Here is a 545580-nt window from a genome sequence, read left to right as displayed (position 1 = left end):
CTCCATTTCTAGTATAGTATTAACTAAACTTTTAGAGTTTCCTGCTTTCTTCTTATCTAACAACCCTTCATAATAAGTTTTAAAAAATTTAAACACACGCTGTTCTCACTAATAAGTGGAGCTGTAATTTCTTGTACTCTTGCTCCTAATGCCATCTTTCTGGTTTCTGGAAATAAAAGTCATTCTATTCTCATTTTATAAGCAGTCCTCTGGCGTCCTTTACTGTTTCCTTCTCTGATTTTGCCGTATTAATGATGCATAGTTCAATTGTGAAAACTTTAATAAAGCAACTTAAATTACATGAATTTCTTGCTCTAGGAATTCCATATTTATCTATGCACCCCTTCAAAACAACCCATTTTCAGGTTGGTTTCTTATGAAGTTATTATGACAGTATAGCATTTTGAAAAAAATTATATCTTAATTATGAACATATTTCTCTTGAAATTATTCATCAAAAATAATAGTTCTAATATGATTTCACATCTAACCTATAGCAATATAACATTAAAGACTACATTAAGGAGAAAATGATCATCAGGCTAACTCAACCATGTTCACAATAATATCTTTCTCAAGGCTGGAATTGTCACTGAAATCCATTTTTCATCTTTACTAATTCATTGGTAGACTAACAGTGGAACAAATGTCATCTCTAGCTATGGCACAGCATTCAGCATTTAATGCTTTTTAAGAAAGTAGAAATTATTAGCAGAAACAAAAATGTATGCTACATCAGTGGAGATGGCAGTAAACATGCTTTGTCATTTCAAAGAAGATTGCTGGCATTGCAAGTATACTTGCTATTTATTCCATTTGTGGTCTAGGTTAGAATAGTGCCAGTTATTAAGACAGGAGCAGCAGTATAAGAATAATCTTATCAGGTCTTGGTAATTCTTTATTATGTGGTTGCACTTGACACTCAAATTAGTGAAACAAAGGGCCAACTTGATGAATCATTGAGAGCAAATTATCTGCGGCTCTCCAAGGCTTCCTGCAAAAAACTACAAAAGGCAGCTCATGCATTTTACAGTGCTGTTTCTCAACCATCAGCAAGCAGGTTGCTGGTAACTGACAAAGCTCCTCTAATATATTTTGCCATGCCCAACTGAAGCATCTTATTTATGATGATTTAGGTTCATGGCTGTATGTTAGACATCTGTGACAGAGTATGCTGACCAAATTCATTAAACTTATCGTTCGGGATAGTAGCTGGGCTGGTAGCTGACTATATTGATAAAAGTAGCCAGGCTAAATTTTCTAATTTAATGCTGAGTTGGCCTTGAATATTGTCCAGTTTTCTGATTCTTAGATATTTAATTAGATTGCCATCCAGGTCATAAACACTAATCTTGGCAGTCAAATGAGCAGCGACACAAATAGTGTAGTGTAAAGTAAATTCTGCAGTAGTTTTTATGTGTAAGCATGGTTTGTCCAGGGAAAATTATAAATCAACTGGAAAACTGCCCAGATACTTAATTTAATTTTAAGTTCCCATAAATTAATCGTTTTAGCTTTGTGGGGTTTTATATTTAAGAGCATGTATTTGTGTCTACATAAATGCATAGATATATAGTTATATGCACACACACATTAAATTTAATAATTAGGCTAGCAAGAAGTAGAAGAATATGAGCTGAGTTCATAAACACTTAATCAACTTGGAATAAAACATTTTAAAGTTAATCTGACTCGCCTGATTCAATATCAAGTGAATCATCTGGTCATAATTTCTTTTTTAAATTAAAGGGATACTGAAATGGATTTCTGATTATTCTGAATTCTGCCACAGTCCCCTGTTTACACCAAGCATTACAGGAACTGTGTTTTATCAATCAACAATTTTGTTTGCTGCTTTCAGCGGGCATGTTTCACCATGGTTGGGTCAGTAATGCTCAGTCTGAAGTGCTAGACCAGTGTCACACATACCACTTGTCATCACCCTGGACATGTCTCTTTCTATTTCTGTACTTATATGATCCCCATCACTCTGAGATCAAGGGGTTAATGTAGATTGAAACAGAAGAGGGTGCTCTCCCCACACTACAAGAAAGAGGGAGGGCAAATGCTGCTCAGTCAGGCCTGGGAGAGGAAGGGGAGCTTTCCCCACCCCTCACCACACACCCCCTCTTTACTTTAAATCTTGGTATTATCTGTGAGCTGAGTTAGAAGTTGCATGATGTCCTGACCTGCATGTAGTGGTTACAAGCCAGGCAGAAAAGGAAAATGGCACATGAAAACAGACAGACTGAGAAACACGTGTAGGTAGCAGAGACACAGACAAGCAAACTTCTAAAAACCAGTAACAGACTTGGAAATGCCAGAGATTTCTCACTGACAGCTAAAAAAACTCTGCTCATATTGTAACCTTTACTTAGCTTTTTAGACGAATGCATTAACTATTGCCTATACATTTGTTACACAGCAAATGCCACATTATGGTTGCCCTGGGGTGGGTGCTGTCGAGGGAGAACCTCTTTTCCTTCCTCCCCCAAGAACACCCCAGTAGGAGACATCCAAAATGCCAATGTTCACACATGCACCTTGAGTGCAAGCTGGGGGGTACGACAATGGCTAGCATTGCTGCTGGTGCCCAAAAGGATGCCTCATGGACTGAGGCCATGGCATTGCCAGTATGCACGCTGCCTAGTATCTGGAGGCCAGCACTGGCAAGGGCACCTGCTACTCCCATTGTGTAGCTATAGCAAATGCCACTTCTGATCATGCAGCTCCTCCATCCCTCTCACAATACCCTGGAGGCATTCTGTCTGTGTCTGCCCTCTGTAAGGAGAATGCCTCCAAGCCATTGCCACACAGCTGCTCCAGCTGCTCACATGTGCCTCAATCTCATCAAAGCCAGAACCTAGCCTTAAATCTTTAATTATTTTGTGGCTCTCTGCAATGTTCTTTTGATGCCAGTGTGGGTTTTTTGCTGTAAAAGAGTAAGTGTTATGATGAAGTAGTAATTTTGCTTGCTGTGCGCCCAGTTTAAGGGGCAGTAAGAAAATAAAGTTCTTGTTTGTCTAGCATCATGTGCAAAGGAGAGAAAGGGAATGAGAGAGAGAGAGAATACATCATCAGTGGGAAAGCTCTAGGGGAGCTCTGCAGGTCATCCAAAATGGATGCTGAAAACACCTTTATACCACACCATCATGCATTCTGTAAGTGCCATGTATTCTACAGAAAAATGAGTCACAAAAATGATTTAGATACAAAACCAGTCCCAATAGTTTTAAAAAATTGTATCTTTATGCCCCTAAAGCCAGGTACCTTAGTCCTAAATTCCCATATGGTGCTGAGAATAAGAGAAAATTTTTTGCTCAACATGCAAAATGCCTTTAAAAATTACCTAAAATTGTGTTTTCTTTAAAGTTTCATATTTTGGTTCTATGAAAGCTGGGATTTTTCCCTCTACAGGGATAAAATCCTGGCCCCTTTGAAGTCAATGGTAAAACTCCCATTCACTTCATTAAGGGCAGCATTTCACCCAAAGAGAGTAAAACTCCTATATCCAGTTCTGCAGGCTCTTGAGATATCATGTTTTAAAGAGCTTGTCACTGGTGCAGGACAGAATATTGCCTGCCCTGGACATCAGGCCAGTGTGATTTGGGGGGATGATTGGGAATTCCACATTTCGGGGGGAAGAAGAAAATCTTTTTCTGATGAGTTGATTAAATATTATGGCTGTATGAAGGTGTTCTGAGTGTTGGAAGTTGGTGGGAGAAGTGGATTAATGAGCACAGGGGTAGTCAAAGATGCATGATAAATGTAATCCATCACATTGATTTCACCTCCCATATGTTTTATTATGTATGTATATATTAGTTTTTAACATTTTTCCCCATAGAGAAAAAGAGCCTGGTGAAACCAGTTTTGCATTGCAAACACTACCAATGGAAAACACTCAACAGCCAACATGGTAATGAGCTCATGATATAGATTTTTCAAACTGCCCAGTGAGTCATGAAATGCTTTTCAAAATTGGAGATGTGCATCAAGGATTGGTCAAAACAAAACAAAACAAAAAAGGTAGAAACAATATTATGGATCAGTCAATACTATCTCCTTTTATGAAATCAGGCTGCCTTTGAACTTCTGACAGAAGCAAACAGTGACAGATGCATACAAAATGAAATATTGCATGGAAATAGAAGTGCATACGAAAACAAGGGAAAAATACTGAGGTAAGATCTGCTGAGTCTGCTGTTTTATTCATATCTATTTCTTGGTTCTCTCCCCAATCTGGGAAGCATAAATAAAGGTAATGGATATTTCAGAACCAATCTTTCTAGCACTACAAAAGCTACTTACTGGTCATAAGGCCATATATGAAATACTGTGCTTAGTTCTGATCACCTTTGAAAAAAAAATAAAAATGTAGAAATAGACAAGGCTTAACAAATAGACAAGAATGAACAAAAAATGATATAGGAACATGACATAGCTTCAAGTATACGTCTGTTAGTAGATAAGGTGCCACAGGACTTTGTCGCTTATGACAGAGCTTATACATGTACATTGTTAGAGGTTGATATTCTTCTTATATTCTTTAGACATGACGAAATTAAGAGGGGAAATCACTAGTATACAGTATACCAGCGGTGGCAGAGAATAGACACTCCAAGGCTTGGACACCCCAAGGTCTTTTTGAGCTACTGTCTGCTACAAAAGCAAGAGAAGGGAGAAATACGTAATTTTCTATACACAGCACAAATTTTAACATATGGAATAAAGTAATTGGGGGAATTAGTTTCATTACTAGAGTTTTGTAAGAGATTGGATAAATCTTTACTGAATATTGTGGGTGTGCTTTTTGATCTAATAGAGAAGTGGCAATATCAATAAGATTTTTAGCCTTCTTCCGGTAGATTGTGACATCCAATGTTTGTATATTTTGTCTTCCTTTGCTTAGAACCAGTGCACAGAACTCTCTGTACCAGTATGAAGGCTAAGCATTAAGCTGGGAGGAAATATTAAACTTTTTTTTTTAAATTGCCAGTTAAAAAAATAAGATGCCCTAACGCATAACCAGGAATGAAGCATTAATAAAGAATGCAAAAGGACTCATCATGGTCTGGTTTTCAGTGCATCGTGTATTATTAGACAGTCAGCTAGGAACCCTCCTGCTGTTACTTACAAAAACACAAACGGTACTTATGATGACAGGCTGAACAACAACTATGACAAGTGGATCTGTTACTATGAAATTGAAACAGGGACATGTCAGTGAATTGACAGAAGTCCTTGAATTTTGGATTTCTCTGTCTTGTGTTTTGGCAGAACACTAGTATTCTTAACTAAGGGTTTATCCAAGCTGTCCTTAGTATTCGTAGATAATAGCCTTAGTATAACTTACGTCCCTGCTATGTTTGTTTGTTTGCCTAGAGCTGAAGAACAGCCCTGTGTAAGCTCTAAAGCTTGTCTCTTTCACCAACAGAAGTTGGTCCAATAAAAGATATTACCTCAGCCACCTTGTCTCTCTGGTTAAAGACAGTACTGCTGTGAGTCTAGGCTACGCTGTAATTTAATGTTTCATATTTCAGCTTTATAAGATAAAGTAGACAATACATTTAATTCAGAGTGTTAGGCTGAAATTATTTAGTGGTCTTTTCCATATGTTCATAAATCTCAAATGGTATTTCCCCAGCATACACCAAATACAGTTATCCCAATGGATGCGGCTGTACTTGGGGATATTGTCTTGATCCTGCAAGGTGCTGAGCACCGGGGTTCAGGGGGGTCAACAGGAGTTGACGGTACTCAGCACCTTTTCAGGATTGGGCTTTTTATGCATTAAAACAGGGTGCTCGTTAGAGATACAGTGTTGGGTGCCACAGTCCAGAGCTAATCACCAGGGTAGCTTTGTCCTAAGAAACATTATAGGGAAATGAGCGATGTAGTGTGATAGTACAAAGATATAGAGAAGGAAGCCGGTTTTATATATTTTTATTTGACCCACATTTGGGAGTAGATTGTGGCCTTAAGAATGTCATGTTAGAGGGGTTACAGAATCACATTAACACCTTACCACTTTCCTTCTTCCTGGCCTGATTCTGTAAACCCTAACTTCTTACTCACCTGACCAGATCTATGAAGACATTAACACTAGTTAGATGAGTAAGGATCAGGCCCCACACTGGTAGAAGAGTTTCTTCTTTGCAATGCAAATCTAAGCAAACCCCCTCAAACCAGCTATCAAGGTAGATGGATTGTCTTCTTTCTGTGTAGTATAATTCTTTTGTCAATTACCATGAGCCTATTGAATCATTTCTGCCAGATTATTGTTATTCATCACTTTCAAATCAACATGCAATTAGATAGCCTCCTCTGCCTGATGTGGAATGTGTATCACCGGGCACCTTTCTTTCTTTGAACTGCAGTTGTCCTATTTGGCGTCTCTGCCCTCATCCCCTTTTCCCCCCAGCCATGCTTTTCATTCAGCTATGGGAACCTTTTCAAAATCCTGGTCTTTTTCCTGTTCACTGTTAAATACTTTATTCAAGTTGACCATTACTTATCTATTGTATGCATAGTACAACAGAAGCATTTTGCCTGGAATGCACCAACACTAATTTTGCTACAGAATTTGCATTTCCTTCTGATAATCTCCTTTGTGAGAATTCGCTTTGTCCCTTTGCTTGGAGAGTCATAATCTCTCCTCAGTCTAAAGTAGTCATGTCTATGTAATTGTTTTATTTTGTCCTCTTTGCTTATGGTTGTTTGTTTCAGTTTAGAAGGGCCAGTTTGGAAGTCTTTGTTTTCTCTGGAATATTTTACATTTGTGTTGTAATCTATGCCTTATTTACCAGGAGTCACAAACAAAGTTCTGTGGAGCCTGTTCAATTTTTCTTTGATTAGTACTTGAAGTAGGACAGTATAAACTCAAATGAATGGGGTCCCAGACCACACATTCAGATGAGAGAGAAATGATGCTAGTGTGACAACTTGTTGCTCGTTTTATATGTTTCCTTTGCTCAGTCTCCCACTGAGTCATCTCTGTTACAACCCCAAATCACACTGGACCAACCCTCACATGTATATGTTGGATTTTGATTGGTTTCAGTTTTTGTCTGCTTGTAAACGAGCGCTCCTCTGAAGCCTGGTTATGTCAGTTTGAGAGAGTGTAGAGCTTGGAGTCTGAGTGACTGGCTGGTTAACAAGAGGTTGCTGGTGTGATGTGGGGCTAGAAGCACATATTTGAAGGATTTACAAACACTGGGAAAGGAATAAGGGCTGGCCAGGAGAGTGAGGTTTCCAGCATTTAAACTAGCCTTTAACCTTGTCATGAAGCATTAGTATAAAATGGCTTCTGAGTCACGCAATGTTTGATCAGCCACTGAGCTTGTTCTGAAGATATCATATTTATAACTTGCTATCTGGCCAGTGGGAGGGTGTTTTCTCCTCAAGCAGGGAGATGGAACCAGCTGCCACCCCTGTTTGTGTGTCTTAATCAATCTCACTTAATCAAAGAAACCGCTATATTTTCTAATTTGCCTTAAGACTCTTAAATAATTTTACTCCAAAGACTTGTAATCTTCAAAGTCTTGTCTAAACATTAACTAATCCTCACAGCACCCCTGTGAGAGAAGTTGTGTGTTTTGATCCCAACTTTACAGAGTGGAAACTTGGGCAGAGAAGGTAAGGCCCACATTTTCAGAAAACCCTGCTCACTCACAACTCTAGCTGACATCTCTTAGGCTTTGTCTACACTGGAACTTTGGCAGCAAACCTTTTGTCATTCAGGGGTGTTAAAAAATACCCCCCCCCCCGAACAACAAAAGTTTTACAGACAAAAAGTGCCAGTGTGAACAGCTGACAAATCTGCTGCCACTCGTTGGGGGTGGAAGTTTTTTGTTGGCAGGAGAGCTCTCTCCTGCTGACAAACAGCAGCTACACTGCACATATTTTAGTGGCACGGCTGTAGCAGCAGAGCTGTGTCGCTAACAGGTGTGTAGTGTAGACAAAGCCTTCGAGCTGTGACCACTTAGTAACTCTGACAATCAAGCCCTCAGAGACTAAAGCTGGGACCCCAAAACAAGAGACCTGGTTTGAAAATCAGGCCCCAACTCACTTTTAGAGAAGGAGTTACTGGCTCTCAGTCCTGTGTTCAGCCTGATAGACTAGAGGCAGAAAACCTTTCGAGTTAAATTAGAGCTTCAATGAATGGGCAATGAAACACTACCTCTTACAACTAGAGCAGCATCAGATATCCCAATAAGCTCCAGGGCAAATATTTTTGTAACAGCTGCACATTTTCAGGTACAATGAGTCTCAAAACTTCCCAGCCTCTACTGACTTACCATCAAATCCCGCTGAACACAGCCAAATGCATTTGAGACCAAGAGGCCACCAGAAGAAAATATTTGGGGCCCTCATCTCCATCCCCACCAAACACACAACACAGAGCCAATTAGTGGGAAAGTTTGTCAGCTGCTGCAAGAATCTCCTACCTCTTTGCTAGCTCCACTGTCTCCTCCTCAATTCTCCATCTCCATATACCACCTACCACTTCAGGTTCATTTTCTCATGGAATTCATCTCCTTTGCCAGAGCCAGGTGGGAAGCGGGCTTGCACAACCTCAGCTGCTACCCCTAACATTGCTATAATGCTCCCCATACAGTTTTGCTACAGCAGTTGCTTTTACTGATCCCCAGTAACACATTGTGCTATCCAAAACAACTGGCTTCTCAAATACATTTACACAATCCACCAGCCATGGGAGAGTCAGCGTAGAGCTATCCTTTTCCTACCCTTATAGGCCATGGTTCTTAAGCCATCTATGACTTGAAAGGCTGTTTCATTTCCCCTTGTTATTGTTCACTCCCTGCAATTGCTCAGGGAAAGATTAAGTAGGACCACTGCCTTATTTCTGACCCTTCAGATACTTCCATCCTGAGCAAGCTGTCATGCTAAATCGGCATATGTAATACTCTGTGTGTGTGTCTGTATATGCATGCGAGTGAGATTGCAAGGCTCCTGGATTAATAGGAAATGTAGCACCAGAAGTTCTACTTCCACAGCCAGGGTATTAGTCACTGAAGAAGAAAGAGTGCCCCCATTTGTGCTTCTCTATTTTAGGATGGGATAGCAAAGGAAAGGATTAGGAGATGGAGAGAGCATGTGAAGCAAGTGAGGATATACCACATGATGATAAGCACTTTGAGGGGTATGCCAGGGATAAACAAGGTCTTAGACATCATCACAGAGGGCCACGAGGCCAAAAATGGTATTTATAAAAGTATTACGTCTGAGTTGCACAATTTCACTCCGGCAGGCAGAAAAGAAAAGCTCTGGGGTCTAAAGCCTGCCCGGGGTTGCTGAAATCTCAAACCAGCTAATAGGGACTTAGTAAGAAAGTAGAGGGCTGCATGCAGAGAAGCCCTGGTATCCTGTGCACACTCACTGACAGTACTGGGGGTGGGAAATTCTGGGACCAGCAGGAATATCACATCTACAACTTTAAAAATATAGATAGTTTAAAGGGAGATGACTTGGTGCCCTGCAACCTAGCTTGGAGTCCAGGGGCCCACAGACCCACAAGATGGAGACTAAAGAGTCAAACCTTGGTGCCTAAATTTCTGTCCCTAAATACATAGTTAGGATTAATCACTAAATATAAGTGATTTAATTCTCAAAGTTACTGAGCACTCACACCTCCTACTGACTTCAAGGAAATTCAGATTTGGATCCAAAATGTGTCTTGGACCTACTTCTAATTTTAGACGAAGCAGATAACTCTTTTTTCAATGTGTGGGCTGGCCTTCCCCTGTTCCAGGCTATTGCCATTGAGCTGTTCATAAATCTTACAAGCCTTAGGCAAGCCTTGTCCTCCCAGTTCAAAAAGGGAACATCATTTTTGCAAGCTAATGTTTGCTGTTTTCATGCCTTTGTGTCACTAAATTATGCAAACGAAGTGCGGACCAACGGATATTTTCCAAACCACATTGTGCTGATTGTAGCAACACTGAAACTAGACCAATGTGTATAGGAATGTGGGTCATATAGATCTATTTTGTTCCTAAATGTAGGTATTAACAAATTGCCAAAGTTATTGGCCAATTGACTCAAAGCACAAGCATTAAAATAATTCATCCTGAACGTGTGGTTTTATTTTATGTTTAGTACAGTAGGTTCACCTGCACGAATTTGCTGTGCTTATTTAATATCCTCTTTAAGATGAAAAATGATGCCAGTCCTGTAGTAATAGCATCTTTTGACACTGAGAAAGCATTTCACTGGATTGAATGGCAGTTTCTCTTTACTATGATGGAAATTTTAAAATTTACCATGAATGTATTTAATCAGTTACAGTGTTCTGAGCAAGGATACATGCTAATGTCACAATATTATCTTCATTTTGACTTTGGAGGGGGACTAGTCAAGGATGCCCCCTTTCAGTCCTATTTGCGTAATTGTAAGCAAGCCAATTCTTAAAAGAATAAGTGGGGGAGGCTACAGCAGTATGTGTTAGAGCTGAGAGCTCATGTTCTCACAGCTGTCCTTACACAGTGTGAAATAATATTTTATTATAGATTATTAATCCTTTGGAGTGTCTAAACCAAATCCTGGAGATAATGGTTGGTTTGAGGCAACTCTCTAGATTTAAGATGAATTACTGCTCAAAGATCTTTGAGCAGGAAAGAAGAGACTGGTGGAGCTATTCTGAGGGTTTCACTGACTCCTACACAGTACAGCTCATGATTCTCAGCACCCCCAGCCTCTCCAATACACAATCTTGTTACTGTAACCCTTTTCTTTCTCACCCCATCCCTGCCTATTTGCTGTTACTTGCCCAGGCTGGGTAGGCAGGCTATGTTCTGGAGAGCTCCCTGGGGCTGTGGGCAGGGATCCTTCTGTCCCTAGGTCACTCTCAGCAGCAAAATACTCTGTGACTTCTAGGCAGCTTCCATATTGAAATAGCCTCTCCAGGATTGGAAAGTTGGGAGTAATCCCACCAGAAACAGATTAGAGGGCAGAGCACAGATGGAATAGTGAAAGATGTATGATTAAACAAACAAACCACTGAGTCCACAGTTTGTCACATGGGTCCACAATTTAGCACATGGTCCAACAATTTAGCATATTCATATCACCACAACATACATGGAAGATTGTCTATGTCATACGGCATTTCCACCACCATCGAAACACAGCCACTTTTGGGGTGAAACACAACAGCTCTTTAACAGTTACAATCAGTGATGAGCTGCCAAAATCTTAACAACCGGTTCCCTATAAAAAGTTCTGATTTAAGGGGGGGGGGAGGGGCCGGGGAGACATACTCGTGGGGCAGGGGGCCCCTGCAGGGCCTGGGGCAAATTGCCCCACTTGCCTTTCCCCTCCCTGCGGCCCCGGAGCTCGCAGCCCCCCGCCCCCTTACCTTGCCGGCAGCCCAGAACTCAGCTGAGCTGCCCAGCTGCTGGCCATGCTGCGGCTCTGCGGGGTGGGGGAAACAGGGGAGAGCCCAGGGGAGACATCCTCATGGGGCCGGGGGCCCCTGCAGGGCCTGGGCCAATTGCCCCACTTGCCCCCTCCCCTCCCCTCTGGCCAGCCCTGGAGCATGCCGCAATCCCCTCCCACCTAGCCAGGCCACTCAAAAAGCGGCAGCAGGATGACTCCCAAGCTCAGCTGAGCTGCCCAGCTGGTGCCGGCGGCTGGCCATGCTGCAGCTGAGGGAAAGCAGGGGAGGGGTTCGGGGAGCCTCAGCCTCCCCAGCTGGGAATCCTGGGAGCAACAGGATGGTCTGGCCCGCAGACCAGAGTTCTTTGCCCACCTCCTGGCCCTTTAACAACCGGTTCTCCATGGAGATCTAATTTTAGCAACCGGTTCTTGAGAACCTGTGGGAACCGGCTCCAGCTCACCACTGGTTACCATGTTATTTGTCATTATTCTCTTTAATACATTGCAACTGAGTAGTGGTTTCCAAGACAAAAAGCCTCAACACTGGAATTTGGAGAAAAATTCAAGGGGAAATTTCCAAAGCCCAAAGGGCAGTTACATACCTCTCTTCTATTGAAAGTCAATGGGCTCCTAACTGCCATTTGTGCCTGTAGAAATCTTACCCCTAATTAAACATTTCAGAGATATGATAAACTAAGGTGGGCATGGGGGAGGAAAAACAAACATTGTAAAACCAGCCCTTTTAAAGATCTGGGGTGGGATCCACGAAGGGACTTAGGCATTGCAACACTGCACATCAAAGCACCTAACTTGTAGATGTCTAGAAAAATCACAGGAACAAAAAACTGTGATCCACAAATCCAAGTTAGGCACCTAAATGCCCCATACAGTGAATAGGTAGAGAAAAGCTCCTAAGAATGCAATCCACAAAAGCCAGCACACTAGGTGTGGAGCCACCTAAGTTAGCCAATGGGAGATGTCAAAAAAAGGGGTGTGTCCTAAGCCCTACCTCTCTCCCAGAGATAGATGCCTAAGCCCAGAATGTAGGAAGGCATCTATCTCTGCTAGAGATCCATGAATGGGAACCAGCCACTTGGAGACAGGTGGCTCAGGGCCCTAAAGTGTTTCTTGAGATAATGAGCTAGGCGCCTGGCTCACTCCACACAAAACCTCATTGACATCACTAGTAGTCCCCACCTTTATAACGTTTAGCCTAGTGGTTAGAGCACTCACCTGGGATGTGCAAGACCCAGGTTCAATTCCCCCCTTTCTACCAACAAAGGTTAGGAAGGATTTCCATAGGGGGGGTCTCCCACCACCGATGTGGATTCCCTCAATCTCTCCTGTTGAAACTGGTCCACTGTAGATAAATAGAAAAAAAGTGATTGAAGCAGGGGGACAGGTCCTGGGGTTGTCCACCTCCCAGGTAGGTGCCCTAACCACTGAACTACATGGTCATTCCCATTCTCTCTCTCTCTCTGGCCCAATGACTATTCCACTGTGGATAAATATTAAAAATAGTCACTCCTGTTAATTTGTTGGCATTCATGGTCTCATAACAGGTTCTAGCTCTATTCTGATGTAATTTAAATGTACATTATTTGAAATGCTTGGAAATAAAGCCCTCTAGTTAGGAAAATCATGTTTTCACTAAGTGCTTAGACGTTAAATACAAAACCACTAAATAAAGTTTAACAAGGGTAAACTGAAAAGGCAAGATGAACTTACTCTGATGTGTTAATGTAATTCCCTTATGTAATGCTAGTTTTCCTGCAATAATTAATTTTAAACACTAAGTCAGTATGTCTGGTTTTTGATAATTATAAAAATGTATTCATCCATGTCACTGCAAATTATTAATATTTATTATAAGGAATATTCTGTAGACATTAAGAATCAAGGGAGATAGAGTTTGGAGTCATTTCAATCACAGGTTCACCAAAATAGCACTCGGGTTTTATCTGAGTTTCTCTGACTCCAAATCAAATACAATTATAGGGTCAAATCCTCATTCCTTTTCTTGGTTCTTCCTCACGTCCATTCACGCAAAACGCTCACTGACTTCAAAAATCAAGTAAGGATTTGAGGATTGCAACAGTCTGTGATACTGCCAAGAATCCTGTGTGCTCACTCCATTACGGTTCCATTCCTGGATGCCAAGAGTTCTGAGTGTTATAAAGGGATGATGCTATAATGATGTTATAAAAAGATTATGAGGGCCCCTGTAGTTCTGCACCACTTCAGGGATAACGTTAGTGATAAGAAAGCTGCATCCAGACATGGTTGAGTTACTTCTTTGACATTTCTCCAATACTGATAATCAGCAGTTCTGTTCAAAGATATTTTTAAGCCTCTCAGCATTCTTGGACATAAAGCTTCACACTTGTAGGAGCTGAAACCCATCATACTATGCAGGAAAGCTCCCATTAAGTCTGTTGAAGTCAATGCGGGGGGAGAGGGGGGTTGCTTGCATAGGGATTGTAGGCTCAGATGCATAGACTGTCATTATATATAGACTTTCTGGTTGTGATAAAATAAGAACTTGTGTGGAAAATTGGAGCCAAACCTGAAGCAAAGCATTTTTCTGGTTCAAAAAAAGTTTGGTTCCCACTCGAAAACTATTTTTAATTTTCATGCATCTCTGTGTTTTCCACACTAGAATTCGGCATGAAATAGTGTGACAGTGTTTTCAAAGTATTTCTGGGACAATCAGAAGCAGGAAGCAGTAGCAATCGCATGGGAAAGCTGCTTCTTGCACACTATTGCTGCCTCAACGAGTTCAGATCCCATCTTTTGGGATGCTTATCTTCAGTGAGCAATGCAGACTCAGGCACAGTGGTGGGGGAAATGCAACGGCCGTGCCCAACAGTAATCCAGCCATCCCCACCAAAATTATAGACATCAATTAATTTATGTTTTGGGGAGTTGGCAAAAAGCCAGTTGAAGTTCTCGAATTCTGGGCCCAACTGGGGAGATATGGGGTCTTTGCAGTGAACTGAAGAAAGGAGCCAGGTGTCCAGGAGAATAACTGGCCAGAGTGTTTATTTTATTTCATTTTGCTGGTGCAGAGAAGGGAAGTTCAGACGACGACAGGTATGGGAAAAGAGCAAAGCAGCAGCAGGTGAGCGAGGTAAAAAGGGGAGGAGGAGAGTACACTACCTCCTACCACAAAGTAGTAGTAGCCTTCTCTGAAACTACAGGGGGGCAGAGCCACAGTATGAGCAGATGCTCCATTATTTCCTCTATCCAGCGATGGAAGCAGCAACCTGAGCTCGTACACCAGTTAAGGGCTTCACTCTGGGCATGTCCTTAGGGTTTGCCATTGTTCCATATAATGATCCAAGGATCTAAATCCTTCAGTTTACATCAGATGCTAAACATTGCTACAGACTGGGCAAACAATGACGTACTGGAGGTATTTAAGATAACAGACATTTTGTTTAAAAGAGAGAGCTGCTAGCAGGGACTTCAGGCCAAAGGCAGGGGTGAGCTGGAGCCGGTTCGCACCGGTTCGCATGAACCCGTTGTTAAATTTAGAAGCGGTTTTAGAACCGCTTGTTAACTAGCTTCCCTGCGAGGGAAGCTTTGATGGGCTCTGCCTGGGAAGCCTGTAATTCCTCCTCCCGGCCGCCGGGGGGCGCTGCGCTGTGCTGTGAGAGCCATGTGAGCTGCCTCCTGGCCCTGTTGCTGCTCCTGCTCTTTGGACCTCTGGCCCTGGGGCTCCTGCTGCTGCTGCCCCGTGAGTCCCCGGCTGCGTCCTGCTGCTCCCAGCCCCTCCCCCCCCCGCGTGAGTATCTGCGCCCCTCCCCCGCCTTCCCTGCCCCCAGCCACCCCCTGCCCCCAGCCACCCACAGCCACCCCCTGCCCCCAGCCAGCCCCTGCCCCCAGCCAGCCCCAGCCCCTGCCCCCAGCCAGCCCCAGCCACCCCCTGCCCCAGCCACCCACTGCCCCCAGCCAGCCCCTGCCCCCAGCCCCAGCCCCCAGCCAGCCCCAGCCACCCCCTGCCCCCAGCCAGCCCCCAGCCACCCCCTGCCCCACCCCCTGCCCCAGCCAGCCCCTGCCCCCAGCCAGCCCCAGCCACCCCCTGCCCCAGCCAGCCCCTGCCCCCAGCCAGCCCCAGCCAGCCCCAGCCACCCCCTGCCCCAGCCAGCCCCAGCCACCCCCTGCCCCCAGCCAGCCCCAGCCACCCCCTGCCCCCAGCCCCAGCCACCCCCTGTCTCCAGCCCCAGCCAGCCCCTGCCCCCAGCCAGCCCCAGCCACCCCCTGCCCCCAGCCCGCCCCTGCCCCCAGCCCCAGCCACCCACTGCCCCCAGCCAGCCCCTGCCACCCCCTGCCCCCAGCCCCAGCCACCCCCAGCCCACAGCCGCCCCCTGCCCCACCCCCTGCCCACAGCTACCCGCAGCCAGCCCCTGCCCACAGCTGCCCCCTGCCCGCAGCCAGCCCCTGCCCCCAGCCACCCACAGCCAGCCCCCTGCCCGCAGCCTGCCCCCTGCCAGCCCCTGCCCCCTGCCAGCCCCCTGCCCGCAGCCAGCCCCCTGCCCCACCCCCTGCCCACAGCCGCCCTCTGCCCGCAGCCAGCCCCTGCCCCCAGCCACCCTCTGCCCGCAGCCAGCCTCTGCCTGCAGCCCCTGCCACAGCCACCCCCTGCCCACAGCCACCCGCAGCCCACCCGTCTGCATCACCTGCCCACAGCCAGCCCGTGTCACTCCCTGCCTCCAGCTAGCCCTGCCCCACGCCCCTATCTGCAGCCAGCCCCACATCCACTGGTGCCCTGCAGTTCCCAGGGCAGTAACCTTGCACACGTGCTTTAATGAGGGGGGGGGGGGCAGGGAGCAGCTGGGACCCACACATGTGCACACCCTAGAGTGACCAGACAGCAAGTGTGAAAAATCGGGACGGGGGTGAGGGGTAATAGGAGCCTATATAAGAAAAAGACCCCAAAATTGAGACTGTCCCTGATCACCACCCACACATGTGAAACGGAGCTCATTTCTAGTTCAGCCCCATCTTTTTAAAAAAGAACTTTAGGTAGGGTTAAAATACATCTGTATTTTCCTGGACATGTCAGGCTTTTCGGTTCTTAATCACCTCCTGGGAAAATATGGACGTATGGTAACCCTATTAGTACAAAAAATACATGCTGTCGCACATCCCTTAAATCAGAACTTTTTATAGGGAACCCGTTGTTAAATCAGAACTTTTTATAGGGAACCCGTTGTTAAGATTTTGGCAGCTCATCACTGGCCAAAGGGTCACTAACTCTGAAACCCACTTTCCCCTCTTGATCTGACAGAGTCTAGATCTGTTGACCTTTATGGCATGCTGTTGATAAATGCAAAGTAAATGCACATTGGAAAACATAATCCCAACTGTACATATAAAATGATGGGCTCTAAATTAGCTGTTACCACTCAAGAAAGAGATCTTGGAGTCATTGGGGATAGTTCTCTGAAAACATCCACTGAATGTGCAGTGGCAGTCCAAAAAGAAAACAGAATGCTGGGAGTCATTAAGAAAGGAATAGATAATAAGACAGAAAATATCATATTGCCTCTATATAAATCCATGGTATGCCCACATCTTGAATACTGCGTGCAGATGTGGTCACCGCCTCTCAAAAAAGATATATTAGAATTGGAAAAAGTTCAGAAAAAGGCAACAAAAATGATTAGGGGTATAGAACGGCTGCCATATGAGGAAAGATTTAATAAGATGGGGACTTTTCAGCTTAGAAAAAAGATGACTAACGGGGGATATGACAGAGGTCTATAAAATCATGACTGGTGTGGAGAAAATAAATAAGGACGTGTTATTTACTACTTCTCATAACACAAGAACTAGAGGGCACCAAATGAAATTAATAGGCAGCGGGTTTAAAACAAAGAAAAGGGAGTATTTCTTTACACAACACACAGTCAACCTGTGGAACTCTTTGCCAGAGGAAGTTGTGAAGGCCAAGACTACAACAGGGTTCAAAAAAGAACTAGATAAATTAATGGACGATAGGTCCATCAATGGCTATTAGTCAGAATGGGCAGGGATGGTGTCCCTAGCCTCTGTTTGTCAGAAGCTGGGAATGAGCGACAGGGTATGGATCACTTGATGATTACCTGTTCATTCCCTCTGGGGCACCTGGCATTAGCCACTGTCAGAAGACAGGATACTAGACTAGGTGACCTTTGGTCTGACCCAGTATGGCCATTCTTATCTTATCATGAATTTGTTCTGGGAGAGGAGGAGTGAAGGGTTTTTGAGTGAATGATTGTGAGTCACTATTTTTATGTCAACTTGGTTATTTATGCTGCTGATGGTTTATGTTGTGAAGCAGATTAGTGTGGTTAAAAACTTTTCTGCTAAGGGTATTATCTATCCTATGTTGTACTTTTGATCATTTTACAGGCACTTTAGAACTTGGAAAGGTGCCTATGATAACCCAAAATAAAATAAACTCCAGTAGGAACTGCAGAGCTCATGCTGCTGTTGCAGAAGGACAGAGTGGGCTAATTAATAGTTATTGCATCAAGTTGAGGCTGCAGTTGCAGTAATGACACTGATGATATTGATGGCATTGGAGACTGGGTTTAGTTTAGAATGGAAATGAGCAGAAGATTCATCTATCAACTGCATATTGCTGTAGGCAGTGGGAGACAGCACAGCTTTTTGTTTTGCTGTTCTCTTGTTCAGCTGGTTTGTTTCAGTGGTTCAGTACTAAGAGATTAATATATCCATTTACACAAGACAAACCATGGTCATTTCAGAGGAGCTCCATGGCTGACACCGGACCATATCTCTGGAACAAGCTATTATTTGTTTTTATTCCTGCTGTTTGACTTTCAGTAACAGCCGCATGTGGGTGGGTGCGTGGGTTGAACCCCTTGGCAGACATCATCCTCATATCAAGGGATAGCCGAAGAAAAAGAGAAGATCTTTTATAAAACCATGTGTGTGTTGGGAGTAGGGGATGTCAACTCCTGGATCCTGCGATAAGATTTTGTTCTCATCACTATCTGGTTTCAATTCAGCCATCTCTTTTGACATCTCTCTCCTCTCTTTCATTCTATTAATATATTTATTTGGCTTATGTCAGAGAGAGCAAATGAGCTCATCACAAAATCTTGCAATCACAAAGCTGTCTCATATATGCTGGTGATGTCACCATCAGACTCCAGTATCAAGCAATCTACCAACTCACCACATTGTCTGTTCTGTGCCAGAATCATTGTGTTAATTTTCACAAAAGTTCCACTTACTGTGAACTGACAGCACCTAGGATTGGAACAGAAGTAGTTGAACAGGACCCAACACCAGTGTGTGTGTGTGTGTGTGTGTGTGTGTGTGTGTGTGTGTGTGTGTGTGTGTGTGTGTGTGTGTGTGTGTGTGTGTGTGTGTGTGTGTGTAGGTAGCCTGGAATACACATGAGGGAAGGCAATAATATAATTGCTACCCAGAATGTTGATCCTTTGCACGTCACTTCACTTCTGAAAGCATCATGTTATATAACTAAGATCAGGATGATTGAAGGTAGAAGAAGACACTGGTGGAGACTGTGGCTCACCCTTCTATACAATGGGTGAAATCCTGACCCCACTGAAGTCAATGACTTCAGCCGAGGCATGTCATGTACTGTGTCCAAATCTGTTCTGGTTTGTGCTGCTCCTGTAGTACAAAGCAGCTGTAAAGCTGGCTTAGCGGGTTCCCTGCAGGTCCTCCTATGTAAGGGCAATCCTCAGGTGGCAAAGTCTAAGACCTGGCATAACAGCACTGCACTACCCTCTCCAAACCCCCAGGAGGCGCGGTATTTTCCAGAAAAAGGGGATGTGACCAGAACATTCTTGTCTGCAAGAATGACCTTTGGGGCTGTGGCCAGCAGGCTGTAACTTTGAAGACCCTGGGTTCTGTATGTTGGACCAGGCTAGGAGCAGCAGAATGCTAATGTTGTTTATAGCTCAATTCCTCACTCCCCAAGCTGCCCTGAGCTATCTAATTATTGCTTCAGGGGTGGGGACTTTGCTTCCTTCTGCTTTGCTTTCCCAAAGTATCAACACAGTGAGCCAGTAATGAATGCTCTCTACGCTCCCATATTCCCCCATCTAAACACCTGCTCATCCACATATAAAAACTGACTGCGTGTGTGTGAAGGTGGAAATACATACCTCCAGTTTTTGCTATTAATTTGCATTGCTCCCATTTACAAAATGACTGCAGGTGTCACTAATTCCTGTCCAACTCATGAAATCCAGTTATCCAAAGCTCTTGTTATACATCTTCATTTTCCTTAATGCCACCCATCACACAACCTTCACAAGCTTTTAGTCCAGAGCTCTCAATAACCCAGCTAACTGCTCCATTTCACCAGGTGTACATGCAATAGACCCTGTAAATTCATCTTGGCTAGGACATTCCTCTGGATTTTATCATGAAGGATTTTTCATGCATTTGCAAGGAATGCCCAATCGTTTATACAGGAGAGAAAAGCAGATAAGACTGATGCAGAAAACACAACCTATTGTGTTTTCTGTCATTTCCAAACAACCATGATTTCCATGGTCTCTTGGCTTGTAACCTTCATCAAGCCTTCCAAATTACTAACTACAGAAGAACCTTTTGGCCAGATTCTCAGATGCTGTAAATCAGCATAGCTTCACTGATTTCAGTAGGGCTACACTGATTTACACCAGCTGGCAATCTGACTCTCTGGCTTCCAAGAAACACCACTTATTTTTTTATTAACTTTCCCTCTCAGCTCCTCACTGTAGTGCATAGTTTGTCATAAGTTCGTACATCAGTCTGAAGTAGTTTGTAAACTCATTGGGTTAGGGATGATGAGCCAGGCTCGGGTCTGAATTCCATCAGTGCCAATCCTGAAATACTCACTGACTTTAGTGTAGTTACCCTGAATTTGTACAGTTGCAGCTGAAATCAGAAACTGGTTGCAGGTATGTTAATCATCTGTGTAAAGAGCCATAAACTAACTAATAGCGATGATAATACTATACCATTTACACACTTTGGGCCCAATTTTCAAACACTGGCACCTAAGCCAAGCTGGGAAGAAGGATAGTTTAATGGAGAGGCTGCTGAACCGGGATTTGAGAAACTTTGCTGTATGACCTTGGGCAAATCACGTAATCTACCCGTGTAAAACAGGGACAATACTTCCATTCCTTCCAGGGATCTTGTGAGGATAAAATCCATTAATGACAGAGATATTGGTAACGAGGGCCATATAAGGACCTAGGGTAGATAAAGCTAGACCTTTTAGAGCCTCATCCTACAGTTGACTCTGGCGCCTTTGCACACTCAGCTGTTCTCTGCATGGAGAAACTCCATTGAGATTTGGACTTGTTCTGCACAGAGGCACAAATCTTACACCCCTGCACTCCCATGAAGTGATGTGAGGGAGTCTCATGAGTGCTCCTCCCCAGGATCACCTATTGTGGGTTCCTCTGCAGGAGGGTGAGGTTCCCCCCTCCCTTTTTTTCCACTATACAGCCACACCATGCATCCAGACCCATTCTTTTAGTTGATTACCAACTGCTTTACCTTAAACCTTTATATAAAGCCCCTCTCTGCCCTTGCCTACAGTCATTTTCTAATCTTTTAGTCAGTATTTACTTCCTATTACTATTCTTTTAAAGTATCTGTACCAACTCAGGCTATCTTGCTTTCTATCTAAATAGCCCTGCTTCACTGATTTTTTTTAACCTCTCCACGGACGATAGTATGTTTGTATTTAGTGAAAGCTTCATGGGTGAATCGTGGCCTTTAAAAACATTTTTTTCTGTCTTGAGCTCTCACATGGACGGTAGTTATCCCAGCTGGGCAAATGAAAGAGCCAAGATTGCCAGCTAGCAATGTGTGTTTCATTTGGCATCACTGCAAATGGTGAGATGGCAGGCAGCGTGTGTGTTAACTGGCCACGTTAAGAGGATCAAAAGGTTGCCTTTGAAAAGTGAGGAAGAAAAAGAATACCCCAAAGTCAAATGCTTGATAAACCATATCAGCATTAATAGGAAATGGCAGCTCCAGGCTCCACACACATCTCTTTATGCCACTGTCAAGCACAAAAGCACAGAAATGTGTAGTCTACGATTAGCAAGGGGGCAAACCAGATCTGCCAAGATATTTGAGCACCCTGCCAAACAATTGCCAATCAATCAGAAAAGGGAGACTACATAGACATTGACTTTGGCCTTGCAATCTTTGACAGTAGAGATCTGCCCTGGTAACTATATGGCAAAGGAGAACTATAATTTGCTTTAGCAAGGTCTAATAAGGAGCATCCAATTCTTGTCAACACTTGAAATCAAATCTCTCTCTTCTTTCATCTGCCCCTTTCCTCCCCCAGTACTGCTCTGAGATTTTAAAAAAGTGATTTTATGTTTCTCCTTCCTACCAAACTAGTAGCACGCTCCTCTGTTACCAGTCATCAGCAATATTCTGTGCACTGGAGTGCATGACCTGCTTTAATGAGCTTTGGCAGAACATCAGATCATTCCCCCGCCCTTGTCTAATTATAGTATGCCATTTGTGCCACTATGGTTCAGGGCCTATCAGCAGCTCCATTAGAAATACCTATTTCTAGGGATTTATAACTAAGCATTAACAACGTGCTTAAAAAATGATTGAAGATGGCCATGCAGATGCAGAATTTTTGTGTGTTTTTAATCTGTTGCCCAGTTTGTTTCAGATGCTTTTTGAGCTCCTACAGCTCTGTTTAAAACAGAAAAGTTTCCTGCAATTAGCATATGCTGTGAGTTAATTGCTCTTGGTACTTAAAGGTGGATTGCAAAGCTCTTGTAAAACAATTACATAATAAAAAAAACTGCTGATGCTCCAAAATTATTAATGGAATGTATGGGCAGACTTAGGACCTGTTCCTCTGCCTTAGGCCTGGTGAGCCATTTACACCTCTGCTGAGAGAGGAAAATGTTACCATTCTGATTATTTAGTATTTTATCAGGTGACTGCATAAACTGCAAGGGAGTGGGGATTCTTGTCCTTAGAAAGCAAACATTAAAAAAAAACAACCTAGAAAACTGTGAACTTAATGTTGTATGCTCACACTTTTGCACATACAATTTTAACAGCCAAGAACTTGGATGTCCAGAAGTTGTTTTGTGAAAATGTGCATGTCCAACATCTTCAAAGTCATCTTCAAAATGTCATCCACGGTTTGCAAGGTCAGGGACTTAAAGACTAATGTACAAGCTTAATTTTACACACGTGACCAGCCCCATTTCCATCCATGGAGCTACTTGTCTTCATAAAGTTACACACATGTAAATTTTATAGGACTAGAATCCTAGTGAAAAGGTTGAATCCCCTTTTAATAATTTGGCCAAGAAATATAAATACATTTACAATAAAGCAAAATATTTGGAAATCAGTTTTTCTTTACTTATTTGCCAAACCCTGAATTCTCAGGACACAGGTCTTGGCAAAGAAATAAAGGATAAAAAATGAACCTATTCTAGTTAAGGACATCATAAATAATTAACAATGCAGGCTGTATAATTTTAGGAGGTTTAAGACAAAATCCTACTATCCTAATGTAGTCAGCACCACATAGGCAAGCAAACTGGATTTTTTCAGAGTAAAATCTTTGTAAGGGCTGCAGACATTAGCCCCTTAAAGACTTGACTTTGAACTTTCTTCATTTTGTGAGTAAGGGCATGTTTACACTATAATAACTACAGCAGCATGTGATGGGGTATGACTTCCCACAATGGCGCCCTCTGCTGGCTGTCTTGGGGATTAGTTCCGCAGGACAGTATGCCCTCTGCCACTGGTGCCTGGCTCATAGTCACGTTTGCTCTTGGACTCACATCACTCCAAGGACCGTGGTGTCCTCTTTGTGACATAGCCCTCCAGCCATATCACCATCTGTGCCTCCCCCACTTCCAGTGATAGTACTGCAGTCCAACTATGCAGCCACTTCCCCAATGCGAGTGGGGTGGGGGACCCAGACCCACCTACTTACTGCTTGGGGTCCGGCCCAGGGACCCTCTGAACTGTAGTCACTTACCGCATTCCTTTGCCTTGACTACCACTGCATTTCCCTGGGCCACTTCCCTGCAGCCACAGTGCTCTACTCAGTCTCAGCAGCCTGTCTGGAGTGTCTGCTCTACTCCCCAGGTCCCTGCCTGCACTGCTCTGTCCAAGGTGCTACACGGTTGCAGCCTACTCAGGACACAGTCTTCTCTCCTCAAGCTTCCAGCAGTGACTGACTGACTCTAGCCCTGCAGCTCCTTCTATGTGAGCCCACTGGGCCCTGATTGGCTGCTCCTTGCAGCCTCTGTCCTGTTGGCTGCTTCCTCTGCAGCCTCCCTAGGGCTCTATTAACCCCTTACCTGACAGTATGGTGTGAACACCCCATCACACAGCACAGCTATGACACTGGAGCTGTGCTGCTCTAGTGGAGACATTTCCTACATCAATGGAAGGGGTTTTTCTGTCAATGTAGTTAATCCACCTCTCTGAGAGCTGGTAGCTAGGTCAATGGGAGAATTCTTCTGTCAACCTAGCTGCATCTACACCAGGGGTTAGGTTGACCTAACTTTTGTGCTTAGGGCTTGGCATTTTTCACAGCCCTAAGCAACACAGCTCTGTTGATCTAATTTTTAAGTGTAGACGAGGCCTTAGTAACTTATTGTAAAAGTATTTGGGGGTTGTAAAAAATGTCCTATTCTTCTGAGCTACCAATGGATCTTCAGCAGTTTCAGAATGTGATCTAAGGCAAAGTGAGAAAGTCCTCTTTCTTGTACTCCAGCACCCCAGAGATGTTCAGGGTTGTAAAGGCATCATTTTATACCTTGATCAGATATTGTAATATTTCTTGCCTTTTCTGCATGATTGTCATGGTGTCCATTTCAGCAGGTTAGCAAAATAAAGGCAAATTGCAACCGAGTAACACAATTCTACTGCAATGCAGCCATGAGTCATTTGTTGTGCTCACTCTGGCTAGAGCTCCCCTAGTTGAATTTCCCTACAAATCACTGTCCCATCTCCACCTAGTGACTAAGCAAGCAATTGCAGGGCATTATTTATTAAGAATGCCTACGGGCCAAATTTTCCCTGCCATTTCTCCAAACAGAGCACAAATCTGTGGCTCCCAGCAGGGGTGATGTGAAAGGAAGGAGAGCCAGCTCTGCAGCATGATGATCACTCTCTACAGGCTTCGTGGAAGCTGTTCACTGGGTGATCTGCGGAGTTCAGGGTCTCCAGATCTACAAGGGGCACATTAAAGGCAGAAGTGGGGACAGCATCTCTCCCCAGCATCAATCCCTGTTCCCCAAATTCATAGCCCAACCTGGTGTAGGTTAATGCTCTATCAAAAAAACATTTACTTGCACAGGTTCTCCTTCTACTGTGCTGAATTGCCTCAGGGTGGGGTGTGCATGCCAAAAAGCCATGATCAGAATGGGTGGTCAAGGCAGCATGCTGCCAGGGAGCCAGAGGGATAAGGGACTAGGAGCAGTGTGAAAGCACAGGGTCTCCACAGGAGTGGATCTGCAGGTTTTGGGAGCCAAACCCCTGACACTTTCCCAGAGGGGGCAAACCACACACCAGGAGGAGGAGGGAGGAATTCCATGAATCCAAACTCACTGGGTTTCCCAGCTCCTGGACTGAAGTAACCTGCATAGGGCTCTATGGCATCCTTCATAAGCTACATTCAGTGTCTGGAACTGGGTCACCTCATGGCTCTACATCCCACCACCATTCGAATGTGAAACGGAGTGGGCCCTGCAAGCAGGCACTCTACATCACCAAAGAAAGTTAATATAACAAATACCATTACAAGTATGCTTCAAGTTTAACCTTAACAGCGATTCTGAATATACAATATACAAAGAATCACTTCCCATCTCCAGGCACATGATGTGTCTGTGACTGAAAAGACCTAACATGAGGTAGTGAAAAGCCGTTTGCTTATTGTACTATTATCAGTCTACTTTCTAATGCCTAGCACAACGACATTCCGATCAATGACAGGGACTTCTACGTGCTACTCTAATACAAATAATAAATAAATTAATTAATTAATGTCAGAGCTTCTTCTATGTGCGAACAAGAACATATAATACAGATATTTCTCTCTCTCTTACACACTCACACACATAGACTGTCATCAGTTGCCTGCTAAAGTGACACAATCTGGGGAAGGAGGAGGTGATTTTACGGGATCACAAACTCTCAGCACTATTGAATGTTGCAAATACACCTCCCATCTCTCTGTCTGGTTCTTTAACGTGCTCTTTCCCTTTGTTGTCTTCCCCAACTGTCTGATTGTATTTTCCATCCTCAGCTTTGTTCTCTGAACACTGGATGTCATGGCTTATGAACCGAATTTGTCAGCTTTTGCTCACTGTCTTCCTATCTACATAGCCTCTCTGGCTGAATTATCTGCAACATGTTTCTCAAGAGGCTGGTTTAAAAAGGGGATGACAGGAGTACTACAGTGTCTGTTTCCCTCCTCCATCCCCGCCACATAGAGCACTATAAATCCTCCTAGGCATTTGTTCAGTCTTTTTTTCTTATGTTTAAAAATCTTCATAGTTCCCCCCACCCCTTATTTACATTTTTATCGCTTAATGTGAAACTTCCATAAATCAAAGGGCGGAAGGGACTTTTTCAAGGTTGACAGGCTCAAAAATTGGCTCCTCTCTTAAAAAGGATGTTTTCTGTTTGAAAATATTCCTTTATAATAAAAACATTGCATCATGAGGGCTGTGACAGCGCTAAAATCCCAGCGCCGAGCAGCATTAAGTTTGCTGGGCCTGCAGACACACACCTGTGCATCCCACTTCCTTCTCTGTCCTCTGTCTTCTTGTGAATCTCCAGGGCACTAAAACAAGAACTTTGCTCTCTGAAGTTTGCTCAGTTGCTCACCCACACGGCTACAGTCCCTACAGACTCCTGAGATTAGCATGTGGGATTGTTACACTACTATAGCCCTTCTCTTGCAGAGCTGATGGATGTTCCTTTAAAGGGGCCATATGGGTGGAATTTTCACAATAAAGGTGGGCAGAGGAGATGCACGTTGAGCCTGTCAACTTTGACAGTTGTCTTTCAATTTTCAGTTTTGTTCTGACAGTTATAAGAAGCAGTGGGGGAGAAGCACGGGCAAGAGCTGACACACTCACTTCACAAGTGAGTCTGCCGTACACAGTAGTAACAAATCCGATTCTGTCTCCATGGAGTTGGGACTCTGAACGGTTTGGAAGTAAAGTCAGACGTGTTCAGGAAGATGACAGTTGCAGAGGAAGGACAGTGGCTTAGGTGCTAGCCTAGGACTCAAAAGCCCCACATTTGATTCCCTGCTCTGCCATAGACTTCCTGTATGACCTTGGGCAAGTCACTTAGTCTCACTGTGCCTCAATTTCCCATCTGTAAAATGTGGATAATAGCACTTCCCTGCCTCACTGGGATAAATCCACTAAAGGTTGTGAGGAACTCAGATACTACAGTGATGGGCACCATATAAATGTATAAGAAAGATAGGTGGAATTCACAATACTGACGCAGGCTGCAGTGACCAAATGCATATGACACAATAGGAACTGTACATACAAGAGCTCTAACTAGCCCAAAATCTTGTGGGGGGTGACAGATACAAATATAAACATGAACCCCCAGTTCTCCACTCAGGCCAGGTGCTGCTCATTGCAGAAACAGAGTGGGAGGTGTGAAGGTGGGTTTGCAGTTCCCCTACTCTGGGGGCAGCCAGAGACTATTTCCTCGGGTTGCTCTAACTTGAACCCAATTACCTATGTCCCCATAGGGCTGGGCAGCCAGGCAGGGCCAGCTCCAGGTTTTTTGCCGCCCCAAGCAAAAAAAAAACGGGGCCAGAGTGCTGCTGCCGAAGCAAAAAAAAAAACAACCAACCAACCAACCAAACAGAATGCCACCCCTTGAAAAGTGCCGCCCCAAGCACATGCTTGGAACGCTAGTGCCTAGAGCCGGCCCTGCAGCCAGGAATACCTGCAGTGCATTTAGAAATCTGTCACTGAGGGACTCCCTCTATGTAGAGGGGAATTCCTGTAGGGCTGGTTCCGCCAGGATTATGGGCCCTTTGTACTGGCACCGTGGCACAAATGAGGAATTGAGCTCATGGAGCTTAACTTTGAATCAAAAAATTAAATTCTGTAGAGGACAATTTAATGAGCTAGAAAGTATGGATTTCAGTCAAAGAAAGGTCATCCCAGAGCTAATTTTCGTTACTTGTGAACAACTGATTAAGAATAATAGGCGCGCTCTCTGGTAGCAGCCTGGAGTACTTTGAAGAATGCTACACCATGAGGTCATAAAACACCAGTATTGGAATTCAAGGATGCTAATCTGAGGGGTTATGAAACTCAGATAGCTGGGTTCTATGGCAGGAGGTATTAAAATCCATGAGTTATGGAAGAAGCCTGGAGAATTTTGAAAGACGCCAGAATTAAGATACAACCAACTGTAATTTTGCTGAAAATGGAAAAAAAAGTGCCAAGGAAAAGAAGCAAACAATTTAGCTTCCCAAGTGATTGCTCAAAGATTGAAAGCAAAAATAATATGTTCTGGAAATGGAGACGAGAATACCAAATAGAAATGTGCAGAGTGCAGAAAAGATAAGGGCCACCAAAAAGTGAAATACATTAATTCTAGTCAAAGAAATTAGGGGAATAATAAGAATGATCACAAATATCTTAAGAGAAAGAGATACACTAATGAGAAACTAGACCTGCTAATAAATGAGAAAGGATATTAACTTACTAATGACTCAAAAATGGTTGAGTTACCTGCATTTTTTTTAATCTAGTTGTAACAAGAGAAAAAAAGACAAGTGATATGGACAGTTAAATAGTAATGAAGACTGTCAAATACGTCTGCTGATAAAATAAAGAGAAGGGAAGTCTTTAAAACCTTATTAAATACTAGTCAGTCAGTCCAGATGTTATTAATTTTAGGATCTTCTGGGAGAAAGCTGATGAACTGACTGAACGCTGACAATTATTTTTGAAAAGATACAGAGAACTGGAGAGGCTCCAGACGACAAAGAGCAAACAAATCTGACCAGTCGTTTGTGTTTATTTTTTGTTTCAAAAACCAGGAAAAATCTTGGCAAATACTATCCAACTTCAGTCCCTTGTGAAATATTGGGACAAATTTTAAGGAAAAAAAATCTATGAACATATCAGGGATAAAAGAACTCTGAGTAACTAACACACACTCTGGATTTAAGAGAGGAAGGATGGATTTTGGATTAAAGCAATAGGCTGGCACTTTGGATTAAGCTGGGTCCCAGCTCTGAATTAAGTTGCTTGTGTGACCGCAGGCAAATCACTTCATCTTGCCCAGCTCCTCGGAGATATTTAGGCACTTCACTCCCACATAAATCAGTGGGAGTTAGGCATATAAATACCTTTGAGAAGCTGGGCCTCTGTGCTTCAGTTCTCCATCTGTGAAACGGAGGTGGTAATGATACTATCCTATGTATCTTACTATCCTATGTATCCTATCTTTAGGGCACGTGTCTGTAGAGCACAAGGGGGCTCTGATGTCAGTGGGGGTCTAGGCACTAGTGTAATACAGGTAAAATAATAAGAGAGAAGGGTTAATATGTCAGACAAATTTAATAATTTTTATTGATTCAATTCTAAAAGTAGCAGCTGATGGGAATGCAGTACATCATAGATATATTAGCTGGGCAAAGCATCTCTTACAACCAAGTCAAAAAAATCTTACTTGAAAAATTAATGCAAATTAGCTTACATATGAGCACTTCCACTGAGACTGGAAACTGGTTGAAGGACAATAAACAATAAATGGCAATGTATCACGTTGGGGGAGTTGTCCAGGCCCAGTTCTATCTACATTTTTAATCATCTGAAAGAAGAACTAAACAGCACAACAATTGGCACTTATTTGGGAGGTGCTGCAAGCTCCAGGGATGGACAGAGAAAACAAAGGACTCTACATTGAGGTTCAAAATAAAAGCAAGCGGTAACAAAATGCAATTCTTCCTTGAAAATCAAATTAATAGGAATTTAGAATCGTAGAAATGTAGGGCTGGAAGGCAACTCAGGAGGTCCTCTAGTTCAGCCCCCTATGCTGAGGCAGGATAAACCCTCCCTGACAGGTGTTTGTCTTACCTGTTCTTAAAAACCTCCAATGTCAGGGATTCTACAACCTCCCTTGGAAGCCTATTCCAGTGCTTAACTTTCCTCATAGTTAGAAAGGTATTCCCAATATCTAGTCTAAACCTCCCTTGCTACAGATTAAGCCCATTGTCTTCTTGTCCTACCTTCAGTGGACATGCAGAACAGTTGATCACTGTCCTTTTTACAACATATTTGAAAACTCGTCAGGTCTCCCTTCAATCTTCTCTCAAAAATTTGTCTCCTGCCCTCTTTGAATCTAGTGTAAAGCCCTCCTCATCAGATTGGCAAATTGGAGTCCAAAGATGCTCAGGTGGACCCAATCTCTCCCCAGCATTCCTCCTTCCCAGAATGGCATCCCACTGTCGAGGAAGCCAAAGCCCTCCCATTGATACCAACTATGCAGCCATGCATTCATCTCCAGGATATGTGCCTCTTCCTGGGCTCTGATCCTCAACAGAGAGGATGGATGAGAACCCCATTTGTGCCCCTGACTCCTTCATCCTCACTGTCAGAGCCACTGATGATCTATCTGCTCAGGGTCATATCTGGCAATATCATTAGTGTCCAGGAGGATAACCAGCATGGGGTAATGGTCAGAGGGCTGGAACAGCCTCCGTGATGTTTGGGATGTGGCCTCTGGCAGCCAGCACACCTCCTGGGATGCCACATCAGGTTGGCAGATGGATGCTTCCATCTCCCTCAAAAGGGAGGCGCCCTGACCACCACTACCCTACATCTGTTTCTCTTGGGTGTGGTGCTGTGAGCCTCTCAGTCACGGGGGCAGGTAGCTCCTCCTTCCTCAGTCCTTAGGGTTTGCTCTTCTCCTCCTTGTTGCCAGTACCACATACTAGTTCTTGACCTTCAGGGACGACAGACCTGGGTGTCAGGGGGTGGAGCATTGTCGACTGCCCCAGGTGGCCAGCAGCCAGTCTCCTCAGAGAGCAGCCAGTTCTCCTTCCTCCTCTGGGGTCGATGTACTCTGTTTAACTGGCTAGCATCCTCCATCCCAGACATCCTTGTACCCCTCTATGCTATTTAGATGAGCCACCTCCTCCTGCAGCTCTCTTACCTGTTTTCTGAGGGACTCCACCAGCAGACACCTCTCATATGAGGTGGTGCCCCCTTGCCTGGCTTTCTTGGCAGGGACATGCAGGCCTCATTTTCAGCATGTCAAGACAAGGACCTGAATAGATGCATTCAGGGTCAGGATGCCTGTTGGGCCAGGGCCCCCATAGATGCAGGCAGAGGAAGAGCTAGCAGTGATGTTGGTGACATGCCATTTTCCTCCCATTGTGTGTTCTTCTTTGTAGAGTACCTGCGAGTTAAGGAAATAAACCCCGCTTTCCTGCCTTCCTCTACTGGCTAACTCCCTAAGTCTTCTAGCTGCTTTCATCTCACCAACCACGTGTCTACTAAGTCATGCTACATTATAATTTGAAACACAGCTATTCAAGAGGAAGGAGATATTGAATATGTCAATAAACTCATAGCAAGCTAGGGACAGTAGATTAGAGTTTACAGTAAAGAGCTATTGCAGTCAAAATAGCTAGTGTGATATGGAAACACTGACCACAGAAGTGTTAGTTCTTCTCCATATGGCTCTGGTGATACTGCACCTAAAATACTGCATTCAGCTTTGGGCATTGCAATACCAGAAAGATATCAACAAATCAAAGGTAAATCAGAGAAAAGCATAAAAATAACAAATGGATTAGAGGTGTGATTTATGAGGAAGGATTAAAATAGCTAAATATATCTAGATTGGGTAAGGAGGGATTTTATAACCATCTACAAATATTTGATTCATGGAAGAATCAAAATTGTTTAGAATTATACAATGGTTTATAACTAGTGATAATAGAACAAAAGTAAGAAAAGGAAAATGTAATCAGGCCATCAGGGGAAGTTTCCTAGCTTTGCGGTCAAGGTTAGACTTTAGAAAATGTTTCCTGGGAACTAATGAAAGCCCTTTTGTCAGCATCGGCCCTAGACACACAATTGCTTGGGTACCCCTGTGGGAGCCAGGAAGTGGAAGTGTTTCATGAACTTTTGGAAGGTGTTAGAAGTTTCTATATGGCTTTCAACTAGTCCTGCCAATTGCTTATCATATTTAAAACTAGGCACGGGACCTCAACTAGAGTCTGGTAGAATGGGGTCTCCCAGTAGATCTAAAGGAGGTCCAGGGAGGCAGTGAAAGGTGGATAAGGTGACCTTAAGAGCACCCCAATGGCAGAGGGCAAGGGGCTCCCGGATATGCAGCTGTGAGTCTCAGCTGGCCTGATCAACTCAGTGCCCCACCCCCACGCCCTTGTCATGATATTTATTTAAAAGGTATCTTGTAAAGTAACATTGGAAAACTAGTAACTCTCTGATGATTAATAGCCCGGTGTGAAGTATATATAGTTAACATGCAAAAAACAATACAGATGTGCTGAAAATACGGGACTAAAATGAGTTTAAGCCAGGGAGGTCAGAAAAAGTTGATAAAAGGGGTTGGGGGTAGACAAAATTTATCTTGAGAGCCATGGACAATGGGGATCTATCAGCAGTGAACAAAGCAATTAGCTCAGAGGCAGGGGAGAAGACTTCATTTGCATTGTAAAATTAGAGCAAGAAACATCACATGTATCAGAGGGGTAGCCGTGTTAGTCTGGTTCTGTAGAAGCAGCAAAGAATCCTGTGGCACCTTATAGACTAACAGACGTTTTGCAGCATGAGCTTTCGTGGGTGAATACCCACTTCTTCGGATGCAATACCCACTTGCATCCGAAGAAGTGGGTATTCACCCACGAAAGCTCATGCTGCAAAACGTCTGTTAGTCTATAAGGTGCCACAAACATCACATGGGAACTCAGCAGGAGGGGACACTTTGATCAAGATAGCATCACTCCCCTGGAGGAGACAGGAGACTGAATCCCCCAGCAGACCTCCCTGGCTCTTGACACCAGGACAATGAACTTGGGGAAATGTACTGAATTGGAAAAGTGTTTTGGGTTGTCCTTTATCCTTCACCTGAGGAGACAAAGAAACCAACCATGTGGGGCTCCATGTTGGATTCTGAATAAAGACTGGCCAGGCATGCTGGAAGAGTGACAGTGGTGAGAAAAGACTCTGGTTCTGATGTTAGATTTTAGTATTAGAAGTGCACATTTACTTTTGTCTGTAACCATTCCTATCCCTTTTCCCTCGCTGTGATGTCACTTAAATCTAGGTTCTGTGAATAAACTTGTCTCACTTTACAAAACCATCTCAGGGCTGTCTATTAAAGTAAAGGGGTAAAATCCTCAGCTAATCTAGCAGGCTGGTGTGTACATGGTCTCTTTGGAGGCAGCAAACTCCACTCCTGTGATAGAGGGACTGGACAGTGCAGGGGACGTGGTTTGGCGGAAGCTCGGAACTGGAAGGGCTGTTGGTGTCACCCAGCAAGGAATAAGCAGGCTGGTGGAAGCCAGGATGAGGTCATCATGCCAGAGAGCAGGCTGCTGGTGTCAGGGCTCTGAGCCAAAGCTGCACAGCACAGAAGCACTCAGGGTTACAGGGTAGGTGGGACACAACCCCTTACTGGTCTGGGTGAATCCCCGAAGTGTCACACTAGGCTTTTGTAAAGGTGACTTCTGAGCTAAACAATAGCAAGGAATAATAATACGGTAAGCAATAAATGAGACATTACTTTCACTCTTGGATGAACAGCTGATTGGCAAGGGAAGGAGTTATTAAGACACAGATGCACGGCTAGTGTCCTGAGCAGAGAGTAGGTAGGTAGATTAGACATATAATAGATTAGAGAACTGGGAATTCTGGGAATCCCAAGCTCCTTCACCTGATAGGTGCCCCCCAGGCTGGGTCCAGAGTATTGCTTGGTTCTCACTGACAGCAGCCCTGTTAGAGTCAACATATTACTAAAAAATAGACTGTAGAAAGCAACCCTGCCCTGTCTGGAAGATGCCACAGACGTTAGTGATGAAAAAGGCCAATTAGTCTATGAATCTACAATTTGTACCTCACTAAACGGCACCCCGTGTTAACAGAAATTAAAACCACATGGACTTTCACATATAATATTATACAGTTTGCACTCAAAACATTCACTTGAACTGAAAGCTGCAATTGGTACATTTCAGCTGAAGCAAAATAAACAATAGGGTTCTCATTCCAGACAATTCCAGTGTGACTGTTGGCCATCCCAGGGCCATGCTGGTACCAAGGAAGTTTGCTACTGCTACAGCTTGAAATAAATAAAAGGAAAACCTCATAGAAATAAGCAAGCCAGTTTTGAGGCTATGCCCTGCTTCCTCTCCCCATCCTTAAAATGATTCATTCTTATTATTATTGGGCTAGATCCTCGGCTGGGGTAAGGCTATGCTTCTCCATTGATGTCCAGTATGCTTTAAATTATTTTCAGCATATAGTGCCCAAAGTGTGTTAGGGCCTTTACAAACAAGTAAGGAGACAAGCCCTGAAGAACTGACAATCCAAATAAGTTACAAGTGTTAACAAGACCCCTGGTGAAACAGCCTGTGGTGCTAACACTAAGTTAATGGGAAGAGAAGTGATGCAGCTAATGTAATACTGCAGAGCCAATTCAGCCCAGTTCCTGCTCCAATAACAGTGTAGGCAGGAGGAGAAATGCTGTAAATGAACGTATTTGGTATTAACATGTTTTTGCTAATGGTGGCACTGGTACAACTTCTTCTCACCAGCCTCAATTCTAATGGATTGAGCATTTGTAGTTCCCACGGAAATCACGGGACTTGCAGATGTACAGCACCTCTGAAGATTTGGCCCGTAACTAGTGAATGAACCAATCACTGAAGAAACTGAGGGAGCACTCAGAAACTGAGGTTCAGAGAGCATGTGTGCAACGGAACACAAAACATACGCCAAATTAGCAATAGAAGAAGGTCATCTAGCCCAACATCCCTGCCGTGTTTCAAATGTATCTTAACCCCACTTTCCTGCTTTTTCCCAGTGCACCTGAAGTCTCCCTTCTACAAAAATTCTAATAATTTTCTGTGGAAAGTTTTCCATATCTTCTTTACTGTATTCCCTTTTTACTGTGCCATTTAGAGACAGTAATTCTGCCTGAATCCACTTTTAGCCTCCAATTAGGAAAGTACTAAACGGAGCCTATATTTTGTAATTTTTAGAAGAGATTCCCTAGATTTTTTTTTAACCACCTTTATCCAACTCTAGTTCTATGGAAGTTCACATACCACGGTGATGGACAACTTTATAAAAGCCTAGATAGAGAGAAAAATTAAATATATTTTAGTTCATGGACTTAGTCAATCACTGCAAAGATATAAAAGAGCTGAGAAGATCAGAGATACAGAATAGGAATTGTATATTTGGCAGACAGATTAGCTTTGCCTTGTATACTATTACTATTATTTATATAGTGCCATTGAGATAGACACAGAGCATCAAGAAATCTTTAAAAGATGTAATTTAAAGACATTTAATCTGTTTAAGAGATTTCATTCAGTTATACTACATTGGCAATGTCAAAAGCCAGAGAATGCTACCTATCTCTGACTACGCTATCAAAATCAGATGAAAGAATGGTGTGCAAACACTTGTTAGGCAGGAAACCTGGCCAGGTTTTCTGCCATACTTGCTGATGAAATACACGATATAGCTTGTAGAGAACAATGAATATTTTCCTGTGTTATGCCAATAATAGCTTTCCCTGTAGAGAAGTGTCTATTGCTTCCAGCAAGCAGAAAAGCTAGATACCCAAAATCTGACAAATGGACTGTGCTCAACGCTGGCTAATTGGAATCCCAGTTATGTGGAGATGACTTGTGTAGCTCAAACATGTGAAAGTTCATCTGTTCTCAGCAGTAATGTAAATGGAAACAAGAGACTATTGTTTTGTCATCCACATACTAGATACAAGATATTATCAATACCTTGGAAATTGAGTTATTGTGGACATAAGTTCTATCCTTTCCCAAAGATTGGAATTGTATTTAAAATGGTCTCTCAAACATATGCATTTATTACATTACTGCAGACTCATAATAGGGTTCTTAAATTTTTAAAGAAAGTTTGGGCTGAATCCACTTCTTGAGGTTTCAAGCTTATACTTCACTAGGGGGGCTTATCAGAGGTGTGCAATAATTGAAACCTAGCTTGCACTCTTAAAATAAATATCAGCATGTGAACTTGGATACAGAGGCAGATCTGGAGGACCTCACAGTTAACTATTGAATTCAATAATATATTTCCCTCTAAATATTCAACCAACTCTTGTCAGTAACTGATTAATAATTTATTTCTGACACTAGTTTCAGAGATTGGATGTACTTTCACTCCTTTATCTGGTCTCACATATAAACATTTAGAATTGATAAGTAGGGTGACCAGATGTCCCGATTTTATAGGGACAGTCCCAATATTTGGGGGTTTTTCTTATATAAGGTCCTATTACCCTCCACCCACAGTCCCGATTTTTCACACTTGCTGTCTGGTCACCCTATTGGTAAGTGACTTAGCAGACAGACATGCTGCTCACATACCTAGTGATAGCCATTATAAAATGACAAAGGACATTATTTAGCTTTTGGCAAACATGTGCCCCCATATTCTTCTGGAGCAAGACTCATGAACCCTGAAGAATCAGTGGGCTTTATTCTGCTCCCCCTAAGTACCCAATTCAGCAAGATACTTAAGCGGTGCCTATTTTAAGCATGTGAGTAATGCCATTGAAGGGAATGGGACTACTCAAGTGCATTTAAATCTGGGCCTTACAGCAGTGTTTGGCTTCCATCCTCCAAACACTTAGGCACATGCTTAACTTCAAGCATGCAGGTAGCCCTAGTGACTTTAAGCATTTTACTGAACAGCAATGAACTGCTGGATTAGGGCCTATGTGCATAAGTTATTTCAGTATCAGGATTAACTCCACTGACATCCAAGGAGTTAAACCAATGTACGTGAAAATGTTATCAGTTATTTTTGATCTGTAACTGACAAGTGATTTTTCTAACAAGACCTGGATATCAAGAGGAGCCATTAAAACTACAGCTGATTAGAAAAGGGGAAAAAATGTCTACATTTCATTTAATCTAAGTTTTCCAGTGAGCTCTAGTTAATATTCTGATAATAAAATCTAGCAATTTTACCAAACTTCTGGAAGAAAAACTGATATAATCCTGGCAAGAAACTTCACTGTCTACCCAAATTGAATACCCACAGAACAGCAGTCCTTACAAAACCTTTCCATCAGTGACAAATCTAACCAACACTATGCAAGTCATTGCTGAGTGTAATTAACAATTCCAGCAACTACTTATGCACAGAAGTGCTTTTTCATATGAGTCATCACCATCAAAACATCTTAAAAATGAAAGAGAATAAAACACTGAGTTAACTAGTAATTCACAACATTCAGCTGGAAGTTTTTAAAAAGTGGCCTACATGGTGAAATGGATGAATTTTCCATCATCTAAAACAAAAACCCATCAGCAACTTCTATAAAGAGCTGCTCCAAAATGAAAAGAGGGGGGAAAAAACTGTCTTGAGAAGATGCTCTTATTCTTATAACAGCTTTAAATGCTGTAAGATAACTTTTTGAAACAAAGAGAAAAGTGAATGAGTTCCACTGAAACACTCCAACTAGTCACGCATTAGAGTTCTCATGTTCTCTGTAGTACAGCAGATTAAAAATAAATTAATATTTAATTTACTTAGGTAAAATCTAAAAGTATTTTGACAAACAGATCACATTTTGTATTTCGTATAGTATTTATGAGTATTTTGGCAAACAGTGATTGGACAAAATAGCCCTATTCCATTCAATCTTTCCTGATTGCTAGACAGCACTTTCAACTATGGGGAGCATGGATCAGCGTTCACATCACACTCCCCGTCAGTACCTGGCCCAAGCCAGGGAAGCTAGTGATCCAACCAGCAGGTCAAATTCAGTGATGAATCCTGATCATGTGCCACCTGAGGCACATTGCGCATATGCTAAGAAGAAGACGACTTCAACTATATCATCAGCCATTTCTTATGTAGAAATAGTTAAAATAAATAAAAGAGGTGGGATCACACCAATATTTTCTTGCTGTTTTCCTAGCACAAGGCAAGGCAGATAAACATTGCCTGTGCAGGGCTCATTTTTTGATTAGTAAACCAAATGTTTGCTACACCTCCAGCTTAGACAAGACCACAGTAAATTAAAACTAAGGGCTTGATTCAGCCTTAGGACAGGTTAGCTTCTATCAGCATCTCTCAGGGTACTTTTCTTGGCGGGGTGTGTGTGGAAAGTCTACCTGGAGTGTGCTCTCCAGCTAATGCTCTGGTGGGGTAGGGGAGGAGGAAGAGTCAATCAGCATCACTCCAAAAGTGCATGGTGCTGGTTGTTGAGTGGACCTGGCAAAGGTGGATATGCATCTGCTGTGCAGTCCCGTAGCCAGGATTCCTATAGAACCATGGTATTGATTAAAGCTGCCCCCTTCATAGACCCACGGAGGGCAGTGGTCTGGGGTATGCATATCATTCAAGTCCTTAAACCTATGTCCATAGAAAGTACAAGTTTTATATATATATTCTCCACTGCCTTGCCGTTTACGTAGTCATTTATATCTGCAGTGCTGCCAACTCATGCTATTTAAGACCTAAAACTTCATATAAATTACAAGAAATGGGCCGGGTTCTCATTTACACTAAACCACTTTACACTGCTCTGACAGTGGGAATAAGGGGTGTAAATTATATTTATACCCAGTTTAAAGCCTCTTTACTCTGCCGGACTGCTGTCAAGGGGCCTCAGTATAAATGAGAATCGGGCCCAATAATAATAATGGATGGAGATTAATATCAGATCATTTTAATTCAGAAACAGAATGCCACCACACATTTTGATGTAAGAATTCTGGTGTTTTGAATGCATGCAAACATACAAAGAGGATACATGTTGATAAAACAACGAAAACAGCCCAGAAGTCTTTTAAACATGCAAATGTTATAAGATAGTTGCCATTTGGTATCACAGAAAGCCAAATCTGTAGGTTATTTTTGTAGTCTGAGAGAAAACATTAAATACAAAGATTTTGCTTTGCTTTTCAAGAAGTACCGATTCAGGCAGATTTCTTATGGAATGAGGAAAATAACAGAAAATAAAGGCTATTTATTATGATGTGAACCTGCAAACACTCACAAGTAGTTCTTACTTACACAAATAGTTCAACTGACCTCAGTGAAAATACTCACATGCTCAGAACCATTCCATAATAGTTTGTAGGCTCAAGCACTTAGTTAACATATTATCAACAAAACCTATCTATTTTCCTTAAAGAGAACTCTGTGTAGCTTGAAAGCTTGTCTCTTTTACCAACAGAACATAGTCCAATAAAACATATTATCTCACCTATCTTGTCTCTCTGTTTTGCTTCAGTTAGTGAAATTGTACTATGGTTGAATTTGGCAACTGGTTACAAATTATAAGCTATAAACATAATATAAATTAAAAGGAGCTAATTCTCCTTTCCAACTAGTTTTACATTGGAGTAACTCGTTGATTGCAAAGGATCTTCTCTTAATTTACACACAGAGATGAAAATACAATGTTTTCATTAAATTAAAAACTGCTAATATGCAAAAAGAAGTCGGTTTTAGAACAATAAGAACCAGTATGTTCATGTAACATGTAACTACAGTGTTTTGATGAATCAGGTGAAAAACAAATGCTTGTATTTGGAAAGAATGGGGTGCTGCAGGTTTGTATTTAAAATTTTTCCATTCTGATTGGGAAGTTCATGATGCAAACAACTATTTCTTTTCTAAGGTCTTGCTTCCTAAAGTTGCATCTTTCCCTCAGAAGCACCATCTCACTGAAAAACACAGACCTGTGTGCATAACTCACAGCACTTTGGTTGTTTTTTCTCTAGCTAATATTAACACAACAACTTTTTAGCTTTCAGTGAAGAATCACATTTAGGTGCCTTCACCAAATGTCAAGAACTGTTAGGTTAACATGACTGATTTTTAGTTGCCTGCTTTTATTCTCCTATGTGTAGCTCTCACCACCCGTTTTCTTTCACTTGATCATAACACCAGTAATAAAACTTCACTTCACCTTAATAAAACAGAGTCAAGGAAGCTCATTCCATCTATTCTTCTATTGCTTTAAACAGACACTGATAACTGATCTGAAAACATGCCATCCCTTACTACTGTACCTTTTCGCTTCATTTTTTTCTCTTTCCTTTACATCCATTGCTGATTGTGATGGAATTATACTAGCAAAACAATAAGATCCTAGCCTTGAAAAGAAATCTCTTCTGGGTCAAGCAATTTGCCGTAATGAAAATTGCAAAAAGAAAATAAGTGCACTCAGCAAACGTCAGGAACACTGGCCTTTCTCCTCTGTGCCTCACACTAACAGATTGGCCTTGCCAACTTCCATCACAAAAACATTTTCCTCTCTAGAAGATCTTATAATTCTTGTTTTGAATGATTGCTTTTAGATGACATGTAGCAATAAACACGAACTTGATTTTATTAGTGACTACTGCTTCTGAAAGAGTGCAAGCCAAGTAGAGCAACTGAATATTGAATACCTAAAACTGCTATTAAAGGAGGTTAAGGCTGTGTCATAAACCATCTAAAACCTTATTCTTATTTCAAGCTTAAGCTGATACATTGGTGCACTGTGGGGAGAAAAAAAAGGATACAATAGCAGCAGTGAAAGCACATTCACAGTCAGAAAAGTCACTGTAGTGACAGTGGTGTGACTTCAATACAAACAGGCACACACCCACGGTGGGGTTATATATTCTACTCCACTGATACCAGATCAAAGTCATTCAGTTTACAAGCCACAAGAGGATTTTTTTTCCTCTGACAGACTTGAAAACACAGGGACCAATCTTTCTCCCACTGAACACAGTGGAAACAGGACCCATAAATAGTTAAGCTGTGTTCTTTCCGTCTCTTCCATCATCCTCATCTCCACCACCACTAATGAAGATTTTGCAACTGGAACGTAGTAGAGAGTGTTGCTGCATTTTCAGGACAGAATCTATCCTATTGTTCCATTGCTGGATTGGCTCTGCAGTGTTGACAAGCCAAAGCGTATTTTTGACAGTGAACAAATAACTAACACTTAGACAGGGAATAGATTATATGTTGAAGGAAGTGAATGCAGGGAGAGCATACCAGCTGCTACACCCTTCATCTTTCACGGCCATAGCCCTGCCTTCTCCTGGTCCTTCCTCGTCCCTTTTAGATTGGCTAGTACATTAGCCAGGAACAGTCCATGCTCTCAGAAAAGCATAAAGACTGTCAGCCTCTCTGTAGGGGGCATGAAGGAAAAGGCTTGTTGTATACACAGAAGTCCCCAGCCACCTGCACAGAGGCCAGCCACAATAAAACCCTTACATAGTCACTTTTCTAGCACATGTCCAGGGTACTGATATTTCAACCCATGTATTTAGGGCTTGATCCTGCAACATGCTGAGCAAAGTGCTTAAGCTTGTGCTTAACTTTAAGCTTAGGAGTGGTGCCATTCCCTTCAGCAGAATGTGCTTAAGTGCTTTGCTGGATCAGGATTAGACTAGTCACCACTTTACAGGAGTGAGCCCTTCATTATGAACAGCATGTTAAAAAACATTGTAAAAGCCCAGCTACGCTTTCCAGATTATGCTGGAAGTAAAAATTAAAATTAAAAAAATAGCATCTTACTCAGAGCATCTTGCCGTCTCTAGTAAAAGCATATAATTTAATATATTGCATAGAGATTTTTATAAAGGGACAACCTTACTACCCAGTAGACTGTACAGTATACCCCTTTCTGCTGCATTGCCAGTCTGATCACATGGGAAATTTGTTAACCCTTAGAATACTAGCAAGTGTTAACTGCTTCAGGACTAGACAGTTTCTTGGAGCTAGAGGAAGTCTGTAGTGAGCATTATGCCAGGCCGGTTTGTTTACCTGCCCTGTCTGCAGGTTTGGCCAATCGCGACTCCCACTGGCAGCGGTTTGCTGCTCCAGGCCAATGGGAGCTGCTGGAAGCGGCATGGGCCGAGGGACGTACTGGCCGCCACATCCCGCAGCTCCCATTGGCGTGGAGCAGCAAACTGCGGCCAGTGGGAGCCACAATCGGACGGACCTGCGGACGTGGCAGGTAAACAACCGGCCCGGCCCACCAGGGGCTTTCTCTACACAAGCAGTGGCCCTCAGTTTGGGAAACACTGAGCTAGAGGAAAGAGGGGCCAAGCTGTGACTTTTATGTAGAGAGACAAGGTGAGTGAGGTAATATCTTGTACTGGACCAACTTCTGTTGGTAAGAGAGACAAGCTTTCGAGACATGAAGACAACATTGTTTAAGCTTATCTCTCTCACCAACAGAAGCTGATCCAGTACAAGATATTACCTCATCCACCTTATCTCTCTAATATCCTGAGACCAACACAGCTACAACATTACTGCATACTTTAGAGCCAGTCCAAGCTAGATCCACCTTTCTTGACCAGGAACCGCCCTACCCTCACCTTTATTGTTTCCTGCTTTGTCCCACCTTCCTCTGATTTCTGGCCCATCCCTCACCTCTTGCAAGAAAGTAACCAGGGTGGCTTAGAAAACTGTTCTGTGGCTTGGACATGGTGCAACAAACCTGTGAAAATAGTCTTCATGCTCAGAGGCCTGCTGGCAAGGTGGATGAAGAACAACAGGCTCTCTAACCACTTGATGACAGTTGTTTTTCAAGGGAGTTAAATCTTGGTAAGGATGTGAGAGTGCTGAGTCCGACCCAGGTGAGGAGCACAGCATGGAAATCCTAATGTGGCGGGTGTTGGCAACAGGGGGACAAAAATGTGCTGTAGGCTTCAATTCTAAAGTAGGTACCTATATAAATAATCCAGGACACAGGTGAGTAGTGCCTTATGGTACTGCACATTTGTGAGCAGTAAGGTTTGCCAGATGTTTGGGTTTCAACTGGAAAGTCCAGTCGAAAAGGGGACCTGACAGTGTCCAGTCAGATCTACTGACTGAACACCCAAAATCCAGTTACTACAGGGAGGGGGTGCCGGGCCATCACTTGCACCAGCCCCTAATGAGCTGAGGTTGCCTCCTACATGAGTCAGGTGGTTGCAGCTCCCTGCCCTAACTCCGCAGGTGAATCCTTCCTGACCTAGGCAGGGGAGAGGGGAAAAGAACTGAGTGATGGGGAAAGAGGGAAAGAGGAGTGAATGGGGGAGCGGGGCCTCGGGGGAAGGGGCAGGGCAGGATCGGGGGCTCAAAGGGAAGAGGCGAGGCAGGGACGAGGCCGGGGCGGGGAGAGGAGAGGTGGGGCAGGGAAGGTTCCAACACTCCTGCTGGAGCATCTGGTTTTTAAACATTACAAAGTTGGCAACGCTAGTGAGCAGCAAGATATTGTTTATGGGGAAACCAATGAAGCTCCCTCAAAACAGGATATATGTTAACTTTTTAGCCCCAGAGAAAACCTCATGAGCATCTCCGTGTTGTGTGTGGGCCAGGAATGGCCAAGTGTGAGTCAAATAAGCAACTAGGGCAGAGGTTCTCATTCTTTTATGGCCCATCTTACAACAGAAAAAAAAATGTTGGGACCTCCTCTCCTTATCCCCTCCCATCTCGCCATAAAGAAAGACAGTGTGGTTGCAACCCTCCCTGGACCTTTTTGTGACCCAGGTCTCATAAAAGTCAGGGAGAACATGGAGAAAGCTGAAAACCCCTGTGTAAACTGCAGGAAGACCAGAGGGAGGTTACTGCAGTAATACAATTGAGAGGTAATGAGCACAAGTGTATGACAGAGCATAGGATGCAATCAGAGACACTGCTACAAGAGTTGTTTCACATACCAGGGGCTGGATAATAACATGAAAGGACTTCAGGGTTATAAAACTAACCTGGCTTTTTATCAAGAGAACTATTTACAGAGGGGCTGTAACTGCATCTGGCAGTCTAGCCATATGCATACACTACAGACTGACTTCCGGGTGCCACCTTCACACTCTTCCCCCTCTGCAACAAATGTGCTTTTCCCTCCAAGTTCCATGTTGGTTGCTACAATTGCAATGCAGTTAAACCTGCACTCAGGGACACCTCCAGTATGCAGCCTCCAATCCTCAATGACAACTTGAGAGTGATATTAAGTTTTCCAGAACAATTCTGTTTGCCCTGTAAAGACTCTCTTTTCTAGGTGAACAATATCTGTGGTCCTTTGGGTGGTGACTTATGAATATTTTATAATATATATCTATTGTATGTACTTTAGAAGGAAGAACTGAGTCAAATACAAGTCTGCAGTTGTAAGTCCTAAGTGCAAATGGGACAGGGAGGGGACTGTTCCTAGTCACAACCTAGAAACAAAATCTCAGTTATCTGAATTTCAGATTATTTGAAATTCATACATGTCCCCTGGATCTGATATGTATAAAAAGAAATTTCATTTGTCCAAACCAACGTCACTTATCCAAATTCTGCTCTAAACATTAAGATAATCAATGCATTTGTTACTGCTGCATTCCCCTTGGAAAGAGACAGACGTTTAATGTCTATACCTTGAAATGCTCTTAGTTATGACAGCATAGTGAACAACTTGTCATCTGAATTAAGGTCCTGACCCTGAAGCCCTCATTCACATGGGCTACTTATCTGAGAAAAGGCTGCAAGATGAATAACCAAAATAAATAGAAGTCTGAAAACATGATATTCCCTGTACTGTAATTTTGCCTGATCTTTCTTTCTTCTGTTAACCCTTATTTGGCAAATTTTGGGTTAAAAGACAGAAGCATAAAATTCACACCTGTTTACCACCTGGCTGAGCACCACTTAACCACTTGATACTAATCAAATGTGTCCCCACTGCATGGAATTGGTGGTAACCGCCCCAGTTAAGCAGCAGTCACAACTCACTATCATTAGGTTAAACAGGTTCCGAGGGAGACTTCCCAATAAAACAGCCATCTCAATTTAGTGGCATAAGCTATATTTTGTATTTATGGGTATTGATGTCCCTTTTAAATCCTTCAGCTACTTTGTGTCCAGTCATTGGGTTAAAAACAAGGGCTTTTTTTAACATATAAAACAGCACAGAAAATGAGTAAAGTTATCTCAGTGACTACTGCCCCAGTGTGATTCTGTGATCTACCAAGTCAACTATCTCACCTAGCTTACGGAACAGGTTTCCTACTGAATCTAACACTTGGCATTCTGCAGAGAAACAAAATTGTGTAATTATCTTTGGAGAGGCTGCTTTTTGTAAGGAAACACTTGTTTCTGGAGTGGTTCACAGCAGTTCTGCTGTATCTCATCCAAAGCCTTAGAAAGCTAATGGAAGACATAAAGGCTTTTAAGTGGGTTAGATTCTTCTCTTCCTTTACAATCCAGATATAACCACCAAAAGTTAAACCAGGAGTTTAATCTATAGGATCAAAGTAAAATGTCTCTATCACGGGGGAGGGGAAAGGAATAAAGCACATTGTGATTGTGTGTGATTCGAATGTCTTCCGAGCAGTTACAAGATAGATTTGACCTCCTAGAAACGCTTCTTTCTTGGCTTTCAGCTGAGACAGTACGTTAACACCTGGATCTTCTTTCTTTTCTCCCCACTCAGCAGAGTCCTCCTTATATAAAGTTCTAAGATTTTCTTAATGCCTAAGCTCTTCTATATTTTATAGCACTTAGCAGTCCTGCGATGAGAGTCTAATAAAAATATTGCAGTAAGGAAGTGGGGGGAAGGTTTAAGTAACACACCCTTTACTGAGGAGCAAAGGAAGGACATGCTCTGTCCTCTAGGAAATCTTTCAGTAAGTAATGACATTCAAGAGGCTTGGTGTAACAGCTTCCCAGAATCCTTGTTACTGTAGCCAAAAATCAGGGATTTGACAAGGGCTTGCTGTCTTTTGTACGTAATAAATATTTTATGTGGGCATGCCCTCACTTTCCTTCTCACTGGAACAGGAGCTGACTAGAAATGGAACTGCAAATGTATTGTTCCCATTAGCTCATTCATTAGACTCTATATTGAAGGCATACAACAGTGTTAGGATCATATTTATCATTCTTTCACTAAGTCCAAATAATAATAATAATAATCAGAGCTGAGTGAATGGGGAGGATGGGGAAGGAGAAATGTTCCATATATACTTGCTTGAATGGGGAAACAAATATTTTCTTTAACATTTTTTTCCTTATTTTAAATTACTTATTAACAGTAATTGCCCCACGCCCACTTTACATATAACTCTATTATATAGGCAATGGTATTAATCAGGTAAGCAAAATACAACATGGGCTCAATCTGTGGTTTTATCGAGGAATGCACAGCACAACTCAGGAGTGGGTTAGGTACAAAAGTGATTTTAAACCTGCTTTGTGTCCCCCCAGTCCTGAGCTGGCTTTGTGCCAGGCCAGTGCCCTAGCATAATTTAGAGCAGCTTTATGATTGCTCTAATTTACACTTTTCAATAATGGCCCCAAGGGAGAAGGGACTAATCTGACTTTATGCCACAAGAATATTCCCCCCAAACTAGGCTTTCTATACTTGTTTGGTACTGCTATAGAGCAGTAGGGTAGTGCAAAGCAGCTGGAATGCAGCCAAGGATTGGGGCCACTATCTCTAAGCATGTTGCATAAAGTCTTTGAATCTTAATATATGGGGCCTGGTAGGAATTTTACCACCGAGTTCACTGAGCTTTGAATCAAGCCCATAACCACCTTCTCTCTTTTTTCTATACTGCTACATGTAACACATTTTCAGTCTTGTTCACCTAGGGCTGCAGTTGTCATCCTTATAATTAAATTTATCCAAATATTATTTACACATTTAAATAATTTTAAAAAATTGTGCAAGTGCTTTGCTTTTGCTTCAGCAAAGTGTTTTCTCTATTATATACCCAAATTGAAACCACATCTAATATTGTTTTATCTTCTGTTGTCCTAGTGCCTTTATTTGACAAGTCTTTTTTCCCATGACTACACTCTCTCAGGTCTTATTGTACCACGCTATGAAGAGAAGTTTTTTTTAGTTTAGCTTTGGTTTTTTAATGCCAATAGCAGACTAACAAAATTTTGGCCACCACTAGAAGGAAATTAATTATTGACAGTGAATTTTGATTCAGTCGTGTTTGCAATAGAGCTGTGGAAATAACTGTTTTGGTTCAGTTGAACCAAAAATGATTTGATTTGATTTTTTTTGCAATTTTCAGTGAATCAAAAATCAAAAATTATTTTGGGGCAAATGAAACAGTTTGTTCAACACACAACTAAATTTTTTGTTCCATTTTAGAGCACTTTAATGTTCTTAATTTTTTTATAATAAATTTAAAGGATATTTCAAAACAAAGTAATTTTGAATGAAAACTCAAAATGTTTCATTTGGAAAATGTCAAAACAAAAAGTTTCAATTTTTTCAGAATATTTGGGTTTTTTTGTTTTTTTACAAAAAAAATTGGCAAAACCCACATGAATTCACAAAATGTTTCACCGAATCTGCATTTTTTTATTAAAATAGTTTCAGCAGAAAAAATTTGCTCGCCTTTAGTGTGCAAACATTTCCTGCTCACTTTCTCAAATGTTCAGGTGCTCAATTTTTACTGGTGCAAATACTGCCCCAAATGAGATTTTTAGCTAAAACTAACGAATATTTGCTATGGGCTTGATCCAAAGCCCAGTAGATGGGAAGACTTCCATTGACTGCATTAAGTTTAGAGTGAAACCCTAAAGCATCTTTTGTTTTTTAAAAATTGTAAAATTAACCACTCTCCATTAATGCTATATTGATTAATCACATAACTAGACTGGATGATTTCTGTAACCAATGTACTGTGAATTCCAAATGGCAGATATTACAACTGAGCTTCAAATCTGAGCTCTGTTTGTTAGTTAATTATTTGACTAATAGAATGACTCGTGCATTGTATGCGAATAGTATATCTTATTGTGAAATTTGCAATGCACAACTGGATTGATCTGCAGACTGACAATTATTCAGTAAAAAAATTTGGGACAGATTTTGAATAAAGAATCATTTTGAGCATTTTGCAGTCTGTTTATGGCGAATCTTAAAAGAAGGTGAAATTCACTATGTGAGTTATTGCTAATTATTTTCTTGATACTAATAATAATCACTTTGTAAATGGGAAAGGACTCTTCCAACTATATATTTATTGTGGGGGTTTTCCCCCTCTGCATTTGGGTGTGTGTGAATTTAGTGAATATGAAACGTGCTGGATTAACAGCCCTGCAAAATGTAAACCAGGCACTGGAAATCTGCCCACACTATCCCATCAACAATTCAACAATTTCCACCCCACCATCAACCTCAGCCTGGACCAGTCCACCCAAGAGATCCACTTCCTGGACATTACAGTGCAAATAAGCAATGGTCACATAAACACCCACCCTATACCGGAAATCTACTGACTGCTATACTTACCTCCAGCTTTCATGCAGACCACATCACACGATCCATTGTCTACAGCCAAGCTTTACGATACAACTGCATTTACTCCAATCCCTCAGAGAGAGACAAACACCTCCCGGATCTCTATCAAGCATTCTTATAACTACAATACCCACCTGCTGAAGTGAAGAAACAGATTGACAGAGCCAAAAGGTTACCCAGAAGTCACCTACTACAGGACAGGCCCAACAAAGAAAATAACAGAATGCCACTAGCTGTCACCTTCAGCCCCCAACTAAAACCTCCCCGGCGCATAATCAAGGATCTACAACCTATCCTGAAGGACGATCCCTTACTCTCACAGACCTTGGGAGACAGGCCAGTCCTTGCTTACAGACAGCCCCCCAACTTGAAGCAAATACTCACCAGCAACTACACACCACACAACAAAAACATTAACCTAGGAACCTATCCCTGCAACAAACCCTGTTGCCAACTCTGTCCACATATCTATTCAAGGGACACCATCATAGGACCTAATCACATCAGCCATGCCATCAGGTGCTCATTCACCTGCACATCTACCAATGTGATATATGCCATCATGTGCCAGCAATGCCCCTCTGCCATGTACATTGGCCAAATGGGACAGTCTCTACTCAAAAGAATAAATGGACACAAATCAGATGTCAAGAATTATAACATTCAAAAACTAGTCGGAGAACACTTCAACCTCCCTGGACACTCAATAACAGACTTCAACAATTAAAAAAAACCTTCAAAAACAGATTCCAACAAGAAACTGCAGAACTGGAATTAATTTGCAAACTGGACACCATCAAATTAGGCCTGAATAAAGATTGGAACTGGATGGGTCACTACAAGAACTAAAAAAACCTAATTTCCCCCTACTGTTACTCACACCTTCTTGTCAACGGTTTGAAATGAGCCACCCTGATTATTACTACAAAAGTGATTTTCCATCCTGTTGATAATAGCGCACTTGAACTGATTTGTCTCGACCCCCACTGTGTAAGGCAACTCCCATCTTTTCATGCACTGCTATATATATCTTCCTACTGTATTTTCCACTCTATGCATCTGATGAAGTGGGTTTTAGCCCATGAAAGCTTATGCCCAAATAAATTTGTTAGTCTATAAGGTGCCACTAGGGCCGGCTCCAGGCACCAGCTAAAGAAGCAGATGCTTGGGGTGGCCAATACCAAGGGGCGGCCCTCCGGACACTATCAGGGTAGCACGTCAGGATTTTCAGCGGCGGGTCCCTCAGTCCCTCTCGGAGCGAAGGACCTGCCGCTGAATTGCTGCCAAAGAGTGGACCAGCACGATCGCGCTGACACGGCTTTTTTTTTTTTTTTTGGTTGCTTGGGGCAGCAGAAAACCTGGAGCCGGCCCTGGATGCCACAAGGACTCCTCGTTGTTTTCGCTGATACAGACTAACATGGCTACCACTCTGAAACCCATCCCATCTACATGTCTCTATCTTGAACTGAAGGATCTACCTCTAGCGGGCAATGGAACACGTAGTCCTTGAAATGATTCCTAAAACTACCATCGGGGCACCAATTGAAGCCAAATGTTGCAGTCATTTCTAAGAGATAGACACCTGTGCTTTGGAAACAGGACTGAGACCAGCAAATTCATTTTATACAGTTAACCAAAGGAAAAACAGTAATAACCATCTGCTTTCTACTGACCAGGAGTTGAACTTGTGACCTAGTGGTGAAAGGCTACCCAGACTCCTCTTGTTTTCTATAGAAAGACAATCAGCACAGTGCAACAACTAGGAAACCAATTTTTCTATACCTGAGCCTTCCTCTTTCCAGTTCTGTCTTTTCTATGTATTTTATATGTGAAGCAACTTGGACCTCAGAAAATAAATTTATTATAATTTGTTTAAAACATATTTTAACAAAAAAAGATTTATTTTCTGCAAATCAAATTGCTTCCCTACCACTAGATCATATACATTGTTGTCCCATTTTATTGTCTTTGTCATTACGCATGATATAGAAAATATTAAATGCTGATTCATTATTTTTAAAGTGTGATCTGCAAGGCTAGTTTAACTACTCAAATATTTATAACATAAGGAGGACATGAATTTAACTGTTGCATATAAAAATCTTAAGTGATATAAATTTCAAATGTAGTTTTAATCTAACATTTATAGCAAATCGGGGAACCTAAGTAATAGGAATTAAATCCTGTAAATCAGAATTTTAAAATGACATGAAGCTACACACCAAACTTATAAAAGGGTTAGATGACCTCCCAAGGAAAGTTATTGAGCCAGCGGTTCCATCTATACTAGGAATGAGCTCTGTGTTGATAATGCTTGATAGCAATGATTCTCCAGCACCTCATCACAATCTCTTATCTGGTGTTGAAACTGATTTTAAGTGCTAATGTAGATAGGCCAAACCCAATTTTAGTGTCATTACAGCAAAAATAATTGAGACCAGGTAGAACAAGCAGACTGTAGATCTGGAGTCTCTTATGAAACAAGAAGATGTGGTAATGACTATAAACAAAGTGATAATCCTAGGGGCCTCTATTCATTTTAATAAAAATATTTACATTATATTTATGTTCAAATAAACTATTTTAAAATCTACAATCTTCAGTAACACCAGAAAAGGAAAATCCTGGCATATTTATTTAACTTTTTTAGAACTGTCAAATAACAAAGTATGGGGCATTTAATGGATAATTGTATTACCATCACTGTAACTAACACCCAGGCTAGACTTCTTTTACAACAAGGAAAAAGCCCTCCAAATTTAACATGACAAAAGATAAATCACAGTCCTCGAAAAGGCATTAAGCCATAAGTGTTAATTTCTTTAGTTAAATCTTTGCTCTATCACCTTGTTATATATGAATCATTACATAAAAGTGAGAAAGTGGTGCTCTAGAAATATTAAAGTTACAGCTTTATGTCTTCCTGAATAAGTCAGGTTCTTAAGCTTTCAGCAAAAGCTACCTAAATGCAGCTGCTATCTTTGGAGGGCTAAAAAAGGGAGACACACGTAGGGGGCTGGAGAGATTGTGTGGAAATCAAAAATACAGACATATTTCAAATGAATCTCATTGACTTTTAGAAACACTTTGAACAACAGCCATGCCACTGGGGTGCCGTAATGATCTACCCCATTATATAATGTAACACTAAGTAAATGTAGGAGTGGAAATTTCACAATTGGACGTTTAATGGCTGCAATTATGGCAAAAGAATAATGAACCTATTAGACAGGAGAACTGGCAATTACTCTAAGGCTTATTGCAATACAGCTGTGAAAAAGTAATACAGAAGCATACTTAAAAATGGTTATTAAAGGGGGATAATGCATTCTGTTTACCCTGACAGAAGCGATTTTTCTTCTGAAATGAAATGGGGCTTTCTGGTTATCAGACATGGGAGCTCAGATGTGATGGATCCTACTATTTAAAGGTAATGTATTTTCAGATATGCCTTTCTAACTATAAATGATGCCTACACTAAGACTATAAGAACTAGATTTACAAGCATACACACAGACAGCCAAAGGAAGATGTCTAAGCAGAGACATAAATGCAAAACAAATAGCATGAAGAAATTTAAGGTAACTTCCAAATGGTCCAAGTGGCTGCTCATTGCAAATGGAAATTAGTGTTAGTTGTCTCAGAACAGGAAAAATTAGCTTCCAGAACCATTACACAGCCTACAAAATCTCGACAGTAGGAATCCAAATACGATTTATTTGGCCTACTAAATTTTTCAGATGTACATATCCAAATGAGGTTTTAAGAGACTGGATGAAGTGAAACACGAGACATCTACAGCAAGGACAGCTAGAAAAGAAAGCCACCGTGTACTCTAAAGAAAGTATCATACATGGCTACACTATTTCCCATGGATAAACAGTCAATCCCCCAGGGTGCAAAGTCCAGGAAAAAGTTAGTGCATGATGAACAATGTGTCCATTGTCCACAGGGATGTACAGAATATAATTAGCAAATAAAGGGAAGATTAAGAAAATCCATTGGTCTCAACCATGCTCAGCTCTAGGATCTGAATCTTTGCCTAGGTTAAACACCATGCCACAATATAATTGCAGTATTACTAAAATGTATGCCATTAGCCTTGTCACGCTGTCTGGAGTGGCTCACGACCTCAGGGCAGTCTGTCAAAAACAGGGCAGACACCCCAAACTGGTGATATGTTCTATAATTCTATAATTAGATTTCACCAACACAGTCACAAATGTGAACTCCTGGATCACTATAACAGTCTTACCATGGACAGTTCCCATAGGCTCTCCAGTCTATATTGCCACCTAGGCAAGCTGGACATAGTGAAAATTGGTCACCTATATCAAAGATCACGAAATATTCAGGATACTTCCAGTCCCAAGGGACCAGTCACATACCTCAGATCAATTTGTATCTCAGCTCTCATACCAAAGACAACATTTGTAGCCAATCCTGTAATAAACTACTTAAATATTTATTAACTAGAAAAGAAACAACAGAGAGTTATTTACAGGTTAAAGAAGCATATACACACAAATAAGTTATCATCTCTTGTTCCTAAAAATGCTAGAGATGTAGTAATCTGTCAATTCAAAATGTCTTTCAGGATGGACCCAGGGACAACCCCTGAGGATCTCTGCTTTAGTTTAGTGTCTCTGCCCTGTCAGAGTTCAAACAGAAAAGAGATGAAAAAGTTTTCTTGTGACCCTGTTTTATCTTTTACATTCAGTCTTCCAGTCCGTGAGATGAGCTCCCTTGCATGCAGCATTTCCAAGGTGTGATAGGGCCATCCACCAATCCTTTGTATTGTAATGTTCCTTAGAGGCCCTGAATGGGCCAGGGGGTTGGGGAGATGAATCCCATGCCTAGGTTCACAAGTTCAGAGCTAACATTTTCAAAGTTATGAAGCAAAACTTACATATTTCCCTACAGCATGGAATACAGATAGTACAAGTGAAATTAATGCATGTAGCAATTTATAGGCATTTAATGGAGTCTAAACACTAAATACATTCTTATAAGACTAATACCTATTTTGAACACAACTAACATACAGGTGACCTGGTTTGATTTCCAGCGATGAGTTTATCAGTTCTTATCTAATGCCTATGGCCTTGTCCAGCACTGGCACTTGGTTTACCAGCATCACAAGCCTCACTAATAATCAACGTGCCTAGGCCTTCCAGTTCAGTTACTGTTTCATAAGAGACATATTAGACAACTCATAGTTGCAACTCATTAGTGCAAGAAAGAGGATTCAACTATTAACCCTGATCTCAATGAGGATGGCAGAGCAGCCAGTGGAGAGGGCCCTCAGACTGCATTCCTCATTGATGCAATTCATCCTGATGCTTCCCATAAAAAGAGCAAATCTCAGGAGTTATGGGCGATACCAAACAGAGCCAAGATTTATAGAGGCCAGAAACCAGAGTAATTAAGAGGTTGTTATGCAGCAGCAAACTCCTCAATCATCAAGGCCTGACTCTGATCTTACCTAAACAGTAAAACCAGTATGTCCTTCAATGGAGTCACTCCTGACTTACTTTGGCCTAAATGAGAACAATATCGGGTGCATTAGGATCAGTCCTTGGCCTCATTCCAACTTTAGCTTCACAAAGCGGTCAGAAAACTGCAGTCAATGAGTCCCCCTAACAGAGGAGACAGGTTGTAAGTTGCTCTAAGTTACCCTGTGGGCCAGTCTGGCGCTTGGCCCAGGAAGAGAGGTGCAGAAAGGCTTACGGCTACATTCTGCTCTCCTTAGCGGGGCGGAGTACACATTTTCTCCTGCTGAGGATTTGGCTCATTAACTTAGTTATTCCTGTTTCACACCAACATCAGATCAGAATCAGGCTCTCCATAATATTTAACAGAGGGGCCACTACACGTAAGTCTTTATTGCCATATATCTACTTTGTTTGTGCTGTGTAAATACAATTGTATAATTATTCCACCGAAAAGGATAGACTTTTTTCCACTCACTACTTTAATTTGGAGACTGAGGTTAGTGATGCTTATACCACCATTGCTTTAGTATGACTGCCAAAAAGGGAGGACAGGATTCTTACTAAAAAAACTGCCTCTTTCTCTGCCTGTACTCCACCACTGACTACAAGGACCAGCTGTGGGGATTTAGACTACAGTTACAACAACAAAAAATTACACCAGCATGCAAATTGCACTTACATCTCACTTGCACTATTTTGCGTGCACCTAGATCATTATACCGTTCTTTGCATTGCCAATGAATCCAGTTCTTTTGGTTTTTCTGGCTGGATACAGGACCTTATTATACACTCAGCCCAGAGAGGCCTGTTTGAAAATGTAACCCTACGTGTTCTTTAGAGGCATAACCTGTTTGATTAGTAATGATGCGTGCAATAGAAACTAGTAACAAACAGAAAATCCAAAAAGGTGAATAATAAGGCAATGTGAAAAGACGCTATGCCATGAAAAATTGCAGTTAAGGCAAGATGTTATCCTCAGTTGTCATCATCTGGGAATATATTTGTTCTCAAAGCAGTAAATAAACATACCCTCAGGTTTTCTGCTTTGAAATGATGTCTACAAAAAAGTGCATCACTACTATAATCAGATTTAGGCTATCTTCTGGTTTATGGCTAATAGAAGGCATTAGTTAAATATCACTTGAAGGAAGGATTCATAGCATTAGGGAGAAAGACACTATTTTGAAGACTTCCCTTCAAACTCCCTGGCTTACCTGAGTTGAAGCACATTACATGAGACTGGAAAAGAATAGGATGTATCTTTAAGCAGAATTAGCATGCCACACCATCTTTTAAATGTTTTAATTGCTGGGATTCAGCTTTTGTATGAGTAAGACACTCTGTTTATATCTAAATCTCCCTTCCTTGTTAACTTCCTTGTTCTTTAGAAATCTCTGAGGGGTCTGTAACTTTCTTTCTATAAACTGTGCAATATGATCAGGGTGTCTATGCTCAGGCTCTTTTAAATACACTGACAGAAATCACTTATGCTCTCCCTATGTTGGTAGAATATGTATGCTTTGTACAGTGTTGGCATCTTTCATTCTTTGCTGAAAACTAATTTAAAAGTACTTGTGTGGCATTAGTTACAGGGATGAGTGAAGGTGTCTTGTGTAATTCTGAACCTCCTTGATCACTATGATGTAATGGTAGATTTCCTGAACCTTAGAATTTGCCACTCAGGCAGAAAGTAGCTTAGTGTCACACTCCCAATTCAACTATCATCCAGTAAGAAATGACCCTTCTTTTGTTCAAGATTTTGTTTCATGACTGTTTTTCATCAAACCTTTTCCAACGACCTCTAGGTTGTCCTTCTTCATTTAACTGCATGTGCCTGTTTCAAATAAGATTTTATGGCTTGTTACGTTGCTTACAAGTTTCTTCCCTCTACAGTAACCTGTTAAACTAAATATTTTGGCAGAATTTGAGTGTTTGCTAAGCAAGGATTTACTCTGGTTTCCTTTACTGTTTCCATTCAGGAGGAAAATATTCTCTTCCCCTTGACAATCTGGAAAAGTTCTGCTTTCCTTCTTTACAAAACCCCTGGGGGTGAAATCTAGGCCCCAACTAAGTCAATGGCAAAATTCCTATTAACATCGATGAGGCCAGAATTGCTCCCTTAGCCAAGAACATATGAACCTACATCCAAAATATAGTTTTCCCCTCTATGACAGCAGAGAAACTATCTGCTTTCCAAAGCTAGCTGTGAATATGCTTCTTCAACTACATTCCCTGCAGAATTCGCACTCAGGTCCTCACTCTTCCTCAGCCAATAACCAATAAGGGTACAGCTTATCATTAAGTTAATCAGTCAAATGATGATACCCTTGTGACATGACTTGTCTGAGAGGACATAAACTGAGTCTGGAGATCCAGGATACTCAATGCTTCCCCCTACTTAAATCCTAAACCCAAATATAAATCATTATGGAAATTAACTTTCATCTCTAGTACATTCAAAAGTTTGGCACAGGTGTTACTGGGCACATGTTCCACTTAGGAAAGACTGAAATAAGGTGCATATAGGAGGGTATAAGAAAAAATTACCATAAAAAATTAAGTGGAAAATGGATGAGGGGGAAATAAAAAATGCTAATAAAATACAAATATATATACCAGCCTTGTTCAAATCTGCTTGCCCAGTGTGAGTAGTTTTCATCTGTTTTACATACTGGATGGGTGAGAAAAATATAATTAGTTTGCCTTATTGGAAATGGCCAGTGGGTAGACTCTGTCTGGGCTGGAAGATTTTCATGCCAATGCTACAAGGCTGCTATATATTGCTATGTAACATCCACCTGTGCTAGCCTAGCTTTTGAGGAATGTTTTTCTATCCCAGCACAGGCTTTCCTTTAGCTAGAAAAGTCACATTTTTAACAACCCCTCCCTAATAATTATTGGGGGAAACGAATTCCCTGAAGATTGATGAACTTGAACTAAATTTGCAAGTTTGCATTGAAAGAGTTCAAGTTTGTATAAGCTCAAATGTCATTAGATCTTTATTAGAAGGTATGAGTCACTCAATTGCCATTGAATGGTGATAAATGAAGGCAGGTGTTGTAGTCTGCATGTTTGGTTAAGAGTGACAGGTGTGCCTGATAATTGTTTTAGTGTAACAAGCTTGGAGAATACACGGTGCTGATAGGTACAGTACGTCTCTTCCCTTCCTTTACCTCAGCTTATTTCTCTGCTGTGGCGCAAACCAGTCTGTTCAGGATGTTATGTACACACACACACACACTTTATATTATATATTATAGGAGAGTGACAAAATCTCTAGGAAAACATTTACTAAATATCTGTATATATATATTCCTATATTAGAGAGACAAGGTGGGTAAGGTAATATCTTTTATTGGAGCAACTCTATAGGGTACGTCAGATCCTTAAAGTGTGGGAAACAGGTGATAGTCCCACAATCTCCTTCAGACTCCCCTGAGGTCTTTGCAAAGACAGTCTGCAATGTGCATAGCCTGCAACAAATTTCAGTCCTCTTCTTCTTCTACAGTGGGAAGAGGGAGCCTGCCTTCTAATCCAACAAAACTGGCAAAGTCCCTGGAACACAATCCTTATAGCAGATCCTTGCACTGCTGCTCTGCAGCTGAATTCTCCCCAGTCTGCCTCCCACTCCTATTTATAAACTCCTCCCCCTCCCCTGGAGTTTCCATGGGTTCCAATCTCAGAGAGTGACTTGGGGTTTGTACTGTCAAAGCTGCCTGTCTACAGTTGAAATCACCCTAGGAGCTTCAAATAGCTAATAAGCGTGGGTAGTGCCGCCGCACCTAATTTCTGGATGATTCTGGCCAATCCAACAGAGTCAGTCTATGGCAAATATGCAGGGACACAGTGTCTCCCAAAACAAACACAAGAACTATATATCCTTCCACTGTTTCTTCCCTTATTTATAACACAAAATAGGGGGTCATGGACAGGGGCGGCTCTAGCTTTTTTGCTGCCCCAAGCACGGCAGGCAGGCTGCCTTTCGGTGGCTTGCCTGTGGGAGATCCGCCAGTCTCACAGCTTTGGTGTACCTGCCACCGAATTGCCTCTGAAACTGCGGGACTGGCGGACCTCCCGCAGGCAAACCGCCGAAGGCTGCCTGACTGCTGCCCTCGCAGGGACCGGCAGGGCGCCCCCCCGCAGCTTGCCGCCCCAGGCACGTGCTTGGAGCGCTGGTGCCTGGAGCCGCCGCTGGTCATGGATCAGCATTCATGTCACACTCCCTGTCAGTACTTGGCTCAGGCCGGGAGACCTACATGATCCCACCAGTGGATCAAATTCCGTGAAGAATCCTGGTCATGTGCCACCCGAGGCACGTTGCACATACGCTAAGACCACCACAAAATACTACACTGCAAGCATGTGGGTTGCACTAGCACCTCTTGTTTGGGCAAGTGTGGATCTGAAACTGGGTCTCCAGCGGTCAGGAGGGGAAATGCGTTAGCTGTGTTAGGCAGTACATTATGAGAGGAGAAGAAAGATGGTTTCTGGGATATAAAAGGTGAGCCAGCACAAATAGCTGATGCAAGGAGAGGAAGAATATGGGAAGATCAGAGAGAAAGTTTGTAGTGAGGGAAAAAAAATCACTTTTTTTCATTCTGCCGGATGTCCTCATTTTAAGGATTCAACATGATCCTTGAAGTGATCTCCACTGTCATTATGTTCTTCCATCCTAGTGCAGGCTGTCATATTGCCTGACAGTTGCATATTTCTATCTAGTTTATACAGCTTGAAAATACCTTTTTAAGCTCCGCTATGTTATAAAAAAGTAAAGCACTAAATAGCCAGCATTGCGCCATCCCCTGCGTTAAAAGTAGAATTTTTAACTCTGTCTCCTTTAAACGGTCATTCTGATAGGACTTTTTTATTGTATATCTTCAAGGTAATTAATTAATGTAATTGGATATATTACTTCTTAACTATCATTTCCTATATTGTACAGTTGCAGGTGCTAAAAGAGAGGATTGAAAAATCCATATCAGCCAACATATTTACCAAGCCCAGATAAGAATTCAGCTCCATGTTTCTCTATCTCAGTTCAGCTCAAGCAAGAAATAAATAGCATGATGCTAGGCAGAGGTTTATACACACAGTGTAGTTACAAGACGTACTAAAAGTGTACTATATTTACTATGTGTGGTTCTCCATCTATCACCAAATAAGTGACCTAGTACCAATGGCATTGCTGGCAGCTATGCCAGGTTTCCACATTACGGCTTTCTGATACTGTTGCATCACTAATGCAGAAAGTAGTGTGAGAGACGAGCTGGGAATTATAATAAACAACATGACAATGCCTTGTACATTTGGAAGTGGCATGATGTTAAGATACCTGTCTAGCTCAGACATTTCTGATGTACCCTTTGTGACCAATCGGCGGATATGTCTCTATTAGATTGTGAATTCCATTTTGTTTTGTCAATGCCATGTTGTACTGCTGCCTCCACTTTGGGATTAGAACATCCCTTTTGTGCTGGGAGTGGACAACTAGCTCAATGACTGTAAATGAGAGAGCCATCAAGGCCTCAATTGGACAACTAGCTCAATGACTGTAAATGAGAGAGCCATCAAGGCCTCAATTCTGAATGGCTCTTCTCTACTGAAACAATGGGTTGCTGCCAGTAAAGGTCATTGACTTTGAATGAACTTTCTATACAGAAACCTGTCTGGAAGGGGAGGGCTGGAATCCTCCAGCCTAAACACATGGTTGGGAGAGGGGCAGTTTCTCCAACTGACCACTTGACTATTGAGGAAAGACTTTATTTAAGGCAGTGACTGTCTGCGAGGGAGGGGCCATTCTGTTGTGGCTGGCAAGCAGAACTTGTTGGAGAAAGTGACGGCAGCAGAGACTCTACATCACAAGGATACTGACCAGAGCCAGGACTCACAGGTGGGGTGAGATCTGTCAGATGCATTCGGGAGTTTGTTGTTTTCCTGAGAAATGTAACTCTCTAGTTCAGGGGTCGGCAACCGGTGGCTCGTGGCTCGCCAGGGTAAGCACCCTGGCGGGCCAGCCAGGTTTGTTTATCTGCCGCGTCGGCAAGTTCGGCCGATCGCGGCTCCCACTGGCCGCGGTTCGCGGTCCCAGGCAATGCGGGAGGCAGGAAGCCGTGGCCAGAACATCCCTTGGCTCGCGCTGCTTCCTGCCTCCCGCATTGGCCTGGGACCGCGAACCGCAGCCAGTGGGAGCCGCGATCGGCCGAACTTGCCGACACGGCAGATAAACAAACCGGGCCGGCCCGCCAGGGTGCTTACCCTGGCGAGCCGCGAGCCACCGGTTGCCGACCCCTGCTCTAGTTCTTTCAAGAATAAAAGTATCTGTAGGTAAGAAATTCATTTACTAAGCCTGTGTTCCTGGCTTTACTGACACTCTGCCTCTGAAGGATTTAACTAGACACCAGAGCTCCCACAGCCAAGTGGTTTATGGGGGTACATATCTAAGCAACTGAGGCTCAGGGGGACTAAGGCACTGGTTCCGGATCTAGGCAGCTGGACTGTGAGGTCCCATTGCCAAGAAAGGTTTTAGACATGGGGGTCTATACTTGGGAATGTGTCTGAGAGACCCAGAGCAAGGAGCAGTGACTAGTCACTGAGAAGCATGGAGGATTCAGCAGTTGGATCCACTCATAACAGACTGGAGTCTGTCCACAGAGCAGGACCAGGCCTTGTTGTAACACCCATTACCATAGTATCTGAGTGTATTGTCTCCTCCCCATGTGGCTTCCGTACTCTCCTGCACTTGGGGAATGTAATCAGACTAGTACACCTCTACCCCGATATAACACAACCCGATATAGCACGAATTCGGATATAACATAATAAAGCAGCACTCCAGGGGACGGGGCTGCATGCTCCGGCGGATCAAAGCAAGTTCAATATAACGCAGTATCACATATAATGCGGTAAGATGTTTTGGCTCCAGAGGACAGCGTTATATCAGGGTAGAGGTGTACTTATTGCAATCTGCTACATATTAAAACTCAATCCACTGGATTATAATCATACTAAGATTTATTATATTTGTTACCAATCCTTAATAATTCATGCTGTGTTCAAAAACACAAGCAGTACCTCACAACAACCTGTTTTACAGATGGGGAAACTGAGGCAGATAGCCCAATTCTCTTCCCCCTTACACCATTGTTATACTGATGTAACTTCATTGACATGGATGAATTTGCTCCTGATTAACACCAGCAGGAGACAAGAACAGCCCTTCAATGATCTGGCCAAAACTGCAGATGGGGTTGCTGTCTGTACTAGGTTTATGACTCAGGCGTCTGTGGCCCCCAGTTCTGAGCTCAGATCACTAAACCATGGACCAGATTCTCAGCTGAGCTGAAGGAGTGTCACATGTAGCTGAGAAGAGGGGTGCAAAAGAACCCGTAGTGACCCACTGATCCTGGAGCCATTTCTGCTGTGACATAGTCTCTGGTGTAGTATAGACTAAATTCAGGGCTGCTCTAAGCTACATCAGCTGCCTATATCGCTCCAAGGGCCATATTCTGCAGCTGGGGATTGTCTTGATGTCATGCATCCTAGATGTCATACATTGCCCGGATTTCATACCTCTCAGGTGTGACGTGTCATTCCATATTCTTTATGAAAATATGCTTATGATATGAACATGACATAACTGAGAAGTACTTTATGCAAGATGGCGCATGTGAGATATCATTGGAAAGGTTATGATTTGCTGAATGCAATTATCCAATTTGTATGCCTCTATCATTTCTGTATCTGGAGTTAGGAATATTGACTATGTATCTGTATTTCAACTATGCTATTTTGGGTGACGTCCACCGCTAACACTTCAGGTACAACAATGGAAAAGGCAGACAGGGCGGATGGCCCATAAGCAAGGACAATAGACTGTGAAAAGCTCGGCCTTCCTGTGGACGCTCCATACTGCCATTGACTTATGGATGCTGTGATACTTCAGGGTCAGGTGGTCTTGTCACCTGATACTAAAATGTTACCTGGGACTTCTTGTAATTTTCCACTGTAAGGGAAGGAGGGTCAAGTTTGGGAAACAAAGGATTCCCACCTTATGTAAATCCTATTTAAGGGTGAGGAGGAAGGCAAACAGGACTCCTCCTCTCCATGGTCTGTCTGCCCAAGAAGAACGACTGCAAAAGGGAAGGCAAGAGGGGAGTCCAGACAGAGACAGGAGTCCAGTCTGAAAAGGAATATAACTGGAACTGTGAACCACAGAAACTTTGCAAACTGCCTGCAACAATATCTAGGGTGAGAAATACTATTTGTAACCAATTTCTTTAGTGAAACGAGCTTAGTTTGCATGTTTGATTTCATTTGCTTATTAATCTGATTTGTTCTGTTTGTTACCCCTTTTACCACTTAAAATCTGCCTTTTATTGTTAATAAAATTTGTTTTGTTTATTATTAAACCCAGTTTCTGTAATTTCTAATGGGGGGGGGGGGGAAGAAGTGTGCACACCTCTCTCCACATTGAGGGAGGGGGCAAATTTCATAATATATCTTTGGGTCTGTACTCCAAGGGAGGTGGACATCTGAGTGCTGGAGCAATCTCTTAAACTGAGTCTTCCCAGAGCTGATCTGCAGCTGGGTATGGCCCTGCTGTGTGTGTGTGTGTGTGTGTGTGTGTGTGTTAGAGGAGGTTTAAAGAGCCTGGCTCAGCAAGACAGGTAAAAGGGGGCCCAGGCTGAGACAACAGGTAGACTCAGTGGTATCTCAGCACATCAGGTGGCTTCCCGAGGGATCCAACCCGTCACATCAGGCATGCCCATATGCTGGAGGCCAGGGTGGACAGTGGAAATGGAGCCATTATGATAGCCATACACTGCTGGAGAAGAGCTGCTCAAAGTTTTTCAAAGTAATTTTTTTACCATCAAAAATTATCTTTTTTAAAAAATTAATTCATTATATATTTTTGCTAAATAATTTCAGCAAAATTGAAAAAACGTAAAGCCTGGCCTCTTAAAGTCCCCCCCTCTTTTATATACGCTTTCACCTCCTTTTTCAGCAATGAACTGGAAAAAGGACAAAAGGGAGGGGAAGAAAACTGATCCCCCCCTCCAAAAACTAAGAAAACCAAATATTTGAAAACAAATGAAAAACAACCCATTCCTTTTCAAAACCTGCAGAAGGAAAATTACTTCAACATTTTCCATATCTAGCTCTGTGCTGTAGTATTTGCTGACTCAGGGGGATCCACCACCAGCTGGATCTGCCAGGTTTAAATCTGCTTTGCACTGGGAGACCAGCACAAAACAGACTTAACAGGCCCATATGCCTCCTTATACAGGCTCTTCTTGCTTCTCAGTTACCCAGTTAACATGCTAACAAAAGAAATTCAGCATCGTTTAAGTGTAGCCTAGCAAATTACAGCAGACTACATGTAAAATAGCAGACAAGCTGTTATGGTTATGAAATCCAGAGCATGTGTCTAGACCCTGTGATGTTTTCCCAGTCCTGGAATGTGTTAAGGGGCATTGAATGGTTTCTCTGACCCTTGCTAGTCTTTCAGACAACCATGTAAGTGGCACTCCCCAAAGTTCACCAATGGCACATTTGCCAATGTAAACGGCAGCTGCTGCTGCAGCAGCAGCATTGTTTGCAAAACAAACATCGCTGCAAATTAAGATCAGCCTACAAAATAATATGGAAGGAATGAGAATTCGTATCAAACAACAAAGTCCTATCCATCAGCATTCAGCTTGTCTGCTCCTTTTCTTTATTTTGAATTTTAATAATGGTCTCACCATCGCAAACACAGATAAGCGGAAGTTATTACATCCATCTCTAGAGGATCAGCGGCACTTAAGAAATAAACCACATAAGGAGACTAGACTTGACCTCAGGTCCCCAGTTGTGTGCTGGGCGACCTATCTTCTGTACAGGAAATGTTCCTCTAGCCACAGTTGAACAAAAATCAATCCTGACACTTGTTGCTGGCGGCTAGAATATTCTGAAGGTTTCTAGTTTAGTGCTGCGGAGATGCAGACTTCTTTACCTTGAATACGTTAAGCTAATGCACTACATGAATGTAATCAGCTGATCATAGCACTTCCTGCTATCCGTGATTTGCTTTAACGATAATCTTTGCAGAGACCATGGTTTTGCAGTTGTGTTGTCCACCATAATCACAAGCTTCTTGCCATGTAACTTAACATGCATTCACTACTGCCTTGCAATCCCAGCTTTCACAGCAAAAGATGGTGGCTCTGAGAAAATTCTAACCTGCTGAGTACAAAATAAAAGTCAGTTTTGACAGGAAATGTTGTAAATGCCACACATTCATGTAGCGATTTATACCCTTTATGTACAGGGGTTGTTTCACCCATCATTGAACCTTAATGTATTCTGGGGTGGAAACGTGGCTGTTTTCAATGCCAGATAGGGTGACCAGATGTTAAGGAGAAAATATTGGAATCGCCACGCGCGGAGGGGGGGCGGGGATTTGTATACTCACCCATCCGGGAGTTCGGCGGCAATTTGGCGGAGAGCCCTTCAGTCGCAGACGGTCTTTGGCAGTATTTTGGCGGGGGGTAATAAACCTTGCCACCAAAGACAGAAGCACCCGCCACCGAAATACTGCCAAAGACTGTCCGTGACTGAAGGACTCTCCGTTGAATTGCCACCAAAGACAAGGAAACAAAATATCGGGACAAATGGTGTCCCGACCGTACCCTGGTCGGGATGCAGGACAAACTCCTCAAAATCGGGACAGAGATTTAGGTTACTTACCCAGAACTGAATTTCACCAGGATATTAGGGTTAACATCTCTATACTTATTTTCCCAAAACTAGCCATGAGATCACTTATGAACTTAGAGGTCAAGAGCCCCAGTTTGCTATCTCACCTAGAAGACAGAATAGCTCCAACAGAGCTATTATCATGGGTCATTGGTTAAATACTGCCACACGGGCAAGAGTGCCACCAACAGTATTCGGCCACCCTCAACACTTCTTAAAGCATGTGGGTTTTGTTTCGACATCACCTGTGCAGTAGATGCTACAACAATACAAATGGTAAATAAATAAATAGTCTGCTTGAATTCTGAAATCTAATGATCTTACAAGATGGTTACTCTGGAGGTCCTTCCCAATCCTATGATTCTATGATACATTGATATTTTTATACATAACATTTTTTACTCATATATCAGCCTCTGTCCTGTATTTTATGAAATTATACTTCAGTGAAGGGAGAAGCTAATGAAACATTTCAATAGCTGATTTGTGTAGCAGAGAAACAACTACAAAGCCATGGGGAATAATTAATATCATGAAAGAAATGCACCTCCCAGCACTGAGGATACCACAGAACAAACTATTGCCTCCATCATCAATGGTATTTTTCTTAAATAAAATAGTGTGACTGAAAAAGCTATTTGCAAATATCATGCTGTAAACAAATTTGAATATAAAAGCCAGGTAGAGTTTGTTATTCTTCAAATTTGTATAAAGAATTTGTCATTCTCTGAAATGACAATCCGTTCAAAGTACAAAGGAAAATGTGCTGAATACGCCGGTGCGATTTAGCTAATACTGGGAAAATGGAGCCATACAGTTGAGTTTCATTTTTATAGACTATCATATTCAAGGTATCCCAAAGTGCTTTATCACTAAGGAGTAAAATGGCAGTGCTACCACTGCATAGAGATATGGAACAACCATTGTGCACTCATTAATAGACAATACACAGCACTGGACATCAGACTTTTATTGAGAGAGGATTATTACCTCTCTTTTATATAAAATGTGCATAGATATCTAACTAGATATCTAACTTCTACTTGAATAGAGAGTCAGGAAGAAGGAATCTGGATTTATCATCTCCTTTACCTCTAACAATGCAGCACTAACACTGAACATGAGCTTAACTTCAGGTCAGGGTCTTGAACCCAGGGTCTGGTGCCCATTGGTTATAACACCATAGGTGTATATACACAATGCTTTTCAGTACATAAATGCCAAACAAAATATACCATCTTTGTCTTAAAGAATTTAGGTTCCACAGTATAACCATAAAAGGGAACCAGCTACAACTTGGTAAAAAGCAGACAAAACTTATACCTGTCCTAGTGTCTGGTCTAACACCTTGGACAATCCAGAATCTAGCCCACTTACAGGACTAAATCTCATTTACATGATAACATTTAACTGAGTTGTAACTTAGTCTTTTGTCTCAGATATAGTGTGGACTGCTCCAAAGGCACAGCAATGGATCCAGGGAAGTACAATGCCATATACAGCAGATACAACGCAAACACAGAGTGGCATGTAGTCCTAACAACAAGAAGACTTCATGGAACAGGTAGGCTGTCTTGAGCTTATGAAAATAGGAGAGTGAGAGAACTGGGTGTATGTTCATCTGGAGGCTGTTCCAGGCATAAGAAATGGAACAAAATTGGGAGAGAGCAAAGGAGACAATGGGAGAAATCAGTAGAGAGGATCAAGGGAGCTGGAGGATGAGGAGGAGGCAGAGTGCTACTGAATGAGCTATACTGACACTAATTTGAACGTAGAAATGCTGCCTACATTTCTAAAAGGAGTTCAAAATGTTTTAAGAGAGCTCAGGATTAATCAAAGGCATATTTATGCAATGCAGGGTTGTACATAGGATCTGGTATTTGTATGTGTGTGTGTCTGTTTTTCACTGGCTTTTTAATGCCTCAGGAAACCAATTAAAGAGTCAAAATAATCGGCAATCTGGACATGACCACCAGACTGTATGATTTTGGCCCACAAATGGCTCCCTGCGACATTCAAAAGGCTAGTGAAAACAAAAAACAACAACTCCGAGAGCTTCAGTTTTATTTGAAGTTACCCAAAGAAAAAATGTGGGGGCTTTATTTGGGTTCCCTTGGGACTTAGGGCACAGGAAAATAAAGTGCCATGTGTGCCACCTGGCTCTTTCCAAATGATCCCTGTGGAGATCCATCTCACAGCCAGTCAGCGCCAATCAGAATAACTCCAATGAAGACAATAGAACTACATCACTTAACACCTGCTGAGAATCCGGAGGTTGTAGAATTGCCATAATTGAAAACATTCAAGCCCATCATCTCTTAGGGATGACTTAGGGATAATAAAACCTTCTCCTGTTAGGAGGTGGGGGAGGAACTAGAAATCCTTGAAGGATTATTTTTAACTAGATGTAGTGAACAGCGGAAATATTTTCCCTGAGCCTGCCATTGAATTGGGTTCAGCTGTGTTCCCGCATGACTATTAGTTTTCTGCAAGCATGTGCAAGTGAGGGTTCATTCACACACATGTTCAGGGAGGGAGCACTCCTGTTGGTAAGAATACATGTAAGTGCATCCATGCACTTATGTCAGAAAGGCTCTCGTATCTATCTGAGATGCTCTCTGTGGGTTTGGGAGTGAGGGAGTAGGAGGCCGTGTGAAGTTGAGGAGAGAAAGTGAGTGGTTGTCTAAAAATTCTTAAATACAATGGTGCAATGCCATGCAGCAATGAGGGGGAGAGGATCTAGACTGGGTGCTGCAAATATTTTTATATCTGACATGTAGGCGCACACAGGCAGAATATAATGCTCTTGTGGGAGCAAGGAAATAAAACGGGTTTACATTTCCTAATGTTCTTTAGGCCTGCACATCTCTTGCTACCGTGCCCTTAACATGCCCTCACTCTCTCCTTGAGACAATCAAAGCCTTAGCAACTCGGTCAGGCACATCTCCTGTTTATAAATATTATGGACATCCAGTCAATTAACAGAAATAATACCATGAGCCTTAGGCACCCACCCACTCACACAGCTCGAGTATGAAATAGTCACAGCAAAAAGTTCATGAGCAACCCATAGGCAAATTTGTTACATTGGTGATGTATTTGTAGCTGGTGTGTGAACACCGCCCCCCCACCAAAAAAAGGGTTAAATTCAACAAATCATTGTTCCCTATAAAGTATTTTCCCCATTTCATGTCCCACCCAAATGAGGGTGATAAAACGATCAGTTCAAAACCCCGGCCCATCAGATCAGCACAGACTTTGGTGTGAATTATTAGCCACTCAAAGCTGAGTTTACTGAAATCAAGAGAGGAAAACACACTGCCTGAAAATCCTGCCACTAACAGAGTCTCACAAATTAAACCCAACAAGAAAACTAACATAATGATCATAATAAAAGGATTCCAATCTTTTGTTCTTTCTCCCTCAGTTGCCACTTAACCTCCAGGCAGCTAACTAGAGCCAATTGACAGAGACATATTGCTCACATACCACTCTTCTCCTGAAGTCCTCATCACCATACATGAACAAAAAGGCTCCCCTTCCTTTAGCAGTTAAATGATTTATGAAGGCGCCTTTAAAAATGGTTTAGAGTTTTCTGTCTAATATCATAGACACAGTGTCTATAGCCTCATAGACCCTTAGTCAAAGACAAAAGTTACAAAATGCTGGGAGTTCATGGAAAGCATAAGTAGCAGCTTCTAGAATGAGATAACTTATTAACGGTTCAATCCTGTTCCTACTGAAGGCGATGGTCAGTAAGCATAGAAGGATCTGATTCTGATTTAAACTAAGGTCACATTTGAACCACTTAGTGTAAAAGAGCCTTAGTTTAAATGAGACTCAGGCCCAAGTGCCTAATAGGGTGACCAGATAGCAAGTATGAGTAATTGGGACACGTTTTTTTTGGCGGTGGAGGGGTGGGGGAGGGGAGAGAAGGGGCAAATAGTTGCATTTATAAGACAAAGCCCCTAATATTGGGATAGTCCCCATAACATCAGGACATCTGGTCACCCTAGTGCCTAAGGTGAAAGATCTCCTTATGACAAATCCACGCCAAGCACTTCTGAAGCACTAGGCCTCCCTAAAACATACACTGGGATTCCCAGTTCAGTTGGGAACATTTTAAAAATGTTTCTGGGGTGGGTTAAATAAGCTGAGGGTGTAGTAGAGAGTAAATATAAGACTGACTCTTAGTACTAATGTCAATGACCAGAGCCTCATAAATGTTTTTTTTTTAAACCTAAGAAGGTGCCATGTCACAAGACTCCATAATGCTCTGTCTCCAAACAGCCCTTCTTCCTTGATAGGCTCCCTAGACCTTAAATTGTCTTGAAGATAGGCCCAGTGGCCTGCTGACCCCCTCCAGTATCTTCAGGAGAAGATGGCAGGTCTGTTTTGCCTTCCAGTGTCTTCAGAGAGATCAGGGGTTGGGGAAAGGGAGCTCAGGGGTAGGGGAAGTGGGGCTGCTTCTTTTGTAAGAGTGAGGTCTCGGAGCTTCTTCCATGGGCTCGTTCTGCAAGAAGAGATACCATAGCTCTAACCATAATCTTTTTGTTTGTCTCTCCCCCCTACCGCCACCCAAAAAACCTCTTCTCCTGCAGTCCCTTCCAAAAAATACCTTTGCCTATCTAAGTCATGAAGCAAAATAGTATGGGATGCTCTTTCCCTGGGTATTTTCAGTATATTCATAACTATATGGGCTCACACTATAGTTCTGTTGAATCCTATCTAGATATTACTTGTATTCAGACCCTAACATGAAAATAGCCTGTAATTAGTTTCTGTGAATATTTGTTGAAAAAAGGAGCCAAATCTGAGGTGATAATATTTAGATTCTAATGAGGGACAGAGGCCTAATAAGCAACCAACCAACCTGCAGGCAGCAAGAAGGTTTAAGTCTGGGTAAGAAATTAGCCAGCCTCCCTGCAGGACTTTGAACATTTTTGGCTAGATCCTCAGCTTCTACTTGACCACAATGGAGCAATGGTAATTTACACCCACAAAGCATCTGTCCTTCTGCTGTGCCGTGTAGCTACACCCAAATCTTTTTTTAATAGGGCTGTCTCCTCTCTAATTTAAAGCTCCTTTATATTGAAGCAAAATTTTTCACTTGACAAATGTGTATTTAAAAGCTATACAGTTCAACACAATGGGCTCTGCCTCAGCCTCTAGGCTTAACAGTTTTTGTTTTAGTCTCCTCAGCCCATTGGAGTGTGCAAACTTGAGAACCTTCACTACCCACTGCTTTTCCAGTGTGTCTCCCACACACATATATTCTCTGGGCTCCCCTGTAGAGATGAAGATACTAACATTTCACAGGGCAAGGGCGCAATATCATACTCTATATTACTGAGTTTTAGTTTCACTGCAGAGCTTTTCCCCTAGAGATATAACCAGCACCCAAAAAATGTAATTTCCTAACTTTTTTCTTCAAGTGTCAGGTATTTAACTGCTAGATAAATGCTCTGTCATTTGGATCTCTGCGGAGCATTGGTGATATTTTGTAGAAGATTAGACAAATCGCAGAACTATATCCCTCTTGGATTTTCCTGGGGCATTATCCCAAGCTAGCCCTCTCCTATGTAACAGCAGTAGTTCAAAATAAGAACAAGTATTTATATGCTACTTTGTCTTTTCACAACATCTCCAGTTTCCTTCTGGTTTATTGTCTGATGTTTTGAAGTAATAGATACAAGTGGCAGTCAGAAAATAGCATTCAGTACCGTATTTTAGTGTGTGTGTGTCCATAGGGAGCCTTCATTTACTATAAGATGAATCTCTAAAGGGACTTCTAGACATTTTATGGCACTCCTTCTACCCCATTACTTACAGTATTTTATTAGCATCTACACTGAGCTCTTACATACATAATAAGATTTTGACAGGAAAAGTATTTGTGTGAGAGGATTGCCTTTCATTAGAACCCACTTTCAGATCATATATTCTTCATTAACTTTTAAACATTTTAGTAATTACATTTAACTTTGTAAAATGGACACTAACTAGAATGGCTTTTATCCTGGTTCCAACTCAATAACAAATTATTGGATTGTGGGGCAGCAAATTTTAACTGAATATTCTGTAGCAGCATAATCCTGACAGTCCCTTTTCTTCTGTAGCCTTTTCCAAGAGCAGGGGATACCATTATTGCCTCACTCCTCATGCCTATTGCCAGCAGTATGGGCAGCAATGGAAGATTAGGCCACAGTCTGCTCACCTTTTCCAGGCCTTTGGCCTTTGTTATGCAGGAGATCAGACAAGCTGATCACAATGTTCACTTTGGCATTGGAATCTATGATGGTCCAGCCCCAGCAGTCCAGATCCAGCCCCTCCAATTTTCTCTGGTTGGCGTTTGTAACCGGGATTCACTCACCATTCTGGTGCCTCCTTCTGGCAGCCTTGGTAATTAGCTCTGTGTACTAGTGTGCCCTCTTTGGGTGGCACCTCACCGTCATCACTCCTACTCTGGGACCCACATTTCTCCAATGATCACGGCATCCTCTTCAGTGACACAGCCCTTCAGCCATACCACACAGTGTGCCCCCCCCCCCCTCCCCTCCCCTCCCCTCCAGGGGACCTGCAGTCTGCTGTTCTGCCACTTCCCTTAGTGGCTACTGCAGCAAATTGTCTGGCCACGTCCTCATGGCACCTGCATCCTCTTTGTCCTTGCTTCAGGCCCTCAGCCTGCAAACCCCAGCAGCCAGCCAGGACTCTCCCAGTCCCTGCTAGCAGCACTGCTATGTCAAGAGTGCTGGTAGTTCTCTCAGCCCTTCAGAGACACAGTCCTGGGCTCCTAGCAGAGAACTGCCTTCCTCTGCCCTGCAGCTCCATTTTTATATGGGCCTGCTTGGCCTTGATTGGCTGCTTCCTTCAGACCTTCGCTGATTGGCTGCCTCCTGTGCAGCCTCCCCAGGGCTCTATTAACCCCGTAGAGCCCAGTGTGGGGCATGCGTCCCATCACAGGGTTCCATCATTGATCTTCTCTTTTCTCCCATTCACACCTATTATTTATTTATGTTTTTACTACTCTGCAGTAAAAGAGCTCTGGCCCAGACTCTGGGCACCCTAGTTAATCTGTTAAAGAAGACACTATTAAAATAAGATGACTCTGCCTGCTACTCCCAGATCAGATACTAAGACGCCAACATCACAGAACAAAATTTAATGTAAGCTCCCAACAGACTCTCCCTCACACTGCTTTCCAGCCCATCTTCTTATGGGCTAGGGAAAAAGAAAAGGTTAACCAACATGTGGTATTATGGACCAGGGTAAGGTTGACAATATCTACTTAAAAAATAAGGAACTATTTTCTTAGCACCCCCAATCCACTCCTCCTCCCAATACTATTATCATTATCATTAATAATAAAATAAAATAACAATAATACTAAGCCTCAGTACTCACCTACATTTGCCAGGGGTATTTCTTGCCCCTTTTTGCAACATTCCCGATCTTATTATACAAAGATGAAAAAATAAGGGACATTCCTTGTAATAAGGGACTGTTGGCTACAAACAAACCAAAATAAAAATAGGCTTCTAAGACTAAAACTTAACTTCAGTAAGTTATAATCTTTACCTAAGCAGGTTTTTCCTATATTCAGTTCCCAGGGACTTCAACCCCTGTGGCTGAAGGATCCACTTTTTTAAAGATATACAAGGGCCCTGGCCTCTTGTATCTGCCCAGGAATGGATAACTATGGGGATCTCTCTCTCTTCCCGCCCCACCTTCCCCCCAGTAAACCTTTGAAATGTATTCTTTGAAAAGTAAGCCCAGACAAGGTTTGTTTTCCCTGCTGACTGCCAGGCTGGAGTCCATGCTGTCTTCTCCCCTAATGGTGATTTTGACAAGACAAATGAGCTCTTCATGCTACCTCTGATACAAAGAGTAGCCCGTTGAATTTGGCCACACCTATTTAGAGGTGTTAGGTTCTTTCCTTTGTCTGGAGGAAATGCATTTATCAACTTTCCCAACATGCCTAGTTTATATACATTTTAGTTACATCTCCAGCATATACCTATAAAGTCCTTGGTGGTTTTATTGTACATACATCACACAAGAATAATAGTGATCAGTGAGTTAATAGTGTTCCAATTATATATGATGTGGCACCTTTCAGGTAAATATGATTACAAGAGTGTGCCAGCTGGCATTAGGGATCTCTTGGGTTCACACTCTCAGGCTATTTAGGGTGTTGTAGGTCAAAGTCAACAATTTAAAATCAACCTAGAAGCCTATGGCAACATTGGCTTAATAGATAAGAGGCAATGAACAACCCTAGATTTTATTGATGTCAATAGGAATTGCAAATGCTCAGCACCTTTGAAAATTTGGCAACATCTAGTTAATTTATTGTAACTAACAATAATATATATTGTATGCAGGTGTTAACAGAATTAGGGAGGCAGTAATAAGCAATAGTCACCACTGAAGTCTTTATTAAGTTGCCTTTGCAAGTACCATTGGTAACCTCCTCCTAGTGCTGGCCAAGGTGGCCATCCACCATACTAGGAGGTGGAAGCTGGACTGGTGGGGTGTCAGGAGGGGGTGCGCTCTGTGACTATGCGGTCTATTTCCAATCCCTCCTGAAGTTATGTCTCTGGGCAGAGCTCCTCTGGGCTGTGTCCGTTACCTCCCTCGATGCCTTTGAGGAGCTGTGGGTGCTGTCCAGGGTTCTCTGCTCTGTGTCCCCCTGTAGATGCCTGATTTTATTCCTGTAAACTTCACTTATTCCTGTAAACATTCCTGTCCCTGTTTTTTCATTTGTTGTCCCCTGAAATTAATTGATGCTTGGATCCTGTGTCCGCTCCTGTTAAGCTGAGGGGGGTTCCTTTAGTAGTAGGCAGGCCCACACCCGCCTATCCCCCACTGCTTCAACAGGTACAGCGGTATTCACACCATTCCCTTTGCTAGTGTGAGGCATTCCCAGAGGACCCTGCAGGGGTCCCAGTAACAATACTCACCACCAAAAGGCATTTGGGTATATTTTAATAGGAACCACTGTGTAGAATCAGCCTGAGATGGACAGCAATATCCTTATTAACTCAACCATTTTCTTATTAAGCGATTTGAGGACTATTGTTAATAGTAATAGCGTGCAAGAAAAGATCTTCTTAAAATGAAGTTTAGTAGCTGAAAGAGGAATACTCCGGAGGTGTAGATTATCATGGGGTTAATAGATTGCTGCACAGGACACACACTAGTGTGACTATGCAAGCCTTGAAAAAGTTACCTTAACAACAGCAACAACATTCACCTTGCAGTTCAATGAAGAAAAAGTCCTTAGGCTTAGACATCTATATAAAATGCCACTTCATCCCAGGGTTCAGATGTGAACAGATCCATCTGTATCACAAGCCATACCTGTGTGGGTGCATTGCCATTATGTAATTTACTGTATGTACACCAGGGCTTTGGGAAAGCAAAATACATGTCAAACTTATTCCCTGCTTGTTTGAATGAGGTTTGTGCACTTTAATTTCATGGAGACAGGAAGGAGTGGAATAAATACAGGGAAAGATTTGGGATGCTCACGTGTTAATCTACCTGTTGGAATGCATCTTTCCCTATGTTTTCAAAGAACAAGGAGCAAAGGTGTGCAAGTACACATTTGAGCACCAAAGTGACCAGTCAGTAAGACAAGCTTAATCTTTCTTGATGCTTCCCTATGTTTTCCCACGAGTATTAAGCCTTTAATGTCTTAAGAGAATGTATATTCAGCCAAATGCACAATGGGGCTGCATGCCGTGTATTCAGTTGTCTTTTGAGCCTGTGCTGGTAATACTTTTATAAAACATGACTCTAGGCAGACAGAGATGTAGCACTGGATGGATTAAACTGTTTCTTTCATGTCTTCATAGCTAATATCTGATCACCAGATAAAAGATATTAGCTATTAGCCAGAATGAGAAAGTTTTATTATTGGGTGAGGTGTCACTCTGGAGCCTTCGACTGTTTGGAATAGGAGTAGGCTATTTTTAGACAGTTGCTGCTGTTTAATTATGGATTTTTGTTTTGTGATGCATATAATCAGTCACCATATTCACAAATTCAAGATTTCCCCATGGCAAAAGTCTTAAAGATTGGACTTTTATTGCTTTCATCCCTTATCAAAATGGAAGCAAGCAGCACATGGAGTCAGCAACAAATATCCTGGGAAACATACTTAGGGCCTGATCCTACTGGTTTCTTAAATCTTAGGATTTACTGTTGCATGTAGGAAATATTTCAAGCACTCTGTTTAGCCCAAGACTATTGTGCACCTTAGACAGGATGGAGGAGGGCTGTGGGGCTGCTCTAAATGTGCAGTCCTACCAGGGGTGAAAGGAAGGTAAAATACTGACCAGTATGGGGCCCCGGCTCTGGGGCCCCGGAAGGGGCGGGGCCTCAGGAGGAAGGGGCAGGGCTGGGAGTCAGCCTCTCCCAGCCAGCCCTTCCACGCTGCCTGGCCCGTGCTGCCCAGGGCTCCAGCGGCGATTTAAAGGCCCCGGAGTTCCAGCCACTGCCGTGGTCGCAGTGGCTGAGAGCCCTGGGCCCTTTTAAATCGCCAGACCCCAGGGCAGCTTCCCCTTTTGCCCCCCCCCCCCCATTGGTGGCCTTAACATGGGCTGTGTACGGGCTGGTACCGCCGGCCACTTCTTACCGGTACGCTGTACCGGCCCATACTGGCCTACTTTCACCTCTGAGTCCTACATATGGGATACTACAATCCAAAGGCTGAGCTAGTCCCAAGGGTATAGCACACATGCAAAAGGTTTTACCCCAAAACATGAGAGTTTTAGTTTCTTTGATTTAGCTGATATAGTCAGGACATTTTCCTTAATATTTGATTAATAATTTTTACCAAGTGCAGGAAAAGTGATCAGTAACCAGTGTGACAAAATCAGACCTCATAGCTATAAGAGAATAGTGGAAGACAGGTATATCAGCCCTAGAATTGTGAAGGCCCTTTTCCCTCTGAACTGAAAAGAGGTTACCTCAAGTTAATTAGAGACCCCTGAGCCCAATTAAGGACTGCTGGTGACCTTTAAAACCCCCCTTTGCCGGTGAGAGAGTGAGGAGAGATGAGAAACAAGTTGCAGCAGGGTTAGGGGCAATAAGGAGAAAAGGCGTCTCCTATATGGAAGGTTGATCTCCTTGCTATAGGGGAAACAATTGAGTTCACTTCTGTTTGGGGAAGGGCTGGCAACCAGATGCCAGCATAAGTCAATGGCCCAGCGAGGGGACACGAACATTTATTTCTTTTGTGTTGTGAGTTTATTGAGAGAACTACCACACCTACCTTGCAAATATTGAAAAAAATAAATCAAAGCAAAGAATTAAAAACCTCTGGAGTGGGACTGATTTTCTCCAGGCCTCCCACTGTCAGAGGGAGAAAAGCTGAGGCTGCCGAGGGGAAGGAGGCACCTTGCCACACGACTAGAACCAAAGAAAACTTGTTTCCAGTTGGGAGGTGCCTTCAGTTTTGCAGCTTGGCTTGCATCTGCATATACAAGTACATTGCACCTCCCATCAGAACTAAATGCAGGCATACAAAATGACTGCATGTTTAACACGAAAGCCAACCGACTGGGGAGTTATCACACCTCTCTTTGTCTCCACCATACCTTTTCTGTTCTGCAGGAAATAGCAAATAGATGGTGTGCAGCCCAGTGCCACATGCAGCCACTACTATAACAAGTGGCCTGCTTTCTCACCACAAATGGTGCATGAGTAGGCTGCTACAGGAGATGTATTTGGAGTACTTTCTGTGGAGCCCTGTGTAGGATCTGGCCTTCTGATTTATTGCAGACAAACGCATGACATTCAGAAATAGGCTGTCCATGGGAACAGGGAGCAACCCACTGTTGGGGCACCTCATTGTATCAAGACATGCCTAAACCCAGATTTTGCCACTCATGCATGCCCTCTCTCATTTGACCCATTAGCCCTCTGGCCAGGCCACATACTGTCATTCCCTTTTTGGGGTATCAGAGTCCCACATCCAAAATAGATAAAATCAAGATCTACAGTCACACTATCTTGGGCTCTCCTTCCTGGGCCCCTTGGAGCTTCTCCTGGGTCCCCACACCATAAGCTACCCCATCAAAACTAACTCTATTTCCCACCTTAGCTAACCCTCCACCAAAATCCTGTTCTAGTCTCTTTGTCCCTTAGAGGGTCCTGTGTCAGGCTCCCCACAGTAAAAGTGGCACAGTTCCTTGGTAGCGCTCTGTCTCGGCCCAAGGTCTCTGTTCTCCTCTCTGAAGCTCTGCAGACTTCCCACCCTGCCTCTCTCGGCCTTCCTTTTAAGTCAGGAGCTTCTACCACCCAGGCCTCTCTGCTTATGGCCATAGCAAGAGCCTCCTCGTTACTCTGAAGTTTTCTTCTTTATAGGCCTGCCCACACCTCTCTCCCAGGTTAATCACAGTAATCTCAGTTAACACCAGATACACTCCCTTTCCCAGGTGTTGAAAGACTGTCCCAATTAAGACCCTCTCAGTTTCATTAACTCTTTCCTGGGTCCCATTGCTTCTTACCTAAGGTTCCCTGGGGAAGGGGGCGTATTACTCTTTCAGGCACAGGGCCCTGAACCAGCTCTGTGACATACATCCAAACAAAACTTCTGAAGCCAAACATTTGTGAAGCCTTAGAGAGAATGTCTGTATGTTTGTATTTGAAATCTGGATAAAAATCCTGTCTGGCCCCTGTGTAACAATAGCCAAAACCAAACCTGAGATCCTTAAACTCACACATTCAAAGGTGTATGGTTTCAAAATACAGATCCAAATTTGCACCTTGTGTCCATCTCCAATTCAAAATATATGAGGCATACAAGATAAACCAGTTTTGTTTATGCACCAAATCAAAACGTGTGTGTGTGTGTGTGTGTGTGTGTATGTGTGTGAAGTGACCATGTCAGATTCTGTTTAGTATTGACATTGTTATTTACCTGTATTCTAGTACTTCCCAGTCAAGATTAAACATCATCATTCCAGGTGCTGAATGAACCCATAGCGAGACTTGCTCCTGGCCTGAGGATTTGACAACGCCATACAAGTTTGATAGGAATAACTTAGAATTCATGCAATTCTTTTGAATAAGAACTCTATTCAGAAACCTGTCTATTAAAACTGAATGAAAGGTCAAGTCTCCATTTTGGCAATTATGTTGTTGTTTTCATTCATGACCAGAGTAGCACTATGGTAACAGCTATTATGGATTTCTATCTGCCACCATATGGTGCTTTATAGTAACAAATAGAAATTATATGTTAAAGAAGCAATTTGTTGATAAGCAATTCTAAAGACTCTTATGAGAAGTGTTTTCCTCAGTAGTTTGCATGGGAATTGTGACAAAGTTCCTCCTCTACCTTGGTGGGTCCTGCGCTTATTGGCAGATTTGCTCACCTCAGAGATCTTCCCCTCTGGTGGAACCCACAGTCTGGGTCAACTCCTCCTGTGTTGGATCAGGAATTGGGAGGTTTGGGGGGGAACACAGGCCCACCCTCTACTCCGAGTTCCAGCCCAGGGCCCTGTGGATTGCAGCTGTCTAGAGTGCCTCCTGTAACAGCTGCATGACAGCTACCACTCCCTGGGCTACTTCCCCATGGCCTCCTCCAAACACTTTCTTTATCCTCACCACAGGACCTTCCTCCTGGTGTCTGATAACGCTTGTACCCCTCAGTCCTCCAGCAGCACAGCCACAGCCTCTCAACTCCTTGCGCCTCTTGCTCCCAGCTCCTCACACGCCCACCACAAACTGAAGTGAGCCCCTTTTTAAACCCAGGTGCCCTGATTAGCCTGCCTTGATTGGCTGCAGGTGTTCTAATCAGCCTGTCTGCCTTAATTGGTTCTAGCAGGTTCCTGATTACTCAAGTGCAGCCCCTGCTCTGGTCACTCAGGGAACCGAAAACTACTCGTCCAGTGACCAGTATATTTTCCCTCTACTAGACTCCTGTACCCCACTGGCCTGGGTCTGTCACAGAATCCTATGAGATGTTTTTGTTTATTTGCCTACTACATCTTTAAAATTGATATTTGTGAATATAAAGAGTGCAAGGCTATCAGCTCCTAGAGACTGAACTCTTCCTTTTGCCTCTTATTATTTTAAGTTCTTTATATCCATATTTGTCTAAAAAGTGCATCATACAAACTAAGGCCAAAATTGTCAGACTTGAATTGGCATAATTTAGGCTTCCAAACCTATATATATGCACCTAAATATAAGGGGTGAAATCCTGGCCCCACTGAAATCAATAGCTAAACTCTCATTGACTTCAGTCAGGATTTCACGCCAGCAGTATTATCAACTCTAAACATTTGGAAGTGATGAGTCAGGCTCAAAAAAAATCCAGGAGATTGTCTTAAAAATATTTTGGAGCCTTTTTTTCTTTGCCCTCTGGCTTTTGAGCCTCTAGAGTACACTCAAATTATAAAGTTTTTCTCTATAACCATAAGAGCTAGAAATGAACTTTTTAAAAAAAGTCAAGTTGTGATTGGCATATAATCACAAGAATCTAGGAACTGGGGCTTGGAGAAGGACGCCATGTAGTACAAGAATTGCACTGATATAATGAGAGTTGGGAATGCTGCACAAGTAGCCTGTTTTCAAAGGTGCTGAGCACCCACAAGACCCATTGAAGCTTTGGAGAGCTGTCCGTGTTCAGCACCTTTGAAAATATGATTTAAAATCTTAATTTAGGCACTCAGGTTTGAAAATTGTGGCCTACAAACAGCAATATTTACAGAAGAGGTACAGTGCCAGCTTCCCCACACAGTTCTTTCCGGGTCTGCCCCAAAACTCTAATATGAAGAAAAACTGTCTCCAAGAGTAAGAGGAAATTTTTTTGTTTTGCTTGTTCAGACCGTGGCACTTCTCTTGAATCAGTCAACTCTAGATGCCAGTCAGTGGCAATTGTGAGTGGGCATTCTCTTTGTTGTTGTTAACAGGGGAACTCAGTGTTCTAAAACATAACACTTTGATTATTTAAATTGCATTAGATATTCTTGCCTCTGAGATACTTGTTTTAAAATAAGAACCAAGGTGAAATGATTGAGAGAGATGGAAACTTCATAAAAATAAAACAAATACAGATGTTTAAAAGAAAACTGTAAGAATAATTACAGTAAATAATGCTCTATCTATCTCACCTTATCATTCCAATTACATTCTACTGATCTACAAAATTGAAAGGTAATGAGCAGTATTTCCTTAAAACACATTAAACTGTCAAAATGCAAATTTATTCATTAAGTATAAATGAATATGTTAAATATTCATGAATTGTTGCTCACATGTATAATTAATCCCATGGTCTGTGTGTCCAAAAGCATTTAGAAGATAAAGAGTAGAGAAAATGCTGCTGTAGAATGATAACATTCTAAAACATGTTTTTAAAAGCAAAAGGTCTTGAGCCCATTGGATCCTAAACTATTACAAATGTTTATAATTTCATGATAACACTTCTCCGGTATAGACACACGTTTTCATGATTCAAGGTTGGTATCCTCAATCCTTGCTGTCTAATAATCTGTTCAAGGAAAGAAACACTTCAGAGTGAAAAGAGCTATTAAAGCATCCTATCTGCTAGCTATAGACTCAAATTAAGGCTTTAGTATCCACATTTTTAAACTCCCAAGGATGTCTGAGGCAGTTTGACTTTCTTGCCCTCTGTCTTTTCTTAGAAGTGAAGTCTTACACCCACTTGGCCTGCTGGTGGGGTAATTTACCATTTCAAGCACCCTGAGAGGTAAAAAAAAATTCCCCTACATCGTCAATAGAAAGTGGTTCGATTTTGTTTCTTGCTTCTTTTTGTGCTCCACTGCCATTAGCTCATATGAAGCTGCAAACCCCCTTGTTCCATATTAAGCCACAAGTAGACATCCCCATTGATTTCAATGAGAAGTTCAACTTATAATAGATGGAATGATATGGCCCAATGTCCTTAAATATTTACTCTCTTTGCATTTCTCCAATTCCCATATCTCCTGCAGAGTAATTCAGACTTTGCTTTCAATATTTCTTATCTCAGTAGTGCTCATTGGTTTATGGTTGTTTGAATTAATCTTTGACACAATTTATTCCTAGTAGTGAGAAAATACTGATTAAGATAAAAATAAGAATTACATATTAACCCCAAAAAACTCCCTGTAGTGCTCACTCTAATTCCCTCCAATGTATTTTGATTGTCTAGTTTACTTACTGTATCTATATCTACCTGTCATTAACTATGTAACTGTTAACTATACAATCTTATCTCACCTAATAGTCCTCTATCAGAACAAAATGACAGCCACGTGCTCTGATCCTGGGCAATATATTCACTAAAAGAGTGTGGAATGTAGGCTTTGCCATACGGCCCTGGTGAGTCTGCTGGTTTTGTGTGTATATTAATCTTCCAGACAACATGATTCACAGTCCCAAAGTACTCCAGACCTATTGTCCGCAGTAGCTGCAGACGCTTAGAAATTAGAAACTTGAAAAATCTATCAATACTATATCATCTATTTTTTTTATGGCTCTTGGACAGCCTGGTCAATCAAGACTCTGAAAATCATCAGCTCCTGTAGTTAGCAACAGAAGTGCCCCTCTGCAGATGGACTGGCAATGGTTTCTGTAGCCAGTCTGAAAATCCAGAGCCTTTATATGCATTAGGAGCCTAACATCAAGCATATAAACTGAGATTTTCAAAGGAGCTGTGGGGAGTTGGGTGCCCCAATCTGACTGAATGGAAATTGAGTATGTGACTTGACTCAGCTCCTCTGAATCTCTCAGCACCCAGTTTGAAGTTGGGGACTTTGCTTCTCTTTTTAAAATGGAAGGTTAGATTGTGGAGCACTGGGAGAAGCATAGAGTCATAGTCTGGATTGGCCTTTGCAAGTTTTAGATGTTTTCAGATACCAGACACTTGTTGGTACTCCTGTAATTTAACACAAGATTAAAAAATCATACAGAAATCATAGAAATGTGGGATTAGAGGGAATCTCAAGAAGTAACCTCACCGAGCTGAAGCAGGATTAAGTATACCTAGACCAGCCCTGACAAGTGTTTGTCCAACCTATTCTTAAAACCCTCCAACAATGGGGATTCTACAACCAGCCTAGGTAACCTGGTCCACTGTTTAACTATGTTTATAGTTAGAAATATTTTCATAATATCTACCATAAATCTCCCTTGCTGCAAACTAAGCCAAAATGACTAACTTGAACTAAAATAATCAGCATAAAAAATAAAACATATAGATATTTTTTTCTTTATCAAAGCACTTTCAAATATTAACAAGTTGGTCTAATGAGAGATTTGGATTTTTTTTTTTTAAAATAGACCTTCCTGTAGATAAATCAATATTTAAATCTCTGGCTTCAATCCTGCAAAGCTGCAGGCAGACTCCTGTCAATGGGACTGTGTCAGAGTACAAGGGTCTGCTTGCATGAAGCACAGATGTGCTCAGAAATGGCCCAAAGTGTCTGTTTTAATATGTGAACGAACCACTGTGCATGCATCAAGGCTCTTGTTTTTATCATTACATTAAAACATTTCAATAATTAGATTTTATTACATAACCACATGCGGATCCACAATGCATAATTGAATGAATTCGCATTCATACACTATGCCACAGCCGTTGAGTGTGAACACAGATCAAAAATAACCCACAACATTAATGGAGCTGTATGGACAAAGGGGATTAAATGAATCCATATTTCATCATGTTATTAGTATGCATATGCAGCTCACACTCTAATGGCTCTGAAGGGAACATTAATGTGTATCCAGTGAGTATGTTTGAAAAATAACACACAAATTCTTAACAAGTCCCTTGGCAGGATACACCTGTATCAAGTTTGAAAGACCCTCAGAGCTCAGCCTGGGAATGCCATTTCTTTCCTATATTTAATTGTCATTTTACCACAGAAATCCCACTCTTCTGTCTTCTTCTTGACACCAGAGTCAGCATGCCACAGCAAGGGATAGGAAACATGTCCTTTTATCCAGCATTCCTGTTTTCCACAGGTCAGATCAGGTACCAGAATCTGGGCCTAAATTAGCTGATATAAAGGCTGTATTATTTACCACAGCCTTGCCCTACACACCTGAAATCTGGAATCTTCTCACAAGCCCAGTTGGTCTATATGTGCTTAGCTAATGGACAAGTCATGTCAAGTGAAATTGTGTATACTGAAGCATGTTGGACATCAATGACTCTACTAGTTGTGTAATAAAAGAAGCAAATACTCACCTGTTTTCATTAAACATGAGCTTTCAAACAACCCTCTATGTTTGGAGTGCTCTCTCTCTTTCTGAGTGCTGAACACCCTCTCTTACCTCCTTCATATCCACTCACTTCTTAAGTGACTTCACTCTGTGGGAGAGTGGATGGGAGCTATGCACTCGTTACTGGAGGGAACTAATGTGCTTATTTAGGTCCCAATACTGCAAACACTTACACAGCTGCTTAATTTTACTCCCAAAAGTAGACCCATTGAAGTGAATAGTACTGCCCACATACTTAAAGTTAAGCACATGTGAGTGTTTGCAGGATCAGAGCCGTATTTATGTAATGTCATCAGATACCAATGTCTTCTAATATCAATAACAGCAATAATTCAAGCACAGTTCATGTATCACTTGTCCGAAGCAAATAGTAAACTTTTTGTGGGGCAGGGACTTCGGGGTTTTGTGTGTGTTCTGTGAACTATCATGTACATTTGCAGCTGTGTATAAATAAATAATATTTGTCTGGCACAAAGATGTGCACAAATGATGTAACATAAAAATATTCTCTAACAGAGATTGGAAATTGTACACATTTATTGTTCAGACTTTAAAATATCCCAGGCACAATTTTGCAAATACAGAGAAAGCACATAAAAATAATCCAAATGGGAGTGAAAAGTAAGTAGCACACAGTAGGAAAACTGACAAAACGCAAAATATCTCAAATAAATTTTAACAGTACAAAAGACTCTTAAATCTAGTACTAAAAAAAGCAAATAAGAAAGAAATGTAATAATATATGAAACTTCTAATTAAATTCATTTTAGTAATATGTAATAGCAACTTCATAAAAACAGGAGAACGCTTGTATATCATGTATACACACCCACCCACACCCACATATTTACAGGGACCTATGGGTATTCAAGGAGAAGAACAAAAATTGCCCCTGTAAAAAGATGAACAGGAAGATGTGAATTATATACTATATTAAAACAATGGACGCATTAGCAGAGCAATATTAGTAACAAGTCTGTACACAATAAAATGCCTATTTTGAGTAAATGAAATGAAAATTAATCTGATCAAGACAGGCACTTTCCATATTGCGCACATGCTGGATTATACTCTACTGCATCACATTTCTAACTTGTGGAGCAAATTTAGGGCATGGTCCTGTTAGGTGCTGAGACCCCTCAGCTCATATTACCTAAGAGGGTTCAGATCTGAAAAGGGCAGAGTTATGAAAGGAATGAGCCTAGGCCAAGAAGTATGGAGGAAAGACCCAGCACTGGAGCTTCTGTTTAGCCAAAAGATTGTCTTGCTAAATGGGGTGAACAGAAGTTATTCTTCCCGGTATTGTAGAACATTCTAGTAGGTCATTTTGAGAATGTACCAGGACTTTAGTGAACATAAAGCAACAAACAGTTCTGCATTTACTAGTTCTCGCTATAAGAAATATTGGTTTTCCTCATTCTGATTTGGTAATACCTGGAAAAATGCTTCTTGTGCTATCAACTGCATATGCATGTGCTGAGGAGGGGACAGATGAGAGGCCCTGACAGCAGTCAGCATAGGAAAAATTTTCCCCAGCCTCAGAAATGTTAGTGTCAGGAATTTCAACACGAACAGACTGTGCAGCTACTACATTCATCCTGTCACGTACAGAAATCATGCAAAAACTAAGGTACTTGCACGGGAGTCAAACATTTGTAAAATGTTGCCCTAACAATGTAATGTATTTGACACAGCCTGTGTCAAGAAAGTCATTCCTGAGGTTATACCCAAATGTGGGCTTTCCTTATAGCAGGGCACAGAAATGATAGCTGAGCCCCAGGGTAGGTTCACAAAAACATGTTTAACTATGTCTCATATTCAAGTGAAAAATGTCAAGTTTAGTAAACGTTTCCTGACTGGCTTCACTAGTTTATATGCCACAGTCTGCTAATGGCACTGCTATAGGTTTGAAGCAAAGCACTACAACTCAACGTCATACAATATTAAAGAGAAAGAGCTACTATTGCTTACAATATGCACATAACTTCCATTATCTATTACGGTATGAAAATAAAATAATACATAACATGCTATCATGCATACTACATGGTAAGAACATGCATTAGTTCAAGTTACAATTTCTTTAGAGCCGGTAAATCAGAATGGTACTAGATCATATTAACATACTAACACCCTCATTTCTACAGGACTTATTATAATAGCAGCCAGAGATACATTCAAAATCAAATGTTGGAAGGGTCCATGAACTCACTACCCTTTGCAAGTGAGTTAAGCTTAAAACATACTGACAGTAACATAACTCAATGGCATTTCAGCTGAACTGCCCCCTCCTCCAAGACCTGGACACTCACACCACTCATACCTGGGGCTAGATTATGACACTATATCTCCAAGTGCTAAAGGGGATGAGGGTTCCTCTTCCCAAGAGTCCTCAAATGATGCTCTGTGGGAACAGGTTCTGTGGGGGAGGGGAAATAATTTGGCAGGCTACAAGCAGGTCATGAACTGCCCTGTTTTGGGTGGAGGATGCATATAATCTAATGGAGTGGTGGGAGCAGGGCAGTTTTGGGGCCAAAGCTGGCAGTGAGGGCTGGGACACCAAGCAGATGGCCCTGACCTCCTGGGAATCCCTATTTTGGACAGATCTTATGGGGAAGGATTTCATTCCTCCCCCCATTAGTCTCCTCTTGCAGGTTTCACCATGGGAGCACCAATCCAGTCCATGGACATGAATAGTCTGTGGGTTATGTAATACGGCGTAAACAAACAACATGTTGTTTCCTGAAGCTTTGCACAGAAACACATCAGTACTCAAGAAGCTACATTTGGATTTTGGCTATTTATTCACCAAGGCATCCTTCACCTCTGCATGTTTAAGTCACATTTCTCTGTATCCTCCAAAGAATAAAGGAACAGAAAGAGACACATCTGCTGAAAATTGAACACGTTCTGCTCAAAAGAGCTAACCATGCCAAGTCAGGAAACAACAACAAAACCCACGACTATTTGTTGTACTCGATATGTACCATTGCCCAAGGACAGCTCTAAGCTGATGCTTTGGAAACTGACATGGAATTTTACTCTTGTGGTTACTCTAAGGTTCATCAAAAACAAGTACTAGACTAGCTCGAGCATCACTAGAGGCATATGCTATTTCTGAAATACAGTCAGAGATGATTTGCAACCAAACCCAAGCACGAATGTGTAAAGTGCCTCTGTTTTTCCATCTTCTCAGGGCAATAAACATTTATAATTCATGTTGAATGTTCTTTGCTTTATTTGACATATTTTCTGGGTAAGCATCTGTGCTCTGACCTCAGCTGTCCTGAGACGGGTTCTGGCATTGTACCTCTGATGATAGAGCATTGGTTGGGACAGCCCCAACAGCGCTGAACTTGCTCTCCCTTGACATTACTATTACTATTTATATAATGCAATAGTGCACCTGGTGCTTGCTACACAAGACTGCTTACCTCAGTTCATCTGACTGCCAAGATTTTATAGTGATGGGTGATCTGTGGCTGATTCAAAGCCCACTGGAGTAATTGGAGATACTTCCATTGACGTCAGTGGGCCTTGGATTGGGCCCTCAGTGACTACCCAGGGCCTATACCATAGCAATGAGCACTCTGTGAATATTGAAGTGGTAGCTAAAATGACCTCTCCTGAATACAGTCTGCTCCTGCTCAAACTCCTTCAGTCTGTTATGACTTTTCAGAGTTTCATAAGTTTCGAAGAGTTGAAGGCCAGAAGGGACCATTAGATCATCTAGTCTGACCTCCTGTATAACACAGGCCATTACATTTCATGCAAATTCCCTATGCTGAGCCCACTGGCGTCAGTTAAATTAAAGCATTTTAGTCCTCAGGAGAATAAACTGTTTTGCGTCTCAGACAGAGAACATGAGAGACTGAGGTGTCACCAGTGCCCAAGGTCCCTGCAATGGCCATGAACTCATTAGGTGAGACATGCCCAGATAATCCCAGCAGGTGATCCACACCCTACCTGGGGGGAAATTCCTTTCCAACCCCAAATCTGGAAATCAGTTAGATCCTGAACATATGAACAAGACACACAAGCCAGGCACTTAGACAAAGAACCTGGACCACCCCCTTTGGTTCTGTCTGCATATGGAGCCCTCTGTGTGCATATATCCTCATCCTACCTGGGAGAGGGGCTCAGCTGCCTCTACAGAACCAACTCCTCTGCAAGTGGCGGAGTTGGAGCCTTCGCAGGTGGGAGGGGAGGAGTGAGCAGGTCAGGGCCAATTTCCAGAGACTGACTGGAAAACATTATTCAACTTGACACACAACATCATATGCAATTACAACATCGTCTAAATGTATCAAAGTTACATACCTGTAGCTATGTAACACGCAACTAGAGATGGATAAAAATGGAAAACATTTTCTGACAATATCTGCCTCAATTTTTTCCAAGACAATGTCAACATTTTTGAAAACTGTTAACCAGCTCTACAGGTCACACAGAAAGTAAGCAAAATAAATGGGCCCTATATTAACCTTTTATCTAAGTTAGGACTATAGCTGGTCAGACAATGAATGCAAATTTACTTATTTGACACGAATAAAAAATATTCACAAATAATACATTTGACAAATATTTAACTATCTAACAGCTGACTGAATTAAGATACAAATATTTGTGTTTCACTTATTTAATGACAGATGGCAAAAACTTTGCCAAATTATTTGTGAATATCATTCTACCAAATATAACTAGGAGAACTATTTGAAGTCTACAGGTCAACTGCTTACTTTCTTTACTCACACAAGCAAATGATTAAAATAGGGGTCCTCAAATAAAGCAAGCAAATAGTGTCTAATTAAGGTCAGGTAATTTGTGGTAGTCCTTAATTAAAAGAATAAATGTTTCTGAACTGCTGTCCTAACTGCTCTCAGAAGATAAATAATCAAGGTCTCTTAACACAGTCACACAACAAAATTCTTTCTTCCATACTGCAGTGCTGATTTCTAACACAATCATCTTTAACACAGTGGTCACAGTTCCTTACCCATATAATAAAAATAATGAAAAATTGCACTTAGTTTATGCTAAAGACAGGCTAATTTAAATAAAGGAAGTGATGTTCATTTACTCTGGTGAGCATGAAGCTTGATGCAATGTTTCTAATGTGGTTTCAATGTGGTTTTTCTCAACCTGCAAATTCAAGGATCCTACTACAAACAGGTAGCAACACTTCCGAGTTTGCTTTGTGACAACTGCAATCTAATAAGGTTTGTAATTCTGCTACACATTTAGCTGCTGCTAGAGATGTATTTATCTAACTGGGCATTGCACATGATAAAGTCTGATGAGCCATTCCATACAGCATGTAAATATTCCATAAAGAGCTACAATAGATTCCATTAACTTTAGAATAATTTCCTCTTCAGAAAAGTTTTTTTTTAAAATACAGATTGTGGTGTATTTTCCAATGATAGCAGAGAAACTAGTAATAATTTTTAGGGAGAAACTGATTGGTAGCATAGGCTCTCCAAACTCCCCCATTTAGGCCCCAATGTAGCAGTTCATTCCTAATGAGCAAAGCACATGCATGACTTCAGTGGGACAGAAGCTTGTTTTTAACTCTATCCCTATTCAGCAATGCACCTAAGAACACACTGAAATGCTTTGTCTTAGTTCCCATTCGTACAGGAATAGGGGAATGTCAGTGAACATTTCCATAGAAACTCTATAGTCAGTAAAGAAATAATACCACCTAGTTCTTACATGGCACTTGTCATCAGTAGATCTCAAATTGCTGTATAAAGGTCAGTATCATGATCCTCCTTTTCCATATGGGGAAACTGAGGCATAGACTGGTGACTAGCCTAAGGTCATACATCCAGCCAATAGCACAGCAGCGATTAGACCCTCTCTCTCCTATGTCCCAATCCAGTGCCGTATCCACTAAGCCATGCTGCACATTTTTCCCATATAATATACTGTAAATGCTGAACGGAATGCGAAATCAGAACTGAATACATACAAAAGATTGGCCTTCTGTAGCAGAATGTGTGTTAACCGCTATCTGTAAACACACACTGCAAATTTTAAACCAGTTTAGGTCTCCCGTTTTTTACATTAACGCAAAACACCATTTGTGGATTTGTGAGTGGGATGTTCTAATTACTCTTGGAGGATGTTGTATAATTGTATTAAATATTTGCATTGGCCCTGTTTATTTTTAAGAATAAGGCTTCATACACTTTACAACAGATTTATGTTGATCTGAACGAGTTCCAATTATCTTAAAACTATCTTGCCTTTATGCTGGAATGATATTGAAATACTGTCCTTTCCACATGTGGATAAAGGATCACCCAGGTCTTTATTCTGTCCTTATTGTGGGAAATCAACGAATGGCTTCGCAGATGGTGTCGGAGAGAAGGGTTTGGATTCTTTGACCATGGGATGGTCTTCCAAGAAGAAGGATTGCTAGGCAGAGACGGGCTCCACCTCACGAAGAGAGGGAAGAGCATCTTTGCAAGCAGGCTGGCTAACCTAGTGAGGAGGGCTTTAAACTAGGTTCACCGGGGGAAGGAGACCAAAGCCCCGAGGTAAGTGGGGAAGTGGGATTCCGGGAGGAAGCACAAGCAGGAGACTGCAAGAGGGGAGGACTCCTGTCTCAGACCGAGAAAGCGGGACAATCAGCGAGTTATCTTAAGTGCCTATACACAAATGCAAGAAGCCTGGGGAACAAGCAGGGAGAACTAGAAGTCCTGGCACAGTCAAGGAATTATGATGTAATTGGAATAACAGAGACTTGGTGGGATAACTCACATGATTGGAATACTGTCATGGATGGATATAAACTGTTCAGGAAGGACAGGCAGGGCAGAAAAGGTGGGGGAGTTGCGTTGTATGTGAGAGAGCAGTATGACTGCTCAGAGCTCCAGTATGAAACTGCAGAAAAACCTGAGAGTCTCTGGATTAAATTTAGAAGTATGAACAACAAGGGTGATGTCGTGGTGGGAGTCTGCTACAGACCACAGGACCAGGGGGATGAGGTGGACGAGGCTTTCTTCCAGCAACTAACAGAAGTTACTAGATCGCAGGCCCTGGTTCTCATGGGTGACTTTAATCACCCCGATATCTGCTGGGAGAGCAATACAGCGGTGCACAGGCAATCCAGGAAGTTTCTGGAAAATGTAGGGGACAATTTCCTGGTGCAAGTGCTGGAGGAACCAACTAGGGGAAAAGCTCTTCTTGACCTGCTGCTCACAAACAGGGAAGAAATAGTAGAGGAAGCAATAGTGGATGGGAACCTGGGAGGCAGTGACCATGAGATGGTCGAGTTCAGGATCCTGACACAAGGAAGAAAGGAGAGCAGTAGAACAGAGACCCTGGACTTCAGAAAAGCAGACTTCGATTCCCTCAGGGAACTGATGGGCAAGGTCCCCTGGGAGAATAACATGACGGGGAAAGGAGTCGAGGGAAGCTGGCTGTATTCTAAAGAAACCTTATTGAGGTTGCAGGAACAAACCATCCCGATGTGTAGGAAGAAAAGTAAATATGGCAGGCGACCAGCTTCGCTTAACAGTGAAATCTTTGCTCGTCTTAAACACAAAAAAAACAGCTTACAAGAAGTGGAAGATTGGCCAAATAACCAGGGAGGAGTATAAAAGTATTGCTCAGGCATGCAGGAGTGAAATTAGGAAGGCCAAATCACGCTTGGAGTTGCAGCTAGCCGGAGATGTTAGGAGTAACAAGAAGGGTTTCTTCAGATATGTTAGCAACAAGAAGAAAGTCAAGGAAAGTGTGGGCCCCTTGCTGAATGAGGGAGGGAACCTAGTGACAGAGGATGTGGAGAAAGCTAGTGTACTCAATGCTTTTTTTGCCTCTGTCTTCACAGACAAGGTCAGCTCCCAGACAGCTGCACTCTGCAGCACGGTATGGGGAGGAGGTGACCAGCTCTCTGTGGGGAAAGAAGTAGTTCGGGACTATTTAGAAAAGCTGGACGAGCACAAGTCCATGGGGCCGGATGCGCTGCATCTGAGGGTGCTAAAGGAGTTGGCCGATGAGATTGCAGAGCCATTGGCCATTATCTTTGAAAAATCATGGCGATCGGGGAAGGTCCCGGATGACTGGAAAAAGGCTAATGTAGTGCCCATCTTTAAAAAAGGGAAGAAGGAAGATCCAGGGAACTACAGGCCAGTCAGTCTCACCTCAGTCCCTGGAAAAATCATGGAACAGGTCCTCAAGGAATCAATTCTGAACCACTTAAAGGAGGGGAAAGTGATCAGGAACAGTCAGCATGGATTCACCAAGGGCAAGTCATGCCTGACTAACCTAATTGTCTTCTATGATGAGATAACCGGCTCTGTGGATGAGGGGAAAGCAGTGGATGTGCTATTTCTGGACTTTAGCAAAGCTTTTGATACAGTCTCCCACAGTATTCTTGCCAGCAAGTTAAAGAAGTATGGGCTGGATGAATGGACGGTAAGGTGGATAGAAAACTGGCTAGATGGTCGGGCTCAACGTGTAGTGATCAATGGTTCCATGTCTAGTTGGCAGCCGGTATCAAGTGGGGTGCCCCAAGGGTCGGTGCTGGGGCCGGTTTTATTCAATATCTTCATTAACGATCTGGAGGATGGTGTGGACTGCACCCTTAGCAAGTTTGCAGATGACACTAAACTGGGAGGAGTGGTTGATATGCTGGAGGGTAGGGATAGGATACAGAGGGACCTAGAGAAATTAGAGGATTGGGCCAAAAGAAATATGATGAGGTTCAACAAGGACAAGAGCAGAGTCCTGCACTTAGGACGGAAGAATCCTATGCACTGCTACAGACTAGGGACCAAATGGCTGGGCAGCAGTTCTGCAGAAAAGGACCTAGGGGTTACGGTGGACGAAAAGCTGAATATGAGTCAACAGTGTGCCCTTGTTGTCAAGAAGGCTAATGGCATTTTGGGTTGTATAAGTAGGGGCATTTCCAGCAGATCGAGGGATGTGATCATTCCCCTCTATTCAGCACTGGTGAGGCCTCATCTGGAGTACTGTGTCCAGTTTTGGGCCCCACACTACAAGAAGGATGTGGATAAATTGGAGAGAGTCCAGCGGAGGGCAAGAAAAATGATTAGGGGGCTGGAACACATGACTTATGAGGAGAGGCTGAGGGATTGTTTAGCCTGCAGAAGAGAAGAATGAGGGGGGATTTGATAGCTGTTTTCAACTACCTGAAAGGGGGTTCCAAAGAGGATGGATCTAGACTGTTCTCAGTGGTAGAAGATGACAGAACAAGGAGTCTCAAGTTGCAGGGGGGAGGTTTAGGTTGGATATTAGGAAAAACTTTTTCACTAGTAGGGTGGTGAAGAACTGGAATGGGTTACCTAGGGAGGTGGTGGAATCTCCTTCCTTAGAGGTTTTTAAGGTCAGGCTTGACAAAGCCCTGGCTGGGATGATTTAGTTGGGTTTGGTCCTGCTTTGAGCAGGGGGTTGGACTAGATGACCTCCTGAGGTCCCTTCCAACCCTGAGATTCTATGATTCTATGATTCTATGAAAAAAATTGATATTTTTGAGAGAGGGGATGGAAGGCATTTTGCCAAAGTGTATATTGGAGAAGAATTGTAGGCTACTGATCTGAGGAATCTACGACCTATCATGCAAGATTTCTCTCATATGAAGACTCCTCTCACCCACATGCACAATTACTGCCCATATCTCATCACTAGTCACCCCTTCTTCCCCATTAACCCTTTTAATTCTGCCACTTTGTCTCACCTGATGTTCACCCTTTGGGTTCCTTTCCCCACAAGTGACTTCATACATTTCCCCATGTTGCCCTTGTACCGTATGCAGAGAACATCCCTCATAGCGCAGTGTGCCCAGCATCCCTTGTTCTTCCTTTAAATCCCTCATTGCAGCTCCTTTTATTAACTTTCTATTTATCCATTCAAATTGACAAGATATGTCTGCACATAGCAAATCTAGCTCATGGGCTCACCGCTGCAACCTTCATCCTTACATTACCCTTTCCCCATCCTTGCTTTCTTTCAGCCCTTGCTGTACTGGTCTATAATAGATTTTAAACTCTTGGGAGAGGAGGCATTTTAATCATTATTTTGATTATTTGTATATTATGTAAGTGCCTACAGGCCCCAATTGAGACTGTGGCCCCATTGTGCAAGGCGCTGTACAGGCACATTGGGGCATGACAGTATCTGGCTTGACAAGCTTTCAGTCAAAGAAAAAGACAAAGTACGGGGTAAGGAAATGTGATAATTCTCATTCTGAAAAAGGGGACCTGAGGCAGAGAGAGATCAAGTGACCTGTGACAGAGCCAGGCACTGCACCTAAATCACCCAAGGCTTAGTCCAGTGCCTTAACCAAAATCCCATCAGGGTTGTGCCTGCCACGAACCAGGCACACCTACGGCACACAATAGGTATTAAGAGGAGAAAGCTCATGTATTTTAAAAACCATCAGGAAGATGCTGCAATGGAAAAAGCCAGTGGCATAGTCCAAGAGAAACAAAGAAGAAGCATGGACATCACTCTCAACAACAAAGGGGAATGGTGTTTCCTCTTCATTACAGAAGGGTGGCACTTAATGATGTTGAAGAAGAATATATATGCTCTGGACATATCAAATATAGATTTACATATACAAATATACATTAGGCAATTCAGTCAGTATACAAATACTTACATGTAAAAATAGAGAGACAAGAAAGGTGAGGTAATTGTCTCTCTCATATCCTGGGACCAGCACAGCTATAACAACACTGCAACATGTAAAAATAGGTTTTTCCTATCCCCTTTTCCTGATTTATAAAAGCATACAAAGTTTCCCGTTTAATAGTGTGAGTGCACCACACACGCTTCTTTCAAGTTTCACAGTATTGGTTATTACAGTGTTGAAGCTGACATTCCAGGTGCTAAAATGTTCTTAGGAAATGTTTCAAACTGAAAGAGACTTAAACATTAATTGAAATACAGTAAAAAAAGATCACGTGTAGTTGAATTATTTTCAAATTAAAAATGGTTCTGCTGCAGTTGAAATAGGTGATGGTTCACTTTGAACAGTGTATTTGAATTAGAGTCGGGTAAGTATAAAAACTCAAGAGCTACCCTGTTGCTGCGATAAACCCTCATCTCTAACTGAAAGTGGAGGGAACTCAGCATTAGGAAGAACACCCAGTATAAAAAGAGGGGCACAGCATCTTGCAGGATCAGACCCTGACATGGCTGCCACTTTCCTCACATACATTCTTGTAGGTTGGCTATGCCAAGTGCCATTGGTGAGGCCATAATAATAAATGCTTATGTACCATTTTCCACCTTCAAAACACTTCATGGACATTCATTAATCCTCACAAGACCTTTGTGAGGTCGATAAGTATTATCCCCATTTTTAAAGGTGGAAAAACTGAGGCAGAAAGGTGAAATAAATTGTCTGAGGCTGCAAGGGATTCGGTGTTAAAACTGGGATCAGAACTCAGGAGTTTTGTACTCCAAGTCCTGTTCTCGTATCCCTAGGCGTCCTCCACCATCCTGTTTTTACACCATTTGTAGAGCTATTGTTTCAAAAAACCAGGTACAATTTAGGGTGATGTCCCAAAAAGTGAACTAATGTTGGTGGATGCTGGAAAGTCATCCTCCAAAAATACTACTATTTGAGACGATGTCCAGATGAATTACATCATTCAAGATGATGGAGGCCAACCGATATGGAAGTAAGTAGGTAACCAGAGCTTCTGTGTTACCTATGGGCCTTCGAGCTATGAATATTTTTGCACATGGGAGTTATCTATAGTTCAGGAATCAGTATTTACCCCATCTCTAATTTTAGCACACCCAGTGAGTGTGGATGCATGTGAAAGTATATACAAACTGCCACATTGGTGGACCTTAAAATTTATCCAGTTGTATGTAAGACAAATAAATACAGTTACCTCAGAATCTATCATCTTCCCTTATATTTGCCTGTAGGAAGTTACATTTAGTACTGCAAATCTTGAGGTTAACTAACTGCAAATAGTCATTTTAATTACCTAAGGCAACTGGAAAGTTTCTAAGGGCCACCACTCCGTGGGCATGCTTGTATATAACATGAAATCACTGCTATCTGGAAATGGCTGTTGTCTTTAATTAAAATGCAGTCAAAATGTAAAGTGCATTATGTAGTATATAACCCTTAGTGATAAAATAAGCAACTCATCTGCCTTCCACAAATTGGTAAGTTTTGCTTAACAGCTGATCCATCAACTTCTCTATCATCGAGTTTTAGTTTAGTTTATCTAGTGTGAGAAAGTCTGTCAGATGTAAGCAAGATCATTGTAAACAGACATTTTTGTAACATTATGCTACTAAAGAAGAACCAACATCAAGACAGTGTCCAGTTGGGGTGTGTAAATATTATTGTGTGCTTCTTGGCCCATTTAGCAAATACTTTCTTTTCTGTGATAAACCTATGACCTCCATAGGGAGCATTTTCATGCAGAAAGTACTCATCACATTCATCTCTTCCTGGCTCATAATAATGGTAAGGGACCTTTCGAAAGGCTTCGGACCTGGGAAAGAAAACAAAACACAGATACATGTTAACACATTTTCCAGGAAATCCATTATATACATTGTAACTGTATTCACTGGAATCCCATCCATGTGTCTTGTATCTGGACTGCATTAAAAGCTATCGTGTAAGAAATCTTTCCATTATAGTATATGCACAGTATGGTTTGTGTGCATTTTAATAGATCAAATAAATAAATACAAGTCCTTAAGGTACACCGGCCTTACTAGTTTGTATAGGATTATGGTCAGGGCCTAGAGGACACTCCCCTGGGTTGTCCTACTGCAAAAGTTACCCAATGTGTCAGTTTCTCTAAATGAAAGACTCTCATTGTGTAGTCCTACTGCCCACAACAGGCCCTTGGGTTGTCTGACTAGGGCACAGGGCAGCTGATATTAGCAAGCAAAAGAGGAGGGGGATCTTTCTTGCTCTGCTGTTCTTAGAAAGTGATTAAGCTAAAACAAACAAAATAACTTCTAATCAGGCAATGCAGCCAGAACTGCAGCTATAGGGAAACCCCCATCCCACCCTATCAGGGACACGGTGAAATGTTACTGTGCTGTTTACTGATTCTATGCCAGGGCTGTGTAGCAAGGAGTCCTGGTTGAGCTCTATGGGGACAACTTTGTTTCGAGTGGAAGTGAAGGCAGCTATAAGAAATAATAAAAACATAATATATAACAAATAGAAGAAAGGGGAAGTTGATAGTAATATAAATATAAATCAGAAGTTACGACATATAGAAAATTGATAAGGGAAGTAAAGTGACACAAGGAGAACTCTATGGCCAGCAGAGTTAAGGCCAGGTTTGTTTTAAACCTGCTGCCCATTAAAGGTAATAGCGTTGATGTAATATAAGTCAGTATGTTGGCATTTGACATGGTACCACACAACATTCTGATTAAAAACTAGAATGATATAAAATTAACATGGCACACATTAAATGGACTCAAAACTGGGCTAACGTATAAGTCTCAAAATGTAACAGTAAATGGGGAATTGTTATTGAGTGGGTCTGTGTTCAACGGGGTGCTGCAGTGATCAGTTCTGGGCCCTACGCGCTAACATTTTTATCAATGAATCAATGACCTAGAAGAAAACAAAATCATCACTGATAAAGTTTTCAGATGATACAAAAATTGGTGGAGTGGTAAATAATGAAGAGGACAGGGCACAGATACAGGGCAATCTGGATCTCTTGGTAAACTGGGTGCAAACAAATAATATGCATTTTTTATGGCTAAATGTAAATACATTCAGCTAGAAACAAAGAATGTAGGCCATACTTACAGGATGGGGGATTCTATCCTAGGAATCAGTCACTCTGAAAAAGATTTGGGGGTCCTGGTGAATATTTAGCTGAACATGAGCTCCCAATGTGACGCTGTGGCCAAAAGACCTAATGTGACCTGCAGATGCATAAACAGGGGAGTCTTCAATAGGAGTACAGAGGTTATTTGACCTCTGTATTTGACAGAAGTGTGACTACACTGGAATATTGTGCTGGTGTCCACAATTGAAGAAGGATGTTGATAAATTGGAAAGGGTTCAGCGAAGAGCCACAAGAATGATTAAAGGATTAGAAAATATGCCTTATAGTGATAGGCTCAAAGAGTTCAATCTATTTAGCTTAAAAGAGAGATGGTTAAGGGGGTGACTTAATTACAGTCTATAAGTATCTACATGGGGAACAAATATAAATAATGGGCTTTCTAATCTAGCAAAGAAAGGTATAACATGATCCAATGGCTGGAAGTTGAAGCTAGACAAATTGAGACTGGAACTAAGGTGGAAATGTGAGGGTATTGAACCACTGGAACAATTTACCAAGAATTGTGGTGGATTCTCCATCACTGACAATTTTAAAATCAAGACTGTAAATTTTTCTAAAATATCTGCTCTAGGAATTATTTTGAGGAAGTTCTATGGCCTGTGCTGTACAAGAAGTCCAACTAGATGATCACAATGGTGCCTTTGGCCTTGGAATCTATGAAAAACTTGAGCTATGTCTCTCCTTTTCTCATGGCCTTTGTAATGTTTTCCAAAGAACACCACACCTCCTTTCAGTCTGGATGACTGTGATATGATGTCTACCACATAGCTGAATGAAGGTTAACAGGAATCTGACAGCCAATTAGCTCACTTTGCTGCATCTGAATGATGTGTCAGGCTTGATTTGTTATTAGCTCCAGCTGGGAAGGAGCTGGGTCTTCTTCATAAAAGGAGGAAGTGAGGTCTTGCTGAGGGACTCAAGGGAGAGAAGATAGGGAGTTTTCTCTCTCTAGGAAGGGCCTCAGGCAGACAGAAGAAGGGCTTGGGGACAGCATTAATTGCTGTGGTGAGCCTTGGAAAGGGGGAAAGGTACCAAGAGGGAGTCCTGAGGGGTCAGTGTTCCAGCAGAGGAAAAAAGAAGCTGGAAGAACTTAGGGAGAAGTCAGAGGCCTGAGAGACTGTGTTAAGCACAGGCTACATGGAAGCAGTGCAAGGGGCTCAGAGGTAGGAAGTGACCCAGGAAAACAGCAGTATGTATGAAAGAGCAGACCTAGTTGCTTAATACAGGGTCCCAGGGCTGGAACCTAGAGCAGAGGGTGAGCCTGCATTTCCCTGCCAGCCCTAAGGAAGGGGTGTTCAAAGCCAAGGTAAGGACTACTAAGTCCAAGGTTGGTCTGAGAGCAAGACAGCTTCAAGGATGGGCTGAGTAATAGCCCAAGAGGGGGCAGAAGGATCTTTTGTGTTGGGATGTTTCTGGACTTTTAGTTGTACCTTCTGTTACTCCGGAGGGGAGAGATTTTAAAGTGATCTGGCCAGAGGCTTGAGTTACAAGAAGAGGTGAACCACTGCAGAACCAGATCGACCTTTGGCAGGGGATGCTAGATGGGAAAGAGCTGCTATGCCATGCCCAGCCCTGAGGGGGCTTGCCGGCTGAGAGTGCAACCTTCCACGATGTTGTTTAGGTCATTTACCAGGAGCTGAGAGTTCTGAAAATCATCCTCTTATGTAGGTGCCTAACTTTAAAGAGCCAAGTATGGAGCATTAACTCCTTTCTCCATGTCCTGGTGTCAATGAGCATTGAGCTGTCCAATACGGAGCAGAGAGAATGGCAAGGGTGTGGGCACAGGTAGAAGTTGTACACCCAATCAAATGGTTACAGAGGCTCCAGGTTTGCTTGAACTAGCCCTGCTAACATAAAACGTGGCTTGCTTTATTACTTTACATCACTTGACTGAATTTCCTGCTTTTGTGAATAAGCAGCGTGTCTATTATACATTCCATTCTCTTTATGCTATAGATTAAAAATATCTTATCTGGATTTTTAAGATGGTGGTTGAACTTATGATAATAGAATATGATGTATGACAATGCTAGATCACCAACTATTGTTGGTAGGAATTTATGTCACGCTACCCTGATAAAGCTCAGAGGACTTGTTTTGTTTTCCAATGAGAAACCCCCAGCTACTCAAGCAGACCATATATATACCTAGAAATAAAGTTCAGATAGGTTGCTCATTTAGTGATGTAATATAGTTTCAGGTAACCATCCTGAGATAATCAGTTCCTCATTTCCAAGAGCATTTGGTATTCTGTGAGCTAATAGATTAATATTTCTTGTATAGACATGTTCGAGCAGTGAAAACAAGTACACTTTGTCAAAAGAGCAAAAATGTTCTCCATTTCCCAGCTAACTCCAAGACTGCAGAAAGTCTTTGATTAAAAAAGTTCCCTATGACATTTGACATTAAAGTTTAATAAATGTTTTTTTATTTTATCATATCAGAACTAAATACACTGACAATATAGCATCACATCAATGCAAAACACTGGGAAATAGATACCTAATCCATTTCTCAGATTTATGATATTAAAATGAATTGTGAATTTTTGGACAAGATATCAGAATTGTAGATGCATGAAAATAATTTCCTGTGATCTTACTTGCAGTAGGTGTCATTTATCATCCCATAGACATGAATTCTATAGCAGGCATCCATAGCCAGAATTAAGGTAAACCACCCAGTGCTGAGATATGAACCTGACTGGACTCTGTAAAAATACAACACCAAACACAACAAATTGCAATGAGAAATTACTAACACTTTATCAAAGAAATATCACTGTTACCTGAGCCAAAAGGCATTAAGCAACTTGACAATCTGTCAAAAATATACAATTATTTTGAATTGTTATAGGTGTTCTCTCGTTCTTTCCAGGTTGGGGCCTCAGGCTAGAGCCTAGAGAAGAAAAACCATATGCTAAATATCTGAAGTCAAACAACTCATGTCCCGTAAGGTGGAAAGTAATTTATATGTACGTTTGAAAGCCAAATTAATGTAGCATAATAGATGACAGATAACAATCACTGCCAGAAGTCAAATTAAAAGAGATGTGTACCCACTTATATACACACACACATCTTCATGTACACAATAACTATCACTGCAATGTCATGAATGTTACATGAATATTGTAAGTTTACACACAAAATGCAACTTTTAAGGTTGTGTTGACAATCACCTGGTAGAATCAATAAAACTCTGTGTCATTCACTGAGATGACATACTTATATCAGGGAGGGAAATGTAAGGGAATATGGTCTGGTTTGGCAACCTTTACTCATGCAACTAGTTCCACTGAAAGCAATAGGACCACTTGCATGAATGAGAACTAATAACATAAATAAGGATCTGACGCACAATTTCCAAATGGCTCCTATTTGAGAAAATATATATTCTCTAATAAAGGTCAAACCCTGTTCACATTATTCACACAAGCAGCACTATTGGGAGTCAACAGAACTTCCCACGTGAGCAGAGCAAGCAAGAGATGTTGCTTTAATATCTCGAATAAAAAGGAATATGCTAGGCACTAAGGGTGGGATTCACAAACATACTTAGGTGCCTAGCTCCCATTTAAATACCTTTGTGAATTCTACCCTGCATACAAACTGGTTAATGTCCAGCTTTTCTTAGAGAATGTATGTGCCTTTCAGTTCTAGTGAGATTAACTAAATATTAATAATAAAAAATCCATGTGGTAAATGTTTACATCAAGTCACAAAGCTAGCTAAATGTAGCCCTAAGACTGAGCTCAGTTCAGGAAGATGTGGAGTGAGGGGAAGGAGAGGGGGAAAGATGGCTGTATACCACCTTTGTAGCCCCTAGATTCTGGGCACAGCCAGTGACCTGTCTGTTCTCCATCACAAGCTAAAGCAGTCTAAGGGTTGCTCTAAATTAAGTTTGGGTGCAAAGGCCCTCCCAAAGGGACTTGCTGTGGCAAGAGATGCTTTGGCTACACCACCTCTTCTCCTGGAACTCCCCAAATTATCTGTATGTTGGGGGAGGTGTAGAGTTCTGCCAACTTTACACCACATAGAAAATTCTCTTTTATCTGATTCAGCTGCCTTTGTGTACCAAAGAGACCACCAGGGAAGCCAGAATCAGTGTTATAATATTATAAGTTAGTGCTGAAGAATGTATCCATGTGCAAATAAGGGAGGGTGACAAGTGAAACTATCAATCGTTCACCAGCCTGGCTCTGAATAGTGTTGTACTTTGGTAACTGATGTAGTTATAATCAGAAACTGCTTAATTTTACTTGCTCTTCTCTCAGAGGAATGGTGCTATCAGTGCTGTCGTTAAATAGGCTTACAGACATATAATTTAAAATATGACCTTTCAGCCAGTGTATTAACAATGAAATGTAAGCTATGAACCACTTATATTCCTTTTCAAAGCATATTATTCCTTTTGGTTTTCTACAGTCCTATTTCTTTTTACACTTCGAAATGCAGCTACATGCTGAAACTGCCACAGGTAAATTGCTTCTAGTAGTTTGTGCATTTTCTTAGTGCTTTATTACCAGCTTTGGATGTTGGCTCATTTTTCCACTCTCTCTAAATCTCTTTATCTATCTTCCCCCACTCCAAGTTTCTCCAGTTATTCTAGGCAGAATTTTTTCCTATATAGAGAAATATGCAACCTTTCCATAATTCCCAACCAAATCATGAGGAACTGAAGTGGGTATTCAAAAGCAGTTAATACAGAGTAGCATCGGCCATGTTGAGCTGTACTGCTTCTAATAAGCTTCCTGCTCTCGCAGCAGAAGCACACTAACCTTGGGCTAACCATTTAAGATCATAATAACCATTTATCAGAGCACTATGAAGATCAGGACCTTTCCGATAACGGAGGCTTATTGGACAGAACTATATTGACAGCAGCATCTGAAATCTGCTATGCTCAGGAGTAAAAAGGAATTTTAAAAAGAATTAATCAATATTTCATGTCTTGTTTTAACACCACTGGACTTTAGTCCTCTCATCAATATACTACACTGACAGGATAAATAAAAATAGCAGAGTAAATTCCCAGATACCTTCCCTGGGAGATGGAGTACGTAACAGAATACAGATTATGTTCTTCAAAACAAAACATTTCTTTTCTTTTTTCTTCCTGAATATATGTGGCTAATGAAGGAACACAGTTAAAAATAATGGGAGTTCTGGATAAAATGTAACAGCTTGGAATTCTATTGATACTGTAAACATATTTTGACGAATTAATGAAAGCAATACAGAAAATGTGAAAACAAGGCAATGGTCAGCAAAAGTTATTTGCTCTATTTCTCTTGGAATAGAAAAGCTTATTTTGCCCAATCTCCTAGGATTAGGGCTTCGGAGAAATGTTAGTTATTGGGATTTAATTCACGCTCCTAACTAAGGCCCTGATTCAGCAAGGTATTTAAGCATGTGCTTAACTTTAAGCACAAGTTGTTCAAATGGAGCCAATAGGACTTAACATGCTTAAAGCTGGACATGTGCTTTACGTATCTTGCTTAACTGGGGCCTCGGATGTGACTGTATCTGTTTAAAATATCACTCACTTCAATTTTTTTTAAAAGGAATGAATTTAAGTTATTTGCAAATTTCAAGTTTCAAAACACTGAGGTTTTATGTTTATGGGAGTTTTCTATAACTGAGCTAGAAAGGATTGATGATAGTTCCATACAAAATGTAGAGAACTAATAATTTGTTAAGAATTTGCACCTCAATGGCAAATTAGGTATCTGGAAAAAAGCTTAGATAACATATAAACAGAAATCTGGATTGCCATTTCAAATAACATAAGAGAAAATGCACATGTTCTTAACCTCTGATTTCCATATGGTTCTTTTTGCTCAAAGGGATTTTTTCCTTTATTAAAAAATACTCTTTGCCTCAAAACCTCATCAAGAAACACTAATCTGAACATTTAGCTCAAACTGAGCACAGATTCAAGTGGTATGCAATCAATGGCTCAGCTTACACAGACATCAACAGAGCAGGATCAGGTCTAGAGAGTGCTTTCCATCTGTAGATCTTAACATGCTTTTCACACAGGTGAGTAAATATTAGAAGCGATCAACACACAGAAAAACAATTTTGAAAAAAAATTAAAAGTGTCTAAGTTCTTGTTCCTCAGGGTTCAAAATAGAACAATTTTTCATTTAAAAAGTTTTTGCAAATTACTTTTTTGGAAAACATCAAATTTTCATTTTTCTCCCTGGTCCTCTTTTTGCCACCAAGTCCAATGAAATGAAAAACCTCCAGGGGGTCCTCAAGCCCCCCTCACTCCCACTTTTTCCCTTTTCCTCTTCTACTTTGAAAAGCTTTGAAAAGTTACAAAATCCCAAAAGAAAAACATGAAACTGCCAGTATATAACTTTTCTGAAGTTGAAGAAATTTTAAAGAGTTAATGGGAAAGGGAAAAGAAAAAACATTTTGCATCATCTGTTTCATTGTATTCTGTGTCACAAAGAAAAGAGGAGATGGAGAGAACTTTTCATTTAAAATTAAATTAAAAAATAGGCTTTTGAAAATCAAAAAAATTAAAATTTCAATTTGAAATTAAACTTTTTTTACATTCCCTATTTGAAAAGTTGAAAATGATATTTTTCTGTGGAAAATGTCACTTTTGATGAAACTCCATTTTTCCATGGAAAAATTTTTCTGTCAAAATATTTTGACCAGTTTTTGTAAATACCATTTTATGGAAAAACTGAGGCACAAAAAGATGAAGTGACTTGGCCCAGGTTACACACATGATAAAGGTATGAAAAGAACCAAGCTATTTTGCTGACCAGCCCAGTGTTCTACACACTAGATCGTGCCAAATCCTATCTTTGCAGATTTTCTTCTTTTAAACATGTTCATATTTTAGCGCGCACACACACAAAAACACCTTACGTTGTGCATGCTATTACATACCAGTGCGTAAATGGTATGAGTGGAAGGTGCCCAGAGCCTCTCAGGATACAGACTTTAAATATTTTACATTTGAAAATTAAAATCCTTGGAGTGATTTCATTTAGAAAGCTAACAGTCTGAATGCTCAGTAAGTGTCTACTCCAGCTTTTTCATACTTTATAGGGTGGGATTTTCCAGAGTGCTCAGGTGATGTTAATTGGAGCAGAGTTAGACAGACACCGAACAATTTTGAAAATCCCACCCTTAATGAGTGCATTGATCACATGGATCAGCGTTCACGTTGAACTCCCCATCACTGTCCGTCCCAAGCCGGAGGAGCTTATGATCCAACCAACAGACCAAATTTGGTGATGAATCCTGGTCACGTGCCACCTGAGGCACGTTGCACACACGCTAAGAAGAATGGAGGCTCCGGAGGGACAATGGGAATCCCAACGACTGAACAATTGATGTTTAAAAATGCTCCTGCAGGCTGAAAATGTGAACTCACCATGGTTCTGCAAAAGAACAATGGATTGAGAGGTGACAGGAGGCTCTGATAAAAACTGAGCTCAAAGAAACACAGCAGCTCTTGCCTGGGACTAAGACGAAGGGGCAGACAGTGAGGAAGTGAAGGTGGTAAATTTTCAGAATGGAGAGGGGTAACGAGTGGTGTTCCCCAAGAGTCAGTCCTAGGACCAATCCTATTCAACTTATTCATAAATGATCTGGAGAAAGGGGTAAACAGTGAGGTGGCAAAGTTTGCAGATGATACTAAACTACTCAAGATAGTTAAGACCAAAGCACACTGTGAAGAATTTCAAAAAGATCTCACAAAATGAAGTGACTGGGCAACAAAATGGCAAATGAAATTTAATGTGGATAAATGTAAAGTAATGCACATTGGAAAAAATAACCTCAACTATACATACAATATGCTGGGGGCTAATTTAGCTACAACTAATCAAGAAAGAGATCTTGCAATCATCATGGATAGTTCTCTGAAGATGTCCATGCAGTGTGCAGCGGCAGTCAAAAAAGCAAACAGGATGTTAGGAATCATTAAAAAAGGGATAGAGAATAAGATGGAGAATATATTATTGCCCTTATATAAATCCATGGTAGGCCCACATCTTGAATACTGCATACAGATGTGGTCTCATCTCAAAAAAGATATACTGGCATTAGAAAAGGTTCAGAGAAGGGCAACTAAAATGATTAGGGGTTTGGAACGGGTCCCATATGAGGAGAGATTAAAGAGGCTAGGACTCTTCAGCTTGGAAAAGAGGCGACTAAGGGAGGATATGTTAGAGGCATATAAAGTCATGAGTGGTGTGGAGAAAGTGAATAAGAAAAGTTATTTACTTGTTCCCATAAGAACTAGGGGCCACTAAATGAAACTAATGGGCAGCAGGTTTAAAGCAATTAAAAGGAAGTTTTTCACACAGCACAGTCAACGTGTGGAACTCCTTGCCTGAGGAGGTTGTAAAGGCTGGGACTATAACAAGGTTTAAAAGAGAACTAGATAAATTCATGGAGGTTAAGTCCATTAATGGCTATTAGTCAGGATGGGTATGGAATGGTGTCCCTAGCCTCTGTTTGTCAGAGGGTGGAGATGGATGGCAGGAGAGAGATCACTTGATCGTTACCTGTTAGGTTCACTCCCTCTGGGACACCTGGCATTGGTCACTGTCAGTAGACAGGATACTGGGCTGGATGGACCTTTGGTCTGACCCAGTATGGCCATTCTTATGTCCTTATGTTCCTATAGCAGCATGGCTCAAGGGAGCTCTGGCACTGGTCAGTCAGAATGCTGCCTTACCCTTGGTTTTTCTATGCTAACCTAAGGACTTCTCACTGCTGTGGTCCAGTTGACTAATAAACCCTGCTCTCTTTTGAAAAGGCTGTGTGGAGTCACTGCAGATACTTGCAGAAGTGCATTGACCCCTGAAGAGGGTAAAGGTCTCTGAACAGGAGTATGCCTCAGTTGGATTCACTGGGCGGAGTGCACGGGGAGAAACAAGAGTGTTGAGGCTGCATGACCTGCCCTGTTGGAAGAGTGTGACCCCTGGGGTCTGGCATACAGTTAGGGTCCTTGGGAGTCTGGCACATTGAAAGGGTCCTTCCAAGGGACTGCTTAAAGGTCGGGACATAGCACAGATCCTGTAAATCACACACTGTAGGACTGGAAGGGACCCCTCAAAAGGTAATCTAGTCCAATCCCCTGCTCTGCGACAGGACTACATATGATCTAGAGTATCCCTGACAGGGGTTTGTCTAACCTATTCTTAAAACCTACAATGACAGAGATTCCACAACCTCCCTAGGTAATTTGTTCCAGTGCTTAACAGTTAGGAAAATTTTCCTAATGTCTAACCTAAATCTCTCTTGCTTCAATGCAAGCCCCTTACTTCTTGTCCTGTCCTCAGAGGTTAAAAAGAACAATTTCTCATCATCTTCTTTATAACAACCTTTTCATGTTCTTGAAGACTATCATGCCCTGCCTCAGTCTTCTCTTCTCCAGACTAAACAAACCCAATTTTTTCAATCTTTCCTCAGGTCATGTTTTCTAGACCTTTAATCATTTTTGTTGCTCTTCTCTAGACTTTCCCCAATTTGTCCACATCTTTACTGAAATGTGGCACCCAGAATTGGACACAATAGTCCGTCTGAGGCCTAATCAGCGCTGAGTAGAGTGGAAGAATTACTTCTCTTATCTTGCTTACATCCCAGAATGATGTTTGCTTTTTTTCAATAGTATTACATTGACTCATATTTAATTTGTGATCCACTATAATCCCAGATCCTTTTCTGCAGTACCCCTTCCTAGTAAGTCACTTCCCATTTTGTATTTGTGCAATTGATTATTCCTTCCTAAAGGTAGTACTTTGCATTTGTCCTTATTTAATTTCATCCTTTTTAATTCAGACCATTTCTCCAGTTTGTCAAGATCATTTCGAGTTCTAATGCTGTCTGCCAAAGTTCTTTCCACCCTTCCCAGCTTTGTATTGTCTGCAACCTTTATAAGTGTACTCTCATGATATTATCTAAATCATTTACGATGATATTGAATAGAACTGGACACAGGAGTAAGTCCTGAGGGACCCCACTTGATATGCCCTTCCAGCTCGATTGTGAACCATTGATAACTATTCTGTGAGTATGGTTTTCCAGCCAGTTGTGCACTCACTTTATAGTCAGTTCATCTAGGCTATATTTCTCCAGTTTGATTATAAGAAGGTCATGTGAGACAGAATGAAAAGCCTTACTAAAGTTGAGATATATCATATTTACTGCTTCCCCCTATCCGTGAGGCTTGTTACCTGTGACAGCACACTACTCCAGCTTTGGGGAGGTGCTGTTTCTTTACAAAGCTGCCTTTTAAAAAAATCACTCTCCAGCTCTTAAGGGTATAATGTCATGGACTCCACTGCTGGGGCAGGCATGGGATGTGGTTGCTTTGCAAGCACTACATATCCCTCACTGAGGGGACAGTGGCTTGTTCAAGATCTGCTTAAGCCTGCACAGACAGGGACAAGAGTTAGCCCTTAGACTTCCACTTTCCGGCAGTTTTATGAGTAGTTAAATATACCTTACCATATTTGGCTTTGTCCAATAATGGCATGTCTCTGCTGCTACTGCAATATGTGATACATAAAACATTGTTTTATATTTTAAGATAATCAAATACAATCAGACAGATGTCTTTTCCTCGCGCTTCATAGTATGCTACAAAGCTGTTTAAAAGGTGGGAAAACTTATGAAACTCGGTAAAGAAAAAAGTAGTATGTTTCATGCTGGTCTAGAAAACAAAAAACAATCTTCGACACCTATTAATATGTTCTGATGTAGGCTAAACAAAGGAAAAATTGGATTTCTCTCTAATCAGGGGAAAACAGAAGGCATCACATCTTTTTTTTTAAAGATTAAGGCTGAGTGCATTCAAATCAGGTAAAAGTTCTATCATCATCAAAGTTCTGTTTCTAATAGAAAAATCCCAGGAAGCTCTTTTCTTTGTTCAAGCACAAATTCAATTGTTTCATAATTTTACAGACACTTTTAAACCTAGCTCTTCTATGTTTAAATATGTGGATAATCCCATGGTTGGGTGAACGATCCTTTCCAATGGGCAATTCTGCAGTGAATATTTAACTTTTTTTTTTTAAAACAACCCTTGACGTGCCAGTTTCTGATTCCTGGATGAGATAACGAGCATGACAAATTAAGCTATCAAGCTAAGTCAGGACAACTATTTTTTCTCCCCTTGTTTTAATTCCTAACTTGGAGAAATCAATGGGTGGGGTAAAGGTGCTGGAAGTAGGGGTGCTACTGCACCCCCTGACTTGAAGTGGATTCCATTATATGCAACGTTTACAGTTTGGTTCAATGGCTCTCAGCACCCCCACTATACAAATTGTTCCAGCATTTAGGCTTGCACTGGATACTAGTACAGAGAGTATTTGACCAATATAACTAACCAGATACCCATTTTTTGCTTCATTTAAAAAAATATATATTTGTAAAACAATTGAACAAACTCAACATTGACAGCTTAAAATACTAGGACTTCCTGGGGCCCAGGCAGGAGGGGCAGATGAAAAACGTAATACATTTGTTTTTGTAGGCGCTCTTTCTCATTTCATCCTGACACTGCAGCACTGAAATCAGCAGGCATTTTCCCATTGACTGCTACTGGAGCAGGACTGATCCCTTGATAAATTAAGTAAATGTACTTAAGTCTATTGGCTTAAATGAATTCCCAGCTATGATCCGTGAAGCAGGACGTTTCATATTGTCTAGGGTCCTTCCAACATGATCAGTTTTCTGTGAGCTGTTCAATATCTGAGACCAGACTGTGCTTTTAAAGCTTGGGTCTGTGTTAGGGTCAGCATGGAGCAGTGAGCTCTGCGAGGTATTTTGTCTTAAAGAGGCCCTGGAACACCTCAGAACTCAGTGTCTGTGTCTACACTGCATCTTCTCCCAGGGAGGGTGCCGCATGTTCTCATCAGGTGTTGGGCCAACTCTCCTGGACAGTGGGGAGGCCCTGCTTCTTCTCTTCCTCTCCCTCTTTGGGGTGACTTTTGCCCCAGCAGAAGAACTCATGAGCTCCACCGTCTTGCCCCTGAGCGGGAAATGGAACCAGGGAAGAATCCTTGCGCCTTCCCCAAATGCGTTTGCACAAGGACCAGGAAAATCTGGCCTGCAGAGCCTTGTTGAGCCTGCTGCTCAGCCCAGGTGCGGAGAATTCTTGGCTGCTGCAAAAAGACTTTCAAAGGCCAGATTTGTCCACATATGAAAAGCATATTTCATAAGCTACATCCAGTTGTCCTCATAGGGTATGTGATGTTCCCTGGTTTGAGATAATGGATTTTGTTTGTCTCCAACAAACCAGGCTTTGGTTTATTGTTAAATATCCATAAGTTTAGTATCTGTATCCTACTAAAAATACTTGCCACTCTCTCAAAACTCAGTTGCTCAGACAGATGTCCCAGTGGTTATTTCTGCGCTCACCAGATTAATGCAACAATTCTCAGGTTGTCTGGACAAAGAGCTCTTTCTTGCTGGGGTAGCACCTTCCAATGATAGGCACATCAATTACACATCACCTTTGTCATCCAGAGTAAACAGCAAGGTTCCCCGCCAGGCAGCTATGGGCCAAATCCTTCTCTTCTTGTGGTAGGTAGAACCCCTCCCCTTTGGACAATGAAAAAATCTACTTTGTGTGCCTGTCTCATGGGAGGGGAGCATTTGGGTCTGAACTCAGCAAGTTGTTGGCTTGGCAGGAATTAGAGAAGGCAGTCTGGCTCAGGAGAAGGACTCCAAAGGGCTAAAGAGCATTGACTAGTTCAGGTTTGATTTTGTTCTCCGTAAATCAAAGGCTACTGTTGTTATTCAATTATAATTCTACGGTTTGTTGCTAATAGTTTTTATGTTACTGCATGCTTTCTGCAGAGAAAGAAGTGGCATAAGAAGGGCCGTGAACAAGGCACAAACAGAGAATTGATTTTGCTTGGTGAAAAAGGTTTATATTTTTCTTTTGTACAGGGATACCTGTTAGGGAGTTGTTTACCATAATTATTCACTCATTTGTGTGTGCATGCATGCACGGAACCACTGTATGCTCTGTAACAATATAGAACATCTAATAATAACCAGCCCTTGTCCCTCAAGCAGCAAGCAGACTGTTTCACACATTCAAAACCCCACATGGTGCTGCAGGTCATTCTGTAAAGTGAAACATTTATGTATTGACAGATGTTTTGTTATCCATTGTGTATGGTTTCATGCAAAGATTAAGCAAGTGGAATGTGTTACGAGCAATGTGGACCAAATTCTGGATTCAGGCTGTGAGTATGCCTGAATAGATGTACCCAAGAGGGGACTAGTAAGGCATATTTTGTGCTCAAATGATGGATTCCCCCCAAAACCACTGCGTTTTCATTAAACAGATTTTCCACACACTGAACCATGAAGCCACATTCAAAACAGCAATCATATTGCACAGTCCACACATTTAGGCATATACCACCCAGTCTTCCTGCAGAGCACCTGGGCATCCAGTCTTATTATGACTCACTGTCCTGTTATAGTATTTTTATTATTTACCATTTGTTTTACAGTAGCACCTACAGGCCAGAATCAGGATTGGGCCCCATTTGTGTTGGCTGCTGTAGCACATAGCAAAAGACAGTCCCACCCCTAAAGACCATCTCATTGAAGACAAGAAGCAACAACTGTACGGGGCTCTGAATAATGTGTGTGTGAGCACCCTAGAGGAGACACATGCTCCTAGGCTGACCAAAATAAAGAATGCTGATGTTGCATTAATTTGTGCCTGTCTGCTGTTTTCTAAAAATAAACACGAAGATCTGACCTAATATCTGTAATTTTTTGCAACAAATGTAAAAATAAAATTTAAAATAACTAAGAGCAAATCACTGCATTTACTGGAATCCGCAGCATGTCTTTGTATATATAAATTCATTTGTACAATCTTTTCTTCATGTGCTATTACACGTGAAAACCCTGAGGAGAGAGGAGGTGGGGGGTGGGGGGGGAAGAACCAGCTTCTCCTACCCATGGTTTTGTGGTTTCCTCATTTCTGGTTCCTTGACCTGACTTTGATGCATTCCTGCTCAGCTGTGAACTCAAGTGACAAGAGAAGGAAGTTATTTCATCCAAGCACAGTGGGCTGCTTGAAAGGACTGTGCTGCCGGGCTCAGAGGAGAGAAAGAGCAATCTTGCTTATCAAGAGCAATCATGCAGACCTGGCTCACTGCAAAGCACAAGCAGGAGAACCAAACTAAAGGGATAATTACAATCGTAAACACTGCCACAGACAATATTGTTTTAAGGTTGACTTTTGTACAGGAAAATTCATGGTACTTAATCTTTTCATGTCAGAGGGTAACCCCTATAGAGATAGGGAGTTTCTGACTTCTATAGCTTCTTACAGCTGCATGGCCTTTGCAGTTTACACTGCCTGTTCAGATATGAACAGTATCTCAGATATGCTCACTATGGAAGACTATATTCCAAGATACAAAAGAATATTAGATTTTGGGCGAGAACAAGAAAAGTCCTACATAACTCCACCTCCCCCTTTTTCCATTTTTCATTCTAACTTCACCCTCTCCAGAAACACACATGTTTTTGGTTTCTTTTGAATCCCTTGCTATCAGTTCTGTGTCCCAGGTGCAAATCCTGGTCCCAGAGGACCCTGAGAACACTGTTTACTCAGTTCATAAATAGAACAATGTTTTTGCCAAGTTCCCATCTTGCAAATTTCACCTGAGATCTAAAAGTCATGCTGCTTATGCATGATTACCAATAACCCTGACCCAATGGAGGTGTATTATACAGTAGATGACATTGACATCTGCAGTTCTTTAGTGCACATACATTAGTAAAGATTTGGCATTTGGAACTTGCTTAACATTTCTGTGGATGCACTAATCAATAAAAAATCTCCCACAGCTGTCTAGACTCTGCAGTGCTAAGAGTGGTAAAAAAATTGTAGATTGGGAACATTTTTTTCCTATTCTTTCTAGGTTTATATACTACACCTGTCACAATAGCTACTGTGTCAGAACAGCTGAGGCAGAAGAGCCCCTAAATGCACACACGGAATAGATTTGAGGGATAAGAAGGCACCATTTTTAGTGTAATTTTTTTCTGATCATAAAGCACCTGTGTGAAAGTCACTTCATGCACATAAAGGGCCATATTTTCAGCTGGTGGAACTATGCTGAGTTACACCAGTTTAGGATCTGGCCCAAAATGTGAATAATTGGGCTCTAAGGAGCTCTAAGGAGTTGAAGTGAACAAAAGGTGGTGTGAAATTTGCTCCATCCCTCCCAGGATCCTGCTCAAGCCTGTGCTGGCTAGGTCAATGACCCACTCGAGGTACACCAGGAGAACAAAGTATACACACCCCTGTTTCCCTGGTAGCACCTGCAGCTGTGTAGCAAGGCTTACATGATGCAGAGCACATTGTGCATGCCTTCCACACGAGGGGCAAATCGCACCATTTAATAGATGCCATGTATGAATGTGATCTAAGAAAGAATATATCATTTATACCTTGAACAAATCCGATCCGTTTACGGACCCCACTAATTTACGTTGTATATACGTATAGCAACTTTCATTCAAGGATCTCGCATCTGTCTATGTACTTGTACCACACATTATTGTACCCTCCGAGTGCAGATCATTTACAAATTCTGCCTGTGAGGATCACTCATTATTTCAAAGTGCTTCACAAAGCTTCCCAGTGAAGTTGGTAAGTATTGTTTCCCCCATTTTACAGGGCATAATTTGAAGCATCAGGAAGTTGCTTCTAAAATAAGTGATTTAAGTGACTCAAATATACAGCAGCTGCAAATGGCCCCTGGAAGCAACCAATTGGGGTGGTCACAAAGGGCCATGCCCTCTTTGTTTTGGCTATGCCCACTTTCCCCTGCTTTACCAGCAGTGAGGAGAGAGAGAGTAATGTAAGAGCCTCTGGGCCAGCAAAGGATCCACTTGTACATGGATTAAGCCAGCTCTGCAGCTGCAGCACTCACTGTCTGGCTCAAAGCAGCTGCACTGAACCTGGCCTAAAGTTCACAACATAATTCTGGAGGGAACGGCATGTTCTAGGGAATTATCTTCACATCTTCTAGGATTGTTTCAAACTGAAAAGCTTCTGAACTGATGCGGGGAAAAACTAATACAAGTTATTTCAGGGATAGATTTTGCCCTCCCTCTAATCACCTTCCTCCCATCCCCAAAAAGAGAAAAAATTCTGGGAAGTATCCTGATTTAGTGAAATTAACAAAGAACTTGTTTAGAAATCTTGTGACTGGCTAAAGTGGTGTAAAATAATTGGAACAAACCCACTGATTAATATTGGTATAAGAAAAACCTCTATTGTCTCAACTCTGTACCATTCCCTTCTCTCGAATGTCTGACACTCTCTCCTTTTATACTTTTGTAAGAAAATTACATTTGTTGTACCTTCAACAACTGTTGTCTACACTGAAGATTTAGTTTGAAATTCTGTGCTGCATCTCTAAGAAGTGCAGCCCAGGGAAGGTGGGGGACAAGGTGACTTTAACTCACCTTTGCACCCTCCCAATCCTGGGCTGCTCAGGATGTTGAAGAGGTCCCTGGCATAACTTAGACAGTGTTTGTCATTTTCTTCTGTACCAGATGTGGACTGGCTACAGAGCTTGCTTATGCACACCAGATGTGTTCATCATGAGATCCTTGAATGCTCTGCCAGGTTTGTTTAAATATGGTGTTTTGTACACAGTGCCAGATAGCAACTGAACAGTATAATACAATTTAGCATTCCATTCCATCTTCTCCTTTGAGTTCTACATTCCTAACTTTTACAATACTTACACTATCATGCTGTCTTTGAGGTTCAGTACATATCTGTCTGTTAAGCATCTCTGAATCATACTGGTTTTCTGATTATACAACCTGAATGCATACAATTTGGTCATCCGGCTGGCCGTTAGTTGTAACAACAGGCTATGGTCAGTTTGGAATCCTTGAGTCTTCTTCTTGTTCTGCATCTGCCGAGTTTGCTCTGTTGATCGTTCTTTCTGAGGAACAAGCTGTAGATGTGGATGGTTTCTGTTGAAATGTTTACTGTTGGTCTCGATCACATGCATATTCAGATCATTTTGGGTGCTGATTTCTTTTTCTTTACCATAGCTGTAGTTGTCCATCCGTTTTCTCCATCCAACTGGACATGAACATGGTCATCAGATTCTAGACCTGGCAGTTCTCTGAGTGACATCTGTTCACAAGCTCTTTTAGCCCTTTTATTTGATTTGACTAATCACTTCAAGGCCGGCCTCTTTGGAAATAGGTTCTTTTCCAAAGCGGGAACAGTAGTTCTGAGTTGTCTTCCCATCAGGAGTTGCGCTGAACTATCCCCAGATGCTGCTACTGGTGTTGATCTGTAAGTCAGAAGAGCAAGGAATGGATCTTTCTGCTGTAGGATTTTCTTGGCTATCAGAACAGCCCTCTCAGCCTCTCCATTTGCTTGTGGATAATGTGGGCTGTTAGTAATATGGTCAAAATCATATTTCATTCAGAATGATTTAAATTCTGCTGCAGTGTTCTGGAATACCAAAGTGAACAAAAGTACACTTCACTTTCTGAATAACACTGCAATATGGTATGTCTTTTCAAGTACATTATTTCTATATATCTGGAAAAATAGTCCACAATGATCAGGTAATGATGTCCTGTGAATCTGCATAAATCTGCAGCTAGTCTCTTCCAAGGTCCCTCTCGTTGGAATATTTGTACACTATATGGTTTAGCGTTGTCTCTTAAGTTGATTTGTATTAAATCTCCTTTCAAAAGTCCAGTATCATCAAATCCTCCATTAAGTTCTTCCTCCTTTCTCATTACCCCCATCATGGCTCCTGAACTGCAGCTGAGAATGTTGTTGGTCTTTAATCCTTTGGTCACATACCTCCAGGGCTAGTCAGAGATTTATCAGGTGACTTCAGCTCTGGGAGGGGTGGGGTTGAATGTGATTGTAAGTTCCTTTTGAGATGACTGTGACATCAGCTTCCGAGTCAATTTTAAAGTCAATAATAGTCTTGTCATGAATATTCAATTTCACTCTCCAGGCAGGCTCTATGTCATCACAAGTGATAGATCCCAGGAACAATGGCTCTTGATTTTCTGTACAATGAGTCAACTTGCTGACTTCTTGGTATCGCACACAGCTGCAAAATGTCCATATTCTGTGCATGTATTACATTATCTGCCTCTGATTAAACATGCATCATCTCTTGGGATATGACTTTTTCCACACCTTGTGGATGATGTAGGCTGGAATTTGTCCCTCTTAGCCCCCCTGGGAGTTCTCTCTCCTTGCATCAGGAGTTTTATGATAATGACTTTTAACACTCAAGTGTCTGTTTCTCCACTAGTTTCAGGTTTTTCAAGCTTGTCAAATTGTTATAGGTTTTGCTATCTCATCAGCTCAGATTGCTTTGCTCTCTGTGTAGCTGTGGCTAAGGTCAAATCCCTCTTCAATTTTAGCTGCTGTGAAAGGTTTTTACCCGTTAACCCAATAACCAGCTTGTCTCAAATATTTTCATATTTTGCATTCCCCAAATCAATTTTAGCCAATGTATGCAGAGCTCTTATAAAACATTCAACATTTTCTCCTGGCTCCAGAATTCGCTGGTGAAAACATGCTTTTTAATAAATCACACTTCTCTGAGGTATAAAGTATGCAACAAGCATAACCAGAACGCTTTCATAGTAATCTCTATGACTGTCTTCAGTAAAATGAAAGGATTTAAACATATGCTCTGACTGCTTCCCCACAGCATAAATTAAAGAAGATACCTGTATATCAACAGCTTCCTGGTAGAGCTTGGCAACAATCTTGACAAATATTGCTTTCAAGATGTTGTTTCCACTCTGTCCATTCCTAGGGTGACCAGACGTCCCGATAAAATCGGGACTGTCCCGATATTTAGGCGTTTGTCCCGCGTCCTGACCGATGTTTGGTTGGGACGCAATTTGTCCCGATATTTCGCATTCCGGTGTTTTTGCTCCGCTGGTGGCACTTCCCCCCTTCTCTTTTTTGCTCCGCTGGCGACACTCCGTATGCGACACTCCGATATTTTCTTCCTCTCATCTGGTCACCCTAGTTCATTCCAAAGGTTTTGTCAAAGCTGAAGTTCTCTAGGGCATTGAAGAGTGGCGTGTTGAGGAGATCCTGCAACCCTTAGTGCTTTGTCTCTTCTGTTTCTTTTTGTAGTTTACTTCTGACACCACATCACGGTCCTGTACCAGAGATGGACTAGCAACAGAGCTTTATATTCACCAGATGTGTTCATCATAAGATCCTTTAATACTCTGGCAGGTATGGCTGGTGTGCTTGGGGAAGCGGTGGGAGTGACTTGCAGATGCCCCTGCCTCCCCACCTCCTGCAGGCACCCAGCACTCATTCCCTGCATTTCCCAGACACCCAGCACCCCCTACTGTCTGCACAATCCACCTGACTCTCATAGGCACACACTATCTTCAAACCCCAGACAGCCAGCACCCATCAGCTCTCCTCAGCCCTTTACAGAGCTCCTGGCACCGCCCCCTTAGTACCCATAATTCCCTGGCTGGGCCTCTTGCATAATGCCTCAGTCTTTCCATTAGATGCAACTTCAAGTACTCATTGCTGGAATTCTGTGACGTCACCACTAAAAATAAGAACTTGCAGGCAGAAGCAAAATCAAATACAAATTCAAAAAAGACTTAAGAGGTGATACGATGCGCAAAGTTTGCAAACATTTACCTTAGGACAAGGTAAGAAAAGTGACAAAATAATATAAAAATATACAGTTTCTTTCTTATTTTTGTGTAAAACGGATCTCTAAAACATATTAGTAATACTTTGCTATTGTCGATGCTGGGGATCCTTTTGGTTGGTGGGGAGTGGTGGGAGTGGCGAGTGGCTAGTTTTTCTGAATCTTGAAGGTGGTAATCCTAAGCTGCTCAGGTATGTCTATGCATGCTGCAGACACATCTTTGATTGCAGTGTAGACATACCCTAAGTTATGGCAGCCTCCTTAGTCTGCCCTATGTGCTGCAGCCCTGCCTGGAATCTCTTGCAGTGCTCTGCGCTGTGCCCTGACCCCCCCCCCGCCCCCTAAAATGCTTCTCTTGCCCCCAGCCCTGCCCCTGACATGCCCCCTTCACCAGGGCTTGTGCAAGGGTCCTTGGAAGGCACCTTATGGCTGTCATTTGCCGTTTCTGCCCCAGGGGATTTGTGGGTTTCTTTACTTTGCTCAGGCCCTTTCACATGGCATGAAGGGGCTGGAACAGGGTTGAGGCTCTCCCCTTTCATAACTAAAAAAAGAACCTAAGCTCAGAAATGTGCGCAGTTGAAAAAGAATAGTGTGCTGATACAAATAAAATACTTCTCTTAAAATACACTGAACTCACACACCTGACATTTTTATGCTGCACATTTTTTCTCCAAGGAAGATGTAAAATAAACAGAGCTCCAGTTAATCCAGCATCCCCAGAGTGAATTAATTTGATAGGCTTTCCCACCCTTTTCTTTCAGTATTAGGATACTTAGTACTCCTAGCTGCATGCTTTAGAGAAATCTATTGTAGGTGAACACAAGAGAAATTCCCCGATTAGCTCTCACCTTGTCAAGACAAGATACTGAAAAGCATTTATCTACCCTTGGCTGAAAGTAACTTGTATTTCCCACAAACCATTTTATTTAAAAACAAAACAAAAAACAAAACCAGAAAAAGTGAATAGGAGACAAATTCCAAAAGGGACACAGCATGTGTTTGTGGCTTGGCAATGGAGACTACTATTTTGTAATTTTCTACATTGAATATGGGAGAATGGCTAGATTGAAACTGTACTCTGATCTTGATCGATCAAGTTAGGGGAAGGGAGACTCAAGCCTTTGGGTCAGATCCTCAGGGATGGAGCTACACTGATTTACACCAGCTGAGGACATTGCTCTCTGTTTACTTTTTAGATTTGTGGGTTCTGTATCAATTTAATTACTCCATTCTGTACTGTCAGATGGGGATAGACGGGCATTGTGTTTTTCTCTCCCTGTATAGTATTTAACTGAGCATGCTGCCTTTTCCAGTGAGTGATGATCATCCAGAGAAGTCTTACAAGGGACCAGCCATGTCATTAACAGGGGAACTTCATTTCTCACAAGCAAATGAAGGCTGAACAGAGGAATTTTTTTTTAAATATACCACTGGTGCCTTGACACGTACTCCGTATCCTTGTACCAATATCTTGTCTCACTTCCCCTGCATGTCTCCTGTATAACAGTCTTTACAGGAACGTTTCCATAAATATCCAAATCTATAATCAAAACACCTAACTTCCAGTTGAATTTTAGCATCAGAGTTCAGTGCTGCAAAAATATTATTTTGTTTATTATTTATATGACGGTAGCACTTAGGGTCTGTCTACATTGCAGCTGGTAGTGAGCCTCCCAGCCTGGGTACAAAGACACACACACTAGCTTTCCTCAAGCTAGCATGCTAAAAATTGCTGTGTAGATGTCGTGGCTCAGGCTGAAGTCTGGGCTGTCAAACCCAGAGGGGTGGGATGGGCTCGAGAGTCTGTCCACCTGGGTTAGGAGGCTCTTTCCCAGCTGCAGCATAGATATAGCCCGAGAGGCCCCAAGTTTGGGGCCCCATTGGGCTGTGCGCTGTACATACACAAAGAGCTTACAATCTAAATAGATGAGACAGACAAAGGGTTAGGAGAAAAGAAATAACAGCAGGATATTAGTTCCTATACTTAGACTGGGAAGTAATGGAGTTATGTGAGGGGCTACACAAATCCCACGCTGGTTATGAAAGGATTAACAAGCTGCTATGGGCTCTATTACTGCCAACCCTCTACCCCTGTAGTAGGGTCAGGCTTGGAGGCAGGGGTTAAAAGGGGGAGAGCTCAGCTCAGTTGGGGCTGACGTCAGCTCCATCCTTCACTTTGTGAGAGAAGGCTGGCTGGCTAGGCCCTGACTAGAGACTCCTGCCTGCCAGAGCCTCCCTGAGGGAAGAGAGGCTTAACCCAGGCACCCTACCGGGACCCCCCCAGCCCCGCTCCTTTTGCCTAAGTCCCCATCCCTTCCGGGGGCCCGGAGCCAGGCCCTGGTACAGGCAAGAATTTAATATTACGTTCACCCTGGTGATATGGTATGAAGATTTTATTAGCATGCGTTGGGATGATGACACTGCTCACAAATGTCAAGGCCATGAAGAATGCAGGTCAACCTAAACGAGGGCCAATAAATCCTTTATACCTCCACATACCATGATCTATTGCATCTATACTTATGTATTCTCTATAGAGAGATAAATATACATTGTAATGTGTCTGTATAGAAAAGGAGTATCTTTATATACTGACTAATGTCCATGTTGAGTGTTTTTAATTTTCTGTACTAGATAGTGCCTGTTTCTCCTTAACACTGTAACTCCTTATCCCACACCTGCAGCCGTGCCACCTTGCATTATCATCTCATCTGCTCTTGCAAGCTAAGAAGTGTCAGTTCTGGTCAATACTTGGATAAGAGACCTTTAAGGAAAATCCAGGATGCTTTAGGAAATGGTTCAGTAGGAGAATTCTCCTCTCTCTGTTGACGCTGAACCACTGTCCCCGTATGATGTTGGAGGGGCTCAACTGAGATCAGTATTCTTCACTTCCCCTATGCTGCCACACCTTGTTGTTATTGTGCTGCCAAACAGCTTCCACATTCCACCCCTGAAGTGGCTGCATTTCCATAGCATGTGAAAGGATTCCTGTACCTGTGTAGTTTGTAAAGCAATTTGATGAAAGGTGCTACATAAACAAAGACATCTGGCCATGCTGATGCTGGGATTTACTGGATCTGCACTATCTGCAACTCAGTGGGGTGTGTTCAAACGTGGTTTAAATTAGTGGCTCGCAACCTTTCCAGACTACTGTGCCCCTTCTGGGTGTCTGATTGTCTTGAATACCCCAAGTTTCACCTCACTTAAAAACTACTTGCTTACAAAATCAGACATAAAAATACAAAAGCATCACAGCGCACTGAAAAATTGCTCACTTTCTCATTTTTACCATGTAATTATAAAATAAATCAATTGGAATATAAATATTGTACTTACATTTCAGTGTAAAGTATATACAGCAGTGTAAACGAGTCATTGTCTGTATGAAATTTTAGTTTGTACTGACTTCGCTAGTGTTTCCCTAGCCTGTTGTAAAACTCGGCAAATATCTAGATGAACTGATGAACCCCTTGGAAGACCTCTCCGTACCCCTGGTTGAGAACCACTGGTCTAAATCACTTTTATGCATTCCTAATCCTGGCCTTTCTCAGCACTAGGTCAGTCACCAAGCACAATTTAGGGACTTTGAGCAAAAGCTTTTCTGGCAGCTGGGGACAGGGGGAATCCAGTCTAGCCACAAACTCTTTTCTTTGGCTACAGCCCTTCTTCCAGGGGCAGGAGAAAGGCCATCATAGAGCCCCCAGGCTTGCTGTATACCACCCAAAGATCCTCTTACTCCAGGGGAATGTTGATGGGGCCAGGTCAGCCAGCTTTCCAGCTGCTGAGTGCAGTGAGAAAGGAAAGACCATGGCCATTTTGATTATGTCTTAGGGGCTGAGCCAATCACAGTATTGCCATGACTTCAGTGAGAGCAGGACTGAGGCATTGTTATGGTTTAATTTATTACTCTGTCTGCTTTTGCTGAAAGTCAGCTGATGTAACATCTACTGTTCTGAACGAATAAGGCAAAATGGCAAAATCCTATCATACTGTGTGGACAGCTGCGTCTACTGTATTCCCTGTGGCAACTGTGATACATTTCTATTGGGAAAAGCAGAAATCCCACCAACTATCAGGACACAACAGTATTAGATAGGAATCACAGGAGGGGCAGCAAGCTCCCAGATAACCATAAATGTTATCACATAACATTAGTACAAAATGAACCCAGAGGCTGTCAAACCGACAGCCAAAAAAAATAGGAAATTCAAAAGTCAAATTAAAGAGATGCTTTATACTTGCGTGAAAATAGAAGTCTTACCAAGTGAATAGCTTTCACTCCTGTATAATGTCTCACTGCAATGAAAAAAATTGAGCTAGTCGATGAGGGGAAAATTACATGGAATAAATGAAAAAGAAGTGAAACACTTTCCCCAGCTGAATTGACAGAAATGAGTCTTAAGGCGACAGACAAAACCATATCTAACACAACATCTAATCACAATTAATTTTCCTCCCTTTGCTCAGTCAGCATTCTTTGCTACACTGAGAAGACAACCACACAATAGCCCCACACTTTGGATCAAAACACAATGTGGGAAAATTCTAGAGTAATATATACATATACTAGAAATGGGCCTGAACCACAAAATTTGGATGCAGATTTGAACTTGCCACACATTTGGGGTTGCCTGTAATGTGGGGTTTTGAGATGGCTGAGTTCAGGATCCTGACAAAAGGAAGAAAGGAGAGTAGTAAAATACAGATCCTGAGCTTCAGAAAATCAGACTTAGACTCCCTTAGGGAACTGATGGGCAGGATCTCCTGGGAGCTAATATGAGGGGGCAAGGAGTCCAGGATTGCTGGCTGTATTTTAAAGAAGCCTTATTAAGGCACAGGAACAACCATCCCGATGTGCAGAAAGAATAGCAAATATAGCAGGCGACCAGCTTGGCTTAACAATGAAATCTTTGGTGAGCTTAAACTCAAAAAGAAAGCTTGCAAGAAGTGGAAATTTGGACAGATGACCAGGGAGGAGTATAAAAATATTGCTAGAGCATGCAGGGGTGTAAACAGGAAGGTTAAGGCACAATTGGAGTTGCACCTAGCAAGGGATGTTAAGGGTAACAAGAAGGGTTTCTACAGGTATGTTAGCAACAAGAAGGTGGTCAGGGAAAATGTGGGACCCTTACTGAACGGGAGAGGCAACATAGTGACAGAGGATGTGGAAAAAGCTGAAGTACTCAATGCTTTTTTTGCCTCAGTCCTCACAGACAAAGTCAGCTCCCAGACTGCTGCACTGGGCAACACAGTATGGGGAGGAGGTGAGCAGCCCTCAGTGATGAAAGAACAGGTTAAGGACTATTTAGAAAAGCTGGACATGCATAAGTCCATGGGTCCACATCTAATGCATCTAAGGGTGCGGAGGGAGTTTGCTGATGAGATTGCAGAGCCATTGGCCATTATCTTTGAAAATTCATGGCGATTGGGGGAGATCCCGGATGATTGGAAAAAGGCAAATATAGTGCCTGTACTTAACAAGGGGAAGAAAAAGAACCCGGGGAACTACGGACTGGTCAGCCTCACTTCACCCCCTGCAAAATCATGAAGCAGGTCCTCAAGGAATCCATTTTGAAGAACTTGGAGGAGAGGAAGGTGATCAGAAACAGTCAACATGGATTCACCAAGGGAAAGTCATGCCTGACCAACTTGATTGCCTTCTATGATGAGATAACTGGCTCGGTGGATATTGGGAAAGTGATGGATGTGATACATCTGGACTTTAGCAAAGCTTTTGATACGATCTCCCACAGTATTCTTGCCAGCAAGTTAAAAAAGTAGGGATTGGATGAATGGACTATAAGGTGGATAGAAAGCTGTCTAGATTGTCGGGCTCAATGGGTAGTGATCAACTACTCGATGTCTAGTTGGCAGCCAGTATCAAGCGGAGTGCCCCAAGGGTCAGTCCTGGGGCCGGTTTTGTTCAACATCTTTATTAATGATCTGAATGATGGGGTGAATTGCACCCTCAGCAATTTGCAGATGACACTAAGTTATGGAGAGAGGTAGATATGCTGGAGGGTAGGGATAGGGTCCAGAGTGACCTAGACAAATTGGGCCAAAAGAAATTTGAAGAGGTTCAACAAGGACAAGTGCAGAGTCCTAGGGAGGTGGTGGAATCTCCATCCTTTGAGGTTTTTAAAGGCCTGGCTTGCAAAGCCCTGGCTGGGATGATTTAGTTGGTGTTGGTCCTGCTTTGAGCAGGGGGTTGGACTAGATAACCTCCTGAGATCTCTTCCAACCCTAATATTCTATGATTCTATGATTAGGCCCATGTCCAATACATACATGAATGGATATATTCACCCATGTTTTTTTGTTTTTACTTTCTGCTCACACCAATGGTGAAGTAGGTCCATTCACTATCAGTTTTGAGATTTACTACATATGCTGTGTCAAAATATGGATGTAAGTGTTTAGAAGTACTTCACATTAATACATTTCTTTGCAGCAAACAGTAACTTTACAGTTGTAGGTGTCATGTTTATTCATAAATCTTTTGTCTTTATATATAAAGCTGGGTAGGCAGTCTGATTACTGACCAAGCTCATCTATACTTCTGTAATAAGGAAATGAATTTTCCCTTTATTACTGTTTTATCTTTCTGTTTAGAAAGGAAATTGTTTTCCTAAACATTCTGGACATTTTGCAATATGCAGTATCTCACTATGTAGGGTGACCAGAGGTCCCGTTTTTAAAGGGACAGTCCCGTTTTTGGGGACTTTTTCTTATATAGGTGCCTATTACCCCTACTCTCTGTCCCGTTTTTTCACAGTTGCTATTTGGTCACCCTATCACTATGCCTATATAATTCCTCACCCTGGCAACAAATTAGGATGTTCATTGCCAGAACTTCTAAAGAACTGACAAGTTAGCAGTGTTTAATTTGTAATGAAAGAGGTGCCGGGGCTCAAGCAATATTTTTACATTCATAACAGATGCAACAAGCCCAGACATACTCAGGCTATGAACTGCCAAGCCTGGAGGTGCCAGGGCTCAGCCTTGCAAACCCTGGCACAGATTAAGCACCGCAAGTTAGCCTGTGACTTTAAATTCAGGTTTACATAAGGAATTCAGATTTATACAAGCTTGGAGTGGTTTTTATTAATACCAAACATATCTGAATTTGTCTGTCTTTGTACCTGAGCAGGATTTCACTTTTTCTTACATAACATTCGTCACAGTTTTAATTTTTCCTCAAAATGGATCTCTTTTATGTCTGCTATTTACTATCCTTGTCAGAGACACTGAGCACAAGAAATACAGTATCTACAGGATACAGAAACTATTTTTTTGCAATAGGTAACCAGATGGTTTTAAGAAAGGATCTATATTCTGTGCTTTATCTATTCATGTGTAGGATTTTGATTTCATTTGAAAGGAAAGGCGTAAACCCCAGGTCTGAAAACTAATAGAATTTCTGCATTTACCTGCTAATCCATAGCCTTTAGGTTAGATTCTATGTCAGCCAGCAGTCAGCTTGTTGAAGGAAGCAATACTTTAAAACTAAAATGAAAAGATTTCTGTTATATGCAGACCAACACCCGATATGGAGGCAGATTATGGAGGTGGATTATTATTAGAAATATTTTTCACTATGTCTGATAAGTGAGACTGAACAAGCCACAGGAAGTAGACCTAATCAGATAATGCTGACTTGCAGATCGAAAAGAAATATGGAAATGTGGTTTACCTAAGTGATGTGCCCTCTCTTGACAAGACTGAAGACTATTTAAAAGCCAAGCGGTTAGCATAGTGGTAAATGGTATTATATAGATACACCAACTCAGTTTCTTAGATTCAGAAAGTTGAGGTTGTGTCTAACCTGGCAACTGCCATTGTCTGTCTGCATTACACGGATTTTCAGAAGGGCTAATATTCTGTAGTGATATTGTGCTCAAAGGCAGTGGAGCTCCAGAGACTGGGGATAATAACAAGGCCTGAGAGGGCACTACGCAGTCGCTGCATCAGATAAGCTGTTTGTGCCTAGGTACATCTAAATATTTCTTTTGTGTCTTCCATGGGAACTTGGGCTGTGTAAGGACTTCAGGACTAGCCCATGTTGACAGGCATTTGGGACCCAACCTTGTAAGGTGCTGTGGGTTTCCCAACAGGTGTTGAATGCTGAATCCTGTTCCTTCAAGTTCTTATGCCAAACCCATCACTCCTGACATCTGAGCACTCATAGGAGTTGAGGATGTTCAGTACCTGACAGGAGACACTTGTTGCTGTGCACAATTGGGTGAGCCTCAGAGGAGGAGGGTATAAGAGAGGCGGTTAGAATTAATTCAGAAGTAGCCAAAACAGGGAGATGCCTGAGTCATTTCTATCAGAAATTAGATAATGTTATAAAATGAATCACTACACTGAATTGCCATGCATGTCAAATGTTTAACTTATTGCTTTTCATTTTTTCATCTCTTCAGAATGGATGTAGACTGTAGATTAGATAAAATGAGGACATGGTAAAGAGAACCTTAATACTGCAAGAAAAACAGCTATATGCAGACTTCTATTATAGTCTAGGTATATTTTATGAATTATCACTGGAAAAAACTCTTGGCTGCAAGACCTCATTGGGGAGCAGAGCAGATCTTAGCTTTGGACCTTAGAAGTGTCTGCTTAGGGGGCAAATGAACTGAATTGTGCAACTATATGTGTGTAATGGAACACACTTGCTCTGTACTTATTTTCCCAGATAACCATTGTAATGTTTATAGTTTAATCCGGATTTCTTGTGTGTATATACATACACAAATGTGGACTAAGCCTATAGTCTAGATCTTCCACTTTTTTAACTATATATTTGGGGCACAAAATGAAGGATTATTTTTTTAAGGGGAAATCAATAGAACATTACAGTTGTCCCATGCTTTGTAGAACTCATTGTAATTCATATAATGTCTTCGTTGGCAAGTGGTTATCAGACAAATAGCATTAAGAGGCAAAGAAAAAGCTTCATAAAGAATGGTGCTGTTTTATAAAGCTAATTGTGATGCTATCTCCAATATTCCATGCAACTGAACTGTTAATTTTTAATCTGGTATCCCTTATAGCAGTGTAGCTATTCATGCTTACCTGGGGTTCTCTGCAGCAAGAGGATAATTTTTTGGCACAGTTAGCATTTTTGAATATTACAGTTTGCCTGAGCCTAAAAAGATGTTTAAAAGATATTTCATAGTCTTATTTCATTGTCGTATTTCAAAGACAAACTGCCCACAAACAATTTTTTTTAAATGCCTGCGTTTTTTAATTTGCATAAAGGAATTTAAAACAAATCAGATAGAAATCAGTTATTGTAACTTTGATGTCCAAAACAGCTCCGCTTCCTCTGACAAGTGTACAATTGTGTATCAGGTATATGGGTCATGCCTTCTAAAGAGCTATTTACATAAGGACTTTCATGACAACAAATCCAAACCATGTCTAGCTTAGTTTGAGAATTACTGAAGAGATAATGTCAGTGAAAGGAATATAACATGTAGAGGGGAAATTGGGGCATTTATTTTTGAAGTGAAAGACCATTCTCCTGTTACAACAGAATAATGTAATCACTTTGTTTCATTTGAAATGTCAAACCATTTAAACTAAATGAATCCTTCGCTATATTGGCTTACACTGACAGTGTACAGTCTAGATGATTAGACTGATAATTCTTGAACTTCCTATTATCAAAACCAGGGATTCTAACTGCCTCAAAAATGCACTGATTCTGTATTTCAATCAATGGCAGTCAAGCCATAAAAATACACTTATAGAAAACTTTACTACTGTTCTCATGAGCTGTTAAGAACTACATCCAGATTTTCTCCAAGGTCCCAGTTGTAAGAGATTCTCCTCTGGATTCATATACCTCATCTGAACAGGAAATAGCTCGACGTTGGCTATAGTGGGAGGCATAGTGCTGTGCTCCTGTAGAGAAGCCACAATGACTCTGAGTACCTCCTGCCATCAGTTCCTCCCTGGGATCACTATGTGCCTCTCAGTTGTTTGCTGCAGCACATGTTCCCTCAGTGCCTGCTCAATGAACTTTTGAATGAAAAAGCTGTGTTTCCTTGCCATGTCCATCTTAGTACCTCTTCTGTCAAATAAGCAATAGAGTAGCCACCTCCAGGATAGATGCTTGCACACATGGCTGTAAGTACCTGGTGTTCAGGAAAAAGAAACGTAAGGCCCTATTGAGTAACTGTGGCTGAAGATGAAAGCTAACGCCACTGGTCCCAAAACTTTGAAAGACACTGCTTATTCCAGAAGTCCTTTGATGCAGTGCTCTACATCTTTCTTCCACAGAGGAAGACACCAACCAAAAGGCCAGTGTATCCCTCTAGGCCTGCTCATAACAGACAGGATTTGAGCATTCAGCTCCCTTTCCTGAACACAGAGGGTCCATTTGGGAGCATTGTGCACAAACAGAAAAACCTCTGGGGCTTTAAAAGGTTACGAAGATATAGCCAGGAGTCAGCTGCTGTCCACCTTGGTTGTACGATCTCTCTGTGGGAAGGAGACCAGGGCCCTTTTATCAGCGTTGACGCTGGTCACTTCAGAGGGTTATGGAGTTCTGGTTTAGAGAAATGTCATGTTTGTATACTCGAGCATTATTGAAGAGAAAATCCAGTCTCTCCTGGATGTCAAAGAATGCTATTGAACCTGCACTATATGGTAAAAGGAGGAAGGATTTTTATTCAGGGTACAGCCCAAATCTCCAAAAGACTTTTAAATTAATCTCCCGCATCTGCTGAGTCCTGTTGGTGGGAGTGGGGCAGTCAGTGAAAAGGGAGCAGAAGCTAAGTCAATGACTGGTAGGGCTATCCTCCCAAAAAGGTGGAGTTGGGGGAGGCAAGGAGAAGTGGAACTAGTTAGGATGCTAAGGGTGTTTGCCTCCTTCCACGTACAGAAAATTTGAGGGAGCTGTTTTAGGGAGTAGTGGTTGTGTGGAGCTATTTGGGTGGAATGTGTCCTACTCAGTATAGAGCAAGAGACCCACTGATGGTAACCCTTAGAGATAGCTTTGTGATCCCAGCAACGATCCTAAATGTGGCTGGCATATAATTAAAAATTATAAAGGTAGGCAGCAGAAATATTTTGGATTTTATTTGATGGAGAAAGTTAACCTGGGGAAGTTACAATAGCAGGAAAGAAGGCAACTTCTAAGTTAATTGCATCAGACGTTCCTCCTGTAAGAGTAAATGATGGCTTACTTTACAGCCCTTTGTTTTCAAATAAAAATTCAGACTCGCACAAGCTGTAAATAGGGTTGCGTGTGTGGGGGTGTGGGTGCGAACACGCGGGTAGGGGTGGGGAGAAGTTAGGGAATTACTAACTAGAGAAATTAGAGTATTAAAAGGGTTTCATATTGCTTTTCCACTCTAAATACGGTCAATGCACTGCTTTGAAGAGATCTTAAATTAAAGCTTAAATACATGGTTTTAAAAAAGGGGGGGAAATCTGTACCTCGATTCCCCACCTGTTAAATGAGGATAACAACTGATACTGTGGTGTCACTTGGGGACATGCTGAATTTTTAAATGGCAACACTGTAGTAATGTCTTGCTTCAGTTTGGTAGCTAAACAGATTTAAGAAATTTACCAGGGAGAAGATGAGATGCAAATGGAACAATTTTAAGAGAATCATTGTTTAAAACGACAAATCAACAAATTCCAGCAACTGTTGGGGGCCTCAAAAGTAACTGATGCCAGCTAAATTTAGAGGTGGCTTTTTTCAATCAAGATAGTAAGACTGATGGTTAGGTTCATCATCGACTTTTAACATGAACAGCCAGATAGCTGCACTCTAAACAGAGAACTGTTCCTACTCCTCTAGGCCTGGCAATGGGGTTGTGAAAAAATAGCATACACAAAGGAGGAGTTTGAAATGTCATTTATTTTCTCTCACTTGGGAATGACTTCCAGTTGTTGCAATGCACAAACTACTTATTCAAAGCCAATGGAGTTTTAACTGGCTGCTGGAAGCTGGAGTAAAAGTGTTTGGTACAGACCACTGGCTTAGACGATGCCAGAGGTCAACTCACTAGGTCCCCAACCACTGTGGAGAAGGATCAGGTAAGACTCAGAAGATGTGTGTGAAGCTCTCCCCTTCTTCCCAGGAAGGATTTTTACTTACCTTCCTAGGAAAAGAGATCATAAATACAAAATGTTTCCACTTTCCTGTTAAACAGCTTATTTCACTAGGAAAAGCATCAGTTTGTGTATGTGAAAATTCACGAAGTTAAAATGGGATCTTGCTCAGCGTTCTATGGGCCGAAGTTGGGACATCCTTTGCTGAAATACCTCCTTCTCAGCAGCTGACAAACACTGATTGAACAACCCTCCTAAGGCCACATAAGGCCATTATTGCCAATTAACACATAGGAAAACAGAGACAGAGAAGGGTAAGGTAGTTACCCAAGGCCACACACAGGGAATCAGTTGCAAAGCCAGGCTTATAGCTATTCAGTGCTGGGTTTTGGTTCCATTCTATCCCTGGCTCAGTGGGATAGGTTAATATATTGCAGCTCAGACAGGATGCCTTAAAAGGCATTATTTCTTCAAATGGCAGAAAACTCTCTTCAAGTGGCTGCTTCCTGAAATTTTCTATATATATGGTAAATTGGGGATGTGAGTGAGTCTGGGAAAGGAAGGCAGAAAGTTGGCTATTTTAATTATGCATATCTGAGCCTGTCCTAATTGGTCCTCTCTGAAACTTAGAGGGACCAAATCATTTTGCAAGTTTGGGTTCCGCATACTTGCTACCATGGTGCAAGTCACTGTAATCTACTTTACAATACCAGCTAGGGTGACCAGATGTCCTGATTTTATAAGGACAGTCCCGATATTTGGGGCTTTTTCTTATATAGGCTCCTATTACTCCCCACCTTCTGTCCCGATTTTTCACCTTTGCTGTCTGGTCACCCTAAGACCAGCATACTAGACGTCTCTCCCAGAAGCACAAGTAGCAGGTAGGGAATGATCAGCTGCATAAGGATGTTATATAGTTCACCCATCCATAGCTTATATGTGTAAGCATATTCATCTTAAAAAGAACTTTGTCTAGGATATCCCATGAGGCAAATACTGTACAACACAATGGAGCACAATGGCCAACACAAGAGAAAGCTCCTAACAAGGAACCATTCCTCCCTAAGAAAAAAATGGTGATAGCTTTTCAGTACTTTTCCTGAGCCATTTAACCTTGCTCAAAGTCAATAGTGGGATGAGGATGGAAAGATATCTGGCACCACAGTTAATAGGAGGTTAATATTACTATAGATGTCTGCTCTGCTGCAGGAGGCTGATAATGGATGCACTTCTCGAGATGGTCTTTTAGAAAGTGAACCATTGTTTTCATTAAATTTTACAGTTTCCAGAATGCCAGACAAAATTAATGGCTGAGAAGATTTATTTTATATATCCTCCTAAGCAACCCAATTTGGGTTGGTATTAAATTAGTACCATTATATATACATGACTGTATGACCGGATGAATAGATGCCCACAGCCTCCAAAGTTTCAAGTGCTGTCTACTTTGAGTCGTGCTGAATTGTTTTAAGTTACTTTCATTGTTTTTTAATGCTCTAAAATGAATAGTAATCTTCACTTTCCTGTCACACCTTCCATCCAAGCTTCTTAAAGTGCTTTCTGAACTCAAATCAATACACAACACAGGAGTGGCGGAAGGTCCCTAAAAGTGTGTGTGTGGGGGCACAGATATCCAAACCGTGGCCCACCCCCATGCCACACCTTTCCTCAGGTCCAACCCGTGCATCACCCCTTCCCCCAAGGCCCCACTCCTATGCTGCCCCTTCTCCCCAAGGCCCTGCCCTCGTGCTGCCCCTTCTCCCGAGACTCTGCCCCCACACCAACTCTTCCCCCCCCAAAACTCCCCATCCCGCTGTTGCTCACCCTTATGGCTGGGAAAAAGTGGGAGTGCATAGCCCCCTGTTCCAGAGCCCCTGACACAACACATCTGTCAACTAACTAGGTATTATTACCCATTTCACAGATGAGAAAACTGAAGCAAAGAGAAGCTTGTCCATAAATCCTGCCCTGCTGCTGTTGAAATCAACAGTAACACTCTTATTGACTTCTGTGGCACAGAATTAGACCTAAAGTGGTTGACAAAACAGAAGTTATACTCCTGACTCAGGAGATCCATTGTATTAACTACAAGACCATCCATTTGCCAATGTACATCATACTAAAGTAGTTTGTCTGCAGTGTAAAATATAATATCTACAGTATGAGAGTGAAATGCAGTTTGCAAATGCACTTTATCAAGTTCCATAGTACAATAGGCAACACAGAGACCCCTGAAACATCAAAGTTGGTAAATGTGATGGTTCTCTAATGGGAAAAATACAGTTCATGGTTTGTCACAGACTTGCAGATTAACAGTTAAAATGGATATTAATCTGTGCAAATAATTTACAGAATTTAAACAATGGTTAACACATTGTCTGAAGAGGAACAACTATGTTCAAACATATGAGATAGGGGTTGCTAATTCTTTGGGTGCAGTGAAAAACCTTCTCCTTCTCCTGAATGTACTGTAAAGCTTTCAAAGTAAAGAATTTCAAACAAGATTAAATAAAGGTACATCCTCTTTCATTGTGCTTCACTGTGATCTACCCAGCTGGTTTCCCAAAGAGACCCAGCTCTCAGCTTCAACTGAATGAGGGTTTGAAACATGGGGAAGATGATCGCTCAGAATAGTATGCTTCATTGACACAATTCTATAGAGGCCTATTTTCTCAGCCAGGCATGTGTTTAGCTCCCACTGATGTTATATGTGTGTGTCTATTAAAAAACAGACTTCAAAAGCCAGGGTTGTCAGATGTCACAGAATCACAGAACTATGAGATGGAAAAGACCTATTAGATCTTCCACTCCCTCCTGCAAGCCAATGAAACATTTACTACAATAAATCTATAGCATATTCCCCAGCGTGTTGTCCAGTCAGTACTTCACGTCCTCTATCTTTTCTGAAATTTCACTTTCAATGAAGAATGAAATTCAGAGCTAGTCAAAGCAACTGCTGTAAGAAGGTAAAGTGATCACATTTCAAGGTCCAAAGGAAAATTACATTTTTCATTATATGATTTATAGATGGGATTATATCTATGAAATGGTAATCTTATAATTTTGGCCAACATGACATGAATTAACGAGCCATGATTACTTCAAGCTTAGCTGTCTTACATGAAGCTCCATTGAAAGAACCAGGTTCATACACTCATATTCCAGCTCCACTAAAACATAAGACTTAGTACTGAGTGAAGAACTGGTTAATCTAATATTGCTAATATTACTTTGGCATCAAGCAGAAATTCTTTTACAGCTTCACTGTTGATACTTTTGAAACTCTTTTTTTTTTCAAGCTAGAGCTCTACAGAAGCACTATAGCTATTTGTATAGGGCAGCACCACCTGGAGTGCCCTGCAGTGGCAGACTGCAGCAGAACAGACATGTCTGCCTGTTTTCCTCCTTCAGAGTCCCCACTAACACTATATCAGGCTCTTCTGCCTTGAGGCCAGTTTATTACAAAACATAGTGCAAAGCAGTCCCCAAAGTCCCAAAATATAGTCCATTTATCAAGCCTGGTGCATGTAACCCCTTAAAACCTCACAACATCTAGTCACCTCTATGCCCGTGATGAATGTGGGAATTTTAGTAATATTTTTATTAATCCTACGTGTGCCTCAGTTTCCCTCTGGGCTTTCTGTTACTATGCACTGAGTGTAAAGGGAAGGGATGAGGTATTTGACTCAGTAGCACCCTGGGTGGAGACTACGGTCATTAACAAACTAAATAAAGTCTACATATGAGAATGGAGGAGCCAGAAGAGACAATGGAAATCCCAACGCCTGGGACATTCATACCTAGCTACCAAGGCCTGGTCTACATTACGAGATTAATCTCAAATTTAGCAGCATTAAATCAAATTAACCCTGCACCTGTCCACACAACGAAGCCCTTTACTTCAATATAAAGGGCTCTTAAAATCGATTTCTGTACTCCACAATTTGACGGTATTGGCCTCCGGGAGCTATCCCACAGTGCACCATTGTGACCGCTCTGGACAGCAATCTGAACTCAGATGCACTGGCCAGGTAGACAGGAAAAGCCATGCAAACTTTTGAATTTTATTTCCTGTTTGCCCAGCGTGGAGAGCTGATCAGCACAGGTGACCATGCAGTCTCAGAATCAAAAAAGAGCTCCAGGGAGATACTGAACCTGATCTCTATATGGGGAGATGAATCTGTTCTATCAGAACTCCCTTGCAAAAGATGAAATGCCAAAACATTTGAAAAAATCTCCAAAGCCATGATGGACAGAGGCCACAACAGGGGCTCAACACAGTGCTGCGTGAAACTTAAGGAGCTGAGACAAGCGTACCAGAAAGCCAAAGAATCAAATGGACGCTCACGGAGGGAGGGGCGACTGATGACTGTAGCTATCCCACAATTCCCGCACTCTCCGAAAACCATTTGAATTCTTGGCTGAGCTCCCAAAGCCTGAAGGGTCAAAAACATTGTCGCCGGTGGTTCAGGGTATATGTCATCAGCCCCCCCGTGAAAGCAAAGGGAAAAAAATCATTTCTTGCCTTTTTTCAATGTCACCATATGTCTACTGGATGCTGCTGGCAGACGCGGTGCTGCAGCGCTACACAGCAGCATCCCCTTGCCTTGCCTTGCGGACGGCAGATGGTACAGTATGACTGATATCCGTCCTCGTTGTCCCGTGGGTGCTCCTGGCTAGCCTCAGTGAGGTCGGCCAGGGGCGCCTGGGCAAAAATGGGAATGACTCCAGGTCATTCTCTTCTTTAAGTTTTGTCTAATGGAGATTCAGTCCTGCCTGGAATATCATGCCAGCTGGAGGCTTCTGCCTCAGGCTGCTCTGCCAGTCAGCAGCACTACGCGGTTGCACCTACCCCAGCCTACTCCTTGCTACCAGGGCTCACAATCAGATACTTAGACCTCTACATTTTGCTGCAAATAAAAAAATTAAGCTGCCATTTAGAAATGTCCCCCAACATACATATCCTGGGACATTTTATATTTTACCAGCGTCAACCAAAAGCCCACACACAAATGGAGATTCAGTCCTGCCTGTGCTTCTATCCTAGTGCTTGTCACAGATTCCCATTGTCAGCTATAGGCTGAGCAAGTGCAGAATGGTGGTTCACTCTACTTCACTGTAAGCCAACCGCTCTCCCCTCCCCCCTTTGATCTCTGCTTGCAGAGGCAATAAAATCAGTGTTGTTTCTTATTCATGCATTCTTTATTACTTCATCACACAAATGGGGGGATAATTGCCACTGTAGCCCAGGAGCGGTGGGGGAGGAGGGAAGCAACAGGTGGGGTTGTTGCAGGGGCACCTCCTAGAATGGCATGCAGCTCATCATTTCTGCGGGATGTCTGAGGCTCTGACTCAGAGTGGCCGTTTGCCTTTCTGGTTCTTTAGTAGGCTTGCCTGATATTCTAGGCAGGACTGATTCTCCATTAGACAAAACTTAAAGAAGAGAATGACCTGGGGAGTCATTCCCATTTTTGTCCAGGCGCCCCTGACCGACCTCACCGAGGCCGGCCAGGAGCACCCATGACCCAGCAGCAGACGGTACAGTATGACTGGTAACCGTCATTGCCAACTTGCAAAGCAGCATACGGTACAGTAGGGCTGGTAACCATCTTTGCTAACTTGCAAAAGGCAAGGGGATGCTGCTGTGTAGCGCTGCACTACCGCGTCTGTCAGCAGCATCCAGTAGACATATGGTGACAGTGAAAAAAGGCTGAACAGGCTCCATGGTTGTTGTGCTATGGCGTCTGCCTGGGCAATCCAGGGAAAAGGGTGTGAAATGATTGTCCGTTGTTGCTTTCATGGAGGGAGGATTGACTGACGACATTTACCCATAACCACCTGTGACAAATTTTTGGCCCCATCAGGCATTGAGATCCCAAAATTCCAATGGGCGGGGTAGACTGCCTGAACTATGGGATAGCTACCAACAGTGCAACGCTCCGGAAGTCGACACTAGCCTCGGTACGTGGATGCACACCGCTGAATTAATGTGCTTAGTGTGGCCGCGTGCACTCAACTATATATAATCTGTTTCCAAAAATCTATTTCTGTAAAATCGGAATAATCCCGTAGTGTAGACATACCCCAAGAGACAAGAGGAAGGAGATTTCCCCCACTGCTCTGCAGGATGCACAGAATAGGCCCCAAGCTGGAGAACCAATGGGAGAGGAGTCTGGTGGCTGTATTAAGAACTGAGCTCTCAGAGACAAGGGGCTCTGAACTGGGACTAAGACAAAGGAGACAGAGAAAGAGAGACAAGATGGAATCTACAGCAGGTTGGCTGAGTGAAGCCCTGGCATTGGCCCATCTGAATTCTGTCTTAAGCCTCACTTCTTTCTCTGCGCTAACCTAAGGATTTTTAGATTCTGTATGCCAGGTGGCTAATAAATGGTTACCTTGTTTTGGAAAGGCTGCCTGGTGTTACTGCAACTGCTTACTGAGAGCACTGCACCCAGGAGGAGTCAAAACAAGTTTCCTGCAGGAATTTGGCTTGGCTGGGCTGGCTGCAGGGAGCCATGGAAAGAGACAGGAATCTCTGGTGCCTGAAGGCCCAGTTCTGGAGTCAAGGAGGCCACAGGCCTGCCCCCGTGGAACGCTGAGGATCCTTGTGGACTGGCATTCTAACAGGGTCACTCCCACGGGATCAGTTCCAGGCTGGGGCATAGCCCAGACCCTGTGAATCCATGACATCCCCACATACCACACTCTAGCATTGTCCATCCACCTGGGCTCTTCTTCAGTCCTCTTCTATCCTTTTACCAGGACAGCCCCAGCCACTCCAGCTGGAGTTGCAAGCCTGCTCTTCCCAGCAGAAATCCCCATGGCCACTCTTCTGGGAGATTATTTTCGCCAGTGGAGCATCGCTCAGTCCCCCGGCCCTCTCACTGTTTCTCTGTCTCCAGCAATCCAGTGTGGAGATGCCCCTCTGCTATTCTCTGGCCTACAGCCCTGGCTCTCTAGCTTGGGGAAGTCACTCAGCAAACCCCTCTACTGATTTCCTGCCTTCAACCTTCCCCCAGGAACCACCCACAGCTTCTCCCCGGGGCTTTCTGGTTTCCGACGGCCCTCACCTGCTGATCTCTCATTCTCAGGCAGTGCTTCCCTGACTGACTCTCCCTTTTGTCAGGATCTCCTGTGTCTGTGGCTCAGATGCTCTCTCTTAAAACCCAACTGGGAAGTAGCTGATGAGTCACAGGTGCACTGGCCTCTTCCCTCTTAATGGGCCAGTGGCACCCTGTGATACCATTTCCCTATAGACAGGACAGAGAGGCAAACTGTACTAGGGCAAGCTTTAAAGAAGAAAGCTAGGAAAAGTTTCTAAATTTTGATACACTACAATATTATTCATTTGTTTCTTGTTGCAATAGATTATACCAGAGTTACTGAGAAAAGAGAATGAAAAAATAATTAGTAGAGAAGAAGGAATGTAATAGCTAGGTTTCAGAGTAGCTGCCGTGTTAGTCTATCCGCGTGGAATTTGCTGAGCCATTTTACATCTTTTGTGACATCTGCCAAAAAAAGGTCAGTTGAACTAATCCGTGCATACACCTTGGCATTTCCCTTGTAACGTATCACCTCCACGCTGGAGTTATTGCCAGCTGCCTACAACAAAGTCTAAGAAATCAGCTGGAGCTGGTTCTGAGTGCTGGCATGACTGATATGTCTTTTATAAGCCAAAGAAATCTGTACATTGGGAGTCCCAGGAGACTAATATTTCAATTTCTCAGAGCCCGACGCTGCCAGATACTGTAACTGCAGAAAGGAAACTAAACCACCAATTAGAGATTAGCATAAAAAATTAACTTTGCAGCACATAATCCAAAAGAAACTTACATTTCCCCATCTCTATTCAGCTGCCTGAGAACACAGCGTTCATGAGATGACAGCTATGACTTTATCTCCTTCTCTATGGTTTCTCACCAGGGTTTCAGTGATTGGTATGATGGACACATCCCACAACTAATGCCAGGCTATCACTACATGAATTGGGGATCCTAAAGTCTTACGCTGAATGTCTGAAAGCAAAAACAAACCAAACAACAGACGCAACAAAATAAACCAACTGACATTGATTTTTTTTCCAAACCGCATATGGAGACCGGTTGCCAAATAGCTGATAACTCCATTCTCTCTGTCCATGCTTGAAATACCTCGGAAAAGAATGTTCCATTTATCATTATTTACTGGTTCTGCTACCTCAGGTCTCAGTGCTTGGCCTAACTAGCCACCCACTCCATAGTTACAGAATCTATCCTTTTCTCATACCTTCTGTTCCTTGTCCCAGGCTAATGATGATGTATAGGCTGATAAGTTTGTTTTGAATGCTGCTTCTAATATTTTACTCTAGATTTCATCTAGAATTGAAGCTGTAAGGTTATGTGTACTGCTTCCTGACAAATGTAGCAAGGAGCCAACGGGAAGTTTTAGGTGGAAGCTCTGCAGTGAAGCGGAGAGAGATAAACTTTAAGGACAATATTGCTTCTTGTTCTACTAAAATACCTTGTATAATGTTAGCAAAGAGTCACCTGACAGGGTGAGTGAAGTTCTATGGCCTGCAATGTTCAAGAGGTCAGACTAGATGATCATGATGGTCCCTTCAGGATTTGAAGTCTATGAGTCTATTTGTTGAGATCTTTTCCTGATATTTCAGTAGATATTAATGGAACAGGAAGAAAATATTCATGTGTTTTAAAATAAATTTTCTTCTGTATCTCACCCTCTGTTTATATGGAGGTGGGGGAGGCTGATAACACTACAAGTTAGGAAAGATAAAAGTGAAAACTTATTTTTTAAAATATTTTCCTGTTTTACTTCAGCTGAAACATGCGGATAATATGTTAAAGGCTGCTAACGGGAAAGTTTAGCCGTTGCATATTCTATATCATATATAAGATGGCATCATAAGAGAGCTGATAACATACAGTATTAAAATCTGGGATAAACTTCAGACTTTGTAAAAAAGTTAACTATGAATCCCCAAAAACATGACCACAGTAGAATGTCAGTTTTGCAGCAATTGATAATATACCTGAGGGAACTCTGACTTGCTGTCTGCCCAGCATGTAGAATGGTAAGGAACTTTGGCAAATTATATGTAGCAAACTACACAAGTCTTTCTACTCGCAAACAAAGTTTGACAGCATTTCTGCTCACAGGAAAAAGCAGCTTGGTTTGCATTTATATGGTAAATAAATGTTTCCACTCCTCCGCTGGTTTGGAATACAGGTTAATAGAGGTGAAGCATTCAACCCAGATGTCTAACAAAACACATTTTTGTGTCAGAAAGAGTTCTCCGGTTTTTATCCTTAGTTCAGGATTTTATCATCATAGATGTAAGATCTGTACAGTGCAAAAAAAAGGAGTTGCCATATTTAAAACTGACTTTCAGAGCAAAACAGCATTGCACATTTATGATTTTGGTCAGAAAAAAGTGAATACAAACATTTAACTGAATAGACAAAAACAAGTGTCATAACCTCTCTCTTTATTAGGGTCAAGTTAGGCTTTGTAGGTCTCATCCACTGCAAGTTGGTATTTCAGACCTATCCAGGTTGGTAAGATTGAATCCAACCAATGGTAACATTTAAGTGGATTCTATTTCTGTTCTGTTTGAATTGTATGAAAGATTCATGACTTACATTGTTCAAAGCTCTGAACAAATCTGTATTAACTTTGGTAGTTCATTTTTATAGGGCGGATGCAGTTTGTCTAACAGTTTTAACCAGAACTTTCAGTGATTTGAGCTGTTTTGATATGCATGGGACACAACAATCATTTATACTTGAAGAGAAAACTGAGTATTAGAGCCTGATTTCCCCAATTTTCCATACATCAAATACAAGCATATACTCTTGTGGCTTAAAAATCTTTGATGCTAATAGTATGAGTGATAAAATATGGGTCTAATCAAATGACTCAGTATTGAACATAAAATTCTGCAGTACCCAATTACTCAATGCTGTTTCTGGTGAGAAATGTGATATTCAAAGGTATAACCTAAACTGCCATAATAAATTGTGTGTGTGTATATCTATCGATCTATCGATAGACAGAGAGAGTAAAAAGAACAAGGCTACTAAATGCTGTCCTTTTATTGTGATCTCAGGTCTAGATCCATCTAAGGAGTAGTTACTCGGTATAGTTTTATTTAAAAGTAATCAGGTTTGCAGACTCAGCCAGCAGTATTCATAAAATGGTTGTGCTTGTCAGAAGCAACATTAACGAAGCTGGATTTGGTAAAGAGAAGGCTTTTTTTTTTAAGAGCATTAACATGTTTTTGTTTTGAACTTGTCATTTTGATTTGCCTGGGAGCCTTCTCAATTTATCTTGAATAGTTTACCAGGGACAAACAGAGAGACTTTTTGGGATGTTTTGTCATCTAACAAGGTTTTATCTTACTGTCCACTCAGTTTGCTAAATAAGCGACCTGTCATACTTCTATTAATTCACTCATACCAAGGCTGAAATTCTTTTTGAAGCTCATATTTCAGCATTTTTCTCCTTGAATGTATTGAGCTTGTTGTGTACAAACACAACACAGTCTGTCACGGAAGAGGGAAACAACTTGAAAAATAAAGAGAAGAAAAACCGTCACACACTTTGGGTTGTCATCCGCCCCTCGCTTCTGTTCAAACCAGTGTCTATTTTGTGCAGCAGAGATTGGTACGGTGCCTCATCCATTTCAAAAGACAGACTGGCTTTATAAACTCATGGAAAACTTATTTTATACAGCAACTTGTAGATATGATCCTCTGACAAGCAGTACTCATTAAAAGAGCATCAGTGGGCTCAAGCAGTAGTCTTGGTTGCTATTGAAGTCAGCCAGCCCCTTGGGGGGTTTTAACACCATTTGTTCTACAAACACTGTCTTGCTCTGTCCAGCTGTAAAACAAAATCCAATTTAAAAATAAATCTTTTGTAATGGGCTCAAGGAAATATTTGGTACAGGAGGATTGAGCAGTTATCTATTATACAGGCATTCTATTCACATCCAAGATGATTCTGCCTTGATAAACGAACAGTGACACAATTGGCAAACCTGGGATTTGAAGTAATGGTTCATTAATGCAACTGCACACTAAGTAATGTACTTCTGTGTCAGTGTTCTGCTGGGTTTCCTAACCTCATTGTAATGCTCTTTTTCCTCCTGTACACGTTTAAAAAATCCCAGTGCTCTTATTAATATATTACGTTGAAAAATCTCAGTGTGGGCTAGGAACAGCTGCATGCGTGTGTAGCTGTGCATTGATATATGCATAGGCATGATGCACTCTGGTGATGCGAGTTCGGTCTCCCGCAGAGATTCCAAATTATGATGCGATTGCAGTGAGTTTATGGCCAACTCATGCTGGGATGGAGATAGTCTGAGGAACTAAATACACAAAATAGAGCAACGAACTCATACTACATGGTCTGAATAGCTCTTCCAACTGCACACAGTGCTCATCTTACTTTTCTTTAGAGGAACGTGGAGAATTGCTTTGGTTGGGGTGAAGGAGTGGGTTATTCAGCCATCCCTCCTCCCCTCATTCCACCAAGGGCCCTTGTGCTCCCATAAAAGCTTCAACCACTCTCACCACTTCCATCCTCCTCTTATTTTTTGGGAGGGGAAAAAAAAGGATTCCATTGTCACTACTCCCAGCACCTTAGCTGCCCAGGGCAAGAGGGTGTCACATTTAACTGTGTGGGTCATACAACCCTAGGACCAGTCTTGACAGTACATGTTTATAGGGATATGAACATATTTTAATATGTCATTTAAATGGTTTTAAAATCTTTTTAGAAAGTCCATTGAAAGAGTGTACTGTAGTGGCTGTTAAGGCAAAGTTGTAAAGTGCATACAGATTAAGAGGATATATATACTACCTAAAGGAATTAGCTTCTAAAGAGAGAGAGACTCAGTAATTCCTTTTCATCCACCTGTAGACAGCACAAGGCACCAGGAGGACTTAATTTTGTTTGCTCAACATGGCTGATTAAGCAGTCTTTGTGGTATCAAAGGGGGAAAATAGGTTTTCATATAATTATGTAGCATCATATTTAAATATCACATCTGTCAGCAAGAATTGCTGCTAGGTGGACAGATTATATAACTTTATTGTGTAAAGACCTCAAAATGTGTGTAATTGTTCCCCATGTGTTTTATTAGATTTTAATGTGTAGGATAATGTGGCTGGTGCAGTATAAGGTGATCTCTCACTTTCTGGCTCAGGACATCTTTGGAAATGAGATGTTTCATCTGGCTGGGATTCACACAGTAAAATATTTTCAATTTCTAAGTGCTGGTTCTTCCCTCTGCTTCAGTCCATCTATCTTTTTTCACCTCTCCTTATATACATGTCAACAAACAGTATATATGGCTCCTTTATCTATGTAGTTTACTGTATCGTACCTGGAAAAATCACAATGGCAATTATGTTTGGGTTAAAAGCTGTAAAGAGCTGTCCGATGCATTCTGTCTAGAGCTGCATGAAATGTTTGCAGTAGAACTTGAAGTTATGTGAAAACTTACCTAATTTGGGGTTTAGCTACAAACACAAAAAACTCCAATCAGATTTATTTAATGCTTTGCAGAGGTTCCCATTCCTCCTCTGCCACCTATAGACATTCCCAGCATTCAGCAGAGCTACTGTGTGCGCTTCAGATTGGATTTCTCCCTGACACCAAGACTGCATGGTCAAGAAATATCTACTGCAGTCAATGGGCCAACTTCTCCTCTCAGTTATACCCAGACAGCTCCAAGCAACCACTAATGGATGTAATAATTGTAACCGAGGCCAAAATTTGGTGCCATCCCTAATCTATCTCAATTGCTTAAGTATTTATAGGGCACCAATTGCCAAGCATCTATGCATGAAAAGGAAAAAGAATGCTTTGAACCAGTGAACGCAGCATTGTTGTAGCTGTGATGGTTCCAAGATATTACAGAGACAAGGTGGGTGAGGCAATATATTTTATTGGATCAACTTTTGTTGGGGAGAGAGACGTTTTCACGTGTCTCTCTCTCACCAACAGAAGTTGGGACAATAAAACAGCGCACCTCGCCCACCTTGTCTCTTGAACCAGTGAAGAATGGCTACTACCGTAAAACTTGTAAAAATGCGCTCCTAATTTACATCATCGGGTTAAGATCAGTCTGTATATTTGACAATAAGCATAGCCTTCCCAGCTTACCCTGAGGCGCCTCTACTACAGCAGTTCGGCTTTTTGATGTGCAGTACTTACAGATTCAAACTATTTACTGATTTGCAAACATGATGGGGAAGCTTGAGAACCTCTTGTTCCAAGCCCAGAGTTCTGTTATCGAACTTGCCTGTTGGCATATTCCAAGCAAGAGCAATTTAGAAACAAAACTGAACATACTATTATTGATCTGATTTTATCTATTGTTCAAGGTGCAGTTTGTTTCCCCCCCTTATATACACAGCTCACATGCCTGGCTTTAGATTGAAGGCTGCTGAACTAGAGAACAAATTGATTGATTTCCTCGTCATAGCCAACAGCACTGTTGGTCATAGTATATTATTTAGTGGCATTTGTTAAATATTTAATGAAATTCTCAAAAAAAGCCTGTCTATAATGTAAACACACTGTTTGGCTGCATGGGAGGGTCACATCTTGATTAAGCAGAATGTCAGGAGTATTGATAGTTTCTTCTCAGTATTCTGGGGAGATGTCATCAATAAACCCCTAACACACACACAGAGGCTTCCACGCTCTTTTTATTAATCTTGAAAATGTATTTATGGTTAGAACTGATGTGCATCATACAGAAGCATCAGCCCTTTCTTCTCACATCCGAGATACAGTCTCCTTTCATTTTGTAGGATTTGAAGTCTAAAATGGCAGTCAGTTCACATGAATCTTCCTGTTGGAAACAGTTATTGCTACCAGAAATCTTCAAGGAAAATCAAAACAAAGCTCCCAGGCAAATCAAATTGACAAGTTCAAAACAAAAGCATATTAATGCTTAAAGGGGGAAAAAAAGCTTTATTTCCTCTGCCAAATCCAACTTTATTAAGTTGCTTCTGACAAGCACAACCATGTTATGATTACTGCTGTCTGAATCCACATTCCTGATTGTTTTATATTAAATTGTGCCAAGTAGATGGATCTAAATGGGAGAAAACTCCAATTCATTTCTGTTTTTAAAATCAAATGCAGAAAGGCAGCACGTTGGCTTATCCTCATTTAAGGCAAAATTCTCCTCTGATCTGCACTAGAGGTCATCCGTACATATTGTACTTGCAGACACTGTGCAGAATATGGAAGAGAGATGCTCTATGGACAAAGTCTAGTTCTGCAGGGCAGGTCGGGAGAAGTTTTTGTCTTGCAGATCAGTATTCTGCAGTGCAGGTCACAAAAGAGGGTTTTTGCATATCTTCATCAAGACCTTTGAGATGCATAGATACAACACCAGTAAGAATACTTTCCCCCTCTATTAGGAGGAATGTTTTCTGACACTTCATTCCAGTCACAGGACTTGTTGCCTATTCTATAAATTGTTTTTCTAATCCCACACGGTGCTGAGCCAATGACATGTAGAGGGCCAGCCTCAACTCCCACTGAAGGCACTCAGCTCCTCTTGGAAGACTTTCAGCACTTCTCAGGATCAGGACCTTACTGCCTGGAGGCAAAAGATGACACAGAATATGAGAGGGTCCTGTGCGTAAAAGCAGGAAGCTTTCTGAACATGCGCTGCAGAGAGTGAGCAACAAGTGAAAAACAAAGTCCCTACCTAATTAGGAAAAGAGTCACAAAAACTCCCCTCTTTCCAACTCTGTTACCTGTGTAAATCCCAGGGCAAATATTTTTGCTTGCTTAGTCCTCACACTTAATTGGCTTTTCTTTTTTGCAAGCAGAAGTCATAGGAAGATGCACATCTGGTTTCATACCTTGGTTCTAACCGAAGAAGCTTAATGTTCAAAGAGGCACTTTATCTGGCAAATATAGGCCACAAAGGTGGAGATTAATTACCAGCTACATGAACTGTTGCTGTTTTTCTGTGTTGGTTAGGTCCTGGTTAATCGAGAACCCCTGAGAGTTTTTTTGTATCTTTTATCTCTGTATTTTGCATGAAGAAAGAAACTAAAGGTGATTCTAAGCATTCTTCATCCACTTGCAGAATTAGGTTCTCAATTCATTACATGCCATTGAAAGAACAGAAGTTTAATGTTTTAATCAATTTTTATTATATGATTTCAACCCAACAGACCAAGACATTGTTATTCATTGTTATTAATGATTAATGCCAATATTTATGCACAGGTACTTTTTGAAGTAATTTCTTGGTGCTTTATGTTTATATCCTTGCAATTCTTGCCTCAGATTTACTAAGACAGGGCTGCACGGTACCTGTCAAAAATGGGCTGTAGCAATAATGTTATCAAGAAGAAGAAGTAATTTTTATATTATAGACTTCCCATCCTGGCTACAATTACCGTGTAGAGTATTTGCCACTGTGTGTCTGTTTTGTACTATGTCTCCATCAAAAAGTATATTATATATCTATCTATATATATATATGTGTGTGTGTGTATACATAAAGGCTGAATATCACAGAAAAGACAGAAAATGGTTGCTATAAAACAGCAATATATCAGCCAGTGCTCTACAACCAGCAGCATCTCACTACTGCCTTTAGCACTTTAGGAATGACAAGATTCCCAGTTTGCTCCACAACATTTAGAAAGCGTCTGTTGTTACAAATGAATTCATTAACTAAACCCAGGTATTGTTGTTAGCCAACATCTGCATAGAATTCTCCACAGGAGACTAGATGAAGAAAAAATGTGATGAATTCATGACTAAAAATTGCCATTAAGGTGCACAGATATATGAGAGAATGAAACACGGGTGTGGCGGAAATATTGATATAGCAAAGGGACAGGTAGCAAGGTCACAGCTGTTTGTTTTGCACTCTAAGGAAGGCCTGATCCAAATCCCACTTGGAGTCCAGGGGAGTTTTTTTTACTGACATCAATGGGCACTGGATCAAGCCCTTAATGAGGACACAGAAAAGGCAACTATATCACCTGATACACATTAGAGCTGAGCCAAGCAGCCATCAGCTCTTTCTACAAACATGCATGTTCACATTTCCTTTACGCTAAAACAATAAATACAAATAATTACTACAGATTTCATCAATGGCCCTGAAAGCACTTTGCAAAAGTGAGCCAGCTTTTTCATCCCCATTTTACAGATGTGGAAACTGAGTGCAGAGAGGTTAAGTGACTTGCCCAAGATCGTACAGTGAGGCAGCTAGCAGAGCCAGGAAGAGAATCCAGTTTGATGTAGTATCCTAACTACTGCACCATACATTTAAATATTTATTGATCATCTATGTTTATTACGGTAGGGCCTAGGGTCCAAACAAAAGTGAATCCCCATTGTGCTAGGCGCTGTACGAACACAGAGTAGTCGATGGTCCCTGCCTGAAGAATTACAATGTCACTAGACTAGACTAAGTGAGGGTGAGGAAAGGGATCTAACACCCAGCATGAACCATGTGATGGTGGCAGACGGCATGCTACTTCTGTGATGTTTTATTTTGTTTGGGTGGGTTTAATTAAGAAGGGACAGGGGCCTGCACAAGGAGGGGGGGCAAGCAGGGGCACAGTCCCCTCAACAATCAGCGGGGGCACAGAATTCCTCTGGCCTGGGGCTGCAGCAGGGAGAGTGAACTGGAAAATTCATAATTGTGATTTTACATTAAGCTTAATGGAAGTGAAGCATAAAGCCACAAACACTGCACCTTGGTATCAAGGCCAGGTTTTCACTTAGGCATATGCAATTATTTTCATGCAAATACCAAATGTGTGTGTTTAAGTCAGGTATTTCAGCACATACATGGACAATAACATACCTGCCTGGCACGTGCATGTGTAAATACCTTAACAGCATGTGCACATTGGGTATTTTGGCATCTAGGCCAGCACAGTTATTTGAAAACCTGTGTCGGAAATGAGGAGGCAGATTATTACGGCAAGAAGCTTCTATTTCTTAAACATATCTTGATAATCAGCAAAAAAAGTGACAATTTTATTGGAACTGCAATTTGAAAAGTTTGCTGAACTGTAACAGTGGGTTCCTGAAAGCTGTTAAGTGGGTCACTTTCTCGCTTTCCTTAGTACTACATTAATTAGCCAGCTGTGACTCCTGGGTATCTATTTTGAAATAATGACTTGCATAAACCTCCAAAGACAAGAACTTGCCACTGGTGTACCACACATTACTGCAGCTGCAAAGTTACTATTCCCAACGGAAATTAAAGTTTGCAGGAAAATCATGCAAGTTCTTATGAAAAACAGGATGTTAACCCTTGCCACACCACTGTGTATTTCTTGTAGTGCTCAGCCCCACGTCTGATAGAAAGCTTCAAGAAATTACATCTCTGTGGTCTTGATACTATAGCAGAATATTGAAAGTAACATTTAAAGTTCCAGTAAGATGCCTATGCTCTAGCTAGAGCTACCACTCATGTATAGGCAAAAGCTTTGGAAATATTGCTGTGAGCAATGGCTTGTAAATTTGTCCCAAGGCCCATAAAAATACATTACACACATCCATACATGGATACTTATAACTCAGTGAAGGTAAGCAGGACTGTTTTGTCATTTTCAGATTGTTTTTGTATTCTCATGCTTATATTACCATGGAGCTTGCAGCTCTCTTTCATTCTAAGCAGATGCACTGAAGTAGGTTTTACTACCTGCAGGTTTCAGATAAGAGTTTTTTCCTTTTCCAGCTCAGGTTTGGATTCCCTGAATTCATGTAAAATTTCCATCTGCAGTCATGGTAAAGACAAAATGCAGGATGAAAGCAATAACTGCCTGCAATATAGTGCCAGCTAACTGCATTCTAAAGGATATTCTGACTGGCTGGGACAGCATTTGGTATTCAGCTGTCATTTGTAAATGTGTATTTTAACAAAGTGATAATCGATACAACTGCTATATCTCTAAGGGAGAGATATGCTGCAGTCCAGGGCTGACTTGTACTGCAATGGTAGCTGAATTACTGACACTGTGCAGTGGGTTTGTTGCTAGGAATACAATTATTTATGAGCTTTAAAACATGCCAATAGTTATTTGATAGGCCCAAAGATCAACAGATAATTATGGTGGGCAATTATTTTGCATAGGCAGTTCATGTATTTGTGGTTATTACTTATGGTATTTTTAATTATTGCAGAGATCCTAGCATGAAAATGAATGAATAAATTATCTATTGTAATAAATCCAGTTAAGGGATATTTGTAAGTTATTGTATATCTAGAGTAGAATAACCCCTTTCTATTTATTATATAAAATGCTTGTGGGCTATTGGACGGCCCCTGATCATTGTTCATTTGCCAGCTGCAACAGCACATTTATATTCCACATTGTGCATATATGCCTATACCAGAATCTGAAGAAACAGTCTAGTTCTTCAGTTGAAATAGGTGACATCAAATGCTATCGTTTTAGCTTTGTTCTAGCCTCCTGTTAATGGATTCTCACATTCTTGTAAGTGAGTCCATCTTCTCAATTATGCAAACTTCATTCTTTGATATAGAGCTCATTATGTGATACAAGAAAATGTGAATAACCTCATTATTATACATTTTTTGTATGGTGCATAAGAATTGAAAACCGGAAGTTAAATGACCTTCTCAGTGGCCTTTTTTAGTTAGGCTAAAAAACACAGTTGTTAGGTTTGAATTAGAAATATGATAGCTTTTGCCATACAGCATCCCTACTGATATCATGTGAGCAAACATAGTAAGGAGCATTGCATTAGTACCTTGCTATTGAGCTCTGCTGATGAATTTCGTATGAATTTCAGTGTGATGTTCTCCAATTCATTACAATGCCCTGGGTAGCTACTTGCTCAGAAAACTTCAAAAACTAAAATGTCACACATATTTGCATTCAGGAGGTTACAGTGTATATTTCACACGTCTCATGCTGTACTGTATAAACAAAAGACTGTTTTCTGCTGTCAGTCTAACGGCTCAGCTACTAATGCTATCCCAGTCAGGCTGGACAAGCTGTGTTTGGGAGGCATAATAGACAATAGACAATAGAGAGTGGGAGTTTGGAGCATGAAGCTGCAGCATTTAGTCCCCAGCAGAGGGATAAAAGGTGCTTGGTGGGCTCAGTCTGTATCTCACAAGATCCCCTCCTAGAAGTTGTAGGATATGCACATCTGTGTAACTACAAGCAAGGGGAGAAGACAAAGAGAAACAGGGGTGCGAGGTTGGAATTCATGTGGATAAAGAGTGGTTTTGAACTGATGAAAGCTGAAATGAAAAATCAGGGATCTGCTATAGCTCAGACTCATCCAATATGTCTACAAAGATGTGAGATCATCTTTGGCTTGGACCCTTAGAATAAAAACATTCCCGTTAGTAACTCACCCTGAAAAGAATGTTTCATCCTGCTGCTTTATTAATTACATTCAGTGTGGAAAGATTCGTACAACAACAGCTGCTACATAGTGGAAAACCTAAGATATCTATGAATTAAAATGAAAGCTGATTTTTGCTATTTTAAATAACATTTAGATATATTAAAATTTGGGGAAACCTTCAAGGCAAAACAAAGACCCTAACTCCATCCTTGAGTTACTGCCCCAATTTGAACAGAACTCACAACAGAGCAGTCTGATTTTATAGGATATGGTCGATGTTATGTATAAAAAAAACCAACCAAACAAAAAAACAAGCATTGGCCAGTAGAATGCTATAGCCAAGATTTTCAAAACTGGGGGCCTCAAATTCTGGCTCCTAAATAGTTACATTCAGTGTGGAAAGATTCGTACTACAACAGCTGCTATATAGTGGAAAACCTGAGCTATCTATGAATTAAAATGAAAGCTGATTTTTGCTATTTTAAATAACAAGGGCCAGCTGTGGGTTTTTAACAGCAGTGTAGACATACCCTAAATGGCCTAGTTTTCCGTAAGTGATGAGTACCCATAATCGTCCAATAGAAGCTGTTGGATCTTAGCACTTTTGAAATTCAGGCCATTTATTAAGGGAGAGCTTTTCAAAGGCACAATTAGTAGTTTGTCATCGAATTTGCAGCCACTTCCAATGGGATTTTGGCGTCTAACTGCTAATTGAACCTTTAAAAGTCTTCGTTTAAATGCCTAACTATGGAGTTAGCCGCTTAATTTTAGATACCCATGTTTGTAAATCTTGGCCTACATTTCTAGTGAATAAGCTACACTGTTGCTGGAAACTGTTTAGTAATATTTAATTTATGATGACATTTGGCAAAACTGTTGGGTAATATTTGACTCCAGAGCTTCTAATCCAAGATTTAGCACGTCTTCAATGTAGATGAGATCTCTGTGCCTTCCTATATGCGTTCGGTAGCCCTTCCTGAGTGTAAAAAGAACAGGAGTACTTGTGGCACCATAGAGACTAACAAATTTATTTGAGCATAAGCTTTCGTGGGCTACAGACCACTTCATCGGATGCATGCAGTGGAAAATACAGTAGGAAGATTATATATATATATATATACACACACACACACACAGAGAACATGAAACAATAGGTGTTACCATACACACTCTAACGAGAGTGATCAGTTAAGGTGAGCTATTACCAGCAGGAGAGAAAAAAAACTTTTTGTAGTGGTAATCAAAATGGGCCATTTGCAGCAGTTGACAAGAAGTTGTGAGGAACAGTGGGTGGGCAGGAAATAGTTTTATTTTGTGTAATGACCCATCCACTCCCAGTCTTTATTCAAGCCTAATTTAATGGTGTCCACTTTGCAAATTAATTCCAATTCAGCAGTCTCTCGTTGGAGTCTGTTTTTGAAGTTTTTTGGTTGTAATATTGCGACTTTTAGGTCTGTAATCGAGTGACCAGGGAGACTGAAGTGTTCTCCAACTGGTTTTTGAATGTTATAATTCTTGATGTCTGATTTATGTCCATTTATTCTTTTACGTAGAGACTGTCCGGTTTGGCACAGCCCATGACAAAATCTTTTAATAAAATGGACCTTTTTAAAAATAAAAACCCAATTAATTCTTCTAAAATAATCTCTTTTGTGACTTCTGTGTAGAGCCATGTGTGGAAGAATCCCATCATGTCTTAATGCACCCTGCTGAATTCCTCAGCTATTGGGAGATAATAGATGTTCTTAGAATCCTTTGTGTGAAACGCCAACATATTTATGTTGAAATGCAGGGTCTGAGGTTGAAGCATTACAATAGCAACAAAGTAACAACAAGTTCTAAACGCAATTGTCTGTGAAACAGAAGTACATTCTGTTCCACGTTTATATCCAATGATCTTTACATGCTGAATGCAATGCCATTATCACATCTATTTGAATTCTTTCTCTGCCAAGGCACAAAAGAAACAGTTCTTAATCACAAAGCCAACTTAGACTTGGCAGCCACCAGGAGACCAACGTTTCCTTCCAAGCTGAAAAGGCTGCATTGTGAGAGATGAGGAGGTGAGCGCCATTGGCGGAAGTATTGTTTAGCTGCAGGACAGATACTATAGTCTGCACATTGCAGGTTGGCACATTGCCCAGTGCTGGGCCGGTTTGCTTACACTATCAGTTCAATACAGCTTTAACCTGGGAGAATAAGTCTCAGTTTCCAAAGAAACTCCTCATTAAGACTATAGCCAATATTTAGCACATTGCCAATTGCATTATATATGTTAGTATAGTGGGGGTTCGGTTTGGGGCTATATCAAATGAATGACTGCATGACATTAAATGGCTCACTTTATCAAATCCTTCAGAATCCCTCACCCCAAGACAAGTGAGGAGAAAGATTCCATCTGGTTTCAGTGGGGGCAAAACAAACCTTCTACAGGCATGTAACCAGAAGAATCACATCCATTTATGCAAGTGGAGGTGCACAGGTGGAAAACCACTGGGGAGTGTGGAAGAGGGAAAATGTAACCTATGCATTATTGTTCCCTTAACTTTGGGATCCGTAGAGGCTTCTCCATGGAACTTAAAGGTGGGAAGGAACACAGAAGACAACCCTCTACTCTCAGTGCTCTCTTTCTTGAGGATGTGTCTGGAAATCCGATAGGGAGTTAGACCTTGTGGGGTTTGACCCCACAGACCCTCTGAGGCTGTTGCTGGACGCAGGATTAGGAGGGAGGGACAGCTGTCCATACAGGATTGTTCTAAACTCTGTAGATCTAGGAGCTCCTTTCTCCAAGATCCATGGGATTAGGAAGTGTCAATTCTATTCAGGCTACCATTCACCTTCAGCTCCTTAGAATCTGTGCTAAATGCTGCTCATTCATTGGTCCTATGGGGATGCTGTCTGTCCTCACCCCAGGAGTTACTCCATGGCAGAAAGTACTGTAGCCCAGTGTTTGCCTGAATCTTTTTTACTCTGTGGAATGGGCAATAGGCTTGGTAGTCTCTCAGTCTCTGAATCCTGGTGCAATAGTTCGCATCTGTGATCAAAACCTCTTTGATCAATCCATTCTTTGTTTTTGCCTTACACAAAGTTGTCTTCTGCAGATGACTCAGATGGTGTTTCTAAAGCTTGCCTTACTGTTCATTACAAGTCAGGAAAGTTTTACTTCAGTTCAGCACTCCAGAGTACAAGGTTCTTTTGTCTAATGGTGTTTCTTTCCAAACCTGCACCTGTTTTTCCAGATTATGATTGAGGGGCAAATTCACTGCAGGAATCTAGGAGTGAAACCCCACAGTCTGTGTAAATGTACCCTCTTATATTAATGGTGAGTTCTGCCCCAAGACTGGAATTAACATGCAGAGTTTCTGCTAGAACATACATTTTTTTAATCACTACTATTAATGAAATGCATCATCATAAACAATACAGTTTAATTAGTAACTAAAGTGTCTATAGCAATTAAATATGAAGGAAGTGTTCTGGAACACAGCAGGAGGGATTATACTTATGAGTAATTTAAATCGCAAATGAATTTTTAAGATGTTATTGATGGAACTTTGGGGGAAAGCAGCTTATTTTGAAAAGTAGGGATGTTTTTAAAAATGAAGTGGTGATTCTATGACACTTCCAGCCAAATGAATGGCTTGTAGAAACCTGAAACCGGTAACTGTTGCCGCTTGTGAAATCACAGATGGAACTAATGGGAGCTGCTACTAATTTCTACTGTGCTGAGCCAATGTAAGAAAATTCAACTTAAAAGAATCTAGAGTAATGACACGACTCATTAGCATTAGGCCAATATACCACTTCAAATTAGAGACTTCATCTTCAATTATATGTCAAGGAAAAAGTTATTAATGTATTTCATGCCTGAGTATTTGGAACTGAACACAGCTGCTCACTATCATGTTGCAACACTACCTGACATTGTAAGCACCTAAGATTCAGAGCCCAGGTCCTATTTCAAGACAATTCGTGCATAACTTAAGTGGACAAGTGTTGGAACATTGTCCACATGTTTCAGTTCATTGTTCATTCACCTGAATTATTCATCGTACAACAGGAAATGTGGATGGTCTACAAGAAGAGACTAGGCAAGACTGAAACATAAAGAGTAAGAAAAATGCTCGGAGGCTATGGCCTAAGGCCAAATACTTCCCTTGTAGGGAAAGGTGAAGAAAGCACTCAAATCCCCAAATATTTATTACAGAATTGAGCTTCGTAAGTGAACGCATATCCTGCCAGTGAGTCACAAGAAATTGTTTTTGCAGTTGCCAACAGAAGGTGTGGCTAGAGAGAAAGTGTGAGGGCTGATGGGGAAAATGCATATTATTACAATAGTAAACAAACAATATGTATTAGGGGTCCTGGTGTACAGAAATGTGCAACGATCCTTTCTAAGGCTCACTCCATCCCTTCCTATGGTAAAGCCTATGGGAGAGGGCTCTGAGGAGGGAATCTCAGCAAGGAGTCCCTTGTGGAGTTTGTTCCCAACTGATTCAACAGGAAAGCAGGCTTTGTCTCTCTGTGAACAGGCTGTAGGGTCTGCTGGTGACTCCAAAAATTTAAAGGTGGCCAGGGTCAGCTTCACAGAGACCTGCATCTATGCACCAACTTTGGACCCAGGTGCCTCTCCACAGGGTCTGTCCCCAGCCACAGGTGCCTCTGGAACCTGCATGGTGGGGATATTGAGGCTGTAGAAAGGTTTCTGAATAAGTTCCCAATGACTTGGGGAGGGGAAGGGGAAGGGGAAGGGAGGAGAGCAATATGCATCTCCTCCCCTAGATTGTCCACTCTTCCCCACCCCACCCCCTTGCCAAATCTCCTCTTCCCTCCTTCTGCCCCACAAGGCTATAAACCCATAGAGTTTCCTCTACAGGATCTGGAGGAAGGAAGGAAACAGTGCTGCAGAGAAGAAGGATCTGCTTGTGTGAAAGGTTCCCCTTATGGAAAGATCTAGCAGGGACAATACAGGCTCATGCTGTTTGCCTAAATACTCTGAGATGAAACCTGTATATACCCTTAATTTGTACTGGTCGAAATACACAGCCTCCAAAAGCAATGTAAAACCTTTCCTTCTGCCAGACCTCCCTTCCCCAAATGTCAAAAATAGTGTATTGTTTGCTTATATAAAGGATAAGTTGCTGCTCCATTTTTAATGTGTCTTTGAGGTATTTCTCACATTTCCAGACCATCCATCTGTGCTATGGTGCATATACCAACAAACCAGAATAGCAGCATTGTACATCCTCTTTGCACAGAGGTTTGTGACGATACAAGGTGAAAGGCAGTGGAGAAACAAACCCATTACATTTCTTTTCATTCAGAGTCCTGCCTTCCATTGACTGGAAGACAGTGAAATTGCTATGGTATGCACTTTTTAACTTGGCAAGAAAAAGCTTTCTTATTTTCCACCCCATTTGGTCTTTCAGCATCTTCAGTTGATTTGTGTATTCTGTCTCATTTTAGGTCTGTTAGTTTCCAATAGAAATTACACTCCCCCCAAGACCCACATCTCTTAACAGTGGAAAACTTAGCATGACAGTGGACAGTTTCTGCATACAGAATTTTTGTCTATAGACCTGTTTATATATCACTGAACTTACTATTTTATTCAATCTTCATGAATTTTGCAGGATCTCTTTCTTCCCATGAAAGATGTCTCCATAACCCTAAGAAAGGGAGCTGAGTATTGTAAATTTCTCTGTCTTCTAGAGCATTTGCTTAATCTTTGTGGTTCTCCTTAATTGACTATTGACCTTTTGCTCCAGAGTCATTCATTAAATCTGTACATTACTGTGAGAGGATGACTTACTCAAAGACCCTATATAGGAATACATGGCTCTTTTGTTGAGTTGCCCAACCCCTGCAGAAAATTCAAGATGATTACTGCTGGGTCATGATCACAGGTAGGTCCAATTAGCTTTGACTAAAGGGGGTGAGGAAGAGTCTCTTTGGGCCCAAAGACAGCATTGCTTCTAGAACCCTAGGAACAGCCAGGCTGAAGGAGGTTTATGCTATATTATTGGTTTTGAGTTACCAATAAGGGCAAACCTGGGAAGGATGAGGTAGGAAATTAGATTTTTTTGTGATGCTCTCCTTTAGATAATACTAAGATTTTAAAATCCCTTGTAAAATATTGGGTCTTTCGTCTTTGGATTCTCATCTAAAAGACTTTCCATGAATTTAAGGTGTTTTACTTTTCATACATATCTAATCTTCCAGCACAACTGTTCTCAGTTAAAATTGTCCTCCATACTCAAGTTTTTCCCCTGCTCATTCTGTCAACCCAAGTGAAATTTAACAGGCCAAATTCTGTTGTTAGGCCCTACATTAGAGGTTTGCCCGGTTTATTAGAAACTCTACAGCTGAGTCAACTTGTCCCTTAATGTCACTGAAAGAGCTGGGCAAATACAGAAAAATACATTTGTGAATATTTGTTGTGAATAAGACTAGCTGATTCCCTTCCTTTTTGTTTGCATAGTCAAACACATTCTGCTGACAAAGGATGAGATTTTCAGAAGCATTCAGTGTTGGCGTACTCTGCTCTGCTCCCATCGTAGTCAATGGTAAAACTCCCTCTGACATCAGTGGGAGCAGAGCTAGGCCTTTTGAAAATCCCACTTGAGTTTTCTTCACAAGAATGTTTTCAGAAAGTTAAAGCATCACAAGGAGCCCTTATTTTAGTCATGGGATGATGTCTGCTGTGCAGAAATGGAATCTCCCTGAAGAAACTGCTACTGCCTGTGGAACCAGAGAACAGAGATTTCATCTCTACTGCATGACCTTCATTTCCGAGTTATTCAGAAAGATAACAAATCACGGCCTTCCTTGCCCCTTGATCTTTGAAGAAAATGTTACCACTACTTAACTTCTGTTATTAGGTACAATAGGTAGAGTGAATACCCACATAGACTTCAGATAATGCATCTGGCTCTCTACGGCCTTGCACACTACTTATTTGCACCTGTTGCAATGTGAACACAAATGAGAGCAAGTCAAAAGCAAACAAAAACCAAAAGCTGTTATTCAAAGAGTTGAGCTCTTTGCTTTATACTCTCCTATTGTCTCTGAAAAGACACGACAATAGATCTTTTTAACTGTGTATGTACAGTCTGAGCTTGCAAGGTGCTGAGTTCCTCCTGCCGGGTGCTGTGCACCCCCACCTCCTGTTGTTTTTGGATATGAACGCATTTGGAAGCTCAGAGGAGGCACTCAGCTTGTTGCAGGATTGAACTCAATGTATACATATATTTATTTATTTATTTAACTATCATTCCCTGACGGAAAAAAATGAGGCTCACGATGAGATGAGAACAGACATTGAGACTGTATTGCTAACCTCTACAGTGGCCACAGAGTTGAGTTATGCAGCACTGCTAACCAAATTAGATTGCATATGCAAATGTCTGCATGCTAAATGGCTGAGAGTTCAGTTTTATCTGAACTCAAGTTGCAGCCAAATCACATGACATATGGAAATCGCTGCTTCTGGATTGGCTCATGGGAGGTCAATAATAGTCTCTCCTGGACCTCTGACTTCATCTACCATTTTAAATGTGAGGATTTAAAAAAGTTTTAAGATGTTATATGATAAAAAAATCATGTTTATAATGGACAGATTGTCAGCTATTTCTAATGAAAGCATTCTGAATATTTGTAACAATAAACAATGTCATTTTTCTGTGAACATGAAAATGTCGTAGATATGGTGGTGGATTTTGATGTTCACCTTACTAGAAGTCAGTATGTGCTTATTTATTTTAGGGGTATAAATAATTTGAACCAAGAAACAGACTGAATTTTTTCAAAGAGCCCTTATCTTTAAAATGGACCAAATGTAAATCCGGGCTCTGAAAATCCTCAAACTTTGAAGTGTTTTGTTAAAACCTGGAATCAGCTTGGAGTTTTGCTTCTTGAGCCATACAGCTGGTTTTAATCCTCCTGTTCTCCAGTCCCTGTGGCAGCATTATGACAGTATAGCTAATAGGGAGGAAAGGTTGCCTTATAGTTAAGCCACTAGATGCAGTGAGGAGACACGAGTGCTGTTTCTCACTGTCATCAACTTTCTGTGTGAACTTGGGCCTGGTCTACACTACGAGTTTATCTCGAATTTAGCAGAGTTAAACAGAATTAACCCTGCACCCGTCCACACAACGAAGCCCTTTACTTCAATATAAAGGGCTCTTAATATCGATATCAGTACTTCTCCCCGACAAGGGGAGTAGCGCTGAAATCGGTATTGCCATTTCAAATTAGGGTTAGTGTCAGGGCCGGCTCTAGACCCCAGCGCGCCAAGCGCGCGCTTGGGGTGGCATGCCGCGGGGGGCGCTCTGCATGTCGCCGTGAGGGCGGCAGGCGGCTCCGGTGGACCTCCCGCAGGCATGCCTGCGGAGGGTCCGCTGGTCCCGCGGGTCTGGTGGAGCATCCGCAGACGTGCCTGCGGGAGGTCCACCCGAGCCGTGGGACCGGCGACCGCCAGAGCGCCCCCCATGGCGTGCCGCCGTGCTTGGGGCTGTGAAATTCCTAGAGCCGCCCCTGGTTAGTGTGGCTGCAATTCGACGGTATTGGCCTCCGGGAGCTATCCCACAGTGAACCATTGTGACCACTCGGGACAGCAATCTGAACTCGGATGCACTGGCCAGGTAGACAGGAAAAGCCCCGCGAACTTTTGAATTTCATTTCCTGTTTGCCCAGTGTGGAGAGCTGATCAGCATAGGTGAACATGCAGTCCCAGAATCAAAAAAGAGTTCCAGCCTGGACTGTATGGGAGATACTGAATCTGATCTCTGTATGGGGAGATGAATCTGTTCTAGCAGAACTCCCTTCCAATAGACGAAATGCCAAAACATTTGAAAAAATCTCCAAGGCTATGATGGACAGAGGCCAGAACAGGGACTCAACACAGTGCTGCGTGAAACTTAAGGAGCTGAGACAAGCGTACCAGAAAGCCAAAGAATCAAATGGACGCTCAAGGAGGGAGGGGCGACTGACGACTGTAGCTATCCCACAGTTCCCACACTCTCCGAAAACCATTTGAATTCTTGGCTGAGCTCCCAAAGCCTGAAGGGTCAAAAACATTGTCGCCGGTGGTTCAGGGTATATGTCATCAGCCCCCTCATGAAAGCAAAAGGAAAAAAATCGTTTGTCGCCTTTTTTCAATGTCACCATATGTCTACTGGATGCTGCTGGCAGACGCGGTGCTGCAGCGCTACACAGCAGCATCCTCTTGCCTTGCCTTGCCTTGCCTTGCGGACGGCAGACGGTACAATAGGACTGGTATCCATCATCATCATCCCATGGGTGCTCCTGGCTGGCCTCGGTGAGTTCAGCCAGGGGCGCCTGGGCAAAAATGGGAATGACTCCAGGTCATTCGCTTCTTTAAGTTTTGTCTAATGGAGATTCAGTCCTGCCTGGAATATCATGCCAGCTGGAGGCTTCTGCCTCAGGCTGCTCTCCCAGTCAGCAGCACTGCGCGGTCGCACCTACCCCAGCCTACTCCTTGCTACCAGGGCTCACAATCAGATACTTAGACCTCTACATTTTGCTGCAAATAAAAAAATTAAGCTGCCGTTTAGAAATGTCCCCCAACATACATATCCTGGGACATTTTATATTTTACCAGCGTCAACCAAAGGCCCACACACAAATGGAGATTCAGTCCTGCCTGTGCTTCTATCATAGTGCTTGTCACAGATTCCCATTGTCAACTATAGGCTGAGCAAGTGCAGAATGGTGGTTCACTCTACTTTGCTGTAAGCCAACCGCCCTCCACTCCCCCCTTTGATCTCTGCTTGCAGAGGCAATAAAATCAGTGTTATTTCTTATTCATGCATTCTTTATTACTTCATCACACAAATGGGGGGACACTGCCACGGTAGCCCAGGAGCGGTGGGGGAGGAGGGAAGCAACGGGTGGCATTGTTGCAGGGGCACCCCCTAGAATGGCATGTAGCTCATCATTTCTGCGGGATGTCTGGGGCTCTGACCCATAGCGGCCGTTTGCCTTTCTGGTTCTTTAGTAGGCTTGTCTGATATTCTAGGCAGGACTGACTCTCCATTAGACAAAACTTAAAGAAGAGAATGACCTGGGGAGTCATTCCCATTTTTGTCCAGGCTCCCCCGACCGACCTCACCGAGGCCGGCCAGGAGCACCCATGACAGCAGCAGATGGTACAGTATGACTGGTAACCGTCATTGCCAACTTGCAAAGCAGCAGATGGTACAGTAGACCTGGTAACCGTCTTTGCTAACTTGCAAAGGCAAGGGGATGCTGCTGTGTAGCACTGCAGTGCCGTGTCTGTTAGCAGCATCCAGTAGACATAAGGTGACAGTGAAAAAAGGCTGAACGGGCTCCATGGTTGCCGTGCAATGGCGTCTGCCCGGGCAATCCGGGGAAAAGGGCGCAAAATGATTGTCTGCCGTTGCTTTCACGGAGGGAGGATTGACTGATGACATTTACCCATAACCACCCGCGACAAATTTTTGGCCCCATCAGGCATTGGGATCTCAACCCAGAATTCCAATGGGCGGGGGAAACTGCCTTTGCAAGTTAGCAAAGACGGTTACCAGGTCTACTGTACCATCTGCTGCTTTGCAAGTTGGCAATGATGGTTACCAGTCATACTGTACCATCTGCTGCTGTCATGGGTGCTCCTGGCCGGCCTCGGTGGGAACTATGGGATAGCTATGAGATAGCTACCCACAGTGCAACGCTCCAGAAGTCGACGCTAGCCTTGGTACATGGACGCACGCCGCCGAATTAATGTGCTTAGTGTGGCCGCGTGCACTCGACTTTATACAATCTGTTTCCAAAAATCGGTTTCTGTAAAATCGGAATAATCCCGTCGTGTAGACATACCCTTGGACAAGTCAATGTCAGTGTCTCAGTTCCTTCATTTACAAAGTGGGATAATACACCTCACAGGGGAATAGTGAGGCCAAAGTCATGAATGTTTATAAAGCACTGCAATTGTGCACTGAAAGACACTATACAGTGCAATGTAAGAGGGGTGGGGAGGGTTTATCATCACTAATGGTACCCCTTTGCAAAAGGTCCAATCCTGCTTCCAATGAAGTCAATGGCAAAATTCTCACAGTTAAGTTAAATAAAGGGAAGGTAAACTGCCATTCCTCAGCTGCTGTTTGTTGCAACACAGAATACGAAGAGAGGTGCTGACATCTGCACTAGGCATTATACTAAAAGGCTGCTTTCCACACAGTAATACTATCCTGTATGTAGCATACCTAGTTTAAAATGTGTTTTATGATTTTTAAAGCATCATAAAGGTGAAAGTTTAATAACTGTAGCACATAATTCCGTCTACCTTTAGCTCTACTTCCAGCGTTATTAACTTTTCCACAGTCTAGACATAATATGCACTGCAGCAGTTTGAGCAGTGCTCTGCCAAGCTGACAGGATCAGCTTTTCAAGGGATGTAAGGGTAATTCCGCCTCCAAGTTGTATTGAATCCTCTTTGGAGCAAAACCTGCTAGTTGAGCCAAAGCTGCCATAATATATTGTGCTCTACACTATGTACAAGATTTGACGTCAGGGTTAACACTTCTAATTTCATCTGCCTCGTTAGGGGCAAAAGGAAGCTATATTTCTGAAAATGAATGGGATAATTCCACACCATCTAAATAAATAACAGGCTTAACTAATGTTACAATATTTGTGAAATTAAAGGGCCTGGTTCCTTCCTTGCGTTCACTGAAGGCAGTGGGAGTTTTGCCAGCATATTCAATGGGAGCAGGAGCAGACCCTTAATTTCTTGGTTGGGTACAGCCCCTCGATTGCTCAAGGAAGTAGAGCCTGCTCTCAAATCCCTTGTGCCTAGGAATGCACATCCTCAAAATAAATCATGACATAGGGCCACCCCCTGCTGGCCAAGCATGACACTGCAGGCACTCCCTATCTCAATTTCCCCTACTCTCTCGCCCAGGGGTTCATGTGGCTCAGCTCTCTAGCTCGGTCGCTCTAAGAGTTCAATCCTCTTCTGGTGTAACAAAAGCCCCAAACAAACAAAATGTTCTTCTGCCCTGCTTGGGCGACTCTGCAGCCCAGGCTCAGTTCCCAGTCCCTTCTGGGACAGAGCCCTGATTCCTAGGTTCCTTCCCTGCAGTCCTTCACAGTCGCAGCCTCTCTGACTTACCTTTCAGTCTTCCCTGCTCTGGGATAGAGCATTGACCTCATGGGACATCTACATAGCAGCTGGGAGTGTGCTTCCCAGTGCAGATAGATAGACATCTACAAGTGAGGCTGAGCAGCTGCACGTGCTGCTGCGGCCACACTGCTATTTTTAGCTTGTTAGTTCAAGCACAGCTAGTGCAGGTCTGTCTACCCATGCTGGGAAGCACACTTCGATCTGCATGTAGACATATCAGCCTGCAGAGGAGGAACTCAACTCCTTGCAAGCACAGACTGTATATAAGCAGTTAAAAAGATCTACTGCTGTGTCTTTTCAGAGACAATAGGAGAGCATAAAACAAAAAGCTCAAGTCTTTGAATATCTTCAGGCTGCTTTCCTGGAGTCCTTCCATTTTCTGCTTCAGGGTCCACCACAGGAGCCAAGCTTGCTTTCTGTGGTTCCTCTCCCCAACTGGGCTTTCTCAGTCCTTTTATGAGGTCCAGGTGTTTCAGGCTGTCACCTTACCCCACCCCTTAGGCTGTGAAGCAGGTTTTTATGGCTCAGGCAGGGCTGATTGAACAGGGATGGCTAACCCAGGTCTCCAGATTCTTAAATGGGCAGGCCACCATGTCACACATATTACAATTCATCTAGAAATTCATGATAAATAATTTATTCAATAAATTTAGCCTTTTGTCTGTTTGTGGATTACCTCAAATATCTTCATTATAGGCCTGATCCAAACCCCACTACAGTTAATGGAAAGAACCCTGTTGACTTCTATGGTCTTTAGATAAAGTCGTATTTGAGTTTATTTGATTAATACCTTTTCTAGTTTTTCTGTTCTATGGTATGATCAGGGATATTTGATCACCAAAATTTCAGCTGTGCTGCTAGCTGTGATTAATCACATGGATCCACAACTGGATGAGCATTTCCGCCATGACTACATGCAGATTCAAATTTAAAATTCAGTTCCTGAGAATACTCATGTATACAACTTTGACAATCACTTTCTGCAGATATTTGTACCTGATTTGATTGCCCAAATCTTCGCAGAGAATGGACACGGGATTCTGAAGCAAATTCATTTTAAAATGAAAAATTATTAATGGGAGTATTTATTTTGTAGTTTTCATCTAGCTCTGTTCAACATGGAGGCCAAAGAATGAATGTGCATGGAGATGGCCCTCTAAAGATGGTCCCCTTAAATTAGTGTTGAGGCCCATCGTCAGGTTACCGTGAGGAGCCTGCCCCACTGCGGCATATGATGTACCTTGTCCGTAGAAGAGTTACCTTTCCAGTGCTGAGTTTTGCAACTTTTAATAATAGCAACATTTTTAAAAGAAATAAACAATATTGATTTCATTTTGCTCCTCCTAGGGTCACAGTGTGGAAAGCAATGTGGCACAGGCTTGATGGAAAAAAAAATGTAGTGCAGATAATCTCTCTTCTTTTGCTTGAGTCTGTCATCAGTATTAGCATTAATGCAGCGACACCATGAAACAGACATATGGAAGTGTATTTGTTTCTCGTTTACCAACCAGATAAGAATATGGAAATAGTTTCAGTCCATTTGTTTGATGAGCTTCCTAAGCCAGTAATAAACAAATCAATACAATTAGTTTTGGCTCATCATCATTTAGAAACCTTCACTACTGGGACACAATTTAATTATACCTCTTGTTCCAAAGCAACAGAAAACCTTTGGAAATGGGCTACTTTGCCAACTATTGAACCGGAGGGGAGGAACAGAAGGACGGATCAGAAATGGAGGGGTTATCGTCTAACCAAGATGTGCAAGATATAAAGCATATTGTGAGACACAATTTCCCTGATTGCAATTCTAAAATATTTCTGCCATTAAGTCCTTATGAGCAACCCAATGTGAGACCCAGCTGTACAATGACTGTGTATATGACATGCTTCATACGACTGTTGCAATTAATATGGCATGCATCAATCACTCTTGGAATTGATTACAGAGTGCACTAATCTTAACTGATTATTTAAGCTGCGAAGTGACGTATAGGACTATAGGTAAAAAAACCTCATCATTTGTGTGCTAATGCCCTCCCCAAATACATTTTCACTGTAGAGATTAGTGCTGTTACACTCTTCATTCTCCATTGAGCTAGCTTCTAACAAGTGGGGATGCATAGAAGGTGGGGTACCTCCTAAATTACAGGCTCTTTATCATGCACACAATAGAACAGCTAATTGCAACAATTAAAATAAGGCAGAACAAGACTCCAGATCCAAGCACTCCAGACATATTTTTGGGGAAGAGAAGAGTAAAATCTGACCCTGAATTTAGCACAATTCACTTTCAGTTGCAACTGTGTAAATTTCAGAGCAATCCGATCACCAGATTCACACCAGAGTAGCAGAAAATAGAATTTTGAACCTAAACTGGAGATCTAAACACACTCAAGTTTGGAAGTGTTCAAAATGGAGGTCTGATTTTAGGAGATGGGACATTGTGCTCATGCATGTCCAACAAGAAACGTGACTCTTGAAAGCTAGCAAACATATTAAATTTTAAGGAAGTTAAGGGGCCAGATCTTTGAGGGCAGCCACTTTGTGCCATAAACCCCAACCCAATTTAGTCATAAACCCTAACTGAGTGGGATCACCCCAGGGCAAGAGTGATCTTGCCAAGGAGCAGAGTAAGTATATGGAAGGTGCACCCAGCTAGCACTGTCAGGAAGAAGTCCCTGCATGGTAGCAGAGAGAGAGAGAGTGCAGCTGTGATTGATCCTTGCAGAGATGAGAGAAGGCTATTAGTGCCTTCCACCCTTTCCACCTCACCCACCCATGCAAGAGCCAGGCATCTCAGATTTTTAGGTTTAAAATTGCAGACTTGCCATGGATTTACTCCTTGAGGTCTAGCGCCTTTGAGATATCTGAAGTCATTTGATTTAGAAATAGCAAACCTGTGAGTATTTGAAAAATCACATACTCTGCATATCCAGTGCACGGCACTATTATATTTAAAACAATGTATCTAGTCCTGGACATCTTGCATTCAAATCAGTTTGCAGGAAGGTTCTGCACAAACAAAATGAGTTCTCAAAATTAATTGCCTAGATATTTAAAGCACATTTCTGTTAATTGCCTAGTGGGGAACTGGTGATCAATATTTTCTATTGTATCATTAGCTTCATCATAGTTTAATTTTTGAATAGCATAAAAAGAAAAAAATATAGTGGCCAAGTTTAACAACAACAAGGAGCTGCTTGTTGCCCAGCACTTTGGAAAAATCAGACCACTTATTTAAGACCCTACATATGGATTTAGGAACCTAACTTCAGGCATCCATTTTTACACCTTGGCCTTGATGTACAATGATACAAACACAAAGGTATTAATAGCATTACAAGTACATGGCATGATTGGGAGGTTCGATTGCAGACATGGCAGGAGCAGGTATGTTTGCTCCCTCTCAGAAGTCTGCTTTCAAATTATCTAAAGGTGGAGGCAGGCTGAGGATTAGACACCAATGTCACCAGTAAGGATTTTGAAATGCCAATTTACAATGGCATCAATGAGCAAGAGTTCCCCCAAGCTACGTTACTAATGCCAAAGTGACACTGCCAACTGAGTATCTCAGCAAGACTATCACAAAGGGAGCATCTGAAGATTGTCAGGAAGTAATAGGATTTTTTAAAAGCCTCTTATACAGGCCTTTACATTTCACTCAGCAGTCTGTGAAAAATAATGAGGTGTGTTTCATGTTTGTTTATGGTTATTTTCCCTGGCAGGGTGTCAGTGCCGTCTAGTGTAGTTTCGAATGCGTACACCTGCATATATATGGTACTCTAAGGTTTAACATTCTTGTTTCTCTGTCGTCAGTTGTCTGGATCATAATCCAACAGAGACAGTCTAACAGCGCTTAAATCATCGTCTGAGGACAAAGCCATTAAATATGGCAGAATTGATAAAAGCAATAGGCTACTAGTGGTGAAATGTACTGTTGGCTGAGCTCTGTTAATAAAGTCATCAATTGCTACTGTCCCTGGTAACTGGTGTGGGCAGGGGAGGGAGAATGGTGCTGCTAGAGTTATTAAAAGAACATTTTTGGAGGATGTTCGCACTGTTCAGACTGAAGTGCTTTGCTTTTCTATATTGCCTTTGAAACCCCTTCCTCAGACACACAAGAAGTGACGCTGGCTGCATGCCACAAGAAAATAGTCCAAGAGGCTACAGTTGAAATGTGGGGAATGCCAGCTTTGGAGCGTGAAGAGTTCTGAAGAAATCAAGTTTATTAGCAAAATCACATCTGGAGGTTGTGGGGAGCTGAACACTGAACTGATCCCTGAAGAACCCAACCTCTGACCCATTTCAGCTTCTCCTCTCTTGGGAATTCCTAGAACTGGCAAAAGAAACCCTAACGCATCTGCCTCCTTTGACTCCCAACCCAAAAATAGCATGAGAGCCAGACAAAACATTCTTAATCAACACTGGGAGTTTGATGTCAAAAAACTGAGGTACATTTTCCAGGTTTTTCGATGCTGTATAGTATAGGAAAGCCCTCTATAATACTACCACAAAATGATAGGATAGCTCTGCCTCCACACTCACTCACTAACTTTACTGCAGTATGACTTCACTTACTGCTTGCTGGCCTCATCCAAAGTCCTTTGACGTCAATGGCAAAACTCCAGTGTTGTCAACGCTCATGATTTTATTGTGAGTTTTGCAATGTTTGGTGTTATTCTTAAAGCCCCAGCTCCTGCAGTCATCTGATTACCTGAGGACCTCAGCTTTCATTAAAACAAAATAAATTTTCTAGCCCTCATGCTTTCATAGAAAAAGTGGAAAATATCAACCCTAAAGGCTCAAAAACCAGAAGGCAAATTAAAAGACCCCAAATGTAGTATTTTAAAATCTCATATTTACTCCTATCTTATGAATTTGGGGGAGGGGGGCTGACTCTTGGTTTTTGAATGCTTGGGGTTGGTAAAACCAACACCTTCCATTGACAGCTCAATCATCAGGCCCTGAATGCATGTTGGATTCCGAGTAGCCGCTCCCTGGTATGTATCAGTGGAGACTTGATGATAAGGGCATTTGCCAGTTCTGAGTAGACACTCTCCTGTAGCATCTGATGTTTGCTGGCTGTATTATCTCAAACAGCCCACATCCAACCACACCACCACACTTCGGGACTAGGTGAATTCATCTGGAGAATGGTGGGAGAAAGTAAAAGGCCTGTGGTTTTGAAACAAACTCCCCCACTTTAATGTAACAGGGGGTGAGCATGCTATCTTTAGAGCACGCTGCAAAGCCCATCTATTTATATATGATTTTTTCCCAAGGGGATGGGTTGAGTGGGATAGGTTGGGGGGCGGGGAGGGGAGAGGATGTGGCAGACATGAGTTGAGAAGGTTGAAAGTTTCTGGATTCAGAGGGTTTTGTTGGTGACATGGGGTCGGCTTGTATTTTTGTAAGTAATTAACCGTGTATATGCCTAGTGCACTGGATTAGCGTGCTTTTATAAACTGAAATAAATAACACTTGAAAGTGAGCCATCTTTGGCATATGTACACTTGCTGTATGACCTACAACTTTATAGGCAATTGAAGTCTCAACTATAATATTGCATCAACAGTTTCTTGCATTTAATATAAGATTAATTCAATTTGTCATTTGAAAATAATTTTAGATGATAAATTTAGATAAAGTAAGCAATATGTAAGAATCCCACCTAATCTAAAGACCCAGTAAGAAGAGATAACTCTAGCATTATAGTCTTGCTTCAGAGAAGAAAGTCTTTCATATAATCACTCCAAAATCTAATTTCTCTGTATAGAATAAAATTCCAAATGGTTCGCAAGAATACTAACTCTTATGCAAACCTCTTTCAGTTCAGTTGCTGAGCATTAATTCATACAATAATGAAAAGCAAATCTTCAAAGTCTCTTGCTCCCTCGGGATTTAATACAAATTGATGACACAGCATGACCGTATCACATCATCTTTCTTCACAGATTATTCTCTTAGTTAGTTTCACACATTTAATCAATGATATGAAGATACTGCTGCCTTTTTCAATTTCTGAAAACCGACAGTCTCCCCCTTATCTTTCAGTCAGTATATATGTTAGTACTGATTGAATGTGTATCGATTTTGTAGTAATAGTTTATGTGAATTGGCATATAATATTTAAGTTTAGTACCCTAACTTAAGCAGAGAGGGTTTTGTGTGCGCATATCTCAGTGGGCACTATAATGAATGTGTCTACTGCTATCACTGATAAACAACTTGCTGAGCTTGATAGAACATTTCCTATTTTGTATATACTGTCTCCTAATTGTGTGGTTGACATTTGTAATAGAGCAAATGGATCTTGGATCTTTCTATTTTTTATTTTTGGCAAAGTGATCTTTACAATATTCCTCTCTCGCTCTCGATATATAAAAGGCTTAACTGGAGCTTTCAAATAATCTCCACACAGACAGAGCATTCATCAACAGCCAGCCAGCCTCTTTCTTACTTCTCCATTCCCAGAGCTTACAAGAAATGGCGCTGATAATAATTCAGTAGGTGGCACTCTACCATCTGGGTCAGAATCCCAGCACTGGGACCCTGTGCTATTAGAGGTTCTGTGGCTGAATCTACCCTCACTTCATTAACCTGGTATAAGTCAGCAGTAACTTGAATGAAATCAATCAGGTTACATAAGCATAACACTGGTGTAAGTTACAAAAGAATCAGGCCTGCTGTCTTTTGGAGGTATCTCCTGTAAAATCTAGATTTCGCCATCTTGGGGCCATTAAAGAAGTCAGGGGCTTCTTGCAAGAGTAGAGATGTTAGTCCCAGTTTGCTAACCCAGTTCAAGTTTGAGTAATTACTAGAGATGGCCCCCCCAAAAAAACTGGAAAATTTTCAGTAAAAAACAGGGACTAACTTTCCATAAAAAAGTTCATGAAAAAAATCCCCATTTTTCAACCAGCTGTTTAACTAGACCCTTCAGCTCTATGCTTTCCCTGCAGTTTCAATAATACGATTTTTCTTTCACTTTCATTCTTAAATACTTGTGTGCTGTTAAACAGCTTCATTGTTTCATTGCAGAGGTGGCTGCATTTGATTGTGGGTTCATAGTAACGTTAAATCTTGCATCTAAATTTCATTTAAAAGAAAAAAAAAGCCCATCAAGATTAAGACAACTCATTAAGATTTGTTATAAACAAATGCAGTGAATGATATCAAGTAATGCCATCTAATTTCCCAGCAGATTTCCCAGCCCTTCTCTTCCATAAAATCAGATTCATCTTTCTTGTAGAAAGAGGGCAAATATGTATTAGTTCCACTAGGATTATGTCATTGGGTCAAGAGTTACTAGTCATGATGTCACATTCTGGGGTGCAGTCTAGACCAGAGAGAGGTTGTGTTACTGTCTGCCCCACAACCTTGGGTGCCTCAAAATGCTTTGCTGTTTTAGCTCCCAACCAGAGCCATGTGCAAACAGCCTAACAGCCTGCAGGTCAAACCCTGAGTGTTTGTGTATAGCTATAGCCCTGGTCCAGCAACTCTACCCCAGCAGCCTGTCAATAATACTCCAGTCGCACTCTGCCTTCCAGCAGCCTTGGTTACTACCTGCAGGGTGACCCCAACACACTCCCAGTCCCGAATTTTCCCCAAATGTCTGTGCTGCGCTATCCAGCCTTCTCCTGTTCAGTTCACATATTAAAAGGTCTGTTGCCCCTGTAAAGGATCAATATTCAACAGTCTTCTATTTTAACTGGAGTGACCACAGTTCAGTTTAAACTCAACACTGGATTCATTTAGATTAAAAATAAAAAGTTTATTTAACTACAAGAGATAGGTTTTAAGTGAGTACAAGTTTAAGGTACTGAAGTCAGAAATATAAAGAAAGATAAAATGCTTCCTAGCAGCTAAAACTTTAAAAGCTAGTCTTGGTCCAAGGTCAAATCCTTACCACATGTTCCCAGCACCAGGGATGATCGAATTATCAGATCAGAAACCCTTCCAAAGTCAAAAGGCTGGCTCCTTTGTCGTCTTAAGTGACCAAGAGAGAAAGAGAGACAACCTGGGGTGTTTTTGCCCCTCACTTTCATAGCAGTCATCCTCTGAAATGCATTTTCCTGAAGATTACCCCTACATAAAGTTCATTCCAGTGGTGAGGACGGAGACATGGAGTCTCATGGTAAAAGGTTCCATGTTGTTATTTGCTAAAATGCAGATCCACCTGCTTCTGCCTCCACTTTGTTGCCAAAGAACGGCCACTTGACAGGTGATTGCTAAGGCTGCGTGTCTGTCATGGAGGTCATGGATTCCATGACTTCTGCAGCAGGCTGGTGCAGCTGACCTGAAGACCGCTCGGGCAGTCCCTGGGCCAGCCATACCTGCCGCTGCTGGGGCAGTCTCGGGCCACTGTGTCCCTCCCCACAGGAGCAGCGGGGGTCCCGGGCCACACGCCACTGCCCGGCCTCCTCCCGGCCCCAGAGCATCCCCTCGGCGACCTCAGGCTGCCCTCTGCCCCAAAGCACCGAAGATTTAGTCGGGGTATATAGTACAAGTCATGGACAGGTGAATTTTTGTTTACTGCTCATGACCTGTACATGACTTTTACTAAAAATATCTGTGACATAAACGTAGCCTTAGTGATTGTGCATCAACTTTGATGACACCTGGCTAGAGGTGTCAGCTTGTCCTTTGTCTTTGGGAAACCGGTGTACCCCCTCCCCAGACTTGTCTGGTAAACACGTATTGGTCATAATTTCAGCTTATCCTCATAATGCTTAATATTCATTTTGTACATACATTACACAAGAATATTAATAATCAGTGTGTTAGTTTTTAAACATTATCTCACAAGGCATATTTTGCACAGGGATTATAACAATAGTGCATCAGGTGTGAATACAGAGGTGCTTTTGATCACACACCTACAATAAATACAGACATAAAAGTGATTTGGAGATGACAACACGTTATTCTGGGCCTGTTCAAAAGACATCTGGTGTCCCAGATCAATAAGAGCAAGGCAGAAACATATTCCCTTCTCTCTGCTCTGTGAAAATGCATTCCCCACATAATCAGGAAGAATCCTATTTTTACTGACAAAAGAAAAAAAAGTACAGATCGACACAACTTTCTGGGTATCCTATATCAGCATTTCTGGCCATGCATATAGTGTGCGTCTTTACACAAAATATAGTTGGACTTAAATTTCTTTAGACAGCAGCCAGATCTATGAGGCCATGGCAGTCTCTGTGGAAAAGACCAATGAACACACAATTCCAAATCTCTGCATTTAGAGAATCTGCCTCTGACTCCAGCTATTCTACCATAAAGCAGTTTGGCAAGAAGGCTATAATGTTTCAGAGAAGTAAGAGAGAGACTCTACTCCTCATCCTCAAAGCCAGCTGGAACAAATTAATTATTATAAAGGTTAATTTAAAGCAATGTTTCCTCCACTCAGAGAAGAACTAGCAAAATGTTCTGACCCAGATCCTGAGCTGCTGCTGAGGAATGCTCAGTTCTGCTCAGGTGGGGAGGTGCACCTGTGTGCTCCTCTAGTCTGGGGTAGATCTGAGCTCAGTGTCGCTCTGGCTGCCTGTGGACTCGAGGCCATTCTGGCAGCCTGAGAATGCCAGGGGGACCTAGCCACGTCCCCATTCTCTTGCACTCGCACCCTGCACAGTCTCCAGGCACCACACCATAGTGGCTGAGACACCCATGAATATCCATATGCTGGAATGATCCTCCAGGTGCCAGGTAAATCATCTTTAGAGCCGCTTTGCCTAGCTGTAGCAGCACAAAGCTGCTTTATTGGATCGGAGTGTGTGATCCTATGAGTTCAGTTGTGGCACAACGCCACTGTGAGCTTCCACAGGAACAGGGGAAGTGCCCGTGAAGCTGCACTGTTGGCTGGTAATGGAGGGGAGAGCAGGATCATGATTCAAGCACCCGCTGCACCTCTGAGGTACCCTTAGGGTGCTAACATAATGCTCTACTTGGGGGACTGCAGGGTCTGTGCTCAGCTGCTGCATGGGGAACAATGTAGTGAGCTTTCCAGTGCTAGTTGCATTCAAACTACAGTCTGAATGTAATACATAACACGTAACACATAACATAACACATCTCTAGCTGAGTCACTGCAGACTCTTAACCTCAGCAAATTGGCATCGTTTGCTATGGCATAAGGGGACAGCTGACCTCCCAGACCTCAGTTTACCCCCCAACTTCCATAGGTCTATATGCTCCACTCTCCCCACCCCACCAACTTTGAAGGATATAATGTTATCACATATAATGCTCTATATACTGACACAGCTTTGCCCACCCATCCAAATGTTTCTGTATCAATACTCTAGCTTAACCTGCTGGGGTTCTGTAGGTTCAGCAGACAGCATTTCCAAGAACAGAACCAACAGCATTGAAAGAAAGGTTCAGCCCGGTCTAGCTCCTCTCAGTTGCTGAACAGCTGATCTTATAGCATAACAAGAGTGAACATTAGTTTGATTTTTCAAGTGAGCAACACACACATCTGAGGGCACAGGAATATTAGTCAACACCACTAGCTGAAAAGAAAAAACATTCCTAGAAACAAACACACAGCACCACCACACCTCCCAGTAGCCCCACAACTGCCACCAGTGAGAGCTCAGTGAAAGAGCTGGGCCTTGCATCTGGTCCTAAAAAGCTGACCAAGTCAGGTGCTATCAGACCAGTGTGGGGGAAGTCAATTCTAGAGTTGTGAGTTGAATGCTCAGCCAGCAGTGGCTATATGTTTAAAAATCAGGAGTGTTAGCTAGAACGCCAGGTGACCTCATCTGCCACACATATAGTGAAATGCAGTTTCATCCATTTCTCAACAAAATTTCTTATACCATATCTGTCCCAATGTGCCCTAATAATCTCACTATACCATGTCAAAAGCTTTTTCTAGACCCTGGTAACCAATTACTGAACTTTAGTAACCTTAGACATCACATTTGTGGGAATTTTGTATAAACATTAAAAAAAAACCCTCTTGATATTATTCACTGTGATTAATTCCATGGAGGTTCACATGTAATCATCACCATAATGGGAACAAATTTGGGCCATTTGGGCAAACTTCTACGGGATGATATTCCTATTTTGTACAGCACTTTCTTTACATTATTTTCTCCACTGGTGTAGTGTGCCATTCAGTTGAAAATCCAGTTTTATATCATTGCAAGTCACCAAAAATTATTCATCCACAAGAGTCAATGGCTGACCAGACAAGGGCTAACATGGCATAATAGAAGAACGTACTCATGTTCTAGTAGTATGAAAAATAATGCCTCTCCGACACACAATTGGCAAAGAAACTTGGGTTATATACAATAATATGCTAAACAATGACACACAAACCGGCCAGAAACTACGATTTGCAGTGGCCAGCCAGTAGGTAATAAGTGGCCAATTTAAGTTGCTATGGCAGCCTAAATTAAGAATGGATTTGCACTGGTGGTTTTATGTCTCGACCTTGATGTTATTTTAATGTAGTTTTCTCTGAGTGTATCTATATTTTATATTTAAAATAAGATACTATGCTACCCTAGTCACTTAACCACGTTTAATTCAAGCCCTGGGTACTCAGTGGGTTTGGAGCTCTTGCTTTCAAGAGCTAATGCATTTTGCATTAGTGCTCTGTGTCAAGAAACCACAACCTATGACATCAACGGGCTAATATTTTTATGCCTGTGTTGTGTAGCACTAATATCAAAGCAACCACACCAATGCTACAGATTGTACAATGTTTCATTCAGAGTTGTTCACCATTAAAAACTCCATGTCTTATGGTCTATGTTGCATTTATACACTTTGTCAGTGGTTTAAACATTGATGGCTATGAGTATGCAGTCATTGTAATAGCAATGGCAGTTCATTGAGATATTCCTGCCCAAATGTCTCTCGTGAGTAAAAGATGGTTTATAACAGTGAATCTAACAAAGCAGTTGTTATAGATCCAACCAGTCCTTTAGTTATAGCAGAAGTCTTATATAAAGCTGAAGCTTAATGTTCTGGCCACTAAAAATGGTAAAAAATTGTTTCTCTGAGGCCAGTCTTTTTATAATTCATAACCAGAAAAATATTTGATTGGTTGCAATTTTTATATATCATCCTTTATACAAAGGATCATAAAAATGCTTTGCACTGATGTATAAGCTAATGGCCCCTGTAGAATTCTGAGTTTTTCAATGTTTACTTAAATTGCAATGAAAAATAAGTTGTTCTGTTTCCCATCAGATAACAGCTGATTTTCCATCAATCACATTAGAGAGCACAAACTTAGACTGCTACAACAAATTTGTACCATTATGATTTACCCTCTTCTGCTGTTTTCAGAAACAAGCCAGGGAAATGGGAACATTTTATTCATTGCATGGAATTCCTAAGGAAAGTCTACTGGCCATGCAAATTTGCATGTAACTTGTGAGAAAGATTTAACTGAAAAAAGACTAAACATTTGCTCTAAGCCTGCAACCTCTAGACCTGTTCAGTGCTAGACTGATATGACTTTTTAAATTGTGAAGCTGTAAGACAATTTGAAGTAAAATTGTATTGAAAACAGCAAATGCTCCCCCAGGAACTAGAAGAATCAATGATTGCATATTAAACACTTCAGATATTACTTTCATGTAAACCTTAAATTTGAAACCAATAGGATTGGCTCATTGGCTTCCCTCCCTGCTCTCTTCACTTCATTGCTTTTGCATATCACATTTTGTGGGTTATGGTTTGCAGTCTTCGCTTTTTTAAATATTTAGTGATTTGTACACATTGCTACTGTATATTTTACCTGAAATGTTTAAATGTATAAGCACTTAAACTAGCCCTTTACCTGGGGAGACTTTCAGTCAAATCTAGACTAAATGAAATGCTGTAATTTGACAGTTTCAGCAATCCCTAGCGATGGTTCATTCACATAATAAAAGTATTTATTCTGCTCAGCAGTCTTTGCTCAGGAGAGAAGCCAAAGTCCAGAACAGCAGGGTTATGGTAGATCAGTTCTGATGCAAACTGATAGAACTGTAAAGGGTAGCTCACCCAACTCCTTTCCCAGAATATACCTGGTTTAGTCAGTGCTATTAGTCCATCACTTTCATGACTACTAAAATGAATCAAGCTACTTTAAAATAAGATGTTTAAAGAGAGAGAAAGACATAGCTCTTCAAAGTTGATCAGGAATCTAATACAAATGCACACTGAAAGTTACCACCACTGGATGGTAGTTCTATAGTCCATGTGAGATAAATGAGTGGTTTCTAGCAATGTGTCCATATCACAAAACTATCATCCCATGGATAATACCCTTTTTGGTAGCCTGATCAGAGAAACAAAGGAAAGAATGGGCATGGAGATTGAGGGCTGGATTCACAAAGGGATTTAGGTGCCTAACTGCCACTTTAGGCACCCAAGTTCAAAAATTAGGCGCCACTGATATTCACGAACCCCCTGCACAGCTGCCACCGCAAATCCCGCGGTTAAAATCTCAAAAGTGCTTAGACATGTGCAGAGCTGCCTAAACCCTGAGATTGGCTTGAAGCCTAACTCCCGCATAAGCCTCCCCCATTCTGAATGAGCGCTCTAATTACGAGGCTCGTGATGGGCAGAGGAGGGAAGAAGGAGGCACCACCTCCACCGTTTTTCTTGCAAAAGTAATGACCTGCTTTATGTGCCTTACTCCAGGAGAGTGTTCACAGCTGTGAATTCCGAGTGACGAAAGGTGGATCCCTTGGTCCCAGACTTAGGATATGTCTTCACTACAGGCTCTACAACAGCAGAGCTGCAGCTGTGCCTTCACAGTACTGTCACATAGATGGTTCCCACACTGACAGAAGGGGTTTTTCCACTGCCCTAGATAATCCACCTCTCCGAGTGATGGCAGCTAGATCAACAGAAGAAAATTTCAAACACTGCGGATTAGGTCATCTTAACTATGGCACTCGGGGGTATGAATTTTTTCACACGCCTGAGCGATGTAGTTAGATTGATATAAATTTTAAGTGTAGATCAGGGCTGAAGCGCCTAATTCTCCTTGAGGGGTGGGGCTTAAGCCACACCTTTCTGCTCAGCATTTCTTATTGGTTAGGTTAGGCAGCTCCTGGCTTTGTGATCCCATTCCTAGGCACCTAACTTTCTCCATGCATTGTATAGGGAGCGGAGGTGCCTAACTCAAGCCGTGAATTCCTCTAGGCAGCAAGGTGCCTAAGAGGTAGTCCTGGCAAAAGTCCCCCTTGTGAGTCCCACCATGAGGTTCTTGAGGTACTTCAGTACACCCATCACCCTGGTATCAGAATGCAACACTTCCAGCTGTGGTCAAGGGAAGGCACATTAACAGGGCTTGCATTATCACTGTGTCCATGCTATATCTGTTTTATGTTTACCCACTGGAGTTTTACAAAACTGTATTACCTGCACTACAGAGAGATACCATAATTACATTTATTAAAAACATTAGCAATAGTTTCAGGCAGACCCAATGGCTTTTGGTGGAAGTTCTCTGTACTTCCAAGCAAAGAAGCCATTGGAGATTAGCCTTAAAATTACTACTATCTATATATACCATGGGGAAAAATTTCAAAAGTGCCTAAGTGAATTTAAGCTTAAGTCTCATTTTCAGAAATGACTTAAGCACTTCTGAAAATGTTACCCCTTATGTTTGTGCCTTTTCTACCATCTATAGGTAGCAGTACTGCTGATAAATACAATGGAGAATAAAGAATTGGCAAAACCTAGAGACTACATTCACTACCACACATAAACAATTAAATACCAAAAATATATAGGCGGAAAGGAACCTGGTCTAAATCCATTTTTCCAATCTAGCAACTCTATATAAATTGATAAATTTGGTGTGGAGTATGTAATTTGAAATCCTATTAAAATGTTGTAGCTGAGAAGCAGTTCTAATAACCCCATTTTGCTACTGTTAGAATGCTGATTTAACAGAATAGATATATGTCTGTTTTCATTGAGTTTGCTATCATTGTATGTGGAGCAACAACAGAATAGCAACACAATTGTGAACCATCTTCATCAGGCTTTTTTCAGTTACTTTCACTCATCTCATGCTATAAGATCACTTACAACAGCTTGTATTTTCTTACCTCATCCATCAAAAATGCCTAATGAAAAGAGAAATATGGTATCTGATTCCAGTCATGTTATTCTAAAGGAATTAATCTGAATCATCATCACCTTAAATGCTTCCATTCAGAATGATTTTTATGATGAGCTCAAGAAAAGTAAGTGCGGTTTCAAATAGGTAACACTGTATATTAAATCACATGCCTGTGTGATAAAATGCTGCCACTTTTTGGAGATAATCTTGTTACTGCTTAGAGCAATTTCTAATGCAAATGAGGAATGATGTAGCAGTTGATGTATCCAATTTTCTTGGATAGGCAACACTGATTACTGGAAACCCGGAGAAATGCAACACCTGGGATACAGCCATGCTACTTTGACTTTTCTTTGTAAGTTTTCTCTGCAAATCCTAGGGTAGGTTTCTTCCCTGAAAAGCATGAGCCTGAAACAAGTAAGTAGGCAAAAAGGTGGCAATGATTATAAAAAGTCTATTTTGGCATTGAAATAGAGGAGCAAGAGCTGTTTAGAGTCACCAGTTATTTAGAATATGTGTGATCGCCAACAAACTGGCAGAGAGTTCCCTGTTCACTGTTTATAAAAATGTACTTTTTAATTAGCCTGATCTTCCATCTCTTGCCTTCCCAAAACTCCCACTATGTTCAATGTGAGTTTGGGTGGGCAAGGAATGCAGTATTGGGCTTACTACATATTATGGAGTCTATAGAATATATTTCAAATTTTACAAATGTAGTCAATTTGGTATATTTAACAGGAGCTGTTGAATCTTCAGCACTTTTGAAAATCTGGCCATTTATTTATGTATATAGAAGTCTAACTTTAAGTTCCTATATTTGAAAGTCTTAGTTTTGGGATGCATTGCTGACTCTGCCATTGACTTGCTGTTTGACCTTGGACAACTTGGCTAATATCTCTGTGCTTAAGTTTTACTACCTGTAGGATGTGGATGATAACACTGATCCACCTTTGCACGTGCTTTAAAGTCCATGGATGAAAAGCCTGATGAAAGTCCTAAATAATGTTAGAATCTAATTAGAGGAAGAATACTATGAAAGGAAAGACAGGACCTGGAAAGCTATTAACCTATTTTCCTGACTTCTAGCCCAGGTTAAAAAACTGGAGACACAGTAAGGCAATCTATTTCTGAAGGTCTAGTGTAGAGGAAAGCATTGCATAACAGCCAGCAGAGATTTGTCACCTTTTTGACATAAGAATGGAGCCGGAAGACAAGGGGAATACAGATTATAAATTTACTCTATATTTTATATTATTTATATCTAAAGGCAAACTCCCTGAGAGACTGAAGACATTGTTGGATAATACAAGAGATAAACATCTGACTTACAAATGGGAATTGATAATAAAAATAATATTGGGCCTCTTCAGAGGAGAAAACCCCGCTGGAAACGCCAATGTCCAATTTGCAAGGCCCAAGACAGGGTGGGGAGGCTTTTAACCTTGTACTGGGGAGGAAGGATGTGGTCTGGAAAATCCAGGGCAAGCTAGGCTCTTCAGGGCAATTAGGTTGCTTGCAACCCTACTGATTGCAAAGCGGAGCACAGCCTTTGGCAGCAAATCACAGGAGCTGCTAGATCGCCTGTGGTGCAAATTATACCCCAGCGGGGCAGGGAGGAAGAGGGTCCATGCCCACACACCCAGCATTGCCCAGAATGGAGGACATGCTGCACTCTTGGAGCATGGTGAAGCAGGTACACTCCCCTGTGCACCGTGTGGCTCCAGGAGGCATTGTGCTTCAGGGAAATTCAACACCAGCTTGTGCTCTCATTGGGGTAGTATAGTGCTCTGCTACACCCCCCCAATGCAGGGCAAAACTTGACTGCCTCTATGTGGCCCTTATGGTACATTTTTAAATGCTTACAGGGTAAAATAGCTATTTGCACTAGATGGTAATAGTAAAAAGTGAGGCACAGTGGGTTTAAGTTAATAAAGGCATTAACGAGGTCATTCTGAGTACCTGAGGAGATGCATCCAAATTAAGGCTAGAAAATTTTAAGCAACTTACATGGTAGAGTCTTTTCTGGAGCTGGGTGAAATCATTGTCATAAAAAGAGTCCCTCAATCAAACTGACTTGCTTTTGAGTTTTGACTTCCTGAACTCCAACATTTTGGCAAAAATATTTCAACACATTTTTGCACAAACTATTTCCCACTATAGGGATGACTTTAAATGGAGACACTGGAGTGCTGAGATTGGTGGGGTGAGTGGGGCAAGGGGGATGGAACGCCTAGCTTTTTTCACAAGGATGTGCAGGCCAATCTGTCTTCGGGGAACAATTTAGAGGAAATTACATGATTTTAAATTTGCGGTTTCCACTTTCCTGTGTGGGGTGGATGAAGCTGTATGACTGCTATCTTGAGGTTTCCTGCTGTTTTCAATACATTGCACTTTAAACTGCCTTATAACTTGCATCGGGTCTCTTTAAAATAGACTTACTTGTTTAACTAGTTAATGCTTTTGCAGCACTTTGAAGATGTAAAGCACCACAGATTTACTAATTTCTTAATAATCATTTGGATAAATTGATTCAGAAAATTGCATATTGATGGAAAGAGTTTATGCTCTTTGCAGTCAAATATTTTCCCATTGGCTTCATGCAAAATTGCTTGGCCAAACAGATTTTCCCGAGGCTCTCTCAGTAATGAATGCAACTTTCTTTTGTTTCTGAACTCTCCGAATGCATCAGGAAAGGGTAAAGCATAAGGATAAAAGTCTGTTCTGGGACTGTGTTCTCTAATATGATTGTTAGAAAATCAGCAGTTTTCTGCCAGGAAGTAAAACAAACCATTTCCCCCTAAGTACCAGTGAAATATATGAATCCGATAGAGCCCGCTCACTCATGCTACATTAATTTTTAAAAGTATCAATTTTGTAATCTTTCAGTTATGGTGTATTATAATGATAATAATCACAAGGAAATCCTTTTTTTCCCCATTGCTAGAGGCTATGCCATCAGATCACTTTCAGCTATGCCGAAGACATCTGATTAATAAAGCTATCATCAATTATTTAGACTTTACTCAAACATTAATTCTCTTAGCAGTTGGGCGATGTTGCAAAAATTAAAACCAAATAAATTATATTTGAAAGGTAGCCTAAAAGCCACTGCCACAAACTGTTTGTCCTCAGACTGTCATAATTTAGAAGCATTAAAAAAAAGCCAAACAAACCCAATTTGACTTGCATCATGCCCTAAAGTGAAGATTCACTGCCAACATCAGGCTCTATGGAACACAAGAGAGTGCCCTCTACTGAACTAGAAACTGACAGCAAAAGTGTTCCAGCTGAATGCCAACAACAGGTTCCCAGACCATTCTGGTTTTAAGACTGGAACCAAAATGTGACCCGGAATCCAGGATATCTGAGCAAACTTGTGATGTACCCATGATAGCTCACGTCACTCAGATATGGGTGATGTGCTTTGGATTGTCTGACGCATCCAAAATGCTTTGCAGTAAAATACCTCGAAGGAGGCAAAAATCATTGGATTAAATAGATGTTCATAGTCACACACACTAACCTATTCCAGTGCCAGGAGAGTATTGAATCTTAGTTTTGGAGCTTTTCCTATTAGGCCTTATAATCTTTGACAGTCTAGAGTGCTGCTCTTCCCAATCTGAAATTTAGGAACCATAGAACTTGAGAGGTCATCTAGTCCAGTCCCCTGCACTAATAGCAAGACTAAGTATTATCTAGACCATCCCTGACAGCTGTTTGGAGATTTTTAAGAGCATGTTAGACAATGATGGAGATTCCACAACCTCCCTAGGTAATTTATTCCAGTGCTTAACCAGCCTGACAGTTAGGAAGTTTTTCCTAATGTCCAACCTAAACCTTCCTTGCTGAAATTTAAGCCCATTGCTTCTTGACCCATCCTGAGGTTAAGAAGAACATTTTTTCTCCCTGCTCCTTGTAACAACCTTTTATGTACTTGAAAACTGTTATGTCCCCTTTCAGTCTTCTCTTTTCCAGACTAAACAAACTCATTTTTTTTCAGTCTTCCTTCATAGGTCATGTTTTCTAGCCCTTTAATCATTTTTGTTGCTCTTCTCTGGACTTTCTCCAATTTGTCCACATCCTTCCTGAAACGTGGTGCCCAGAACTAGACACAATACTCCAGCTGAGGCCTAATCAGCATGGCGTAGAGCAGAAGAATGATTTCTTGTGTCTTGCTTACAACATTCCTGCTAATACATCCCAGAATGATGTTCCCTTTTTTTGCAACACTGTTACACTGTTGACTCATATTTAGCTTGTGGTCCATTATGACCTCCAGATCCCTTTCTGCACTACTCCTTCCTAGGCAGTCATTTCCCATTTTGTCTGTGTGCAACTGATTGTTTCTTCCTAAGTGGAGTACTTTGCATTTGTCCTCATTGAATTTCTTCCTATCTACTTCAGACCATTTCTCCAGTTTGTTCAGATCATTTTGAATTATAGTCCTATCCTCCAAAGCACTTGCAACCCCTCTCAGCTTGGTATCGTCTGCAAACTTTATAAGTGTACTCTCTATGCCATTATCTAAATAATTGATGAATATATTCAACAGAACGAGACCCAGAACTGATCCCTGCAGGACTCCACTCACTGTGGATGCCCTTCCAACATCACTGTGAACCGCTGATACCTACTCTTTGGGAACAGTTTTCCAACCAGTTATGCACCCACCTTCTAGTAGCTCCATCTGGGCTGCATTTCTCTTCCTGCCTTCTGCACCTACCTTAGAACCTGCATGTTTAAGTTTAGGCTGTAAATGATACACACAGCTTGCTGGGCCAGGGGAATAAATAATGGACCTCAGAGCCTTCGCTCCAGCCCAAGCAGGAATGTCTACACTGCTCTTTTTAGCCCATAGTGTAAGCCTTGTGAGCCTGAGTCATTTGACCCAGGCTCAGAGACTTGCTGCTGTGGGTTTTTGCTTTTGTTTATGTTTTGCAGTTTAGACACACCCAAGTGTCATTTCAGTGACTGCATTTACAGTGCTACACACCAATGACACAGAGTGTGAGAGGGCAACATTAGGTACACACATTTAGTACTTGAAATGCCTTGAAATGGCAGAGCTTAAGGCTTTGCAGCATGACCAAAATAAACTTAAATTTTGCTCAACTTTTCATTTTCTTTTTTATTATAAAAATAAGCATGGACAGTTGCCTTCTGATCAACATTCAAGCTCTCTGCTCCTTTAATTCATCCTATCACCAACCATAATTAAACAATTTTAAATAATGTAAGTTGGTTCACAGTGTCACAGCTTCCACATCCCACTACAAAATTATCTCTCTTTCTTGCTTGTTCTCCCCTCCCCCCATCAAGTAATTGCAGATGTCCAGTTCTAGATCAGGGCTCTCATGCCTGCTCTCTCTGACCAACCTGTGTAAACCACTGAGAGGAATCCAGTTCCGTATGATTCAAGTGAAAGAGCTCGGATAGCACAGAGCAGGGCAGCTCCATCCCAATCACTCAGTCACTGTTATGTTCCTCATCAGCTGCAATGCAGCTCCCACTCCGTGAGCCACTTTAGAGAGTGTGTGCTGAGAACTCTCAGTGACCCAGAGGCAACGTGTATCAAAGAGAAAGGAGAGTGAGCAGACGTTAAGACAGACATAAAGCAGGGTTAAAAACAAACAACGGGGAAGGAAATCAAAGGGGAAAATATAGAAAATATCAATAAAACAAAAGACTATCTAAAAGGAAATGAAGATTAAAAAAAGAAACCCGAGAAACATGGTAAACCAAACAGGACAATGGGTCCATGAAAATAGAAATATAAACAAGGAAGAGGCCATCACCGGGCAAAGGACACAGACAACATTACACACTGTGACTACAGTCAAAAGGAACAGACACGGTACAAAGAGGGAGAGGCACAACAGTGGAAAAGCTGCAGGGATTGCTGGAAGCCAAACCTCAGAGTTCCTGGCAAACACGTCTGAGCTAGCTACTGAGCTCTCCAGACTTCCAAACAACAACAAAATACTCAGAGACAAAATCATTATGTTTTGATCAGGGATGCGCAACCCTGCATGGTTTGGCTCACAAACCCTACGCTGTCGTTTGGCTCATAGTGCCACAACCATGCTTGGGTGGTCAGGCCTAGTGTTCAGAGCAGTGATGGTCAGAGGCCAGGACTAGTGCTGAAGGTCAGAGCTGGGCCAAGAACCAGGAGTCAGAGCCAAGAGTCAGAGCTGGGGTCAGGAGTCCAAGAGCAAGCCGAGCAGCACGTCCATCACTATAACTAGCAGGGGAGTCCACCTTGTTGCATCCAACACTTCCTGAAACACCTCCTGGGCTTAAATAGCCCGATTGGTCTGGGCAGCCTCTCAAGGAAGTCTACCTTCCACAGTGCTAGTTCCTGTGGTGTTTGTCTCCACTGGGCTTATGTCTTCTTACCAGACGCAGAGCTCGTCAAGCCAATTTGTGACTGCCTCATCAGCAAAGTGCAGAGCCCCCAGACCATCATCAAACCCGGTGAGAGGGCAGTTGTCAATGATGTGAGAAACTGTCTTTCTTTAGCCACAGCCACATGTGGGGTCATCTCGTTGGCCCCAGGTGTGAAGACTGGCTGTACGTTGACCCCAGCCCATTCAAAATCTGTTCAGAAGGGCTCATGAACCATGTAGCAAATCAAAGCCAGGTACATACGTGGTCGGGTCAGCTGTGTTCCCTGTGAGCTGCGTGCTTGGGCGGCCGCGCAGGAAAGATTTAAGTGCCGCCCAACTAGTTAGCAGAGCGCACATAGCCGGCAGCATGTGTTCGGGTGCCCCTCCCCCCACATTGCTCTGTCCTGCAGCTGCTCCTGGGAGCTGGGACCCTCCCTGCTGGCTGTGCCGGGGGGGGGAGGATGCTAATGTCAGGGTGTCGCCCTCCTCCTGTACCCCATCTCTGCAGAGCAGGGCAGAGGGGACAGCCTGGCTCAGGAGGACTCAGCGCTGCGGTCTGAGGTCTGAATGGTGAGTGGCTGAGTGCCTTTCTTAGAGAGACAGTGAATGCACTGATTTCCCCAGCAGCCAGCTCACACAATCTCTCTTTCTCTCCCCCCCTCCCCTGTACCCCATCTCCACAGAGCCGGTGAGGGGAGACAACAGGGCCCAGGACAGAGCAGGAGAGCTTTCAGTGAGTGTCTTAAAGAGACAGTGCACGGCTTTCCCCAGCAGCCAGCACACACACAGAGTCTATTTGTCTCTCTCTGACACACACACCTCCCAACACATACTTGTATTATTATTGTTGTTACTTCTTGGTACTTCCTACAATGCACATATGTTCTCTATCCCTCCCTCAGGGGAGGAATAGCTCAGTGGTTTGAGCATTGGCCTACTAAACCCAGGATTGTGAGCTCAATCCTTGAGGGGGCCACTTAGGGATCTGGGGCAAAAATCAGTACTTGGTCCTGCTACTGAAGGCAGGGGGCTGGACTCAATGACCTTTTGAGGTCCCTTCCAGTTCTAAGAGATTGGTATATCTCCAATTATTATAAATTATTATTATTATTGTAATTTTATGCTTTCAAAAGTGTCTTATGTTGGTGTTTTGACTAGTCTATGCATTTCATAATTTTTATTTCTCTTACACTTAAATTTAATTCTTTGAGTAGTGAGTTCTAAAATGCCTAAACTGTCCTGGCTGAAGTAATTATCTCTATAGTAACTTTTAAAACTTTTATATCTAGGTGTTTTGTTTCTACTGGTGGCGCACATAGGCACATACCATGTTGCACATAATAAAATTTATTCTGCACATGGATGGAAAAAATTGGAGGGAACATCGCAGGTCAATTGTAAGAGACTGGTTACTGACATCAACTGCAGACCTCTCTTCATGCCACAAACATCACAGAGAAATTTGGGCAAGGTAAATGGGCCCACAATGGGTGCTTCAACCACAAGTGTGCTCTTGGATGGTCGAAGAGGTCTGTGTATAGTGGTAGGCTCGGGCTTGCTGTGTTCTTCTCAATCATTTTGGCTGTAGCATCCTCAAAACAGATGTGTGGAGGAGTGATGTTGTTTAACACAGGGAGCCATGATACTGGTGTGGGTCAAATCATCCCAGTTACAGATGCATGGTTGAATACAGTCGTGTCTCAACCAACTTGATGTGAGACGAACGGAGCCAGACTGGAGCACAGTATTCCGCTGAAGAGTAACAGATGGCTAAACCAGATGATCGGAGAGTTTGCATGTTTGCTCCCCATGAAGTGCTGGCCAATTTGCTTAGCAGGTTGTTATGCGACTGCGCCTTAGCTGTAGTTTTCCTCAGATGGTAAAGATATGTGAGATCTATCTAGGGCTGCTCTGAGGTAGACTGGGTAGGATTTGTGTTTCAAGCCAGGTCCACTGAGAAAGATATTCAGTTCTTGGTCTGGTCTGGCATTGTAAAGATGGAACACACTCAGATCTGATTTGGTCATATTTGGTTGTAAATGGCACTGACTACAGGATCTGGGCATCTTCAAGTTCTGGAAGTGACTGTGTCTGGATGCCTAAGTAAATGTCATTTGTGTATGTGAACTTGCAGGTCGTTTCTGTACAGGTTGAAAAGTGTTGGTGCCAGCACAGAACCTTGGGGTAGATTGATTTGTTTGCCTTTTCCAGGCACTAATTTTGTCTCCCATGTGCACTTGGAAACATCTGTTGTGGAGGAGAAAGTCAGTGGCGTTGACTACCCACCGTGGGAGTGCTCTTGATAATTTGAATGAGAGCCAGACTATTTGCCAGATTGTGTCATATGCTGCTGTCAGGTCCAGAAATACTGCTTGTCTTCGGGTTTTTCAGAAAGCCATTTTTGATTAATGTTGTCAAAGCTAGCACTTCATCACAGGTGCTCCATCCTCTCCGAAAGCCTGCTTGCTTGACTCTGACAATTGACTGCATTTCTGGGGAGATGCACAGAAGAATGAGATGCGTCAGCACTTTGAATGGCACAGACAACAGAGATATCAGTCGATAGCTTGCATCACTATGTGGGTCTTTCTGTGGTTTCAAGACAGCAATGACTTTTGACATTCACCATGTCTTCAAAAGTCGCTCTTCGCTGTGAAGAGCTGTGCCAGCTGCTTATGAGCACAAGTTCTGAGATGTGTTAAGAACACAAATGATATGTTGTCATAGCCAGCAGCAGTACTGCTCCTAATATCACTCAGAATTTTGTCTAACTCTGTGGCTGTGAACAACTCCATGAGTTGCCGAGTGTCATTTCTCCGATGGAGCTGACACCATTCATCATGGACTTGTCATCTGACATGTTTCTCATTTGGGGCCTTTGACACATTCAGCAGATGGCTGGCAGCTTGGTTTGGCGTGACAGGTGGTTGGCTTAGGCCGATGGTTGCTGAGCTGTGCTGAAACAACGAATTAAATTCCAGCATTTCTGACTTGAGTGAGTGACATCTAGATTCCAAGTTGTCTCTTCCAATTGTGCCTTTCTAGCAGCATCCAGTGACTCAGTTAGGGGATCAGCAATATCTGGATCATCAGAGGATTCATACTGACTTAGCAGTTTAGCACATTCCGCATCAAGGCACGGTGTGTAGACTGGACAGCGGTTGTGTGGTATGGATATGCAGGTAGGCTTTGAAGATGCCTCTTCGGAACTGAATAAAAGCTTGACTGGGATGATGTGTGGTGGTATGCAGATGACATTTTTTTTTCTAGAGCATCTGTGAACTTCTTCCTGAAGTTCCATCTTGGTTTGTTAAAGGTTCTAATGACTGGGAGTTGTCAGCCGATGTGGATAATACTGTAGAAGATTTGTGTTGGCTGTGTGGAAAGTCTTCCAAGACCAGACATGATATAGGTTAGGAGTGACACTCAGCACAAACCAGGAGAGTATTCATGATATCATCCTGCAGAGTGGAAGGGGCATCCCTGCTTTGCATCATGGATGAGATCATGATCACTGTTAGATGATCCCAGTCAGGATAGTGGCTGTTGAAGTCAACTATGTATACACCTGGATGACCTAGTCTCAGCAGAACTTGCTGGACCTTGCTGGACCAGAACTTGCTTCAGGGTTTATATGATAATGCACATAGACCTATCATGGCTGCTGGGTAGCAGTGTGAAGGCGTCAGCCGTCCCGCACCTCACTGACCCAGATTCTATTTTCTCACAGAACCTCACATACAGGAACTTAAAGTGGAAAACAACCCCTGCAAGTAAGCACAGCAATTTGAAATCAAAGAACCCAAACCTCCATGAGATTCTGTGGCCTGCATTGTGCAGGAGGTCAGACTAGATGATCATAATGGTCTCTTCTGACCTTAAAGTCTATGAACTCTATGAACTCCATCGGGAACATCCCAGGAGCAGTCCCAAGCAGAAGCTGCCCTCCTCTTCACTCTCCTCAGTTTCTACTTCCTTCCCAATCACACTCAAGACCTCCTGCCAGTCTTATCTTTGTTTTTTATTCTTTTGGAATGTGGTGAGATGTGATGTGGAGTGAAGCTGGTGGTTCCTGTTCCCCTCCTCATTCTTCTTCTGGGTTGGAGAGGCTCCTCTATCTCTTTCTCTGGCCTTTGGAGGGATGTCAGGTTGCTGTATAACCACAGCAGAGAAGGGGCTACTTGGTGTGTAGTTTCCCCCAATTCTAAAGGATCTTTTGGGTGTGTATGTGCATTGGGAAGAGAAGGAGCCAGAAAGAATGACAAAAGATCATCAATAAGAGGCTAAAATTAAAGAAAGAAACAGGCCATCTGCCTCTCAAAGACGACTATAAGAGCTAATGGAATTTCCATAGTGTTAAACTGAAGACATTTTCCATTAGTATCAGTGGGGAAAAAAACTACAAAAAATCAGCAAAATAAAAAGCTCTAAAGGGATAATATTTAGCTTCAATAATATGGACAAATTCTTTTTTGAAGGTGAGTGGATTAGGTGACCTAATATGCCATTTCCATCTCTAATTTATTATGGAGGTGCCAGTCGCTGGTCCATAGTTAAGGCTGAGTTGCACTTATAACCTCTTTGTTATGTATGAAACACACAATACGTCACCTATAGTGATACACAGGGAAGGGGAAGAGAAAAGGAAAGGGGAGATCTAATGCATCTAATAATCATTTTCTTCTAATTGGGATCACAAACCCAAAAATGTCTTATTCATAACCAGTGATTATTGCATGGGGCACTATGGGGCAGAGTTAAGGTTGTTTGGGTGCCCTCACTATGATTTCCATATTTTAACATGCTTGAGTTTCTTTTAAATTTAACCTTAACTCTGAATTTCCAGTAATGATCTGACTATAAATTACTGATATATACTCTAGTCTAACACAGTTTTGTCTAGGAATATGAGTCATAGAATCATAGGGTTGGAAGGGACCTCAGAAGGTCATCTAGTCCAACCCGCTGCTCAAAGCAGGACCAATCCCCAGACAGATTTTTACCCCACAGTTCCCTAAATGGCCCACTCAAGGATTGAGCTCACAACCCTGGGTTTAACAGGCTAATGCTCAAACCACTGAGCTATCCCTCCCCCCAATAAATAATAATGGAGATATACCCAGCTCCTAGAACTGGAAGGGACCCTGACGGGTCATCGAGTCCAGCCTCCTGCCTTCACTAGCAGGACCAAGTACTGATTTTGCCCCAGATCCCTAAGTGGTCCCCTCAAGGATTGAACATGTGTCTGTGAATATGGAAGTAAAAATTAAATTTCAAGTGCAGAACTTGTTTACAGATTTAGGGGTTTACAACAGAAAAAATTGAACAATAACTAGTTGTACCAATACCAAAACAAAGTCACTATAGTTCTGCAAATAGGTGCATATAACCCTTAAAATTTAATTCAATTCCATTTTCTCTCACCAACAGAAAGAGACCACACATCGCACAAACTCACACATTGCTAGGCTATTTTCTCTATTCCTCTTGCACATCAGAGATAATCTTCTAGACTAAGAAAAATTACTTGAATTTGTTTTGTTCACTGATTGGTTCAGTACAATTGATGCTACAGGATTCTTGTTCTCCTTTATTCAGAACTTCACATCAATGTAGTTTCAAGGACCCTTAATAAATTAATGTTCATGAAGGCTACACATTTCCAGTTCATTTAATAGAAATAAAATCAGTTACAGTTTTGATTATAAAGTGCTTACATTTCTGAATATCTAAAAATGGACTTGAGATTCACTAGTATATACGAATCCACCGTTTCTGTGAAAGATCACCTCTTTGCAAGTATTGCAGTAGTGCTGCTAAATTTAATTAGATATTATCTTCTCAGTTTTCATTAGCTATTAACATTATGTAAAGATAAACTAAAGCATAATAAGTCCTTTCATTATCACATAATTATTATTTTAATGATTACATTATGAGCAATATAATACTGAACATATTTCCACTTTTCACATTAGTGGGCAATTATTTATAAAGACTTTTATTATAATCCACCCATAGAGATCAAATTATTAATGCCTCCATTTTACTAGAATGATGGCCACACTTTCAAAAATCAATATTACGGCCACAGGGAGAATTGCAAAATAACAGTGAAGAAAATACATATGCAATTGGCCAAACTCAGTCCTGATACATGCAAGCAAGGAGCAACTCAGCTGAGATCTTTTGATCTACTGCTGCTAATACCACTCTGAATTTAGTCTAACATGTGTCAAGTCTATTGATGAAATTTCAAAAATGGAGAATAAAGACGCACTCAAGTCTTAACTTTTGGAATTGGATCCAAACTTCCTCTTTGAGCATGTCTGGATCAAGGGAAATTAACATTCTAATAGTTTGATGTATAATCCCAGTCCTGTCCACTCATTACACTCAATACATTAACAGTTAGTAAAAATAACAAGCAGTCCTACACTCTGCATTCTGTCCATCAGGAGTATGAATGGGGGTGGGAAGTTCCTAATTCTTGAAAATATTCCTTTAACAGGAACCACAGTAGGGGGGATTAGGAGTGAGAACTCCTGGGAATGTATTTCTTAATCTGCCATTAAGTAACTGTCTGATTTTGAACAAGTCATCTGACCTCTGTGCGCCAAACATATTGACTATAATGCCTCACCTCTCAAATAACAGCATTCACAAATAATTATTTCTATCATCTCTGGTTGACTAGGACACTCTGTCCCATCCTTTGAACAATGACGTTTCCTCAGTTATACATGCCTTTGTCACCCCTTGTCTGGACTACAGCAATGCAATATATCTGGGCATGAAGCCATTAGCCTTTAGAGAAAGAAAGCTGTAGTGCCTCTCCTCACCAGCCCAGGACACTGCACACACAGCAAACCTGTCCTCTGGTCTCTCCACTGTCTTCACATCGAATATTAAATCAAGTTCAGAGTCTCAGTCCTTATGTTCAAGGTGCTGAATGGTCTGGACCCAGCAGGCATAAAATATAGCCTAAAGTTCTGAGATGAAGACAGTGGTCAACAGCTCTGCTCCTCCAGCACAGTGGAACGATCCACCAAAAGGGTGGAGCTCATGTGTGCAGGAGACAAAGCTCTGTCAGTAGCTCGTCTGAGACTATGGAATGAACTCCCTCAGGAACAAAGAACCATCACATATGTCACCACCTTCTGCTCCAAGTGCAAGGTACACTGTTTCATCCCTGCCTTCTCTAATATATTCTTAGAGTGTGTGGACAAAAAACAAAAAACCCAACCCACCAAAACCCAAACAACCGTCTCAAAAACCCAGAACACACAATTCTCCCCCTGCGGAGAGGATTAGGGAATAAATCACACATGACAGATTTAGTTACACTGCTTAATGCACTCCTGGTAGGTGCTCAAAAGCTAGTGATCAATGCAGTACAGAAACCTACATAGAACACAATACTAGAAGTGAACAATTTGGTGACTATCTTTTTTTGAACCTGAAAACTGTTTTGCCAGTACTTTTCAGGTGATTTTGTTCCCCTGAAATTTTAATTTTTCATGAAATAGCAGAAGACTGAGAAGTTGTCATAGTGACACATGCAAAATTCAAAAAAGCCTTTTTTGCAAGAATTTCTAAGCAGCAGTAACCACTGTTTTCCTAGAGTCTCTTTTCTCAGGGAAATTGACTAATCTTTCTAATCCTCAGTTTCTCTCTCTGGAAAAAGTGGATAAATATTTTCTTGACACACAGGGATGTTTTGAGGTTTAAATAACTAATGTCTGTAAAGTGCGTGGAAATACTCAGATGGAAGATTTGTGGAATACCTTTAAGAGACAGGAGCTTCAGAATATCTGAATGTAAACTGCAGCCAATACCTCATGGAAACCCGTTGCCTGTGGAACCTGTTGCCAGGGGATGTTGTGAAGGCCAACTGGGTTCCAAAAAACCAATTAGATAAGTTTATGGAGGATACGTCTATCAATGGCTATTAGCCAAGATGGTCAAGGACACAATCCCATGCTCGTGGTGTTCCTAAGCCTCTGACTGGCAGAAGCTGGGACTAGATGACAGGGGATGGATAACTCAATAATTGCCCCCTTCTGTTCATTCTCTCTGATGTATCTGGTACCAGCCACTGTTGGAAGACAGGGTATTGGGCTATATGGACCATTAGGCTGACTCAGAGTGACCATTTTTATGTTATGAAAACTGTGAAACAATTTATGAAGAAACACTTGAGTACTTAGCATATATTTTTGAAATTAATCTTTCCTTATTTTTTTATAGCTAAAAAGATTTATGTAATTCGAGATAGACTCTTTGTTTCTTAGGCATTCATCTGCTCTTGCTGTTTATTTTCATGCTGATGTGATAATCCTCTAGTTGTGACATCATGGTAATTTCTATAGCTAGCTACAAATGTTTTGCATCAAGCACCATGGTTGTCTTTTTTTATTTAAATTAATCATTTAGAGAAGGTTATTGGACAGGTAAATCATGTCTGTCACTCTCTTTAACCTATGTATAAATAGCATTCCGGGAGGATAGCTCAGTGGTTTGAGCATTGGTCTGCTAAATCCAGGGTTATGAGTTCAATCCTTGAGGGGGCCACTTAGGGATCTGGGGCAAAAATCAGTACTTGGTCCTGCTACTAAAGGCAGGGGGCTGGACTTGATGACCTTTCAGGGTCCCTTCCAGTTCTGTGAGCTGTTTATTGGATGACTCTTCCGTAACATAAGAAAAAGGAGCCTGGGAGGATAATCAGAGTAATCTTACAAAAACAAATATGGGCATTTAGGAACATTTTCCTTGATTGCAGTTGTATTTTCACTTGATATTAATGCACTGAATAGGGTTGTTCAGGAAGGTTAGGGTTACGTGTTCTCTCTATAGTGCGGAGTGTGAATCATACTGAACGGTATTATGAACAAGAATTGCTTGGGATGAGTCTGTGATAGTTCACATTCACATGCTCTGTTACCCAGATCACCTTATATACCGATCAATATCTGAGACAGCGCACAAACAGTTTGTGGACATTTCTGAAGACTCATACTAGTGGCTTGTCTACATTTAAAAGGCTCCAGCGGTGCAGCTCACACTGATGCAACTGCACTGATGCAGCTGTAGCACATCAGTGAAGACGCTACCTATGCTGATGAGAAAGAGTTAGGTCGGTATAACTGCGTCGCTCAGAGGTGTAGATTTTCCACACCCCTGAGCGACATAGTTGTACCAACAGAAATTGCTAGTGCAGAAGAAGTCATATTTCTCAAACTCTTCCAAAATCTGCTGGAAGGCACTAATACCTGAGTAACACTACACCAGGTACGTCTTCTGCACACTATTCACAATTATGCCCACCTTTACAAGCTTAGATAATTTGATTATCTAACCAGAAGAAACAATACTGTAATTCAGTTAAATTTGTCTCACTTCAAGTTGTATTATATCCCAAAAGAACATCAAGGGGAAAAGTGTAGTTGTATATCCTTGAAAGTTACTTTTTACCATCTACAGCAGTGGTCACCAATGGTCAATCGCAATTGAATGGTCGATCCTGGAGGATCTCCCAGCTGATCGTGATCTCTGGCTGCACAGTAGAGCTGCTGCTAAGACAGGATCCCTGCCTGCCCTGCCCCCATTCTGGTCCCAGAAGTGGCCAGTGTGACCTCGGGTGCCACGTGGCTCCGCACACTGCCCTTCTCTGCAAGCACCGCCCCCGCAGCTCCCATTGGTCGTGAATGGGGAGCTGTGGCCAATGGGAGCTGCGGGGGTGGTGCTTGCAGGAAGGGGCTTCGTGTTTCTTTGCCAGGCGGAAGTACATTTCCTATAGCAATCTGGAGAGTTTTCTGCACACACAAGCTTGACTGGTTGTTGGCGGAAATGAGCCTGATTGATTGAGTGGTCAGATGTGCACACAACCTTTTCCATCTAGAGCTACACTTTTCTGTCAGCTTTATCCTGCTCCCAAGATGGACCACCTTCAAGGAGCAGCAAAGAATCCTGTGGCACCTTATAGACTAACAGACGTTTTGCAGCATGAGCTTTCGTGGGTGAATACCCACTTCTTCGGATGCAAGCCGAAGAAGTGGGTATTCACCCACGAAAGCTCATGCTGCAAAACGTCTGTTAGTCTATAAGGTGCCACAGGATTCTTTGCTGCTTCTACAGAACCAGACTAACACGGCTACCCCTCTGATACTTGACACCTTCAAGGACTGAATGGCATTTCTGTAACAAAAATTCCCTATGTGAGTCTCATCAGTTTGTTTGACTGCAGTGAGTTTTCTTTTAACAAATCCTGTAGATGAATGAAGCCGTTGCTATAGAAGCATAAATGCTACATATGACTCAGTGCACTTGAGGTGACTGCCATTAAGAAGCCCATAATAACCAACAGTTATCACTTGTGATACTGCATTTAACTTCTAGTCTAAGTAGTGTATCTCAGCTATTGTATTATGATGGGACAGTTGCTGATAAGCGAAGACTTTCAACAACGACTGTGGTTTTAGGACACTTGCATTTCACCCGGCAACATAGTTATGTTCTTCAGAAAGATCTGAATTTATCCTTTTTTTAAAAAAAAAACCAACTTCTATGGCTCTCATTTAGGCACCTTAAAAAGGAGAATCATTTTAGCCGTGGTGAGCTGCAAAGTCATGAAATACTGTATTATGGGAGTCGGTCCAGCAAAGTTTCAACAAATTATATCAAAAATTCCATATAAGCTGTGCCTATACTAATCTTTTTCCTCCCAAATTTCCTACAATTACTACTATCAGGTAGCTCCACCAGTAGTAGCGATGGTGGGAGAGCTAGAGTACACACACAGCTACTAGGGCTGCTGGCATATTTACCACTATGTTGTCTAACCTTTCTCAGAGTAGGCAAAACTGCAGGCAGCACCTTCTCCATGCTAGGACTCCCAATGTTGCTATGCCCAGTAGGCTGAATTTATGGTATCAGTGATAGAAAATTTAGGTGCTGTGGGAGGAAGGCACATGTAGATAAGAGAATGGACCATACTGCAATAAGGATTTAACACTTGGCTTGCCAAAACCAAGAGAGCAACCAGAAAAATAGATTAAGTGGTATTTTGTTCTTCAGAAATCAACAGATAAATTCAAAGGAAAGGGGAAAATGCACAGAGGAAGATCAAGTATCCACTTATGATATAATGCTTGGCTTACATCATCAGGTAATAACAAATATTTTTTGGCTAGAGTCAACAATAATTACAAAATCAGTAAGTTCCCTCCAGGGCCGCCCAGAGAATTCAGGGGGCCTGGGGCAAAGAAATGTTGGGGGCCCCTTCTATAAAAAAAAATTGCAATGCTATATTCTCGTGGGGGCCCTTGCGGGGCCCACGGCAAATTGCCCCACTTGCTCCCCGCCACGGGCGCCCCTGGGAAAAATAAACCTTCTGCATTTTGGCACAAACCCAGTTTTGAGAAAACTTCTTTACAAGGTATCACTGGTTCTCAGCATCAGCTAGTGCTAAAAGGCACTAAAGCTCATTAAAAGGGTTGGACAAATATTTTCCATCAAAACTTTTTCTGGATCGAAAAGTAGGGGGTTTTAAAAAGCAGAAAAAAATCACGGACAATGTCTGCTTTCCTTCAAAATTTGTTGTGGTTTTTTTGATTGAAAAGCTGAAATTAGTCTGCCAAAACCTGAACATGGGTTTGAGGTTTCAGAAGTGTGTAGCCAAATATCTGCTGCTTGTTGTGTTTGATTGTTTAAAGAAACAATAAAAAAATTCTGCTTAAAAAAATCCAAAACTTTTGAACCACCTCAGCTTGTAACCAAACACCTGAGCCTGAGAAACAGAGGCTAGGGACACCATTCCTTACCCATCCTGGCTAACAGCCATTAATGGACTTAATCTCCATGTATTTATCTGTTTCCTAGAGAATGGCTCCATGTGATCCCTCACAAACGGGAGACAGTTACTGTGGGTTTGTCTTTAGTATAGACTATGTACATACTCCACAAACTGAGCATTTGAGCTTGTTCCAGAATCTGGGATGAGCCTATGTTGTCCAAACTGAAATGCTCAAAATAGCACATGCATGTGAATGGACACAGGGTGCTAAAATTAAATTAATCCAGGGGTTCTCAAACTGGAGGTCAGGACCCCTCAGGGGGTCACGAGGTTATTACTGGGGGTCGTGAGCTGTCAGCCTCCACCTCAAACCCCGCTTTGCCTCCAGCATTTATAATACTGTTAAATATATAAAAAAAAGTGTTTTCAATTTATAAGGGGGGGCGGGTCGCACTCAGAGGTTTGCTATGTGAAAGGGTCACCAGGACAAAAGTTTGAGAACCACTGAATTAACCCCTCTGAAGCCTCAGGGAATGCAGGGGAGAGGGGTCTCCCTTGGTAGGGTTGGGAAGGATATTGCTCTTCTCATGTGATCCCTCCCCCCAGTGGCTAATTTTAAATGAAGCTACCCTCCCCTGACATGAATCTCCCTATGGCACTGAAATTACATATAGACTATAATTTGGCATTTGAGAAGTGAAAGGGATGGTTGCCCTAATGGAAAAGCTAACAGCTTGGCTCTTCTGCAAGCCTCAAACTGCTGAATGAGCTTTAGGGTGGGGAAGGCTGTGCCTCCCAAACAGCCTGGCCCTACCCCCTATCCAACCCCCACCCACTTCCTGCTCCTGACTGCCTCCCTCAGAATCCCTGACCCATCCTGCTCCTTGTCCCCTCACCGTCCCCCAGAGACACTGTAACCAGGTTGGACTCACCCCTGCGGCGCCTCCTGCTGGTTGTCCTTGGGAATTAGCTCAATCCAGCGTCCGGAGCGCCCTCTGCAGGCTGGTGATCCGCCTTCCAGCTACTGGCCCCCATGTCCCTCCCAGGACCTCGGTGCCCCTTCAACTGGGTCTCCCCCTCCCAGGGGAACCCCCCACCCCACTATCCCCACTTTGCCTCAGTATTGGCTACTGCCAGTCATTGTCTAGCCCCACACCCTAGGGCAGACTGCAGTATCAGCCTACTCATCACAGGCAAAGGGGTTTGGACCTGCTGCCTTTGCCTACCCCCTGGGTTGCCCCTTGCAACCCCCAGTACCTCTTGGCCTAGAGCTAGGCTGCAACCTGGGGCTTTCTAGGCTGGAGCTCCCCAGCTCCTCAGCCTTTCCCCAGCCCTGCTCCACTCAAGAGTGTGTGTGTGTGTGTGTGTGTGCGCGCACACACACGCACGCACACACACACACACACAGACTGTTTTTCTTCTGGCTCCCCTGGCCTTCTTATAAGGCCCTGTTGCTCAGTTTGGGGCGTGGCCCCAGCTGCAGCCACTTCCCCCAATCAGCCCAGCCTAAAGCCCCTTCCCAGGGCTGTTTTAAAACCCCAAAGGGCAGGAGCGGGTAGCCATCCCACTACAGACCCCCACCCACCACCCTGGGACCCCACCCCTGCTCCCTGTCTGCCCCAACCCCTATCCACTCCCCCCCGGAACACCCACAATCCAACCCCCCCATTCCCTGCCCCCTCCCTATGCCCTGACTGTCCCCGGGACTCCCTGCCCCTTACCCAACCCCCGCAGCCCCAGCTTCTTACCCCTGGCTCCCTCCTCACCTGGAGCATCAGCGCGTCGCGGAACAGAGGCAGCGTGTCTCTGGCGGGGCCTGAGCCCCGCCCCACTCAGAGCCGCGTGGGGAGGGGGCGGGGCTGTGAGCTCCATGCCGAGCGGAGGGAGCTGAGCTCAGCCCGGAGCTCCCAGCCCCGCCCCCTCCCCATGCGGCTCTGAGCAGGGCAGGGCTCAGGGGCCCCCCCCGGAGACATGCTGCGGCGCTGATTTGAGGATGGCGCTTGATGCGCTGAGGCTCCAGGAGAGGGGCGGAGGCGGGAGCCTCAGCTGTTCTCTTGGGGGCCCCTGCGGAGCCTGGGGCCCGGGGCAAATTGCCCCCTTTGCCCCCCCCTCTGGGCGGCCCTGGTTCCCTCACACACACACACACACACACACACAAACACACAAATCCATTTCCTACCACAGTTTTATCACAAAAATATTAGCTAATATAGATCAAGTTTTTGTTACAAAATTTTGCTTTACTACAGAATTGGTATATGCAGTGATTGCTGTGTTTCTTAATGCAATTTATGTGTTTCTTTATGTAGTATTTACTGGCATGTTAAGAAAAAATGAGCTCCTTCAGTTGAGTTCCATTTGCCTAATAGAGAAAAATGTTCATCTTAATTAGGAAAATCTTCATAAAGAAACATAAATGCAGCTATTAATGGGCTACAGGGAATAAATCTAGCATATTCAGAAACAAATGGTGCCTTATCAGTTCATGGTGGAGTAAATACAGAGAGCATAAAACTCCTAAACAGTTGTTACCAGGCCCGTGATTGACCTCAACCAGTGATATGGGTTGAGATTTAAGTGTTTTAGAATAAACAATCCATTTATTTCATTAAGCTTTCATGCTTTATAACCTTGCTTTTTTCAGGTAATAAATGAGTCTTAACTGACAATGAAACTATTAGTCACTGTATGAATTAAGATGGACAAAGACATTAATCTTTTTTGAAGAAATTCCTTTATAAAACAAAAGGATGGAGGTGCCAATGAGTGGTTCAGGACAGGCCCAGAGACATGTACCTGGAACACTGGCACTGTAGTAAGGTACATGGTTAGAGGCTTGATTCTATGTTCACTGAAGTCAATGGCAAAGTTCCCATTGGCTATGATACAGGCTCAGGGCCTAGGTCTGGAGGATATGAATATATTTGAACAAAAGCCACAAAAACTCCCTCTCCCCCTCAAAAAAATGTTTACTCAAACATTTATATATTTTCTATTTAGCTATGAACTGTAGGCATTTCCCATTATCTAATAATACATCTATCTGGTTCTGTAAAAAAATAACATTCTCTTAAAACAATCCCCTTACGTTCAAAACAGCTTAGTTTTTCACCTTCCTTACAGTTTTCGTTATGAAGAGATGCACACAGAACACAAAAATAACTTTTTTAATCCATCTAGAATATTACTTCATACACATAGGTCACGAGTTATTGTTTGTACTCCCTGAGTCGCAGGTTCCAGCTCTTAGAACCAGGTTTCCAGTACCAATATTCACAACTTCACATAGAAGAATGGCTTTCTGAATATTCTGTAACTCTGGCCTAACATTTGTTATTTCCACAAGTATTCCTGCCAGTAAATTAGTATATCTGTAGAAAGCAAATACAGTAACTCCTCACTTAACGTTGTAGTTATGTTCCTGAAAAATATGACTTTAAGCGAAACGATGTTAAGCAAATCCAATTTCCCCATAAGAATTAACATAAATAGGTGGGGTTAGGTTCCAGAGAAATTCTTTTCACCCCACAAAAGACTATATATATAGTATACACACACACACAAAGTTTTAAACAAACAATTTAATACTGTACACAGTGATGATGATTGTGGAGATTGGTTGAGGTGGTGAAGTCAGAGGGTGGAAGAGGGTGGGATATTTCCCAGGGAATGTCTTATTGCTAAATGATGAACTAGCTTTTCGCTGAGCCCTCAAGGGTTAACTCATTGTTGTTAACATAGCCGCACACTCTACAAGGCAGCACAAATGGAGGGAGGGGAGACAGCATAGCAGACAGAGACACACACCCTGTGTGTGAGAGAAAGAGATGCGCATTGCCCCTTTTAAGTAGGCTGACCCCACTCTAAGTACACTGCCTTGTTAATTAATCAGCAAGTTGAGACAGCAGCTGCTCCCAGGAAGTTCCCTCAGTCCTGAGCCATGTCGTGTCATCCCACCCCCAATGGAGATGGGGTAAGTGAGGTGCAGGAGCAGAGGGGAGGGGCACACCCTGACATTAGCCTCCCTCTCCTCCCCTGCCCCCACCCCGCAGAACAAGTAGGAGGATCCCGGGAGCAGTTCCAAGGCAGAGGGCAGGAGCAGCACATGGCAGTAGGGGGAGGGACAGCTGAACTGCTGGCAATTTGATAGCCTGCTGGGCGGCTGCCGCACAGAGAACTTAGGGAAGCGGGGATCTGATAGGGGGGAGCTGATAGGGGGGCTGCCGGTCCACCCTGGTTCCAAGCCCCCAGCAGCTAGCTGCAACGGGCTGCTCTTCCTGCAAGCAGTGGACAAAGCAGGCAGCTGCCAAACAACGTTATAAGGGAGCATTGCACAACTTTAAACGAGCATGTCCTCTAATTGAGCTAATGAAACAACGTTAACCAGGACAACTTTAAGTGAGGAGTTACTATACAAAAAGGGGCACAAACATGCTCCAAGCAATTCAGTATTTGATTCAAACCAACATCCATGGAAATTGTTTAAAGCACTATTTGCCCACTACTAGCTTAATTACTTTGGTGAGACTGTCATATGAAGTAAACAATATAAGTGGCAGCAACATGATGTACTTTTATTGCTTAATTACAGTGATATCCTCTCTAGTCTAAGGCTTTGTATAGATTAATTAGACCCATGGAGAACCACATATTAGTTGAGGTGAGCTGTGATGACTGCAGTTATCTAACAGTGTCAATCTGAACTAGGGTGTGTGCTGGTGACCAGATGTCCCGATTTTATTTACTTGTTTGTCCCGCGTCCCGACCAATGACGCGAATTGTCCCAATATTTTGTACTCCGGCGCACAGGCGGAGGGGGCTCGTGCCCCCAACTCAGCCCCGGCCTGACTCCGCCCCCTCCCCGTCCCATTGGATCCCTCCCCAAATCCCCACCCTGGCCCCGCCTCTTCCCCAAGCGTGCTGCATTCCTCCTCCTCCCCCCTCCCTCCCAGGCTTGCGTGATTCAGCTATATGGCGGCGCAAGCGTTGGGAGGGAGGGGGGGAGAAGCAGGATGCAGCAGCCCGCTCAGGGGAGGCGGAGGTGAGCTGATGTGGTGGGGAGCTGCTGGTGGGTGCTCAGCCCCCACCAATTTTTCCTATGCTCCTGCGGCTCTTTTTTTTTTTTTTTCCCCTGCCGGCAACTGCCCCTCTCCCCCTGTGTCCCAATATTTCACATCTCTCATCTGGTCACCCTAATCTGAACAGTAAATGAATATCATTTGTGAGAGCTAAATGACAGCGTTATAATAAACGGCTCATATATTGCCAAGGTAATAAATAATTAACGAGTAACTGCACAAAATAGCAGGTTGAACACCCCACCCAAATTCTGAATCTTGACTGAGAAGTAAGTGAGCAGAATGATCCATCTCTCTGCCTCAAATGATAAAACAGCTTTCTCACAACCTAATATGCAGCACCATCTGGCACAAACACAGAGGAGGCTGAGAACTTCTGGAAGTGAAGCACAAAAGCCATTTAGCTGCTTTAGGAGTTGTCCAAGATATTAAAAAAAACCTAACCAAAAAAAAAACCCCAACCAACCAAGCAAACAAAAAACAACCTTTCAAACTAAGAAACAGATGGGTGTTTTTTGCGGGGTGGGAGTTGTTTTATTTGTACTCCCTGGTTGAAAACATGGACCACTGAATCTTTTTTAGGGACACTTGCATAGCTAAGCATGCTAATAAAGTGTCATTGAACTGAATTGTTTGGGTATGGGTATAATAAGAGAGTTCAGATGGTGTGTATGGGAAGTCAGTCACATACAAAACAGGCCAGGTTTTAGAGTCCTCTAATTTTGTGTCTTTTAATGAAATTTCAGGCCACTGGAATGCATTTTCTATCTGAGATCATGGAGCTTTTTATGTTGTTACATGTATAAGTCATGAATAAAACCACCAGGTTAAGCTGTGCTTAGTTTAGGTTTCTCTTTTAAAAAATTTCATACCAGTAGTAACCAATATCACCACTGGTGTGCATCATTGATTGTGCAGCAGCTCCATTTGATGGTCCCATGGCTTTATGTATAATTGAACGGGAACACTATAGCAGCATTGCTGGCCCCAGTAACAGATTGCGGAACTCTTCTTGCTGAAGGCACTATACAATATGCACCACACTGAGTGTTAATCTGAGCTGTTTGCAGTATAGATAGAAACGGAGTTCACATTAGACTGGGTTAGGTGATATTAGCAAACTCAGGATTCATTATATTATTGCTTTCTGAAAGTGACTTTTAATGCAGACTGTTTTCTAAATGATCCTTAAAAGACACTCCCTTCCTCCTCATCACCTTCACCTAGGGCAATAACATCTGGTAACATTGATCTATTGCTGCTAGATTTCATTAATTGTACCCATCCCTGAGGATGGTGCAGCTTTGGCGGCAGCTAATTAAAACCTATTTAAAGCTGCCCAGTGCACTTTATCAGACCAGAATTGGCTCTGTTGCTTTAATGGAGACTACAGTTTTCTCTATTATTACCAATTAAGTGAAGTTTATAAGGTTTCCCCTTACATTTCTAAAGTACAGGGAAAGTTATAACTGCCTTTATAACTACCCACCTGGATTCAAATAAATATAATGATATAAAATTTAGTTATTAGCTGGCATTTCTTCAAATTCTCCTTTCATCTGACTCTATGTACATCATATAGGAAAGTGCAGTAAAGTATTGAGAGAAACTTGGATTTACAGCACTACTGAGGGCAGTGCCACTACAATGCATTAATGCAAAACTGTGAATGTCTGCCAATGTATATTATTTATGAACAACAATTATTCAAAGTGAATGAGGTCTCACATCACACTGAATGACCAAGCCTCTGCCTCAATTCACAATAGAGTGTGTCAAGACCAATCCCCAGAACCAGGAAGGCTGTTTTAAGAAGATATGCTCCCTCTGTAGAACAAAAATCACTTCATTTTGAAATTAGGAAGGTCGTTTTCTATTAATCCATAATGGGGTCTGGCCCTGTTTCTTTCATTGACCAGTAATGACTGAATTGTAAACTGACAAATTATGGGCTTGATCCCATGCCTATTGAAATCAATGGCAAAGCTCCCATTGACTTCTGTGTGCTGCCAGAGCAGAGTCTATTTGTCTATAGGTGGATATACCATAGGCCTGTTTGCTACTTTTCATAACTCTGAATATAGAATATGAGCACCATTATGGTGAGAATATTTAAAGTCCCATTAATTTCCTAAAGAGACGTTACATCAACATGTAGAAACAGAAAGCTCATTAAAAGCTTGACAAACTAGAAATCTGTTGTAATCTTACTATGCACTGGGAATGTACACTATATGTAAGGGCAGTATTTTAGGATTAAACCCAAAATAAATCCAGTTACAACTCACTGTATATTTTTAAAGTTGAGCAGAACTTGGTTTCCCTCCAATTTTCTTGTTTGGAACCAGGTAAAAACAGAGCACTGTTCAAACTAATATTGGAAGCAAGCACTGATGTTTCTCCTAGGAACTGAAGGAATATTTGGCTGAGGTACCTGAAAGAGTCTGTATCAACATCATAATAGTCTGGCATGATACATGAAGCCATTTTTTCTCATCCAGGGAGCTCTGTTGCTCTTCGCTGCTTCAATAAGCAGGATAGATCCCAAGTAGACTTCATTATCATACCCAGACCCCTGAATGAAGCAGCACAACAACACATGTACTGAGGATTTAACTGATGATGCATGTCAGTAGTTCCCAAATGTGGGCCACAGACCACCAGTGACAGGTTTCAGAGTAGCAGCCGTGTTAGTCTGTATCCGCAAAAAAAAACCAGGAGTACTTGTGGCACCTTAAAGACTAACAAATTTATTTGAGCATGAGTCTTTAAGGTGCCACAAGACCACCAGTGGTTTGTGGAGTGTTGTCTTGGGGTACAAGGAGTCCCAGCTGGTGACATGATGCTTGCTTTCCTTGTTTTCCCCCAGGCAAATCACATTAAATGAAGCTAACGATACATTTAATAGTTTTACTTGGAAAAGTAATAACAGGAAACAATTTTGGTGACACAGGGATGTTATTTGATTGCTAATGTGTGCGCGTTTGGGGGGTGGGGGAGAGTGCAGGGTGAAGGACTAAAGATGCCTTTCTCCCAGCACACACTTCCATGGATGGTATGGGGATAGATCCTGGTAGATCCTCCAGCCCCAATCTTACCTCGGCCCTCTCTAGCCCCAGCCCCACATGCTGCTGTACAGATGGCCTCTGTAGAGCTCACTCTGTACTGTACAGGAGGAATACACTGACCTTCCATCATGCATATAGCACCCTCTTGGAGCAGCATAACCACACACCTGGTTCTCCACAAGCCAGGGGTATATCACTTTGGTATAATTTTACTAGAAACACTAGCCATTTGGTGATATGCCTGATCATCTATTTTAACTGAAACAGAATTATTTGGATTTGAGGTAAAGCTACAGGGTATCTTGACAAGAGAGGTAAATATAAGACCCCTTCCCCCCTTTGTCCTGAGGTTGTACGTGTAGGAATGATGTTGTGTAGGCCTCCCCTCTTTGAATAACATGTCAAGTTAATCAATATTAAATTGAGCTGAAAACAACACACAGCTCTGAAAAGGCTTTAGGAAGGTATCCAATATTTTTTGGGATCCAGGCCAACAAAAATTGAAAGAACAGAAGGTAGCGTAGGTGGGATAAATGGGGCCTGTCTGCTGCCTCATCAAGCGCTCGTAACAGTCAAAAACATATAAGAATCCATTAAAAACATATCTGGGGGCTCACTGAATAGTTGGCATGCAAGATGGCCTTTTCTTGCCTATCTTTTGTCATTAACATCAGAGTAACTTTTCACAGGCAGGACTTACCGATCTTTTCCGGTCTCCTCCTTAAATACCCCATCACAGTAATTCATGCGCTTTTCTGTTGTAACATAGATTTTGGCATCGGGGTAGCTGTCAACAGCTTTCTTCAGCATGTTGTACACAATGCCATTGCCATCTTTCCTCATGTTTCGAAAAGGCCCCCAGATGACATATACCGTGCTATTGGTTTCCTTGAAAAAGTACTCGGGATTCTTGAGCAATAGGGGGACACTGGTGTGTGAGACCACTCGTATGGTCGTCTTCTTCCCAACATCCACCTCATAACCCTTGGTAGGAGCATTGTTCATTCTCCATATACAGGAGGACTGGTCAATTTCAATTCCCACTTTCTGACCAGCCATCTGACCCGAGTTCGAAACAATGGCACAGACATCACAGTCTAGCTGGAGAGGCTGAAAGAGAGAGAACAAAACAGATGACAGTCCTTACACATTGAGATTGAAAATTTAGTTAAAAGAAGCAAATAGTCAACAAACTGGGAGCAAGATTCTCTCAAAGCACATCAATCCTGTGTAGAGGAGCGGGCGGTAAAGTCTATTGCTACTAAGCCCTGAGTGAGATCCTTTTCTACTAAACGAATCAGCTCACACTAATCTTCTGCTTCTGTTCTCCTCATTTCAAAGTCAACTGGAAAGTAATAATTTTCCTTCCACTATATATTTTTTCCTTTCAATTAAAAGAATTTGAAATAAGAAACATGTAAATAACAGTTAGATGGATGTTTTGTTCCCTTGTAAGAGATTGTTGTCAGTAGCAGATTTAAAAACAGAAAAAAGAATGAAGGAAATGTAGCTATGCACGGATTGCATATTTCACCTATAGGCCTGGATGAATGGATATTTAATCTGGGATAAAAGTCAGCTCTGAAGTGGTTCTCCAGCAGGCATTCTACTGTAGCTTGAGCCTATGAACATATGGGAAAACGTGCCTGTACCATTATAAAACAGCTCCGTATGTCTGAAGCACATTATTATATGTATACAGGTTCTCTTCAGAGGACACTTATGTCCCATGGAAAAGCCAATGAGACACAAATGGACTGGGGACCTGTGAGCTAGAGGGTTCATCTATGCCTATTGAAGTCAATGGCAAAATTTCCATTGAATTCAATAGTGCAGGTTCAGATCCCAAACCAAGAACACCTGAGTCCTTCTAATCTGGCTCTGACAGACTCTCTTTGTGGACCTGAGCACATTCTCTGACTCTGCTTCTCTGCATGAAATGGGAATAGCAGTACGTTTCTACCTCACAGGGGTATTAGCCTGTTTCACATACTGTTTGCCTGACTCATGTGAGACAACCCCCCGATGCCCAAGAAGAGTAGAATTGAGCCCTAAGTATTTATAAACAGCTAGAAGACGAAAAGCACTATATGTAATTCAAGTGTGTTACATGTGAATTTAGAATTCTAAATCCACCTGAAAGCAGACCAGTCCTAGAAGAATCGGCCAGGTCTACATATGCTTAGTGGACCTGGGCTGATGTTGGTCCCCCATCCATCCCATAGCCCCGGTAATGGATCCTCTCCAACTTTACCTTTGATCAGTGACCTGATCTCTTCTTTTCCTCTCTTCCTTCTTACACCAGTGAGTGTTGAGCCATCAGCCTTATGGTGTGCTACCTGCCCCTCTAAAGGATGACTAGCAGCAGAGTGGGAACCCTTCACTGCAGTGATGTGAATCCATGTCCCAGCCACATTTGACAATTGCAGACTTGGAAAGAAACCAACTAAGACAGAGGTTCTCAGACTTTTGTACTGGTGACCCCTTTCTCTCAGCAAGCCTCTGAGTGCGACTCCCCCTTATACATTAAAACACTTTTTTATATATTTAATACCATTATAAATGCTGGAGGCAAAGCGGGGTTTGGGGTGGAGGCTGACAGCTCACTCCCCCCCCCATGTAATAACCTCACAACTCCCTGAAGGGTCCAGACCCCCAGTTTGGGAACCCCTGAACTTAGACATCACAATCTGTTCTGTGACAACAAACTGTAATGCCATAGCTGTGAAAACTGTGAGGTCAGAAGCTGACAAACAGGTTAGGAGAGGTTCAAATGATAACAACAGTGCATCCTATTTGTAACAAATACGTAACTGAACAAAGTTTCTACCCACCGGGCCCCTGAAGGAATGTTAAGCACAGATGTAAAGGCTTGTGCTGGAGTGATTGGCGTGCTCTAGCTGTTTTTTAAAATGTCTTTTCCTCATTTCACCAGGAGTGAAGGATGCTTGACCGCACACAAAAGTATCAACAATATTTTTTTTTAGAGAATGCTGTATGTTTGGTAGGCTTTGGGAGCTGTCCTGAATAGCTCTCTGGCAGCATGAATGAAATCCCAGGAGATGCAGCTGAACACAACCACCTTTCTGTTTATCACTTAGTTACAGAAATCGTCCCTAAAATACTGAGAGTACATGGATGGATGAACTAAAGAAATCTATAAGCATAACCCACATACCAGCTGAAATGACTGTTGCAGTCTCAGTAGGTTAATTTATATTTTTAGGATGAAAGTTCAAACTAACAACTAACAAATGCGGAATTGCCGGACAGGAAAAGATCACTTGGCTCAAGAATCTAGCCATGTTTAAAGCTGTCTCAGCCTCATGCTATTGCTTTCTCGCTGTGTCCTTCCTTCTTCATTAAAATGTATAGCTCTCTCAAACTCATTTAAATTGTTTGATTTGATGGTCTCACTTGGAAATTTATTCCATGTTTTCTATTCACTGAGTAAAACTGTTCTGCCTCAATAAATGCCATACACTTACACTTGCAATGGTGTCCCTCAGTTTTCTAACCTTTTTGTTGTGATTCATTTATCTTCTTCCATTTTATCAAATCCTTTCATAATTCTGAATGCTTATATATTAGGTTACCTTGCAATCTGCTGTCTTTCAACAGGAAGAGGCTTAGTCTCTTTAGCCTTTCTCAGAACGAATATTTTTAAAAGATGGAATTGCCTTAGCTGTTCTAATTTGCACCTTTTCTAAAAGCAATCAGCTCCACGGAAAGCCAATGAAGACTTAACTCAGCACACCATGTGGACCTGATCCAAAGTTAATCAATGGGCATCTTTCCATCAACTTCAATAGCTTTGAACCAGACCCTCTGCGGTCTAACTACAGAATATGCATCAGTTTTCACTTACAGTATATTTTAGCCCTCTGTGGAGGTATCCCAGTAGCCTGTTGTCCTGATTTATAATTGCCACCTTTTAGAATGATGGTTTCAACAATTCTTGTACAGTTGCTTTATAACTCTTTTTCCTGTTCAATATGCTGTATTACCATTCCGGGGTATTCCTAACCCTCCAAGTGCTATATGAGACCGATCCTCTTTCCAGTAAACTCAATGGCAAAACTCCAGGGTATCATATGCACAAAGAGAAGAAAGAAGCAGGGACAGGATTTCTAGTAACAGGTGCATAAATATGGGGCGAGAGGGTGTGGGGAGATGGAGATGAGAGAATTACAAAAACCTACCCCATTGATGACCTTTCTGCACTTAGCAGTGACAATGTATAGGTGTCTACATCCCAAAAATACTATCATTATTAAACACTAGTTTGTCGGCAACCTTAGCACAAAAGCCAAGAACTGAACTGCATGGAGACCAAAATGTCCTCTTCACCTTTAGAGATGGTCATCCCATGTCAGGGCTGAGGCACATTGGCTTTCTCGCTGGCAGGACAGCGTGTGGAAGCCTGCACCGATACTGTATATATTCTTTAATTAAAGGACTTAAATCAAAGGTATAATCCGGCAACTTTCACAAACCCTAAATACATTTACATAATATCTAGATATTATATTACTTAAAGAAAACAAATGACCATAGACAACCATTCACCTTTTCTTCTCTCCCTCTCTCTTTAGATACTTCTATAGCTCCTAAACTCTGTTGTCTCTGTGTCTCTCTGAGCTATTATCTTCAATAATTTGCTTTGCCTCTGTGAAAATGATTCATTGTGCTGTTGCCCAGAACTATATAAAACTCCTCAGCAATGTTAGCTGGGCATGATTCTGACAAATTGTCCCATCTTTTTTGAATGATACATTGTAACAGTTGTGGAGCACTTACATTTTAATCAGTAAGGAAAATGAAATGTTTGACCTTTCAATTTTCTGTGCAAGCTTACAGACAATAGAAAAGATAATTAAAACTGTGAATTAAAACTTGCAAAACAGTGTTGTTTCTCTAGCAAAGAGAAATGTCTGTGTAATAAAGGTCACTTATCAGCCAGTTCTAGTTATTAAATCTTTGTACTTAGTACTGAAGTGGCTCCACAGAATCAAAGGTCAAGTCATTAAATAATGAAACAAGGAGAATTAGAAAAAAGGTCATGAGCAATCTTAACTACAGCTGACCAGATGCAGCCAAATTTACTCATGGGTGGGACCAAATGTAGCCCTGGAGGTAAGCAGATGTAGTTCCCACTGGCATGAAGCTGAATTTGGCCCAAGAGATGCAAAAACATCCCTGACTCTGAGTGTACCACACTGCACCAAACTACCTCTCCTCGGCGCCTTACTCTGTCAGCCTCCTGATTCAATTACTAATGATGTTAAGGAAATGCAGATTTATTTTTTCCATTGTTATTTTAATAATGAGAAAGTAATTTTGTAATTTGGAGACAATACACATGTAAAATATAAAGGGACAATTATTAGCAATTCACCACCATATTAATTTACTCCCCTAATGCTGAAACAAATGAGATCTTTTCTTGTAATCATCCAATTTGAGTGAATTCTAACAAAGCCGGTTGAACAAAGCTCCAGAGATACATTCCTCATTTCAGTGCCATTTATTCCTCTACTCTTCATGGATGTCTTTAGAGTTTTAGTTTTAGAGGATACAACATGTATAATGATGCCAATAGGGAATAGATTTTGCCTTTATTCATCTTGATGTTCTTTTGAGGTCTTTCAAATGAAAGGTACAAAAGAGGCATTAACCGTCTGGCATTGTTTTTATTGCTTTTCTCTGCTTTACAAGCAAAAAATGTATTTTAATTTTTCCCATATTTCAGTAATGATTAACCAAGCTGTTTTTAATCTACTCTGAGTCACTTTCTGCAGACTTCTAACTGGGAGCAAAGAATTTCCAGGGTTCTCCTAGAGAATACTCAGCACATTTGAAGGAAAGAAAGAGAGGCAATACTCAATTTGCTTGCGTGTTCACAAACCAGAATATTCAATTTGATGCAACTCTCAGGAGCACCATATAAAAATAATAATCTATAGCTAACATCAAATAATAATAAGCAGCCCTAGATCTGATTACACTGTGGCTGTTCCCATTTTCCTCCTGCCTTTTTTTTTTTAAACTCCAGCAGTTGGTTTGGCTCCTAGCTTGACATTGCAATGCAGCAAATGTCTGTCTTCATAAAATGTAATATTAAAATTCATAAACATTTTAACATTTGGACATTATTTCAAAATAAGCCATATGTCAACATGTGTCTCAGTTTCTAAACGATATGGAACATAATGCTTCCTTCTTTATAATGCTGTTCCTGAGACACAAGTGACTAGGGTATTTTATTCAGGTGTGTCTCTGTCAATTGTATGTGCATAGTTACTCCATGTGCGAGAGGAAGTTTGTATTTGAACTGTATGAGTTGGAGGCCAGAGTACAATAGTTTCCTAATGGGAAGTCTTTCAACAAAGGGCTGAATAAAGAAGGATCACAGGGTTCTTGTTCCAGACATGGATCTAGCTGCCATAGGACTATTATTCATGGATAAAAGTTCTTTAAGGGTATGTCTACACTGCAATTAGACACCTGCAGCTGGCCCGTGTCAGCTGACTCGGGCTTGTGGGGCTCAGGCTAAGGGGCTGTTTAACTGCAGTGTAGATGTTCCGGCTCAGGCTGCAGCCCGAGGTCTGGGACCCTCCCACCTTGCAGGGTCCTAGAGCAGGGGCTCCAGCCCGAGCCTGAATGTCCTCAGCACAATTAAAAAGCCCCTGAGCCCAAGCCTGAGTCAGCTGGCAAGGGCCAACTGCAGGTGCCACATCGTCCCCTTTACTTTGGCTAGAAGAGGGCACTGGTATTTTATGGATTGTTGCTATGTTTGGTGGGCAAACCTGGCAGCATGCCTTTATTACAGCTATGCTGCCATTGCAACAGGGCAGGCAGCCTGGGGTCTTGGAACATACTTGATACTTTCCCCATGAATGCCCTTATCTTCTTCAGAATATAAGCCTTTTGTTTAAAAAATTACCATTTTTATCCTTGTGATTGTGAAGAAAAACTTCCAAATGCAAACCACAGTGTAAACAGATGCTGCAGCATCTTTCTGAGTCTGCAGACAGACCACTCCAGTTCCTCTGCAGCTGCTTGCAGCTTTCTTAACAGCAGCTGACAGGAATGTCATCAGTGTCTGCCACTGCTGTTGGGAACAGAATGGGTGGCTTTGAAACTAATAAGAATCAAATTTTACTCTGTTAGAGCTTGAGAAAGCTCTGAGCAGCAGCTGGGGTAGGCACTGGAACTAGTAACCGGGTTTTTCCCTGGTCAGTGGGATCATCTGTTTAGCTTGGTCCCCTGGTTGTTAGGTAGCTGATAAACCTTTCTAGCCCTATATCTGAGGGCAAGGCAGTGTTGGCATGACTATAGATAAGTGTGTTGGTGGATGACCAATGGAAACAAGGTATATGAGAGAGAGAGAGAGAGAGAGACTGACTTTTAGGCAAGAACTGGGAGAAAATATATAAACGAGAATGTAGAATATACAATACAATGTAGGGCTAGAAAGACAAAGGGATATGAAGAGATGGAATATAAGGGAAAGGGGGAAATAGAGGGAGCAGACACTGAAAATGAAATAGGCAAAGAAATAAATGTTCTATAGGAAAGTTAGAAAAAGTGGCATGAAGCCAGGAAAAGGCCCAACAAAAACCAGAGAGACGTAGTAAATTACAACATTAAAATAACTATTGCATAGAAAGCTGAACTTTTCATCCAGCAAAACCCAACAAATTACTTTTCTAGAATGTGTGTGTGGACGAGCCCCTCCTTGCTCGCTCCACAAATTAGCTGGAGACCTCTTATTTTGCAACCCAGTGTCCTTTTATTTCCCTGTGTTCATTCCTACCACCATCTATATACAACTCTATGTACAAGTCAATTGCAGTTGGGTAGCCAGCCGAGGGACAGCTAGTGCCTGTTGCTAGCTAGAAGGAGGAGGAGCCGTTCCTAACTCCTTCCTGTCCTTCCCCTTCCCTGCCTTCCTGTTAGCTTTATAGGCCTTCTTCTCAGCAGGCTCACAGGTGATTGCTCTTAGGCTCCTTTAATGAGCCACACCCTGCCAGCTCCAATCAGTTCCCCTGTATGGGAGCTACGCTAGCAGGTTCTGAGCTAACAGGGGCTGGTTCAGTGCCTCTTAGGCCAGCACCCTGTTACAATGCGTAATTTCATTCAAATGTTCTAGCTAATGGCTGTAAATAACTAGAATGCTTGTCCAACTCCATCTATCACTCATTTGCAAATATACAGCCTTTGGAATATCATAGGGTTGTAATAGTTCAAGAGCCAGGAATTGTTCCAGCCAAATGCTTGCTTGCTGCATGCTGAAGCCAATAACCCATTCATGTTAATACCCACCATGTTGCTTACTTGCCCTCATTAGCATTGCAGGACTGGTTGTGTCTTGTGCAGAGTAAAGGTAACAATACTACACAATTTATGTAAGAAGTTCTTAACAACTCTAAACATAAAATAATCAGTTTTCAACATGAAATGGCCTCTGTCCAAAATGTGCTTAAAGCTCTTTTGCAACTTTCTACAGTGTTTGTGTAAGTGAGGGAATGGTCCCGATATTGTGGGGAACTTTCCTGGCTTCTGACCTACCCAGGTGAAATGGGCTAGCAGAAGGATCTGAGTCTAGGGCAGGGACCCAAAGGCCTCCCTGCCCTAGAGGACTCCCCTTGCACTCTCCTGTCTGGCAGAGTCCTCGTAACCCCGACAAGGCTGGGCCCAGGATTCCTGGGGGGTTCGACCCCCAATCCTGCTGTGGTCACCTAGGTCAGGGGCTAGGGTGTCCCCACTCCAGGGTACTCTCTCTGCACTAGATGCTTTCCTGACCCATTGATCATTACATACAATTTAAAGTAATACAGTTTATTTAATTAACAGTAGTTTTAAAAGGAATAAGGAAAAATGGGAAAGGTTAAAGGAAACACATCACCCCACTCTGTGGCAGGGAACATCACAGTGTCTCTGGAATGTCAGGGCAGTTCGCAGTCTGTTCCTTGTAGGTCCCAGGCCTCCTTCTCAGGCCCTGGCTGTGCTGCAGGGATGCCGTGGGTCGGACACTTGCTCTGGCGGTGGCCACACGCTCTGAGGCTCTAGGTGGCAGGACCCTTCTTCCAGTGATGAGCTGCCAAAATCTTAACAACGGGTTCCCTATAAAAAGTTCTGATTTAACAATGGGTTCCCTATAAAAAGTTCTGATTTAAGGGATGTGGGACAGCATGTATTTTTTGTACTAATAGGGTTACCATACGTCCATATTTTCCCAGGAGGTGATTAAGAACCGAAAAGCCTGACATGTCCAGGAAAATACAGATGTATTTTAACCCTACCTAAAGTTCTTTTTAAAAAAGATGGGGCTAAACTAGAAATGAGCTCCGTTTCACATGTGTGGGTGGTGATCAGGGACAGTCTCAATTTTTGGGTCTTTTTCTTATATAGGCTCCTATTACCCCTCACCCCCGTCCCGATTTTTCACACTTGCTGTCTGGTCACTCTAGGGTGTGCACATGTGTGGGTCCCAGCTGCTCCCTGCCCCCCCCTCATTAAAGCACGTGTGCAGGGTTACTGCCCTGGGAACTGCAGGGCACCAGTGGATGTGGGGCTGGCTGCAGATAGGGGCGTGGGGCAGGGCTAGCTGGAGGCAGGGAGTGACACGGGCTGGCTGTGGGCAGGTGATGCAGACGGGCGGGCTGCGGGTGGCTGTGGGCAGGGGGTGGCTGCGGGCGGCTGTGGGCAGAGGCTGGCTGCAGGCAGGGGGTGGCTGGGGGCTGGCTGCAGGCAGGGGGCTGGCTGGGGGTGGCTGGGGGCAGGGGCTGGCTGGGGGCAGGGGCTGGCTGCAGGTGGCTGTGGGCAGGGGGTGAGGCAGGGGGCGGCTGTGGGCTGGGGCTGGCTGGGGCTGGGGGCAGGGGCTGGCTGGGGGCAGGGGCTGGCTGGGGCTGGCTGGGGGCAGGGGCTGGCTGGGGGGAGGGAAGGCGGGGCAGGGGCGCAGATACTCACACGGGGGGGGAGGGGCTGGGAGCAGCAGGACGCAGCCAGGGACTCACCGGCAGCATCCGGAGCCCCAGGGCCAGAGGTCCAAAAAGCAGGAGCAGCAACAGGGCCAGGAGGCAGCTCACATGGCTCTCGCAGCACAGCGCAGCGCCCCCCGGCGGCCGGGAGGAGGAATTACAGGCTTCCCAGGCAGAGCCCATCAAAGCTTCCCTCGCAGGGAAGCTAGTTAACAAGCGGTTCTAAAACCGCTTCTAAATTTAACAACGGGTTCGCGCGAACCCGTGCAAACCGGCTCCAGCTCACCCCTGCCTTCTTCCCAGCATCGCCACCACCCTGTCAGGGTTACGATCCCCCTCCAAGTCTGGCCTGCAGGGCCTCTTGGCTGAGGCATCTCCCTGTGCTGGGCCTACTGCCCAGGGTCCCCCTCACTCTCCCTAGCTGCTCACCATACCCGGCTCCAGACTGCTCCAGCCCCAGCTCCAGCTCCACTCTGCCTCAGCATGGCTGCTGCTGCTGCTCTGCCTCCAGCTCCTTGGGCTGCTTCTCTGGCCCCTCTGGCTCTGGTTGCTACAGCCCTGCTCCCAGGACAGGTCTGCTCTGCAGGCTGCTTCTGTGACTCTGCTCCCAGCTTTGACCTGCTTTCTGGGCTGCTTGTCTGGCCTCTCTGGCTCTGGTTGCTGCAGCGCTGCTCCCAGGGCAGGTCTGCTCTCTCTGGGCTGTGCCTCTGGCTTTGGGGCTGCAGCTCTGCTCCCAGCAGCTTAGTTTGGGCCCCTGCTCTCGCCTTACCTCGGCCCCCCTCTGTCTGACCCAGGCAATTCCAGCTCACACGGAGGAGGATGGGACCCCCCCCCGGCCTCCTGACTTCTTGATTAGCCTGCCCATCCTGTCAATCAGGCTGACCTGGAGCATTGGCCTCTCCCCATTGCCCCTGGGGACAGTCAGTCTCAGGGTCCTGATTTCCCATTGACCCTTCCCCTTTTGGTACTGGGAGCTAGTCAACCAAAACACCCCCACTGAATGTTAGTAAAGGGATAACAGTCCCCTTACATTTGCAACAATACTGTCCAAAGAATACATGGTACTGGTGAAACAGGTTGAAGCTAGAGCCTCCTTTCAATTAATGCCACAATTTAAGTTGTCTTATAAAGTTATCCTTTGCATTGTATCTCTTTGATTTTTTCATGAGATACGAGTGATAAAATTAAATATGTTTTACTAATCAGGCAGATATGAACATTTCTTTCCTCTTTATGCAGGGATATGCTTTATGCTAGAAAAACAGTACAAAGCACCAGGAGGTAAAATGTCAGTTACAGCTCAAGGATACGCAGTGTGAAGGAACATACTGTTAGTGCATGGACTGGATTGTGAATGAATCACAATAACAGAGGACCAAAAATATTTTCTCACATCTGATATCTCACATTGTAGCCCAGTACAATTTAAAGTAACACACAGCACATAATCCTCCCATACAGAGTGTACTACAGAATGAGGTTTTTGAAGACAACCAAGGCCAAGATGACTCTCCATAACGGCTCTTTGATTCCTCTGAAGACCAGCCTGCTAGCAATAAATATCTGCACAAAGAATTCACTGTCACTCTGTGAAATGGAGTCAATTATCATGGGGGGGGGGTTTGACCCAGAAATTGTATTTGACTATGTCTCAGAAAGACATTGACCCATATTTAAAATACTGGTGGAAAGTGGGGGAGATTATTTTGCAACCACTGGTTTTAATTTGTATTTATAGTAAATGCCCACAGATAGCACTAAAATATATAATATATGCAGAAGATCTGTTCTGATTTCACTTTCCACTAATAACTTCCTATTTGCAGCACTTGTCATTAATAATAGGCCATTATCTAGGAATTTAGTTGGCCAAATTACAGATGCAGGAGGGTGACTGGCTGTTATGTCTCCCATCTGAATAGGTCTGAAAATTTTCCACCAGCAAATTATACGACTTTTAAAATGAAGTTTTCACTTTATTTCAGGTCAATTTATTTGTGCCTTGATCTGAGAAAAAGATGGTTACTCACCTGTAGTAACTGTTGTTCTTCGAGATGTGTTGCTCCTATCCATTCCAGTTAGGTGTGCGCGCCGCACGTGCACGGCTCTTCGGAAGACTTTTACCCTAGCAACACTATGTGGGTCGGCTGGGCGCCCCCTGGAGTGGCGCCGCTATAGCGCAGGATATATACCCCTGCCGACCCATCCGCTCCTCAGTTCCTTCTTGCCGGCTACTCCGACAGTGGGGAAGGAGGGCGGGTCTGGAATGGATAGGAGCAACACATCTCGAAGAACAACAGTTACTACAGGTGAGTAACCGTCTTTTCTTCTTCGAGTGATTGCTCCTATGCATTCCAGTTAGGTGATTCCCAAGCCTTATGTAGGCGGTGGGGTCGGAGTTAGATGCTGCAGAATGCAAACTTCTGTGCCAAAGGCTGCATCATCTCTGGACACTTGGGCCAATGAGGCAAAGGTGTGTACTAGCTGCACGACACATCCCCTGAAAGGGTATGTGGGCCAAGAAGGCAGCAGGGAAGCCTGAGCCCTGGTGGAACGTGCAGTAAGGTGGCTCCATGGAACATGGGCTAAACACAGGAGGCGCAGATGCACCAGTCATCGAAGATGAAATCCTCTAGGAGGAGACAGGTATGCCCCTCGTCCGGTATGCCAGTACGATGAAGATTCGGGGGCGTTACGCAAGGGCTTTGTCCGCTCGATATAGATTGCGGACACCCTACGGACGTCTAGGGAGGGCAATTGTTGCTCTCCTTGCGATGAGTGTGGCTTCGGAAAGAAGACCGGAAGGAAGCTATCCTGGATGATATGAGAGGCTGACACCACCTTTAGGGAGGAAGGCCGGACATGGTCACAACTGCACTTGTCCTTGAGAGACACAGTATAACGTGGGTCCATCGCGAGCGCCTGAAGCTCGGAGACTCGTCTGGAAAGGCTACAAAGAAGACTGCCTTCCAGGACAGGTATGCCAGGGAGCATGTCGTCATCGTCCCGAATGGGCAATCATAAAACTGGCGAGAACCAGGTTGAAGACCCAGGTTGTGGCGGGGGCCAACCGGGGGGGTATAACGCTCCAAGTCCTTGAGGAATCTAGAAACCACAAGGCGTAAGAATACGGAGCGGCCACTCCCCGCTGGGTGGAAGGGAGAGATGGCTGCCAAGAGTGCCCTTAATGAGGGCCGCGCCATGTGCTGCTGTTTGAGACCAGAGGTAGTCCAAGACGGACTGGATCGGGACCTCGGCGGGAGAAACATTGTGCGTTCCGTAGCAGCAGGAGAAACGCTTCCACTCTGCCAGATACGTTAACCGAGTGGAGGATCTCCTATCACCCAGGAGAATCCTGTAGAGCCGAGGCAGAACAATGTAATTCGGATCGGTTTAGCCACACAGCAGCCCTGCTGTGAGGTGCAGGGATTACCAGTCTGGGTGGTGAAGCTTGCTGCGATCCCGCGAAATGGGGTCCGGGCCAAGAGGTAGGGAAATAGGGTTGGCTACCGACAGGGGTAGCGACCTGGTGTACCAGTGCTGCCTGGGATACGCTGGAGCGATCATGATCAGGTGCGCTCTGCCCCTGCGGAGCTTTAGCAGGGCCCTGCAAGCCAGCGGGAACGGTGGAAATTGGACAGCCGATGGCTCATCCATGGCATCAGAAACCTCTCCAAGACTGAGCCCGGGGAGAGGTCTTGGAATGAGGAGGACTTCTCTCTGTTTTCGCTCTCGCGGGAGCGAAGAGGGCTATGCGGGGAAAGACCCACTTCCAAAAAACGGAATGGATACCGTCCGGAGGGAACGACCACTTGTGAGACCGGAAGGATCTGCTGAGGCGATCCGCCAGCTGAAAAGCCTGGCATACAAGGCAGACTGCTCCCAGCTCTCGGACACTGATGCGTAAGGCCAGCTCTTGGGCCGACCAAAGGCCGTGAGTGCGAAGCTGACCCAGGTGAGCACGCAGCCGAGAGATGGGGTGTCCGTCATGAGGGACCCCGAGGGGTGAATGGAACAGCATCCCTGGATACACCAGGGAGGGCACTGACTCTCGGTCGAGGGAGCCTAGGATGCTCAGGGGGAACGAGACGACCAGGGTGGTATCCCTGCCCGTGTGGCACACCCAGGTGAGCCACGATTGGAGTGGACAGAGGCGAAGCCTGGTATGTTTGGAAACAAATGCGCAGACAGCCATGTGACTCAGGAAACCTAGGCCTGGGCGAGCCAAAGTTGCCGGGAAGGTCCGTAGACCTTGTACAATTGTTACCACCGCATGAAACCAAGGCTGAGGTAAGCAGGCTCTGGTGAGATTGGAGTCCAGGGTGGCGCCAATGAATTCTATTCCCTGTGTGGGAACCAGAGTGGATTTTACCATTGATGATCAGGCCTAGACACCGGAATAGGTCCGTGTCGATGCCCACAGGACTGGTACTTGGGCTGGGAGGTCCCTCGAACGAGCCAATGTGGAAGAGAAATGGGGACATGAAAATACGCGCCCGTCACATCGAGGGCGGCATACAGTCTCCGGGATCCAAGGGTGGGATGACGGTCCCCCTGGGAACCATGCGGAACCTATCCGCAGCATGAACTTGTTGAGGACCCGCAGGTCTAGGATATGTCTGAGACCTCCCTTCGCCTAGGGGATTAGGTTTCGTCCCTAGGCACCTCCTGTATAGCTCCGATGAAGAGGAGCGTCCGCACCTGTTGCAAGAGGAATCGCTCATGAGAGGGGTCCCTAAGAGGGACGAGGATGGTTAGAAGGACCTTAACCTTGAGGGCCTGATTGACGCCCACGACCGGATAAGTGACGCCTGCTGGCAAAGTCTTGTCTTTGTCTAGGCGCAGGGTAAGAGCGGTGAGGCTGGGGACGGAAAGGTCGGCGCTAAGCACCGGCGTGTGCATGCTAATAGAGAGCGGAAAGTGACCCTGCTGCCCTTCCGGCTTTGCAGCCTAGGGCCAGGTTTCTCAGAGAGCAGGCCTTTGCCAGAGCAGGGCAAGTCCTGTATAGTGGACAGCAGCTGCGAGGGAAGGCTCGATAACCGGAGCCAGGAAATGCGCCTCGTGGCCACACCCGAGGCCAGGGTCGTGGCAGCGAAGTCAGCTGCATCCAACTAGGCCTGGAGGGAAGCTCTATCCAGCTTCTTCCCTCGATCCAGGAGGGCATCGAGCTCTTGACGTGAGTTCTGAAGAACCGACTCTGTAAAGTTGCCCACCGCCACCCGTAGTAGCGGCTAAGCAGGGCTTGCTAGTTTGCTACACAAAATGGCAGGGCCCCCGCCGAGTACATCGTACGGCCCCGTAAGACCAGTCGCCTAGCCCGCTAGGATTTAGGAGCTGGTGCCTGCTGGCCATGGCGTTCCATCCCAGTGAGGGACTGGACGACAAGGGAGTGGGGGGGGGGTTAGATGTACCTAGGTACTCGTACCCCCTGGATGATGCTATGCACTTGCATTCCGATCAGAGGAGGGCCTGAGGAGTATGTTCCTGCCCCCGCCTCAGCTGGGGAGGAGGAAGAAGAAAGGCCAGGGACAAGCGGGTCCTCTGTGGGCTCGCACTCCTGGATGACCTCCTGATCCGGTGGGATCTGGGAGCCCGGTGGCTGAACCGGGGCTTGCTCCGTACTGGTCGCAGGGGGACGGCTAATTGCCGCCTCTGGCACCCAGAGCTCCGACGGAACGGAGCGAGATGGGAGCACCGGTATGCCTCTGGCGTGGCAGTACGCCCATGGTGACTAGAAGGACCTCTGATAGGTCTCCTGGAAGACTCTGGGGGGCACATCGGAAAAGAGAGTACTGCGCATATGAAGTGTCCGCACGTGGCAACACTGATGCGTGACTGGGTGGCCCTGAAGGAGCTGAAGAGCCTTTGGTAGAGTCTCCTTCTCTAACTGACGTCGCTCGACTTGGCACCGGGGATTGGTACCGGGAGACATACCGGTACCGAGAACGAGAACTGCCACCGGAGCTGTGCTGGGCGGTAGACCGAGAGCGCGAGGCTCGACGTTCAGGAGTGGGTACGGGAGTCTCGGTGCCTGGGGCGGTGCCGGGGGCGGGATCGGTGCCGAATGTACCGGGCCAGCGAACGTGACGCTGGCCGGTGCCGCGAGTACTAAAGGTACCGCAATGGAGAACGGTGCCGAGACCACGAGCGGCGTCGGGACCTCGATCGGTGACGGGACCGAGAACATCTGCGGGACCGCGATCGGGGACGGTGCCGCTCTGTGGTGCCGACGCAGGGTGGCGTGAGCAAGACAGGCTCGCCAAAAGACCATAAAACCCGCACCGGCGATGCCGGGGGTTAAGCAGCGCAGGCTCTGCCCTTGCCATCAACTCCCTCGCTGTGGAAATGTTCCCAGCGTGGAGGGAATAGTGAGCTCGACCACAGCTCGCGCCGGGGAGCATTCAGGTGTTGGACTCGACGGCTCTTGCGAGGCCGTAGTCCACGGTGCTGATACTGTCGGTGCCGAAGCAGTCACCGGTGCCGGGCAGCCCGACGTAGTAGAGCGCTCGGGCTGCGGAGCGGGCCGCTCAGACGCCGCTGAAAAGCGAGCTCGACCACGGTTCGTACCGGGGAGCTTTCCAGCACCGGACTCAACAGCTCTTGCCTGGCCGGAGTTAACGGTGTGGATACTGTCGGTGCCGCGGCAGACATCGGTGTCGGGCGATCCGACTGAGCATAGCGCTCGGCTGCGGAGCAGGCGGCTTGGACGCAGCTTCATAACGAGCTCGACCACGGTCCGTACCGGGGAGCTCTCCAGCACTGGACTTGACGGCTCTTGCCTGGCCGGAGTTAATGGCGCGGATATTGTCGGTGCCGCGGCAGACATCGGTGCCGGCGAACCGACTGAGCGTAGCGCTCGGCTGCGGAGCAGGCGGCGCGGACGCAGCGTCTTAGCGAGCTCGACCACGGTCCGTACCGGGGAGCTTTCCAGCACTGGACTCGACGGCTCTTGCCTGGCCGGAGTTAATGGTGCGGGCATTGTCGGTGCCGCAGCCGACCTCGGTGCCGGGCGATCCGACTGTGCATAGCGCTCGGCTGCGGAGCAGACGGCTCAGACGCAGCGTCATAGCGAGCTCGACCACGGTGCGTACCGGGGAGCTTTCTAGCACCTGACTCGACGGCTCTTGCCTGGCCGGAGTGAAAGGTGCGGATAGTGTCGGTGCCGCGGCAGACATCGGTGCCGGGCGATCCGACGGAGCATAGCGCTCAGCTGCGGAGCAGGCGGCTCGGACGCAGCTTCCGGGCGAGCTCGACCACGGTGCGTACCGGGGAGCTTTCCAGCACCGGACTCGACGGCTCTTGCCTGGCCGGAGTAACTCTTCATCCTCCAGGAGAGGGGTCCATGCCGAGGGTACGTCAGAGTCAGCGACGGTGGTGCCAGGAGGCCTTGGCGGCACCGGCGGTCCGGTGCCGAGGGAGCGCGCCGTGAAAACTAACTAGCGCTCGGCGCCGAGAGCGGAGGAGCAAGAGCTGCCTCCCTCAGGAGCTGTTTAAAATGAAAGCCCCGCTCCCCTTTGATCACTGATTAAGGGCCTCACAAATGCGGCACTTATCTGGGAGGTAAGATCCCTCGAGGCACTTAGGAGAAGATCTCTTGTCGGCAGCGGCTTGTGGCCGGCCGAGCATTAGAACACGCTGTGGACCGGGCATCGGACCCGGCACCGAGTGAGGGGAAGGGGATAAACCCCGACCCCTGTAAAATAAATACACTATACTATTCTACAAACAAACAGAGTTAACTACAACTATAAACAGAACGAGAGAAAACTACGAGTAGCTAGGGAAGTGGAGGTCAGCTAAGCTGTGCTCCATTGTTCCAACGGCCGTCACGGGCGGAAAGAAGGAACTGAGGAGCGGATGGGTCGGCAGGGGTATATATCCTGCGCTATAGCGGCGCCACTCCAGGGGGCGCCCAGCCGACCCACCGAGTGTTGCTAGGGTAAAAGTCTTCCGAAGAGCCGTGCACGCGCGGCGCGCACACCTAACTGGAATGCATAGGAGCAATCACTCGAAGAAGAAGTGATATTAGACTGAGCAACAAAAACTCATGAAAGAACTAGATTGTATTCCCATTATTTTCAAAAAGTGGAAATCCAGCTAACAGGCTAGAATCCTCATCTCTAATTTATTTCAATACCATGCTGTCTAGATCCATTATTTAATTTAGTCACTCTTGGTGGTCCATCTATCAAATTATTTGTATGCATGGAGAGAAAGTGATAAGCTAAAATGCTAATTATCCATTTTTCTGAAATTAAAAAAAATCTATGCTAAGAATAACAATAAGGCTTATTACAACAGTTGTTAAACCAATACCATTTTTCATTTGACAAAATAAACCTTAACAAGCTTTCTGAGTCCAGAGTTTTAATTGCTGGACACCTTATCTAATAAGGAAATACATGTTTGCTGCTGGCCATATATACTTTACTCTTACCCTCAATATTATACCAGGAATATTTGCTGTCCTATGTTGTGGCTGAGTCAGCCGTAAGGATCCTGCTTTAACAAATCTGCTCTAAAATGTAGGCAACATCATGGTTTAAAAGGTTCAAGTCCCAAAATCATTGTTTTTTAAAGTTTTGAACTTGAAGCATTAAAAACTATTTTTAGTTACAGAAAGCAAGAAACTCAGCTTTAAGTTTCAATATGAGACACAAGCACTATGGTTTGGGCGCTAGAGGAAAACTTTAAGACAGATTTGGGTTTTTTTGCTCAGATAATTAGAAAGATGCCTTTTAAAGCCTTTTAAGTTATTAATGGGAACTACTGGAGGTTAGCTGCATTTTTAAAAACCTTGAAACTAAAGGGATGTTTTAATTGAATGATTTACTGTGTACAGGTATTGCTGTAGTTTATTTGATTATGGTTCCTATTACAATCCTGATTCACTGCATATGTCAATTAGCCACATTTTAATCAGTGCTATATACTTCATTGTGTGCTCTCCGTCCATCTCTGAATTGAGTATGGCACCCCAGAGAGCCTTATTCACCACTCCTTGATCCAGCCAAAGTTCTCCCAAAGGAAGTCCCCGATCCTGCAATGAGTGCCACAGATGGACCCCTTCATCTGTGTGGTGCCCTGCTGATGTCAATGGGGCTCTATGCAGGTCTAAAGGTCCTATGAGGACATCATAGGAGAATAAATAACTAAAGGAGTGTTGAATAGGACACAGGTATGAGACACTGACCTCGGAGGTTAGAAATTTTATAGAGCAATGGGGAAAATACAATTTTATTTAAAAAAATGTTTTATTTAAAAAAAAACATTTCTCCAGGTTCCACTATAAAGTCCCAATTGACTTGACTGATATCATTAAGATTTCCATAGTATAAACAATCCCCATTCAAAATCAGAAAGCTAGAACTTTATAGCCAGTTAAGCTATAGTTTATAATCTTTTTGAGAGAGAAAATAATTTCCAGTGTGGTGTGTATTATGAGGGCAAGACACCCACTTGCTACCAGTGCATGTCCCCACACTCGAGCTTTTGAGAAGAAATCTTTCCTAACAAGATGTGGTGGCCAGTCTGTGGGAGGGCAAGGGAATATCAGGTGAAATCCTTGCCCAGACTGAAGTCAATGGCAAAACTCCCACTGACTTCATTGGAGGCAGGATTTCTCCCATACTCTTGATACCATCCTCACCCCTTTGAGGTTGCTAGAACAGCTTTGAGCAGTCCTTGCTCTCAGACTCCGGATTCTAAAGCACTATAATTATGCCCAGCCCCTGAAATGGAGGACGGCACCCATCAGCCTCCCACCATGGAGCGAGAACCTGCACAGAGCTAGTCTCAAACAATCTAAACCTCAACAAGTAACTGCAAATTTCATCTGCAAATTTAACACCATCAGTTTAGGACTAAACAAAGACTGTGAATGGCTTGCCAATTACAGAACCAGTTTCTCCTCCCTTGGTTTTCACACCTCAGCTGCTGGAACAGGGCCTCATCCTCCCTGATTGATCTAACCTCGTTATCTCTAGCTTGCTTCTTGCTTGCTTATATATACACACCTGCCCCTGGACATTTCCACTGCTTGCATCCGAAGAAGTGGGTATTCACCCACGAAAGCTCATGCTGCAAAACGTCTGTTAGTCTATAAGGTGCCACAGGATTCTTTGCTGCTTCAACAAGTAACGTATTCGTACATGGGTCCATACTGATGTGTGTTACAGAACAGCTGTTCAGTGCCTGGACATTACAAATATTAATATTGTTGCCCCTTTGGCTGGACACTAGCTAAAATTAGAAGTCTTGCTGAGTGGTTTCCACGTGGATGAAAAGTCAGTGACAGTCAGGGTATTTTCTTAATGTAACCTGTTTGTCAGTCCTCTTACCCTGCACACTAGCATCCCTCTTCTTTCAGAAGCCTTGGGCCAGGAACCTCTGCCCTGAACCAAGAAATAATCCTATTCCTTTGTTTCTGTCCAATGCCCTACACAGACTCACTGCACAAAACAGCCTCTCTCTGCTGACTGTACATAGACAATTTTGTCCCAGCACCCACTCCTGTATTTGAAACCTAGAAGACTGTTAACTCCATACTTCTCTGAGGGTGGCCACCAGGATGATTTGGCTAGATGGCTCCATGTGTCAGCCTCCTCCTTTGTGTGTATTTGTTTTTAAACATCCATTTGCTTGAATGAGGTCTGGGCTCTTCTTTGCTTCCAGGGGCAGGTTATCAAGCTCTCTCTCATAACAATAGCATGACAAGAGAGGGAGAGCGCTTTTTTAATGGACAGAATCTGGACATAGTACACATTTGTATTATAGGTTCTGTACTTCTAACAACTTTGAATGGTGGAGACCTGTCCTTTTGGAGCAGGAAGAAGTGAGTCCTGTCCTTCTGCCTTGGTGAAGTTCTGAGTGACATAATGTGTTGCTGAGTGCCAATCACAAAGTCCTGCATGGCCACAGATTAGTTGTCAAAGAATGAACCAAAAGAATACCCACACAGATTTCAGTCTGTATCCAGGCAAAATTCCAGCTGAAATCAACAGGAGCTTGAATAGCATGGAAATTGGAAGAACAGACCTTTAATTTCCATGAAAACGATGCCCTGGAATATTTTGTTTCTGTAGCTTTGTCAGTGCCCAAGGTTTTCCATTCCTTTCTTTTCCTCTCTTTTCCTTTCCTTTCCTTGCTGATTATTAAAAAAAATATATATGTAAAATCTCTAAAAGCACCTAACTGTTTTTTAAATGAAACATGTATGTTAAAATAACAGTTTCCTTGTAAGAAAATATTTACAGTGATTAGTGCTCAAATCAAATGTGGAGGCTTCTGAGTTTGTGGTCTATGATTCATATTCTCCCACAAAGTCAAGACGTGGTAGAAAGCAAATTGTGCATATTAGGTGCATGTCTGTGTTTGGGTGACACACACACACAAAACACCTACATTCAAAGGTGTTTGGGGGGGTCATTATGGGATAAAGGGACTAAGTCCCACCAATAATCCCATAACTGCCTAAGGTGGTTGATGTACTGTAGGGTGAAGTACTAACTGCTGCCTTCAGGGGACAACTGGTGGGTCTGGAGATGGAGTACACAAACCGCAGGCAGCAGAGGAAAGAGGCACAGGGCAAGCAATCACATTTCAGTGGGGCTAATTCAGTGAATAGGGCTCTCTGCACAGACTCCTTACTGGTTTCCCTCATGCTTCTTCAGACCCAGCAAGGCTGCATAGTGTTAGAGGTTTGAGGGTTTTTTTGTTTTGTTTTTTGATGGTTGTTGTCATCTCCCTCATCTGAGGCATGGCCCTGGCTGGAGACAGGACACTGGACGGAGGGTCAGGGTTCGGAGGTGGCTCCAAGAATACTCTCTCAGGCACTTGGCTGGCTGGTTCTTGCCTGCATGCTCAGGATCTAAATGATCAGCATATGTGGGGTTGGGAAGACATTTTCCCCTAGGTCAGGCTGGCAGTGACTTTGGGAGGCTATCGCCTTCCTCTGCAGTGCATGGGTGCAGGTCACTTGTCAGGAGTATCTGGGTATATCTCACATAATCATTTCCCTGCCATGGCAAGGGCCTCAGGCACTGGTGCACCTCAGTACCGCCTATTATCTTCCAGAGGCACATAATAGTCTAGTCTCCTGTGGGCTGTAATACTTTGCTCTAATTTTGATTGTTAGGTTTAATGTGCAGGTGCCGTGTGGTGTTAGTGGCCTGATAAACACCATACGTCAGACGAGATGATCGAGTGGACCCTTCTGGCCTTTAACTCTGACTCTAAGTGTGTGCTGGGGGTGAGGGAGTGGGCTGAGACAGGCAGCGGGTTCTGACACAGGGGAAAGGGAAGTTCCTGATCCTGGTGGTGGTGAAGGGAGTTGATGATGGGTGGTAGGTAGAAGGAGGAAGTGTGCTGCAACTGCATGTTGTGTAGGGGAGTGTGAAGAAGGTGTTCTGGGTCGGGGGTGTGTGTCTCAGGTGGAAGAGGCTTACAGCTGAAGACTGTGGTTCTGAGAAATGGAGAGGTTAGGAAGGAAGAGTGGGGGTGCTCTGCTGGGGAGGAAATACTGACTACCAAATGGCTCTTTACTCTAGAGGAGAAAGGCATAACAAGAGCCAATGGCTGGAAGCCAAAGCCAGACACATTTAAATTACAAATACGGTACCATTTTCTTTAAAACAGTGAGGGCGATTAACAATTGGAAGAAACTACCAAGAGAAGTCGTGGATTCTCCATCTCTTGCTGTCTTCATATTAAGACTGGATGTCATTCTGGAAGATATGCTTTACTCAAATACAGAGCTAACCGGGTCACATGGAATGGGCTGTGACATCCAGGAGGTCAGACTAGATGCTCTAATTATCCCTTCTGGCCTTAAAACCGATGAATCTATGAACTTGGAATGGAATGTGTGCACGCATGCGTGATCAGGAGCAGATGGAAGGTGGAGCTGGAGGAGCAGAAGCTGTTAAGAAGATTTTGAGCCAGGAAATGGATGGGTTAGGCAGAGTTCAGTGCACAGGGATTGAGTGAATTAATTATGTGTGTGTGCGTAGCTATGTGTAGAAAGCCCGCACACACGAGACAACAGAAGATTGGAGACGGAGATGTTGCAACTAAGAAAGTACAGTAAAGAGGTTACAGAGAGAAAGCGGTTTTCTTCCACCCTGCCCTTTACTGCAAAGTGTCACTGTTTTTTATTTGAAGGGGGGGGAGGGAGAAGGTGTCCCTTTTTATTTCCACTTCCCCAAAGTATTCCTTATCCCCCAGTAAAATGCTTCCCTGTAATATCCAGGAACACAGTGCCCTAGTTTTTCCACTTTGAAAGTATGAAGAGTGTGTGTGGAGAAAGGGATCTTTCTATCTTTAGCCCCACTAGCAACATTTCTGGGATCCAGCTGCCACTGTGAATGTGAGTGTGTACACAAACACACACGCACACACTGCTTGAGTCTGGGAGAGGCATATTTTCATAAAGATATAAATCAAAATAAATATACAAACATATTACCCCAGACCAAAATTTAAAAAAATATTACACCAAAGTAAAAGTCACAAAGATAACAATTTCCTACAGGGGTTAACAAAACAAAAAACAAGTTTGGAAATGTTAAGTAATGACAAAAATTTGATTGGAAAATATGAAATCACGATAACTCAAACAACCTTAACTCTGCTCCAACAATCACTAACCTGACTAATATAATGTTTAATTTCATACATTACTGATTAGAAGTGCTAAAATATAACACCTGTTTATCATCTTCCATATATTTCCAAGTCATTTAGCTGGCTTTGATACCTTTAAAATGTTCCCTTTCTTACTCAGAGTCCATTTTAAAATTGTGAATGAATGAGAGCTGAATAGTTAATGAAATCTAAAGTGTCTCTTTCTCCTTGTGCTGCTCCTTTTTACTTTCTCTGCCTGCCACAATCACACACACAGGAGAGCAGTAGAGAGGAAAGTCTGTTAAACAAAAAAGCACACTGATGGATGATAAAATTTGGTAGCAAAGAAAAATATTGAGGGCCCCTGGTGGACATGAAAAATATTCCAGGGGACTCCATGAAGCAAATGAATCTTTACTTCAAATGTCTCAAACCTTGCCAGACAGGCAAATAGTTCGTGCCTGTCCTAAACATTTTGAAAGTTGCTTGTTTAGACTGTACATCAGACTTCCAATCTTGCAAAGGGCCTACATTAAATAAATCATATTGTTAGCCAAAACACTGTTCTATGCAGTCACAATACTGGGTTCTACAGCTGGGGTTCAGTACCTGCCCCAAAGCGTGCTCCATGCAGTCAGTGTAGCATAGGGCCATAGGGGAACTCTGGATGGGACTCATTCTTGTTGTTTCTGAGGCTTGTTCATACTGACTGCAGTGTGAAAATGAAGGGTTTAGATCAGGGGTCAGCAACCTTTCAGAAGTGGTGTGCCGAGTCTTCATTTATTCACTCTAATTTAAGGTTTCGCGTGCCAGTAATACATGTTAATGTTTTAAGAAGGTCTCTTTCTCAAAGTCTATAATATATAACTAAACTATTGTTGTATGTAAAGTAAATAAGGTTTTTAAAATGTTTAAGAAGCTTCATTTAAAATTAAATTAAAATGCAGAGTCCCCCCCCAGACCAGTGGCCAGGACCCAGGCAGTGTGAGTGCTACTGAAAATCAGCTCGTGTGCCGCCTTCGGCACCCGTGCCATAGGTTGCCTACCCCTGGTTTGGATGATGGCCACCATCTCAGCCAACACATCGGGGATTGATCCAGGGGCCTCCAGCATTGAAAGCAACCCATTTAGTGCCTGTGGAAGGAGGGCATGGCTGTGCTGCTATTACATGCCATTTTGGTAACCGCTGTGCCTGCACGAGTGTTGGCTGATGTATTTCTGGTTGCACACATCAAGTCAATGGACATTGAATTTACGGTAGATGAGATAAAAAGCAGTTTGAAAAGAACTAGTCCAGCATGATGAATTCTTTTCTAACTTAAAACCCAAAGGCACTGCAACAAGCCAGGGGTCATTTAGCATAAACTGTAGCTCATTAGCTGGGGAGAATGTAAAGTCATATCTCCAGGGATGTGTAATAAGAAATCAGAATATAACGTGCATTAAATGCTGGAAAAATAAGGGGACATCCTATGCAATCAGATTAGCAAATCTGCAACTATAACACAGTAGAAAGTTATGGAAGCTGCTAACTGTGGGATGAGAAAAATTGATTCTGAAAAGATATCTAGCAACTAAATACTGTACTTATCCCCTGCCCTAGTAACAACTGCACTTTAGCAGCAGACACATTGCTAATTCTGTCACACGATCCTTACAGAAATGCTGCAGACCCTATTTTTTCATTATTGCTGTTTTGAAAAACAAAGTCCTGTGGTGCTTTTTCCTCTGTCAACCCTGCTTATGAATTCATAGCACAGCATGAAGGTTATTAAAATCCCATATGTGAGAACCACACGTAGCACACGGAAATATGAATTGGCATTCCATGGAGATAATGCTATCTAATGGGCAAAACAAGAAGTATGGTTTCATTCTCATTCAGAGTACATTTGAAAAGGGCAAAGCATCTGGCTGCTGCTCATGGATAGCTGACCATTTCTCCTTCTTACATATGGATTAATAAGTAAAAAGTAAATAGCATGGTAGTTATCTTGCCAAGACTGGATATTCCCATGACACCTTTTACTGGCAACCATTTGACATGAAGTGGATTAAATGCAGCTTGGGCTACCTAGATATAGTGACAAACTATTAAAACACATCATGGTTTACTCCCACTCATGTATTTTAAAACAAAATGTAATTAACTGCCGAGATAGCCAACATACCTCACAAATTAATTCCTGATGCCTGCATGTCTGATAATTTCTTTATTTTTACAATTATTCATTTAGCACCAGTTTCACTGTTGAAACACAACAGTTTAATGCTTTATTTCATTGCCAAAACAAATTCAATTTCAAGCAGCAGGCAGTGCCATGGTGAATGCTCTCAGCAGCTGGGAGAGCTTCAAAAAAACCTGTCTGGGAGAGAAAGTTTGCTTGAGAACAAACAAACCACAAAAAGTTTTCCAAGCTCTCAGGATCCTAGGAAAGCTTCATTAAAGTTGACAATACTTCACAGTGAGGGAGAACCTCTCCACCCCAAGAGAATTAAGAAATAATAATAGCACAGTTAAGTTTGATGTCTGAAACGTCCTCTATTTAGGGACAATGCCCTTCATGAGGGCAAACTCAAAGAATTTTAGGCTATTTCTCTAACTCGATCAATCAGCAGTCTAGGTGAAACCACAGGTGTCTGATGCTAGTCATCACTAATGGTAGGCATAGAATATCAAAAGCAAGGTCTGAAAACTGCAGTGAAGCAGCATGGGTCCCAACCACCTTCTAGCAAAAGAATCTCTTTGGTCAATTGTTTGATATTACTGCTGTACTGTTCAAAATGCTTTTCTTCACTTGCTGAGTCTTTCTAATGGTACTCAGCTGTGTAGCATCCCACTCTTATGCAACCATTGCAGAAATTTTGAGATGGGCCTAAGCTGTGAGGTTTGTATCTGAATGTGAACTTTTCCCAGGTTCAGGAGCGTTCAGATTCAAAGTTCTCATTTTTGCCAAATTGTTCTGTCATTCAGTTGCACCCGATAACCCTGACCAAGTGTGACCAACCCTGACCAAGTTCTCATCCCATGATCATAACTCATTTTTTATTTGCTGGTTACTACTTGAGTGCCATAGCTGATACCAATATCTGAATCTGTAATCTAGATAACTATCTCATGGAGGAGGAGGAGAGAAGACATGGAGAAGAAAATAGTTTCATAATTGCCTTGAAAACTTTTGATTCTGACTTCCTGCCCTAAGTAAAGCCACTGGCACACAGCATTTCCTGTTGATGGAGAGAAGAGAGAGAGAGAGAGAGAGAGAGAGAGAGCAACATGTAGCTGTATGACTGATGAGAATTCAATTTTGGACTAATAATGCTCCTCCAGAGCATGAGTCACTGCTCAGACTAGAGATACCACCATCCCAGTGCCCCTCCACTAAAAGCTAATATCAGATTTTCTAATATTCTGCCTTTGGCTAGTATTCGACATGTACAACGTTTTTGTTGACTCTATAGCAGCACAAAGTCTTTTCAAAGTTTTTCAGTGGAAGAGAGGAATAGTTCATAGGGACAGGAGATCGTTGTTTTTTCTGAATGCAGATTTGGTCTACACTGAAAATGAAAGTCTTTTTCCCCCGTTTTCTCTTCCTGATATAAATATATTCTAAAACATGAGGAAATACCACTTAAAAGTTCTATTTTACTTTCCCCAAAAATGAGTTTGCTGTAGCTCTGTCAAATCAGATCAAAACTAAAGGAGGGCAAAGAAACATGACTTTTGTTCTCCTGACCTTGGGAAATCAGGACATTTTCCAGAGCATCCCTTCATATCCCAGTTTATTTTCTGTCAAATCACATAAGAAAATAAATACCCAAGGGAGAGGTGGGAAAGCTCTCTCTTGGTCTTTCCAATACTTTTGGGACAAAAAACACTTAGAAGTAATCTGTTGGGGCACCTTGCTTGTCTCCTACTCTTCCTTTCTAAGTCTCTGACATGTTATTTGCAAAAGCAAAAGCACTTACAAGTGCTGGTTGGGGCATAAAATCCCCTGGCAGCCATCTCTTACTACAACAGTATTTTCTGGGGGGTGGGGGAAATGCATTTATAACTCTTGTCCTGTCTCTATCTGCATTTCCACTTTTCTCATCCCTTTCTGTCTCAGAGACATTTTGAAATAAAAATGCCATTTTCACTTTGCTGGTATTCCAGCCAAGTGTGCCTCCCCTACTTTCTTCCTCTAGCATTCTCTCTGTAGCAAACATCACTTTGGCTTTCAGTTCATTCCACTACTCTCTATGCTCAGCCCCCAAAGGCAGGGGAGGGGAAATCACATTCCCAAAATAAGATCATTATGCTGTAATCTTGTTCTCAACAAGACCTTTGGCTTTTACAAATGATTGCTATGGCTGCAAAAGTTTATATATCCTGATGGCCATGCGACATAAATATGAACATTTAGCGACGTTAATATATGCATTCAACTTCCTAAAGCGATTACCTGCCTGGACAATGGCAGTCTTCACCTGTACTAGAATATGAGAGTACCCAATAGCATCTATGCTCACTGCGCAGGCTAATATTTCATTGCAGATTTAATTTTGAGCAGTGCAGTGTGTCACTCAACAGCCAAGGTACATGTTGAGCATGACGAGGGATGGAAAATTAGAATCCAGTGAAAACAACTAACCCAACCTTCCATCCAGACAAAACCAAACCAAACTTAAATAAGCCTCGAACTTTTTAGGAATTCAAGGATGTTTTGGTAATTTTTGGTTTATTTTTAAATGTTTTCATATGCCTCTCACTTTCAGGTTTTACCCAGAATCAGAAGTGGACTGATGCACAAGAAGTGTGTTAATTTGTTAGCCTGTCATCTCTGAAGACCTCTGCTCAAATCTTGGTTAGTTGAAGATGAGATAAGAGCCCTGGCCAAAATATCAGGTCTAAAAGGCCCTGAACCTTTGATCTGAAGTGTATCTAGAAAATAAATAAATAGAGGGGTTCCTCAAGGGCTCCTCCTGGCTACTCCATACCACACAGTTACTACATAGCTTGACACAGCAGTACCTAAGCCTCATAACTAGAGCAGATTATGTATACCAGTCTTTCAGTGACTGAGGTGCATTTACATTGCCTGTCAGTTTGCAATAGGTGAGATTCTATCACTCTTACACTGAACAGTATCAACTCCACCAGTAATCTCACTGAAGTTAGCAGGACTACTTGTGGAATAAGCAGGGGCGGCTCCAGGCATCAGCATGCCAAGCGCGTGCTTGGGGCGGCAAGCCACTGGGGGCGCTCTGCCGGTCGCTGCGAGGGGAGCAGGCAGGCTGCCTTCGGCAGCTTGCCTGCTGAGGGTCTGCTGGTCCCGCGGCTTCGGCGGACCTCCCGCAGGGAGCCCAGGACCAGCGGACCCTCCGCAGGCAAGCCACTGAAGGCAGCCTGCCTGCCGAGCTTGGGCGGCTAAATGCCTAGAGCCGCCCCTGGGAATAAGGTGCCATTCATGAATAAGGATATCAGATTCTGGCCCTCTGTTAGGCTCTGGCTAATTAAAAGCAATTAGACCCATGCTTTCAGGTGTGCTTAACTCAGCCACAAGTTATTTATTTTTAAAAGAAGAGTACCCAGTAGATCTGACTGTGTTGCAGGCTTGGAGTGGTGTTTAGCTAGTGCTGAATGCAGATTTCAAGATGTAAGGACTCCTGTTTGTTCACACAAGTGGGTTTTGAACCCGAAAATATGGGTACATGTGTTTGCACATTTCTGTTAGACTCTTCTCTGTTTTGCTTCCAAAATCTGGGCCATATTCTCAGCATCCTCTCCATATAAAACTACCAGTAAAAATGGATCAGACTCTACCAATTGCTCAAGTGCAATGGAGCCTTGAAGGACTCTTTGCACAAAGTTTCTGAATGTAGAACTTGAGTCTGTGCTCTAACTCTACTTATTGTGATGCTCTGGCAATCGTGACCATGGGTTTGTTTATTGAAAAGGCAGCTTTCATGTCTGGTAGTGAAAAAATGCTTGTTTGTGGCTAATACCCTGGATAAATTATTCAAGAACAATGTAGCTATGAGTTCTCTAACAGTGTCAAATAACTGAACCTGCTGACCTACAAAATGTAGATTACATACACATTTCACACACTGTTTGGTTCTAGACTCTTGCAAGTAAATATGCTAACCAACATGGAAAAAAGATGCCATGGGGCTACAATGGCTACAATGACCCAGGCTATGATTCAAATACAGTACATGCACATGCAGTAAGTGCCCACAGATCAGGTAAGTATTTTTCTACCTACCACGGTGAATCAGAGTCAAACAAAAATCCATTTACTTTGCCATGCCAATCATCATCTCTGGAAGTGCCACTTCTGTGAATTCTATTCTATCCAGGTTCTTATATGACTTGCCACAGTGGAACCTGAACACCAGAAACCAGACTGTGACCTCAGTTCAGTATAAGGATGAAGCAATTCAATGGAGAGGTCAGACTCTGGTTACCCCAATTCCACACATCATGGGGCAAATATTTTTAATCCCTCTGCAGCAACAAAAAACCTCATGGAAATAGAACCGCTATGGTTCTGCTACGTAAGGGGAGTAGGGATTTGGGAGAGCCACAAAGGGGTCTTGTAGCTCTAATGGGCTGAAGCAACCTCTATGGAGCAACTCCTCAGCCTGTTGGAGAGGAATCTTCCACTTCCCTGTAATAATATTGGCAACCACCACATGGCACTATTACACACAGATTTTACAAGTTGTGTGTAAATTAATGCATAGGCAGTTAGACCTTGCAGAAACGCTGTTTGCTGGTGGAGGTATAATGTTTTGAAGATGCTGAAATATCACTGGTAAAATCAGTTCTTTTTGCTTGGATCTCTCTCTGACAAAATCATATAATTCAAAATCTTAAGTACCACTGCAGCCTACAGGTTATGCCCACATAGCAAGAAGGAAAAAAAATTATATAGGCCAATATTTCAAATTTGGGAGTCTAAACGTAGGCACCTAATTCAATTTTTAGGCATTTAGGTAGATGATGTGGTCTTCAGAGGGGTTGAACACTGCAACGTCTTTTATTTCAATTGATGTTTTTTTTAAAAAGTAAATATGTCTATTCTAAGATTGCGAACCCTCCAGGATTGGCCTGGAGTCTCCAGGAATTAATCTTTAGTTAAAGATCATGTCATGCGAAGAAACCTCCAGGAATATGTCCAACCAAAATTGACAACTTGAGTCTATTCCAGCAGCAAATACCTAGCAAACATGAAGTGTAGCTTGTTGTCTGTTGGTCTTGGAGGGCCAGAGTCTCATATCCTTATGCATGTTAATAGTACCTTACTCTGGGAACAGACCCACTGGAATCTATGGGACTATTCCTGGAGTAAGCTACAACTCGACTGGAGTAAGGATATTAGAAGCCTGCAGCTCAAGACTGCACTAATGTTTATGTGGTTCATCCCTCATCTCCCCCCCCCCCACACACACACATACAGTGTAACATTCATCCTCCTTTATGGGGAGTTTCCAGGGATAGCTGCAGGAAGGGAGAACCTGGCAGCACTGCTTGATTGTAGCCATGCTGCCTGGGAGTCAGAGAGAGGGCAGGGCCTCCAGAGCTCCTGTAGGAGCAGAAGGTCTCCAGAGGGAAGACCATGTGGCTTCTGCGTGTCTTGAAGGATCCATGGGTTCTAGGAGAAGCTTCATAAGCGCAATCTCACAGAGTTTTCCTCTCACACAGTTTTCTAAAGCAAGCAGCAATTGCTCCTGCCAACCCCTAGAATGACAAAACATTATAAAATCTGTCTATATAAGGAGAGAGTCATGCGACAAAGCGGCTTGCAATCACTGAACTAGTAAAAAAAACTGAAAAAGTAGACAATGCATCTGGATTTCAGAAGGTGATCGGATTCTGTTACATCCAACGGATTGATTTCTAAGGAAAGCAAGCATGGCATTCAGGAAGAAAGCAACCAGAGTGGACTATAGATAATTTTACAAGCGTTTCTGTAAAAGGAACAGTTCAAAGTCTAAGTGTGGAAAACCTGTAGTACCAAACACACTCTATTAGAATCACATTAGCTTAATTTACATACTATATAACCATTACCAGAACCAAAAAACACTGTACCTCACATAAGTATGAAAATAATAAGGGGTACAAAGTGTCTGTGACATTTTCATAAGTGAAACAAATGATCTTCAACCTGTTATCATGACAACTGGGCATTGCCTAGAGCCCTAGGATGTGGCATTGCTTCCTGAGATCTCTAACAGGCAGGTAAGTGAATGATCTTCCGCATATTTCATATCTGAAAGCTTTTTGCATGTCTAAGAAATGTCTTTTTATTAACTTCTATAGTTTCTGCTAAATGTATTATCATGGCTGTTTATTATTTGCCTAGAATCCTAGGCACTTTACAGAGAGTTACAGAAAAGGTCCCGGCCAAGAGAGGCTTACAATCACAACACAACATGTAAATCAATGACTGTGGATGGAATGAAACAAAACTAGTGTGATTGACTAATACCACCACTTAGGACTTCTCCAATGATTGTATAACGGTGGTAGTTTACACCTACTCTGAACTCACTTAGGACAGGTGTAACTGTATACCCAGACAATGGAGAATCAGGACATGAGTGTACATAGTTTGAGCTCTATTGCTTTCTATCTTTGAATGTATACATACGGGTGCTTATCTCATGCTCTGGGCACTCTCCCATACATATCAATATAAAAACCCAGAACATTGCTTTGGTAGATTAAACTCATAGCTTTACAAGGCTCATGGAGAACAGTAGGGAGAAGAGTAAACTACTAAGATGCAGGGCAATAATAATGTTATAGACTAAAACATGAAAGCCAAGACTGAACGTTGGACAATACAGTGTCCTGAGCAGGGGAAGGACTCCAGGATGAGCATGTATTATATATTTAAATCATCTGTACACCATCTGTTCCGGATATTTTCAATAGATCTTATTTCGGACACTGTAAGGCAATAGCAGGATCACATTAAGGAAACTGTAGTGCGTAGTTTTGGCTCCCTTATTATAGGAGATTACTGAGGATGAAAAAATACCGCAGGAAATCAACCAAACTAAGAGGGCTTTAGGGCGGAACTAAGTTTTGAAAGAAGAAGTAACAAGATGGGGGGGAAGGGGAGAGATCCTCAGCTGGTGTAAATGAAGCTATCTGCCCCTAAACTTTTCCCTCTCAGGAATGGAGGTGTCAGTTTAGTGAGATGCTTAAGCACCCTAAATTTTCCAAAGCACTTCAGCATGTGTGTAGTCTGAGCCAAAGGCCACTGAGGTCAATGGGGATTTTTCCATGGCCTACCAGATCAGGCCCTTGCTGAATACACTTAAGCAGCTGCTTTAGTGCTTTGCTCAATAGGTGTCTAAGAGATCAAGAAAGATCCCACAGAGCTAAATTATTGTAGATAAGATCCTTTAAAACATAAAATGGATTCAAGTATCAGAGGGGTAGCCGTGTTAGTCTGGATCTGTAAAAGCAGCAAAGAGTCTTGTGGCACCTTATAGACTAACAGACGTTTTGGAGCATGAGCTTTCGTGGGTGAATAACCACTTCATCGGATGCATGTAGTCCATCAAGAGCTACATGCATCTGACGAAGTGGATATTCACCCACGAAAGCTCATGCTCCAAAACGTCTGTTAGTCTATAAGGTGCCACAAGACTCTTTGCTCCTCATAAAAAGGATTGATGCCACTTAGGAATTTGAGATATTAACATTCTAAACAGAAACAACCAGGGCAAACAGAAGTTTTAAAAGCAGGTCTGGTTAGACTACAAAGCCCTCAGTGTCCTTTAGCTTGACTTGCTATCCAGCATGTTACCATCTGAACCTTTGTGTGAAGTTCAAACACATTTCTAATTCCAATTCATGTGAATGGTGTGTTACAGGAGTATGAGATTCCACAAATCCTTAATAACTATAAAAGTGAAAAAGGTGTCAGAAAATTGAGATATAAACTCAAACTAGTACTTCCGTGTATCAAAATAATAATGCTTCGGTAACGTACATATTACTCTAAGACTGTCAGATCCTTTAACAATGCAAGTCTTTAAAAAACGTCTAAGGCACTAATATTTCTCACTTCATGTGAGATAAAACAGTAATTGTAGGCTATGCCATAATGTAATTCATTGTCAAATGATTTTATTCCATTGTCATATCTTTTCTAAAGTAGAAAGCGTATCTTTTTTAAAAGTCTGATAGAACAGATATAAACAGTGATAAAAGAGTCAATATAACTTCAGAGTAAGTCATTTATTTTCGTTACTTCTTTGGATATTTTTTAAAGAGTTCTTAATGCAATTTGGAGATTTTTAAATGCACGATTTTAGTATGTTAAAGCAATTAACACTGAGCACAATTAGAGCAGATCCAAAGCAAATTTAAAATGATTTGTAAATTAATTACATTAAAAGGACATTTGCAGGTGATTGCTTGTAATTTTAAAGTTATTTAACCCTTCACTGGGTACAATACTCTACTGGAATGGAATTCACTTTTCTTTTAGAAAAACATAATGTTTTCCTTCATTCTGCGCAATAGTGCTTTGCAAGGTCTTAGCTACACGAACACTTAGTTTGCAGCAAGTGTGGGTGTAAATCTACCTTGCACTAACCTGTCACACACTAAAAGTTCCATAGTCACTTTGATCTAACTTCTTTTGAGTGGGAGTAAATTGAAGGACACTTGGGAACTTTTAGTGCACAGCAGCAGGAGCCACACAGACACTTACGCATGGCAGGGCTAGTGTACGGTAGATTTACACTCCAGCTTGCCGTGTACTAAATGTTTAAGTAGACAGAAGTTGATTGTAACAGCAGGAAGTATTGATACATTGCATAGTGTTGGAAGCAAGATATAGGGATCCCTTACTCCACTATTCCTTGTGCTCATTCTTGCAGTCTTTGACTTCAGTTGGAAGTTGAGTTGTGCAAGAAAACTGGATTGGCTTACGGGTGGCGGGGAAAGATGCAGAAGGTTGAATTAAGGACTTTGCAACACTGACCGTGTCATTTAGGCCCAGATTCTGACTCTCTCGCTAATGCTGAGTATCACCTTACTTCATGAGTAGCCCCATGAATTTCACGGTACAACTTAATGAGGGTAAGAGTGTCAAAATCAAGCTTTTGAACACTATGGCCTTGACCCTGCAAACATTTAGGGGTAGATTGTGACATTAGGTATATTCCTGAACAAGGGGTGGTGTTTAAGCTGCAGAACAGAGAAGTCACCCAAGGAGGTACCTGACAGAGAGAGACCTCTGAATCACAATACCTGCTTCCTCAGTGCTCTTGGGAGCTGGGGAATGGAACCTACCCTATACCAGCAACAGTGAAGACACCCATCCATTCTGGTTCAGCTATCCTGAGCAGCAAGTGGTGGGGAGGCAAATCTCTGCCTATTGCCACCTACACCCATTGAGGATGGTGAGGCATAGACAGTTATTTCTATGTGCTCAGCTCCAAAGTCTACATACTCCTCAGAGGCAAAAGGGAGGCTCTTACTCCTTCATATGGGCATGCAGTCCAAGTCACAAACTAGTTCTACAGCCAGTGTGTAGCTTTGTTCATGTGAGTATTTCCACTGAAGTCAGATTGGGGCCTACATCTGAAAGCTCTGGAGTGATTTTGTTCATGGGTTCAGTACAGTCAGCCTAAATTAACCTCGTGCTTCACTCCCCTGGCTTTCCTCTTTCCCAATTTCCCCCTATTCTTCCTATTACACCTTTATTGTTCTTTGCTAATACTCTGACTCATTTTTAAAGATCACACAAGAAGGCAATGCCTTTCTTCCAAGGCTGCTTTCTGAAAACAAAAATCTTATGATTCCAGACAGTGTTTTGCTGTAAACTAAATTAAATAATCATCTAAAACAAGGGTCAGTGCCAGATTCTGCTTGGGCTGAAGTCATACAAGTCTCATGAATATAGCTCTCAACTGTAGAGAGAGAGATTTTATTCACCCCATTAGCAATAAGTTATGAAGAATGAATGCAGAAACAACATTAGGAATGCTGGAATAGGATGATCAAGAACAATGACTGAAAAGATTACACTACAAAAATTACTAACCTCTTAGAAATAATAAGCAAAGAAAATGTATTACTCCCCAAAGATGCATGGCCTTCAGTACTGTGAGAACCTCAGATTCGCTAATCTCCATTTAGCTACCTGAGGGCCATTGTGATACCTCTGTTTATCCAGCTAACCACACTGCTCAACATTTTCATCTAATTGGCAGCATGGCATTGAAGGGAGGTGAAGAATTGTTTTACAATATATATTACACACAAAAATGTGTAAGAACTATGTTAAAAACATTGTTTGTAAAGTCAAGCACTGAAAAATTAGGAAATGTCAGCATTAAGGTTGCTTGTGCAATCTTTGTTAGGCCCCTTGTGCAAATGCATTATGACACAGTCTTTAATTACATGCTAGTTTTCACTCAGTGCACAGGACAGATAGTGCACAACTAATGAGCAACGATTCAATATTTTGTTTTATCCTCATTGTTCCATGCATGGCCCCAAGCCTCATTTACTGCACACTAGTCAAACCCAGCTCTGAAGACAGAAATATTTATTTCCTCCTGGGCTTTTCTATGATGCTCATCACTGTCATTTCAGAGTGCTTCACAAACATTAATTCGTTTATATTCACAATGCCCCATGAAGTGTGCACATGTGTGTGTGTATGTGGTAATTATCCCCAGTTTACAGAGGAGGAGCCAAGGAACAGAGAGCTAATAGGCAGCAGGTTTAAAACAAGCAAAAGCACAGGCGCTGGAACTAAAGGTGCGGGAGGTGCTGCAGCACTCCCTGACTTGAAGTGGTTTCCATTATATACAGGGTTTACAGTTTGGTTCAATGGCTCTCAGCACCCCCACTATACAAATTGTTCCAGCACCCCTGAACAAAATGCAGTATTTCTTCACATAATGCACAGTCAATCTGTGGAACTCCTTGCCAGAGGATGTTGTGAAGGCCAAGGCTATAACAGAGTTCAAAAATAACTAGATAAATTCATGGAGGATAGGTCCATCAATGGCTATTTGCCAGGATGGGCAGGGATGGTGTCCCTACCCTCTGTTTGCCAGAAGCTGGGAATGAGCGACTTGGAATGGATCACTTGATGATTACCTGTTCTGTTCATTCCCTCTGGGGCATCTGGCATTGGCCGCTGTTGGACAACAGGATACTGGGCTAGATGGACCTTTGGTCTGACCCAGTATGGCTGTTCTTTTGTTCTTAGAGATTAAGGTCACAAGTTCCCACTACTTGTCAGTGCCAAATCTGAGACACCTAGGACCTGATTTTCAAAGTACTTAGCATTATTTAGCACTTAATATGTTCAAAGCACAGCTCCCATTGACTTCATGTGTAGTTGTGAGTGCTCAGCACTTCTGCAAATCAGACCACAGTGTCTCAAGTTGGGCATCAAGAAAACAAGAAAAAGACCATCAGTGATCACCTGTGAAAAGTTTGGTTTAAGTTACTTGACTAACGATGGTAGAGGCAGGAATAGAATCCAATTCTCCAGTGTAATGTTCAACTGTCTTTTCTTTTCCTGCAACCCCCTGCCTCGTTCACTACACAACTTGCAATTTCTGCAACAAATGAGGCAGGGGTCTTGTAGACAATAGCATTCTTCACTGCACAGCTCTGAATCATCCCCAGAGTAGGTCCATCTTGTGCACTGAAGGAGTCAAGAATATTGTGGATAAAACAGATAAAATATATTAAAGACTATAATAATGCATAGGCACAAGGGATCTGAATTAGGTTGCATATGTGCCATTTCCTAACTTCTGAGTGCTTGACTTTGCAACCATAATAGTGTTATTTTAATGAAGTTTTTTGTGATTTTTTTTTTAAAAAGCAACCTCCCCATCATAGACACCCACATGGGGCATCAGCAGGGTTGGAATTGTTGGATCCACTGTACATACCTCTGCCACTTGAATGAACAGAGTACCTAATGCAGTAGCAGGTTGCCATCCTCAGTATGGACCAGCACTAGAGAGGGATGAAATACACACTGTCATTGGGTTTCACAGATATTTGCTGACAGCAGAAGAATAGTGAGACTGTTCTGCCTGTTTTCCCCAGGCTTTACCCCTTCTGCTCCATCCCTCCAACCCATCCCTGTGAGAGTCCTGTGTCTTCCCCAAACCTGACTTCTCAGCCCAGTCACATTCTCCTAGCCTCTCCAGTCCCTGTCTTCACACCTCAGCTTTTGTATTCCAATGCCAGTTTACTTTTCCAGTCAGTCCTAGTCTCCGGCCACCCCCAGTTCCTCATCCTATCTCAGTTCTCCTCCACACCTGGCCCCCAGCCATCCCCTCTGCTTTCCCTCACTGGCTCCCAGTCCCAGTCTCATGCTCAACCAGTCAGTTTTCCATCCCTCCTGGCATGGCACCCAGACCCAGTGTCCTTGCTCAACCAAGTCTCAGTCTCCAGCACCCCAAACCCAGTATCATTTCTCTCTCCCACGGAACCTGAAGTCACCAGACTTCTTGTCCTAATCTGCTCCTTACCTTCCCCTCTGCCCTGGCTCTTGTCTCCTCTACATTCGAATCTAACTGCTTCCTCCTTCATTCTGCCTAGGCACCAGTAGGGGGGTTATTTAGACAAGTGGCTATCAAGCTATGTCTAAGGGGTCCACAAAAGACAGACTGAAAACTGACTGAACAGAATTCAACTATATATACACAGACATCAGATTTCCAGAGGGGTTCGTACCTCTATTCAAAATTTTCTAGGGGTCTGCAAATGAAAAAAAGTAGAGAACCACTGATTTAGACCACATGAAAGACAGGCTCCCTGCTCTCAGTACTTGTGTCTGGTCCCACCCTGGCCAGGAGCAGCTAGGAGAACTATTACAGGGGAAGTCTGGATTCTCCCCCATCGCCCTGGGCTGGAGCATGCTCATGGGGAGAGTGCACGCACCATCTGGTCACATATCAGAGCTGTGAAGAGATGGCGTACGCTAAGTGAGAATGGAATCTTGGGAAATTTTAGCTGCTAAATTCTAAAAATGACTTTACTGAGCATGTGCAAACAGATTTTTTTTTTTTTGCCAAACTTGGCCAAATTTAGACCAGATTTTCACAGCAAAAGGAACATCCCTGACACAAAGGTCATTCTGCTGTCAAATTTCAAGTCCCTGCTCCAAAGAACGGGGGCACTAGATTCTTTCAAAGGTAAGGTCACCAGAATTATTTAAACATTGTGAAATATGTATTTTTACCAAACTCCATTCTCAGAAATGGCTGGACCATTTTGGCTGAAACTTTCCCGAAACATTCATCCTGAAATGGGGTCTTATAATGAGAAGTGTCAGGCATCCTTAATAAAAGATTGGTCTTCCAAACTCATCTATGATTTGGGTGACTATAAGTCTCGTGAAATTAAGGTGATGCAGTGGACAAATTCAGACATACTCTAGGTAAAGACAATAAAGTTTCCCAAATGTTCTGCAAAGACATCTCAGTCCTAATTTCTATGCCAGTTGTGATCCTTTCCTCTTTGCCTGTTTTACTGACCCCTGGAGACTAAGATTAGACCAAACTAATTTTCACTGATGAAATTATCGGATTTGAAGGCAGGTCTCTATAGATGAAAGGCTAATGGGTTGGGCTTATTGGAAATTTTCCATTGACACTGTTTTCTGACAGAAATTTGGGTTTTCTATATAATGAATTTTTCATGAAAAGTGTCTGCTTTTTGATTTTTCATGGAAAAACTGAACACGGAAACATTTCTATTAAGAAATGCCACCATGGTGCCTCATAGGAATTGTAATTTGGGTGCCTCGTGCTCCCATTTTCCTTTGTGGGCCAAGCTCCCAAGCCAGACATCATCTCCTAGAATACACCACAGCCACATGGCTAACACGATGCACCACCTTCCCTCTCCAAGAGGAGAAAATGTGCTCTGACCAGCAAGCCTGGCCTTTAAAGGAGAATGGAAACATGAGGCGTCCAAACTACAACTCCCATAGAGTGGCAATATTTCAGAAGCACAGTATTTTGGGTTTTGATTTTTCACTCTAATAGACAGGTGGTACCCACCCTATGCTCAAACATGGAGCCTACTCCCTCAGCAGCATTCCACACTTCTACAAGAGTGTGAAGCAGTGGGGTAAGCTGCTGGGGAGTAGGCTCCATGTTTGAGCATAGGGCAGGTGGTGCCTGTCCATTACAGTGAAAAATCAAAACCCAAAATATTTCAGACCCCCATAAATGAGCAGCCCCCACCCCAGATCCTGGCACACACACAGAGGGGCAGGGAGTAAGGCTCAGACACCCCCAGAAAAGCAAGTCCTCCTATAACCCAGCTCACATGAGTGGGGCCGGGGGGGCACACACTCCGCCCCTCGAAGGGGAGAGTCCCCATATTCCAGCACAAACAGAGAAGGGAAGAAAGTGGACCTGACAGGCACCCTGCCACTCACCCCCATGTCCCCTGGGTGTTCCCAGTGTCACTCCCCATCATCTGAGCCCTCCAACCTCTATCACCTCCCCTACCATCCATCCCCCCCACATTTATCTCACTCCCCCTTCCCCCTGATGCAACCCCAAATTGCTCTATTCCCCCACTCTATCACCTCCTAAAATACTCCTCCCCTGCCAGGAAGCATTTGCATGTCTACTTTTTTTAAAAAACAAAAATATTTCAAATACATTTCTCCAAAATAACCCCCTTCCCCAAATCAATTTTTAGCAATATATTTCTGACCTTTTCCAGATTTCTGCCTGAGGTGGAACTTAAACTGTCACTGGCTGGATGGGTTCAGGATCAGTGGCTTACTGCTTACCCCTTGACCTCTTCCGATGCAGTGAAAGTTTTACACCTACAAACCTCGGCCTCTCTCTCTGCACATGCTCAGTGTAATCTCATCTTGAGCCTTATTTAAGAATCTAACTGGCGAGCCAAACTCTTTTGCTGCTAATGTTCTGAATTTTGATCCCCCAAAGGGCTAGCAAGAGCCGTGCATTCTCTGCACTCTAACCCAGACGGCTACTGATTTGTTGTGTGGTTCTGGATAAGTCACAACCTTTGTCTCATTTTCCTCCATCTGGAAAATGGAGAGGATGCTACTTACCCTCCAGGGAGCACTGGGAGAACTCAGTTATTGTTTGTAAAGAATTTGAAGATGTAAAGCTACATATAATGGCCAAGTATTAATATTATGGAGTCTCCTTTTGATGTCACTGTAAAAATCCCAGTTGCTCCCTATAAATGGAAATTAGTGGAGTTATGACTCTGACCATTTATGAGCAAGGTAAAAGAAAAGAACCTAGACAGACTGAAAGATACATCTCTAATACATTTTCAGGAGGCTCTTAACCTTGGTTCTTACTGTGCATTAAAGTAAAACACAAAATATTTCTATCACTCACTCTCTGTATAGGTGTTCTAGACTAATAGATTAATTTGGTTATGAAAAAGTATAAAGTGGTCGCCTGTACTGCTAGCAAAATATAATTAGCAAAATGGCAAGTTTTCCTATATTGATTTTATTTGTTATAGATCAACGTTACAGGAACAGCAGTAAAAAAAAATTATAATGAGCAAAAAACCTCCTCTGTTGAAAGGTTATTTTTCCCATTAGCTCTGCAAAACATATTAATCCTAGAAGAGTGATATTTCCTTTCAGCTTTGCATAGTAGTGTGTACAAATAAAAATGTTAACTGCCAGAACATAATTTTCAGTATACTTGTCTTACTTCGGATGTGTGTTCTCTGTTTGCAGCACAGCTGTTCATATTTCCCAACATGAGCTTCAGAGCAGTAAATATCTTCACTATGTTCCCAAAGTACTGCAGACAGTTACACGTACCTATCGTTTTAGTGCTAATCTGACTTGTCCACATGCAAATCTACATATGCTGCTTTGAAAATGCAGCTCACAAGCACTGACCCCTGCGACATTGCAGAATTCCTTACCAGCATCGCTATAGTTAATGTTGTGGCAGAGTTTCTAGGATATAAACTGTATTTTAAAGGTCTTATTACCCAGTCAAAAGAACTGGCTCTGGGATAAAATTTGGTGTATAGCATACTGTAAAATTGCATTAATGAAATAAATTATTCCTACGAAACTGTAAAACAAGATGATTTGATTACTAAAGGACTAGGACTGGGTTTTGTTTATTTGTTTTCAAGAGTAGAAGCTGCTGTGTTTAGATCCATTTCTGTGCTCCTATATTCCAAACCCAACTTCCATGATTATCAAAATAGCACAGCTGGCAGCACCGTCGCCCCTGCGCTGGAAGCCCAGAGGTGCAAATCTTATGCCAAGATATGGGCTCGTCTCCAATGCTGACCTTGCAATGGAGTGCCTGGGGGATGTTGTTGCACTGTTATAGTTGCCTGCCTTCGCAGAAGACATTAAATCAAGGTCATTTGTGTCCATCAGTGGGAACCACCCACACGAAAGGTAATGATCCTAGAGCAATTTTCAAAAGAGTAGGACATAACTGTGATGTCCTTACCACATCTGATCCTAACAAATAGCTCAGGCTCAGTGGGAGCTATTGCTGAGCACATAATAGATACCCATGGGGACTTTCCAAATTATGACACTGATATAGATCGCCTTACTTTGCAAAGCACTCTCACTTAGCAAAAAGTGTATAGTAATTCTAGGCATAATCAGAGTTACAGGGATATGCACAAAAGGGAAACCATTAATACGTAATGCCTGTGTAGAGTATATTGAGCATGTTCAGAAACACATTGCATTTGCAGAGTTCTATTACTCTGAAGAGGAATTTACAAAAAACACCTAGCCAAGAAAATTAACTTAGCCTCTTTATCTTATCCAAATACACTTCACCTTGTTGCCTAGGGGAGAGGCACAGTGCAAAAACTAAAAAGTTGGGGTGGAGAGAAGAAAAATGTTACAACCTTATTTACTTGTATTACTCTATCACCTAGGAGTATATCTTGGACCTCATTGTTATTGGGACTGCACAAACACAGAACAAAAAGAGTCCCTGCCCCCAAAGAGCTCATAATCTAAGTATATGACAAGAGACAACGGATGGATACGAACAGGCAGATGGGAGTACAAGGAAACAACAAGTCACTATTGGTCAACATAGTAAGCAGTAGTCTCAGCTCACCAGAAGCCTAACCATTGTCAAGTTTCGTATAGGCATGGCGGTGAAAGAGCCTGACCTCAGTAATGGAGTTTACAGCTTTGTCATGATACAAAGAATAAAAGGAGGACCATCTACTCTGTTTACATCTTAGCATTCTAATTAGAAATAGGAGATCCAATTAACAGTCATGTTCAGTCTCTACAATCTAAACCTATAAATGGCAAGATTTCAAATGGAGAGAGAGAAGGGAACTATTATACACAGTTGCCATGCCGGGTTTTTTTAAATGTCTCAAAATATAATGATTTTTAATGAACAATGGAAGGATTATATCATGGGTTGACATAAAAGAATGATGCAGTGCACAGAACAGGTAAGTGCAGTTAGGGGGGTTTCCAGGAAGTGCTCCATATTGAGGAGGGATGACACTGACCTTCTCCCACCATCACCTCAATTAAATCAGTTTTTTTTTAAATTTTTGAACCAAAGAATGGGAGGAGGGGCAGAAATCACTGGCCTCTAAAGTAACCTTCATGCAGAAAATCTGATTTAAAAGAAAATCAGAAGAGATTTCCTGGTAAAGAGGAATCCAATGAAAAACACAAAGCTGAAATTCTTTCAAGAGAAACTCCCTTATGATTTCCATGAGAATCTGCATTATTTCAGGTATTGATAAAAGGAGGAGCTACTTTATTTTATTTACAGATGTGATAGATAAAACAGGAATGGAAGAATCCAAAATAAAATATGAAGTATACTGTTATCTTTGACTAATCTATACATAGGACTGAAAATGGGACAGTGCATATACATAGGAGACAGTGGCATAAAATTAGGTATACAAATAAAGGGCTACATTCTATAAAGATTTATGGATATGTTTAACTTCAAGCACGGGACTAGTTCCAGTGAAATCACTTAATTTTTATAGTGATTTCTATGGTACCCTATTTCATTTCTGTAGACTCACATTGGTTTTATCACTGTTAACTGCTACAGAATATTTCCATAAGGGAAAATTTAAGAGTGAAACTATTAAATAGCATCCAGATTTGTTTGGATCACCTGCATCTTAGCAAAACAGGATACATTTGTGGATAGCTGTAAATGCACTGATTTCCTAGGTAAACATTTGGCTGAAAGTAACATACTAAGCTGTCAGGAAGATATTACATAGGGACCAAAGCTCATGTGAGATTCATTTTCTGATACAAAGTGAAACTGGCCATCATATCACTGGAAGAGCTTAATTATAGACATGAACATTACTGATAATCTTGAACAGTTTAGCTACTGGCAAACAAATATGAGATTTAAAATACCACCAAGCACAGGACTGAATGTAAATGAATTTTCCTTCACCTTGTTTGAGTCAGTTTTGCTTCTAGACTAGAGACAGAAACTCAAAGGACTGTGACCAAGCGTTCTATCAATATCAATGGGATTTCAAGTTTACAATTGATAAAGCACCAAATCTATTTAAAAGAAACAGAACCTTTCCAAGACATATCCAGGATACTTTCCCCCATAAACTAGGAAGAAGCTGGGTGTCATTTGCAGAAATTATTGGATGCAGATTAAATTAAGGAGTCTAGAAACTCATGTGCACTACGGCTGCTGACTATATATCATCTATGTACATAGATGACAACCATTATTTCAGACAAAGATGTCCAAGGATTATCAGATCCTGCATAAGCACAAAATTCAGGAAGCTGAGGACCTCATCCAGGGATGCAAATACTTCATAGTACTTAGAGGTAAATAATGGCAATGGAATGAGATACTAGAAGGAGACAAAAATGCTGTGTTCTTAAATCCTTTAGCAATTTCCTAATTTAAATGAATACCAAAATGCATCACAGAAAATGAGCTAATTACTAGCACCCACATGTACAAACACTTGTCATTGATATGCATTGTTGACATTACAAATATATATACACGATTAAGACCTTGCAAGACAAATTTGATTTTTAGTAGAATGACAAAATTAGCGGATGAAGGGAAAACAATAGATGTAATATTTAGAATGTAGTCATTTGGAATTTTCATACAAGGGATTGGTTTTCAAGAAGTCAGGATACAACTGCATGCATACAAGTCGATAAACATTGGTGTAAACAATGGGGAGGGAGTAAAAATATTTAATACATTTAAAAGGGTGTAGCTAGAAGCAATAGGACAAAATTAAGACAGGGAAATTTTAGAATGTGAGGAAAAGCTGAAGAAGTGATTTACTAGCATGTGGAATAATTTTCCAAGAGATGTGGTAGAATCTCCATTGCTTGTTACATTTAAAATTAGACTGCATAAAATACTCAAATGTGCAAAATGGCTCAATCATGCATTAGCAGAGAGATGACCTAGAAGATCTAGTCAGTCTTCTCTATCTCTAGATTCTTTATATACGTATGTATTAAACTATTTATCATGAACTGTCAAAAATATATATATTCCTCATGTTATTTATATTGGATACACAATGTAATTTCAGAGAAGGGGTTGGGACTAATATCAGGAAAAACAGAGGTCTTAAGATAGATACTAATCCAGGAAACCTGCAAATCATTTTTTAGGATTCTGTTATCATGGTTATTTTTTCAGAAAATGATATTTGTACCATTCTGATAATGACCTCATACAAGGCCTTTCCTTCCCCATGAAATGAAAAGCAGACTGGCTAACACCTGCTGGAATGAGTGTGAGCTATTTAATGATATGTGGAAGGAGAACCGTGATGTTAGTTCCTAGGTGATAATCAACAAACAAAACACTGCAAATGTTTTAGCTTTAGCTGGCACAAAATTTACCTTACATTCTGTCAGGAAGTGGAGACTCCTCATTTTGAGCACAGTACAATATCACTTTTACCCACAGCTGGAAATGACTTCTAATATACTTTTGTTTGTCAGTTTTCCTACTCATTTTCAGTTATCACCAACCTCCATAGCTATGGAGGTCTGTTTTCTCCTCAGTTCACATGCATAGGTCTAGTATAATTTAATGGAAGTTATATGTGCTTATTAAAGGAACACTGACAAGGATCAAGAAAATCTGAGGTATCCAGGTACCATGAGAGTTGTCATGTATTAAATGATGATGATGATGATGATGATGATATATGGCAACCCTTCTAGAGTCCGGTTAATCTCTGTACATAGTCAATCAGAATACAGGCCTGGGTATGTTGCAGAGAATTTTTTTTGTTGCGTGTATGGATGTTCTTCCACTAGTGATTGATGAAGATCAACTATTCACATAAGTATTACACCCATCCAATGCCTTTGCTGCTGCTGAGGTGTTGGAAATGTGCTTGTGAACCCGAGCAGGAACTGGCAGTGCTGCTCTTATGTGCTTTTGCTCTTATCTCTGAAGGAGAGCCCATGAAACTGCCCTTCTACCTCAAAGGTGCTCTCATGTGGGATTACGCAAGGCTCCATCTTGTCCTCACTCTTGGGCAATGTATATATGATGCCATTAAGAGGATTAGTAAGGAAGCATGGTCTGTGATGTCTTCAAGAAGCTTTTTGTTTCTCTCTCTTTGGAACCAGATTGTTGAGTGCCTTTCCCAGTGTCTGGTGGAAACTGAGCATAGCTGAGGGTACACTGGTTGAGTCTCAAACCAGTTAAGATAGAGGTGATGTTTGTAGAAAACAACCAAAAGACATTGCAAAAAAATGTGTCCCGCCAACTGAGGGTACATTTCTGCCATGGGTCAATGAGATTGGCAATCTAGGAGTCAGGTTAAATTCCTGATTACTGCTGGACGATCATCTTTCAGCAAAAGCCAAGTTAGCTTATCATCACTTACAGCTGGCTGCAAACTTTTCTTTCCTATTCCGCTCATGCTGCAATTGTTCATGCCTTTGTCACTGGCAGACCGGATTACTGGAATGAATTCTACTTGGGACTATACTTTGAATCACTCAGAAACTAAAGTTTCAGTGAACTTAGAGGAGAAGCCAGACCACAGGGGAGCCAAGATGGAAACTGATGAAAGGAACAAGGCAATAGTTGTAAACAGTGCATGAAATTGGTTTGGAAGTGAAGGGAAATGGGACAGAAATTAGAGACCTTATATACAAAGGTTTATCAGAAGCAAGGTGAAATTTGTTGCATGAAGATGATGCTAGGTCCCAAACTGAAAAATACAACCAAATCTATAAATTAAGTGTGTTATTGATCAACTGCATAATTTCTTGTTTGTCACCAAATTCTGGATTATTGTTATAATATGGGTCAAGTTCTATCTTCCAATCCATGTGTATAATTTCCACTGAAGTAGATTTGCATGTGCAGTTCTAAAATTTAAGTGCATTTCACTGGAAGAGTTTATGAAACTGTGGAGTCGAAGACTGTATTCAGAGGAATCTGAGGGTATTCTGGGCTCGGAACATTTAAAATAAATAATCATTGGTTCAACATGGTGTACTCCAAAGACCAAAAATACCTCCTTGTTCTTTAGCAATATTTCTACAAATTTTAGGAATAAGTCATCTCTGAAAGGGATGGTTTGACATTACCAGAGAAAGGGGTCGGCTCCAGAACAGGAAAAAAAAAACGAAACCACTTTAAGTGGTGGAATTTTAATAAAGGGCCTGTGACAGACCCTTCCAGCACATCACAGCAGCAGACTGATGTTCAACTTCTTTCCCCTGGAGAAGTACTGATCCAAGACCTGCCCCCTGAGGCATTTAATCAGTTTGAAATCCAAAACCCAAGCTACACATTCAAAAACAACATTCTTGATTGGCGTACAGAAGGCTGGTGTGAACAAGGGTAAGTCTGTAAGGGGCACCACTGTGGTGAGAGAATGCAGGATGAATGGTTGGTATTAAGTGACTAGCCAATCCCAAAATGAGTGGAGTATTTTCATTGTCCTGGATTTGGGAATTTTATTTAATAGTGTTACACCTCCCACCCCGACACTGATCTCAGGAGATAATCCAGGAACTGGCTGTTTTTTGGGCTTAGGCACAATTTCTAGAGTTCACCCTCTACCCTGCTGTTTGTCTCTTACTCAGTAGGGTGTAAGCAGCTCCAGCCAGGACTCATGCTATATATATATTAGGCATCTCTGTCATACATACTGTGATCTGTTATACAAGCCTTAGCCTACAACAGAAACTTTTTGCTGCTATAGTAATGTCAATTAAGGGTGGAGGTTTTGTGACATTTTTATACCCTCAAAAGCCCTAGTGTAGTCACAGTTGTACTGACATATAAGTGCTTTCGCTGGTATAGCTTATTTTGCTAGAGGAACTGGTATAAACCCTCCCGGGAAAGCACTTTATTGCTAGTATGAAGTGTGTCTGCATGAGGAGGCTTTGCTGGTGTAGACAGACCAGCACACTTTTCCTCGTGGAGACCTGGCCTAAGAGTACCTAGGTGCAGTTCAGCAGTTATAAGCACATAGAACTCTAAAGGGCCATCTTTCAAACAATCAAAAAGCCAAATAAAACCATAAAAGCCTTGCCTGGGTTAAAACATCCAACTGCTAAAAATGGAGAGAACAATAAGTAAAACCAAAGCAAAATGTTAAACCAAAGCATGACTAAAGAAGAGAGTCTGGCAGCAGAATCTGAAGCTGCCAAGCTTCGGCTGTGACAGATGGCTACAGGCAGCAAATTCCAAAGAGAAGGGTCTTCAAGTAAGAAAGCAGCAGCTTTGAAACTGGACAATAATTGGCAAGATTTTCAGTATCAAGAGATTGCCTCTTGAGCAGTTTTCTAACCACTGCATGTATGAGAAAGTGGCTGGCACTAAGCCTACCTGAAAGGAAGCATTAATAGCTTTGGTCAATACAAAATCCAATATCACACCCTACTGTTTTTTTAAAACCAGCCAAGATGGGCAGGAGTCCAGCTCGCAAATGATGGGACATTGCTGTTTCAGCCGACTGTCAGTCCCACTGAGCAACACTGGATGGAACTCCAAGAAGGCTGTTTATTTCCCACGAGTGCCAGTCAGATCATCCTTACATTTCCAGGCTGTGTCTATGAACAGGTGTATTAACTTCGTAATAAGAAAAATTCTGTTCTGATGCAGAGTGAAAGCATTTTGAGTTTAGAGGCAGCGTCTCCTCCCTCCCACTCATCTGACCAGTCTACCTAGGCCTCATCTTCTTCTACTAATTGGTCTAGCAGACCCATCTTTATTTTCCACTTTTTGTACTCATTCATTCATTCAATTATGCCAAATCCATTTGCTCCTCTTTTGACCAGGCTATAGTTAACTCACCTCACTTCCTCTGGACCTTACACAACATCTGCCATTTTGTTAGAAACATACTCTCTGCTGATGGTTGTAACTGGAGCCCTTTGTCTCCGCTTCAGTTCTCTCTTCTGAGCTGACCAGTTGCCCCAAGCCTTTTGTTTTTCTAGACATTTCCAAATGCTCTCAAGCCAATTCTCACATTCTCTCTCATTTGGAGATATGTCCCATATAGTTCTCATATGGAGAACACAACTGGCCACGCTACTTTTAGGGGTCAAGCTCTGATATATATGAATCTTCCAATAGCTAACTGTATAACATCTCAAAAATGTACACATTATTTCCAGTTTGAATTTGTCTAGCATCAGCTTCCAGCCATTTGATAATGTTATACCTTTGTCTGTTAGATTAAAGAGACCAATATGAAATATTTTTTCCCTATGTAGGTGAAAAAACCCTGTGGAAACTCTCAATATATGCAATCTAGTCATAACAGCAAAAACATACTCCAACATAATTAGGCATCAACTGCAAAGGCTCAGTCAAAACACTTACCTAGTCCATCAGTCTGTGGGTATTAAGGAGGCAGGTCTTATTTCCATCCCCTCAGATTCTTTACAGGAAAGATGAATTAACATCTAACAATATAGCTCTGCTTGGGGGTAGTCTCTATTCTAAAAAAGGACTGTCCACCCCCTGACACACAAAATTCAGACTTGATGTAAAGCGAATTTACCTCTCTTTTTAATTTGTTGATTTGACATTGGCCTGTACCCTATCTTTCTCCTCATGAAACTCTGTCATAGTTGTGGCCAGCCCAGGTTCCATCACTATAAATGAATAAGGGCCTACTGGCAGGATGGCTTCTGTTGAGGACACATCTTTGGAACTCACTTCCTTCCACTGGTTCATAACAGCCTGTGTTTTTGGTGGTTCTTGCAGCATGCTCTCAAGATTATCTTTTTGCCCTTGCCAGGAGGGAATGTTGGGAGAAGGATGATATTGATTCCTTCAGGTAGGCTGAGTGCCAGCCATTTTCTCACAAATCCCATGGTTAGAACACGGCTCAGGAGGCAATCTTCAGTGACTCTGAAAAAGATTTGGGGCTTGGGTGGATAATCAGCTGACCATGAGCTCTCAGTGTGATGCTGTTGCCCAAAAAGAGGAAGTGATCCTGGGATGGATGAGCAGGTGAATCTTGAGAAGGAGTAGAGAGGTTATTTTACCTCTGTATTTGGCACAGGTGTGACTGCTGCTGGAAAACTGTGTCCAGTTCTGGTGCCCATAAGTCAAGAAGGATGTTGATAAACTGGAGAGTGTTCAGGATGATTAAAGGATTAGAAAATATGCCCTATAGTGATAGGCTCAAAAAGCTCAATCTATTTAGCTTTAAAGAGAGATGGTTAAGGGGGTGACTTTATTACAGTCTATAACAGAGGTCAGCAACCTTTCAGAAGTGGTGTGCTGAATCTTCATTTATTCACTCTAATTTAAGGTTTTGCGTGCCAGTAATACATTTTAATGTTTTTAAAAGGTCTTGTTCTATAAGTCTATAATATATAATTAAACTATTGTTGCATGTAAAGTAAATATGTTTTTTAAAATGTTTAAGAAGCTTCATTTAAAATTAAATTAAAATGCAGAGCCCCCCGGACCGGTGGCCAGGCAGTGTGAGTGCCAGTGAAAATCAGCTCTTGTGCCGCCTTTGGCACACGTGCCATAGGTTGCCTACCCCTGGTCTATAAGTATGTACATAGGGAAAAAATATTTCATATTGATCTCTTTAATCTAACAGACAAAGGTATAACATTATCAAATGGCTGGAAGCTGATGCTAGACAAATTCAAACTGGAAATAATGTGTACATTTTTGGTGGTGAAAGTAATTAGTAGTCGATTCACTGTCCATCACTAACAATTTTTAAATCAAGATTGGAAGCTTTTCTAAAAGTCATCTGTAGGGATTATTCTGGGGACATTCTATGACCTGTGCTATACAGGAAGTCAGATGAGATGATCACAGTGGGCCCTTCTGGCCTTGGAATCTATGAGTCTATGAATGTGTGTTATATGAATACTGTTACTGCAATTGCACTCTCACAGGTGATTGATTGAGTCCTAAATATGAATTTTATTTTTAAGAGTGTACCAAGGACTCCCAAGGCTTGGGTTGGTACTCTCGTGTAGTTAGTACAAATAAACTTTATCCACCCCTGAAAGGAAATGTCTCCAGGCATGGGCTTCATTAAAACAGTCTATACAGTGGATTGTACATTGACTCCATCTATAGATCCTCAACAGAAATTATTTTTGAAACTTTGTAAGACATTCAGAAGAACATTGTACAGTATATAGTTTTGTCTCCATTATTGTAATAAGGAAATTACTGAGCCTGAAGAGATGTGAGACAAGAATAACCAAAACAGAAGAGTAATTGGGGGGAATGAGGAATGGGTATACAATAAATTATGAAAGAAAATGGAACTGACTTGACTTCTTTCTCTTAAAAAAAAAATCACTTGAATTCTTAAGGCATTACAATAGACAAGACCCTGAAAGAAAAGACTGAATGGGTGCCATTAATGTGTGAAATATTAACAGTCAAGCAATTTTCTATGATAGTAAGTTGTGTTGATGTGGGGTTTTATGATGCAAGACCCGATTCTTCTCACTTACACCAGCACACATGGGAAACAACTCCACTGAAGTCATGTGAGCTACACTGGTATAAAACTCATGTTTTCATTTAAACCAAGTCTGATGCTATTCTCCAAGGTTCTCTCAACAGCTACTGCCTTCTGCATTGTGTACTAGCTGCTTGATGTGTGCTTTATCTTCCTTCAAGGCTGCTCAGTGTTTCCACTGTTCCTTCAGTATTTCATAGTATATCTTTAGCCCTTTTTGTAATTCGCGGTGATATTTGTATCTAGAAAGAAACTAACTTTTAAGCTTCCTTATTTTATTTGTGCATTTCTTAGTTTAGTTATGGAAGTTTTATAGGAATGCAGCCTATTGTGACTGGAACAATTACCGCCTCATTTCCCATTACCATCCCTATTATTTAGAAATATGTTTGATAACTATGCACTTTCTAGCACTGAAAGGATAGACTCTCCATATGTGGTAGGCAAATACACAATATATCCTGTGTTCCAACCTCTTATGTCAATTTTCCTATTGCCTTGGATAGTTTTGGTTTTAAAATGCAATGCAACAGACCCCCGTGGTGGGGCAGTCACCCCGCCATGCCTTGAAGGGCTTAAAACAGCCCTGGGAGAGGGCTGTGGCCGGGGAAAAGCTGGGCTGATTTAGAAAGCAGCCACAGCTGCAGCCAGTGCAATCAGGGTCCAGCTGTCCCTTATAAGGAACGTCAGACACTCTCTCTGGCTTCCTAGAGATAGAAGGACCTGGCTGCCTGGGAAGCTGAGAAGGGTATCTAGGGTGGAGCAATGCTGGGGAAGGGCTGAGGGAGCTGGGGAGCACCAGCCTAGCAAAGCCCCAGGCTGCTGGCCAAGTTAAGGGCCCACAAAGGGTACTAGGGCTGCAGAGGGGCAGCCCAGATATAGGCAGAGGCAGCTGGTCCAACCCCCTTGCCAATGATGAGTGGTTTACGGACTGCAGTCTGCACCAGGGAGCGGGGGTTAGATGATGACTGGCTGTAGCCACTGTGGCAAGGTGGCGATAGAGGGTGGGGGTTCCCTTGGGAGCAGAGACCCAGACTGTGGGGTACGGCAGAGGGCAGAACCCCAAGATAAAGAGGCACCCAGGTCCAGGAAGGACATGGGGGCCAGCAGCAGGCAAGACATCAGCCGGTAGAGGGAGCCCTGAGCTGGAAAGAGCTAATTCCCTGGACAACCAGCAGGAGGCGCCATGCCGGTGAGTCATTGCCCCGCACCACACCCCCACTGCCCAGCATCCCCTGCGAAGCCCCACTACAGCTTTCCAGTGCTCCTCAGACTCTCCACTGCCCAGAACCCCCCCTCCAAAACTACCCCCAGAGACCCTCTCTTCCAAGCCCTGCCCCATGGCCACTCACCGGCCCCACTGGGAGGTGACTCTGTGTGCTGGGCTGAGCGAAGAGTGCTCCAAAAGGACTGCATGGGGCCAACTCCCCCTCAGCCAGCCCTGACTTCAGCCCTGCCATCTGCTGGACCGGGAGCAGCAAAATTTGAATTATTAGGTGACCCTAGAATGCTGATGCTCCTAGGCACATGCCTACTGCACCTAGAGGGAAATCCAGCCCTGCCTCCTAGTGTCATTTATTATTGGGATATTCATCTGGATAGTAAATATTGGGCCAAATGCACCCTTGTTGTGCCGCCACTGATTTCAATAAAATTACACCACGGATGAATGTAGTCAGATGTCTATTATTAAAAAAAAAAGTCTAAATTTGGTTTGTGTTCACATAATTCTTTCCCCATTTACTTGGAAAATCTGGCACGAGAATTTTCTTCTTCTTAGGGCAGATCTGCAGCAATTTACACCAGCTGAGAATCAGCCCCTTTTATTTTCAGAGTCAGATAAGTGTATTATCAGATACTTTGCAATTCTTTTGCAGTACCCCTGGTCTCTAGAGAATACCACCACCTACTGACTGCTAATGTTCTTATTTTAATATAATCTCATTCCCTTAAGTGACCTTTTTTATAAAAAGATAATGTTACCTCTTTACAGAAAGGAAAAAAAGCTAATTGATAAACAGAAACATATCGCCTCTTCTGAGCCAGTGAGTGCTTCTTCAGCTGCTTTAGGGATGAACTACCCAAATACTTTCCCAAGAGAACCAGAATGACACGGTAACATGAAAGTTGAATTTACTCTCCTGACTTCTGCATAATACTTACACCATATGTAACATAAGCTCATCTAACCACTCCACGCACTGCCTCCTGCTTTCATCTTTACCCAGAAAGTGAAACTCCAGATTATTATTTATCAATCATTCCAGCATTATATATTACTCATTCGGCTAGGACAGTTACATGTCAGAAAACAGTTCTGTATGGATCTAGCCCTAGAAAATGGAGACAAAGTGGTAGAATAAGATAAACAAGAAACACTGAAAAAAAGTAAAATAGGAAACCCATTGGCTCCTACACCATAGAGAAAGAGGCTCTGTGAACGTCTCTGAATGTGCAGCCTGAAGTTTTTTTTAAAGTATTGTTATTTGTATTGTGCTAACACCTAGGAACCCTAGCCATGGACAAGCACGCCACTGGGCTCAGTGCTGAACAAAAAGGCAGTCCTTGCCCCAAAGGGCTTACAATCTATGCTTTTCTTCCTGCTCTTCTAGAGTGTTTTCTTGACTCATTTTCCAGTGAACTGAAATGGGGGGAGGTGGGGGAGAGACACCCTTTTCCTACTTTCTATCAATTCTTTAACTTTGGGAAGATATCAGGCGCTGACAATCTTAAGATTCTCATGTTCCAAAAGGTCTTATCTTCCTATAACACACAATGACACTGCCGAAGAGTAGGACAGGTTGGAAAACAAGAGTTCCATTTCATTATTCCCCCACCCAACTCCAAACTGCCAATAGCCCTATGATTAGGGCACTCACCAGAAATGTGTCTTTTATATCCAAGGAGGGCTACTGGCCATTCTGGGGGTGGGGTGAGGATGTCTGGGCATGTGTGTGTGTGTGTCTCTCTCTCTCTCGCTCTCTCTCTCAGTTCCATCTTGGACTGTCAAAACTAACACTTTTCCACACACAAAAAAATCAGTTTTCACTAATTTGCATTTTCCAACTAAAAAAGTTCTGTTGAAAAACTCCTAGTCAGCAAACTCAGTGCTTAACTTGTGCCAGGGCTGAGCCACTGTACCTTGAGGCTTGGCAGTTCAGAGCGCCAGCACCTTGGGGTTTTGCTGCACCAGTTATAAATGTAAAAAACTGGCTCAAGCACCTCTTTCATTACGAATTAAGCATTGGGCAAACTACAACGTCACTGGGCTTCCGTTTGCCTGAGTGTAAAATGGCTTAATGTTCCTAAATTCCCCTGAGATCCTTGGACAAAGGGCACTAAGGAACTGCACATCATTCCAGATTTGCAGACATCACTGCATTGTAAAAAAAGATTATTTTAGGTGTTTTGGGATTTTTTTTAAAGAACATGACTATTACAGTCTATTCTATTATACATAGGTTTTTATACAGGGTTGATCACCAGAGTATCTGAGCACTTTCAATGTCCAATTCATGAAAGCACTTTGAAAGCAAAGGCGTCACTCTCTTCCTTTCTGAGTTATGACTGTATTTGTATGGACAACAACATTAATCTCTCAGAGTCTTTGTTTACAGTAGGAGTTTGTAGACCATCTGAGAATGTACCTTTTTCAACTCCACTGTGTAGCCTGTGTACAGTATTTGGATATATTTATTATAATGAGTTTAAAGTGTTGTTGTGGCTATATTCTGGATTTGCTATCAATAAGAAAATGGTAAATTCCATGAATACTGATGATGGAATAAAAAAAACTATTCAAAATTCACGTTTCAGGATTTACAATCATATGACTTTGCATACTTTTAGACTTGCTTAGCATAAGGCTTCACACTGCTAATGTGTTTAAAATTGATGTCAAAACTGCTATTTAAATACATGATGTTCACTAATTTGACTGGATCTCTTTGTGGGGTTGCAATTTTTGATAGCTGTTTCTCTTATATCTGTTTATGATACACTGCAAGTAAGATCACATGAGCTTTTTGGCGGAGGGGGAAGCTATCAGAATGACAACAGCCCTCAATTAAGTAAGTGTTGCAGCACTATATCTTAAAGTTATACTTGCTGTATTTAAAATAAAAATGCCAAGAGAAAAGGTTACTTTCACAAACAGGCAGAAGATAGTTCTCAAAAAGTTGATTCCAACAGAAGTGTCACAAAAAAGCTTGAGATATAGAATCAAATAAATTAGAGATAGAAAGTCCTATAAGGTCATCCAACCCATTCATCTCCTTGTCACTGGAAGACCATTCCCTATAGAATTCTCACATGCTTTGTCCAGTCTAGTTTTAAAATACCCCGTCAATTGTAATGGTGCTAGATGGCTCAAGGGATTGGAATGAATACAGTTACCATCATCACTGGTCTGAGTCCAGTAATGACTGATAGTGGTTACCAGCTGAGAGCTGCTTGTTGGCCGTTGTAAACAGTAGGTGGTCTTCAGACAGGTCACAGTCGACAGATGATCACACCACTGAAACCATCATTATAACAGATACCAATTCTCTTGGCAGGAAGATGGGGCTCAAAATGAGCATGAGACTGAATTTATTTTTGATCTATATAAGTAACCGCTCCAGGTCAGGTTTTAGGCAGAGTGGCAGATCAGTTTGGAGAAACTGGCAATGCTGCTGCCTGTGCAGCACTGGTTCTGTGGAGAGTGCATTTTCCTCTCTGGGCTAATCAGAGAGCTTTTTTCCAGTAGTAAATTCCATTTTAAATTAAATGTGTGTTTTCTGTAAAAGCTCTGTGGGGAAAGGATAAACACAAAGTGTTTCGGCCTCCAAAGGAAGCAGGCCTAGCAGCTCCAAAGCACAGTCTCCCTCCACTCCTTGCATCCCCCAGAGGCCTCTCTTCAGGGACTTGGGTATAGGTGGGGTGAACAGGAAGATACTGGCTGGAATGGATGGATGCAAATTGTTCCTTTGGCTTGGCAGAAGTTAGTCAAAAAAGATAACATGATCATATTAACATTTCTGACGAGTCTCACGCAGGGAACCTGGGACAGCCACATTTGGGGTCGTTATCAGGAACTGGGGGCCAGGTCCAGAGCCAGTGTGGAAACAGCTTGCCCTAGCCTCCCACAGGTGGTCCTGCCCGGTGCGGGGACATATCCCTGGGTGCGGGTTCAAAAGGGGATCTTCTCCGATTGTTTCTTAGGGCAGCAGTCCATTCCATTTTGAATTAAAGTGGGCAAGGATTGGATGCTGCTGCAGCAAATTCTCTGGAATCCATGAGCCCCTGAATGCAAACTTGGGACCTTATATTTTAGAAATATTGCATTAGTCAGAAAAACTAAAGTGTGTCTTAGCATAACAGGTCAGGACAATAACACTTAATATCCGATTTACATTAAATATAGTATGTTTACTGAACACAAAACCAATTTTTATAGCTGTTGCTATAGCTACAATTCAAGGAAACCATAGCAACAATATTGTATTATGTACAGCCTTAATTAAGGATAGTTAAATCACGTCTGTCACTGCAATCTACTAAGTACTCCCATGGAATCTAGTTATATTTCATCTTAAAATGTTTTAGTTATTTTTTGCAAAAAATATTTCATGTCATGATGTTACTAATTCCAACACACAATGAATTCCCTTTTGCTGCCACATTCTGCTAGATGTTCACATTTCCAAGTGCATCACCCTTTAAAATTTGTCTATTTTGTGAAAAATAGACATGTTTATGTCACCACTTACTGATTGCATAAACTTTACTATTATACATCAGTGATAGCTTTAACCTTAATTACTGAGTGACTACTTTCCCATAACATGCCCAATTTCCCAAGTCCCATCACATTCAGTTATCCCCCAAAGGAAACCAACTGCCTGAAATTTCACATGCTATAGCTCATCCCACGGTAGAGGTTTTTTGGGGGGGAAATATGGTAAACATCAGGAAAAATATCTTAAAGTGTACGTGTAGTTCATCTTTAAACATTTTTCTCACCTTTTTGTCTTGACAGATGACTGAAATGGCATGGCATTAATGTGTTCTGTTTTGTTGCTTTACTGAAGAAGAGTGCCTTTCAGTAACTCTGTGGAGGCAGGGCAGTAGAGGATGTATGCAAAGTAGTATGTAGCATGCGCCCTTGCCTCAGAATGGGAGGCTGGGTGGGGTGGGGTGGGGTGGGGTGGGGAGGGGAATAGACCAGGGGGATGAAAGAAGTGCAAGGAGCTATCAGAAAGGCAGAGCATAGAAGAGAATATAGAATGGCAGCAGACAAGACTGGGGATCTGATATGGTACAAGGAGATAGGGAAGTATACAGGGTGCATGCACCAAGTATGGAGGGGAGGGGCAGAGAAAGATAGACTGCTTGAAGTTGTACATTAGCAGCACACAACACCACAAGAACATCTGAACTCTGAAGTTAGAGGGAATTGAACTCAACACCTTGTAGGATGAGACAAAGTCTGTTTTAGGATTCCACCAATAAGGCAGAAGGGTATCTAATCATTTTAATATATAGGGTACAGCATATACATACATATTCATTTATAATTCTAATGCATTCACTCTAAAATAAAAAAACTATTAGTCTAAAAAGGCTGTGAGTGAGTTACAAAGGCGAGCTGCATGAAAGCTTTTCACACAGCCGACACAAAAAATCCCCCTCACACAGGGAATAATGAATTCAAGAGCAGAGTATTCACAATTAGCAAGGCATGTTCAGTATCCTCCTCATCATTGTTAATTAGCAAATATTAATGTAATCTGCATGTTTGAGGGGGAAAACAATTAAAGTTACTAATTAAAAAAAAATCCTCCGTGGCCTCAGCTACATTGCAAATAATGTCTTGCTAATCGATTAATCAGTCACTGACTATCAGACCATTCAGTTCCATCTCCGATGTATGGGCTCATCTACATGGGATTCCCAGCCCAGACACTCAAGCTAGCAAGCTAAAACTAGCAGTGCAGCCATAGTAGCAGCTCAGGCTAGCTGCCCAAGCACAATCCTGCCCTACCCGCTTGGTACATACTTGGGTGGCTGCCACAGAGTCACACTGCTATATTTAGCACACTAGCTCAAGCAGAGGTAGCGCATGTCTCTCTACCCTCACTGGGAAGGACACCTCACAGCGGCAGTGTAAATGTACCTTTGAAATACATTAAACAATCAGTAAGTGTGGAGCTACCCGTGTTTCTACATCCACATCTAACCTCTAGGAGAACGAGCTGGTTCAGGGCAACAGCAATAGGATATTAAGCCCTTCTCCTCCAAGGCTGCCGGTTTGACTCCAGCTCAGACTGGCAGCGACCAAATGACTTTGGTGGCTTAATTTACACAAGTTGGTGGCCTCCATCCAGTTCACATAGTGTCCTCATCTCAAACCCACCACCACAGTTGGCAGTCTGCAATGTTGGAGACAGGCCCACCTTATTAGCTGGCATGGAGAATTAACTGCCCTTTCTCCCTCAATGGGTTCCTCAATCAGTTTTAGGTTTAAGGCACACTGGGTGAAATCCCAGTGCCAGTTAAGTCAATGGCATAGCTCCCATTGACTTCAATGAGGTCAGGATTTCACTCACTGACTCAGGAAGACTTCTTTCCTGCTGCTTGTCCTGTAGGCAAATGTACTCCAGGGCTCTCAATTCTGCATCCTTCATAAACACTACATTCATTACAAATGTTAAAAGCGTTTAAAAAATAACTCCCTACAAAACTACAATTTCTTGCTCTGGTTTTCACTTTTGACACTGTAATGGTGAAACAATTAACCTATCCAGTGAAGTTAGAAAACTAAATGATAAACAGCTGCACTTACAAAGTGGGAAAAAATAGCTTCACTCTCAAAGAAGATATAATCAATGTACTCCGTACATGAATCTAATAATTATTTACTTCCTTAAGCAAAATAAACCAAACAAAGAAAATAAGAAAATGGGACTGTAAAAGCATTTTATTGCTTGCCAGTGTAAAAAAGGAATAACTATCAGGAAGAGCTTGTAAAACAAATTCATGTTTTAATGTTATTGCATTTATTTGAATGATTTGCACTTATGCACAAACAGCAAAGAAATTCTGAAGACAGAGTGAAGAAGATTTCAGTAAAATAAATATAATAAATATAACCAATAATAATAATAATAATAATTAATACATGAATACCTCCAAGAGTGCCAATAGCATCAGAGTCCTTAAAGTACTGGAGTTGATGTAGTCTGGCATCTTGGCAAGATGGCTTATCAACAAGACCCAAACCAAACATTTTGCAAATGATAAAATACCACTAGTTAAAACACCATATGATAGTCAAGTGGAAATGAAAAACCAACAATCTTCAAAATAAACTGACATGCTGTAAACTAAATATTAAGGCAATATTTAAATTAACCCCACAAAACACCAATCTGATGCTTGCTTTCTTATTCATACACTACCCAGAATTTTGAGTCCAGTTCACCATTCTTTTAAAGCTCTGGTTATGGAGATTACAGAGTTTAAACTATCCAATTTTTTTTAAAAGGATCCTTTGGTGTTACTTGCTTAGATTTTTCAGTGGGACATTTTCTGTCATGACAGTTAAAACTCTTATCTGAGGCCAGTGCGATGGGGGTTTGTTGAGCACATGGTTTACTTTGTTGTTTTTCAAATGCTTCATTTAGTTACCAAATTTACTGATACTTTCTAGTCATCGCTCTAGTAGAAGTTCTTACCTCTTGTGTTTTTACATTTATATATCCATAGTGAGTTCTGAGAGGCCGCCTTTGTTTGTCGGAAAACGGCATCCATTTCACACCAGTTTGTCCAAAGCATTTTAGAATCAACGGGAAGTTTACTTCATTTGTAAGACGAACGATGACGAATAGGAATGCTGCTATGAAACTTATTGCAATAATGGCCTTTCTCTAAAATTGGAAAAAAAGAAAGCATTTTACTAAAAATATAAGAAACAGTTTCAAACAACAACAAATCTATATATGCAATATCCACAGTAAGTACTCTTTCCCTTTTTCAAAGCTTTATCTGCTTGTGCCTACTGCAGGGAATTGTAACTGTTAATGCTGCTAGATCCCAGTAAGATAGGCAACTGAATAATTTTGCATCTTAAAACTTGAATTTCAGTTGTTTTAAGAGCTTTGCCTAGGGCTGGTTGAAAAAAAAATTCTTGTAAAAAAATTAATCCTATTTTTAATCAAAATGGCAAAAATATTAACCAGCTATATAGCTGGCTGAAAAATTGAATGCATTTTACATGAAAAATCCATCTTGGAATGTCACTACAAAATCAAAATTTGGACAGTTTCAATCTGTAGTTCCCCTGCATGGCATACATGACTGGTACTCCCACTTCTTCACAAAGCTGATGCACTGAAACAAAATACACAATGATATCTGTATAGGCTAAAGTGATATATGATTGTCCCTTTCTCTTAACAGATTATGATCTCATTTATTACATGTTAATTCTAAATCATTCCAATAAAGTCAGTGGAGTTACCCTGGATTTACATACTGTAACTGAAATCAGAATCTGACCCCTTCATTCCTTAGAATAAGCGGGCCAGACTTTCTGCTTCTTTCCAGGCTCGCAGATTTACAAAGCGAGCCCTTATTACCAAGGACAAGTTGACCTCAATTGTTAATAATTTAAAAAGGTCTCTTGAGTGTTCACTTAAACCCTGATTCTCACCTCTAATCCACCTAAACCTGAACCCACCTAGTCTTCTAACCAGGAAAACGTATTAATTACAGCTGCAGGATGGTGACACATTTCAACATAATGACTTAACATATAACTTTTAACAAGAGCAGAGAAATTGCTTCCAAACTACTTAGAGACAAAGCATGTCCAGCTAGTGCAAGTGGCTAAGGACTTTAGACACAACAGAACTATACAGTTTACAGAAAACACTGTTTTAAAGGTTTTGTTGGAGGAATATGCCATTTGTAGGCTTGAGGTATTTATATATTACTCCCATTGAATTACTGCTTTACCTCATTTGCTTCTATTTAATCACTCTATTGAAAGTAATTCCATCATTGTAAACAGCTGTATTAATGGAGCTTCAGTAAGAAGAAATAAATCAAGCCCTTTGAGAAGGTACAGTCTTTAAAATACATATTATGCCTTAATGATGGATGTCAAAATTTGACTGCTAATGTCTGTATTTAATTGCAATCCAGAATAGCTGCAACTAGCACAAGTAGCATATCTGCAATGGCTATTACGTGTGGATGCTAGCTGCTGTACAGGGGTAGCTGGAGAGAAGAATGAGAGGACAAAAGACTTAGGTATGTAAAGATATAATCTGTTCCTCACCTGGAGTTTCATTTGACTACATACTGAGTCACCAGACTGGAGAAATGAAAATTCAGTTCTGGGTAATGTTGGTGTTGTGTGTGTTTCTCCTTACACAGAAAACATTATATCAAAGAACCACTTGAGCTTGGCAGGGTCTAAATAACCATGTTTATTGAATATATACAACATGCAAGGACTAGCTTAATATATATACTACCACTCTGGTAGGGTTCTGGTGGCTTCAGAACACAGTGAGCACCACTAGAGAGTTCACAGACTATATAAAGAGCTACTATCCTATTCCCATATACACTGCAGTTGGCAGTATAGTTATGGTAGGTTAATTAGATGATTTGTCTGTTTTGACATCTTGGAAAACTGTAGTTTTATGAGTAATGGGAGGCAAGACAGGTTGAGATGGGAAATCAGGGAGAATGGAGTTACTGAGGGGACAATGGAAACTAGGAGAAGTGCTCCCTCCAGTGATGAGTTTTAGTGAATAAAATAAGAGGCAAGTTATTCATAAACTGTTAAAAAAAAAAAAGTTAAAGCAAGCAGTCTGAAGGGCAGAACAGGAGTATAACAGAATAGCCGATCTAACTTCCAGAAACCCTAAGAGCCTGTGAACTTCTCATCAACTGCATTACAAAAGATGTACATTATATTGCAACAAGCTGGCTAGCATGGGCACATGTGCTATTCCACTGTTCCAGATGGAATAGGATCTGTTTGGTTACATATGAAAGCTTTTAACAGTTTTGAGTGGCCAGGCTGTGCAGCACAGTGAAATCCAGGAAGCAATGAGAGGGGTATACATTTGTTGGATTATTTACTCCATTTAGGACTTTCCCCCCACTAAATAATGCAACAATTTAAAAGGGATTGCCAGAATTTATTTGACTGCATGTTTCCACTACATCTGTAAGCCGCGTTTGAAAAAACACACAGCTACAAGACATGGCATTGTATTCTATTCCACCACCAACAGATGTCACCAATAGATAGCTGTCTATCTTCCAGCTTTACTGAAGACCTTTAATCATAGATGCTGACTCCACGGGTGCTCTGGAACTCAAGCACCAACCGAAAAAACCAGGGGTGCTCAGCACCTGCAGGCCCGGATTAATCTTTTGTTGGCCCCAGTGCCCCGACTATGGTCCCGCCCCCCATTCCACCTGCGCTCTACCCAAGGTCCCGCCCCACTCAGCCTCTTCCCCCAAAGCCCCACCCAATGCTCCATCCTGAGGCCCCACCTGGGCTCCGCCCTTTCTGCCCAAGGCCCCACCCCTGCTCCACCCAAGGTCCCACCCACTCTTGGCCTCTTCCCCTGAGACTCCACCCACACTCTGCCCCAAGGCCCACCCCTACTTGGCCTCCTCTCCGAGGCCCTGCCCACCGCTCACACAGGTGGGGGCAGAGAGGAGCACTCACCAGCAAAAACAAAAGTCACCGACTGTATCTTTAATAACTCCTTGGAGAGGGTGTGGAGGGTTAAATCAGGTCGTGAGAATCAAGTTATCCTCATTTGCAATCACCCCCAGCTGGCTTTCCTACAAATACTAAAAGGTTTCTTTAAAAAAAGTCAGAGGGAGGAATTTTTCTGCATTAGAAATGCAGAGTGTGTCTTTATACAGAAGATTCTACAATGTCTGCCATGACGACCTCACAAGCGAACTGAAGGGATTTTTAATCAAACTATTAAATTTGGATATTTATTTTATTTTTGGTAATACACATTTAAGTTTATTTAGCTTTTTGAAGAAAGGAAGCTTTTTGCTAAAGATTCAGCATATTCATTTATTTCATTAGGGTGTGAGAACCACAAGCACCCATTCTCTGAGACACACCCTCCTACAACAAGACTGCTAGCGAAACCAAGGAAGACCAGAACTGACAGCCCTCAGAATGGCTCTGGTTAAAAATTAAGCAGAAAAAGACCCTGCCGACCTAACTTTCAAGCTTTCTTAAGAAGCAAAAAAAGGCACATGATCAATGCCTAAAAAATGCTATGCCTGTCACTTTAAACAGAGGTATACACCCAGGGCTGGCTCCAGACCCCAGCGCGCCAAGCGCGTGCTTGGGGCGGCATGCCGCGGGGGGCGCTCTGCCTGTCGCCGGGAGGGCGGCAGGCGGCTCCGGTGGACCTCCCGCAGGCGTGCCTGCGGAGGGTCCGCTGGTCCCGCGGCTCCGGTGGACCTCCCGCAGGCACGTCTGCAGGAGGTCCACCGGAGCCGCGGGACCGGCGACCGCCAGAGCGCCCCCTGCGGCGTGCCGCCGTGCTTGGGGCGGCAAAATTCCTAGAGCCGCCCCTGTATACACCTCTAAAGAGGCTTTTTTCCAGCCACTCAGGAAAATTTTTTCATAGGTATTCCTCCTGCAGTGTCCCTTGTAACCCCCCCTGCTAAAAAATAGACATTGTCACCTCTTCTTTCCTGAAATTTATTATTTTGAACTGGATTTCAAGGCTTTTTAAGTCACATTGGGTCATTAAAATATGGATGGAGCCATATTTATATCTTATTGCACAATTGCTAATCTCAAATCTTATGCACATCAAAATTTTAAACAGCTGCAAAACCAATCATTTGAAATGTTGCCGCACCAATACAGAATTAAATTAGCAAATTACAATAGGGAGATATCTTGTTCCTGCTTTACTTTTTATTTCAGGTAGTTGCAAACAGCCCTTTAACAATAGAAACGTTTAGAATCTATTTCCTCTGACAGGAACGCTCCCTATATGAAAATCCCAGTCAATTTATAAACTTTTCTAACTAATTTAATATAGGCATTTTGATGCACTTGGCATTTTAATTAAAAGATATCTAGTTTTAAACATGTTCCGTAGCAGATAATACATTTTAACAGATTCATAGCTGAATGACTTTCAAGCTATATTAATTTTCAGACGCTTTTATTCCTTTTACAACAGTGCTAGACTTTAATCTAGCAGGGAGTTGCTAGAAGAAAATTACCATATTCGTTTACAGTGGCCAACAGGCTTTTGTTTGTTAACTTCACTCAGTAACCAAAGTAGATGCTCACTGAGGGTAAAAATTTGTGTATGGCTACTCTGATAAAATTGGATGAACTGAAGGGATTTGAATATATGCAATGCAATACTTGTGGTTACCTCAGGTAGGGAAGTTGCTGGGGCACTAGCCATTTTTCTTTCTCATTTTCTTTTTTTCATTCAATATCCATAATATAATCCCAATTTTTGTTTGTTATTTCTTGGCAATCAGAATCATTCTGTCTAGGATGTATATCAAAATCAATAAGCATCATGCAGTAGGCATGATGAATCATTCCTTCTAGGCTTGAATTTATATATGTTGTTATATAATCACAGGACTGTCATACAATGTTGCTGGTTAGGATTCTGAGGAAAGCTCTGTGGAAATAAAACATGAATGATGAAACTAGTGTGTGTGTGTCTGTATTTGACAGTATGGTTTCTAATGTGGTTTAACATATATAACCATTGCATTATCCACATTTTGGGGATTTAACAGTTACCGGTGTGACTCATTAGTTTTATTTTAGCAAGAATTTGACAGTTTTCTGAGTGAGGGAGAATTGTTTTTCTTTTATGATCTGATAAGGAATATCGATGTGACAACAACATTTTACAGTTTCATCATTTTTGATGGATTGGTAACACATTTAAATGGATCTGTAGTATTTTGTGCTGTATACAGTTGTCTAACAGGACTAGTAATAATTTACAGGTTTAACAAAAAAGAAAACATCTTCAGGATGACAAAGCAGTGTCACAACTTGCAGTAAATTCTACAAAGGTCTATAGTATCTGCTTTACTGTGTTCCCCACACTAACTCCTAGATCCAGAACCAACCAGTAAACCAGTAAAATCTGTCACTTGCAGAACAATATATGGCAAAGTCCCTCAAAACATTTTACAAGTAATTTAATAAGTCCCATAATATTCCTGTGAGGTACAAAGCTAAATGCTATTCCATCCATTTTACAGATATATAAACCAAGGCTTAAGTGACTTGCCCAAGGCCACACAGTAAATCAGCAACAAAATTCACTCTCAGTCCCCTAATCTAAGCACTAGGCCAGTGCTTTCTGACAAGACAGCTATTACTATTATTTTATCATCTGTAAAATGCCAACAGTGAGCTTGGTGCCGTACAAGACACTAATAAAGACAATTCCACGCCCCGAAGAGCAGTTTAAAATAATACATTTGGGGGAGAAATTGATTTTTATAGACCTTTTTCTAGCCGCTATATTCATGAGTACGTGGTAACAGTGAGCCCGGAAGGAAAAGTGAGAGGTAAAGATTAACAAGTATGTTTGGAGTCTCTTAAATGACATGATACGGTGTAATATTGTACTGGTTTCACAATACTTACTTTTATGACTATAACAAAGGGCTCGATTTTTTTTTAAATACTCCTGCACGTTATACTACTTTTATTGTAGTGCTGCAGGTTTTCAAGCTTCATTTGATTTTTACTCAAGTATACCTCCAACTGAAAACAATAACGGCTACATTCACCGAATTTGTTTCATTTTGTGAACTACTGTATGTAAAACCAGATTTATTTTATTTTGTCTTTTATAGTCTTGAGCACCTTGTTCAAGTGTCACTTTCTGTCACAAAAGACCACAGAGTGAAATTCCTTCAGAAAAATATTTCACCACAGATCTGCTTTCCAGCATCCATCTCTCCTTGGCATCATGAGAACAGCTGCCTAGAACTGCTAATGGTCATTCAGAGACTGCTCTTCTTGAACTCTCCAGAGATATAATCTCAGCTGTAACTACTAAAAAGTATAACAGGAGTAACATTGGAAAGTGGCAAATGCCATAACCGCAAAAAATGCTTACCTAGTAAAGAGACTTTTTTTAAAATATACTTGCATGTCAAAAACCACTAGCAACAAATCTATAGCTGGAGATATATTTGCATTGTATCCAGATGTGAAAGTTTATCTGAAAACACTCAAAGAGCAATATGAGACAGCTAGTGGATTTTTGATTCCACTCCTTGGGAAGAAGAAAAAAGGAATGGGGTGAGATTGGCAGACAGCTCTGTTTCTGAAAGATGAAAGGGTATTTTTGGACCAGGATATATTTGCTGTGCTTTATTCCTGGAACATGACCAGCAGGGACGCACTGGAGCAAGGAGGAGAAATACCCTAATAATATTTATGTAGAAATAGAAACTCTGCGATTAAAAAAATATGGGCCAGACCTTTGTGTTGGCCTGGAGAACCTATCTACCAAAAGTGGCCTCATCAGCTATTGACCCTGGGTAGATCTGATAATACTTTGAGAAAGTGTCAGTGCCACCAGGTGGCCACCTGAGGCAGAAGAAGATGCAGGCTGGAGCAGGGGCTGGCTAGCATGAAAACAGGCCTGGAAAAGAGCAGGAGCAGGAATAAGAGCTGGCTTGAGCTGGAGCACAGGCAGTCTGTCAGAAGTACTTGTCAGTGGGAGTGCTCCCAGCCAGGTAGTGATGTTGAGCAGACTGGAGAGACTGCTTCCCTTAGGATCACCTGGGTGGGTCCTCGCTTGTGGACTGGCTGAACCCTGGTTGAATGGCATGGAGCCTATCACAAAACCTGCAGAGAATTGCCTGTGATGACTGCTTTGAGCAGGGGGTTGGACTACATGACCTCCTGAGGTCTCTTCCAACCCTGATATTCTATGACTCATCACACACACTGGCTCAGGAATGACTCGTCAGGCTTAAGCAGGCACAGGCTCAGAGGTAACTTCAGCGATTACTCACCACAGTAAGCATGGATGGAAGACCAGGTGGCTACCTGGCATGTCTCATCTCCTGCTCTTTTTATATATGGCATTACTAAAAGCTTCCAGGAGAAATATCTTGAGGCCCTTAAGGAATGAGAAACCCTTGTATATATTCTTCTGATATATTTTATCCATCTTTCTAATATCGGACCATAGATAACTGAAGACAAAAGCAGCATGAGGGTTTTTTTGCTTATTGTTTTGATCCTATGACTCTCCTTACATCAGTTGTAACAAACAACACTTCCTTCAGATGAGGGGGATTTTGGGCAACAAGATGGCAAAATACTCTCTTGGGAACAGTGGAATGACGTGCTGCCTTTGGGGCCAATTTTTGTCATTATAAATGTGCAAAACTGCTGCTCAGTTGACAAGTTTCCCATTTCCAAACGTTCTGTGTACATAGGAGATCGCTATCATGAATGTTATATGGACTGACAAAGTGACAGAATACTGAACTCACTGGCTAAAAAAAGATTGCCAGGGCACTAAGTGCTTCTTTACTCTTGCATTTCCTTGGGCATGAGATCTTGCAACAAAAATGGCTTGGAGTCAGACCTTGCCTCGTGACTGTGGACGACTATCTGGAAAGGAAGGAGGGAGCTCTCTAGCCCTTACTGGCCTAGGATATTTGCTTGGAGATTTTGAGCTGTTAGGTCAGGTCAGATGCTTGCCTGAAGACTGACTACTTGTACGTTAGTGAGGGTGCACCGTGACCAGTTTTGTACATTCCATGGCAGCAAGGACCCCTTTGGAGCTACTAGAGTCAGTAGCCCCTTGACAGTCAAAGAAGAAAGCCTTGCCCAGCAAGCTCTGCCTTCTGTCTTGCCCTCTGTTTTATCTTTTGTCAGTTCAGCTGCATTCATGAAACAAGGTTCTGCCTCTCTCACTTTGTCAGTGGCCAATGACCTCAGGATACTCTTCTAACTCTGAACTAAATAAAGTCCCCTGAAGTATCAAGTAGCTTGGACAGAAACTCCATTTGTCTCCTTTACAAAGCAAGAAATTTTCTTGCTGAAGCTGGAGCACCTCACACCTTTGCATTATCCATGAGACCAGCATGACCAAGCCATCTTGCAGCAGGTGACCTGGCCAGCAGAGGCTGAGGGAAAAAAAGCTTGTGTTTAAATCCAAAAATCGGACCCACGCAAAGCAAAGAAGTAGGAATCATAGAAATATGACTGCTGGCATAGCTGAAAAACAAAATAAAGAGCATTGACCTCTGCAGAGAGCATTGGAAAATCAGTAAAACTGTCACTGCTGAGCTTCTACACAATTCTAAAGACATGATCCTTGATCTCATCTGCCTCAACTGTGCACAATTGAGGGAACCAGAAGTGAGAACTGCCATACTTGTCATTGTCCAAGGAACTGAAGATGTACAATGATCAATCTTAAAAGCCTTGACTGTTATGTTTTGGATAATTGCTGTTATTTAAATTTAGCCCCAAATTTAGCCCCTAAACAACATTTGGATAACTAGATTATTGTGTTATGTGCAGTATTCCTATAGGAAACACCATACATGCTTAAGTAATTTTATAAAGTTATTTAATGGAAAACTGGGAAATTTTAAAGCAGAACTATAGATAGGAGAGAGAGATCTGGAAAATATAACAAGTATAAAATGGAAGACTTACTGTATCTGAAAGTTCATATGAAGATTCTGAGCAGACTCAATTCTGCAATGGCTTCTTAAGAATTAATCTGCATTACTATTTTTTCCTTATTAACCCACTGTTTTAATATGATTCAAAACTTTTTTTTATCAACACATTCCTGTCTTATTATGAATAGCTCCTTCAAAGACTTAAAAACCATTCCAGCTCTCCAACAACCATCTTTGTTTTTGCTCACTGCCATATTCTAGGGTCACTGGTTATTTCCATACACAGAGCCTTGGCTTCAGCTGATAGGCACTTGTAATCTTTTGAGTAGTCCATCAATACCGCTGACCCATGAAAACGCAACACAACCAGTCTCCTCCCAAACATAGTATGAGTATGTAGTCTTCACAACTGAATCTGCATGACAACTCCACCCGCTCCCCCCCAAAAAAAACGTTATTGCCAGAAGGGCAACCTGAACTTTTGAGCAAGACAGTCTTTCTATCAGTCTAGTATTTCATTTTAGATTATCAATAACTGGAATCTGCCCGGTAATTTAAAAGATATTAGTTTACCACTTAGAATCTAACCTATTAAAATGGCAAAGAGAGACACATTTTCAAAGTTGGGCTCTGGAAATACATGCACAAGATCTGTTTTTCCATAAAATACGGTTAATATCAGATCATTCCCTTCATTAGGGGTGATTTCTCTGAATTGGCCATTGTTGATTAATTGATGTGCTCCTGCAGAACTGGGCTGAAACTTGATCAGTAGTTATAAATGTACTTTGCACAGATATTAACATGAATTCTACGTGATGCTGCAGTAAGCAAGATGTTGTGGTACTATTAAAAAAAATAGCTTCTGCAGCACAGCTGCCTTTTCTCTGGATTAGTGCCCACTTATCAACAGTCTGACAAGCTTTCAGACACACATACAAGTTGAAGAATACTTCCCTGTAAATAGAAGTGCTGGTACAAGAATTTGTGGATCCTTCAACCTGGCAAATAGTTGCTACTATTTACTGAAGACCCACCTTATTGTAGCTATTTTTCACCTGCTGAGAAACAGTTTATAGGAAAAATGCCTCCCTCTTAGTTTTAACGCTTAGCTTTCCAGAAATACCCTATTCTGTGAGCCACATGATTCCTGTATAGAAACGTGTAAGTGTTTGTGGCAGACAGCGTGTTAAGAGCAAACTAACTACAGTAATTGACATCTGTTCTATATGCTCTGTCAGACGCTTGACTTGCAATTTTGTTTCAGCTGAAACTTCCATTAAGGTTCCCTTTCAAAAAGTTGAAATCTGCTACCAGAAATGGGCCTGACAGTATGTAAACCAGGGAAACACAATGCTTTTCACTTCCGCACATACCCACTAAGATTAGCAGGTACATTGTCTAGGAAGATTTCCTTTGCGTGACTGTATTGGTAGGGTCTGCATTTTAGGGGTCTGACAAGAAAAATGCATTACACAGACAAAATAGATCAGACAGAAAGGTAAGAGCTGTATGTAGCAAAAAAGAGAGAGCTCATGCAGTTATTAAAAGCTTAATGTGCTTCTGCACACCTATGCTGTGCTGGATAGAATATCAGACATACTCTGTTGTGTATTTATATGAACCCCGGTACTGCTACAACTCAAGGAGCATCTTTAGATCGCCTGGTAGGAGATCAGTGCTTTAGGAACAAGAGAATGAGAGGTCTATCTCCATTTGTGACCGAAGTCCTAGCTGGCTTCCGTGTGTACAGCCACAGCAATGAAGTCTTACGAGGTCATGGATGCTGACCACTTATCTGAAGCTATGCCTAACACTACACCAAGACACAGCCCCCAGATATACTAGCTTCTACAGACACGCACCACCTCAGAAGAATAAAGTATATATGGGACAAATAGACCTATAGACAGGCAAAAAGAGGGGGGACAAAATGTCCCCATAGCCCCATGTTTATAGGCTGTACATCTGTGAGAAAATGCCTTTTGCTGGGAAGCCTAATTTGACAGCAGCTTACTTCTACCTGCTGGGGAAAGTTTATAGCAAAAATAAAAGGAAACAGTAAAGCCAGAAATCTGGAGAGTGAAATCTGCTACATACTGCCAGCTGGAAAGCTTGCACTTTCTGCACTGAAATAGTCTACATTGGTTTATTCTCTGACCGCCATGCTGGACTTGAAGCTAAAAATGAAAATTGGCCTCCTGCCTCAGTTTCTTTTTAAAAGCCACTCAGCAGTAGAAGAAATGGGAGGATTTGCCCTGCCTGTTATTTGGCAAGAATCCTGTTCTGGCTTTTCAAACCACACTGCACTCTGGGAAGTCAGCACTTTTGAAAGCCAATTCTGGACGCACTGTCTGTCTCAATACAGCATGGGGGGTGCACCTGCTATTTGGCAGCACTGAAAAAGGAAACAAGTGGTCAGTTTTCACGTTTGGCCTCAAGGAGGCCACGTCCATCAGTCAGCGTCCCCAGGAATTTCAAGTGCAGATCACATTAGTAACTTGCTCTAGAGCAGGGGTTCTGCACCACAACCCCCATTCTGACAACAAAAAATACAACATGACCGCAGGAGGGGGGACCAGAGCCTGAGTCCGCCCGAGCCCCACTACTCCAGGTGCGGGGGCCAAAGCCTGAGCCTTACCCCCCCAGCCGGGAAAGGGGTCAAAACCCAAGCCCAGCCAGGGGGCCCGTAATGTGAGCCCTGCCACCCCAGGCTGGGGGGTTTGGGCTGGAGCCCCAAGCCCCAGCAAGTCTAAGCCAGCCCTGGAGACCATAGGCTCCAACTTTTCCCGGCGCCGGTGGGTGCTTGACCCCCCCCCCAGCCTCCGCCCTGACTCCATCCCTGCCCTGCCCCCATGCCAACCCCTTCCCCGAAGTCCCCGCCCCAACTCCGCCCCCTCCCTGCCCCTACTGGACTCCTTCCCCATATCCGCACCCCAGCCCCACCTCTTCCCTGAGCCCGCCACGTTCCTGCTCCTCCCCCTTCCCTCCCAGTGCTTGCCGCTGCAAAACAGCTGTTTTGCGACAGCAAGCGCTGGGAGCGAAGGGGAGAAGCGGGGACCTGGCATGCTCAGGGGAGGTGAGGTGGAGGTCGAGGTGAGGTGAGGTGAGCTGGGATGGGGAGCTGCCAGTGGGTGCAGAGCAGCACCAATTTTTCCCCATGGGTGCTCCAGCCCCAGAGCACCCACAGAGTCAGCACCTATGCTGGCGACCCCATTAAAATGGGGTCACGACCTACTTTGGGGTCATGACCCACAGTTTGAGAACCTCTGTTCTAGCAGGAGAGACACAATCCAATTTTAGTCACAGATCTCATTTGGGGAAAAAAAAAGAGACAACAAAAATTATTACAGCTTCAAAAAGAATTGACACAGCCATTTTTTCCTCATCAGACAATCAAATTTAGTTGTCCTTGGACAAGTCATCTTTGGATAAAAACTGTTCTAGCCTAACTCAGGCTTAAACAGTCTCTGCTGGCATATTTCATTAGAAACGTGAGGGTACTACTTTAAAAAAAATCGACACTAATATTATACCAGGCAAAAAAATCTGGTGGATGTTTTCTCACTCATTGCCAAAAAGCATGTTCCACTTCTGGCATATCTGCCTGAAATATCAATGGGCAAAAGTAATAATTTACAGCCTATAAAACTGTGAGACCTAATTATAGTGAAATTGAAGCTGAGACTGGTACTTGCTTAGTTTGAAGTTACAATTTTTGTGCCATATGATTTATATCCTGCCGTTTATATTACTGAAGAGAACACTGTCTCATATATATCATTCTAAAATTTTAGTGTCTTTCATCTTGAAGGAGCCTGAAGTTTCTTCTTGCTGTTTTAAACAAAACTTAAGCTGATAAAAAAAAACTAGACATCAAGATCACTTCATCCATCACTTTTGAGAAAAGTGTGACAGCTCTAACTATTGCACAAAAGCAATGCACAGTAGTTTAAACGTAAGAAGTGTAGAATTTCAAATTGCAGGGGAAATCAAGGTAGCAAGAACGTAACCACGAGAGCTTAAATTTGACAAAGGCAGCAGAGCTAAGAACCATGGTCGAGATTTCCAAAGCTAGGGATTTAGATGCACAAATCACATTACTTCAGTGTCATGGGATTTTAAACTTGACATGCATTGATTCGGAGATGAATACAACAACCAGTATCATTAGCGGTTGCCTTAGCCACATTAACATCTAATTTATATGTATTGGCTCATGTCATGCCCCCAAAACTTTGATCCATCATCCTTAAAACTGCATGTAGAGCTATGATGGACGAAAACAACCTATGGCACACAAGACTGACAATAGTTCCAGTAGGTGCTAATAAGCAACGCCCACTTCTGACAAGACGATCTGCTGCCTCCAGAACAAAACCACACACACTGCAATTCTTGCTGACTTGCCACAACTGACTTCACAACATCTTTTTGTGCTGGTCATTCACGCATTTATGTCCAGTGCTGCCAGTCCCAGTGCCAATCTCAGATGACAAATGGCATATCAGGGCCAGCAGCTATGTCTTTACAGGGTGGCAGCAACTCAGGGATAGAGAGACGAACTTCAGAAGCCTTAATTTACACCCACCTCTTTGCAACCTGTGATGCAAATCCCGGACTAGACTTAACAGACTGCCCACTGGAACAGCCAGAGTGGTTGCCACAATGCAGAAATTTGGCTTAGCCCTATCTTCAGTGTGACTGCGGGGCAGTGATGCAGATGGTCAAACATGTGGTGGAGGAGCCCACAATGACAAGATTGGAAGGTGGATTGCAACACTTTGCTATCCTCAATGAGGTAACTGAACAATTTAGATACCGACAAGTGACGCACACAAAAGACAAAGATAGGATTTTTAAGTACGCCAAGCCTGTGGGAAAATGGAGCAAAAGAAGGGCTTATGTTTGTAGGAATGGGGATATTGTTGGGGCTTGATTTTATTTTGGTAGGTTATTTTCCCATTTAGAGGTAACGTAGTAGCTGTTAGCCTGACATTTGATTTGATTGTATTTTCACTTTTGGACACAGAAATCTAGATCTCAGGATCGACACTCTGTTGATGTGCACAAGAGAAACAATCAACAAATTAATATTATTTATGCTTCCGGAGCCTGGAGACTGCAATCAAGGACTGGAGATCCATTGTGCTAGGTACTATACACATGTGCACATACAGTGTCTCTGCCCCTATAGAGCTTACAATCTAAGTAACTAATAAATAAAATTAAGTAGTCAGGACCTAAGTTTAAATGTCAGCTGAAAGAGAGCCCATCCACAAGCACACTGTACCCCCAGCACTTTGTTCAGTACTGACAAATAACGGAGATCCACCGCCTGAATCACTCGTACCATTTCCTAGCGCACTTCCATGCGCCTTAGAGGTTCCACTTTTGAGTACAGACATGGCATCACCCTGCTTAACTTGTCCTTGCTGATATGACTGCAAGAGAAGGTGGCATAGAGGCAGGAGTATAAGCAAAATGTCTTGCCTGTTGAGCACAATTTTGTTCCTTTTACTTGTTCATTTTTCTCAAAAGGTATGAGCTAAAGGTTATCACAAGTCACCACAAGGGAGACTCTAGATAGCTAAGAATATACAGTATTGTAGTTACAGAACATAGTAACTGCTCAGATATTATTTGGGAAGTTGATGGCTTATATTCCAGTTTACTAGGGAGCTCCTTAAATCAAGGCCCTGAGACTCGATGAAAGCATTAATCAAGGCAATGAGACTCAATTAAATTAGGAGTAAGGCCGTACTTAATTCATGATATTGCAAATATTGTGGATCCCACAATATTAGACTTCCATAGCAATTTTGATAGCTGGGCTCCCCACTCTCAGCCTCATGCAGCCAACAGTGGAAAATCACGGAAAAGTAATAATGGGACTTATTACCGCCAATAATAAGATCCATTATTACTTTTCTGAAATTTTCCATGACTTGTCCACAACTCAGTGCAATTTTTGGACAATCATCCCATGATTCAAGTGGGGCCTTAATTATGAGCTTTATTGATCAAGTCTGCACTTTGTAAGCATTTACATAGCACTGACAATGCCCCCAAAGTCCTACCTTAGCATGCATTAGGCTCAGGATTAACTGATATGGATGGTCTGAAGAAGCCGGTTCCAAATCCTTGTCCCAAATCTAGAGTGGATGTTCTTAGGCCATTACTCTGATCCACATATACTCAAAGCTGATTCATAGGGAAACTATATCCTTCCACTCCACGGAATATGTATGGATTACCTTATTTATCTATTCAAAGGTCAATTTAAAGTTAGAATGACTGAGACAAAAAGGAAAATGAAAAATATCTCCACAAGAGAATATGGAGGCAGGATGCAGTTAAGTAAAACACTGCAAAAGGCTGAGCCACCAATCCCATGACACTCAAGCTTTAGGCCTCTTTCAGAGAAAATGTGTCAGTGAAACCTTCCTGAAATAGTCTAAATTACTGGTTTGTTTATAAGTGGTCTTATTTATACACTGCCAGTTACTGCCCAGAATGAAAAGCTGAAGCATTTCCCAGTAAGTAGTATAAAAATTCAGCGGTGGTGAACTGGTTTACATCAGCCTGAAGCGAAACAAAGTTTCAATTGTACAGCAGAACATACATTCAGATTTTTTTGAATATAGATATTTTGGGGGCATATTTTCCTTATTATTATTATTTGTAACACTGCAGCACAGAAAAGCCGTGGTCAGGGACAGAGCTACATTGTGCTAAGTGCTGTACAAACCTGATTTTGTTATTTCTGATACATCATTTCAGCAGATCATCTCAATAGGAGAAAAGGAAATCATAAAAGTTAACAGAACTTTCCAAAGAAAATTCCTCCAGATAGTAAATTATACTCCACTCCCCCATTGATCTGTTATCCCGCTAGAATGGTACAGGGATAGTAGCATGTATATCCTACCTAAACACACAGTCTATCACACTACTCTGACTCTGGGTAAGCTAACTGAATTGAACTCGACCTTCAAAGCCCTTGGAATGCAACAAAATCTCTCTGGTTTCTGACATTTATGGGTGGCTTTTCTGCATGGCTGCTTTTATTGCCTTGAAAATAATGGTGAAAGCTGTGTGTACAAACCTGCTATAAACACTGACAAATCACATGAAAGGAAGACAGATTTATTCGGTGCAGGTTACTCCACAGCTAATTTAATCAAACCTAAGATTTTCATTTTTTAAGCAGACCATAGCATGCAGGGAGTTTTTTGGATGTCATAGAATCATAGAATATCAGGGTTGGAAGGGACCTCAGGAGGTCATCTAGTCCAACCCCCTGCTCAAAGCAGGACCAATTCCCAACTAAATCATCCCAGCCAAGGCTTTGTCAAGCCTGACCTTAAAAACCTCTAAGGAAGGAGATTCCACCACCTCCCTAGGTAACGCATTCCAGTGCTTCACCACCCTCCGAGTGAAAAAGTTTTTTCTAATATCCAACCTAAACCTCCCCCACTGCAACTTGAGACCATTACTCCTTGTTCTGTCATCAGGTACCACTGAGAAAAGTCTAGATCCATCCTCTTTGGAACCCCCTTTCAGGTAATTGAAAGCAGCTATCAAATCCCCCCCTCATTCTTCTCTTCTGCAGACTAAACAATCCCAGTTCCCTCAGCCTCTCCTCATAAGTCATGTGCTCCAGCCCCCTAATCATTTCTGTTGCCCTCCGCTGGATACTTTCCAATTTTTCCACATCCTTCTTGTAGTGTGGGGCCCAAAACTGGACACAGTACTCCAGATGAGACCTCAACAATGTCAAATAGAGGAGAATGATCACATCCCTCGATCTGCTGGTAATGTCCCTACTTATACAGCCCAAAATGCCATTAGCCTTCTTGGCAACAAGGGCGGCAAACAGCGGAGGCTAACAGAGGGAGTTTGCCTGGGATATGTTTAAGAGGAGGTACCCTAAGTGCTGCATTAGGGGGGCTGTGTTGGTGAGTATCTGAGTGTCTGTTGCAGGGGACAGTTTGTCAGTCTGACCATGTGTTTGATTGTTTGTTTGAAAAGTGTGAATTGGGAGTGTTTTGTTCCAGGTGGGCCTTGACTGGGCCTGACTGTTATAAAAAAGCAAACCAGCTGAGCGGCAAACAGTGGAGGCTAACAGAGGGAGTTTGCCTGGGGAGACCTCACTGAGGTTTTCATCTAGCGGGCTTCTGTGAGTTGCTGCAACAGCTGAGGAAGCTCTTAGAAGGAAGAAAATATGGAAGGTGAGCATTCAGCTGTTGTAACCTGCACAGGTTATGCCATGTTTGTCTTTCTTCCACAGGACAGAAGCGACTTTGTCTGTACAAAGTGCAAGCTGGTCTCCATATTGGAAGAGAAGGTTCGACGTGACAGACTTGTGCTGGAATTTTATTTTAATGTGAAAACAATTTAAGTGATTTGGATTTTCGTTGTATGTATTTTCAGTTTAGAAAGGGTATGTATATTTCTTTTGTAAGTGCATCTTTGCATATACTAATGCAGAAGTGCAATCCTGTGGAAAATCCATATACTGGACAACTAATCTGTCTAGTAAAGTTTTGATACAAAATCTGTTTGGACTGTTATCCATTTTAGAACCTAAAAAGTGCTAGATTTACAAGAAAATGCATCTCATTTATGGACTGCTCAAACTTTGAAGGAAATCACACTTGGCGAATGTGTCATTCTGTACCCTAGAACCTCCATATTCACCACTGTCATATTATGATGATACATTTTGTACAAAGTATACCTTGTAAGGTATAATTTTAAAAGTCTTGATCTGTTGAACATTAATAATATGTTGGATTGTATGTGCTATCATTATATGTGACGTTCCGAACTATTGCTATATGTGTTAATGAAATATGTTGTGAGGGTGTGAACACCCACAACCAGCCTTTCAGTTACAACAAAGAAGTAGCCATTAACAGGCAGACAGTGACCAGTGGGGACTGCCTGATCCCCATGTCACAGCAAAGGTAAAGGTCTTTCCAGCAAGCTAGAGGAGAGACAGAGACTTCACAACTTGGCCTCTTCCCCCACCCCCATTTCAACATCTGGAAGAACCTCTGGAGGACAAAGACTTTGAAGTGAGTAAGTTTAGTCCCAGGAAGGACGGTTGTCCTAGCCTGTGTATTGAGAAACTGTAACCTGCTTGTAACATCTGTCAGGGTGAGAAAAAGATTTGCTTCAACACTTGCTTAGACTAAAAGTTTAGGATTTAGAATGTTTGTTTCTATTTTTATTTCTTAAAACACTCTCTGACCTTTATGCCAACCACTTATAATCACTTCAAATCTATCTTTCTGTAGTTAATCAACTTATTTTGATGTTTTATCCTTACCAGTGAGTTTGTCTAACATGCTGGGGAAATCTGCTCAGGTTACAAAGGCTGGTGCATGCCCACTTTCCTATGAAGAAGTGGCAAATGAAGTAATGAACTTACACTGGCCAAGCTTCCGTCCAGTGCAAAATGTTACAGTTCTGGGGTGTAGGGCTGGAGCTGGGTGAGAGTTGGCTGGAGCTGGTTGAGAGTTGGCTGGAACATCTCTATTGTTGATTCACGAGTGGCTGGGAGACAATTCACGTAACTCAGTTGGGTGTGTCTCTGCCTGGGGGTGTCTTGTAAGTGCAATGTCTATCAGAAGCTTGTAGCTTGACATTAGCATCACTGTGAGAGGGATACTGTAGGCTGGTGGTTTTGGAAGGGTCAGCAGTCCCCCAATCCAGATTGAATCCCCAGAACCCCATTACAGCTAGATTTCTACAACAGGGGCCAATGCTGTTCTCAGTGTATAGGGGTTTTTACCATTCACTACAATAGAAGCAGGGTGGTGAGACTCATAACTGGTATTTCAACCAACAACAAGCTCTAACAAATATTTTCCACCAGTTTTTAGTCACAGACATAAGATACTCTTTGAATACTATACCATGCCAGCAAGTCTAGCTACTGTGAAATTAGCTGAAACAGAGAGCCCAGTTCTGCTCCCACTGAATTTAAAGGTATTTGTGCTATTGACTTTGATGAAAGTAGAATGGGGCTCAAAATGCACTTAAATTCAGAAAAGGGCACTGGAAAAACATCCTGGTGGGATTCCACATTTATGCACTCCCACAGACTTCAACCTCAGTTTAAAAATCAGGCGTCCTTCCATTCCCATTGAAGTTAATGGGCCTAATCCTACCAGTTTCTGACCACCCTCAATCTCTGTTGAATTCAATAGGAGTTAAAGGAACTCAATACCTTGTAGGATTGAGCTACAAGAGGCTTTTTCTAACTGCCAGCTGTGCAAATTCATTCTAGGATATGAGAAGCAAGCTGTGTCTTTTCTGCCCCTTACACTGTCACTGGTAATAAAGCTTAATCAGTTAATTCTACACTTTGTTGAAGATTCAGGAGGCATTCTATCTACTTACGTGGTCTCTGTCACTGCAGTATTAAAATGCCTCACAAATAGTAATGGACCCCAAGTCTCATTTACATTCAGGCCCGTTTACACCACTCTTGCCTAAAGTAGTAGTACAAGTGACCATGAATTTACCCTCAGAATGCCCCTTCCAGTAAGGGAGTTTTATTCTTGTTTCAAAGATGGGGAGTGAGGCACAGGCAGATGAAATATTTGGCCAAGGTTCCACAGGAAGTCTGAAACAGCCAGGATTTGGACCCACATCCTGAGACCCAATCCAGTGCTCTAACCCCAAGAACATCTTCCCTTCCAAGCCAGCTCACACTTTGCAGGTCTAGCAGTGCTACAGTACTTATGAACAGAACACTGGTACATCTGAATGGAAGGTACTCATGGAGCAAGTACATCAGACAAGGAAATGCCATTTCTAGCCACTTTAAGAAGCAGAATTTTTTTATTATTTTTGCAAGCATCTTCATTTGTATGTGTATCTGTGGTTTAGTCACAGTGCTGCTACAACAGCAGCTCTTGATAATGAATCTAAAAAGGGCAGAGCGCTCTTTAAGATACTGTGAAGGTGGCCATCAACCATTTACCATTTTCAATTTTGCTGTCAGAATATAAAATTTTTGAACTAGTTTGTACACTCATTACAAGTTACAAGAGTATTTTATGGTCAGCTCCCAGTACCACAAATCATAAAAATTATCCCCAGCACTCTGAAAATAGTAGTGCAAGATTTCCTTCATGAGCCTGTAAGTCTTTTAGCCATAAATCTCAACAAATAATGCTGTTTGTTTAATTTAAGTCTGCTATACTGAGAGAGATTAATGAGACAAGGTGTCTGCTAGTCAAAGGAGGAACACAAGATCTATCCTATCTCATTTCATCTCCAGATTTAATCATTGTAAACATTATGTAATGTGACATTCACACATTACTGGAGGAGTTAGAGGAACAAATTGCATATCACTAATCAGCTGATCATTTTTCATTTGCTTTCAGACTCCAAAATTAATGATGCCCTTCCTTTTTCATTAGATCTTTTTTTTTTACCTTGTTTCATTAAATATGCTAGCAATCAGAATACCTGTTTGCAATTTCTTTGGTTTTACATGTGTAACAACCCCTTCTCCCCCCGAGCCAGAAAACAGCGGCAGCTCTAGCTTTGTTAGGTTGCTGCCAAGCTTTTTTGGCTAAAAGTTTCAAATTCAGACTTGTATGTTCAAAAAGACAATTCCATTTCTTTCCATTTTTGCATTATCTTGTTTCTTCAAGTACTGTAGCTCTTTTTTGCCACCAATGTTACCGCTTGTGTTACAGCTGATTTTGCTCCCTCTGTGTTGGCTCAAAGCACAGAGACAGATTCTTTTTCTCCCCCGCCACTCCACAGCTCCCCCAATCATTCCAAAACAATGTGGCACTTCTCAATTTTGCTTTGCCATGGTATTCACATGTCTCCCCGATGGCTACTTACTCATCTGTACTATTGCTTTAAAACATTCACAATTTCATTTAATCCACACTGCTTCTGTCCCTCTTTCTTTTGCAGTTACTCCCTACCCTCCTGTTTGGTCCCTTCATCTACTCACTACAATTCATTCTTCCATTAGTACTATTTCTAAACTTCATTTCCTCTTCGCTCTCTCTCTGATTATCTTACCCACTCTGTTTTAAGTCCCCTCTCAAAAGGATTTCCTTCCCTTCAATTTAATCCTATCTCTTTGAATTATTTAATCTCTTCTTGTAAACCCAATCACTCTTTCCAACTCAGGACCATTGGTTCACTTATTTGTTCTAGTTGTTGACTTTTAGCTATGTGTTATTTTTGTGTTCTGTTATTACTTGTACTCTTGGTGCCTGTACAGTGCAGCCCTATTAATATATTTAACCTTTTGTTACCCAAACACAGTTGTTTGGATTAAAGATGCTATCTAAAGAAAATGTAATGCATTGTTGTAATCAGGTCTGATGAAGTGTCCTCTATAGACAGCAGGAAGTATACGTTGATCATTAATTTATTTTGAATCTCTGAAGCTCCTCACTCTAATTAAGAACAGTAATTTGCTTCAGAAAGTTATTTTGTTGTTGTTTTTAATGTCCCAAAACACCTGTGAAGCCTTCAGCAACTGAGTAGATCTGATACTAATAACAACTAACTTGCTACTCATGAAAACCTGCCCTCACACCCAGCAGCTCCCATTGTTCTAGTGATGGGCATAAGCACTTTTGAAAATCTGGCCATTTTATTTAAGTGCTGTGGTATGTTCACCCCATAACAACCCTGAAAGGATTACAGTGGCTTAGATAAGGCCAACTAACCATAAAGGCCACACCTGGGGGAGAGTCAGGCTAGATTTATAAATTACTAATTGCTGATGTCCAAGTGAGGGAAAAGCTAGATAAGGTATAAAGCCAGGAAGTTTGCAACAGAAAAAACTAGTTACCTACCTTTTCAGAAATGTTGTTCTTCGAGATGTGTTGCTCATGTCCATTCCATTATAGGTGTGTGTGCTCCCACGTACATAGTCGTCAGTGATTTTTTGCCTTAGCGGTATCCGTAGGGTCGGCTGTGGCGCCCCCTTGAGTGCCATGCTCATGCGCTGGTATATTAGGCGCCGCCAGCCCTACGCCCTCTCAGTTCCTTCTTGCCAGCAACTGCAGGATGTGGCCCAAAGAGATTATGTTGAGCACCCAACAATCTGAGGTCAGACCAGGCTGACTGGAAGGGGTTGAGGAAAGAGCAGGAGGGTGGACCCTGGGAAGTGACTCGGGTGCACCCTCAAAATATCTGCTGATGGCTTCCTAGGTCTCTGGAAGGGCCAGGCTGGGCAGAGGAATGGGAAGACAAAGGGTGTTGCTGCTTAAACCCCTTGTCTCTGTCCATTTTCCTGTAGGTTCTTGGCCGGGAAGTCCCTCAGGACCTAGACTGGGCAGGCGGAGGATGGAACGGCTTCCTAGCCTGCTAAGGAGTGTGAAGGCCCAAGCAGCAGCGGGTGGCACAAGAGTCTTTAAGGCTGTGGAGCCTTGAGTCAGTGAGCTTGGAGAAGAGCTCTTCCCCCCTCAAATGGGAGGTCCTGAATAGTGGTTTGCATCTCCTAGGACAACCCAGAGCACTGTAACCAAGAGCTGCACCTCATCACCACTGCACAGGCAACCACCCTGGCTGCTGAATCTGGAGGGTACCTTTCACTACTGCTCTGCCTTCCTCCACTAGAGTCACAAACTCCTGGGCTCAGTCACGTGGGAGGGCCTCCTTGAACTTGCTAATGGAGTTCCACAAGTTAAAATTGTACCTGCTTAACAGGGCCTGGTGGTTAGACACCCAAAATTGCAGGCTGGCCGTTGAATAAATTTTCCTGCCAAACAAGTCCAGTCTCTTGGTGCCTTTGTTTTTTGGTGTGCCACTCACCTGACCCTGCCTGTCCCTCTCATTGACAGCAGACATGACCAAAGACCCCGCTGGAGGGTGCGTGTACAAATATTCAGATTCCTTTGCGGGGATGTAGTACTTCTTTTCCGCTTTCTTTGAAGTTGTCGGAATGGAAGAAGGGGTCTACCATAGCAATTTTGCAATTTTAAGGACCCCTGGGTGGATGGGCAGTGCAACCCAGGCTGGAGTGGTGGAGGAAATAACATTAAAGCAGTCATTGGACTCCTCGCCAACTCCTCAATCTCCAAGTTCAAATTGGTAGCCACCCTTCTAAGGAGGGCCTGGTGCTCCTTGAAGTCATCGGGGGGACTGCCCATTTGGGAGGGGCTTGCCACCGCTTTGTCTGGAGACGACAACTGCACCTCAGGGTGAGAGGCAGCTTCCCCTTCCCTCCCAGGGGATGGTGTCGGAGCCTGCTGTGCAGCCCCTGCGTCGGATTCGGCACCATGCTGATTCTGATGCTGGTGGAGCCGGGGGAGGCTTGTCCGAGGCAGCCAGGGAGAAATGGTGGGAATATGGGACCAGCATGATGGGTATGCCCCACGGATTCCGGTATGGCCATTGAGAGGGCCAATGTCCCCGATGCCACTCTGCCGCTGCAGACACTGTGCCGGTCTCACGGGTCAGTGGTGATTCACCCTTCCTTGACAAGGGGCTGAACTCCTGCTCCGACTTGGACAATTGCCCCTCCGGTGATCAGGACGGAGCCATGGAGGTCTGAGTCTGCTGACCGACCCTTGTTGGCAACTAGCAGGAAGAGGGCGAGGATCAGTGCCTGCCCGACGAGCGGTACTGAGGAGGTGGAGACCGGTGCCGTGACCAGGAGTGATCCTGCACTAGTGGGATCGACACCTGGGAGACCATATAGGCAACATGACCTGCACTGTGGCGATCTCTGGCAGGAGGCTCACCGGTCCTGAGAGTACAGGGACCAGTGCCTTGACTCCAGTGTCCCATTACTCATAGTGGGAGAGCACGGTATCAGGGATCAGGATCTTCTGACCGGAGACGGAGGTTGCATTGCCAGGGTCCCAGGCTGTGGCAATGGGGAATGTCTGCGATCTGGGGACCAAGGATGTGGGGTGGTCCCATGACCAGCTTGCCCTTGGATGTTGGGGCCTTAGCTGAGTCCGGCACCTGGTGCAGCATCTGCAATACCGGACAGCCTACTTGCACTTTAATTGCCGGGGTCACTTTGGGCAGCGAAGGCCCTAGGAGAGGCTGGGGTCCCCTACCACTCCTAAAAGTCAGAGGTGGATCCCTGGCTGGGCTAGGGGGTCCGACTACAGTGGTACTCCCTTGAAGCTCCGGGGCGGGCACGTGTCCTGACATAGGTCCTTTGCCTAAAGCCCCCTTCCCCTCTGGTGCCAGGAAGCCCTTCTTCCTTTTGCCTCTTCTTCGGCACCAGTGAGGGGGGAACAGCGCCAGGCAGGGCCTGGTGCCGGCAGCGCGCTCCACACCAATGCCGAGATGCTAGGCATGGAGTCCGATCAGGAGGGCTCCGATGCAGAACGAAGCGCAGCCTTCATGAGGAGGTAGGGTGACCAGATGTCCCGATTTTATAGGGACAGTCCCAATTTTTGGGTCTTTTTCTTATCTAGGCTTCTATTACCCCCTACCCCGATTTTTCACACTTGCTGTCTGGTCACCCGATGAGGAGGGCTCTCAAGCAGATATCCCGCTCCTTCTGGGTTCTAGGGTGAAAGTTTTTGCAGATCCTGCACTTGCCCTTTATATGGGACACCCCCGCCCCCAAGCACTTCAAACAGCTGTCATGGGGGTCACTGGTAGGAGTCAGCCTGCTGCATGACAGGCATGGCTTGAAGCCTGGGGAATGGGGCAGGCCCTGCTCCAGAGCAAAGTCCCAACCGGGACTCTAACTACTAAACTAACCTAACACTTAAGTTAACGGTCTAACTAAGTACCTACGAACTATATACAAAGAAGATAGAAATATGGGTTGTAAAGAATCGCTAACGCTCTTGCAAAGCAAGACAGGGTGCTCTGACCAACCATCACGGGCGGTAAGAAGAAACTGAGAGGACATAGGGCTGGCAGTGCCTAATATACCAGTGCATGAGCGCAGCACTCAAGGGGGCACAACAGCCGATCCTATGCATGCCGCTAAGGCAAAAAAACCTCCGACAACTGCACGTGGGTGTGCACACACCTAAAATGGAATCAACATGAGAAAGCACTTGAAGAAGAAGAGGGCCGCAAGGACAGAGTCTGCAGTCACTCTCTGGGAGCAGAGAGGAAGGGAGGAGGAAACCTAGGGGAGTGAATAAGCCCTAGGATCCTAGTCCTGGAACAAGAGTCAACCCCAGAGGAGTTGTGGAGAAAGAAAGCCTCTGAAGGCAGAGTAGTAAGAAGCCCGGGTCTATAGTTATGTCACATCACATAACCCACTTCAAAAATATACTGTTAAACAATTTATCCTGTACATTATCTGTCAGATTGTGCCAGGGATTATCCCAGATAAAACTGTACAAAGCATTGCTGGGGAAAATACACTATTAGCATTATACACTTTTTTCCCCATTCCTTCCCCAACTTTTAGTGAACACAACAGCAGTCATCTCCCAAAAGCAAGATAAAGACAAAAAGATAGTATCTGATCCATTGCTATAAACTAAAAGAAAGAAAGAAAGAATTTGTGACATCATGAAAAGAAATAAAAATCAATTTAAATATTGATAATCACGAATGGGAAAATTTGCTGCCTTTCTTCCCATTTTGTCTCTGGTTCTGGTTCTCTGGTGCCAGCAGAAACACAAGGGAACTAACTTCTTTCATGAACCATAATTTCCATATTGTGAGCCAGATCCAATGCCATTAGAAATCAATGAAGTCCCCCACTGATTAGTGGAATTTGGATCGGGACCAATACCAGCAACAGTACAACAATTCCTCTGTGTCAATTGTAGTGGAGAGAGAGAGAAACAGCACTCCATGGATTCACTAATATTTTGCATCTGAGTGAAAGACAAAATGGAAGCTCACTTTACATAGGCAAGGAATCTCCTGGGTATTCAAAATTTACACTCACACACAAACAATGTAGCCAGCACCTTTCCATACACAGCTACCTACCCTACAAAGAGCAAATCATTTTGGTCAAAATACAAATTAATCCAGCCTTTCCACAGTTCTTCGCATTGATCCAAACTCAAGCAATGAGAAGGTCACATATCACTTCCTACTGCTAGAGCTACAGCATGCCATTTACCAAAGAATGGAACTCTACACAAATGTTGCTCTTTGATTTATGGGCCACACTTAGACTCATAGACTTTAAGGTCAGAAGGGCTGATCCTAACCCTATGATAATCTAGTCTGACCTCTTGCACGTTGCAGGCCACAGAACCTCACCCACCCGCTCCAGTAACTCAACCAGAGGTTAGAGATCTATTACAGAAGTCCTCAAATCATAATTTAAAGACTTTGTTTCAGAGAATCCGCCATTTACCCTAGTTTAAACCTACAAGTGACCTGTTCCCCGTATTTCAGAGGAAGGTGAAAAACCCCACAGGGTCTCTGCCAATCTGACACAGGGAAAATTCCTTCCCAGCCCCAAATATGGTGATCAGTTAGACCAGGGACAGGCAAACTTTTTGGCCTGAGGGCCGCATCGGGTTTCGTAAACTGTTTGGAGGCCAGTTAGGGGAGGGGGTTGTAGCCTGGCCCCTACCTCCTATCTGCCCCCCGCCGGGACTCCTGCCCTATCCAATCCCCCAGTTCCCTGATGGCCACCCACCGGGATCCCTGCCCCATCCACACACCCCTGCTCCCAGTCCCCTGACTGCCCCCGGACCTCTGCCGCCCCATCCAACCACCCTTCTCCCTGTCCCCTGACAGCCCCCCGGTACCCCTGCCCCGACTGCACCCAACCCCCCTCCTTCGTGACTGCCCCCCCGGGACCCCTGCCCCCATTCAACCCCGTTTCCCCCCCAACCTCCCCAATCCCTATCCACACCCCTGCCCTGACCACCACCCTGAACTCCCCTGCCCACTATCCAACCCCCCTGCTCCCTGCCCCCTTACTGCGCTGCCTGGAGCACCGGTGGCTGGCAGTGCTGGAGCCAGAAGCAGGGCAAGCGAGCTGAGGCTGCAGGGGAGGGGCTGAAAGCTAGCCTCCCGGGCCAGGAGCTTGGGGGCCAGGCAGGACGGTCCCGTGGGCCACATTAGTTTGCCCACCTCTGAGTTAGACCCTGACCATGTGGGCAAGACGCACCAGCCAGACACCTGGGGAAGAATTCTCTATAGCAACTCTATAGCCCTCCCACCCCTCACCTCCCCCATCTAATGTCCCATCACCACTCCCAGCCATTTCTTAAAAATAAAGGTGCATTAGTTAAACTTATGCTATTGCCTCATAATTAACAGCAGGGGAGCAATTCATTTCAAAACTTTTTTTTCCTAAATATGAGCCTTCCAACTCCACCGGAATGAGATTAAAAAATAAATTACTGTTCCACCAAAGAAGTTTTTAATATTCATCCAACATTTAATTTGATCACACAGTTCTATCCAGAATGATACTAGGGACAGACATGGTCACTGAGCTTTCCATCATCTTTTTTTTAAAATGTACAACAGTAAAATTGCCTCGTGATTAGATTATTTTTAGGCAGCGTAAATCATCTCCCCATATAGATGCCAACAGATCTTCTGTGAAAGAGTCATTAACAGATAATCTTTTAAACCGGACAAGGAACACTATTTTGACCAGATGCGAACCTTGATCCTCCAGCTGCTAGGCGTAACCCGAATTAGGAATCCATCAGTTTTCTAGTACACCCACGAGCATTTCAAAGCAGCTGCAAACTAAATCATTGTGATGTGATGGGTATATCTAAATCAAATGGATGTTTTAATTAAATAAATAAAAAATGGATGTATAAGCAAATGACATGCATTCATTGAACTCTGGAACTAAAAGGTGAGGATATTTAAAATACGGAGGAATGTATTGTGTCACTCAAAGAATGCACCAGTTTTCAAAGGAAGTGTTCCTAATGGTTAGAGCAGGGAATTAAATGTCAGCTTTCCTGGGTGCTATTGCCATTTCTGAGAAACCACTAGCAAATCATGTGGCCTTGGGCAAGTCATTTAACTTCTAACCATCTCAGGGTTTAAGTATATGCAATTGAGAAAGATTAATAAGAACACTGTGGCGTAACTTTGCTATTTCTTCATTGCTTCACGTGCCCTTGTTTTTATATCCTTTTCCCCACGCACTTGGAAAGCACAGTAGCTTGGGTTAGTTTTCTGAAAAGTTTGTAGTTTTTTCTTGGAAAAGCTGTAATTACCAACTCTAGCAAATAATACTTTTGCTATCTCTGTGGGAAATCTACCCAAGTGAAATTGGTTTTCTTCTTTATTAGCAAAGCTATTAAGTGTGAGGCACTGTAGTGACAAATGGGAAGCGGGCCACACAGGGGGACAAAACCATTTTAAAATACCCTTTCTTTGTTGCTCAAGTGCTTTTTGAGCATTAACATCTGTGTGTGGGAGATGGAATGTGTATATGCTACATGTGCAAGTTCTAGTGTTCAAGTAGCACATGCAGAGTGTTGCGTGTGCACTGACAGAGGCATCTCTGGAAGTCAGCTCCTAATATTGTTAAATGAACAAAAATGCATTTCCTGTAAAGTGTGAAAAATAGCATAAACCTGCCTGCCTCAATCAAATCATGCCTTTCTGTTGGTCCCACTGTCATAGAAAACCCACTACACTCAAGCCCAGTGGTACTTGATCAATTTAAACCATTCTCAAAAGTTAGGGGTTTGCAATCAAGGGAAAGAGACTTTCCACCCACTTCATTCCTCATTTCTTTGAACTCATGTCTTGACTACTTCTTTTCAATGCACTTCTGTGCTTTGACCACCTGGGGCTGCCCAGACACATTTATAAATATAAATTATTGCCACAAAAGGCATGCCACCTGCACTTCCGAAGTTGCAGGAGGAAAAAAAACCAACCCAAAACTAAAAGGTCTCTAATGAGATCTGCACATTACTAGTACAAAGCAATCAGTCCTTATTTTGATCTTTTGGCCTTTTGGAAACATTGAGCTGCTTTTCTGGTTGGTCTTTTAGGCAGTTTGATAGCTATATATACTGAGTACAATATTTTAATCTTCCAGCTTCGAAAATGGGCTAGTACACACTGACAAAATGAATAGAAGAGGGGTATGTGTGGGTGCGGGGGGAAAAATCAGGAATTTCATATACAGTAATGGTCCCATGAAATGAGACGTGAATTCCTAGAAGCATGATTAACAGGGTACCTTATTCTTTAACCGCTGAAGAAGATACGACTAAGAGTGAACAGAAATTCATACACAGACCGAAGTGTCTTTCACTTCAGACAGTTACGAAGCATAGTATTTAAATAGGGAAGTCTCACAGGAAAAATAACCATGCTCTGTATCGCCTACTCATAGCATTGTAATAATAGAAGTAAAATGCCATCTTGATTTCCAAGTGGATCACAAATTAGAGAAACAAGTGCCAGAGCTAAAACGCATGCATGCATCCGCATTCACATACACACACTCCCCCTACCCCTTTGCAATTATTTATATAAGATCAGAAGTGTCCCTAAGGAGTCAGAGTTCATATGAGTGATAGCCATTCATTCTGACCTGGCCCCACACTTCATGGATTTAGACCATGGCATGGAGCAGTGTTGTAGCCATCATCCTGGAGTTTTTTCCAGTTCTGTGGTCAAACAGAGATGAGTTTTCTTTTGCTCACAGCTTGTATCTCATTTCCTATTAAAAGAGGACATCATTGATCGGGTCACCACAGGTAATTCCATCTTGGGCCCTTGAACACTATGATTTGTATCTGAATCATTAGTGAAAACAGATGGAAGAGTTTTTTAAGGAACAGATTTCTCTCAGGGTACGTCTACACTACGGGACTATTCCGAATTTGCATAAACCGGTTTTGTAAAACAGATTTTATAAAATCGAGTGCGCGCGGCCACACTAAACACATTAAATCGGTGGTGTGCGTCCATGGTCCGAGGCTAGCGTCGATTTCTGGAGCGTTGCACTGTGGGTAGCTATCCCGTAGCTATCCCATAGTTCCCGCAGCCTCCCCCGCCCCTTGGCATTTCCGGGTTGAGATCCCAGTGCCTGATGGGGCAAAAATCATTGTCGCGGGTGGTTCTGGGTACAACCTCACCCCTCCCTCCCTGAGCAGCAGACAACCGTTTCGCGCCTTTTTTGCTTGGTGAACTGTGCAGACGCCATAGCACAGCAAGCATGGACCCTGCTCAGCTCAATACCGCAATCGTGAATGTTTTAAACACCTCGCGCACTCTCGTGCAGTCTATGGTGAACCAGGACCTTCAATCCGAGGCGAGGAGGAGGCGGATACGGCAGCGCGGCGATGACAGTGATGAGGACGTAGACACAGAATTATCTCAAACCGCGGGCCCCTGCGCTTTGGAGATCCTGATGGTAATGGGGCAGATTCTATCCATTGAACGCCGATTTTGGGCCCGGGAAACAAGCACTGACTGGTGGGACCGCATTGTGTTGCAGGTGTGGGACGATTCCCAGTGGCTGCGAAACTTTCGCATGCGTAAGGGCACTTTCATGGAACTTTGTGACTTGCTTGCCCCTGCCCTGAAACGCCATAATACCAAGATGAGAGCAGCCCTCACAGTAGAGAAGCGAGTGGCGATAGCCCTGTGGAAGCTTGCAACGCCAGACAGCTACCGGTCAGTCGGGAATCAATTTGGAGTTGGAAAATCTACTGTGGGGGCTGCTGTGATGCAAGTAGCCAAAGCAATCACTAAGCTGCTGCTACGAAAGGTTGTGACTCTGGGAAACGTGCAGGCCATAGTGGATGGCTTTGCTGCACTGGGATTCCCTAACTGTGGGGGGGGCGATAGATGGAACCCATATCCCTATCTTGGCACCGCAGCGCCAGGGCACCCAGTACGTAAACTGGAAGGGGTACTTTTCAATGGTGCTGCAAGCACTGGTAGATCACAAGGGACGTTTCACAAACATCCACGTGGGATGGCCAGGGAGGATTCATGACGCTCGCGTCTTCAGAAGCACTACTCTGTTTAAACGGCTGCAGCAAGGGAATTACTTCCCAGACCAGAAAATAACAGTTGGGGATGTTGAAATGCCTGTCGTTATCCTGGGGGACCCAGCCTACCCCTTGATGCCATGGCTCATGAAACCATACACAGGCAGCCTGGACAGTGGTCAGGATCTGTTCAATTACAGGCTGAGCAAGTGCAGAATGGTGGTGGAATGTGCATTTGGCCGTTTAAAGGCGCGCTGGCGGACATTACTGACTCGCTCAGACCTCAGCCAAACCAATGTCCCCTATGTTATTACTGCTTGCTGTATTCTCCACAACCTCTGTGAGAGTAAGGGGGAGACCTTTATGGCGGGGTGGGAGGCTGAGGCAAATCACCTGGCCGCTGATTACGCGCAGCCAGACACCAGGGAGATTAGAAGAGCACACCAGGAAGCGGTGCGCATCAGAGAAGCTTTGAAAACGAGCTTCATCAATGGCCAGGGTACAGTGTGACTGCTGTGCTTGTTGATGAACACCCAACCCCCTTGATTGACTCAGTCCCTGTAAGCAACTCCCCCTCCCCCTTCGAGTACAGCTTACTTATGCAAATAAAGTCACTCTCATTTAAAAAGCATGAATTCTTTATTGATTCATTATAAAAAGAGGGAGAGAAGTAAGGGTGTGGTTTGGGAGGAGGATAGGAGGGATGGAGAAGGCCATTAAAAAAATTCACAGTAACGACATCCTTCTGGTTGGGCTGTCCACGGGGGTGGAGTGGGCGGGTGCACGGAGCCTCCCCCCACGCGTTCTTACACGTCTGGGTGAGGAGGATGTGGAACATGGTGAGGGTTGAGGGTGGTTATACAGGGGCTGCAGCGGCACTCTGTGATCCTGCTGCCGTTCCTGAAGCTCCACAAGACGCCGGAGCATGTCAGTTTGATCACGCAGCAGCCCCAGAGTTGCATCCCACCACCGCTGATCTTCCTGCCGCCACCGCTGATTTTCCTGCCGGTCTTCCTGCTGCCACCTCTCATCTCGGTTGTCCCTCCTGTCCTCACGTTCATCCCTCCTGTCCTCACGTTCACTGGCCTCTTTCCTGTAAGATACCACGTCCTTCCACTCATTCAGATGAGCTCTTTCATTGCGTGTAACTTCCATAATATCCGAGAACATCTCATCTCGCGTCTTCTTTTTCCTCCGCCTTATCTGTGCTAGCCTTTGGGATGGAGGAGGGATGGTTGAAAAATTTGCAGCTGCATGAGGGAGATAAATATTTAGAAAGATACATTTTACAGAACAATGGTTATACTCTTTCACAGTGAACAGCACTATTCACCTAGCACATGTGATTTCCCTACAAGGTCGCATTTTTCATCTTAATAGTGAGTGCTTGCAGCTCTGGAGTTACAGATCTCACAGACACAGGTCCAGGCATCAGAATTCAGCTTGCATGAGGCCATGGTAAGCCACTGTCTTTCGGCTTCTGTAGTGATTTACCCCTCCCCCCCAACGCATGGCTAATACCACGCTAGCTCCCTGCTAATCAACAACCTTCCCACCCCCCCACCCACTGCGTGTCTGGTAGCTTGGGGAAGATCGCCGGTGACCAAACACAGAAAAGATCATCGGCATTTCACTCCTCCCCTCCCCCCGCTTCGCTACGTGCAGGAAAGTTTTTTTTTTAAGCTGCTGCAGTCCACGAACCCAGTAGAAAAATGGCCACCCCCCTTACTTAAATTCCTGATTTTTAACCAGGTTATCCTGAACGATATCACTTTGCTGAGGATAACAGAACAAGATAAAGAGCGGATGCTTCTTGAATGCCAGCAGTCACCGGGACCATACGCTGCTATGCTTTGCCACGCAATGATACCTGATTACTTGCTACATGCATGGCGTGGTAAAGTGTCCTACCATGGTGGGCGGAACAAGGCTGCCTTGCCCAGAAACCTTCTGCAAAGGCTTCTGTAGTACCTACAGGAGCGCTTCATCGAGATGTCCCTGGAGGATTTCCTCTCAATCCCCGGACATGTTAACAAACTTTTCTAAGTAACTATACTGTCTGCGAATGCATCCCAAGTCCTCAGGGCAAATCAATCATTAAAAAAGGCTTGCTTAAAAAACAATGTTTGCTATTTGCAAAGGTACACTCACCAGAGCTCCCTTCCATGGCGTCATTGTCTGGGATAGTGGCTTGTGAGGGCTGGGAGGACGGTAATTCCGTCAGGGTGAGAAAAAGCTCCTGGCTGCTGGGGCTCACGGAGTGCTGTGTGCTCTCTGCTAGGTCTTCCTCCTCTTCTTCATCTTCATCTTCCCCGTCTGCATAATCCTCAACCATGGCAGAGATTACAACCCCCACCTCGGAATCCACGATCAGGGGTGGGGTACTTGTGGCGCAGCCCCCTAAAATTGCATGCAGCTCAGCATAGAAGCGGCATGTTTTTCGACCTGCCCCGGACCTTCCGTTTGCTTCTTTGGTTTTCTGGTAGGCTTGTCTGAGCTCCTTAACTTTCACTCTGCACTGCACTGAGTCCCTGCTGTGGCCTTTATCCGTCATAGCCTTAGAAATTCTTTCAAATACTTTTTCATTTCGTCTTTTGGAACGCAGTTCTGTTAGCACTGAATCCTCTCCCCAGATAGCGATCAGATCCAGTACCTCCCGTGCAGTCCATGCTGGGGCTCTTTTACGATTCTCAGGAGACTGCATTGTTAACTGTGCTGATGAGCTGTGCGTGGTCACCTGTGCTGATGAGATCTCCACGCTGGGGAAGCAGGAAATGAATTTCAAAACTTCGCGGGGCTTTTCCTGTCTACCTGGCCAGTGCATCCGAGTTCAGAATGCTGTCCAGAGCGGTCACTGGTGCACTGTGGGATACCGCCCGGAGGCCAATACCATCGATCAGCGGCCACACTAACCCTAATCCGATATGGTAATACCGATACTAGCGTTACTCCTCTCGTTAGGGAGGAGTACAGAAACCGGTTTAAAGAGCCATTAAAATCGATATAAGGTGCCTCCTAGTGTGGACGGTTGTGGCGTTAAATCGGTTTTACGCTCCTAAAACCGATTTAAACGCCTAGTGTAGACCAGGCTTCATTTAGCCTTCAGTAAACTTTGGGTAAGGAAAGCAAAATTAAGCTGCAATGTTCTTAGCAACTGTTTATGAGTATTCCTTGCCTGCCTTCATTTCTCTATAAAGCCATAGGAACAATAAGATAATACGATCCAACTTGTTAACCACGGAACCAAATGCATTTTCTTGTGGTAGTTAGTGAATGTCTTTGGTGATACAATGTATTTGAGACATATTGAGTAAAATATGCTGTAATGCTCTAATTCTGGCCTTGTGTTGGCTTTGCTAAACACTGTAACAAATCCAGGGCCACAGAGGAATTGAGAGTTTTAACTATACCGCACAGCACAGGCACAAATCACTTCACAACAACAAGGATAGAACTTCTGAGCCAAAGGAGATTTTCCTTGAGTTATTGCCCATAGAGAGTCCATGATACCCAGTTCTAATTCCATCCAGTGACCGGCAATGGTACACAAGCATTACTTGTTCATTACGATACTGTACATGGAAGACAATAACTACAGGAAACAATGTTTTCAACAGAAAAGCTTAATGCTGAAATCATATGTTGATGTTCATGTGACAAAAAATTATAATATACATACAGAGGATCTTAAAGTCAAGTATTTTGTCATACGTATCACTTATCCTAGACAAATTTGGATCTCAAGTTCTCACAATGTCTCAGTCTGTATCTTTAGCTCAAGCACCGCAAAATGTGTGATTCATTTGATAAGTGTACTGCAAATTTAAAGTAAAAAGTTGTAATGTAACATACATGAACAGTGCAAATAGGGTGACCAGATCACCCAGGTCAAATATTGGGATGCGGGGGGGGGGGGGGCAGAGGGGGAAAAATGGCGGCAGAGCAAAAAAAAAAATCCCCCACCCCCGATTCCTCCTCCCGCCGCAAGCGCTGGAGGGAGGCCCGGGAGACTCAGGGGAGCGCAGGGCCGGGGTAAGTGAGAGTCCGGCCTGGCCCCAGCAGGCAAGACTCAGGCGCGGTACCTGGAGGGAGAGTACGGGGTGGCCTGCGGGGCCAGGCGGCGGCTGTTCTCCCCACCTGGGCAGCAGGACTTGGGAGCAGCCGCTGCTGCAGCTCCCACTGCCGCAAGGGGAGGAAGCGGCCGCTGGCCAAGCTTGGCGGCTGCAGCTCTGGCACTCACGAACCCCCTGAGCCCGGGCCTGCTGCGGGGACCCAGCGCACACGCTGCACCCAGCCCCTGGCCAGTCACGTCTGGGCTGGCTGCCTAGCTGGTGCAATCCATGCGGGTGGCCCCGGAGTGGGGGCAGCAGGCCCCAGCCCCCCCATCCCGCTCGGGTCCCGCAGGGAAACGAACGGGACTGGGCTGTCGATGCCTCCCCCGCAGGATTGCACCAGCTTGGCAGCCAGCCCAGACGCGACTGGCCAGGGGCTGGGCGCAGCGTGCGCGCTGCTGGGTCCCCACAGCAGGCCTGGGCTCGGGGGGTTCGGGCCCGGGCGCCAAAGCCGCAGCCGCCGAGCGCCACATGCTTGGCCACTTTCTCCCCCCGCGGCAGTGGGAGCTGCAGCAGCGGCTGCTCCCGAGTCCCGCTGTCCAGGTCGGGAGAACAGCCGCCGCCTGGCCCTGCAGGCCGCCCCCCTACTCTCCCTCCAGGTACCGCGCCTGAGTCGTGCCTGCTCGGGGCCAGGCCAGACTCACACTCACCTCGGCCCTGCGCTCCCCTGTGTCTCCTGGGCATGGTGTGCTTGGCAAGAGGCGGGGATTTGGGGACGGATCCAATGGGGGAAGTAGGGGGCGGAGTCGGGGCGGGGGAGGGTGCGAGCCCTTCCGGCAGTGATGAGCTGCCAAAATTTTAACAACTGGTTCCCTATAAAAAGTTCTGATTTAAGGGGGGGGGGAGGGGCCAGAGAGAGATCGTCATGGGGCCGGTGACCCCTGCAGGGCCTGGGCCAATTGCCCCACTTGCCCCCTCCCCTCCCCTCCGGCCAGCCCTGGAGCTTGCAGCAGCCCCCACCCCCACCTTGCTGGGCCATTCAAAAAGTGGCAGCAGGATGACTCCAGAGCTCAGCTGAGCTGCCCAGCTGGTGCCGGCGGCTGGCCACGCTGCAGCTGGGGGGAAGCGGGGGAAGGGCCAGGGGAGCCTCAGCCTCCCCAGCTGGGAATCCTGGAGCAACAGGATGGTCCGGCCCACGGACCAGAGTTCTTTGCCCACCTCCTGGCTCTTTAACAACCGGTTCTCCACGGAGGTCTAATTTTAGCAACCGGTTCTTGAGAACCTGTGGGAACCTGCTTCAGCTCACCACTGCCTTCCGGGCTCCGGAGCCTTTGCTTGTTTGTCCCGTGTCCCGACCTAACATTGGTCGGGACACGGGACAAACAAGCAAATATCGGGACAGTCCCGATAAAATCGGGACGTCTGGTCACCCTAAGTGCAAATGTTTATTAAACTCTCTGGCATTGGCTGGCAAACAGCAAAAAAATTGCATGAGAGTTCATTCTACAGTAAATTCTAAGATAGAGCCTATCCCCCCTTCATAAATATTAGCTTTACATAATGTAATACCCAGGGCCGGCTCTAGACCCCAGCGTGCCAAGCGCGCGCTTGGGGCGGTATGCTGCCGGGAGGGCGGCAGGCGGCTCCAGTGGACCTCCCGCAGGCGTGCCTGCGGAGGGACCAGCGGACCCTCCGCAGGCACGTCTGCGGAAAGTCCACCGGAGCCGCGGGACCGGCGACCACCAGAGCGCCCCCCGCGGCGTGCCGCCGTGCTTGGGGCGGCGAAATTGCTAGAGCCGCCCCTGGTAATACCATTGATTTCCATGGAGTCTCTCCTGATTTACACCAGTGTGAAAGAGGAAAAGTCAGCTCAAAAGGACCGCAAAGGGAGGAGGGGATGGACATTTTTAAAAAATGTCTAACATTTAAAACCTCCCAAGCCAAACAGTGAAAAGTTAAAACATATCAAGTCCCTCAACAGTGTGAACCCCACTGGACTGTATCATCTTCAGGAGCCATGGTCCGGGTTGCAAACTGATCTATAATGGATATTAGCTATGAACAAATTTGGATTATTAAATTATGTAAGCACCAAGAGGGAGCCGGCATGCTGCATCGCACCAGAAATGCAGGGGACACTTGCAGGGCACAGTTGCCAACTTTCACATGGTAAATAAGCACCCCTACTTTCACAATAAGCCAAAAATCAAGCTAATCCCATTTCAGAACAAGGCCAAAATAAGCCAACCGCTAAGAACCCCAACACTCTATGTGACTAGATCCCTCCCAGTGTGCAGTTGGGGACTGTGGTGGGCCTGCTGGGCACCCCTGATTCTCTTCCCCCGTTGCCCCTGCTTGCCCCCCCCCGCTTGTTGGGAGCCAATCAAAAAAAGCAACACGCTACAAGCCAAAAACTAGCCAACAAGCAACTCACAAACCAATTAAGCCAAAAACAATCTCAAGTTCTGCATGGGGGCGGGGGGGGGGGAGTTTGGCATGTCTGTTGCAGAGGGTTATTTTTTAAAAAGCTCTTTGAAGAAAAAAGTCCTAAATTTGAGTACATACAGCACATGTTGAAAGGGCTACTTATGTTCCTATTACCATGAATGTGCTTAATACATCCTCGAGGCAGCTATGTGATTAAAACTGGTGAATTTAAATGTTTTTTGAACGGAAACTGACGCAGTTCAAATATGTGAGAAATGAGGATGCTACAATGTTCAATATTTAATTAATCAAGAAAACAGAGCAAATTCACTGGAGACAACCATTCCCATACTATTAACTTAAAAATGCTCCTATTGTTAAACCTAATCTAAAGAGGGAACAAATATACACATGCAAGACCCTGACATTATTGAATTCATGTTTTAGTAGAGGAATGTAACAATAGCATCCTGAACAAGCAGGCTTTAATGTGCAGGGATATGCAAGTTCCGATAGGTTTGGCGAATTCTGGAAATGCTGTCTGATTATATCTTAGCCCACAAGATTGAGAAAGCTGTCTTAAAGGATTACAACCTACAGACTTACATTTCTGATTTCTACAACTGCTGGAGGGCATTGTCGAGTGAAAGTGTTTTGTGAGGGTGCAGTATGTGCATCTCAAGTGCTTTGCACACACGAATACAGCATGCCTGCCTACCTGTATGGCAAAGCAAGAACCCAAGCATTTTAGAATTTTTTTCTTTTCTGTACCTCCCATGAAAGCATTCCTCTGATACCATGGAGGCCTGTTTGATAAAGCAATTTGATTGATAACAACTGTGCTGTGCCTCTGAAGAGTCCACACATGAGTATCACAGATGCCAAGATAACCTGCTGTATTTTTCTCACTCCAGAACATTGGATCAGGCATTCAGCCCATAGGAGCCAACAATTTTCAATCAAATTCAATAATGGGGATTTTTGAGAAAGAATTTCATTCATTTGCATTATGCACTCTCTCTCTCTCTCGCTCTCTCTCTCTCGCTCTCTCACACACACACACACACACACACACACACACACACACAAACACACTTCCTTCTCTGCTGCATGCTGAAGTGGATTTCTATAGTGATCACACTGGACTTTTCTGCACTGGTGATTCTGAGTACACATGTAGGCTTGTGTCAGATTTTGATAGTGATCATAAAATAACAACACAGGGAAAAAAAATAGTCACAAATGATACTGAATTACAAGTGACTTAGTTGTGATGCCTGGAAGACCATGGAATTGAGCATCCATTCTAGTAATCATACTGTAATATCTTTACAATATACTGTACTAGCCTGGTAATGCAGTATCATTATGTTCTGCCATTCACTGTCTAACTGGAATAGCTGAATTCAATTACATTTTATAGTGGATTTGTGGAGTGAGGCACCCAACTCTACAAATAAAGTAACTGTATTCGACTGTACTGAATGATTAGATAAATTGGAAAAATAAAGTACAGCATCATTTCTATCATTCAAGCTACTCAGTGCAGCTGTCCCTTACAGTTGTAAAGGGACTGCCAAATACACTGATCATAAAACAGACGTGTACCGAAGAGATGGCCAGTTCACTGGCTACAGTGAAACCAAAGGACCAAGGTGGGAGTGTTCCTGAATGTCTGACATGTTTATAAGTCACCAGGGGTTTTAGGAGTAGCATTCTGTAAACTAGCAAAAAATATTCCATAACCTCTTTGTATATTTAAAAGAGCTATTTAGGCTTTCTTTTTTGGCCATATAGCTGAAACTCTCATCCATGCTCTTATCTTCCTCCTCTCTGGCCTCCCTAACACCCACCTATCCTTTCCAGTCCAAAACCACATCTTCTATAATCACCTTCCTTGCCTACCAACCTGATCACATCAACCCTCTCTTTGAACGCCTCCATTGCCTCCTACTTGTTCAGCTCATTTACATTCTTGCCCTTGCACAGCTCTGTCCCTGCCTAAATGCAAGACGTAGGATAACATTTCAAGAGTGTCTATGTCCCGTAGAAAGTCAATAGAACTTCTTGAAAATGTTACTCTTACATTACCACAATGCCCTTTGCTCCACCAATAATGCCAGAGACAACGCTCAGTTTTTCGGCTTCTCCCACAGTTGCTTCAAGTGACTTGTTTAAAAAGATGATCTATACATATTGAAGGCCCCCTCTAAACTGGCTAGTCAAGCCATTAACCTGCCCTCATTCCAAACCTCTTTCAGACTCACTTCCTCCACAATGCCCACAAGACCTGGGCCAACAATTCTCTCTCAATGAAAAGCATTGCTCCATCATGAGGTGCAATTGCCCTACTTAGTAACCATGTGATTTACTGCTGTCATCCCTCTTCTTCCTCCCCTTCATCTAGTTGTCATGTTTAAACTGGAGCACAGGCTCTGGGCCTGATTCTCATTCATTCTACATCCACTTTACACCATTCTGGAAGTGTAAAGGGGCTTAAAGTGGGGAGTAAACATAAATGTGAATTACACCCACTGTAAGGCTGATCTACACTGCCAGAGCAGTCAGTGTAAAGCAGCACTAATGTAAATGAGAATCAGACCCTCTGTATTTTCATCTGTGTTGTGAGATGCCTCACACACATTTGGAAATTGTAAAAACTCCTCCTCCAGCGAGGTAGCAGTTCAAATATGCTATTTTAACTCTGTCATTCCTAAGTGTGTGGATGCATTAGAATGTAGTCTTCTATTGCACAATTACATTTTTTATTCTTAGAACCCCTGCCTCAGTCAGTTTTGTACACTGGATAAAGAATAAGGCAGGCTGATGTAGCCAGTTGATCTGGGATCCTGAACAACCTGCAGAAATTGTATGGTGTAAAGCAAATGAAACAAGGGCCTACTGGAAAAGCAAGACTGCTCTCATGCTTAAGTCACTGGACTTGGAGAGATCTGTGTTCCTGTCCTCCTCAGAAACATACTTAACCTAACAGCCATAGTGGGTCAGATCAAAAGTCCATCAAACCAGTATCTTCTATTCCAACAGTGGCCACTGCCATATGCCTCAGAGGGAATGAGCAGAACAGGGCAAGTATCGAGTGATCCATCCCCTGTTGTCCAGTCCCAGCTTCTGGCAGTCAGAGGCTTAGGGACACCCAGAACATGGGGTTATGTCCCTGACCATCTTGGCTAACAGCTATTGATGAATCTATTCTCCATGAACTTATTTAATTCTTTTTTGAACCCAGTTACACTTTTAAGCTTTACAACATCCCCTGGCAATGAGTTCCAGGGGCTGTCAGTGTTGTATGAAGTACTTCCATTTGTTTATTTTAAAACTGTTGCCTATTAATTTCATCGAGTGACCCCTTGGTTCCTGTGTTCTGTGAAGGGGTAAACAACACTTCCTTATTCACTTTCTCTATACCATGCATGATTTTAAAGACCTCTATCATATTCCCTTAGTTGCCTCTTTTCCAAGCTGAACAGTCCCAGTCTGTAAAACGGGGCTGATATAATAATGTCTGACCTAACAGGGGTATTTCAAGGATGAACTGGTTCTTTGTGAAGTGGTCAGATACTATGGTGATAAGAGTTCTATCAGGAAAGAAAAAAGTAATTCTTAAGTGCAGGGGTTGGCTAGTGTACAGTAATAAGGCATGGGGCCACACACTGAACAATAAGGATGAAAGTAGATATTGAACAGTTGCCTTCTTTAATAAGCATCATCCATCCTGCGCACTGAACGAGACAAGTGTTCAGCAGAAAAATCAGTTTGTCATTACGGAATAATAGGCTGCATTTTAAAGCCAACGCACAAGGAGGCAGAGTTAAGGTTGCACAGGCCACCTTAATTTTGTCACTGTTTGACTTCTGAGTGCTTCTCTTTGCAGTATTAATACAGTATTTTTGTATAGACTATATATCTAAACAGTGGAATTATTTGTAGAATAAGCTGCAGCATAACAGTTACCTTCTATTAAAAAAACAAACCTAACCATCATAAACATGTAGTGCCACTCTTGCCTTATTGATTTCAACTCCAAGGGGATTTTTAGATACTTCATTTACATGATAACTCAAGGTGAAAATTCTTCAGTGAAATGCTCTAGTGCTCACCTTAGGACTTGACCCTGCCAGTTCCGTATCTCTTGCGTTTTTACTTAGCCATCAAGTGGAGTGTTTGCTTTTAAACTGCACCAAGGTGTACATATGGCTCTTCGATAAAATTCTCTAGAGGACGCCCCACTAGTTTTACGAATAACAGCGGAAAGAATGTGAATGGAAAGAACAATATGAAAAGGAGTCTCAGCAAGGCTCTGCTGACTGAAGTCTCTCTTGCACTCAGGATTTGAATTATGTACATTATTTATTGCCACCATCAAAAGTTTAATCCTTAAGGCATCTTTCTGCCAGCGGTTTCCTTCAACTCTTTGTAAGCACACAGCCCCCTAGGTGGCTTAATTCCAATACAGTCACATACATTTTTAACTTTGTCATCTCCAGATACGATGTGCATTTCATCAGGGTGCTGCCTTGGGTCCAGATCTGTGTGCTCCTCAATAATTTTCTTATTTCAGCTTCTTTTTATGCATGTTGCTAAGGGATCTTTTATTTGAAGAACACACAATAGGTAGAGAGTGATTTTGTAAATTGGAAGCAAAACTACAAAAAGCAGATATTTATCTGAAGGAAACATATTTCTGACCTTGATGTAAGGTTACATTTCGGAATTCTCTTCTCTCCTGCTGATCACTCATTCATTCAAAGACTCAAAGCTTTTTATAGATTACCTTACAAGTATCTAATTGTAAGGTGCCTTGAGAAAATGTACTTACTTTAAGTGAATCATACATGATGACTAGGGTTATGATAAATCCCTCAGAGGAAAGTCTCACTTCTATTATTCTTTCCTCACTGTGACTCTGAGTGTTCTCCGAAGCTCTCTCCAAATGTCACCTTCCCAGTAATTTTCACATAGCCAGGGACATGTGGTTACTGTTCATATTCCCATTTAAGCTTCAAGAAAGAGAAAAGGCATTAGTTTCTCTTTAAAAAATAGATGATTGATCCTTCGATAGATATAGTTCAACCTTCTCCATTATCCTCACAGAGCTCGGAGTAGTGAGGGAAAGATTATTTGCCAGCACATTTGCCAAATCCATAATGTGATTCGATTCAAACATGTGGACACTTATGCGACAGGTTTTTTCACAAGAGTCAGTCATGTGACTATAAATAATCCTGCACAAAAGGGAGCATTTGTATCAGACACGCTTACCTGGCCATCCTCTGGCTGTGTGCGTATGGGAGTGAGGGTGTTAAGAGAAAGGGTGAGGTTGCAGGGGGAGTATGGATGCAAGGGATTAAAACAAAACGAATTCAACTGAGCAATCAATATGAGCAACACTGAGAAAGAGATAGGACACAAGGGATGCTCCAGAAGAAGAAAGACACTGGTCATGTTTCAGACCTGGAGCTTGGAGCAAGAAGTCTGTGGTGTGGCCACATATTAAAAGGTAGAGGGCACCAGCATCCAGAAACAACCATCCTTTGGAACCACCTCTGCCCATGTCACAAGTCTCCACATATGGTCTGGCAGCCACATCTGACACAACTTCAAAAGGCTGCTGACAGCCCCACTGCTGTTGCCAAAGAGCAATGGGGACCCAGCAAATGGGAGCATCAAGGATCAAGAAGGGGAGCCACAGGAACAGTTGTGAGATCACAGCAACAGCTTCATGGTGGTGTTGCAGCGAGATTGTTGCTTTTGCAGTCAGCTGCCACGTGGCTTCAATCAGGGATGGCTTGTGGCTGGGAAGGTGTTTTGGCTGAGCAGAGGTATGCTCAGAGTAAAAGAGGAAGAGTTTGCAGAAGTCAAGAGCTCCTGCAGAAGGACTTGGTACTGCTGGCAGGGGGCTTTAGGCAACTTCTTGTGTAGCAGGAGACTAAACACAATCTGCATCTTTTGGCATCGGACTCATTTCCAGCCTATCCAAAAAATACCAGGGAAGCCGGGAAGAGGTAGATATTACTGCTCCTGTTCAGCTAGGTGCCTCTGGTGCTAATGGCACTGGGAAGTGGATTCTGGTGCTCATCAGGATTCTCTTGCTCAAGGGGCTGTTGCAGTGAACATCACTGCTTCTCTTGATGGCTGTCAGCAGGAGGACACACCCCCTTCTGCATGGTGATTCAAAGCCCACTGAAGTCAACAGAAAGACTCACATAGAATCCATACCCCAGAAAAAGTGCTCATGGACATGTATTCAGAGTCTGACCGGCTGCTTAGTTAGCCTGAGTCTGTGTCTCTTGTAGTTTGTGGGAATGTTCAGAAATAAACAGAATTTCATTCACATGCATGTCCTTTGTACAAAGACCACAGGAGCCACACTTTTCGTATGCAAACCAGTATGTTCAACTCATTGTTGGTGTTTGTTCTCCCTGATTGGACAGCTGAAACTTCTCCAACGGGAGGAAAACTATCAATCAATATGCCAGGCAAATATTTTGTACCTCACCAAAGCCTGACATCTTTGTCCAAACTATTTGGAAAATACCTATGAACACATTAGCAAAAATTAGAATAACTTAATGAATGAGTCTCCAAACAAAACAAAAACGCAAAATTCAGCTGTATAATTTTGAAACACATAAAACATTGATTGACAATACATGACTTGAAGACATTAAAATTATTAAACTAGATTAAAGAAAATAAAGGGTTTTAAAATATTGCTAATTCCTGAATTTGATCAAGGGAGCTGCTGTTTTATGTCTGATGCAAAGCTCAATGAAGTAATAGAAAGACACCAGTAGACATCAATGGGTTTTAATCAGGCCTTAAGTTAGAACAGTTTTTGTTTTGATGTATAAACAGTACCAATAATATTCTCTTCAGTTTAGAACTGACCATCATGATGATTTCTTTTTACATTAAACTAGAGCATGTTTGGTAGTGAAGCCAGCAGTATATACCCACTAATGTTGGAAGTATCTGCATGTAAATTTTTGTTGCATGGGCCTTAAAGAGCACAGATTTTTGAGAATCCCCACATTACAAAGAATTATTGGGTTTTTTGGTTTTGTTTTGTTTTAAGTTGTAGAAATCTGAGCAGTAGGGCCTCTTCCGGATTTCTTCAGCTAATCCACTGAAATACCTTGTGGTCTCTTTCTTTCAAATCTCAAATAATTTGGAGCTAAGGGAACTCCTTGTGAGCAAAGTGAGCAGCACATGGCCCAGTTTCTCACCGATATGCTTTTCATCTTGATCTTTGAAGATAAGCTCAGAGATTTCCTCTATAATTTTCAGTCCCAGTTACACTATTCAGCACACTTACTACTTAGGATATACTTTCCACAGGCAAAGGCTTTACTACAGTTTTCTAATTCTTCCTCAAACCTGCTCAGTGGGGTAGAAATTATAATCCCTTTTTTGCAAATGGAGAATCTAAAGCAGAGGGAGGTTAAGTAATCTGCCCAAGACTTGGAGGACTCAGTGTCAGAGCATTGATATTTCCAGTCTGGTGCTCAAACCTTTAGACCACACTCCTCCTCTGTTCATCAGACTCAGTCTCATTGCTTGCATTCACCCTATTGTTTTTAGCTGCGTTTTACTGCAGGTAACATGAGTTCCACAAATTTCTTTTGCACGCTTTTTTATTTTTACATTTTTTAAAAATACCTTCTTGTTTTACAAAGGTCTTTCTTAGAATGTGATATGTCATTAGAAATCAGGGGAAGAATCAACTTTTCTTCAAATTGCCTTTGGAGGCAGCATCTGGTTAGTTTAATCCTTCAAAGATTGCTTTGCTGCCTCTCTTCCTGGCTCGCTCTGTCATACGTTGGCTCGTTTCATGTCTGACAGTTCTTTTATTACCAGATTTCATTTGGAACCTTATTTCCCCCATCTCATTACCTTCACTCTTGCACTCTCATGTTTGTTCTCTTTTTCTTTTTTTTGTCTGACAATTCTCTTATACGTCGTTAGTAGATTTGGTTCTGCTTTTGTTTCATGTTTTCTGGTCTTATTCGCTTGTGTTTTATTTTTGTTCTTTGGCTTATTTTTTCTACCACTCAGTATCTCTTTTTCATCCTGCTTCTCCTCTGAAAATATGTGGTGTGATAGACCCAGGCCAGTTGGGTACAGAATAGCAGAAGGCAGATATACTGGCCACTGGATTAACAGTTTTCTGTTCCCTGACTGACCAGGCTCCCGGCTAATGAGAACACCTGACTCCAATTAACCTGAAAAGAGTCAGGTGAGGCCATTAAGATAATGTGACCACCTGACTCTACTTAAGGTCCATCTGATACTATAAAAGGGCTCACTCCAGTCAGGCAGAGGAGAGCCAGGGGAGAGGAAGTGCAGCTGAAGGACGGGTTAATGAAGACACCCTCAAGCCATCGGTAAGGGAGCCCCAAGGTAAGGGTGAAGAAGGGAGAAGCAGAAGAGCTGTGGGGAAGTGGCCCAGGGAAATGTAGCAACTCTGGCAGTGAAAGGTCGGCTGCCAACAGCTGCTACCATTAGGGTCCCTGGGCCGGAACCCGGAGTAGAGGGTGGGCCTGGGTTCCCCCCAACCCACCACTACAGGAACATCTCCTGGGAGGAGAAGTCAGGCCCCTGTCAGGACAGAAGGTTAAACTGTTCTGAAACAAGCTCCTAGGGACAACAGAGACTGTGAGAGTTCTCTCACCAACCTCCTTGCTGGCTTATGTTGAAAAGGGCTCAGTGGTCCCGCGGCTACGGTGGAGCATCCGCAGGCACGCCTGCGGGAGGTCCACCGGAGCCGCCTGCCGCCCTCCTGGCGACAGGCAGAGCGCCCCCCGCGGCATGCCGCCCCAAGCGCGCGCTTGGCACGCTGGGGTCTGGAGCCGGCCCTGGTAGACTGTAACCCTGGCCCTAGAGAGAGAAGGGCTACGTGGAGGGTCGCAGTGAGCCACTGAGGCTAGCATATACTGCCCAGAAGTGTGGGACCCATGGGGAAAAGTTTGTTGCAGATTAGCAGACTTTAGTATGTCACTCAGTGAGTTTGTGGTTAGATAACTACCATGCAGGAGACCCTGGGTTTGATTCCCACTTGCTACAGCTTTCTGATCTAAGAGTCCAGCAAACACTGATGCAATGGTCTTCTTGTCAGTGTTGCATCTTTAGATCAGTGGTAGTGAGCAAGGGCTGACTTCATTACAACTATTAATTTAATCCCAACTATCTCATGCAGGACACCAGGGTTCAATTTCTGGTCCCAGTCTATGTTCAGTGGGCTGAGAGTGATGCCATTGTGTGGATTTTTGTTGTTTATTCTGGTGATAGTGTCCATAATCTCCTCCTAGGTGCTTTCCACATTTTTTTTTTTTAAAAAGAGCGAGAGAAGGCACAGGCCCTGCCTTGGCTTAGTTCTATTCTATACAGGTTCTTATACCAGCCTCATCACCTCATTTTTTTAACAGTAACATTAAATAATTTACCCAGGGTCATGGTGGATTCTCCATCATTGACAATTTTTAAATCTCTAAAAGATATACTCTAGGTCAGGAGTTATTGAGGGGAAGTTCTATGGCCTGTGCTCTACAAGAGGTCAGAGCAAAAAATCACAATGGTCCCTTCTGGCCTCAGAAATTATTTATGAACCTTAGTATTCTACCACCTTCCAGTAGTGCATTCAAACATGGCTAATGTTTATTATGTGTGGGTTGTTTTCTCTCTCTTCCTCGTCTTCTCCCCAGGGGTATAACCATGTGTACTGTGCAGTGTAAGCCCTATGGCAAGATGATCTAGTGAGGAAGAGCTCTCTACTACCCTGATTGGTGTAAAGGAAAAAGTGCTGCCACAGAACTCATTTGCATATTCTACCTACCCACAATTCCTCTACCGGGGAAAGAGTTTTTCCTTTGGGGCAAAGAGCTCATTTTCAAGCGGCCAGGGCTCTGCTCAGAGGTCCTACATGCCTTTGGCTCCTCTCCCATAGAGAGTGCTGTGAAAGACAAGTCAGGCTTGCTGCAAAGGTTGGCACAGAGGACAGCACGCACCTGAGAGAATTCTGGTGAGGTCTCACCCACCTAACACTTTTATAAAAGTGAATCACAAAACTGGTTAGGTGGTGGCATCTCCAGGGAAGCAGCTCCCATGAGACTGACCCAATAACAGAGCTTTGAATACGGCATGTGCTGATCCCAAACGTGAGTGGAATTTGGTGGACAGATGAGGTGGTGCTGCCAAAGGACTATTATCATCATCCATGGGCCATTATTACCAGTGGGCAAGGAGGGAGCTAGAGGACTACTGCCAAAGCTATTGTGGGGAGAGGTATTTTAATCTTTATGTGCATATATATTCTGTTGCTGGGTTTCCTAATTTATGATAATGTCCCCTTTCCCTTAATAAATATTTCCTCATTTGTACACTGTCTCAGAATGCTTGTGAGGGGGAAGTTCAGCTTCTTCAGGCATTTAGTTCCCCCAGGTTTCTGGGTGACAGCTTGACATGGTATAGTTATTCCTCAAGAGGGACCCTAGATGTACTGAACCAGGCCTTTTTACTTCCATTAAGCTCCTGACAGAAGAGTCACAGTAGTGTTAAGTTCTGGTAGGGTTTTTTGTTTTACGATGTCTGCTCTGTGTTTGTAATAGAGAAGGCACAGTCAAAGTGCTCCTTGCATATGGAGTGGAAGATGGGGAGGATTGTGATGGATCTTAGTTCCTGTGGGACAATTCCAGAGAAAGCTCTGTCTCCTATATAAACAGCTTTACCTTGTGGCGGACAGCATAGTGTAGATTACAAGAAACAGGAGAGTATCTGAGCTAAAATAAAAATGTGGAAATTAAAATAAAGATGAAGTGCAACAGCATTTCCATAGCGTGAAGAGAGTTATTTCAGCAGAATGCCCCAGCACTCCTCAGAAGGCCATTACTGCCCAGGCCTGAGGAATATATTTCCATTCAATGTCTTAGTCAGACTGCATTCTCTCTATTCATTGAGTAGATAGCCTCCTTAAGTTTTCTCATTGCTAAAGTACTGGAAATCTTCTCTGAGTTTCTGATCCCATTTGATTTAAAAAATGTGTGTGTGTGTGTGTGTGTGTGTGTGTGTGTGTGTGTGTGTGTGTGTGTGTGTGTAATAAGCACATCTGTGCATACACACACTTTTACATTGCACCAGAGATGAATACCAGTACAATTTTTGCATTGATTATATCTAGCCCTCAAAAGCTTCCTTTCACAGACTTTAGATTTTGATTAAAAATATTATGCATTGCCTGGGATTCTGCATGTGAACATTGCCAGTACATATGAAATAGTATGTCAGGGCACTGTATGCCTATTATGCACTGGCACACCATTCCATCCTCTTAGTTTACAAACTCTGGCAATCAAAGGGGTGGCAGGATGTAATGATATATATGGTGTGATACAACATCAAATGGTGCATGGCTGCATGCCTTCTGACACTATCTGCCAGATTTAAATCAAAGACATATGTGGAGATTGTGAACTGCAGCCCAGTGTGCCAGATGCCAAATTTTCCTTGCTATTTGCAAATTTCTTACACTGTACAGTACAGGTCCAACACTAAACACTGCCACAGGGAGGATGGAGAGAGAGGTCACAGGGAAACATACCTTTGAATCGCTTTTATGGTGTGGCAAAATGAAGTGACTGACTGAACCAAATCCTCAAAGTGCTGCTGAGCAGTAACCATGTGACCATTTCATGTCCTACCAGAGTGACTGCTCCATCTGTAGATACAAGGGCTCTCTTGCTCTGTGACTTTAAAGTGCCCTCTTTCCACACCACTCAGTTTTGTTATCTAATTTAAGTACATTTGGGCCAGACTGTGAACCCTTTACTTATAAAATAGCCCCACTCACCATTGTAAGTGCTCACCAATATCAGTGAAGGGTTTCACAATCTGGCCCTGAAAATGAGACCTAGCACAAAGCAGTCAGGCAAAGTGACTTAAATGGGAGTTAGCCCCTAACCTGCTCAGGTGCTTTTCAAAAATCCCACTAAGTGCCAAACAGCCTCTTTAGGCACCTATATGTTTTTGGCCCCAAGTCCTTAACCACAACGGTGAGGTGTATGTTACAGAACCATAGACAGATGGAAAGATTCTGGGTAAACTATTACACCCAAGCTCTGCAAATGGACCTCAATTCCAACCAGTAACTAGAGCCATGCAAATCTCTCACACTAGGTAAAATGACAAACCGAAACCTCAGTGTTTCACATCGGGCCAGAAACCAGAAGAGATTCAGGGTTTGTTTTTGTGAGAGGCCCAGTGCACAAAGACTGACTTCCTGGAATCTTCTCTAAACTCTTCACTCCTGCAACCTGTGCTCTTCCCGCTAAGATCCAAGCAGGTTGCTACAGAATCTGGGTCTGTTTTACAATAATGGGTAGACTCAAACTCTGGCTACCAGGGCTGAATTTGCCCCTGAGTCTGTAGTAATTTTATTCAAATAACTGCATCTTGCTAGGAATTATCCCCCAGGTGTTTTTTAGCAGGAAAACAAATTTGTTAGAGTTTACATTTTTCCAGGCCAAGAACTGCAGGCCAAGAACAGGGAGAAACCAAGGGTTTTGAGGCACTTATAACATAAGCAATTCAGAAATAAACATTCCCAGCTAAGAGACTACAAATTGTGAAATGCATGTCTCTTCAGTGTAGGGTGACCAGACAGCAAATGTGAAAAATCGGGACAGGGAGTGAGGGGGTGGGGGTGGTAACAGGAGCCTATATAAGAAAAAGACCCAAAAATCAGGACTGTCCCTATAAAATCAGGACATCTGGTCACCCTACTTCACCGGGTGTATCCCACCTCATATACATAGACACAGCGCCATTGAGAGACCAGCGGGGAAATGCTCCCAACCCTAAACTTTGTACTGTCCTACCAATGTAGTTAAGACTCTTGCATTTTCACTTTAAGTTCACCCCTACCCTTCAAATGTTCTCATGTAGTTGCACATCTGCTCAAGTGCCAATATTCAGTTGAATGCAACTCACTTTCAAAGGAAGCTATAATATGGCATGGGAGGTAAGTGCTAACGTAGAAAAGAGATAGGGCAAAACTCCAAAATTTGGCCTTAGATTTTTTTTTTTTTAAACTAGTGCTGAACTTTTCCGAAGTTTGGAAGTATTTAGATGTAGGTTTCAGCTTCAGGCACATCTACAGAAAAACCCAGACAAGGAGGAGAACATATTGGGCTTAAACTGCATCTTGTGTAGCAACCCATATATCCCACATATTTCAGTACTGCAAATACGAGACTAAGATATAAAAACATCAGGGTTGCATACAGTAGTAAACTTTCCACTTTCCCAAGATATTTCACATCAGAGAATGTTATAGATCTTATAGCTCATAAGAGCCTGATCTTATCAGCAGAAAGGATATGTTGCTGCAGAAGTCAGTAACAGAGTTAAACACTATTCACTCAGAAGCCAACGATTGCACGGTCATACATATCAACTTAGTGCCAATAAGAGAGAGTTATCCTAATGTTAGTAGGGCCCAACACAAGTCTCATGACTAAATTCCTCTCCTGACTGCCAACAAATAATTACTGATACTTCTGTACTGAGCGGCTTAGGCGCTGACTTCTACTGGTGCAAGTGGGTGCTCGACCCCCCTCTGCCCTTGGCCCCACCCCGCCCCCACCCCATCCTGCCCCCTCTCTCCCCCATTTCAACCTCTGCCCCAAAGTCCCTGCCCCCTCCCTGCCCCTATTCCGACTCCTTCCGCAAATCCCTGCCCCAGCCCCGCCTCTTCCCTGCCTCCTCCCCTGAGCGCACCTCGTTCCCACTCCTCCCCTCTCCCGCCCGGAGCTTCCTACAGCTGTTTGGTGGCAGCAAGCGCTGGGAGGTAGACAGAGGAGCAGGGACGCGGCATGATCAGGGGAGAAGGCGGAGGAGGTGGTGAGGTGAAGCAGGGAGCTTGGCTGCTAGTGGGTGCAGAGCACCCACTAATTTTTCCCCAGAGTCGGCACCTATGCTAAGCGGGAGTAACTCACCTGTATAACCAGGAAACTGAGGCAATGTGCAGAGACTGTCATTCCCTAGATTCCCCATCTTTGTTTTGCTGGTCTTAGTTTCTGTGTTTTAAGTTTCTCTGGACCCTTCCTGGACACTACAGCTCTTCCATGGCAAACAAACCCTCCTCCATGGTCAGTCGTAGCAATTTGCCTCTTCTTCCTTGTAAGCCCCAGGGCAGTGCAAACAACAGTCATACGTTTGTCACATTCCCCATCCCTTTGCTAACGGTCGGTTTTCTGAACAACAGAACATACAAAGGGCTCAAGATAACAGACTTGGAGACCAGGGCCTTTCCAGCTGGGAAGGAGAAGCACATCTTCCTGGCTACTGTTTAGCACAGTGGTTCTCAAACAGGGGTCCACAGCCCCCTGGGAGGCCATGCCAAGCAGGGCCAGTGTTAGACTTGCTGAGGCTCAGGGCAGAAAGCTGGAGTCCTGCTGCGGCGGGCTGAAGCCTGAGCCCAAGCCCCATCATGCAGGACTGAAACCTGAGCAGCTTTGTTTTGTGGGATCCACTGTAGCACAGGGCCCCAGATAATTGCCCTGCTTACCATTCCCTAATGCCAGCCCCAGCTTTTATATGCAGAAAAACAGTTGTGGCACAGGTGAGCTGTGGAATTTTTATAGCATGTTGCGGGGAGAGGAGGCAACCCATAGAAAGAAAGGCTGAGAACCCATGGTTTAGAGCCTTCCCCATCCTTCCTTGACCCTGGTCTCCCCCTACCGAGGGTAGGCAGTCTCTAGTCATAGCGGTGCTGTTTGCAATGTGCAGTCAGAAGGCCCTTGTCATGTGCTCCCTGAACTCAATCACCTTGGTCTTGGAGCAGTATGCAGGGATCTGTGCATGCACAACCTGCTGCAATACAAGTACATGGACAAGCAGGGGCGGCTCTAGGCATTTTGCCACCCCAAGCACGGCAGGCGGGAGGTGCCTGCGGGAGGTCCGCTGAAGCCGCGGGACCAGTGGACCCTCCGCAGGCAAACCACCGAAGGCAGCCTGCCTGCCACCCTCGCGGTGCCAGCAGAGCGCCCCCCGCGGGTTGCCGCCCCAAGCACGCGCTTGGCGTGCAGGGGCCAGGAGCCGCCCGTGGACAAGGGTGACAGCTGTGGATAGCACCCAGTTTCAGGTCAGTTTGGGTTGCAATAAGGGTTCAGAAGGATTTTTATTTTGTCTGAAATAGTTCGTTCATCCTAAATAAACTCCCAGGCGAAAATATTAGTGCTATTCCAGCACTGCAATTTCCTTGGCTTTAAATGTCTATTATATACAGAAACTCTAAAGAAAGCAGAAGAGCCTCTATTCATTGTTGTAAAGTAAAACAGATAGTATGGGGGAAAATTCTACTTAATCTAATTTTTATATTCTTACTCTTTTCATCTGGAAACTCATGGTCCGTTATGGAAAATAATTTCTGATCATCATTTCAAAACAATGATTGAATTTTTCATGAACTACCATAAGGTAGACTATATTGGCAATCTTTTTCCCCCCATAAGATTGCTTTATGAGCCACTGCATTCTGCAAATCTAATCTAAAACTGAACTCTGCCTCTGAACTATTTACCAAAATTAGATCAAGATTTTTTAGTATAGTATCACTATAATTCAAGTGAGAAAAGATATTTCTAACTGGAATAAGACTTCAGAACTCTGCTGTATTTACAAACCATATATATCTTGTTTAAAATACCCTTAAGACTAGTTCCAGCAAAACTTTCAATTGCTGCAAAAACTTAATGGGCCTCAACATTTCAAGCTGCCACAAAGCCTAACCGTGATACAGGAACTATGTCTCTTCTACTTCACTCCTTAGAATATCATCCGACACAAACAGCCCCTAAGGGCGAAAAGCCCTATACTTCTGATGATCTTTGCCTGAGCTGACAGTAATGACACCTATCCATAGGGAGGATTCCCAGGGGCTAAGTGATTATACAAATGAAATAGACTGTCTTCTGCAGGGGAGAAACAAGTCTGCTGATAACACTGATTCAGGCATTTTAAACATGCATGCAAACAAAAAGGTAAAGAGCAAAGCAGGCTGAAAAATATTGTGAAGATTAAAGAAGCTAAAGTAGTAATCCTGGCCTCCCCCGTAAACAAACACAAAGATGGGCACACATGGGCGGTGAGTATCCTAGGCAGGGGTAGGCTGTCCCTCACCAAACAGCCTAGTGTGGCCCTGAGGGAAAGTTAAGAAAGAAAAAACGTTTGGGCCGAGTGCTGGCTCCACCCCCAGGCCTGGCCCCCTCCTGTGGTTCCCAGCGCTCTGCCCTGGCTGGCTGGCCTGCCTCCCGCAGGGAGTCAGGGCAGCTGGTGCTGTGGCCAAGCCGCCCGGCGCACCAGGGCTGGGGGCCGCGGGGGGGGTGCTCTGGGCTCCTGCAGGGGAGGAGGGCAGAAGGGAGCGGCGGGGCCTTGGGCACAAGGGGAGGGCTGGGGGCTGGGCTCTCCCCCCAACGGCTGGGTCACCTGCCGCCCATGCTGGCACACCAAGAGGAGAGTTAGGAACAGCACTGTGAAGACACCACAGTAACAGTCATTACATGGTCATTTGGCTAATGGGTCATTATCTTCACCCATCCAGATCTCCCGTTTGTCTGACTTTAAGGGAATTCCACTAAATCCTATCCATCCCTTCTGTGCCAACAAAGAGCTAAGTCATAGGGTCTTCCATTAGTTTGATTTAGTAGAGAAGTTGTTTCTTACTTGTCATAAAGCAAAGAAGAGCAGATGTCAGAACCAAGGGTTCATTCCACACCATGACATGAGGTCTGCGGTTTCAGTAGATGGCAGGCAGCCTCTCAAGAGATGCTTCGTTTCCCACCATTTCCCTTGTCTCTTTCCTCTTGTGTGTGTGAAACTTTTATTCATTTTAAATGTCGTGTGTGTGTCTCCTGTTTGTTTGTTTCCAGGAAACAGATTTATTTACAAAGTTAGTAGTCTAACAAGCAGAATGACAAGATAACCTGCATTAGTAATGTTTGATTAAGGTCAACAGCAAGGTGCACAAACATCTGTCAGCCATACAATCACTAATCAACACGCACCGTCAAAAGAGATTTCCTTGTTTGATTGTGTATGCAATACTGTACCTCTGCCCGTCAGATCACAGTACGGACCATAAGAGAGTATTTTATATATTTATAATTGGAGATATACCTATTTCCTAGAACTGGAAGGGACCTCGAAAGGTCATCAAGTCCATCCCCGCCTTCATTAGCAGGACCAAGTACTGATTTTTGCCCCAGATCCCTAAGTGGCCCCCTCAAGGATTGAACTCACTACCCTGGGTTTTAGCAGGCCAATGCTCAAACCACTGAGCTATAAGGCATCAACTATTTTTGGGCTTCTTCATACTATGAGGAAATAGTGCAAACACATTACACAACTCACCAAGAAATCAAATGTTTCCATGGAGAATGTTAAGATACTGGTAGAGGTGGTCTTGAGAAATGAAAGCAAACCACCTTTTAATCTAAGTGGTTAGCCAAAATTCAGATTTTTGCGGTTAGAAGGAAAATTTATGATAGGTTGGGAGGTTTATGCTAGGTTATGTTAGGTTAGGTTGTTTTGGTTAGAAGGAGAAATTTATGATGGAACCAGGTATTTCTTTGATGCAATCCTGTTTATTTACAAAGAATGTGCAGAGTCCTGTTTCCCTGAACATAGCAGGAGACAGTTTCTTTACTTACAGCTCCAAGCACTTTTCTAGCCAGCACTCGGCCCAAAAGTTTTCTCTTTGCTTTCCCTCAGGGCCACACTACGAAGGCTTCCGTGGCTGTGTCTGGTGCTCTCTCAGCTTCTTGGGGCTTTCTGCCTCTCCCTCAAAGGGTATATCTATGTAGCAAAGAAAAATCAATGGCTGGCCCATGCCAGCCAAGCTGGGCTCATGGGGCTCAGGCTGTGAGGCAGTTTCATTGCTGTGTGGGCTTCCAGGCTCTGTCTGGAGCCCAGGCTCTAGGACACTGCCAGATGGAAGGGTTCCAGAGCTCAGGCCTCAGCTCTAGCTCACAAGTCTATGGAACACTGAAACAGCCCCACAGCTGAGCCCTGTGACCCTGAATCTGCAATAGTACTGGACTCAGGACAGACCCCAGTAGGAGCCCACTAATATGCCCCCTCTCCCAGTTGACAATAAACCATTGATAACTACTCTGAGTATGGTCTTTCAGCCAATTTTGTACCCACATGTGATGGGGGGGAACACTCACCTCTTGCGAGTGTCTCCTTTGGCTGGGTGTAATGCTGCAATCTCTTTTTCCCCATTCCTGGCACCCCTTGTAGGTTGTTGACCTCAGTAGGTGGGTCTTCAGTGATTCAGACCTCCGGCTAAGTCATACAATTAATAGATGAGTGGATGAACCCTTTCTGGGGTAACAAAGTTCGACAAATAGCTGGCCCTCACCAGGGTCTTCAGCCCCGTCTCTGGGCCTGTTTAAATTCCAGTCCCTTTCTCGGGCTTTTAGTAAAGAGTCTTTTCCTCTTTTTGGGACTTCGGTCACATCCCCATTGGCTGTGGGGGGCCCTAGTCCCACCCACTACTATGAGTCCCAACCCAGGGACCCCACATACAGAAGTCATGTACTGCTTCCCTTAATAGTTGCTGCTGCATTCCCTGGGTTGCTTCCCAGTTGGTCCCATAACCTTCATCCATTACCTTAGGGTTACAGTCCTTGGGCTTGAGAACAGGGTCTCCTCCAGGCCTCTGTGCCTGAAGAGTTTTAGTCTTCAAGCCTTTCCTCACCCTTCTGGTCCCAGCCAACAACTGACCTGCTCAGGCCCTGCAGTTCCTTTTAATGGAGGCTGCTGGGCTCTGATTGGCTGTTTCCCTGCAGCCTTTCTAGGCGGGCCTGGAGGACCCACCTTCACCGTTGCTGTCGTGGGGCAGGGTGTTGTAGGACTGCAAGGCCTCTAGCAGGAGGCCTCCAAGGGCCTGGTACACTCCATCACACCGTCATAATTTCCTCTCGTTCAAATTTCCCTAGTTTGCTTATAAGAATGTCACGTGGGACTTTGTCAAAAGCCTTACTAAAATAAAGATAAATCACATCTACTGCTTCCCCCACATTCACAAGGCCATAAACCTCTCAAAGAAGGAAATGGTTTGGCATGATTTGTTCTCGATAAATCCATGTTGGCTATTCCTTATAACCCTATTATGCTGTAAGTGCTTAAAAATTGATTAATAATATGCATCTTTCCAGGTATTGAAGTTAGGCTGACTGATCTGTAACAGCATAGTGCAATGATCATGATGGCCCCATATTAGCTCCCAAACCACCACCATCTCCAAGGAGTCCTTGTCCTAAGAATCTTCTGCTTTCTATTCCTCTTTGCCTTGTTAAATGTCATAGTTACCAGGGCCGGCTTTAGGAACTGTGGGGCCTGATTCTAACACCCGGCAGCGGTCTGGGTCTTTGGCAGCACTTCGGCGATGAGGGGTCCTTCATTCACTCCGGACCCCCCGCTGCCGAAATGCCGCCAAAGACCTGGAGCGAGTGAAGGACCCCCCACCGCCAAAGTGCCACCAAAGACCCGGACTGCCGCCAGGTATGTAAAAAAAAATAAAAAATTAAAAAGGCGCCTAAAGCACGGGACCCCCTTAAGCGCGGGGCCTGATTCCAGGGAATCGGCCTAAAGCCAGCCCTGATAGTTACTTATACTTTAAAAACAAATATATGCAGCATGGCTGAGTTAATCAGAGAGCAAGTTTAACTTTGGAAAGTTCTTCAATTCAGAGCCTCTGATCCACAATGTCAGCATTACATCTAACAATATGTTAAATTATCTTTCTTTGCTTCCAGTATTGACAGTTAATGACAGTATTCTGGCACTCCACCACCAGGCTGTGGTACATCCTGCTTTTATGACCATTTTGTGCTATCTTGTTCAGGGTGAAGTCACCCATTTAGCCTCAGAGAATCTTCTCTCTCTCTCTCTCTTCAAAGCTATGAAGGCATATCATAAACTGCACGGATTGTGCATTTGTACTTCTTGCTGCTTAGCTACAGGATGCAATTTTCTGTATTTTTAACTTTGTGACTCACTGTCCATTTTTAAGGTTAAGCTTGAAAAAAAATTGTTTGATTTAGCTTGTTAAATATACCATTGTATTTGTGTTTTTATAGCTGAATACAGCTCTCTGGGGTGCTTTTATGAAAGATGCTTTAGAACTGTAAATGTGATTGATTAGATATTATGGATTATATTATTCTACTTGCATGGGGCCTTTGAGACCAAGAAAATGGAGATCTTTGTTGATGAAAAGGTCCTGTGGTAGGTACTTCTCTCTCTCTCTCTCTCTCTCACACACACACACACACACACACACACACACTTACTTTAATCCTTCAAAATAAATAAGAAATGATTATGTACAAGTGTGTGTTTCCTTGAAAGAGAGACCTGAAGCTGAAATTTGCTCAAATTTTAGTACACAGCCCTCATGAAACTACAGATGTTTCGGCTGACTCAGTAAATAATGCAACAATTTTGAGATTCCAGTTAACTAGACAAGTGGATATTCATGCATGATGGAGACAGATCCATTTGGGTTCTTCAGTAAAAAGAAAAGTGCAAACCACGCCATGCTTAGAGTATTCTCTACTCGAGTTTATGGAGTAGCACAACAGCAGCCTCAGAGTAGTCTAGGGATACTGTGCTTGCTACTACCAAAGGAGATGGGCAAAAGGTTATAAAAACATACACAACTATCCAATTGCTTATTCATGTTGCACATGTCGCTTAATTGCCTTCAAAATATTTGTTTCCAAATGTATAAATGACCATGAAAATATCAAAGAGTCCTGTGGCACCTTATAGCTAACAGACGTATTGGAGCATAAGCTTTTGAGGGTGAATGTCCACTTCGTCAGACGCATTGTTAAATAATGGTATTTATATGCATCTTTTAAGAAGAATATACTCCTGAACTGAGAAGGATCCAGAATGAAGATACAGGACACTCCCAACCGAAACAAGTTTATTAATAAAATACAGATAATTTATTATTGTGGCCAGGGCCGGCTCCAGAGCCCAGCAGGGCAAGCACCCGCCTGGGGCGGCCCTTTCCCGGGGGGGCGGCAGGCTGGGCCGGCGGACCTGCCGCAGTCATGCCTGCGGGAGGTCCACCGGAGCCCCGGGAGCAGCGGACCTGCCGCAGGCATGACTGCGGAGGGGACGCTCGGCCGGCGGCTCCAGTGGACCTCCCGCAGGCATGACTGCGGACGGTTCGCTGGTCCCGCAGCTCGGCTAGACCTCCCGCAGGCATGACTGCGGCAGCTCAACCGGAGCCGCCGGACCAGCGAACCGCCCGCAGCTGCGGGAGGTCCAGCCAAGCCGCGCGACCAGCGGACCCTCCGCAGTCATGCCCGCGGGAGGTCCGCTGCTCCCGCGGCTCGGGGGCACCTCCTGGGCATGACTGCTTGGGGCGGCCAAATTTGTAGAGCCGCCCCTGATTGTGGCTGTGCCTTGAAGTCTCCAGTTGATTTCAGATTAAACAGATTTGTGAGGCTAGGTACAGTAATATGAATCCTGACAATTCCATGAGAATATTTTTGACTATAATAAATAGGGGAAACTATTTCAAAAGTGAGTTGTGTATTATCCAGGAAGATATTAAAAGTAAAGCAAGTAATTGAGAAGCTATCTGCATTTCACATGCACAGAATTAAATCTCAACAATGCATCCACAAGAACAGCAGCAATGTGTGTAAAACGTAAGCAATAGTAAGAGTGCAGTTCTCCTAATGAACTGGTACAGCCCATAAGTTGTAACTAATTAGAACAGAAGGCTTCAAAAGATGGACTATTTTGGAGAGAATAGTTAAGGTACATTGCCATATGGTTTTGAAAGCTCATTTAATACATTTCAAATAAGTACAAGAATATGTGCATGCACTCTTGTGAGTTGCCCAGACACTAACAGTGCCTCTTAATTCCGCCATTTATCACAAGCACTATTGCTGCTGTATTGCATGAGTTAAGATAGTGATGGTAGATGGGAAATGGACTAGGGACAAGTTGACAAAAAGCACCGTTGAAATTCCAAATTTAATTCTCATTGTGTGACCTACATAATTAAAATATATGGTATTCTCCACACCACTGTAATAGCTACCGATGTAAAGCCAAAAGTTTTAGTGCTTTAGGCCAGGGACTGCATCTTTTTATGAATTTGGACAGTCCCTAGCACTATGTTGCCCCATTCTGGGTTAGGGCTTCTGGGTGCATAAAAAAAGTCAAGCACTCAAAAATTAGGAAATGTCAACATTAAGGCTGCCCGTGAAACCTTAATTCAGACCCCTTATGAGTATGCTTCATAATATATTCCATAAGTACATTATCACATGTACAATAAGTAATAAAGAACTTATCCCCACAATATTTAAACTAGGCAACCTATAGCTAGGGCTGCAAATCAGTGGGTTGATTTTCAAAAGATACTGAGCACCCATTGCTCCTTTTGAGGCAGCACTTTGAAAATTAGGCAGCTTACTTAAGACCCTAAACAGGGGTTAAGTACTTAACAGTTAACACATGTGAAAAATCTGGCCCTAACTTTTGTTTTTGGCAAGATGTTTATTTAAACTATCTCCCGCTAATGACAGTATCAGTAGTTAGCCTTATTGTGAACAAAGATCAAAACTAGAAACTGTTAAAAGATTAGTAGAACCACAACGTATATTAAGACTGCATATTGAAGGACTGATCACTACTAGAGATAATCCCAAAACTAGAACTCTGGATCTCTACTCCATCAAAAAAAAGTTTGGATCTAGATTTAACTTTGAGACTCAGCTCCACTCCCCAAAATAAACCTACTAGCCTATATGACATCCAGAAACAACTGTGAGATAGGTATCCTGTTAGTCTATATCCACAAAAACAACGAGGAGTCCAGTGGCACCTTAAAGACTAACATTTATTTGGGCATAAGTTTTTGTGGGTAAAAACCCCACTTCTTCAGATGCATGGAGTGAAAACTACAGATACAGGCATAGATATACCGGCACATGAAGAGAATGGAGTTACCTTACAAGTGGAGAACCAGTGTTGACAAGGCCAATTCAGTCAGGGTGGATGTGGTCCGCTCCCAATAATTGATGAGGAGGTGTCAATACCAAGAGAGGGAAAATTGCTTTTGTAGTGAGCCAGCCACTCCCAGTCCCTATTCAAGCCCAAATTAATGGTGTTAAGTTTGCAAATGAATTGTAACGCTACAGTTTCTCTTGGAAATCTGTTTTTGAAGTTTTTTTTATTGAAGGATGGCTACTTTTAAACTTTTAAACAGTTATTACTCCATATACAGAACTACCTTTGATGTCAGTGGGTGCTTTCCTCAGTAACTAGGAAGTACAGTCGAACCCATTTATGTCGACCTCGGTTAACTTGCCAATCCTGTTAAGTCGACGGTTTACAAGTGGAACCGCCAGACTCCCTCTTTGGCTTATGAGTTTCTCATCCGTTATGTCGATTTGCCGAACCCTAATATCTCGAGCCCGTCCCCGACCCACCGTGTCCCCAGCCGCCGGCTCCCCGGCTCTCCAGCCGCGCGGTTCCCCAGCCGCCCGCTTCCCGCGTCCCCAGCCGCCGGCTCCCCGGCTCTCCAGCCGCGCGGTTCCCCAGCCGCCCGCTTCCCGCGTCCCCAGCCGCCCGGCTCCCCGCGTCCCCGACCCACCGTGTCCCCAGCCGCCCGCTCCCCGGCTCCCCAGCCCCGCGGTTCCCCGCTTCGCCGCCCGCCCGTCCGCCCGGCTCCGCTTCCCCGCCCGCCCCCGTATACCCGCTCCCTGCCTGTCCCCGCCCGCCTGGCCCCGCATACCTGGTCCCTGCCCGTCCCCGCCCCACATACCTGGTCCCGGCTTCTCCTGCCGCCCGCCCGCCGGCTCCGCTTCCCCGCCCGCCGGTCCCCGCTTCCCCGCCCCCGCATACCCGGTCCCTGCCTGTCCCCGCCCGCCCGCCCGGCCCGCATACCTGGTCCCTGCCCGTCCCCGCCCCACATACCTGGTCCCGGCTTCTCCTGCCGCCCGCCCGCCGGCTCCGCTTCCCCGCCCGCCGGTCCCCGCTTCCCCGCCCCCGCATACCCGGTCCCTGCCTGTCCCCGCCCGCCCGCCCGGCCCGCATACCTGGTCCCTGCCCGTCCCCGCCCCACATACCTGGTCCCGGCTTCTCCTGCCGTCCGCCCGCCGGCTCCGCTTCCCCGCCCGCCGGTCCCCGCTTCCCCGCCCCCGCATACCCGGTCCCTGCCTGTCCCCGCCCGCCCGCCCGGCCCGCATACCTGGTCCCTGCCCGTCCCCGCCCCACATACCTGGTCCCGGCTTCTCCTGCTGCCCGCCCGCCGGCTCCGCTTCCCCGCCCGCCGGTCCCCGCTTCCCCGCCCCCGCATACCCGGTCCCTGCCTGTCCCCGCCCACCCGCCCGGCCCGCATACCTGGTCCCTGCCCGTCCCCGCCCCACATACCTGGTCCCGGCTTCGCCTGCCGCCTGCCCGCCGGCTCCGCTTCCCCGCCCGCCCGTCCGTCCGTCCGCCCGGCTCCGCTTTGCCGGATCCAGCCACGTGCAGGCAGCGCGGTAAGGGGGCAGGGAGGGGGTGGGGGGGTGGATAGGGGTTTATCTCGATCATTGGTTATCTCGATGGCTTTTGGCAAACCCCTAGGCCGTCGAGATAACAGGGTTTAACTGTAGTATATAACCCAGTTGAAGGCTTCAGTAAGAATGGACTAAAGACCTAATTCTGTAGCTGACAGCTATAGGCAGAGGGCTGCACCCACACAGAGCTGCCACTGAAGCCAACAGGGCTCTGCATGGGCATAGCTGTCTGTCCACACATTATCAATTGCAGGATAGGGTCCTATATTTGCCCCTGTTTTCATTCCTGTATCTTTATAACAGGGAAGGAGTGGGAACCAAAACCTATCAGCTGTGTGTGTTTTTTCAAACGTTCAGTGCAAAACTAATTATTAACTCTCCCTCTCCTCCAACAGAAGGTTTAAAAGGTTTTTAGACTTACACATTTTAAAAAAAAGTTTTCCCCATTGATCTTTGTCTCACCAACAGATTCATGTGCCGCGTTCTGTTCTTTTCCAATCTTTGTCATGAAAACGAGAGACATTTTCTGAATACTAATGGCTAAATGTATTCATTGACATTTAGTAATGTGCTTTACTACTCTGGCCTTTGCACATTTTGTATTGCAACTGCCTGGGCAGCTCTCCCCTCCTTCCCGCCCCTTCACCACAGGTCAACGAGAGTGCTGTTGAGAGAAGCAAAACATTACCCAAACCGATGGCATAACTTTTTAATTTTCTTACTGCAAAGCCTTTGAAATAAAAGCTATGAATGGTGGCAACAACAAAAGGCAGCTCATGGCTTTTGAGCCAGTTTTCTTCAGAAGCTACTTCAGTGTTACTAAACAGGCCAGACTCATGGCAACAGCATGCAGAAGAAATCTACACTGCCAGCCCTTTTGAATACAGAGGCTGATTTGGTGGAAAGTGAGGTCCAAGTCTTTTTTCAGGATCTAACATAAGATTCTATTTTAAAGTCAGCTCCATGTGTTTTGATCAAGTCAATCTGAGAAAGACACTTGAAATTTGCAAAGAGCATTAACTGAATAGTAGATCTTTCATGTCACTTCTCTGACTGATAACATTTAGCTACTGTGAAAAATAGCTATGGAGAAACCTGTACTTAAATGTGAAAGAGAGATATTCAGATACTTTCATAATCCTAAACACTGCTACTGATAAAATTTTAGACTGTGGAATCGTCTTCCAAGAGAAAAATAAAATAAATATTATACACGCACTATTATTTTTCAACCCAAAGTGCTTCACATGCACATATTTTTCAATGCAAAGTGCTTCATAGACCATATCTGTAGAGCAAAACTGAAATATAGCCATCTCTATAATGGAGATTGCAGCCATAATGAGCAAAGACACAGAACAATATATTTGGAGAAGGTGGATGGGAATTATGACAGAGGATACCAGAACAAACTTTGACGTTTATGGAAAGGTGACATAGGAGCCTTAGGTCTACGCAGTAAAGACAGACAATATTTTAATGGCCTCATCTGAAAGCCTCTTCTCTTGAAGAGATCTTTAAAAGTAAATTGGAATATGTGGTAGAAAATATACTGTTAGTAGCACCCATGTGATAGCACAGAGTTGGAATAGATGACCTAATACCAATAAGCCTTTTTCTTATCTAAGGTAAAATACTGGCTCCATTGACATCACTGAGAGTTTTGCCATTGACTTCAATGGAGCCAAGATTTCACCCCAAATATTTACATCTCGATAGGGGAAACCCTTAGGGAAGTGAGTTTCAAACCTTTCTAGACTTCTCATGGGAAGGTGTTTTCTTTGAAATAACCAAGAAGATTTTTCCCCTCCTGGAAAAACAGGCTATTTTCCCCCTCTCTTATCTCACGAGCCTGTTCACCTATTGCTAGGTAGCATTGTCGGCTACTTTGTCATCCGCTTCTCATAGGGAGACCATTCCTGTCATCTTTATTCAGGCAAATCTCCCAGTCACTTCAATAGGAGTTTTCCCTGAATTAGAGAAGGCATCATGAGGTCCATACTAGTACCTATTATATATTAACCAAATTGTTCCAGGGTAGAGGACAAAGAGTCCCATATGTGAAATTTAGTGTATGTAATTTAATTCCAGGGTAGTTCTACAGAATTACCTAGAGACCATATAGATTACAGATTTATTTTGAAGAGCTATGTATCTTATACATTTACTGCAACTTAGATTTACAGATTTGCTGCTACTGTTTTATAATATTAGATGACTAGAGTAGTATTTTTATGTTGTTTCACAGTTGGGAAAGATAAAAGAATCATCTAAGAATCTACAGGGGGTTAGTGAAACCAAATAAATGTTTTGCTATTCACATCTAGATAACGTGCAAGAAAAATCCATCATCAGAAGTACTTGTATAGATTTTGAAGAAAAAAACTCTTTAAATGCCTTTCCTATTAACATTGTCATATACATGCCAGTAAGTTTTTTCATACCTTCTAAAACGTGGCATTAATAATTAAGTAAGGATTTCTGAGAATTCATTTTGTAACACTTAGCACATAACAGCTATATGCCTGATTTGTCTTTTTATTTTATACTCTAATGATCTCAAGGGAAGATTAAAAATAACATATTGCTTAGAAAAATTAATATATATTAATGATTGATGAATACTTTCCTGCCAGTCAGAGTATATTATACCTATCTGTAGTCATTTGCATTAAATCTGAAGTATAATAAAGTTTGTACTAGTAGAACGGTGTGCAGTATTCTGAGTTAGATACAGTAAGTTGGTTGAAGAAAACTTGGGGCAGTTAGAAAACAAGGGAAAAAAATGACTGGGAGAGAACGTGCTAGCAGGTGTTTGAATTCCCCTCCTGAAGGATAGGCATTACAATTTGTTCTTCTGTTTACAGTAAATACCAAGCTTGCCATTTGCCATGAACATACTTTTTTTTCTGTCCTAAACTATATTTTTTTTAAAGAAAAATATGTTTTCAAATTTCAAAATATTTCAAACTCTGTTTTGCTAGATTGGGTGGAAAACCCTACAGTGGTGCTTTAAACCAATAGTCTTGGTGTATTTGATTTACTTTCAAGGAAACCATTCTTCTATGTTCTATACTTAGTCCTGCCATGAGTGCAGGGGACTGGACTGGACTAGACTAGACTAGATGACCTCTCACGGTCCCTTTCAGTCCTATGATTCTATCTGGGCAGAAAACCTACAAGTCAAAGCAACTGTAACATATTAGCACCAGTAAAGCCATCTGCTATGTTTTCACACCAGCAAATAGAAAAGGAACATTATTAACCTTCACAAGGATTAAACATGGATTTTCAAAACTGAAGATTAATTGGGTGGCTGCTCTTCTAGAGTTATCATGGAGAGAAGAATGATCTAAGCACTAGACTAGGAGTTAAACTTACGTTTGAGTTCCAATCCTGACATTTTTCATTTTCTCCCTTTCTAGCCTTGGCAATATCAGTTAACCTTTTCTGCCTCCGTTTCCTGATCAGTAGTAGTAATACTAATATTAATTCACAATGAGTAATGTCATAAAGATACATATTTGTACAGCTCTTTGGTGACAAAGCATTTTAAATCTATTTATAACAATTTTCACACTTATAGTTAGGGAAGGAGGGATATTTTGGAGGAATATTACCACAAAAAACCCCAAGAAGCTAGAAAATAAACACTTCTTTTCAATTTGCCTGTTTTTCCCAACTCTTTTGATTCTCTTCAGTTTGTATGCTTCCCTTGGGTTTTTGATTTATTTTTGTACTTTTGCTATTTATTTGATTAACTTTTTGAAAATTACTAAAAGAAAAAAATGTCTCAAGCTTTTTTTAAATAATACAATTTGTACTAGAACAGGAAATTTGGAAGGGATGAAAATTATGGGATTTGGCCATTTCTGAAAACAAAATGACAACGTACCCTGATGACGTGGGAAATGGTACCTATGAGGGCCCGAATCCTGCTGGCACTTGTGCTTGTGAGTAAGTTTCCATACATGAATAATCCCATGGAAGCCTGGCCTGAGAATTTAGTGTGCTACACAGGCCTTTTCTAGTGCTTGATATAGTCACATTGAGTTCAGTGGGGCTATTCACATGTGTATATTTTTCGGGATCAAGACCTAGTAGTTCTGTCCACTCAACCATCAGCCACAGCCCAAACATGGGTGAAACATAGGGCAGCAATTAAAACACAGGGAAAAGAAATATAATACTGTGAAAGAAGCGATACAAAATTTGTATCTTTTGCACATAGTGCCTATAATTTGTGTTTTATGAATCTTTTTTGTTCATTTGTTGTCAGTTTAAAATATAAAAAAGTTAAGATATCAGGACTATGCAGAACAAAGCAAAAGATGTCTAACATGAGGACACATGTGAGCTATGGTTTGGTTTTATTCTAAAGCTACTGCAGCCGGCAGAATATACTTCTGAAACTGTTTTATCAAATACCTCAAAGTTTATAGAGGGCCAATCCTGATCCCTTTTAAGTCAATGAAGTTTTGCTATCAACTTCAGCAGGAGCACGTTGAGGTCCAGTGTCTGTTTTCGGAATGCTATCCATCATTCTTGACATGCAGCATCAGGAAAGTTCTCTTGTTTCACGGAAGACCACACAAAGTTGATTTAGACATTAAAATTGATGTGTTCAGAAGAGAGGTAGATTGAGGCGGGGGGGGGGGAGAGCAGAGAGAATATTTCCAATATGGAAATTCTTTCTGAAAAATGCTGATCCGAAAATAGTGGGGCTAGAGTATAGCCATTTAAACAAAATGGGATGACCGGCCTGGATTAAAATGTTGGCAAGAGCTTTCTTTCTTAGCTGGCTCAAGCTAAGTCCAGAACAAACAGAGGGGTGTTAGTAGGAAGAACCATGGCTATAAACTTCTTTACCACCAAAGAAAAGAATGAGCCCATGTCTTACTATACCTAGGGCTCTCTGGAGGATTAATCTCTATACACAGGTTTGTCTACTCCCCACCTCTCTAATGAAGCAAACTAAGGAACCAGCAAAGTCCTCCTGGATAACAAAACAAATGGAGGAGGAAGGGTGAAAAAATAGAGATTCCATTTCAGACAGAAATCAAAGTGAATCTGAGATTTGTATCTGGCGCCTAGACATCACGGTTTTCAGATGCATTAAAGATGCACAGATAAATTTTAAAAGAGCTTTAAGAAGCACAGTGCAAACATCTGCTAACCAAATGTAAAGTATCTAAAAAATTAAAGAGGCTGCTGAAAAGTATTTGTTTTATTTGGTTGCATTGTGCTCAGTCATTATGTTCTTTTGTTCTAACTCAGTCCTTTAAGCTCTAAGTTTAAACAAACAGATGTGTCCAGCCATAATGTCTGTTTATATCAGTCTCTGATCAAGCCCTAAATGCAACAAATTAGGAAGAGCCTTCAAGTAGTAACTACCTACATTATTACAAAACAACAAACTATTTGCACAGCCCACATCCTTATCTCAGACCAAACCTACCAGAGACATTAGCTGAGCCATTATGAAATCACATAAATCTAAAAAACCCTCAGTATATCAGAGAGGAGAAAAGAAGAACTAGGCACGAGCCCATCAGGGAAAAGGTTGGAGTGGGAAGACAGGCTGCAGGGTATAGTGCAATCTACTCTAAGAATGAAGAAAAGGGGAGATCCTAAGGGTTTAACCCAGTCTCATCTTACGATACTGAAGTTATGCCTATAACTTCCATTAACACTGTTGAAGTTGCACACAACTCCCCCAAAAAACAGGAACGGAATATATTACAATTCTCATTTCAGTATTTGTGTAGACTCCATTTTAAAATTATCATCCACATCAACCTTAGGATTCATTAAAAGAAATTGATTAATATGTTATAAACCAACTGTTCATGCCCCACCCTTTCATATCAGGAAGCCTGAGACTGGCTGCTATATGAAAGGGCAGGGGGGGAAAAAGCATGGAACTAAATGTGAAGGAGTTATATTGAAAACCCTCTGATCCTTTTCTTTTCTTTTCCTTTCCTTTTTACTAGCCTATGGTGGAACAGGTCCCTTCCCCAGGTAGGAAGGAGTTAAAGAGCTCCTTTGGACACAGTCAGCTCCAACCCAGTACACCTCTGAGGCCTGTCAAACCTGGATCGAGATAACTCCTTAAAAGGGCAGATCCCAGCCCAGTACAGGGTGGCTCTTTATCCCACAGCACAGGGGCAGCTTACCAAGAGAATGGCTGAAGAATCTCTCGCGTCTGGACACTCTGAAGTAGAGTAGTGGTTCTCAACCAGGGGTCTGGGGCTCACTGGGGGGGGGGGGGCCCTGAGCAGGTTTCAGGGAGCCCTCCAAGCAGGGCCGGCATTACACTTGCTGTGCCTAGGGCAGAAAGCCGAAGCCCCACTGCATGAGGCTGAAGTCTGGGGTTACAAGCCCTGCCACCCAAGGCTGAAGCCGAAGCCCGAGCAACTTAGCTTCACAGGCCACCTGTGGCATGGGGCCCCAGGCAATTGCCCTGCTTGCTACCCCCTAATGCTGGCCCTGGGTTTTATATGCGGAAACACAGTTGTGGCACCATGAAGCGTAGATAACGAGCAATGCCCCTCTGCTATGTACATCGGCCAAACTGGACAGTCCCTACGTAAAAGGATAAATGGACACAAATCAGATATTAGGAATGGCAATATACAAAAACCTGTAGGAGAACACTTCAATCTCCCCGGACACGCAATAGCAGATTTAAAGGTAGCCATCCTGCAGCAAAAAAACTTCAAGACCAGACTTCAAAGAGAAACTGCTGAGCTTCAGCTCATCTGCAAATTTGACACCATCAGCTCAGGATTAAACAAAGACTGTGAATGGCTAGCCAACTACAAAAGCAGTTTCTCCTCCCTGGGTGTTCACACCTCAGCTGCTAGAAGAGGGCCTCATCCTTCCTGATTGAACTAACCTTGTTATCTCTAGCCTGATTCTTGCTTGCATATTTATACCTGCCTCTGGAAATTTCCACTACATGCATCCGACAAAGTGGGTATTCACCCACGAAAGCTCATGCTCCAATACGTTTGTTAGTCTATAAGGTGCCACAGAACTCTTTGCCACTTTTAAAAATGATTAGGGGGCTGAAGCACAGGACTTATGAGGAGAGGCTGAGGGAACTGGGATTATTTAGTCTGCAGAAGAGAAGAATGAGGAGGGATTTGATAGCTGCTTTCAACTACCTAAAAGAGGGTTCCAAAGAGGATGGATCTAGACTGTTCTCAGTGGTACCAGATGACAGAACAAGGAGTAATGGTCTCATGTTGCAGTGGGGGAGGTTTAGGTTGGATATTAGGAAAAACTTTTTCACTAGGAGGGTGGTGATGCATTGGAATGGGTTACCTAGGGAGGTGGTGGAATCTCCTTCCTTAGAGGTTTTTAAGGTCAGGCCTGAGAAAGCCCTGGCTGGGATGATTTAGTTGGGGATTGGTCCTGCTTTGAGCAGGGGGTTGGACTAGATGACCTCCTGAGGTCCCTTCCAACCTCTTAAGTAGAGGGACCTTCTTTACTTTGTTTCCTCTCTTTGTTTATAGCCCACGGTGCTCAGCCTGGGTCCTTCAGACACAATTTAGGGGCCCAGACCCTCTTTACAGAGGCATCTGACCTCTTACCTTGTGATGAACTGCTGAGTGAGCCCGTACGGTTTTGTAGGCTGCGGTGTTATTTGGTTTGCCCTTACCATTTTGGCACTGCTTTATGCCTAGAAAGGGGTTAGCACCTCCTTAAGACTTACAACCAGAGAACCACAGTCCACTCTAAACTCTACCGCACTGCCTACAGCCAGAGAAGGTCACCTGTAATGACAAAGATGTGCACCCCCACCCCACGGGGGTGCCCTACAGGTACAACCTATGATACAGCCACAGTCAAAAGGTGACTATCATTTTGATTACAGAGGAGCTTTTCCAGTCTGAAATATATATCAGCAAAAGCTGATCCACACATCCACAAAAAATTAACAAGCCACTTCTATGGCATATGAGCCTTTGTTTCCTCAGTTCTGGCTATCAATCACACTACCACTTCATGCTGCTGCATATAATTAATTCTGCTAGTTCCAGAAATGCTTCGTTTCCTTAAAAGAAAATTACTGTTACTTCAGCAAGACTATTAACATATGTCTGCAGCCAATCCTTATTCAGCGCTGAAGGCAGTCTTTTTAAATTACCAGTGATGGTGTTATTTTTTTCTCCAACAAGATTTGTGGTTTATGTAGCAGGAACAGTTTAATATATTCATGATTTGTCCTCCTGCTGCTAATTGATTAAAAAGCACTGATTTTTGGTACTTTAAAGAAAAAATAAACATTGCTTTCCAGTGCATTGATGACCTATACTGTACACAAAATGTCTCAGGAGAAATAAATCTTTCGGTAATCTGCAATACCATTTTGCAATACCTTTAACTTTCACACCCTGGATTTTTCTGTTACATGTCCTTGATCATTTAATATAATCTCTTTTTTGTATGTACATATTTATATGAGCAAATAGTAGGATAATGTTTTATGTGGCTGGAATAACTTGTTTCTAAACAAATATTCAAACTATGAGTATTTAATGTTTTGCTGAAAGGTGTTTTTCTAATATGGATAATTGAAGAAAACACTTCTGCAGAAATATGAAACCACAAATACAAAACGATCAACTTAAAAAAAAGTATGAATATCTTCCCTTACATTGAAACCTAAAAATTGCTGGTCTTACCTCCCCAAGAATGCGCACCAGCATTATTGCTACAGAAGATAAGAACTGGTATGAAGGTAACCAGTATTTGTCTCCTGACATTTCAGCTGAATTGGAGAAGAAAAACAAGGCTTTGCCTGTCTCTCTGTGAATCTGCAGTACATGTGAGAGGTGATTGATAAAGCTGGGCTAATACTGTGAAATATTTCTGAGAATAGTCTCTTGAATTTTTATACTCAGACGTAACCTGCGTGTCATCTTTGACTCTGCCTTCTCTATAGACACACACATTCAGGCCATGTCCAAATGCATCCTTTCCTCTTTGTCCACACAGGTGAAACTCATTCACGTCCTCATCATTTTGATCTTAACTCTTGCAACCTCCTCCTATCTGGCCTGGGCTATCACAATCTTACTCAACTCAAGTCCATTCAAAATACTGCTGCTAAGTTCATCTTCCTCGCTTATTGCTCTATCTACATCAGCCCCTCTGTGATTCCCTCCGCTGGATTCCCTTTCATGACCAAATCAAGTCACACGTTCACCTTTCCTAGCTGATCTAGTAGTTTATCACAATGTTGACTCCTGCTTTCCTTCCAGAAACCTTTCCAGCCTTTACTACCCACCTGTCAGCGTCTCCAATTACCACTTCTATGTTTCCCTTGCACAGTTCCTCATGTGTGAGGGAAAAGTCATGGATATAATCCACACAGCCATTACCTTGTCCTCCTTCAGATCCTCCTGAAGACTCACCTCTCTGATGCCTGAAAGCCCTGCCTGCTGACAATGAAATAGGCTGGTGATGAACTGTTACTGTTCTTCCCTTCTTTCTTCTAGTAATACCCCCCCCTTTGTATTCCTCTCCCTACCTCTACCCCCAGTTAAAAAAAAAAAAAACCAAATGTATTTCCATTACAAGCAAAACCTAGAACTAAGTTGGCCATATCTTCACCATTTCAGTTGTTTGTATTTTATATCCCCAAACCATTCCCTTTGTCTGTCTGTTGTGTGTCTTCGATTGTAAGACTCCAAGACAACGATTGTCACTTATCTATGTTTGTACAATTCCCAGTACAATGGAGCCTCCTCCCCAATTGGAGCTTTTGGCACTACCATAATAAAACATTTAGTAATAATCACAACCGTAATGAATTCACTTTGGCCATGCACATGCTTCTTTTGTGCATTTGCTTTCTGCCTGTATTTGAGAGATGTAGTTTTACTGATACCGGTTTTAATGAAAAGCAGGTTTCAAAGTTGTGCACAAGCCTATTTGTGGAAATGCAATTTTACCTTTGAATGCACGAACACCCACGCTGGAAGTGCTTCAATGCTCACCCAACCAGAGAACCGAAACTATGACATAACTTATCTGGCCAATCGCAACTAAGCAACACAGCTCACATACTGAATATCAAATACTTGCAGAGAACAGATCATGATCAATCTAGAGAGAAAAAATTCGGCTCAGCTGAAATAATGAATACATTTGAAGAAATCAAGATGTGTTTACACCATTTTGAAAGAAAAAAAAGACTAGGCTAGTTAGAGAAATTAGTCATGAATAATTTGCTCACTTCAGCTGATCATGAAAAATATTGTGTACAAATAAAAAACACACATGGTATTTATATTATTGTGTAAAACAAAATACAATTTCATAATCTACTTTGAGACATCACATTTTATTTCCTAGGGTTCCTAGGCTCTATCACAGACAATGGCATCACCATAATTTATAAAAATAAATATCAGGCAAAAAATAAGGCCTAGAAAACATATAGAAAAAAACAGCACTATAACCATATTCCATAATAGAAAAACCTCATTTGCAAAAGAGCCTCAGATTATACTTGTGCCAATGTGAATGGCAGCAAGCTAAGCAAAATGTTAACCAAATTTGGTATGTGTGTGCAATCACCTGCTTTCTTGGTGCTAATTTTGTGAGCACAATTTAGAAACCTTCTCAAACAATATGCCTCCAAGAAATACTACTAGGAGTGTAATAAAATAAATGAGTGATTACATCCAATTTTTTCACCCAGTAAAGAGGGTGCCACCTAATTTACCACCTAATACTGCAAGCACCATAAACAATTTAGAGGCTGCAAATTGAGGAGGGCAATACATCTTTACAGCCAAGCACAAGATGACACTAAGACAAGTGCTTGTCTACACATGTAGCACTGCAGCTGCACCCGTGCAGTAGTGAAGATGTTACCCACACCAATAAGAGAACTTCTCCTGCTGGCATAGTTAATCCAGTGCCCTGAGAGGTGGTAGCTATGTTGACAGGAGAAGCTCTCCCGTAAATATAGTGCTGTCTACACCCAGAGTTCAGTTGGCATAACTGTGTTGTGGAAAATCCACACCCCTGAGTGACACAGTTATATCAACATAAATCTGTAGCGCAGACCCAACCCTAAGAGAGGCCACTGAAGAGATGTTTATATATTGGCTCAGGTAAAGGGAGGCCCTTAGAATTAGTGAAAAGCCTTACACAAACAAGGACTTAGACATATGCATCAGGAAATCAGACAACTTAGAAGAACTTGCACTAAGAGAAAATACTCTCTCACAAGATCAGAGATACGTACAGTGAACCTGAACTTGCTCAATTAAAATAAACATGATCTAGTTCCAAAAGGGAAAACCCTGGTGCCGATCAAAGGAGATTCTTTGAGGATACTGCAAACATAATACTACCACGTTCATTTTCAGAGAGAGATTGAGAGAGCAAGAGAGTCAGGAAGCACCTCACTCAGTTTGAAGTGGGAGGTTAATTAGAAAAATGAGGAATTATGTTTAGGCAAATGACTGACATAAGAATTTGAAAACAGACCAGAGGGCAAGAACCAAAGGTTAATTGCTAAGTAAAAAGGTGTCCCCTATGCTCCTTTCAGCACACATCAGAAGGGAGCCTGTGCAAACAGCATCCTACTGGAAGGTCCAAAGGAGGGAGTGCTGCTACTCTGACATGCTCTTTCCGTCCCTTCAAAAACCCCTTCCTCCCCTGGGGCTCTGGAAAAGAAAGCCTGGTAGAGGCAGGATGGGAAACTGGCAGCTTTTCATTGATCATCTACCCCAAACCAGCCGGGCACAACAGCAGAGGTTCAGAGCATTGAAAGAATCTGCAATAACTTGTAATGCTTCTCTCTACCCTGGCGTGGAGCCTTCCCTCCAAGGGCATTCCAGCTACGGTCAGAGAAGACATTGAACAGTGCAAGAGAAGACTGTTCAGGAACCAATGAGTGCAGGAAAGGAACCTCCATGCAGAAACCCCTCACCTGCAGGGATCCCTAAGGATCTGCAGATCCAGTGGGATGGAACCCTCACTTTTCCATGCAACTAGCCCCTGGCCTCTTTCAGAAGAATTACAAGGAAACACTGAACTGAAATTTGGAGTCCCTACTTGCCTAAAGGAGATTAATCCACACACAACATGGCCCAACATTTCTGAGGAGCTTGGATCAGCCTTGTCAGATAATGGATATCAGTGTTAGGAGTAGTTAACAAATACAAACATAGAAAGATTTGACTTTTAAAACACTAAATGGTCATAAGTAAGTGAGGATATCCAATGGGGTTGAATACAGAAGGAATCATACCATTTAAGTACAGGTGCCTGGACTAATAGTAAATGCAGTTCAATACTGATAAGTTTCAAGCAATATTATCTTATAGCAAAGAATTGGTGAAATGGATAGGTGTTGATGCTGTTGCACACTGACCGGAAGAAAGATCCCATATTTTGCTGGGGGATAGAGTGGGGGCAGAAATCAGCTCAAAGTTCAGCTGCAATACTACAATAATTAAGTTTTTAATAATAAAATAATAATAATACTAGTAATTCAAGGTTCTCCAAGCATTTTACAGACATTAGTTAAAGGTAAAGGTAATAATTGGAGATATACCAATCTCCTAGAACTGGAAGGGACCTTGAAAGGTCATCGAGTCCAGCCCCCTGCCTTCACTAGCAGGACCAATTTTTTGCCCCAGATCCCTAAGTGGCCTCCTCAAGGATTGAACTCACAACCCTGGGTTTAGCAGACCAATGCTCAAACCACTGAGCTATCCCTCCCCGCTTAAGTGAAGCCCGAATACATTCCTTTTACAGATGGGATAATTAAGAGGAAAAATATTTAAACACTTTTCAGAAGGCCACTGTGTTATGATAGACAGCTTCCCAATAGGGAGTGTTAGAGTATGGTAACATGCCTATCTGAAAGGCAATGACTAAGAACTTAGACACTTCCTATGTTTAGAAAGTTTCTGTTGGAGAGGATAATATTATATGGAGGAAAGAATAAAGCCTGAATGTTACTCTGTCTTGGCTCTCTCTCTTTTTAAGCCTGAACACGGTCAGAAGTGAGCTGGCACGTGTGAAATCAGAAACTATAAATATTGCAATACACACACACAAAACAATCATGGCGGCATAACAGATTCCTCTCCCCAAGCAGATGGACCTGAAAGGGGAAGTATTAAACAACTGGATATTCTTTAGATCACAGGGGAGAGGTACAAATTGCAACGGGGCTAAATAAAATGGAAAATGAAGTAAGAGCAGCCACACTATTAGCTGCAATGGGCAAAGGCTGCCACATGTTCCAACAGCACCTGGCTATGTCAGCAGCAGCAGACTGGGAGGAAAATGTAGAATCCTAGAAGCACTGCAAAAAAGCATTTTTAGCCTACAAAAACTGTCAAATAAGAAAGGCATCTGTCATAACCAAACAGTTAAGGGTTAATGCCTCTTTTATCTGTAAAGGGTTAAGATGTTCACATAGCCTAGCTGACACCTGACCAAAGGAACCAATGCGGGGACAACATGTTTCACCCAGGAAGGAGGGAAGAGTCCTTTGTTCAGTCAGTTCATTAAGCTGTATGCCAGAGAGAAAAGATCCAGAAATCAGCCTCCTATCAGGGTAGTGAGTATTAGAGAAGGAATAAATTAGCTTATGTTTATTTTCTTTTGTGATTTGTCTTTTTGCATTAGAGGGATAATCAAATTGGGTTTTCTTTTGTGTAACTAAGGTTTTTGCCCAGGGGAACATCCTCTGCGTTTTGAATCTGTTGTCTGTGAGAGTAGCTTGCATGCTAATCTCACAGAGGTATTTCTTTTACCCCTTTTCTTTAATTAAAAGCCTTCTTTTTAAAAACCTGATTTTTTCCTTGTTTTAAAATCCAAGGGGTTTGGATCGGTGTTCACCGGGAAATTGGTGAAGTCTCTCAAGGTTACCCAGGGAAGGGTTACAGTACTTGGGAGGAAGAGATTTTAGGGGGGAAGACAGAGTTTCCCAAATGACTCATAAACAACTGTTTTAAACTATTCGGGTGGTGGCAGCATACTGATCTAAGCTGGTAATTAAGCTTAGGGGTTCTCATGCAGGTCCCTACATCTGTACCCTAAAGTTCAGAGTGGGGGTGAAACCTACCTACCTTTTCAACAATTCGTATCAAGTATTTGGAGAAGCAATAGATCAGTATATTGTCAAACTGTGCAAAATGGCTGGCTCATGCAATTATCAAATCTTAAAAGATGAACTAATTCATACTAGAGTAGTGACAGGGACAAAAGATGCAGGAGCTTGAATGAGAACACTCAGTGAGCCCACATAAACACTACCGAGAGCTATACTAGCTTTACACATGGCTAAACAAGCTCACAACCAGAGCTTAAGTGGAATAGACACCGAGATAATTCAAGTAACACAGGGAAAGTATGAAAATACAAGGAAAAAATACTACACAAAAGCAAATGCAGAGGACATAAATGAAATGCAAAGGAAAACATGCAAGTACTGTGGCGAAAAACTTGATAATGGTAATGCCTTACACATGAGAGTTGTATGTAATAATTGTAGCAAGAGAAATTATTATGCCAAAGCTGGCAGACAAGAAAACCAATGAAAAATATCCAGCATATCAAGGAAGCAAGCAGAGAGTCAGAGGATAAGATTTTGCACTTATGACATTCATGCAGTGCAAAACAAAAAGGAAAAAATGGTTTATAAAGCTCAGACTAGCACCAGATGCAAAGACAAGGCAGAAGCTCACAAACACACACAAAATGGCCAAATAGACGGAGGGAAATTAGAGCAAGTGCTTGGCTACAAAGATTTCCTCCGCATTATGCAAGAGAAGAAAGTGAATTTGCAACCAAGTAAAGTCTAATTAAAATGATGATAGCACCATCACAGCAGTCACACGGAAGGCCTTAATAGCAGCTTGGTACAATGTTTGATGTCAAAGACTCACGTGTACCTTAGTATCTATAGCCCCAGCCTTACTACAACAGACAAAAACAGCAAGAGAAATGCAAAAATCACAACCTACTATGCCCCAAAAGCCTGTGAGGACCAACAATTTCCTCAGGACAGATCATACACTTGGAAGCAAGCTATGTGTATTGAACAGATAAATCCTTGTTCATGTAACGTAGTAGTGGATGGAGATTTACTTCACAGAAACAACCCATTCATGCACTACGAACATAAGATAAATAACGTAGGTGTAGTGGACAGTGAGATACACACTTCAGTGAGACTTGATCAGCAAGACTCGGAAAGTACATGGGCTGACAAGCAACCAGCAGATGTTAGAACAAATTCTCAACACACTACACCACCAGATGAACCAAGTGCCAGGCAGCCTCCTTTCATCACAAGAAAGACTCGTGCTCGCTCCCACATCAAACCACTTGCAAGGTATACATAAGACTTTGTACAATATTAAGGCATGAAAAAAAAAAACCCTTCTCAAATCCAGAGGAAAACACCATAGTTCCCAAGTATGTTAAGAGTTAGTGGAAAAAAAAACAAAAAACAGAAACAAAAACGTTGGGATTAAGTTATATATCTGAAGATAGATTTTAAGGGAGTGTTAGAGCACGTTAAATATGTTTTGGTATTCATATTTAATTTTGCTCTCTCAAATGTGACAAAGGGGATATTATGTTATGTTTACACACACTGCCTAGTAGGTTTTCAATCCCTTACACTAGCACACCTCTTTCTGGTGCATACATAATTCACAGAGTTTGTCATGTGATTCTGTCTCCTGCTGGTGGTTTGGACCCAGAGTTAACAGCTTGCTACTTATCCCTTATAGCTAGTCAAATTACATTGTGCCTTTGGTGCTGATGGTCTCAAGTTTGTTCCCTGCTGACACACATGGTGACTGTATTTATGCAGCCATGGTTCATTACACTGTCTCCTGCGGGGTTCTCCTGCCCCAATCTCCTACATTAGCTATTATAGCATATTAGGAAGGATAAGAAACTGGATAGCCTTGGACAAAAACAGTACTATCATATGAGCATCTTCTCTATGTATTTGCACCTGGCATGGAAAAACTGAGAAGTTCGGCTGTCTACATGTGTGCTTATAACATTAAAATGTATCCAGTTTAAATTCATTTTCTGAGCACTAAATTAATCCATACATCATCTCACAAGAGTAATAATCCGTTGTATGTTTCCAATCTTATTTTAAAATACAAGTTTAATATCTATTGCCAGGGATTTCAGTGGGCAAAGTCAATGAAAGGCCAGGACAGAGAGATGCCTCTTGCTGTGCTTCCCAAATGCAGACTAGAAGAGGCGTAAGTGTATTTTTGATAGGAGCCAATTCCATTAGCGTGTGTCCGCTACCCAGAATGCTTTGCCTCTGGCTTGTGTGAGCTTCACACCTGCAACAGAGCACTGAAGCACTGAGTATCACATCCTGAGTGTGGTGAAAACTAATCCCCAGTCTACACTGGGAGGGTGGGATCGATCTGATATGCAACTTCAGCTACGAGAATAGCGTAGCTGAAGTCGACATATCTTAGATCGACTTACCTGGCGTCCTCACAGCGCTGGGTCGACTGCTGCTGCTCCCCCTCGACTCTGCTTCCGCCTCTCAGCAGTGGTGGAGTTCCGGAGTCGACAGCAGAGCGATCGGGGATCGATTTATCGTGTATACACTAGACACGATAAATCAATCCCCAATAGATCAATCACTACCTGCCAATCCGGTGGGTAGTGAAGACCTGCCCTGTGTGTCATGGTTACCTCTCGTTTAGAATTACTCAGGGTATTACAGGGACTTCAGCCTTCTTTGGGAGATTTGGCTCTTTGCCAATCAAAGTTCCTACTGGAATGCCAGGAAGAGTTTGTCTTTTCAAGCAAAGCTGAAGCCTCATTAGGAGAGGGACAAGATCCCTAACCTGAAAAAGTTTATAAATGCCCATCTGTAGGCTAGGCTTATTATTAACCAGTTTCTACCTTTACATTTTTGACTAAGGCCTTGGAGAAATGAAGCAACTGCAGGAACACTTAGGCAACACTGATTTATATGGCACTTTCCAATCTGGTTTCAGGGTCAGACCAAGTACCGAGTCTGCATTTATCAGAGTTGTAATATGGGAATATTACAGGAATACTGGGGAGAAATGGATATTTATTTCCTTGTCTCAAAATGCCAACGGTCAGGGTTACAAAAGGTCAGAGTTACATCTTTGCCGCACAGCACTGACTGCAGCGGATACTGTTACAAGAATCACTAATGATCTGCTTGGCACAAAAGATAGGCCTGGCCTTGATAGCACTAGATTTTTTAGCAACATTTGATACTGTTCAACAGATCCTGCTGCACTGCTTAGTGATCAGTTATGTACACCTGGCTATATTTTGAATAGGCTGCGGCCACGCCTTGGAGTGATCTCAGCTGGTGTAAATTAGTTCATTCTGATCAGACCTTGCTGGGTACGTGCAGGGCTCCCCAGGCATTAGTGCTGGCTCAGACATTCTTCTGCTTTTGTGCTGCTTACCACCCTCTTCTAGGATAACTTTGAGCTACGCTATTTTCTATGAATGACACCCTGGTGCAGGGGGGCCAATCTGAGCCTGAGAAGGAGCCAGAATTTACCAATGTACATTGCCAAAGAGCCACAGTAACACATCAGCAGCCCACAGCAGCTCCCACCCTCTGCTCCCAATGTCTCCCACCCACCAGCAGTGCCACCGATCAGCACCTCCCGATCAGCTGTTTTGTGGCATGCAGGAGGCTCGGGGGGCGGGAGTGCGAGGGGGAGGAACAAGGACATGGCAGGCTCAGGGGAGGGGGCTGGAATGGGTGGAGTGGGGGCAGGGCCTATGGCAGAGCCAGGGGTTGAGCAGTGAGCACCCCCCGGCACACTGGAAAGTTGGCTCCGGCCCAGGAGTCGGTGCCTATACAAGGAGCCTCATATTAACTTCCGAAGAGCCACATGTGGCTCCGGAGTCACAGGTTGGCCACCCCTGCCCTGGGGTGTCCCAGAATCTGGGGGGATTATTGGCTGTCTTGACAGGTACATCCCTGAAATACAGAACTGGGGGCTTGCAACTGGCTGAGTTTGAACCCCAGCAAAGCTGAAGTTGTGCTGATTGGATCAGAAAGCAATGCAGAGTGCCAGTCTCTGTTGCTCGATCACAGAGAAGGACTGGGGAGCTAGAAACAGCTCTTGATCTGTGCTGATGTTAGGAGATCTCACAGTGCTCATTGGCAGAGGGGTTTCTTTTAATACCATTGTAAGAATGTTGCAAGATTGTAGCTGGATCCCTCCCATGTGGCTCGGATGACTCTGATGCATGCCTTTGTGATACCGAGGTTAGACTACTCCAGTAACTCTACTGTGGGTTACCTAATCTATTGCTTCCAGCCAGTGCAACAGCTGGAGTGGTGAGCAAAGGGTGTGCTGCCTACCAGCTGCAGCATTCCCCATTCAACTGAGTGCATGGGAACAAGCAAAGTTTGAAAATTTGGTTTTAACTTTTACAGTTCTTAATGGACTGAATCCCGTATGCTTTATTCAGCTCCTGGTCTCCGATATGCCCTGCCATCCCACCTTGTGAAGCCCCAGGACACATGAAGTGAAATCCTGGCCCCACTGAAATTAATGCAAGTTTTGCTGGTGGAACTTAGGGTTCATAAAAGCAGGAATAATACTGTGTGCAGGTGAGACAGTCACCCGTCACGCCAGCCCCTTTACACTGAGTAAAAGGTCCAGCCTGGCCTAATGGAGCCCTAAAAGACCCATATCCAGCCACCAGGGGATTCCCTTGGTACAGGCACTGTGGAAGATCTGAGGACCCCTTCACAATACTTGGCATAGAGGATATGCTGGGTACAAGAGGGGCACAGCATGGGCTGTGCTGCAGAAATTCTGGAAAGTGATGTAATCTGCCCGGTAGCCTGGGACTGCTCTAACCAAGACTTGCCCCCAGGGATAAGTTATGCCAGAACGTCTCCAGTCCCCAGAGCAGCCAAGGATCAGGAGTGCACAAAAGAAGGCAGAAAGCCATCTTAGCAGCACAATCCCCTCATTGCTTCGGCTGCAAGTTCAGTGCTGCCCAGCACAGAATCTTTCCCCACATGGCCCGGGGCTATGAAGGCAGATACCCTCTCAAACTAGACCTTGTCTACACTGGCAAATTTCTACGCAGGAAAGTAGCTTCTATGTTGTAACTCCCGAGGTGTACACACTGCCAAGCCACTTAGTGCGCTGTAGAAAAACAACCCTGACAAGAGGCATACAGCTTTCTGCATCGGGGAGTACAGCGCTATGGTGCCAGTGTAGATACCCTGGTCGATTACAGCGCTGTGATTGGCCTCCGGGAGGTGTCCCACGATGCCTGTTCTCGCCTCTCTTGTCATCAGTTTGAACTCTACTGCGCTGCCCTCAGGTGACCAATCGTGAACCCCACCCCTTACATTCCTTGGGGATTTTGAAAGTCCCCTTCCTGTTTGCTTGGTGACGCATGCTGTAGTCTCAGTGCATCTTTCCAGGTGGCCATACCTGCTCCACGCCCCGGGCAATCCCCTGCTTGGAGCAATGCTGAGCTGCTGGACCTCATCAGCATTTGGGGAGAGGAGGCTGTCCAGTCCCAGCTACGCTCCAGCAATAGGAATTATGATACCTACAGACAGATTTCACGATGCATGACAGAAAGGGGCCAGGACCAGGACACACTGCAGTGCAGGATCAAAGTGAAGGAGCTGCGGAACGCCTACCACAAAGTGCAGGAGACAAACTGCCGCACCGGTGCTGTGCCCATGAGCTGCCGGTTCTACAAAGAGCTGGATGTGATACTTTGTGGCAACCCCACCTCCACTGCAAAGGCCACTGTGGATACCGCGGTGGGTCGTGTGCCAGTCGAGAGTGGACAGAGCCAGGGGAAGAAATCTTGGCTGAGGAGGGGGACCCAGAGGCAGAGGATGACTCAGAGGTCAGAGATGCATGCAGCCAGGAGCTCTTCTCTACCCTGGAGGAGGCTAGTCAGTCACAGCTGTCGGATCTTGGCGAAGCGCAAACAGGAGAGGAGGCCCCTGGTAAGTGACTTTGATTTGAAGTGAATTGTTGGGGACAGGAGAGTTGCAGAAAGCAGGCTTGTGTCTGTATAATGAGTGGACCACCACATGCCTAGTCTAAGCAGCGGAACAGGGTGTTGATTGACTCCCTCACTTCACGGGAATCTGCCTCAGAGATCTCCAGGAAACTCTCATGGAGATACTGGGCAATCCACTGCTGCAGATTCTTTCTTGCCCTTTAAGGGTAACTTTCCCGCTCCACTGTGCCGTCACTGGGGGCAGGGTGGGGGGAGGGACCATTGCTGCACATAGGCGAGCAGCATAAAGGCCAGGGCGAAAGCCACGGGCTTGGAGAAGACCCTTCCCTTGATTCCCTGCTCACCCTCAGCAGCAAGATATCTTCCTTAATGAACACAGCCTGTGGAAAGTGTGAGGACAGGAATGATTATAAGCCCCCCCCCACAGTGCTGACTCTTCCCAAGAGCCACATGCCCAGTGTACAGTACGGTCCTGGAACATTGATGTCCCCTGCCCCTGAAGTTACTCACCATTTTGGGGGTCTTGTGGCTCATGTGTGCTTGCCTGGGGTCAGCCAGTTAGTGACAGGTGTGTGAATAGTGGCTGTGTTTTAAATCACTGAATCAGTGGTCTGTGTGTTACAAACAAGACTGCTTCTGTAAAATGTTGCATTTTAGCTTCACAGATATGACCTTGGGAGCCCAGCCTCCCTCTTTGTTATCGACGGCTGAACAGCTGCGCAGAATTAGAAAGCGACCATGAAGAACTAAAGAGGGGTTTCTGCGTGAAGTCATGATGACTCTGCAGCCGAAAAACAAGAATTGAAGGAGTGGCGGGACACCGAGAAGAGGGACCGAAAGGAGATCGCGGTGCACCAGAATGAAGCCACAGAGCGGCTCTTAAAATGTTATGGAGCACCAAGCTGACATGCTCCAGACGCTAGTAGCACTGCAAACTGAGCAGCTCAGCATCCAACCTCCCCTGCAGCCGCTGTCACAAAACTCTTTCCCATGCGCCTCCTAGACACTGCCAACACACTCTTATCAACCTCCTGGCTCCAGTCTGTACCCGCTGTATTCCACTCCTGCCTAGTTACAGTCCAGCTCTGTGGACTCCCAGTACCCACTGCACTCAACACCCATCTCTCTGCAGTTTAGCCCTGCTGAAGTACAGTACCTGCTGCACTGTACTCCAAAGGAGAAGGTTGGATATGATACCTGGACATACACACATCTTTAACCATGCCGGGAACCCACCTCCTCCTGGGACCCTCCCTTTCCCCATCCCCCTCAGTGCTGATGTGTTTTTTTGTTTCTCTCTCCCCTCCGGTAGTTGTTTTTAAATAAAATAATTGTTCTAGTTTGAAAGCAATCTTCATTTTATTAACTGAAAGCAAACAGAGCCCTGCAAAGCAAGAAGCGATTTTCTTAAACCTTCATAGTGCATCGTCTGCACCAGTCACAATCACCTCCTAGCATTACAAGCACTGCACTCCCAAGCATAGCAACAAATATTAGTGACTTTCAGCTTCAAATTGCTGCCTCAAAGCAATTTGATCCTTATGGCCCTGCGCTGCGCCCCTCTAATAGCTCTGGTCTCTGGCTCTTCAAATTCAGCCTCCAGGCATTGAGCCTCAGCGGTCCAGCCCTGAGTGAAGCTTTCACCCTTCCCTTCACAAATATTATGGAGCGTACAGCACGTGGCTATAAGCATAGGAATATTGTCATCAGCAAGGTCCAGCCTCCCATATAGGCAGCACCAGGGGGTCTTTAAACGGCCAAAAGCACACTCAGTCATTCTGCACTTGCTCACTCTGTTGTTGAACCACTCCTTGCTGCTGTCAAGGTTTCTCATGTATGACTTCAGAAGCCACGGCATTAAGGGGTAGGCAGGGTCTACTAGGATCACAATGGACATTTCGACTTCCCCTATGGTGATCTTCTGGTCCAGGAAGAAAATTTCTACTTGCAGCTTCCTGAACAGGCCAGTGTTCCAAAAGATGTGTGCATCATGCACCTTTCTGGACCAGCCTGCATTAACATCCATTAAATGCCCACAGTGATCCACAAGTACCTAAAGAACCATAGAGAAATACCCCTTCTGATTAATGTACTCAGTGGCTAGGTGGTCTGATGCCAGAATTGGAATATGAGTGCCATCTTTTGCCCCTCCGCAGTTAGGCAAGCCCATTTGTGCAAAGCCATCCACAATGTCACACATATTGCCCAGAGTCACAGTCTTTTGGAACAGAATGCGATTAATGGCCCTGCACACTTTCGTCAACACAAGCCCAACAGTCGACTTTCCCATTCTGAACTGGTTAACAACCTATTGGTAGCAGTCTGGAGCAGCCAGCTTCCACAGTGCAATCACCATGCGCGTCTCCAACAGCAGGACAGCTCTCATTCTCACATCTTTGTGCCGCAGGGCTGCAGTGAGCTCATCACACAGTCCCATGAATGTGGCTTTCCTCACCCAAAAACTCTGCAGACACTGCTCATTATCCCAGATGTGCATGATGATGGGATCCCACCACTCAGTGCTTGTTTCCCGAGCCCAAAAGTGGCATTCCACTGTGGTCAGCTGCTCTGTGAATGCCACAAGCAATCTCATGTCGTAACTACTATGCATGGAGAGATCAATGAAGAACTCCTCTTGTCTTTGTAGTTTAAGGAATAACTCCACTGCCACTCACGACATGTTAGTCAGAGCAAGCAGCATACTGGTCAACAGTGTAGGATCCATTCCTGCAGACCGAAGAGGCAGAGCACGCAGTACACAAACCATTGAAAGATGGTGCCAAAAGCGGATGGAAGCACAGGGATTGCTGGGATGCAAAGCAATGCATCACAGGGCATTGGGCAGGACCCAGGATGCCCCACAACCCCCTCCACCTTCCCACAACTCTGAGCGGAAGTAAAGGAAGAGATGCTCTGTGGGATAGCTGCCCAGAGTGCACTGCTCTGAATACTGCTGCAAGTGCCACAAGTGTGAACATGCTATTGCATAGGCAGCTGACAGTGTGAACAAACAACAGCGGTTTCCCTTCAATGCTCTCTGAGCGGCACTGTAACTCTGCCAGTGTAGCCACATTCTGACCATAGTTTCAGCTTTTTCTTTTATTTAACGGGGGATAAAGAATTTTTTTACACATTTTTATCTCAGAAGACCTGTGGCACAGCACACTGATTTTATTGAGGGGTTTTAATTACTTGTTTTTAATTTTGCATAATTTAATATGCAGCAGTTTTATTGTAAAGTTCTGGAATACTAAAGTACAGTAGATGACTGCTATATAAATAAAATTATTAACCTAGTACTAGTAAGTTACGAACATAAGAAAGGCCATACTGGGTCAGACCAAAGATCCAGCCAGCCCAGTATCCTGTCTACTGACAGTGGCTAATGCCAGGTGCCCCAAAGGGAGTGAACCTAACAAGTAATGATCAAGTGATCTCTCTCCTGCCATCCATCCCCACCCTCTGACAAACCGAGGCTAGAGAGCGTTCACTGCATAGTTATAATCCAATGGGCTAGAAAAGTCCATATACATGTGGGAACAATCCTGACAAACTGCGTGGAGTCATATTTTGCAGGTCACCTAAAAGAAACTGCTCAAACCACTTGCATCCCAAGTCTTCCCTTTTTGTTGCTCCCTATCTCCTGATTTCTTGTCTTTCCACTCTGCCACTGCTTCTGCTTGCAACTCCAGCCTCTACCCCCAGTCATTCCCCCGGATCCCCGCTCTTCCTCCGCCTGCCTCAGAACAATCACTCAATCTTAAATTAGGCCCAACCAATGGGCCACCTACTTCATTTCTCTGATGGGTTTATATCCATGAGTCTGCCCTGGTGGTTGTCATGCATCAGAGTTCAAGCTCCATATCTGTCACAGCCCTCCCTACATCTCCCTACAGCCACCCAAGCAGCTGGCTCCGGGGCCAGCTGCTCTGGTGGCCCCCAGGACAGCCACACCAGGCCCAAGCACCCCTGGTGGCTGGTGCCACTTCCTGCGGACACCCCCCCTCAGCAGCGGCCTCCCCACGGCTCCCCCACAAGATTTAATCACAGGTATTTTTAGTATAAGTCATTGACAAGTCATGGGCCATGATTTTTTTTTAATTACCCGTGACCTGTCCATGACTTATACTAAAAATACCTGTGACTAAATCGTAGCCTTAATCATAGTCATTGTCTGACCTCCACAGGAAAGGATAATACTATGGATTATATGGGTGCCAATGTGAATGAGCTAAAATGAAAGAGAATGTGGACAGAAAAGTATGAATGGATTATATAATGGTCCCTGCTTTTATAGAAAACATAAGGCAACTTCATTCAGCACCAGTATATGAACTAATACTGACATCTGAAGTTTTAGAAAGTGGTCTAATCTCCTCTGGAATCCCTAGTGTTTAACCACACACAGATTTTGTATTTACTGCCAAGTATTAATTCTCTACTCTTTCAAACATAAAAATCAGGATCGGACAATATAGTTATGGAAATATACTGTTTATGAGCTCTTGTTTTCACAGAGAATTCCTATCTGTTTTAGTTAAAGAAGCAATCTAGCCCCATTGACTGAAACCTTACACACACTGTATTATCTGTGTGTCACAGAAAAAGTACCTTGCACATGAAAAATATCTCTGCTCCGGATTTAAACTGTATAGTTTGGGGCTGTTTGGATCCAAACCTCTCCTAGAAGCAGAGTAAGTGCTATCTTTCAGAACCAGCTGGAAGTTCCTTGCTAGAAATGGCAAAGAGCTACTGACAGAGTATTTTCTGTGAGTGCGTTTTAACTCTGAAACTTGCTCCCCATCAGAGCCTAGATTTCTTAGTCTCCCAGCCACACTGCCTATCTCTTCAGGCCTGGGGGATGGGAGTGGAATTTATATTTATCATTGGGAGCACTGGAGGAAAAGTTACTTAGTTGCCTTTGCTGGAATTAATATTCTTATTGTTCGTTATGGTGGATAAGGTAGGAGACTGTTCATTTAGTTATTGCCAGGGCACTCAGAGAACACAGGATGGGCACCTGTTAATTGAAATGACATCTATCAATGTATAAGAGAGATAAAGCCCTACTTCATTCGCAATATTGTGGAAATTGCAGATCCCACAATATTAGGCTTCCACCACTATTTTTATTTTAATTAGCTCATTTTGCACAGTCCACAATTGTGCATACATTGTGAGTATGCAATTAGAACTGCACTAACATTCAGCGACTGTAAAATGTAAAAGGCTAAAGTGATTGGACTAGATTTCTACAGCAGTTGTATTAAGACTTTTAGTCCTCAATTTTATATTGTACCAGTCACTTTTTTTTTTAATGAATGTAATATAGTTGAGGCAAAAATCTCTGGTAATCAAAGAAATTAGCAGGCATAACATAATCCTTGAGTGTTTATATCATTCCAGCAAATTTTCCTTAAACAAATAGGTCTGCTCTGGCTTTTCCAAATTACGGCTATTAATAAAGGTCCATTATTACTTTTTCGCGATTTTCCATGTCTTGTCTGCAACTCGGATGCAATTATTTGACAATCATCCCATGATTCAAGTAAGGCCTTATTGAGAGAATAATGAAAACAGATACTTACCCGTCGCATTCTGGAGTGCAATCCAAACCAGTGAGGGGTTGTCTCGCCTCCTGCCCTGTAACACTGAGTGCCCCAAACTGCTCTGCTGCTGTGGTTCTCTGTCTGGACACTTCCAGCCCACATACAAGCATGCAGTATCCTGAGTGTCTGTTCTGTGCAGCCTTAGTTCACCACTCTGACACCAGCATTCTGCCTACCACCTAACAGCCCTCCCTAGTCTATCATTCAGTTACCTTATGCAGGGGTGACCCCAGCACACTCCCAGTCCCGAATATTCCCAAAACCATGTGCTCTGCAATGTCCAGCCCTCTCCTGGGCCATTCAGAGAGATATTAAGGTTCCTTTGTTTCTTTAAAGCAACAATATGCAGCAGCTTGCCATGTTAACTGGAGTTACCATTTACTTTAAATAAACACAGCAGTGTGTTGGAGTCAGTGCTTAATTTATGCCAGGCCTGAGCCCTGGCACCACTGGGCTTGCCCCATCAGTTATGAAAGTAAAAAAATTACTTGAGCCCCGGCACCTAATTGCTTGAGCCCTGGCACCTCTTTCATTACAAATGAAGCACCGTCTGGTTTACATTAAAAGTAAAACAAGTTTATTAACAAAAGAAGATAGGATTCTAAAGTAAATTCAGGGATGATTTAGTTGGGGTTGGACTAGATGACCTCCTGAGGTCCCTTCCAGCCCTGATATTCTATGATAAAAGATAGTTAGAAATGGTTGCAAGCAAACCATTCCTCTGGTCAGGAACTTCCACAAAGTCCAACGTTCCTTTGTCTCCTTGGTGAAAGATAGCTTGGGATTCTTTGCCTCTCTCCTTATAGTTCAGTAAACCTTTGAAATGGATTCTTCTGACACTTATCCCCTGAAGTAAAGTTCGTTCAAGCTGTGAGGAAGGCCACACTGAGCCTCCTGGTGAAGGAAGTTTCATTCAGTCTTCTTCTCCTGCTGGTGTTTGCTAATATGCAAGTTGATCTGTTTCCTGCAATCTCCTCCCTCTGCTGTCTTGATGGTTCTGAGTACCTTCTAGGTATTTGCACTCCAATTGTCTCTTAACCTACCTTGGAAATACCTTCCAGGTGGCCACATTCCTTTGTCTAGGGAGGCCTAACTTTAGCCCTGCCTGTCAGACACACTTTGATAACAATTTCCAATATGTTTGGAATTTTGAAATTTGCCCTCCATACATACACCACACAATCATAGTAAGGATCAGCATGTTACTAGCTTTCTACTGATATTTTACTTAACACCGCTAGGTTCAGGTTACAACATTAGTGCGTTTGACATTCAACTGGTCAAGCCAGCTGAAACTCACTACCAATGAGCCCCTTGCCTTCTTGCACTGGGATGCTGTCATCCCACTCCCTGCTTTACTTTCTGTTATAGAGCTATTAAATCCTCCAGGAAGGGTGGCACAGTAACACAGCTGCTCTGACAGTCATCAGTAAATAAGCTCCCACAAGCGCCGTTTCCAACAAACAATAGCTACAGAGTGATCAGGATTTTATTTTTGCATCTTTGCAATTGTGCAGGGATGTGCCAGAGGTAATCAGCAGGAGCCGCTTGGTAGGATCCTGTCCCCAAACTGAAAGCAGGATCAGGGAAGTCTCTGACTCTAGTGGGTTAAATCCCTCTCTGGTACTGTAAAGCATCCTTGCCAGAGAGGATTTTTAACCCTAGTTCTTCTGCAGAGAAAAACCATTTGAAATCCATCAAGTGCCAGCTATTTTGAAGACATTTTTGCAGGGAAGGATCTTCCCAGAACCCCATTCTCTCATATTATAGGAAACAAATTATATACATCAATGAACTCAAAATAGATTTCAGAAACAAAAGCAGAAACATTGCCAGCAAAGTGCATTTAAATACACTTGTTTGCCAAGTCCTGTTGCCTCCCTCCTGATTCTAAGAAAGCATTCTGTTTAAATGGGAAAACAAATGAATAGATTCTCCAGTTCCTCACTCCTCGCCTCTGCAGCACATGGGGTTTAAATCACAGGGTAAAGCTGGACATTTTTTGTAGGAGCCCCTTGTTGGTCACGTGGTCAGTGATGTGCTGCCAATAGTTCAAGTAGCTACAGAACTGGAATAATCTCCATTTCCATCCACATACTCTGGGTTCCCATCTTACTGGGCAATTTCCTTAGGTGTTCTACTGCGTTAGCCACCACTTATTTCTAATATATTTGATGAATTGATGCATACTTTAGTTTTTATAGCTTTATCTTTTATAGTCCGTATAAACTTGTATGATTTCATCACACCCTTATGACCCATGTTCTGAGAAACCCCAAATTCTTCTCCAGCTTCTATTTTCAGGGAAAGAGCAAGTGTCAAACTTGGATTCCTCCTTCATCTAAGCAGATTTGTCCAGACTGTTTTTGACCCAACTGCTCCCAAGTGATGGTTGATTGCTAGGCCTACCAAGACATTAAGCTCAGCTACCAAATATTTTCTTTTGAATAAGAATGTCCTAGCAGTGTAGTCAATTCTTAAATTGAATAGATAATTATAATCGTGAGCTACTGTGTAGTGCTTTTCATCAGTAGATCTCTTTTACAAAGATAGGATCATTAATCCCATTTTACAAATAGGGAAACTGAGGGAAAGTGATTTGTCCAAAGTCATCCAGCAGGCTAGTAGCAGAGCCACAAATAGAACCCAGATCTTCTGAGTTCCTGTCTAATACTCTATCCATTATACCCTACGGCCTATAAGGCCATCTGAATATCATCTCTGGTAGAGTGTTCATGTTAATCAAACCAAGGGTGATACATTTATAAAACAGTTCTGTTCAAGTAAGAAGAGAGAGCCAAGGCTAGGTGATCGTTTAAGTGGCCTGTCTGAATGGAAGGCCAAAATAAACTCCTTGACATGAAGGTCACACAATCATATACTTAACTCACAACTCAGGGTTTAACTCATTACATGAAGGTTACTTGCTAAAGGAAACCATCGGATACTTCTTTGCACAACGTTACTAACACTGGAAGATTCATGTCATGTTGCAGCAGTGAATTATTTTTATACTGTCGCTGAGATATTTAGAATGTTAGCATGGCAATAATTTAACTGTCCAGTGTTCATCCAATTATAAATAGCAATCTCGAACAGGACAGCTTGCTAATTGGGTGTTAGTACAGAACTTCAGTATCACGTCGAGACATGCTTTCCCCTTTTAGTATAACAATGGACAGTGTACAAAGTGCTGTATTAATATGAAAGAGTGTTAGGTACTAAAACTGCTGGGCAGTGGGTGTTGAACTTAAAAATGAATGCAATTTAAATGAAATGTCATTGTAAAATAATTTCATTAGGGCTGCAATCCTTATTAAAGTTATGAGCGTGGCAAATGCTTTATTGAAAGGGTGTAAAACAGGCTAATTTTGAATGCCCTGCATTTTTCTAATCAAGTTAAAGAAAAAAAGCTATTCTTTAACTCTGCTCTGAAAATATTCTAAGATTAGCTGTATATACATCTAATAGACTTGCATAAATTCAAATTAGTGTTGTATATAACCAGTCTATCTTAGCCTGGACTAGGAAAGATAGGTAACAATGCAGCATTTTAAAGCTGTCCCAGGAGTTAGTTACAAAACTTCAAGAAGAAGTCAAGTAGCTAATACTCCTTGAAGTGCACAATCTAACTATAGCCTGACTGCGGACAGACACTTGCAGTGTTATTGTTATTGACAAAACTTCCACAACAGAGACACAAACGAATAAACCAAAAGAATCAATTATCTTTCTCTGTAGCGTATTTTAACTTCCTTGTCCTCTGCTTCCCTAAGACAGGCCCTTTAAGTAATTTCTTCAGAGGAAGTGCCAGGCACTGGCAGACCATCCATAGAAGGGAGAATTCCTACGTAATCAGCCTCCTGAAGTCCAGAGCCCAAGACTGACTGAGGGTATGTCTACACTACGAAATTAGGTCAAATTTATAGACATTGATTTTTTAGAAATCGATTTTATACAGTCGATTCTGTGTGTCCCCACTTAAGACCATTAACTCGGCAGAGTGTGTCCACAGTACCGAGGCTAGCGTCGACTTCCAGAGCGTTGCACTGTGGTAGCTATCCCACAGTTCCCACAGTCTCCGCCGCCCATTGGAATTCTGGGTGGAGATCCCAATGCCTGATGGGTCAAAAACATTGTCGTGGATGGTTCTGGGTACATGTTGTCAGGCCCCCTCCCCCCCCCATGAAAGCAACGGCAAACAATCATTTCTTGCTTTTTTTCCTGGGCTACCCGTGCAGACGCCATACCACGGCAAGCATGGAGTCCGCTCAGCTCACTATCACCGTACATCTCCTCAGTGCTGGCAGACCTGGTACTGCATTGCTACACAGCAGCAGTTCATTGCCTTTTAGCAGCAGACGGTGCATTACAATTGATAGCCATGGTCGTCGTCTCCTGGGTGCGCTTTTAGCTGACCCTCGGTGAGGTCAGTCGGGGCGCCTGGGCAGACATGGGTGCTCCTGGCAGATCTTGGTGAGATCTGTCAGGGGCACCTGGACATAAATGGGAGTGACTCCAGGTCATTCTCTTTTTAAGTTTCGTCTCCTGGAGTCCTGCCTGCAGTCATACTGCACCATCTTCTGGCAAGCAGCCAGGAGACGACGATGGCTAACAGTCGTACTGCACCATCTGCTGCCAGCCTAAGATGTATAAGAGAGATGGAGTGGATCAAAACAAAAAAGAGACCAGATTTGTTTTGTATTCATTTGTATTCATTTGCTCCCCCCTCCCTCCCTCCCTCCGTGAAATCAACGGCCGATAATCGTTTCGGTGAGGTCTGTCAGGGGCACCTTGAAAAGTTTAATGGAGATTCATTCGGTCCTGCCTGGAAGAGTGGGGGGAGGGATAGCTCAGTGGTTTGAGCATTGGCCTGCTAAACCCAGGGTTTTGAGTTCAATCCTCAAGGGGGCCATTCTGTACAACAGTTGTGTATTTCTCTTTGATGCAAACCCACCCCCTTTGTTGATTTTAATTCCCTGTAAGCCATGTCGTCAGTTGACCCTCCCTCAGCACTGATGCGGGTCCCTGTTATAGCCTCTGTCCTTCATGCCCTTGGAGATTTTTTCAAATGTTTGGGCATTTCATCTTTTGGAACGGAGTTCTGATAGCACGGATCCATTTCCCCATACAGCGATCAGATTCCGTACCTCCCGTTCAGTCCACGTTGGAGCGCTTTTGCGATTCTGGGACTCCACGGTCACCTCTGCTGGTGAGATCTGCACTCACCTGCAGATTGCCATGCTGGCCAAACAGGAAATGAGATTCAAAAGTTCACAGACCTTTTCCTGTTTACCTGGCCAGTGCATCTGAGTTGAGAGCGCTGTCAAGAGCGGTCACAATGGAGCACTCTGGGATAGCTCCTGGAGGCCAATACCATTGAATTGCGACCACACTACCCCAAATTCAACCTGGCAAGGTCTATTTCTGCGCTAATCCCCTTGTCGGGGGAGGAGTACAGAAATCGATTTTAAGAGCCCTTTAAGTAAAAAAAAAAAAAAGGCTTTGTCGTGTGGACGGGGGCAGGGTTAAAACGATGTAACACCGCTAAATTCAACCTAAACTCGTAGTGCAGACCAGGGCTCAGAGTCTTACAGCCTTACCTTGTGGTCTGTACATAAAGTTTACAGCGAGCTCTGAATTCGACCTACCTGTGTACCCAAGTTTCTGCTCTCAACCATTCTTCTGCCGTAATGCCTCTACCTTGGATAGGATGTGCTTATTGCTGCATCCTACACTGTCAGGGTGTGTAATTATGTATCCATGGCTCCAGCAAGAAAGACTTTTACCTATTCCTTTATTTCAAGTGGTAGGGCTTGTGGTTTGGGAATGCAGGTCCTATGTTCAATTGCAGGCCAATACCATAGTGCCTGCATCCATATGCGGCTACAGTGCATTATACCAAGTGGCCTTAAAAATCGAAGCACTGAGACAACAGTCCTAATATAGTTATGATATTCAGTTGTCATATCTGCTCTGCATACATAGTCACACAGCAATTACTATGTTGCCAAACTCTTGTCCCAGCATGCACTGGTTTCCTGGATATTCTCTTTAGTTATTCCCAAATCTTGGTAAAAATCCAAGAGAGATCCTCAGAAAATGCGACTTACAAATCTCATCCCACCCCATCTCTGCATATCAGCAAGTTTTATCTCAGTGCTGGGACACAAGGTTCTTCTGACTATTCTATCAATATGCTTGAACTATATCAATGAACTGTTTGTTCTAGTGAAATATGGAGATATTTCAGATCTCAACCCATCTCTCAGAGAATAAAACAAACTATGTAAACAAACTCACTCATCTCATTCGTTGGCAACTGATCTGACAAATCAATGTGAAACTGGACAATATAAAACAGAAAGCAAAGTCCCTCAGATGGATTTCAGATTTGATCACAACCATTCAGCCAGCCATATGCAGTAAATAGTGGTTAATGAACATCTGAAGCAGAAATAAAGTTGAGCAAAACACACCATGATTTCTAGCACAGACAGGCCTGTGCAAGGTGCAGAGTATGACAGTATTTCAAAAAAATTTTTGTGAAACTTATTAATGCTGAACAGCCAAGCAGCACTGTTTGATTTGAGCCTTTATGGTGCACTACCAAGTTTACTCTTAATGGAACTCTTACTGGAAAATTACCTTTTGGGAAAATTACAAAGTGAGCTTTACAGGAAAAGCCTGAATAGAAAGGATCAGTAAACAGAGGTCCCAAATTCTTGAGTCACCTGGCTAATGTAATGATTAAGAGGTAGGTTAGTGATGTAAGCACCAGGTTTGAAATACCTAGACTTCCTGGAATTCTGGGTTCAAATCTCATTAGGATTGGTGTCCTAGGTAGATAAATTGAACTTCATGCAATTTACTAATGAGAATCTTAAAACCGAATGAATGAAACCTTTAAAAAAAAAGTACAAAAATAAATAAAACCACAAACAAAAATAAAGGTAGCAAACCATAACTGCCAAGTTTCACACAGCTCTATGCCAATACTATTCAGACCTATGTATAAAAGAATTAACTATACAATTGATCATCTGCCTGACGACAGCTAAGTATGTTATTGTGCTTTTTAAAAAACAAGAGCAAAAAAGTCAGCGTTAGCTTTATTCCAAAGCCATACAGTAGAATACAAAGAGAACAATTACAGAACTACTGGATGGAAAGCAATCATGGTATTTTAGTTAAAGAAGCTGAGATTAAGTAGTATAATGTACTCATCTGTTGTCTGTCATAATGAAGGCAGTAATTTGTTCCAATACCATTTAAATAACTCAAATCATTTAGCATGCATAGTAAACTTCACAATGACACACAAAACATTTAAAAAGCTATAATTTGTTAGAAATCAGAGGACAGGGATAAAATGGCAATAATAGGGTAAGGTTAAAGCAATATAATTTCACTTTTAGGATTTCTATGTGCAGTTTACGGGGTAAGGAAAGAATGCCACTGTCTTGGAAATGAGTCTACATGGATTACTGCAAAATGTAATAAGCATTAAGAATTATTCTTTATATGGAGCAAATACAGTTTTTCTACTTGAAACTGGATGAAGGTTATTTAGAACCTAAAAGCCGGTGATCTCTAGAAAATTCTTTTGAGAATTGTAAAGGCTGCTCTAGAGTGGAGATGGAGGCAGAGAGCCCATTAATGCAGACTGGAGCACCAGAGGGGTGTCATTATGGGATTACATGAGCTAAGGCTATAGTAATGAGTTATGTGTACACTATTTCTTCTGACAAACGCAAGTCAAGCACAGGTCAACCTTCGGCAGGGTTTGGTTCTCCATATACTCTTTATCATGAGAAAAACAAGTTTCACTTACCACGTGTTCTGGGAGTAGGCCCCATTTTCTTCAGCTTTCAAATATTTTATACCTTTTTGGTACTGTGAAACATTTAAATGAATTCCCCTTTACAAATATTCCTTTAATAAAGAACACATGGTGCATTCACGAGGGGGGGGGGAGAGAGAGAGAGATTCCCTTTTAACAAGAGACTTGGATTCTGAAGCAAACATAGGGGCAGAACTTCCTGATCCACTGCAGATCCAATGGACCAAAACACTGCAAAGGGGATGCAGGATGGCAGCTGTTGATATTCTAACTTCCATGCAGAAAAAGTAGTTAGGATGGGCTGTACCATAGCTCCACAGCCACCACCAGACTAGGGCCCTGATACTGCAAACACTTATGCACATGCTAACTTTACGACTGTGAGGAGTCTAATTGAATTCAGTGGGACTACTTGTGGTAGTAAAGTTTCCATCTTCTCAAACACTGCTGAATTCCCCACACATGACCCAAATGGAGATCAGTCTAATCTATGGCATAAAGACTCCGTCCTGCTTTCACTGGAGTCCATGGTAAGACTCCCATGTGATTTTCAGGATTATATTCCAATGCAGAACTGCACAATCCAATAGGAAGGGAAGACGAGATAAAGAGCCAGAGATTATTTAAAACCGTAAATTTTATAATGTATATATATGCAGTTAAATTTTATATTATTCGAAAAAAACCAAAGAGAAAGGTAAACCTTTTTGGGTTTTAAGTCTAAGATATTTGAAAGTTTCCCAATATGAAAAGTCCCTCTTTAAATCAACCCCGATAAAGAAACATATTTCCAGATGCAAGAAATAAAACTCCAATAGAAAACTGATCTACCAAAATAGATCTGTTAAATAAATATATTTTCCATTTAGTAAACACCTAAATCTCTCACAATGCTTCTAAACAAATATATGTTAAAGGTGTACAACTTATTGGTAAAATGAAACACTGGTGTGAAGTTGATCCATTTCATAAGTTACTATCTGAGTGACCTACCATTCCACTGACTTTTCTTATGACACTCTCTTACTCAGTAAAATGAGTAGAGTGGAATAAATAATGCAAAAAAATTGTTAGTGAATAATTATTCACATTCAAAAGTGAATTTCCATTTCACTGTATTCACAACCCTTTTGGTGTTTGCCTTCCATGAACATTAGCAAACTAGAGCTATACTAATGCTAGTAGTAGCAAAAAACTGAATTGTGTATTAGAATGCAAAATACACAACTCATAGTATATTAATTAGTTACATAAGTTTTCCAATTTGGGAAAAGAAATACCACCACATCACTTGGAAATACTCATAATGGTCAATTAATGAACAAACTAAAATGTTTTTTTACTGGAGAAATTTGTAAAATTTCAAATCAAACAGATGTATGTATTTCGCAATCTGTTTGCAATACAAAACAGGTGAAGTTAGAGATGACAAGATAATTTAAAAGCAATTATTTTATTTGACTAATAGTAAGATACTTCACTTAAAATTCATAATTTTAAAATATTGCTAGAGTGCAAACAAATTAAAAACAAATAAAAGCTAGATGTGACGAATACAAAAGAAATTGCAAACTTAAAGATTTTCTTAAGAATGAGTTATCACATACAATAGTTCTCTTCAAATACCAACAAATGGAGTATGGTAAATCAGTACAAGAACTATATTTTATCAAAATGTATTAAGGAAAACATAAGTCAATGTCTAGCTTATTTATTGTGTGTGATATATGGTAACCCAGCAATCACCTTAAGTTTACTGGAGTTGCATCACCACCATAGTAAGAGACTACAATTTACAACAGCACATATTTCTCGTTGTAAACGGTGTCACTGGACACAGTATCTAGCAGAATAAAACTCTTAAAACATACAGTATTGTAGATTTTTTAAATGTCCAATATAAAGTCCTTAGTAGACTGCAGTGAGTAAAGAGGATCCTAAAAATCAGCAGAACACTCAGATTATCTATTTCGTTATCAAGATTTACCACCATCATATGGCATCTTTTTACAATCAAATATCCCAGGGGTCGCCAAAGCGGTGCCCGCGGGCGCCATGGCGCCCGCAGGGGCATCTAAATGCGCCCACGTCCTGGCCGGCGGTCGAGCATCCACCAAAATGCCGCCGAAATTTAGCAGCATTTCGGCGGCGATGCCTCTCGATGGCGTCGCTGCCGAACGGCGGCATTTCGGCGGATGCTCTACAGCCGCCACGATCCTTTCGTCCCCACCAGACGAAAAGGTTGGGGACCACTGAAATAGCCTAACTCTAATGTTATGCTGTGAAGATACTATTGAGTTGTAAAGGTCATGAACTAATCTGAAGTATCTTCCTATTTGTTGCCGTTTAAGTGTTTTCCCTCCTTCATTTATGCTAATCCTCCCAACACAGAGTCAGAACTTCTAACACCTCCCAAGACTGGAAAGGATGGAGCAAAGCTTTTAAATGATGATGCACCTCTAAAAAATCCTCCTCGTTGCTATGTCAGTAACCAAGAGTGATTAAATTCCACCTCCAGTGTAACAATGACTGGCATTTCAACTGCGATAATAGCACTTACGTGTCACTTTAGATGTTCAAAGTGCTGTATGAAATTCAATTAATCCTCAACTGCAATGTGAAGTACATTAAGCATTTATTTTTTTAATATACAAACACACACAGAAATTAAGGATAAAGAAGTGACTTGCGCAAGTCTATGTGGTAAATTAATGCTGAGTCAGTATTGCTGTTTGATAACCAGGATGATTCCTTTAGAATTCTTTGTAGTTTAACATGGTGACCGTAGCCTTATGTCGGTTCCTCACCCCTTCTAAAATATTTGCATCTTATGCAAAGTAAACAGGAAGGGGGAACAGAAGTTATCTAAGAACCAAAACTTGTTTACAAAGACTCCTAAATGCTATTATAAACAGAAGTACATTATCTTAGATACTTATATGCAGAGCCATAACTAGGGCATGTTAGCACCTGGGGCGAGCAACCATATGTGTTCCCTCTGCTGTTTTTTCCCCCTTCACTTTTCCACCCCATTTTTCTGCCCCGGCGGCTTTGCACCATGGGTGGTGGCCCCACTTGCCCCACCCTGGTTGCAGCCCTGCTTATATGACAAATGTAATATTTGTGTTTATCCTCTACACTCTGGTGAGGTAGGGCAGTGCCATTGCCCCTATTTTACAGATGGGAAAACAAGGCATGGAGAGGCTAAGTGACACTGGGAGTCGGTGGCAGAGCAGGCAATTAAATCTGGGCCTCCTAAATTCCAGGCTAATGCTACAAACACTAGGCCATCCTTCCTCTCTAGATATTCGTCAAATCTAAATTTCTAACATTCATAATAATTATATAGGTCTGACAACAAAAAGTAAATCCTATCAAAAACCTTTTGTCTTGTCTTTCAAAACTTCATTACATACTATTCTGCTGTATTCAGTCCTTTTGCAATTGCTACTTCTACACCCTTTATTAAGTTAAAATATTTTTTTCCAATAAAGCTCACAATGCCAGTATTTGTAAGAGTCCATTGAATACAAAGTCATTTTTAATATCGGTAAAGAGAAATCAACTAAAAGCCAATAGTCGTCAGTTTGCCCTGTGGACCTTTGTTTTTTGGTACTGCCAGAATTGCTTGAGTTCATCTAATCACGAAAACAAACCAAAACACCAACTTCTACAACCCACACCTCAAAATAAAATCAAATACTGACCAGGAACTCTTCACCATCAGAGTTCACAACACGCACTAATAATTGGTGAATTTGAAAAAATCATAAGCTGCTCATGGTTATTCCATTTACAGGAGAGAAAAAAAGACAAATTCATCCAATAAAGATATTTTATTACAAAATTATTTGCTCGGCTCCAGTTAAAAACTTCTTACTGGGAATAAGGGGAGCAGGGTGTCTGTGACAGAACAGATCTTAAGGGAGACACAGGTTTGAGAGAGGGCAGACTAGCGTGTCCCCAACTCTCTTTCAACCCTCCCCCCACAGTCCCCACAAGTTTGCTGATGGTTCCAGTGAACACAAAATGCTCCCCCCTATGATTCCTGAAGTAGTTTTCTGAGGCTGTGCCTCTGTCCTTGTTCCCCACTGTTCTTACGCCAGCAGACCTCCCATTGGAGTCAATTAGAATTTTGCATGAGTGAGCACTGCAGGGTCTGGCCTATTGGCATTAAACAACTCATCATTTTTAATTGGCACTTTAAGTTCCATCAGACTACAGAACACATCTCACGCTGCCTTAGTAAATGTTTGCATAGGGTAACAATTTGGTTCATTCATGTTAATAGTCAGAAGTGATCCAAATATATACTGCTTAAATACAAGAGCTGGGCGAACTGTCTGAGGACAAAGACATCTAGATTTTTTTAAAATCAGTACCTATATTTTTAAAGTTAACCTTATTGTTGTGTTCCAATCCAGACCACTATATCTAATTATTCTGGCCCAGACTCACTTTCTCTAGAGGATTTGGTCCACCCCAGATAAATACTGTGTGTACTGGTAAGTTTATAAAACCATTTTCCATCACCAAATTCATCTTTAAGGAAATGTTTTTAATGTCATTATTTCTCTCTTAAAGACTGTAATAGCAGGCTAATTTATCAATACTCTGTTCTAAATAGGATATGCATGGCTATACTTATGGGTTACCTAAAAAAGGAAATCTGCTATTAGGATTAGGTTTTTTTGTTTGTTGCTTTTTCATAATACCCCTGCACCTAGCACATCTCGCCCCAAAAAGGGACAGGAAGAACAAGCATTTGATTTCATGTTTTAGAGATTTTATGCCCTCAGGACGTTTATTCTTTGGACTCAGATATGCTGAAATATCAGAATTTACATAGACATCAACGGACGGTGCACTATGTAGGGTCACATTTTCCTAAGACTCTAAACCAGTTAACACAAAAGACTTGGCTTTGTTGGCTTATCCCTGGGGTGGGGAATATGTTATTTTTTATAAATGTCATATGCATCTGATATTATCTGTTTGATATTAACTTACCTGACTGCCAGGAGTTAACTCAAAGGAGACTTTAAAGGGGGAAGCCACGGGAAACAAAGACAATGGCAAAGAAGGTTCCTTGAGAAACAATGGCTGGACTATCAATGGTGAAGAAACTATTTGTCTGTCTCTATCCAGGCTAGAATGGTTTACTCTTCCTAAGACTAAAGCCTGGGTTCAAAAGGGATCTAAAACCTCAAAGCCCCTAGAAAATGCAGGGCCTTGGGGAGCTAGCAGAGGTCACCTAGGGTATGTCACGAGTTAGCCCATTACACCCTCGTATTGTAAAGTCCTTGAGACAGGGACTATGTCTCATATTTATGTAGTGTTATTATTTGTGGTGCCTGATGCAATAGGCCAGGCCTCTGGGCACTATCACAATACAAGTAATAAAACAAATTTATTGTACTAAAATTAAATCATGCTTAGAGTCAGGATGGGCAGTGACCCAAAGGACTACGAAAGAACATGCAGCATTATACTAAATATATTTGTGTAAAGACAGAACAACAAGTGATAATGCTTCAGTAGCAAGTCAGGTGGATTTTTTCTGTGGTGTCCTAGAGTTAAAAGGAAAATTACAATCAGTCCCTCAGTAAAATTGAATTTGACACCTCTTTTCTATTGAGATTAGGAATTATCTTCCAAACCTGCACTTTGGAGCATCAGTGTCAACCTGTCTGGAATATAATTTAGATTTTTCAGCAACATAAGATGCATTCTCTTCTGTAGTCATTAGTGGCTGGCATACATACACTGACAGAATTGTAAATGAAGGCCCAGACAGTTTGCACCACTCATCCAATGTTTTGCCAGTCGCTCTAAACCTCTCTGTGAAAGGGAAAAACCATTTTTTTGATTCTTGAAATCAATGTCTACATTTCTTTTCACAGAACCAAATAATTTCAATGGAATGGCTGAAAAAGACATAGTATGGCTATAAAATTAGGAGCACTCCTATGCAGATTTAATTCTCTCATCATATAAAAGATGAGCTAATATATCGGGGTAGGCAACCTATGGCACGGTGCCGAAGGCGGCACGTGAGCTGATTTTCAGTGGCACTCACACTGCCTGGGTCCTGGCCACCGGTCCAGGGAGATCTGCATTTTAATTTAATTTTAAATTAAGCTTCTTAAACATTTAGAAAACCTTATTTACTTTACATACAACAATAGTTTAGTTATATATTATAGACTTATAGAAAGAGACCTCCTAAAAATGTTAAAATGTATTACTGGCTCGCAAAACCTTAAATTAGAGTGACTAAATGAAGACTTGGCACACCACTTCTGAAAGGTTGCTGACCCCTGTAATATATATTAGCAGGTATTTCTTGGAGAGGAATCTGAAACCAATGAGGAAAAAATGTTTCTTTTGAAATGGAAACAGACTGGGAACTCTCATTCCCTCTAGTGACCACTGGAGCTTAGACAATCGACTCAAGTGTGTGAACTGCACCCTTTTGTTTGATTTATGGAACAACACTGGGTCATGCTGTGCTGTCAAATTTTAAGCAGACCTCCTGTGATTAAATAAATGGGGAGCTCTTTTTCAAACTGGTGGCTCAGTAAGGTCCATAGTTATCTAGGGAAGATTCCTCCCAAGTGAGAACAGAAATGAAGGTCATCCTCTAAGAAGAGGGAGCACAGGGGTAGGATTTACTTTAATGTGATGTAACATTTTGATTGCTTCTCATGTACTGTGGCAGTCAGGGCCACAGATAAAAAAATATAAAAGTGGGTAGAGACCAGAAACCCCAGGAATTGGTGCCATTGATGGTGAAAAGTGGTGCAACTTGGGCATGGATGAAAAAGGCAAAATACTTTTAAAATAAGATCACATTGAACGCGGCAGGTATTCAAGAAAGATGGGATATTCTATATGAGCTTCAAGAAAGGGATTCACTGCACTGGGTTATTAACAATTTTTGCCAAGGAACACACGTTTAACCAGTAATGAGGGAAGCAGCAACATCTGGGTACAACACAAAATTATTTAGGTGAGTCAAGACCAGATGGTGAGAAGGTAGTGAGAAACTTCAGAGATATCATCCAAACTAAGTGAATGCACAACATGAGGGTATGTCTACATTTTGTAGCTGTGGGTGCAAGCTGCCCTGAGTATGTACCCATCCAAGATGCTATGTATGTACTCAGGGTGACTAGCCCTTCCTGTCATTACAACTACACCCTATTTTTAGCACACTAGCTGGATCACACCTAGCATGAACATGTCTCCTCAAGCTGGGAATTACATCCCCGACTCAAAGTGTTGACATACCCTGAATGCTGAGGTATGGAAGGTGTCTAAGGAAGGAATAATTTGCACCCTCAGACACATTGCTGGGCTCCAAATTAACTGTTAACTAGCCAAAAGAATTGAGTATCAGAGTGGCAAAATGGAGCAGTGATAAAAAAAAATCAAACAAAATGTTAGGGAGGATAAAGAATGGGCTGAGAGAAATAATACTGAGAGTATTGTACCGCCATTATAGACATCAATGGCACACTCTTACTTTGAATATTGCATTCGGTTCTGGACAGCCCCTTTCCAAATAGCTAGAGAAGTAATAGAAGGGGCCCAGAGATGGGTAACAAAAGTGACTGGAGTCACGGAAAGACTTCCATATGAAGAGAGATTGAAAAGATTAGACAAGTTGATTTATAGAGGAAACACAAGAGGAGTCATGATAGAGGTATACAACACAGTGAATGGTATGAAGAAGCTAAATTGGACACTTCTACTTACCTTCTCATTATATTAACGCAAGGGTAATTAAAGAACTATAAAATTGAAAGGCAAAAAATTTAAAACTAATAAGAAAACACCCTTTTACACAGCACAGTCAGTCAGTGGAACTCATTGCCACAGGGTATCAGAGACCAGAAGCTAAATTTAAATAATTGATTATTCAATTATATTAATACTGAGAACATCCTATATTTTATGTGTTGCCAGATCTTGCAACATTATCACAAGGCGATTTTGGCCCCTGCTGCAGGCAGTTTCACACCATGAAAAGCCCAGCAGAATAAAGGGTGGGGTGAAATGGGGGCAGGTGGTGGAGACAGAAAAATCAAGAGGGATTCCCTCCAACATGTTCCATAGACTAGGGGAAGGGGCAGTAAACTACACACCCAGAAACCATGCGTTCTAGTCCTAGCTCTTCTTTAATACAAAGCCGCCCCCTCCCCCCAGTAATGGTTGGATACTATATTGCAAAACATTGTCTTTAGAAGTGAATTTGTATTAATATTTGTTTTACTGTTGCATTTTTAGGGTTTGTATTTTGGTTAAATGGGAGCTGTCTCTTTAAGCACAGAATTTGGCAGACTGAGCACATTTGAGACAGATAGCAACCTGTGGGAGATTTTGCCTGTTTCCAGGGAGTAGAAGAAACTGCCTGTGTGAGCTCCAAAAGGTCAGAACTTGATTTAATAAGTGCATCTTTCCCGAAAGCAAGCTTCATTCTCAAAAGGGTACCATTAGCACTCACTGGGGACTAGATACCTCAGGGTGACATTAATGAGCTGTAGAGCCTATCCTCTGTAGGTTACCAATTTGAATCCAACCCAGATCAGCACAGATTAAAAATTGATCTAATGGAAATGGTAGCCTGTATAGGAGATGGGTTTGGAGAGTCCTAGTTCCACCATATCACAAACTCACCACTATGCAGACTGTAAGCTATTCAGTGCCCGGACTGTCTCTTACTATGTGTTTGTATGGTGAGAACTCTGCAGTGAAGCCAAAATTGCCTTGCTATAAATTTGAGGAGTTAGCAACACTAAGTCACACACAGATCAGAGATTGGGCAGGGGAGGGCCTCAAAAAAAAATCACAACAGACCAAAGAACAGGAAATATTCTTACAATCTCATTACCTTTGAGGTCTGATTTAAGAATCTGAACTTTGGGTTTGTCAACACTGTATGTGACGTGATTCTAAGGACATCAGAAACCACTCACTGACAGGGCAAGAAAGACATTTGCCTTATGGTGGGCAGGTTATTCCATTATTTATAAAAGAGATTCTTTCTTATACTCTCCTCTTAAGTATTTAGTACTGGCCACTATCTCAGACAAGATGCTGGCTGGACTAGATGTTCCACTTGTCAAATCCTACTACAGTCGAACCCATTTATCTCGACCTCGGTTAACTTGCCAACCCTATTAAGTCGACGTTTTAGTAGTGGAACCGCCAAACTCCCTCTTTGTCTTACCGGTTTCTCATCGGTTATGTCGATTCTTTAATCTCGCCGAACCCTAATATCTGGAGCACAGAAGAGCTTTTGCCACTAACCGAGGTCGAGATAAATGGGTTCGACTGTAACTCCGGCGGCGGCCCTGCCCGGCTCCTGCCGCATCCCTCCCCGGCCACGCGACTCCTGCCCTAGCCCCGGCTCCCCAGCCCCGCAGTTCCCCGCTTCGCCGCCCGCCCGTCCGCGCTTCGCCGGTCCCCGCTTCGCCGCCCGCCCGTCCGCCCGGCCCCGCTTCGCCGGTCCCCGCTTCGCCGCCCGCCCGGCCCCGCTTCGCCGGTCCCCGCCCGCCCGCTCGGCCCCGCATACCCGGTCCCCGCTTCGCCGCCCGGCCGTCCGTCGGGCCCCGCTTACCCGGTCCCCGCTCGTCCGCCCGGGCCCGCATACCCGGTCCCCGCGTCGCCTGCCGCCGCCCGTCCGCCCGGCTCCGCTTCGCCGGTCCCCGCTTCGCCGCCCGCCCGTCCGCCCGGCTCCGCTTCGCCGGTCCCCGCTTCGCCACCAGCCCACCCGGCCCCGCTGCGCCGGTCCCCCCATCGCCCCCCGCCCGCCCGGCCCCGCATACCCGGTCCCCGCTTCGCCGCCCGCCCGGCCCCGCATACCCGGTCCCCGCTTCGCCGCCCGCCCGTCCGCCCGGCCCCGCTTCGCCGGTCCCCACTTCGCCGCCCGCCCGTCCGCGCTTCGCCGGTCCCCGCTTCGCCGCCCGCCCAGCCCCGCATACCCGGTCCCCGCTTCGCCGCCCGCCCGTCCGCCCGGCCCCGCATACCCGTTCACCGCTTCGCCGCCCGCCCGTCCGCGCTCCGCCGGTCCCCGCTTCGCCGCCCGCAGTCCCGGTCCCCGCTTCGCCGCCAGCCCGACCGCCCGGCCCCGCATACCCGGTCCCCGCTTCGCCGCCCGCCCGTCCGCCCGGCCCCGCTTCCCCGGTCCCCGCTTCGCCGCCGGCCCCCCCGGCCCCGCCGCCCCGGTCCCCGCTTCGCCGCCCGCCCGCCCGGCCCCGCATACCCGGTCCCCGCTTCGCCGCCCGCCCGGCCCCGCTTCCCCGGTCCCCGCTTCGCCGGTCCCCGCCCGTCCGCCCGGCCCCGCTTCGCCAGTCCCCGTTTCGCCGCCCGCCCGTCCGCCCGGCCCGCTTCGCCGGTCCCCGCTTCGCCGCCCGCCCGGCCCCGCTTCCCCGGTCCCCGCTTCGCCGCCCGCCCGTCCGCGCTTCGCCGGTCCCCGCTTCGCCGCCGCCCAGCCCCGCATACCCGGTCCCCGCTTCGCCGCCCGCCCGTCCGCCCGGCCCCGCTTCGCCGGTCCCCACTTCGCCGCCCGCCCGTCCGCGCTTCGCCGGTCCCCGCTTCGCCGCCCGCCCAGCCCGCATACCCGGTCCCCGCTTCGCCGCCCGCCCGTCCGCCCGGCCCCGCATACCGGTCCCCGCTTCGCCGCCCGCCCGTCCGCCCGGCCCCGCTTCCCCGGTCCCCGCTTCGCCACCTGCCCACCCGGCCCCGCATACCCGGTCCCCGCTTCGCCGCCCGCCCGCCCGGCCCCGCATACCCGGTCCCCGCTTCGCCGCCCGCCCGGCCCCGCTTCCCGGTCCCCGCTTCGCCGGTCCCCGCCCGTCCGCCGGCCCCGCTTCGCCAGTCCCCGTTTCGCCGCCCGCCCGTCCGCCCGGCCCCGCTTCGCCGGTCCCCGCTTCGCCGCCCGCCCGGGCCCCGCTTCCCCGGTCCCCGCTTCGCCGGTCCCCGCCGTCCGCGCTTCGCCGGTCCCCGCTTCGCCGCCCGCCCGTCGCCCGGCCCCGCTTCGCCGGTCCCCGCTTCGCCACCTGCCCACCCGGCCCCGCATACCCGGTCCCGCTTCGCCGCCCGCCCGCCCGGCCCCGCATACCCGGTCCCCGCTTCGCCGCCGCCCGCCGGCCCCGCTTCCCGGTCCCCGCTTCGCCGGTCCCCGCCCGTCCGCCCGGCCCCGCTTCGCCGGTCCCCGCCCGTCCGCGCTTCGCCGGTCCCCGCGTCGCCGCCCGTCCGCCCAGCCCCGCTTCCCCGGGCCGCGCTTCGCCGCCCGCCCGTCCGCCGGGCCCCGCTTCGCCGGTCCCCGCTTCGCCGCCCGCCCGTCCGCCCGGCCCCGCTTCGCCGGTCCCCGCTTCGCCGCCCCCCCGCCGCCCGCTTCGCCGGTCCCGCTTCGCCGGCCCGTCCCGCCCGCTTCGCCTCCCCGCCCGCCCAGCCCCGCATACCCGGTCCCTGCTTCGCCGCCTGCCCGTCCGCCCGGCCCCGCTTCGCCGGTCCCCGCGTCGCCGCCCGCCCGGCCCCGCTTCGCCGGTCCCCGCTTCGCCGCCCGCCCGACCGGCCCCGCATACCCGGTCCCCGTTTCGCCGCCCGCCCGTCCGCCCGGCCCCGCTTCGCCGGTCCCCGCTTCGCCGCCCGCCCGTCCGCCCGGCCCCGCTTACCCGGTCCCCGCTTCGCCTGCCGCCCGCCCGCCCCGCTTACCCGGTCCCTGCTTCGCCTGCCGCCCGGCCCGCTTACCGGGTCCCGCTTCTTTGGCTGCCCGGCTCCGGGTCCCCGTCCACGGCCGCCCGGCCCCGCTTCCCCGTCCCGCTTCGCTGGATCCAGCCACGTGCAGGCACCGCAGTAAGGGGGCAGGGAGGGGGTGTTGGAGAGAGGGCAGGGGAGTTCAGGGGTGGGGCGGTGGATAGGGGTTTATCTCGATCATCGGTTATCTGGACTATTTTTGGCAAACCCCTAGGCCGGCGACATAACAGGGTTCAACTGTATATGTTTCTATTTACATCCTATAAAGATCAGGCTTCATACATAATGGAATTAAAAGAGAACACGTTTAAACATAGTATAGTTTGGGTAGCTCAGCCATATTCCAGTGACATACAATTAAGCCATACTTATGATCAATATTCAAATTTTACACTTGTACATGCAAATGATCTACCATCATTTACACAGTTCTTATCCAAGTAGTTCAGCCTTCTAGATCAAAACTGTTGGAAATCAACCATTCTTATTAAAAAGGTAGAGCGGTTAAAAGTTGCAATTTTAAAATGTACTTGTATTACACAATCTGAAACAAATACAGTATGAATGGGAGCATTAGATTCTCCATCACAGCTTTGAAGATGTGCTAGAGACTCTGCACACTTATTCTATTAAATAAAAAAAGAGGCCCAGCTAATTTCTTCTTAATATTTCTTTTAAAATTCCAAGAGCGCCCTCTTGTGTGAAAAAATGCTCCATATAATATTGTATGTAATAACGAAGCATGCAAAGGTGCGGTGTTTCACTGTATAAAGTTTATAACAACATAGCTACATTCTTCCATATGATCTCTGATGCCACAACTTTGTCTGCTTCTGACATTTTATTTTTTCCCTCCTGTTCTATTTCACTGGATTTTTATCAGCACAGAGATTGTGAATAAACACTGGGAAAGCCCAAGGCAAGTTAACATAGAGAAACTACTCTGATGAAGAATTGTATTGTCATAAGAAAAATAAGAAACAATGTTCACTATCCCTGTAGATCTCTGTGGGGATCATCCTCCTTGCAGACTGAAGTACTGACATATGCCCAACTCTAACCAAAAAAAAGAAACCAACCAACACTTTTAAGCTACTAGAAAATATTCTGAAGCCCATAACTAAACTGAAGTGTCCTGACTCTATGCTGTCCACCTCCAAATCAGTTTGTAGTGGGAAATTTCCAGATAATAATGGCCTATTTATTCTGGAATGTCAGGAGAGCATCATTTGGCAGAGAGAAAAATGAAAAGTGAAAGACATCAGAGATGCTCACCCCAAGGTAATGAATTGAGTAGTGCCACAAATTTCAAATCTGCAGGTGCTCATTAAAAGCCACAAATGTTACCAGTTAAAGCGAAGCCAGATTTATGGAAGGAAATACACATGTTGCTTGTTAAGACTGCCATAATTATCAGAATAAGTAAAGCAGAGTCAGCTACCAGGGGAGGAAAAATAATAATAAAAAAAAGACTAAGAGAGCAAGAACTTATCTGAGGTTGGAAGATGAAAAAAAGGAAGGATTTGCTGGTTGAATCCAGACAGGACATTAAACCCACACCAATAAACAGAGTGTTATTTATTGTTTTAATTGTGTGCCTGCCTGGAGCTTTCCTTCCTCTAGCAATTAAGCTGAATGCCCTTGACAGTTTGTCTTCTGCAGTGGCACACACACTGAAACTAGTCATTGGCTTCAGTCCTTTGCAGTCCCCATAGTATTTTAATTTTCTAAACCCAAGATTTATGGAAATGGTGACATTCATCTCTAGCCGCTAACCGTTGTTGGTTATAAATACAGCCTCGCAATTTTTTACATTTTTAGCTAAAAGGTGGACAGAGAGGGCTTAGCCTCCTTCTCATCATTATGCTGCACAGGATGGGTTGTGAATTTCCCTCCCATTTCTTAAACAACAGGGGTAGTAATTAGCAACTGTTAACAGCCTGACTCCCAAATGTGAAGGGAAAAAGGACTTTACATTGAAAAGACAATAGAACTAGAAACCCAGTTAAACTTTTAAATCCTCAGAATTACAGAGCCCTGAGTAATAAATGCCATATGAGAGATTTTCCTATAATGGTTCAATTATTCTACAGCTTTCACTCTGTTTTCTTAAGCTTAAATAAATATAAATGTTGTCAGAGACCACCCAAAAATATATGTAAGTGAAGATTTAATTTCTGAAAGAATCTTTTAAAATAAAGAGATAAAAAAAAAGTGGGCTGTTGGAAACACTTCAAGCTGAAATGTAGGATCCCTGAACAGAGTGGATCATAAGAAAAAGTCTCCAACACTATCCAGTCTTGTCACCCAAAGCAAAGGTCCTGCCATTATGATCTAGAACCTAAAGTTTTAAATATAGTTATTTCCCCAGAAAAGTAAGGAAGAGGAAAATATCCAACATATCTTGTCTTCTTGCTAAAGTGAGTTAGCTTTCATTTAGTATACCAAGCAGTTTCAAATCATGCCATTTGACTGTATTTCTACCTAGTGTTCCAAGCATCCATATTAACCTAAACCAAACATCTTTACAGAGGAAGATGGCATGTTAGGCACTGGAAAGTTAACTAATAGAATCAATTGCAAATCTGTGCTCATTCTACTATAACAATATTTGTAAAAAGAGAATTAAGTCAAACCAAGGAACAAAATTATTGAGCCAACACAGACACTGACTCAGACAAGAGGGCAGCCATGAAAACAAGAGGGAAAACAACTGAAACTGAATATAAAGGGCCTTCCTCACAAGAACAAATGTGCGGAATAATGGCCAGGTTGGATGCTGAAGCAAAAAACAAAAACAAAAAAACTCCCCTCACTAGGTTTTATAAAGTATATGTGCTTTCTCAAGAACGTGATGTGAGACTAACATGTACGTTATATATCACCAAAGTGGTTTCCATGTACAGTATGTACACACTATATTTCTAATCTTCTGGTTACATTGCTATTTTTAACAAAAGACGTGTGCATAACAGTAACAGTCTAATCTATTTTAGAAGTGTTTTTGCATGCCAGAGACATTGTGCCTTTCAAGCTATATGATGGGATTCTCTCTTACTGACGGAAATTTGCAAGCAGAACACAAGAACTAGTGTTCAATATTGTCTATAAAGTCCTTTCATAAATTCTGGCAAGCGCTAGGATATCAAGATACCATTTTCCTTTTAATGCTGAAAGGAACAAATTCTAATGGAGTTATCACAGAGAGACCACCACCACCCTCATCTCTAAATCTTGCTTCATTCTCACTGCTCTTGGCCAACTAGAGACAACTTGAGGTCTAAGGCCATGTCTACATTACAAAATTAAGTTAAGTCAACGTACAGCCACCACAGTAAGTTTAAATGGTGTTTCATATCTACGCTATGCTCCTTCTGTCAGCGGTGCATGCCCCCACCAGACGCACTTCCACCCATTTAACTGTGTGGGGCCCAAGCTGTCCGTCTTGCTGCTCCGGAACTCATGGCTGGAGCCCTCTCCGCCCCCCAGCTCGGGCTGTCAGCCCCAGGGCAGGAGAGCTCCAGCTGTCAGCCCCACAGGCAATGCAAATAACACAGCGTCTACGCAGACACCGCATCACCCTACCTACATCCACCTACGCGCTACACCTCTTATGGAGGTGGAGTTAAGTCGCTGTAGTGGGCAACTTACATCGGTGGGAGCGACATTTTAGTCTAGACACAGCATTAGGTCAATGTAAGCTGCCTTACAGCGACCTAACTCTGTAGTGTAGACCAGGCCTTAGTATTTCTCTATGCCCTTCCCCCATCCATACTTCATACTGATTGTCATCACCCCATCATATTCCCTAAAATCCTTATTACTCTCTTTCTCTTGTAGATGGCCATGGTTATATAAATCGTAATGGTCCCCTGGATGAATAATCTGATGTAACAAGTAATATAGTTAAGATATTAAAGTATTTGATCCCAAGTGAAATTTCACCCTTAGTAAGAAAGAAATTCCACTCTTCTGCAAATTGTTAATTTGCATCCAGCAGAAACTGCCCACATTATTTGCAGAGAAATTTAGGCACCTAAGTTAGTGATGTTTTATTTTGCCTTTGAGAATGTGTCTTCTTGTTTGTGTTTAAACTTTGAAACAAGGGAAAAAAAGAAATGTAATTTTTTCTATAAGTGGTAGCCAGTGACTTTTTCCTAGTTCCCTCAGTGGTGGAGACTTTTCCCCTATAGCACCAAAAATGGAGTTACAGTGGGAATCATTCTCAAACCAAGCCCACCCACAGAGCAGCTCCAAGAGTCACACGAGTAGCGCTCCACGGAGCGGGGATTGACAGAGTGTACACCAAATAGCACCCATCACTTTCTCTGCAAACATTTCTCGCGTCCAGCATCACCACTGCCACACATTACCAAAGGCAGCCTGAAAATCTTTCCCCAACGCCTCAGGTCTCTTGGAGCACACTGCACAGTGTTGTCACAGCTCATCGTCTGTGAAAAAAAATTCAATTTACACTTTTATTTATTTATTTTTTAGCTGAGATCAAAGTTGGGTCACCTCCCAGGGAAGTAAGATTAATTATGAAGTCACCTGAATCTGTCTTTTCTGACAACACTGTAAACAAAGAGTTAAAAAAGAAATAATCTCCCCTTCATGAAAGGAGAGAATTTAAGGCTTTAATAGACTTAGATCATCCCAGCAATCAGTCCCAGCTGGCAAAATCTAGGTCAGTGAAACCAAATGGAATCCAGAGAATGAAACACTCAGTTGTTAAGGATTAAGGAAGAGCTTAAGAGCAGGGTCAGAAACAAAGGTCACCAAGCTACCAAATGGAACCAGGCAGCATAAACAGCTGAAAAAAAACACAAAACCCCCCAAAGCCCACATTCTGTGTTTGTCCTAAAACAGTGTTTCCCAAACTTGGAACGCCGCTTGTGTAGGGAAAGCCTCTGGCGGGCCGGACCGGTTTGTTTACCTGCCGTGTCCGCAGGTCCAGCCGATTGCGGCTCCCACTGTCCGTGGTTCACCGCTCCTGGCCAATGGGAGATGCTGGAAGCAGCGGCCAGTACTTTCCCCGGCCCGCGCAGCTTCCAGCAGCTCCCATTGGTCTGGAGCAGCGAACCATGGCCAGCGGGAGCCGCAATCGGACAGACCTGTGGAAGGGGCAGGTAAACAAACCAGCCCGGCCCGCCAGGAGCTTTCCCTACACAAGCAGCGTCCCAAGTTTGGGAAACACTACCTTAAAACAACAAAAGCAAGAAATTTCAGACAGCTGTATAATGTACTACAGAGATCCAAATGTTGCCAACTCTCATGATTTTGTCATGAGTCTCATGATAATTATTTTTTTCTTAAAGCCTCTGCTCCTGGAGTCAAGTGAATATGTGATGATTTGAGGTTCATTCTTAAAGAAAAAGTCAGTTTCTAGCCCTCATGGCTGTGGAAAAAGCTTCAAAATGTGACCCCAGAGTCCCCTAAAGGCTCAAAGAGCAGAAAGCAAATAAAAAGAACACTAAATCTATTATTTTTACATAAACTCATGATTTTAAAGCCAATCTCATGATTTTTGGTGAGCCTGACTCATGATTTTTGGAAATTTGAGGTTGACCATATTGGATCACAGAGCCTTCATTAACCTTTAATGTTAATGGAATTAGGTACAGTATATTAAAAATACTATGAAATACGTATTAGCAAGATAGGAAATCAGTTCTTATCATAGACAGTTCGCTTTCCCATCTATCTTTAATAGTGGCCAAAATGTTATACAGAACATATATGGCCTAATCCACATTACATAGGTGGTTATGGTCTGCAACACTATTTTCCTTTTGGAGTTACAGGGATGCAAAACAGCATGGAGCTCCTGTATGTAAAAGGCAGATACTGTATGACTCTATTAAGCATTCTCTTTCAGGCTTCATCCTAAGCCAACATTCCACCCAGATAGTGCATATTTTAACAACCAACTGATAAAACTTTGGAAAATGGAGCTTCTAACAGGAATGCTGGCAGAACCCCAACTACAGAAGATTTGGTGAATGTTACTAGAGTCTATGCAGGGATTCTCTGCCCTGGAAAGTCAGGATGGAATGAGGTAATTAAACTAAATGTCAAAGTTAAGGCATTTCCAGAAAAAACATGCTAATTGGAACCTATAATGTTTCAGCAGTTTCATCGTGCTGCATATAAACAGAATGAAAGAAGAAAAGCCAATCTTAGTGTGAGTTGCCTATTAATGTACTTTTGAGACACCCAATTATTTTACTAGCTTCCTTCCAGTTTCTCATTTTTTCTACCAGAACTTTAAAAAAAAATCAAAGAACATTCATGCTGCTTTCAGATTTAATATACAATAACTTATGAACTGATCCAAACTTTCACTGGCAACTCTTTGGCCATAAAGAGAGTGCAACAATTCATAAAAAAAGGTCTGGACAAGAGTGAAGATATACAAAGACTCTTGGATTGTGAGCACGGTCTATATTACCAAGATCTTTATCCTTCATGACACCTATAAACAAACAGGGAAGCCTGTTGTGCTACCTGCGCTACTGTAAGAGTATAAAGCAATATCCTGCTCACCACTTCTAATGCAGCGGAGCACAGCACCTACGGAAATCTTTAAAAAGAGATGGGGATGGGGGCTTTACTTCATAACCTCATTTTCAGCCTCATTCAGAAAAGCTTCGGAGCAGGTGAGGAAGGAGAACTGTAGGTCATTCCTTGCAAGAAAAATTAGAGCTGCCTACATGACAGAAAACGTTTGGGATCTATTTGTTGTTGTCCCCACCTCTAATCTACAACCAGACGTACAGTCATTTGTATTGTTTCTCTGTGCATTCAAATGGAAAGAATCTGCACATTATACATCAGCATGAATGGAAGTATATATTACTTTGTGTTATCTAGTGCCTCCTAACACAGACTCAAAATTTCTAAGAGTAATGAATTAAGCTGACACAGAGATGGCAATTTCCTTCAATATTCTTGGAAGACCTCACTGTATTAAGTTTATGTATTATTGTGGGCTGGGATTACATATAACCTCTCTGGGGGGGGGATATGTGACAGATATCAGACCTGGGAGTTCAAAAGACTATATTTAAAACATGCCAGACTTTGGGGATAATAAGCATTTAGTGGATTTCCTAGGGAATTCCCTAGGGAGAGGTTAATGCAAATTCCCCAACTCCAGTAATGCAAAAACCCAGCCTTTCGAAGCTACATCCTGAGGAGAGGGTCATTGTCTGCTGATTACCTGTTGCAGAAGGGAAGAATCAAAGGCTCTGTATTCTCACCCGACACGCTGCTGCAATAATCTTTGTACAAAAATACGACTTGTTAGATATCATTTGAAAAACAACAACTCACTGCTCAATAATGATGATGAAACGTGTGTAGCAACATTATATGTAAAGTTGTAAACATAAGCTAAAATTAGGTCTCAAATGTGTTACCAAACAAGTCTGGATAAACCAGCTTCTCAAAGCCAAGGAACAAGCTGATGCCTGTAGCCAGGTGTCATCAAAATGTATGGCCAATCACCTATCAAGTGGCCATTCTTTGGTAGGGAAGGGGAGCAGGAACAAAAGCAGATCTGCATCTTAGCAAACAACAGTATGAAACCTCTTTCACCATGAGACTCCAGGACTCCAGCCTCACAGCAGGAATGAACTTTATCTAAGGGTAACCCTTAGAAAAAGGCATTTCATAAGTGGGACTGAATTATAAAGTGAGGGGCAAAAACCCCCAAGTTGCGTCTTTCTCTTTCACCTAAAAAGACAAAAGAATCAGCCTATGGACTTAGGAAGCAGATCCTGACCTGAAACTTAATCAGCCCTGTTGCTGGAAGCATATGGTGAAAACTTTATTTTGGACCAAGTCTAGTTTTTTAAGTTTTAGCACTACAAAGCATTTTATCTTTATTTTTCTTGTAACCATTTCTAACTTTAATGCCTTATAGTTGTACTCACTTAAAACTTATCTCATTGTAGTTAAATAATCTTGTTTTAATCTTTAATCAAAACTAAATCACTGCTATGAACTGTGTGGGTAGCAAACTGTTGTAACACTGATCAGACCTAAAATATCTGGACTGTCTAAGAGAGGGCTGGACAGTGCAGAACACACATTTTGGGGGGAAATCTGGGTCTGGGAATGTGTTGGGGTCACCCTGCAAGTGACAACTAAGGCTGGTGGAAGCCAGAATGTGACTGATGTGTGGCTGGAAGATTACAGCTATACACAGATACCCAGGATGCGACCAGCACGCTGGAAGGCTGTTTGTGAGTGGACCAAGTGGGAGCAAAATCAGCAAAGCATGGTGAGGCACCCCAAGGTGGCAGGGCAGGGGCAACAGAGCCCCCCACTGGTCAGGATTGCACCCCAGAATGTCAGAGGTTAATGCAAATTCCCCAACTCCAGTTATGCAAACCTCAGCCTTTTGGAGGCAAATCCTGAGGAGAGGGTCATTGTCCACCGATTACCTGGTACAGAGCGGCAAGATCAAAGGCCCAAACTGTATAAAGAAATGGCTGATCAGCCCAATCTCTGAGTTCTGGATCTAAGATGAACTTGTAACCACAGAGAAAACCCAGTCATGGGTTTTGAAGGACTGAAACCTACAAGGCCCCTATGCCAGAGTTGGGAGTGACCTCTGATAAGCTTTCTTGCATATATGCAAATTCTTTTATTGTTTTAATGTTTTTTCTCTGATGCTTTTACCTTAAGAATAAGTGTGCTTGTTTGGAAGAAGCTGTGTGATAACTTATAACTGTGGGCAATACAGTGGTTATAGCCCTTGGAGAGAAAGCAAAACATGAGTCCTGGCCTCTTTGGGCAGTCTGGCTTGCTGGGGATATCACAGTGTAAGGCAGAGAACTGTGCAGCCTTAAAATCCCCAGTCAGGAGGAAGTGAGATGTGGGTCTCTGCCCAAGAGAGGTGACAGATAGGAGCCAGAAGCCTAAAGTAGGTGCCCTGGGTGGACCACGGAGGGGGGAATATAGGTGCAGTTGCCCTGAAACTGTGACATATGCCTTACAACAGGTCTGTGTACTGGGAATATTGAGGCCCAGAAAGGACATATCACTTGTCCATGACCACAAATGGTACTATCACCTGCGGTAGGAACATGAATAGAAGTCACATCTCCCACTTCTCATTGTATCCTCTAGCAAGATGGCCATCCTTCCTATGGTTTTGTAATTAAATATGTGCCCATATCTAACCAGGATGTTCGATATGAGCACATATTTAATTATCTGGGTATAAATTGTGTACTTCAATGCACAATTCAAAAAAATGAGCCAAGGAAAACATACTGGTTAATTGAAGTCCTCACTCGTTATTTCTATTACACATTTATAAGATCCATCCTCATAGTGTCTGTTCCTCAACAACAAACCATCCCTGCCAAGGCATAATGGATAGAGTACAGCAAGTTGATTTCACAGCAGAACAGTTTCCTTTTTCTGATACACTTGGTACTGTCTCGCCTATTGTCTGGAAACCTCAGTTACTGGAACATTTAGAAAGGGGGTCAAAAGGACACACTGAAAGGTGAAGAAAATCCATTTATATCTCCCAAAGTACAGATGGCCATGAGTTGCTACTCATGGACACTAGATATTGATGCTTAGCTCTGCAGTTTTTATGCCCAGTAAGGAGATATCTAGATAGATTAGAAGGATGAAAGTTATGAGAGTATCTAGACAGAGAACTTGATAGGAGAACTTGATGTCTGAATTTTGTGAACACTGCTTCAACTGAAGAGCACACAGCTGTTGAGCAATGTAAAGTATTCCCTGATATTTAAGCTTAATACACTGCCTCTGCAATGCTCATAGCATCTACTGAAGGTCTCCTAACACACACAGACACATAATATACCTCTACCCCGATATAACGCGACCCAATATAACATGAATTTGGATATAACGCGGTAAAGCAGTGCTCCGGGGGGGGGCGGGGCTGCGCACTCCGGCGGCTCAAAGCAAGTTCAATATAACGCGGTTTCACCTATAAAGCAGTAAGATTTTTTGGCTCCCAAGGACAGCATTACATCGGGGTAGAAGTGTATGTGTTAAAAATCCAAAAGTAAACAAAAATAGTTCCAGTGAAAGCAAAATGATTAGCTCTTACATAGTCTTTTTCATTTGATAAGCATTGTCTAATTAATCCCCTTTTGTGTAGTATAGAGACACTGTCCACATATTGCAAATGAGGAAACTGAGGCAATGCAGAGAAGACTTGCTAAAGGCTAAAGAGCCATTGCCAGCGCCAGGATTAGAAAGCAGGAAGTGCAGTCTGGTACTTGACCCATTAACTCAGATACCACAGGGACAAGTCTCTCTAACAGCCAAATTCCTAGCTTGAGAGAGACATGGTCCCTCATCAATATCAAACTATGGTGTTATCCAGATAGGATACTGAGTAAATTTGGTATTGGTTTTTCCATGATCAGGAAAAGTTTAGCTAATTGTATTTACACACTATTATACATTATATATAATAAAAATGTATCTAGCTGCTGGACTAATATTCATCAAGAATGACATCTCTTTATTTATCCAGATAAGATGTACACTGTGGGCAAGCTTCCCCACACTTCCCAACCAGTGTGGCTCAGTCCAGACCTGAAGGGACCACCAGAATAACTGAGGGCAGCTTCAGTATTGTAGATTTATCTGTATTACAGTAGCACCAGAGACGACCCCCCCTCACACACAATTACGATTGGGATCCCACTGTACTGGGTACTGTATACACATAAAACAGGCCCTGCCCTAAGGAGCTTAACAATATGAGCAAGGACAAGCCATGGCAGATAGACCCAGAACACACACAGGTGAAGGTTTTTGTGAGAGTGCACCCAAACCTTAACAGGATGATCTTTAGACCAGCTGCTGAAAATTGCCTCATCACATGCTCAAGAGTCCATTTCAAATATAACCAATCTCTACTACAGGTAAAATTTTCAAAAGCACCTGAGTCATTTTCAAAAGTGACTTCGGTGCTTTTGAAAATCCCACTAGAAGCTTAAGTGCCCAGCCCTAATTGAAATCAGTGGGAGTCAGGCATTCGGCACCTATACATTTTTAAAATCCCGCCAGACACCTATTTGCATCTTTAGACACCTAAATACATTTAAAAATCTGGACCTATGTGCCTAACTCACTTTTGCAAATGAGACGTAGGCATTGCAATGTTGAGTGGAGCAATGCCTAAAAACCTTTAAAAATCTGGGCCACAGATGCTTTTGAACATTGTACCTTAAAGCTAACAGGATGCCATCTCCTCTATATAGTTGCTGACCCTGTAAATCCTGGCTGTGGCTCTGCTTCACAGCTTGTAACTCTGCATGGAGAGAAACATCTGGTGGCAAGCTGGATTGTGGCTCCTCTTCTGCTGCCTGAACAACAGCTCGTGCTGGCGTCGGAAAGCCACAGCAGGAGGACATCCGCCTCTAGCACTCTGGCTGGATGGATAGAAACAAACTGCAAAGCCTGTCTGTCCAGTGGTCTCTGGAACAGATTAGGCTTCTCAAGCAATGTTCTTCATTTATGAGATAAAGGGCCTGGTGCTATCAGATTCTACTGATTGCAATGGAAGTGTTGCCATTGACTTCAACAGGAGCAGGTCCATGAAGATGCAAAGAGGGGGGAAAAAAAAGTTCTCCCCTTCCCATTAAATAATCCAGTCTCTCACTAAAGAAAGTGGCTGAAAACAGGTAATTGAAAGACACACAGCTGTTAGAGGTCACGTCCTATGCAGCCCAGTGAGAGCAGAACTAATGCCAGCCCACTTCCAGCCCCATCATTCCTATTAGGAAGGTGGTTTAAATGATACTGATACTTGTCTACAAGAGCCTGAACTGAAGCCATTGACTCATTTTCTACAGTTGTACATTCTGATTATAACAGTGAAAAAGCCTTTGGCGCTACCCAAGTTTTTCTACCACAACCATCATCATGGTCTCTGAGTGCATTTTCTCAGTGTAAGAGAAATTCTGAATTTAACTGGTTAAACCCCACTCTTGATAAATACACTTCCAAGGGCAAGGCTACCCTACAAAATTAAGTCAACCTAAATTACGTCAACATACAGCCACCATAGTAATTGAATCGTTTTACATGACCACACTATGCTTCTTGTGTCCTTTTAGTGCACACCAGCACGGTCCACACAGGCCAGTCAGTGCATGACACTCTAGTGTGCACTAGAATTTAACTGCCAGCGTGGGGCATTGTGGGACCGTTTCTGAAAGGCAGAAACAGCCCATGTAAGCAACGCAGTGTCTACAATGACACCACATTGACCTAACTACCCTGACTTAAGCACAATACCTCTTGCGGAGGTGGAGTTAAATTGGTATAATGGGCGAATTACATCAGTGGTAGCTACATTTTAGTATAGACACTTACAGAGTTAGGTCAACATAAGCTGCCTTTTGTTGACCTAACTCTGTAGTGTAGATCAGGCCTCGGTATCTCAAGGTGAAAGTTTCTTGGCATGGGTCAAGTTACACAAGGTCCAAAACAGGGGAGGAGAGAAACTTAGCTGAAAATCAAGTAGAAGGTAAGAATAAGAGAGGTGGAACAGTTGTAAAGGGAGCCGAGTCCTTATGGCTGGAAGACTAGTGGCAGCCACACAGGGCCTCAAAGGAGGGAGGGGGTTGGTAGTGAGCAGAATTCATGGTTCAGAGGCTTCTGAAATGGGATGCAATGGAACAAAACAAAGGACCAAGACAAATGCAAATAAGCAAGTATTCCAGATCAGGGTAATGCATGGAAAGGATGGGTGCACACGTGAGCAGTATTGACACAGCTGATAACACAAGCTGACAAATCTGCTAATGTATTAGGCACAAACATACTTTCATTTAGCAGCAGATATGCATGACTTCTTATGCCATTGATATTTTTCTTCCTACAAGTTAGGGGTTTGATCCAAGACCTATTGCAGTCAATGGGGATCTTTCCATAGAATTTGGTGAGCTTTGGATCAGGCCATATTTATTATGGCTGATGTACAGTTGGCACCATATTATTTTTTCCACACACAGGAAAATATTTTAGTGTTTTGCAGCAGTTGTCTACTTGCAGAGATTAAAAAATGGAAAAGAAAGAAAGAGCAAACTCCTGAGGAAGGTCCTCTAGGCACACACTAATGAGGGTGGAGTTAATACAATGGTGCGCCATTTAGGGCGACAAGAACAGAGGCAAGAGCTCTAAAGCTATGTGAAAACCCCCCACTCCTGACTGACACAGGTTACACTGACTGTCGGTGGGGACGCTCTCCAACCAATACCGCTACTACCGCTTGTTGGGGGTGGTTTAATTATGCCGACGGGAGAGCTCTCTACCATCAGCATAGAGGGGCTACACGGGAGACCTTACAGTGTCGCAGCTGCATCGGTATAGCTGTGCTGCTGTCAGGTCTCTAGTGTAGACATACCTTAATATTACCTTATTATTCAGCTTAAATATTTACATTGTAAAACTGTTTTGATCGTCAAATTGTGACTAGCAATTTGTTTTACTTCCCACTTGCATTTTGTATTCCACCCTAACTTCGCTGTGCCTCTGCTGACATCTTATCTGTGCATGTGTGGAACAGTGACTAACCTTCTGCTCTTTGATACCCTCTCTCTCAGTGATAAGTATTGTGTAAGTGATACACGATACTTTGGCAACTACCATCTCCTGCTGACTTATCTCTCAAGGAGACATTGTAGGAAGATGAAAGATTTCTAATATTTACTGCTTTCTTCTTCTGCTACATACTCTGTGCGGTATCTTACATTTACAAACCTGAGAAAGGCTATCTGTTCTTTGAGATGCATATGCCTTTCCTGTACACAGCCCAAAAGAAAATAAATCTCAAAATACTTACCATAATTCAGTCTTTTAGTTATGACTTTCATCACATCTTTTTAGCTATAAAAATTGAGGGACCAGAAGTCACACCAAGCTGTACACTGTAAGGTTTCTGGTCCAACACTACATATCATTACCATTTGTATGAGCATCACACTCAGAGCTGAAAAAGCTTATATTTTATAAGGCCTATTAAGATCATAGTACATTCACCTACAACCCTCTACCCTCCCCCTCAGTCAAAGCTCTTCTTGAACTCATGTTCTTCATCAAAAATTCAACACCCATTAGACCCACTCAGATCCCAATCCTACAAATGGATCCACACATAGGTCCTTATTCCCAAGGTGCAGAATTCCATTGGCTTCAGTGGGTGTCCATGGTGAGGTACAGGCAGAAAAATGGGGATTTATCAGAGACCAACCAGCTGTAGCCACTTCTAAAGAAAAGGGTTTTCCAGGTACAGTCAGGGAAAGTGAAAACAGAATGTTAGCTCACCCCACTGGGAGGAGAGACATGAAAAAAAATAAAAACCCAACCACAAGGAAAGTTACTACAAATAAAGATACAAGGCTCTTGGCCCAGAATGATCACTGAACCACAGCTTACCTAGCGAGGCACTTCTTCTTGAGGGTCCTGAATTTTCTGGTTTTGTTTTTTTAAAAATGCTGTTTCTGTGCCTCAGGTTCCCATTTGCTTTTCTGCTGCACTTGTGCCTCCAGCCAGGCTTGACTAATTTGGCTCTTAATTATTAGAAGCCCAGTGACTGCCACCATTAGCTTCTACACAAGAACATGCATTTGCCTTGGCTCATTTGTCCTTTTTCTAAATTTTCTGCGAAGGAGGGGGAGAACGCTGCTGCAGTTAAAGGAGAAAGAAAAAATAAATTGAAGACTGTCTTTCACACTCAGTCATACCACACGAAACAGGAAAAAGAACTGATCCTTAAAGAGAAAAACAACAAAAACAGTCTCTCTTAAGGTCCGTCTACACAGTGAGCCAGCAGCAAGTCTCAGAGTCTGAGTTGATAGACTGGGTGTTGCACTACAGTGCTCGCTCACTGACTCCTCCAGGTAGTCAATTATTTCTTGGTCAATGTATAGTCAAGGTCAAGACTCCAGAGTAAATAATAATGAAAAAGATGATGAAGATGAAGAAAATAAAAAGATTTCAGGGTTCATTCAAAAGCATCTGGCGGTCCAGATTTGGTCCACGGTCACCTATTGACTATGTATCCAGTCATAGCCCACTTTCCCTGAACCACGACTCACCCCCAAAGCCACTTCTAGCAATGTTTATAACACTTTAAATACAAGCTTGAGAACAGTTACTTTTTAAACCCACCCTCAGTCAGTCAGTCAATTATCCACCTACACCACAACTCCTTGAGCCATTCTCACTAATGTGTGTGAATCACAAAAACAGGTCTTATTATGCCATTTGAGAAAGACTGTATTACTTTATTATTTTAAAGATCACCTACAATGAGTTCTAAAGAGCTGTGCATAAACAAGTACTTTTAGATGATGCACAGTAATTTACAAACACTATTGAAATAATTTACGAAGTGTTTATAATATCAATCACCACTTGAAATGAATCATTTCTAAGGTAGTGCCTCTCACTGAAATGGTTTATATACACGTTCAATAAGTCATTTATAATAAAGTGTGGAACCCTTAGGATAAAATAAATGCTGTGAATTCATTTTTAAACCAGTTATTGACCAACTGTTTAATAAAGCATTCATAACAGACTGCATGAAGATGCTACCTATAGTACCATATTTACTGAACTGTTTGCCATGGCAATATGCAATCTTTACGGTAAAACACTGTGTATATAGTTCTACAGATTGTTGACATGCCCTACTAGTTAAATAAAATCACTCATAATACAATATTTAATGAAACATTTATTCTGAATATGCAGCCCTTAAAATGAATGCATTTTTAGGGTTGTCAAAGTGGCAGATGTCATTCTATGTTGTAAATATTTTGTAGGCTATTTGTAAATATATTAGCTCTGTGTAACCCATGAATCACTAACACAAAAAACACTGCAGTGTGCGCACCAGGAGATAAAGTAGAACTGGACATTTAGGCCAGAGAACCAGAACAGGAGCAACTAGTAAATATGGAGACTCCGCTCTACAAGCTCCAAGCTTTTGGCTCTGAAGGGCACTTCTAGATTGGCTATCTGGGTATTGGTTCTCCTTACAAGTTTATGGGCACACATCTGAAACTGCCGAAAACTTACTGGTTTCACTTTGCAGGGGTTCAAATGTTGCCTTCTGTTCTGATGCGGGTTCAGGCCCCACATGTTTTCTCTGAGTTCTGGGTGAGGGATGCAGTGTGGTCCAGTGGATAGGACAGGGGACGAAGAGTCCGGAGACCTACACTCTATCCCTGCTCTTCCACTGACTTGCTGCATGACCATGAGCAAGTCACTCCATCTCTTTGCTCATGCTTCACCATCTGTAATACGGTAGTAACGGCACTTACCATCCTGTTTTGTAAATCGTTTTGAGCTCTACAGATGAAAACTATCATAAATCAAAATTATGTAATGGTTAAAATCTACAAATCAAAAAACTGATAAAACCACCAGTGTCACTTTGTTTGGCACTGACAGTGTGAAAGCAAAATTTGTACATAATAGTGTAAAATCATAAGTCTTCCCATGTTCATGAAATTGACTGAATCCTTCAACAAAGATGGTCTGGATTTGAGGGTGTAATTAAACCTGATACCAGGACAGATCTTGCATTTCTTTGCAAATATTTTGTGCAGTCCTATACACATCATTTTGCTACTCTAGTCACCTACAGAGCAGGGATCAGCAACCTTCACACGCAGCCCGCCAGGGTAAGCCCCCTGGTGGGCCGGCCCAGTTGCCGCGTCCGCAGGTTCGGCTGATCGCAACTCCCACTGGCCGCGGTTCACTGCTCCAGGCCACCAGGGGCTGTAGGAAGCGGCGCAGGCCGAGGGATGTGCTGGCCGCCGCTTCCCGCCGCCAGGGCCGGCTCTAGGTTTTTTGTCGCCCCAAGCAAAAAAATTGCTGTCCCAGGCTCCGAGAGCACAGCTGCCCCCTTTCCCTCCCCCCCCCCAAAAAAGAATTGTGCCGCCCCTGGAATTGTGCCGCCCCAAGCACATGCTTGCTTTGCTGGCCCCACTCGCCGCCCCCATTGGCCAGGGGCTTACCCTGGCGGGCCGCGGGCCAAAGATTACCGATCCCTGCTACAGAGGCTCTGCAGGGCCCAATTCTGCTCTCACTTACCCTGGTGGAACCACACAGGTGTTGCACCAGTCCAGTCAGGAGTTTGACCCTCAGACTCCAGATACAAAGGCAAGAATTGAAAGCAAAGAGTTAGTTATCTGTTGGATTCTAAAGGCTCTGTTTGTTGCATTATTTATACTGCTGAAATGTGTTCCTGTTTATACAAATCTCCTAGCCCATTTGTAAAGCCTCAGCAGAGTTGGGTTGACTGCTTTGAATACCAAACACTCAACTACATTTTGTGCATATCCCCAGCACCACTCTCTTTTGTTCTTATTCCAACAAGCTTTTTCACGCTCTTCTCTTGAGAACAAGTTTTACTTTCAAAAAGCAGCATTAGGGCATAAAATAGGTTCAAACTCTTTTTGCAGCTAATAAAATGCTCAAAGCAAAGTGACTTCTCTAACTGGGTCCTCAGGGATCTGGTTACTGAAGGGAAACTAGCCCCTTTGTATGCCTGCTCTGGAAAGCAATTGTGAACTCATGAAGTAAGACAATCCCCATGACTTGACAATTTTGTATTGGAGTTCCCAGTCAGAGTGGAGACATTCTACTCTATGCGGGATACTTCATATTTTTTTTTGTAAAAGAAAAAAAATATCCCCTCCGTTATGTACTCTCACAAAAAGAAGTGCTTATTCTACAAGAAAGGCAATTCTCCCTTAAGGGCAACACAGACGGAGCCTCACGGAAGACAGGCTAGTTAATTCCATATGAGCACAGCCACAGTTAACCTTGGAAGACACACACACACGCGCATGCACACACACACAACGAGAGGACTAAGAATTGAGAGATGAGAGTTTTTAAAAACCATTTAGGAGAAAAAAATAATTTTATTCAGTCAGAAAAAATGCAAGAAAATACCTGAAGAGAATTTTCCGGACGACGAAATAAGACATCACACTATTTGCACACACTATGTTTATCTAGGTGGTTTGGATCCAACGAACTATTCAAATAGAGCCATCAGAGAATCTGCCACTGATAATCTCACTGAGGAGGCTTACCCTTAATGTGTCTGCTCAGTAAATGATTCCACTCTGGCTCCATCTAAAAACCAATGAACTAAACACACTAACAAATAAACTGGGATTAAGATCAGTTTGGCTGGTGTCAATTTCTTTGCTTATGTTGCTGGCAGTTTCTATAGCAGTTAACATTTAACAGAGCACAAGTTGATAAAGGAAGGGAAGAAAGCTAGACTGTTTGGGGCCAGTTCTCAGTTAGTGCAAACTGGCATATTAAAGCTTTATTAAAGTTAGTGTAAATCAGTGAAGCACCATTATCTGAAGATCTGGCCCTTTATGATAAAGGGATTTAAAAAATGTTCTTCAGAGAGAAAAAAGAAGGCATCAAAATCTCTGAATATTGCAGGATAGAGTGACAAATCCTTGTGCCTTGAGTGCTGTGAACCAGAAGAGGAAAAAATAAATTCTGGTTCTCCCTGCATGTTATAGCAACTAAACCAGTAAAGTAAAAGCAGTGCTGTTTGTTTACAGCTTTTGCCAGATGGGCCACAGATCCTTTCATTTGGAAAGCCAGAACATTTTGTTGCTTTTGAATATGGAGCTCCAAAGTGCAGTAAATGAAATCGTATTCTAGTCATGTGCAGTAATCTGTTTATTGCCTGCAGTCTGTCTCAGACTAACCCCAAAGATATTAAAAAGTATTGCGTAAGTAGCAGATGATGTTAGACAGAAAATTAGGAACCGACAAAGAGGCAGGAAAGAAAGTGTATGTGAAAAAAAAGAGAATTCAAAGTACAGTATAAAATCAATAGATATATACACAGACTAGATAGGCCATTTATAATACTGATGAAACCCTGGTTAAAATAGTGTACACTTGTAAATTATAGTGCATCTGGAATAAATAATACCACAACCACCAGGAGGAGTCTACACTGGAGCTGAAAGGTGTGCGAATGAATACAACAAACCCCAGAAACCGCATGAGACTTGCCTGGGTTCAATCTTTGTAACAAAGAAGTAATTCTGCCCATTTTCATTTGAGGATTCACAGAGCTGTATGGGCAGGTGAACAGGGTCAATAATCTCACTTTGGATCAAAAGCACACAAAATCCATTGTTTCCACACAGTTTGGCTGAGAATCTGGATTAATTGAGGTTTTGACTGATTTTTGCCTTAAATCTCCAGATACTGAAAGCAAAAAGTCACGGGGTGGATAGGAGAAAGGAGGTCAGATTAATCTTCTTGGATGATCACTGGAGAAAAGCACCAGTATAAAAGTAGAGCTGGGGAGTACTGAAAATTCGACAACAAGATTCTGTGATTTGAATGTTAGAATGAATTCCCTTTGCCAGTGTTAGTGCTCCTTATCTTCATCTTCTGTGACTCTTTTAGACTGACTTATAAGCAGGCATTTTAGAAGAAACCATTTATTGTAAGCTACTGTTAATGAATATAAATTAGAAATACATTTTTAGAAATCAAAGAAAAACATTTACCTCGCCATCCTGATGTAATTTTTTCAAAGGCATTCAATTTAATATTTGTTGCCATTGGTATCTAATCAAAGCATTCAAACATTTGCCTTTAGCCCTACCCAAGCAAGGTTTGTTGCACGTTGAACAAGGTATTACTTGTAGGTCTGTGGATCGTGTTGTATGTGATCTCGTTCCAATGAAATTAGTGTTGTCAAATGGAAGCCACATAACCTTGTAGCACACATTATGTGCAGACCTCCAGGGGTTAAGGTGTGTAACAGAAAGGACTGTACTGGAGTGTAGCCGTTTAAGGAACAAGAATAGGTATGGATGCCAACAGAGGCAGACAGCTGGAACTAATCATTCCCGTTCAGCACACTCTGCTCTAATAAAGGCCTTATGCATCAAGCATTCCCTCATCCATCTCTTAACATTTAATAAACATCATGGAATTTATGCAACAGTAATGAGCTACATACCCCAATGCAGCAAAGTCCCTATTGTATAATTTCATAGAACCTTATTCTCTTGGTGAGAAAGTTAATCATCCTGAATATGGACTTCAAATAGGGCCCCTGGGAAAGTCAGGGCAGTGCTATGACTCAGTGAGCTGACTCAAAGAGGTATTCTCTGTGCTCACTGGTTATGCTCCAGAAAGGAAAACTAAGAAAAGATACCTGGACCTTATATTTAGTTTGCAACAGAACATCACATTATTTCAGATACGTAAACAAGCTATCAGAGTTTTCTGGCTGAAAATAAATGTGCACATTTGGAAATGTACAGAAGGTGAAGAGCTGCACTTCACAGTGGAAGACAACTGTTAAACTGCTTCATGCATTGTAAAAATAAGATGGTGCTAAATGATAAAAACCAGCTGCTGCTGAAAGTTTTCAGTGGAACACATTTCTGAGCCTTTTTCCAGCAATCACAAGCTGTAACTCTTTTCAACAGTTAGCCAGTATTGCCTCACATTTTATTGTAGAAACCTTGGTAAAATATCAATTGTTCCAGAGTCAAGAGCTGAACTACACAGTAGGCTATTCGTCTCCTTAACTTCAGGAGTCCCCATCAAGTTACTCTTCAGGAGTAAGACAACCCAGTTTCAATGGTTAAAGGGTACCCCCCCCATCCATATTTAAACAGCACATAATCCTCCAATGCCATCACCTGCTGGGCATAACACTCGGTGTTCCATTTTAGCAAGTTTAGAAAAAGACACAAGAAGTTTGATCTGCTGTAACACTTCCCAGGGTATTCTGGGTTGTAAGCACCTTATCCCTGGAGTGCCCAGTCGCTGTTCCACAGCATTTACAGATTCACCATTCCCAAAGAAACAGTACACCTCAGCTTACCAGTTCCACCTCAGGATCATTGTGCTACTTAACTTGCAGCACTTACATTTGTTTATAGTGAAACCAAATACACCGCTACCTCGATACAACACCACCCGATATAACATGAATTTGGATATAACGTGGTAAAGCAGTGCTCCGGGGCGGCGGGGCTGCACACTCCGGTGGAGTTCGATATAACACAGTTTCACCTATAACGTGGTAAGATTTTTTGGCTCCCGAGGACAGCGTTGTATCGAGGTAGAGGTGTATAGATTTATTTAACAAAGATCAAAGATTCAAGTAGACCGGACTTAACTAACAAGGCATTCTCCTCACATTCGATTACCCAAGTCTTTCTCCCAGTGTTTAACAGTCAGGCTGGCTGTGACCCTCCATTCCTAAAACAAGCACATGGGCAGCTTATTCCCTAGGATGAAGGCTATTATGGTTTGTCTCCTTGCATTCTCCTGATAAACCAGACTGGTTAGTTGATCTTAGTCAAACAGGACACTCTCCTGCTGTATGCTCCTTCCTGTAGATTGTGTCATCTCCTGTCACTTTTGTGATCTTGATTAGCTGGTGGCTCCATGTGCAAATAGACTTACTTTGTACTGTGTCTTACAACAGTCAGCCAGGGAAATAGGTGTCTATTCCCCCCTGCCTAACCAGCACCTGTTCATCACCTTCTGGTGACCTGCCTTAACGTACATATCTTAAGAACATAGCTTTCAGTAGAGCTACTTAACTTCTTAAATAATAGCCTTACATACATTTCACACTCACTATGGTGACCAGCATGTCACTGGCTATTGGTAGAGACCTCACACGCCACCCTTTGGTGCATTATTATGTTGACACCAGACCCAGGGGATCCCTGTAAATCCCTAGGCACTCCTTATGCCCTCTGCCAGTTGGCACCAAGGGATCCCAGAGTGTCAGGCAACAGGGAAGTTGGAGCAGGTGCTGGGAACCAAGGACTAAGGTCAGAGCCAGAGTCAGTAGTCAGAAGCTGAAGCCACAGGTCAAGCTGGGCAGGAACCGAAGCGAGCAGGGTAGCAGGCAAGGAAGGGCTGGGGGCAGGATAGAGGCAAGGCTGGGTTCAAGGCAGGAGCAGCAGGAACAAGGTAACACAGGAGCAGTCACAGTGATGGACATGACCACTGAGCAGCCAGCAAGCTGCTGTGGCGCTTGGCTTAAGAGCTGTCCTGCTGGCCCCTCCAGCCAATCAGGCAGCCTGCTGCAGGCCAGCTGTACTGATGAGGCTGCCTGGAGATTAGCTCTGTGCGGGCTCTGATTCCTGACACTGGGTCACACCTGCATATTGCTAAGTGTGATTCTACCTTAACACAGATGTTTGCTACCTCAGGAAGTACACAGTCTGTGTCAGACTGCAGTGACCACTGTGGTTATCATCATCACACCACCACCGCTTCACTAAGCACCTTGTGTTTCTTGGAACTAGGACGTGTATTGTAGTGGGACGGGCACTCAGTAATTCTGTACTGTACAAGAGAGGCATCGCCAGGACTCCCCCATTTGGTTTTAAACTTTCATTTCATTTTTTTTAAAGCACAAAAACCCCCACACGAGACACAAAGTGACACTCTACTCTTGGAAGAGTCTGAGCCTTGGTTGTTCCCAATGGACCATCTGATCTTGCACAGTCCATGAGAGATTACAAATCAACCCCTCTGTAGTAGGAGGTGGTAGAATGATGGCTCCCAAACCCACTGGAGAGGGCAAGACCTTGGTGCCTACACAAATTTCCCTTTCCCAGAGCATTATTCAGGAAGAGACCAAGCTTAAAAAAATACCATAACCTAAAGAACTCCTGTTTTCAAGATTGTCCTTAATTAAGCCAAATGACAAGCTGCCTTAGGGCCAGTCACTTCTACGCTCAACCCAGGTGCAATCCATTATTGGTATTTAGAGAGACAGTAATACCCACGCAGAGCTGGCTACCATAGCAAATCGACTCCTGCTGGGCACAGTCCTGTACTCTTCCTGTTAGTGTTCAGGCAATGTTTGGAGCAATCACAAGTCATACAACTGAGCCTCCCATTGAAACAACGTTTTCTTCAACTGAACAAAGTGTGAAATTGCATGAGTCAGTCTTGTCAACCAACATTTATAAACAGAAAAGCAAAGGTTCCACCCTAGACGGCATGGGGGACGATTTTGTTTTTCTATTCTATAATCACAATAAAACTATTTAAGATGCATTAAGCAGTGTTGATTCAAACAGCATAAACAAGTCTGGGCTATACACATATTGTCTCAAAAAACTCTTGCCTGGAGGGTGAGATCCAGAGAGTTTAATATTTAAGTGAGCCCCAAGGACATATTCAGAGTGGGATCTCACTAACACAATTTTGCAGTGACATGCATCCCATTCATCCAGAATAGCCACCCTAAATTAGGTGCTTCCCCAGCAGAGGTAGGTGCTGTAAAGACCTTGAACAGAACAGAAGAGAGCCCATGCATCCTCTGGTGCCTCTGTCCATCCGTTGTAGTGGCAGACAAGACAGGCTGCTATCACCATATGTTGTTCCCATCCATACACCCTACTAGCAATAGCTTCTTACTCCCAGGGCTGCAGGAGTGGGATGGAGGATAAGCAGACAGGCATGATAGTGGCTCCAGAACCTGCCACCTGCTTTTCCCATTTCCCTGCAGTGGAGGCAGGAAATTGGCAGCTTTCATATCAGACCACCCACCTATTCCTCATCCACTGGTTCCTCACAGGCCAAATCAGAGACAGGCAATCGTTTGATCTGTGCCCTTTCCTCTGCGTAAAGATTCTTAAGCCCGCATCTCTCATTCAGCGAGGCTTTGCAAGAAAAGAATATGCCAAATGCTAGACTGCTAGCTCTTTCCGGGCAGAGGTTTTTGGTAGTATAGCCAGAAACAATTAGTCGAGACACTTGACAACTTTTATATTTAACATTGCTGTGCAGGCAGAAATGAATTAGTCATTGGCATTCTGCAGCATTGGGAGGCACTTAGAGCAGGTAAACAGCTTTCAGATTTATGCTGAAAGTGTTCCTGTTTGAACCAGTTTTGCAGAGAAATATGGTATGAGTGAGCTGTGAAAACTCATAAGATGATGCTAAAGTTAATGTGAATTTCATATTCAGTCTTTCACAAAAGAAATCCATACAGTATCCTGTTTATTGCAGAAGCAGAACTAATTTAATAGTCCTTGATATAAAACTGATGGAACCTCTCAAATCTCTGATATTCTTGTACACACACAAAAAAGCCTCTTTACACCTGTCAAGTAGCATTTTAAAGCAATTTGATTTCCTGACTTCATACTAATTAGTGCAGATTTTGCTACCATTTACATGTGAAGATTTATCAGTGCAGATAATGAATTTGCTACCATGTGATATGTGATTCTTCTAGAAGAGCTGGAAGAATGTCTGCCTGAGCAGTCTGATCTAATTCCTGCCTCTGAAACAGATGTTTGGGATAAACCAAAGAAGGGAATTGCACTTCTTTTTCATTTCTGGCTACAATGTGTAATAAATCAGGAAATGCAAGTGACACCCATTATAAACCTAGAGACCCAGGGAACCAGAGATGCATTTGAGTAGGTTAAAATTCATAAAACAAACAGATGTATTGAGGTATTTATTGTCACAAGAACTCAGGAATCAGAAGACAGTTTCAACAAGCCATTTTTAAAAACATGGTGTTAATTATGTATTTATAAACCAGCATCTCAAAACATGTGTTACTTAAACTTGTTTTGCTGCAGCACTATGAATCTGCTATTATACTTCAAAGACAAAGCTTCCATTAAGCTTAATTACTTCCTCCTGTGGCTTTGGACAAAGAGCAGCTCCTATTATATTTCACTGCCTTCCCTTGTGGGTTGCATGGCAAAGACACATAGTAAAGGTATAAAAGACAGAGCTACTACTAAACAAATAAGATATACATACCTGCTACGGCGTCTGATGAAGTGGGTATTCACCCACAAAAGTTTATGCTCCAATACGTCTGTTAGTCTATAAAGGTGCCACAGGACTCTTTGTCGCTTTACACATGCTAATACTGAATATGTTTTATAATAATTTGGGGGCATCTCTCACTCCCTACAAACACATGAGCCATCCTTTTAATGTTCATGGGACTGTTTCCATGAGTAAAATGAGCAGAACTTGGCCCTTTGGGTTCCAGTTTATAAATAATGTTTTAAATTCCTGTGTGAAAACAAAACCACTGAACACCAGGATAATTTCTATTTTATATTCAAGAATAGTGCGCTAAATGACAGCATCTGGACAATGAGCCTGTTGCCAGTTGTTATATTACTCTATCCGTTACTTATAGAAACATACAGTGCTGCTTTATGTTTAGTTTGTTTCCAGTTAACAGTGAGATTACAGCACCCATGCCTTAGTATGGAGAATCAATGAAGCCTGCAATCCTTGAGCTACTCCTACTGCCTAGAATTTGGAAAAAGGAAGATGAGGAAAGAGCAATGACAGAGCTACTTAAGCAGAACAGTTCTTCCCAGTCCTTTTGGATCAGGAGGACTGCAGTCTCCCCTTGAAGCACAAAGCATAACTCCCACTCATGTTAAAATGCTAATAACTATTGTGGAGACAAGATGGGTGAGGAAATCTCTTTTATTGGACCAACTTCTGTTGGTGAGCGGGACAAGTTTTTGAGCTACACAGAACTCTTCTTCAGGTCTGGGAAAGGTACTTAGTCTCTCAGCTAAATAAAAGATCCATAGATAGTTTAGCACAAGTAGTTAGCACACGTTCTAAGGGACCATTCAATATGTGAATACTGCTAACTACTTAATTTAGAACATGTGCTAAGTTAATTAAGTTAGTTAGCAATATTCACAAATTGAATGGCCTCTTAGACCGTGTGCTAACAACTTATGCTAAACTATCTGTATATCTTATTTAGCTGGGACATTACATACCTTTCCCAGACCTGAGGCGTGGTCTACACTACAGAGTTAGGTCGACCTAAGGTAGCTTACATCGACCTAATTACGGCAGAGTCTACACTACAGTGCTGCTTCTGCCGAAGTAAATGGCCCGCTACACTGACATAACTCCTCCTCCATGAGAGGCATAGGGCTTATGTCAGTGTAGTTCTGGTGACGCAGTGTCCACGTAGACACTGCATTACTTACATTGGCTGGTGGCTGTCAGCTCTGAGTGGAACTGACAGCTATAGCCCCCGCCCTCTCCTGGCGCTGATCGCCCGAGCTGTCAGCCAGGTGCCAGGCTCACAGCTGGGTCCCCCCTTCCCCAGCTCTGACAGCCCTATGGCGGCAGGTCTCCAGCTGTCAGTGTCCCACAATGCCCCACATCCATCAGTGGAAGCGCTCCTGGTGAGAACACTCACCGCCACTGACAGAAGGAGCATAGCATTCACGTGAACCACCGCTTTAATTACTGAGGTGGCTGTACGTTGACTGTACGTACGTCGACTTAATTTTGGTGAGTAGACAAGCCCTGAAGAAGAGCTCTGCGTAGCTCAAAAATCTGGTCTCTCTCATCAACAGAAGTTGGTCCAATAAAAGATATTACCTCACTCACCTTGTCTCTCTAGTATCCTGGGACCCACACCGCTATAATACTGCGTACATATTTATAAGGCTGTTGGAACCACAAAGACCCTTAGAAATTGCTGTTCAGTTTTACAAACTGCAAAACTCATTTTCTTCTGGCATCAGAAAACAAACTGTTTCCTCACAATATATCATTTTTACAGAAATTGGATAACTCCATGTTCAGATTTGTTTTATTTTTAAGACCTCCCCTGGTTACACCTAAATTGCTGATGAGTTTTCTATTTTCCTCACTACTGAGATATTTATGGGAAAGTTTAATCCATTAATGAAAATAAACTACTTTAGAGCATCTTTCATGCAATGCTTCACAAGGCAATTTATAAATGAAGCTACAGTGGCCGTAAGTGTTAATGGTGCCATTAGCAGGAGATGGCTAGTCATGGTAACTTCCATTTGGATGCATCAGTAGTTGTATACTATAGGATTTATTCACACAGGGCATGACTTTTCTTTTGAGAGTAAATCTTGACAAAGAGAGACAGAGAAGCCAGAAGGGAGGCCCCTCTGTCAGGCTCCTTTTCTTTTCACTTTTGCTGAAAACATTTTCCTGAAGATTTCAAAGACAGCATAGCAGCTGCACTCCATTTCCTCACATCCGTGACCCGCTGGGCACACAGGCTTGAGGGAGTCACTCTTCATCATAGGATTTTTCCTCGGTGTCACTTAATATCTAGGTACTAAACATACTTTCAAAATTGAAGATTAGTGGTAAGAAGTGAAACACTAAGAGTATGTGACTCTTCGAACGCTTGCAATTTGCATTCAAAATGGTTACTCTGAAGCCAGTCACTCCCATTGGAAGTAGTGTATGGCTCATGGTAATAAGGCCCACCACCAGATTTCATGGGGAAAAGCACATTAAATCTGCTGTTAATTCACAAGCATCACCATATATAACATTGGTTCTAGCAGACACTCGAGGCTAAACTTCCAGAGTTCTCTTTTTCATGAGCATCACCTACACCGCAGACACAAGATACACCAAGCAGCAAAATAATAAGCTACACAAGCAAAGCCTTTAAAAAAAAAAAAAAGGCAGCTCACTTTCCCATAGAGTGTCTCAGGTAAGACGTGCAGGGAATGGCATATCAGCTCACCAGCTCCCACTCTCATGGCCAAACTTTGAAATGATCTAGAGATTTACTTCAATATTTTTCAATAAAGTAGCCAGGCACTAAATATCTTCTGATGTCAGTAAGATATGACAGGTAAGAGCAGTTTTAAAATTCTTACTGCATTTGACAAGCATCAATATGAGTCTTTCTGTACTATATAATCCCATTTTTCCTTCTTTTGTTAGGAACCTAGCAGCAAAAATTCCTTCAAGCCTTGTTTGGCCAGATCATCTAATAAATTAAAGTAGTGTGAATTTAAGATGACCATTTCAAGATCTGAGTGACTTATAAATGCTAGTAATCAATATTTCTTATGTATTGAAAAGAGATCCAACCACAAAGCTCAAGTTTCACAAGAGAGAGTGTGGGATCTATTACCAAGGCAAGAAACAATTAGCTGCCTGTTTCTTGATGGCAAAGATCCAGAAAAAGAGTTTAGATATAGAGAAATATACTGATGTTTCCAGAACAGATAAAGTTTGAAGAACTACATGGACCAACATCCAAGACCAAAAATCCAGCAGACATCATCAGTAGCACTGTACACTAAATTTAAAATGTTCAATTAGAATCTGGTTCTTTAGATATCGTTGTAATGTAGTGTATGGGGAGATTTTGACAAACCAGTAAAGTGCCTGAAACCACTATTGTTTATTGCTAAAAGCAGCCATGTCAGCAGGCCGTAAAGTAGCCATGCAGCAGCCTTAGCTTAACCAAGGCAGGAGGGGAGGGGGTTTTGGGTGCCACAGAAAGGGCTGCTTGACCCCACGTCCTTCCTGATAAGAATTATGTTGAAATTACTGATACATGCATTTTAGGGACCTCAAGACGTGCAAACTCTGAAAAAAAAAACACCTGGTTAATCGATGACCAGAAGGAACCTCTTGCTTGATCTTTGAAACTGCTTGCTTAACAAGTTTTCTTTAAGTGATATGTCATTGTATTACTAATGTATAAATAAGGGGGAAAAGTTTGAGGCAGGAGACTCTCCCTCTGGATGCATCTTGTGTTCCCCACCGCTGCCGCTGTGCCACTCGAAAACCACACTCAGCTTCAGTAATTATCAAAGGTTCGGGGTGTTTTACTAACCTGTTGCGGACGTGTATAAGTGCTTGAGACTAAGTAAAGTTTAGCTTTAAGTGAAAGCACTTTTATGTTGTCCTGTTTGTGCCAGCCATATATCGGTCGGACGGCCCTGTCGCCCCTGATTTATTTCCTGACACCACCTCGCACAGAGTAAAAGTTACCAAGAGCTTTGGGTTGAAAAAACCCTGGGTAACAGTAGCATTGTTGCTTCATATAGCTATACTAGTATCACTTCTCTAGTCGAGATCAGTGGTTCTCATAGTCCACACCCCTGAGTGATGTAGTGACATAGCTATGGCCTCCTAGGGAGCTGGATTAACCATGCCAACAGGAGAGCTCTCTCCCATCAGCGTAGAGCATCATTAAAGTATTACAGCAGCGCAGCTGAATTGGTGCAGCTGTGCAGATGCTGCCCTTAGAGGTTGCACAGGGCCACTTCAGGCAGTGGAGAACCCAGATTTTTAACATGACAGAACCAAGTCTCATCCATTTAGCCACGCTACCTTTCTGACTGTGCTAAATATGTGGACTCCGCTATCCTGCCTGTAAGTACTGCTCTAACCACTAGACCGTATTCTGTGCCCAGAGCCAGAAATAGAATCCATGTAACCAACATGCCACTGCTGTCTCACAAATAGTTACCCACTGGCAAAGTATGTCATGTCTCCCTCTAGGAGCTGGTCCATATAAGGGATAATAGCTCATTCTGCTGCCAGTTGTTCCATAGCTGAAGTGATAGAGGTCAGTGCTGTAGATCTAAAGCTCCACTTTTCCAGCCTTGCTGATCGTCCATGTGGCAGTCAGTACGGTTCCTCATGACTGAATGTGTTGTGCTTCAGAATCTGGTTCTGGCTGTTGTCACCTGGACTATGAGAAGTGAGACTGGATGGATCTAGGCATGCTTGCTAAGTGCATGGGACTGCCCATGTCTCTCGCAGTGTTTCAAGACGTCCTCTACCTCTCTTGCATTCCTTTGGAGAGAATGTTCCTCTGAAGCTTCATGTTGCTCCTTGCCCTGCGAAGGCCCCCCACTTCCTAGCCATCTCACCCTCCACTTGAGTTAGCTGCATGCTATCCAGCTAACCTGTCCAGGGCACATCTCCGCATGCTCGTGCTCCAAAAAGGTCCATTCCTCACCCTCTTGTCCGGCCCTGACAACATGTATATAAAATATTTGTACAGCTCATTTGCATGCTTTACTGTAGGCAAGGGAACATCTATAGCTATATTGGGTAGGTATATGATTTTTAAATAATATAGGTATACTGGTAAGCTCTAGCTTGGATGCAGTTACTCGGGCCTAAAGGTACCTTTTTCTAGTATAGCTTATTTCATTTCCTGAACCAGAATGGACTAGATCACTAAGCACTTTTATACTAGTATAACTATGACCACAATAAAAGGGCTTTTGCACTAACTAAACCAGAGTAGCTGAAACAGCAAAACTTCCTAGTGTAGACAAGCCCTGAGAACAAGCCCTGCAGAGAGGCAAAGTTCTTAGGAGTTTAAAGGTGCAGTACACAGGAAGCAAAAGCACCCATTTTCATAGTAACACACATCACAAAAATGTAATAGTTATTATTAAAATACTCCCAGGTGTGAGTTTTAATGGTCCATTAATACATGCCTTGAGTGGCTTCACAGTGCTACTAAAGCGTGCATTAATGAGCCAATAAAACACGCCCTGTCATTTCTTGATGCTCTATTATCCCATCATTTTGGTAATGAAATGCTCTTAAATCTGAATATTCCATAGAGATGGAAGGAGATAAAACCACTGGTAAGGAAAAGGTTGAGAAATGGCAAGAAACTAACATGAACTTTGGTTTCTGATTTTTCATATTAAGACTTCAACACCTATCACCGGGAATGAATTCTCATCTTAGACCAACTCAGCGGGACATTCCTTTGCTATAAACCTGCCAGGCTTTCCATAGCATAGGTGTGAGGTATCAAAGAGAATTTTAGAGAGGAAGAGATCCAAGACCCCTGTTCCTATACTATATCAACATGCAAGGAATGTGTCATTAAAAGAAGAAAGGGGAGTATAAATATTTCACTCTGCATCCCTTCTTCACAGATCCCTGTGCCCATGATGTAAACAACTTTTTCTGATTACTTCCGACTGCTTTTTGAGGCAAGTCTCCGAGTCTACACCTTGATTTTTGTTGAAGGCTCTAGGGTTCAGCCACCCATTATTAATGCAATGAAAATGTGTCTGTCATAAGGAGCTACCCGCTTCATTTTACTGTTAGCAGGGCTACACTTAAAAACATTGCATCGGCACAGCTGCACCAATGCAGGTGTGCTGCTGTAGCACATAAGTGAAGAAGCTCCTATGCAGATGGGAGAGCTTCTGCCATTAAAGTAGTTAATCCACCTCTGCAAGAGGCGGGGTAGCAATGTCAATGGGAGAAGCTCTCCGGCTGAGATAGCGCTGTCTACACTGGGGTTTAGGTTGGTATAACTATGTCTCTCAGGGATGCAGATTTTTCCCACTCCTGAGCGACCTAGTTATACTGATATAAATCTGTAACATAGACTCGGCCTAAGATTCTCTTCATGGTTGTCCCCATGTCACACTCAGCAGCACAACACGTGCATTGAGTAAGTTTGCAAAACTTAGCCCCCTTCTAATAGGGATTGCTTTTAATGGTAACAAAACAAACCAAAAAGCCCTGCAACTCGGCCAAAACTTTCTCCTGAGCTTTGCTTGTTCTTGGAGTCTCTCCCTGTCTCTGCTGCTACTTCCCTCTTTCTCCTCAAAGAGGGGCCCTGGGGATGGATGAAATGACTCAATAGATCAGGGGTGGGCAAACTTTTTGGCCTGATGGCCACACTGGGCTTTGTATATTGTATGGAGGGCCGGTTAGGGGAGGGGGTCATGGCCCAGCCCCCATCCCTTATCTGCTCCCCTGGGACTCCTGCCCCATCCAACCACCCCTACTCTCTGTCCCCTGATCGCTCCAGAACCCCTGCTCCTGATCCCCCCCCCGCTAGCCCATCCAAATCCCCTCCTTCCTGACTGCCCCCCAGGAACCCCTGCCCCCATTCAACCCCCCTATTCCCTGCCCTCTGAACACTCCGACTCCTATTCACACACCCGCCCCTGCCCACCTCCCCGAACTCCCCTGCCCTCTATCCAACCCCCCGGCGCCTTGCCCCCTTACCGCGCTGCCTGGAGCGCTGGCGGTGCTACAGCCACGCCGCCCGGCTGGAGCCAGCCACACCATCGCCACCGCGCAGCACAGAGCACCAGGTCAGGCCGGGCTCTGCAGCTGCACTGCCCCAGGAGCTCACAGCCCCACCCCCAGAGCATTGCATCAGCGGCGGAGCGAGCTGAGGCTGCAGGGGAGGGGCCAGGGCTAGCCTCCCGGGCCAGGAGCTCAGGGGCCAGGCAGGACAGTCCCGCAGGCCAGATGTGGCCCACGGGCCATAGTTTGCCCACCTCTGCAATAGATTGTTTTCATTTTCAGGGTTCTACAACTACCCTGAATAAGCATGTTTGCCAAATACTTTTGCTAAAGTGATCTCTAGCAAAATAGTTATCAACATTTTAAATATAATTATACCTGGTCTCCATGTAAATTTTGTGATGGTGTATCTATTTTGGTTAGGGCTGTAATTATTTAATCAAAACAGTCCCATCATTACAACTCCTAGGGTGGATACAGGTTTACTGGTGTAAAAGTAGCTTATACCAGCATAGGTTATTTAAGAAACGTTGCAGAGGCTCATCTGTCCCTCTGACCACTACCCTATGCTGCTCATCCACATGGGCACTAATGACTCTAAGCAGATCAGCAGTGGCTACAGTGTTCTGGGAGAGAGGGTGAACGGGTCGGGGGCGCAAGTTGTGTTCTTGTCCATCCTCTCGGTTGAGAGTAAGGGCATCCTGGAGATGAATGCCTGGCTGCACAGGTGGTGTCGACAGGAGGGCTTTGGCTTTCTTGACCATGGAAAAGGAGGTCTGCAAGGAAGAGATGGGATCCGCCTGACAAAGAAGGGGAAAGAACATCCTCAAACACCAACTTGCCAACCTAGTGAGAAGGGCTTTAAACTAGGTTCTAAGTGGGCAGGTCAGAAAAGCCCACAGATAAACTCACCTTTTTTATGCTTAATAGGAGGACGAGGGCATGGAAAAATTACAACAGGGTCATAGGAACAACAAGAGTGAAATCAGCAGCGGAATCTGCTCAACAACCTAAATGTCCATAAACAAATGCAAGGAGTATGCGGAATAAGCAGGAAGAACTGAAAGAGATTCATACATAAGCTAAATTATTATTGAATTGGCATCACAGAGACTTGGTGGGATAAATCTCATGACTGAAATATTGGTATAGAGGGATGTAGTTTATTCAGGAAGGACAAGTGGAAGGAAGAGGGGGAAAGGGGTGCTGTATTATACATCAAGAATACACTTCTAATGTCCAGAAAGAGGTAAGAGGCGGATCAGTTGAAAGCCTCTGGGTGAACTCTCTAGATCCCTTCCAGCAATACATTTCTTTGATAACTCTCCTGAACGGTAACAAATTCTTCCTATATTTTCCTCACATGATAATTTCTTCCACCCCTTATGCATTCCATTACAAAAAATATATAAATTAAAAGGAGTCTTACTGACCCCATCAAGTGTGAAAAATGGCAGCTATGACAACAGAAAACTCAGAAGACTGATTCTTTACATTTGTGTAGCAATTTTCATCCCTAAAGATGTAACCATATACTCATGGGAATGGCTTCATCCACCACTCAAGTACAGCAGCCTGCCAAACTGCACATGATTTTAGGACAGACAGCTGGGGAGAATTACACACTAAATTAAACTGCAGGGACCACAGAGCTTGCTGAGAATCCTCTGTGCAGAGGGATCTGCTCAAATGGAAGGGAGCCACCAACCTGCTATGTTCTCTTCCCTCTGGACACTGCACAGTCCTCTCCATGGGTTAAAGCGCCACATGGAGGAGGAAGCAGGCAGTAGGTGGGCCAGGATGGGCTGTAAGGCCTTTTCCACCGAACCCTCTCCATTATGGGAAGTCCCCATCCCCTCCCTTGACAAACACGGATCCCAGGAGGATGCCAGGGACCCAGCATCAACATGGATTCACAGGTCTTCTACATGGATGGCCCAACCTCTTGCAGATCCCCAGGAGCTGGAGAGTGCATGGGCCAAACCTATGGCCTGTTCTGCATGGTGTGGGGGGAAAACAACCACCACACCTCAGACAATGCAGTAGTTTGGGAGGAAATATCTGTGAGCCTCCCCTTGCAGAGTCTCTCTCATGGGAGAGACAATCAGGTCCCTAGTTAGAGGAGCAGTATTCTATCATCTAAATGGCAAAGACACCAGGACTTACTCCCTTGGACGAACGTCAGCTTTCTTGCCGCGTTTAAACAAGCTTCTACCAAGTTGGGCAGTTCAGTAGCTTGAGCTTGCCTTTGTTTTTTCAGTCCCAGGTACAGATTTAGCATTTGCCTGCAGACATTAGCATTATTTATATTGCAACAGGGTATAGAGGCCTCAAATAGGTCCAGACACCATTGTGCTAGGCACTGAACACACATGGTAAGAAGACAGTTCTGGCTCAAAGAGCTGACAGTCTAGATTAAGAGGAGATTCAGCCTGGGGGTTTAACCCAATAGACTGAGGGGGCAGTGGTGATAGAAGAACTTGGTTACAGAGCCTAGCTATGGCCCTGATCCAGCAAAGCACTTGAACATGCTAGGCACATCCTTAAGAGCTTGTCTACACTTACTGCACTGCAGCAGCACCACTGTAGGGGGCTTAGTGAAGACACTACTTACACCAATGTGGGAGCTTCTCCCACCGGCATAGGTACCCTACTCACAGCTATGTGAACAGGAGAAGCCCACCCATCGACAGTGCTGTTTATATCAGGAGTTCGGTCGGTTTAACTGTGTCGCTCAGGGGTGCGGATTTTCCACACCTCTGAGAAACATGGTTACACTGACATAAATCCATAGCGTAGACCAGGGCTAAATGTGCAAAATTTGACTTTTTAAAGGAAGTTTTAAACAAAAGCTACAGATATCAGTAATCCCAGCTGGCCACCTGCTTAGCCTGCCTGCATGTACAGTGAGGGGATATGTACACTTACAATCTGCCTTTGCACTATGTAGAAGTGATGGCCTCAGAAAATACAAATCCTTTTATAAATACAGGATTTTACTTGGGACAAGCTTCATTCTCAATTTCACGTACGATCACTGGGGCAGAATTGCCTCCCAGCAATCAAAAGCATTCATGAAATAACCTCTATTCACTGTATTGTAAATGTGCATCATACATAAGTGGGGAGGATTCTGTATTTAGCTCTTTGCTGCATAGTTGTCCAGGACCAGAGCAGGTCCTAGACACACTGTGTCTGGGATACAGCTTTATGACAAATTCTACCATATCAGCCCTATGCACTAAAAATAATAAGTGTACCATGAAGACAAAAACACACTCCCATGAAAAGAGACAGTTTGGGGAGAGGAATAGCATAATCCATAAAAAATACCCCGTGATTCCCCCACTCCCCCTTCAACCAATCTGCCTACTCTTAGGCATGTAAAAGGCTAATGTTCACATTAAGTTATTTCTTAACTTGCTTTAAAATATTACAGCTCCATTTGCTTTAAAATATTACAACTCGACATCCTCCGCAGGTGATGTCAATACAGGATATAAATAGACTTCAGTAAACATACGTATAGTCATTCTTGTAGCACTTTCCGATACAAGGCAGGCTCATATGATGACCATTCTCAAAGTGAGCAGAAATTGGTGCTTGTCTGAAGTCATTTCCTTTATTTGTTTACAGGGCCGACCATTAAAAAGTCAATATTTAACAACAATTGACACAGCAGAAGCTGTGGTCTCTCAGACCTCACTAGGGACAAAGGGGACTTTTTAAATGGCAACCATTAAACTTATCCAGTGTTTATTGCTGTGGCATGTGGGATCCACAGTAACAATTAAACACAAGATAAACTGGTTATGTCCAAGACAGACCATGTGAGTGAACTGTGGGTCTGCCATGGGATTTTATTTAGAGACCTGCAAAAAACAAACATCCCTTGTGCTGTGCCCTACAACTCAGCAATTATGGACTCTGGCAGATCACTAGGAGGAGCTGTGTCCACTGAGATAGAATGCTCCACTGCTGATCTGAAGATAAAGTTTCAGAAACCCTCAGCAGAGGCAACCCACCAGATCTTAACTGATATGACAGGACAGACAAAGACATAACAAAATGGTGGCCACTCGCCTCAGATAACTCACTCAGAAGTATTTACACTATGATATCCTCAACATTTGTAGCATTCCAGGTATTTCCTATAGTATGGATAGTAAGAAGGGAGGACTCGGTATCTTTTTAATGTATATGAAACTAGCCTATTTCTAATAGTCACCATTGTCCTTTGTGCTTATAAAGTAATTTGGATCAAAGGATCCCAATGCACTCTACAGACATTAACCAAACCTTAACACCCCTATGAGACAGATGTTACTCCAGCCTTCCTACAAACTGAGGCAGACAGTTATGTGAGTTAGTTGCGCAAAGTCACAATCTGCAGCATACTAACATTAGAACACAGGCTTCCTGACTCCCAGTCCGCTGCTCTGCCTGTATACAGCTCTCTTTGAAAATCCACCCCCACAGGACAAGCAATCCTCCACCTACCGCCCCAGAAGTCAGGGTACTGACTACAATGGAGCCAAAAGAGCTATATAACATGAAAACCAAACAGGCAGAGTACAAATGGGGGCAGGACAGGTGTAGTTTCAGGAAAGGGGTGTAGCTGAGTGCAACTCACAAGTTTGGTACATATTCTGAGTTTCATCATCATGTTAAAACAATTTGTGAAGTCCCTTTATGGTGTCTCCTGCTTTCCTTTTATGCTAGGTCTGAAAAGTCCTACCCATGTGATAAAGCAAGTGTTTATGATTTGGAGGTTGAATGAAAAACCTGTATGTTGAAGTGAATAATGAATTATTTCTCTCTCTAGGCAATTAGATTATTCATGAAGCTTGTCTGGCGGAAAAGTCATGCCTGCTTTACTGCAATCCTAATCTCCACATATCTCTTTCACTTTTTATCCCCACACCTGCCTCTTTTAACAAGATTAAGAATTAGACCAGTTGTCTGTTAGAGAGCACTAGCCGTTCTGTGGTAGCCATTGATTTAAATTTAAAGGATCAGACCCCCAGTGGAACTCTAGGGTTTCGGAAAAGCAGGATTATATGATAACAAGGAAGGTCCTGCAGAGATCAGATGTGTGCAGATTGGCTCTGCAGAAGGGGAAGAATGCTGCCACCCAAGGTAAAAGACCTTAGATTCTTCCTGCAAAGGGGCCTGCTTATTCACATTTCAGGCCAGAGAGAAAATTTCTGCAGAAGAACTTTCCTAGTAGTAAGAAGTAGTAGTGAAGCTAGTGATCTAAAATATACACCTCTACCCTGATATAACGCGACCTGATATAACACGAATTCGGATATAACGCGTAAAGCAGTGCTGGGGGGGGGCAGGGCTGCGCACTCCGGCAGATCAAAGCAAGTTCGATATAACGCGGTTTCACCTAGAATGCAGTAAGATTTTTTGGCTCCCGAGGACAGTGCTATATCGGGGTAGAGGTGTACATCCATATGCTATTCTGGATGGGTGGCAGATATGACTACCGGTGACATTTAAGAGCAAAATATATTTTTTTATTTTAGTGAATCCAGGCCCAATTGCGAGAGCTTGTATTTCAGGTCCCATGTCTTAATTTATCATATCACTTGTTTCAACATTGCCTGCTCCTGGGAGTTAGTTACTGGGACACTTCAAGCAGGGATTTCTGCACCTGAGGCAGCTTTCAACAAATTTACTAATAAAAACTGCAATAAGCTACACGTGCATGAAAGCAAACGAAGACACATGCACACACTGTTTTACAGAGGCACTGGGGCAGGAAAAAGGACAATAAGGGGGTTGTTTTTAAGAAAAAAGTTCAGATGAAAATCAAAATCATCATACAAATGTCGTTCTTGGAGAAAAAAGGATTGTTATTATTTGAAGAATACTGTAAATTCAGTATTTGCAGTTCAACAACTTTGCAGATATTTTGGAGAAAGCTGCGGTATCAGGCTGTCCCAAAGCTTGGAATATCAGTCCTTTGTTTGAGGACTAATCAAACTGAAAATAAGGGATCATTTGCAGATAGGTCTGCATGCCATGCTTTATTTACTTGGTTGAACCATGCCGGGCATGTGTTTAAAATATAGCTATGGAAAAAGGTGGCAGGTCAATCAGACCCTTCTTTATCTTTAAACCATGGAATAAAGAATACAAGTGTTTTGATAGTGATTCCCCGCTGGTGAAAATAATGTAACGAAACACAGATTCATTGGTTTTATCAGCTTGCACTTCCAGCTCCTTCCATCTGATTCAGTTCTTCTATAGTACTATAGAGATGCTCCCATCTACAAAATATATTGTTTGTGAATACTTTTCTCTTAGTAAAGAAAGCAGCTGGGAAGAAGGTGTCCGACAGGAAGATGTTAGTGCAAGGTAAGTTTCTGTTCATATTTGTTGGCATAAAGGGGAAAATCCTTAAAATAGTGACCCTAATTAGTGCAATTTGGCTCTAAAATGTAGCAGCATATGGCTCTTATGTAAATTCAGAAGGGGAGTGTGCTTAAGGAGCAACTTGGTGCAGCTTTTGTAAGCCTGCAAGCTTTTCTTTAAAGCAGTAAGTGCTGCACGTTGGGGAAAGAAAACAGCTTCCCCGATTTTGTCTTTTGTATTGTAAGTCTGCTTCCCTAACGCAATAGCTCCTGAAGGATTTCAGCTCAAAGTCAACTAAGACAAGACAGAGCCCTGCACCCCCTTTCTGCTTTCCTATTATTCTGCACACAGTCCCTTTTCCACTAGCTGATAGCCTGCAGTTCTGACAATGCAGGGAACAAGAAAAAGAATGGCAGAACAGGGAAGCAGAACACAGCTGTGCGTTTCAAAATCTCTCCATATTCATTTGCCAAACAAAACCAATACTCAAAGAGACAGCTAAGATTAAGATGCAATAGGAACACATTGAATTCGTGCCTCAGAGCAGCAAGGGGCTCCTTTTAACAATGCATTCAAGCAACAGATAGAGATTTACCTTCAAAATGCAGGCCATGTTCTTTTTCTATCCTTCCTACCACAAAGCAGCAGGATTCTACTTTGTCAGAAACAGTTCCAGTGTGAGGCAAAAGGCTGGTAGAGCTGCAAAACTGCTATAGCCTACATTCCTGAAGATCCAAATAAGGGTACCACAATTCTAAGCTCCGTTAGTCCTATTAGTCTTTTCATGCCCTGTTTGTTCCACCCATCAGCTTCTGCCACTGGCTAGAAGCCAGCTCAGCACCTCCCCTTAGTCACATGACTGAATTTGACTCATGACTCCAGCATGTATTTTTTTAAGCTCTTGGATGCTTTCTATCATATGATATATACCAAATGGCAATTTTATAGCGTGCAGATGTCTGAGGCATTTGAAAAGCAAGATGCTCATTTACAGGGAATCCGGATTAGTCCCTCTAAACGGATCAACAGCAAATATTTCTCTCAGTCATGTCAGAAGAGTCCAAAGTATCTCTCTGTTATTGGGACTGTAAAAATCTTTAGGTCGTTATGTAATGTTTGTTTGCATTCTCAACCCTCTTCATATTACTGGAATTTGCCTTTTTCTGAAACACTGTGACTACTTGTAAAAATGAGCCACTCACCGGGAGTAACCACCATAAATATCCCATGAGAAATCCTTCTATTGTGCCATGTGTATCACTTTGTATTATAGACTCATATATTACTGAAAGGAATAGGAAATGGTTTTCATTTGGGTAAGTCTGATGACAGCTCTTTGAACCGTCTCTGGCATTTGTTTGAGCTTACCTGGACTGCAGAGAAATAAAATGAAAGCTGTTACTGAAGTCATCTTCCTCCATCTGGACACAGGCTATTTTTCTACCCCCTACTACATCAGATTCAGGCTCCTCTCTCACATGCAAAGCTCTACATAATATTGTCCCCACCTTCACGTTTGCTGTTTCTGCCCCCAATACTCCTCCCACTATTTATATTCTTCCCAGTATTTTTGCCTTACTTCTCCCTCTCTCAGTTTTGCACCTTTCATCTGGATTCCTCTACAGGTGGAACAGTCTCCATGTTCTTGTCGCCCAAGCAGCCTCATTCCCATTCTAATTCCTCGTTAAACCCACCCCTTTGAGAAATCCCTCTGACTGGCTTCCTCGTCAATCAGTAAATCCCATGTCTTCCATCATCTGAGCTTTAGTCCAATCTCATCTCATATTTGTCGAACACTGTAATAAGCTGCCATGTTTACCAGAAATAAGCCCTTCTGGGAGTTGATTCTGCTGGGGAACAGTAAGTGCAGACACAGGCAGGTAGCCCATTATTTCACCTGGATGAAAGGGAGCTGGGAATGTCTAGCTGGAGAGAAGATCTAGTGTGTGGACTGAGCAATCTGGAAGGATGAATCTTAGGAGCAGTCAAGCCTGGGAGAAGATTCAAGCTCAACTTTGTTGACGTGTTGACAATAAAACCCCAAGCCACAACAAAGGAGCAAGCTTGGACTCTACACAGTGTGTGGACTGTGTCTGAGAACGGGTTGGGAAAACACCTGCTCATGTGTAACACGGACAGACTCCGGTCATCGGCAGGCAGAATCAAACCTGGGACCTGTAGAGCTAAATGCATGAGCCTCTACTGCACAAGCTAAAAGCCACGTACCCCTTAATTAAGGCCATAGAGCAGACTCATTCATCTCTAAGTGGTCTTGTTGCCACTAGATGGGACAGAGCACCACACCCAGGAGGCGTGTGAGTTACATATGCACAGAGAATAAGCTGTCTAGAGCAGAAATTACATCAACCAAGTGTAGAAAGTGCCATGTAAATGTATTACTGGAAGGGTCTGACAATAACAGTTAATCGTTGAAATTCAAGGACCGAGTGTCCAAGAGAAGGGCGGTCAGGGCACTAATCCCACAACGCTGCATTTCAGCCTGCTAAAGCTACAGTAAAAAGTCAGTCAGTCAGAGGACAATGACAGTCTTCCAACATGTCCCTTTTGCTTTTAAAATCAACAAAGTGCTTGTTCGGTGTGGAAAGCAGAACTTCCAGCAGCTGTGAATACAGGAAGTGGAAGAACATGTATGGAGATTCTGAGCCCAATAAAACAGGTTAGTTTTTCCAGCTAGCCCTTTTGGGAATCTTTTTTTTTTTATAAGAAGAGTGAAAAAGCCAGTCAACCTTGAACTATTTACATATAACACAGAGCTAACAGGCTGCTGCATTATTCAGCTTTCACCTTGGCTCACAGGGCTCTGGTTTATAGCTTAGAGCAGGGATCAGCTGAGGGATACCTGGCCACCGCTTCCCGCAGCCCCCATTGGCCTGGAGCAGTGAACCGCGGCCAATGGGAGCTGCAATCAGCCGAACCTGCGGACGCTGCAGGTAAGCAAACATCCCGGCCCGCCGGCAGATTTCCCTGACGTGCCAAAGGTTGCCGATCCCTGGCTTAGAGTATTGGTATGGTGGGAGGGTCCTGGGCCGATTCCTGATCGCATTCTGCTCTTTGCTGTTATAACACCTGCTCTTCTCCAGCTCACAGTCCCTCATTCACCACAGAGCTGCCTTTCTGTGTCTCCCCCAGGAGCACACCAATCTGCATTGACCTTCAAACCCCTTAGCCAGACTGCTCCAGTTCTACATGGGCCCTGCAGCTTCTCCCTCTTGCAAACTCCTCAGCCCTTTTGTACCCTCACTGGCGACCCCCCCTCCCCAGCTTCTCTTTTGCTGACCACAATACAAGCATCTTCTGGCTGTAACTCTGTAAAGAAGCTTTGATCCTTTGACAACACAAGTGTTTCATTCATTCTTTTCACATTTAATTGCCCATTTCCCTCTCCATCCTTCAAGCATCCACTGGCTTCTGGAATAGAATAATTCTTTTGTTAGGCTCGGCTGAGGAAAGTCATATCTCCCAGAACCCTCTGGTGTGGGTTGGACCCTCGTGTGTGTCTCTGGGCAAGAGGAGGAGTATCAAGAGCCGTGTGGAGACCTCCTCCATCATTTCATTCATTATTCCCAACACCCTGGAGAGAAGACGACACTGCAGAACACGAGACCTGTAAAATTTACCTTTGATATAAAAATGGCACTAAGGTACTGCAGTCACTGTGCATTAGATATGGGAATATCCTCGTCCACACCATGGCTGGAGCTGGTTTGGTTCAATGCTCACAAACAAGACAGCTCCACAAATAAAGACTATTGACTTGTCAAAAAAGCATGATTTTTCTGAGGACAGATACTATGTGGTACAAAGCACCAAAAACAATAATAATAATATCCATTTTAGAGCAAATTCCATCAGAGGCTCTTCTAATGTACTGTGACAAAGCTCCGAGCCTGTATTGGTGGGTCCCACGCTTCCTGGCAGATACAGTGGCCTCAGAAGCTCACTAAGGTCCTCAGGATGACCTCCCTCTGCCGGTATGGTGGCAGAGATTACAACTTATTCAGCTATTTTCATCACAGGCCAGTATGGGAGGTGGGAAGGTGAAATACCCACAATCTTTCTTACTCCTTAGAGCTCCACAGGCTCCGTTTGGTCTCCTGCCTGGACCAAAGTCTGTTTCCCCTTTCAAAGGGATCTCTGTAGATCACATGGGGGGGGAGGTGGGGAACCCAGGCCCGCCCTTTACTCCAGCCCAGGGACCCTAATGGTAGCAGCTGTTATCGGCTTAATCCTTCACTGACGCTGCTTTGATTCCCTGTGCTACTTCCCTGTGCTCCCCTTTTCCAAGCTTCACCCTTACCTTAGGGTTCAGTAATGCTTCCTCTCCTCCTGTGGGGCCCAGGACGGAGGTGATGAATCCGTCACTTTTGGGACCGGCCCATCACTTCCAGGACTGACTGTGCCAGCCAATGGCACCGGCCCACGGGACCCCCCAAAATGCGGAGCCTGGAGCAGTTTCCCCGATTCGCCATATCCAAGGGATACGATGCCCGATCCATCAGAGTGGATGAACACAACAGGGCAATTATCACGTGATCCAGCCCATCATCCAGTCCCAGCTTCTGGCAGTCAGAGGTTTAGGGACATCCATAGCATTGGACTGCGTCCCAGATAGGAGCAGCTCTATGTTTTTTGCTGCCCCAAGCACGGCAGGCAGGCGACTTTTGGCAGCATGCCTGCAGGCAGTCCACTGGTCCTGTGGATTCGGCGGCATGCCTGCGGGAGGTCCGCCAGTGCCGCGCCATTGGCATTCCCACTGCCGAATTGCCGCCGAAGCTGCAGGATCGGCGAACCTCATGTGCTTGCTGTGCTGGTGCCTGGAGCCACCCCTGGTCCCAGACCATCTTGGCTAATAGCCATTGATGGACCTATCCTCCATGAACTTATCTAATTCTATTTTGAACCCAGTTATAATTTTGGCCTTTACTTCATCCCCTGTCAGTGAGTTCCACAGATTGACTGTGCATTGTGTTTGTTTTAATACCTGCTGCCTATTAATTTCACCAGGTGACTCCTAGATTTTTTTTTATGTGAAGGGGTAGCTAACACTTCCCTATTCACTTTCTCTACAACAGTCACAATTTTATACACTTGGATCGTATCCCCCCTTAGTCATCTCTTTTCTAAGCTGAACAGACCCAGTATTTTTAAATCTCGCCTCGTATGGAAGCTGTTCCATACCCCAATCATTTTTGTTACACTTCTCTGTATTTTTTCCAATTCAAATATATCTTTTTTGAGATGAGGTGACCAGAACTGCACCTAGTATTCCAGGTGTAGGTGTACCATGGATTTATCTAGTGGCATTATGATATTTTCTGTTGTATTAACTAACACTTTCCTGAAGGTTCCTACGATTCTGTTTGCTTTTTTGACTGCCACTGCACATTGAGTGGATGTTTTCAGAGAACTATGCACAACAACTCCAAGATCTCTTTCTTGAGTGGTAATAGCTAATTTAGACTCCATCATTTTATATGTCTTGTTGGGATTATGTTTTCCAATGTGCATTACTTTGCATTTATCAACATTGAATTTCATCTGCCATTTCGTTGCCCAGTCACCCAGTTTTTAGAGATCCTTTTGTAGCTCTTCGCAGTCTGCCTGGGACTTAACTATCTTGAGTAATTTTGTATTATCTGCAAATTTTACCACCTCACTGTTTACCCCTTTTTCCAGATCATTCATGAATATGTTGAATAGGACTAGGCCCAGTACAGACCCCTAGGAGACACCACTATTTACCTCTCTCCATTCTGAGAGTAGATCATTTATTCCTACCCTTCATTTCCTATCTTTTAACCACTTACCAATCCATAAAAGAGGACCGTCCCTGTTATCCCATGACAGCTTACTTTGCTTAAGAGCCTTTGGTGAGGGACCTTGTCAAAGGCTTTCTGAAAATCTAAGTCACTATATCCACTGAATCCCCCGGTCCACGTACTTCTTGACACCCCCCCCCCCCCCAAGAATTCTAACAGACTGGGGAGGCATGATTTCCCTTTATAAAAGCCATGTTGACTCTTTCCCAACATATCATGTAAAAAGCAACAAAGAGTCCTGTGGCACCTTTAAGACTAACAGATGTATTGGAGCATAAGCTTTCGTGGGTGAATACCCACTTCATCAGATGCATGTAAACCAGATGCAGACTAACACAGCTACCCCTCTGATACTTGCCAACATATCATGTTCATCTATGCATCTGATCATTCTGTTCTTTACTAAAAAAAAAAAAAAAAAAAATTAGGAGTCCTAACAAATTAGAGGCTAACAAATTTATTTGTGCATAAGCTTTCGTGGGCTATAATCGACTTCATCAGATGCATGGAGTGGAAAATACAGTAGGCAGGTATAAATACACAGCACGTGAAAAGATGGGAGTTGCCTTACCGAGTGCAGGGGTCAGTGCTTATGAGGCCAATTCAGTTAGGGTGCATGTGGCCCATTTCCAACAGTTGACAAGAACAGGGGCAGCTCTAGACATTTTGCCGCCTCAAGCACAGAGGGTCCGCTGGTCCCGCGGCTTCGGCGGACCTCCCGCAGGCACACCTACGGGAGGTCCGCCGAAGCCGCGGGACCAGCGGACCCTCTGCAGGCAAGCCGCCGAAGGCACCCTGCCTGCCGCCCTAGCGGTGACCGGCAGAGCGCCCCCAGTGGCTTGCCACCCCGGGCATGCGCTTGGAGCGCTGGTGCCTGGAGCCGCCCTGGACAAGAAGGTGTGAGTATCAGCAGAGGAAAAATTAGTTTTTGTAGCAACCCAGCCACTCCCAGTCTTTATTTAGGCCTAATTTGATGGTGTCAAGTTTGCAAATTAATTTCAGTTCTGCAGTTTCTCGTTGAAGTCTGTTTCTGAAGTTTTTTGTTGAGGAATTGCCACTTTTAAGTATGTTATGGAGTGTCCAGGGAGATTGAAGTGATCTCCTACTGGTTTTTGAATGTTACAATTCTTGATGTCTGATTTATGTCCATTTATTCATTTGCATAGAGACTGTCTGGTTTGGCCAATGTACATGGCAGAGGGGCATTGCTGGCACATGATGGCATATATCACATTGGTAGATGTGCAAGTGAATGAGCCTCTGATGATGTAGCTGATGTGGTTAGGTCCTGTGATGGTGTCCCTTGGATAGATATGTCCACTCTAGTTTGATGATGATCTTTCCTGACACTTTCATCCTCCTCAACACCACAGAGTCTGTCAGAACGGGGGTGGGATTGCTCTGCTGTGTCCCTGAAAAATCTTGTCTTTGTTCCTCTTCATCTCCCTTATCTATTCCAGTTCAGCCACTCTGGTCTCAAGGGGACTTGCTCTCTGAAGACCATGAGTTGTTTGCACTGAATGCACACATACACTACCTGCCTTCAAGGCAGGTAATCATACATGCTGCATTCAGTGCAATAAATTGAATAGCCCCCACTCTGCTGCTGGACTTCTGCCTGCATTATTTTATTGTTGCAGGTATTTTGTTTGTTCATTTATTTAATTATTTATTTTATTGACGGAGGGTGGGGATGACAGGACAGTTATTGGCCTACGGTTCAGTCCATTACTTAGTGGAGAAGGAGAACTAATAAGTGATGACATCAAGAAGGCAGGGGTGCTTAATGTCTGTTTTGCTTCAGTCTTCATTAAAAAGGTTAATCATGATCAGATACTTAATGCAATTAATATTAACAGCCAGGGGGAAGGAACATAAGACAAAATAGATAAAGAACATGTTAAAGAATATTTAGATAAGTTAGATGTAAATTTATCTAAGGGTGCTTAAGGAACTAGCTGATGCAATCTTGGAACCATTGGCAAGAGTTTTGTCTGTAAGACACAGGAAGTAATTGTCACCTCTACTTGGGACTGGTGAAGCCTCAGCTGGAGTACTACATCCAGGTCAGGGCAACCTACTTTAAGAAACATCTGGATAAATTGGAGAAAAATCAAAAGGAGAGGAACAAAAATGATAAAAGATTTAGAAAACTGACCTATGAGGAAAGGTTTAAAAAACTGGGCATGCTTAAAATCTTGAGAAAAGAAGACTGAGGGAGGACCTAATAACAGTCTTCAAATATGTTAAGGGCTGTTATATAAGCCACTTCATATTTATACTATTAAACTGGGGTATTGTGCGGTTGATCACTTTACATGTAGCTACAGATTTGGCTGTTGTGAATCAGGGTCTCTCATTATTCTACATCTCAGCTATTTGTAAATATACTGTATTAAGACAATTGTAATTTGAAAATGTAAGAAAGAAGCATGTTGCTCAGACAAAGAAAACATCGTCCATCTTCCCCAACAGCTTTTCTCTGATTAAAAACAGACCACGCAGCTCTTCAGAGTGCTGTGCTGTGTATGCCACCAGGTGTTTTGCCCTGCAGAAACACTAAGGAAAACCAAATTTGTAGCTTACTGTGGCCTCTTTCCTAGAAGAAAATGTAATAAGATCCCTAAAGGGATTAAAAAGCCAAATTATCTCATTACCATTTCAAAAACCACAGCTGCCTATATGATTTGGTTAGTAAATAGGTACCTCGTACAACCTCCTTGAGCTAGAAATATGCAAGTGTTACTTTGTTTTTTAATAACTTGTTCTTAAATAACTTTTCACTTATTTCATCCGTAGAAACGGCTATACCTATTCATCCTCTGTTTAGATTTTCTCTCAGAGAATAATACACTCTACATAAACTGGAGCTAAAAAAGCTATTGCAACCAAGCTATTTTCAATCCTAACAAAGAGGACCAAATTTAATCTTGTCTTTCACGCCTATTAATGAGAACTCCATCTATCTCCTGATTGGCCAGAGAGCACATGGGAATGACTTTATAGCTCTGTAGTTAGGGCACTCACCTGAGACTGTGGGAGACCTCAAGTTCAAGGCTCTGTTCCAATGATGATTTAATGACGTAGACAGAGTAGAATGGCTTCAATGAGAGAGACATTCATCCAGCAGGTGGAAGACCTAGGTCCAAATCAAGCAAAGGGGGGACTTGAACTTAAGTCTGCCACATCCTGGATGAATGCTCTAACCCAGGGGTTCTCAAAGTTCATTGCACCGTGACCCCCTTCTAACAACAAAAATTACTACACTACTCCAGACCAGGAGACCAAAGCCTGAGTCTGCCCGAGCCCTGCTGCTCTGGGTTGGGGGGCCAAAGCCGAAGCCCAAGGGCTTCAGCCCCAGGCAGGGGGCCTGTAACCTGAGCCCCACCACCCAGGGCTGAAGCCCTCAGTCTAACACCAACCCTGGTGACCCCATTAAAATGGGGTTGTGACCTGCTTTGGGATCCTGACCCACAGTTTGAGAACCACTGCTCTAACCACTGAGCTAAAGGTTACAAATGCAGCACAGGCATCACCTCCTCATCCAATTTTTGGGAGAAAGAACATAGGTACCTAACTCCAGGAGAGGGTTAATGGCTGTGAATCCTATGGGGAGATCAGGTGGGAGGGAGATACCTGGACTTTGGCATCCAACTCCCTTTGAGGGGTGGGCCTTTGGACCCACACCTCTCCTCAGCATTTACTATGGGCTAGCCTTGGCAGCTCCCCACTCAGCTTGCTGGTTTCTATGAATTCCATTCTCGGGTGCCCACCTTCCCCTTGCACTGTGTAAGGGGCCAGGGCCCCTAACTAAGAGCTGTTGATTCCATTAGGCAGCAGGGTGCCTGAAGTTAGGCGAGCCACGTGCCAGAGGTTGCCAACCCCTGTCATAGAGTACAAGTCTTCTGAATTTATAGCCACATACTGTGCTTGATTCCTTATCTGAGCAATATAGACACAGACACTGCCAACTACACACAAATTTGTTTACATTGAACTCAACTCTACCTCCATTAAAAGAAATGAAATACAACCAAGATAACAGCATGTAGATACTTCATATTTTAAAACCCTGAACAAGCATGCTTAAAGCTGCTTCTCTTCACAGCTTAAAGAACATTTGCAATAAAATAACATGCACTCAGTGTAAACATTGATACCTTTACTCCTTTCTGAGTCCTCCCACTTGGCCTGGGATAGATAATCCCCTTTAAATGGGTCCTAAGGGTCAATAGACTTTGCCTTCTTTGGACCAAGACAGGTGGAAAGAAGCAATACCTTGTTATTAACACTGTCTTGCAAGTGTGACAATTGCTAATCACAAACAATGCCACACCTGAAAAGCCCATCTCATGAAGGAGAATACGAATTTTCCAGGCAGAAGATTGCTTTATATCTTCTGAAACATCTACTTTATACTGACCAATTTTTAAAAAAAGGTGCTTCACATAATTCTTTTAATTAACAGAAACAAAATATTAAATTTATGACTGACACTGTCTTCTGAATACTTTTTTACACCTCAGTATTTGTAATGTTTGTCTACTTGTCTACATTGTTTATATTGTCTATTTATTATAGAATACACAGAGATTAATTAATCTGTTATTCAGTCAACATGGATTCACCAAGGGCAAGTCAAGCCTGACCAAATTGATTGCCTTCTATGATGAGGTAACAGGCTCTGTGGATATGGGGAAAGTGGTGGACGTGATAGATCTTGACTTTAGCAAAGCTTTTGATATGGTCTCCCACAGTATTCTTGCCAGCAAGTTAAAAAAGTATGGATTGGATGAATGGACTATTAGGTGGATAGAAAGCTGGCTAGATTGTCAGGCTCAATATGTGGTGATCAATGATTCAATGTCTAGTTGGCAGCCGGTATCAAGTGGAGTGCCCCAGGGGTCGGTCCTGGGGCCAGTTTTGTTCAACATCTTCATTAATGGTCTCGATGATGGGATGGATTGCACCCTTGGCACGTTCACGGATGACACTAAGCTGGGGGGATAGGTAGATACACTGGAGGGTAGGGATAGGGTCCAGAGTGACGTAGACAAATTGGAGGATTGGGCCAAAAGAAATCTGATGAGGTTCAACAAGGGCAAGTGCAGAGTTCTGCCCTTAGGACGGAAGAATTCCATGTACTGCTATAGGCTAGGGACCGACTGGCTAAGCAGCAGTTCTGCAGAAAAGGACCCCGGGATTACAATGGATGAGAAGCTGGATATGAGTCAACAGTGTGCCCTTGTTGCCAAGAAGGCTAACGGCATATTGCGCTGCATTAGTAGGAACATTGCCAGCAGATCGAGGGAAGTGATTATTCCCCTCTATTCAGCACTGGTGAGGCCACATCTGGAGTCTTGCGTCCAGTTTTGGGACCCCCACTACAGAAGGGATGTGGACAAATTGGAGAGAGTCCAGCAGAGGGCAACGAAAATGATCAGGGGGTTGGGGCACATGACTTATGAGGAGAGGCTGAGGAAACTGGGCTTATTTAGTCTGCAGCAGAGAAGAGTGAGGAGGGGTTTGATAGCCACCTTCAACTATCTGAAGAGGGGTTCCAAAGAGGATGGAGTTAGGCTGTTCTCACTGATGACAGATGACAGAACAAGAACCAATGGTCTCAAGTTGCAATGGGGGAAGTCTAAGTTGAATATTAGGAATAACTATTTCACTAGGAGGGTGGTAAAGCACTAGAATTGGTTACCTAGGGAATCTCCATTCGTGGAGGTTTTTAAGGTCCGGCTTGACAAAGCCCTGGCTGGAATGATTTAGTTCGGGTTGGTCCTTCTTTGAGCAGGAGGTTGGACTATATGACCTCTTGAAGTCTCTTCGAGCCCTAATCTTCTATGATTCAATATTTTGTTTACTCTTTGTTCAGTGTGGCTCCATGCCTTGTTTACTGCATGCTATTGAAATGCTGCTTTGAATGCAGTATTCAATTCCTCATTGATTCTTATATGGCGCTTATCACTCTAGGATCTGTGTGCTTCTCAAACATCAGCTTATTTTGACATGATTCCTATGAGGTGAGGGTATAGTATTATCACCATTTTAGAGATGCAGAACTGAGGCAGAGAGAAATTAGGGCCAAACGTTTCCACTAATAGTGGGTACCCATTTAGAGAGGATGAGAACCTGATTTTTCAGAATATTTAAAATTATATCGCACTTTATATGTTCAAAGCACAGCTCTCATTTATGTCAGCACTTGGCATTTCTGAAAGTCAGACCCATTTCTGAAAGTCAGGCACACAGAAAGTGAGAGAAACCATTAGTGACCACCTCTAAGAAGTTTGGTTTAAATGACATGCCTAGCACTACAGTGTCATTCTGTAGCAGAGGCCGGGATAGAATCCAGTTCTCCAGGGCAACATTCAACTGCCTTAACCATGAGACCATCCTCTCTCTTCCAGCAACTCCCTGCCTCATATACTATACACCTTCCAACTTGCAACAAATGAAACAGGGGTCCAATAGCCTCCTTCATTACTCAACTCTGATTCATCTCCAGAGCAAGTCCAGCCTGCCCACGGAATGAGGCAAGGATCCTATCGAGAAAAAAAAAATAGTATGTGATCATGTAAATAAAGAACATATCTTATCATTGTGCATGTGCATTAAGGGGCCAAATAAGGGTTGCTGAGCAACTTTAATCCCAGTATTTCCTACCTTTTGTGTGCTTGACATTGCAATCTTAATACTATTTTAACAGTTTTTGATGTGCAATTTCCTATATTTTGAAAAACCCTAGAAATTCCATGATGTGGCATCATATTAACAACCACATGGTTCACCAGCATGGTTGGAACCTTTAGATCCACCACACAGATGTCTGCCCCTTGAGCTAATAGAGTAACTGATAGCAATAGTAGGTTGTCATCCCCTATGTGGACCAGCCCTAGAAGGGGATGACAGAGATTTCTGTGAAACCTACTGGAAAAGTATTTGCTGAGGGCAGACCTGGAATCCTGGTCTCTGTACCAGGGTCTGGAGCAGAGTTTGCTCTACTGGACACAGACTCTTCTGCCCATTCCTCCAAACTTGACCCCTCTGCCCTTCATCTCCCCACAACTTGTCCCCACCATCTTCTCCACCCCAGCCCCTTGTCCCAATTTTTCCCTCAGCCAATGTCAGTTCTCCCCTCCCTACCTTGGGTACCTGAGAAATCTTACCCTCCCCCCCCACCTCCGCTGTTCTAGTCCTAGTCTTCTATTCCATGTAGTCTCAGTTTTCCCCATCTCCTGATCTGATCTCAATGTCCCCTCCTCCTGGCCCTTCCCCCCCGGCTCCCAGCTCCTACCCTCCAGTTCCCTCACCGGCTACTGGCTCCGTCTCCTTGTCCAATCAGTCACCGTCTATCCCTGCTCCAGCTTCCTGTCACAGTTTCTCTCCACCCCATTCCAGTCCCCAACTACTCTTTTCCCCTTCCCTCCATCTGACTTTCCCCCCTCTCCATTCAAGTCAGGCAGCTTTCTCCTCCATGCTGCCTAGGTGACATCAGGGAGGACATGGAGAGCACAGGAAAGACAGGCTCCCTCCTCTCAGTTCCAATGCATGGCCCCTCCCCAGGTGAGAGCTGCAATTACAGGGAACTTTGCATCTATAGCTCTGGGAGGCAGCACTGTCAGTTGCTCTGTGGGGATGGCGCATTCATAGTCCTGTCACATGTGGGAGCTCAGCAAAGAAGCTCAGCAAAGATGGGCTTTTCAGAGATTTTCAGAGCTAAAATCTATGAATCTCTACTGAGCATATGTGAACTGGGGGTTATTTCCCCTTCAAAGACTGATAATTTGGCCAAATTTGGATAAATTTTCACAGGAGCAGCAAAAGGCACATTTCTGACACTATGGCCACTCCATGGCCAAAATTTCAAGTCCCTGAACTAGAGCTTCTCAAAGAAAAAAAGTCACTGGAGTTATTTTAACTTTGCAAAACAATGTTTTTGCTCCAGCCTCATTTTCAGAAATGGCTAAAACCATTTTAGCTAAAACTTTGAAAAATAATTCAGCCTATCGGAGACATCTAGCATGGAAAATTTCGGCCCAAAAGTTATAAACAATTGAAAATAGGATGTTAAAATATTGTACAACCTTAATAATAAACAGTGCTATCAGGCCTGTATATAATTAGACTGCAACTCATGTTGTTTGCATGAATTGATCCTTTTCCACCAAGAAGTTTTTGAAATAGTTTATGACATTTATAAGTAGCCCCATGGGCAGAACATTTTTGTTTCAGACATGGTTCTACCCATCTCTAAAAGTTTAAAAATAAGAGCACATAAGAATTTCAGAGTTTATAATATGTCTTCAGTATCACCATCATCAGAAATGGAGATTTTTTAAATTAAAGTAGAGCCTTCCTGAAACGTGAATATTTGTGAAGGTCGGTAAGGAATTTTTCACTGGCTGTGAAATACTTGTTTGTATTGAGAGTTGACATGAAGACAACTAGACAGAACATACATGGCTAGATAATTAGCTACACTTGACAGGAGTATGGCTGACTGAGTTTTTGATTATTTTTAAAGGCCCAATTTTGTAAGCAATTTGGGCTTGATCCAAATCCCTCTGACGTCTATAGGAGTCTTTCAGTTGACTTCAATGATTATGGATCAGACCCTTTTATGTGGGCTAGAGCAGTGGTTTTCAAACTTTTTTTCTGGGGATCCATTTAAAGAAAGTTGTTGATGCCCACGATCCAATGGAACTGGGGATGAGGGATTTGTGGTGTGGAGAGGCTCAGGGCTATGGCAGAGGGTTGGGGTGAGTGCTGCAGGGTGGGCTAGGAATGAGGGGTTCAGGGTGTGGGAGGGGGTCCTGGGCTGGGGTGCAGAAGGGAATCAGGGCTCTGGGCTTGGGATGAGGAATTTGGGGTGCAGGAGGGGCTCTGGGTTTGGGGGGACTCAGGGCTTGGGCAGGGGGTTGGGGTGTGGGAGGGAGTCAGGGCTCTGGGCTGGGGCTGAGGATGAGGGGTTTGGGGTACATGAAAAGGTTCCAGGTTTGGGGGGGCTCAGGGCTGGGGATTGGGGCACAGACTTACCTCTGGCGGTTCCCGGTCAGTGGCACAGCTGGGGTGCACCGTAGACTGCGCTGCGCCACGAAGCAGCCAGCAGCAGATCTGGCTTCTAGGACAAGGCGTGCAAGCAGCTTTGCACGACTCTTGCCTGCAGGCACACACACACCCAGTTCCCAGAGCAAGGCGACCCAGTGCCTTACATGCCATGACCCAGTAGTGTGTCGTGACCCACGGTTTGAAAAACACTGGGCTAGAAACTTTGGCGTTTTAGAGAACAGGAAGAATTCAGTTTGCAAGTTTTTATTTGAAGATAACTGCATTTGCATGGGATATTTCTTCTGTGTTCACATCACTTTACCATTTACATCACAACCTTCAATATACCTCCAGGGAGATATACACCTTTAGCTCCCCAAAATCCTGGTTGTAATATCGTACAAGAGAACAGCCTCGATACGAATTCAAGATCCCTGTGAAGGTGCTATTATGGAAGTGATTTCATACATGCCTATTAAAATTCCTCTGTGAATTCCCAACCTAAATGATACTATTATTCAACAGCAAATGAAATAAAACAGCTTTTCAATCTGATATAAAAATTCTCAATGTTGAGAGTTTAAATGACACATAGCATGGCATCAAAAATGCCCAAATGTACGGGTTTGTTGGTTAGAAAAGAAATATTTTAATCATCATGTAGTGAGTTAAGTTTCCTGTTTAATTCCTTCCCCCACCCCACAGATTTATTAAGATAATTAAATGTCAAAATCACTGTTAAGCTACGGTAAGTCTTTCAGCTCACCAGAAAGTATCATGGTTAAAAATAGCCTGTAATTTGCAGTAGGTACTGAAGCACACTTTTGTAAACTTACTTTTAATTATTTTCAAGCCTCCCAAATACTTTTCTTATCAAGACATGAAGGCAGCATATTGGTGCACATAACAAAACTCATGTGGCAGGGTGGGGCTGAGGGGTTCGGAGCGTGGGAGGGGGGCTCAGGGCTGAGGCAGAGGGTATGTGGGGGGGTGAAGGCTCTGGGGTGGGGTCGGGATGAGGGTGTGGGAGGGGGCTCAGGGCTGGGGCAGAGGGTGTGTGTGGGGGGGTGAAGGCTCTGGGGTGGGGTCAGGGATGAGGGTGTGGGAGGGGGGCTCAGGGCTGAGGCAGAGGGTGTGGGGGGGTGGTGAAGGCTCTGGGGTGGGGTCGGGGATGAGGGTGTGGGAGGGAGGCTCAGGGCTGAGGCAGAGGGTGGGTGTGTGGGGGGGTGAAGGCTCTGGGGTGGGGTCGGGGAGGAGGGTGTGGGAGGGGGGCTCAGGGCTGGGGCAGAGGGTGGGTGTGTGTGTGTGGGGGGGTGAAGGCTCTGGGGTGGGGCTGAGGGGTTCGGCGCGTGGGAGGGGGGCTCAGGGCTGGGGCAGAGGGTGTGTGTGTGGGGGGGTGAAGGCTCTGGGGTGGGGTCGGGGATGAGGGTGTGGGAGGGGGGCTCAGGGCTGAGGCAGAAGGTGGGTGTGTGTGGGGGGGTGAAGGCTCTGGGGTGGGGTCGGGGATGAGGGTGTGGGAGGGGGGTTCGGGGCTAGGGCAGAGGGCTCGAGTGTGGGGGGTGCGGCCAGGGATGAGAGGTTTGGGGTCCAGGAGGGGGCTCAGGGCTAGGGAAGAGCGTCGGGGAGTGTGGGCTCTGAGGGTGGGGATGAGGGGTTTGGGATTCAGGCTGCCCCAGGGCTATGGCAGGGAGAGAGAGGAGTCTCGGCTGGGGGGAAGGGGTGCTCCTCCCTGCCGCGGCAGCTCCATTGGGGCTGGGCTGGGGGAAGGGCTCCTCTCCCCAGCCACAGCAGTTCCGGCGAGACTGGGCCTGGGCCTGGGACTGGCTGGACCGCAGGAGCGGCTCCTCTCCCCGGCCACTCCAGTGGGCCTAGGCTGGACCGGGGGAGGGGCTCTTCTCTCCTGTCCCGGCAGCCTCAGCGGGGCGCCTCTCCCCTGCCGCGGCAGTTCCAGTGGCCTGGGGAGGGGCTTCTCTCCCCAGTAACTCAGGAGGGGCTGGGCGGGGCGACCTGCGCAGCGCTAAAGAGCCTGCTGCATGGCCGTGCAGCTTACAGGGAACCTAGCTTGGGTGACCAGATGGCCAGTTTTGGACCAGAACACCTGGTCAAAAAGGGATCCCGGCAGCTCCAGTCAGCACCACTGACTGGGCCACTGACTATCTAGTTAGCTGCATCGCGCAGCAGGGCTGGCAGGCTCCCTGCTAGCCACCACGCCGCACGGCTCCCAAGTCGGAAAGCAGCCAAGATGTCCGGCTCCTAGCCTTAGGGGCGGCCAGAGGAGTCCGCGTGCTGCCCCACCCCCTGGCACAGCTCCCATTGGCTGGGTCAGGGCAGGGGAGGAACTAGCGTGACTCACAAGCACTCAGCAAGCAGCTGTTGAGGGGTCACGTGGTGCACACCTCTCCCACTACTACGCGGCCCTCTTCTCCTCCTGCTTCTCACGTGGCTGGGCTTGAGCTACAGCATGTGCCCTGTGGCAAACCGTGGTCTGTTTCCCCAGCACCTGCACCCAGGAGTTAGAGGTATGTGTATCCCCGACTCCGAGTGCTGGGAATGTGACTACACCCCCATCACTGTATCCCTCCTGCCCCAACCCCCCTGTATCCCCAACCCCATTACTGTATCCCTCCTGCCCCAACCCCCCTGTATCCCCAACTCCATCACTGCATCCCTCCCCAGCCCACCCTCTTCCCCGTCATTGCATCCCACCCCCATCGACCTCACTGCATCCCTCCCCATCTCATCCAGTCCTCCACCCCTACCCATCCCAGCTTTGTACCCCTTACAGCGCTCTCCCACCCATCCTCTCCACCTCCCAGAGCTGCCATCCCCATGTCCCTCACCCCCCACAGCTCTGCACCCCATTCACCTCCATACACTGCTGCACTCCCATTATGTCCCTGTACACCCCTGTGCCCCCCACATCCTCATGCACCGCTGGCCTTTTGGCATCCCCATCCACCCCACATACCCCCCCACTCCCCCTCCTCTCTCCTTCACTGCCCCCTCTCACCCCCACCCTGCTCTCATCCTTGGCCTCTTTCCTTCCCCATCCCCCCATCTTTTCCCCTCCAGCCCATCCTCCTCCCTTCCTGGCCGGGGGATTTAGGCAGTCCCTGGAAAAGTGTATCAAAAAGTATCTGTGTAGGCAAGTGTGTGCGTGTGCATTCATTGTGTGTGCGTAAGAGCCTGTGTGTCTTTGTGTAGGGAGTTATGTGTATTGCCGCACGTGTGTATACCTGTGTGAATAAAATTTGCAGCCTAACTCTTTGACTTTTATTCCTTTTGCTGGCTTGCGCACAAAAAATTGATGACATAAAATGTGTGTGTATTCATTTCATAACAAGTTTTTAAAAGAGAAGGGAACACTAAAAGAAATGTATTATTTCTTTAAAGGTGAATGTTGTTGACTTGTAATTGCAGAAGAGTCAATGTATCATACATTTCTCCTCACCTTTGTCTGGCTACATTATAAACTCTTTGTTGCAGATGCTCTCTTTTTATGAGTATGTCCAGTACCTACCACCCTGGAGCCCGGATCTTAGTTGGGGGGGCTCTAGGCACTGAACAACTGTAATATGAAATAATGTGGAAGTATATGTGTTAGTGCACACTAGAAGTATACATAGGAATACACGTGTGTATTTGCATGTAGGTGTCTGAGTCAGTTTCTACAGATTTATTTATATAGGTATCTGGACAGGTGCATTTCTGTGGTTGTGCTCTGTGGATTTGTATTTGGGCTTCAGGAGTGGGCCTTTAATGGACCCATTGCAGCTGTGATAATGTGTGGTCCAAATTCCACACACAAAATTACAATAGCTTTAGTGAACAAAAAACATTGAGCTGGTTACGAAAAATGGGAAGAGGAGAGGGAAAGAATCATGAAAACCTTTTAAAAAAATGAAATTTCACAATTACCGTTTTTGACTATTTTGCTGCCAGCTCTAGCGTCCTGTAACAAATAAAACCTGAACTTAGCATAATACTTCTGTCAAAACAATAAATATGCCTGTTTGGGCCTAGCAGTGAAAATGAGCATGTGAGAGAGGGTAGGGGAGAGTGAGAGAGGGTAGGGGAGAGCAAGTGATGGAGGTAAGGGGATGGAGTGAGCAGGGGTGGGAGGGCCTCGTAATGGGTGGGGCAGTGGGTAGGGCAAGGATGTTCGGTTTTCTGGAATTAGAAAGTTGGCAACCCTAAACCTAGCCCAGGTGTTCCATTCACAGGATAAAAATCCCTTTAGCCTGGGTCCAGCACTTCCCCCACTTCAGTCTTTGTTCCTCAGGTGTTTTCAGGCGTCTCTGTGTGGGGAGTCAGTGAAGAACCATGATGACTCCACTCCCCTGCCTTATGTAGCTTTTGCATATGGCAGGCACCCTTTGTTTCAAAGCTTGGTTCCCACGCCAGTCAGTGGGAAAATATTGATATTCCAAGATGGAGTCCAGCACCAGGTGACCTGGTCACATGTCCCTAGGGTGACCAGATAGCAAGTGTGACCAATCAGAACAGGGGGTGGGAGGATAATAGATGCCTATATAAGAAAAAGTCCAACATATCAGGACTGTCTCTATAAAAATCGAGACATCTGGTCACTTTACATGTCCCTGTAGTGTCATAGCAGGCATTACCCAGAGGTTGTCTGTAGCATTCTCAAGAAGGCTCCCCAGGTAGGAAATAAGCTTCTTCTGAGGACTATTGTTTTCTCCTAATGGCTCATTAAGCTGAATGGGCCTTTCCCAGCCAGCCATCTAGACAGAGAGCCTTTTGCCTAGTGGGTGTTACATAGTTAATATTCCTAACTTCATATACAAGAATGATACATGCATACAAATAGGATAATCATAGTCAGTAAATCATAACCTTTTCAATGATGTGTCACATGACCTATCTTGCATAAAATATGATATAATTATGCCATAATCATATCATAATATCACTATGAAGAATATGGGGTCCAGTGTCACACTAGGGAAGGGGTTTTCTTGCAGTCTCTTGTTTAGAGATCCCTCAGAGTAGTGCTCTTGATGAGTGAAGCTAAGATCTCTATTCCTTCCATCTTTCCTTTTAAGGATGATGCTGTGCTGCCAACCCCAAATATTAAACATCACTAGTCAGGCCACCCCTCCGCCTCCCCCTCCCCCACAAAAACCCCCAACCAATAGATAGATAAAGTCTCATGACTTAACTTACTTTTTGGTCCTTTCATTTTCCTTCTAGGGGTTGAGCCTTTCAGGTTTGTATTTTCCTGCTTTTCTCCATAACCATAAGGACTAGAAAGTTACTTTTTTTTCTGTTAAACTAAATCTGAGATTCTCACTAATCCATGTGGCTCCAGAAGCTCAGGCTATCAGAAACACACCAACTATCTTTAGACTAAAGAACTGTGAGTTTTGGAAAGACTGAAGAGTTCTCTTTCTCTGCTTTTGAAATTCTCTCCCGTGTGATCTGAATGCATGAAGCTCTTTGCACAGATCAAGAGATTTTCTTCCTGGAGCTCTATGTCCTTTCTGCCTCACTGACACGCCTGCCCATATAGACTTTCCCTCAGATTTCCGTGCCAGGGGGAGAAAAGTGGGTTGGGGTCTGTGTGTGTATATGTATATAAAGACCCTTACTTGAATATGTGAGGGAAGTTTTGGTGCCTACCAAGTATTATTTTAAAGCATTTTAATCTCCTTTTGCTACACCCCCAGCAACGTGGTCTTAATAAGCACCACAAACAGTATTTCTCCCCTTTCCTAATTCTCCATTCTAAAAAGAGAGAGTTCCGCCAGCACTTAGGCCAAGAATTTCAAAAAAATAAGATTCAAAGCTAGACTCCTATATATGTGTTTAAGTACATAAATTAGTGGCCAGATTTTCCAAAGTGCTGAGCATCCAATGATCCCACTGTGGGTGGGAATCAGCAGTCTATGGAAGATCCTAGGTTTATAGAAATGTATTTTCATGTGTTTTACAATTTTGGTGTGTGCCTAGAATGATTTTATTTGCTTTGCATAAACTGAAATGTTACAACTCATTCCATCAGTGGTTTTACATTGTTCCTTCCCATGTATGGTGTCGTGCAGTGGACTACATTGACTGAACAGCTCACATCTTCATGTCTAAGTATTCATTGTAGCAACCTGAGTGGAACTTGGACAGAGGAGCACAGGTTGCAGGAGGGAAAAGTTTGGAGGAATCATCTGGAAGACCATTTGAATGCACGTGGCTAGAATCATGCTGGCTACAGTTGCAGCATCTCTGTAAAAATAGTTCTCTTGAAAAAGAGAGTTTAATTTTACAAAGCATCACATGGAGTCCTATAAAGTACTTACTCACCATGTGTCACATAAGACATTCATGACTGCTCTTTTTCTGCAGGATGGTACAGTCTTATATAGATAGGAAGCAGAAGGAAGCAGCTGACAGAACTTTTGCTACCATAATCAAATCATGGAAGATCAGCAAAAGGCAGCTTCTGAAATGGAGTTGGACATAATGTATTCTATGTGCAACCTGCACGGATTAGTCTAAGAAATACTGCTTTAAAGGGTCCGTTGTTACTATTCTCATAATATTGGCACAGTAATTTCTTACAGCAATTGTGAACTTCTGCCAGAGATAAACCCCAAGGATGCCCCAGAAAACCATGCTGGGTTTTAGGATTCCCCACTTATTTTTTATTTTGAATTGGCTTTATATTGTATATACTATTGGTTTCCTTATTTCTATTTGTTCATAATATTCATTGTTTATAAACTTTTTATCCCTTTTCCATCCTTATTTGATAAGTTTAAAATTATACTTCTGTCATATCCTATTTGTGACGGTGCCACCCATAAGGCTTTATGGAAATATGCTTAAATATATATAAATAATGTAACTAGAATGTGTTTTATGCTACATATGCCATGTAACACATCTCTGTAAAGGTTATGATCTACTGAATCTATTAATCCTATTTGTATGCATGTATCATTTTTGTATTTGAAGTTATGAATATTGGCTGCATACTTGTTTGTTTCTAAGTAGGCTGTAGTGAAGCAGTTGGTCAGCTTGTAACTGCCCAGTCAAGAAACACTTAAGCTAACAATGAACTTGGAGACACCAATCCACATCTGGGCTTTCCCAGGAATGTGGCTTGGCTGGTAAGGAACTCAGTCATGCATGGACATGTGACTTGCCCAGGTGACTCCAAAACTCCATTTTGTAGCTGGACTTTGCATAGAAGAGAGGAGGGGGTCTCCACCCACAAGAGAAAGTCTATTTAAGCCCAGGGGAGACCCCTCCATTTTGTCTTCAGCTGGCTAAAGAGAGAGCCTCTCCACCCCCAAAGATACCTGAAAGAAACTGGAACAAAGGACAGTGACTGTAAGAAGGGGCGGCTCCAGGCCCCAGCACGCCAAGTGTGTGCTTGGGGCGGCATGCCGCCGGAGGCACTCTGCCGGTTGTTGGGAGGGCGGCAGGTGGCTTCAGTGGACCTCCCGCAGGCGTGCCTGCGGAGGGGCCGCTGGTCCTGCAGCTTCGGTGGAGCATCCGTAGGCATGTCTCCGGGAGGTCCACCAGAGCCGCGGGACCGGCGACCGGCAGAGCACCCCCCGCGGCGTGCCGCCGTGCTTGGGGCAGCGAAATGGCTAGAGCCGCCCCTGACTGTAAGGGGTGTGAGTGATTGCTGGACCCAGACTAAAAGGAGATTAGTCTGTAAAAGGAAACATTCTGGAACTGGTGGGGATCTTATCTGTATTCCGTTTCTTACTGTATTAGACATAGACTTGAGTGTTTTATTTTATTTTGCTTGGTAATTCACTTTGTTCTGTCTGTTACTACTTGGAACCACTTAAATCCTACTTTCTGTATTTAATAAAATCACTTTTTACTTATTAATTAATCCAGAGTATGTATTAATATAAAATGTGGGGGCACAGGGGTGTACAGGGACATAATGGGAGTGCAGCAGTATATGGAGGTGAATGGGGTGCAAACCTGGGGGTGGGCATATCTCTCTATCAGTGTTATAGAGGGCGAACAATTTATGAGTTTACCCTGTATAAGCTTTATACAGGGTCAAATGGATTTATTTGGGTTTAGACCCATTGGGAGTTGGGCATCTGAGTGTGAAAGGCAGGAACACTTCTGTAAGCTGCTTTCAGTTAAGCCTGCAGCTGTTTGGGGCAAGTAATTCAGACCCTGGGTCTATGTTGGAGCAGACTGGCGTGTCTGGCTCAGCAAGACAGGGTGCTGGGGTCCCAGGCTGGCAGGGAAAGCAGGGGTAGTAGTAGTCTTGGCACATCAGTTGGTAGTTCCAAAGGGGGTTTCTGTGATCCAACCCGTCACACTATTAACCCCAAAATAAAAGCAGATGGACTTGTATGTCTATACCTAGGGCTGTATTTGAGTCATAATCCCCTGCAGATGCTTTTTTTTGTAACTATGTTCTACCTCTGAACAAAATCATATACAAAAATAAAGATGGAAGACAGGTGAGATTCCTAATGAATTACAGGCATGTTTTGGTTACAAAAGGGAAGAGAAAGCACGCATTATATGTGTGTGTTAAGACAAACTTTATATTGGGGACTCCGCTTTTATGGTTCTAAAGCCAAGAAACCCCTTTCAAATGAAACAGATTAAGAATGAGTGTAGGAACTTACAGAAGAGCAGTAGCAGCAACCAAAAGAGACCAAGCTAAATTTACCGTTTGAAATCCCCATCTTAATAAAAATAAACAATGCTTAAAGGATTCACTTTAAAAAGGAAACTAGAGGCTTGACTTTTAAAGATGGGCATAAACAATTGTGAGGCCATCGCTTTAAAAGACTAAGCACAGGATAAGGAGTCAGGACTTTCAAGTTTTAACCACAGTTCTGCTACAGACTCTGGTGGCCTTGGACCATTCACTTAATCTTTGAGAACAGTAACACTTTCCTATCTACTGCTAAGGGGAGTAATGAGGATTAGGGAGCATTTGTACAGTTCTTTGACTATGTGATGTTCCAAGCCTTAGGGTTGTGTAAGCATAAGCAATTAGTTGTCAAATGGGCACTGAATGTGCAAATGACCAGTTAGTTATGTACAGTCATGGTATTTGCACAAATGAATTAAGTGCACACAGTTGCAAGGGCCCACCATTGAAAAATCAGGCCTTTAAATGTGAAAAGTCTAAAAATTTACCTTGAATAAGAGCAGGGTTTTAGTCATACTTCCTCCTTTTTGTCCTAGAAAAAGCCATAATACCCCAAACCTAAGAAGGCTGCAGTACAGGGAAGGTTTCAGCTACTTAGACCTAGAACAAGAAGCCTAAGGCATCATATCTCTGTGGCTGTAGACCCATCCAGACCCCATTCCATCATGCTGCTCTGCTGTGTTCTTACAAATTTTAGTAGTCTGGTCGCCAATGACAAAGCAAAGCAAAGACATAGCGAGATCAGTGACAAAACCTGGAAGGATGAACCAATGTTTACAGCATTCACCTGGAACATTGAAGACTATGGTTCAATTCCCTGCTCCACCACAGACTTCTGGTGTGACCTTTGGCAAGTCACTTAGCCTGTATGCCTCAGTTCCTCATCTGTAAGATGGAGATAATAGCACTTTCCTACCTCACGAAAGTGTTGTGAGGATCAATACATTAAAGATTGCAAAGCACTGAGACATACTGATGAGAGCTGGGTATTAACAACAACAAACCAGAATACAGCCATGTGGGTTTTAGCCCTACCAGACTTGTCAGAGTCACTTTTAGGGTATGTCTTCACTACCGGCCAGATTGGCGGGCAGCGATCGATCCAGCAGGGGTCGATTTATCGCGTCTAGTCTAGATGCAATAAATTGACCCTTGAGCGCTCGCCCGTTGACTCCTGTACTCCAGCTTGGCAAGAGGCGCAGGCAGAGTCGACGGGGGAGCAGCAGCAGTTGACTCACTGGTGAAGACACCATGGTAAGTTGATCTAAGTACATCAACTTCAGCTAGGTTATTCACGTAGATGAAGTTGCTTAACTTAGGTTGATGCCCCCGCCCCACCAGTGTAGACCAGGCCTTACTGTCTCAAAGAAAATGCAGAATGATTAGTGTATCACTGAATGAGAGGAAGTGACGATAGGCCAGGAAAGTTTGTTGTAACTACAAGTTTTAACACATTTTGGTTGTTTATGGTGTTATTACTTCTGACTATTTTTAAATCTCACAGTACATTGTGTGAGCAATGTCAACAGTTTCTCTAAGGAGACACTGACTTCCTGGTGGAAAGGTAAACAGCACAAGGCCACTGATTGACATCTCACTTAAACAGAATGGCATCAGGATTGGGTCTGTAGCTGAGGACCTGACAGATGTGTGTCCAATCCCATTGGCAAACAGAGATGGAAATGGCAAGCACTTTCTTAAGGTGAAATTTTGTATTTTTAATGAGGTCCCCTGAGAATATGCCCTTGGTAGGCAAGCACAACTGCAAATCTTCAAAGCGGATTCTCAAACTCAGTAGAGATTTCAGTGACATTTACATTTCTATAGCATGCGTGCTTTGTTTCTGTTTGATTTTCAGAGACAGCCCTTCATTTGCATTGCTTGAAACATTTTATCTGCACAGTACAAATACTGTTAAAAAAACCAAGCTTAATGCAGGGATAGGAGACTTTAGCTTTGAACATTTCATATACTAACTGTATTGAGAAGTTTCACTTTGAACCAAGCTTTTGTGAGTAGGATACTGTAGCACGTGTCTCTTAGAATTGCTCTGAAACAAGAAGTGGGATTGCCACTCAGTTCCTTTCTCTCTAAACCAGCGCAAAGCAGAGGGAAGTGGTAAATTACAGGGTCAGGGTGAATTGCTCAGGTATAGAAGTACTGTTGGAAGTTGCATAGGCAAGCTATGGTAGTGCAGGGTACATATTCATGTTAATGCACTTACATAAGATGGCATGCTGATAAAGAAAAATAAGGGAATGAAATGCTTGGAGATACCAAACACCTTGGCAGAAAGAGGTCCAGAAAGAGGAGTCCTGAGGAGAAAATGACTTCAAGGCACCCAGAGCAAGTGGTTTGAAAAGCAGACATGCTGGCAGTAGCAGTCCACAGGTACACAGAAAAAAAGGCTGTAAGAGAATGAGACTATGAGATGAGAACATTAAGATCCTGAAAGAAAGATCTTTGAGAGAAGAGAAACCAAAAGAAGTGAGAGCAAACTGCTGGGTTCATACCCAGGAGACATGCCCAGATAACAGGAGTGAGAATCTAAAGCTTCTCTTTTCATTGACTTTTTCTTCTCTCTGCACAGTTTTATTTACTTCACAGAGCAGCAGTGACTCTTTGTAAGCATTCCTCAGCCATTGGTAGAGAGCAAGCAGCTCACCGCAAGAACTTTCTGGAAATACTTGCTCAACATTGTAGATGCATTTACTGCATGATTTTATGTATTATTTTTGGAAAGCAAACAGTGGAGTTTCACCAGTACAAATGTTTGCAAAAATGAGTTTCAAAAGTGCACATGCAGTTATTCCCAGGAAGTATTCTGACTTCCTACATTTGTGTTCGAAGTGCCAATTGTTTCCAACCAGGAAACAAACATTACCTTATGATTTATCACACCAATCCTAACCACAAGTTTGAATATAGAATACTCAAGGACACTTCTCCTGGGGGAGGGGGAGAAATAGGAGGGCAAGAACATTGCTAAAATATTGTAAGATAATTTTTGAATTGTGACAGTTAAATAAATTGGATCTGCTCACAGATTATCTAGGAGCAGAAATAAAGAGGTTAATTCAGTGGTTAATTTTGTTGGAAACAATTCAGTCAGCTTGGGTCTTTTGGAACTCACTTCTAGGTTGGCTCTTCCATTTCTAGTTCTGTGCTTTATTTTGGGCTTTATATTTATATTTCTACATTTTTACGTTGTAGTAAGGCTATAGATTAATCACAGTTAAATCACGCAATTAACTCAAAAAATTAATCACAATTAAAAAATTAATCGCAATTAATCGTACTGTTAAACACTAGAATACCAACTGAAATTTTATTAAATATTTTGGATTTTTTTCTACATTTTCAAATATATTGATTTCGATTACAACACAGAATACAAAGTGTACAGTGCTCACTTTATATTATTTTTATTACAAATATTTGCACTGTAAAAATGATAAACAAAAGAAATAGTATTTTTCAATTCACCTCATACAAGTACTGTAGTGCAATCTCTTTATCGTGAAAGTGTAACTTGCAAATAGAGATTTTTTTTGTTACATAACTGCACTTAAAAACAAAACAGTATAAAACTTTAGAGCCTACACATCCACTCAGTCCTACTTCTTGTTCAGCCAATCGCTAAGAGAAACACGTTTGTTTACATTTACGGGAAATAATGCTGCCCGCTTCTTATTTACAATATTACCTGAAAGTGAGAACAGGCATTTGCATGGTACTATTGTAGCTGGCATTGCAAGGTATTTACGTGCCAGATGTGCTAAAGATTCATATATCCCTTCATACTTTGGCCATCATTCCAGAGGATGTGCTTCCATGCTGATGATGCTCGTTAAAAAAACAATGCGTTAAATTTGTGACTGAACTCTTTGGGGGAGAATTGTACGTCTCCTGTTCCGTTTTACCTGCATTCTGACATATATTTCATGTTATACCAGTCTCGGATGATGACCCAGCACATGTTGTTTTAAGAACATTTTAGCAGCAGTTTTGACAAAATGCAAAGAAGGTACCAATGTGAGATTTCTAAAGACAGCACAGCACTCGACCCAAGATTTAAGAATCTGAAGTGCCGTCCAAAATCTGAGAGGGACGAGGTGTGGCGCATGCTTTCAGAAGTCTTAAAAGAGCAACACTCAGATGCCAAAACTACAGAACCCGAACCATCAAAAAAGAAAATCAACCTTCTGCTGGTGGCATCTGACTCAGATGATGAAAATGAACATGCGTCGGTCCACACTGCTTGGATTGTTATCGAGCAGAACCCATCATCAGCATGGACACATCTCCTGCAAATTGTAACCAAACTTGTTTGTCTGATTGATTGGCTGAAGTAGGACTGAGTGGACTTGCAGGCTCTAAAGTTTTACATTGTTTTATTTTTGAATGCAGGTTTTTTTGTACATAATTCTATATTTGTAAGTTCAACTTTCATGATAAAGAGATTGCACTACAGTACCTGTATTAGGTGAATTGAAAAATACTATTTCTTTTGTCTTTTTACAGTGCAAATATTTGTAATAAAAATAAATATAAAGTGAGCACTGTACACTCTGTATTCAGTGTTGTAACTGAAATCAATATATTAAAAAATGTAGAAAACATCCAAAAATATTTAAATAAATGGTATTCTATTATTGTTTAACAGCGCAATTAATTTTTTTAATCACTTGACAGCCCTACATTGTAGTGGTAACTTTTTAGATCAGACATTCCAAAACAACACATCTAAGTTAAAGAAACAAACAATCACTAGTCATGCCACTGAATTTTTTCTTAAGAGCTTGTTTTGATCATGTTGCATGCATGACACTGACATATCATTTATATCCATGAATAGGTTCAGCAGGAGTAAATGCATAATAAAAATAGTTATATAGTAGCTTTACTCCCAAAGCTGTTTTCTACAAAAGCTACTAATTGCATCATCCATCCCTGAAATGCAGTTCCCCTTGATTTAAAATGAAGCAACCGTTTAATAATGCAACGCTATAGAACAGTTTGACAGAAAATGAAGATTAAGTTTCAGTAGAAGTAGAGTGGACTTTGTGCATGGAACATGAAAATTACAAAGTAGATATGCTGGCTGGAATAGCCTTTATTCATGGATTCCAAGGCCAGAAATGACCACTGGGATCATGACCTCCTGTTTATCACAGGCCATAGAACTTGCTCAAAATAATTCCTAGAGCAGATCTTTTAGAAAACATCCCAGTCTTGATTTAAAAATTGTCAGCAATGGAGAATCCACCATGACCTTTGGTAAATTGTTCCAATGGCTAATTATTCACTGTTAAAAATGTATGCCTTATTTCCAGTCTGAATATGTCTAGCTCCCACTTCCAGCCATTGGATCATGTTACAGCGTTCTCGAAGACCCTATTTTCATATATTTGTTCCACACATAGAGTACATATAGACCTTAATCGGGTCACCTCTTAATAATTTTTTGTTAAAATACATTGAGCTCCTTAAGTCTACCACTATAAGGCATGTTGTCTAATCTTTTAATCATTCTCATGGCTCTTCTCTGAACCCTCTCCAATTTATCAACATCCTTCCTGAATTGTGGACACCAGAACTGGACCCAGCATTCTAGCAGTGGTCACACCAGTGCCAAATATAGAGGTAAATGAAGCTTTCTACTCCCACTGAAGATTCCCCTGTTTATGCATCCAAGGACAGCATTAGCCCTTTTGACCACAGCATTTCACTGGAAGGTCACATTCAGCTGATTATGCACCATGATCCCGAAATTTTTTTCAGAGTCGCTGCTTCCCAGGATAGAGTCCCCCATCTTGTAAGTATGGCCTAAATTCTTTGATCTTAGATTTACATTCAACCATATTAAAGCACATATTTTTTGCCCGAGCCCATCTTACCAAGCTATTCAGGTGACTCTGTGTCAGTGACACAGTGTCCTCTTCATTATTTACCACTCTCCCAGTTTGTGTCATCTGGAAATTTTAATCAGTGATAATTTTGTTCATCTTCATTAATAAAAACATTAAATAGCATAGGGCCCAAAACTGATCCCTGCAAGACCCTGCTAGAAACACAATGATGTATCCTCATTTACAATTACATTTTGAGATCTATCACTTAGCCAGCTTTTCTTTCATCTAATCCAGTGGTTCTCAAAGCCAGTCTGCCGCTTGTTTAGGGAAAGCCCCTGGTGGGCCGGTTTGTTTACCTGCCGCATCTTCAGGTTCGGACGATCGCGGCTCCCACTGGCCGCTGTTTGCTGCTTCTGGCCAATGGGGGCTGCGGGAAGGGCGGCCAGCACATCCCTAGGCCCACGCTGCTTCCCGCAGCCCCCATTGGTCTGGAGTGGAGAACCACAGCCAGTGGGAGCCGCTATCAGCCAAACCCGCAGATGTGGCAGGTAAACAAACCGGCCCACCAGGAGCTTTCCCTGAACAAGCGGCAGACCGGCTTTGAGAACCACTGATCTAATGGGTGCAGTGTTAATTTTATATCAGCCTGGTTTATGTTGCTGAATCCTCTTAATTAGATGGTCTTTGTGGACATGCCATTGTCCTAAGAAGCGAATACCCCAGTTAAGAAAAGATGCTATTTTGTATCCAAAATGATTCTGAGATTCGCATTGTCCCTACCCCCATCCTCCAGGGGACACTGCTGGTTTCTAAGGGTGGCAGAGCTCCTTATTCCTCTCTCCTCGGGGGCTCACAGACCCACTTAGGACAGCGAGCCCTGTGTTCCTTGCACATGGTACCTCCACCTACTAGGCAGGTAAAGAAATGTTGTATTTGAGGAAAAGATAAGGGTAAATTAGAAGAAAGGAAGTGAAACAGGCAAGGGAATCAAGGATATCAAATAAATGAGACCCATCCCGCAGCAACACCACATATTGCCTCCTTCAACAACCCAAAATCCCACAACCTAGGAAAACCAAATTATACAATGGCATGATTGTAATACCACTGGGACAATATAAATTGAAAGTAAAATACCAAGGAAAAGTACAGACACAAGAGCAACTAAAACAAGTTATTTTGTGAACCAAGCCTGGGGTTAAGAAAAAAAAATCCTACAATAGACACAAGCAAAACAAAAGACACATCCAGAGTAGACACCACACTGTGGAACCCTGCAGCAAAGATGTTAAAGATTACCAAGATGTTTCTGATGGACAGATGTCTTCCAGGCCTATGGCCCCTGAAAATAGATAAGACGACTCAGCCAATACAGCACCTACCTAAAAGACTATCCATTGCATCAAGAGAAAAAGTAATGGGTACAAGAAAATAAATGGAAAAAGACATCATAAATAGTAAAGTCACAATGCCCACAAGTTAGATAAGCAGCATGGTAGCCATTGAGAAACCCATCAAGCTGTGTATTTGCATAGACCCAAGGAACTTAGACAAAGCACTAAATGCTCCCTGCCAAATGCCTACAATTGAAGAAATATTATTACTTGACTTGGCAAAAGCAAGTACTCAAAACCAGGGGTAGATTTTGGCAAGTGCTGCTGCTACCTTACCACATTTTGGACACCAGCAGGTAGATAGAGAAGATTGAGAATGTCATTTGGGACAATATCAGTCCCAAATGTGGAAGAATATGAACACTGCCAACAAGACACAGTAATAGGACTCACAGGGATCTGTATCAGAGCGGATGACATTCTGGTGTATGGATGTGGAGACAGCATGGTGGAAGCTATGACAGATCATGACCACTGCCTCATCTGTCTGCTAAAAAGAGCCTCTGTGTTAATAACTACCTGCCCAATAGGGGTCCCTACAGCATGACTGCATCTAGTAACCTGGAGAAATCTGCTTCCAGGAAATGGTTGATGAATGAGAACAGCATTGGCAGAGGAAAGAATAAAACCTGAATGTTGCACTGTCTTGGCTCAGGTTTCAGAGTGGCAGCCATGTTAGTCTGTATCAGCAAAAACAACAAGGTGTCCTTGTGGCACCTTAGAGACTAAAATTTATTAGGGCATAAGCTTTCGTGGGCTAGAGCCCACTTCATCAGATGCATGGAGTGGAAAATACAGGAGCAGGTATAAATATATGAAAAGATGTGAGTTGCCTTACCAATACTTTTCATGTATTTATACCTACTCCTGTATTTTCCACTCCATGCAGCTGATGAAGTGGGTTCTAGCCCACTAAAGCTTATGCCCATATAAATTTGTTAGTCTCTAAGGTGCCACAAGGACGCCTCGTTGTTTTTGTCTTGGCTCACTCCCCTTTAATGCTTGAACGCTGGACTCTGCAGCAGAGAGCACTGAGGAGTTGTGCCTTCTCCTGCTGCTGGTAGCTGGCTGCAGGAAGTTGGGTTCTCTCCTGTACACTGTCCCGCTCCTGCTCACCCATCAGGGTAGTCCCAGCCACATGCAGGCTATCTAGGGCTTACAAGTTAGGCTCCTGGTCTGGCCCCACAGGCTGTTTGCATTCCTCAAGCACAGGCTAGTCAGGAAGCCTCAGTTTTAGCTGCTGTCTCTGTGAGCTGCTTCTTTCAAGCCCCTGCCTGGCAAGAAGGCTACAATTATATGTGATGGCTCAAAAAAAAAAAATACACATGCCAATCAGCTTTCTGGGAAGTCTTACAATCCTCCCATCCTGAAGAGAACGTACATCAAATAGCGTTTGAAAAGGTTTGTTGGCAGCATCAATGTCCAGTTCCTCTACTGACCTGACAGGTGACCTAGGGCCAATCACTTTACCTCTCTATGCCTCCATTTCCCCATTCGCTCTTTCACTCCCAATTGACAAGAAAGTTCTGCAGAGCAGGGGCTGTGTCTCACGATGTGTCTGCACCGTACAGAGGACAATGGGATTCTAAACTCAGCTGTGGCCCAAGGTACCGTGTTACAAATATGAGTCCTAAAGAATTTTGCTTTGCTGAGCCGGTATTGACAGAAGGGTTTTGATGGAAGGTGAAGCATCAGCAGTGTCCAATCACCACCAAGAGTGGCTATCCCAAGCTGAAAATCATTTACCATCTGCAAGCATCCCAGTTACTATTCCACTAAAACATCTGTCTGGGTTATTCAGTATTATTAGGATTCATTGGCTTCCCGAGGTGACGTCCCAATTACAGACTTCCCAATTAAGTAAGTACTGATTAAATGGATTGTTTTGCTTCTCTTTGTAAATAGTTTAAAATGAAGCAGCCATTTGAAGGTTTCTCAGAGAAACTTATTTTTATTGAGACTGCGCCATTCAGTAAAGTGTTGCCTTAGTAAGGCTTCACAGCAGGGCCTACCCAGCAACGGGAGCCCCTGAGACAGTAGCAAGAGGCCTCATTTGCAGCAACGAATAAGAACAACACTGGAACCCACAAATTAACATATTCCATGTGAGCTGTAACTGAATGTGTGGTGGCTCACACAGAGTGCATTCCAACTGGAAACCGTTAGGGGCAATCCTGCTCCTAGAGAAGTCAAAGGCAAAGCCACCCACTGGTTTGGTGGTGGTGGTGGGGGGTGGCGCACAGCATTCAGAGAGGCTGGATGTGCATGCAAGAGGGTGAGTAAGCACACCCAGGTGCTCCTGGAGAATCAGGTTACTATTATCAGACCTTCCAAGTGTGCACAAAGTCAGCCCAGACACAGCAAAGAGTGCATGTGCATGACTGTGCTCAAACAGAGCTGCACCCAGGTGCACCTCCCTTCACAGCCAACATACGTTGAATAAATAGCGTGGTAAAAAAGTAAACAGATCACTGTAGTTCTTAAACATCCCTCCCACCTCCACAATTCACTGCTTGTACTGAACAGTGACTCTCCCTGTGAGAGGATAGGGTGACCTCAGAGTCAGCAGAATTTCTTTACCTACCCCTTCCCCATATACCAGGGGTGGCCAAACTGTGGCTTGCGAGCCACGTGCGGCTCTTTTACCATTCAAGTGCAGCTCACAAGCCCCCTCAGACCCCCCATTCTCTATATGAAGGGGGGGGTAAGCTAGGGACCTCTGCCTTGTAGTGGGGTGATTGGGTAGGAGCCTCTGTCCAGCTGGGTAGGAGCTTCTGTCCAGTTGGATAGGAGGTGTACCCTGGCTCTCAAACTTCTGAAGATTGTTGTATGCGGCTTGGAGGGCCAGTAAGTTTGGTCACTCCTGCCATATACTCTTGCTACCCTCCTTTCCAGCTTGCCCTCAGGCCCATTTTCAATCTGACAGAACTGAAATAGTGCATGCACTAGAAGGGGAAGGAAGGGCAGAGAAATACTGTGCTGTTTCTGACTCAGCTGTACAGCAGTTTTCAGTTCCTATTGTGAATACTTCATCCACTGCTAGTAAAAGTTCACACCTCAGCTTACTGCTACATGCCAACTCACCACAAAGTGCTGAGTGAAAGATGAGTCGGTGTTATAACTTGGGAGTACTTCGTATTACCTTTTAATAAGGGAATAACGGTGTCCTGGGCTAAGAACCTCAGGCTTGGGATTGTTCAACCCAGGATAGTTATTACTCCATAAACTGAAAACATAATCAAGCTTAGGATAGCACAATTTGATAGCTAGGAGTTGGACAAATGCTGTCAAGATGATACTCTACCCCCATCCTCCATGCAAACGTTGGCATCGCTAGAAAGAATGGGTCTGTGCTGGTAACAAAACAAGCTCACTGTTTGCTGGACATGGGTGGCGTGTTGCACTTCCCAGGATCAGGTCTGACCAAAAAAAGAGCAGACTTTACAGGCCCACCAGCGAGGCCTAGAAGAAAACATCATGCTCTCCAGGTTCACAGCAAGAGGAAGGGCCTTGATAGGTCCAGGTGAGAAGCCCTGGTTTTTACAAACAAGGGGTGGGGGGCAGCGAGACGAAGGGGATCATGCAAGCAGATAATTCTGAGTTGTAGCTAGGCTCTTTTAGTTCCTGTGAGCTGATAATTAAAAGGTGGGAGTCAGGCTATGATTAAGGCTATGATTTTATCATGGAGGTCGCCGGAAGTCACAGAATCTGTGATTTCCAAAGACCTCTGTTACTTCAGCCCCCGCAGCTGGGAGCTGCAGGGTCCTGCTGCCTCCTGCAGTGTCAGGGAGCTGTGAGGTATCCCTGCCACCTGAGGCAGCGGTCCCCCAAGCTCCCAGTCACCCTGGGCAGCAGGGGTACCCCGCAGGTCCCCCCTCTGCCAGTAGGGCAGGGGAACCCCCACAGCTCTCCCTGCCCCCACCAGCGGAGGGGACCCTGGAGCTCTGAGCATCCATGTGTGGTGGGGGCCCCGGAGCTCCCAGCCACCCCACAGCTGCCCAGTGACTTCCCATTTTCCATGGATATTTTTAGTAAGTCAGGAACAGGTCATGGGCTTCCGTTAATTTTTCTGTATTGCTTGTAACCTGTCTGTGACTTCTATTAAAAATATCCATGACAAAATCTTAGCCCTAGCTATGATTAAAGAATGAAAAAACCCACACACACACCAAAATCAGAGTGTGTTGGAAGCCCTGCTCAGAGCTGCATCCTTTAAAACATCTCAGGTTTTATCCTTTGTAGACTTCTGCACCCAAACTAAATTTCTCACTCGAGGAAACAAATTCATATAATCCTTTGTCACCTTTATAGCCTTTTCAACACACTTAAAATTGCTCTCTTGGTTTTTCAAGGCTCTTTGGAGTTGCTCTACTCTGCCCCTCAGACATTGTATCTACTCACTCATTCAGACTTTATGCCCCAGCTGCCTGTCTCAGCACCCTCAAATAAATCTCTGTGGTGCTGAGTTATTCTTCCTTGTATCCCAGACAAGCTGATGCCAGTTCCTCTTCTTGACTCTTGCCTTAATACCTTCTTTCTTAGCTTAGGACTGTCTATCAGTAAAGCAGTTTGCAATACTGTGTATAAAGCACTCTTAAGAAATTAGATTGCAGTGTATTTCACATGGGTACGTCAGTGGCTTGTTGGCTGTGTTCCTCATTGCACTGAAGTCTCTCGCAATTTCAGAACTAACCAAGACTGGGCTCCTGGTTGTCACTAAGAATAAGTTCCCTTTTCCATGGATAGCTAGAAAGAGAGGAAGATTTATTGTGATTTCCCTGCCTCAATCTCCCCATTAAACCACCTTTCTTCATATACATTTAATTCTCACAGATCTTCACAATACAAATTTCAAATTATTGTTTTTCTGACGTGTACCACAATACAAATATTTGTACAAGTCAATCTAAATATCTGATATGGCTGTATTCTGAGCCAGGTAATTCAATATTAACTGAATACTTATTAAAGTAAACACAGATAGCTAAAACTCGTGTTTAGTAATTTAATGGTACAGTGGCTGTGAATTGGACATCCCCTGACAGTGCTGGGAAGCAGTTGAATAATGGCCTTGCATTGTAATAAGTAAATGAATGGAAGAAATATAAATTCATATCCTAGTCAAATCTACTGTGCCTTCCTGCACAAATTATAGTGGTTGGATATAGCTATCTTCATATTTCTTCTGTGAATGACCATGTGAATGATGTATGGTACCTACTTACCAAAGGGTTTGTTTAGGAGCCCTGCCTGCTTCTCTCTGGAGAGCCAGGGGACGACACATGTCAGGACAATCCCATGTGTAGGGCCCTACCAAATTCACGGTCCATTTTGGTCAATTTCACTGTCATGAAATCATAAATTTTATCATTTCAGCTATTGAAATCTGAAATTTCACGGTGTTGTAATTGTAGGGATCCTGACCCAAAAAGGAGTTGTGGGGGTGTTGCAAGATTATTGTAGTGGGGTTGCAGTACTGCTACCATTATTTCTGTGCTGCTGCTGGCCATGGCGATGGCGCTGCCTTCAGAGTTTGGCAGCCAGAGATCTGACCATCCAGCTGTGAAGGCAGCAGCACAGAAGTAAGTGTTGCATGGTATGGTATTGCCACCCTTACTTCTGTGCTGCTGCTGGCAGGGTGTTGCCTTCAGAGCTGGGTGCCTGGCGAACAGCTGCTGCTCTCCAGCCACCCAGCTCTGAAGGCAGTGCGGAAGGAAGGGTGGCAATACCGTGAACCCCTAAAATAACTTTGCAAACCCCCTCCCCCCGCAACTCCCTTTTGGGTCAGGACCCCCAATTTGAGAAACGCTGGTCTCTCCTGTGAAATCAGTATAGTATAGGGTAAAAGCACACAAAAGATCAGATTTCATGGGGGCGGGGGGGGAACCAGATTTCATGGTCCAAGACGCATTTTTCGTGGCCATGAATTTGATAGCACCCTACCCATGTGCAACAGTGACTCTAGGTCAGAAACTGCCACCCCCAAAGTCTTGCAATTGGAGCTTTGTTTTTGTGCTCCTGTTGGCAAAACAAGGAGAGCCCGCCTGTCAGAAAGTACCCTATGGAGGATGTGGGCACGTTACATGTTTTGGAAGGTACTCAGGGTATGTCTACACAGCAGCTGGGAGCGAGCCTCCCAGGCTGAGCAGACAGGCTTGCAATAGCTCTGCTTGAGTGCGCATGTTAAAAATAGTAGTCTGGACACTGTCGTCAAGCCTGCCCAAACCCCTGGGTTTGAGTTTGGGTGGTTAGTCCAACTGCCGCCCATCTGCTGCCCTTCCCACAATGTCGATACTGCTATTTTCAGCACACTAGCTAGAGCAGAATTAGCGTGCATCTGTCTGCCTGGACTGAGAGGCACATTCCCAGCTGCAGTGTTGACATACCTACAAATATGACAGTGGGCACCATACAGAAACCTGGATAAACAGAATTGTGATTTTATCCATTTGGTACATTCAAAGCATGCCAAATTACTTGGCTTAAGAAAAAAATCTATCCTCAGAAGACATCCTCAAAGACTGAACAGTTACAGTGAGAGTAAAACTGTGCTTGAAAAGTAATACAAGGACACTGAACTTCAATCTCTTCTCTTTATACTCAGTTTCATTTTGAACATCGAAAAATATTAATATTTCATTAAATAAAAGTTAGCTCATTGTGGATTGTGAGCCACTGAAATTCCCACCCTGGTCTCAACAGAATATGCAGTCTAAACTTACCCCTTTTGAAGTTTGGCTTTTTTGGTAAACCTAACAGAACATAAATCTCTCCTATGCTTTATCCTCAAGTTTGGCCATTTCTAGATTTTCCATGCAGGATCTTCCCCATTCCAGCTACTAGTTACCTATCCCATCCAACCGATGTCCTAGTTGGAACTAACATGATGCACATGCTACTATGACTCAGCAGTGACAATAAGGTTTAAGTGGTATATAATCCTGTGCTAAGCCTCCACAAAGCCTCTTTCCAACAGTGAATATTTCATCCCTAGTTTGGAGTTTTCACTTTATTTCAGAGTTTAAACAATCCTCTTACACAGAAAATACATGACCATTATTGACCGCTTCTCCACAAATCAATTAGAAGTCTGATAAGTAGCAAGCATTTTAGGTTTCATGCTGGTGACAATTACTACATTTTCACTATATTTTACCAGAATTTGTATAAAATCCTTATCTTCAATCTCTCTCCAAAAATGCTGGCTTTGTAAGCAAGTTTTTGGTTTCTTTTACAATCCTTTTATGACATTCCAGTCTCAGAATTTATTGCAGGGATTATGCTAAATCAGTTTAATTGTGGCAAAATATTGTTATGGGAAGCAAGAAAAATGTCACTAACAGAACCAAAATATTTTTCCAACCTCATAGTTAACCACAGAATCAAACAGGTATAAGATATCACATTTATGCTGTCTAATAACATGCAACATCTCAGAGATGCAGTAACAGTGTCTGATGGTACCCATTTTGACCCATATTAAGATCCTTTTGAACATAAGAACATAAGAAAGGCCGTACCGGGTCAGACCAAAGGTCCATCTAGCCCAGTATCTGTCTACCGACAGTGGCCAATGCCAGGTGCCCCTGAGGGAGTGAACCTAACAGGCAATAATCAAGTGATCTCTCTCCTGCCATCCATCTCCATCCTCTGACGAACAGAGGCTAGGGACACCATTCTTACCCATCCTGGCTAATAGCCATTTATGGACTTAGCCACCATAAATTTATCCAGTCCCCTTTTAAACATTGTTATAGTCCTAGCCTTCACAACCTCCTCAGGTAAGGAGTTCCACAAGTTGACTGTGCGCTGCGTGAAGAAGAACTTCCTTTTATTTGTTTTAAACCTGCTGCCTATTAATTTCATTTGGTGACCCCCTAGTTCTTGTATTATGGGAATAAGTAAATAACTTTTCCTTATCCACTTTCTCAACATCACTCATGATTTTATATACCTCTATCATGTCCCCCCTTAGTCTTCTCTTTTCCAAACTGAAGAGTCCTAGCCTCTTTAATCTTTCCTCATATGGGACCCTCTCTAAACCCCTAATCATTTTAGTTGCTCTTTTCTGAACCTTTTCTAGTGCTAGAATATCTTTTTTGAGGTGAGGAGACCACATCTGTACACAGTATTCGAGATGTGGGCGTACCATGGATTTATATAAGGGCAATAATACATTCTCAGTCTTATTCTCTATCCCCTTTTTAATGATTCCTAACATCCTGTTTGCTTTTTTGACCGCCTCTGCACACTGCGTGGACATCTTTAGAGAACTATCCACGATAACTCCAAGATCTTTTTCCTGACTCGTTGTAGCTAAATTAGCCCCCATCATGTTGTATGTATAGTTGGGGTTATTTTTTCCAATGTGCATTACTTTACATTTATCCACATTACATTTCATTTGCCATTTTGTTGCCCAATCACTTAGTTTTGTGAGATCTTTTTGAAGTTCTTCACAATCTGCTTTGGTCTTAACTATCTTGAGTAGTTTAGTATCATCTGCAAACTTTGCCACCTCACTGTTTACCCCTTTCTCCAGATCATTTATGAATAAATTGAATAGGACTGGTCCTAGGACTGACCCTTGGGGAACACCACTAGTTACCCCTCTCCATTCTGAGAATTTACCATTAATTCCTACCCTTTGTTCCCTGTCCTTTAACCAGTTCTCAATCCATGAAAGGACCTTTCCTTTTATCCCATGACAGCTTAATTTACGTAAGAGCCTTTGGTGAGGGACCTTGTCAAAGGCTTTCTGGAAATCTAAGTACACTATGTCCACCGGATCCCCCTTGTCCACATGTTTGTTGACCCCTTCAAAGAACTCTAATAGATTAGTAAGACATGATTTCCCTTTACAGAAACCATGTTGACTATTGCTCAAGAGTTTATGTTTTTCTATGTGTCTGACAATTTTATTCTTTACTATTGTTTCAACTAATTTGCCCGGTACCGACGTTAGACTTACCGGTCTGCAATTGCCGGGATCACCCCTAGAGCCCTTTTTAAATATTGGCGTTACATTAGCTAACTTCCAGTCATTGGGTACCGAAGCCGATTTAAAGGACAGGTTACAAACCTTAGTTAATAGTTCCGCAACTTCACATTTGAGTTCTTTCAGAACTCTTGGGTGAATGCCATCTGGTCCCGGTGAGTTGTTAATGTTGAGTTTATCAATTAATTCCAAAACCTCCTCTAGTGACACTTCAATCTGTGACAGTTCCTCAGATTTGTCACCTACAAAAGTCAGCTCAGGTTTGGGAATCTCCCTAACATCCTCAGCCGTGAAGACTGAAGCAAAGAATCCATTTAGTTTCTCCACAATGACTTTATCATCTTTAAGCGCTCCTTTTGAATTTTGATCATCAAGGGGCCCCACTGGTTGTTTACCAGGCTTCCTGCTTCTGATGTACTTAAAAAACATTTTGTTATTACCTTTGGAGTTTTTGGCTTTGTTAAAATATTACTGGTGGTGAACTAATCATTTTCAAACAAGATCTACAACAGAAAATATTCAGAAACAAACCAAAATATCCAATCACATTTACAACTTTGCAGTCATGAAGCTTTCCATCATATTTTCATTATGTACTATACTTGACTAGAAAACACAGCAAGATCAATGGCAAAGAAAAAAAAAGCCCACAAAGGTATTTTTAAGTGATGACCACTATATATAAAATGATAAATACTAGGGTATTAACCTCCCCCACCAAAGACATTTCAAAATTATTGTGCCATGTTTTGTGATGACTCAGTGACATGTGATCACTACAGTAGGATATTCTTTCTGTAGAAATTTTAAGTCATACTGTATGACCCTGCTATAGAATTCTACCAAATTATACTGAAAGGTTATAATTCTCTATTGAACTCTATCAGACTTTTCCATAAGGATATGTTGCTCTGTGCTACCTGGTCTTCTGTGTTTCAATATAAAGAAATCTTACTCTACTACACACAGTTCAATAATAAAGACGGATATGTTAAATATGCTTAAGGTTGCATCAATGGTATTAGAAGCAGCAATCTCAGTCAGGAGTCAAATTAGGCTGGTTTACAGTGACCAAACAAGCCCCGGGCTGTGACTGCTTCTATCACAAACCCCAAGGTTTAAAAACTTCCAAAGGAACTACTTCATTCTGTATTGAGTTCTACAGATGTTTAGAGTAGAGTAAAGTCTATGAAACAACAGTTTCTGCATATTAAGTTCTACAGGATGCATTAAGTTTACTGTTAACATTTTGGGAAAGTTGAGCGTGACTTTCATTTTACCTTTGAACAAGAGACTTAACATTATCTAACGTGTTGTCTCTAAAAATTCAATAAGTTGAATTTCCTTTGCAGTCTGTCTTTGAATCTTGACATTTGCAGAGCATTTGATATCTCCAAAGCACTGTATAAACACTTAGCTAATCCCCAAACAATCTCAAGGCCCACAATTGTTCAGTAATTTGCAGCAAAGGGAAAGATATTTCTACTGGCAGGGACAGCCTTGCGGGTAGGCGACGTGGGTGACTGCCTAGGGTGCCATGGTCAGGGGGGTGCTGTCTGAGTGCCGCAAGCTGGCAGGCCTGGGCTGATGGCAACAGGGGTGGACAATGCCTCCTGGAGCTGCCAGCCTGGTGGGGAGGTGCAGGCAGCAGGGCTTGCTCCTACAGAGCCAGTTCGCCCAGGGAGCCATTTTCCCAAAATCCGGCCCTGTCCATTGGATACAGAAAGCAAAACAGTTCTTGACAAACGGCAAAAAAAATACAGTATGTGGCACATACTGCCTGGACTTCAGAAAAGCAGACTTTGACTCCCTCAGGGAACTGATGGGCAAGGTCCCTTGGGAGAATAACATGACGGGGAAAGGAGTCGAGGAAAGCTGGCTGTATTTCAAAGAAACCTTATTGAGGTTGCAGGAACAAACCATCCCGATGTGTAGGAAGAGAAGTAAATATGGCAGGCGACCAGCTTGGCTTAACAGTGAAATCCTTGCTCATCTTAAACACAAAAGAACAGCTTACAAGAAGTGGAAGATTGGACAAATAACCAGGGAGGAGTATAAAAGTATTGTTCAGGCATGCAGGTGTGAAATCAGGAAGGCCAAATCACACTTGGAGTTGCAGCTAGCCGGAGATGTTAGGAGTAACAAGAAGGGTTTCTTCAGGTATGTTAGCAACAGGAAGAAAGTCAAGGAAAGTGTGGGCCCCTTGCTGAATGAGGGAGGGAACCTAGTGACAGAGGATGTGGAGAAAGCTAGCGTACTCAATGCTTTTTTTGCCTCTGTCTTCACAGACAAGGTCAGCTCCCAGACAGCTGCACTGTGCAGCACGGTATGGGGAGGAGGTGACCAGCTCTCTGTGGAGAAAGAAGTAGTTCGGGGCTATTTAGGAAAGCTGGACGAGCACAAGTCCATGGGGCCGGATGCGCTGCATCCGAGGGTGCTAAAGGAGTTGGCCGATGAGATTGCAGAGCCATTGGCCATTATCTTTGAAAAATCATGGCGATCGGGGGAGGTCCCGGATGACTGGAAAAAAGCTAATGTAGTGCCCATCTTTAAAAAAGGGAAGAAGGAAGATCCAGGGAACTACAGGCCAGTCAGTCTCACCTCAGTCCCTGGAAAAATCATGGAACAGGTCCTCAAGGAATCAATCCTGAACCACTTAAAGGAGGGGAAAGTGATCAGGAACAGTCAGCATGGATTCACCAAGGGCAAGTCATGCCTGACTAACCTAATTGCCTTCTATGACGAGATAACCGGCTCTGTGGATGAGGGGAAAGCAGTGGATGTACTATTTCTGGATTTTAGCAAAGCTTTTGATACAGTCTCCCACAGTATTCTTGCCAGCAAGTTAAAGAAGTCTGGGCTGGATGAATGGACGGTAAGGTGGATAGAAAACTGGCTAGATGGTCGGGCTCAACGGGTAGTGATCAATGGTTCCATGTCTAGATGGCAGCCGGTATCAAGTGGAGTGCCCCAAGGGTCGGTGCTGGGGCCGGTTTTGTTCAATATCTTCATTAACGATCTGGAGGATGGTGTGGACTGCACCCGTAGCAAGTTTGCAGATGACACTAAGCTGGGAGGAGTGGTTGATACGCTGGAGGGTAGGGATAGGATACAGAGGGACCTAGACAAATTAGAGGATTGGGCCAAAAGAAATATGATGAGGTTCAACAAGGACAAGTGCAGAGTCCTGCACTTAGGACGGAAGAATCCCATGCACTGCTACAGACTAGGGACCGAATGGCTGGGTAGCAGTTCTGCAGAAAAGGACCTAGGGGTTACAGTGGACGAAAAGCTGAATATGAGTCAACAGTGTGCCCTTGTTGCCAAGAAGGCTAATGGCATTTTGGGTTGTATAAGTAGGGGCATTTCCAGCAGATCAAGGGATGTGATCATCCCCCTCTACTCAGCACTGGTGAGGCCTCATTTGGAGTACTGTGTCCAGTTTTGGGCCCCACACTACAAGAAGGATGTGGATAAATTGGAGAGAGTCCAGCGGAGGGCAACAAAAATGATTAGGGGGCTGGAGCACATGACTTATGAGGAGAGGCTGAGGGAACTGGGATTGTTTAGTCTGCAGAAGAGAAGAATGAGGGGGGATTTGATAGCTGCTTTCAACTACCTGAAAGGGGGTTCCAAAGAGGATGGATCTAGACTGTTCTCAGTGGTAGAAGATGACAGAACAAGGAGTAATGGTCTCAAGTTGCAGAGGGGGAGGTTTAGGTTGGATATTAGGAAAAACTTTTTCACTAGTAGGGTGGTGAAGAACTGGAATGGGTTACCTAGGGAGGTAGTGGAATCTCCTTCCTTAGAGGTTTTTAAGGTCAGGCTTGACAAAGCCCTGGCTGGGATGATTTAGTTGGGTTTGGTCCTGCTTTGAGCAGGGGGTTGGACTAGATGACCTCCTGAGTTCCCTTCCAACCCTGAGATTCTATGATTCTATGATTCACTAGGTTGAGGATCTCCGTCAATTTTATTACAACAGTGGCAAGAGTACTGTCTGAGGGTGTGACTTCACAGCAGTTAGCTTGAGTTATAACAAGTGGTGCCCCGGCTCATCCCAGGTCCACACACACAAGTCTCTAGCTTGAGTTACGTGGTGCCTTAAACTCAAGCGACGTAGCCTGTGGGGGGTTGAAGCTCCAGTGAGCTAGTAGTGCAGTGGGGATGTGACAGTTCAAGTTACAGCTCAGCAGCAGCAGCTTATCCAACCACTCTGTGCTACTAATCAAATCACTCTGTGTAATTCCAGTGTTGTTCGGAAGTGTGGTTGCTCTCCCTTGAGCTGGGCTGGCTCGAGTGTAGTAATTTGAACATACTAACTCGAGCTAAGTATTGCAGGGAAGACAAGCCCTGACTATGGTGATCACAAGTTAGTGGGGTTTGTGCTCTGGGCTTTCACTGGCGCTCCCTCTTATGACTGTGAAGATGAATTTTAAAATAGGAACTGAGGGTAAACAGGGTTCTCTGTCCAAATCTGCGGGCAGCCTGAAACAGTAGCATTGAGAGATCGGACCTTCCCTTGTGAACTTCAGTGGAGATGTTAGCACGAAAGCCTAACAATACTAATTTAAAATATCCACAGTTAACTATTTCACTGCTGATCAAAATATACAGAAAGGAGGGGGCAATGATGCCCTGAAGAGCTGCACGATATACTATGAGTCTTCTCAAGAGAGCACAAAACTTATTGGAGCCCTGAAACACATCTGAGGCCCACTGAGCCGGATCTGAGCCTTAGAAGCCCAGCATAGCAAAACAATATTTTGAGAACTGCGGTGTTGAAAGTGGTGATGTGTTCTGGTGTCTCCAGGGAGCAGAGTTTGATTTGTGGCCAGAAGTGGAACTGCACTTACTGCTACTTCCTTCTAAGGGTTAGTCTACACTTACAGAGTTGCACTGCTGTAGTGCTTAGCAAAAAGGCTACTTATGCCGACAGGAGAGCTTCTCCTGTTGGCACAGATACTCCCCCTCCCTGAAAGGCAGTAGTTATGTTGATGGGAGAAGCCTCCCATTGACATTGCACTATCTACACTGGGGGTTAGGTCCATATAACTACATCACTCAGGGGTGTGGATTTTCCAACCAAGCCTTGTATCCCTCCAGGATACAGAGTCAAGAGCTTGTCTGTCCCTCCTCTAGTAAAATGCTTTAGGGAATGAAATGCTAGTCTGGAAAGTACAGCGCTCATGTCTGGGTGTGGAGTAACATTAGAGATAATGAATGTAAAGTAGTTAGTAATAAAGAAACTGCAAAAACCCTTTTGGGATGTGAGGAGGCAGCTGTGACCAGTTTTGTGAAAATTTGCTGTTCGGCAGCTGATTTGCCAAACCCGGAGCTTTGGGCAGGACTAACTTATCTCATTCTGCAGTAATAACTATACAAGATTCCCAAATCCTGCAGTTGGTGTAAACATTTGAATACTTATGTGTTTGTGCTGGGAATCGTTTCCCAGTTTCTGTCAGATTTCTTTTGGGGATTTTGGGCACAGGTTTCACTTTCTCATGTCAAGTCCTCAAATCAAACCTCTCTTTCCACTCGCTGATTCTCTCTGCACATTTTTACTTCCTCCTGCACTCACATAAAACTTGGAAATTCATCTCCAGTTCAATCACAGGAAGCACCTTTAATATTTCATTGTTTAACTTCACTATAAACCAGAAGCTAGAAAACTAATCTGGACAGTAGGGATCTGATCCAGCCCTACAAACACTATATTTTTTAAAGTAACCAGACCTTGTGGGTAATGTTGTTAGTGCTCCATTACTTCCAGAAATATTGTGAGTGCCTCACACTTCTAATTCACAAATATATGTGTAACCTTAAAATCTGCTAGACTACAGCAATTACTTTACTGTATATAGCAGGGCTTAGGAGCCACAAAGGTGCCACAATGGGCCAGGAAGGTCATTCTTCCAATACAGGAGCAGGGTAGGGTAGATGTAAGCTGGTCTACATGACTTCCTTCACAGACCCGAGCATAAAGAGAGAAGACAGGGCTGGGGCAAAAGGGGGTTGTAATGAGCATTACAGGAATGGACCATGGTACAGCCCAGAGGCTGCCCTATGTTAGAAGAGCATGGGGGCTGCTCTAACTTACCCCAAAGGCAGTTTTGATACCTTCATCAGCCCAGAATGTGGGTAGTACAAACTAACTTAAGCCACTTTTGCCCTATGACCAGGCTGCACCTTCTGTGCTACATCTCTCAGGAATTGCAGCTCAGCCTGTGTCTTTTATACGAGCTATATCTCCAAATTTGCAGAACTGAAAAAATAAAGGCAAAGGGTGGAAATGTAGGAGTCAGAAGGCAAAGAGATGTTTCTTAAAGGGGTGACAGAAGGGTTAAACAATTGCTTTTACAGCAGTCCAAAGATGTGAAATGTTAAGCTAGTGCCAAGTTGTATTCTTACCACTACAAATAAGAGTCATGCTAGCAAGGCAACCAGGAAATAGCCAGACCACTCTGCCTGCTCTATTGACTTCAGCTTATTGTGGCTTGAATGTTCTATAGATTTTTTCTATCAGTTGATAGTCACAGGCCACACTCACTACTGCTAATACTACATTAGAAAGCCCTTCTGATGTACATAAAAAAATGGCTCAGGAAAGAACAAAACATTTCTTCCCAAGACATTGCTACACTCTGGAAACCTCAGTCCACCTTTTATGTATTCAGTTGAATCAGTGCTGCTTTTATCCTGTCTGAAATTGTCTTGGTTCAGTTAGAAGACACGTTGCTCTCTCAACCAAAACAAATAAGCACCGAGGATAAGAGAGTAATTAAAGTTTTTAAAGCCTGTATGCACATAGTACACCCTTGCTGGTGTATGATCAGAGCACACTAGTGCCCTCTGTCTAGCTCAGTCATGCTTGCAGACAGGTTAAGTGAAGTCATCACAGTGAAAAGTTGGTGCAAGGAGGAATTATATTTGCATATACAAAGCAGGCATTCATTACTGCTATTATGCACCGCACCATCTCTTTTTTTAGAACTCTTAACAGTTGGACAAGTCTCATTTTGCTGTGGTCTTCTGATTTCAGTAATCTCTTATCTACAGAATGTCATACACCCTTAGGGTAGCTTCTCCATACTATGTGAATCACTCCTAATGATCTCAGTGAGAGTGCGGAGGACACTATTGAACAACTGGTTTCTTACTAATGTATCAACCTCCTCCTTACACAATGATCCCAGATCCAAGCATCCTGCCTTAATCTACCCCTGCCCAGTTTCAGGGGCAGAATAAAGTAGCATAACTAAAAACAGCAATTTACCAGGTTGGGATGGCATGTCCTCCACAATATCCTCATTGACCTCTGTCTCCTGGAGAGGATAGGCCTGCATGTCTCCAAACAGGTCCTGAGACTGAGGATGAAGTTCTATAGTCCAAGGCAGTGGCTTGGATCTTGCTGATCTCAGAGGTCATCTCCTCCCTGGATGCAGCAACAGTGGAGGCCAAGGCCATATCCATTATGTATTCCCACCTTGCATTGGGGATGTCTTTCATAATATGACCCCTTTCCTTATCAAATGGACAATACATAGTGCCTTCCCAGGCTCATGATCATCATCCTTGGACTTCCTGAGGCCTCTTTTAGCCCCTTGTGAGGTTCTTTCTTGACACTGGTTGTCAGTCTCCTGAATTTGCAGATTGATGAGAGGTGCCCAAGTTCTTCCATAAGCCTTGATGGCTGCTGCCGGTCAGCTGGAAACCTCTGCTAACACTCGCCACCAGTCTAGATATTGATAGCTACATAGTAGGTAGATGCTCAGTTTTCAGATGGATCAGGGAATGGTTTGTCAAACAAAGCTGGTCACCAGGGAAGCAGCTTACAAGTGGAGCTCCCAGAGTTGCACCATGAAATTTCAACTGGTACGTGGCTTCCAACAGGATTAAGCCTATTACAGACCCCTCTCTCAACTACATTGCCAGAGAGGCCACTCTTGTAGTGCACAGGACTTGCATGATACTAATCTTTGGACAGAAGCCACGTTAGAGTCAATGTTAAATGTGAGCAAGAAAATATCTCTGAAGAGAGACTAGTAGCCTGCAGCCCACCAGACTTAGGTGAATAGGACTCTTTTTTATTATTATTAGTTTATTTGTTACCTTACTTCTTCTACAGGGTGGCTTCCCTTTGTCCTCAGCTCCCTGACTTGCAGGGGAGAGGGAAGGGCAGTTTAAACATTGCCTTTACACTTCCCCAAGTCAGGCCCCTTCCTATACAACACAAACCTCAATAGACAATTATTCCTGATGCACTAGTGTAGGACAGCCTGCGTGCCTGGCTATTAAAGCAGCAAATCAGCACAGGTGGGCTGTGGGCCAGTGCTAACAAACAGCATGTGTTACCAGTTAAATTCTTGGAAGCTGAGTTTCAGAAGTGCTGAGTAGTCACAACTCCAGCTGAAGCCTATCGGAGTTGTGGGTACTCAGCACTTCTGAAAATCTTTGATTTAAAGGCTTTCCTGAGCTATGGAAAGCATAGGAATGGGGGAAAACATTGGAAAAGGATGATTTTTCATTAAGAGTCAGGCATTCTGGGGAAGCCAGCTGAAGGCAATAAAAATAATCCCTGGGTGCCCCTGCTCAGAAAAGCAAAACTCAGCACTCTACAAATAGTGAGAAAAGATACACTTGTGGAGAGAGAAAGGTGATAAAAGTGGTGTGATCCAGTAATATTTTAGAGTGGGCATTTAAGGGTGAGTTCTAAACAGCTGTCTGACTGCAGTATCTCAGGGGAAGGCTGTTATATGAGCCAACTGGTAAGGCCCATTTCTGAGAATAAGAAGTGTAATAATAACACTAAAAGGAGATAAAAAATATAGCCAGATACACATGCACATAACACTATAGTTTGCCTGCCCCACCCTTTAGCAATATACAAATGTGCATAAATATATTTTACTATGAAAGGTTTTCTGTTTACTGGTCATAAATATGAGAGTTTATTACAGTCTTGATTAGATAGGACTCCAAGTCCCAGTATATGACTTGAATCAATAATTGTCTCACCCACTGATAACTACAATGCTGTTGAGAGGACCCTAGAGGTATCTATTATAGTAAGTGTACAAAACTGCAGTAGCCTCTTTAAACTAACTCCTAAAACCAAATAAACTCTCTCACCCTACTCTCCTGGTAGCTGAAAAGTAAATCTGAATGCAAACGTGCAGCTCTTGTTGTTCAGTATAGGAACTGGGCGTTGTGTAAGATGTCATTTACATTTGCACAATGCAAATATTCTCATTTTTAAAATTCAAAGGACTCTTTCTTCTTGCTACATTCCCAATTGTTTGTTGATGGGGGCACAATCAAAGTGAATCTTAGGCTCATGCAGTCGCCCACAGTGTCCCTACATTAATGTCAAAAATGAAATTCCTTACTTGCTGCTGTACTGAGTAACTGGAGAGACACGATACTCAACCTATTTCTCCCCCATTCAGAAACCCTCCCACAATCTTAGAAGTGTTGCCAAAACTAACTCAGGCCCAGATAGCCATAGCCAATGCCCTTGCTGTAACCTTTTGCTGTTACTCCAAGTATCAATATACTTCCTATGTCCCATTTTTCCGGTTCACACTAAAAAAGATATTGAACACACAAAAGAATAGTATAGAATAGTTCTGAGTCTGAGAGCTTAACTGGACTGTAACAGGGGAGCAGCAGTATCCAAGGGCCCAATTCTCCCCCATGCAGGTATAACTTGTAGAGGGAAAGGGAAATTGCAATTTGTAACTCGCAGAATTTCCTATGAGTTCTTTCTTTTTTGGTTTCAAAGACTAAGGCCTGGATCCTCAATGGGAGTTAGGTGCCTAAATATCTTTGAGAATCAGGACCTAAGACCACACTCTGCTCCCATAACTTGGTAGAAATAAGTAGAAGTTTTGCTGCCAGAAACCTGTGGATGTCAGAGAACCGAGGGGCATCCACCTGGAGACCCCTTGCTTCTGCTCTGCAGCCCCATACCTGCTAGCTCTCCGAAGCCTTTAGAAAAGCAAGGCTCTTGCAAGATCCATGTTTCCAGGTGCTCCCCTGACTGCAGCTGTTGTTTCCAAAACCAACCTAAAGGCAGGCTGAACATTACAGAGGGAGAAGCAGTACCCACTAATACAGGATCAGTCCCCCTTGACGTCAGTAAAGCCCACATCCTGCATACTGACTTCCTGGAGGTCAAGGGAAGAGGGGGACAAATGCCACTGGGGCAGAACATCCATTTTTCCTCAGGCTAAGCTCCCCCTCTGTGCATGGATACTGAGGGAAACCCTGTGGCCCTAAAAGAGTAAACAGGGTACTGAGAGCAAGAGACTGAAGGAAAGCAAGTTGTGGAGTTTGTCATTTTCAATCAGTTCTCTGGAGAAGTTAATCTGTAGAGGGAAAGATGGTTCCCTGACCACTGAATCCCTTGTACCAAGTTAAATGAGTTGCGGCCAGATTAAATTCCTGATCTAGCGGTTCGTCCGCATTCAGCAAATCACTTTAGCACATGCCCAAGTCCCATTGACTTCACTGGAATACGCTGAAAGTTAAGCATATGCTTACGTTCTTTGCTGAATAAGGATGGAGTTAAGCACATGCTTAAATGCTTTGCTAAAGCAGGGTCTTAATGCTGGCTGTTAACACTTGATACATGAACTCAACACTTGGGGAATATATTTATCGTAAGACGTAGTAATATTACATCTCACATGTACTGACCTTTCTAAGGCGGGGATGTGCACCCCATACAGTCGCCTCAAATTCTTCCCACCTTTGTGCAATAAAACTGCACTGCTTCTACTGCTAGGGAGCTTTCCATGCAAACAGCAGGAAGGGGGTTGGCTAAGAAACAGAGAATTTCTTATTTATCTGAAAAAATGACACACAGCATTTTTCACTGTCATCTCTCAGATAAATTCCATTAAACTGCCTCACAAAATGCTTTTGGAAAGAAAAATGTGGGAAGCGTCTGGCTTGTCACATTCTGGCTGACTGGCGCACTGAACAAGGGATGGGATAGCTGGTCAAACTACGTTACAAGCTGATTCAAATCAAACCCAAGCCTGCCACCATTTGGATGTCTGTAATTTAAATGCCTGGCTAACAGTTTGTTGGCACTATCTGATCTGGAATTGGGAGGTTCAGAGGAATGGCCACATTCGATCAGTCCTACTGTCTACTCCAGAAGTTTGCTGCAAGAGTGGCCAGTATCAACTGCATCAGAAGAAAGTATAAGAAAGTTTAAAGTGAGGAATTATGGTTGAACCTGCCCAGAGGAGAAGTTTATTTTGGAGGCTGCCTTATGCTCTGCAGGATGAGCATTCTGATGCTGTATTTGCAGCCTGACCAACTCCAGGAAATACCAGTAATCTCACAGGAAGACGGTTATGATGAGATTTCTAGGAATATTGTGCTCACTCGAGATCTCATTGCATGGTCCACTAGATCATAAGCTCTTCAGGGCAGGGACTGTCCTTTGGGGTATGTCTACAATTCAGGCTGGGGGGTCTCAGAGCCCAGCTCCAGGCTGAGCAGGAACATCTACAGTGCTATTTTTATCCCCATAGTTCAAGCCCCACAAGCCTGAATCAGTTGACCTTGGCCCTGAGGCACACTGCTGCGGTTTGGGGGTTTTTTTGTTTTTGTTTGTTTGGGTTTTTTTGCAGTGTAGATGTGCCCTGAGAAACAGCCATTCTCACCACATGCTCTTGACGTCAGCTGAAGTGCTTTTTCTAACATACATGAAAGTCTGATGCTGGAGGTAGGGTGTTCTTAGCAGAGCATCTTCAATGTGGAAACTTCTTCCCTTGGAGCTCCCTGAATTGATTCACTTTAAGGCTTAGCATAAAGCGCATCTCATCTAAATTATACAGAGTGGTGACTGTGCTTTTGTGGCAGCTGCCCAGGCTAGGAAACAAGTCAACAAGGCAATGTGATTGTTTGCTGGTGTGGCTGGAGACGATACACTAAGGCATGTGATCACAGCTCCCCAAATTCTTTTGTCCAGTTGGTGTGCGCTTATCAGGTGATGGAGCGGGTAAATTCAACCAGGATATTGTGACTGGAATCAAGAAATTGTTGTGTGACATACAGATGTCACACATCTGTGCTGGTAGTCCTGGCAGTAGGAGTGTCAGAACCCCTTTCCATCAGGGGGAGTTAAGGGGGGGGAGGGTAGTCTCAAATCTGTAAGGGAGGTTTTCAGTGAAGCTCTTTTCCCTGTAAATCCTAGAAAAAAGGATGGGATTCCTAGGAAAGCCTGAGCCATTTACAAGGCGTGGTGGTTTCCCAGACTGTAGGCCAGTGGTTCTCAGTCCCTGGGCCACTTGCTGCCCAATCAGCACACAGCTGCGGCCCATGTGACATCCTCAGGGCCATACAAGTCGTATATATATTGTGTGGATGTGACCCACATAACACACAAAGAGCTGCATATGTGGCCCACAAAGTTAAATAGGTTGAGAACCACTGCTGTAGGCTATTCTACATTACTGGTCAGGATAAGCTTTGGGTAATGTAGGCTCTCATAAAGCCTCCCTCTCTTTTTAAAAATTGCATTGTCACCAAATCCAAGAAGCTGATGAAATTGAAGGTCGGTATATTTACACCAGACCAATGGAAATTCTCCTTCACCCAGCAGATAGAGAATTTGGGGGATTTATTGCAGCCAAAGGTAGAAGACAAATCATTTGGATGGATTTTTAAGAGTGAGAGTTTTATAACTATTAATAAAAGTTTTAGCTGTACAAGCTGGGACAATGTTACAAGGATAATCTAACATCATACTTCAGGGCACCAGGTGGCTGCCTGAAGGGATCAGGAAGGAATACATTCATAACAACCTCCCCGCTTACCAGAGGGTAGTTCCTGATTGTCAGGAGTTAGGCATTGCCAGGGGCAAGAAGATATCAAACTTGCTGGTCTGATGCAGTACAAAGCCCTTCAAAAGCTAGACAACAATTCCAGATGCCCTAAAATTGCTCGGTCAGAAGAATTTGCATTTCATACAACATTTATTATGTCCTCCAGGCATTTCCACTTTACTTGTTTTATTTTACACTAGCATCTGTAAAGCTCCAGATATGTCACACTCCCTGAAAGGGTACGAAGGAGCCCTGTGACAGAGGATTTGTAAGAAGCAGCTGAGGGCCTAATTAATGAAAAATGTCTGGTGTAGTGGGTCTGTACTGAGGGTATAGGATGTTATGAGTTACCTGTGTGCAAATTCCATGCTCAGTGCAAAAACAAAACAAAGCTGTAATATTGTATCCAGAAGCATTCTGGTGCATTGGTAGCTAATTGGTTGTTATTGTTTAGTAGATTTGTAGCATGAAGCCAAATGTTGTATCCATATGGAAACAGCATTTCAGTCCCTCATATGGGCTGTGGAATTAATCACCCAATAGTGGAAATCTGCCATATCTCATTTGGTAGATTGCAGAAGGGGCTTCCACCATGACATCACAGCTCATGCAGCTGAAATGAAGTCGATGGTACACAGTGTTTGCCAGTTGCTTGGTATTTAAGATGAAAATACCAAGAGTAGCTTGTCTTTAAGGAGACCACTTCCTGAGTCCTTATTCCAATTTAGAGCACTTTGGAGATAACAGATATTTCAGTTCTTTCAAAAAGTGAACAACTAGTGGCCTTTTCTTTAAATGGTTCAGTAATGTGGCCAGATCAATTCCTATGCCCCTTTGATGCAGCAACTTGGACTCTACATTTTACCTTCTGAACAGGTTTTTCTATTGAAAAGCTACCTTCTAGCTTTTTTCCCTTAGAGTTGGTTGGAAAATCAGATGGGGGTGGGGGGAGGGGATATTGTGAAAAAAATTGTCCCTTTCTTTTCCCATAGGGAAATTTCTAAATTTTTTGACAAGCTGTTTTTCCCTGTAACATCAGAGGCACTTCTGATTCGTCTAGAAAAAATAGTGACACTCTGGCCCCACAGAAGAGAAGGACACAAACTGAAATGACTGATAGAGGTCTGCTAGGTTAAGGAAAGAATTCACAGTTGATTTTTATCCTTGATTTCAATGGGCCAAAGATCAGGCCCATATGAAATTGGGCTGGGAAGAAGGACTCTGGCCTATAACTATGTGAATGTGGGTGGCAAGGGTTGCCTCATCCCCTAGCTTGCTCCCATAGAGCAGGTCTACACTTAAAATGTTGCATTGGTATTCACTGAAGAGCTTCTCCCATTGGTGTAGTTAATCTACCTCTCAGAGGTTAGGTTGGTATAACTATGTAACTCAGTGGTGTGGATTTTTCATGTCCCCAAGTGACATAGTTATACCAATATCAGTTGGTAGTGTAGGCCCAGCCACCAGCTCCTCACACCAGGTCTTAGCAAATAGTTGTTCCTCAAATTCTGCGCAGACTGTCTCCTGCCAGCAGAGGGAGCAGGGATGTTGCCTTCTTTCTGCAGCCACTAGCAAATTATACTCCGCTATCTCTGCTCCAGCTGGCCGCCCTGCTTCTATCTGACCACCTCTCTGCAGAAAGCGGGGTGTGAGGAGACCATGCATAAAGGAGTAGCAATTACAGGAAACAAGTAGTATAGGAGGGGTTAAAAAAATCACAGGATGAGCAGCAGAGAGAGGGAAGAGAATGGGGTAGGGTTGCCAGGTGTCCGGTTTTCAACCAGAACACCTGGCCAAAAAGGGACCCTGGTGGCTCTGGTCAGCACCGCTGACCAGGACGCTAAAAGTCTGGTTGGCAGTGCAGCGGGGCTAAGGCAGACTCCCTGTCTGCCTTGGCTTCATGCTGCTCCTGGAAGCGGCCACGGGATCTCTGTGTGCTGCCCCCACCCGAGCGTCTGCGGGCACAAGCAGTGCACAGAGCCCCCTGGCCCCTCCACTTAGGGGTCGTAGGGACATGCCAGCCACTTCCAGGAGCCACCTGAGGTAAGTGCTGCCCAGCCGGAGCCCACAGCCCTCACCCCCTTCTGCACCCCAACCCCCTCCCCCAGCCCCTTCCCGCACCCAAACTCTCTCCCAGAGCCCACACTGCTCACCCCCTCTGACACGCATCCCAGACCCCAGCCCAGAGCCCACACCTCCAGCTAGAGCCCTCACCAACCCCTTGCCCCAGCCCAGAGCCCCCTCCTGCACCCTGCACCCCTTATTTCTGGCCCCACATCAGAGCCTGCACCCCCAGCTGGAGCCCTCACCCCCTTCCACACTCCAGCCCCCTGCCCCAGCCTGGTCAAAGTGAGTGAGGGTGGGGGAGAGACAGCGATGGAGGGAGCGGGGTCAGAACCTCAGAAAAGGGGTAGGGCCTCATGGAAGGCGGGGCAGGCTGGGGCAAAGGTATTTGGTTTTATGCAATTCAAAAGTTAGCAACTCTAGAATGGGGTTGTGATGTCAGAGAGACAGGAAACAATAAAAAGAGGGCAGAAAAGTTAATCAGAGGGAAGAAAAAGGCGGAGCTCGAAGGAAAGAAAGATGAGTGTCAGAGGAGATGGTAAACTACCAGCAAGGCCAACAAATGTTGTTCTATGCAAATTAATGCCTTTGTGAACAATGATCCATAGATCATCTGAATTATCATCACTAGCCCTCACGAGGTTCCTGGCCTTATGTAGTGGAATGTGCTACTTGTCTTTTGCTTTGGGTTTTGCTGTTTTTACAAGGCTGATTTTGGCATTTAATTTTATATGCACAAAATTTTCCAGTGCATCTGAGGGGAGATGCAGCCCACACTTGGGAAGCACTGAGGGTTGCCGTTTCATGTGCATTTCATTTCCTGGGATTCTAACAGGGCCTCATATGCCACAGGCAGCATAGTATTATGTGCTTGGGTGTTTGGCAGGAATGCCTGGTTTTAAAGTTTTCTAAAATGCAGGGAATTCTTGGCACCTCCCCACATGGATGTGGTTTGCTCCAGGTCTACATTTTAGTCTGTCTGGGGATCGGAGAAGACAATTTCTAAAGCTCCTTATTAGTAATTTCAAGGAAATTATGTTAGTAGAACAAGTACTTTGTTATAGGACTACAGTACAGATAACTATCAGGGCGCTCAGTAGGATGAGAGAGTAACTCATTGCTTTTCTTTTTTTTTAACACTGGTTTGACTCCATTTGTTGATTAAATGGTTTTTTAGCTATAAAGAGGTTGAGCCCACTAATCTAGATCTTCAAATAGGGCCAGGGCCTGCTACAGAAACAGACCTGGAATGCCTGAGACAGATCATGCCACAACACACAAAATAACCTATGAGAAACAGGACAAGAAAAGCGTTCTGTACTAACTTTTCAAAACAGTCATAAGAAACTACATTTCTTTCAGGCTGGCTGCTGCTTCCTTTTCGATAATGTTTTGATAGGTATCTAAATATTATACCATAAAACCAATCAATCAGCATATTATAAAAATATTAAACAAAGGCTGTGTTTGTGATTTCCCCTTTCCTGAATGCTTCTGATCTTGTATTACATTTGAAGGTAGGCCCCAAAGGTACTTCAAGGACAACGATGTTAAAATTGGATTGTCATTTCTTTTGACAATACAGTTATTAAAACACATAAGAAGCAGCAGTCAATTTTTCATTGTTCGTTGACCTTGCAATTTTTTTGATGACCTCTGCAGCCCAAAGTATATTAAATGATTCTCTGTAACAGGATACAATGTTGGAATTTCTTGTTCAATAGATAATTTTTATCCTTCTAATCATAGAACAACAAAGGAAGAGCATGTACAGTATTTGTCAAATCGGGTTTCCTTTAATTGACAGCCATCATTCTGGCCAATAAAAACACAAAGGGGATAAAAGTTTATGAAGTCTGCTATTATAACTTATTTGGGTCATTTTCTTTAGGGCTGTATATTAAAATATTCAGGGCTCGCCATCCACCCAAGTAAAATGCATAAAACTATTTTTCTTGGCCACTCTATCTTTTTGGGAGGAGACATCATGAGGAACAGCTTATTTCAAAATCTACTCTGTAATTAAAATTAGGGCTGTCAGTCCTGCTTACTGCAGGCATACATTGAAATTCTAGCAATTGCTGTGTGGTGATGGTGGTAATCAAGACTCAAGTTACATTTCCACCAATATTTTTCTGGGTTTTTGGGTGGCAAAGTATCAGTGGAAATTATTTATTTTGTATTATTCAAAAATGTAATACAGTAGCCCCCAGAGGCCCTAATTACGACCAGGGCCCCACTTCTTCTTAGCATATGCACAATGTGCCTCAGGTGGCATGTGATTAGGATTCATCACTGAATTTGAGCTGCTGGTTGGAGCATTAGTTTCCCTGCTTTGGCCAGGTACTGACAGTGTGATGTGACTGCTGACCTAAAGCACTAACTCAGTGGTTTAAGCATTAGCCTGCTAAACCCAGAATTGTAAGTTCAATCCTTGAGGGGGCCACTTAGGGATGTGGGGTTTAAAAAAAAAATTGTCTGGGGATTTGTCCTGCTCTGAGCAGTGGGTTGGACTAGATGATCTCCTAAGGTCCCCTCCAACCCTGATATTCTATAATCCTGCACAAACTCATATGAAGACATTGCCCTTGCCTCAAGGAAGCTTACATGGCATTTTGATGGATTCGAGAAGGGACTATTAAATCATCTTGATTAACGTCCTCTATATCATAAGCTATTAAATTTCACCCTCTTACCACTGTATTAAACCCAATAACTTGTGTTTGGCTAAAGCATATCTTCCGGAATGGCATGCAGTTTTGAGGAAATCAGGAGAATAAGAATCCGCCACTTGGTAGTTTGTTCCAAAGGTTGATCACCCTTGCTGTTAAAAAAATTGCACCTAATTACCAATTTGATTTTTTCTGGCTTCAGCTTCCAACCACTGATTCTTGTTATACCATTCTCCACTAGACGAAAGAGTCCATTACTAACCAATAATTTCTCCCCAGGAGGGTATTCATACACTGTAATCAAGTCACCTCTAATTTCTTTTTGATAAAATAAACAGAGTGAGCTGTAAGTTTTTCACTATAAGGCATTTTCTCCAGCCCTTGAATAATTTTTGTGGATCTTTCCTGCACCCCTCTAATTTTTCAACATACTTTTTAAAATGTGGACACCAAAACTACACAGTATTTGTCATAAACAGATAGTTAAGGGTTAAAGTCTCTTTTACCTGTAAAGGGTTAACAAGCTTAGTAACCTGAGAAACACCTGACCAGAGGACCAATCAAGGAACAGGATAATTTCAAATCCCTGTGGAGGGAAGGCTTTGTCTGTGTTCTTTGTTTGAGTTGTGTGCTCTCTTTGAATCTAAGAGAGGCCAGACATGTCTCCAAGTTCTCCTGGAGTATTTCCTACTATCCAGTATAGTGAGTATTAGAAAGGTGAATTAGTATTATAAGTTTATTTCTACATTTGCAATTGTGTGTTTTGCTCAAGGAATATCTTTATTTCTGTTGTTGCTACTTTGCTTTTACTGAGAAAGAAAGGGGGAGGGGGAATTCTCTCCAGGTTTATAGGTTAGACCCTGTGTATTGTTCCATCCTGGTATTACAGAGATAGTGTACTTTCTTTTTGTTCTTTTAATAAATTCTTTTCTTTGGACTTGGTTAATTCCTTCTCTTGTGGAAATTCAGGGGAAGGGGAGGGGGGAAGAGTGAGTTCCTCCTGGGTTTGATTCACGGAGTTGAATCGGTGTGTATCTCTCCGGAGTAGGCTAGGAGAAAGAGGGAGGGGGGAAGTGGGCTGCTTCCCTTTGTGTTGAGATTCAGGGAGATTGAATCTGTGTTCCCAGGGGAAGTTTTTGGGGGAACAGGCAGTGTGTCAGACACTTAGAAAACTGACTGGTGGCAGCGAGAACCAGATCTAAACTAGAATTTTAGTTTAGAGGAGTCCATGCAGGTCCCCATCTTGGAACCCAACAGCTCCAAGTGGGGGAGAAGACCTATGACATGGTGGCAGGGGTGGGATGGTATTAAGAACCAGGAGCCATTGAGAGCTATTCTTTCCCTCTAGAGCAGGGAGGCAGCCTGAGAAGAGGGGGGGGGGGGTAGAAGTATTCAGCTTCTAACAAGGTATTGTTATAAGGAGTTTTTTTCAGTTGGGCTAAGCTGAAAGGAGCTATTCTCTTCTTCTAGAGCAGGAAAGCAACCTGAGAGAAGAGGGGGGGTTAGAAGTATTCAGTTTCTAACAAGGTTTTGTTAGAAGGAGATTTTCAGCGAGGCTGGCTGAAGGGTTTTCTAGCAAGGCTTTTGTTAGAAGAGACCCCTATTGAGAGATACTTAGAATTTGCAAGAGGCACTTGCTAGACCGGTTTGTTTAGTGCTGTGAAGAGGAGGGGGACTTTTTTTTTCTCTTTCTCAGTCTAAAGCACAGTTGGTAGCTGTGAACCAGCTACATCAGCATAACACCAAATGCAAATACAGAGTTTTTGTTTCTTTTCTATTCAGTCTATCCGGGAATAGAAAAGGGTAGGAATTTGTGAACCAAGAAATACAGTTCACTAACTGCAGAGGGGTGTGGCCAGAACCAGAAAGCACAAAGAGATGAGTACCAGTCAAACAGCTGACCACAAGAGAGAGCTGGAGAAGCAAGAGGCTGACCACAGGAGGGCATTGGAGCTCCAGAGGGAGGCCCACCAGCAGGCCCTGGAATTAGCAAGAGCTAACCCAAATGTTCCAGCCAACCCTAACAATCCTTCTCCAGGCACTGTTCCCCATCCCAAGAAATTTCCCACCTACATGGCAGGTGAGAACATTGAGGCCTTCTTAAAAAATTTTAAAAGGACCTGCCATGGGTACAGCATCCCTGAAGACCAGTACAAGGACTGGTCAGGAAAGTGGACTTTTGCTGTCTATGACAATTATTCCATCCCCATGTTACTGGGGGAAGACTTGGCCAGCCATGTGAAGCTGGCCAAGAGGGGGGGGGAGTGGTCACCCGCAGTCAGGCCAAACAAGCTTCCACTCCCATCCCTATTCCTGAGCCATCCACCAGGACCCCGTCTGTGTTACCAGAGACCCAAATAAAGGTGGTGGAACCGAATCTCCTGCCAACAACTACAGCAGCCATAGTACATCCAGTCCCAGAACCGGAACTGGAAGAGCAACCAGCGGCAGAACCATTGCCAGCTCTGACACCAGCGCTTGCAAACCCGTCTCCAACCCCATCGCCAGAGGGCGCCAGCGGGCCTGAACTGGCAAAAGCAGCAGACAACCCTACCCAAGAGGCTCAGCCAGAGCCTGAAATATCACCTTGTGCACCAGCGGAAAGCGGTTCACAGTCAACGGAAACAACCTCATCACCTACATCGCTTCCAGAGGGACCAAGCCCAAGTCCACAGTCTACGGAGGAACTGGTGTCTCCAGCCTCAAGGGAACAGTTCCAGACTGAGCAGGAAGCCGATGACAGCCTTAACAAAGCTTGGGCGGTGGCACGGAGCAACCCACCGCCTCTCAGCTCTTCTAATCAATCCCAGTTTGTTGTAGAACAAGGACTTTTATATAAAAAGATTCTTTCTGGTGGACACCAGAAAGGCCAGCATCCTCAAAAACAGTTGGTAGTTCCAACTAAGTACTGGGACAAGCTCTTAAGCTTGGGCCATGACATCCCAGTGGTCATTCTGGGGTGGACAGAACCAAGGACAGGTTGGGGAAGTCCTTCCACTGGGAGGGGATGGGCAAGGACGTTGCCAAGTATGTCCAGTCAAATGGTTAAAAAGTGTTCTTAAATGTCAAATATCTTGTTGTTTACATACTTAGTAGTATATGTAATAGTGCATGTGTGTTATTAATCTGTTTATTTTAAAGTTCTAGGAGGAAATCACTGCCAGTATGGTTCCCCCACTGTCTGCGATTTGGGGGGCGTGTCATAAACAGATAGTTAAGGGTTAAAGTCTCTTTTACCTGTAAAGGGTTAACAAGCTCAGTAACCTGAGAAACACCTGACCAGAGGACCAATCAAGGGACAGGATAATTTCAAATCCCTGTGGAGGGAAGGCTTTGTCTGTGTTCTTTGTTTGAGTTGTGTGCTCTCTTTGAATCTAAGAGAGGCCAGACATGTCTCCAAGTTCTCCTGGAGTATTTCCTACTATCCAGTATAGTGAGTATTAGAAAGGCGAATTAGTATTATAAGTTTATTTCTACATTTGCAATTGTGTGTTTTGCTCAAGGAATAACTTTATTTCTGTTGTTGCTACTTTGCTTTTACTGAGAAAGAAAGGGGAAGGGGGAATTCTCTCCAGGTTTATAGGTTAGACCCTGTGTATTGTTCCATCCTGGTATTACAGAGATAGTGTACTTTCTTTTTGTTCTTTTAATAAATTCTTTTCTTTGGACTTGGTTAATTCCTTCTCTTGTGGAAATTCAGGGGAAGGGGAGGGGGGAAGAGTGAGTTCCTCCTGGGTTTGATTCACGGAGTTGAATCGGTGTGTATCTCTCCGGAGTAGGCTAGGAGAAAGAGGGAGGGGGGAAGTGGGCTGCTTCCCTTTGTGTTGAGATTCAGGGAGATTGAATCTGTGTTCCCAGGGGAAGTTTTTGGGGGAACAGGCAGTGTGTCAGACACTTAGAAAACTGACTGGTGGCAGCGAGAACCAGATCTAAACTAGAATTTTAGTTTAGAGGAGTCCATGCAGGTCCCCATCTTGGAACCCAACAGCTCCAAGTGGGGGAGAAGACCTATGACAGTATTCCTGTATCCATCTCACCAAGCTCTACTTCCTATTTTCAAATGTCCCTTCCAAAATAGAGAAGAAACCCTTCTTTCATAAAAATCTTTCTTCTGCAAGGTGCTGAACATGCTGATCCTGCTCCTGCAAAACATTTACGTGCATGCTTAACTCTAAGCACACAGGTAGTCTCAGTGAACTCAGTGGGACTACTCATATGCTTAAAATTAAAAGTTCAGTATGTTTTCTGGATTTTATTTTAATTTAAGATGTATGAAATAGAACCTGGGGTGGATGCCAGGTGCTCAAATTAACAGCTGGCAAAATCCTCTGTAAGAAATCTATGGTTCTCCCAGTGGTGACAATAAATATACTTAAAACTAATAGCCACATCAAACTTATGAGTGGTCAGGTAAGCAGATGGAAGATGTGATTACTACATATACAGTTCAATGAAATAAACATATATATTTAGAACGTATAAACAAAAACCCCATTCATATGGGTAAAAATCTAATCAAGTTTCACCCAGAAGCAATTTTCATTATGGGTCTGCAGCCTTAAAAACAAGCCTATATAATAAAGTGTACCAGATATTAAGTATAGAAAAAGTTAAATTTGGAGCATTAAAGTCAACACTATACTAACTGTAATTTGAATTTGTTGAGCTATCTACAGTAAACAACTAAAAGCCAAGTTTAAGATGCCTATTTACCATTAGTCTTGCTATCAGGCAAATTAATTTATGGATTTTTTGTTATACAGGCAAAATAAATATTGGTCAATAATTTCGCTAAAAAATTCTATCCAGGATCCTTGCAATTTGTAATAGGAGCAAGCATGAGATAATCAGACAGATAATGAGCAGATAGAGATCGTATGCTCCCTGAACAGAATCTAGTAATTTACATCTTTTCTAATGCTAATAATCACTTAATTTTAGCAGTACAAGACAAACGCATTTCACATAGTAGCTTAATATAAAATGAGAAACTTTTAATGTCTGTATGAGAGATGGTATTATTAGCATTCATATCTGTAAGCCTATAATGTACCATATTGCCATTGCTTAAGATTGGCATTTGTTTAATCTATTCAGTGTTAATGTGTTAGGGAGGGCCTGATCCATAAACACAACTACATGAACAAATTCAAGACCAACAAGGAAATTGTTCCCTTTCTCCATTCACCGCAGTACATCTGGGATAGTACAAATGCTATGAACACATTGCTATTTAATTATTATAAGAATGTCATATAAAAACTAGAAAGGAGTTCAATGCTGCACAGAGGAGTTAAGCTGGGAAGGTTTTAACAGCATTCTAAAATGTAAATTTATATTTCCATTAACATAAAATTGTATTATGCAACTTTACCTGTTAGGAAACACTTTCTTGTAGTTTATCATATTTGAAAAGAGCACTGCATTTTGTGCTAACAGAAATACCAAGTATGACTCAAACTTGTGGGCTTAATTGATTTAAATTCCTCCTGAAGTTGCTAAATTAATAGCAAAAATCATGTTAAAATACCTTCCCCTTCTCATTGTGAAAGCGGAGAGACAATAGTAATTATCTAATTTTTTCCTCAGCAAAATAATGAAATTACAACCATTCATTGTTGGAGGTGGATCTCCCTGCACCACAAAATCCTCAGGCTTCCCTTTCTCTCTCTTCTACCCCCTCTCCCCACCCCACCCCTACACTACAAGGCCGCATATCTCTCCTCCTCTCCCAACCTACCTCTTCATCATGAGGCCCCATAACTTCCCTCCCAACTTCATTCCCTGCACCAGGACTCCAAGAGTCCCTCCCTCTCTCCACCACACACACAAAAAGAACCCTCAGAGTCCACTCCCTTTACTATACCACCGGGCAGGCAGGAATGCTGGGCAGGTGGAGTAGGTCAGGGTGCAGGGGTGCCCATTTTTCTGGGGGACCCCAATTGGCCAGAGGCCCTGGACATGGGCCCCATTGGCCCAATAGCTAATCCACCATTGTTAATACCAAACACATTTACCCTAGGTCTAAAAATCCTGCATTCCATACTTTAGCCCCACATTAAGGTTTCCAGATCCATCTTCAATTCTAAATTACAAGAAGTTGAAAAGAGAAATAACAGGTCAAATCATGGCTGGAATTTACACAGCACATACAGAACAGCTATGGTTAGTAGGAAATTGGAAAATGAATATAATCTTGATAAATTTCACTCACTTCTCAAGACCCAGGGGAGTCGTTAAATAAAGGACAACTTACTTGTCATTTCACATCAGGCCAAACTTTTTTTTCTCCTGTGTTTTTGTACTCAAATTCCTGCTGTTAATTATGTGAATTAATCTGTATGCGCCAGACCTTCACCAGCATCAGTGCAGCTCCATCAGTGCAAAGCTGTCCTAATGCTGCCTTACTTGACTGCAAGAGGATCCTGCCAGCATAAGGGAAATCAATGAGTGTGGTAGATACACTAAATCAGTTTGTAGAGTGCAAGGGGCTTGGCTAAGGCATCCTGAACCCTGGCAATTCTGGGCTGCCATAATGGCTTTTTGGAGCAACAGGCAGCCAAAGCAATTAGAATAGGCTCTTCTTACATGTACCATGGGACTAGCCTGGCATAAAGCAGCCCCAGGACTGGGAGAGCACAGACTCAGAGCTACCTTTGTCCCTCTCCTGCAGCAGTGCTCAACACTCCTCATAGTTTCCTATTTGTGTATTTGATTTTAAAATGGTCAGTCTCTCCCTACCCCTGACCTTTCATAACACTTACCTACTGTACTACCTGGGCTACAGCTAGAGAGGGAACAAATGCACCATTTCTCTCCACTCTACCTACCTTCAACTGAGTTGCATGGAAATGGTGCAAAATGGCCAGAGATGGACCCCAGGAAATTATGGGCTTTTAATGCTACATTTCGATACATAAAACATGCACAAAGAAAGTGTTTGGTACTTGGAGGGAGGGAAGAAGAAGGAAAAGGCTTAAATCATTCTCCTAAAAGAATGTCTGAACTTTGAGCTGGGGTGTAATTCCCAGCTTGAGGAGACATACTTGTGCTAGCTCTGATCAAGCTAGCATGCTAAGAACAGAGTGTGGTCATAGCAGTCAGAGTGGCTAGCTACCCCAAGTAAGTTCCTGTCTAAGACACTAGGCACATTCTCAGGGCAGCTAGGTCCTCTGGCTGCTGTGCCATCATGGCTACACTCTATTGTTGGTATGGTAGCTCAGTGCACTAAGGCTCATCATCTACTCATTTTTACCAATCAGATTTAAATGGGAGGTCTGGAAAGTCTTCTCCTGGGAGTATGTCTAATAGGAAAACAATGTTTTAGAAACAAATTCAAAACAGTCCAAACATGGAAAAATCATGAGCATAAAAGGGATGCTTTATTGGGAAAGCTGTGTGAACAAACCTCCCCTTTTGAAAGAAACCTGTTTTAGGAGACTTTCTTTCCAGAAACAAAACATAAGTATTTTGGTGATTCAAATCATAGTGTACAGCGCAACATAGTTTCAAAGTACAAAATCTGTTTTAAAGCGGTGGTCTCTCCGTATGTATGAAGCACATGCAACTATTCAATCCTCCCACACAGATCAGCAGGGTTTGAACTTACTGATCTTCAGATTCCTATCTTAGAGCCTTACTATTGAGCTACAGGAGTAACAACCCTTTTGTAGACCACCCAGTGGAGGAGGACTTAACATGCATTTTCCCAGTGGGTTATGCAACTATTTCCTAGTTAGCAGTAGAATACTGATGATCAGGAATCTTGGAGTCTATCTCCAGTTCTGGAAAAGGAGGGTGGTTTATAGTGGTTAGAGATAGGATTGACTAAAACCAGTTTTAGTCAATCTGACAGGCCAGGGAGATAAGATTGGGTTTGTCATGTTAGAGACCTTGACTCTGTGTCTGCAGTAACCTTTGCATAAACTGTCTGGTACCTTATGAAAAAAAAACAGATGTGGAGGTCAATAGCTCTTTCCTAACTGCCTTTTCCCTTCACTCTCTCCTCCGAGGAACTGAGTAATTTGCCATCAAATTCTGTGTGTTCAGCTTGGAATAAAAATGTTCAGTTATGGCTAAAAAGTTACACTCTATAGACTAACACTACCCATGAAACTGATATTCTAGGAATCTGCACATGAGGAAGCAATAATGCAGGAACATTGTGAGTACAGCTGAGAGTGTTTCCCTAGGTTTCCGTTCCGGTGTCTGGTGCCACAGTGGATGCTGGCAGCCATGAAGCACAATTACAGAAAAGTTCTTCTCAGCCCCTGCTGCCCCAGGCTGCAGCATACTTGGAACAGATGGAATCTTTAGAGAATTTAGTTGCCAAAATCTAACAATTCTCTACTGAGCATGTGTGAATTCTGGTTTTTCGGAGACCTATAATTATGCCAAATTTGGGTATATTTTTATGGGTACAGAAAAATGCACTTCCCCCTTCAGCAAATTTCATGTCCCTGCTCTAAACCATGGAGATACTGAAGCTTCACACTGAAACAGTTGTAAGAATGTTTTTAATGAGGGCAAAACAATCTATATGTCCCTAACCTTGTTCTGAGAAACAGCTGAACTATTTTTGCCATAAGGATCCAAAAAGAATCAACCTGAGGCAGACATCCAGTATGAGAAATTTCAGCCTAAAGTTTGGCGAAGTTATAAGCAACTGAAAAAAAAGGTCTTATAATAGAAAGTGTTAGGCAGCCTTGCCTTGAAGCATCCCTACAATCTCCACATATAACAAGAGATTTAAAATGATAAGATAGAGAACAGTTCAGTGGGAATGTTGTTGGGACAAGTGGGCAAGAATTAATTTTCTTTGTTACTTCCTTACTCCCATTTTTGTCTGCATCTTCAGTTTCGATTGTAAACTCTTTGAAGCAGAGACCAGTCATGTCTATGTAAAGTGTCTATCACATTTTGGGAGCTGTGTGAATAATAATAATCCGTAAAAGGGAGGGAAAACATTGGAGAAAAAAATGTATTGGCGGTGTTTTCAACTGATTTAAAAATCAATGTAAAATCATTGGAAGCCCCTGGGGATTGTGAAGTCTTTGCTGCAAACTGCCTTCAACCAAAATGCTGTGTCTTTCATTTCGCTTTGTAATTGACACAGCTACGGCAGGAAACACTCTTGAAAAGGAAACCTTGGAGACTGAGTTTAAAAAGTTTTTTCCCTTGATATTTTTTAAATATGTGAAAATAAAATATGCCCAAGAAAAAAGTAAATGACTGTAATTTAGAAAAGTCTATTTATTAAATTTATACAAACACTTAAATAAATCCTTAAAGTATGAATAGTTTAACTAACTTTTTATAGGCTAGATTGTGCCCCCACTTGGTTGCTTAAAGAGAAGGTGGGCACAAGATTAAAGGGAATCCCTCCTGGAGCTTCCACTGAGGTGGATGGAGATCCTCACTGGTCCCAACTCAGAGCTGTGATTGGACCTTAAATTTGGCCACCTTCAGCCAAAATTATTTCCAGAGGTGTGGTAAATGCCCTGCCTCTGGCTAGTAGGTGATGTCAATATATCACTGCATGAAACTAGACAGAAAAACTAGCCATCTACATTTGAGTGAAGTGACTAAAGTGTTGTCAAATGCACAAAAAAACAAACAGAAAAGACAGAGCTGAAATAATACTTTTTCTAGTCTTTGTCATAATTATAAAGAAGTAATCTTAGATGTTGCTTGTAACTGTAGTACATGAAAAGCATGTTCAGTCAAATGTAGTTTTAATGTTAATGAGATTCCTTTAATGTTTAGGCAACAGGAATGCTAAAAGCTTAACCATGTCAATGTATGTGCAATTTTCTGTAAAAAGGCCAAGGATGCTGGCTTTGCTGTTGATTGACCTATTCCACAGACAGGTGTCATTTGGTGGAAGGCCAAAACAACACCTCATTTTCCAGGGAGTTATATCCAGGAAGAGCAAATAAGTTGTCTGCCTACCACAACTCCCTGTCTTTGGTTTGATCCATTCCTTCTCTCCATACTGGGGCCATGCATCTTAGAAGGATTTAATCCAGCTCCAGGAGGTAGAGAGATGTACTGACAGACTCTGTAAAAGGTTTAATTTTCTATTTTGAAATAAACCTTTCACCGTCATCTGTTGCTAGAGAAGAGTTGGAGTAGTGTCTCCACCAAGCTCTAGCAAAATGGAGTGGGGCCCCCTACCCTCAATCTCTTCAGAATCTCTTTGCTTTTGCTGTTCTTAAAAATATAGGGACTTTTGGCCATTACTGACATATCAAGAGTCATATGGAAAAAAATTGTTTCATAGTTATACTATTTATACAAAATAAATGCTTCTGTTTAAAATTTGCTCCAAAAAAATTCTTCAGAGGAATAACTATTTATACCCACATATAGAGAATGTGGTGCTTCAGTAGTGAATATAATTTATGATGAGAATCAAAGATTTTAAAAAATAAAAAACATTACATGTCAGTGATACAGAAAATAAATATTCTGGCCCTCACCAAATAAATTAGTCCATCAGTGTAAGCTATAAATTACTGTCCATCTTCAGTTTGTGCTTGTCCAGACACAGGACAATCAGCTTCATACTTTTTTTTCAGGCCTTTCAAGAATATTCGCAAACTGTCTGGATCCAATCGAGAGTTCCTTGCAGTCTGAACCAGCCTTGTTGCTAGATGGTATACAGCCCTCTGTTTTAATGTCTCAGGAGTGGTTCTTTGCTTTTGCTGTTCTTAAAAATAAACACACATATTAAAATGTGAACACAGATATTCATTTATTGAAGTAGTAATGTTGGCTGTTTTCTGCCTGTCCCATATCTGAGTCTGCTGATATACCATTTGCAGATTCTATCTAGGACTACGTCTAGTACTTCATAATAGTAATGACAGAGCTCTGTGTTGTCATTTGACAGTGATCTTCAGTAAAACCCATTAAAACCGCTCCCAAAAACATAATGGCTAGTTTCTTGACCTAACACCAGAATGAACTGAGAAATCCATTTGAAATCTATCCTATGAACAGCTTCTTAGTCTGTAAAATTCTGGTGAATTAAGGTTACAAAGATTATATAAATAAAGTACAGATTTATTTATTTTCCGCAACAGTTCATGGAATAAAGAAGTTTTTTGAAAATAAAATCCTTCTCTTCCTTTCTTGCAGTCATTTTATTAGCAAATTTGTTAAAAGTAAAACTGATTTTCTTTAAAAATTCCCAATAACCAGTAACACAGTTGCCTGTATCATTAGATCTTATTTTTATGTGCCATACTTATGTACCTCTGTAATATATCATTGAGCTACTTACATTTTTATCAAACAATAGACAATACATGAGAATATATTGAAGGTATGTGTTTTATAAGACTATAATGTAACTACTGCAAATTACTACTACATACCAAAATTTGTCTAGCAATATGAGTTGTGATCTCCTTTGCATCCAAAATTATTGATGGTGGTAGAGAAGAAACTTCTGCAGCTTTTAATCCTAAATATAAAAAATATGAAGTAGTCCTTCACTGTCTGTGCCAGAATGAATACTTACCTTAATCAAAATGTCACTCTAAAATGAAATTTTTCCAAAAAGAATTTTTATTTAATTCCCCTATATGTTTCCTCTCCTCTGTATCTGAACTCAATAATTTTCATAGCAGTCTGACTTATGGAGAGCAAGGATTAAATCAAGTTACTCAGGGTCTGTAGTGATGCCTGCTCTAAAACATATATATTGTGTAATCACAATAGCTATTATGACACAAGCTAACTGCTGATGTCACTAACTGCTCATGCTCAGATGCATCAGCTGTAATACTAGGGCTGTGAATAGGCAGTTCTTTTTCCATTACTGAAGGAGAGGCAAAGTCTACAGAGTAGGAAGACGAATCCCTCACTAAGAGGATTGGAGAACAAAAGCTGGGAAGTGGGTTTAGCAGCCTTCACTTAATTCTGATCCAACAGGGAAGAGAGAAGAGCTGGGTGTGGAACAAAAGTAGGGTTGCGACCTGTCCAGATTTTCTCCGGTTCGTCCTTTCCTGAGATAATGTCCCAGGAAATCTGTAAGGGTGATCAATACACGCTGTCAGCCATACATTTTTATGGGCTCAGGATATCAGATGTCCTGTTTTTTTGTACCTCGGCGATGACAACCCTAGACAGAAGGAGCCTTACTCAGTGAGGAGAACGAGGTGGAGAGCAGAATTTGAGTGGCTGGTTTCCAGGGTCAGTGAAAATGATTGAGACTCTGTGTGTTCCAGTCTCTAACCTGATGAGCCATTTGTCTTTGGGAAGAGGGACAGAGTATCACCGATGCCTGTCCTGCTCCCAAGAGTGTGATGTTTGATTCTTCCTCCATCCCTTAACTGGTCTAGGAGAACTTGAGGCCTAACCCAATCCAACAGCTGCTGAAAAGCTTCTCTTTTCAATAGCTGGGCTGCATGCTTCTGCCTCCCCTGAAAGCTGAGAGGAAACAGCAAGGCTCCTAGGAGTCCTTAAATCCCCCAGTGATGCTGGCAGACCAGGTGCCTCAACTGAACATTACTCCTGAGGGCATTCTGCACCAAAAAATTAAAAATTTTGCACACAGTTTAAAATTCTGCAAAAATTCTGCAAATTTTGTCAATAAATAAATGCAGAGGCTACAACATGGCAGTGGGGCTCACAAGCCACCGGCTGAAGATGGGAGATAACCCTGCAGCCTCCCCACTCCCTGGGACACAGACTCAGTGGTGAGGCTGCACCCGACCCTGACACAGCACAAGGCCTGGGCTTGCCCCAGAAACACCCTGGGGCCCTGCCCTCTGCACCAGGTGCACCAGGTGTGGGGCAGGCAGGCTCAACCAAGCAAGATCTAAGTGTGGAGAGACTCAGTGTGTGGGGGGGATCCAGGTGTGGAATGAGAAGATTCTGTGTGGGACAATCTGGGTGCAGGCAGCTCAGTTGGGGGTCTAGGTGTGAGGGGATCTGGATGCACAGAGGCTCATTGGGGGGCTTCCATGTGCAGGGCAATGGGACTCTACACGGGCTTCCAGGTGAAAGTGGTTGGGGCTCAGCAGAGGGGTCTGGGTGTGGGGGGGTCTCAGCAGGGGGGTCTGGGTTCTTGGGGAGTGGGGCTTGGTGGGGTGGAGGTCTGGGTGCAGCTAGCTGGGGGCCAGTGGCATGGGAGTCTGGATGTGGGGGCTCAGGCTCATGAGGATGGGAGTTTGAGTGCAGGAAGCTCAGTGGGGGTGGGCTGGGTGCAGGAGTGGGAGTCCAGAGGCAGGGGTTCTGGGTGCAGGGGGCCTCCTGATTCAGGGGTTGGGATGGAGTTCAGGTATGAAGGGCCAGGGGGGTTCTGGGTGAGGGCCAGGCTTGGCAGGGATGTCTGGGTACAGGAGGTCCAGACGCACGGGGGTTGGGTGGATGGGGAGCAGTTCCCTGAACAGTGACCCCTCCCCTACCACAGCTGAGGAGTGATGGGGGCAGGAAGCAGGGGAGGATGCTGAGCTTCCTGCAGCTGCAGGAGGTTTCTGTGCGTTGGTCTCCTTGCAGGGGAGAGGAAGTCCCATCCTCTCCTGCTTCCTTCCAGCCCAGCCGGGACTAGCAGCTAATCCTGGTTTAGGGTAGAAGCCACTGGCTGGGGTGTCCCCATCCCTGTGGTGATTTACCTCTCTGCCAGCTGCTCTGGGTGCCTGAAGCAATGTACCTGCACAGCTAGGGAGTGGTGTGTGACTGCTCTTCCCTGTCAGAAAGTCATTTTTCTGTGGGGAAGCAAAGAAATCTGTGGTGGACATGAATTCTTCCAGTCCTATAATCTATGTATAATTCTTCAGAATTCATTTTGTAAAAAATCCACAAAACTGGCCTTGTGTTACCAATGTGAGGCAAATTAGCAGTGAAATTTTGATAAAGGCATAGAAGGAACATTTTATATTAAATTAATTCTAACTTTAACTCAAATAATTTATAGTCTTCGGCTATCTCAGACTTGTAAAAATTGTGTGTTGTGAGACAACTCCCTATTGATTAAATCAGCTAAATCAGGGCTCAACTAAAAAATCTAGCATTTATACCTGGTCTACACTAGAAGCACCACATCAGCGCAACTGCATTGATGCAGCTGCTCCACTGTAGCATGTCTGGTGAAGACACACTATGCCAAAAGGAGAGAGCTCTCCCATCAGCATAATTACTCCACCTCCGTGAGAGGTGGTAACTATGTTGGCAGGAGAGCGTCTCCCACTAATGTACTGCTGCCCACACCACACTTAGGTCAGTGTAACTTGCATCGCTCAGGGAGGTGTCTTTTTTACATCCCTGAGTGACATAAGTTATATCAACATAAGGGGTAGTGTCGACTAGCCCTCAGAAACATTATGTGGATTCTTTTCACTCCTTGAAGGATTATGGGTCTATAAAGAAATGAATGGATGACAATAAGACATAAATAAAATGTTTTAATCTGTTACACAGTCTGCTTCACTACAGTTTATATTAAATTTAAAGGATAAATGAACCCACTTTCCCCAGAACACAGTTTTGACATTTCAAAGGATAAAAAGCACCTCTCTGCATAAATAAACTGAGGCACCCATCTATGAACATTAATTTGTCATTTTTAATAAAACTTCATTCATTTAGGATGAGCCAAATGGGTACACTTTTAGTTAACTCTTTTATATCATCCAATATGAGCAAAGACAAAAGAGGCAGCTCTCAGATAAGTCTTGAATGTGCAGGCATCCATTTAAGACTATCTCACAGCCCCTTGAATTGCTCCCATAATCAAACAGGAAATCAATGCAGAGCACTCAGTACAGCTATTATGTGCTCAGAGTGACTCATCTCAGGTCACCGTGTTCTCAACCAGTTGAAGATTCCAGGTGAAGTCTGAGAGCAGAAAGATCATTTTATTAGACAATTAAGTTTTTCATACTGTGGACACAAAATAACTACCTTATTATACAACTATTTAAAATACAAAAATAAGTGGAACAGTATTTTAACCTATTTATTTAGTGTGTGCATAGTCGTCAGCCAAGCGATGGCATCTTCAATAGCGTGATGAAGTTCTTCTAGGCCACCGCTGAACCTGTAACAGTTACTATGTAAAAATTATTCACAATATGGAGTGATCTGTCAGTGGATAGTAGGAATGTTAGACCCTAATAGTTTAATATATCTTATGTACTTTTTAATAAGTTATTAATATCAATACTGAAGTCCATTACCATAGTTTTTTTCCTCTGTGTGTCCTTTCGAAAGTATGTAAGTATAAGTAATTTTTTCCTTATTTCCAGCACTGTTTCTCACATGTTGCACTTCAAAATGGTTGTTTTCCACATTGGGATATAAAGCATCTATGTGACACAGTTCCAGGAAATGTGTAGCAAATAGAGTAAATGCCTAAATTAGGCAACAGAAAAGGATATATTATAACATATTAAGTAATCCTTCATAATTCATTATAATTAAGCAAAATAAGGTTAAAATATATATTTTCAAAGTGGGTACAGGGATTTAGCAATATGACTTTCATTGATGGCTAAACCTGTATGCATTGCTTTGAAAAAATGCCCTGAAATTACTAAAAAATATTAAATTGAATGAAGAGATCTATTTCTTTGGTACTGTAAACATGGGCATGATTATAGCAAAATAGTAAAGAAAGCTCCAAATACAGGCAGTTTTAAAGCAGTTTCAAAAATATATTAAATGAGCCTTTTCATTTTTAAATTAAGTGATATAGTTTGCTGAACATAAGTTTAATCAACCTAATGATATAACAAAAATGGACCATTTAGATTGTATATCAGAAAAACACATGAGAGACCTTTTAGGCTATGGAACAATCTCATAAGAGGAGCAATGGAAGTCTCAATACATGACATATTTTAAACTAGACTAGGAATAAACAGTAATATGAATTTGGATACAATCCTTTACTGGCAGGGAGATGGACTGGATGTCTCAACAGATCTTCCCAACCTGGATTATCTGACCCCTTTCCCAATGGAATATAAAAATGTAGCCACTAATACAGAATTTCCTAACTTTCATACTATTTTACCAAAATTACTGTCAAGAATTTTCACAAAATTGCCTGAACATTCTGATATTATATATTGTCCTTCAGCTAAAACTATGAGAAATATTTGAACATTTCAAACCAATCTGCAAAAGTATTCCAAAATAAGCCCGGGTAAGAGTCCAGCCTATGTCCAGGTCTGCAAAAGTTTGACAACATGCTGAAGTTAATCACATAGCTAGGAAATAATTGGAGTTTCCTCCCCACTTAAAGGCCATTTCTACTTCTCTTGATAAGCCACCTTGTCTACGCTCCTTTAAGTTAAGGGGGATGCAGGGTGGAGGATCCCAACAAATTATGGAAAGGGAGCAGCCAGTTGGGAGTTCCCTTTGGAGATTTAGGTATATAAACGCTAATCTCCAAGCAAAACCGAAGAGGTTAGTTAGTTTGCTTTCAACACGGAAAGACAAACAGAAGGGTTCATTTCATGAACCAAATACTGCAGGATTCTCATAGAACCAATTACCATACAACTACTTTAGGGATATTGTCAGTCTCATTCTTGGTATAGTCACTGCAAATTGTAAAAGCCAAGGCAGAGTCTTGGCCAAAGGAAAGAACGGGAAGGAACATGAATGGAGCCAAGGGTTAGAAGGAGTGTGTTCAAGGGATGATTGTGTGGTTGGAATAGGATGGGATAAGAATAGGACAAGTATTAGAAGGGCAGGAAGTATGGCATCCTTGTCCTTATTCTTATCTATTGATCAATCTCTTTTTTATCCATAAATCCCAGTAAGTGTATCCGTATTATTTAGATCAGAATTGTCCATAAAATGAAGACTGGAGTATGAGAAAATGTTTTTATTTGGTACCATTTTAAGTCTGCGTGAGAAAAAAATACAAATTTTAGAGACTAATGATTAAAAAATATAAAAAATACCTTCAAACTCAGTAGATATTCACACACTGAATAACAAATGCCAATACCTTCTTCAGTACTGGTACCTCTCCCAAGTTCATCAATTATGATGAGTGATTTGTCATTAGCATTTTGTATGATATATGTTATCTAAGAAAAAAAATACTTTGTTATCTCTAGCAGTATATTTTTAAATCTCCCTCCCCCCTCCCCCCCCCAAAAACCAAACAAACCAACAAAAAGTCCACTGGTAATGTGATTAAAGAACAGAATCCTTCAGAAGATCCATGGCTTTCACCTCTGAGCAGCTTCCAAACAGCTGGCATTTTAAAACAAACAAAACATCTTGCCACAAAAGTGTTTGCCTTTTTCTCTCTAAATATGTAATTTTTCCTCAAAATGAGGTCTCAAGTGGAGTACTAGCAATAGTCAGATATGGCCCAACAATAATTTAAGGTACAATACCTAATGAAACATCAAGACTAATGTCCAATGGAACAGTGATTTCTACTCCTGTTGGAATGGTTTCAGAGATACTGGACTTAAAACGGTGACATGATTTAGAGAAAAGCTATTATGAATAATTCTTAGAACTTCCTGCTCATCTCCAGCTTGCTGGTTGGGGAGCAGGTCTTAAAGTCCATAACCCACATTGAAAATCTTGAAGAAAAAAAGAGAAGATGGCAGGCAAGGTAGAAAGTTTGGAGGGCGTTGTAGAGAGGAGCAACAGGTAGAGAAAAGGATGGTTGTGGGGTTTTCTACCTTATTTGATAGCAGGCCTATTTTAGAAAAGTTTTAAAAAATAACTTACTGGTATTATTTTTCTGCCCTGCTTCCTGAGAAGTCCAGTTGTCCTAGTTACTAATACCTGTTTGCAATATGGAGGTCTAGTTAAACTCTTCTTCTTTCATATGGCTTAAAAACAGTACTGTTAGATGTCCAGATCTAAGTTGGCAATCCAATTGATTGCTTCAGGTGACGCAGAGTAGATGGAAGAAATACCACTGATATATGATCATTTGGGACACAAGTTGATAAGGTGTTTCATAGCTTGAAGTCCGTTTCTGCACTCACAAACAGAATTGTGTATCAGCACATTCAGTTCAAAATGTAGCATATTTTCATGTGAGTGAAAAGCCAGTGGGTTGTTCAGTTGAGTCCTTGATGAGGTGTTTCCATGTTACACTGGTGTCCTTTCACCTTGCTCGCCACTGACTTCATGGGAGAACCCCGAGTCTTCGAACTCTTGTGCTGCAAGCCAAAACAGCTTTCTGGATTTGAGTTGGAATCTTGATATATTATTTAGGTATTCATATATCAGAAAATCCTTGTTCCCTCATGTAGCAACGAATTTGGAGTGGGCTGATATGTGCCAGTATGGGAAGCCATGGTTGTGACATTGATTTTACTGTGTCTGTAATGACATGCATGATGGTGTTTAGTTGAGAATTGACAAATGGTGTGTCTAGACAGGTCAGCAGTATTCTGTGGCAGAGTAGACAAAGGCTAGTGAAGAGGTTTGTAGAGTTTCTGCATTGGCTCCCCAGGTTGCTGCTGACAGCTTATGGATGGGGTTTACACACATCTTTATTTTGTCATAGATATTTTTCAGGTGCTAGTTCAGAGCTAGTGCTGACCCGGTCTCTGTGCTGCGTGGTGGCGTGGCTGGTTCCAACCTGTCCTGGTGCTCTGGGTGGCGCGACTGGAGCACTGGTAAAGGGGCAGGGAGCGAGGGGATTGGATAGAGGGCAGAGGAGTTTGGGGTGGTGGTCAGGGGGCAGGGATGTGGATAGGGGTCGGGGCAGTCAGAAGGCAGGGACCACAAGGGTTGAATGGGGGCAAGGGTCCTGGGGGGGCAGTCAGGAAGGAGGGGGTGGGTTGGATGGGCGGTGGAGGGCAGTCAGGGGCAGGGGTTCTGGGGGCAGTCAAGGTACAGGGAGAAGGGGTGGTTGGATGGGGCAGGAGTCCTGGGGAGGCGGTCAGGAATGAGAGGAGGGGTTGGATGGGGTGGCGGGGGGCAGTCAGGGGCAGGGGTTCTGGGGGTGGTCAGGGGACAGGGAGCGGGGTGGTGGATGGGGCAGGGGTCCCGGGGGGGGCATCAGGGAATGGGGAAGTTGGATGGGGCAGAAGTCCGGGGGGGACATCAGGGGGCGAGAAGCAGGGGGGGTTGGATGGGGGCTGGTGCCAGGCCATGCCTGGCTGTTTGGGAAGGCACAGCCTCCCCTAACTGGCCCTCCATACAATTTCAGATGCGGCCCTCAGGCCAAAAAGTTTGCCCGCCCCTGGGCTAGTGGAATGTGAGGCTTTGGTCTAACATCACATCAAGACATTTTGCAGTTTTATCTTCTAATCACAGACGTTCATGTGCAGCTCTGCCCTAGTTTTTCGATTGTTAGATGATATGCTGACACCACAGTTTTAGCCTCTGTCTACACTGCACACCACATGTTTAGTAGGTGTAGCTCTCTGGTGCTGGAGTCTTAAATGGGGGGCAAAGGCTCCAGCAGCTCCTGTGGCAGGGAAATCCTCCAGCAGTGGGAAGCTGCCAGAACATTTTCCTGCTGCTGGAGTCTTTTCCTGCAACTGGAAAAACTCCAGCAGTGGGGACCCAGTTGCAGGACATTACACTGCTAAAAATAGCAGTATAGATGGGGGAGTCACTGCTTCGGTGAGCAGAGTGCCATGTAGGGTACAAGGTTCAGGCATGTCTTTACTATACTCACCTAAACAATACCTTACTGTCTATACTGCTATTTAAACCTGTGCTGGGGGGAGGAGGGCATGTAGTGTGTGTATGCTATACACCGTTTAAAGGAATACACAATGTAGACATACCTTTAGTGGGCTTTGGTTTGGCTGCCAATATAAGAAATATTCTTCCAAGGTTATTCACCTCCTTCTGGGTGAAGGGAAATGATAGGGGGATTGGGGACAGGTAGTGAGCTGACTATGTGTCAGAGCTCTCTGCACACTTTATGCTTAGTCGATTTGTCCCCTAGTACTTTTGAGTTCATAAGAAGCGTTGCTGCAATTGGACCAGCTTTTGATGTTCCCCTGGGTTTGCCGCCCCAAGCTGATGCAAAATTAGCCAAGCTTTGTGGCTGGAGTAAGTGAAATCCTGATCTTCAACTGTCTTGAGTCATCTTTGATGGCACGCTAGATTCAGTGACTCTGCCAGGGATGTTGCGGTATTTATTTGGTTCTTCTTTACTTCTATTGCCATTTGGGCAATGACATGACTACTGGAGTTCAAACCCAGTGTGGATTAACACCAGTTGATGCCAGGTGTGTAGAAAGTAGCAAAAGTAATGCTAGACGTATTCTGAGGGATTTCAACTGGTCTTCGGTGATGAAACAGAAATCTGGATTGCGATATCTGTTCCAGGGGCAGAATGAAAAGTGCCTCTGTCTTTTGCATAGAAAAGAAGGTCTGTGTCTTCATTTGATGACAATTCCACAAGTGCCTCATCCACAATATTGTTACTAGCATAGCCCTACATTGTATGGTGGCGACTGAAATCAATGACATATATATAAGCCAGGCAACAGACTGTGGGTAATGGGGGAGAAGACAAGTCTGTATTCAGTGGTTTATGCACGTTAAACACTCTTCTCTTGATGATTCTTACTGAGATGGTGAAGGTTCCAGAGTTGCTCCTAGCAACTATCGTGTCATAATCCTCAATGCTGTGCTTGATGCACGTATCAAGGCTGTGTTTTGGGAGATGGAGGTAGGTGATGAGATTGTAGCCAGCAATATGGCAGCGTGGTTCTTGCGTTTCTTGCAGGGCAATGATGTTAATCATGTTGTCTCGTGTAACATGAGCTAGCTGGTCGCTTCTAGGCTGGTAAATAACTTCAACATTCAATTGGCAAATTCTTAGAGCTGGGTCTACAATTCTCTTAAGTGACTCTGGATGGAGTCACTTTTTGCAGAGTCACTATTTCCATTGCTGTTCAATCCGGGACTTCACTGGGTGATGTTCGGATGCCAATTTGACAATATTGGTTGTGCTTTAGCACGTAACAATGGAGACTACATGGTAGAAGGTTGTCATCACCTGTCTCTGGTTAGTCTCTGAGCAGTAACTAATGGATCATATAGCAGCAACATCCAGACAGCTTTCTTTCACTCTACAAACAGCCATCCAGTAGTTAACATTTCTTTCAGATGCATCACCTCAAGACTAGACTACTGTAATGAAGGGATGCATCTTATATTCATGTGGAAACTGAAGCTGATGCAAAATTCACTTGTTAAGTAAAGGTTTGTTTTCCCCATAATCACATTAAGACAGTGATTCACATAACACGCAAGACTATGTTAAGTTCTGTGCTTGATAGTGACAGCCTATTAGTTCCTGAGTTGATTTTCTGATGCTCGTTTTGACCTGTAAATCCCTAAACGGCCTGGGACCTACCTTTCTAAAAGATGCTTCTCTCCTCATGACATACAATATGGAAGAGAGATACAGAAGCCAAGTTGTCTTTGACTGCTTTGTTTGTACACAGAATCATAGAAATGTAGGTCTGGAAGGGACCTTGAGAGGTCACCTAGTCCAGACCCTTGTGCTGAGGCAGGACCAAGTACTCCTACACTATCCCTGACATGTGCTTGTCTAAAATAAAAGTGCTTCAGTGCCAATGAAATATATATCCATAAACCAATGTAAACTGTACCAGCTTAATGTTAATTAGGGCCCTTGATACTAAAATAATTAAACTTGTACCTCTTTCATTTCCTTCATGAATGTTGATGAATTTGTTTCTATATCATCATCCATACCAATTCTAGTGAAAATTTGCTCAGCAATTCTAAAAGAAGAATATTCTGCTGGGACATAAGAACCTGCAAAATAAAATAAAAGTACAAGTTACCTTATGTTATCACTGGTAGTAACACTATAGCTAAAAATTGGCCTTGTGTAATACACATAAAATCTCATCTTATTTTTAGAAACATTTTTCCACTTAGTAAATAATGAAATTTTCAGTAGAAAACAATATGAGTAGTGCAAAAGAATACTTATAAGGTAAACTGTTGCTCACCAATCTGTGCCATAATTTGACAGAGCGCAATCTGTTTCAGGTAAGTTGATTTTCCACTCATATTTGGTCCTGTAATAATGATAAAATTGCTGCCTTCTGTGATATACGTGTTATTAGAAACAGGTTTTTCCACAGATATCTTTTCAAGAATGGGATGCCATCCCTGCTTGATTGCTAAGGTATCAGTAAATTCTGGACGAACTAAACCAAGAAAAAATTATAAGAAATGTTAAGCACTAAATACAAAATAAACCTATGACAATTATTAAAAAGCTAAATTTTTAAATAAAATAAGAATCACTCATGCAGAGCTCCGAGTCTGTTACTCTTCCTCTTGTTGAATAATATCTTGCTACTTGAGTTGGGGGCTTCACTCCTCTGCCAGGCATAGCATGACAAGGTGCTGCCTCAGTTTGCCCCAACCTGTATCTACAAAATAAGTCAAAACAAGCTTGCCTTAAAGCATTTCCCTTTAATTAACAGAAACAAATATCCCAAACAGGGAAAAACCTTCCACTCAAGCCTTTAATCCTACTCCTAGCTCCAGATTTGGGAGACCCCTCTTACATAGTTCTGTATTTTGCCTGCATCATGAGGCTCCTAGTCCTCCTCCCTGGAGCTGGAGTACTGTTCAGAACAGTCTTTCTACTGTTTACAGAAAATAACCCTCCATCCTCCTCGCCAGAGCTGGAGGTACCACCTTCACCTTCCCAGTTCTCACTGGAGCTTGGGTAGAACTCTTGCCAGTGCTTTAGCTAACATAGCATAAAGATATGATCCAGTTCTTCTCCCTGGAACTGAGGTTCAGGGATCATTTGTCTATTCCATGACAAGAGTGGACACCCTTCCCCTTTTCTATTGCCTGCTGTCTCCAGTCATCAGGAGTCTTTTTTCCCCAACACTGCTCCTTGCTGACCTTCTCTCCAGACTGAGTTCTGGTAATTTTATTAAAATCAGGTGCTCCCCTAATTGAGCAGTAATCAGCCACCTGGGCAATCGATTAGCTCCCAATCCACCAATTAGTCACCAAGGCTGGTTTACCAACCTTAGTCATGGGTAGACTGTCCCTAATTCTCTCTAAAAGGTCAGTCACCCCGTGACAAGAACTATTCACAAAGAAGGGATTATTCAACATGAGCAAGAGTGGAAGAATCAGAAAGGATATTCCCATGTAGAAGACCTGACCTATAGCTATCAAATCAGCAAAGACAGGATACTTGGAGGAATTAATGGGCTGTTTTCAGGTAGAGATTACATCTTTTATACAAGTCCTCATGATCTATTACAGAAAAATAACATCTTAGCCCTCCATCCTCAGATAACATGCCAAGATTGTGTTCAGAAGCAAGTGGGGGAATATATGAATAAAAAGGGAAAGAAAAGTAGGAAAAGTGAAGCTATAAAAGTAATTCATACACTGAACTGAAATCCAATTTTAGTTCTATAAATGACTAATATATGAAGAGATAAATACAAGAGCCACAAACTAGACCTGGTACTATTATATAAATATTGGGGGACAGGGGTGTAGCTTTACCAGCATTTTTATTTATATTTACCATCTCTTAGAAAGAAACTTACCATAGTCAGAAAGAGTGCAGGCATGGGCAAATGACAGCAACATATCCAACATTGACACAGTATCAGAGAGTTTGTATAGGCAATGGATATGTTCATAGATTTCACTCAGTAGTTTACACACTATCCTGCAAGCAGACAGCTCTGAATTAGTTACTGTACACTACTATATTTTATTGCTTTACACAATTTACAGCAATAAAGCAATTATTAAGTTCATAATGTCAATATGGTACTTAGATACTAGGATGACAGGCATTACATAAATGCCATCGAGATTTGTAAACATGGGCAATTCTGTGAATTTCTAAAAAGCGTAGTAAGTTATTGGGGAACAACTTCTAGGCCAAATTCTGCCATCAGCTTTGCAGATGCAACTTCCACTGCTTGAAAGGGAGCTGCATGTGCAAAATTGACTCTAAAAAACACAGTTTTTGAACCAATGATGTTCTTTGTCCTCCAAAAAGTGTGACTCTTCAGTTTCTTGAGTCCTTCATGTTTAAAATGGGTTCACATGATCTCCAAAAGAAGATGTAGCCAAAAATAGCCTCTCTTAGCTTTTGTGATCTAGAAGAAAAGAGAACAATATATGCCCTTGGGTCCCTTTATAAGCATAATTTATGGAAAAACTGAAGGTAATTCTACTTAAAATGAAAGGCATACTTAATATAAATAATGGCTACAAATTGCCAAATTGCTATACTCATGGTGTCATTTTGTGTTGATAATATTCTACAAAAAGTTTAATAAATGTGATGGATACTCTTCTTTCTAATGAATAAATCCCTATACATTTTAATCATAATTCAGAATAATGTAGATTTAGCCTTTTAATGTGCTCTCTCATGAAGAACACTCACTCTGCAATCTGGAGTGCTTTTATAAGACCCCATAATTTACCAATGAAAATATATTAGAAAACCTCACAACTAGTTGTTAATATGGCAAATAAATCAAGTTAACACAAATATTAAAGAGTTTGAAATGTTCTTACAAGTAGGTCATGTGATAAATTTCTCTCAAAGACTCCTGGCATCTTTCATTCATTTTAATTAAGTCTGCTGAAGTAAAGCTATATGCATTTTTCATTTTAGTAATCTGTAGGGAAATTCAAACTTTAAGTAACACATTTCAAATAAACACACACAAAGAAAGTTTTCAGAGTAGCAGCCGTGTTAGTCTGTATCCTCAAAAAGAACAGGAGTACTTGTGGCACCTTAGAGACTAACAAATTTATTTCTAGAAATCTTTCTTTATTTCTATTCCATTCTATGCATCCGAAGAAGTGAGCTGTAGCTCACGAAAGCTCATGCTGAAATAAATTTGTTAGTCTCTAAGGTGCCACAAGTACTCCTGTTCTTTTTGCACATAAAGAAAGATTTCCAGAAAACAGAGTAGGAACAATCTGGAAAGCAAGTGACAAAACTATTCCCTTATTTCACTTTTCCTAAATAAAATAGCATGAAAAAACAAGAAAACAAAATGCAAATATCAGAATGATAGAAACCTTATAACATTTCATATTATCTCACAAATAATATACCACATATTGACATTTAACACACAGCATAAAAGAATATGGGTTAAATAAATTCTATCCTCATTTATTATGTAATATCACTGAAGTCATTAATTTCATGACAAAACATGTCCAGAACACATACCTTTGTAAATTCTGAAGGAAGCTGACCATTAGGTAATGCTGCACATTCTGCATTCATTTGGATAAAAAATCCACGAGCAGAACTGAAACTCATCTTCAAAGGTAGGTTGTATTTTTCTCCAAGCTGTGTTATCATTCCTAAGTAATATGGGGGGGGGCGGGAATCAGCCATAATGGAAATATTTTCTAACATACTATAAAACTCACTGTGTTATCTGAGTAGGAAATTTATCATGCGGATATCTAGGTACCAATTCCAGTAAATTAGACAGCCTTGTTAGGACCTTGAAACGGGGCTTGTGTGGAGGTGAAAGAGCTTGGTAAGCCATTCAAATAAGAGCACTAGCTTTATAAAACTAGTGGACAAAAAGTGCCAGGTGAAAATAGGAGAATTCATAGGTTCTTTTTAAAGATATTCATATGTCGTCATGGGGATCTCAGGGGTGGGTTGTCCTTTTGCTGGAAAGGAAGATTTCTCAGAGAAGTAAGCTTCAGATGAATCCACTTTCATGCCAGTGGTGTTTCACCCTGCTTTCTCAACAGGTAACTGTAATGCTTAGATCTGGGGCTGTCAATCTTTTCCCACTCACTCCATAGTTCAGAATCCTTTGCATTTCTAAATCCTAATCCTAACCCACCCACCTGGGAGGGTGATAGATGCAGAGGACTATTAGGTGGCAGGAGGAAAGGTGCTGCTAAATTATAGGAATTCTGAATTTTGCTGAGTGGGGTACAGGCATGTGCGGGTGCTTGGGTGGATGAGGAAAAATACTTTTGTTGTACTACTGTGTGGGGAGAAAAGGAGGATGCTGTTGAACAAGGTTTCCTTGGCATTCATACTCCTCACTGAGCTGGCTCAATCTCCCACTGTTGCTACCACCAGAGACACAGACCAGCAAATGGTTAGGTAGAGAGGATGGGCTCTGTTGGACACCTGGGTCCAGGAGTCACTCAGTGCTCCAGTGTCAGCATTTGCTTCCTCAATGCTTAGCATGATAACAGGAAAAGGAGAAAAGAAGCTCTTCTGCTGTAAACATGTGGGCTGCAGTAAAACTGGACTGCAGTAACCATTAGGCAGCTCCTCCCTGCCTACATCTCTCTGGGTCTTATCAGCCATGTAAGGAAAATTTTGGAAAGCAAGGGAACAACTAAACTCTTGTGATGTTCACTCTGTGTCATGTCAACTGTAAGCTACAAAGCTAACAGGAACCTCAAGACAATCTATAGTATATTATTGGTGTTAAAAATTCTATTATTCACGTGTGCTATTTGTCATTCTTTCCTGTTAAAGTGTGAACTAAAAGAACAATCTTGTCTGCTCAGAAAAGTGATAGGAGCCATTCAGAAAAAGACAATTATTTTCATCAACTTTAGACACTTTATCTAAAACAGTTACACTCAAAGAATAGAGGCATTCTTCCAACATTGATTTTATTCATTTTGGCTTTAAAATAATATCAAGAAAGTGGTTTTACACAATTCTTAATAGCACACAGTTAAATCATAGCTCACAGACTCAAACTAGTTAAAATATTAAAAACAAAGTATTTGTGTTTGTAATGTGTCAGCAGATGATAAAACTAATTTTTTGTACCAGAAAATTTTATTTGAAATAATATTGTTTCAACACTTCAAAGTGAATTTAGATGCACTGCATTGTAGGTGCAAACCATAGGTTTTAAATGGAAAGATTACTATATGTTTGATTCATATACAGCTTGTTTTTCTTTGGCAGAATAAACAAAGCAATCTTTTTACTTTTTAAAATCACAAAATAATTATTCATCATTTCATTTTAATTACAGTTTTTATCTACAAATGGAAAATCTCAATGTAAATTTCAAATAGGGTTACCATATTTCAAGTTCCCAAATAGAGGCCACTGCAAGGGGGAAGGGAGAGATGGAGGGGGAGGGGAGTACAGTTTATTTCTACTTTGAATATCTAGCATTTATAAATAACAAGTGTAATGTCCTCAAAATATCCTGAAATAGGACAAGAAAGGAAATATCATGGACATTTGTTCATATTTAAAAAATCTGCCAGGACAGAGATCGGAGGACCAAAAATAGGTTGTGTCTGGGAAAACCGAGACATATGGCAACCCTAATTTCAAATGTACCTCAACTTTTTTTTTTATCAATGACAAAATCAAATTACAATAAAAATATTTGCCTTCTCTTCATTAGAAAGTTAGCACTATATATTCTTGTACAATTTTATGGTTCTATATAATGGATGCAATATATTTCTATTAGCGATCAATCGTGAAATACCTGCTATGTCATCTACAATCTCTGTGTATGTTCTACGAGCTATATCAAGGAATTCATTGATATTTGGCCTGACTGCATAGCACTTCTGGGTCCTCATATTCAGGCATCCTTTTGTGTATCTTGTATCATCATTAATGACAGTTTTAATCTTTTCAAGTATGATTCCAAACCTACAACAGTAGTTATATCAGCTATTAGCTAGGTAATATTTTTCAACTTAATTATCAACATTATCTTCAATTATAAATAAAAATGACTGAAGCCAATAAACTGAAAACTTAACGTGATTTTTTTTTACCTCAGACATCATATGAACACACCTAACTTTAACCTAAATATTTCAATACCTTAAAGAATAGCAGACATTGCACACTGCTCAGATATCGGAAACAGCTACTTGTCCTCAGTCATTTTGGGTGATTCTAAGAAATCAAAGTATTCTCAATTTTTTTTTGTCTTTTCAATAATATCTACTGGAGTATTTAATTTTTGTAAGAATTTAAATTATGTTTGTCATTCATAACAATCAACTATTGTTAAAACCAATTTTCTGTTTATCTTTTTTCAAATTTCTCCTGCAATAGTTGAAAAACTGAATTTCTAAAAACTTCATAAGAAAGAATAAGTAAAATTAAGAGCTTCTAATGATAACACAAAACCCAGGAGCTATATCTATAAATAATTCAAGAAGCAATATCTTCAAATCCTAGCCATCCTCAGAAAAAAAGGAGACAACAAGATATTCTAGCTATGAAAATATTATCACAGTACCTTTTGTCTTCCAGAGAACTGTAATATGCCTTTAATAGATGTGTCTTGCAGCTTTTCAAAGCAGCCTATTGAAAATTAAAATATAGATTAAAATTTAATCATGTTTTTATGATTAAATAATCATTTTAACAGTCCATAAGGCCTTAGATTCACCTAGGCTTATTTGAAATTGGGGTGATATAGAGAGCTTACTGGTTGGACTGGCATCTATTTAAGTTAAATAATCATTATAAAATTAAGCTTTTAACTAGCATTCAGAATCCAGTTCCGAAAGTATTAGAGACTCAAATATGTTTATTTTTAAATCAACATCAAACTTAGCATAGATTTAGAGGCCCGTGTCTTATTTTTAGAGGATGTTGCTACAGTGACAATGTACAGTTCCATGAGATATAAAGTAAATATAATGAACTGCACTGTGTGACAACAAAAATTAACTAGTTTGGGTTTTATATAGAAAAAGTAACAGAATACATTTTACCTTTAGAGGATCCACAAGTTCCAAAGTATGCTTCAGATAGATTAAATTAGTTATTTTTGATTCAGCAGCTTTAACCTGTTGAAAAAAAAATTACAAATACAGTACGTATAAATTTTTAAAATACATTTCAAAACAAGCATGTATTTTACACACATATTCTGAATGTTTTTTCATGCACTATTAAGTGATTTATGAAAATTCATATGACTAATGACCATGACAATTTGTAAATTTGCTGTTTTTTTTTTAAATTTGACTATATATGGCTTGAGAAAACTCAAATTACAATACAATATTTTCAAAAGAGTTCTTCAACTGACAAGAAGTCTAAAATATTTGTGCTTTCTTACAGAGAACAGAACATTTGCTATGTGCTGTTGTTGCCTTATAAAGAAAGAATAGGTAGCAGTTCCATAAGGAAAAAAAATCTAATTTTTGTGTGGCGAATTTAAATCAATGTTGGAAAATCAAAGGCTTCTGAAAATGAAACTGAAGAAAACTTTAGATTTGAAAAATGGAAAATTCTTATGTAGAAACTAAGGCAGATTTTCAAAGGCACAAATGAAAATCTTCCCTGTTTTTAAAGTCAAATTAATAGAAAATATAAATAAAAGTGAAAGCTCCTGTGTGGGAAATACTAAACAGTATTTTTATTTCAATTTTATGAAAAATTCAATTACACATACAAATCTACTAAAAAGCCTTAGTTTACTTTAAAAATAATTATGCTACAAATTGTTGGAACAGAAACACCCCAACCCATCCAATTTCTAATGTTCTGAAGTTTCTTAGAAAGAAAAATGTGCTCACAGAACTCAATTAAATCCCTTTATATGTTGTTGAATTTTGCTGAATTTTCTTCTCAGAATGAAGCTTGGCAATCAGTCCAGATAGTGTCTTAGTATAATTGAAGTATCAGGGGTGACATTTACAGAAATATTCCTTAAGATGGTGCAATTTGATTGCCTTGGGTCACCTTAGCAAGGTGGAAGCAAGCAAGAAGAGCTGTTCCAATAACCATAGCAAGTTTCTGCCAAAATCTCCCCCACATACACACATTACCAATTACAACTCCAGGAACTTCAGTGTGTCTTGCTTTTCAGAAAAAAAAAGCAGCATTCAACAGTTTTTTTATTCTATACCTGTTGGTAACATTATAACATGGTGTTTTAATTTATTTTTTAACATTTTAAAATAGACACATGGATGAGAGTAAAAAGAAAGATTTATTTCCTTTCTAATTTCCTTTTTGTCTAAATTAGCATCCAGAAACACTAAGGAAAATTGTGATGTACTGGCTGTATTTTAAGTATACTGAATCAGAATAGTTCTTTTGTTAACAATGAAGTCTAGGCAGCTGTATTGTTACTAAAGCACTTTCCTCACGTACTTTTTTACACTAGTTGGATGCACTTAATCATTGGTTAGTGATGTTTTGCAGTTTGCAAATAACGGAAGTGGTAACAGCCTACTCTGAGATGAGCTAGTTGAAGCTGTCGAGGTTGGTGCTGAAGTCCAGGATTCAAATCTTGCTGTTGATGCACTGAGAATAGGGGCACGTAACAGATTTTTTAAAATTAAATTTAAAACAAAATGGGTGGCAAAATCTGGACCTAAAAAATACCCTGATTTGAGATGTTGACTTGTATTTAAATATTCTCTGTATCCCTCTATCTCTAAAACAGCTTGCTAAATATGGCAGGTTCAAATTTTCAATATATTTTAATCCCCTTGAAAATTTGTGCATGTGCTATATTTGAAGAAAATGAGTTGTAATAAAACAAATGTTAATAATTGCTGTATTTAATTGTACTGTCTATGTTATGTGTATTAATAGTTTGTACCTTGATCGCTGCTGAGAGAACTTATTTCATAGTTGTAAGAGACTTTCACTTGGCTTAAGCATGAAGGCCTGTGTTTGGAAGCTAAAAAGAACAAGATTCTAAGTTCTGGCTTGACAGATATGGAAGATTTATTTAGTAACTGAAACTAAACTAAAGAGGTTTGTTTTTTAGTAAATTTTTTGCAGCCCATATATAAGGGATAATCTCAACTGCTTTATATTTCATAAGAGGCTCCTGAGGCTAAATAATAGACAAAGCAAAGTTAAGTGGGCAATCAATCTAAAAACTGAGAGTATATTACAAAAAGGAGATTATTTCTATTATACAACTTTTAACATTAAAAGGTGTATTTTACCTTTCATGCTCATATGAAAATGCTTCTCTCTCCTACTCTCCAGTGATGTTAAGATGGAGGTGTGCTTAGGATGAATAAGTAAGAGGATGGAGATTTTAAAAGTACAGTGGCATTTGTGAAGGAACAACAATCACGTTTTTTTAGTCATTCTCCACAAGGGTAACAGGGCCTCGCTTCCTCCCCAACTCCATAACAGCTTGAGCTTGTTAGCCTTGCTGCTTTGCCCACCTTTTCTCCTTCACTTGCGAAGAAATGAGTGTTTGATTAGACTGGGTGTAGGAAATTGCAGATTGTGTGAGAGCAATTCACATCAGTCATGTATTTTGTTGTTGTGTATTTGAGCTGATCTGGAGGAACCAACAGGCCTGTTTCAGTGTATTTTTAAAATATTGTCAAGGATGCCTAGAGCATTAGCTGGGTGCTCTTTTATTACTCTCTACATAAATCTAAATAAATAAATGAAAACACTTTGTGACTGGCTGAAATTCTTCTCCTGTTACAGAGTAAAAAATATGGTTTAGTTTAAGGGGTACGTACTTTCATCTTTCTGGGTGAGGAACAACATATATAAATCGCTGTATATCTTTAAAACTATGTTTCCATCTCTCTTTAATGTACAATCTTTTTCTTACAATATAATACAATTGTACAGTTGCTATATGAAGTTTATATGTTGCATACTCTATTGAGATAACTGACAATTATTCATTATTTATGAGATAGATGCATTTATAAACCTACTGTATCTTGCTTTGGAATTTGTACTAAAATTGAAAGAAGTTGTTCAGTATCCAGGAATCTTGAAATCACTGTAAAACAAAATTAAACACAAATGAGAAACTGAGCTGAAACTTGGAAAAGTGGAAGTCAAATCCTAGTGAGGCAAATAGGAAGGAGCACAAACACTGCCAACTTAAGTGCAAGAGTGTAATAAGAAAAGCCAAAGAGGAGTTTGAAGAACGGCTAGCCAAAAACTCCAAAGGTAATAACAAAATGTTTTTTAAGTACATCAGAAGCAGGAAGCCTGCTAAACAACCAGTGGGGCCCCTTGACGATCGAAATACAAAAGGAGCGCTAAAAAACGATAAAGTCATTGCGGAGAAACTAAATGGATTCTTTGCTTCAGTCTTCACGGCTGAGGATGTTAGGGAGATTCCCAAACCTGAGCTGGCTTTTGTAGGTGACAAATCTGAGGAACTGTCACAGATTGAAGTGTCACCAGGGCCGGCTCTGGCTTTTTTGCCGCCCCAAGCAAAAAAAAAAGGGGGGGGGGGTGCCGGAGCGGCAAAGCAGGGGAAAAAAAACACACAACGCAGCAAAACGGGGTGGGGGGAACAAAAAAACGGCGTGGCTGGAACTGCAAAGCGGGGGGGGGGGGGGGACAACAACAACAACAACAAAACATGGTGCGGCCGGAGCAGTAAAACAGGGGGAAGGGGGGGGAACAAAAACAAAAAAATGGTGCGGCTGGAGCGGCAAAGCAGGGGAAAAAAAAACCTGCGGCACAGCCGGAGCGGCAAAGCAGGTAAAAAAAAAGAAAAGAAAACACGGTACAGCTAAAGCGGCAAAGCAGGGTGGGGGGGACAAAAAACGGCACGGCTGGAACGGCAAAGCGGGGCCAGTGGGAAACCTGCAGCACAGCAGGAGCGGTAAAGCCGGGGGGGGGGAGGACAAAAAACAAAAAAACATAGCATGGCTGGAGCGGCAAAGCAGGAGGAAAAAAAAACCTGCGGCAAAGGCGGGTGGGGGGGAACACAAAACAAAAACACGGCGCGGCTGGAGCGGCAAAGCGGGGGGGGGGGGGACAACGGCACGGCTGACAAAGCAGGGGGGAAAAAAACCCCACAGGGCGGCCGGAGCCAGGGTGCAGGGGAACTCCCTGTGCTGCAGAGTGCACACCCGGTCTAGTGGGGGGGAGGGGGATGGACGGGGCGGGAGAGAGAGGGAGGCGGCCAGCACTTCAGCGGGGAGCTCACCCAGCGGCCCCGACCACCGCGCCGCCTGCGGGAGGGCTCTGCGCTGCTCCGGTCGGCAGGGAGGGAAGGACGTGGGCTGCCCTGCCGAGTTTGCTGCAGGGCGCTCCCCTCCTCCACTCCCTACAGGGCGGCCAGAGCAGCAAACAAACAAAAACAAAAAGCGGCTGTGCTGCCCTAGGATTGGGCGGAATGCCGCCCCCTAGAATCTGCCGCCCCAAGCACCAGCTTGCTCAGCTGGTGCCTGGAACCGGCCCTGAGTGTCACTAGAGGAGGTTTTGGAATTAATTGATAAACTCAACATTAACAAGTCACCGGGACCAGATGGCATTCACCCAAGAGTTCTGAAAGAATTCAAATGTGAAGTTGCAGAACTATTAACTAAGGTTTGTAACCTGTCCTTTACATCGGCTTTGGTACCCAATGACTGGAAGTTAGCTAATGTAACGCCAATATTTAAAAAGGGCTCTAGAGGTGATCCCGGCAATTACAGACCGGTAAGTCTAACGTCGGTACCAGGCAAATTAGTCGAAACAATAGTTAAGAATAAAATTGTCAGACACATAGAAAAACATAAACTGTTGAGCAATAGTCAACATGGCTTCTGTAAAGGGAAATCGTGTCTTACTAATCTATTAGAGTTCTTTGAAGGGGTCACCAAACATGTGGACAAGGGGGATCCGGTGGACATAGTGTACTTAGATTTCCAGAAAGCCTTTGACAAGGTCCCTCACCAAAGGCTCCTACGTAAATTAAGCTGTCATGGGATAAAAGGGAAGGTCCTTTCATGGATTGAGAACTGGTTAAAGGACAGGGAACAAAGGGTAGGAATTAATGGTAAATTCTCAGAATGGAGAGGGGTAACTAGTGGTGTTCCCCAAGGGTCAGTCCTAGGACCAATCCTATTCAATTTATTCATAAATGATCTGGAGAAAGGGGTAAACAGTGAGGTGGCAAAGTTTGCAGATGATACTAAACTACTCAAGATAGTTAAGACCAAAGCAGATTGTGAAGAACTTCAAAAAGATCTCACAAAACTAAGTGATTGGGCAACAAAATGGCAAATGAAATTTAATGTGGATAAATGTAAAGTAATGCACATTGGAAAAAATAACCCCAACTATACATACAACATGATGGGGGCTAATTTAGCTACAACGAGTCAGGAAAAAGATCTTGGAGTTATCGTGGATAGTTCTCTAAAGATGTCCATGCAGTGTGCAGAGGTGGTCAAAAAAGCAAACAGGATGTTAGGAATCATTAAAAAGGGGATAGAGAATAAGACTGAGAATATATTATTGCCCTTATATAAATCCATGGTATGCCCACATCTCAAATACTGTGTACAGATGTGGTCTCCTCACCTCAAAAAAGATATTCTAGCACTAGAAAAGGTTCAGAAAAGGGCAACTAAAATGATTAGGGGTTTGGAGAGGGTCCCATATGAGGAAAGATTAAAGAGGCTAGGACTCTTCAGCTTGGAAAAGAGAAGGTTAAGGGGGGATATGATAGAGGTATATAAAATCATGAGTGATGTTGAGAAAGTGGATAAGGAAAAGTTATTTACTTATTCCCATAGTACAAGAACGAGGGGTCACCAAATGAAATTAATAGGCAGCAGGTTTAAAACAAATAAAAGGAAGTTCTTCTTCACGCAGCGCACAGTCAACTTGTGGAACTCCTTACCTGAGGATGTTGTGAAGGCTAGGACTATAACAATGTTTAAAAGGGGACTGGATAAATTCATGGTGGCTAAGTCCATAAATGGCTATTAGCCAGGATGGGTAAGAATGGTGTCCCTAGCCTCTGTTCATCAGAGGATGGAGATGGATGGCAGGAGAGAGATCACTTGATCATTGCCTGTTAGGTTCACTCCCTCTGGGGCACCTGGCATTGGCCACTGTCGGTAGACAGATACTGGGCTAGATGGACCTTTGGTCTGACCCGGTACAGCCGTTCTTATGTTCTTATGTTCTGTTAATAATTTTAATAACAAATCTTTAACAAATAAGTGATTTAATTTTCCAAAAGAAAACAAGACAGAAAACTATTTAGTACTTCTGTTTGTTAAGTCATTTTCTCCCTCATCCAATCACAGACAAATCTTGACAAAGTATTGTAGCTTCAATTACCAGAAAGAAAACAGACACAAGAACTACCTATTTATCTACATTCTTATGTCACATCCATAAACATGGTATCTCAGCACTTATTGGTCATTGTATCATGATAGCTATAATGACATCAGCTCTCCCATATTCTCTTCAGTAAAGAAACTCTCAGAATTTAAACAACCTAAAAGATATTGAACGGTAAGAACATTTCTATCCCCACAACAGGGTAGGAGGGCTGAAATATAAATGAGGGGAAAGTGGGAGACTATAACAAAAACGGCTTTGTCAGTAAACTACTGTCCCTTGTCAAATGTCTCTACTTCCTATCTTATAACAGAAAATATGTCAGACTGCAGATGTAGCAGGCAGTCCTCAAGAGCAAACAGGCTATCTTAAAAATCATAGCAACATTCTCTGTTTGAAAATTCCCATCCAATTATGACAGTGAAAAGATTACTATGTATCTGCCCTGCAATTTCAAGAGTTGTAACCTGAGCCTGTGGTGGAATGACCTTATCAGAAGGAAGCCAGACAGAATATAGCACTAACTATGCAACTACAATAGCTCAAGAAAGATGCTGGCTGGTGGGCACTACTGAACTATTTAAGGGGCAGCAGACCCCCATGCATCCTGCAGAGGAAAGATCCCCAAATCCAATAAAAGCCCTGGTGTGTGGCAGTGCTTTAGTGGTGCTATAGCACAGATTGCTGAAGAGCTACACATATGGTCAATCCTCCTGTATGGATGTGAGAGCTGGATATTTAAAAAAGAGACTGAGACACGACTCAGAGCGTTCACATTTTGGTGTTACAGAAGGTTAAAAATTAGCTGGATAACCAAAATTATGAATGATCAGGTGATGAAAAGGAACAATGTAAAAAGAGCAAAATTACTCGATATTGTAAGTAAGAAAATAAAATCTTTCTGTGGACAAATTGCTCGCCAATCACCAGAGCAACTTGATTCCAGCTCTTATAGTATCAGGCAAGAGGAAGAAAGAGAACCAGCAATGTTGGAAACATCACCAGGTGGACTGTTATCCAAAGGATACTAGAAGTTTTACAACTCTGTTGTGACTGTGAAAGATGGAAGGTGAAGGTGGACAACTTCCATATTAGAAATGTCATGGAAGGACACAACTGAGGAATTAGCCTCCACTTGAACGGAGATAATGTACTGACCTTTCTTAGGTATTACCCTAGCTCCTGCTCCATTTCACACCTGGTCTTAAGGGCAAAGAATGAGAGATCACAATGGGAGAGCTACATTTCTGGCAAGGACCAGAGTGAAAATTTTTACAAATCATAAGGACCATCACCCAGATCAGAACTGTTCTAACAGTCACAAAGAAAATAATGAGAGTTGTATGGTTCATACATTTTAAGGCCAGACGGAACCATTAAAATCTAACTTCCTACACAACACAGGCTATAGAACCTCATCCAGTAATTTCTGCATCAAACCTATAATTTCTGTTTGAGCAATAGCATACCTTTTAGAAAGATGTCAAATCTTAAGACTCCGATTGATGGGGAATCCACTATATCCCTAGGTAAGTTGTTCCAATAGTTAATTACCCTTACTGTTAAAACTTTGTGCCTTATTTATAGTCTGAATTTCTTTTGCTTCAGTTTCTAACCATGGCCCTTTTCTATGCCTTTTTCTGGTAGATTAAAGAGCTATCTACCGGCAGATATCACTTTCCCATGTGCATATTGGAAACTGTAACCAAATCACCTCTTAACCTTCCCTTAGATAAACTAAATAGATTGAGCTTCTTTAGTCTCTTACTATAAGGCTTGTTTTCCAGTCTCAAATCTTTCTTGTAGTCCTTCTCTGAACCTTTTCCACTTCAAAAAGGATGTTGGAAAAATTGGAGACCCAAGAACTCAATGCAGTATTCCAGTAATGGTCTCACTAATACAGTATACAGACATAATACCAACTCTCTACTCCTACTCAATATTCCCCTGGTTATGCATCTAATGATCATGTTCACCCTCTTAACTACAGCATTACAGAGGAAGCTCAGAGTCAAATGGTTATCTGCCAGTACATCCAAGTCTTTTCAGGATTGCTGCATTCCAGAATAGTGTGACCTACATTCTTTGTTCGTAGATGTATGATCTTACTTTTGGCTGTATTAAAATGCATATTGTTCACCTTATTAAATGATCCCAGATTGTCTGTATAATTTACCTTTCCCTGTTATCACTCCACCAATTTGAGTGTCATCTGTAAATATTAATCCATTTAACATGGGCTACATATAGTGCAAATTTTAAAAAAATCAGAATGCATGCTAGAGTCTAAGTATATTATGCCAACACAGTAAACTTTATCAAACTTGTGATCTTGTCAAAAAATACCAGATTTATTTGTCAAGACCTATTTTCCATAAAACCATGTTGATTGGCATTAATTATGCTAATATCCTTTAATTCTTCATTGATTGCATTCCATATCAGCCTTTCCATGATTTTGTCAGGATAGAGGCCCACAGTTATCTGGGTCATCCCATTTACCCTCTTTAAATATTGAAATATTAGTAAATGGTGATTTTTTTTCCAATCCTTCTTTGTTCCCAGATTTGTTATAAATCAAAATTAATGATTCTAGGAGATCCTTGTCCTATTCTTTTAGTAGAAAGAAAGCAGCTGCTCCTCACAAGTTAGAGAGCTGATCACTAACAAGATCAAGAGACAATGTGTGACAAGTAGTCTTGTGGGAAAGCATATATTATAGTACACTTCTCCTACCTACCTCACTACCTTTGAGCTACAAGTGCCAAAACACAGTCTCCTCTGCTGCATCTTCACATGCATATTTCTGATCTATCGAAATGGGGTGGATGGGCATGGATGAAGTTAAAACTGGAGAAATACACTCCAAGTTTCCAGGGGAAAGGAAGCAAAAATACTAAAGAAAAAGTGGGTGGGCCGGTATTTTTATACCAACATAGACCTTTTACCTCCTTACTTCTTGACAGGTGGGATATAAATGTCAAAATATTTTCTATGATAGGATGGAGATAGAGAAAGAATGAGAAATTCCCATTCACTGTTTTAGGTAGTCGTGATGCAGTAACTTTTTCCAAACTTTTATTTTAAAAATGCGTGTTTGTAATATTTAAGGTGTAAAAATAAAGGATAAACATACTATTCTGAGCCACTCTGACGATCTGCAAAATTTGGTGGTATTTATATATTCACATCTGCTCTGCTGGTATAATATCAAGCTAAAAGAGTGTAGCTCTACAGACTACATGTCATCCATTTTCGTGTTGTGAAAGCCTTGGAAAGAGTTCCTGATCTGACCAAAAGTGGTTACTCGTTTAGCTAAAAACCACAATAAGCCGTCCAAAACCAGGAAATAAAGGAAACCCAGGAAATAAAGATTTAGCGAATTTAATGTCAAGCTTAGCTGGACTAACTAACTTGTGCTCTTTAGCAGTGTGTGTGTATTCATATGTCTCGTTACCTGTATCTTAGAAATCAAAAATGAGAAGCTGCATATTCATGACAGTATGCAAATTACATTACACATGTTAGTGGTGTAACATCTGTACAGATACAGATGTGTACAATGGTGTATCTGGAAAGCTTGGCTCCAACACAAAATGCACTTGGTTAAAGAGCTAGTGAGACCAGTTCAAAATTCCTCTAAAGCACCATTCGCTGGTCTGCCTGATTTACTAAAAATTTTAGCAAAATGATCAAAAAAGAGGTAAAAAGTCAAATTAAATAATGACAGATTATGAACTATTGCTAGAAATCATCGCATTTTTAAAATCCACTATGAAATGTAATTTGAAAGTCAAAACATGTTTCATATCTATTTTATTAATACATGCTATGAGTTTTCAGCTATTATAAAAACCAAAATATTTGAATGGGTATTTTTAAGTGTTTTAAAAATAAAACAAGCTATTACCTGCCTGAAGACTAAAAAAGAGCTCCTCATCCTGGAGTAGTTCCTGAACACAATCCAATCTTGTGTTAATTGTTTCAGCATCAACCAGAGGCTCCAGGATATTAGACCTAAGTCTTCGGCTTCCACCTGGAGTTTTAGTATAATTTAGAACGCCAAAAAGAGTGTGACCATTCCTTTGAAAATAACACAAATTTAAAAAAAAAATCAAGCTGATACAAATCAAATGAAATTTTCAGATTAAATTAGCCTACAATTTACAGTTTGGTTATCAGAAGTGCTGAGCACACACAAATTCCCTGGAACTCCATGTGAGCTCTGGGACCTCAGACCGAAATATCAGACTATGAGTAAGGCTACATTTTAGTCACAGGTATTTTTAGTAAAAGTCACAGACAGGTCACGGGCAGTAAACAAAGGTCACGGGCCGTAAATTTGTCTATGACTTTTACTAAAATTACCAGTGAATAAAACTTGTGGGGGTGGTGGGTGGGGGCTGCCCAGAACCACTACTGGTGCTGGGGGGCACAGGCGGCGGCGCACTGCCCGGGACTCCCACTGGTGCTGGTGTGGGCAGGGCCGGCAGGCTCCCTACTTGGCCCAATGTCCTCCCCACCCCGAGCAGCAGCAGAGTTTGGGTATGGCAGGGGGCAGGAGGTTGGGGCATGGGACGGAGTGAGGCGGGCTCTGGGCAGCGCTTACCCTCTTCTGGACTCCCCAGAAGTGGCAACATCCCCCTGGCTCAGCTGCTAGGTAGAGACGTGGCCACACATAACTTGTGGGTCAGTTATATAAGTCAAACCTGCTGACAGCAGGTTCATTTGTGACAGATACACTATACACCTTTACACAATTCTTATCTTTTCTTTTTTTCTTTCTTTCTAATCCCTTTTATTATTAGGGGTTTCCTGATGCACATAAAAAAATTCCAGGCTAGGACTACAAATTTTGCACTAAGTTGCAGTTCATTTGTCTTTTCAAATTATTTAAAAATCAGCTTTGCATACAATATAATTACTATGACTAGATAGATTAGATAAATGTGCCATAGAACTTGGTGCATTATAAATTTATAACAATGAAAAAAATTGAATTTGTAAGAACAAAATAATCTTACCGAGAATCTCTATTGTTAGTTAACAATTCTAGATTTTGGGCTGATGATGAATCTATCATAGCAGTTTGCTCACTTCCCTGGAAACGAACCTTGAGCGATTTAGGAGCATAAACTGAATTTTGAATAAATTCAACATATTTTAGCAAAGCTGCAACAGCTGCTAGACAATAATACCTGTAAAGTAGTAATCATTTACTGAACATTAAATATTTCTCCTCATCCAGCGCAAAAACATTTACTGTACATAGGGAGAAGGTTTCTCTTAGCAATCTTACGCCAAGCTATAGAGTCATGTTCACACCTATTAGGGATTGGGAGCACTGTATAAGCCAGGGGTGGCCAAACTTGCTGATCCTCCGAACCGTATATGACAATCTTCAGAAGTTTGAGAGCCAGGACGTGCCTGCCAGGGCTCCGGGCTTCAGCCCCACTCCTGCTGATGCCCCAAGCCCCAGCAGATGACTCCCGCAGGGCTGAAGCCCCAAGACAACCCTTCCCATTATGCAGAAGCCAGAGGCAATGCGTGGTGGGGCACATGGAGTCACATGCCCCCCCCCCCAGATTTTTCCCAGGGTTTGCTGGCCCTGCATGGTTACATGGTACCACTGTGCTCCCGCCCTGCACAGCAGCTGTTGGAGCCAACATGCTGGGAGCTTTGGCCATAGGGAGAGGCAGCAGCAAACAGCTGGGAGCTGTAGGGAGAGCCTCTGCTTTTGATGTTCCCTCTCCTTGCGCTGTTAACACCTGGGAGATGCAGGGAGGGGTCACTGATAGTAAGAGGAGGGGGGTGACAAACTGTTGGGGGGGGTGAACCTTTAAATTGTGCCCTCTCACTCTAAGCAAGCACCAGTTGTCTCTGGCAGAAACCTCTAGCCCCACCACCCCACCGCAAGGCACAGCCTTGAGCTCCCTGCCATGCTGTGGTAGGCATGTGTGCACCACAGGGTTTCTCAAATAGGGGTCGCCGCTTGTGTAAGGAAAGCCTCTGGTGGGCCGGGCCGGTGTGTTTACCTGCCCTGTCCACAGGTCCGGCCGATCGCGGCTCCCACTGGCCACGGATCACTTCTCTGAGCCAATGGGAGCTGCTGGAAGCAGCATGGGCCGAGGGACTTACTGGCTGCCGCTTCCAGCAGCTCCCATTGGCCCGGAGCAGTAATCCACGGCCAGTGGAAGCTGCGATCGGCTGGACTTGCGGATGGGGCAGGTAAACACACCAGCCCGGCCCGCCAGGGGCTTTCCCTACACAAGCGACAATGCCTGTTTGAGAAACCCTGGTGTACCAATTAATGAGAAGCCACTGGTCAGTTTATTAAATCTGTACAAACTGTTAACACTTTTTATCTGGAAATGCTACTTCTTATTCTTACTTAGGTTAAACGTACTTGGACTGAACCTCCATTAGAACAGTGCTGAATTCAGATGTACACAACTGTTCTATATATTCCAAGCCCTTTGTTTCATTGAAGTATTTTCTTTGGACAGTAGTAAAAGTCACGTTCTAATAACAACAAAAACAAAAACAGCAAAGGTTTCAAAATCTCATGGAAAGGACCCATAGTGTTGTGATGATTTGATCTCTGTATGTAAAAATGTGACACAGAGGTCCATTGGCAGTTCACAACTCTGGGTCAGCAACTTTTGTCAGGCCTGACATACTCAGTGTACCCCCACTCACCACTATTATGATCTGTATCTGGAAGGTGTCATGTAGGATATCATGAGCAAATTGGTGGCACACTGGTCCTGAAGCTCACTGCATGGTGTATTACAGAGTGTGTACAAACAGTTATAGATGTGTTCTGGAATTATGATCTTAAACTGTGTTTGGTAACCAGTGCATGGGCCCAGTCTGCCTTGGACAGGGGAGTGTATGTTTGCTTGTCTGACTGGTCCGGTCATCAGGCAGGGATGATGAAGGTAAATAAAACCATCAAATGGGTGAGTGGGGGAGATAGCTTCTTAACTATCATGACAGGGGAACACAAAACTGCAAAAATTAACATGGCGTCGGCTCCCTGCTGGACACAGCGGGCTGAGCCCCCAAGAGGGCTTCCTGCTTACTGAGCAAGTTCATTGAACTTTAGAAGATATAAGCAAAGACAAGAAGCTATTTTGGCATCCATCACTTGAGAGACTAAAGGGGCCAGAGCTCTTGAAATCACAGACTGTTGGATCCTTCAACTCAGGAGACTGAAATTTCTGGGAATGAATACAGATCAGAACCCTGCTTAGACAAAGATTGTAACTTGCTTTAAAAATTAAGTTTTAGTCTTAGAAAGAGATTTTTACTTTAGTTTGCTTGTAACCATTCCTATCTTTATTCCTTATACTCGGTATCACTTAAACCTATGAGTTTTTATTTAATAAACTTGTTTTACTTTTACTATAAACCAGTTCAGTGCTTTGACTGAAAAAAGTGTTTGTCAACCCCCTATTAAATTAATGAGCTGTTGTATACTGGCTCTTTAAAAGAGAAGCAAACTTAGCTTCTGTGAGTATTCCAGGACAGGACTGGACACTCCAGGGCAAACACTCCGGGGAAATTCAGTATTGGGCACAGGTGTTGTGGTCAACCTGCAAAAAGCAATTGCATGGTGGAAGTCAGGAAATGACCTGCATGCATGTAGGCTGGCTGTTGGTGTCAGAGTTGTGAGCCAAACCAGCATCACATTTAAGGCATCAGAGTTGCAGGGCAGGCAGTTACACAACCCCTTATTGGTCCAGGCTGAACCCCAAATTGTCACAACTTATTAATTCTGATTGATTCTATGAAGTTATTATAAAATTTTGCATCATAGAATGATTGTGTGTACATGGAATCCATCAGCTGCTGACATGGACAGCTCTATGTACCTACCAGACCAGGGCCAATGGAGAGTTGTTAACTTTAATCACTGTGCCCTGGACCAAGCAATGAACATGCTAAGGAGATTGGCTGGAGCTGGGAGAAACTACTTCCTCCAACTTGTCTGCAGGGAGGTGAAGTAGAGAGTGGAAAATTGCCAAACAGGACACAGAGACAAAGATGACAAAGCTAAGATTTTAAAATGACTCACAAGAGAAACAGTAAGCTTTGGTAAGAAGAGGGGAAGAGAAAGGCAAGCATTCATAGTGGGGGATCCAATTTAACTAGAGGACCAACAAAGGTCAGAGAAGGCTAGATGGGCTGGAAAATCTCCATAATTCAGAAGACATGACGTGGAGCGGAAGACACCCCAGAGGACTCTTCCCAAGCCTAAAGAACTCTCCAGAATGGTGAGGAACCTGAGGCAAGGAAATGTATATACATACGTTTATTATTTTATCTTGATCTATGCATTTCTCATTCTATTAAGTAAAGAGCAATACTACTTTAGAATCCTGTGAAAGTCTATTGATGTGTCTGTTGGCTTTCACTGTTGCATGTCCCTGAAGAGGCAAGCTGTAAGCCAGAAAGTTCACACCTTTGGAAGGATTCTGGAAAATGTGCAAGAGCTGCTGGGGAGGCTTGCGGGAGATGGCATTACTTTTGGGACATAGGCAGTTGGACTGTGGGGTCACCACTGCCAAAAGAGGTTTCAGACACAAGGTAACACCTGGAGTGTATGCGCAGAGGCCAAAAGCCAGGAACACTGCCTAAACTTTGCCCAGCCCCAGTGAACTAAGGGATTCAGTGTTTGGATCCCCTCATAAAGACAGTCACAAATCTGCAACCATATAAAACAGTCAAATAGAAGCCCTATAAAAACTAAATGAAGTCTAAAAAAAAGATTACCTTGAAATTTTCTGTTATCAAACTGAACAATTTGGTTGTATTCCCTGTATCACAAGCGGTATTTGACATTATTATTTCTAATGGTGTTAAAATCTTGAGTTTTGTGATAACCTAAAAACAAAATTAAAACATAATTCATTAAAAATCATTTAGCAGTCTCAAAGTACATTTTCACAAATAAATAAAATAGTCCAGAAATAACTGACAAATTCTATAATCTTTGTAAACACTTTTAAATCAATTAAAAATTCCACTTGAAGGGATGTGCACGCACAAAAACCAGGCAGACATCATCTATTCCCAGTCAGGGCTAAAAACAGTAAGGTTTTTAATGGCTTTTTCACTTCCTGAGCTTTGAGCACTGGTAACAGGTGAACTTTCTGTTGGCCTGATAATAAGGTAAGTGTAGTACAGAAAGCAATAGGATAAATATAATGCAAAAAGAAAGGATTTAGTTACACTTATTGCACCACGCTCCAAAGAGAGTAGATGAAGATATATTATTTATTATTTGTAGCATGTAGAAATCTATTAAGTTTCTTTCCTCCTCTCCTTCCCTTTTATGCACTCTTGTCTCTCTAACTGCTACATACAAGAACTAAAAAAGAAATAGCCTGCAGTAATAATTTTCCAAACAGAAGTGTCTGCAGATATCGCTCACTAATATAAAACAGAAAAATAGTTACAAAAATACCTAAAATTAAAGTAAAAGATTTGGATAATAATTTATCTCATGTCATGAATATATAAAATATACATATATATGATGAAGCACCCCAGCAAAAAAAGACGGTTACTCACCTTTGTAACTGATGTTCTTCGAGATGCATTGCTCATATCCATTCCAATTAGGTGTGTGCACGCCGCGTGCACTATCATCGGGAGATTTTTACCCTAGCAACACTCGGTGGGTCAGCTGAGGCGTCCCCTGGAGTGGCGCCTTCATGGCACGGGATATATGCCCCGGCCGACCCAGCACCCTGTCAGTTCCTTCTTGCCGGCTACTCCGACAGAGGGGAAGGAGGGCGGGTTTGGAATGGATATGAGCAACACATCTTGAAGAACAACAGTTACAAAGGTGAGTAACCGTCTTTTCTTCTTCGAGTGCTTGCTCATATCAATTCCAATTGGGTGACTCCCAAGCCTTACCTAGGGGGTGGGGTCAGAGTGAGATGTCGCAGAGTGAAGGACCGCTGAACCAAATGCAGCATCACCCTTGGACTGTTGCACTATCACATAGTGGGCGGCAAAGGTCTGCACCAATGACCAAGTCACTGCTCTACATATCTCCTGTATGGGCACGTGTGCCAGGAAAGCAGAAGATGAAGCCTGAGCCCGCATGGAGTGGGTGGTAAGGTGCATAGTTGGGACATCAGCCAAGTCATAGCACGCACAGATGCATGATGTGATCCAGGATGAGATGTGCTGGGAGGAGACCGGAAGGCCCTTCATCCGGTCTGCCACCGCAACAAACAGCTGCGACATTTTCCTGAAAGGTTTCATTCACTCGATGTAGAAGGCCAGGGCCCTGCAAACGTCCAGGGAGTGCAGCTGCTGTTCCCGTTGAGAGGCGTGCGGCCTCGGGTAGAAGATAGGGAGGAAGATGTCCTGGTTGACATGCAAGGCAGACACCACCTTAGAGAGGAAGGCCAGGTGAGGTCGCAGCTGTACCTTGTTCCTATGGAACATTGTATACGGTGGTTCCAATGTGAGTGCCCGGAGCTCAGACATCCGCCTCGCCGAAGTGATAGCTACGAGGAAGGCTGTCTTACAGGAAAGGTACAGGAGCGAGTAGGTGGCCATCGGCTCAAATAGGGCACCCAGGAGTCTGGATAGGACTGGGCTAAGATCCCATGTAGGGACCGGTTGTCGAATTCGTGGGAACAGGCACTCCAACCCCTTGAGAAAGCTGCTGACCATGGGATTGGAGAAGACCGAACGCCCATTTTCGCCCGGGTGGAAAGCCGAAATAGCTGCCAGGTGCACTCTGATGGATGATATTGCCAAGTCCTGCTGTTTTAAGGACAGGAGGTAGTCCAAGATGATAGGTACTGATGCCTGTAGGGGGGCTGTATGACTCTGAGCGCACCAGCAGGAAAAACGCTTCCACTTGGCTAAGTACGTGGACCTGGTAGAGGGCTTCCTGCTACCCAAAAGGATCTGCTGAACCAAGCGAGAGCAGCACAGCTCAGATTGATTTAGCCATGTAGCATCCACACTGTGAGGTGGAGAGATTGCAGGTTGCGATGACAGAGTCATCCGTGGTCCTGAGTGATCAGGTCTGGCCACAGCGGGAGTGGAATCAGAGTGTCCACCGACAGCTCTAGGAGAGTGGTATACCAGTGCTGTCTGGGCCACACCAGGATGACCAAAATCAGATGGGCTCTGTCCCTGCACAGCTTGATCAGGACCCTGTGGACTAACGGGAATGGAGGAAAGGCATAGCACAGGTGATCCTTCCATTGTATTAGGAAGGCATCCGACAGGGAACCCGGAGAGCGTCCTTGGAGAGAGCAGAACACCTGGCATTTCCAATTCTCGTGAGAGGCCAATAGGTCTATCAGGGGAAAGCCCCACTTCAGGAAGACAGAGTGGATGACGTCCAGGCAAACCGACCACTCGTGAGCCTGGAATGATCTGCTGAGGTGGTCTGCTAAGATGTTCTGGACTCCTGAGAGAAACGACGCCACCAGATGGATCGAGTCGGCTATGCAGAATTCTCACAGATGAGTGGCCTCCTGACAGAGGGGGGATGACCGGGCTTTCCCTTGCTTGTTGATGTAAAACATGGCTATTGTGTTGTCTGTGAGGCCTGCAACACAATGGCCTTGAATGCACTCTCTGAATGCTTGACACACCAGGCGCACTGCTCTGAGTTCCTGTACGTTGATGTGGAGGGATAACTCTTCTGCCGACCATAGCCCCTGTGTATGGAGGTTCCCGAGCTGGGCTCCCCATCCCAGGGATGACACAGAGCTTTGCAGGGTGTGGAATGGCAGCCCTTCGCACACTGATTTGGGGTTCAGCCACCAGCCTAGAGAGGCTAGTATCCCTGGCGGGATGGTAACCACTGTGTTCAAACTGTCCTGACCTGGGCGGTACACTGTTGATAGCCAGGCTTGGAGTGGATGTAGTCACAGCCTGGTGTGCCTGGTCACATACGTCCAAGAGGCCATGTGTCCCAGGAGGCATAGGCATGTTTTCACGGTCGAGGTTGGGAAGCTTTGCAGGCTGTGGACAATGTTTGCCAGGGATTGGAAGCGGGCTTCCGGCAGAAGTGCCCAGGCTAGGCCTGAGTCTAAGACTGCTCCTACGAATTCTATCCTCTGGGTTGATACCAGAGTGGATTTCGCGACACTGAGCAGAAGGCCCAGTCGATTGAACATGTTCATGGTAAGCTGAACATGAGACTGTACCTGATCCCTGGAGCGACCCCGAATAAGCCAGTCGTCGCGATATGGGAACACTTGGATCCGTTGTCGATGAAGGGAGGCAGCCACAACAGCCATGCACTTGGTAAACACCCTGGGGTCTGTGGACAGGTCGAAAGGAAAGACGGTGAATTGAAAGTGCTGTTGATTGACCACAAAGCGAAGGAAGCATCTGTACGCTGGGTAGATTGCAATGTGGAAGTATGCGTCCTTCATGTCGAGGGCAGCGTGCCAGTCTCCAGGATCTAGGGAAGACCTAGTGAGACCATGTGGAACTTCAACTTTAGCATGAATTTGTTGAGTCCCGCATAGGTCCCGCATAGGTCCCGCCCTTGGCCTTGGGGATTAGGAAGTAGCGGGAGTAAAAAGCCCTGCCCCTTGACTCTCCCGGAACCTCCTCTATCGCTCCCAAAGCTAGGAGTGATTGGACCTCCTGTAGAAGGAGATGCTCGTGAGAAGGGTCACTGAAGAGGGACGGGGAAGGAGGGGTGGGTGAGGAAAAGCAAATTCCGAACGTGGTGCTGGACCAGTCGGTGCCGCAGGGGCACTCTGCACCAAGGACAACGGTGCCGAGTCTCGGTGCGCGGAGGAAGGGACTGGGCTAAGTGCTGCCTCCATAAGGAGCTGCTTCAGTCTAAAGTCCCACTCCTTTTTGGTCCTCGGCTTGAAGGCTTTGCAAATGCGGCACTTGTCCGCTTGGTGGGATTCCCCTAGACACTTTAGGCAAGAGTCATGGGGGTCTCCTGTTGGCATCGGCTTCAGGCAAGCCGAGCAGGGTTTGAAGCCCAGAGACCCAGGCATGGAGAAGACCCCATTCCCTCCCACTAAGTAAACTAAATCTAACTATACTAAGTAACTATTAACAACTACTAACAACTATAAACAACTATTAACAACTAATCAGAAACTATTAACAGGTACTAAAGCAAATGCTCGGGAGAGTGGAGATCAGCTAAGCTGCGCTCCACAGTTCCAATGACCGTCACGGGCGGTAAGAAGGAACTGAGGGGGCACTGGGTCGGCCGGGGCATATATCCCGCGCCATGAAGGCGCCACTCTAGTGGGCGCCTCAGCCGACCCACCGAGTGTTGCTAGGGTAAAAATCTCCCGACGATCGTGCACGCGGCGTGCACATACCTAATTGGAATCTATATGAGCAAGCACTCAAAGAAGAAGGAGGTTATGCCTAATGTGGCATTCCACGGGTGTGACTGAGGCCTGGTCTACACTATGTGTTTATACCGAATTTAGCAGCGTTAAACCGAATTAACCCTGCACCCATCCACACAACAAAGCCCTTTATATCAATATAAAGGGCTCTTAAAACCGATTTCTGTACTCCTCCCCGATGAGGGGATTAGCGCTGAAATCGGTATTGCCATGTCGAATTAGGGTTAGTGTGGCCGCAATTCGACGGTATTGGCCTGCGGGCGGTATCCCATAGTGCACCATTGTGACCGCTCTGGAAAGCAATCTGAACTTGGATGCACTGGCCAGGTAGACAGGAAAAGCCCCGCGAACTTTGAATTTCATTTCCTGTTTGCCCAGAGTGGAGCTCTGATCAGCACGGGTGGCGATGCAGTCCCAAATCCAAAAAGAGCTCCAGCATGGACCGTACGGGAGATACTGGATCTGATCGCTGTATGGGGAGACAAATCTGTTCTATCAGAGCTCCGTTCCAGAAGACGAAATGCCAAAGCATTTGACAAAATCTCCAGGCTATGATAGACAGAGGCTATAGCAGGGATTCAGCACAGTGCTGCGTGACAAGCGTAACAGAAAGCCAAAGAATCAAATGGATGCTCATGGAGGGACGGAGCGGATACTGAGGACTCCAGCTATCCCACAGTCCCCGCAGTCTCCAAAAAGCATTTGCATTCTTGGCTGAGCTCCCAATGCCTCAAGGGTCAAAAACATTTTCCCGGGTGTTTCAGGGTATATGTCATCAATTTACCCACTCCCCCCCCCCCCCGAAAGAAAAGGGGAAAAATCGTTTCTCGCCTTTTTTCAATGTCACTCTATGTCTACTGCATGCTGCTGGTAGACAGGGTGCGGCAGCGCTGAACAGCAGCATCCCCTCCCCAGTGGCAGATGGTGCAAAATGACTGATATCCATCCTCACCATCAGCCCGTGAGTACTCCTGGCTGGCCTCGGTGAGGTCGGCCGGGGGCGCCTGGGCAAAAATGGGAATGAATCCCGGTCATTCCCGGCAGACGGTACAAAAGGCTTGGTAACCGTCCTCATCATAGCAGCAGGAGGCTGCGCTCCTCTCTCCCCCACCCTTTAATGTCCTGTCTGGACTATCATAGCAGCGGGAGGCTGCGCTCCTCTCCCCACTACCCTTTAATGTCCTGCCTGGACTATCATAGCAGCTGGAGGCTGCCTCCCCCTCATTTTATCTCACTAAAAAGTCAGTGTTTCTTATTCCTGCGTTCTTTATTACTTCATCACACAAATGGGGGGACACTGCCATGGTAGCCCAGGAGGGTTGGGGGAGGAGGGAAGCAACGGGTGGGGTTGTTGCAGGGACACCCCCTAGAATGGCATGGAGCTCATCATTTCTGCGGGATCTCTGGGGCTCTGACCCAGAGCGGCTGTGCTCTCTGGTTCTCTAGTACACTTGCCCATATTCTAGGCAGGACTGACTCTATTTTTAGACAAAACATAAAGAAGGGAATGACCTGGGGAGTCATTCCCATTTTTGTCCATTCGCCCCCGGCCGATCTCAGCGAGGCCAGCCAGGAGCACCCATGACAGCAGCAGACGGTACAAAAGGATTGATAACCGTCATCGCCAATTTCCAATTGCAAACGGTGTAAAATGACTGATAACCATCATCTCATTGCCAATTTCCAATTGCAGACGGTGCTATAGCCCTCCCACCATCTCTGCTACCTTGCAAAGGCAAATGAATGCTGCTGTGTAGCACTGCAGTATCGCCTCTGTCAGCAGCATCCAGTACACATACGGTGACAGTGACAAAAGGCTAAACGGGCTCCATGTTTGCCATGCTATGGCCTCTGCCAGGGCAATCCAGGGAAAAAGGGCGCAAAATGATTGTCTGCCGTTGCTTTCACGGAGGAAGGATTGAGTGACAACATTTACTCAGATTCACCCGCGACACTGTTTTTGCATTGGGATCTCAACCCAGAATTCCAATGGGCGGGGGAGACTGCGGGAACTATGGGATAGCTATGGGATAGCTACCCACAGTGCAATGCTCCGGAAATCGACGCTAGCCTCGGTACATGGACGCACACCGCCGAATTAATGTGCTTAATGTGGCCGCATGCACTCGACTTTATACAATCTGTTTTAAAAAAACGGTTTCTGTAAAATCAGAATAATCCCGTAGTGTAGACATACCCTGAGGAAGTACCTTTTCAATCAGAGTAACTTTCTGGATTTGCAGCTGCAGAAGTTCATGGTGTTCCTGAAGGTCATGAGCTGCAGACTCACTTGGACTGTATAAGGCTCTTTGGATTAGGTCATATTTTAGACCTTGTAATTTATGCATACATGTTCATGCTACAGTCTAACCTGCATTATTTCTCTGTTTTGGTGGCTCAAAAGATACATATTTAAACCAGCTTTTCCTTTTCAAGTAGATATTCATTGTGACAGAGTGTACCATGTGTTTGACGCCCTCCCACCTTGGCTAATCCTGCCCCAAGCAGGTTTCCTTCTGGTGGAAAAGAGCAGTGAGTTTAGATACTCCACTGGCTGCCAAGAGAGTCCACCACGTTCAGCAGCTGGCAGAACCAACAAGAATTGATCCTCAAGCAGCTATAAGGATCAGGAGGAGAAAGTCAAACAGGGCACAACAAACAAGGTAAAAAGAACTGTCTGCTTCCTCTGGGGAGAGGGGCTAGTTCTGGGTGAAGGTGAAAGAGGAGATGAAGGATGTCCCCTGTCTTGACCCAAAAGTCTGCGCTGCCTGGGTCAGGAGCCTAACTTTGATTTAAAGAACAACAGAATTTTACTGCTAGTTTCTTATCTAGGAAAGGATTAACATCTACATATACCTAACAAGATCAATTACTATGTATTGTTTCTATTTGTATTATTTGCAATAGTGCCCAAAGGCCCCAAATTAGGATTTGGGCTCCAGTATATAGGTGATAAAGTGCTGTACAAAAAAATAGAAAGACATAATCCCTGTCTAAAATCTCTTACAGTCTAAGACAAAATTCAACCAGTGTGACAAACAACTGAAGGGAGGTGGTAGGGGGAATGGGAGTAACTACATAGACTCAATAGTTCTGAACCATCTAAAATATTTTTGTTTGGGCTGTGGCTGCCTAACCTATCCATCATTAGCTGCTTAGTTTTTTGGTGGCATTACAGCAGAAATAAGTCTTAAGGAGGGACTTGTAGGAGAAGATAGTGGCCTTAAAATATTAATTCAGGGATGGTGTTCCATGCATAAGGGGTGGCATGAAAGAGTGCAACAATGGTTGAAGCCAATATCATTGGCAAAGCAGAGGTCACAACACAATAAGAGACAAGTATGGATAACAGAGGGGCATTGTAGTGAAGGGCATTGAAGACAATGGGGCCAGAAAATGGGAAGTTGATGGAGGGGTAAAATCAGAGTGACAGGTAAAGGGAGATGATCTTAACAGATATGTTTTGTATGGACTGAAGGGTGAATGTGCTGTCAGAGAAACCAGCAAAAAAGGAGGTTACAGCAATCAAAATGTGAGATAATGAGGAACAAGTTTTTGCAGTGTGTGCAGTATGAAAAAGGGCAGATTTTAAAAACATTAGCGCAAAACACAGCAGGAGTTGGACACAGCTTGATGTGGGAGCATGGGAGAGGAAAGAATCAAAGACGAATCAGGTTATGTTTGAGTGACAGGGAAGACAGTGATGTCAACAGTCAAGGAAAATGCAGGAAGGTCTTGAAAGGAGTTCCATTTTTTATCATGTTAATTCTAAAATGGAGACAATTAAGAGGGGATGTCAGATTGAGAGAGAGAGATGGAAATACAGGATTGCATGGATGGAGACAAATCAAAATTAGAAAGGTAACTTTGAGGATCAAGGCCAAGGACAGGGTCATAGTGGAACCCCAACGGAGAGTGGGAAAAGGGAGGAGAAAGAATCCAGACACAAATAAATACACTATTACTGAAGAGAAAACTCACTTGCTATCATGAGTTGATAGACTCTTTTAAGAGAGACAGCTTCAAAAATGAGTATCCAATGCACAAAAAAGCCAGCATAAATGATGTTACTCTTCACATTAACAATGCTACTTTATTTTTTTATTACTCTTGGTATGAACAAACTGCAGCTGTCAATCAGGGATTTCCTGCTATTATTTATAAAAACTTCTGAGAAAAAAGGACATCTATAATAATCTTCATCATTATGTAAAATACAACCATATACAGCAACCAAAAGTATTCCAAATTACCTTAGCATAGGTTGTATTGTCCGCAAATTGGGATAATACCACTTCAGGATTTTTTAAGTCAATACTAGCCATTCCTACTTCACCTCTGGCAAGTCCTCTCCCTTCTACTACAGCTACAATAATGGATGCAACCAAATGAGCAGAGACAGCAGATGAGGATGTAACTGTAAAACAGTAGCATACATTTATAGTTATGACCCAGTTCATGACAGAGTGAACAATGTATGTACTTATATCCCCCACTCACAAAGAAGCAAAAGTCTAGCAATTGTCAAAATTTACTTAAAAATTCAAAGTACAAGTTGCTGGATTCTACATTTGATGTACTATGCAGAGAATGAACCATATTATCAATTATTTGAACACCATGTATATATGTGAAAAAATAAGAACAGAGCACATGTACACAAATAGGGGATGAACACGAAGAATGACTTTTTTAAAGGTGCAAATATGTGTAGAAAATAGAGTGCATGAGCGCTATTTCTGCATTATGAAAAATGGGTGAAGAATAGAAGGGCTATTACGATCATTAAGCATTTGTAATTTTAAATACAAAACTGAGGGCAGCTATTATTGCTGGTCAAATTTAGACAAATTAAAATATGGAGAGAGACACTAAAATTGAAGGTAGTTTTCCATTAAAAGTGTAGTTCTGATGAGGTGTCCCTAACTTTGTCAAATACTAAGCCAACCTTTCTGAAATTTCATATCTGATCTTATGCTAAGAGAGATATTTTCTAATGTTTGTGGAAAATCAAACAATGCATTTGAGACAAATGATGTAGGTTTCACTTTGGTGAAATTTTCCTAAGCAATCTGGCTTAGCAATTCCATGTTTTGATCTCTTGGAGTTGGTGAGGAATCAACTAGTGAATGTGGTTAATATGTACATCAGGAACTGCACAGAGTTCCATATATATGCACAGCACATATAAGAGCTTTACAACTCCAACAGGAGCAAACATCCAAAAGCACATAGAAATTTTGTGGAAGTAGGAGTGGTGTTCCAGATGACACATGGTTTAGAGAGATAAGCACAGGGCTAAAAAGTCAGAAAAGCCTATCCTATTCCTACATCTGCTGAGGACTTACTCTTCTTTCCACTTATATAGAACTTCACAAATATGATTTGACTATCCCTCAGAACATCACAGGAGATTAACATCATTATCTCCATCTTCCCACTAAAGAAACTGGGGCTTAAAGAAGTGATTTACCCAGTATCAGACTGCAAGCAAATCGGTGTAAGGACTTGGTTTAGAATACAGGTCTCCTGACTTCCACACTGAAGCCTCATCCTATGGACCAGAGGTTCTCAACCTATTTCCACTCAGAACCCTTATAGCCACCTGACCAAAAGCATCCCATGTAGTCACACTCTACACATTATTGTAATCATCTTTGTACAAAATATGCCTTGTAACATATTTGAAAACAAATAACTCACTGGTGAATAATATCATGGTGATATGTATATAGCAACATTATATGAAAGTTATGAATTACCCCATATGATGTCATTAGCACATGTTCAAAACCAAACAGCCCTGCCTAGGCAAAAATTGTTACACAGGTCCATCCTAAACAAAGGAATTCATGTTTGCCTCAATTTCCATATAAGTAGTATACAGAATCTTTAAGACAGCAGGGGGAAGAGATGGCAGGAAACAGAACAATCTGCATTTTAACAACACAAGTAGGGGCACGGAGCCTCCTTCACCACCAGACTCCATGTTGCTTTTCTTACTGCTTGAATAAACTTTACTCTGAAGGGTAACCCTCAGAAGAATCCATTTAAAAGGTTCACTGGACTGTAAAAAAGCGGTAGAGAACCTCACATTCTCTTTCACCTAAGACAAAGGCACCAGAACCTTTGGGCCTTTGGGAGAGATCCTGATGAAGTAAAAGGTAATTCATGATCTTGCTGGAAAACCATGGGTGAGAAAGGCCATCTTAAACAAAACCTTGAAGCAAACCTTGAAGCAAACCTTGCTAGATTAAGTTTTAGACTTCTAGATGCATGTTTTCACTTTTATTTGTTTGTAACCATTTCTAACTGCTATCTCTTATACCTGAATTCACTTAAAATCCTATCTTCTTTTGTTAATAAACTTGTTTTATTTTTAATCTAAACCAATCCAGTGCCGTGTTTAAACTGAACTGTTTGGTAACTCCATCTAAAGTAACAAACTATTGAATATTGATTTCTTACAGGGGCAATGTACCTTAATATCTGAACTATCCAGGAGAGGGCTGGTCATTGCAGAACACACGTTTTTGGGAAAATCTGGGACTGAGAGTGTCTTGGGGTCATCTTGCAAGTAGTAAACAAGGCTTGTGGAAGCCAGTGTGTGACTGGTGTGTTGCTGGCAAGCTGCTAGGGTCAGAGCTTCAGCTATACACAGACACTCAGGATATGACCTTTATGCTGGTAGCCTGGTTGTGCATGGGCCAGGTTGGGAGCTACAGCAGTAAAGCATTGTGAGGCACCCAGGAGGAGAGAGCAGGCAGTGACACTAGTCTGGATTGCACCAGAGAATGTGACACCACCCCATCAGGTTTTTTTAAGTGGTCCACCCAAAAGGACTGTGGGATTGGGTAAATGGCAAAAATTCTCAAGGATTTTTGGGGATTCTAGTGAGCTGTTGTTGGATAGGTAGAGCTGGAAATAGTAAGGGGGATTTGGTCTCTAGCTGTTGGTGCTTGGAGCGCCTGGGTTTGGGATTGGGTCTGATGCTGGCTGATGAGAGTGCTTCCCTTCTCTCTCAACCCTTCCATGCCCCCTCACACAGCTCTCAGACAGCACTACTTCAAGAGACTATCAAGCCAGTTCCACAGCTTCTAGAGGTCCTGTATTATCCTGCCCCAGAACTGAACACTGGGAAGGGGGAGAATCTCCACTGTTATTGGGTTTGGGGATGGAGCAGCAGTAGCAAAAAAGGGGAGGATTATTTGGGGGAACAAGCTGCTACTTTCTTGCTCTCCCTTTGCTCCTGCTGGATCTTCACAGCCATAGGATTCTGCTAGGTGGCAAGGGGTGGGTTGTTCTCAGTTAGTGGAGTGCTAGCCAGCAGGCAACCCTCAGCAACACACCTGAAGGCATGGCTCCATCATTTGAGAAATATTGCTGTAGGCTACAGGGCACCATAGACAAGACACTTAACTAAACTGGGACACAGAGAAGTTTAGTTTGTATACCTATTCTTTGGCAAATTGATTCTAGGAATATTACATTTAGACAGTATTCTTTATTAAAAGGTACAAATGGCAAACCATAAGCACATTTAAATAGCTTTGTTTAGTGTCTGGGATTATTTGTTTCACAGTTAATGTTATGTATTTCCAAAGAACAGGCTAGTGGAGAAATTACTAATGACTTCTTTTCAAGAAAATTGTGGGTGAGGTAATATCTTTTACCCACCTTGTCTCTCTAATATCCTGGGATCAATACAGCTACAACACTGCAAACAAGAAAACTGTGACCAATAACTAGAGTTCTTGACAGACCCTAATCCTGTTTGAAGCCACTATAAAACAATTGTCCAGAAAATATGTCATTAATTAGAAGGTGATTCTGAAATGTAGAAGACCTCCAAATTAGACTAAGAAAAATTCTTGCATAAGGTAGATATATCACATTCAAGCTTTATTTACAGCAATTCCGGAGTATGTAGCTTTTATGGCACAGAGAGATTTACTGAGATATCAAACAATTTGAAACTGAAAATGAATTACTGCTAAATCCCAGAACTGTCAAAAAGTCAATACGTTAGATTCTTTGCTAGAAAGAAAGTTCCTTGCTCTGCCTTTGTGGTACCAGGCAGTGTTCTCATCAATCTTTTTCATTTTTTTAATCAAATACTCTTCTAGAAGGCAACATCTTCATCAATCTTTTTTCTTTTATCAGTCAAACTCGCTATCTCAGTTGTCAACCTCTTTATCAACTTGTCAGTTCTCCCTTTTGTCCACTTCGCTATTAACCTTTTATCAATTTATCGCTATATTTGGGTACAGTATAATAGTTTAAATCAAAGCTAATTCAAAATAAAAGCTAAATAAAAGTTACAATAATATTGCTACTTATTTTACAGATATAGTATATTTCATTCTGAAGGATCCCAAAGCACTTCACATAGTAAGTCCTTACACCAGCTCTGAACTGAAGTCATCACTGGGATGGATGGTGTTAGCCAACTAATACAGAGCAATATGATATAACACGGTATGTGGAAGGGGACATTTTGGTCCAGATACTAAAGCAAACTTTAAAAAAAAATACTCCCCCCATTTAGGTATTTATAACATGACCAAGTACTATCTGAATGCAACCCAAAATTCAAAAACCTAGCAGTCTGAAAGTCTAATATCCCCCACTTGCTTTGTGATGCGAATGTACGCAGATGTTCATGTCAATGTTTACTTTTTCCTCTCGTCCATCATCTTCATTTATTCTTCAATTTCAAGGAAGTTGTTGAGGGAAACCTCATGTAAATAAATGGGTTATATTTTGTTTTGAAGGTGGTAAGATTTATGCTCATTCTCAGAAGGGAGTTCCACAGCAGTGGGTCTACTGGAAAGAAGCCACAATCCCATACATTTGTGAGTTTCATTCGGGGTGCAGTCACAACTCCAATGTTCCTGAGAAGCATAGCTCAGCCCACAAACAGCCTCAAAGATCAAGATCAGAAATTTACATCGGATTAGTTATTGAACCAGGTGCCATTGTAGTGTCTGAGCACCACGGTGTTTTTGATGTGCAATGTTGATTAGAAGGTGGATTGCTTCATGTTGTGCTATCTGGAACGTCTTAACAAGCAAAGGTATGAGGCATTGCTGTAGTAGAGTGGAAGCAATAAATATTCAGATCATAAGTGGGAAAGCTGTCTTGCATGAGGGAAATGCAGAGCTGGGAGTCATTGGGACACTACTGAAGCTGGAGTCTGTGGCAGTTCACAACCTATCCTGAGATTTAACATGTGTCAAATGGCATGTGGGAAAGGAACTGAGCCTCCTGGAACTGTACAAGGGAGTGTCCTTGTGAATGAGAAGCTGATGCCCACCACAACCCCCTCTTCTGCCTGAGAGGAAGATTTGGAGCCAACATAGTGCAAAGTTTGTCCATCCTGCTAGATATCTCAGGCAACGAAACACACCTCATAGTCAAGTGTGTCAAATGTTGTGGACATATCTAGTTATATGAGCACTGATGTTTGTTGTCCACTGCTAAAAAAGGATCCAAATCTATGACCACCCTTGTCCCAGTGCAGTGTCCTGGGCCAAAATCCAATTGTGCGGGTCAAAGTTGCTGGTCAATTTGAGCTGCTGCTAGAAAGAGCTGTTCTCAAACTTCTTAACAACCTTGCTCAGAACTAGCAGATTTGATACTAGACAGGACAGGAACTGGCAAAGTCATGTCAAGAGATTTTTTTGAGCACTAGCTAGACAAAGCCTTTTTCAGGGTGGCTATTACATTGCAATCACCAAAGATGATGTTGAGAATCTCTGTCAACAGGGGGTTCAGGTTCTCATGACTGCTTTCACCAGCCATGAGAGACAGATAGCAGAGTCACAGGCTCAGATATCCTGCAGTAACTTTGAAAATTTCCAGTTGAATGAACAATCTGAATTCTATGAAGGATACATGTATTTGCACTCCTTTTGCATAAACCCCAATTCTTGGGGCCCAGAGACTTTGTCCCAGATCCCAGCAATCTTATCTGCAAGGCAACTTTGTCATTTTTAAAGCACTATACAATATTATCCTGGTATCGAAGGACCATCACTGTGGTACTTAGGTAGAAAGCTAATCACAGGAAGAAGTGCTGGTTCGGAGGATGACTGAAGTGAAGACAGTACAGCTTGACAAACTGGTTAACAAATAAGAATAGGTCTGCTGACTATAAAAAAGAGATTATCTTTTTGTGCTGTAGCTAATTGGTTTCCAATCTCATTTTGTGCCACTTAAATTCTGTAGGCAGTAGTATCCCATAGACTTGAAGAAGTCTGTCTTACTGACTTAATCTCCACTTCATCTAAGGCTTGAAAACCTTGTTGCTCCACCTCTCACCTAGCACAGTCAAGGTCTATGGAGCACTTGTTGGTTACAAGTGGGTTGCTAATTGATCACATTGAGCTACTATTTGTCATTTCCAGTCACTAAATCACATTAAAAGCAACTAAAAATATTTCCCAACATTACTTTTCAGATAATCACGTGCTGTAGTTCCCACAGGGATATTATTTGATCACCAGTAAGAGATGATGTGTTCCACACATTCACAATCTAAATAGGAAAGGAAATAGTCTATGAAATACTCTATTCAGATGTGATCCACATGATGAAAAAGTTTGAGAGCTGGTACATAGACTAGCCTGGGTGGGGGTGATGGGGGTGGTGTAAATTGGACCATATAGTGGTGTAAATTTGACCTATATTGCACTATGTGTGTCATTAAACCAGGTCTTAACTATGCAAGCCAGGTCAGACTTCTCATCAGAACAGATCATGTTGAAAAGTTTATTGACCACTGATCTTGAACTGATTAGAATGAATCTGAGACCTAGTGTCTTTCCTTAGTTTGTGTTATCTCCTGTAGTCTCCAATGTCCACATTGAGCCTAGTTGTAGATATATACCCTTGGGTCCTTGTATTTGAACTGATTTTAATTTGTCTACCTGTACCTGTAATGACTGGGAATGGGGACATTTAGGTGGACAATTGCTACCAGACATTTTTAGTTCAATAAATTCCAAGGTGCTGGCAAGTCTCCTCAACCCTAGCAGGGACAATACTGATGACATGGCCCATTTGAGATATCAATATACCAGAGCAGTTGATAGTAGGATGTAACTAGGTGAGAGACTGTAAAGGTAGGGCCACCCTGTGCACTGCCTTGTGGCCAGGTGTGGCACTGTGGGTCAGCCCCATTTTACTAGAACACTCCTTCACTGGGACTTTGTATGTTTTTAAGTTTGCCCTATTGGAGCAGGTAAGGGCTGCTGTTGCTCAATGCCTTTAAGAGCCAAAGATAGGCCCGTGAAGAGGTGGTTTCACTGGTGTGAATAACTGCAATGGAATCTTTAATATGCATGCAGAAAATGCAGGGACTCAGTTCCAAATGTTGTATCCAAAAGATTTTCACATAGAAAACTACATGATACTCATTTAATCTAACTCTGAAGCCAAGAATGGCTAAACCCTCTATGTCAGCATTCAGACTTGAAGTTCATGGGAGTCTAGTAATTACAAATCATGTGCTCAGACCACTGAGACACATCATTTAAGGAAAATTGCCAAAATATGTCTTTAAAAATAAATGCATACGTTTAGAAGACACACTTCAGTGATAAATTATACAAAGTCATCTTCTGGCCTTGTTCACCCTCATTTCTCATATTTCATTATTGTTATGCTACATAAAGGTAAAATGTCTTACCTCTCTCCTCCCCGCCCCCCCCCCCCCCGCGTGCGCTTTGAATTATTCCGTCACTGCACAGTGCCTCTCTTACCAGAAGACAGAGAATGAACATTTAATTTTTTTGAGTACTGCCAGCTCACTGTACATACCTGTCCTGCCAGCTCAACGCTTCAGATTAAACTTAGAATGTAGAAATTTCTTCAAATATGCTAATTTAGCAGAAAATAAGGCACAACGGTCTTTAATTTACCAGAGCCAACTTGAAAAGGAGGTGGTCTGGATTTACATGAAGCACTTGAAGAAATTTTAAAGGAGTGAAACCCAACCTTTAACTTGCACGTATGTCCAGATATTTACAACTTCCTAGTACAATTTATGTAAAAAAAAAAAAAAAAAAGGAATTAGTGACTTACAGATACCAGCAGAATCCAATGAGAGAGAAAGTGGCCCACCCAAATGGAAGGCTACTGCACCTATTGAAAATTTAAGATATCCAACCTATACTGTTCTGTAAATTCTGGGGTCAAGGACTGGGACACCACCTTGCATATTTTAAGAAAGGACACCTCCACTCTCTTGGCCCAAGAGAGAGACAATGATCTTGTGCAATGAGCTTTGAAAGAGACTGCTACTTCCTTGCCTCTCCTGATGCATATCTCTATCATAAATTCCTTAATCCAGACTGGTAAAGTAGACTTCAAAGCTATTTGTCCCTCTTGTGACATAAATGTGTCACAAAAAGCATTTCCAATTTCCTGAAGGTAGCTGCTCTATTGTAAGGAATCCTGAGAAGCAATTCTTTTAAAAATTAAAAAATAAGTTGCAAAAGTAAGGGAATTTTAAGTTTAGAGCTTCTAGTCATAATCATGCATATACAATTTGGATGGAGAAAATGCAAATTATAAATCTGAAAAGAACAGAATATTTGAGGTTATTGCCAGAAGAGGATGGAGCCAGCAGGACAGAAGCTGCAAAGCTATGAGAAAACAATGCAACACACAAATAGGGCAAGGGATGAAGTTGCCCCATGCACAGACCTCTACTCTTAATGAGCTGATCCCCAAAATTCTTACCCAGAGAATCTCCTGAATTTCTTCTGTTGTGAAATAATCACTGCACACACAAAAGGTTTCCAACATATGCTGGAGAGGTGGTTCCTTTCTTGTAGTACATTATAGTACTAGTAGTATAGTAGTAGTTTCACCCAGTGCAATTAACCATTTTTTCTGGAGTATGGGGAGCTCAATAGCTAAACAGTAAGTCTGAAGTACAATGCATTTTTACTGAGTATCAGACTTAACAGATTTTCTGACACTGGTAGTTTGAATTAATGAAAGAATAAATAGTGTAATTAGAAGAAATTAACAATGGCGCTAGGAGGACAGGAAGAAAAGGAAAAGGAAAAGATGGAGAGAAAAAAAGAAACAGCTTTAGATTAGGAAATTTTATGCATTCATGGTCTTAGATTTTAAAGTATTTCTTTCACAGGAATCCCACAGATCCATAAAACTGCAGAACAGTGTTACTGTATAAGGCAGAGGAGAGATTAGAATTGTTTTTTCTTTGTTTTAAATTACATGACACAGATCTAGTTCTAATTTGGAAAAAGGGAAAGAGTTCAAATAATTAAAATGAAATTAAGGGGATGCAGGGCCCAAATGTGCAGGATGTCCAGTGCCCTCACTTCCTTTGGACCACAGCGGGTATTTAGAGCACTCCCTATTACACAGGATCAATCATTCAGACAGGGAAACCAAGCAGTAATTGTTGAATGCATAAATACACATACCATGTATGGGAGCATTAGTTCCTTGCTCAGAAAACTTCCTTAGGTGATCAGCAGACCCAGTATAATTTTTCTTATCTTGGGAAACAAATTATAAATAATGTATTTTGTGTCAGGATAGTCAAAATCAGCTGACACACTACTGCTATCAGTTTCTGACCAAACTCTTTAGGAGTAGTTTTAGGCATACAGAGTTGCGGGCCTTTGCTCATGAAATTAATTTCCTCTGTTTGCTAATATTTGACAAATTTCAGGGTACAGCATAAGATATATCTCAGGAGGTTTGTTTTTAATCATGTGCCAGTGAAGCAAATATATTCATTTTATGCAGGCAATTTTTTGAATTTTAACTGTATGTTTTTAATTCTGAGTTGCCCATGTGCTATAGCTATTATGTCATTTTTCCACATTTCAGAAGCAATCTCTGTTTGTCAAGCACTTTGTTTTCCCAATTAACTTGTGCAAAATTTAGTTCTAAAACTTACCATTTAATAATGTTTCTGGTGAGACTTAACCCTGTTTTGACAGATGTTATGCATTTTTTGAGTATGAGGGCATTCAAACCCGGCACTTCCCTGAGGCCAATTGCTGGCTACTTTTCAAATTATGTCCTTAAACTAATATCAAGTGGAGGTACTTTTTATTTTGATAGAATACATTCTCTCTATATTTTATTCCATTTTGGTTTCACTGGATGACAAAAAGGTAAACTATTCTATTTCTGTCATTAAATGTGAAGACAATAAAAAAGGACTTAAAGCAATCTTCCTGGAAAACTAAAGCTGTTCATGTGTTCTATATTTCTCAGAACCATAACATAACTTTGCAGTGCCCTCTACTGTGCATCTCAGCAACTCCTTCTGATACCAAGAACCAGAGAGAAACATGTCCACGAAAACAAAGGAAGCCACCGCAGGTCAGAAGCAAGCAGCAAATTTGAAAATGCTGTGGAAATAAATAAATACACAAATTTGTGCACCTGCAATCAGACACTCTGTGCTAGGGATCAAGTTTTCTTTCATTTATCATTGTTTCCTCTCCTCCAATGAGCCAAGAACGGTCAGCCAAAGCTGGAGAAACCAAGTGATACAACCTTGATACAGATTTGAGGAATCATTTTTTTAATAGGATCCCTTTACCTCTATGTTGTCTATTGAGGCTGTAAACTCTCAGGCATTAAGTAATAACAATAATAAAGATAACAAAAGCTATTCTATAACCATCCCCTAGCCTCAGATAAAATTTCCAAAGTCACAACCAAAACTCTGTGCTTAAACTGTATATAGGACAATTTGTGTTCTTCTGACTTAAACAAATGCTTGAAGATGAGAAGAAAGCAAGCAACATGTAGGCATATGAGTTGAAACAGATAGATTCTACCAAGAGCATCTAGTTATACATAAGGCTATGATTTAGTCATGGGTATTTTTAGTAAAAGTCATGGACAGGTCATGGGCAATAAACAAACATTTACGGCCCGTGACCTGTCCATGACTTTTACTAAAAATACCCGTGACTAAATCTTGCGGGGTGAGGCTGCTAGGGGAGGATGTTGGGGGGGCTGCCGCTGCTGGGGTAAGGGTGCCCAGGGCCAACACCACCAGCTGCCAGGGATGGCCCAAGCAGTGCCTGCTCTGGCCACCTGCCCAGAGACTGCTGCCAGGGGCCTCCCAAGCAGCGGTTGGTGTGGCTGCCCCTTGGGCCACTCCAGCAGTGGCTGGTGTGGCTGACCCAGGGCCACCTGAACAGCTGGCCCTAGAGTCAGCTGCTTGGGTGACCCTGGGTCAGACACACTGGCTGCCTGCAGAAGTCACGGAGGTCACAGAATCAGTGACTTCCGCGACCTCCATCAGAGACACAGATCCCTAATCATACAGCACAAAAATGGTATCTTGCTCACAAAAGCAAAGCCATCCACCAGTATTTTCACTTACAAGGCAACACCTATAAACTCTATATATACCCCACAACAATCTAAGCATATTATTTCCAAAAATAAAATATATTTAACTCCAAAAGATCTAATTCTACTATTTCTCTTGAGTTTAACTCTATATATAAAAAAGAAAAATACTGTCCCTAACTTTTCTGCTTGTTAAACAAATCTATCCTTCCTGAGAAGTCTGCTGACTCCTCCTTTCTGACAATGCTTTGTCTTTATTTCTCACAAACTAATTTTCTCCCAAACAGCTTCTCCTGTTTCCTCACATTATGAAACAGAGTACATTTTTGTGAAGCCTACATTGTCTCTCACAGGGATCGGCAACCTTTGGCACGCGGCCTGCCAGGGTAAGCACCGTCGGGAAGCAGCGGCCAGCACATCCCTCACCCTGCGCCGCTTCCCACAGCCCCTATTGGCCTGGAGCGGCAAACCGTGGCCAGTGGGCACCGCGATCGGCCAAACCTGCAGACGGGGCAGGTAAACAAACCAGCCCAGCCCACCAGGGTGCTTACCCTGGAGCAGGGGCGGCTCTAGGAATTGGGCCACCCCAAGCAGGGCGGCACGCCGCGGGAGGCGCTCTGGCAGTCGCCGGTCCCGCGGCTCCAGTGGGCCTCCTGCAGACGTGTCTGCGGAGGGTCCGCTGGTCCCGCGGCTTCGGGGGAGCATCCGCAGGCACGTCTGCGGGAGGTCCACCCGAGCCGCGGGACCAGCGGACCCTCCGCAGGCATGCCTGTGGGAGGTCCACCGCAGCCGCCTGCCGCCCTCCCGGCGGCATGCCGCCCCAAGCGCGCGCTTGGCGCGCTGGGGTCTAGAGCCGGCCCTGCCCTGGAGGGCTGCGTGCCAACGGTTGCCAATCCCTGGTCTATCATAATGCATCTGCAAGACTGGATTGCTTAAGAATTACTTTTAAAATGTTACTCCTGAAGGAATTCTGCACCAAAAAAGTAAAAATTGTGCACACAATATTTTAAAATTCTTCAAAATTCTGCATATTTTATTTGTCAATAAATAAATGTGGGGGTTCCAGCATGGCCACTGGCTGCATGGCAGTGGGAGATCACCTTGCAGCCCCTCCTCCCCTCCCCGGGACATGGACTTGGCAGTGAGGCTGCACCCAACCCTGACACAGCACAAGGGCTGGGCCTGCCCCAAAACACCCTAGGGCCCTGCCCCTCCATGCCCGGTGCACCAAGATAGCAAGCAAGAGGGACAAAGCTGTCCCCCTATCTAGGTATGGGGCAAGCAGGCTCAGCCTGGCAGGATCCAAATGTGGACAGGCTTAGTGTGGAGGGATACAGAAGGGGCTGAGAGGGTTCTGTGTGGTGCAATCTGGGTGTGGGCAGCTCTGCAGAGGGGCTCATCGCCGGGTTTTGGATGTAGAGGGAATGGGACTCTGCAGGGGGATCCAGGTCAAATGGTTGGGGCTCAACAAGGGGAGGTCTGGGTGTGGAGGAATGGAGTTCGGCAGGGGGTCTTGGTGTGGGGGGATTGGTGGGGTGAAAGTCTGGGTGCATCTGGTTGGGGAGGGCTCATCAGAGTGGGAGTTCAAGTGTGGGGGTCTCATCCAGGGTGTAGTCTGGATGGAGGGGTGGGGGTCTGGATCCAGGAAACAGGGTCTCAGGAGGGAGTATGGGTTCAGGGGGCTCAGTGGGGGGATTCTGGGTGTGGGGGGTGAGGCTCAGTGGGGGGCCTGGGTATGGGGAGTCTGGATACTCAGGGGTTGGGCAGATGGGGGAGCAGCTCTTCCCCCGCAGCTGAGGAGTGATGGGGGTAGGGGTGGGGAGGGTGCAGAGCTTCCTGCAACTGGGTGGGTTTCTGGGAACAGGTCCGGCCTGCTTCTTGTAGGGGAAGAGGAAGTCATGTCCTCCCCTGCCTTCAGCCCATCTGGGACTAGTAGCTGAGCCCGGCAAAGAGTAAGAGCCACCGGCAGAGGCATCCTCAGGCCCGCCCCCCACCCTGCAGTGATTTACCTCTCCATTGGCTGCTCCAGATGCCCGAAAAGACACACCCAGGCTGCTGGGGAGGGGTACATGATCACTCTTGAAGCTTCCCTTTACTTCCCCGTCAGAAGTCATTTTTCTGAGAGGAAGCCAAGAAATCTGCAGGGGACATGAATTCTGCATGCGTGTAGTGACACAGAATTCCCCCAAGAGTAATTTTAGTATCAGAAGACTCAACACCTAATATTAATGGAAACCCTGTCCAAGGGGCTGTCATGTTCTGGAGTGCAAACCAGGGCAGTGAGGGGTTATGTCACTGCTTGCCCTGTAACTGTGAGTGACTCAAAATGCTCTGCTGCTGGAGCTCCCTCATCTGGAGGCTTCCAACCAGCATATAAGCATGCACTGAGTTTGTGTATGTTAAGCAGCCCTGGTTCAGCACTCTGATTCCAGCAGCCTCCTTGTTATACTACTGCCACACTCTTTGTTGTGAAAGAACTCCTTGAGACGAACTAGAAGAATTCTGCTGCTAACTCCTTCACATGTTAGTGTGGTATCAGGTTCTGTGGTGGGGCAGAAGTTCAGTCCCTAGGAGAGTACAGATACTTCAATTCCAATTAGGGGTAATCTTGACAAGCTGATGATGTTGAGGTGTTGTGTAGCATCCATGTGGTGGGTCCGGGTGTCATAGTTTCTTCCAGAGGTGGTGTTTTAGTGGCTGTGTAGTTATTGTAGTTGGTTCCACCTTTATTTTTGTGTTGGATGCCTATCAGCTTTTTCTGATAGTTGTTTTAGGTTCCCTGCATGATCTCCAGATAGGTTTCCCGATTTTTTTTCTTCCAATAGATAGGAGCATGTGATGATTTCCTGCTTGCGGTGGTCCCTTCTGGAGTATGTAAGGTACAGGAGATGGTTCCCTCTGCATTCTAAGGCGCTTCTGAAGAGCTGTTCAGCATATTTGGGGTTGTATGCGGTGGTCAGAGAATTATAAATGGTGAGTTCTTTGGAGATGATGTTTTGTTTCTTGCATCTGCTCAGAGCATAGATGTTGCTGTTCAGTCTGGCTTTTTTCTTCATGTTATGAACTTTCCATTTCTAAAAAAAATTATTCCTCTAAACAACTCTTCTTTTCCAAGAGTGAAGGCGCTCACAACATAAGCTGCACAAAACTGACACTAAAAACTTTTAAAGTGGTCACTTTCACAACATGATATCAGAATAGCTGATATAACAATACATATACTGGAGCTGATTAGAGCCTGGATGAGAGCTTTGCACTAGCAAAAGTAAGAATTACTCTTCCTAAAAGTAATGGGGACAAAGCTGATTTTGTTGTTGTCTGACAAGATAAAAAAATATAGAGTACAAATTTAGGTAAAATTACCTTAGTGAAGTTACCATAGACTCACCAACATGTCCATACACTTACACCAAAACTGAATAATTTGAGAGAATATTTGAGTTCCAATTATATCAATTATTTTGAAGAAGAATGCAAGGAAGAAAATTTAACTAATCAGTAACTAAAATAATATTTTTCTTAGGTACATATCCATCAATGTTAGGTATCCTATATAATGTAATACCCCCCAAAATACATGAACATAAAAGTTAAGTGTGTTACTATGTAACATTAAATTGTTAAAATATATTTTAAAAAATAAGGCTACAGATTTAAAGAGAGCTACTCCTATAAAAATATCAACTCTACCTGAATATCCCATGAGAGGAGTCCTGCTTCTACAACCTGATCTACTAGATGAGAGGGGTGTTTTTCCTATCCAGGCACTATTCAGTCCTCTTGCAGAAGAAGAGCTTGTAAAATTCATTGTGCTAACATTTTCTGCATACGAACTCTTGTCCCCAAAGTATGAATCTATGAAAAAAAGACAGAGCATCTCTTGAAAAGATAATGCATAGATCACTTTGCTGTTTAAGTCACACAAACGCCATAAAATAAAATTAACACAATCAGACATGAATTGTTTTGTTTGAAAAGCAATATAAATAAGGAAAAATAGTTAAAAGACTGTTAAGACATCTTAATGGAGAAAGGTTAATATGTCCAGTCACAGAACCCAAGGGAGCTTTGCTGAATTGATATTAATATTTATATAATCCAAGTATAAAAAGAGAAAAAGTAAACTTCAGTAAGATGCTATTTTGGAAACCAACTCATATTGATATGATAATTTCTCCTTAATGTCATTACTTTATACTGACAGCAAATTCCCTCCTTAGGATGTTATACTAATATTATGTGATAAAAAGCCAGATACAATGCATAATTTCATATTTGAGGGATTTCTAGGCCTATAGAGGGGCTGCTCTATTTGTCAGATTTTCTACCTTCAGTTGCCTGTCAATTTCAATAATAATATCTGAAGTTGCACAAAGTGCTTGTGAAAATTCCCAAGTCTGAAAAGGGTCATAAAAAGAATGTATTTGCCTAATACTGAACACACATTTTAAAGGGTAATAAAAATGAAGAGAAAGAACCATATTCAAAAACTCATTCCGTTAAATTATCTTCTTCTGCCTATATGGTTCAACTCAAAGTCATACAATTTAAAATTTAAGAACTGGTGTGCTTCCTGGAATTTCTATTTTACTGATGAATTTGAAGATGGATCTGCACTGTAAATTCTATGATGGTGCATTTACCTCAGAATCTGCTCTCATTTTAATACACTAGAAACACTACAACAGCACAGATGCAGCGTAGACACTTACTACAACAAGAAAGGGGTTCTTTGGTTGCTGTAGTAAATCCACGGCTCCAAGATAATTCTTTCATCAACCTAGCAAAGTCAACACAAGGGCTTAGTTCAGTTTAACCACATTACACAGGGCGTAACATTTTTCACAGCTCAAAGTGATGTGTAACTTTGTAACAAAGAGCAGGCCATCTGTGTTTAAGATCTTTAACTGGTTTTAAATCTGTTCTCTTGAGATAAATGTATCAATGTATAGGAAAGTAAAGAACCATCTGAAATTAGATTTACATTTTTTGATCCATCTTGTGTTAAATAAAGCAAGAATATGTTTTCTCATATCCAAAGACCGCATTAAATGTTAAAAAAAAAGCGCATTAACATAACAGAGTTTGTAAAAGAAAACATTGTTATATCCTATATTTTATGAAAATATGGTACATTGGTCTACAATACATTGCACTTAGAAATTGCTAAATGCCTAATGGATTTCTTGAAATTATCTCCAGATGGTTGGCACAAAAATACAGTTTACACCACCACATTTATGTAATAGAAATCTTGATCACAAAACACTATGACTGAAATACCATTAAAAGACTTGACGTTCACTAGTCCTTACTCTCTGGAATAACCATAATATTTCATATAAACAGTTGTTCCTGCAGTATACTAATTGCTGTACAGTGGCAGCCGATTTTTTAAATGGCACCCACAGTATTACTCATACAGGCTAGGGCTGAAGTAACAGTTTAAAAAACATAACACTTACCCGCTGCAGTATGTTAGTTATTTTTCTAATAATAAAATGGAGACCACCTGCTGAGGGGAAGATGGCCAGCTTAGTCCCAGAGGCAAAAGCCTTAAGTACCTCTGTATGATCTTTAATAGTTTCCATTAAATAATCTTTGACCCTAATGTCCTAATCTATTAACATAATCCTGCACATTGAAGCAAGGGGAAGTTTAGACAACACTAGAGCAAACTGTGTCATGGGCTCCTACACCTCCACACAAGCCAACACAACATTCCCATTCCACATACAAGAAAATATGTGAAGTATCTCAAATAGATATTAGGTAAATGTTGACTTTTTAATGATCCTCAATGTATATATATCAGCACTAGCGCTTTCAACTTTGGCCACTGGTACTTGGCTGGCCGTACACCTCCCCTTTAATGGTATATCTCATGGGTAGGCAACCTATGGCACGTGTGCTGAAGGCGGCACACGAGCTGATTTTCAGTGGCACTCACACTGCCCAGGTCCTGTCCACTAGTCCAGGGGGGGTCTGCATTTTAATTTACTTTTAAATGAAGCTTCTTAAATATTTTTTAAAAAGACGGTTACTCACCTTTGTAACTGTTGTTCTTCGAGATGTGTTGCTCATATCCATTCCAATTAGGTGTGCATGCTCGTCGGAAGATTTTTACCCTAGGAATACTCGGTGGGTTGGCTGGGCGCCCCCTGGAGTGGTGCCATGGCGCCGGATATATACCCAGTGGTGAGCTCCAGCTGGTCCGCGCGAACCGGTTGTTAAATTTAGAAGCCTTTTTAGAACCGGTTGTTCCAGGACAACCGATTCTAAAAAGCTTTTAAATTTAACAAAGGCTCGGGCAGCTGTCTGCCCGGCCCCGGCCCCAGCTCACCTCCCACTCTCCCCTGAACGCTCCGCCCTCCTTCTCCTCCCCTTCCTCTGCTTCCCGCGAATCAAATGTTCGCGGGAAGCCTGAAAAAAGGAGCAGGCAGGTAAGCCAGGCGTGTGGGGGAGGGGGCGGGACGGCTCCTCCTGGCCCTGGCGATGCGCCCCAGCCAAGCACCCCCGGCTCGGGCTGGTCCCGCCTGCGCGGCTCGGACCCAGCCCAGCTCGGGCCCCGCGGCTGCAGCTCCGGCTCCGGCCCAGACCGGGGAGTCGGACTCCGCAGCTGCGGCTCCACTCCCGGTGCCGGCCCGGCCCGGGGAGTCGGGCCCCGCGGCTCTGGCTCTGGCTCCGGTCCCAGTGCCGGCCCGGCCCGGGGAGTCGGGCCCCGCGGCTGCGGCTCCGGTCCCGGTGTCGGCCCGGCCCGGGGAGTCGGGCTCCGCGGCTGCGGCTCCGGTCCCGACCCCGGCAGGGGTAAGAGGCCAGGGCCAGGGCCAGGACTGGGGCGGGGGAGGAGGGGTTGGACGGGCAGAGGTTCTGGGGGGGGCAGACGGGATGGGGAAGGGGGGGTTGGGTAGGCGCCGCATGGGAGTTCCTGGGGTCTGTTGGGATAGTGGTGGATGGAGTCGGGGCAGTCAGGGGACAGGGAGCGGGGCAAGTTTGGCAGGTGGTGGGGTCCTGGGGGGGAGTTAGGGTTGGGGGTCTTGGGAAGGAGTGGTCAGGGGACAAGGAGCAGGGCAGGGGGGGTTATGGGTTGTGGTTTCTGAGGGGGGGCAGGACGTGGGTGGGGGGTGTACTCACTGGGCGGTTCCCTACCGGGTCTTGGGTGGTGGGTCCTTCAGCCGCCGGAGCCGTGCTGCCGAAGACCCAGTAGGGAACCGGTTCCTAAGATTTTGGCAGCTCATCACTGTATATACCCCTGCCGACCCAACCACCCCTCAATTCCTTCTTGCCAGTTACTCTGACAGTGGGGAAGGAGGGCGGGTTTGGAATGGATATGAGCAACACATCTCGAAGAACAACAGTTACAAAGGTGAGTAACCGTCTTTTCTTCTTCGAGTGCTTGCTCATATCGATTCCAATTAGGTGACTCCCAAGCCTTACCTAGGCGGTGGGGTCAGAGTGAGATGTTGCAGAATGCAAAACTGCTGAGCCAAATGCTGAATCATCTCTGGACTGTTGAACCAGTGCGTAATGCGAGGCAAAGATGTGAACCGATGACCAAGTAGCTGCTCGACATATATCCTGGATAGGAACGTGGGCCAGGAAGGCGGCAGATGAAGCCTGAGCCTGAGTAGAATGGGCGGTGAGGTGGCTAGCCGGAACATGAGCCAAGTCATAGCATGTACGGATGCAGAACGTCACCCAAGATGAAATTCGTTGAGATAAGACCGGTAGGCCTTTCATCCGATCTGCCACAGCTACGAAGAGCTGAGGTGACCTTCGGAAGGGTTTTGTTCTCTCGATATAGAAGGCGAGAGCCCTGCAAACGTCTAGGGTGTGCAGCTGTTGTTCCCGTCGCGATGTGTGTGGCTTCGGGAAAAAGACTGGGAAGAAGATGTCTTGATTGACATGAAAGGCAGACACCACCTTAGGGAAGAAGGAGGGGTGTGGTTGCAGCTGTATACCTTATCCTTATGGAATACCGTATACGGGGGATTAGCTGTCAAGGCCCGAAGCTCAGATACTCGTCGCGCCGAAGTAATAGCAACGAGGAAGGCTGTTTTCCAGGAAAGGTACAGTAGCGAGCAGGTGGCCAGTGGTTCGAAAGGGGCACCCATAAGTCTGGCTAAGACCAAGTTAAGATCCCAGGTAGGAGTCGGTTGTCTGACTTGAGGATACAGACGTTCTAAGCCCTTGAGGAACCTTGAGACTATGGGGTGAGAGAAGATCGAGTGGCCATTTTCCCCTGGGTGGAAGGCGGAGATGGCTGCCAGATGGACCTTTATGGATGAGACCGCTAGGCTCTGTTCTTTCAGGGACCAGAGGTAGTCCAGAATAGCAGGAACAGGCACCTGCGTGGGCACTAAGTCACGCTGGGTGCACCAGCAGGAGAAACGCTTCCACTTGGCCAGATATATCATCCTAGTGGAAGGCTTCCGATTGCCCAAGAGTACCTGCTGAACCAAGGCAGAACAACGCAACTCAGACTGGCTCAACCATGCAGCAGCACATGCCGTGAGATGAAGAGACTGCAGGTCCGGATGGTGAAGCCTGCCGAAGTTCTGTGTTATCAGATCGGGCCAGAGTGGCAGAGGAATCGGGTCTGCCACTGCAAGGTCGAACAACATGGTGTACCAGTGCTGCCTTGGCCACGCTGGAGCAAGCAGGATCATGCGGGCGCTGTCCCTGCAGAGCTTGAGAAGGACTCTGTGGACGAGTGAGAACAGTGGGAAGGCATAGAATAGGTGCCTCTTCCACGGAATCAGGAACGCGTCCAAGAGGGAGCCCGGGGAGTGGCCCTGAAATGAGCAGAACACCTGGCATTTCCTGTTCTCTCGGGAGGCAAAGAGGTCGACGTGGGGAAACCCCACTTCCGGAAAACCGAATGGATGACGTCCGGGCGGATCGACCACTCGTGAGACAGGAAGGATCTGCTGAGGTGATCCGCCAGAGTGTTCTGGACTCCGGGGAGAAAGTACGCTACCAAGTCGATCGAGTGGGCTATACAAAAGTCCCAGAGGTGAACAGCCTCTCGACAAAGGGGGGAGGAGCGTGCTCTGCCCTGCTTGTTTATGTAAAACATGGCCGTTGTGTTGTCCGTAAATACTGATATACAACGGCCTTGGAGATGGTCTCAAAACACTTGGCATGCTAGACGGACCGCCCTCAGCTCCCGTACATTGATGTGCAAAGCCAGCTCCTGAGATGACCAGAGACCCTGAGTGTGAAGGCCCTCAAGGTGGGCACCCCAACCCAGAGATGATGCGTCTGGGGTCAGAGCCATCGAGGGTTGCGGTGGGTGGAATGGCATCCCTGCACAAACTATGGTGGGGTTCAACCACCAGGTTAGGGAGACCATGACCTCCTGGGGAATGGTGAGTACGGAGTCCAGGCTGTCTCTGCGCGGCCTGTATATTGAAGCTAGCCAAGTTTGAATGGGGCGGAGGCGTAGCCTCGCGTGCTTGGTTACGAAGGTGCAGGAGGCCATGTGCCCGATCAGGCTGAGGCAGTTGCGTACCAACGTTGTCTGGAAGGTTTGGAGACCTCGAATAATGGAAGCCATTGCTTGAAAACGCGACTGTGGGAGGCAGGCTCTGGCCAGATTGGAGTCCAGAGTCGCTCCGATTAAGTCTAGTCTCTGTGTGGGTGTTAGAGTAGACTTTTCTGCGTTGATCATGAGGCCGAGGCGCCCGAAGAGGTCTTTGACTATGCGCAGGTGCTGCGACACTTGCGACTGGGAAGTCCCTTGAATGAGCCAATCATCGAGGTACGGGTATACGTGTACGTGACGATGGCGGAGGGAGGCAGCGACTACGGCCATGCATTTCGTGAACACACGTGGAGCTGTAGAAAGGCCAAACGGGAGTGCAGTAAACTGAAAGTGTTGAAGGCCGACCACAAAATGGAGGTACCGTCTGTGCGGTGGGTAAATTGCAACGTGGAAATACGCGTCCTTCATATCGAGGGTGGCATACCAGTCTCCTGGATCCAGGCAGGGAATAATGGTCCCCAGGGTTACCATGCGGAACTTCAGCTTTATCATGAATTTGTTGAGTTCTCACAGGTCTAAGATCGGTCTCAGACCTCCCTTTGCCTTGGGGATTAGGAAGTAACGGGAGTAAAAACCCTTGCCCCTCATGTCTTTTGGTACCTCCTCTATGGCCCCTAGAGCTAGGAGCGACTGGACCTCTTGCAAGAGGAATTGCTCGTGAGAGGGGTCCCTGAAGAGGGACGGGGAGGGAGGGTGGGAAGGTGGGGTTGAAACAAACTGGAGGTGGTATCCCAATTCCACCGTGCGCAGGACCCAGCGGTCGGAAGTGAGCTGGGACCAGGCATGGAGGAAATGAGAGAGACGGTTGAGAAACGGAGGAAAAGGATCCGGGAAAGTAACTGGTGGGCCGCCCTCGGGCATCCCATCAAAAGTTTTGTTTGGGCCCTGCTGGTGGTTTTGGGGGCGCCTGATTTTGGCCTCCTTGAGGGCCAGACTGACTTCGACGATTTCCTCTGCCAAACCTCCTGCTAAAGTCCTGACGCAGTCTAGGCGGGGCGTAAGGGCGGTGTGAGTGTGGCCGGAAGGTCCTGCGTTGGGTCACTGGCATGTGCATACCCAGCGAGCGCATTTTAACGCGATTATCTTTCAGACTTTGCAGTCTGGGGTCAGTCTTATCTGAAAACAGGCCTTGGCCTTCGAAGGGCAAATCCTGAATGGTTTGTTGCAATTCAGGGGGAAGGCCTGATACTTGGAGCCAGAAGATGCGCCTCATCGTCACTCCTCATGCCAAGGTTCTAGCTGCCGAGTCCGCGGAATCCAGAGAAGCCTGGAGGGAGGTTCTCGCCACCTTTTTACCCTCCTCGAGGAGAGCGGTAAACTCCTGGCGGGGCTCCTGCAGAAGAAGCTCCGTGAACTTCCCCACGGACACCCACGTGTTAAAGTTATACCGACTTAGCAGGGCTTGCTGGTTTGCCACCCTAAGTTGGAGGCCCGCGGCAGAGTATATTTTACAGTCTAGGAGGTCCATGTGCCTAGCCTCCTTTGACTTAGGAGCCGGGGCGTGTTGGCCATGACGCTCCCGCTCATTCACCGATTGGACCACTAAAGAGCAAGGAGGTGGATGAGTGTAGAGGTATTCGTACCCCTTTGAGGGGACCATATATTTCCTCTCAACCCCTCTTGCTGTAGGTGGAATTGAGGCCGGGGACTGCCAGATGGTATCCGCATTGGATTGTATGGTACGGATAAATGGCAGGGCCACTCTAGTGGGTGCATCAGCCGAGAGGATATCCACAACAGGGTCCTCTACTTCAGGGACCTCCTCCACTTGTAGGTTCATATTGAGAGCCACTCGTCTCAGAAGATCCTGATGGGCTCTGAGATCAATCGGTGGAAGGCCTGTGGAGGATGTTCCCGCCACCGCCTTGTCAGGCGAAGAGGAAGAGGAGAGGCCCGGGACCAAGGGGTCCTGTGGGGGTTCCTGTATTTACGGAACGTCCTCTGCGTCAGGTGGAGTCTGGGTGTCCGCAGTTGGGATCGGAGCCTCATCCGTGCCCGTAGGTGGAGGACAGCTTAGCGTCACCTCTGGTACCCGGTGTTCTGATGGGACCGACCGTGGAGCGACTGGTGGAGCACCTTGGGATTGGTGGTATGCCCACGGTGTCCAGAAGGACCAGTGATGAGGTCCTTGGCTGGGGATGTCAGAGTCACGTTGCTGCTGGTAGGATGCACTACCAGCCTGAGAGGACACCGATGTGTGTCTGGAAAGCCACGGCGGTGCCGAGAGATCCTGGGGTGGCACCACAGATCTGGATGTGCGCTCCTGGGTCGGTAGCAGAGGGCGGTACCGTGACCCATAACGGTACCACGAGCGAGACCTTCTACCGTAGCGGTGCCGGGAAGTCGACCGGTACCTGGAGTCCCTTTGTCCAGAGCGACTGCGGGAAACACGGTGCCAAGAGCGGTGCTGAGAGTTGGATCGGTACTGAGAGTACCTGGTCGGCGACTGAGATGTCGACCGGTGACGCGAGTGCGACCAGTACCGCGATGAAGAGTGGTACCGGGACTGCGAGGGGCACCGGGAGCGGGAACGGCAAGATCGAGACTGTCTGCGAGATCGTGATCTTGAATGATGACTCTATGTTGGGGCAACGGAAGGCGGCCTTACCAGGGCCGTTTTCCCGACAGATTGAATAACCCGCACCGGCAGTGCCGGGGGTTGAGGCCGTGCCAACTCCGTCATGGCAATGAGCTCCCGTGCCGTGGAGAAGGTCTCTGGTGTAGAAGGCAGGGCAAGCTCAACCACAGCATGAGCCGGGGAGCTGTCAGGTACCGGACTCAACGGCCATTGTGGGACCGGAATCGACGGTGCCGTGCTCAGTGGAGTCGCAACTGGCGGTGCCACGACCGACGGTGCCATAGCAGAGGACGGTGCCGGGCGAGCCGTCTTCGAAGAGCGCTCCTTCTGTTGAGCTGCAGCAGTTGGAGCGCTATGTTGCTTCCTGGGTCTTGGGGACAGGGAGCGGTGCCAAGCAGATGTCGGTGCCGGGGCTCCTTCTCGGTACCGGAGCGGTCCAGGGGCGAAGGGGCGCTCCTTACTGAAGCAGTCTGTTGGGCACTCGGTACTGACGCTGCAGGAGTAAGTGCTGACTCCATGAGGAGCTGCTTTAATCTAAAGTCCCGCTCCTTCTTCGTCCTTGGTTTAAAGGACTTGCAAATGCGGCACTTATCTGGAAGGTGGGATTCCCCTAGGCACTTGAGGCAGGAGTCATGGGGATCCCCTATTGGCATCGGCTTTTGGCATGCCGAGCACGGTTTGAACCCCAGTGCCTTGGGCATGGGCCCGTACCGGGGCAGGGGAAAGGGGCTAATCCCCAAACCCCCCCTTTTAACTATATACACTAACTATAAATACAATAACTAATACTAACTATAACTACCAAACTAAAACTATGACACAATTAGCAGTAGAGAACTATGAGTAGCTAGGGATGTGGAGATCAGCAAAGCCGCGCTCCACAGTTCCAACGACCGTCACGGGCGGTAAGAAGGAACTGAGGGGCGGTTGGGTCGGCAGGGGTATATATCCGGCGCCATGGCGGCGCCACTACAGGGAGCGCCCAGCCGACCCACCGAGTGTTGCTAGGGTAAAAATTTTCCGACGACCGTGCACGCGACACGCGCACACCTAATTGGAATCGATATGAGCAAGCACTCAAAGAAGAACCTTATTTACTTTACATACAACAATAGTTTAGTTATATAATATAGACTTATAGAAAGAGACCTTCTAAAAACGTTAAAATGTATTACTGGCACGCAAAACCTTAAATTAGAGTGAATAAATGAAGACTTGGCACACCACTTCTGAAAGGTTGCCGACCTCTGGTATACATCATAACCCTCCTCCCCACCTGTGCTGAAACCAGGGCCCTGCCCCTGCTGAACACCTGCAAGCTGCCACATGTTCAACTGTCAGCACTCTAACCCACAATGCAGCTTGTGTGGCTCTAAGTCCAAACCTGTTTTGTGTGTTCTTGTATGCTCCAGAATATAGAGTACTCCAAGCTTTACTATGTGCCAGAGGTTATACTAAATGAAAGTAATTAGTTGTGGTGGGTGGGGGCTCAACACAGATGCTGGGCTCCACCTTGTTCAGCCTCAAGGACCAAAATCCGTACCATTGAAGCCAATGGCAGTTTTATCATAGCTTTTACGGCCCTGTCTTGATGGCCAAAAAGAATATAGTTTTCAATTGCATTAGCAGGAAGTAGCTTAACACAACTGCAAAATTATCAGAGCTCTCAATTAATTGCAGTTAACTCATGTGATTAACTCAAAAAAATTAATTGCGGTTAATAAAATTAATTGTGATTAATCGCAGTTTTAATCGCACTCAAACAATAGAAAATCAATTGAAATTTATGAGATATTTTGGATGTTTTTTCATATATATTGTATTCTGTGTTGTAACTGAAATCAAAGTGTATATTTTTGATTATAAATATTTACACTGTAAAAATTATAAAAGAAATAGTATTTTTCAGTTCACTTCACACAAGTATTATAGTCCAATCTCTGTCGTGATTTACAAATGTAGATTTTTTTTTCTTACATAACTGCACTCAAAAACAAAAAAATGTAAAACATCAGAACCTACAAGTTCACTCAGTCCTACTTCTTTTTCAGACAATCACTAAGAGACAAGCAAGTTTGTTTACATTTACAGGATAATGCTGCCCTCTTCTTATTTACAATGTCACGAGAAATTGAGAACAGGCATTTGCTTGGAAGTTTTGTAGCTGGCATTAAAAGATATTTATGTGCCAGATATGCTAAACAAAAGTCTTAAAAGAGCAACACTGATGCGGCAACTACAGAACCCTAACTATGAAAAGAGAATAACAACCTTCTGCTGGTGGCATCTGACTCAGATAATGAAAATGAACATGCATCGGTCTGTACTGCTTTGGATTATTATCGAGCAGAACCTGTCATCAGCATGGACCCATGTCCCCTGGAATGGTGGCTGAAGCATGAAGGGACACATGACTCTTTAGTGCATCTGGCACGTAAACATCTTGCAATGCCCGGCTACAACAGTGCCATGCGAACACCTGTTCTCACTTTCAGGTGACATTGTAACAAGAAGTGGGCAGCATTATCTCCTGCAAATGTAAACAAACTTGCTTGTCTGACCGATTGGCTGAACAAGAAGTAGGACTGAGTGGACTTGCAGCCTCTAAAATTTTACATTGTTTTATTTTTGAATGCAGTTTTTTTTTACATAATTCTACATTTGTAGTTTTCATGATAAAGCAATTGCACTACAGTACTTGTACTAGGTGAATTGAAAAATCTTTTTATTTTGTTTTTTTACAGTGCAAATACTAGTAATCAAAAATTAAGTGAGCATTGTACACTTTGTATTCTGTGTTGTAATTGAAATCAATGTATTATAAAATGTAGAAGACATCCAAAAATATTTAAATAAACAGTATTCTATTAATGTTTAACAGCGCAATTACTCACAATTTTTATCGAGTGATTAATCATGATGTTTTTAATCCCTTGACAGCCCTAAAAATTGTTAGACTACATGTTTTAAAACATTAATAGGTCTTTTCAATCATGATAGATTTATTGAGCTAATACAACTGAAAACCACATCTTTCTGACCCATCAAGGTAGGGCTTGTGGGAACAGGATCTAAGGGCTTATCTACATAAAACTGTACCATTTTAACTATACTAGCATAGCTAAAATAGTACCACCATCCCTAGTGTGGATATAGATACACTGGTATAAAATGTGCTTCCCTAAAGGAATGGAACTAAGCTCTACTGACATAACAGTATACTTTATACTGGTGTAACAGTGCCCACAACCTAGAGCAGGGGTCGGCAACCTCTGGCACGCAGCTCACCAGGATAAGCACCCTGGTGGGCCAGGCCAGTTTGCTTACCTGCCGAGTCAGCAGGTTTGGCCGATTGCGGCTCCCACTGGCCATGGTACACTGTCCCAGGCCAATGGGGGCGGCGGGAAGCCGCAGCCAGCACATCCCTCACCCGCACTGCTCCCCGCCGCCCCCATTGGCCTGGAATGGCGAACTGCAGCCAGTGGGAGCTGCGATCCCCCGAATGTGCTGACGCAGCAGGTAAACAAACTGGCTCGACCCGCCACGGTGCTTACCCTGGCGAGCCGTGTGCCAGAGGCTGCAGACCCCTGACCTAGAGATTTTGCAAGTGTAACTATTTTGATTAAAAAATTACACCTCTAACTAAAATATTTATACCAATACAAAAAGCATGCATAGACCTAGGGTGACCAGATGTCCCGATTTTATAGGGACAGTCCCAATATTTGGGGCTTTTTCTTATATAGGCTCCTATACCCCCCACCCCAGTCCCGATTTTTCACACTCACTGTCAGGTCACCCTACATAGACCAGACCCTTAAAATGATGAGGCTACTTCCTGCAAGGAAAGAGGTTTTATTGGCTCAGCTGAGGACTTCACCTGATACTGTTAACTCCTTCTTACCCCAACCATTTTAGGTCATTAAAAGTAAAGCGTGAAGCAAATTTTAAAGAAGTGGAGGAATTTTTGATGGGTTTAGCGAGCAAATTGTTTTTTCTTATTTATATGTTTATTTTAACATCAGCAATATCACATCGCCCCACTTTCTTCTCATTATGGGAGATCTGAGTATTGCTGTCATAGGAGACTTTAATTTGAGCTGCAGTTCCAACTCCATCAAAAGGAGAAGGGCATCCTCCTCCTGACACAGGCAGCCCATCTAACTGTTCAGGCGGATGGGCAGAGATGTTGCCGGGACGGGATATACGTGGATGCTGGAAGCTAACACTGATCCCCTGGGGTGCAGATTCCCGTTTCCCCTTCCCAGGAGCAGCAGTTGGCCTGGGTGGGCTGGTGGCCCAGGCGGGAGGGCGGGCCTAGCTCCAGCTAGGGCTCTAGGCTGCTCAGACCACCCGTACACCGAGCCCGGCAGCTCAGGGCGGGGGGCTGGCTGGGTTCTCCCAGCCCCACTGCTCCCCACCTCCTGCTGCCGCAGAGACCAGCTGCAGCCCCGGCGCTGGGGTGACGCCTCTGCCGACGGAGTTTGCCTCTCGCTGGGGGCCGGCCGGCTCCGCTCCACCGCCCGAGCGGCCGCCGGCGCTGCCCGCCGTGCTCAGCGGGGTTTGTAGCAGCCCGAGGTGGTAGCGGGACAGGTGCTCCGCCCCGGACGAGGACGAACAGCGGCCCGAATAGGAGGTCGAAGCCGAGGCCTCCTCCCGCCCTGCCGGCCTCCTCTCGTCGCTTCCCCGCAGCATCCCCTCAGCGCCGGCACCAGAGGCCACACACAAAATGGCGGCACCGGCGACGATATGAAACCTGCGCGTGCGCAAACGGGAAAGGGCGCCCGACGCCGCAATCCAGTATACCATGGCCGCCTGGAAGACATTTTGTTTTGGGAATCATAAGAGCCGTGCCGCGTGTTATGCGGCTGCTCTTTAAATCCCCGACATGGGAGGGGGCATACAAAACAGCTGCTGCCGCAGAGCAGGGCCGCCCAGAGGGGCAATTTGCCCCGAACCCCACAGGGGCCCCCATGAGAGTTTTTCGGGGGCCCTGGAGCGGGGTCCCTCACTTGCTCCGGGGGGCCCGGAAAACTCTTGCGGGGCCGGGCGTAGGAGCTTCTTTGCTCCCGGTCTTCGCCGGCAGGGGGTCCTTCCGTTCCGGGACCCGCCGCCGAAGTGCCCCGAAGACCCGCGGCGGGGCCCCCCTCCGCTGAATTACCGCCGAAGACCGGGCTGCGCTTCGGTGGCGGGTCCCACTTCGGCAGTAATTCGGCGGAGGGGGGCCCCCGCCGCGGGTCTTCGGGGCACTTCGGCGGCGGGCCCCCGGAATCCTCTGGGCGGCCCTGCCGCAGAGTGGGTTTGATCTCCGTCTGCCCGAGCAGACAAGATGCAAAAGTCCCTTGGGGAGGCGCCTTGGAGGTTCCCCTCATCCCACATGCTGCTCCTAGCTC

General features: G+C 43.2%; 2 protein-coding genes and 2 long non-coding RNA genes across 14 annotated transcripts; 2 read left to right on the top strand and 2 right to left on the bottom strand.

Moving 5' to 3' along the window:
• The first annotated feature begins 51306 nt into the window (after positions 1-51306).
• On the top strand, positions 51307-77223 carry LOC123376699. The gene is made up of 3 exons (XR_006581901.1): positions 51307-51388; positions 65630-65754; positions 77133-77223. It is a non-coding gene; the product is annotated as an uncharacterized LOC123376699 (long non-coding RNA).
• Positions 77224-94758: 17535 nt separating this feature from the next.
• ST6GALNAC3 (ST6 N-acetylgalactosaminide alpha-2,6-sialyltransferase 3) lies at positions 94759-407546 on the bottom strand. Of its 2 annotated transcripts, none has more exons than XM_045028921.1 (5): positions 407500-407546; positions 261389-261580; positions 201757-202166; positions 98883-98990; positions 94759-94945 (listed from the first exon to the last, which is right to left on the bottom strand). In XM_045028921.1, the coding sequence occupies exons 1-5, from the start codon at positions 407515-407517 to the stop codon at positions 94759-94761; spliced, it is 915 nt and encodes a 304-aa protein (XP_044884856.1). In that variant the 5' UTR covers positions 407518-407546. The 2 variants fall into 2 exon arrangements, with proteins under 2 accessions (XP_044884856.1, XP_044884855.1); XM_045028920.1 differs by lacking the exon at positions 407500-407546 and adding an exon at positions 266111-266230.
• A 32474-nt stretch (positions 407547-440020) lies between these two features.
• MSH4 (mutS homolog 4) lies at positions 440021-544915 on the bottom strand. 10 transcript variants are annotated; one of them, XR_006581660.1, is made up of 22 exons: positions 544609-544915; positions 531753-531917; positions 516953-517116; positions 508099-508209; positions 505727-505842; positions 504345-504518; positions 503231-503403; positions 495951-496018; positions 493011-493085; positions 492530-492594; positions 491759-491928; positions 489484-489620; positions 488814-488917; positions 487823-487947; positions 486242-486442; positions 485923-486041; positions 481214-481342; positions 479477-479651; positions 475670-475758; positions 474770-474994; positions 470545-470713; positions 440022-442458 (listed from the first exon to the last, which is right to left on the bottom strand). XR_006581660.1 is itself a non-coding variant. In XM_045027620.1 (21 exons), exons 1-20 carry the CDS (start codon positions 544880-544882, stop codon positions 474803-474805), a joined length of 2826 nt encoding a protein of 941 aa, XP_044883555.1. In that variant the 5' UTR covers positions 544883-544915; the 3' UTR covers positions 440021-442458; positions 474770-474802. The 10 variants fall into 10 exon arrangements, 9 of the variants coding, with proteins under 9 accessions (XP_044883555.1, XP_044883561.1, XP_044883554.1 ...); XM_045027620.1 differs by lacking the exon at positions 470545-470713 and having other exon boundaries at positions 440021-442458; XM_045027626.1 differs by lacking the exons at positions 440022-442458; positions 470545-470713 and adding an exon at positions 532775-532842 and having other exon boundaries at positions 470722-474994; positions 544609-544624.
• LOC123376023 lies at positions 484890-527148 on the top strand. The gene is made up of 4 exons (XR_006581661.1): positions 484890-484923; positions 515139-515362; positions 521047-521177; positions 526968-527148. It is a non-coding gene; the product is annotated as an uncharacterized LOC123376023 (long non-coding RNA).
• Positions 544916-545580: the final 665 nt, after the last annotated feature.

The sequence above is a fragment of the Mauremys mutica genome, chromosome 8 (assembly GCF_020497125.1).
Source record: "Mauremys mutica isolate MM-2020 ecotype Southern chromosome 8, ASM2049712v1, whole genome shotgun sequence".
In the NCBI taxonomy this organism is placed as follows: domain Eukaryota; kingdom Metazoa; phylum Chordata; order Testudines; family Geoemydidae; genus Mauremys; species Mauremys mutica.
Note: the sequence above shows the minus strand (reverse complement) of the source record. Positions and strands in the feature narration are given on the sequence as shown.

What these genes read in the sequence shown, in the direction of transcription:
- ST6GALNAC3 (XM_045028920.1), bottom strand. Translation starts at nt 266,143, where the DNA reads ATGGCTAGTGCCCCAGCAACTTCCCTACCTGAG. An exon ending in TAAATGTAAAAACACAAGAG is followed by an intron (nt 202,167 to 261,388) that starts GTAAGAACTTCT and finishes TCTCTCTTTCAG; the next exon opens with CCTCTCCAGCTAGACTGTGA. An exon ending in GAGGAGACCGGAAAAGATCG is followed by an intron (nt 98,991 to 201,756) that starts GTAAGTCCTGCC and finishes GTATTTTTACAG; the next exon opens with AGTCCAGTCAGGTTCATATC.
- MSH4 (XM_045027620.1), bottom strand. Translation starts at nt 544,882, where the DNA reads ATGCTGCGGGGAAGCGACGAGAGGAGGCCGGCAGGGCGGGAGGAGGCC. An exon ending in GGTCTCTGCGGCAGCAGGAG is followed by an intron (nt 531,918 to 544,608) that starts GTGGGGAGCAGT and finishes TTTTTTTCATAG; the next exon opens with ATTCATACTTTGGGGACAAG. An exon ending in CACAGAGGAAAAAAACTATG is followed by an intron (nt 475,759 to 479,476) that starts GTAATGGACTTC and finishes TTTTATATTTAG; the next exon opens with GATTAAAAGCTGCAGAAGTT.